At 39.7% G+C, this 512,025-nt stretch overlaps 2 protein-coding genes and 3 pseudogenes across 33 annotated transcripts; 3 read left to right on the top strand and 2 right to left on the bottom strand.

The window, feature by feature from the left end:
- Nucleotides 1–26,350: 26,350 nt before the first annotated feature.
- On the top strand, nucleotides 26,351–379,070 carry LIMCH1 (LIM and calponin homology domains 1). 29 transcript variants are annotated; one of them, XM_081061231.1, is made up of 35 exons: nucleotides 26,351–26,553; nucleotides 174,149–174,219; nucleotides 202,339–202,408; nucleotides 271,999–272,105; nucleotides 276,939–276,969; nucleotides 278,971–279,081; nucleotides 285,815–286,010; nucleotides 290,808–291,060; nucleotides 291,874–292,143; nucleotides 299,669–299,971; nucleotides 302,698–302,940; nucleotides 303,479–303,805; nucleotides 305,137–305,255; nucleotides 305,365–305,476; nucleotides 305,923–306,183; nucleotides 310,836–310,871; nucleotides 315,660–315,786; nucleotides 317,291–317,448; nucleotides 317,667–318,075; nucleotides 321,136–321,354; nucleotides 342,123–342,213; nucleotides 343,517–343,680; nucleotides 347,854–347,959; nucleotides 352,084–352,158; nucleotides 352,864–352,904; nucleotides 356,820–356,903; nucleotides 359,683–359,775; nucleotides 360,941–361,045; nucleotides 362,024–362,148; nucleotides 363,666–363,787; nucleotides 364,057–364,180; nucleotides 366,195–366,281; nucleotides 368,304–368,412; nucleotides 370,915–371,017; nucleotides 376,158–379,070. In XM_081061231.1, the coding sequence occupies exons 1-35, from the start codon at nucleotides 26,458–26,460 to the stop codon at nucleotides 376,181–376,183; spliced, it is 4,974 nt and encodes a 1,657-aa protein (XP_080917357.1). In that variant the 5' UTR covers nucleotides 26,351–26,457; the 3' UTR covers nucleotides 376,184–379,070. The 29 variants fall into 29 exon arrangements, with proteins under 29 accessions (XP_080917357.1, XP_080917368.1, XP_080917382.1 ...); XM_081061242.1 differs by lacking the exons at nucleotides 299,669–299,971; nucleotides 302,698–302,940; nucleotides 303,479–303,805; ... (2 more) ...; nucleotides 305,923–306,183; nucleotides 352,084–352,158; XM_081061256.1 differs by lacking the exons at nucleotides 291,874–292,143; nucleotides 299,669–299,971; nucleotides 302,698–302,940; ... (3 more) ...; nucleotides 305,923–306,183; nucleotides 352,084–352,158 and having other exon boundaries at nucleotides 363,666–363,760.
- A 21,028-nt stretch (nucleotides 379,071–400,098) lies between these two features.
- LOC308499137 (olfactory receptor 5M5-like) lies at nucleotides 400,099–400,653 on the bottom strand (annotated as a pseudogene). The gene has a single exon. The product of its transcript is annotated as an olfactory receptor 5M5-like (transcript).
- Nucleotides 400,654–423,034: 22,381 nt separating this feature from the next.
- On the bottom strand, nucleotides 423,035–425,865 carry PHOX2B (paired like homeobox 2B; the record flags this gene model as incomplete). The annotated part of the gene is made up of 3 exons (XM_081047116.1): nucleotides 423,035–423,544; nucleotides 424,515–424,702; nucleotides 425,625–425,865. 3 exons carry the CDS (start codon nucleotides 425,863–425,865, stop codon nucleotides 423,035–423,037), a joined length of 939 nt encoding a protein of 312 aa, XP_080903242.1.
- A 43,917-nt stretch (nucleotides 425,866–469,782) lies between these two features.
- On the top strand, nucleotides 469,783–470,325 carry LOC308498807 (large ribosomal subunit protein uL22-like; annotated as a pseudogene). Its single transcript has one exon. The product of its transcript is annotated as a large ribosomal subunit protein uL22-like (transcript).
- Nucleotides 470,326–487,818: 17,493 nt separating this feature from the next.
- LOC308491175 (septin-10-like) lies at nucleotides 487,819–489,144 on the top strand (annotated as a pseudogene). The gene has a single exon. The product of its transcript is annotated as a septin-10-like (transcript).
- Nucleotides 489,145–512,025: the final 22,881 nt, after the last annotated feature.

The following is a 512,025-nucleotide window of genomic DNA, read 5'->3' as shown; positions in this document are numbered from 1 at the left end:
CACAGCTGCTGGCATCTGATCACAGTTGATGGCCATTTACTACCCGAGCCAACACCTTTCTATGTGAGGCCGAGAGCCTGGAAACTGCTTTTTGGGGTTTTGTCCCCACACTCCACCCCTACAGGGTCTCGCCTCACAATCTACGCGACAAGCGTCTTCTGCGAGGGGCCCTGTGCAAGGAGCCTGGAGGTAAATGCACTATCCTGAACACAGCCAGGCTCTCTGGGCACAGCCAGGGTTTCTCAGGGCACCACCAGTACTTCTGGGCACAGCCAGACATCCTGGGCTTCTTAGGGTACCACCAGTCTCCCCGGGCACAGCCAGGGTTTCTCAGGGCACCACCACAGTACTTCTGGGCACAGCCAGACTTCCTGGGATTCTTAGGGTACCACCTGTCTCCCCGGGCACAGCCAGGTTTTCTCAGGGCACCACCACAGTACTTCTGGGCACAGCCAGACTTCCTGGGATTCTTAGGGTACCACCTGTCTCCCCGGGCACAGCCAGAGTTTCTCAGGGCACTGCCACTCTCTCTGGACACAGCCAGACTTCCTGGACACAGCCAGGGCTCACAGGGCACTGCCACTGTCTCTGGGCACAGCCAGACTTCCTGGACACAGCCAGGGCCTCAGGGCACTGCCACTCTCTCTGGACACAGCCAGACTTCCTGGACACAGCCAGGGCTCTCAGGGCACTGCCACTCTCTCTGGGCACAGCCAGACTTCCTGGACACAGCCAGGGCCTCAGGGCACTGCCACTCTCTCTCTGGGCCTCTCGGGGTACTGTGCTGGAACAACAGCGGCTCACATCAAGGTGCTTACATATTATCAATGGCGGCCAGTCAAGACACAAAAGCAAACATCAAACCAGTCCCACTACATGGTGGTATGTTCCCAAACAGTCAAGCGTCCATTAAATCAGGGATAGAAAGCAATTCCTCATAGTCCATAGTCATTCGCCAGGGCTGTCCTGGGGGTGAGGGATGACCTTGACCTCACCCTCATCTCCCACGGAGGACTCAGCAAGCGTTTCCTCCTGGGACTAAAAGTCCTGCATCCGGGCTGCCTCAGCAAGCAGTTCCCAGCCCACAGGGCGGCAACAACCTTCGCTTTCTCCGCTTTCTTCGGCCTCTGCTGGTTGGGAAACCATCCACATCTTTCCACCCCTCCACGGGGATCGAGCTCTCCGGCAGCTGTTCCTCCTGGTCTTCCTCAGACTGAGCTTTCACACGCACAAACTGCTCCACTGCCTTTCGGAAAGCTTTGGCCAGCACCGTATCCTGCCGACTACGCCAAGTGTCACGCAGGGGACCCTGCTTGCTGCGCCATTTGTCGTGCAGGGTCTCAGCTCCCACTCCCCGCCCAAGAACGCAGGACACGGTAAGGCCAAACAGGAACACCCATGGAGCCATAAGTAGGGGAATCAAACCAATATATTCTCGCTGTTGGCTGGGCTGGAGACACAAGAAGCAGGATCTACATAATCTGCCTAACAGCAGTCCACGCTTGCCAGCCACCATCTTCTTGCTAGCCCCCATTCCTTTTCCTGCTAGCGTAGCCACAGCCGTTATATTAGTGGCCAATGGCCTACGGGTTACAGCTGACGGCCAACTAGCCACAGCTGCTGGCATCTGATCACAGTTGATGGCCATTTACTACCCGAGCCAGCACCTTTCTATGTGAGGCCGAGAGCCTGGAAACTGTTTTTTGGGGTTTTGTCCCCACATGGGTGTTCCTTTTTGACCTTACCATGTCCTGCGTTCTTGGGCGGGGAGTGGGAGCTGAGATCCTGCACGACAAATGGCGCAGCGAGCAGGGTCCCCTGCGTGACAGGTCTGCAACTGTTCAACTTTACTAGTACTTCTAAATGGCTCTCCTAAGTCACATTGAGAATCACATAGCCAGAAGCACATTGCACTCCAAAAAGTAGGTCCCAGAAGAAAGCAATGACTCAAGGCCATTATTAGAAGAGAAAGTACACTTCAAGGGGTTTGGAGCTGCCCCAGCAAAGGCAAGGCTCAAAAGTTCCCATTGATCACTTTACCAGTAGATCAGAATTCCTTTTGTTCCACATCCTTGCTGCACATGGTATTGTCAGCAGTCGGTTTTCTTTTCGTATATTTATTGGACATTGTAATTCTTTAGTGTTTTTAAAAATCTTATGTGGTGGGTACTACTGCCAAAACACAACATAATTTGAATTTTGAACTTGTATTTTGCTATCCTGCTAGAAAATTAAGCTTGAGCAGTTTGGGTTTCTTTCACTTCTTCCCCCGGGACTAAATCTCAGTTCCAGGTTTATGTAGTTTCAAGGTGTTAGGGGGTAGGCCCTGGGTCCTTCATCTCTATGTTGACACAGATATCTCTCATTCCTGCCAAGCTGGCCCTCTGTGTCAGCTTTGAGTGCTATGGAACCATCTGCTCTTCTGGCCACACTGGGTGAGGAAATGTCCGCAGGACTCTCTAAAGACCTCTTCAGGAAAAGCATGATGTCCATCCAACAACCACCTTCTGGGACTCAGTAACCACAGTCTTCTCTCTGGTCTCCTGTTTTCTTTCTAGCCTGGAAGGAAACATTCCTTTGTATGATTGAGGATGGAGTGGAGTGGAGTGAAGGAAGTCGTCCCTGTAATCCCATTTGTCTATCTTTGGAGTCTTTACTGGTCCCCTAAGGGTGTAGGCTTTTGGAAATAAAAGTCAGGAACATTCTATCCTTTCTTTCCACCAGTCAGTCTCATCCTTCCCCCGAAGCAATGGGAAAGGAAAGGTTTAGCTGCTTTACCAAAGAGAATGGGATAGAGAGGGACAGTCTTGTTGTGGCAATGTGAAATGGTGCAGTCAATTTGGAAAACAGTTTCTCAAAAGGTTAAATATAGAGTTACCATAGGACTCAGTAATTTTATTCCTGTGTATATACCCAAGATAAATGAAAATACATGTTCACACAAAAACAAATATTCATAGCTGCATTATTCATAATAGCCAAAAGTGAAAATAACTCAAATGCCCATCAACTGATGAATAGATAAATCAAATACTTTATATACATGTAATGGAATGTTACTTGGCTATAAAAATGGGTGGTGTGCTGGTACATGCTACAACGTGGATGAAACTTGAAAGCATTATATGAAGTGAAGGAAGCTTGACACATCAGACCACATACTGTATGATTCCATTTATATGAATGTCCAGAATAGGCAAAACTATAGAGACATAAAGTAAATTAGTGGTTGCCTAGATCTGGGTGAAAAAGAATTAGGGAGGAATGGGGAGTGACTGCTAACAGTTATGGGATTTCCTTTAAGGGTGATGAATGTTCTAAAACTGATTGCGGTGTTGATTGTATAACTCTATGAATACACTAAAAACCACTGAATTGTATACTTTTAAAGGGTGGATTGTATGGTATGTGATTTATATCCCAATAAAGTTGCTAAAAAGAAGTGAGCCAATTGAAAAAATACTGCTTACTCCCCACCAAACTATTTTCTAACTGCATGCACATCATATATAATACAGATATTTTAACAATTGGAAGCAGATCCTATATACAAGTTATCCTACTTTCCCTCCTAAATATGTATTAGGCACCTATTTTGATCAAAGTACCATGGTGGATAGTGTGGAAATACAAAGATGGATAAGGCATGTCCCTTCCTTTGAGAATCTTGAATATGATTGTTTCCATCCGCTTGACTTCTAGCTATTGTGGTCTGCAGGTGGTATCAATTATTCTTTTCACCTGTCCAAATTAACATCACAAACTTCAGTGAGTTGAGAGCAGCAGTTAAAATAATCAAAAGGATAGGATTCTGTAAAAAGTCATGCTAAAAAGATTTAAACTTTTCAGTCAGTGAAGACAGATGTGGAGAAGGGCTAAGTTGGCTTGAACTGAACTGTATCCTTGAAATCTAGGAATTCTCAACTTTCAAATCTTTGAAAAATAACTGTTGTTCCTCTATTGATTAAGTCAGACTCTGGGGGTGAGATGCGAGCATAGGTAGGTCTTTAAAATGTCCCACTTGATTTCAGTGTGCAGGTTGGAAAGACACTGGCTTAGACACTAGAACTGAAACAGGGCCTGGTTGGGACTCCCGTAACAGAGGCCTTGCAACGTCCCCGGACTCACCTTTCCATGTCCTATCTATAGCTTAACAATAGATCAACCCTCTGCAGCTTGAGCCTGGAATGTCCTCTGTCCCACTCAGTTTCCTATTTTAAAAAATTATCCTTATTATTACTACCCTTAGTCTTATTGATCACAATCTCTATGATCTAGCGTTCTTTCCAGGCTACTCCCATCACTGTTCCTGGGTTGCTGACTCTACCAGAGAATCACATTGCCAGAGGAAAGTCTCCATGCAGACACCCCAAACCATTAGGTAGCCTCTGGAGGTGATGTAAAATGATGTTGGATCTGCTGGCAGCTTCTGGGTGTGGGCCGGGATCTTGTCTCTGTCTCATGAGACCGAAGAATGGAAATGCGGACCCAGGAGAGGCAAAAACTTTTAAAAAGAGGATAGTTTATTGAAAGCAAAGGGTCAGAGCTCCCCAGTGAGAGGGGGTCCCAAATGGTGGTGCCCAGTGACTGAGGCAAAAGTTCTTACTTTTATACCTTCCCTTGCCTGTTTGGGGATGGGGGCTGAAGCCTTCTAATGGAATTCATCTATCAGGTTTGTCCTGTTTGCCCATCCTGAAGGGATTAACGAAATAACCCATTCCTATCTATCAGATCTGCTTTGTCTGGCCAAAAGGGATTTGAGATAATTTATTAACCTCAAGGCACATTCTCATATCTTTGTCCTAGAGTGAAGGAGACATTCCAGAACCCGGAGTTTCAGGATATGGCTGCTTTTTGTTTATTTCACCAGGGACCCCCATCTACTAAGCAACGTACTAACTAACCTGTCTCAGAGGGACACCCAGATTTTCCCCTAAATACCCCATGCTGATCTGAGAATGTTAAGGCAGTTTTTGGAGACGTTAACATGCTACCTTCTCAGATCACTGGTGCTCTGATAATAAACGCTTATTCTATAGCCCAACTCTTGTGTCGGTCTATTGGTTGAGTGGCACAGGCAGCATGAGCCCTGGATTCGGTTGGCCTCCGGTTTCAGAACCAAATAGTTTGTTGTGAATAAGGGAAAATGTTACATTATAAAAAAGAGGGGCATTTAACCTAGGGAATGCGTTATCCATTAAAGAGTATGTCTGGAAGGTTAGGCCAAAACTCAGTGTGACTTGCGTGGGTGAAATGATGATGACAATGTAGAAGGTGGCTTCTAACATCCTGTTTGTGATAAAGAACTGCCATAGGGACATAGGAGTTTACAAACCAAAAAATGGAGCCTTGGGTTAGAATCCAGAAGAGACAGTCATCAATGCATTAAAATGAAAGGCTAAGCCAAAAAAATGTTGTGAATCAGGATGTCCAGGGGGAATTGAAAAGGAGGAAGTAAGATAAACAAAAGGTGTAGGAATTAACTCCTTGAATATTGTGGATGAAAAAGGGGCTTCTACAGAAAGTAACCTCACAGGGTGAAGTGACCATAAATTCCTAACTTGGCAGGTCATGGTGTGTAGTCACACCCCAGGCATATACCTTCTTTCCTAAAAGATTTATCTTTGCCTTAAGCAAGCTCTGTCCATTGTTTCTGTGCATCTAGGATAACACATTTTTGAAATGCCTCTTTTCAGACCCCTCAAGCAAAACCACCCTCAAGAGAGCACATAATCATGTTTACTGTCCTGTAATTCAATCCATGCCTTCCTCTTCATTACATCACCTCCTTACTTCCAAATGCATAAAACAACTGTGTTTCCCCCAAAATAAGACCTAGCCGGACAATCATATTATATTATATAATAACCCGGTATTATGTTATATTATATTAATTATATTATTATAAGACCCAGTCTTATAGTAAAATAAGACCTGTTCTTATATTAATTTTTGCTCCGAAAGTTGCAGTAGAGCTAATTGTCTGGCTAGGTCTTATTTTCAGAGAAACACAGAAGTTGCAAACTCATTTCTCTGGAGCATTTGAGATCTTGCTTCCTGGCAGCTGTCATCAGTTTTGACTAAAATAAACGCTTATAAAAATTCTCTACAGGTTTGGATGTTTCTTGTAGCCATAATAATGAGTGATAACTTTTTATGCATGACTGAATCTATTTGACTGGGTTCAAAGTGGAAGTGTCATATGACTCAGTTAGGCTTATGAGAACTTATAGGCTATAATGAAGGGGAATTAGAGATATTTGGGGTCCATCAATAGCTTTTGGGTTTTATGTGATGAAGGGCAACTACACTCTTAAAACATGCATTTGTCTCCACCTTCAAAAATGTAATATTGGGTTGAATGGGTTGCTCTTGAGTCTGGCTCAGTGGTTGCAATAGTCTAACATCTTACATTTATTTTTCCATTTTTAAAAGGATTGATTTGTCCAGAATCAGAAGAGAATTATAACTGGAAGTCTTTGTCCACCATATGACACAAGCAGGGACAAAGGTTTCTGTGTTTGCTCAAGGCTCTATGCCTAACAGGATGCACTTTAGACATCATGGTTTTTTGCAAAGCATTATTTCTTTAGTAGGAGTGGAATTAAACACAGAATGTCAAACTCCATATGATTGTGGTCTTGGCATTGCAGTTGTATTCTTGGCACTAGGAACTATTTCCTGATACAGGAACCTAGAGGAACTGCTTTCCTGTTATGTTTCAACTGTCCAATTCGACTATCTTTCTTCCAGAGGATCCATAGAAGCAGTCTAACTCAGTTGTGGGGAAACCCACTTAGGCTTTTTGGACTGATAGGCAGAATTTCCCATGACAGCCACAGGAAGGCTGTCTGCATAGCAGGAGCAGAGCATGCATTGGAAGTGTCCAAGAGAGGGTCAAAGCATAGTGCTATTGAGGACTCTGGCATTCAACCTGGCATTCACCCTGGCATTCAGTTGAGCAGCCCCAAGCGCATTTGGTTAAGGATCAAATTTACTCAGCATCTCTGAAATAACCCTGAATACCTGTCTTACAGGGGAGCCATCTGATAGTTCATTTCCTTCTTTAATTATAAATATGTATATATATATATATATATATTTTTAATTTTATTGGGTATCAGTGTGTCTTTTCCAGGACCCATCAGCTCCAAGTCAAGGTGTCCTTCAGTCTAGTGGTGGAGGGCGCAGCTCAGCTCCAAGTCCAGTCACCATTTTCAATCTAGTTGCGAGGGGCGCAGCCCACCATCCCATGCAGGAATTAAACCAGCAATCTTGTTAAGAGCACAAGCTCTGACCAACTGAGCCACCCGCCTGCCCACCAGCAGTTCAGCAGCAGCTCAGCTCAAGTTGTTGTCTTCAATCTAGTTGTGGAGGGCACAGCTCACTGGCCCATATGGGAAGTGAACTGGCAACCTTGTTGTTAAGAGCTCATGCTCTAACCAACTGAGCTAACTGGGCGCCCCTCTTTAATTATGCTTTATAGTACATTTTTACCCAAGTTGCTTATGGAATTTACCCCTGGTACTTTGAAAAAGTTGGGGTATTTGAGATTTTAAAATCCATGAGCTTTAAAAGATAAGGAGTTCTAGAATTTTACTTCTGCTAATAATGTCACAAGAATAGATTGTAATTTTTGCAAAAGAAAATGAGTTTTTGGTGGGTTTTATTTTGATTTTGATACAATGAATTGATTATTGATATTAAAATTGGAGAAATGGGTGAGATTTTGATATAAGGGATCCTGGACTTGTGTTATTTGTTCTAATATATTTTTTTTATTTGGCTACTGGTCAAATCGTTGAGTTAGAAAAACAAAGTTGTTAAGTGTTGGAATTGTCTCAATTTTGTTTTCACTTTTATATGTTCACACTGTTTGATTAAAGCAGTTGCACATTCAGTTTATTTTCTTAAAGCTTGTTGTAGAAGCAACCAAAGTTCTACATATTTGTAAATATATTATATCTAACTGTACATAACCTGGGTTACATTCTTGGGTGAATCATATCAACATTAGAAGAACGTTTAAATAAACATTCTAGAGAAGGTTAAACAGAGGTTAAACAGTTTATTCTCCCCTTCATACCAAGTTCATTTGGCATTTAAATTCACTCTTAAAATATCTATTTTTCTCAACAAAAATTTCAGGAACAAAAAATGTCACGATCAATCTTAGTAACAACTGTTAATATTCCTTGATAGGAAAGCATGTTAATCTTTCACTAATCACTCACTTAATCTAAACAGATCCTTAAAAAAAAAAAAAATCACTGCTCCGCAATGTCACAATATAGAAAATGTTTGCTAAAGACATTTTTCTCACTATAACACCAACAGAAGTTTCAACTTTTAACACGGTTTATGGGTGGAATGGGCATTAGATTAAGAAAGATATAAATAAATGAGTTAGAACATTGGAATTCCTTTGTGTTGCTAGTGAGGCCCAGCACCCCTAACTTCTTTGTTAGATTTTATTCCTTTGAACACAGGGGTTGACACATGAACCCAAGTTGGACTCTGTCTTCTTCGTCCCAGTCATTGGTCCAGGATAGACATGTGATCCAGGCTGGACCAATTTTAGTGTTTCTTTGGAATTTTTCAACCTGGAGTTGAAAATGAATAATTCTTTTTCCTCTCTGATCAGGGAGCTATTAGGAGGTGAGTCCATCAGCATAAGCGACCATATTCCTCTTTGCATGGGGAATGGACTTTGGGAGTATGAGAGAATGAGATCAACAGGCAAATAAAAAAGCAAAGAGAAACAAGTATGGATACAGTCATAGGAGACTTGTGAAAAATGGAAGACACTGGAGTTATTGGAGTCCAAATTGTTTTTTGGTAGTAGTGTTAGGAACGGCAGGACATTGTTGTGTTTATTATTTGGGTGCTATTGAAGAAGTTCACTTGTGAAATCACTCAGTGTAGTCTTTGTAAGGGAATACATTCCCTACTCTTCCTGTTTCCTTGTGGAGAGAGATCCCTACTCTCACACTCTTGGCCTCTCTTGCTGCTTCTTACTCCTCTGGTAGTGTAGAAGAAGCAACTGAGCATGCTCAGCTACCCTCTTCTCTCTTTCCTTTCTGTAGGGATCTGCCTGCCACCAAAGAGCCTGTGCTCTGGTCTGGTTTAATCATATGAAGGCTGAAGTACTCGAGGGGAGAAAAAACAAGATGGATTCATGCATAGATAGGATAGACAGATGAATAATTATAGAATAAAATAAGAATAGTAAAATGCTAATGCAGAATTTAGGTAGTGAGTACATGGGTCTTAATTGTAAACTTCTTTCAATTATAATGTATGTTTGAAATATTTTATAATGAAATGTTGGAAGAAAACAGTATGCATTATGATGGTCTAACTTGACACAGGCATTTGATCTAAGTTAGGAGCAGACAGAGATTATAGTCCTTAAAAAGGGCCTGATATCAGATATTGAGTTTAGCAGATCACATTGGAATTACAACCAAGTGTAAGTCTAGCTGTACAGATTCAAAAAGCAACCAAACAGGTTGTACTAGTGATTGTCTAGGAGCAACAATTCTTCCTCACTTGTGAAAGCTGTTGCTCTATTCACTGGCAGGAATTTTGAAATGCTACTCTCCTTACCAGAAGGCAAAGTAACGGAAACTGGATATTTCAGTAGTAGATAGGAAGTGGAAGGATAGGGTAGAGAAAAGACATTTTTGTAACTTACTTGAGATAACATTTGTAAAATGCTTAACCTGATGCCTGAATAAGTTCTCAATAAATGTTAGCTATGATTATAATTAACTCCTTATCTAAAAAGAAAATCAGATATAGGTGTAATGTTTTAATGGGTTGAATTGTGTCCCTCCAAAAGATACATCCAAATCTTAACCCGCAGTACCTGTGAATGTGACCATATTTGGAAATATGGTTCTTTGCGGATGTAATTAAGTTAAAGATCTCGTGGTGAGAACATGCTGGCTTTAGGATGGATCCTAAACCCTAGACAGGTGTCCATAGAAAAGAGACATAGAGGTGCCAGGGTAAGAAAGTCATGTGAAGATGGAGGCAGAGATTGGAATTATGCTGTCAAAAGCGGAGGGCTGCCAGGAGCTAGAAAAGAAGAGGCAAGGAAAGATTCCCGTAGATCATCAGAAAAAGTGTGGCCCTCCTGAAACCTTGATTTGGAGTTCTGGCTTTCAGAACTGTAAAAGAATAAATATCTGTTGTTTTAAGGCCCCACATTTGCGGTAATTTGCTATAGCAGCCCTAGGAAACCAACACAAATGTTAAGCCAAGAAAAAGGATGTGACAAAGTATTATATGGTTGTTACCACTGTATAGTATAAATTGGACTGGGAGTGTGTAGGGGAGACGTATTAGAATCATCTGGAGAAGGTGTCAAATCTCAAGTGCATCTGTCACCAAGCAGCAGCTTAACCATTTGTTTCCTTGTATCTGCCCCCAAAGAAAGGAGACTCTATAAGACGGATCCTTTCAGGGACTTTGCTAAACCTCTGTGTTTGCACCTTATACCTCCCTGTTTGGTCCCAGAAAGATGACTGGACAGTCAATGGCGAGTAAGATTCCTCACTGAAGGAACAACTCAAGCCAGGCGCAGTCACGTGGGGACCAACAGGAGAATCCACCGGTTCACAGTGGTGGGCACAGCCCCCCACCTTCCTCAGGCTAAGGAAAGCCTCAGCTTTTGTGGCTGCTTTTCTTCCCAGAACCTGCAAGGCAAGTGATTCAATGAGGTGCTCTCCATCTATTCATATGCATATAGGTTTTTGTCCCTTGGGGAAGTTGAGACCTACGGTCCAGCTGCCTGCAGGCAAGGGTGATTGATTTGAATCGGTTACCTATTATGATATATAGGATTCACAGATCTTGAGATTGACAAGCTTTATCTCCTTTACTTCCCCACCGAACTAATAAAAGCTGATGTGAGGCCCGATTCGGGGCTTCCAGTCCTTGAGATTGGGGGTCCCATGGTCTGCTTAAACTCTATTCATGACTATTGTCTTTTCTTAACCCTGCACCGCCATCCTCGCTCCAGACAACCCTCATCGAGCAGGACGCAACAGGAGGAGGCTATTAGATGGGGAGCAGATTCTGCTTTACAAATCACTACCTTTCTGTTGGGAGTACATGGGATCTTCAACGGGCTGGCTCTGAATAAAAGGAGAACCAGTAGTAGTATAGATAATAATTGTGGTGTAGTGGATGAAGAGCAGATAATTATCATCTTAAAGACATGCCACTCTATATTTTGTTGCCGAGGCAACATAGGCAAAGAAAAAAATGATCTGTACTTAAGCCATTTACATGAGATTAAAAATGTTAAGATATTGGCTCTACTTAATTCTCAAGGTCTCTCGGTGACTGCTGAGAGAAATGATTCAGTCATTTTTACAGTTATGTTGTTTATTAGAATGTTGAAAAAATGCCTTTGTGGTGTATAAAGCATAACAAATATCAATTTTTGAGCTTATGATCAGAACACTAAGTGCCTCTCCATTTCCCAACCCTTATCATTCATCCAGAGTTGTGGTATGTTTCAGCCATCCTCAACTCCTTTTTTGTTTGTTTTCAAATTTTTTTTAAATTACACTTTATTGGGGTGACAATTGTTAGTAAAGTTACATAGATTTCAGGTGTACAATTCTGTATTACATCATCTATAAATCCCACTGTGCGTTCACCACCCAGAGTCAGTTCTCCTTCTATCACCATATATTTGCTCCCCTTTATCCTCATCTCCCTCCCCCCACCTCCTTTATCCTCTGGTAACCACTAAACTATTGTCTGTGTCTATGAGTTTTTGTTTCTCATTTGTTTGTCTTGTTCTTTTGTTGTTTTTGGTTTACATACCACATATCAGTGAAATCATAGGGTTCTCTGCTTTTTCTGTCTGACTTATTTCACTTAGCATTATAATCTCAAGATCCATCCATGTTGTCACAAATGTTCCTATATCATCTTTTCTTACCACCGAATAGTATTCCATTGTGTATATATACCACAACTTCTTTATCCATTCATCTATCGAAGGACATTTTGGTTGTTTCCATGTCTTGGCCACCGTAAATAAAGCTGCAATGAACATTGGAGCACACATGTCTTTATGGATAAATTAAACTTTTTTTTTAAAAAAAACAATATTAAGAGAATAGTAACACAAGTAATGCATGGCCATTGTAATAATTAGAAAACGCAGAGCATCAAATGTAAACAAAATTTAAATTATTCATAATCACGTCAATCAAAGATTGTCACTGTTAATACATTGGTAAGTATCCTCAAAGAGTTTTTCATGTAAGTATAAGTACGTAATTACAAGAATTTAACCATAATATGCACACTATTTGGAAACTTGCTTTTCTCCTCTTTAACTATATAGTACAAGCATTGAATATGTTAGTAAGCATTGAACTACCTCCATGATTTATAATGGCTATGTATTGTTCCAATTTAATAATTTATTATGATTTATTTAGCAAGCCCCTTATTGTTGGATATGTTGCTGTAATCATTCACTATTGTTAGCAACACCGAAATGAATATGGTTTATATACTGATTACACATCCAGCAATTTCCTTAGAATTGGTACATAGTGCCAAAATACTCTCAGTGTTTATATTGGTTTACTCTCCCACCAACGGTATTTGTAAATGCCGACTCCTCCAGAATCTCAAAACCCAGTAATTATCAACCTTCGTAATGTTAGTCAATCTGGTAGGCAAAATAAATGGAGTTTGGTTATAATTTGTGATTATTAGTAATTTCTAAATGATACAACACTCATTCCACAATTCGTGTGTGCAAAAGGCACTATTTCTTTATATTTCTGTACTCGGCTTATTTCCTCAGTCTTTGAATCCTCATATCACTGGGGAGATGGAAACTTAATCTCAGTTCCACAGACTTTTCCCTGGGTTCACAGCCAAATTCCAAGGGACTAAGGCATTGAATGTGAGTATTGGTATGTGTTTTGGGGGGATCCACTTGACTGGCAACGTCACTTTTCCCACTGTTAGTATCTACTGGAATGAGATGGACACTTATCCATTTGGTCCTTGATGATCTGTCCCTGTAGAATAAGGGAAAAAAAAGATGTCAAGATGTCTCTTATACCTGTCCAGGAAGTGCTTTCAGTTCTGACAGCTGACTTTGCCATTTCTGAGGTCCCCTTTGGGGCACAGTTATCATTCTGCTGTCCTGTGACAGGCTGGCACTTGAGAGGAATTGTAAGGCTGTCAAAGGCTCTATCTGCCTGGTCACACCATCACTCCCCAGAAGGCAGTCAGTATGGACCACTGAGCTGTGAAGTGCAATCCTTGAAGGGCAAAGGGAGAAAGTAAATGTCCAGTTCAAGTTATCTGCTAATGTTTCAAAGTATTACCCTACCACATTGTTGGCCAGTTGTACCAATCCTTTTGTGAAATGCCTGTTCTTCTTTGCTCATGCCAACAACTTTCAATTTTCCCAAAGCACCATATTTTCTTGTACTTCTCTTGCTACTCTATGTGTTTGCATACCTTTTCTTCTGGCTAACTCCTGGTTTAATTCTATGTATTCTCATGGTTCTTTCTATTTCCTTCTTCAATGACATCTATCATGCTATATGTCATTGCATGTGTGTTTATTTGTGGGCACTGTAGGCAATGAAGCTGCTAAAACAATTATCCTTCTCATAGACCTTCTATATTCCTTGAAGGTCAGGGCTGTGTCATAGACGTTTTTCCCCATCCTAAACATATTGTAAAATTAACTTAGAAATAGTTTAAACTCTTGGTGAGTACACTTCACTAAAACGAGGATAAATAAGCAGCAGTGGTTTAATGTGCAGGCTCTAGAATGAGAAACAATGGAGTGCAGCTGAAGTTTGTTATTTACTAGCTATATGACTTTGGGTGAGTGATTGATCCTCCTAAGCCTCAGTTTTTTCACCTGTAAAATGGGGAGCATGATAGTGACTGGACATGGCCTTCCTGTAAAGCACAGTGCCTGCCACTTAGTAAGCAACCAACAAATTCTGGTGGTTATTATTCATGAACAATCTTCGGTGGAGAACAGAAAGTCCTTCAACTTTGCTGATATTTGATGGACAGTATTGCAAATTATTTAAAACAATTTATGCTAGAGAATGAATGCTAGAGAAGCCAATAAAAGTGATTATTTATTTTGCTATTTTATGTGTTAGGCTAGTAAAAGTACTGTGTACTGTGAGCTAGTATATGACTGAGTTTTCGAATTTATGTATCACTCTTTAGGAAGTGGGCAGACCATGAATTGAAGGCAGGAATTGTGAATGAATGCAAGTGTTCTAGAGGCCAAGAAGCTATTGCTAATGAATGAAGCAGGCAAATGGGACCCGGTGAGGAGTGACAGAGATTGTGGCAAATGGGAGAGCCACGCCCCTCCCAGGGGGCCGCTGCTACTGAGTTTTGGCTTTGACAATGCAGGATTGCAGAGCCAGCCACATCTTCCAAGTTTTCAAGACAAGCTGGAAATCTAGACGGCTTTTTTTTTTCGTCCTCTCATGATGTTTCCTAATTTCTAGAAGTTGGCAATGAATTCAAGCATTGTTTTAAAACACTGGGCAGGCCAAAACACCATGTCTGCAGGCCAGAGCTGATTCATGCAGGGATAGCCAGCTTGTGACCTTTGATTCGAGATATCATTAACATTTTCAAGAAGCAGATAGAAATGTGGTCAGTTTTAGAGTTTAAAGGGATGCTAAAACATCACACAAACTTTGTCCAATGCAGTGTGAACTGTTTCTCCCATCCAAGTACTAACCAGGCCCGATCCTGTTTAGCTTCCGAGATCAGACGAGATCGGGCGCGTTCAGGGTGGTTTGGCCGTAGATGTGAACTCTTTCTAATATCCCACCTAGTCAATTTGCATTAAACATTGGTTCATTTTTTCTTTTTAAAGTTCATACACTGTATTTTAACTCCTTTCGTCCTTCAGCAAATTCAGCATTAAGGATCAACTGGATCTGTTTTCAGTCTTGACCTCCTGTAGAAACAGTCCAGGGAGCTCCTAAGTAAACTTCATTTGTCTAGCAGGCCTCTGCTGTGATATTAGCTGGAGAAAGTCCTGTAGCTCAGCAGGCAGATGGCAGTAAGAAATTAACTTGAACTTCAGCAAGGCTGAGGTTTCCATGGGAACAGAGGAAGCAGCCATACTGTCTGGCATTTGAACTGAAAGGAAACAGTCTCCCTAACAGCATAGTTTTAGAAACCGTTCTACCACTCTCCCCATATACATTTAGTTGTCCCTCCTAAAGTGCTTTAACTTTAGTTAATAACAAGATAATAAATGATACTCAGGTACATACTTAAACAGGTAAAAGTCTCCATGAGTATCAATTACTAGAAAGTGTAGGCATCTAATTGTTGAAATTTAAAAATCGGTAAGCTTTAGCAGTCTCCAACACAAAAACTGTATCTTTACTCAGTGAGCCCATGACATGCAGAATTCATTGTTATAATCTTCTTTTGCTATAAACAATAAGCATTCAAATAAATTTGATTTTTCTGTCAATGTGTTTCTTTTTAAGGAATAAAATATATTATTAATGGGAGGCCGGGTGGCTCAGTTGGTTAGAGTGAGAGCTCTCAAAAACAAGGTTGCCAGTTCAATTTCCACATGCGATGGTGGGCTGTGCCCCCTGCGAAATCAAAAACGGCAATTGGACTTGGAGCTGAGCTGCGCCCTCCACAACTGGACTGAAAGAGAACAACTTGACTTGGAGCTGATGAGCCCCGGAAAAACACACTGTTCCCCAATATAAAATTAAAATAAAAAAAAATGTTATTAATATGGATTTTGTCTGAATTTCCAGGCATTCAATATGTGAGGGATAAGCAACTCTGCAGAGTACTATGCTTTTCTAAATTAATGATTGAAGAGAATTCATCTTGCTTGAATCTGTCTCTCATCCAGAGGCAGACTAATGAGAAAGCTAAGTTTCACATCCCCTCACTTGCAATGGCCTCTTCCAAGGCCCTGGGGTGAGCTTTCAGAATGTTTCCATGGCCATATATTTTTGTTACATTTTTATAATGTTTGTTAAAGATATTTTAACTGCACTGGTTAAGACTGCTGTCTCTTTCCACTCAGACATACCTCCATCACAATTCCCCCCTGTTGAGGGAATTCCCTCCTGATGAGATGGCTGCAGGTATCTTTGGGATGTGGTTAAGGGGAAGTTGAGCCGGGGATACATTAAATATGGATTTAATGGGATATATATATATATAAATATATATATATATATATATATTTATATTTATGTGGGTCACAGTTTTGTGAATGGATATGTTGGTGCCAGTTGTCCTGTCATAGGAATAACTTCTAGTAATATTCCTACACCCCACTATGTCTCTTCACACAGCACCGTGACATAAAGGTGCTGGTTCAGAGACTGGATTGAGATAATCTTTCCATCATCAGACATGTAAAATTATAAATGGAGGATCTGGTTCTCAATGAATTCTAGTCAAATTGGAAATTCTAGCCTATCAGAAATGGTCTTGATAATACAGTGTATATAATTACAAACATACTGTGCAATTTTTATGGGAATTGTGTGATACAGAATTTATCAAAATTCCTATGACTAATTTTCCAGCTGAATTAATGTGAAATACTGATGACAAACATAACATAAAACTCAGTACATAACTATCACAGGAACGTTGATGACAAGATGATTACTGAGAACTGTTAATTGAAAGAGTACTTCAGATGGGTCATTAGTACAGTAGCTGAATTACAGGAAACTTGATAGGCCTGAAATCTTATAACTCAGAGAAAAAACTCGATAGAAGTTTTATTAAATTTGATAACAATCAAAAATGTACATCACATTATCAAAAATGAACTGTGTAATTGAAACAAACTTTTCAAACTATCAATAACAAAAATCAAGATTTTAATATTGTGTGCTAGTAACTCTTAACATTGCTGGTGATAAATACTCCTCTCCCACAATATCTGCTACTGGTATATGTTCAAAACAATTATTACTGTTAGTGTTGAGTTTTTATAACACAATATATGCGTAAGGCTTAAATTAATCAATTTTTATTACTCATCATTTAATAAGCATTCTATTCCACATGGGATTTAGGTTTAATAAACTCCCAGTTATATAGTTAACTTCACACACACCATTGATGCAGTTACATGTGTTTTTTGAGAGCAAGTTCATAATGGTTCACAATAATTTTAGTTTCTTTCTACCACAGGTATGTCTCTAACCCCTGTGATAAGATATACCCTCCATTTAAATAGTAGCTTCTAAATAAACAATTATAGCACAATGACTGTGTAGCACAATTATAGCAAAATGAAGAAATAAAACTTGAATTATTTCAATGCTTTTATTCTTAGTGCAAATCAACCTCTGAACTTTGCAGAGTTTACTTTTGGAACCATGTTTTCATGTGCTTCCCTCCTCCCCCCACCCCGATTTTAAAGAATACAGTAATGTAACAAAAACTATTAATTTATTACTTTTGTCTTTTTGTACTATAATGTACATTGTGCTTTTTATTCTTTTATTCTTTTTGTCATGAGTATATAAAGTCTAATAAAGGAAAATTTTAGTGAAAAGAAATGTGAATTCACCTTGCTAGAGACAATACTGAATAATCTCTCTCTCACTTCTCTCAATAGAAAATGATGATGCAAAATGTTGTCATATGAACAGGTACTAAAGAGGATGTAATCCCCCAAAAAAGGTAGGAAAAAGCATTATAGAGATGTGTCAGGCAGTTAATTAACAGAAATAACTTTATCTTTCTGAATTTTGTAATAATTATGGTATTTGACAGCTTCTTAAAATTTGTCATTTATTTCTTTTATCATTCTAAATAAATATTCATTTTCAAGTCCAATTTTCTTTTTTTTTTTTTAATTAATTTTATTGGGGTGACAATTGTTAGTAAATTTACATAGATTTCAGGTGTACAATTCTGTATTACATCGTCTATAAATCCCATTGTGTGTTCACCACCCAGAGTCAGTTCTCCTTCCATCACCATATATTTGATCCCCTTTACCCTCATCACCCACCCCCCACCCCCTTACCCTCTGGTAACCACTAAATTATTGTCTGTGTCTATGAGTTTTTGTTTCTCATTTGTTTGTCTTGTTCTTTTTGGTTTATATACCACATATCAGTGAAATCATAGGGTTCTCTGCTTTTTCTGTCTGACTTATTTCACTTAGCATTATTCTCTCGAGATCCATCCATGTTGTCACAAATGCTCCTATATCATCTTGCCTTAACGCCGAATAGTATTCCATTGTGTATATGTACCACAACTTCTTTATCCATTCATCAATCGAAGGACATTTTGGTTGTTTCCATGTCTTGGCCACCGTAAACAAAGCTGCAATGAACATTGGCGTACACGTGTCTCTATAGAGAAATGCTTTTATATTTTTTGGGTAGATACCCAGGAGAGCGATTGCTGGGTCATATGGTAATTCTATTCGTAATTTCTTGAGGAACCTCCACACTGCCTGCCATAGCGGCTGCACCAGTCTGCATTCCCACCAACAGTGTATGAGAGTTCCTTTTTCTCCACAGCCTCTCCAACACTTGTTACTATTTGTTTTGTTGATGAAAGCCATTCTGTCAAGTCCAATTTTCTAATAGTAATTTGTAAAAGTTTCAGACCCAGTAGAACCCAGATGTCCCCTTGTCCTCATTCCTCCTATAATGACAAAGTCAGTTTTTTTTTTAAAAAAGATAGAATTTACAGAGAGTAAAATGCAGAAATCTCAAATGTATATCTCATTAAATATTTATAGAACTGTACAACCACCAACCATGAGGAGGCAAAACATTTCCATCACCCCAGAAGAAAAAAAAATTTTAAATGTTTAATATGCTCAGTTTTAAGAAGTTAACATATCCACAAAACAAGAATATTTTGCTAAGAAAAAGCAATACTCAAAGGACACAAGCAAACTCTTAATGATAAAAGTATAGTTGCTAAAATTAAAAATTCAATGAAAAGACTAGAAAATAAGATTAAGGACGTCTCTCAGAACATTGAACAGAAAGACAAAAAGATGGAAATTATAAAAGAAAAGATGAGACAAAAAGACTGCCAAGATGCACCACTCCAACAAATAGGAGTCCTAGAAGAAAGAAAATGGAAGGGAGGAAACTTGGAAAGAAACGAGAATTCTTAGACTTGAAGAATGACATGACTCCAGATTTTGGGGAGTTAGTCACTGCACAGAAAATCAATAGTTCAGAAATGTTATCTCAGTATAATTTTTACTTGCATTTCTCTTAGGAAATAACCTTAACATTTTGTGAAATAGAATACAATTGAAAAATGAAAAAGATTAAAAATAAATATTTGAGCTGCCCTATAGATTGATTCAAACTATTTGTTCTAGATTACATTATCATTCATTCATCCATCCACTCTGCCCTTACTTGATGAGAAGCCATGGCAGTGCCAGTCTCAAAGAAAAGAACTGATTCCTACTATTCATCTATCCACAATACAGTATTATAGAGCTATGAAGAAATGGCTATCTCAGTGTTTCTCATTGTCGTCGACCCTGCAGGTCGGGACAGTCGTTGAATAATGTCCATTTAAAATAAATATAATACTTTATCCTGGACTCATTATGCTTTGTGAATCTAATAATTCATTATTTCATTAATTCTAAACAATTCTAGCCATTATCTTTTGAAATATTGCCTCTCCTTATTTTCTTCATTCTCTCCTTCTACAATTCCTAGGAATTATTTTGTGGGACAGTCATAGTCTTTTAACCCCTCTTTAATATTTCCCCCTATTTTCCTATTGCTTTATTCCATTTCATTTCCAAAGATCTATTTTCCAGTTCACAAATTCTTTCTTCACTTGTGTTTAACCTGTTCTTGAAATCATCCTTTGAGTTTTAAATTTATGACTACAATTTTCTAGTTTTTTTCATACTCTTTCATATTTGTGTGTCTTTTTTTATTATATCTTGCTATTTTCTTCTGTTTTGATTCATTATCCTATGTCTTTAATCTTTTAAACATTTATTTTGTAACCCTTATCTGATAGCTCTGTTAAAATAATTTTTGGGGAGCCTAATACTCGTATGGTTCTTAGTTGTGTCTCTTGAATTTTGTGTAAGTTATATGATTTTTGCATGCATTTTGTACCTTTAGATTGTAAGCTCATCTTTAGCAGAGTTTGCCTGTGGGAGTCTGGTGAGGCTTGGATAGAGAGCATGGCTTCCAAAGGGATTTTATATTTGCCTCTTCTGGGAGCCAACGAGGTCCTAGACCAAATTCTAAGTTAATTTCTTAGCTTGGGGGTCCCTGGATCATACGTATGTTGTCTATAAAGAGGATCAGGCTTTTGTTTACATATTCTCAAGAGAGATTCACCCATACCCCCCCAACCAGAGTTGAGGCCAAGATAATAAAGCTTCCTTATTTTCTCCTTCTGTAGTGGTGGTCCAATATTTTTTAGTTCATCCTTTCTCTATGGGAGTAGCGTGTGTGTGTGTGTGTGTGTGTGTGTGTGTGTGTGTGTCTGTGTCTGTGTCTGTGTGCTGCTTCTTGTTTCCAATTCTCCACATGGCACAGGCTCAGGGCCTCGACTTCTAGTACTAAAACCCTAACCCTAAGTTTCTGAGTCTAGCAGCCACTGCTCATTACATCCCTCCATAGGGCAGTCAAGGGTCAGTTCACAAGCTTACTGCTCTAGTTTTATATTTCCTCTCCATTTTGCCTTTTGGAGAATTTCTGCTAATTTCTTTTGAACTCAGCCATGCATGTGAAGAATATTTTTTATATGTTGTGTGGCATTTACAGGAGTTTTGTAGCAGGCAAATTATTCAGTCTGTCATAGTCTAGGAAATTGAAATTGTTGTTCAGATTATTTTTCAATGGCTTTCAAAAAGCAATGTTGAAGTCAAAGAATTTTTCAAAACCCTCCCTAAAAATTCTTATACCTACTTTATTATGTTGAGAATCACTATGTTTTGGGAACACAGAAGAAGAGGTGACTAATTTCAACTTGGTTGCTGAGGAAATCACCAGAAAGGTGACATTTCAGTCATACCTTGGAAGTTGAGTTTAGTATACTTATCTACCACCAACCAAAAGTCTTCAAAGTGTTATACACAATGAAATTTAGGGTTAGTTTTTGCCCAATTGATTTACCTCATTTTAGATGTTAATAGATATAAATATTTTAATACATAATGTCATCAAGGTTATTATTAGCCACTGATTTCTAAGTGCCAGGCAGGTGCTTTCTCAGTAAAACTAAGATGCAGAGAGGTTAAATAACATTTTCATTCATGTAACATAATGAGTGACAGGGTTGGATTCAAACTTAAGTTTGGCAACCATGAAATGAGCCCCACAGGGAGCTTAACTGACCAAGGGCCCCAGCTGTTGTGACCTAAACTCCACTGCCATGTTTTCATTGAGCTACACTTCCTGGCTGCTCCCAGCCAGTTACTAAATACCGCAGGGACACTAAAGCAGGATCCTTTCTGGGATACCCAGGACTCCTCTATGGCTCACCAACCTCCTGACGGCCTTGCGGAAACTTCCTTGGTCTGAAGGGCAACATACAATGCTTCTACCTGACCTTCCTTCTTCTCTTCACACCAGGTCAGACTTGCATTGTGTTCTGTCTGCTTTTCCAGCATTTTCTGTCTCCCTCTGCATTTTCTCTCAGTCGTTTCCCTAATGAAATCTTTGTGTCTTTAATTTCACACTTCTCAGAAGACCCAGACTATCACACTAAGTTTGACCTCAAAATCCATACTTTTACAAAAAAATAACTAAATGTGGACTAATGATCTGAATGTAGGAGTGACCAACTATAAAACTGTTAAAAGTAAATGCAGGCTTAAATCTTTGTGACCTTGGATTAGGTAATGCTTTCTTAGATATGACACCAAAAGCATAAGCTACAACAAAAAATAGATACATTAGACTTCATCAAAATTAAAAACTTTTGTGCTTCAAAGGACAGCACCAAGAAAGTGTGAAGTCAACACACAGAATGGGAGAACATACTTGCAAATCATGTATTTGATAAGGGACTCCTATCTAGAATATATAAAGAACTTTTGTAACTCAATGATAAAAAGAGAAATGACTCAATTCAAAAATGGACAAAGGATCTGAACAGACATTTCTCCCAAGAATATGTACAAATGGCCAATATGTACATGAAAAATGCTCAATCAACATCATTAGTGATCAAATAAATGCAAATTAAAACCACAATGAGACGTCACTAGGATAACTATAAAAAATGTTGGACAAAAACAAGTGTTAGCAGCGATGTGAAGAAATTGAAAACCTTATACATGGCAGGTGGGATTGTAAAATGGAGCAGCCACTTTGGAAAACATTCTGGCAGTTTATCAAAAGGTTAAACACAGAGTTATCATATGACATATGGGTCATATGATAACTCTATGTTTAACCTTTTGGCATATTCCCGAGAGAAATGAAAACATATATCCACAAAAACATGTATGCAAATGTTTACAGCAGCATTATTTATAGTAACTAAAAAGTGGAAACAGCCTGAATGTCTACCAACTGATGAATGAATATACAAAATGTGGTATAACCCAACAATGGCATATTGGTCTATAGAAAGGAACGAAGTACCGATACATGCTTGCTACATGGATGAACTTTGAAAATATTGTGCTAGGTGAAAGAAGCCACACACAAAGGACCACATATTGCATGATTCTGTCTATATGAAATGCCCAGAATAGACAAATGTGTAGAGACAGAAAGTTGATTAGTGGTTGCCAGAGCTCGGAAGTGTGGGAGTTTGGGGGTGACTACTAAAATGTATGGGATTTCTTTTTGGAGAGATGAAAATCTTCCAAATTAATTGTGGCAATGGTTGCACAACTCTGCGAATACATGAAAAAACATTGAATGGTACATTTTAAATGAGTGTTTTATATGGTATGTGCATAATATCTCAATAAATCTATTACCAAAAAAACAACAAAAAAACCCATGCTCTTTGAATACACTGTATCTCCCATTTGACATTTATCATAGTATACCTTGCCTTGTGGTTATTTTTTTTAATCAAAAAGTTATTTCATACTCCTCAAATAGTGATGACCTTTGGATTATGGGGTTTCTCTATTATATTTTTCAAATTTTCCCCAACAGACATATATTACATTTATATTTTAAAATATACAGAAATGAAAATGTCATTTCATAAACAAAATTATTAGATCCTAAAGGGAAAAGTCTGTGTCCCTTTGTGGATTCTTCTGATGCTAGTACAATCTCTTACACATAGTAGGTGTCTAAACAATGATATGTAAAAAAATATTGGTAATGGCATTATGGTTGAATTCTACTATGGTTGTAAGTCTTTGGGTCTTTGGTAACATACATGACTTTGTTATTGGTAATAGATTCAGAAAAAGCAGATGTTACTTTGTGATTATAAACTTAAAAGACATAAATATTTCCACTGACAGACAAAAGTGTTTTAGGTTGAATGCCAATTTTGATAGCAGATATTGTAGAGATATTATAATTTTAATCTTAATACTCATTTTCAAATGGATTCAGATATGTCGTTTAGGTCACCTGGCTTCCCCTCCTTGTTACTCGGTGCAGTGGAACCTGTGTTAGTGTGGCGTCTTGTGCTACGGTGTTTCCCCGAAAATAAGACCTAGCTGGACAATCAGCTCTAATGCGTCTTTTAGAGCAAAAATTAATATAAGACCCAGTCTTACATTATATAAGACCAGGTGTTATGTTATGTTATGTTATGTTATGTTATTTTATTTTAATTAACACCCGGTATTATATTATATTAAAGACCCGGTCTTTTAGTAAAATAAGACCGGGTCTTATATTAATTTTTGCTCCAAAAGACGCATTAGAGCTGATGGTCCGGCTAGGTCTTATTTTCAGCGAAACATGGTAGTATGCTGCCGTTATTTTGTAAATTATTTACTCTGCCATGTTTCTTCATGAAGACAAGATCATCTTCTGACTATATTTTATTAGCCCTTTCCCTCCTCTTATTTTCTTTACTCTTCTTTGTAACTTCTCTGTCCTTTCCTTTTTGGGAGGCAGGATAGAAGGGATGTTCAGTTGTCCTGTACTGGGCACTATTTGCCAAGCCCAGCTTTTGTCCTTTCGCATTCCGAAATCCTGTTTGCTCATCACAATGATTCTGTTGAAATATTGCCATTTCGACTTCATTTGAGATGAGGAAACTGAGGCACAAATTGTAAGTAGCAGAGTCTGGACTGGGATTGGCAAAGCAGCTTGGTGTGTGGTTAGGAGCAGATGTGGCGCCAGGCTGTCTGGGCTTGAATCTGGGCTTCACTGCTCACCAGCTGCGTGACACCCCTCTCTGTCTCCTGGTTTCCTCATAGGGATGATAACAGTCTATCTTACAGGGTTGGAATACGGAATGAGTTAGTCAATTATTTGTAATGCACTTAAATAGTGCCTGGCACTAAGCAAGTGCCATATAAGTGTTTTAAAAGTAAATAAACTGAGGGCTGTCTGACTCCAAAGCCGGTAATGGTGGAATTTCAGGCCTGCTTTTTGTTCCATCCCCCATTAAAGCAGCAGAATTGGACAAAGGCTAAACTTGGACTCTGAACAGGGAATAGAGACTTAGCTGCTAAGGCACCCACAGACTTCCTGCCCTGTTCTACCCCTTTTGCCAGCAGCCGGTGGAAAACGTGAATCAATTTGCTTTAAGTTAGCTACGAGTATTGAGCTATTACGCACCCAGGGCCCGGCTCACCAGTGGATGCCCATGCAACAAATCCTCACTGTGGTCTGGCATTCACCCTCTCCCCTTTTCCTGGAAACCTGGCATGCCTCTCCCATGTTATCATTCCCACCTGGTTCTTTCCTCACACACTCCAGTCATACTGACCTTTTGTGGGTTCCTTGACCCCCACCAAGCTCATTCCTACCTGAAGGCCTTTGCACCCATCTGGAAATATTTCCCCAGGTTGTTGCATGGCTAACATCTCTCCCATTCATGTCACCTCATCACCTCATCTTGTCAGAAAAACCTTCCTTGATCATCGGTTGGGCTGTCATGCAAAACAGAATGTATGCTCAAATAGGGGTGGCTGAAAAAAGTTTATTAAGAGACCATTAAGAGGAAATGGGCGGGGTGGGGAAACCAGAATGGGATGAGGAAGCCTTTACCACCACCAGGCCTGGGGAAGTGGGGTGTGACAAGAGGAAACAGGGAACCTTCAGGGAACGCCAAAGAGGCCCTAGACAGAGCTGCATGAAGCCTTTAGCAGAGTGGTGCAGCCAATCCCCTGAATTTTGCAGTAAGGGGCAGCATAAATACCCCACTACCCTCTCTTCCACTTGCCTGACCTCCTGCCTCTCTCCCATTAATGGAACCTGGACACACAGGTTAGTTCCCCAGGTGGAGGGTGGGAAGGTATTGGAAGTTATCCAACATTCCCTTTCCAGATCATAGTTTATCTTCTCTTCTACTCGCGTCTTCTTAATATATATCACTCTCCACAATTACCTTTTTTGGTTTAACGTGCTTATTGCCTGCCCCTCCCCCTCCTCCCCGCCAATGTAGTTATTTTGAAGGCTAGGACTTAACAGTTGTTTTCTTTTTTTCGTTTCTTTTTTCATCTCTGGTTCCTCAGCAAACTACCTCCGTGTCTGACACATCCCTAGCAGGTACACAATAAATATGGGTTGAATTAATTAATAGACTGGGACACAGGTAGCTTTGCCTGGAGAGAAAAAGGCTTTTAAGGATGTTTCTTTTTTTCTTACAAAAAGGGATCAGGTGACTGAACACTCCCTGGTGCCAGGTCAGAGGGCTGCCCCTATTGCCACTTCTGCAGCTGGAGGGACAGCAGGTGCGGCCCGGCCACTAACCGCGCGACCTCCGGCCTCGCTGCGGCAGCGCGGGCTCCCCGGGGACTCGTGCGCCCTATTCGGCGCGCGTCTCCCAGGTGCTGCCCGACCTACGCGCCCCTGCGCAAGCCGCCCCGCGCCGAGACGTGCGGGGCAATGGACCAGGCCCTCTCTGGTCCGGTTGTGGGCAGGGAGGGAGACACCCAGCGCTCACTCTTAGTTATTTTTAGTCGGTAGCTGACACTCCCCCCCCCCCCGCCCCGGTGGAGGCGGAGCGGCCCGAGAAGGTGGGGAGGAGAGGGAGCTCCCGGAGCCTCCGCGCTCGCTCCCGCGCGGGATTCGCAGCGAGGCCGAGCCCGGGCGGTGCTGGGAACAGCTGCCGCGGCGTCCTCCAGCAGCAAGCCGGGCTCTCCGCCGGGACCTGCGCCGGCGGGGGAGGGGAAAGCAGGGGAGGGCGGGCGGGCGGGCGGGAAGGGGCGGGGAGCGCGCTCCGGCGGCCACGGCGGCGGCCGTCCTCATCCCGGCGGCCCAGCACACGCGTGGACGTGGGGATTCGCAAATGGCTTGTCCCACTCTCGGTCTGGAAGCTCTTCAGCCCCTGCAGCCCGAGCCGCCCCCGGAGCCCGCCTTCTCCGAGGCGCAGAAGTGGATCGAGGTAGGTGCCCACGGATGGCGGGCGGTCTGGCAGGGGCTCCGGGAGCCACTAAGTCCCCCCCACCTCCCGACCTCCTCACCGCCACACACGGACGACAGTCCAGCCTCGCCACCCCTCCCCCCCTTTTTGGTGGGTTTTTATTTATTTATTTTTTTTTTGCCAGCTGCTCCGGGTCACCCGCCAGGGCCTCGGGCAAGCTGCGACCTCCTGGCGCTTTGGCACTGGAGTCTCGAGTGAGGGAGGGTGCGAATGGTGAACACTGCAGTGTAGCTGTGCGTGTGGGGGGCAGGAAGCATTCTCCTGCGCCTCCATCCCTCCTAACTGCCAGCCGCGCAAATCTCGGCTCCCGCCGCTTCCAGGCGCTGCCAAGGGAAGCGCAGTGCGAGCATAAGCGCTGCAAAGGCTCAGGAAGCGCGAGCCCCCAGAGTCCTTGTGGACACCGCATTTTGGGGGTCCTGCTTCCCTCTCCTGCCTTCCGCCTCTTGGCCCCCTCTCTGCCCTTCCGGAGCGGAGTTGGCAGTGTCTCCACGGAAGCGCATACCCACCAGAGCCTCTGGCTGTGTTCCTGGCACCGTGTCAGGTGTGAGGTTGGCACAGCGCACAGGGCCGGGGAGTCTGCAAGACCCACCTGCGAGTGTGCCATCTGCAGAGACATTGCCCAGCCACTGGGAGCCCCCACTCCACTCCAAAGGCGGCGGGGCAGGCTCCCAGGTGCCGGGTACCCGGCCCCGTTGGCATATTTCACTTCTTAAATGACTCGGTGGCAGGCCAGGGAAATCACTGGAGCTCTCGGCTCAGTCCAGGAAGCGCTCTCAGAGGTGATCCTGATTCTCGATGTCTATCTGTAGCTGCAGCTTGGTGGCCCTGTGCTCCCGAAATGACTTGTCTAGGGGGGTCGGGACGCTTGAAGGGCGCGAGGGGGGAAAGGTGCCCCGCCATGATCCGTGTAACGAGGCTGTGTCTCTGGGCGGCCTTTCGTGAGGCTTAGTGGAAGGCGAATTTGACCCTCTTTTTCTCAGTGCCAGGCAGCCCTCCTTGGCTGATAGTTCAAAAGAAGAAATGGACCGCTAAGTCATGACCCAGCAATGGTGAAGCCCGTTAGTAATCGGACTGTCACTTAGTGACATCCCCCTGTGGCACCGCAGATGTGGCTGGGATAACAGCTACAACGGAACAGATTTAAACCTGCTGAGCTGCTTGCGGAAACCACGCTCACTTAATGTTGCTTTAATGCTCCAGCAGAGGCCTGCACCTTACAGGGTTAACCTGCTTCACCTAAGCAGGAGTGTTAGGCAGAGTTTAGAAACCGTCTATTTAAAAATAGGGTTAAAGAAACAGAAGAATAAACCCCAGGTTCTCTTGCCAAAAACCTGTTATGTCGCTCACAATTTGCTAGCTCATGATCAGATGAGAAAAAGACCTTGGCTTTTTATTTTTGATATGTGCCTTGGGGTGTGACAGGTAGTCTTTCTTTCCTGCATACTTGGGCTCACAGGACACCCAGGAGACATTTAAAAGTCGCTGGCTTAGTTGAGAGTTGCAGAGCTGTATTTTTCATGTTCTTGAACTTTAAAATTCTCAGGAGAGATTTTGGATGTGGATGGTGGTCAGGGGAGATATGACAGCAGAGCACTCTTCACAATTCTTGAAGGCTAGTGGTTTATTTTCAGTTTCCTTCATTGTGAGTAGCACTGACACACTCTGCTTTAAAAAATATATTGTGGTTTAAGTTGCATACAGGAAGGTGCACAGATCTGAAGTGCACACCTCCATGATTTTGACATATGTATATACTACTTTAGCCTCCACTGAGGTCAAGATCTAAAACACCTCCTTCAGCCCAGAAGATCACCCTCTGTATGGAAGTGGTAGTATATTTCAAGCTAATTATTATACAGTCCAGAATAACAGCTTTTGTCCTGGTTCCACAGGTTTAAAAGAAAGAGGGGCTTCCTTAAGAAAAGGGACTCCCCGCGTTAGGCCCTGCAGACAGTTTGGTGTTATTCTTGATACTTTACCGTGTACACCAACTTGAGAATATGAAAACCTGAATGGGGCATGCATGGCTTTATGACTAAGCGGCCGTGGCCGTGGGCTCTGCTCTGCGTGTGCATTATTGAAGCGGCCTATCGCCTTTCAATTGAGGAGTTCGGTTTCACGGAAAGGAGAGCTTCCCCTCCCCAGCTGTATAAAAGGGTATTTGCTCCAGGGAGAGATAGAGACCCCCCCTCTCCTTCCTTCCCCGAGGTTCCTCTTGAAATGTAAATGCCCTGTCTGCAAACCGGGGGAACCCAGAAGCAGTAACAGATGGTTTTGCGCGCAGTTGCTGGGTGAACAAAGATTCCTGGGCCAATACAGCAATAATGTAGTACTTAGTGCGAGCTGCATTCCCGGGGGTATTGTTATCTCGAGACAGTTGCACCTCCTTTTGGGGGCCCCATTGTCTTCAGCAACATCCTCATTGGCAGGGCTTTGTTTTTCAGTTTTGTTCAGTTGGTGATTAAATTTCCCACAGGCTCCCCCCGCCCCTTTTTAGTGGTCAAGAATTTCACCCTTTCAGAAAAATGTTCCCTTGGGCTTAGCAGGTTAATGAGCAAACTTTGCCGTTTGTCCTCATCAGTCCTTAGTCTTCCTTGAGTCTCTGCTTGGTGAGAAAACTTAAGGAACAAGCTCCTGGAGATAACTTGTTAGTGAGGAATTTCTCGGCCTGCAGCCTTGGCTATTTGAGGGCTGTGTCACTGGGCAGGAAATGGTGGCCCGGGAACCTTGCTTACACCTCCCCCTCTCCCTCCCTCCCCCCCAGCTTCTGCCTTAGCTGGCAAAGGTGAAAGCCCTAATGGAGGTCAGAAACCATGTGGGAACAGTTCTGTAACACTCTCAGTGACTTTTTTATAGCTGTAGGAACAGGCTGCATGTCTTAATGTGGGTTTTGGGGAGCGTCCCAAAGGAAACAGCAAACTTCAAGTATTAACTCTGGCTACCAGCAGGCAGAGGCCTGACTGACTTCCTTCCACATTCCTTATCTAGAAGGCCTTCCTAAGCAAAGGGGCAGTAAATACAGTACAGTGGTTAGGTCAGACTTTGGGGTTGGGCAACCTGGCTTTGAATCCTGGTTCTACTGCCTTCTAGCTGTGTGACCTTGGACAGGCTGCCCAAGGCTGCGTTTCCTCTCCTTTCAGTTCTAAATATTTTCTTTGAAAGCTAGCTCTAGCTGTTTACAACAACAAAAATAACAAAGAGATATTGTTGAAAGCATCTGTTAAAACAGGAGTACTAATAATAGTTTACCCACCTCACAGGAGTGTTGTGAGGATTAAATAAGTTAACGCTCTATTTAAAATGCTTATAATAGTACCTAGAACTTAGGAAGTAGTCTAATGGTTAGTATTATTACCATTAATATTACTGTGGCTATATTTATTATTACATTACTAGTGCTATTACCATCACCATTACTCTCATTGTTAATACTACTATTACTGCTGCTGTTGTTGTTAATAATAACCAGGGCGGATTTTGAAAAAAAAATTTCAGAAGCCTAAGTTTCTAGCATAAATAATATAATTCAATTACCTCCTGATCTCATTCTGTTATCTTTACCTTATTAACTCCAGATACCTGGACCAGAAGTTAAATAGATACTATATGTTACTCTAACTTGCATTACAAGATTTAGGGATCAGAGGAAAACCTGTAATATCTACTCATAAAACGACCTGGTAGTCCATTAAGGCTTAGAAAATGATGCCTCAATATTTAATTTTAATGCATAGTCTTTGTTACCAAACTCCAAGTAGAATGTTCACTGCCTCTTCTCTTGCAGATAATCCAGTATTAAATGATTATATATACATAGTGGTTATCTGAATACTTCTCTCTGATGTAGCAGTGTTTTATTCACTGAAGTGTCAACTCCTGCTAGGAAAAAGAATAATTCTCTCATTTATTTCCCTTCCTCCTTCCTCTCTTCCTTTCTTTGTTCCCTTTTGTCTTTTCCGTTTTTCCCCTGGTGGTATTCATTGAATTACAAGAGTTTGTGAGCAGGTAAACGATTCTAATTTTCTTGATTCCTTGCTCCTGCCCACAACAATATTTATCTATTCTAATCTGTAGCTCTTCTCTGCAATGCCAAACACTTTCTGGAGAAACAGATGTCCCTTCAACTTGGTTTCTTTTCAGTTGTGATTTGAAACAGGTTGCCAAGTTTTTAGGGAGGGGTTGGAAATTTCAACCCAACTCAGCCTTAGTTCTTCAACTTGAGAAGTTTCTGGACTCCTTTAACTTTAATCATAGCATGCCCATGGGGCTTGGTGATGAATATAATCTTATTTGTGACCTAATCCATATTTCACATGAGTGGGAACTAGTGCTGGAAGGGATCAGTTCATCATTTTGGGTCACTTCCCCTGCCCATATACAATTGTTTTCTTATTCAACTGGGACCTGATTTTGAAGATTAAAAGAACCGAGGATACCTTAGCTCTCCAAGATGAAAACTGTATTGTTTGGCAGTTGGGAGAATTTATGAGTAGCCTTTGAGAGAATCTAGCATTTAGTGGCCTGCAACACATGACATCTGCGATGTAATGATGAGGGAACGCCTGCCATAAGTTATATCGTCTTTCTAATTCTCCATCTCTATAGGGACTTCATGACTCACATCTTTCACTACAACAGAAATTTAACTTTGCATATGGTTCTCCAGCTCTGCATGGAGAGCCACAAAGAGGAAGAAAACCTTTTTCTGGCTCAATCAAGAAAGGAGTAATGGTCTGAATAGATATGTAAATTAGATTAGGCAGCATCTTTCTTACAATGACATTTAAATAGTCTGGCTTGTTTGTATACAAGGGCTGCTATGACACAGTGCTGTCACATGGTGGGAGAACAGTGAGGTCCCACAGATTTGGGGAAAGGAGAAGGGGAATGGGAGGTGGAGCTGGCACTTCTTGCCCCTGCATCTCCCTGGAAACCACCTTTGCATCAAGTGAGCTCTAAATGGACAGACTGAGCTCTGGTCACAGGAAGGGGTAGTGTGGGGCATGTGTTCCCAGCAACTGCATCTCTCAGCCCCCTGCTCTTTGCTGATGGAGGACAATGGAGCCATGAGGCACACATCTGGCTGTGATTCTGTGGGTGGTAAGTCGGTGCTAGGTGGGACCAGGCAGCTCCTGGAAATTGGCCTGGCCTCTTTTTGCTTTGGACCATTCTGGAACTTAAAAATATCATAGTTATGGGTAACAAGATAATAGTGATGGTAATGAAGTTAATGCTCATGAGGATAAAAGCTGATAAATTTATTGAGTGCTTACTATGTGCTGGGCACTGGGCTAAAACGTCTATGTATGCATTAAGTATTATTATTATCCCCATCTACAGGTGAAAAACTGAGGCTCTAAGTATCTTGCCCAAAGTTATAAGTAAATGGCAGAACTGGGACTTTAATTCAAAGCATCCTTTCTTTCTGGTTTTTTTAATTTTAATTTTTAAATTGGGGAATATTGGGGAACAGTGTGTTTTTCCAGGGGCCCTCAGCTCCAAGTCAAGTTGTTGTCCTTCAATCTAGTTGTGGAGGGCGCAGCCCAGCTCCAAGTCCAGTTGCCATTTTCAATCTAGTTTCGGGAGGCACGGTCCACAATTCCATGTAGGAATTGAACCGGCAACCTTGTTGTTAAGAGCTCGCGCTCTAATCAACTGAGCCATTAGGTAGCTCAGCAGTAGTTCGTTGTCTTCAATCTACTTGTGGAGGGTGCAGCCCACTGGCCCATGTGGGAATCCAACTGGTAACCCTGTTGTTAAGAGCTCGCGCTCTAACCAACTGAGCCATCTGGCCGCCCCAAAGCATCCTTTCTTAACTTCTTTGAATATATGTATCCAGACATCCAAAATTTATAGTTGAGGAAATTGGGGTTTCTAGGAGTTAGGAGACTGTCCAGGGTTGTCTAGACAGTAAGTACTTAGAATCAGGATTTGAACCAGGCCCTCTGACTTTGCGTCCCTTGCGATCTGATCCTTTATATTGCTTTCCATATTTAGCACCATGTATACAAAGTCCTGTAAGGACTGACCTTTCTGATCCTGTGACTGTACAGAGTTGCCCTCCACCTACCACACCATATATGGAGGCAGGATGTGGATTTCAGGAGCTGTGGTTTCCTAGACTATTTCCCATAGTTTGTCTTTTTTAGCTGCAGGACTGAGAGGCTCTCCTTACTTAGACAGACCAGCTCGGTGTTATAGGTAGTACTGCCCAGGCCCTCAGGCAAGAAGAATGAGGCTCCTCACCTTTGCTGGCTATTGTCAGACCCCATGCAGCTCAGGCAGAACTGGGCACTGGGGTTGTCCCCGGCTCAGGCCTGCTAGAGTGGTTTCGGTCTCCTGTTACTGTCACAGCCCCCAATCACTCCACTGAAGGTTTATTAGGGCAAACGGCCAGTAGGTAAGTCATTAGTTTTTAATCTTTTTTAAGCTTGTTGATTCATTATCATATAATTTCTTAAGAGGACAGATATTCTAGAATGTTTATGGTTATGATATGAGGGACCATGGTTCTCTTGTTATAAGCCTGTTCCATATGGGGATGAACAGGCGCATAGTCCCTGTGTGCTTTTTACATTTTCTAATGGAGAAGGCGCATTATTCTATATTTTACGTTCCCCAGAGCGTTGGAGTAAAGATCTAATACCTGTGTGGTCTGTTTTGTTCTCCAAATATGGGTGTGAAGGTATATCTCTTCTCAGTGCTGATGTGCTCAACCTCCGTTGGCACATCTGTCAGAGGCCTTTACCACAGCCCCTTCACCTTTATTTGAGAGTTCTCTCATCTGGATGAGATCTCACCTGGGAACAGTTTGGTTGCTGAGTTCAGCCAAAAGGCAGGTCCTTCCAAGAGAGAAGATTGGCAGCCTCTCCTGCAGGTCCCCAGGTCCCATCCTGAAGAACTGAAGTGTCTGAACAAAGCAACTCTGTGACTTCTGGGAATCTTGGCTTGTAATCAGCGTCCCTATTACCAACATTCCAGTCTAGCCCTAATCGTTTTGGCCTTTGTTTTCATGGTTGAGGACTGAATCACTTAACGCTGGTTGATTTCTGACTAAACTACTCTCATTGGAACTAAGTTTTCTTTGTAAGCCCAGTTCGCTGTTCTGTGAGTTAGACAAATGTACATTACAATTTTATCATATTTCCCCTCATCTGTTCCTAAGAATGTGTGTATGTGTTTACATGTAAAGCAAAAGAAATGTATCAGATATGATCTTTTTTGGGTGGGAGATTAAGGTGGGGAAACTACAGTGCAACTACACGAGGAGAGGAAAAGATAATAGAACTTTGTTTTTAAATGATTGAGAAATATAAAAATAGCCTAAACTAGAGGGTTCCTAAAGGATACAGGAAAAAAGTAGCCCTTTAAAAAAAAGAGGGAGAGAACCACAGAGTGTCAGAAAGACTTCTGCCTGTATGTGAAGAGATGTTATATCTCTCTCTGCAAGGAAGAATGATGTCATGGAATTCAGTTCCCCTGTGGTAAAATTCCATGTTTCCAGGATTGAAAACAACACTCCCAAAGAGATGTCCTCATGCAGCCAACCCTGATGGGATGGCCATCATATCTCAGGGAATTATCTTTGGCATGAGGGGAAAAAATGAGGTGATATAGTCTCATAACATGTACCTAAGGAATATTTTGGCTGACACCTTTGCCCATTAAATTTATACTGTCAGGAAAACTGTATCCTTATATCTGTGCTGGGACCTTAAAATATTGGTTAGACTGAGAAAGGTCCATGTTTCCACTGTTCTGCATTCTACCTCTGATAGCTACTCTGGTGCAGCTATTGTATTGGCCTTCTGGTCAACCTTAGAAGTTAGGGCTGTACCCACCCATCTATCCCTGAACAGCTCATTAGGAGGCCATGGAAAAATGAACCTTTTCTTTCTTTCTTTTTTTTTCTTTTTAAATAAAGATCAAGGGCAGAAGGGCTTGGGACTTTTTTTATTTAGATGACCTAATGCTGTTATAAAAAAATCCTCAGCCTTATATTTTACCACGTGGGTACACTAAGTAAGGAATTAAAATTACATTTATTGTCATGAGTACACAGCTCTTTTTCCTCCCCTAAGAAACATTTTTTAAAAAATGATATTCACATAGTTATTTTATTCTAATGAGTAACTGAATGAGAGCTAGGATAGGCTTAGTCAAATGGTTTAAAGTATGAAAACAATTTTGTAGGATGCTTGGCTATCTATCACTCGTTTGTAAGCTCACTTCAGTGTAAACACTAAAATAGAAGCATTATGGTGGAAATAAGCATTTAATGTGTGGAAGTATTTTTAAGCTAATTTTAAAATTCATTTCTTAAATAGTGTTTGCTAAGCTCCAACAATGTGCCAGGCATGGTGCTAAGAACCAGGGTTAGAAACATAATTTCTGCCCACATGAAACTCACAATGTAGTTGGGTGGACAGAGAGAGAGCTTAAATGCATCCTTCCCCAACATATTTACAAGTTGCGGTAAGTGCTGTGAAGACAAAGAATGGGGGGGAAGGGGGACTTAAGAGAAAAGTATTAATACTTTAGACCGGCAAGGACTCAGAGTGAAAGTAATATTTAAGCTAGGACCATTGAAGGGTGCTGAGTCGGGGAGTTAGATTGATGTTAATATACTGAGACAAGGGCTTGCGTGTGTGCACAATGCACACTTACTGTGATTATGCTTTGAAAAAACCGGAAATGCTTTTGAAGTTCTCCAGGTGTGTGTGTGTGAGGGGGTGGGGGGCCGTGCGGGGAAGGGAGCTGAGTCAGAAGTTCTTGAATGTGCTTCCTGGCCACTCAGAGTAGGGTTTGCATGATACAGCTTTGCATCTCTTAGGACCAAGTCACCAATAAGTGAAAAATTCTTCTAGGAGAAATGGCAGAGAGGACTCGGGGTTTATGTTTGAGCCTGGACTCTGGGGTTGAAATTCTTATACAAAATAGGGGCTGTAGAGGCTGTACTCCATTCTGAGCTGAGAAGGGGTTACAGGACACCTGCCTCCTTTTCAGTGAGTGAGTAGAGAAATTTTGTGTGAGACTTTGGGTGGTGATCCACAGAGGTCCTCTGATTTGGGAACTTTCTCCCAAATTCTTCTAAAAGAAGGAGATTTATAAACTAATAAAGTCACATGCTGTTTGGGACCCTATAATTTGTTATCTCTGGAGGTCTGCGACTTAGGTTTCTTTCAACACTTGAACTCACCATCTCTAGACCCCCTTTCTCATGGTCCGACATGGCTGATAGGGATTCATCATGACACCTTTTCAGGAAGCAGGATGGAGGAATGGAAAATGAAGAGTGAGTGCATCCTTCCCTTATAAAATGCCTTCTAGAAAATTCTTCCTGATACTTCTGGTTCCATTTTAGTTCCCAGAACTTTAGTAACATGGCCACTCCTGATTTCAGGGGTGGCTGGGTGTCCCCAGGTAACAGTCTGGGTTCTATTCCTCAAGCGAAAGGGGAGAATGGCCGTCAAGCCAGGGATACCCTGGAATGCCCCCTCTCCATTTCTCTTGGGACAGATCCTTTCAAGACAGAACTTAAATATGACTGCCTGTGAGGCAGACGCCCTGATTCCTCCCTAATCCTTCTCTGTGCACACCTTAACATCTGCCTCTGTTAGAAATGTCGTCATTTACTGTAACTAATGTGTGATTGTGTAGGATCTGCCTCCTTTGATAAAGCCCAGAGCTCTTGTGGCCAAAGACTGGGTCTTAGTCATTGTCCCACTCCTGCTGGGTTTATTCCCACTGCTCCCTGTTCCGGCCCCATCGCCATATTACACCCTGCCTGAGAGATTTCTCAGTGAGCCTGTGCCCAGCTATAATTGCCTGATTGGCACTTGGCTGCAGTGGCAGCGAAAATAAACTCTGTTGCTGCCCTGACAGGAAGCAAAGAGGTGTTTTTTTTTTTTTTTTTAAAGACTGATTTAAAAAAGCCGTTTACCCAATAGTTGCCTGGAGACAGTCAGTGATTGGACACTTGGAAAGTCATTCCACTGTTGGCTCTTAGACAGGTGATATCAGTGGAAGGAATGATTTCGGAGGCCAACCTTTCCTTCAAGTGGGACTGATGTAAGGCTCCCTGCCCTTGGAGTTCCTGTCTGTAGGATTGGAGAGCAAATACCTCCGTTTTTTAAATAAACATGCCCCCTGCATTCTGCCCTGGGACTCTCTCTTTCTCTCTTGACCTCAAAGCAATAAGTCAGCCTCCTCTCTCTTACGTGTTGTAGGAGTCTAGATAATTCCTGTTTCTTACTATGAGTGAAAGATCAGAGTACTTTCAATTATAGGCTATCTAGAAAGAAAAAGCACTGAAGAATTTTATTATAGTGGTTACTCATGTGAGTTCTTATTAGATAGATATTTTTAAAAGGAAAATACCCCACAGAAAATAATGACCAGTAGCTGGTATTAGTAAGCGATCATGGCTATGACTATTAATTGTCATGACCCAATGGAAACGCTGAGAAACAGCATCCTTTCTGCCTTTCTCATAGAAAATTTTTTAAAAAAAGAGCTTGTGGAGCTGAATGTTGTCAGCAACCAACAGATGTGGTTGCCGCCTGTTTCCTCAGGAACATTGCAAGATGTCATAAATAGGAGGGAGGGGTGGGTGACAAGTGGAAGCCTGATTCATCATGTTACAAGAGTTGACAGAATGTGATAATATAAAACGATAAAGTGGCTAGTTCAGTGCCAAATAAAAATAATTATAGTTAACACACTTCTAGAGCACTTTTCACATGTTAGTGCTAGTCTAGGTGCTTGTTTGAGTTATTGATATGCTACTGATATATATATATATATATATGTATATATATATATATATATATATTGTGAGGTGATAGCTCTATCTATCTATCTATCTATCTGTCTATTTATCTATCTCCTATTACAGGGCCTGGCACATAAGGTACTTCTCAGGTAAGCACCAGTTTATGCCCATTTTACAGATGGGAAAATTGGAGTACAGAAATATGAACTTATTTGCCTGAAGTCACATAGCTAATAAGTGGAAGAGTTGGGATATGAACCCAGGCAATTCTTGTTCTAGAGCTTGAGCTTGGGCTGGTGACTGCTCTGCTGTAGAAGTAAAAGCAAAACTTCTAAAAAGATCAGGATCCTAACTAACTGTCTAATCAAGCAGAAGACCTGCTCCTCCCTCTCTCCCTCCTCCTTCCCTTAACAGCTATTTACTGAACATCTTTTTTGTGTGCATGGTACTGTTAGTTGCTAGGAAACAGTTTCACCTCTATGGCTCCTAAACACATCTCTGAAACTAAAGCCCTTGAAATGTTTTTAAAAAGATAAATTTTGGCAGGAGAGTATTTAGGGCTATGATGAAAAAACCATTACAGGAGCAGAATGAACCATAGCCAATGTGTGGAACTATTTTTATTGCCTTTCCCTTCACCAACCTCTTTCCCCTTGATTGTGACCTGGTTCCCCTTCTGTAGTCAAACAGTCCTGGAGTCTGAGATCAAGAACTGAAATTATTATTAACAGGGGGAAGAAAAGCATATGTATTTAGAATGTCTCCCTGCTTGGCATTGTGACAGATGCTCTGCATTTGTCATCCTGTTTAGTCCTTGTGTAACACAGGTAACCACTGCCCACTGTTCTAGTTCAAGGTTCTCTTCTGTGCTTGTTCCATTAAGTGACAATCATATTAAGACTGACGTGCAGGCTGGTTGGGAATCTGATCTGATGTGGCTCCCAGGACCTCAAGCAGTGACCCTTACAGTGGACGTTCTCTTGGCATACCCATCGGGTATCCCCTGGCCATAGCTCCATTCTCACTTGGTATGGGCCCCTGTTATCCTGGGCAAATACAGTTGGCTCTGCTTCAGTTTATGTTTCTGTGATGTGAATTATTGCATATGGAATTGGGAAATAGGGAATGATGCTTTATAAGGCACAAGTTGCCATGGTTAATGTGAGATTTTTCTTAGCACCTTAATATTTTGTATCACCTTACTTTGTAAGGTATATAATGTCTAATTACTATACTGTACACCTTAAATTAATATAATATTGTATGTAAACTGTAATTGAAAAGTAAAATATTTTGCATCACCAAATAGCCGTAGTTGAAAGCAAAGTAGGCTGGAAGAAGTAAACCAGGGAGGCAGTCGCTCCTTATTCTTGCTCTTTGCTCCATTTGGCTATATGCTCATTAAAAATCTGATTTTCCCAGATCTTTCTGCATTTTTCTCTTTTCTCCGTAATGCAGCAGCCTCAGTTCTTCCTTGTATGCTTTCCATCCTGCACCCTTGCTGTCACCCCACCTTTGGGTAAAAGTCCCATATTTATTCTGTAATAGGAAATAGAAAACATCTTTTTATCTGTGGTAGTAATTTCCAGTGTTCTTATTGTTTTCATTAGTGTTCTGGTTACAACTTGAATGGGATTTGAGCCTTCTGCCCCAACTCTATGTTTTCCATAAGCACTATTATTGTTTAGTATGTGGTTTTGCAAAATACAAGGTTTTTGGTTACGTTTGGGACGTTATTCATTCACTTTCAAGTAATGTGCATGTTATTTTATAGTAGATATACTTGGATATTCTGTTTTGTGCAGACTTACTATCTCTCATTCACATGCTCATACACACAGGCGTATAAAACAACAGCTTGAAGATCCCTGATGCTGGAGTCTGGGATCTTGGGTCAAAAGGAAATTTTTTCAGGGACTTCACATTTCCAGTCTACTATCAGAAGACCATGGACAGCATTTCTAGGAGAAGCCCCTCCTGCCTTTGGAGAAGTAATGGAATATTGCAGTGTTTTTCCTGAGGCATTTTTCTTTGGGATTTTATGTCTTGTAGTACTTAAAGCAGCACTCTTCCCAAGGGAAACCACTAGAGTTATTTGTTGTGGCTGAGAAGCTCTCGGGAAGTGAGTTGGACACAAAGAAACTGAGACTTGAGGGTAAATCATTTGTCTAAGGGTTGTTTTGATTTCTAGGCTGTTGATATTCATTGTAGCCTTCCTGTACCAATATATGCGTATGGGCAATTTGTCTGTTTGGGACATCATTCATTCATAATGTTATATTATATATATATATATGTATATATATATATGTATATATATATATATATATATATATACATATATATATATATATAAAATGGTATATTTATTGAGCATGTCCTAGGAACTCAGCAGTGTACAAGACAAATGTGGCCCCTGCCCTGGTACAGTTACATTCCACTAGGAAGCACAGATCCTGGAATCACAATTCTATGTGTGATACCTGTTCAGAAGGGCAGAACGGGAGGAGCAGGTTGTATGGAATATGGAGGAGGCCAGGATCTCCTTTGGTCTAGGCGGCCTCGGCAGGCCTCTCTGAGAAAGTGCTGTTTAAGCTGACAGCCAAATGACGAGCAGGAACTGGCCAGACAGAAAAGAGCAGGAAATCATGTTCTAGGTGGAGGCTGCTGGCTGTGTGAAAACTCTAAAGAAAGAGGCAGAGGAGCCCAGTAAAGCGGGAGAGTTGGCAATCAGGGCGAGAGGCTGGCAGAATGAATCTGGAGTGTGTAGTGGGAGGGCTGCTCAGGACTGAGGCAGAAGGTAGGCATCCGCCGTGCCGCCTGGCCCTAGCCTGGTGCCATGGCTGGCTCTCTCTTGGAGGACAGAGATCAGATTTTCTCTAAACTCTCTCCAATTACTGAGATCATGACAGGAGATTTACAAGGGCTTGTAGCTTGGCCATCCCTATTCTAAGCATTTAATTTCTTAACCATTCTGTGAGCTAGGTACAAATTCTTATTATTCCCATGTTGCAGAGAAATAAGTAAATGGCCAAAGTCACATAGTCATTAGATGGTGGAGCTGATCTTCAAACCCAGGGAGTTTGGCTGCTTTCTCTGTGCTAGTAAACACCATGCTATGGGGCATGATACAGGCCCTTCACCAAGCATATCTATGAGGGGCTTTGGTGAAGGGGAGCAGTAATGAAAAGAATATACTAACTGAAATGAAGAATACACTAGAAGGAATCAACAGCAGAATAGATAAAGCAGAGGATCAAATCACTGATTTAGAATACAAAGTAGCAGAAAGCACCCAATCAAAATAACAACAACGACAAAAAAGCATTAAAAAAAAATGAAGATAGTTTTAGGGTCCTTTGGGACAACATCAAGTGTAATAACATTCACATCATAGGGTACCAGAAGGAAAAGAGAGAGAGCAAGGGATCAAGAACCCATTTGAAGAAATAATGAGTGAAAGTTCCCCTAACTTGGTGAAGGAAATAGACATACAAGGCTAGGAAGTTCAGAAAGTCCCAACCAAGATGAACCCAAACAGGCCCACACAAAGATATGTTATAATTAAAATGGCAAAGGTTAAAGACAGAGAGAGTCCTAAAAGTAGCAAGAGAAAGATAACTAGTTACTTACAAGGGAACTCCCATAAGATTGTCAGCTCAACAGAAACTGCAGGCCAGAAGGGAGTGACAGAAAGTAGTCAAAGTGATGAAAAGCAAGGACCTACAACCAAGACTGCTCTACCCAGCATGGCTGTCATTTAAAATTGAAGGAGAGCTAGAACTTTCCAGACATGAAAAAACTAAAGGAATTCAAAACCAAACATTCAAAGAAGAATTAACATCTATTCTTCTCAAACGCTTCCAAAAAAATTCAAGAGGAGGGAACACTCCCAAGCTCATTTTACAAGGCCACCATCATCCTGATTCCAAAACCAGAAAGACATTACCAAAAACAGTAAATTGTAGGTTGATAATCCCTAGTAAACATAGATGTAAAAATCCTCAATAAAATATTAGCAAACCAAATTCAGCAATACATTAAAAAGATCATATACCAGGGTCAAGTGGGATTCATTCCTCGTATGCAAGGTTGGTTCAATATCGGCAAATCAATTAATGTGATACACCACAAAAACGAAATGAGAAATAAAAATCATATGGTCATATCAATACTCATAGATGCAGAAAAAGCATTTGACAAAATCTGGCATCCGTTTATGATAAAAACTCAGCAAAGTGGAAATATAGGGAACACACCTCAGCATAATAAAGTCCATGTATGACAAAGCCACAGATAATATCACACTCAATGGGGGAAAAGCTAAAGCATTCTCCTTAAGATCAGGAACAAGGCAAGGATGTCCACTTTCCCCGCTTTTATTCAACATAGTACTGGAAGTCCTAGCCACAGCAGTCAGACGAGAACGAGAAGTAAAAGGCATCCAAATGGGAAAGGAGGAAGTAAAATTGTCATTATTTGCAGATGACATGATACTATGTATAGAGAACTACCAAAAAACTATTAGAACTGATAAATGAATTTAGTAAAGTAGAAGGGTACAAAATTAATATTCAGAAATTGGTTGCATTTTTATACACCAATAACAAACTATCAGAAAGAAAAATTAAAAAAAACAATCTGATATATAATTGCATCAAAAAATACCTAGGAATAAATTCATCCAAGAAAGTAAAAGATCTGTACTCAGAAAGTTATAAGACATTTGAAGAGATTAATTAAAGAAGATACAAATGAATGGGAGCATATACCATGCTCATGGATAGGAAGAATTAATATAGTTAAAATGTCCATACTGTGCAAAGCAATCTGTAGATTTAGTGCAATCCCTATGAAGATACCAATGGCATTTTTCACAGACCTACAACAAATAATCCTAAAATTTATATGGAACCATAAAAGAACCCGAATAGCCTTGGCAATCTTGAGATAGAAGAACAAAGCCGGAGGTATCATGCTACCTGACATCAATTTATAGTGCAAGGCTATAGTAATCAGAACAGCATGGTATTGGCATAAAAACAGACACATGGATCAATGGAACAGAATGGAGAACCCATAAATAAATTCATGCCTATTTGGTCATTTAATTTATGATAGAGTGAGCAAGACTATACAATGGTGTAAAGACAGTCCATTCAATAAATGGTTCTGGGAAAACTGGACAAATACATGCAAAAGAAGAGAAACTGAACCACGTTTTTTACGCCATATACAAGAATAACCTCAAGATGGATTAAAGACTTAAATGTAAGACCCGAAACCATAAAACTCCTAGAAGAAAATATAGGAAGTAAACTCAGACATTACCCTTAGTAATATTTTCACTGATATATCTCCTCGGGCAAGGGAAACAAAAGAAAAAATATGCAAATGGGACTACATCAAACTAAAATTTTTTGCACAGCAAAGGAAACCATCAACAAAACGAAAAGATATCCTACTGAATAGGAGAAGAATTTCACCAATGATATATCTGATAAAAGGTTCATAACCAAAATATATAAAAAACTCATACAACTGAACACCAAAAACCAAACAATCCAATTAAAAAATGGGCAAAGGAGGGCCGGCCCGGTGGCTCAGGTGGTTAGAGCTCCATGCTCCTAACTCCAAAGGCTGCCGGTTCTATTCCCACATGGGCCAGTGGGCTCTCAACCACAAAGTTGCCAGTTCAATTCCTCAAGTCCTGCAAGGGATGGTGGGCTCCGCCCCCTGCAACTAAGATTGAGCACGGCACCTTGAGCTGAGCTGCATCCTGGATGGCTCAGTTGGTTGGAGCACGGCCTCTCAACCACAAGGTTGCCAGTTCAATTCCTCGAGTCCTGCAAGGGATGGTGGGCAGCACCCCCTGCAACTAAGATTGAACATGGCACCTTGAGCTGCTGCTGAGCTCCTGCATGGCTCAGTTGGTTGTAGCATGTCCTCTCAACCACAAGGTTGCCGGTTCGACTCCCGCAAGGGATGGTGGGCTGCACCCCCTGCAACTAGCACCAGCAACTGGACCTGGAGCTGAGCTGCGTCCTCCACAACTAAGACTGAAAGGACAACTTGAAGCTGAACAGCACCCTCCACAACTAAGATTGAAAAGACAACAACTTGACTTGGAAAAAAGGCCTGGAAGTACACACTGTTCCCCAATAAAGTCCTGTTCCCCTTGCCCAATAAAAAATATTTAAAAAAAATGGGCAAAGGACCTGAATAGATATTTCTCCAAAGAGGACATACAGATGGTCAATAAATATATGAACAGATGCTCAACATCATTAATCATCAGAGAAATGCAAATAAAAACCACAATGAGATATTACCTTCACACCTGTCAGAATGGCTATCATCAATAAATCAAAGAACAAGTGTTGGTGAGGACATGGAGAAAAGAGAACCCTTGTGCACTGTTGGTGGGATTGCAAATTGGTGCAGCCGCTATGGAAAACAGTGTGGAAGTTCCTCAAAAAATTAAAAAGAGAACTACCTTATGTCCCAGCAATTCCACTCCTGGGTATTTATCCAAAGAAATCCAAAACACTAATTTGAAAAGATATATGCACCCCTGTGTTTACTGCAGCACTATGCACAATAGGTAAAATATGGAAACAGCCAAAATGCCCATCAATAGACAGTTGGATAAAGAAATTATGGTGTATATATACAATGGAGTGTTACTCTGCCATAAAAGAGAATGAAATCTTGCCATTTGCAACAACATGGATAGACCTAGAGGGTATTATGCTAAGTGAAATAAGTCAGATTGAAAAAGACAAATAGTGTACGATCTCACTTATGTGTGGAATTAAAGAACAGAATTAACGAACAAACAAAACAGAAATAGACTCGTAGATACAGAGAACAAACTGACGGTTGCTAGAAGGGAGGGGGTTAGGGGATGGGTGAGAAAAAGGTGAAGGTATTAGGAAATACAAATTGGTAGTTAGAGAATAGTCAAGAGGATGTGAAATGCAGTATAGGAAATATAGTCAATAACATTGTAAAACCTATGTATAATATTAGATGAGTACTAGCCTTATGAGGGGATCACTTTATAAATTATATAAATGACTAAACACTAGGCTGTACATCTGAAACTAATATAAAATAATATTGAATGTCAGCTATAATTTAAAAACATAGTCATGGAATGTACAGCATAGGGAATGTGGTCAATGGTATTGTAATAGTTGTGTATGGTGTCAGATAGGTAGTAGTAGAGTAGTTGTTTTGTACACCTGAAACTAATAATAAAAAAATTAATTAAAAATTAACTGGACAGAGGAACTAAATAGACATTTTTCCAAAGAAGACATACAAATGGCAAACAGGCATATGAAAAGGCACCTAACATCTCTAATCATCAGAGAAATGCAAATCAAAACCACAATGAGCTATTTTCTCATACCTGTTTGAATACCTGTCATCAAAAAGACAAGTGATAACAAGTGTTGGCAAGGGTGTGAAGAAAAGGGAACCCTTGTGCACTGTAGGTGGGAATGTAAATTGGTGCAGCCACCATGGAAAACAGTATGGAAAGTCCTCAAAAAATTAAAAATAGAACTACCTCATGACCCAGAAATTCCACTTCTGAGTATACATCCAAAGAAAGGAAAATAGGATATAGAAGAAATATCTGCACTCCCATGTTCATTGAAGCTTTATTCACAATAGTCAAAACATGGAAACAACCCAAGTGTCTGTCAATGGATGAATGGATAAAGAAGATATATGTGTACACACACACACACATTATTCAGGCATGAGAATGAAGTAAATTCTGCCATTTGCAATAGCGTGAAGTGATTTTGAGGGCATTATGCTAAGTGAAATAAGCCAGATAAAGGAAGACAAATACTACGTGATATCACTTATATGAGGACTCTGAAAAAGAAGAGTCAGACTCATAGAAATAGAGAGTAAAAAAGTGTTTGCCTGGGGCTAGGATTGTGGAAATGGAAGAAGGTTGGTGAAAGGGTACAAACTTTCAGTTATAAGATGAATAAAGTCTGAGGATCTAATGTATAACATGGTAACCATAATTGATAAAACTGCTCTGTATAACCAAAATCTTCAGAGTAGAACTTACATGTCCTCCCCTACACACACACACACACACACACACAAAATATTGACATGATGCATGTGTTAATTAACTAGACAAGAGGAATACTTTTACAATGTACACATATATCAAATCCCCACGATGTACACTTTAAATATCTTACAATTTTACTTGTCAATTATATGTCAATAAAGCTGGAAAAAACATAAAAAGGTATTTCAATTCTCCTTTCTTCCCAACATATATGGACCTTTGAACTCAATTATAAAATAGCAGCTCTTAGAAAATGTTAGAAATGAAAATGTCCAGTACCAGAACCTTAGAAATGAAAATGTCCAGTACCAGAACCCGATTTGTTTTCCCCATTGATTTTCATGTTCCTCAGGTAAGGATGTATTTTTTGGAGCCTGCAGCCTAGAAATAGCAAAACCATGCAGTTGTTTGCTGGATACTCTGCGCTGGAGAATGTTCAGCTCTATGTCTGCACACTCCCCAGGCATGTGGGACCCTTCTAAAAGTGGATACTGCGGCTGTCGCTCACTGATCCTCTGGTTGAGTGACTCAGATTGGCACAGCGCAGCTGGGTCCTCTGCAGAGCCTCTACGGGAAAGAGGAAGGTAAAAATAAAAAGTGGTTGAACAGTTTGGCAGTCTGGATACTTGAAAGCTCACTGGTTACTACTTTATTAGTCCTTGGTCAGATTTTCACTTTTTTTTTTTTTTAAGGAGTTAGTTAGTGGTTAGAATGATGGTTTTCTAGGTTTCTTAGATTTGGTAAAATAGTTTCAAAGAGAACAGCAAAACAAAGTTCTGGGTGCTTCTTCTATATGCAGAAAATATAGTGTTTGAGTTTAGGACATTTTGCCCTAGTCATGAGTTTCTTATTTATCACATTATTCAACATTTAAGTCCTCAATAAACTGTTTTCCAAAGGAAACTTGATGGATTTACTTTCTGAAATAAGTCTCTCTCATTCTCTCTCTCCACCTCTTTAATAGAATGAAATTAGCTTGTCATTATAGTTCTTTTGTAAAATATGGTTTTCTTTGTTATCTAAAAAAAAAAAATGAGTATAACAGTGCTTAAGTATGTTACAGTGCTTAAGTATGATGTCAAGTATCCAACAAGAATAGTTTTTCAATCCTGCCATTTTTGGGGATTTTGATATTTGTATTTTTAAAGTTTAAATTTGCTAATTTTTGAAGCTCTGGTGCATAATAGAAACTTTGAGATTTTATTTTTGGCATTTGACCAACAGATTATTATTTTTTGAAATGCAAATGCAATTCTATGTCATGTTTTCCTTGTTACTGGTAGTTTTGAACTATGTGAGAAAAAGTTTTTTCTTCCTGAATGGTTTGTGGTTTTTAATGAAGCATCTCTCTGTGATCTGAAGACCAAAAATTAAATCTCCAAATGGCCTTTGTCTTGCAAAAGCAATTTAAAAGAATAGTAAATATTTATATTTAAAATATATGGGAAATGTGAATATAACTTATTTTAAAAATAAAATGATCTTAACATACCCTAGTGGAGATACATTTCTGAGAAAACATTATTTTTCTGCAATGTTTATATCATCACTCCAGTTCTGATAAAAGAATTCTTCTAAGAATTCTTTCATTTCCATTAATTAAGTTACTCATTTACAAAAATCTACTAAGAGACTGCTGATGGCTATAGGTTTCTTTTGGGGGTGATGGAAATAATTCTAGAATTAGATCACGGTGATGGTTGGCCACTTATTTATAGTACTTAGTGAAAATACTAAAAAAAAAAAAAGAATTATACACTTTAAAAGGGTGAGTTTTAGTAGTATGTGAATTATATTTCAACAAAAAAATCTGTTAGCAGCTGTTAATGTTCTCAGCACCGTTCTCAGCCCTGAAGACATCTAAACAAACACATGAAATTAAAACTTCTAGGTATATGTTAATCAGCTCTTGGTACAGTAGTGCAGTATAACAAACCACTCCAAAGATGCAGTGGCAGATAGCAATAGCTTTTTTCTCTTGCTTATGGATTCAGGCGTCGGCTGAAGTGGTCTGCCTCAAGTTGTGGGCTGGCTGCACTTGGCTCAAGACTGTGGGTGAGGTTCGGGTCTGCTCGTGTGTGTTTGCTCTCAGACCAGAGGCCACCTGGGGATATTGTCTTCATGGCAAATGAATGACAGGTGCACCAGAGCCCAGCCAAATCACGCAGTGGATTTAAAGTCTCCTCTATCACATTCCACTGCCAAAGCAAATAATGTGGCCAAGTCCAGAGTCAGTGGGACAGGGAAAGACGTTCTGCTTACAGTAGGAGGGAAGGGGAGTGAATCTTTTTTGCCTAATACTCCAGTCTCTCACTAAATATTAGGAAATCAGTCTGTGCAGAGTTCCTGGGAGCCATAAAGGAAGAAATGAACATTTCTCCTTGGGTAAGGATCAGGATCTGTGAAGAGATGGGCATTGGACTGAGTCTTGAAAAATGAGCAAGTATTATCAGTTGGATTGGAGGGTAAGGGTGAGGAGAGGTGAGAGTAAGGGCCTTCTAGATCACGGGAGTGGTGTTCTTGAGCAGAAGCATGGAAGTTTGTAGGAGCAGGGTACTTTTAGGAAGCAGCAGGGCTGGAACAGAGTATTTGGGGAGGGTTGCTGGGATAAAAGCCTTGTGCTTCAGGTTCTGGTACACGCCTTGGCACTGGTACTAAAAGGGTTGGGCTCCGGAGTCAGACAGTTTCATTTAAAACTGGACTCTGCCACTGGTGCTGTGACTGTGGGCAACTTACTTAGCCTCTCTCTGCCTTCGTTCATTATCTGTACAATGTATTTTCAATATCTACCTCATGAATTATGTTTAGGATTGAGAAGTTAATACAGGTAAGGGTCCAAAACAGTACTTGACATGCAGTCAAGGGTTCAGTGGGTATGAACTGCTATGCGTATTTTTTAAATGGAGTTTGGATTGTATCTGTAAGCAAAGGGGACTAACTGTAAAGTAAGGAAAGGATATAATTATTTCATGTTTTGGGAAGATGACCTTAGTGGTAGTGTAGGGAAATGATTATGGGGGCCAATACGGAAGCAGGGCGGTCACAGTGTTGTGGCAGGAATCTAGACAAAAAGTGATGATGGCAAGAAAAGTGGGAGCAAATGTGAGAGATGTTAAGGATGTACAATTAATGAGATTTAGTGACTGAACATATGTGGGAGGTGAGAGAAATGGAGAAGTGGAGGGTGCCTCCCAATTTTATGGCTCGGTCAACTGAGTGGTGTGATTTCCCAAGATAGGGAACATAGGAAGAGAAGTGATATGAGGAGACAGAGGATGATTTCCAGTTTGAATGTGAGATAATCAAGAGGGTTTAAGGAGCAGGGTCCTTTGGCTGTAAGAGTTAGGAAGACAGTGTGAACTTTTTGGAGTTATTGCAGTGATCACAGTGGGAGGTACAAAAGCCAAGAGAGGGAATATAGATTACTATTTCATGGTGTGTAATAGTGAAGAAGAGAGACAGCAGTAAAAAGCAGGGAGAGAGGGACATAAGGTTGCAGAAATATTGTGTCCTCTATACAAGGGTGGGAGAGACTTGAACATATTAGAAAACTTTGAGGAAGGAAGAGAAGGCGAGACATTGATTATATAATAGTGAGAAGCAATAATTGATAAAACAAGGTTCCTTAGATAGATAGGGAGGGAATTGAGTGGAGATATAAGAGAACGGACAATTCTAGATATTTGTCAAGAAAACTGTTAAAAGTTTTATGATGGTGTATTAGTTATCTATTACCGTGTAACAAATTAACCCAAAACATAGCAACTTAAATTAACACATAGTTATCATTTCACAGTTTCTGGGAGTCAGAAATTTCAGAAAGATTAGATCGATGGCAAACAAGGTGTTGACTGGGGCTGCAATCATCTGAAGGCTGGACTGGGGCTGAAAGTTCAGTTTTTTTTTTTTTTTTTAAGATTTTATTGGGGAAGGGGAACAGGACTTTATTGGAGAACAGTGTGTACTTCCAGGACTTTTTTGTTTTCAAAGTCAAGTTGTTGTCCTTTCAATCTTAGTTGTGGAGGGCGCAGTTCAGCTCCAGGTCCAGTTGCCATTGCTAGTTGCAGGGGGCGCAGCCCACCATCCCTTGCAGGACTCGAGGAGTTGAACTGGCAACCTTGTGGTTGAGACCCCACTGGCCCATGTGGGAATCGAACTGGCAGCCTTCGGAGTTAGGAGCACGGAGCTCCAACCACCTGAGCCACTGGGCCAGCCCCAGAAAGTTCAGTTCTTTGATGGCTGTTGGTAGGAGGTCTTAGTTCCTCGCCATCTAGACCTCTCCATAGAGCTGCTTGTGTGCATTTATAACATCACAGCTGACCCCTGGCCTCCTGCAGCCCAGGCCACCCCGCTGAGTGAGTGATTCAAGAGAGAGAGGAGAAAACCACAATGCCTATTATGACCTGGTCTTAGACTTCACATGCTTCTGTGTCTGCCACATTCTATTCCTTAGAACCCGATCACTAAGTATAGCCCACACTCAAAAAGAGGGGAGTTAGGCTTCATGTATTAAAGGGGGAATCATCAAAACATTTGAGGATATATTTTAAAACCACCATAAGTTGCTACAGAATCAACATGTACTTTTAACTGCTCATGTTACATGTATAATACGTGTATCATGTATTAAATAGTGTAAGTGATTCAATAGTAGGTATTCTGGTATATAATTGTTTGTACTAAGCCAGTCTCTTTGCATAAACAATGAGTTTGAGATGTTCTGTCTAGATATATTTTCCAAAAGGGATCTACTTTTTTAACTTATAAGACCATAAACAACAACAAGAAGCAGCAATATAGGAATACAAAGCCATTAAACCTGGAATCTCACTAATACAGGTAATCACTGATGATATGCACCACTTATACCTAAATCCATGTTGCTCAAAATTTTGCTCAATTCTGGAGACTTTTGTTCCAAGAACATCTTAGAGATTTGGGATTTTCTCAATTTTTTTTTTTTAAATAAGCATTCAATAATAATTACTGCCTCCCGGCTCGTGGAGAGCTCTAACTCAGTAGTTCTCAACTGCGGCTGCACATTAGAATCAGGAGCTTTAGATTTGAAATGATCTGGATCAGGGCCTGGCATTGTTACTTCATAAAAGTTCCTCCCGCCCCCCAAGTGATTCCATTGTGCAACGAGGGTGGAGCACCAGCAGATGATAAAACAAGTGAGTAAGTTACACAGGACAATGTTGGAAGATGTAAGAATTAAAACGTACTTAAACGATTATTTTCTGTGGGTGTGTGTGATGGGAAGTGCATCCAGGGAATATAGTTATGTTTTCTGCCAACAACATCATTCTTAGTTCATAGGATGGAGTAAATGATCAGTGTTTCAAGGTGGACTCTGCAGATCAGTATGGAATTCTAGATCTCTAACAAATGTGACAACTGTTTCTTTGGGAAAGCCGGCCTACCTTTTGCATCAAATTACAGCTGTCCCAGGGTGGAAGCTGACGGCATAGTCACTGTCCTTTGCATGCTTCATTTATTTAATCAACAGTGCTTGAACACCTACAATGTGCCAGGCAGGGACTGTGCCAAGCACTGAATGTCCAAGCAAGAATAAGGCATAGATTCTTGCTTCAAGGGAGCAACTCTCCTTTGAATGTGGGAGACCAGCAGGCATATGAATAAGAAGAGGCAGAGGTAGCAACGTTTTAAGAATTGTTATTAAAACAACACAGAACCAACCAGTCAGAATAGCCCCGTTGCAGCTGTGCCAGCCACAGAGAGCTGCGTTGGTTCAATGCACACTGGCTGTCTATCAGCCCTGAGGGCAGGGAACACCACATACATTGTCAACAAGAGGGAACAGGGAGAAGGGAATACGTCTAGAACTCCAAATTAGTGTTTCTTTGCAGAGGGAACAGAATCAATATGGTTGATTGCACCAGTTCTTTGTCCCGTCTTGCATCTGTACCCTTTGCCACATAACCAGTTCTTACTAAAGAGGTGGAATCAGCTTCCCCACTGCTTGGATGTGGGGAGGCCTTGCTTGTGACTGTCGTCGGCCAATAGAATGTGGCAGAAGTGGTGACGTGCCAGTTCCAAGCTCAGCCTGTGAAACGCCTTGTGCAATGCTGCTTGCTCTTGCTCCTTTGCCATCACGATGACAAAATGGCCACGACAGCCTGCTGGAGGATAGGAGACCGTGGACGTAGCCAAGTTGCCCCAGTGGTCCCAGAGGAGGCCCTTCTAGATCAGCTAACAGCCAGCCAACACCTGTAGTGGGGTTTTTCGACAGCGGCACTATTTTCATTTGGAGCGAGATAGTTCTTTGTCGTGGGAGGCTGTCCATTTTAGAGTGTTGAGCGTCTTCCCTGGCCTCTACCAGGGATGGCCAGTAGCACCCAGCCCCGTCCAGTTCTGACATGTCTCCAGACATTGCCAAATATCCCCTGGGGGGACAAAACTGTCCTGACTGAGAACTACTGCCCTAGACTTAGGAGTATGTCCATCCCAGACCAGCAGGGTTACCCGAGCTGCTAACCCCAGATGCATGAGCAATAAACACTTATTGTTTGCCACTGAAGTTCATGGTTGTTTGTTATGTAGCATTAGTATTGTGGAGTAGGCAGCTAATTCAGTGAGTAAAAACATGCAAACATAAAAATGGGAGGTGGAACCGGACAATTCCAGTGTGACAGAAGCACGAAGATTAGATTTGTAGGTAGAATGGATGTTAGTGGGAGGTGCAGACAAGGCTGAAAAACTAGGTTGGGGGCGGGGTCTGTGGAGACTTTCGGTGACTTGGTATGAAATCGTGGACATGATTCTTCATGGGCAGAGGTGAGCCGACAGAGGTTTTAGCATATTTATTATTTATCTATGGCACAGGGATCGGAGTTCTCAGTCTGTACTTTAGGAAGCAGTGTGGGGCAGGGGATTGGAAGCAGGAGGAAGGGTTTTACAGTAGTTCAGCTGATCGGTGTAGAAGGCCTGCAGTAGAATGAGTATAGGTTTGAAAAGGAGGGGATGGCTGCCAGGAGAAACTGGGTATAAAATTGGTAACCTGTACATTGCTGCCTTTGCACGTTTGGTTTCCTCTCTGTGAAATGTCGCCTCTCCTCCAGTGATCCTTTGCTCAATTTTGAATACACAGCTCAGCATTCAGGAGAGTCTTTGGTGAAATCTTCCATGTCTCATAAACGTAAAGCTGCTATGGCTTTTACCACTGTTCTCCCCACAGCCCTCCATAGGACTGTGTTCATCTTTTCACCATTGAATTTTCCATCTTATATTTTAAGTCGTCAGTTATAAGTCTCTTTTCCATATTATCAACGACTCGTTCATTTATTAAGCACCTACTCCACGTTTGTCTTGGTGGTGGGTGCTAATACAACTGTGGATAAGAGAGGTATATGGTTTTCGAGCTTACGGTCTAGTGGAGTAGCACAGAAATAAACAGGCAATCACAGGACGTGCTGTGATGAAAAAGGTAAAAAAAAGAGTACACAAACATAGGAGGGACACTTAATCTGGAATGGAGGGTGCCCGTGGAGGCGTCTTGGAGGAAGCAAGTGGCAAAGAGGTAGGATATAGTAATGAAGGAGCTAAAGCCAGACACCTGCGGGGTTTATGGCCCTGGGTTGAGAGGAAACACAGCACATTTGAGAAACAGATGGAAATTCAGCAAAGCTTGACTGTGAAGGGCCTTATAAATTATGATCAGAGCTGGGTTGGGAAAAATCACTCTGATGGGTTTTTAATCATGGCCGTGCATCAGGACCACCTTATGGAGCTTTTCCTAATCTCCATGGGATACCTGAATCCCACTCGAAACCTACAGAATCAACATGACCAGAGTGTTTGCAGGCCGTGTGTGTGTGTGTGTGTGTGTGTGTGTGTGTGTGTGTGTGTGTGGTGTCCAAGGTAGAGACCTGTAGGCCTACCATGAAGAGGAAGGACTGGAAGAAAAGGGCAAGGTTGGAGTCAAGGAAACCAGGGAGGCATAAAGTAATGGAGGTGGCTGAGAATGGTGGCTCAAACTAGAGTAGTTCAAGTGGAATTGGAGAAAATGTGTAGACTAAGAGATATTTACACGTTAGAATGAATAGAACTTAAAGTTGGTTGTGGGGGGATGGAGGAATGTAATTCAAGAATGTCTTTCAGGTTGCTGGCGTGACCATTGAGTGGTAGGTACTGGCACTCTTTACTGATCGAGGAAATGTCAGAGGAGAAGCTTTTGTGAGGTGAGAAAGGTAAGGCTTTTAGTTTTAGTTTGAAATGCTCAATGGAACTTTCATATAGAATTGTCTGCTAGGTAACTGGTTATAAGAGTCTGGAGTTCAGGAGAAATACCTCGCCCGGAGATAAAGACTTATAGATCATCACTGTGTACCTGACGCTTGAGGCTATGATCATGGATGAAGTTGATGGAGTATGAGAGAAGGAAAAAGAGAACTATGAAGAACTACAACATTAAAGGGATGAGCAGAAGAGGGACCTACTGAGAAATGAGGTAGACAAGTCAGAAATTTTGGTGGACAGCTAAGAGTGTGAAGTCTTGGAAACTAATGGAAGGCAAGTTTTCAAGAAGGAAGGCGTGAACACAATATTCAGATGTCACCAAGAAGGCAAATAATGACTGCCTAACTTGGCTACTGAAAGCTGTTTGAGAGCCTGGCTGGAACTGGTTTAGTGTAGTGGTGGGGTCGAAGGCAGACTGCGGGGTGTGAGCAGTCAGTGGGAAGTGAGAAAGTGGAGGCAGTGAGGGTCCTTCACATTAGGTTCTGCTCTCTTGGTCATCATGGAATCCTTAGCACTCAGATTTTAAATGAGTGAAAGTGTGGGTAACAGGAGAGGAATGGATTAAGGTTAACATAAAATATTTAGCCTGTTTGTTTGGGCACATAGTAATAGCATTTGCTAAGATTTCCAGCAAAGCAGGAAGAACAACCTGAGTTTGATTTTATGTTTTAGATGTGGGAGGGAGAAAATACAAGTGGGGTTTGGCTATGTTGAGTCTGATGCTCTTTTTCTGATCATTCCAAAGGTTTTCCAAATCCATTATAAATACTATGAAGGATTACTTGCAGTTGACTAGGGTTTCCCCTCAACTTTATAAGCTTGGGAATGTGACAGATCTTAAATAAAAAAGAATAAGGAAAAAGGAATGAAAAAAATACTTTCTGGGTATAAGTGAACTAGGATTGATGGGAGGGGAAACACATCCTCTTTAGATGACCAAGGTGGACTACCTTTGTTATGGTATTTTCAAATTGCATATTTGATTTTTCAATGTTATCTAACTTCTCTTTCCTTTTGAAATCGGGAAAATTCAGTTGTACCCTGAACCAATGGGTAATTGTGATCTGGCTCTGGTCCACTTGGGCAAGCTTTGCTTCCTTAATGAGTGCACTTCCTTCATCTGTTAGTGATAAGCAGGCAAGTGAGGAATTCTTATCTGCATATATGGGTTCAACATCTGTTTCTGTTCCACTGTGTTTCAGTTTAGACTTCTTTGCTAGGAAATTAATGCATGTAAGTAAGCCCCCTTTACATAAAGCCAGTTTGGTCTGAGAGTATTTGTTATTGGAGCACCCTATGTGGATGAAATTGATAATTCAGAATTTTTTCCTGCTATTTTGAGTGATTCAGAAATCATTGTCATGTGTTTCCCTAATGTCTCTTGCAACAAATTTTTTTAAAAAATGTAAATTTGTGGATGATGCCTACCAAGGTTATCCTATGGGTGTTCCAATGTGTTTGATTGCTATAACACATTTAATCTACATATTAAAAATATTCCAGAAAGGAGAGCAAAAAAAAAAAAATCACCGTGGAAACTCGGTAGAACGCCCTTATTTGTTTTTCTGAAAGGAAATTCTAAAACTGGGTAATAATGCATGAAAGAGCAATGCAGACTGTGTAGCTGGCTTCCAGGAAGTGAGTTCAAAAAAGAATAGATTTGGTGCCCTGTGTGGATCAGTGTAATTTCAGATCTCATTTCCCTTTTCTCATGAAGAAGGGCTATGAAAACGTCCAGCCAATAGTCTGATGAATTTTTCTTTGTAATGCAACCTTTTTGGAGTCATCTGCAAGTATCAGGGTCAAGGATGAATGGAGAGCTGCAAAGGTTGGTGGGGAAAGGTCCTTAAAATGCCTTGAAACATTTTTTGGCATCTTGAACACTGAAACAGTGCTGTCAGGCTGAGTTTGACTAGAGTGATTTTGAGAAGGGGAGATAAATGTCAAAAAAGAAATAATTACTAGTCAATGAATTGATGCATTGGTCAGTCAGAATTAAAAAAATAGAATGAAGCCCAGCACCAGTTTTGTATAAAGACTGGTAGGTAAGCCAGTTGTCAATATGACGTCCAGTAGCAACAGCAGAGTGGTCATCTAGAACTCAGTGTGTGACCTCCAGGAGGCTGCTACACTAGAACTGCTGGGCCCTCTCTTGGAGAAGCACCATCTGGCCTGCAGGGGCATGGGTACATGTATTCACATGTTCAGTAGACAGGGATGAAGCGCTCAGGCAGGGAGCCCGACAGGCCAGGGGGGAGTTCCAGCCACACCATTAGCAGCTGGGAGTACTTGGGGAAGCTACTTAGCCTCTCTAAACTTCAGTGTCCTTAGCTATTAAATGGTTATGATACTGTGTTTCCCTCAAAGTAAGACCTAGTGCACAATCAACTCTAAAGCGTCTTTTGGAGCAAAAATTAATATAAGACCCGGTCTTATTTTACTATAATATAAGGCCAGGTATAATGTAACATAATATAATATGAGACGCTTTAGAGTTGATTGTCTGCTAGGTGTTATTTTTGGAGAAACAGGGTAATGGCGCTTATAGGGTTGTTTTGAGGAATAAATGAGTTAATATATAAAAAGCATTAAAAGAAATGTCTGAAACATTGTAAACACCCATTATTAGCTCTGATTATTTAAGAATGTATAGTAATGCTCTTTTGGCTGTGACTTTTTCTGAATTGGATATGTTTACAAAATGGCCAGTCAAGCAATTACTTTTTGTTGTTGTTGTTCTTTAGTAATTACTTTTTTTTTTTTTAAAGATTTTATTGGGGAAGGGGAACAGGACTTTATTGGAGAACAGTGTGTACTTCCAGGACTTTTCCAAGTCAAGTTGTTGTCCTTTCAGTCTTAGTTGTAGAGGACACAGCTCAGCTCCAGGTCCAGTTGCCGTTTTCTAGTTGCAGGGGGCACAGCCCACCATCCCTTCTGGGAGTCGAGGAATCGAACTGGCAACCTTGTGGTTGAGAGGACGCGCTCCAAACAACTGAGCGATCCGGGCGGCAGCTCAGCTCAAGGTGCCTGTTCAATCTTAGTTGCACGGGGTGTTGCCCACCATCCCTTGCGGGACCCTAGTTGAACCGGCAACCTTGTGGTTGAGAGCCCACTGGCCCATGTGGGAATCGAACTGGCAGCCTTTGAGTTAGGAGCATGGAGCTCTAACCACCTGAGCCACCGGGCTGGCCCAGCAATTACTTTTTGATTACTTAAAATGGGATGAATATAAATGGGAGTGGGGGAGATATTGAAATCTTATTTTTAATCATGTGGAATGCTAACCAGGAGATAATTGACACAAAACATCCTAGCCTTAAGCATTTAGGAAAAGTGTGACTGTTTAGCAAAGGTGTGTCAGAGAGATAGCCTGGATAACTATCTTTGTCTGCTGATGAGCAGACAGGTTAGGAACTTCTGCTGCAGATGTTTTATCAGTTTCCTTTTTTGAAGTATTGAAGGGTGGGGTTTCTGATGTGCATCAAATTTGGGGTGGATTGTGGGAGGGGCGGTTTCTGTTGTGCACTGTATGAAAATGAATTGCATACTCTTTTTATTTATTTATTTATTTATTTATTTTTTTTGCATACTCTTTTAAAAACTAAAATGACTCTTATAGTTGTGTGCTTTTGTGGGCAATGCAGCTTTTGGTCCAGAGGAGACTTTTGGATTATCCGGGCTCTCCTTTTCCCCAAATTCTGGAGAGTGATAAAGAATTGGCTATTGGAAGGTGCAAAAAGAATAAACCAGTATTTTACATCTGAGGCACAAATTATTACCCATAATAATAAATAAATGCTCATGCATGCTGTATTTTTTTTAAAAAAAGTTAAACAATTTATTTTCATTTGTCTTATTACAAATAGATGGAAATACAGAAAATCAGAAACTACAGATAAGTACAAAGAAGAAAAATTGTTCATCATTCTTTTCACATGGAAATCTACTTACGTAAACATTTTCTAGGTACATATGCATATTTTTATTTAAAAGGGGCTTATATGATTTCTTTTTAAAAATATATTGTAAACACATTTCCTTTACAATTAATATATATCATAATATCATTGAGCAATTTATAAAAATATAAAAAGATAGATCAATAAAAATTATGTAATGATTACTCTGTTATCAAGATGTGGGTTGTTTCCAAATATTTTTACAGATATGTTGTTAAATAACCAGGACTGGCCCCTTGGCATCCATGAATAACGATGAAGCTCCTTCAGCTTTTAGGTTATTTATTTTAACAGAGCAAAAGAAGCAGCTGCCCTCTGCATACATACTTTAGCCGGGACCATTTCTTGATGAGGACCTGGTTCACTCAGCATTTGAGGAAAAATCCATTATCAGTTTGTGAAGGAGACACATTAATATTTAGTGAGGACCTAAGTGAGGGACAAAGTAAGAGAAGATATTAATTACCTTGGAAGTCAACTCTAGGCAACTGTTTCATAACTTTTGCCAATTAAAACTTGATGCTTAGTTTCTTAAAAACGTAACTTAGTATAGACCCAGCAATTCTACTCCTAGGTATCTATAAAAGACACTGAAAACATGTATTCACACAAAAACTTCTGCATGAGTGTTCATAGCACATTATTCATAATGCCCAAAAAGTGGAAACAGCCCCAGTGGCTATGAACTGCAGAGTAGATAAACAAAGGTGGCATATCCATGGAATGGAATACTATACTATTTAGAAATAAAAAGAAATGAACTTCTGATAAATGCTACAACATGGATGAACCTCAAAAACATTACACTAAGTGAGAAAAACCAGATGCAAAAGACTATACATTGTATTTTACCATTTATATGAAATGTCCAGCAAAGGCAGATGTATAGAGACAAAAAGTAGATCAGTGGTTGTCTGGGGCTGGAGTTGGGAGTGGGGATTAACTGTAAGTGGGTGTGTGGAAGCTTTATTGTGTGATGGAAATGTTCTAAAACTGGTTTGTAGTGATGGTTGCACAAGTCTATGAATTTACTAAAAATTACTGAATCAGATACTTACAAGGGGTGAATTGTATGGTATGTATGCGAAAATCACACATCCATAAACCTGTTTGAAAAAACAGTTCAGTACTTGATTATCAATACTTCAAAAAAGGAAACTGATAAAACATCTGCAGCAGAAGTTCCTAACCTGTCTGCTCATCAGAGTCTTTGGGGGAAATTAAAAAAAAAAAGTCCCGGAACTGTCCCTAGTTGTGGGTCCCTGTTTCAGTAATCTTCCTATGTTATCATGGCCAGCTGGATTGGAAACCACTGCTCTGTGGCTTTAGATCCTGAACTATTATAAAAAAATACGAAGACATGCATAGTGAATAGTTGCTGATTTCACCTTCCTTTCTCGTCTATGTTAAGTAGATGTCCAGTTCCACACTTAGGTCCCTGTGGTTTGCCTTGCAGCCTTTCTTCTCTTACCCAAAGCTAGATTTGGTGTATCTGTGCATTCACCATAAGGAGTTGACTCACTTCAGAAGCATTAGCACCATGGAGTTTTGTTGTTGTTGTTGTTGTTGTTTTTACCGGAAAGACAAAAGAAACAGCCACAGAACAAACAACATCCTGTTCCCCCTGAATCCTGGGTGTCCTCTTTTTTTGACCCTTCCATCAACTTGATGCCATGTGCTTCTCACTCCACTGCTTTCCACAGCTTGGGTGACCCTGTGTACTCCTGCTCCATCTGCTTCTCTCAGAGAGGGAAGGCTCTGTAGGCTATGCAGCCTCTCTGCCTCCCTGGAATTGCGAGGAATACAGTTTTTCTTCATTTTGTTGACTATTTATTGCTTGTTTCTTATGTCTGAGCATGCGTCCTACTTAGTTTCACTCAGGTCATCAAATACTTCCAGAGGACAAATGATGTGCAGGAGGGTCTGCCATGTCATGGAGTGTGACAGTACCACGCCACGGGCTATCAGACGGTATCAAGGTACCCACACTTTGGAGTCTGACCAGAGTTGCCAGTTTTAGTAAACAAGAATAAAAGGTACGCAGTTAGACTGGAGTTCTAAATAAGTAACACAATCTTTAGTATCCACATGTCCCTTTACTTGAAATTCAAATCTAACTTTGTATCCTATATTTTATTGGGCAACCCTAAAATTGCCATCAGACCTGCCTTTACTCAGCTTCTCCACTTGATTAGTTAGGAATTCAGCTGGTTACTTGACATCTCTGAACGTTGGTTTCTTTATCTGAAAATTACGGTAAATGTTGCCTATAAGTGTGGGCTTCCCTCCTTCTCAGTGGAGACTAAACTCATGGCGGGGGCAGTGGTTAGCCTTAGGTGCTGAGTTTAGAACTTCTGCTTATATTTTATGGTCTGGAACTTAATCAGATGGCCACAGCTAGTTCCAAGGGTGGTTTGGATATGGTTTTTATTCTAGGTAACCATGTGTCTAAGCTACAAATTGAGGATTCTATCACATGGGAAGAACTTGCGGATGATCAATAGTCTTGGCCATACATTTTGTTTTCTCTCAGTAATACTGTTAAATAAGTGCTACTGATTAAACACAATTAATAGAAAAAAGGTATCACGCAGGTGCAACAATGAAGAAATTGTTTGGATCATTGCTAAGGATACAAAATGGGGGATTATTCTAGGATTCAACTCATTTACTGTTTTATCCCACCACATTGGGAAACGATTTTAATCCTTCAATGCTCTACTTTTTCCATTGGTGTGGCCGTATTCTGCCAAAAATAAAAAAAAAATAAAAGAAGGGCTTTGTTGATTTGTTGGTTGGGTCCACAGAAATAATTCTATTATATGGCTTAGTATTGATCCTGTTTTTGGCACCTACATTTTATAGACTTCATTTTCTCTTGATGGCTGAGTACAAGTGGAGGTGCATTTTGGCAGACTTTAAGTTCTAAAGTTAGCACATAAAGGAAACATCATGTGTAGTTAAAAGTACTCCTGAGTGTGGGCTGATGTAGTGATTCACTTTCAAATAGAATATGGAAAGGGAAAAACAGTAGCTTTATAGTGGAGGAACCCGGCAGCACCACCTTTACCAAGCCTGCAAGGTTAATGTCAGCAATAATAATAGGAATAGTAATTAATAATTGATTGCAATAATTGACCACATTTGCCCTCTGATACTGTACAATGAGAAGGGCACTTCATCTGTTATTCTTCTCAAAAATTTATACCTCAGATTAGTCATGGGAAAGCATCAAATAAACTCAAATTGAGGGACATTCTACAACATATCTGACGAAGGACTTTTCAAAAGTATCCAGATCATGAAAAATAGGGGAAGACTAAGAAGCTGTCTCTGATTGGAGGAGATTAAGGGGTCATGATGAATAAACACAATAAGGATATTAGTGGGAAAAATGATGGACTTTTAATAAACTCTGTAGTTTAGTTAATAGTATTGTACCAATGTTAATTTCTTAGTTTTGATAAATGCAGCGTAGTTAGATAAGATATTAGCATTGGGAAAAGCTAGATGAAGGCCACATGGGAACTCTTTTTGCAACTCTTCTTAAATCTAAAGTTATTTTAAAAAAATATATTTTAAAAGTACTTCTGAAATTCTCTTGAGAATGTCCCATGTTGTGAATGAGAACCATGTGCTACCTTGAAAAAAGATTTGCGTGTCTGTTTTTCTTTCCATATTAGAGCAGATTACTATTTTATCTATAGATATTTAACTTTTTTTTTTTCCGGTACTGAAGAGAAAGCAGTAAACAAAACAGTGAAAAGAAAAATCTCTCCCCTCATAGAGCTTACATTCTACTAGTGGGAGATAACAAACAAGAGAAATAAGCAAAAATGTATAGTACTTTATCTTAAATAGTTTTAAGTGCTATAGGGAAAAATAAAGCAGAGAAGGAAGAAATAAAGTGTTGGAGGGTTGATAAAAGTTTACATTGAAAGCTCAAAGAAGACCTCACTGAGAAGCTGACTTTAATGTAAAGACATGACGAAAGTGAATAAATGAGCCAGGTAGACCATATAAATATTTTGAGAAAAAGGTTCCCAGACAGAGCAAAGTAGCATGTGCAAAGGTCCTGAGGTATCACATGCTTGGTATATTTGAAGAATAGAAAGGAATGTTGTTTGCTTATTTGAGCATCAGAGTAGCTAGTTTTCATTTGGGGTCATGATGCAGAAAAAATATGTATATTTAACTTCTGGAATCACACTCAGCTTCGTGAGACGCTTAGACTATGAAAGGCATGTGGGAACTCAGCCTGATTGAAAGGGCAGTCTTCTTCTAATCTTATCCAGTGCCATATGCTTATCCAATAAAATGTCCTTACTATTCAAAATGTTACTTTTCTCTCTTTCATTTTTCATCAAGCACATATGTTTTATATTGAATTTGTTCAAGGCACGTTAGATGTGACGACATAGTACATTCATAATCAAGATGTGGAGTGTGGCCAGAAAAGGATGACTTTCTCTTTGATGGCTGCCAATATTCTCTGGCTTTTCTCATTTTGTGCCCATTCTCCTACCTGCATGTGAGAGGAGTGGCCAGGAGTGTGCTCTGTCTTTCTTCCCTTTGGTAGAGGACAAGAATGTGACAGCTGCGGCGGGCAGTAAATTATGATGATTCTGCTCTGCTCTCCACGAATGCCACTCTCACTGGCAATAAAGTGCATTAATAGAGTCTGTGGGATTGTTGCACCTGGTTTGGGCAGACACTTTGATAAAGGATTCCTTTATTAGAGAGTCCTAAAAGGCAGTCTCTTTAAATATGCCTGGTGAGAAAGACTGGGCCAGTTACACAGATGTGTGTTCCAGTTACTCACTCATATGTAGCTAGTTAGTCCTATGAGGGAGGCTGATTGGCTGAAAACTCTGCTGGAAATAAAAGAAAACAAGAGTTTCTCCCATAGAAGAGAGAAACATTATATCATTTGGAGCCTTAATACCTTATAATAAATACCATGGCTCGAAAACCGTATAACAAAGACTTTTATCTTGACCTCTCCAACCTATAAAAATGGGTCCCTTTCTTAGCCATCTAGACTTGTAAGTATGAATATAAACCGTAAAATTGGAAAGATCTGAAGATGCTTGTACAAAAAAAGAAATAGCTTTCTGGCTCAGACTTTTTCATTTTTAGGAAATGTATAAAATGGAACCCTTTCAATTGGATTATCTGAGCAACTATTTTTATTATGTCATTAGGAAAAATAACAACTATTTTGGCATAACAGAAAATGTCCTCGAGTCTGACTTATATGAGCTTAAGTAGAAACTTTATATCTGAGGGCAGCTCTTTATCCTTGCTTTTGGGACTGCATTCTTTGTCTATGTAAACTTAGTTCATGTCATTTTTAACGTTAACTGCATAAAGAATTCCCCCCCATTTCCGAAGTGCGCTATGCCAAAATAGGTTCTGTTTTATGTGTTATGGACAGTTTGCGATGGAGCCCTATCAGCCCTGCCAGGAGAGGATTGTTCAGTCCCTTGTTGTGGTACGTTAAGGAATGAACACTTTCAATAGGACCCTGATTGTGGCATTCTGATAGAATCAGAAGTGGGATTCTTGGGTTACACTTAAATCCTCCCAATGAAAAGGACTTTTTATTATAGTATGAAACAAGAATGAAATATTCATTGGCTTGGAACCTGTTAAATTCTTAAATTTCATATAGGAGGTACAGAATAAAGAACTATTGTGGACTAAACCTAATCTGAAAATCTCTGTCATGCTCCCTGCAAACTGGAAAAGCTGTGCAGCTGTACTATTGGTCTTGGTATTTTATACCTTTGGATTTCCTGAGACTGGTAGTGGAAGGGAGTGTAAAGGTGAAAATGCCAAGGAAATTGCTGCTCTTCTCGATCTGGGACTGTATGGGCCTCTGTGACCTTTCAAGCTTCTCTGAGTCCCCTTCATGGTGCCCTGGGAATCACCTGTGTCGGAGAGCACCTACATAGCTTTCTCTTGGTTCTGTAATTAGCAAGTATTTAGGGCAAGGCAGATGATTCAGAGAGCATCTTTTGTGGCTGCAGGAATCAGTGCTGGGAGACCTGGCAGGAGGTCGTGGCATTGATGTGTAGTGCTTCGAACAAGGATCCACGTCAGAAAAGAAGCTGAGGACCTAGCATGCGTTATCCTTAAAACTCTGTGTAGATTGAATCATTAAACCTGAGTTAACAACCTCTCTTCCTTCTCTGGACAAAAGGACATGACACACTGCTAGATGCCTGAGAAGCCAAATTGCAAATGCCTTTAAAGATAGTATTAGAGCACTGTCTGCATAAGACAAGCAGTAGCAGGAATGTATGCTTTAGCACCTTTGCCATTCTGAATCAGTTTCTGATAAAAAAAAAAAAAGAGAGAGAGAGAAAAAGGTTGCCTGTTTCGTATGATTGGTGGGCATCAAATAATTTAGCAATGGAATTTGATTTGACTCCTTGCAGCTTACCTTGGAGGACAATTCGGGATTATACTATTTTGTAATTTTAAGACAGATTTTCTTTCTCAGCTGGATTAGTAGAAGTGAGTATACTCAGTGGTGGTGTAATTATTTTTACTTTTGACTTCAAGGAAGAAAGGAAAATATTCTATTAAAATACTTCTTGGTGACTAGGTCTCAATTTCCTTGCTCTTAAGCCTGGGTATACTTTTGTAAAAGTCTTATGTGTATTTTTTTCTGGTGATGGTTCCATCTTATCGTCATTCATTCATTCATTCATTCAGCAAATATTTACTGAGCACCTACTACGTGTCAGGAACTTTTCTAGCTCCTGGGGATCCCTGTCTTCAGAGAGCTTACATTCTAGAGGGTAAAGGCCAAATAAATAAATAAATAAATAAATAAACAAATAAATAAACAAATAAATAAATATCAGTTAGTGAGAAGTGCTATGGGGAAAAATAAAGCAGGGCAGTTAAACAGTGAATATTTGGAATGGATATATGTTGTGTATTTAAGGTGGTCTCACTGGGAAGGTGACCTCTAATCCCTGAAAGGAAGCAGGGAGAAAGCTATAGCAACAGCTGGGAAAAGCACCCCTCTGGTAATGTGAACAAGAAGGAAGCTGGAGTGGTGCAGTGAAGGGAGGGGAGGAAGCAGTAAGAGTAGACGCCCTCAGAGAAGCCATGGGCCCAGATCTGTAGGCTCTCAAAGGCCGTGGGAAGATTTTGGATGTTTTCCTCTGTGAGTTTTGTCCTGATGTGATTGCTGGCACTTCTTCTGACCCACCTCTTTCCTCTTACTCCTATGCCATCCCCAGGTTTTTTTTTTTTTTTTTACCCATCACACTTATCATATTTGGGTTTTAAAAAAAACCCCAAAACCAAAACAGAACAAAACAAAACAAAACAAAAAACCCCTGACGAACAATGTGTTCAATGCAAATGATTGAAATCTATGTAGTATCTATTTCTATTAAAACACCCTTCCTTCTATGTGACATTGGCTGGGGAAAACAATATTTGTTACTGACCTATTTGAATATGCTGAGCTCAGTGCCCTTTCCAGTTTAACACAATGTACTTAGCCCTCTGTGGGGGTAGAAGGTTGGTATCTTGTTTGCGTCAGGATTGAGTTGCGTGGGGTTTTGGTTGTGTGTCTGGCTTTGATATTCACCTGCATCAGGGCATATTTGGAAAGTAAGCGCTGGGAATACAGATATGTTTTTGGTATAATGTTTGTTGTGGTTGATGCTCTGACATCCAGTTCTGTCCTCCATGGTGACCGGTTGACTCCCTTATGTCCAGTTCTTCGTACTAAGTCAGTCGTGGTTAACCTGTGCTCCTTGCCAGGGCTTGGTTAAGGCATGGGCTCAGTCATGGTCATGGCCAACATTGGGGGCACTTCTGTGAAGGGTTTCCTTGCTCTCAGGAAGACATGAAGAGAAGGTTGTCTTTTCCCCTCTGATCGTTGCTGTGTCTCCATGTGGTGCCTGGAACCACTGCGGCCATCTTTCTACCAGCCTGAAAATGTAGTCGGTACTTTCTGAGCCATGAAATCATCCAGCTTTGGAGCCCATCCACACTGGACTTTTATGGTGTGAGATAATATATGTCCTTATTGTTTGAGGCAGGTTTGTTTATTTGTTTGTTTCATTTATAGCTGAAAGCATCCTAAGGGGTAAAGATTTGTTAATTCCCTTTCTGCAGCCCTTCTCAGAATATATTATGTGGATTTACACTTAGTGTTTTCCAGGAGTACCGTGTTTCCCCGAAAATAAGCCCTAGCATGATTTTTCAGGATTACATCCCCTGAACATAAGCCCTAATGCGTCTTTTAGAGCAAAAATTAATGTAACATCCGGTCTTATTTTCGGGGAAACACGGTATTCTGCTTCCTGGACTTTCAAGTCACTGAAATAATTTAGAAGATGAAAATGGAAACATGGCTACTCTAAATGGCCTTTGTATAATACTTTGAATTTTGTAGACATGCAAGGACTATGATAACTTTGTGTGTTGCCAGATCTGAAAGGACTCTTTAGACAACATTAATTTGATTCCATTTTAAATTAACAGCATCAGAACTGACAATACTAAAAAAGAAAAGGTAAATTTTAAGAGATAAACCCATGGCCAGTGCCACGTTCACTGGGGCCTATTCTTGCATAAACCCAGATACTTAAAAAACTTAAAAGAAATCATCCAACAACTTTGGATTTATCCCTTTGTCCCATTCATTTACTAAAAGTAGTTGTAAGCACAGGTGATACTGCAAATTGAGACACCAATATATAAGGGTTTTAAGGTGGCCAGAGGTGAAGTCTCCTCAATGTCTGTACTTTTCCATCATGCAACTGAGTTTAGTGGCTTGGGAACATTACCACTTTATTTATTTTGAAACAATATTTTTGGTGTTTTGTCCTAACTCACATATCTCTTTTAGTAGTTATAAAGGCTTGGAGTAGAACCTTGCTTCTCAAAAGGAGAGTGAGCAGGTGAAATGAAAAGTTTGGCTGAGACCCTGGGAAAATGCTAACAGTGAGTGTCTTTTCTACATCAGAACTGAAATCTGAGAGGTTCAGAGGTTCTGCACAAGGTAGCTTTGTGCACACTTCTCGGCTTGCTGAGTCTGGAGTGAGCTGACAGGCCACTGATAATCAATTCCAAAGGACACACTGTTTTCTTTCAAAATCTTCTCCGGAAAGGTGGACAAAAAAGTGTGAAATAAGTATTTTCTTCCCAAGAGACGCCATCCCAAGCATAGCATTGCTGCGGGTTACTGACAAAGACTTAAAATTACACATCTGTCTTGCTTCTTCTCACCTGGATACAACATGCAAACAACACCAAATGCCTAGCAGGAAGATAGTTCCTTTTTTATTTTGGCAAAATCTAGGAACTCCTTGTGTTATGCTATCCGGAAACATAATAGGAAAATTCTGTGAAAAGATTTCAGGTAATGAACATTTATGGGGTGCCCACTGCTATGCTACACTGTGATGTTATTTAAGCTTTGCAGAGATAAATTAAAATTTGCCTTTTGTCTCCTTGCCTGCTTAAAGGGGAAAGCAGAAATGTGAGGTGTTATTATAACTTAACGAGGTTGATTTTCATGAGAGGCTTAGTACAGACCAGTCTCATTACTTTGTCTCATTGTTTATTGGAAAATCATGATTTTACACAATACAGACTTCTTTATTTGCTTGTTTCTTATATTAAGATTGCTCAGTGGGACAAATAAGAGAAAAAAAAACCCATAAAAATAGGGAGGATGAAGAGGATGGAGAGAAGGGAGGGCATTTAGAAGGAGAAGAAATAACATGATTTGCTGAAGGACACTGAGATCGGAGGAGGTGGAAGAAGTGGAGAGATATATAATTAAAATCGATGAGGGCATTTCTTGGTTGAGAGAAGAAAGACTCTAATATAATATCTTCATATAGTTGGTCAAATATGGTAGATTCTAGACATACCTTTCAAGAAAAGACGTAATTAGCATAAGACTATTGGCTAAGGGTTAATGAGTGTTTATCATATATATATGCCTGTACTGATGGGAAGCAAGACTTAATGTATGTTATTCAGCTATTTTACTCTTAATTATCCAATGAGGTGGGTACGAGTTTCATTTCCATTTTTTGGAGGAGAGAACTGAAGATTAGAGAGATTAATTTTCCTGAAGTCTCAGTTGATAAGTAATACAACCTCTTAGACCAAGGCTGTGCCCCTAACGGCTACTTATGCTGCACTTGAATACTTGAGAAAATAAAGCCAAATATACAACTGAAATCACTTTGTATGTTTTTGTTTTTAAATAGTAGCAATAGAAACTTTAATAGAATTTTGAAGTTTAAAAGGTCTTCAGAGGTCAATTTACAGGAGAGAAGGCTAAAGTCCAAGGAGAGGGTCTGAAAATTCTTAAACTGGTCATGTTTTTCCACCCTTGTGTTTCAATTTTCCAAAAAGGACAAAATGCATATTCTCCACTGTCAGTTTTTGTTGCAGCTGGTTGTTCATTATGAATATCAGGGCAGATATCAGTTTTAAATTGGACCCTGTCATGCGTAATGCTTGAAGAATTACATGTACTTGGCAGTTCATACTGAATGCAAAGATGGGACGTAGGAAATATTTCTCTTTCCTACTATCTTTTTCATTATGCGTAGGGTGAGCACTTAATGCAGTTATATTTAGGGAGTGTAGTATACCAACGCTAAAATTATTATGCTATAATGCCAAAGGCTCTAAAATATACATTCCTTGGTGTTTTGTAGATAAATTGTAAAATAGATATCAATATAATACAAAATGGAGTACAGAAAATTGATGCTAGAATATCAATTTCAGGACATATTTTGGCAAGAATGTGAGAAATTAGCCACAAACGACACTTTGCACCTTGAAATTTGCAACAGAAATTTCAAAGTGATATATGTTTAAGTATTCTTTGAGCCCACTTTTTTGTTTTATTTTAAAAAAGACCTATCCATATGTTGAAAATGAAATGAATAGGAATTAGATATGGATGAAATATTTCATGTTGATGATTTTACATAGTTATCGTGACCTAAATATTTTCCAAGTCCAAAAAATAAATAAGCTCAGTGAATCAAATCTAGGAAAATATACTGAATGCTGTAAAAATGCCTCAACTGCCTATTAGACATTTTATTACTAAATTTTCTCCTGGGGTGAGGCTAGGAGATGGAATTTCCTCCTTGATTTATAACATGAAATTTAAGATGTAAAGAATTCTGTTGCTCTTTCTATTTTAAAGGACCCACCAGACTTTTTGTTTGGTTCTTCTCCAGTAGTAACCCTGTAATTTCCACCTAGCTCCTGCATTGATCCTATACAATTTTCGATCCAGTACATTTCATTTGACCTACTTGTCTTGAATTCCCATGGCAAGCTTTATTAATCTCATTAATAAATGCCCTTGTCAACTGCTGAGAAGAAAAGTTGGACTTGTGATGAATTTTGTTAGATGAAAAGATAGAATGACAGGAACCTCTTTTTCTTTCTTTTCTTTCCTCCTCTCCTCTCCTCTCTTTACTCTCCTCTCTTCCCCTCCCCTTCCCTCCTTCTCCTCTCCTACCTTCCCTGTTCTCCTCCCTCCCCACCCAGACTCCTCACCCCTCCTCCCTCCCCTCCCCTCCCCACCCGTTCCTCTTCTCTTCTCTTCTCTTCTCTTCTCTTCTCTTCTCTTCTCTTCTCTTCTCTTCTCTTCTCTTCTCTTCTCTTCTCTTCTCTTCTCTTCTCTTCTCCTCTCCTCTCCTCTCCTCTCCTCTCCTCTCCTCTCCTCTCCTCTCCTCTCCTCTCCTCTCCTCTCCTCTCCTCTCCTCTCCTCTCCTCTTTCTAAATACTGTACTGTCAAGAAATATTATAAAAACAAATTGATTTCAAACATTTGAGATTTAATGGGTTGGGGCAACTGAGGAGTGTTTGATATGGGGTATAGGGACAGGGGACATGGGAATGGTTTTTAGGTGTTTAATAGTGTGTGCCTGAGCCAGGATTGGCTAGATTACACTTCAGTAACAAATAACCCCAACATCTCAGTGGTTGGCACAGTGGAAGTTTTTTCTCACTCATGCTATATATATCCAGTATGGGTCGGTACCCAGTTTTTTCTCACTGATGGTATTTATCCAGTATGGGTCGGTACCCAGTTTTTTCTCACTCATGCTATATATCCAGTATGGGTTAGCTTCCTCCAGGATATCCTCTACCGTAATCCCCCTTACAATGGGAAGGGAAAGTAACTTTTGGCCGGTAACTGATTCAATGGGCAAAGCAAGTCTGATAGCGTGCTTCACTGCAGAAGGGCCAGGTAAGAGCTGTATGCCATGTGTATGAACAGGTATGCCAGGAACCAGAGACAGGTAGTGCTGTTCCTTACCTTACCCCGAGAAAGAGCCATATCAATAAAAGTTAAGGTAGATGCAGTGCCAACACTTGAGTTTGGGGCTGCCCCTCTGAGAGAATCTTCTTTTTAAAAAGCTATGAACAGAATTTGATAAACCAATATTACATATGGAGGCAATGGTCAAACAAGTGACTCCCTGGGTGTGTTTGTCTATTCATTCTTCCCTTCAATAAATATTTATTGAGGTATCATATATCAATTATATATTATAAGCCTTGATTTATTTATTTTCTTCATTTTCATTTTACTTGTATAATCTTTGGTGTTTGTTCCCTTAACATATTTTTTACTGCCTTGTCAATCTCTTAAGTGTGTGCTTATTTTGAATCTATTATTTTTTAATTTTCTTAGGGTGTGGATCTGATCTGTTTTCTTTACCAGGCTATCCATATGTGTTTTTACTAAATATTTGACAGCCAAGGAGTAAGCATAGTGTATTGGTTGTATTTTTTCCTAATATTTCTATGAAGTAGTTAAAAAAGAACAACTATCCTAGTGTATTAACATTTTAATTAGCATTTAAAAATTTTAACTATAAGACATTAGGATAATTTTTCCCTTGCTGTTTTACTTGTGAAGTCAAATGACTCTATTACATGTCACTCAGGTGAATGAAAAAAACCTCTGAATAATGAGTAAAGTTATTCCAGGGGAGGAATCTCATTTAGACAATGAAACAAAGCATGGTCCTTGAGTTTGACTAAACATTTTTTTTCATTGGACCCTTGGTTCAGATTTGTCTTCTCCATTTTTGTTGTGTGTACTGACTTGTAATGCGGTCTTCTAATTTTGTCTTCCTCAGAATTGGGTGAGCATAGAAGTATCTTACTTATCTTTGTAGTCTACCACCCCTCAAGCCCCACATAATACCTGTACACAGCAGCTGTTCAATAAAAGCTTACTAAATGGATTTGATTTTTATTGTCTATAGTGATTGAACTTTTGAGGCGATGCAACACCAGAAACAAAACCATAATCATTTAATAAAGAAAGTTGTTGCAGAACTGTCTGAGGAGAGATGGGACAAGAGAGACTGCGTTGAAGGTTTTCTGTCTGGAATGTTCTAGCCTGTTTAAATTGTCTTGATGTGTCTCAAGGGAACAATTTGTTTCACTTTGCCTGTATAAAATTAATGTTTCTGAAGTTAAAAAAAAAAGAAGTAGCTTTCTGATATAATGAAGCCTCCATCAATCACTTGTACTTTCTTCTTAGTAACTTCAGTATCTTCTTTTCAGGAGGGTGGTTGAAGTAAATTCTTCTGGGACCAAATCCAGTGTTTCTGTCTTGAAGAAACATAATTAACTGACATTTTAAAAGCTACTTTATAGTCCTGTTCTGAGTCTGGGGAAAGAATATTACTTGATTTATAGTTTATGTAAAGTCTACTTTCAGAATTTGGGTGTGTTTTATGGTAGTTTTTTTAGTTGATTACTTTCACTTTTATTTAGTAAATTATCTACAACAGCTGTGCAATGCTATCAGAAGTTTGACTTTTACTTCACTGTACTTGGAAGGCTGAAGCACTGGAAAATGTTTCACAGTGAGTGAGAAGGGTGAGCATATGTGTACAAGGAGAAGGTAACAGGATGATGGCTATCATCAACTGATTTCCTTCTTATTTAAGGGTTTAGATATTCTTGAGAAGAAAATGATTGAAATGTCAAGGATTTTGTTTTGTGACTTGGATTCTCTGAAGCCTTGCTCTAAAAGGGTCCAACAATGGATAATAGTGTCATATGCTAAAGACACTAACAAGATTTTTGTCATTAAAAAATAAAATTGCAGCAAAATATTGGATAATCATACCTTCCTTTTGTGTGTATGGTAACAATTATTCAAGTGAACCTGGGCAGGATATATATTCATTATAATAGATCTCAACCAGGATACGATTTTATGTTTCAATGAAAAGATTCTCCCAGAGTTACCGTGCTTCAGGAAATATGATTAAGAGTTGGTGACATTTGTTCACAAGCCACAGGCATTCTTGGCCGTTTGAGAGGGCAGGCATGTGTGGTCTCTATGCTTCCAAGCATATGTGACTATCATTGCTAAGTGTTCTAAGGTCTCACGTTATCAGTTCAAGTTGATGTGCCTTGAGCCCGAGCCCCATTTACATGATAACAGATCCCTCTTGCTTTCTAATAAAGAGGCTTTGTGTTGGCCCTTGTGTTGGTTCTTGGGATTTAGGGAGACGAAAGAAACTCCCTTGTGAGTCCAGATTCCACACGGGGCGGGCGCTTCCTGTGGTCTTCATCCTCTGTGTGAGGAGTGCTGCAGGGAGTGGCCAGTGTCTATAGGTGAGTGGTGTCAGCGTTGTCACAGAGGCCTTTCTGTGACCTCTGGGGAAGGTGCCAAGCTAAGAAAAACAAAACAAAACAAGACAAAAATAACAGCCCAGGTCTAGACTTGAATATTTGAGTATTTGAAGCCATTAGCCAACTGCTGCTACTTTCCCAAGATTCTTGTGATTCAAATTCCAGGCTACTGGTGTTCGGAATATTTCAGTTTGTCACTGAATATACTAAATGCCTATTGCGGGGCTTAGTTTTGTGAGTGTCCTTAAGAAAAGTTCCTGGAAATAATATAGACAGGAAGTATTTATAAAGCTATTGGCCTGGTCTCACTTCATACTTCCCCTCATGCAGTGTTTTGTCCATTATTGGTGCTCAAAATACCAGGTTGAATGGATGAAGAATAAGTACCAAGCAGATTTACTAACAGAGGCCATGAAGTGAATAAGGGGCAAGTGGGCAGGGTGAGGGGAGCCTGCGAGTGCTTGAAGGAGTCAAGGAACATATAAGGCTCTCTGGGCGGGGAGATCAGAGAAGGTTGAACAATGATGGCTGGGTTGGAGAAGGAAACAGATCTGATTTTCTTGAAGCTGTAAGTCTGTGAAATGTTCTTCAGAATGCAGAAATGTTGTAGAAAGGATAGGGTTTTGCAGTTAAATAGAATTGGGTTCCTATCCATGCTCTGTCACTTACTGGCTGCGACTTTGAGCTGGCCACATGGTGTCTTTAGGCCTTTGGTACAAGTTTAATAATTGGGACAATGTGTCTTGCTCAGTATTCTTTTGAGAATTAATAATGCATATAAAAGTGGCTGACAACAATGTGTGTATGTATATGTATATGTGTATAGATGTGTGTGTATAAAATTTCATTTTATAGTTTATCAAGTGGTGCTCAGGGTTAGGTTGTGTTCTCAGCACTTTCTAAGTTTTAACTAATTTCAACCTCACAGCAACATATTAGGTTGGTATTATTTTTCTTGTTTTTCAATGAGGAAATTCAGGCATTGGCCAGAAACATAACATGCCCATAGTCATGCAGTTGAGTGTGCAGTGGAGCTGGGCTGTGAACCCAGGTGGTGTAAGATGAGGCCGTATTCTAGATGCTTACAGCACAAGACCTTTCATTTGAATTCCTCCCATGGATAGCAATGTTGGTTCGACGCTATAGTGAAAGTATCATACATCGTCACTGAGTCACTTTTATTTTAGTCAAAGCTGCCATTTATTCCCCCAATCCCATTAAAAAACACCGAGAGCAATTTGGGGGGTTAAATTGTTTGTATTTACTGGTGATGTTACTCTACAAGTCACTTAGCCTGTTAGCCTCAATGTCTTCAACAATAAAATAAAAGCATTGTGTGTCTCAGCAGATTGCTGGAACAGGTAAAATAAGGGAATGTACATGAAAACAGTAAACTATAAGACATCATAGATGTGAAGGGCACTCCCACAATATGTGACGTATTAGCTGTGATCAAGTACATCTTTTATGTCCCTGGTGACAGGATGAAAAGTATAATTACTTATACTGGCTAATATTTGTTAAGCATCTATGATGTTCTTATGTACCTATGATATTTTAAACTTACTTTCGAGTCTCATCTTACACAGAGATTGGGTTTTGAACTTAAAATCAGTATAGAAGGTGAAAAATGTATATAGTAAAAATTATCCTTAAAATACCTTGATGTGCACCCTTCCTTAGTTGAGCTTTAGGATATTAACTTCAAGGAATTTGTTCTTTTGTTCACTGCTGTATCCCAAGAGTGACCAGTACATATTTGTTGAATGAATTACTAGTTGATTTGCATTGAAGGGCTAATTTTCTGAAAAGGTGACACCATTTAATGCTAGCATCCCATCTGAAGCAGTAAAAACCTCATCCTAAGAAATCCTTATGGGAACTCCCTTTGTGGACTCTGTGTAGTTGAATGTCCCTAACTTAATGCAAGTATAAAATGTTTCTACTGTGTATGCTTTTATGCTCACAACAAGCTGCATAACACCTGTTATTACCCCATTTGAGAAATGAGAAATCTGAAACTCAGAAGAGTCAAAAATATGTCCAGATTCTTGCAGCCAGAGATTCCCTGCTGGCCCTCAAAATATGTACACTCTCATGCTCAAAATGTTGGGTTTTCTAGTCTCCTTCCTGCAGCCAACTGAATAGTGTCTGTTTGCTCTGAGCAAAAGTAGGGAGTGAATGAGAAATAAGAACTGAGTAGTCTTGTTTCTTGTGTGATTCTATGAAATCAGAAAGAGTAGTCGAATCAACATGTGTTGCTTCCACCTGAAATATTAATAACATCGTCATTGTGTTTAGCCTTTTTTGAAACATCCACGATGGTTTCAGTTTTGGGGACATCACTTGGACTGTACTCAGCGTAAGCTTCCAAGATGGGGAAATTATTGGCCCCAACAACTATTGCCTTGGAATCTTCTAGGACTTAAATTGGTCCTGATGTTTCTGATAAATTCCAAGGATGATTAGCAATTTGGTCTTCGAATTCAGGCATTTTAGCTGCGGGAACCAATGACCCAGAATAAATTGTTGGCATCTGTATTCTGATTAAAAGTATTTTATGACATTTACCAGCCCTGACTTGGTCAGCACATGAGTTGTGTGCAGGTCAGTGTGGGAGAGTGTGCTTGCTTCATTTTCAGTACTTTTTATTACATAAGCTTGGAAACTTGCCTTGACATTCTGTGATATGACTTATTCCTGAAGTGATGCCAGGACTTGGCTTATTTTTCATGCCAAATTTAAAAAATATTGTTAGTAAGCAAATTACATTTGACTCATTATTACTCATAAGCACCTCATGTCAGTGGCTTGATTTTGAGTTAGTTCATTAGGAAACATTCGGCAAACAACACTCCTTGGGGCTCCTCTGGGCGTAGAATATCAAGAGGATTAATGCAGCCAGTAGAATGTTTATTCCATTATGACATTTCTAATGTGAAAGGTATGCCATTTAGGGGAGTCAGAAAATGTATCCAGTGATAACCAGTGATAACAGAGATTGGGTAATTATTTCCTAATTTGATTAATCTTTTAAAAATCTGGGCATCCTTGCTATCATTAAGAAGCTGTCATTTATACCTAACTAAGGAAGGGTGATGATGTGATCTGTAAGCCAGTTCGATCTTTATTCAGAAATTGTGTTGAAATTAGTTTATGGGGAGTTCCTGTAAATGATGTCACAATACAAAAACACTAATAATTTTTTAGAATTCCATCATGGCTCTTTGGCTCCATAATGTTGTCAGATTTTACAGCTGCAGTGTAATTTGGAACAATGTGAAACTGCCATTTTTTACCAACCAGAAGGGCTTATGCTACATTAGTTTTCAGGTTAAAGTTGATTGAGTTGAGTAATAGTCAACTTTATTCACTCTTCGCTGGACCTTTTAATTAAAGTCTTTCCCTCAATGTCATCATTTTTATTTAAAGTCTTTAAAAAACGAAAGAGAAAAATATGCTAATAGTTATCCTTCATCCTTTATCTGCCTCAGAATAGCTAAGAAAGAGTATTTTGATAGGAATTCCAGAAAATGGGCCCATAAAAGGGCTTTATTTCTTATGCTACCAAAATACTTTTATGTAAACCTGAAAAGACGAAAAACGAAAAAGCCCATCAGATTTTGAATGAAGTCACAGGGGGAAAAAATGACAGGGCTGATTTCAGCGGAGTAGCTGGGAAGATGAATGCATTTTCATTTTATTGCCTTCCAGAAACAAGGGAGATGGTGATTCAAGGCCCAGTTGATACTTGTTTTCTTTCCCAGGAGGCTGTATGTGTGATTCCTACGGCCTCTAGACTGCCTTTTCCACAATATTTGATTCTGCTTTCTTGTCGTGGTTAATTCAGTCTTCACATTCTTCAGTATAGCTTCTTTTGGTTCAATTAAGATTTGCACTCATCTCAGTTTACTTCTACTCTTTCGTTGGGGCCTGTGTTATTGGTGCTGTAGGAAAGAATGATTTCTTCCTCTCCCCATTACTGTTGTTTTTATCAATGGTCCTTCTCTGCCTTCCCCTGAAGAATTTGCCCTCAAAGCACTTTACATCTCGACCTGGATGTGATAGCTCTGCTTTGGTGCACTTAAATAAAAAGTGGTCAAAAAAAGAACTTCTTGTATTCCATGCAAAACAGCAGCCTTCCCCTATGTTGTCAACCATTGCAGCAGTCCCTTCCCTCATCCTTGGGAGTCTGTGGGAAGTATTTGAGCCGCAGACATTTGGGGTTTAAGTCATGTGCTTTCATCTTTGCTACATAATTGGTTCATTAGCCTGTCTTCTGGCATTAGTTAGCTCATCCCAGGATTAGTGAAACAGGTCCTCTGATTTTTCTCCATACTTACCGCAAAACTCAAAAGAATTACTATCACCTTTTTGTTGGGTTACAGATCCCCCATTTTTTAAACAACTATTGATTTCTTTCTGCTCTGTAGAAACCTTATAGTTGAAGTCCCTAAACCTGCTTTATACCCCACCTCCCCTTGACTGTCTGGTGTAGTCAATGGATCCTCTCTCAGAATAATGTTTTAAAGGTATCAAATAAGATACGTAGTTTTACAAGGGAAGTCAGTTAAGTTGGAATAAGTTATGAAAATATTAAATTTATGATGTAGTAACACATATTTCTTTTAAAAAATGAATTAAATGAGAAGATTTATTGGTGGGTCTAAGGACTATCATCATTTTAAAGTATTGATGACAGTAAAAGATGTTTTTGATATCTACAGTTGTAATAGGACAAAAAGAAATCTCAGATTTCTTTTGGTGACAAAGTCACAGATTCTGCTAATGCTACTGTGGTTTATTAATGGAAGGAAATGTTGATTTTCAGTTAGATTTAGTGAAATAACATGCAATTTTTCTTTATTCAAGTTCACAGACACCCTCAATGTGATCCACAGACTGCTACCTGTCTATGTATGATGCCCACTTGACCTTTTGCTTTAATTGACTTCACAATACCACAACCCCTATCCGCTTGGGACACTTGTACCACCTGTCTTTCCATCTCATTTTCCTGGTCCTTGCTCCTCCCTGGCCTGACAATCAAAGCACTTTACATGGTGTTAGATAAATTAACCCCCTGCCGTCTTTCCTATGTGTTTGTAGATGTTTATATAGCTCAAGAAATTCTTGCCATCTTTAGGTTATTTTTTTTCCCTTCTGTTACACTCAAGACTCTCAGTCTTCTCAAACTCCTCAACCATTGAATAATAGCCTACATTTGTAAAACATTTTTTACAGTGTATTTTTGCCTCGATGTCTCACTTGGTCTTAAAAGGGAAGAAAGGTATACATTATTATTCCATCCCTCCATCCATCCCTCCCTCCATCCATCCATCCATCCATCCATCCATCCATCCATCCATCCAGTATTTATTGATAGCCAACAATGTACTAGCTACAGACCTAGCCACTTGGACATGGCAGAGAAATGCCTTGTGACTGTATAGCAAGGAGATCTAGTCTAACTTTAGGGATCAGGGGGACTAGAGGCTTAGAGACTTACAATCAGATCTGGTGAAAGAGGATTGGGGGTGAGGAAATGGAGGGAATATTCCTGGTAGAATCAACAGCAGGTGCTTTTCTACACATGAGAAAGGAGAGTGTTCCTCGAAGTTCAATGATTTGTCAGAGCCACACAACCAGGAACCTGGGAATCTTGAACTCTTCACTCTGTGTCATTCCAGGGTTAGAAATGACGTTATCCTCTGTAGTGTTCTGCTTCTATTGGCTGTCAGTTCATAGCTATGTGGAATTAACCAATCTGATGTATCTGTTTATCTTTCCCTTTCAAGTTGGATATTTATTGAAGAAATGTGAAATGTATGTGTGTGTGTGGGGGGGTATGTTTTAAACTCAAGTATTAAAATTCTGTGAACTCAGTTGGCACGTTTAACAGTATATAATAATGATGATGATAGGAAAGGGTAATAGTTAACATTTATTGAGCCTTCTCTGTGTATCAGGCACTCTTCTATGTACTTTACGCATATTCATTCACTTAAACCTCAGAACACCTCTTTGAGAGAGAGCATATTCCTGAAGTACACAGGAAGGAGTGGACTGTGCTTACAAATGTATCTAGCACATCGTCAGGCTGGCATTTGAACCCGGATCGCTGGCTCCAGAGTGGCTTTTTTTTTTTTTTTTTTTTTTGATTACTAACTTTTGTACTTGGGACAGGAGAGAGTTAATAACTTGCACAAACCTTTGCTTGCATGACATTCCAACTCATTATGGCTAAAATTATCATAAAAAAATCACTCTGTTGTTATCAACCAAAATTTTTGTTATCAGCCAAAAATTACTCTGTTGCTATTTTGCATTTGCTGAGTGAGTTGCCTTGAAAGTTTAAGAGACCTTCAAACCTCACTTTCTCCTCTCTCCCTGGTTTGGCCACAGTGCCCTTCATTGACTGGTTAACCCTTTCACCACCTTCTCCTGTGGTCTGCTACCTGCCAAGGAGCTCAGCTCCTAGAGAAAGGAAAAGTAACCCTGGCACAAGTTGAAATCCTGTTTAAAATCGATTGCAGGGAATATGCATTTTAAAAAACCAACTTCATTAGCAGAGGTTATTAGCTATGTATCCAATTAAAATTAAGTTCTTTTAAAAAAATGTTTTCTTCTTCTACTTTGAGCCTGTGATCCACACCTCTCTTTCTCAGTTACACACTGAAGTTGGTGCAGTCGAGCAGCGATTTATTAGGTACAAATTGAAGATTTCATAAGGAGCTTAGTTTTCCTCATGCCTCGTGTAGCCAAATATTTTTAATTGTGTTTAAGAAAGCATCAAGTTGAAAATTAGAGGATATTAATAAATGAAACATAATTATGTACTGAAGATACCCAACAGCTGTTGTTCTAGGTGCTAAATTGCCTATCTCAACCCATATTTTTCCTTTACTTCTTGGGTTCTATAGAGGTTACTTAAGGATACTGAGTGACTTGAGGCTTTATAATCATAGGGTGAAATAGAGATAAAACGGGAAACTCTAAAATATTACTATTTAGGGTAGTATGTTAAGGAGTATGGTAATTAGGTCAGTTTCTACATGTATGCATGTGTACAAGAAAGACATGCATTGGAAAAGGGAAACTTTTTTTGCATTATATTCTCCTACTGTGTTTGATTATATTGTATATATTCTATAAAACAAATATTAGAATAGTGCTTTGTAGATGGACAAATGAGCCTTAGAAAGGTTAAATGACCAAGAGGCTATGGGAGAGTGAGGACAGAGCCAAGACTGAAACACATCCTCTGGCTTCGTGTACACTTGGCCTTTGCCTTCTGGTCAAACAGATGGCAAGAAGGATCCACTATGTCAAGAGAAAAAAATTGAAAGAGAAGGTATTCATTTTGGGGGCCAATGTGGTACAGTTGACTCTGGATTTTAAAAAAACGTATAGCATAACTCTGGGCATACCAGCTTTGTTGTGTAAGTTACTAGATCTGGGGCCTCAAGTTTAGAAATCCTCATACCTAACCTGAAAGGTTTTCTGAGAAGGAGCTTACCTGCCACCTCTGAGAGGAACTAAAACCATCCACGAAAGTATCTGGTATTTGATAAATGTGAAATTCCCTTCTCTTTCCTATATATACTGATCTATAAAGTTGTCTAAAATTTTTCTGATGACATTTGTTTTTTTGATAAGTCCTTTATGTCTTATAAAACCTTGTAAAGAATAATTTTATTATATGTAGCATGTAGACTTAAGTAAACAAACACACAAACAAACAAACAAAAGAGAGCTTTTGGGTAAGGTGACTGACTTCTAACGGGATCATCTGGCTAAATGGTTCGAAGTCTTGTGGAGCCACAGAGATGCTCTCTGCAATTTACATTTTAAGAAAACAGCAAAGGCATAGCTTAAACACCAAGAGATACAAGACATTACCATCTTATACTCTTTATACTTGTGGCTGTGAATATTTATTTCGCATCATTGTGATTTTTTTGTTGCGGAGTGGTTAATGTCCAGATCAGTTCCATATAATGGAAAGCTGACCTCACATAGGAGGAGGATAAATGGGTTAAAAAAAAAAAAAAAAGACTGGCAGAGGTTTTTGTGGTTTATAAAAAGGAAGTGGTTGGGAGAGGAGATTGATGACTGAGGATTAATAGACCAAGGATAGTTGGGGCAAGTTTTTGCAGACCTTGGGGGCAAGGGGTGGTAGGGCCATGCCTCCCTCCTTCCTGATAGAATGGGAAATATCATTAGAGGGTAATAAATATATTTAGTTTAAACTTCAGGCCTTTATGTTTATATGAGAGAAGATTAGATTACAGATTTATTATAACTCATTCCCCCAAATATCTGGGAGTGACTGAAAAAACGAGCTAATCCTCTATAATTCATATTAACAGGATGGGGGAGGCAGGAAGAGGGAGTGTGGACAGTATAGAACAATGAGTAATATAAAAACCACTGATGGCTGACAGACTCCCACAGAATCTTCTCTGTCTTCAGCCTGACCTTGGCTGACAACACTGGACACAGCTGAGTCCTTCACGCAAGGAAAGGAGATGGGGAGGAAGAGACAACTCGTATCCTATTGACAATGGATGATTTTACATTTCAGGAAAACAGTATTCCAACTTCCCCCCCTTAAAACTCTTTTCCTCTCCACTTCCCACACTCAGAAGAATATACTTACAAGCCTCTAATGCCTGACTTGATCCTCACTGTGATGATTAGAGTCAGATGTTGAGATACACTAGGCTAATGTGCTTTGACTTGGCCACAGCCGCCACTATAAATCCATATGACAGATACTGGTTGATGGCCATTTTTGTTATGAACATAAATTATGTGGGACCTGGAGCCTGATGTAAAATTATTCATTATGTTGCTGTGTCAACTAATTGTCATGGAAGGCTTTGTTTAATGTTGGGTTTGATTGTCTAATTTCAGGAGTATGAAAAGCAATAAAGGGGGCCAATTTCAAATTCAGATGCCAACCAGCCATGATAATAAGGTTTTATAAATGTGTGCTTTAACAAAACTTACATCTTACAGGTGGTTCTCAATATATAAACAATAACGTTGCTCAATGCTTTTAAAGAGTGTTATGTATGAACTGCTTTCACAGTATTAAAAAAAAGAAAATGTCAGTGATAAAATGGAAAAGCAAACATAATGTAGTGATTAGGAACATGAGATTTGAAATCAAACCTGAGTTTGAGTCTCAATCCTGCCACTTACCAGTTGTTTAATCTCTCTCAACCCCCTCACCTCCCTATATACATAAGTGGGGATAGCGTAATACCTGTCTCAGAGATGTGTGGCCACTAATTGAGATGATGCACATAAAGGGTTTAGCCTAGTATATTGTGAGTGCTCAAGGAGCACTGCAATTAGTAATGTTAGATGTAAATAATAAAGCGACTACTCTTAACATCTTGAATTCACAGTACCTTCCTGGAAATGCAGAGGGATTCATGTCTGCTATTGATGTTACAGAACATATTTATTGTTGTCTTTTAGTGCTCTTTAAAGTGATGTGGAGAATGCCAATCGTGTGCCCTGAAGGTGTCTTGTTTTCAAAAGTCAGAAGTCTGAAACCCAGCCTTGCCCATGCATCTGTCTTCAGCTTTGGAGGACAGATTTTGGAAACATTACCAGCTCTTTGATGCTTCTGTGGTTCCAGTTAGTCCTTGCTTCCTTTGTCTCCATGTCTGCTGTTCCAATTTGTGTACATGCTTGTTATTATGCTTGGAACACCATATGATTATTTTTATAAAAATAGTAGTTGCCTACCCACAAGATGGTGAGTTCTTTGAGGGTATTTTATGAATCTTTATATTCCCGGTGCCCAGCATAGAGCCTGGCACTGAATACCGACTTAGTAAAGATTTGTCTAATGATCTCATGGCCAGGTCAAGGTATAACTTGAGGCTTACTTGCTGGGTGGTCTTGAGCAATGTACTCACTTTTTTAAACCCACAATTTCCTTGTCTTGCAAATGAATATTACACCTGATTTTTCTCCTACAAATCATTGATGTGAGCTCCAATGAACGAATGGGAATGTTTTCTGTGAATTTCAAAATATCGGACAAGAGAAGATAATAAAAAAAGTCTAGTAATAATATTGAAAGCTAAGCTGTAATTTTCATTGTGGTATGGTTCATAATAGTGAGAATTGGAAACAACGGAAACTTCTATCACTAGGGCATTTGCTAAATAACTGATGCTAGATACACAATATAATACTGGGCAGCTGATAATGCTATTCATTGACTTTTTTATTATGTGCCAGGTCCTGTTCTAAGATTTAACAAATACCATTTTGTTTAATCCTTACAGCATCCTTACCAAATCTGGATGCCATTATTCTCAATTTACAGAGGAAGTACAATGATATGATTAGCATAGAAAGAAGGACAGGACATTTTGGACGCGGATAAAAAGCAAGTTGAAGAGCAGTATGGGGAGTATCGTATACATTTATTAAGCGGAGAAGAAACTGCCCTGGTAGGCCATCCACCACAGAATTAACTATGATTGTCCCTGGGGACTAAATTTATGGGGAAGCTTTTGCTCCCTCTAGGGGGTTTTTCTATTTGGTTTGAAAAAACAATTTTACAAGCATGTATTATTTTATAGTTAATAAAATAACGCAATAAATAGTTCTAAACAAAAGAAACTTTTGTTTTCTTAGTCAGAAGAAAAGATACCCAAGATTTCTTCTCTTTTTCTTGCCCTCTCCACCATTTTCCTTGGTTCCTGGATCTCAGCAATTCACTTGCATTTGACTTTCATTTGCCATATTTGTGAGGGTGAGTGAAGTTATAGCTAGTAAATAATATAGTATGAAATCTCAGTGACTGTAAAAAAAGACTACAAGTTTCTAGCCAGAAAATGACTCTTTCCATTAGGGAACAAACTCTCGAACTTTCAAAAATTTAATATACCCAATGACTCTGTCCTAGATTATATGAATTAAATCTGCCATCTCCATGCATCAGGTATGAGAAGGTCCTCAATCTGGATGAGCCTCAGCTTAAGCAGCTGGTATAGGAATCCTCTGGTCACCCATGTACATATGTAGACTGTCCAGGTTTGCTTTAGGAGTTCATCATTACTTGTTTATGTGCCAGTGATGTTGCCAGGCTTCCAAGAACCACGTGGAGACAATGTGGCTACAGCTCCTGCCATCTCATTGGCAAGTCTTCTGGGCATGGCACCTGTCCTTTGTTGCCCATGGTATTCCAACTCTTATTGATCCCTCAGAAACTTTTGTTACCACAGAACTTTCTCATACTCACTGGTCCATATGTTTGCTGAATTCCAGGGCTAGTGTGTGTGGTCAGGCAGCCAAATTCCAATTTTAGAATGCTGCTTGTGACCGTGAAACTCTATTAAGTTAGGCTTTTAAAGGGCTGACAGGAGGAGTGTGGTATGTGTGTTGTGTGTTGGGGAAGGGACAGTTACGAAGAGCGATCAACAAGCAATTTCCAACCAGAGAACAAGCACTTTTGTTTTCCAGAGGTTTCAAATGTCAGCGGTGACAAAAGAAAGATATTTGAAAGGTTGAATGGCCCTGGAATTTTAAATCATCCATATTTCATAAAGGATTGCACAACATTTTTTTCAGAAAGATCCAGTGCTTCACAACTTTTTCAATAATATCACAGAATTTCACATTTCTAAGTCACAAAGTTCTTTTTAATGTAAGGCTCTTTTTAAAATGAGCCTTTCTCCTTCTGAAACAAATGGAGGCATCTGCATTTCCTCCCTCCATCCCTCCCTCATTCCCTTCCATACTTAAGAGCCTATTCTTTGACAGGTATTGTTATTGGCATTGAAACTACAACTTCAAACCAGAGGGACAAGTTCCCTTGCTCTTGGAAATTGACATTCTGCTGGGTACAGACAATAAATTACATAAGAATTTAAGATAATATTAAGTATTATGAATAAAACTAAACAAGATATTGTGAAAGGAGGTCTGAGAAATGGAGTGGGGAGAGGACTTGCTGTTTTAGAGTGGGTGTATGGGAAAGCTTCTCTGTGGAGCTGACCTTTCAAGTAAGACCTGAATGATAAAAAAAATTATGGGAGAGACTGTTTGCTAGACTTGGAGGCTTCAGCTTTCCAGTGTGTAAATGGTGGCCTGTGGGGCAGGATGATGATACCTACCTCATAGGTTGGTTAGGGTTAACGGAGATAACATGCAAGAATGCCCAATATAGATTTATGGTCAACATGGCAGAGTAGGTAAATGCTGTGCTTCCTTCCTCTTATGACTACCTCACAATTACAACTAAACTGCAGAACAACCATCACTGAGAATTACCTGAAGTCTAACTGAAGCAAAGTCCTACAAATAAGGACCTATAGAAGAAACAACCTCAAGACTGGTGATAGGAGGTGCAGAGATGTGGAATGGGCTGGTTCCATACCCACATGTGACCATTAAAAATCAGGAGGCATATCCCAGCTGTAGAGGTTCCCTCTAGAGGAATGAGGGGTCCCAGCCCTGCACCAGGCTGCCCAGCCCAGGGTTCCAGTGCTGGGGAGAGAAGTCCTCATAACTTCTGGCTGTGAAAACCAATGAAGATTGTGGCTAAGTGAGATGGAGGGAGGCTAGAGTCAGGTGCTCTTCTTAAAGGGCCCCCCATACAGACTTATTCATTGATGGCCTCACTTGCTGGAGTAGCAGCTCGAAAGGCACTAGGGACATATGGGGAGGAACTGAATTGTCTGGCTCAGGGTGAGAGCTGGCGGGACAGCTTTCTCGCAGACAGAAGTGCTGGCATTGAGCCTTCCCTACTCCCAACATCCAATGCAGGCAACCACTATATCTGAGTATCCATCAACCTGGCTAACAGTATTTGCCCCACCCTTCTGATTCTCTGAGATCCTGCCCCATCCAACTTTTGGACACACACAAGCCACTTCCTTGGCTTTTCCAGGTAGACGGCCTGTCTTGGCTCATGCTATGAACTTCCTAAAATCTCTCAAAGGTTCACAAAACCCAAATAAGCAATGTCTGGTTTTGGCGTGTTCTGTAGCTCTTGCTGGGCAGCCCCAAGCCCGGCACTGTTGGCAGCCAGTGTCTGTTCACTGCTTGGCTTCTTGAGGCACCTCCAAGTCAAGTGAGGGTGGCAGCCACATGGGGATTGCTTTGTAGCTCACACCAGGTGGCCTCAGGCAGGGTACAGACAGAGGCTAACCTTGGCCTGAAGTGGGGTCCCTCCCAGGAGTCCCCAGGCCTAGCATGCTCCATTGCCAGCTTTGGACTGAGCTGGAGCGTCACTTGGCTGCCTCCAAGGATGACACACTCAAAGGACAGAGTGGGCAGGCACCAGAGTTCTGCCAAAGTGAATACTGCTCCATCGGGTCAGCCCCTGTTGTCATGGCCAGTCCTCACAACCGATCATCTCTAGGGTCAATCCCTCCATTGATGTGCAAACAGCAATTAAGTCTCCACTACAACAGGAGGGCACACACAACCAACACAAGGGACACACCTGAGTACCTGGCTCAGGTAACCAAAGAAAAAATCTGTGCTAGTAGGCCCCACAAGATACTTACAACAGAAGGCCACTCTACTAAGACTAGAGACACAGCAGCCCTACCTAATACATAGAAAAAATACAGGGAGGGAGCCAATATGAGGAGACAAACGTCTCCCAAATGAAATATCAGAACAAAGTTTCAGAAAAAGAACTAAATAAAATGGAGACAAGCAATCTGGCAGATGCAGCATTCCAAACACTGGTTATTAGGATGCTCAATGATCTCATGGAGAACTTCAACAAAGAGATAGGAAATATAAAAATGGAGATAAAAATCACAAAAAAAAACCCAATCAGGAATGAAGACTACAATAACTAAAATAAAGAATACATTACAGAGAATCAACAGTAGATTAGATGAAGCAGAGGATTGAATCAATGATTTAGAAATAAGGGTAGCAGAAAACATCCAATCAGAATAGCAAAAAGAATTTTAAAAATGAGGATAGTTTAAGGGGCTTCTGGGACAACATCAAGTGTGCCAACATTCTCATCATAGGGGTACCAGAAGGAGAAGAGAGAAAGCAAGGAATTGAAAACCTATTTGAAGAAATAATGATGCAAAATTTCCCTAATCTGGTGAAGGAAATACAAGCCCAAGAAGCGCAGAGAGTCACAAACAAGATGAACCCAAAGAGGCCCACATCAAGACACATCATAATCAAAATGCCAAAGGTTAAAGACAAAGAATCTTAAAAGCAGCAAGAGGAAAGTAGTTAGTTATCTACAAGGTTGCTCACAAAAGGCAGTCTGCTGATGTTTCAACAGAAACTTTGCAGGCCAGAAGGGATTGATATGAAATTTTCAAAGTAATGAAAAGCAAGGACCAACAACCAAGATTACTCTACCTAGCAAAGCAATCACCTGCCAGCTCCCTTAAGGTTCAGCCACTGATACAGTCTTGTGCAGTACAAAAGTTGGGTGAGGCAGAGTCTCAGGGAGACACTGGAGTGGGAAGAGCTGTGGTCACCGGCTAATGTAAATTCTGGTTTAGAGCCAGTACTGAGCTGAAGTGACTCAGCAAAAGTCTTAGAGCACACTGAGGCCAGTCGCCAACCACCTGGGGTTTGTCGGACTCTGATAGCTTTCTAAGAAAGAGTGCAATTCGGACCAAACTAGCTGCTCTTGGAGAAAGTGCATTGGAGGAGTTGGGTGGGGTGGGGTCCCAGTGAGTCAGCAGAGTGGAGCTGCTGAGCTCACCAGACCAATCAGATTCAGATTTGGCCATTTGGGGGCAGGCTCAACAAAGGAAAGATGGCCCCTGCTTGCCACCTGCACAGGAGAAGTACTTCCTCACAGGGAAATGCCCACTGTCCTCCAGCCCTCAACCTGAAGTAACACAACTCAGTCTGGTGCCCGTATGTCTCCAACCCCCCCCCTCCCCCAAGTTACTGTCCCTTTGCTGAAGCCCAAGGTGAGTGCTTAGGAGTGAGAGAGTCTGTGTGCGGGACCTTTAACAGGATGCCTGGGTTTCCTGCCACCTTCCATCCCACCCAGATGGTCGGAATCCCCACTGTTTTTCACAGCCAGATGTTGGGGCTCCTCTTCCCACTACCAGTCATCTGGGCTGGGGAGGCCAGTGTGGGGTTGGGGTTTCTCCCTCCTCCTGGGGGGAACCTCCATGTCTGAGATATCCCTTCTGGTTCTCAACCACCAGATGGAGGATATGTGGGGTTAGCGAGTTCTCTATCTCTGCCCTTCCTATCATTCTGGATATGGTTATAAACTTAGAAACTTCTGTTCAGTCAGACTTCAGATTGTTCTCCAGGTTGATTGTTCTATAATTTAGTTGTAATTTTAGTTTGTTCATGGAAGAAAGCAGGCACAATGTTTATCTACTCTGCCATCTTGGATTTCCTCCCAGGGGGATCACTTCGTAACTTACATACATGCCTAGCCTCTATGCTGTACACCTGAGCGTAATATAAAATAATATTTAATGTTAACTGTAATTGGAAAATTTAAAAAGGTGGGGGAAAATGTGAAGGGGAATAAGAGGTTAAAATGTCCAGGTATAAAACAAATAAGGCATGGGAATGTAATGCACAGCACAGGGAATATAGTCAATCATATTGTGATAGCGTGGTACAGTGACAGATGGTTGCTGGACTTATGGTGATCACTTCTTTATGAATGTTGAATGACTTTGGTGTACACCTGAACCCAATATAATGTTGTATGTTGGCCATATTTTAATAAAAATCTGAATTAAAAAGATGCCCAGCATAGTGCTTTGGCACGCAATAACCTTGAATTATAATAATTGGGATTTAAAAATGCACCCCTCTTGCCATTTTGCATGTCTATTAGTTGAAGTTATCATCTATGTAAAAACCTGTTGGCAGTAGAGGTCAGAATGAAAGGTCTGCTTGAGCCATGCTTTGGCTTTAGAATGTAGAACCAAACAAGATGATGCCGAAATCTAACCTGGCCTCTTGAGATTAACGGAGGGGTTAATTTTGTTCCGTTATTTGCCAACTTTATTTCAAGAGTTGGCTAGAAGTTACTCGTTTGATAGATGAGTTGTATAGAGGTCTTCACAGTCTGAACCACACCGTATGTTACTTAACTCGGTTTCTCTTCCCCAAGGAGGAGAGTTGCAGGCAGCCCTAAGGCAGGGCCAGCAGGCCAGCCTCATGAGGCTCTGAGATATGCTCAACTCTTGGCACATCCTCCACTGAAATTCCCCAATTCTGCAGTGCAGAGCGTGGAAGAGATGGCTTTGGCTTGGGACGATTTGATGGCAGGTGTTACCTTGTGGTTGCCAAGTGCTAGATGATAGAAATTCCTCATTGCAAGAGTGCTGGAGAAAGCAGATTTTACTGCGTATGGGCCAATTTGAATTTATTCTTACTAGTTCATAATTGTTGTAGACCTTATCTCAAAAGCTGCATTCACGTTTATTGAAAGGACACAATAATGATGTTTTTATAGCATATACACTTGACCTGGATCTTTGAGCCTGCTGGTTATCAGAGTTAGCTCAGGTGGTGTGGCGATATCAATAAGGGCTATGGATGCGGTGAGCTAGGCTTTCAGGAGCTGAATCTGGGTTCTACCACTAGTTGTGAGACCCTGGTTGACTTATTTAACTACTCTGTGACTGGGTTCCTTGTTATAAAGTGAGGATCATAGTATTCACTCAGGAGTACTGTGAAGATAAGTTAAGATACATACGCTCCTTAGAGTAGGGCCTGGGTGTGAACCCAGGCTTTAAATGGCTGGAGATGGAGACCCCAGAGGTCATTAGCTAGATTGACGGAGCAGATTTGCAGACCTGGGCCCAACATGACTCTCTTGATTCTAAGTCTACTAGTCTTTCTGTTATTTCCGGTAATGAGCAGTTACTATGATTTTAAAATATAAACTCAGATAGTAGTATATTAAGATATTTAAGGTTGTAGTAGTGCTGTTAACTCTGCTTTACATCTGGGGAAACTGAGGTACAAAGTAGTTATTTTGAAATGACTCGATGTTATTTTTGTTGATATTTTTAGTATGCCACTGGTCTTTTCACATCTTGTTCCTGATTTTATAATGAGTGTGAAAAACATAAGACTGAAAATGGTATTTCCAGTATTACAGTTAAATGAACTTTCTTATGAGGCAAATATGAGAGAATACAATTAAAAAGGTGAACTAGAAATGTATCCATCACAGTGAGCATTTTCCCTCCTGAAATGAGGTTATAGACTTCTCAGTGATGCAGTCATCCCTCAATTATACCTGAAACTTCTCTTTGGAAAGTGCCTGAATAATCAGCATTACCTTGTTTTAAATAAAATTTTAAGGTTAATATTAATTTTTTCAAACAAAAATTGATTTGAGGACACTTAGTAAAAACAACCAAAAAAGAAGAAAGTCACTTACTAGTTTTTTTCAGAAGCAGAAAGTGGCTTCAAAAGCACAAGAAAGTGGTAGGTGAGCATCAATGTGGGGTTAAAAAGCTAAAGGTGTGGCAAGATCGTGATTTTCCTATGTGGCTGCAGTGGACAGGAGGGCGATTTCAAATGGTGTGCTCTCTGTCACCCATGACAGCCTCTACGCAAGAAGTAAATTCCCTCCTAAGTGGACTACTCTGAAGGCTAGCATTCATGGTGGTGCTCGATAAACATCGTCAGAAACTGTCCATGTGAGCTGACGAAGTAATGAGGAATCAGCAAATTTATGAACTGGCCTGAAGTCATGATGTTTCTTTCCAAGGGTCATCCATCGCTTAAGGGCAAAAAGCCTTTTGGTTTCGACTACAGCCATCAACAAATGGAAAGATTTAACTTTGATGAAGTTTGGTAGAGAGAAGTTGGGGTGAGACGTGCACCAATATGCACTGGTACGATCAAGAGGTTGTTAAAATGAATTTTGCAAAGGAGCAAAAGATGATTGGCATTATATGTAAGTCTGTTGTCTGGGGGTAAGAAGGAATCTTGCAGAGCTCTGATCACTAGCCAATTGATTTGGGAGTGGAGGTAGGAGGTGAGATGGTCTGTTGAGAGACACAGAGGAATGGGTAAGTTGTGGGCTGCTAGAGAATTTCCTGAAGAAGGCAGGAAATAGAGTTTACCAAAGGGGGAAAGTCCTGAGAGTGCCCCTAGACCAACTTCATGTAATTACCCAGTTGGCTTCAGGCACGCCATGGACGCACATAGAGATAGGAGGTGTCTGCTAGGAGTTATGGATTGGGAATATTAAGGTCAGGCACTGCTCTGTTTCAGTAAAATCCGCACAAAGCCACCCATTTTCATGGCCATTCAGGACTGAAAGCTATCACTTAATTCACCTGAGCCAGGACACTGTGCATGTACCACATGTCTTGGCATGTGACACTTGTACTTTCTCCTGAAACTTTTATATTAGACAGGTAAAAGTCAGATAGTGTGTTTTATAGCTCATTTAATCTAGGATTTCCAATTGTAGCTGTGCCACTGTTTGCTAACTTTCACGACAGCTTATTTTCCTTCTATTTTAAAAATTGAGTCCAAGGCAGTAATTTTTGCAAACATCAAGTATGTGAAAGCGTGATTGTGTTCAGGAAATTTAAGCATCAGGAGATGATTTTAATTTGGTTTGAGATGAGAATAAGTTGCTGTTTCAAGGTTTACATCATCATGAAGAATACAAGCCAGAAAAATGTTACACAAACATCTAAATTGAAAAGACCCTTCCAGGTACCTCTTCGGCATGGAGAAGAGAGTTGTCCCATCCAGGAAAAGAAACATGAGTGTCATTCTTTCTCATTTAGACTGCTGCCTTAGCTGCAAAATGGACAGGAATAAAACTGCTTGATGACCTTGAATAAATACTCAATCTCTCTAATCTTTAATTTCATATCTAAGATGAGGTTAATAATAGTATCTATTTAATTGGATTTTTGTGAGAATTAAATAAAACACGCATAGAACCCAGCATATGTGTACAGTGAATACAAAAAAAAAAGTTATAGGAAGTACTTTTCTCGCAGTGTGGTGAGGTAAGTGGCAGTCACCCTCTTATCCTCTGGGGAGGGGACGAATCATAGAGTTCAAGTCCTGTACTCATGGCCACATATTTACGTAATGGTGGGGCTGGGATTTAAACTGAATGCCTTCTGACTGAAGAAGTTCGTATTCTTCCCACTGCGCTTACTTTTTCTGATTGTTAACTTATGTGTTGTATGACTCTGGGAACAGTAATTTCATTAATTCATTAATTCCACTAGCTTTTATTGAATATCTTGCTCTGGGTCCACTCTGTCTTAGCTGAGTAAGCTTATACAAGTTATTTCACCTTTGCCTGCCTCAGTTACCCCATCTGTGAAATGGGTGTAAGACTGGTATTTGTATACGGGATTGTGTGAGCATTAAATAGTTGGAACACGTAAAATGCTTACCACCATGGCTGGCACATAGTATAAGCTCAAGAAATGCTGGTTATTATCAATTTTATTCTTACCACTCTTGTTATTATTGGTTTAGTGTTGGCTCATGACTCGATTTTTAGTTTCAGCTTTCAGTACTCTTTGATTCCTGCTTTGGTAGAGATGGTGGAGCTAGCACTACCCCTCCAGGCACCACTCTTTTTCTGTTATCATCCACTAGAATTGCAGTGTTTGTTAAGAGCAGGCCAGCATATTCACTTATGTAATACAGAATATGTGCATTGTATTCACTTTTTAAAGTCTAGAAAATTCTGAAATATGAAACATACCTGGCCTCAAGGGTTTCAAATAAGGCTCTGTGGACTGGTATCTGGAAAGATTACTTGAAGTAGCCAATAAAAATCTTTGAAGCAGGACTCAGGATATTTTTCTGGACACAATTGTAGAAAATAAAAACAGTGTTTAGTTGAGCAATGAGTGATCAAGTTTACTAAGACATTGTATCTCACTTTTGCTTAAATTCTTTTTTTTTTTGCTTAAATTCTTTAATTCATTCAACCAACATTTTTTAAAGGCCCCACTGTGTGTCAGATAGTGTTAGACAAAGAAGTCCAAAGTTCCAGCCTTCTCAAAGTTTACAGCCTGGGAAAGAGAGAGTGAGAGAGGGAAGGTAAAGGGGAGGGGGAGAAGAAGGATTATAAACAGATACATTTCAGTATATCCTGGTTGTTGCTGGTGATCATACCAAGCTGGGAGAAATCTTGATTGAAGGCTGAGAATAGAGAATTTAAGTTTTAAGATGAAGTTGGGCATAGGGTTTGGGGGAGAGAAGGTGGAGGGGGGTTGGGGAAAACTGAAGTCGCTTAGTGGTGTTTCAGGTTGGCAGGACCAGTCTGTGGATTCCTTTCCCCATGAGTGATGTTCTGAGCCTTAGAATAATTAAGGGAAGATTCTGCCAATAATTTTCACTCCTTCCTTCTCTCCCTCCTCCCTTCTTTCCCCTTTCCTTTATTTCTTTCCCTCCCTCTGAACATGCAACTCTGTTAATAATTTAAGCAACTATAGGGATTTTTATTCCTGATCTTGTTTTACACATAAGGCAAAAATAAAACTGGGGGCTTTGGAAATAAACATACCAATACCTACCCAGTTTCAAGCACATAGTGCTTGAAAAATGTTGGTTGAATGAGAGAACGTAGGTAAAAGTTAAAACCTTTTTCATAGATTCTTATTGGCAGTTTAAAGCAATCATGCCATGTAAAGATCCACGGACACTTGTCTGAAATTCTTGGAGCCAAATATGTTTCATATTTCAGAATTCTCCTGATTTTAAGAAGTTAATAGTGCATATAACATATATGTAACATTTTCAGTAGCACCACCCTATATTCAAACACATTAACGTTTTTTCTAATGAAACTTGTGAATGTTTCCATTGAATAAATAAAAAATACATGGCTTCAAGAAAGTTCAGGTCCGGTGTTGTCACTAATTGAGTTTTTACCAAATTTACATACTTTTGGGATTTTGGGATTATGGATCACAGTAGCTCTTTGCACCTACTTCCCGCTTATGCCGGGCTGGCTTTTACCCAGTCTGCTTTTAAAATTTTGGATTCCTCTGGTCACACCGAGTGGCTATCGATATCATTTGTCTTCTGTTTCCTGCAGGAAATCTGTGTTTCTTTTATGCTCTACTCAAAGAGAAAATCAGAGGAAAATTTGTCTTGGGTCATCTCTCTGGGGGTCTGTGTTAGATCCTGATTAGCTCTGTCTCTCAATGATAAAAATATTCTTCTTGGCTACCAAGTGCCACAGCCACTCTCCTGGTCCCTCTCCTCCTTTATCAGTGCTCAAAGAATATGACATTGTTCACTGCTTTTAACGATATGGGTTTGGCCTGGTACAAATGGTTTCTTACATTGAGAAGAGCATATCTGTTTTTCTTCCGAACATTTAAAAAGATTTTGAACAAGAAACAGATTGTAAAGAGTAATTTACTTGTTTTAACACAGAGAGATAAGGCCTTCTAATGGCTTCATGTCTGTAAAGGGTTGTGATCTCACAAATGGTCTCAGCCTCATCTGTTACTGCCTTATTCCTCTTTCCCTGGGCACCGTTTCCATCCTCACTTTTCAATATTCTCAGGGGATCTCTTTCCTACCACCCCATCTCTATTTCTATTACCTGCTACCTCTGTTACCTACTACTTTTAACCAGTTACAGTAACTTTTAGTTACCTTTCCCTACAGAATTGGTGTCGGTGGGTTAATAAGCACATTGCCTCTTACTCGCTCATCATGTCTGAGGCTATTCTCAGATTTTGCTCACATATGCTGACACTTAACCTTCTAGTTTCATGGCTGTTTCAGAGAACTAGGGGTTCTGGGCAGCTGAGAGCTGAATGTCTGAGGTGATGAGGTTTTTAGGAACATTTCTACGCACGTGAACAGTTTTGATCTGAAACCAAGTCTAACTATAAAATCTGAGAAAGTGAAAAGATTCTCATAAAATTCTAGGTGAGTCTTAGTTCTTTTCATAGTATAAATAAAAGAAGTGTTTTTCTACATTCTTCTTTATAATAGTGAAAGATTTATTCTGTATAGATATTTCATAGGAGACTTCAGTGAAATTTATGAATCATAACTGTATCCTGACGATTTTACTTTAGAAATATTATATGCTTAGAGTGATTCAGACAACTTAGTCTTTTGAAGATTCTCTACATATACTTTTCACAGTTGAGGAGAGATTTGGAAAGGATTGTTTTTTGGGTATAAAGAGCCCCATATGCACCATAGTTGTTTCCACACAGCACTGGCATTTCCTACCAGGGTCTCTCCCCTTTGGACTTAGGGTTGGCACAGAAACATTGCTTAAAAGAGCCACCCTATTCCTGAGTGTAGTTTGACAGTTCTTTGTAAACAAGACTTCTTCAGTCTTGTTGAAATTAGTGGAAAGATCTAGGCTCTCACATTTATAGTTCACAGTTATTGAGCAATTCTTGTTAGTTTCCCTTTCATCTAAAAGTATTACAGGTCAGATGCTAGGGAAGAATACATTCATTTATACTCTTGGTACATAAATGTATACCTGCTTAATTTTGGGGGTGAATTTCAGTTAACTCACACCTCCCTGAAGCAGCAGATGTAGATGTGGTGTGTTATGTGCAATTCCTGGGCACGAGAGAGGCATCCAGTTCACAATGGGTGAATGAATGAATGAATGAACGAACGAATGAGTGAATGATCATTGGTACCTCCCCATTCCATCTGATAATCAATGAAAGTGGCCTGAGCTAAGTTATTTACATATGAGCATTTCTTGGAAAATTTGGAGAAGGACGTATTTTGTAACTGATGGTTTTGAGACAGTTTGAATTTTTGGAGAATTTCCATTGCTCTTCCTGCTCCTTTCCTCTTTCTTCCATGAACTGTCTAGGGTCTTCCTGGATGCACTGTTCATTCCTTCTGACTCGAAGGAAGGCCATATCATATGTGTTTTAAGTACCACATGAAGTTAGTCTTCAAAGTAAAGCTTCCTTTGCCAAGCTCACAAATGATGGATTTTGTTTTTTCTTCTGCCTCAGGGTCAAGAGAGTGGGCAGTTTTGTATTTATCAGTCCGCATGGTCATTTCCTCCCTCCTACCCTACTGCCTTCTCCTTGTCTGATGCAAGAAATCAGTTGGACCTGTCCAGTGACCTCCACTGGGTCCAGCACAATTCTGGAAGCCTTTGTGTGCTCATTTCCTTAAATAAGTGGAAGGTAAAATGTTTGAAAGCAGGGCAGCTGTGGGCTGTTCCAAAACATCAGTATTGGTTGTTTGTTTTTCTGGATTTTAACAAAGGAACTTTTGCCAGAAGACCTTTGCACTCCTGCTCATACAACCTCCCAAATTACAAAAATACACAACAAAAATAAAACAGAAGCCAGACTTAAGGTTATCTTACCAAAATAGGACTCCTTCCTTCTTTAGATTGCACACACCAAATGAGTTCCCCAGTTAAGTTTCAATCAATCATTCCTGATGACTTCAATGCAAATTTTCCTTTATCTTTAACTCATACCACATTGTTTAGTCCTTGGGGCTTAGGTTTATTTTCTCACCTTGTTTACCCACCAAATGATGAGTCCATGTGGAAAAAAAGAATAGTTCACTGGGTTTTTTCCTCCATGTGTTCAGCAATTAGAGGGAATAAAGAATTCTCTAAAATGTTTGCTGGAGATTACATAAGCAGTTTTTCTTGGGTGGTCTTAACAGCTCAATGGCTAGATTGCTCTGGAATTAATTCTCAAAGGTGACCTCTTGACTGGGCAGAGGGAGTGTTGACTTTCTAATCTTTGGGAGAGAATGGGATGCAGCAATGGAGAGAGATGGCATGGGGCAATGGTAAAGAACAGATCTATGAGGCCAGTCTATTTGGCTTTGAATCCTAAATCTGCATTTTACCAGCAGTGGACTTGGGGCAAGTCACTTAATCTCTCTGTGTCTCATTCGTGTAATAGAGGTAGTAGTGCTTATCCCATATTATGGTAATTAAATTAGTTAATATTTCTAAGGCGCTTAGAACAGTACCCGACACATAGTAACTACTTTGGAAGTGTTTGTTAAATAAATTTAAAAGATCTGGAGATGGGAAAGTGCTATGAGAGATTAGTGTCAAGAACTCCAAGGGAGGGGTTTGATTTTCAATGAGAAGAGATCATCAGCAAGGATAAAAGTGGCAGAGAAAGCAAGTAGTTGAGGATTAAAAGGTAGACAATAAGGTGGCCATTTGTAGATCGTAAGTGGCTTCTGACTTTTCAGATATGCAACCTTAAGCAACTTAACCTCACCATCTGTAAAAAGTGACAATCGGCTGTCTAGATAGTCTTCTAGATTTCTTCCCGCTATCCATGGAGCTGGCTTCTGTTTTTAGTGTAATGGTAGGAGCAGAAGCTAGACTGTGGTTTCATGTAGAATTAAGGAACGATAATAGAGTTCATACCTGGTATCTAAAGTCATTTCCTGATCATGAATGAGGAAAGAGCATCATTTAAGGGCAAGGCTGACCCTGGGATTCATTAAGTTGAGTTGCTTCATGAAGATAGTTGCTCATTACTACCTTAAGACTTTCATGGGTTTCTTTTTTAAAAAATTAAATTAATTAATTAAATAATTTATTTATTTTAAGGAGGGCGCAACTCACAGTGGCCCATGCGGGGATCAAACCAGCAACCTTGGTGTTATTAGCACCATGCTCCAACCAACTAAGCTAACCTGCCACCTGCATTTGTGGATTTCTTGCATGTGTTCTTCCTTTCCCCTCTCAAGCATTTGGTTCCATTATCTTTTTTTTTTGTAATCTATTCTCAAGAAGCTGTGTTCATAGCCCATGCTTCTTGTCTGCTTTCTGAGTTGCATGGGAAAGACCCTTGTTGTTTGAAATCTCTGTACTTGGGAAAGAAGAAAGTGATGTGCTGAAGACACCAGCAGCAACATAAATAGCAGGTGCAAATCCTCCAGATGAGTGCCAGCGAAGGGAGCATGCTTCAGTGGCTGTGCTGAATTCGTTCTGCCTAACGGGATAACATATTTTTGATATTCTAGTCCATCTGTGTTTTAAATATTTCTATTCTACAAATCATTTTTTGTTTCTTCTAGTGCTCTGACCCCTGGGTTATTTGAATATAAATTTACTGTTTTTAGCCTTTGAGTGAAGGATACTCATGTCTGAGGAAGGAACCTGTTGTTCTGGCCTAAGATACACAAACAAGCTGTTGTTTACAGATGTCAGTATCTTTAAGAGTGATGCTGACAAGAGTGACATTTGGCAGCATGATGCTCTATTCAAGCAAATATTCAACTTGGTTGTGTGAATGTTTGTATCAGGCTGTGGGAAGCACAGTATTCTCAGATTTGAACCTGTAAATAATTATGAAAAAAGGACAATGAGTTCAGTGGTAATGATCGTTTCACCTATAATCTTCAAGTTTTCATTTCTTGATTTTTTTCTTCATTCAAGTTTTATTCAGACTTTTTTTTGTTAGTTAGGCTGTGCTAGGTTATGCTGCGGTAACAAACAACACTCAAATTTCAATTGCTTAGAACAAGTGTTCTTTATTGTTCATTTTACATATCCATGTCAACCTCACTGGTAGATGAAGGTTGATGGACTCTTTACCATTTGGAATATTGCCTTTGACTGTGGTGAAGGGAAGGAAACACAGTGAATTATGCAGCACATTTTTTGGGATTTGGCCTAGACATAATATTACTTCCACTCACATGTCATTGACCAGTAAACAAAGGCAAGTCAAGGCAAGTCAAATGGCCATGCCTACCTTCAAGGGGGCAGGAAAGCATAATCTTACCATGTTCTTGGAGGGAGGAGAATCAGAAACATTTGGTGAATGGCAATAACTGCCTAGTATAGATTTTACAGAAGCCAGATAATGTAATGAATGCTAGGGACACAAAAATGTATATTGTGTCCTGCTACTAGATAAATTATTTTTTGGGGAAACAGCTTTATATAGGAATATCCAAAACATAATCATGAAGCGTAAATAGTTTAAAAATGATCTCTGTATTAAAACAGATTGGAAATGTCTTCTTTATCATCCCATTTCTCTAGTTTTTATATTTTCCAAAAGCCACAAACAGCTATGAAATCATCTTCAGCACTTCAATCTGGTTGAAGATATTTGGTTTTACTTAATTTTACATAATTTTGTGGTCCTCCTTTGAATCTTTATGAAACACACAGCTTTTGTGTTTTTGCCACGCTTTAACAGTCTAAAAATTAAATGCGCCTAAGGAGAATAACTTCTTTATTACATGCTGGCTGAAAATGCAGACAAAATTCCATTGAAAGCCAGTTGGTCTTTAAATTTTTTCTATGTGTCCTTCAGTGCTGAAATTGGAAATAAACCAGCACCATGGCTTCATAACTCCAAGTGTAGCAATTTTGCTCAATACACAGCAAATTTGTCATTTAAAATATCAGACATCTGTCTGAAGTTGTTGCTGACCTTCTAAACTGCAACTGAATGTCCAGATTGTTATTTCTGCATCCTCCTCAGAGGCATTTTCAGTGCTGGGTTCACAACCCCATGCTTCTTGTCTGCTTCCTAGTGTGTTATGGGTTGTTTCCTAGAGTCTAGACATGAAATGAAAAATGATTGTGTAATCCATTTCCTGTTCGTCTCTGCAAAATTCAGAGGAAGGTCTCAAAGCTTGGAGACATACCACCTCCTCCTACTTGGTAGAAAGAGCAAATGTATGGGTTCTATAGACACAAGCTGAAATTTTGGCCAGCCTCTCGCTACCTGTAGGACCTTCCGGGAGTTGTTTAATCTCTTCAAATCTCAGTTTCCTTCTCAGTAAGATGAAGACATTAGAACTGTTTCAAAGGGTTGTTGTGAGAGTTAAGAATATGGTTTATTTAAAATGCCAACAATGTCTGACATGTAATAAGCACCCGATAAATATTCTCTATTGGCACAAGGCTTACTGGTTTTCAAAGGATTTCATCACATTTTATCTCATGGGAATAAATCAATGAGCTGAAAAGCGTACAGCTGAATTGGTTTTCCATTCACTTGCCAAAGGGAAAAAAGAAAAGAAAAAAACCTTTGAATTCTTTGAGTCACGGTTACAGATGACTTGGTAAAGATCTTATTTAATTATGACGTGTGTCTGTTTTCTCCTCTTCCCATTTCTCCTCACTCATCATCTTGTTAGAGTCCATACAGACTGAGTCCCTTTAACTGCCTTTCTTAACTTGTGAATCTTTCCCTCATGCTCTTTGGAGTTTTGATGGAGTTTTAGTGAGCAGTGATTAGGGGCTGAGGGAATTGGTGCCAATACTATAGGAAAAGAAAACAAAAATGTTAATAATAATAGCTGACCCTAATTGAACCTGTGCCCAGCTTGTAATTCAAGTTTTCTTTTTTCATATGTAATCATCGTTAATGCTCTCTCAGCCCTGTAAGATAACTATGAGTACTCTTTGTATAATACAGGTGAAGAAATTCAGTCTAGAACAGGGGTGTCTGAACTGTGGCCCATGGGCCAACTGCGGCCTACAATCCATTGTTAAGTGGCCCACAGCAAATTCCAAAAATATATTTAGTTTACTTAAATAAACCAGGTGAGGCAATACGTACTTCACCTTGAGTGAGTGGCCCGGCTGTTTGTGTATTTTACTGCATATGGCCCTTGGTAAAAAACGTTGAAAAAAGTTTGGACACCCCTGGTCTAGAAAGTTAAGTAATTCACCCAAGGCAACATACTTAGGAAATGCTAACAACCACTATTTCTGGAATTTGAATCCAGGACTGTCTAACTTCAAATTAGCTTGTTTTTCCTCCCTGAGCTCTATTGTACAGAAAAGATGGAGTTCAAAATAGAGAGGTTATAGGGGCTGGCCCGGTGGCTCAGGCGGTTAGAGCTCCATGCTCCTAACTCCAAAGGCTGCCAGTTCTATTCCCACATGGGCCTGTGGGCTCTCAACTACAAGGTTGCCAGTTCAATTCCTCGAGTCCCACAAGGGATGGTGGGCAGAGCCCCCTGCAACTAAGATTGAATACGGCACTACGGCACCTTGAACTGAGTTGCCACTGAGCTCCCGGATGGCTCAGTTGGTTGGAGTATGGGCTCTCAACCACAAGGTTACCGGTTCGACTCCCACAAGGGATGGTGGGCTGCGCCCCCTGCAACTGGTTCTGGATCTGAAGCTGAGCTGCGCCCTCCACAACTAAGACTGAAAGGACAACAACTTGAAGCTGAACAGCACCCTCCACAGCTAAGATTGAAAGGACAACAACTTGACTTGAAAAAAAGTCCTGGAAGTACACACTGTTCCCCAATAAAGTCCTGCTCCCCTTCCCCAATAAAAATCTTTTAAAAAAAAATAGAGAGGTTATGTATTCCTGGCTGATGAATGCTGTGTGAACACTGCTTTGAGGCGATGAATTATGGCAACTAAAACTAACAGCGTATTGTTGCTTTTTTGTACAGTGGAAACTTGCTTGTCTGGAGGACTTTAAAATATGTGTGGTGTTGCTCTTGATTCCTGACAGAGAGTTTTGAGACCTGGAAGCCTGTCTTTTGTAACTTCAGATTCTGTGTAATTGTGGGCTCCTCCTCTACACCCATAATGGAAGGGTTGGTAATGAGAAGACAGGGTAAAAATGGAAACTAGAAAAACAAATAGGCTGTACCTTCCTGTCTAAATTACTCTCTCATTTTTCTCACCCTTGACAACTTTCTAAATAAATTGGCCTCGTAAGTAAATCCAGGGGTCCTCTGTCCTTGTTTGGAACAGGGTCCTTTGGGAATGACTTTGCTGTCAGTTTTCCATCTAAAAACATTTCCTAAGATAAATGTTAAGGACTAGGTGACAGCTGTCAGTCGGGATTTTTACTTGGATGAGGCTGACTTGGCTGGACCTCATTCTTAAATGTTAGTGATCTTCCATGACTGAAAACGTGGTGGCTAAAATACAGGACATTTGGGAGCTCTTAAAAGGATCAAGGTCTTATGATAATTTTTATATTTTTTTAAGTAGGCAGTGGGGGGTTGCTGCATAATTTTCTAATCTGGTTTCATGGTCCTTTTGATCAACCCCAAATAAAAGTGAACCAGACAGCATCGCTCAAAGGGTTAATTCCCTGGAATTTCACACTTAACAATTGGCATTATGTCCTCTGCATTCTTGAGGAATTTTCTCACTGACGACAAAAGACTTTGGTTTGTTATGCAAGTCAGTGGTGCAGTGACTTTGCATATCGCATTCTCTTAATCAGGAGGGAAATCCCTGCATGCTAATTAGGGAAGAAAAAAGTGAGGTAAGTGGTCCTTTGGCTGCAGATGAATTAAATGAGTGCATTTAGTTAAAAACTAAAGCATAACAGAACTCTTGCAAATGAGTAGGCATCCTGTTGAAAAGGAAGCTTACCATATTTTGTCGTTTTGTGTATGTCTTACTACTGGGTCACTGTGATCACATTTTTAAGGAAATACTTTAATAGATTTATATAGTTTGTTTTTCTGGGTTTTTTTTTTTCTGACTGCTTTAGTTACCTGTTACTGTCTAAGAAACTACTCCAAACTTCATGGCTTAAAATGACAACAATTGATTATTTCTCAAGATTCTTTGAGCTGATTCTCAGCTAGGCAGTTCTGTTCCATGTGGTGTCGGCAGGTCATTGTATGCGTTTTCAATTGGTGTCAAGGCTGGGCTGGAAGGTCCAAGAAATCTTCTCCCACAGGTTTGGTACCTCAGTACTTCTCCCTATGGTCTCTCTACCTGGCTAGTTTAAGTCTCCCTTATAGCATGGTGGTCTACGGGTAATTGAATTTCCTCAAGTGGCTGGCTTCCGAGAGAGAGAAAGCAGAAGCTGCCAGTCCTCTTAAGTATAATCACACAAATCCCAGAATGTTATTCCCACCATATCCTGTTGGTCAAAGGAAATTACAGAGTGAAGTCCAGCTTCAAGGGAAAGGGAAATAGACCCTACCTCTTGATGGATAGAGAGACCAGTGCCTGAAGGGAAGGAAGAAATTGATGGCCAAAATTAGACAGGTAGAGGGGAGTAAGGAGGGCAGAGGGTTTTGTTCTGGTGGATGGAGATGCCAAAGGCAGAGGCAAGTTTTGTCCCACTTCCTGTGTAGGTTTCTGGGTGGAGAATGCTACATGGAGTAACTGCATGCCTATTTGGAAGCGGCGCACAGCAATGTAAGAGTGTAAAATGGTAAGGTCAAGTGGACAGAGGCCTCAGGTGCAGTTGCCATCCTCTGTCAACTCCTGTATGGTGGCCAAAGGAGCCAGAGGTTCTTGAACTCTTTCAAGGGAGGACTCAGAAGGTAGCTGAGTTCAGAGGCAGTGGGCTTAGGCCAGGAACTGGATGGGGCATGAGACCCAGAGCTGGCTGTCGCACCTCTGGAGGCTGGCCAGTGGCAACCTGACGCCCTGACCACCAGCTGTGGATGTCAGTAGCAGGTGCCCGCAAAAATACCCAGGGTTGGAGATCTAACCAATCTCATCGCTGTCGTGCCCAGGCCTTGTAGCAGCCCAGACTAGTCACTTTGCTGTAGGGAGAGCCACGATCCAGAGGACACCATTTGATTTGTGTTCTCCGTCTCCCATGTCACCATAATAATGGAGACATACCCCTTCGCCCAGTTGGACCTAGTTACTATCTTGGAGATAAGCAGGAGGAGGGTAAGAAATCTGAGCAACTGATCAGTGATGCCTAAGTTCCTGTAGGCCTAAAGGAACTATTAATATTTAATTTATTGTGTTGGACTAAATCTTTGCCGGATTTGTCTACAATTAGGTCTCCCTCCTGCTGGTAGTCTGAATAATGGCCCCCCAAATATGTTCAGGTCCTAATCCTTGGATCCTCTGAATATGCTATTTTACATGGGAAAAGACTCTTTGCAAATGAGATTAAGTTAAGGATTTTGAGCTGGGGAGATTATCCTAGATTATCTGAGTGGACCCAATGTAATCACAAGGTCCTTGTAAGAGGGGGACAAGATGCCAGAAGAGAAAAAGGAGACAGGATGGTGGAACTAGACATTGGAGTGATACACTTTGAAGATGGATGAAGGGGCATGAGCTAAGGAATGCAGGTGGCTTTTAAAAGCTGGATAAGGAAAGGAAAGCTCCTGCGGAGCCTGGAGAAGGAATGTCACTTTGCCAACCCCTTGGTATTAGATTTCTGACCTCCTGAACTGTAAGAGAATAAAATTGTGTTGTTTGAAGCCACTAAACTTAATGTAGTAATTTGTTCTAGCCGCAATAGTAAACTAACTCACCCCTCTCACGGCCAGACAAAGTCACTTGGAAACATTGAAACTACAATGTTTTGTTCATGTGAGTGCAGAATAAAACTAGAATTGGCTTTATTCTTTGATCGCATTTATTCTCCTAGTAAGATATTACTTCTGTCTATCTGATAAGAACATTGACGGGTAGGGAATAAAGTTCAGTAAATTTGTCCAGTTTGAATGGTTAATGATGAACCATCATTAGAACTCAGTGCTTTCAGAGCCACAGAGAAGATCTCTGAGAACATCATGCAAGAGCATGGGCTTATATCAAAATATATCAAGTAGCATGTATCAAGTAGAACTCTATATACAGAGAAGCTTTCAAACTCTCCAAAAACCCTATCTTAAAAGTTCTAGGCGGTAGCAACTTACTGATGTGATGCTTCCTAGAAATAAAAGGAAAACAATTGCTGCTACCTGAGGAAATGATCCACTCCCCCTTATTTTTGAAGACTTTAATTGACTTCTTAGCAAATAACCAGCTTAATAGTACAGGCATCTTTAATTCATTTACAGGTTTTTTGTTTTGTTTTGTTTTTTTGTTGTTTTTGTTTTTTACAAATTCAGTTGTTGTAATTTTCCTTGGTGGGAAAGGTCATAGAGCCACAAGAAAATTTCTTCAAACCTTGTTTTTCTATTAAAAAAAAAAAATTCTGATTTCCAAATTGGGATGCCAGGAATGCTGTTCCATCTTTGGAGGTGACATTGGTGATTGTGGTTTGAGCCTCTTGTTTCTTCACTGAGACTGGATGCCTGGACACCAGGCCTGCTTACTCTTTGTACTTTTGCATCTGTGTGGCACCAGTGAACAGTTGCCTGAATGCAGGCGCAACTCCAGGTTACTTTCTGAGTTAGGAAAGGTGGGCAGTTCTGGCAGATTGGGATTGTAGGCTTACTCACGGCCTGCTCATGAGTCTGTCATTCAGAAATACTATCCATATGTTGGGGATAGCTTGTGTTAAGACTAATCTTTGTGAGCCAGTTAATACGGCAACAGATTTTTTCCTAACATTGTCATTGTGCTATTTACAGCACAAGTTCCAGCAAAACAGCTTTTCCATTTTATCATCAGGATTGTAGAGGCAGCATGTAAAGTAATTAAAATAATGGCGCCAGGGCAATCTGTGTGAGAGATGCTTTTATAACTGGAAATGGAATTCAGACATTTCTAAATTTCTGGCCATAAGCTTTGGTCATGCTCAAGGAGCTTTAATATGTGTTTCACTGCTTTGTTTGTGGAGAATGGCAAACTCAGATTTGGTCAGTATCCAGGTATATATTGGAAGTGTGGAGCTGGTAGGAAAAAATCCATTACGGAGATATAAAGTGGAAAATTAGGGTAAAAATACATGGTTTCTGTCTGGTCTTCTACATTTCCTATCTGAAAAACAAATTCTTTAATCTAAAAATGAAATCCTTGTCCAGAGTCCCCTAGGTAACATGTCAAAATTTCTCAGAGCTCAGATCTCTTTATTTATGCTCTTTGTTATTTTTGAACATGAGTCTAACACAAAAGTCTTCCCTTAAGTAGGATTTCCAGAAGGGCCACTGTAGCTGTGTGCATGCTTTAGAATAAGTGTAAATCCATTTCTTACTTAAAAAAGAAGAAGAAAAAAAAACCAGCGAAAACCCCTAATTTGTGTCCATGAAAAACATCTTTGCATGTCTAGACAGTAGTGCCGATCAGTTGCTTTTTGTAAGGCAGCGATACAGAAAACTATTATTCTCCTCAGAAACCTTGTAAGGTCCTATGTGACCCAAGTGACCTCTCACTCAAGTCACGTAACAGGAGCCAGAAGTGTGCAAGGAGACTGAGCTTGATGACAGATGTTGTCAGTCTAGTCCTGGCGTTAGGGCACTTCCCTTTTTTTTTAACCTCGCAAGGACTTTTACTGAGAGTCCTACAGATCAAGGGTGAAAAATCTCAGAACTGGTGTGAGCAGTGTCACTGACGTGCTGGTAGGTTTCCATCCAGATGACGTTCGTAACAAATAGAAAGGAAACCCTAATGCCATTAACCGGGAAGGAAAACTTAAAGTTTAATTTTACAGGCAAAAATTGCATAGAAATGGGGGCAGGGGGTTCACGGTGTGAGGGATGTAAAAATAAAGTAAAATAAAAAAAAAACTATAATTAAAAAAAAAGTTAAAAAAAATTGCATAGAAGGATTAAAAGGGAACATTTATTTGCTATCTGCTTTTGCCAGCTATTGTGCTTGGGGTCTTGCAGATGGGCTTCACAATAATGAGCAAAGGTTTTAGTTTTTCATTTACGCAGTGATCAGAATGGCCTTCTGCATGCTAGTTAGAAGTTGTCTGTGTGTGTTTCCCTTTATTTTCCACATAAGTTACATTTTTTTTTTCTCTTGTTCTCCTGGACATCTTCTATGTTTATGACTGTAAGTCATGAAAGCCATCCCGGAAAGCTGTTTTTAGGTCTTCAGCTGTTGTTGGATGAGATCGCGAAGTTTTTGCTTTCACAATGGCCCAGAGTGAATTGTCACATGTGGTTAAGTCTGAACTCCGCAGTGACCACAGGATTATCATACCCACATCCAGTTCATTGTGCACGGTCTTGGTTGCCAAAATATTTTCTACCTGGGGTATGAGAAAGTGCTGGGACACTCACTGTGTTATTGTAGGATAGTTGATACCCAAAACAGCTATCAGTTTGTTCACACAGCTGTGGACCAAACCACATCTGAAGCATATTCAAGTATGTGATTGACCCTTGTGTTGCACACATATCGTAATTGTCGCCCATTTCACGACATGGGGAGGAAGTGGCTCATTTCAGAGAGACACCGCCTCCTGCATCCAAATCTGCTCAAATAAGAGGACCGAAGTTCAGAGTGGTTAAGTAACTGGCTCAGGGCACAGAATCAAGTGAGTGAAAGGACTCATTCCTGGGTCTGACTCCACTGCCTCTGCTCTTTATTGCAGACCTTCGCAAACTTGTGGTGAAGGATGAATTTTTTTTTTTAATTTCCAGTTCATTGTAATACTGTACATGTCGCTTTATCCATTGTAATACTGAGTGTACGTGATTAGCACACAATCTGCATCACAAGTAACATGCCCAGACCAGTTGGTCAACACCTAAACAGATGAGTCAAGTCCTCTGATCACGTGCTTGAATGTAGTGGCAATGTCAAATGGCTGTGAAAGTTTCTAAATGTTTATTCGCAATTCCTGTAATTTATGATATCATGGATTGGAAATGATTGATTCACAGATCACACTTTGAGTAATGCTGCTTTGGTGTAAGGGTGAGGGGAACATGGCAGGGAAAAGCCAGACTCTTGACTAAAGAGAAACATTGAGAGTAAAGCTGAAAATGTGGAAGAGTGACCCTTTAGTGACCCAGGTGACTGCTCTCAAGTCAGATAGGAACACATCGTAACCTCCTCTGCAGGAGAAAAACAGTGATTTCTAATACCTACGACAAAATTTTTATGTTGGGGCAAGACAGGGCAATTCAAAAATGGGAGGGCATTAAAATACTCATTCTTGCAGTAGTTTCTACCAAAGTCCTTATTAATTCACTTGGCGATTTGTTTAACTCATATATTGGGCATTTCCTGTATACCAGGTACCTTGGTAGATGCTTCATGATTAGGGTAGTATTTCCATACATTGTGGTTTACTGCTGTTGGAGGAAAAGAAGAAGGAAGAAGAATACACTTTAAAAAATATCATTAAAAAAATCTTGTTATTCGTTGGTCCTCTATAAAGAACAGCTTTAAGAAAATGTTTAATTATATCTTTTATAGGTGATTAAGTATGGTATTTATGGTAGTAATTTTATTTTTTTAATGGTATTAATCAGGAAACTAAACATCTAATTAGAACAGTGTTTTGCAAAAGAATGAAACTAGACTGGCTATCTGTCACCGTGTACCAAAATTAACTCAAAATGGATCAAAGGCCTAAACACAAGACCTGAAACAATAAACTGCATAGAAGAAAATATAGGTACTAAACTTATGGACCTTGGGTTCAAATAGAATTTTATGAATTTGACTTCAAAGGGGAGTAAAAGCTAAAATAAATGAATAGGACTATATCAAACTATAAAGCTTCTGCACAGCAAAAGGAACGATCGACAAAATAGAGAGGCAACCAACTGAATGGGAGAAGATTTTTGCAAATAACGCATCCAATAATGGGGTTATTGTCCAAAATATATAAGGAACTCATACAACTCAACAACAAAAAGATAAACAATCCAATTGAAAACAGGGGAAGAGGACCTGAATAGACATTTCTCCAAAGAGGACATACAAATGGCCAATAGACATATGAAAAAATGCTCAACATCACTAATCATTAGAGAGATGCAAATAAAAACCACAATGAGATATCACCTCACCCCAGTTAGAATGGCTGTCATCAACAAGACAAATAATAGCTAGTGTTGGAGAGACTGTGGAGAAAAAGGAACCCTCATACACTGTTGGTGGGAATGCAGACTGGTGCAGCCGTTATGGAAGGCAGTGTGGAGGTTCCTCAAAAAATAAGAATAGAATTACCATATAACCCAGCAATCCTTCTCCTGGTATCTACCCCAAAATTCTGAAGACATTTATCTGTAAAGATATATGTGCTCCGATGTTCATTGAAGCTTTATTTACAGTGGCCAAGACATGGAAACAACCAAAGTATCCTTCAGTAGATGATTGGATAAAGAAGATGTGGTATATATACACAATGGAATACTACCTCAGCCATAAGAAAAGATGAAATAGTGCCATTTGCGACAACATGATGGATTTTGAGATTATTATGCTAAGTGAAACAAATCAGACAGAAAAAGTAGAGAACCACCTGATTTCACTGATATATGGTATATAAAACTGGAACCAACAATGGAACAAGACAAACAAAGAAACAAAAACTCTAGACACAGACAGTAGTTTAGTGGTTACCAGAGGGTCAGGGTAGATGAGAGTAAAAGGGATCAAATATATGATGATGGAAGGAGAACTGCCTCTGGGTGGAGAACACACAATATGATATATAGATGATGTAATACAGAATTGTACATCTGAAACCTAAGTAACTTTACTAACAATTGTCACCCCAATAAACTTTAATTAAAAAAAAGAACAATGTTTCTATGGGAAAATCACATCCTGCTGAAATACTTTTAGACTTCAACACTTTCCTCAAGAACAAAACCTGTTTAACAGAAGTGTGAAAACTGCCTGTACTTAGAATAATTTATGTGAGCCAGTACTGGTTAAATGGTGCAATATGGTACCATTTGGGTTTCTTTGGCCCAAGACGCCACAAATAATCTAAAATTTTAGCTTCTACAAGATACAAAAAAACCAAAAAAACCCACTGTTTATCTTGGGTAATACGGGCAAATCTAATGCTATGAGTGACTGAGTATAAAAAATTAATGAAGTTCATAAAAGCCTTTACAATGATGCTGAATATGAAATGGCAGAATAGTAACTTTGGTCTTCGACCCTCATTGTTCACAGATTCTTTTTCTGCATACGAGATTTCACTTCTTTCTCCTGGTGTGGAGATCTGTTTCACTTGGTGCTGCATGTGTAGCTGTTAATGACTTCAATCCTTCTTCCTAACATCTCTTTGTCTTTGAAAGCCAAGGATGAGATGGATTTGCTGGGGATTGTTGATTTAGCTGATCTCTTGAATCGAAATTAATTTACTAGGAGAAAGTATGGAAATACATATCTGAATTATTATAGAAATCAATGAAAAATGAAATTTGCTTCTGTTTTAATAAAAAATGAAAATTGAACTGCTTCCTCATGAATAAAATCTATTAGTAACATCGTAAGTAGAGATCTAATTAATATATATTTTTTAAATGCTGGTATTTGTTTTGATTCCTGGGCTCAATTCTTTTTTTTTTTTTTTTTTTTTAATTAATTTTATTGGGGTGACAATTGTTAGTAAATTTACATAGATTTCAGGTGTACAATTCTGTATTACATCGTCTATAAATCCCATTGTGTGTTCACCACCCAGAGTCAGTTCTCCTTCCATCACCATATATTTGATCCCCTTTACCCTCATCACCCACCCCCCGCCCCCTTACCCTCTGGTAACCACTAAATTATTGTCTGTGTCTATGAGTTTTTGTTTCTCATTTGTTTGTCTTGTTCTTTTTGGTTTATATACCACATATCAGTGAAATCATAGGGTTCTCTGCTTTTTCTGTCTGACTTGTTTCACTTAGCATTATTCTCTCGAGATCCATCCATGTTGTCACAAATGTTCCTATATCATCTTTCCTTAACGCCGAATAGTATTCCATTGTGTATATGTACCACAACTTCTTTATCCATTCATCTATCGAAGGACATTTTGGTTGTTTCCATGTCTTGGCCACCGTAAACAAAGCTGCAATGAACATTGGCGTACACGTGTCTCTATAGAGAAATGCTTTTATATTTTTGGGGTAGATACTGGGCTCAATTCTTTCTCTTGCTTTCACTGTTTTGGGGTTTCCAAAGAGAAAGACTTAAAAACTTAGGATGTACAGGCTCTCACATCTGTGGTTTCTTTTTTTTAACTTTGATAAAGGCATCATTGTGCCTTGGTTTTAATATGAGGGAAAATGGAGGTGGGGGTGGAATTGTAGTAAATATTTGGCAGTTTTCTTCCTCCCCACCCCCAACATCTGAAATATGCATGGGATTTCGAAAACAAATTAGAAATGGGATCTTTCACAGATATTTAAAAAATGCATTTGGTCAAAAGTTCTGATTTCTGAATAGTGTTATTTCATTTAGGAGCTTTGGTTGCTAAGTTACATGTAATGATCTCTAGTTTTCTTTTCCTTGGGTTTTGTTTTGACTTCCTAAAGAATGAATGAGCTTTTATAAAAAATTAATATTAAATATCCACCTTGCTGATATAACTTTATTTGCTAATATAAACAAATAATACTATAAGCTAAAAATATCAATTTCACATTTTGTTTTTTTGAGGGACTTCTGCTAAGGAAATAGAAAGTAATTAGAATCAGAAGTAGTTTCCCTTCTTTGTGGCTCTCTTTCCCTAAACTCTTGGATTAGTGGGCCCTTGGAGACCATACGTGAAGCTAAGGTGTGATTCCTTCTCTTAGACATCAATTTCTTTTTCTTTTTTTTTAATTCAAAGCTTTTCATTTACAAGTAGGATATATTCACCTATTTCATCTGGTAAATAACAGGCAATTTAAAGATAATGGTTAGTTGAAAACTATGAGGAGAAGAAATCACTTAGTTGAACTTAATTTCTTTTCTACTATAAATTGAACTTGCTATTAATTGGGTAAAATCAAGGGTGTCTTTTATAAGCTGGGAAATCAGTCCTAAGACTCTTTTTTTTTTCTTTTTTGAAAAGAAGGGGAAGAAATAACAGTGATGGAATACTGACTCTCTGCCAATATTTTATGTATATTATTATTTCATTTAATTTTCACAAGAATCTTATGGGATAGACAGTATTTTCAGTTTCATGTTATCTAAAGAGAAGTTAGTGTTATCAACTGTCAAGTCAAACCCATATCTGAATCAAGTCTGTGCCTTTTCCACCATTACTGTTTCTGAGCAGACACTCTTTAAAACAGTTTTTCAATTTTGCAAACTATTTAACTCCCTTTAATCCTTTAGGATGAATACCTAACTACTATTTTAGATCTATAGTAGTGATAGTGGTATTAGTACAGTACACTGGACCTTAATCATGAACCAGCACCATGCTAATGGTGCTATACATACTCTTCTTTTTTCTTTTTTAAGACTTTTATTAAAATACAGCTAACATAAAACATTATAGTAGTTTCAGGTGTACACCATAGTTATTCAACATTTATATACCAAAAGAAGTGATCACCATGATAAGGCCAGTGACCATCTGTCACGGTACCACGCTATCTCAATATTGTCGACTGTATTCCTTATGCTGTATATTACATCCCCATACTTATTTGTTTTATATCTATAGATTTGAACCTCTTATTCCTCTTCGCCTTTCCCCCCTTTTTAATTTTTCAATTACAATTGATGTTCAATATTATTTTATATTAATTTCAGGTGTACAGCATAGTGTTTAGATATTTGTATAATTTAAGGAATTATTCCCTTGACTAGTCTAGTACTTACCTGGCACTATTCTATTACCGTATTATTGACGATATTCTCTATGCTTTTACTTTACATCCCCATGAGTATTTTGTAACTATCAGTTTGTACTTCTTACTCCCTTCATCTTTTACACTCTACCCCTAACCCCCTCCCATCTACCACCCCAACAAATCTAGTACCCATCTGACACCATACATAGTTATTATAATATTATTGACCATATACCTTATGCTATCCCCTACATCCCCATGACTATTGTGTAACAACCAATTTGTACTTTTAATCCCAGCTCCTTCTCATCTGGCAAACATCAAAATGTTCTCTGTGTTTCTGTTTTGTTTGTTTATTTTGTTCTTTAGGTTCCAAATATAAGTGAAATCTCATTGCATCTGTTTTTCACACAATTCCCATTCAGCACAATTCCCTCCAGGATCCTACCATCCATGTTGCCACAGATGGCAAGAATCTATTCCCTTCCCTGGCCAAGCAATATTCCATTGTATACATGTACCACGTACTCTTTATCCATTCTTCTATCTACAGGCACTCAGGCTGTCTCCACCTCTTAGCCATTGTAAACAGTGCTGCAATGAACATATGGATACACACATCTCCTCAAAGTAGCATTTGGATTTCTTCAGATAAATGGGATTACTGGGTCCTTCTTTGTGTCTTATTATAGCTTTTGTTTTCTTTTTTTTTTCCATTTTATTTATTTATTTTTTTAGCTTTTGTTTTCAAGTCTGTTTTGTCTGGTGTAAGTTTTGCTACCTCAGCTTTTTTTTTTTCATTTCTATTTTTATGGAATATTTTTTTCATCCCTTTACACTCTCTGTGTGTCTTTCAATTTGAAGTGAGTTGCTTGTAGGCAGCATATGTAAGGGTCTTGTTTTCTTATCCATTCAGCCATTCTGTGTCTTTAGAGTGGAGCATTTAATCCATTTACATTGAAATTGTAATTGTTGATAGATATGTAGGTATTGCCATTTTATTATTCCTATTTTTGATCTTTTTTCCCCCCATCTTAACGAAGTTCTTCTAACAATCCTTGTAATACTGATTTGGTGTTAATGAACTCCTTTATCTTTTTCTTGTCTGGGAAGCTCTTTATCTGTCTTTTGATTCTAAATGATAGCTTTGCTGGGTAGAGTAATCTTGGTTGTAGGTCCTTGCTTTTCATCGCGTTGAATATTTTGTACCAATCCCTTCTGGCCTGCAAAGTTTCTGATGAGAAATGGAACTAACATGGCCAAGATATCCCTCCTGAGTCTCCACCTCCACACACAGATTTGGGGTTAGCCAGTTCCATATCCCACCCCTCCTACCATTCTGTATGTGGCTTCTTTATATCCTTAGTTATAAAACTTCTGTTCAGCCAGACTTCAGATGGTTCTCCAGGTTGATTGTTCTATAATTTAGTTGTAATTTTAATTTGTTCATTGAAAGAAGCAGGTACAGTGTTTATCTACTCTTCCTCTTAGACATTAATTTCAAAATAAAGGAAGACAGGTGGGAAAGAACAGAACACCAAGAAAGCATTTTACATAAGACACAAGTTTGGCCTTTTAGAATCTGTCTATTTTTGCTCACTAACGTGTACATGCTTAGCATATTCCCCGGCACATACAAGGCCTCTCAATATATATTTGTGGAGTGAATGACTGAAGGAAGAAATTGGGTATAAAATTGATCAATTAACTGACTACTTGATTTCAGTGATAGTTGAGAACTTCATTTTTGTGAGTCACCATTGTGCATTGAAATCACCTGTATTTTCCAAACAAATTTTCTCTGTACCCATTTTGATTAACTGTGTTGAAAGAAGAGACTCTTTAACACCCAGAAGTTCAAATATATATTTTTCGAAAGCACTCATGTTACAGTGATGCAATATGGAAATAATAACAGATTGAATTTTAATCATATACTCATATGTGGCACATGTCTTTTTTCCCTCCTTCCTATTATATCACATGTAATTACATTATTAGTCATCAGTGGTTTAACCAGGATAAACAATAATTGCTGGACACTATGTTTTTTAATTTGAAGAAAGGAACTGTTAAGTAAATGAAAGGGGAAAATATGGATGTGCTGTGTTTGGTGATTGTTTTTGTGTAACTGTTTGTTTAGCAATTCAGGAAGTGACTTAAATTTTGCCTGCCAATGTTTGATGCTAGATTTTTATCAAAGGAAGGGTCATATCATTTTTCATGTGTGTTTAGTTAGAGATTTGTTTAAATGGAAACATAAGCTAGGAAGCAACAGTCTGACTTTTGGGGGACGAGTTCTCTCATGAAAGCTTTGTGTCTTGTGCTCCAGTGTAAAGAGAGAAAAAAAAAATATTGGATGTCTTTTTCTTTCTACTCTGGATAGTGCATCAAATGTGACCAACATAATGAGTTCAGACCACCTGTGAGACTCTAAATTGCTTTTCCTGAATCTATGTTGAATTAAATAACAACATTTGATTATAGTATTTAAAGCAAATCAAGGAATAGTCAGATGAATCAGTGGATAAACACATTTAATAGTAGTATGGACCTTGCTTTTATTGCATATGGATTATTATCCAATGAAACCACACTGCTTTTATGTTGTAAAGCTTTCCAGATTTCAGGAAGCCAAGGGCAGCTGTATTTTTCAAAACCTCATATGTGATCCAAAAGCACCATTTCCTAGGAGAAACGAAGATTTGGTAATGTACAGTATTTGTAAGCAATGCTCTTTTCTGAAAACAGAAATACACCTGGTGGAAGAAAGCTCTCCTGCCAGATAAAATCAAATGTTTTTCATTAAGTAAGGGAGCAGTTTGGATGAGAAAGATTCACGGAGCAGGTGCTGCTGGGCCTCTAATTCCAGTGTGCAAAGGATGTGAGGAGATTTGTCTGGCCCCAAGGGTTGAGAACTATTAATATAAGCAACTCAGTAATTTCCTTTTACATGCTTGCTTTGTCTTGAAGGATGTGCCTACAGAAAACTCATTGACTCAAGGAAATGCAAGCTGATGAGATCTAACTAAAACTGTGATTAATAGAAATGGCTGCATCTGCCCGAGAAAACTCTGTAATCAGAAACAGTGCAGCTATTTCTATCTGGATAGCTATTGTCAGTAGGACTGAAGGGAGTTGCAATGTGTGTAGGAGATGGCTCAGAGACTGAAGAGAACTTCCAGTTTATATGAGTCCGAATTGTTCCAAAAACTTAGACAGTCATTTAGTTGGAGTAAGTTCTGGCAGACTATCTTTGTGCAAAATTCTATTTGATACTCCTAAGCAGTCCCTTGGTGACTTTTCTGAGCAATATGTACATATATACATATGTGTGTGTGTGTGTGTGTGTGTGTGTGTATTTTTCCCCCCTCTTTTGTTCAGGGTGTAACATTAGTTTATTTTTGGAGTTTCATTGAGAAGTGGTGTGGGGACAGAATCCTAGAGAGCAGTCTCCAGGCTGTCGGCCTCACGTGGAAAGGTCTGGCTCGGTTATTAGGTGGCCATCAGCTGTAATCAGATGGCCATCCGCTGTGGCTGGGTGGCCATCAACTGTTGCCGGTGAGCCATTAGCCACTAATACAACTACCATGGCTATGTTGGGGGGTTGGTTGGTTGGCAGAGAAGCGGATGGCAGATTGCGGCTAGGAAGTGGGGTTAGCAAGTGTTGATGGCAGGTGATGTGGATCGTGTCCATACTACTTCCTGTGTCTCGCCTGGCCGCCAGCAAGACTGGTACAGGAAGACCCCTTGTTGGGGTTGTGGCGGACGTTTGCTTCTTGTGTCTTGACCAGCTGCCATCAAGAATATAGTGGTCTGACTCCCCTACCCATGGCTCCATGGGTGCTCCTATTTGGCCTCACCATATCCTGTGTCCACCCGCCGGGAGCGGGACCAGAGACCCTGCATTACAAGTGGTAAGGATGACATACAATTATAGAGTTTTGGTAAGAATCAGTATGAACTTGACCTTAAAGGTAAGTCACTGGTCCTAGAAATATTTGGTTGGCATCTGGCCAGTTCATGACTTGTGCGTGTGCCTCTTTATTGCCCAACACAATGGTGTCTTTGCCTGGCAAGCGCTGCCTCTCATTATGGCAGTCATATCACAGCAGCCCTTCTCGCCCCCAAATAACCCTGGGAACAGAGGAGCTCACACAACCATAAACCCTTGCCAAGTACAACAGCATGAGGTTCCATCTACCCTCAAGAAGGACATCCCTAGAAACCTCAGTGTCGCCAAGCCGGCCCTCAGAGCAATGGGATTTTCAGTGTTGCTCAACATTGGGGATTTGAGTATCTTTTAGGATAATCTTTCCTTCCCTGGTGGTTAAGGGTATCATCTTCATAAAAGAAATCTTCTTGTGGACTATATTTTGCCTAAGTATGCCTGTCCAGTGTCTGATGTGATGACCAGACCACCAGACTGAGGTTAAAGTGCTGGGGGATTTATGGGTGATGTTGTCAACTTCTGACTCAGAGAATCTTGCTCAACAACCACTATGTGCTCCTGTAGGTACACATGAAGAGAATCGTCACCATTTTCCCATTCTTCATTAACTTGTAGAAATCATGTTGGGATCTCAGGCTTCTGATTGACGAGCAGTGAATTGCCCATAAAAGGTAGAGTCATCCCATCCTGTGTTCCCCAACACAATGTAGGTCGGAAATGATGGCAGACTTCTGAAAGGAGAGCCCCTTTAAGGCAACCGTAAAGCAGGAAGGACTAGAGGCACCTGTGGAATTTTTGTCGTTAAGATTTTTGGCAATAAACATTACAGTTGGAGCACTCTTAATATTTTCAAGAAGAACAGAGTGGATTGTTACAATTAGTTCCTCCAATTAGGTTTTCAAGGAGAACCTACAAATATGTGAAGGTGTCCTTACCTGTTTGTTTACTGACCTTAGCTTTCCAGTACTTTTCAAATGGAATTTACCTTAAAAATGGAAATCAATTTTGCACCAGTCGCCTGAGATTAGAGTTTCTGTGCATTCTGGAGACGGGTGGCTCCTGGCCTTTATATCTTGCTTTATCATCTGTTGGTCTTGGCAGTACCTTTCTCTTCCACGACACATTCCCAGAATGGTTTGGTGAAACAAATTCAGTCTTTGGAGGACTTCGGCTCTTCGTGGCTGAGATAAATATATATCAGTTTAGAGTGGGTTTTATTTCCCTCTATGAGTGAAAGCTTAGAGAATTTCAATTGTGGAAAGAATTAGAAGTTCAAATATAATATAATGAATTTCCCCTAAGGTATTATGGTTTGAAGCCTCAGTACATTGAGTAATTGTTCTAAAATAGGTTTTTCTTGTCAAAGGGTTTGAGAGTTGCTGCCAGTCTATTTTCCAAACTGGGAATGAGGGGAACTATTCTAAACTGCAGGTCGATTGGAACATAGTAGGTAAAAAGTCTCCATTCTGTCCATCTTTACTTGTTTGAAGCATGGATGGGACAGGTTAGATTTGGATGGCATGGGGTGGGTGGTGTAGCAGGAGTGTAGAGGATTTAGACAAGCATTCCTATTTCTGTTGTAGTTTTGAAACCCCCTCCGAGTATATTAATGCCCATACAAATGTATGTTAAAATAGATGAAACACTATTAGACCCGTAATCAAGGAGGAAGGGAAGTTTATCTTAAGAGATTCACAAATACAGATAATGGAACCATAAGTTTTAGAAGTCAGTATTCAGAGAATAGCATGGGAATGGCTGGGATGAAGTGAGTTTTGAATGCTGATTGGTTTATTTTCATACTAGCTAATGAATTAATGTGCCGCACATCCTCTAACCTTTCTGGAATGGTGAACAAATGGAGAGATGTGCTGAGTAAGTATTGGAAGACAGCATGAACCCTGAGGCAATTAGCTGAAATTTAAAGGAATAAACCATGCGTTTATGATTAAACTAATAAAAGCCTGTATATAAATCCAATTGGTAACACTTTATATCAAGACAAGTGATAAAATCCCTCATGTTTTTCTTGATCTTGATCTTTCGAAGTTTCTTTAAAAATGGAAAGTGGCTTCAGAAATTGAATTGGCATGAGAGGAAAAGGAAGAATGACATTAGGGTGTGTGTGTGTTTCTGAGTTAAAGATTCTGATGTGGATTAGTGTAATGGAAACATCAGGGACAAATTTGAAGGTTAAATTAATTCATTGCATTTCAAGAGGAGCAAGTGTTGTGAGAGAGGGTTACAGGGTTTTTGGGTAAGTTGGGCTAGATACAGATTTTTGCTTCCTTAACAGGATAACCATTCATGTCTATGTCTGGAAATAAGTAAGATGATTCCCTGGCAGCAAAATACTGTTTTTATTATTACTGCAGTGATGTCAATCCAAACTAGATGACTATGATTCATGGAATCTTCAAGAAAAACCAAATATTCTTTTTTAATAAAGTAATAGAGCTGGGATTTGCACATCTGCTCTTAAAAATCTGTTTTTTATAATATGGAACATATGTTAATCGCTGTATCTTTTATTAAACTGAGGGAAAAATTCTTGGCGAGTGGATTAATTCTAGATCCTGGGAAGGTGGAAAAATGGAGATGAGCATATTGAGACAAATGCGTTTGTCTCACCTCTTACCCATAGAGCAATGATTTTCAAACTGCTGGTTGTAATCTTTACATGGATAATAAAATCAAGCTAGTGGGTTGTAACTGGCATTTTAAAAAAGAAGAAATGGAATAGAAAATATCAGAGTACATGGAATATAGTGAAAGGTAATACCGTTCTATGAACTTTGTATCAGTGCTGCGCGTGTGTATGTGTGTGAGTGTGTGTGTGTGTGTGTGTGTGTGTGTGAGTGTACACAGCTGTATGTAGTCATGATGTAAAATATATTTTTTCCTATATTGTACCGCTTCAGTTTTGGAGGCTTGTGGGGACAGAACCCCAGAAAGCAGTTTCCAGGCTCTCGGCCTCACATAGAAAGGTGCTGGCTCAGGTAGTAAATGGCCATCAACTGTGATTGGATGGCCATCAGCTGTGGCTGGTTGGCCGTCAGCTGTAACCAGTGAGCCATTGGCCACTAATGTAACTGCTGTGGCTACACTAGCAGAGAATTGGGGGCTAGCAAGAGGATGGTGGCTGAGCTGGCAGGCGCGGACTGCTGTTAGGACGGTGGGTTGTAGATTATGTAGATCCTGCTTCCTGTGTCTCCAGCCCAGCTGCCAGCAAGAATATATTGGTTTGACTCCCCAACTATGGCTCCGTGGGTGTTCCTTTTTGGTCTCACCATGTCCTGCGTTCTTATGTGGGGAGCGGGAGCAGAGACCCCGCAAGACGACCCTCCTGCCGCCCCGTGCGACAAGGCTCCTTTACTTAGGTTTGGCTGGACCAGAAAATCCCATTACTGATTAGAGAGATTAGGCTGATTGGTCCAGGCGAGGGGGATGTCTGAGTCAGAGGGCTTGAAGATTAAACCACAGCTTTCGAGTCTCTTAGTCTGAAGGTACATTATACCTGCAAGTTCAGCAGCCTGCGCTGGTCTGTCCCCTCAAAAGATGAAGAAATTCTTCCATTTATCATAGTTCTCCCTGCTGTTCCCTGCCCTCTCCTTGGTCTGCACTGACCTAGGAAGTAGATGCAATGAGTGAAATGTGTAAAGAAGCAAAATTCATTAATTTTTTAAAGATATTTTTTGGTAATGACTTTACTGAGAAATAATTCATATACCCCACCATACAAGTCACCCAGTTAAAATATGCAAATCATGTTTTTAGTGTATTCTCAAAGTTGAGCAAGCATCACCACAATCAATTTTATAACATTTTCATTACTCCAGAAGGAAATCTCATACCCTTCAGACATTGTCCCCAATCCTTCTTTTCTTGGCTTGATGGTGCTTTCTCAGCAGAAACCTTGAGGGAAAAGATTAGTTTCCACATCTAGGCTGACACAGCGGTCTCCAAAGCTTTTTTTTTTTAAAAAAATCACCTCTTTTGTGAAAAGGTTTTTGAGTATGTACTCCCAATTTATGTATATGGAAATAAATGTTTAAATTATATGTGTCATTATTCTAATGTTATTATATTATCGAATACTAATGAGTTAAGCATGAAATAGAGAAGCTGATATTTTCCCCACACACCCCTGTGAGTCATCTGGTATGCCCCCACCCCATTTCAATGCCCTCAGTTGAGTGTATCCTGCCCAGGTTGGTGAGGCTCAGCTGACCCCTTGGCCTCTTTTTCGGCCCTCCAGCACCCTCCAACCTACTTAACACTAACTCCAGGCAGATTTCCTAGAGCCGAGTTCTTTTTCACTATGCCAGAAGAGTATCTTAAACTGTTCGCTGTGCCTAGAATATTTTTCCTCCCTTCCCCCTTCTGGAGAACTCTTTCTAATTTGTAAGGAATATGCCCACTTTGCCTCCCCTACTAGTCTTCCTTAAACTCCTAAGCCGTTAGGTGTTCCTACCGGTCCCTTTGCTTAACAGCTGGTACCTGTTTACTACTTAATAATTTATCTGTCTGTATCCCATGGTAGACTACAGGGATGAAATTTGTAGGTTGCTTAGCTTTTCTTTTTCCTTCTATTTTAAACAGTATGATAAAGACTATCTTCCCTTGTACACGAATCTTTGCCCTTTCCCGCTTTTCTTACCATAGATTCCTAGAATGCTGGTGCCATTTTTTTGGGTCATAGTTTAAAAAAACAAAACAAAAACCCAAAAACTAATCTCAGAAAAATAGGTTGGGATTAGATTGTGCAGTGACTTGAATATCAGATTGGAGCGATTCCAAGCCTTAAAGCTTGCTTATTGGGATACTGATAGTATCCGTTTGCTAGGGCTGCTGTAACAAAGTACTACAAACTGAGTGGCTTAAACAACTCCCAGTGCTGGAGGCTAGAAGTCCAAAATCAGGGTGTTACCCTGGTTGGTTACATTTGAGGGATGGATCTGTTCTAGGCCTCTCTGGTTGTCTTCTGTGTCCCTTTTATAAGGACACCTATCACATTGGGTTAGGAGCCCACCCGACTCCAGTATGACCTCATCTTAACTAATCACATCTGTAATGTCCTTATTTCTGAAAAAGGTCATGTTCTGAGGCTCTCAGGATTAGAACTTCAGCATAGAATTTTGGGGACCACAGTTCAGCCCATTCCATTGATTGATGCCCAATTGTATTTATATTTTATTTATGGAGATTCGATATATTTGTAATATTGAATTTTCCTAATCAGGAGCAAGATACATTTTTATTTAAGATGTATTTGTACCTATTTTATCAAATTTTATAGATTTATTAGATTTGGAGAACTTAGAAAATTACAATATTTGGAAAATAACATTAGAATAGACATATTGGGCAAACTGTTAAAGAAATTAGGAAGAGATGAGAATGGAGTGGGGTACTTGGCATATAGTTGACATTCCTGAAATGTCTGTGAATTTGCTTAATAAGTAGAGGGGGTAAAGTAGTAAGACAAAATTTAATTTTGCAGTGTAAAGTTGTGGGAGATGTTGCTATATAATTTGGGAGTACTTAATATTTGAGTTAGTCTCAAGTTGTTCTTTATCAGGATAGACTGAGTTTTAAACTTGACAATTTACTTTGTGTGTATAACTCATCATAGAGGAAGTACAGAAACTGAAATACTACTATGAGAAAAGACTGCATAAAATAAACGCATTACTACTAAGGTCTCCTTTTCCTTCTGATCATAATCCTCAAAAACATAGATGAATAAAAATTATTTACACTACATGCAAAAATTAAGAAACACCCTCAAAGGGATAATTATTTTAAAGCATTTATTTTTATGGTCAAAAGAAAACTCAAGTGTCCACCTCCTGCTATACCTTATTGCATTTCAAACTCCTGGGAGATTTTCCTTCTTCTGAGTCCTCTCCTCCCCAGTTGTGTGCTGCTGGTTCAGGAATATTTGAGGATTGGCCTATTGTGTCAACACTCAACATTTCATATTTCATCTCAAAGCCCATAGATGAAAGCAGAAATATGTTAAATTTTGAAAGCATGGGAAGCCTTTGCAATTCACAGATCTGTGGTTTCTGGTTTCTAATAGTTGCCTTAACATTCCCTACCTTATTATAGTGCTCAGTTAAAACTTCTACCTTCAGGGTAGCACTACCTATTCAATTATTGCATTGTTTCCTGTTCTTTGTATTCTGTATGAAAATTCATCTCTTTAGCTAAGCTCCCATCTGCCCCATCCTCTTACCTTTTGGGAAGCTTCTGCTGGATTAAGGCTTGTTTCTCAAGGGAGCCTTCACTTGCCACTTTGCTTCTTTATAAGCCCTAGGACAAGCTTTCTGGATGAATTCTCTTTCTTCTCAGGATCCAACAACCTTCCCCCTCCCCCCATGCGCTTGGTACTTCCTCTGGGCTCAATCTCTAGTCCACAGATCTCACCCTCCACTCCCAACCCCCACACACCAAAAGAACTGAAGAAAAGGCAAAAAGCATGCTTTTGCTACTATGGAAACCACTGCCTGCCACTTCTTAGCTCCCTTTTGAAGTTATTCCTAGTTGCGATAGTGAATTTGTATGAAGTTGTCAAATAGCTGGGCTAAATGCTTTTAACTGTTACAATCCTCATTTGAAGACTATGCCTCGCTTCCTTTCAGAACCCTTTATCCTATCTGTTTGGCATATGGGTTTCTCCACTGCAGATGCGGAGACTATTTCCCATGTCGATGGCCTCTAGAGCATTTCATTGTCTCTAGACCTACAAGGCCATCTGTGTGAGGTGGTACATCAGCTTGTTATGCACTCTCAGTTTGAAAATATCTTTTGGCAGACTTGTGAATGATGAATTGCCTGTAAATCTTAAATGGGGCGGTATCTTCAAAAGTGCAGACTTAACGACATATGATAACTCACTTTGGGCCATTGTGAAAGTGAAAATTCTTTACTTCTAACAATGGTTGACCTACAAATGGCTCTCAGGGACTGCTTTCATTTCTACCATTTATATGGATGAAGATGTTCAGAAGATTGCAGGGAAACACCGAATTGTGTGCAGGCAATGAAAAGAAGCACACAAATGGCTTCTAATGACATGATTGGGAATTTGAGGTCATTTCTTTAGGATGATTATTGAAGCAAGAATCCTAAAATCTTTGAAGTCACAGGATTCCTGAATTCCTTTTGTAACTTGCACCAAGCAGACTTCTCACTCCACTATAAATAACTTTGTTTTCAGGGGTTCCCATTGCATCTTTGGCCATCTCCTATTTAGACAGCTCTTACTCATTGAGGCGCCCTTTCTACAGTCTGTCATGTGTCCGCTTATTACTGGGTTTTCTAACCATTTAAATTCCCTGGGCAGTTTGCAAACATTTGCATTTGTTGTTGTGCAGCTGGAAGAGACATTTGGAAGGCATGATGGAGGCAAGCATCTAAGTAATGCTCAGATGAAATGTTGATTTGCCGACTCACTCAACAGACTTCTGAGGACTTGATAACTTGTGAGTCCTAGTTCTAGATACTGAGGACTTAGAGGTAATCAGGATTGTCCTGGCTTCAAGATCTCCTAGGCTATCCAGGGAAGGAAGAATAGATAATATATGTTTGAAGCCCACTCTATACCCCTCCCTAAGTCCATTCTCTTTCTTTCCATATTTAGAAGCAGCCACTAATGTGATTTTGGTTTTTATCCTTCCCATGCATGCTTTTCTATGTTTGCTACATATGTATGTGTCCATAAGCCGTGGACAATATGGTTTTGCATGTTTTTTGAACTTTAGAAGTAGTAACACATGGATCATATCATTCTGTAACTTACTTTCTTTGCCTTTGAGATTTATCTGTGTAATTCTAATTCATAATTTTTGCTACTGAGTTTCATTGTATGAAAATATCATTATTTACGCATGGCATCTGTTAATAAATACATGGGTGTTTCAGTTTTTCACTGTGGCAAACCTTGATGGATTGAACAATTTTGCATGTGCCCCTCTGCAAGAGTTACTCTAGATCTATTTATAGAATTGTTGAGTTGTATGATCTGTTATCTACAGCCTTTCTAGATTTTGATCAGTTCGTTGCTCCTCAAAGTGATTATGCCAACTTCCTCTTCCACCAGTACTGTATTTGAGTTTTTTCACTGACAGTGGGTGTTGTCTTTTTGGATACTTGCCTTTATATATTCTCATAGTTCTCTGAACTTCTGTCTTCTCACCACATTGTTTAATGTCTTCTTACCACAATTGTTTAATGTCTTCTTACCACAATTGTTTAATGTCCTTGCCAAGTTGTAGACTCAAGGAGGCAGGGACAGTGCTGGCTCATTCATCCCAGGAGTTACCTAAATCCAACTCTTTCTTCTTTCTCCTGTACCACAAGACCAATTTACGATGTCATGTCTTCCACAAAGCCTTCCCTGATTCTTCAAAATGAGATGGCTCTTCCTTCTTCAGAGACGAGGCTGAAGCACTGTATTTGTACCTATGACACTTTTGTTGGTACCTGTTTCATGTTTACCATAGTCTGCCATGTCACATACCTAAATGTATGTTTCTGTTGCCTCCAATAGACTAACTAGTACTTGAGAATAGAGAAGGTCTTACTCATTTTTGCAGCACTCATGATACCTGTGTCATGTATGTTTTTGGTGCTTGGTAACTATTTGTTTGAATACTTCAGTACCTGGTATGTTCTGGAAAATCATTCTCACCTTTCCTACATTGTGATATTCAATGGGGTTGCCGATAAAAGATATGCACTTATTGTAGGCTGTTCGTCGGTGGCCAGAAGGTGCTCTAGAAGGACTTCAGAAACAAGAGGACTTCTTACCCCACACCTGCCCCAGTGCTAGGATTATCAATCTCTTCATCTTAGTCACTTAGAACAGGGAGAAACTGGTATCTCTTTAATTTACTTCTGTTCACATCCTCTGTTCTTTCCTTTTGTAAGATTTCTGTTCACTTCCTTTGTCCTTTTCTCTTTTGGGGGTGTTTGTCTTAGTGTTTATATGACCCCGTTGTACATTGATTTTAGTACTCTTTCATGTTGCCAATTTATTTAAGTGCAGCTTTTTTCTTAGAATGAATTTCCTGCCTGAGCACCTCCACTCATACCATTTTTCTTGCAAGGAAACTTCTTCCCTTTTCCACCCTACTCTCCCTCTTCCACCCTTCTTTCCTTGCCCCACCCCCTCTAATACTCTTAACCTGGTCAACTCCTTCATAGCTCACTACTTTGTAGAGGCCTATCCAATCTTGCCTTCCCACCTCATAGAAATCACCCTCCTCATTATTCTGTCCAGGGAAGTTACTTCATGCTCCCTTCATGGCCCTCACCACCATTTGCAATTACATGCATGTTTCATGTTTTCATCTACCACTGTTATGTAAACCTTGCCTTCAGGGGCTGGTAAATAAGGGAGTGAGTAAATTAAACAGCCAAGTGCTTCTTTTTGATCACTATTTTATTAAAAGTTTAATTTCTGTTTCATCAGTTGGTAAAGAGGTTCTTTTTGAAAAGACTTCCATTTTGAAAAAATTTACATGTTTTCTAAATGGAATTAATAAAAATGGAACTTTTCCAAATGGGTGGATGATCGAGAGAAGGAGAGTGGGCATCTGGGAGCAAAACAGTTGCATATTTGGGAGTAGGTGTGGCCGGCTGTTCCCCCTGTGCCAAGGAGGTCGCACCCCTCCTGATTGGTTTGCCCACGTGGGCTCTGGGAGAAATCTGTAGCATCCAAACAGCCCTCTGAGCGTGTGTCTCAAGGTGGTGTCTCTAGTGGCAGTGTACGTTTTACAGCTATTTCTAAAAGATAAAGTAGAGACGTTAGCTATGCCAGGCACGTCAACATTCACAGCAGGCTATTTTCTAGAGAGCACTTGTGAATCTGATCTGATTATTAGGCTATTTTCACACATGGTAGGTGTGTTTTAAAGGCAATTCCATGCTCAATGGTATGAAAATGAGAGAGGGAAATTTTGACACTTTCTGATTCTGCATCAAATGTTTCAATAGCACAGAAATATTAATTCTTCCAGTTTTACAGCTGTGTGTGTGCATGAGTATGTATGAGTATACATGTGTGTGCATGCATGTGTGTGGTCATATTTAATGCAAACCTCCTTCTTTGACGGGTTAGTTGGGGTTATTGACATGAATGCTATAGACATAGCCCTAAAACATACTGCATTTCTCTGCGGGTTTGATCGTTGTAAATATTTATGTGTAGTTTATTTTTTAGAATATAATTTTCTCAGATTAGAAGGAAAACAATAGCTGACTCTTCTGAAAGAGGAAGAAAGGGGGGTTGCTGTCAATGATAATATTTAAAAGTATGGTTTTAAATAAAAGGATGAGTTATTATTTAACATGTATCATACAATATTGTGAACAAATTCTGGTTGACCACATCTGGGTGTGTTCCCCTTGACCCTAAGAAAAGAGGGGTGAGCCAGGAGTGATGTGGTGGGCACCAGTCCACGGAGCAGAGAGGGTGGGGCTGGATTGCGTGGAGTGGAGAGAGACACCGCTTGGATAGGTCCTTGCAACTGCGCATGGGTGTCGGGGCGGCGCTGCTTTAGTGCAGCTGTGTGCAAGGTCAGCAGCACGGGATCGTCAGATGTTTCTTCAAATCAGCATACACTGCTCCAATTTTTAAAAAAGCCATACTGTAAACACACCGGTGAAGATATCTGCATTTGGTTGCTCTGCATCAGATCAGTGTAATGCCCTGAGTTTGGTGAATTACACAAGTTCTAAATTATTACTACTGTGATTTGTTTATAATGTCAAGAATTTTGTTAATCATTTTGGCTACGTTTACCTGTTGCTGACTCTTTGGCTTCAGACAAGAGATCCAATGGTGGTACCTTTTGACTTGACCCTAAACATATGGAAATTCCCTGTTCCTTTAGAATTACTAGTATAATTACTTCCTAGTTAGTGAGTTCATCGTTTAATGTTTCTTTAGTTCTAATTTTGTTTAGCTACTGGATCAAAGACACCTGCTTTTTTTCCCTCTTTTTGCCTGCATGGAGTCTTATAATATCAGTGGAACAGCTATATAAGTATCTTTTATTATGATAGTGATTTTGTCGGTGAAAATATTTGGTCTGTGGGAGTTAATAATACTTATGACTCAATAGCAACATGGCTTTTATCAGCCATTATTTTGAAACATGGCTAGGTTTATATTTTTCACGCAGATTATTACTGATCTTAGGGTCCACATCATATTTTATTAACAGAGAAAATGAATGATCCAACTGGATTTTCTGTTCTTGTAGTTTTCAGAAATCTGTAGCACTTTTTGATGCATTTTTTTATCTTATGTTTATTTGATTTTTTTTTTTTTTTGGTGAGGGTGTTTTTTTTTGCCCAAAAGAGCATCTGCAAACTTCCCAGGTGCAGCACATAACATGCCTTGTTTTAAGTATGTAATTAGGTGAAGAGTCTTAACCAATTTTAGCTAAAATTAGGTTTATTATCAGATTGACATAGATTTAAAACTATATCCTATGTCCTGGACCATCTTCTTTGACCATAGTTGCAGTTTTGAGGGAGCTACACAAAGGCAGAAGCAAATAGAAGATACTGCCTTTATCAATTCGCTGCTGCCGTGTAACAAACCATCTGCTCTAGTTATTATGGATGTGTAACAAATTCCCCTAAACTCAGGGGCTGAAAACAGTGACAAAATTTATTTCACTCACAAATCTGCAATTTGGTCAGACATTTGCAGAGATGGCTTGTGTCTGCTCCACTCAGTGTCAGCTGCATGAGCCCAAAGGCGGGGGGGTGGGGGGGGCTGGGATTGTCTGAAGCTCACTTGCTCATGCTGGAGGTCAGCTAAGACCTTAGCTGGCACTGTCACCATAGTAACTACATGTGGCCTCTCTATGTGGCCTGGGCTTCCTTACAACATGGGGGCTGGGTTTCAAGGACAAAGACAGTATTCTGTTACTATGTAAGAAGGGGAGACCAACCAGCACTCTGTCACTGATCCTAAGACCATCGGAGCTGGAGTGCACAGAGGGAAAGTACCACTTGGAAACGGCATAGCTAACCTAAAAACCCAGAATTCATGTGTTGGTTAGGTACAGAGGAAATGCACATGAGTCTTCTACAGGAAGCATCATGGAACAAATCTATTGGATTTATTGGACACATACTCTCAATTTAGACAAGTTTTCTGAAATATTTAAACTTCTCAATTGTCAATTAATTTTATCTTACTTTCATAGTCTTATTGACATTATTCTGCTGATAATCAATTTGATTATCTCGTTTTATAGGTATAGACTATTTGTTTTCTGGAGGCCAGAATGAGACCTAGAGGAGGATTATGGATCTGAGATTTTTTATTTACATGACTTAGGGGAAATTATGTGCATTTTTAACCAGGTCCATCATACCACTGGTTTGAGAAGTGATGCTATATTAATAAGAACTAACGTTTATTGAGCACTTAGTATGTTGCAGGCACTGTTGTAAGCACTTTATGTAAATAGCTCATTTAATTCTCCCAATAGTGCCATGAGGCAAGTTTTGTTATTTTCATTTTTATAGGTAAGAAAGCATCTATAAGAGTAGGTGTTAAGTAGCTCACTCCAAATCATACAGATACTGAGTGCTGGAGCTTGGTTAAAACATAGGCAGTTAGACAGTTTGGCTCTAAAATCCATATCCCTAACATGGTAAATGTAGAGAATTTGGACAAAGCATAGGCCTTTGACTTCCATTTCTTCCCAGAAACCACAGGATGCTGCATCTGTGATGAGTTTATAAAAGAATTCAACAAATATTTGCAAATCACCTAAGAGTGGTTTCTAAAAGTCACTCTTAGATGCTGATGGGAGATTTAAAAAAAATATATGTCTTTGAAACAGCATCTTTTCCTTCAAGGACTTTATAATTTAGTTAAGATGTTAAAATAAGAACACAACTAGAATATAAGCCAAATAATGGATAAATGAACGCGAAATTATGCAATAGAGAACTTCAGAGAAAGGCAAGAGGATTGTGTTTTGGAAACAGTAGGTAATTAATAAATATTAATTACTAATTAATATAGAATATAAACCAAATAATGGATAAATGAATGAGAAGTTATGCAATAGAGAACTTCAGAGAAAGTCAAGAGGATTGTGTTTTGGAAACAGGCAATTAATAAATATTTACTATGCTTAGATTAAATCAAATTTTGAGTAGGTCTTGAGATGCATCTGAGTAATTGAGTAGGGGTGGGAAAACACTAATCACATATGTGAGAGAAACAACATATAGTCAGTCTGGATATGACTACAGAGAAAGTGGGGCCAAGACTGGAAAGGTGAGTTAAAGCCAGATTGCTGAGAGTCTTTTTGAAGATCAGGCAGAGGAAGTTGAACTTTTTCCCTGAGACAATGGGCAGTAATCAACAGTGTCTAAAATATGTGCTAGTGTGGAGGGAGGTTGCATGACCTTGCATGAACTTTTGAGGCATGCTGAGTCACTTAGTTGCTGTTTAACTTGCATAAGGCGCTCTCTAAGAATCATTATTCTGGTTATAAAATGGGGATAAAAATCATGGCCTCATAAGGTTTTATAAGGAACAATGAGCTATCATATGTAAAACTCCCAATGTAATGTTTCACATGTGCAGTCACTGTATAAATGATGCTTTCTGATGTACTTTTTTTAAAATCAAAGTTTATTGGGGTGGCAATTGTTAGTAAAGTTACATAGATTTCAGGTGTACAATTCTGTATTACATCATCTATAAATCCCATTGTGTGTTCACCACTCTGATGTGCTTTTGTATCATATACTATTTTGATGGTGATTATGGCTGCATTCATGGCAGCAATTGTCAGGATGAATTAGAGTAAAGGGGAAACTTCAGTTGGTATCAAGTATCAGTTTTCAGTAAGGAAAACAAAAGCCATATTAGGTATTTCAATGGAGGGAATTTAATAAAGGGAATTGGTTACCTGGATGCTTTAAGGGCTAAGAAGCCAAATGGGACACTGAGACAACCTAGAGATTAGCAATGGCAGAAAGCTATCACTACTCTTAGAGCTAAAAGGACATGGGGAAAAGATAGTGTTCCCTGAGCCCAGACACTAAGGCTGCTCAGTGGGGGCTGTCATCATGGAGGGAGGGGCTGACTTGTGAGAGCTGGAGCTGTGGAGGGGGGATGGTCTTTGCTGAAGATGCCACCGGACTCAAAGCTAGGAAGGAAGAAGCTCCCTGGCTTTTCCACTCCTCCTGCGCTAGTCTTCCCAAAGCCTCTCACTTACTCAACTTACCTGGAACCTAGTTGTCAAGAGAGCCTGGGAATTAGAAGTCTCGTGTGATATAGAGCAGACAGGGGATATAGGCAGTTGGGAATGGATCGGAGAGCAAACAAATGACTGGCACAAATGGAATTATAATTGGCTATATCTATGCTGTGCAGTGTGGTAGCTACTAGCCACGTGTGACTATTTAAATTAAAATTGAGTCTCTCAGTTGCACTGGCTGTATTTCAAGTGCTCAGTGGTCACGTGCATACTTCCATCATGGCACGAAGTCTATTGGACAGTGCTGGTCTGTGTGCTGCCATGAAGGACGTATTAGGGTTGTGCAAATGGAGAGGCAGTGAAAAAGTAAGATGAATAGATCTCATAAAATTATGGAAAGGGGGGAATACACAGAAGGCAGGTACTGAAATTTGTCTCTGTGGAAAACGCACCGGTCGTATTAGAAGCAATAGGGAAACCAGGAGAAGAATCTGCTTTGGGAGCGGGGATATTAAGTTTGTTTTGAGCCATGGTGGGTTGGAGGATCCAGCAAAGATGTATGTGTGAAGTGGTCTATGCAGTTGCACCTTTGGAGTTGACTAGAGATTGTGCTAGAAATACAAATGTGAAAGTTGTTCCCATTGAAGTGATAGCCAAAGTATTGGGAAGAGAGTCACCTACTAAGGATTTGTGACTTTGTTTACGGGCACAGACGCAGACAGTGTAAACCATGTGGTCCATGCCTTGGCAGATCAATAGATGGTCATTCCATCTGAAATCGTCAATCATGCAGCCCAGATGCATAGGAAAGTCATAGAGGCCAAGAGAGAAGTGACATGTTAGGAAAATAGGGCGATTGGAGATCTTAATGGAAATAAAAAATCGATCCAGGTGGTGTGAGGTAGGGTTGACAGTAAAAGGATACCGAGGAAGCAGATGCTGTCATTAGGAAACCTTTGAGTTCAAGATCATTCAAGAGATGCCTCAGGGAGGGGTGCCGATGAGGCTTGAGGTGAAGCAGATGTGGAATGGAAGAGCCTCTCACTCGCAAAAAAGAGATTTGAAAAACCAGGATGTTTTAGAAGTTGAAATTGCGGTGGCTTCGCCCATTAAATAAATAGTTTTGAAGCTTTACTGTGTGTCCAACGCTGTGACAGGCAGTGAGCGTAGCATATTAAAGGTACAGTCCCGCCACTTCAAGGGTTGCATAGTCTAAACCAGAGCCAGAATCTCCTGTGGGGAGAATCTTGTTAAAAATGTGGGTGCTGATCCCACCCCCAGAGAGTGAGAGATTGAGTGGTTGGAGGGCAGAGCAGAGGAGATGGAGGGTCTGTTAGACTGAGACAGTAGAACAGAAAGAGCAGAGGTGATTCTGGCCCTAGGGGGGTGGAGGGGTTGTCACACACCTGTGCCTAGGCCACAAAGGCAGGTAAGAAGAAGGTAGGAAAGGGACAAGAGACAGGTTCTTGCCTTGTGTGAAGGCAGGACTGCCAAAGAGGCAGGTTTTTGTTTCTGAAGGAGTTTGCAGAGCTAGCCAACCCTAAAATCCTATGCATAATTTTTCTACCCATACCTTTGAGCTAACGTTTAATAAGGTGAAATATTTCAATCTGCAGGGTGGGCTTAAGGTGACTTGATCATGGCATTTAAAAAATCAGGTGGTTATCACTTTGGATTGATGGTGAAGTTACAGCTGTTACCAGCAGGCTCTTGGGCTCCCCTTACCACACGCTGCCAGTTTTGATGCCTTGTGACCCAGCTTTGTTGGGTCCCCTTCACCATATACTCCTGTTCAACTCAGTCTTTGAAATGAGCAACCTGCTTTGGCCACAAGTTCCTCTGCCTGTCAGCCTTCTCTTGGTTCATTTGTGTGCTATTATGAGTGGTCAAGAAGGTGTGTCCTCTTTGCTTTTCCTTTTGTAGATAAGCCTTTTATTTTAGTTTGTGTAGTTGACTGATGTTTGGAGCTAAAGTGACATGCACGGTGGCAAGGAAACGCCTCCTCAGATGAACTTCCTACTGTCCTCAGTTTCCCTAGGGCCTGTGTGGCAGGCGCTGTACATTGGCCATCAGGAGATTGCTGAGGTTTTTGTTGTTGTTTTTCTTTTTTTCAAAAAAAAAACCAAACCATTTCTGAGTGGCTCTTTTGTTCCTGATTTCTTTCAATTTGTTTAATGACCAAGATGTAATAATCTGGTTTGTTTATAGTTTTATGGAGATAGTAATAGTGACCATTTATAAAGTGGATACCACATGCTAGGCTCTCTACTAAACTCTAGTACTTCCTAAGCACTACAATTTCAGTGACTCTTCACAAAAAGACATTATGAGGTAGACGCTATTGTCATCTCCAATTTATAAATGAGGAAACTGAGGCAAAGAGTGTTGAAGTATAACTTGCCAACAGCTAGCAAGTACATGGACAGGGTTTCAAATCCTGGCAGAGCCCACACTGTGCCCATGTCTCACTCTCGAGTCCTAGTAATGCTAGATGCATTTTGTTTGGACTTACTTCTTTGACAGCTTGAAATGACCAAAGAGATTTTTGCCTCATTTGATGTATAGTGTTGTTGTGAGTTGCACAATTTTCATTGTCTTTTGCTTAAGAAAAGAAAAAGGTAAAAAGGGTAAGCGGAAATTACAGATGTGTTTTTGAGAAGCTGAGGGTCTGTGGTCCCATTTCATTGTATTAGTACCTAATCTCTGCCTCAAACCACAAGAGCAAGAGAGTACAATCTCAGTTTACTGACATATTCCCTTAGGATGTCTATGACAAACTTAGCACCAAAAATACCAGAAAGAGGAGGCCGACTTGACTGGGGTTGCGTTTAGGGTCGGTGCCTGATTTCTGTTCGGTTCTTGAAAGCTTGGCAATGTCCTAAGGGCTTGGGAGGCCTTCAAGATGATCTAGATTTTTTATGTTTTTTCCCCTCTGGGATTTAGAATTGTGTGAGAGCCATCAGCAAAACATTAGCCCGAGTGGCATTTCTCCCTCACATGCTGTCCCTTTGCTTTGCATGGAAATAATTACCTTAGTTTAAAAACATAAAGGAGACAAGTCTTCAGGCCTAAGGAAGATCCTAATGAAATGAACATGTGCAGCCCATGGCCCTTCATCGGGGCCTAGACCATGATTGATTGTTCTGCAAGACTGTCTAAATCAGTAGCATGTTTTTGGACAGCTTGCAGAAGACCAACCTATTGAGCATCTTGGCCATCGTTGCCAAGGGGGGCTGCTGCTTCAGGTCTGCGCCATTCTCTTTGTACGATAAATAATTATAAAGGGAACTGTCGGCCTGAGCATCTGGCTGATGGAAAGACTGACTGGAAAGCGTGCTGCACTGTGGGTGTACGCACCCCAACGTCTGGTGTGGGGACTCGATGGAACTGGGAAGGGGGCAGTATGTTTGGCATCTGTGTAGTTAGGTCCTACGATGTTCTTTTCAAGTTGTTTGTGCTGGCCCCGATTGGCTTGTATCCTTTAGGGAATAAAAAGACAACTGCAAAAAGGATTAATGAGATTCCATTGCTTGTGAAAAGTACCCAAAATGATCGGTAAGTTACAGTTTGAGATGAGAGTTTTCCTTGACAATGTAACTTCTCCTGGGCTTGACTTCCTCCTTGAGTAAATTGTAACCCAGGAGAGGGTTCAAGCAGGAAAAGAAAAGTTCTATGATCATAAAGGTAAAAAGATAGAAGAAGAGAGAAAAAGAATCCCGCAGGAATCGTGAGAGCATTTGGCAGAGAAAAGCAGAAGTAATTCAAACATAAACTGAAAAAATGCTTTGAATCACATAGGAAAACATAAGTAAGTCATCAGTTTGTGCTGGATGCATCTTGAAATTTTGAACTTTTGTACATAACATAAACTAAAAAGAGTACAAGTTTTATACCAGTGACCCAAAACCACAAAGTAATTTACTTTTATTAACATTAGAGTAAATACCAGTGTTTGCTGGCTTGTGGCTTGGATATGAAACATAAAAGAGGAAAAGTGTGTTTGGCATTTTTCCCCCCAAAAAACTAATACAGCTGGCAAAAGGCAACATTTTACCTCACTTGTAATTGCCTGGAAATTTAAAATAGACCTTCTACTTTTTCAGAGTTTATATTGAAATTCCATCTTTACATGAAGTCAGTGAACATAGGTTTAATAGCACACGTTGGTCTCTCATGTGTTGTTTGTATTATGTGAAAGACCAGAGCAATTGTGAACACCAACTTGGCGTAACTCAATTCTCTTGGGATGAGGCTGCTTGGACCACTGGAATATTGAACCAAATATTGAACCAACTGAATATTGTCTTCTGGGCTGCTACAATCATTTATCCCTTGAAAGGTCTCAAGGGGACTTACACATACAGAGACCCCAGTAGAGGAAAATTCATACTTTTTTTTCCTTTTTTTTTTCTTTTAAACTATAGAGTTCTTTTCCAAAATCCCCAAAGGCCCCCTTGAGGAGCTTGGGTAGGTTGACCCAAATGTCAACTATTTCAGATCTAGACACAATTGACTTCCCAGAGGTCACTTTTTCTTTTTATGTTATCAGCCATAGGCTAGAGCCGAGACTGTATTACAGGTATCCCTGATGTTTGAAACTTCTTATTATACAACTTCACTTTTAGTAAAGACCTACATTAAAACCTGTTTTCACTAACTGAAGAAAATCTGAAAAGGATGTTCGCTTTTACGAAAAAAGGCAAAAAGCAAAACTAATGTTCAGAGTTTGTTTTGCAGCAGACCTCAGAGAGGCCGTGAGTACCCAGTAGAGTGAGATGGCACCGCCAAGCTCCTTCCCTGGGAACGACACTCCGCATCTCAGCATCACGCTCCATCGCTTTGAACTGGCTCTGCAGCCTGGGCCATAATTTCTGTTCTTCTGGCGTTCCGTGTGCCTTTTCCTCATTCAGTTCTCTCTCCCTTTTAAAGAAGGACACAAAATTACAACCCACTTCTTAGGTTGCTTTGTTCCCATCTACATGTCACATGTGGAACTGGATCAGCACGTTTTCGTCCCTTTTTATTTTCTTTCCCACAGTTTTTGTTTTTAACAACAAAACTAATGCTTTATATTGACACTACTCCTATATGCCTTTGAGATTCTACTTCTAAAGCCAAAGTAATAGTTTTCTATCCACTTTGAACTTCTGAAGACTTCTTTTCCTATAGAACAGAAGTTAGCAAATTAGGTCCCACTGTCTTGTTTTATAAATAAAGTTTTATTGACACACAACCACACCCATTCATTTATGTTTGTCTTTGGCAGTTTTCACACTGCAAAGGCAGAGATAGTATGGCTCACAAAGTCTGAAAAGATTTACTGTCTAGCCCCTTACAGAAAACATTTGCTGATCAATGGTTCTCTACTTTGTCTGCACATCAGAGTTACCTGGGGAGCTTAAAAAAAAAAGAAAAAAGAAAGAAAAAGAAGTAAATAGCCAGGCCATGTCCCAGAACCCTTAAATTTGTCTCGGGCTGGGGCAGTATTTCCAGTGATTGTAATGTGCAATCAGATTGAGAAGCACTGTAAATAGTTCCCCTTTCTTCTTTCTTGATTACTCGATGAACTCTGCATCGAGGGCCTCCCAAATTTATGATCCTTACCGAGGCTTAGAAACAGTCCAGTGGTTTAGCCTTCGCTCAGCGATAGAATGAGTTGGGTGAACCCCATGATGCGTGTCATCTTGCAAGCCACCAACGTATGCACCTAAGGTCACCGCGAATCCCCAGGAGATCATTTATTCAGAGGCAAACAGTTCCGTCTTCTTTTCCTTTTAATCTTCTGCATTGCTCTTTGGTTTGTCACTACACTATATTTTTTGCCTTGTAATTGTGGACTCTTTTGGCTGCTTCTTGTTGAGTTCCTATGTCATCTTGCAGGTTGTTCAGTATATTTTTTTCAGACTTTGCTTTCTTTTGCTAGTAAATTCATCATCATCATGACTTGCTAAAATTACAGTAAAATACACATGTTGATAACACAAAAGTTACCACTTCGAACATTTTAGTCAAACAGTTTTGTGGCATCAAATACATTCATATTGTTGTACAAACATCTCAGCCATCCATTTCCAGAACTCTCATCTTGCAAGACTGAGACTAAGTACCCATTAAACAATAACTGCCTGCTGCCCTCTCCTCCAGCCCCGAATAACCACCACACTACTTTCTGTCTCAATGAATTTGACGGCTCTCAGTACCTCATATAAGTGAAATCATACAGTATTTGTCCTATTGTGACTGGCTTATTTCACTCAGCATGATGTCCTCAATGTTCATCCCTGTTGTAACATGTAACAGGATTTCCTTCCTTTTTAAGGCTGAATAATATTCCATTGTATGCATATACCACGTTTTGTTCATTTATTCATCTGTTGATGGACAGCTGGGTTGCTTCTATCTCTTGGCTACTGTGAATAATGCTGTTATGAACATGAATGTGAGTACACAAGTCTCTCTTCAAGTTCGTTATATTCTTTTTAACTTTATTTATCTGATCCTGTCTAAGGGGAGTTCGGATCTGGTACATGGACTTTGTTATTCTCACATAGGAGATGATGTTCTTGGAAGGTCAATTGTCAGTAAGCATCTTACATCTTACAGCTCTACCAAATACCAGAATATTAACATCATTTTATAGGTGCCACTGAACTCAGAGGCCAAGTAATATTTAGCAATATCCATCACAGGACAATCAGAAACATTGACACGTGCTGGGCACCATTCATACAATGTCACAAATCGTACTCTAAAGATGATGCTTGCCTGATGATATCCAACATTTTGATAATCTCCATTTTTTTCATTTACTTTTCATGTGGTAAAAGTGACAGGTTTTTAGGAGCCCGGTAATCCAATATAGCAAACTTACAGACCAAAGCTTCCAGGTCTGCTTTTATTTTCACAGGTCTACAATTATGTGGGCATAATAACAAAACCTAAAAAGCTTTGGGAAGTGGAAGTTATTTTTTTAATTTTAGGTTTTTAAAATTTTAGGTTTTTCCTTCCTTCTTTCCTTCCTTCCTTCCTTCCTTCCTTTTGTAATTCATTTAGTAGCAAGACTCTGACTTGATCTGAAATTACTTCTGGTTATTCATTATTTTTATGTATTCCCTTAAATGTGACCATTCAAACATTTTACCACAAAATATTGTGTTTGATTATAGATTACTTCCCTAGACCCCTGGGAGGTGTTACATAATAGAACGTACATACTTGTACATTTTATTATCATTCTAAAATTTAAGAAATTCTAAATTCAACAGTTTTGTATAAGGTTTGCAGCCCTGCATTATATCTGTTTTTCTCTCATTCAGATAAGATCAAAGTTGGCAACAACACTCCAGCTAACTTTCGGAGTTCTGTTTACTTTTATACACTCCTTTTGTCTGTTATTTGGCCGATGTAGTAGGTATGTAGGTAGCAGCTCAGATTTCTAACTCTGGGCTTTTGTCTATTGGGAATGTGCATGAAGCTCACTTGTGGAGAGACTCATTTTTAAGACTCTATAAAGCTGTCACATTACCCTAGGAAACCCAGGCAAGATGCTTATCTTAATGATTTTCAAGCCCTTCTTCCCAAAAGACTCAGCAGAGGATTTGTCATCATGGCTGCACTTAAATACAGTCAAACGGGCAGCTTTCACCATGACATTTGTAAGGATGTCACCGGGTCCGCCTATGAATCCATTGGGCTGAAGATCAGGTTACCTCTTAGGAGGTGGAAAGTTAGTAAGCTGTACCTCTTGGTAGCTGGACATTGATAATTTTAAATACCCCCTTCCCCAACAATTGAAATCAAGCCAGCCGTATCTGACTGACTGACACTCATGCACCTCTGTTGATCTTACTCCTTAGTCAGGGGAAATAGGATCCTTTATGTTACTCCAGAATGTGTAAGTATGGTCACAACTCAAAAATCATACCACGCTGGTCTATTTTATGCCTCCTTCCTTAGGGCAGTGTAGATTTCCCAAGTCTTTGAAGTGTTGTTTCTCTGGTATGTCACTCATCAGTGATTCCCATGTATTTGTCAAAATGAGAGGTGAAGGTTACTTGAAATGTGGGCTGTGGGCCATACTTGTCATCCCAGGCATTTTTCATAGTGTCCAAGGAATGGCTGTCTACCCATATTCGAGAAAAACTTTCCTTTTTGTTGTAACATCCTTTTTCAGAAAAATATCATTGCCAGTTTTGAAAAACTTGCAAAAAATATTTGGTTTTGAGGTTCTTTTTGCTTTTAGGTTTTGAATTTCTCTAAGAAATCAGGCTCATCTTTAAGCACAAGTCCCAGGATTTTGTGCTCATGGATAACAACTACAGAGCTGTAGAGGTTCTTGAAGGAGAGCCAAAGAAGGGGATGAGGGAGGAATGGACCTTCAAATGGGAGCCCATGCTTAGTCACCACCCATATGTCGGACTATTAAGTCCACAAACTTTCCACCATGTAAGCCTTAGTTCACGTACCTCAACCCCCTTCATGTTTTGTTTTTTTCTAAATCTTTAACACTAGCCCTCACCTGATGGCTTCAAAAAGAAATCTGAAGAGAACTGCTAATCTTTCCACCATCAAAATTATCTACCAGCATCGGTAATCATTTACCATGCCTTCCATCCATTACAATGAATGACCTCTCCCTGCACATCTAAGGTCAGACCGTACCCTTGTGATCTACATCCCCTCACATATTCAAGGATTTACTCTTCACTTTCTCAATTGTCATCCCTCTCTTTCCTACATCATTGACTTCTTTTTTTCTATTGGATCATCTCTTTAGCAGGTGCCCTTTCTAAACTACACAGACATTTCCACCTACTTCTCCATATCTATTCATTTAAAGAGTTACTATGCTTTTTTTCTTTTATCCACTCCAGTGTACTTATAGCCTCACCATTCTATAGAAATTATTCATGTCAAGGTTACCTGTTTCCTTCATTGCCCAAATCTAACAGAAGATTCACAGTTCTCATCTTACGTAACCTTTCAACGTCATTGGACCATTAACCACTCCTTCCCTCTTCAAACATTTTTTTTCTCTCGTGACTTCCATAACATCCTCATCTTGTCATCTTATAATTGGCCTCCTAACACATTAGCCATTCCTTCTTGTTTTCTTTTGCTGAATTTACCTCTTTTTATTGACTTTTTGGCTGGCTCAGGGTTCAGTCCTTGGTTGGACCCTTTAGCTTGTGTACTCCATAGGTGATTTTTAGCTGGTCCACATCCAAATATACCATATCTCTAGGTCTGTCTTTTCCTTTGAACTCTAGTATATTGAACAATTTCCCCAATGTCTCCACTTGGATACCACATGGTCATCTCAACCCTAATAGGAACAAAATACAGCTCTTGCTTTTTTCGTCTAATTTCTCCAAGTCTTCCTTATTTTAACAGCTTGTACAATCATGTACCCTGTTGCTCAAGGTCAAAACGTACAGACAATCTCAACTTTTTTCCTTTGCTGATATCTCAAATTTGGTAAAATCATCGGTAAACCTTTTAGCTTCATCAGTAAACCTTCTACCTTCAAAATAAGCCTGGGATCTGACCACTTCTAATCATCCCCTCATCTCCCAACTAGTCCAAGTTCCCATCTTTCTCACCTGGCCTATGCAGTTGTGTCCTCAGTGGTCTTCCTGTCCCCAGTCTTGCCCACCTGCTCCGCCATGTCAATTCTTCATATGATAGCAAGAATAATATTTTAAAATGTTAATCCAATCACATCACTTCCCTTCTCAAGACTTTTCAGTGGCTTTCAATAGCAGTGAGAATAAGTTCTAAGGTCCTTATTATTGCCCATAAAGCTATTAGGTGACTCTTTGCCCTCATCTTGTGGTCCTGCCACCCTTACTGGCTCCATCTCAGCAATACTTGCCTTTTTCTTTACCAAATGCTCCATGTTCACACCCATGTGTGGGCCTCGAACTTGCCTTTCTCTGCCTGGAATGCATTTCCAACAGAAATGAGCATTGCTCACTACCTTCTTCATTCAGATTTGATTATGTATCACCTCCTTGGACAAGACTTTTGAATCTAAAATATCTCAAGTAGCAATCCATTCTTTGATGCTTTGTGTCCCCTTGTTTTGCTATGTTTTTCTTCATAGCTCTCATCACTACCATATATATGTTATGTTGTTTATTATCTGTCTTGTTTACTAAGTTGTACCACAGATTCAGGGACCACATCCCTAGTGTCTAGAACATTATCAGGCACAGAATGCCATGTTCCCCCAAAATAAGACTGGGTCTTATATTAATTTTTACTCCAAAAGACACCTTGAGGCATATTTTCAGAGGATGTCTTATTTTTTCATGTACAAAAATTTACATTTATTCAAATACAGTCATGTCATCTACTTCTAGAACGTCGTCATAACATACTAAATGCATCCATCTGGCTGAGGGTCTTAAGTGGGGCTTATTTTTGGGATAGATCTTATTTTCGGGGAAACACGGTATGTGCTCTGTAAATAATTGTTGAATGAATGAATCTACTCGGGGACACAGAGACAAAACATATAAATGTTAATGACAATTCAAGGTAAATTACATTAACATTTTTCATGTGCTCTCATATACATAATCTCATTTTATCCTTACCTAAGTTCAGTGCTATCATTTCCCCTATTTTATAGGTGAGGAAAGAGCTACAGTGCAGATGTATCTTCCTTAAATCACGTAGCTAGTTAGTGGTGGAGACAAAATTTAACTCCAGATCTTCTAATTACAAATTCTGTCTGTTTCTTGTACCAAAGACAATAAGTGCTTTGGGAGTTGAAGAGAAATTTGCTTACTAAGGGATATAGGGGCTAGTGGGTGCTTTGGGGAAATCTTAAAGTATTTGTATTTTGGGATTTGAACATAAATAAATAAAGAGTGAAGGCACTCCAGATATGGTGAGTAGCATGAGGAAATGCAAAGAAGCATGGATATATGTGGGAATTCACACAAGGGGTAGACTCATATAGCAGATTCCTTGATCAGCAGTCTAAGGACTTAGGGCTTAAGCTCGAGATGGTAAGAAACACTTAAAAATATTTGAAATGTTTCCTACCTCTTTGAACTCACAACAGAGTATACAGATACTGAACTATCATGTTGTACACCTGGAATTTGTATAATGTTATTAACCAGTGTTACCTAAATAAATTTAATTTTTAAAATACTTGAATCATGACTGCCATATGCAAAGAGGTATTCTGAAGAACCCCCAGCTTGATCCCAGCAGTTCAAAGAGGAGAGAGGGGATGAGATCAGACGAAGAGATGACAACTCAACCCATGGGCCTGGGTTGGAAGAACTTGCTCAGAAAGAAAGAGAGGCAGTTCTTGCTTAGAGGTAGGAAAAAAACTGTGTTAAGGTTAGGGATGGTTCTGGCAGCTCCCAGCATTTTAGAGTGATCTTTCTTTGTGTCTTAGGGATGCCAGGCTTTTCAAAGTAAGGTATTCTTTTGAGAATATGGATAGAACACTAATCAAGTCTGGGTGGTGGGGTTTTGTGTTGTTAGAAATCTTGGAAGAGTCATGTGAAAAATAACAGAAATTACAGAATAGCAACAGTTCTGTCTTAATTCAGACTGAGGAACATATTTTGAGCTTCCATCATATGTGAGCTCTAAGTTCGTAATAAAAAATATTTTTGTATTTTTAAAAATTATTTGTGTGTGTTTTTTTGTTTTGTTTTTAGAATGCACTGATCACATTGTGGTGAAGTTAACTGCTATACATTGTGACTTCAGGCAAGGTGAAGCTTTATTTTAGAAGCTGACTCACTTTGAACTTTAGTACATGTTCTAGGATGGTGGAAAGATCTGGGTGGAACAATGCTTAATATTTCAAAGTGAGCACTTGAAAAGCTATTTCTGCTTCTTAGTAATAGGATCTCGGAGGTTCCAGAATTATTTTCGAACTGGTTCACTGGTTCTTGGAGACCCTGCTCTCTCAGGTCTGTGGAACTGGCAAGTATTTTGATGCAGTGGCTTTTGCTCCTGGCATTTGATGGAAATTGTTTTGGGAATTACTTAGTCATATATCTAAGAAATATCTAGTGTTTATCCTCTGAGAGATTGGATTTCATGGCCAAATGGCTTGATCTGACCCTCTCGATGGCTCAGAGCTATTTAATTGTTAAAATTCTGGACTGCTGTGTTCCTCAGTTTGCAAATTTAAATCAGACATGTGTGTTTTGTAGCCATATTTTGGAGCAGTCTGTGATCTATTTTTATGACTGATTGATTCCAGCCCGGTGCTTGTGTTGTCAGGGCTTTCTTTAGCTTTGCACACATCTCTTCTTCCTCCGAATCAATCAGACAGAGCTCATCCCTTTTCAGAAGACCTCTTTAATATCCCACTCTCACTTGCCTTATTTCCCTTCTCTGAACATCTATACACAAGTACACTTGTAATTTTTGTGTCCTGAATATCACTACTAGATGCCTTTTTGGTTTTTTGTTTTGTTTTGCTTTGTTTTAATTCCTTTACAGTTTACAATATTCTGCATAGAGAAGGCAAGTCTGTGGGCACCATTGGTTCTTTTTTTTTTTTTTCTCAAGAGAAGCCATAAAAAAAAAAAAAAAAACCTTTGTTGTTGTTGTTTAAATATTAGCTCTTTTGATTTTTAAATTTTGGCAACTTACTAATTTTTTGTAAAATACCAGGTGGCCCAGTACTGTAAAGGCTGAACAACATGAATGAGGGCTGGTGTAGTTCCTCCAGGTGATGAGTTAGCCATCTCTGCATATTCTACTGAACACTGGTCTTACCCACCAGAGAGTTTTGTTAAAAAGAGGCCTTGGTTAGACACAGTGGGAAACTCTATTTTATCCCCCACTGGAGGACCTCAGTGCACATTAGCTCTGGAGTATTGACTCAGGGGAGCTCCAGGTTGAAAAAAAACCCAAAACCCTCATTTTTAAGAAAACACAGCCTTCCTCAAATTTACTTTACCATGGAAGCTTTTTTCCACATCACATCTCTTAACATCCTGAGGAACTAGGATTCTGTGAGACACTTTGGGAAATGCTTCTGTATTTCCTCTCTTGGGTAGGCCAAAGAGGAAACGTGGAGGCTAATCCCCATGAAATAGTAATTTAGTCCCCCTAAAGTCATGATGTGAAGAACAAATATTGTCTTTGCATTTTCACTCCTCCCAATGCCATAAAATGACAACTCAATACATTTTGGTGTGAATGGACCTTTGAAAGACCTGCTAATTCCGGAGTGGGATGAGGAAGGGTTATTTACTGCACGGTCTTTGAAATGTTGGGTCTGCTCCTTTGTCTTTCCTCAGGTTGTCATTGTATGCAATGGCGTATCTCAGTCCCATCACCACCAACATATTGCATAATGGATGAGATGGAAGAGACTGAGGCAGCAGGTGTTCTAGCAAATGAAAAAAAAAAGAAGAAGAAGAACAGAGCTGTCAATTGTTGTAAACAGCATTAGTCCTCTCTCCCTTTTGCAAACAACAGCTCTCTGTGTCAATGAGCAGTAAAGAAGCAACTGGTCTGCTTTGCTAGTTATATGCACTTATTACCTCTGGAGCAGTATGTTGAAAACACTCATTTGTGTAGTTTGTGTCCTTATGTTGGAAGCGGACTGAGTTTTTCCCTTGTCCTCTAAAAGGTTATTATAGCCTAGCTAATTAATTGCCTACAAACTTATTTAGTTAAAAATTATATCACTGTACACTAGAATGGATTGGAAACAATTATTAGATTTGATATATACAGAGCTCGCCAAAAAAAAGTATACCCATTTTAAGAAAGGAAAACAAAACTATTAAAATTGTAATACTCAATGTATACCGATAACAAAAGATGAATACAAGTCACGTTTGACTTCTGCAATTACAAGAGGTGCTCAAAGTGGTTACCACCAGCGTCTAGACGCTTCTGATTACAGTGAACTACTGCTTGAGCAACGCTCACCAAAGTATCCACTTGCATACATTTTTTTGGCACCCCTGGTGTGTGTGTGTGTGTGTGTGTGTGTGTGTGTGTGTGTGTGTGTGTGTGTGTATGATTCTTGGCTCTCTTATAAGGAGAGGAGAAATATGTTTTCAAATTCAGGACCAGAGAGGGCACAAGCTTTTGAAAACCTGAGCATATTCCACATCTAGGAAATATTTATCTTGGGAAGACAAAAGTAAAATTTTTATATTTGATTTGAAATGCTTGAGAAAGGCCTATCTTTTAAAAAATTTTTTATTGGGGAACAGTATGTTTCTCCACGGCCCATCAGCTCCAAGTCGTTGTCCTTCAATCTAATTGTGGAGGGTGCAACTCAGCTCCAGTCGCCATTTTCAATCTTTAATTGCAGGGGGTGCAGCCCACCATCCCATGTGGGAATTGAACCAGCAACCTTGTTGTTGAGAGCTCACACTCTAACAAACTGAGCCATCAGCCACCCCTCTGGAAGCTCAGTGGCAGCTCATTGTCTTCAGCCTAGTTGTGGAGGGCACAGCTCACTGGCCCATGTGGGAATCGAACCAGCAACCCTGCTGCTAAGAGCCCGTGCTCTAACCAACTGAGCCATTGGCTGCCCCGAGAAAGGCCTAGTCTTTGGATTATTGTTACTGCTCCAATTTTCAGGAGTTTAGTCGAGACCATCTGCTTTGCTTTCTATTGTCTATCTGTAGCCAGGAAATTAGAAACTGCTATCTGAAAGGATAGTAGGTTTATATCATCATAGTTGCTGTGTCTTTCTGTAACATCTTGACTGCTTGTGAACAAGAATATATGAAAGTGTAGAAACATTTAAATGTTTATATAGTCATTATACTTTGTTTTCAACTATTATTAGATAGCTTCTCAATGTCATGGATGTTTAGAAACTGTAAATCATTTGAAACACTGCATTTAAGCTGTGACCTCATAATATACAGTAAGTACTCCCTTCACATTGTCGATAGGTTCTCTGACATTTAATAAAATCAGTTTTCCATAGGTTAATTGATACAAACAAGAGTTAATTAAATGTCTACGGCATGTCATCAAGGTTATAATGAGACAACATTGAATGAAACAATATTATTCAAGGACCTGCTGCATATGTAATACAGATTGTGAGTTCCCATTGGTAGTTTGGAACCAGCTCATAGGGCTCAGGAGAGAAGACTGTGCTCATCTCCTCCTTGTTCTGTGTTCAGTGACATCAGGTTGAGCTCGATTTTGGCTGTGGTGGGAGTTTTTACACCATGGAAATTGGCAAATGCTACACCTCAGGACTCCCCTCCCCCATTCGTGAGAGCCAATTGTTAAGCATTTAGCAGAACACCTTTGGTTCTAGATAATGTCTTAAGGTGACTTGATTATAAGGGGTTTTTAAAATATAACCAAGGACCTCTTAGAACATAGCATGTGTTCTAACAATAACACAGTTACCTTTTAAATCTTATTTCCTTTCTTCTTCTCCCCTATCTTTTGGTTAATAAAGGTTTTCAAGATGCTGTGTGGGCAGAAGTTCCTCTTGTTGGTTTTGTTTTGGTTTTAGTTTAACATCTCTCACCTATTAGGTTTATAAAGACTAGCCTTTCTTGTTTTCTCTTTGATTTCTCTGTAGTCCAGTATTATACTGCTTTCTTATAATTCTTTGTAACATCCTGAAGACAGGACTCCTTCCTTGTTGATATGCACATTGTCTGTGCAGGAAGCGGTAAGGGGCAATGAGTACAAGCCTGGACAATGTTCACTCCAGTCCAAGCCAAGATGGCGGTTGCTGAGGCCCAACGATGAATGGCATTGCAGTGTGCCCGGATTACCACCTGCTGTCTTCATCACAAACCAGCCTAAAGAACAGATTTCCTGCCATAACACATTCTTTACAACTTTAAAGAACCAAAGGAAGATAGGTAGGGAAATATTTTGTTGTAGAAATGCCTAATGGCCTTAATGAGGCATCTTGTCTTCCTTCCTTCTCATCCCCTCCACTCCGTTTTGATGGATATTTATTTTTCATTGCAGAGTGGGTCCAGTTGTATGTAGGATTATTTTCATTTAGATTCTTTGGATATTTGTGATGAGTTTTTTTTTAAATATAGAGATAAGAATCCAGTGACATCACAAAGATTGTTATTATTTCACCTCCATGGTTTGAGTGAATTGATAATAAATGTATGGAAATTTTTACATATTTCTGAATTTAGCGATTTATTTTCTATTCCACAGTTTAAGGAAAAGGCACATTGAAAAGAGAAGAAGGTGGCACAAGCAGTGGGAAGTGAGATCTTTATTTACAATTCAACTGATAATAGAGGAAAACCAGCAGGGACACAGACGTACGCTCATATTTACGCAGCATGGCCTACTGGTTAGGAACCTAGGTCAGGAGTCGGACTGCCCAGCTTAGAGTCCTGGCTCTGCCACCTGCTAGCTATTTGAAACTGTGCAAATTACTTAATGGTCTGTTCTTCAGTCTCTTTATCTGGATAACAGGATAATAATAGTACTTATAGCAGGGCCTCTGCTAGCCCACCGAGCACCTTTGTGTCAACTTGCAAAGACATCTCAGGGTGGACTGTGTGGACACGAGTACAAAACAGTGGCTTTGTGTGAATTAGGAAAACAGGACTTTTTTCGTCTAATTTCTCCAAGTCTTCCTTATTTTAACAGCTTGTACAATCATGTACCCTGTTGCTCAAGGTCAAAACGTACAGACAATCTCAACTTTTTTCCTTTGCTGATATCTCAAATTTGGTAAAATCATCGGTAAACCTTTTAGCTTCATCAGTAAACCTTCTACCTTCAAAATAAGCCTGGGATCTGACCACTTCTAATCATCCCCTCATCTCCCAACTAGTCCAAGTTCCCATCTTTCTCACCTGGCCTATGCAGTTGTGTCCTCAGTGGTCTTCCTGTCCCCAGTCTTGCCCACCTGCTCCGCCATGTCAATTCTTCATATGATAGCAAGAATAATATTTTAAAATGTTAATCCAATCACATCACTTCCCTTCTCAAGACTTTTCAGTGGCTTTCAATAGCAGTGAGAATAAGTTCTAAGGTCCTTATTATTGCCCATAAAGCTATTAGGTGACTCTTTGCCCTCATCTTGTGGTCCTGCCACCCTTACTGGCTCCATCTCAGCAATACTTGCCTTTTTCTTTACCAAATGCTCCATGTTCACACCCATGTGTGGGCCTCGAACTTGCCTTTCTCTGCCTGGAATGCATTTCCAACAGAAATGAGCATTGCTCACTACCTTCTTCATTCAGATTTGATTATGTATCACCTCCTTGGACAAGACTTTTGAATCTAAAATATCTCAAGTAGCAATCCATTCTTTGATGCTTTGTGTCCCCTTGTTTTGCTATGTTTTTCTTCATAGCTCTCATCACTACCATATATATGTTATGTTGTTTATTATCTGTCTTGTTTACTAAGTTGTACCACAGATTCAGGGACCACATCCCTAGTGTCTAGAACATTATCAGGCACAGAATGCCATGTTCCCCCAAAATAAGACTGGGTCTTATATTAATTTTTACTCCAAAAGACACCTTGAGGCATATTTTCAGAGGATGTCTTATTTTTTCATGTACAAAAATTTACATTTATTCAAATACAGTCATGTCATCTACTTCTAGAACGTCGTCATAACATACTAAATGCATCCATCTGGCTGAGGGTCTTAAGTGGGGCTTATTTTTGGGATAGATCTTATTTTCGGGGAAACACGGTATGTGCTCTGTAAATAATTGTTGAATGAATGAATCTACTCGGGGACACAGAGACAAAACATATAAATGTTAATGACAATTCAAGGTAAATTACATTAACATTTTTCATGTGCTCTCATATACATAATCTCATTTTATCCTTACCTAAGTTCAGTGCTATCATTTCCCCTATTTTATAGGTGAGGAAAGAGCTACAGTGCAGATGTATCTTCCTTAAATCACGTAGCTAGTTAGTGGTGGAGACAAAATTTAACTCCAGATCTTCTAATTACAAATTCTGTCTGTTTCTTGTACCAAAGACAATAAGTGCTTTGGGAGTTGAAGAGAAATTTGCTTACTAAGGGATATAGGGGCTAGTGGGTGCTTTGGGGAAATCTTAAAGTATTTGTATTTTGGGATTTGAACATAAATAAATAAAGAGTGAAGGCACTCCAGATATGGTGAGTAGCATGAGGAAATGCAAAGAAGCATGGATATATGTGGGAATTCACACAAGGGGTAGACTCATATAGCAGATTCCTTGATCAGCAGTCTAAGGACTTAGGGCTTAAGCTCGAGATGGTAAGAAACACTTAAAAATATTTGAAATGTTTCCTACCTCTTTGAACTCACAACAGAGTATACAGATACTGAACTATCATGTTGTACACCTGGAATTTGTATAATGTTATTAACCAGTGTTACCTAAATAAATTTAATTTTTAAAATACTTGAATCATGACTGCCATATGCAAAGAGGTATTCTGAAGAACCCCCAGCTTGATCCCAGCAGTTCAAAGAGGAGAGAGGGGATGAGATCAGACGAAGAGATGACAACTCAACCCATGGGCCTGGGTTGGAAGAACTTGCTCAGAAAGAAAGAGAGGCAGTTCTTGCTTAGAGGTAGGAAAAAAACTGTGTTAAGGTTAGGGATGGTTCTGGCAGCTCCCAGCATTTTAGAGTGATCTTTCTTTGTGTCTTAGGGATGCCAGGCTTTTCAAAGTAAGGTATTCTTTTGAGAATATGGATAGAACACTAATCAAGTCTGGGTGGTGGGGTTTTGTGTTGTTAGAAATCTTGGAAGAGTCATGTGAAAAATAACAGAAATTACAGAATAGCAACAGTTCTGTCTTAATTCAGACTGAGGAACATATTTTGAGCTTCCATCATATGTGAGCTCTAAGTTCGTAATAAAAAATATTTTTGTATTTTTAAAAATTATTTGTGTGTGTTTTTTTGTTTTGTTTTTAGAATGCACTGATCACATTGTGGTGAAGTTAACTGCTATACATTGTGACTTCAGGCAAGGTGAAGCTTTATTTTAGAAGCTGACTCACTTTGAACTTTAGTACATGTTCTAGGATGGTGGAAAGATCTGGGTGGAACAATGCTTAATATTTCAAAGTGAGCACTTGAAAAGCTATTTCTGCTTCTTAGTAATAGGATCTCGGAGGTTCCAGAATTATTTTCGAACTGGTTCACTGGTTCTTGGAGACCCTGCTCTCTCAGGTCTGTGGAACTGGCAAGTATTTTGATGCAGTGGCTTTTGCTCCTGGCATTTGATGGAAATTGTTTTGGGAATTACTTAGTCATATATCTAAGAAATATCTAGTGTTTATCCTCTGAGAGATTGGATTTCATGGCCAAATGGCTTGATCTGACCCTCTCGATGGCTCAGAGCTATTTAATTGTTAAAATTCTGGACTGCTGTGTTCCTCAGTTTGCAAATTTAAATCAGACATGTGTGTTTTGTAGCCATATTTTGGAGCAGTCTGTGATCTATTTTTATGACTGATTGATTCCAGCCCGGTGCTTGTGTTGTCAGGGCTTTCTTTAGCTTTGCACACATCTCTTCTTCCTCCGAATCAATCAGACAGAGCTCATCCCTTTTCAGAAGACCTCTTTAATATCCCACTCTCACTTGCCTTATTTCCCTTCTCTGAACATCTATACACAAGTACACTTGTAATTTTTGTGTCCTGAATATCACTACTAGATGCCTTTTTGGTTTTTTGTTTTGTTTTGCTTTGTTTTAATTCCTTTACAGTTTACAATATTCTGCATAGAGAAGGCAAGTCTGTGGGCACCATTGGTTCTTTTTTTTTTTTTTCTCAAGAGAAGCCATAAAAAAAAAAAAAAAAACCTTTGTTGTTGTTGTTTAAATATTAGCTCTTTTGATTTTTAAATTTTGGCAACTTACTAATTTTTTGTAAAATACCAGGTGGCCCAGTACTGTAAAGGCTGAACAACATGAATGAGGGCTGGTGTAGTTCCTCCAGGTGATGAGTTAGCCATCTCTGCATATTCTACTGAACACTGGTCTTACCCACCAGAGAGTTTTGTTAAAAAGAGGCCTTGGTTAGACACAGTGGGAAACTCTATTTTATCCCCCACTGGAGGACCTCAGTGCACATTAGCTCTGGAGTATTGACTCAGGGGAGCTCCAGGTTGAAAAAAAACCCAAAACCCTCATTTTTAAGAAAACACAGCCTTCCTCAAATTTACTTTACCATGGAAGCTTTTTTCCACATCACATCTCTTAACATCCTGAGGAACTAGGATTCTGTGAGACACTTTGGGAAATGCTTCTGTATTTCCTCTCTTGGGTAGGCCAAAGAGGAAACGTGGAGGCTAATCCCCATGAAATAGTAATTTAGTCCCCCTAAAGTCATGATGTGAAGAACAAATATTGTCTTTGCATTTTCACTCCTCCCAATGCCATAAAATGACAACTCAATACATTTTGGTGTGAATGGACCTTTGAAAGACCTGCTAATTCCGGAGTGGGATGAGGAAGGGTTATTTACTGCACGGTCTTTGAAATGTTGGGTCTGCTCCTTTGTCTTTCCTCAGGTTGTCATTGTATGCAATGGCGTATCTCAGTCCCATCACCACCAACATATTGCATAATGGATGAGATGGAAGAGACTGAGGCAGCAGGTGTTCTAGCAAATGAAAAAAAAAAGAAGAAGAAGAACAGAGCTGTCAATTGTTGTAAACAGCATTAGTCCTCTCTCCCTTTTGCAAACAACAGCTCTCTGTGTCAATGAGCAGTAAAGAAGCAACTGGTCTGCTTTGCTAGTTATATGCACTTATTACCTCTGGAGCAGTATGTTGAAAACACTCATTTGTGTAGTTTGTGTCCTTATGTTGGAAGCGGACTGAGTTTTTCCCTTGTCCTCTAAAAGGTTATTATAGCCTAGCTAATTAATTGCCTACAAACTTATTTAGTTAAAAATTATATCACTGTACACTAGAATGGATTGGAAACAATTATTAGATTTGATATATACAGAGCTCGCCAAAAAAAAGTATACCCATTTTAAGAAAGGAAAACAAAACTATTAAAATTGTAATACTCAATGTATACCGATAACAAAAGATGAATACAAGTCACGTTTGACTTCTGCAATTACAAGAGGTGCTCAAAGTGGTTACCACCAGCGTCTAGACGCTTCTGATTACAGTGAACTACTGCTTGAGCAACGCTCACCAAAGTATCCACTTGCATACATTTTTTTGGCACCCCTGGTGTGTGTGTGTGTGTGTGTGTGTGTGTGTGTGTGTGTGTGTGTGTGTGTATGATTCTTGGCTCTCTTATAAGGAGAGGAGAAATATGTTTTCAAATTCAGGACCAGAGAGGGCACAAGCTTTTGAAAACCTGAGCATATTCCACATCTAGGAAATATTTATCTTGGGAAGACAAAAGTAAAATTTTTATATTTGATTTGAAATGCTTGAGAAAGGCCTATCTTTTAAAAAATTTTTTATTGGGGAACAGTATGTTTCTCCACGGCCCATCAGCTCCAAGTCGTTGTCCTTCAATCTAATTGTGGAGGGTGCAACTCAGCTCCAGTCGCCATTTTCAATCTTTAATTGCAGGGGGTGCAGCCCACCATCCCATGTGGGAATTGAACCAGCAACCTTGTTGTTGAGAGCTCACACTCTAACAAACTGAGCCATCAGCCACCCCTCTGGAAGCTCAGTGGCAGCTCATTGTCTTCAGCCTAGTTGTGGAGGGCACAGCTCACTGGCCCATGTGGGAATCGAACCAGCAACCCTGCTGCTAAGAGCCCGTGCTCTAACCAACTGAGCCATTGGCTGCCCCGAGAAAGGCCTAGTCTTTGGATTATTGTTACTGCTCCAATTTTCAGGAGTTTAGTCGAGACCATCTGCTTTGCTTTCTATTGTCTATCTGTAGCCAGGAAATTAGAAACTGCTATCTGAAAGGATAGTAGGTTTATATCATCATAGTTGCTGTGTCTTTCTGTAACATCTTGACTGCTTGTGAACAAGAATATATGAAAGTGTAGAAACATTTAAATGTTTATATAGTCATTATACTTTGTTTTCAACTATTATTAGATAGCTTCTCAATGTCATGGATGTTTAGAAACTGTAAATCATTTGAAACACTGCATTTAAGCTGTGACCTCATAATATACAGTAAGTACTCCCTTCACATTGTCGATAGGTTCTCTGACATTTAATAAAATCAGTTTTCCATAGGTTAATTGATACAAACAAGAGTTAATTAAATGTCTACGGCATGTCATCAAGGTTATAATGAGACAACATTGAATGAAACAATATTATTCAAGGACCTGCTGCATATGTAATACAGATTGTGAGTTCCCATTGGTAGTTTGGAACCAGCTCATAGGGCTCAGGAGAGAAGACTGTGCTCATCTCCTCCTTGTTCTGTGTTCAGTGACATCAGGTTGAGCTCGATTTTGGCTGTGGTGGGAGTTTTTACACCATGGAAATTGGCAAATGCTACACCTCAGGACTCCCCTCCCCCATTCGTGAGAGCCAATTGTTAAGCATTTAGCAGAACACCTTTGGTTCTAGATAATGTCTTAAGGTGACTTGATTATAAGGGGTTTTTAAAATATAACCAAGGACCTCTTAGAACATAGCATGTGTTCTAACAATAACACAGTTACCTTTTAAATCTTATTTCCTTTCTTCTTCTCCCCTATCTTTTGGTTAATAAAGGTTTTCAAGATGCTGTGTGGGCAGAAGTTCCTCTTGTTGGTTTTGTTTTGGTTTTAGTTTAACATCTCTCACCTATTAGGTTTATAAAGACTAGCCTTTCTTGTTTTCTCTTTGATTTCTCTGTAGTCCAGTATTATACTGCTTTCTTATAATTCTTTGTAACATCCTGAAGACAGGACTCCTTCCTTGTTGATATGCACATTGTCTGTGCAGGAAGCGGTAAGGGGCAATGAGTACAAGCCTGGACAATGTTCACTCCAGTCCAAGCCAAGATGGCGGTTGCTGAGGCCCAACGATGAATGGCATTGCAGTGTGCCCGGATTACCACCTGCTGTCTTCATCACAAACCAGCCTAAAGAACAGATTTCCTGCCATAACACATTCTTTACAACTTTAAAGAACCAAAGGAAGATAGGTAGGGAAATATTTTGTTGTAGAAATGCCTAATGGCCTTAATGAGGCATCTTGTCTTCCTTCCTTCTCATCCCCTCCACTCCGTTTTGATGGATATTTATTTTTCATTGCAGAGTGGGTCCAGTTGTATGTAGGATTATTTTCATTTAGATTCTTTGGATATTTGTGATGAGTTTTTTTTTAAATATAGAGATAAGAATCCAGTGACATCACAAAGATTGTTATTATTTCACCTCCATGGTTTGAGTGAATTGATAATAAATGTATGGAAATTTTTACATATTTCTGAATTTAGCGATTTATTTTCTATTCCACAGTTTAAGGAAAAGGCACATTGAAAAGAGAAGAAGGTGGCACAAGCAGTGGGAAGTGAGATCTTTATTTACAATTCAACTGATAATAGAGGAAAACCAGCAGGGACACAGACGTACGCTCATATTTACGCAGCATGGCCTACTGGTTAGGAACCTAGGTCAGGAGTCGGACTGCCCAGCTTAGAGTCCTGGCTCTGCCACCTGCTAGCTATTTGAAACTGTGCAAATTACTTAATGGTCTGTTCTTCAGTCTCTTTATCTGGATAACAGGATAATAATAGTACTTATAGCAGGGCCTCTGCTAGCCCACCGAGCACCTTTGTGTCAACTTGCAAAGACATCTCAGGGTGGACTGTGTGGACACGAGTACAAAACAGTGGCTTTGTGTGAATTAGGAAAACAGGACTCGTCCTTTAGAAGAGTTTGTGTGGTTTGACAAAGAGAGCTCAGGATGGCTTTTAGCCCTACTTGTCTCCTCAGCTGGGTGCCCTTGTCCAGGGCACAACGTGTGTAACCAGCTGTGGTAGCTTGACTACCACATTAAGGAGCTAAGGAGTACATGAGTCAATTAAGTTTCAATAAAAGATGCTGTCCTATTATCATCAAAATTTCAAGGTGAGAGACTAGGGTGGACAGGGCTTCAGAGAGTCTGCAGATTTCTGTGGAGCTATCATAGACTTAGAGAATTGAAGTAATTTGCCGGAAGCCCTCGGTTATTAGCAGAGCTGTGTCTAGAACCCAGTTGTCTTGACTTTTGGCCTCTTACCCATTCTGACGAGGCATTGCTAGACGACTATGTATGTGATTCAAACAAAAGAACTATTGATAGAAGATGGGGTGAGGGGCACTATGGCCATTCCCAATTCCACTTGCCTACCTAGAGCCATTTAAATGGCAAGCTCTCTGAAGACGGATGTGTCTTGTATGATCCAAAGCCAAGTAGTACATTGGGTCCTTTGTCCAATATTCACATGTTTGTTTTAAAATATTCTATGCAGCGGGCATGTGTGGATCCTAGCCACAATTTTGATAGTGGACTGTAGGAATATTATTACGTGGAAATGTACTTCTATTACATTTGAATGAAAAACCTTTGACAGTGGTATTTTCTCACTACAAAGTCTCTTCTGAGTAACACCAAATGAAAATGGCTTTACTTACTCATGAGAGAAAAAAGTGAGGTGGAGCCACTACGGAGGGTGACCTATATATTCCCAGTCTGCCCTATAAAATCTTTTTAATTGTAAAATATAACACAAAGAAAACCAGATCAAACAAATACAGTTTAGTTTATTATTTAAGGTGGGCAGTCTTGGAATCACTGTGTCAAGAAGTAGATTCAAAATCAGGGAGTAGAATTTTCCACCCTGGAAGCCCATCCTGGGCCCAATAATAATTCCTTCCCTCCTTCTAAAAGTCACTCTCCTCATTTTACGTTGGTCACTTCTTTGCTTTCCTTCAAAGTTGTGTTGCCCAAGTTATACTAACTTTTAAAGGATAGGCTGTTTAAAGTGTGATCATCCTATCTGTATAATGAGCATTTCACCATGTTTTATTTTCATTTGGTAATCTAGTAACTTGTTTGGGTGAATTCTAATAGTTTTCTAATTTGACTTTCATGCCTTTTAAAATGCCAAGTACTGGTGAAGTACAACAGTTTTGTCATTACTTTGAATTCTTAGCTAAAAATTATTTAGTTTTTAGAATATCAAATGGTGAAATTGATCAGTTCTTCAGAGTTCCACAACTGTCACTGGACTGTGTGTACTTGGCAGAGCCTCTATTTTCAGTTCTTTGCCCCAAATCAGGAAGCCAGGGGGCTTGACCCCTCCTTCCTTCCCGTCCTCAGTGCTAACATTATGTTGAGTTGATTGATGGCTGGCAAGTGCTATTTCTGTGTAGTAAGCAGGTGAGAGAGTAGGTTGAATATAAATGAAATGACCGATAGTGAACTGGTAAGTGACTGTCATCAGTGTAAACAAATATGAAGAAATGCTCCTAGAAATAAATGAAGAGGAATTGGACAGGTTGACCTGAGTACTTCCCCTAGACTGCTGAATGGCTTTCAGCCCTACCCTGAGACATTTTGTTGTGGATATTGAAACATTTGAAATAAGAGGGAGAGCGAGAGCTAGAGGGGGAGAGTGAGATGAGAGAGAGAGAGAGAGAGAGAGAGAGAGAGAGAGAGAGAGAGAGAGAAAAGAAACAGAGAAAGAAACAGAGAAAGAAAGAGAGAGAAAGAAAGAGAGAAAGAGAGAGAGAAAGAAAGAAAGAATAGGTTCAAGGAAACTCATATAACTACCACCTAGTTTCAATAATTGTTAACATTTTCTGTATTTACTTCTTACACACATATATACACACATTCACACATAACCCTGGTATTTTATCAACGATTTTAAAATAAATTACAGACATCAGACCCCTTTCCCTCTAAATACTTTAGCGTGCATCTCTGAAGTATAAGAACATTTTCCTACATAACCCAATGCCATTGTCACCCTTAATAAAATGAAGCCCTAATATTATCAAATGACCAGTGTATATTCAGATTTCCCCAGTGTGCCCAACATGTCACCTATAAAGATTCTTTTAAACTAATATTTTATTAAGAAGCATACAATGCAATTGGTTGTTATGTCTCTTGAGTCTCTTATTTTAGAACAGCAACCCTCCCCTTTTCTTCATGACGTTGGCAGTTTGAAGGCCAATTTTCTTATAAAATCTGTCATATTCTAGATATGCATAGTTTTTTCCCATGGTCTCATTTAACCTGGACAATGTGTCTAGAAGGTTATCACAGCAGCTTCCCTGTGTGATTTTGTACCCAGAACTCACAGACCCAGGTCCATCGGTGCAGCGGCAAATCTGCCTCAACTACTCCTTTTCTCCTCAGCAGTATTTCTGAACAAAAATTGTAACCACCTGATTTAGACACTCCAGTTGTGGACTTTTTCTCCTGAGGTATGAAGCTTCCAGTCGGTACTAAATATCCTCCTAGGTGTTTCCACTCATGATTTCTAACAACCTTGTAAAACAGGCTCCTACAACTATCTTTTAAAGACGAGGTATCAGGCTCAGAGAAGTGAAGCCATTTGTTCAGTGTTAAACAGCTCCTAAGTGTCAGACCTGAAATTTGGATCTAGATTTGCGTAATTCAAAGGTTTTATATCTCACTATGTTGAGGACTAGATGGCAGTTACACTGATTTGTCAAAATTAGCCCAGAACTGAAGTGTTTATGGAGCCACATGATACCCAGGTAAAAATAACACCATAGCTGAAGCATGTCTCTGCTCCTTGGAGTGGAGAAAACACACATAGCCCCAGAACCACTCCACTAGAGCATTTTCTTTCTGGACTCTTCTTTCTCTTTGCTTTCAAATCAGTTGCTAACACTTGGTGTTGTGTTAAAGTTCACATTGAGTGTTGTCTCCTTTGCAGCTTCTATTCTGTCTCTTTGTAAAACAAGAACAGCTTGAAGACGTGCCAATACAGCTATTGCTAAACCCACTCACATGTTCCTGGACTGACCCATTTTCTGTGTCTAGAGCGTACAATGGCTGGATCAAAGAATTTAATGCTCCCAGGGTGCTTTTGAACATTGCTTGTATTCTTAATTAGATTTTTTTTTAAAGTGGAGTCTGTTAATCTGCGACTATAAACAGCACTTTCTGGTTTTCAGATGATGCGATGAAAACATAAATGGATTTTGCAGATTGCATTTTATTATCCTCACTGTTAAGCGGTCAGAGCTAGTGCTGGAGAGGATTGTGGTCTGACAATGTTTATTAAATAACCTCAGGCCTGGACCTCTATGCTGTTTCTTTGCGAACCTAGAGGGAAGAGATATAAGTAGCTACTGTTATTAAAGAGGATGGAGCCATGTAAGTGCCACAAGAAGAAATGCCTTCCGAAGGCAGTGAGGGGGCAGTGAAGCCCTGGCATGGCTGAAAGGAGCCCTGATTCTGCTCATCCTGGCTGATAGCTACCTGCGTGGTGTTGAACAAGTCACTGAATTTGCAGGGTATTATTTTTCTCATCTGTAAAATGAAGGGGTTATGTATATAAGTTGAACTTTTTCTGGTGTAAGGAGAAGGGACATAGGATGGAGCTATAGAAAGATTCCTGGATGCTGTGTGAGAGAGAGCTTGTAGAGGGGCCAGAGCAGAAGCAGAGCGACCACAAAGGTGGCTGCTGAAGTCATCTTGCTGAGCAGTGATGGAGGCTTGGACTAACTAGTGTGTTCATGTAGAGAGAGCAAAAAGGACAGCTCTCAAACACATTTTGGAAGGAGGTACATAGCTCTTCTAGATGATTTAAATACATCTTTGTATTATTGGGGATGGAGATGATGGTGCCACTCATTGATATGGAGAAGACCAGAGGGAGAACAACAGGTTGGGTCAGGGGACAGATGTCACAAATTTTGTTTTGCTCTTTAGTGTGAAATAGTTACTAAGTACCCAAGTGGAGATGTTGAGTAAGAAATTGGATATTTGATTCTGAACTTGAGGGGAGAAGGGTCAGATTCACATACAAAAGTGTGTGTTATCATATTCAAGATATTGAAAGGTATTTAAAGGCAAGATATTTAAATTAGTAAAAATGTGTGAGTTATCATATATGAGCTTTAAAGCCATGTGACTACCCAGGGAAGGCAAGGGTGAGAGAGAGAACAAACGAAAAGAGAAGAAAGGAGAAAAGGAACTATGTTTTACATTAGGAAATGAATGAGGTAGAAGTACCTAAGGCAGCAGAGAGAAAAGTATTTATTGATTGAGGTAGAAAGAGAGCCTATAAGAGATGAGTGATTGAAAAAGAGGGAGTGGTTGACTATCTTGCTGCTGAAATCTTGATTCAGATCAGAGAAGAAAATGTATTTGGGGACAGACAGTACGGTGATATTAGAATTTAAGAGGGCAGCAAGTTTGCATGGCATCATTTAAGATCAAGGAAGAAAGACCTGCAAAGAGTATTGGAAAGAGATAAATCAACAATAAGATTTATGGCAATTCTGGTACTGTTGTTAATATTGACAATGAAATTTTTTGAGCTCTTAATATGGGTCAGGCACTGGGGGAAAGAGTTTGACATACTAATTTAGTCTTTTAAATTTTTTTGTTGTTTTTCAATTACAGTTGACATAACAATATTATATTAATTTCAAGTGTACAATATAGTGATTAGACATAAGAGGTCTGACAATGAAGTTCGGGAACGTGTTGCAACAATGTTGCTAACCTTTTTTAATATCAGAGAGATTATTCTTTATGAATTTGTACCAACTGGACAAACAGTTAACCAGGTTTACTATTTGGAAGTGCTGAAAAGGCTGTGTGAAAAAGTTAGATGACCTGAACTTTTCGCCAACAATTCATGGCTCTTGCATCACGACAATGCACCAGCTCACACAGCACTGTCTGTGAGGGAGTTTTTAGCCAGTAAACAAATAACTGTATTGGAACACCCTCCCTACTCACCTGATCTGGCCCCCAATGACTTCTTTCTTTACCCGAAGATAAAGGAAATATTGAAAGGAAGACATTCTCCTGAATAGGTTAATAGGACCGACAGCTCTGCTGGCCGTTCCAGAATAAGAGTTCCAAAATTGCTTTGAAGGGTGGACTCGGGACTGGCATCGGTGCATAGCTTCCCAAGGGGAGTACTTCAAAGGCCACTGTAGTGATATTCAGCAATAGGGTATGTAATACTTTTTCTAGGATGAGTTTGTGAGCTTAATTGTCTGACCTTTGTACCTTACAAAGTGATTACCCCAATAAACCTAGTACTCATCTGATGCCATACATAATTATTACAATATTATTGACTATATTCCCTATGGTATACTTTATATTCCCATGAGTATTTTGTAACTACGAATTTGTACTTCTTAATCCCTTTCCCCCCTTTATCAACATCCCCCACCTCGCTCCCATCTGGCAACCATCAAAATGTTCTCTGTATCTCTGGGTTTGTTTCTTCATTTTTTTGTTTTTTAGATTTCACATATAAATGAAATCATAGGGTATTTGTCTTTCTCTGTTTGACTTATTTCACTCAGCATAATACCCTCTAGCTCCATCCATGTTGTTGCAGATGACAAGATTTCGTTGTTTTTTTTTTTATGGCTGAGTAATGTTCCATAGTATATATGTACCACTTCTTTTTTATCCATTCATCTATTGATGAACACTTAGGCTGCTTCCACATCTTGGCTGTTGTAAATAATGTTGCAGTGAACATATGGATGCGCATGCCTTTTCGAATTAGTGTTTTGAGTTTCTTTGGATAAATACCCACAAGTAGAATTAGTGGGTCCTTCTTTGTCTCTTGTTATAGCATTTGTTTTAAAGTCTATTTTGTGTGGTATAGTATTGCTACTCCGGCTTTATTTTTTCTTTTCCATTTTCATGCAATATCTTTTTTCCTCCCTTTACTTTAAGTCTGTGTATGTCTTTTGATTTGAAGTGAGTCTCTGGTAGGCAGCATGTGTAAGGGTCCTGTTTTCTTATCCACACAGCCACCCTATGTCTTTTGATTGGAACATTTAATCCACGTACATTTAAAGTAATTGCTGAGAAATATGTAGTTATTGCCATTATATTATATTTTTGATCTTTTGTTTTTCTCCATCTTAAAGAAGTACCTTTAACATTCTTTGTAATACTGTTTTGGTGGTGGTGAACTTCTTTAGCTTTTTTTTTGTTGTTGTTGTTTTTTTTTTTTTTTTTTTGTCTGGGAAGTTTGTTTTCTGTTCTTTGATTCTAAATGACAGCCTTGCTGGGTAGAGTAGTGTTGGCTGTAGGTCCTTGCTTTCCATTACATTGACTAATTCATGCCAATTCCTTCTGGCCTGCAAAGTTTCTGTTGAGAAAACAGCCGACAGTCTTATAGGAGCTCCCCTGTAGGTAACTAACTGCTTTTCTCTTTCTGTCTTTAAGATTCTCTCTTTGTCTTTAACCTTTGGCATTTTAATTATGATGTGTCTTGGTGTGGACCTCTTTGGGTTCATCTTTTTGGGGACTCTGCGCTTTCTGGGCTTTTATGTCTATTTTCTTTGCCAGGTTACAGAAGTTTCTGGTGATTATTTCTTCAGATAGGTCTTCAATCCCTTGCTGTTTCTTTTCTCCTTTTGGTACCCCTGTGATGCAAATGTTGATGTGTATGGTGTTGTCGCAGAGGCCCCTTAAACTGTCCTCATTTTTTTGGATTCTTTTTCTTTTCGCTGTTCTGATTGGGTGTTTCCTGCTACCTTATCTTCTAAATTGCTGACTCAATCACCTGCTTCATCTAATCTGCTGTAGATTCCTAATGTATTCTTCATTTCTGACTGGCTCTTTTTTCTGTTTCCTATCTCTTTGTTGAACTTTGCCCTGAGATTATTGAGCATCTTTATAACCAGTATTTTGAAGTCTGTGTCTCATAGATTGTTTGTGTCCATTTTATTTTGTTCTTTTTCTGGAGTGTTGTTTTGACTGTTTACTTGGGACATGTTTCTTTGTCTCCCCATTTTAGCTGCCTTCCTATGTTTGTCTCTATGTATTAAGTAGAGATGCTATGTCTCCCAGTCTTGGTAGACTGGCCTCAAGTAGTAGGTGTCCTGTGGAGCCAAGTGGCACAATCTCCCTTATCTCCTGAGCCAGGTGCTCCAGGTGTGTCCCTTGTGTGGGTTGTGTGTGCCCTCCTGTTGTAGTTGAAACTTGGTTGTTGTTGGCACGTCAGTGGGAAGGATTGGCCCTCAGGCTGAATGGTTGTGAGGACTGGCTATGACACAGTGGAGGACATGTTTTTTAGGGGTTGACCTTATGGAGTAAGATTTAGTGGGACTCTGGTGCCTGCTGATTCTGCCCTTCGGGTGTGACATTTTTGGAAGTGGTTGGGTGGTGCTCTGATGTAATCTGAAGCTGGCCACCAGGTGTGTTTATTCTGGAGCCCCTGGGAGGGGCTCTGGTTCAGGCCAAGTTTAGCTGCTGCATATGTCCTGCCTGGGTCCACTTAGTATTAGTTACAAAGTGATCTCCAGATGGTTGCCACTTATGCTGGGCTTGGAGATTCCTGGAGAGGCTAAGCTGCAAACTGAGGCTGGCTGTCATTAGGGCTGGCCTTGGGGTGACTTAGCAAGAGGTACGGGACACACCGAGGCCAGATGCTGCTTATTTGGGGTTTGTGAACCTTTGAGAGTTTTAGTAAAGTTTTCAGCATGAGCCAAGACAGGCCATTTGTATGGAAAAGCCACTGGAAGCATCTTGGGAGGCATGCAAGTTGTGTGCGACAGGGTCTCAGGGAATCACCAGTGTGGAGTGAACAGTGTTAGCCAGATTAATGGAGACTCAGAAACTCAGACACAGTACCCACCTGCTGCTGCTTGCTGAGTGGTGGGAGGGCTCAACAAAGGAACAATGGCTTCTGCCAGCACTTCTGTCTGGGAGAAAGCTGCCCCTCCAGCCCCAACTCTGAAGCCAGATAATTCACTTCTTCCCTGTATGTCCTTGGTGTCTTTTGAGCTGCGGCCCCAATGCTGGAGCTCAGATCAAGTGAGTCCATCAGACAGTGAGTCCATGTGCTTGCCCTTTACGGGGAATGCTTGGGACTCCAGCCCCCTTTTATGTCACTCAACCACATTCTTGGCTGGTTTTCACAGCCAGAAGTTGTGGGGTCTCCTCTTCCTGGCACTGAAACCCTGGGCCCGGGGATTCCGGTTTGGGGCTGGGTCCTCTTGCTCCTCTTGGGGCCTCCCACTTGAGTGTGGGACCAGCCCATTCTGCATCTGCACCTCTCCTACCAGTCTTAAGGTGGCTTTTTCTTTATATCCTTAGTTGTAGGACTTTGTTCAGCTAGACTTCATGTGGTTCACCATGATGGTTGTTCTGTAGTTTAGTTGTTATTTTGAGGTGGTTGTAGGAGGAGGCAAGCACACCATTTACCTACTCTGCCATCTTGAGTGGAAGCGCTAATTTATATATTCTTCATGCAAACTTTTGGATTCAGTAAAATGATCATTTCATAAGTAGGGAAGCTGAGGGTTAATAGAAGTTCATTAATCTGTTTATGATTTAACTTATGCTTCTGGAACTCAGAATTAAACTTGCAGGTCTCAATTCTTAAACCTTTAAGGATTTTCAGTGAATAAAAAGAGGACAGTTGTAGGTTGCTGAGCCGTGAGGATAAGGGCATTATATAAAGGATATTCATAGGGAGTTTGGATTGTGAAAGGAAGAGTAAAACCAGGATGGTTGAAGAGGCTGGATTGAATTAGGAGTTTTAGGAAGAAAAGGAACTCATGATACCAGCACAGTGATGAAGGATGCTATCAATTGAGGAGTAAGGTTGAGATAAAGGCAGCACTTGGGAATGGGAAGGGATAGGATCCAGAGCCTCAATAGAGAAAAGAGAAATTATATTTCTTCCTTTTGAGCTGGCAGGAAAAGATGAAAAGATAGGTATAGATATGGATATTGTGTATAGAGTGATATGTACACAGCTGGGGGATGTCGTCCTAAAGGAAAGTCTGGCCAGATGGTCTCAATCTCAATGTAATCCCAAGGTGAAGTCATTGTCTATAATATGGGGGTGGGTGGAAGTACTTGAGAGCACCAAGCAAATGTCGTTCTGGGACTATCTGTTTAGGAATGAGGAATTAGTGGGAAATGGGGAGAATGATTTCCCTTGCCCCCATATTCTGCGATGCCTCTTTTGTTTCAGGATCCAATATAACCATAGGTCTAACACAGGTCCTTTATCATCTGGGCTGTGACTATTCTGACGCCTCACCTCCTACCACCTTCCTCCTCTCCACTTGCCTCCTCTCTGTGCTCAATCCTTAGAACGTTTCCTCTTTGCTCAAAGAAACCTTTGTACAAGTCTTTGTGTCTGCCTGGCAATGCCCTACTTCATCTCCTTTCTTTGGGGAATCCCTTCGTATCCTCCAGGACCCACTCAAATGTCAGCCCGTCAAAAGCTTTCCTTGATTATCTTGGGGAGAGAAAGTCAATTCCTTTCCTCAGATGCTGCACAGAATCATGCTTAGAAAGATGAACTCTGCTGTCATGCAACCTGGGGTTAAGTTCAGGCTTTGCTATTTACTAGCCTTGTGTCCTTGGGCAAGTGATTGAACCTCTCTGTGTCTAGGTTTCCTTGACTTTAAAATGGAAATAATAATAATTGGACTCACCTCATTGAATTGTTATGAGGATTAAATAAATGAATATGTGGCAAACATTTAGAACAGAGAGGGCAGATGGTAGTTGGTATGAATGTGAACTATTATCATTTACCTATTTCTTTAGTCATGCAGTTTGTGTTAATTGCTTTTTCTATGCTCTTGTATGTCTCTGTCTATATTTCTCTATGAACAGCTACTGTACTGTAATGTTTTATCTTTCCCCTGAATTGTGAATTTTTACTGGGTAGGCTTCTGATCTTATTTTGGTTTTACACTGCCTGGCATGAAATAGGTATTCAGATGACTGATGGGCTGATTGCGAATTGTGGTTCAGATGAGTATGATTTACAATTGTTTACAAAATTTCTGTAGAATCTTGATTTGATTTTTCTAGCAACCCCACAAAGGAGACAGAAATAGCAGTGAATTTATTTTCCAATAAATTTGCAAAATGTATCAATTCTGTTCTGTTTTATTTTACAATTTTACATTACAAAATATGCAGAAATGTTCTTGTTAACTAAGTCAAACATGATTAGAAAAGAAGTGAGCATAATGAGCCTGTAGGAAGAAATCACAACCTTTTGAAGTGTACCTGTTTTTGTACAACAATTGAGAGAAAATATCCATGTCTTTCAAAAGTTAAGTAAAAAATATATTAACTTTTGTATTTTTTTCAATTGCTTGAATGCAAGGACTATTATTTTGTCAACCAATAGTATGTCCTCTTAAGATCATAATAGGGTTTCCAACATTTATTTAAAATCTTCTTCAGACCTTAAGCTTATTAGTGGACTGTAGTTTATTCACCAGATTGCTTTGAAAAAAAAAAACAACAACTGAAGATTAATGAAAATATTTCCAAAATACAATTTGTGTAAATGGTGATGATCAGGCTGAGCAGACTCGTTCTTGGCAGTCTTTGACTGCTCATGGAAATTACATAATAATGGTAACAAAGTAATTAGTGAAGTGTAGCATTGTGACATACAATATGCTACATTATAAACACATCATAAAAATGTTACCATAAAGTTGTGTGGTTTTCTTTATTAGTTTTTTTTTGGTTAGTTCTTCATATTTCAGTTATTTAAATGGTGTAGAGTAGTGCAATTGACATCAACAAACTCAGAAACATAGTTTCTTTTAGTCCTATGGGAAGAAAATCGAAATACAAATGAGCTTACTTAATAATTACTTGCATAAAGTAGTGTGATAATGCATCATGATATTCTCTTGCTTCTGCTTTTGGTTTAATTGCTAAGGGACATGAAATCTTTTCTTTTCCTTTTAAACCATCAAGGTTTGGTAAATTATCCATTCACTGAGTATTTTAATCTAACACAGCATGTCCCTCCAACAAATATTTTAGTTAGTAATGAAAGTGGATTAATCCCGAACCATAGAATAGGAAAAAAAAAATCTGATATTGGGCTCCTGAAAGGCACACAGGGCATAGCTGGTGACATAATTGCCACCATAAGTACTTCTGAGGATCTCCTTGAATGGGGAGATGGGTGCAAGTTCATTATGCCCCCCCTTTAAATCATGGTGGTTTCTAATAGTTTTGTCCATGCACTCCAATTAATTTTTTGGTATTTTGTTGTTGATTGTTTGCTTTTATGTTGACTACCTTAAGTAACTACCTGTAGGAACTTTGGTTTTCCCTATGAGTGAGATGGGAAGGTATTGGGGGGTTTTCAGTAAAGTCATTGCAAGATCTAACTTTATAGGATTGCTCTGGCCTCTGTGTTGAGAATAGATGGAAGGGAGGCAAGGTGGAAGCAGTGAGGCCCAGTTAATAGACACTCATCTGTGTGTAAGATGGTGGTGGCTTGGAGTAAGGTGATAGAGTGGAAGCAGTGAGAAGTAGTTGGGTTCTGGCTAAATTCTGAAGGAGGAATCAACAGGGTTTGTTGGTGCATGTACTTGGGTGTGAAAGATGGGGGTCAAGCATTACTAAGCTGAACAACTGCAAGGATGGAATTGCCAGGATTAATTTATCAGATAGGTGAGGAGAGCAAGGTGTGGAGAGCAGAATTTGAGGCAATGACAAACAAAGTGCTTTTGATATTTCATGCTGCTCTTCCCCTGCTAGCCCCTGAATGCTCCTGAACCTGGGCTCTCTCCCCATCCACCTCATGTCCCAGGTATGTATCTCAGACTTTCTTTTAGAGCTCTGCTAATCTTCGCATCCTACTCTGTGTCCTTGGAAAGTGATCCAAAGGTGATGGCTTGGCCAGTGTCTTGTCTGGAAGGTTCCTGAGAGTCTTCAGTCAGTTGAGATCCAGGTGGGAAGGTTAGTGAAGAGTTTGGGTGGTCACTTTTCACTTCCCCTGCTCATAAACTTGGGTAATGGTGGTTGATTCTTGGAAGCTATTTTGTTTTTTATAGCAATGGGTTATGCTGTCATGAAGGAAACAATAATTAGCAGTCTGCATAGTTAAATATACAGTATGAGATATTGTAAATACATCACAAAGTTGTTGCTGAGAGGGGTTGTTGAGGCATGTCATTCAAAATCCTGGTTCCAATGGGAGGTCCTCCCTTTTGATTCATAAGCGCTGTCTTAGTTTAATAGGCTGGGTCAGAGCTTTGTAACATTTACTCTGCATATGAATCACATGGGGATGGGACCTTTTTAAAAGGCTGGTTCTGATTAAGTTGGTCTTGTAGAGGATGGAGGACTGACAGTCTGCATTTCAAACATTAATCTTAGGTGAACATGCTGCTGCTGGTGGTCTAAGGACCAGGCTTTTCAGTCGCGTGGTCCTTGTTGAATTTCTGGAGTCTATTCAAATAGGTGTTGATGTTCCTACCAAAGATCCACGTGCCTCTCTACTCAGTGACCTGGGCGTGGGAGAATGGATGGGATTTGATGAGTGGAGAGCAGTGTGAAGGCTATGGTGGAGCCTAGTGGACCTAGGAGAAGGGGAAGGAGGCAAAAGAGAGGAACAGAGGTAGAAATGAGCACATGCCTCTAACTGTCTGGTACCTATTCCCATCTCCAGCGTTGGGAGTCTAGCGAATTGAATTTGATCAGACTCCATCTTGGAGGATTTTGATTAATAGGCTGACTTGGGACTGTTAAATCAACGATACTTGAAATTTTTTAGTGGCTGTGCAGCACATGCAACATCATTTTAAATACTACATGGGCGTGTTTGGTTGTCCATGGGCCACCAGTAGTTTCTTATAATCCGAATAGTTATGTTACCTTCTATTTATGGTAGGAGTTTAGGCGTCTGCTTTTCTCACCAGTCTCAGATCTTTCAGCGCGCAGTGGTCATGTCTCCTTTGACTCTCGGCCCTGCTCTTCACCATCGCGCAATAAATAGAGGGGCCTGGATTAGCTGAGCCAGAGATTCTGTAATAAATGTGGCTACACTACCTTGGGTTCTCAATGTTAGCACCATCTGCACTAAATTATAATACTTATAACAAAAATATAAAAACCTGGAAAAAACCTTTCCAAAGCCTTCGAATTCCTTCTTCATGCCTGGGGGTTAGTTTTTATGGAGAATATTAATGACGTTTTGAGAATGTAAATAGGACTAATAGATTCAGGAAAGAAAATGCTAAGGTATTTGATATCTGTGTTCCCTCACTTCCTCCCTCCCTTCCTTCCTTTCTTTTTTCCAGGCAGCACATTATATTGGCTTGTGAATTGCCTTTCTAGTGGGAGTGGTAATGAGGATATTTTGTAATAGAATTTGAACTTTAGCTTATACGGAAGAGTTGGGAACACTTTGTTTCCATAGACTGCTCTTTAAAAACAAACAAACAAACAAAAAATTTTGTTTCATTTTCCTGATGATTAAACTAATATGTATTAATTGTAGAAAGTTTTAGGAACAGGGGAAATTTTAAAGAAAAAAATAAGAATCACACCTGATTCCCACCATGAAGAGATAACATGTTGCTTGCTATATTGTGCGTGCTCGTGTGTGTGTATGTGTGTGTGTGTGTGTGTGTTAATGTCTTTGTCTTGTTTTGGAAGCAGGATAATGAATTGGGAAGTATTCTTTCCTCTTCAATTATCTGGAAGAGTTTGTGGAGAATTGCATTATTCCTTCCTAACTATTTGGTATAATTTACCAGGTAAACCTTCTGGGTGTGGCATTTTCTTTTGGGAAGGTTATTTCTTTGTTGAGTGAACATTGATTGTGTCTATCAAGGAATTTATCCAGTTGATCTAAATTGGTGAACCTTTTGCCACAAATTTATACTATTCCCTTGTTATCCTTTTAATGTCTATAGACTATGTAATGGTATCATCTCTGTCATTCCTGATGTTGATAATCTGGGTCTTTCTTTTTTGTCTAAAAACCAAAAGTTATCAGTTTTATTAGCTAAATATTTATCAACTTGGCTGGAGGTTTATCATTTTATTGATCTCTAAAAAACAGCTCATGAGTTCATTGATTTTTCTCTATTGCTTTTTGGTTTTCTACTTGATTGATTTCAACTCTGGTATATAATATTTCTCCCCTTTTTTTTACTTAATTTGCTTAATATGGTAGCAGAATTGATTTGAGACCTTTTTTTCTGATACATGTTCTGTGTTATACATTTTCTCCAAATAGTGCTTTAGTGACTTTTAGTGACTTTTCCATACATTTATACAGAGGGTGCCAAAAAAAATGTATGCACATTTTAAGAAAGGAAAAAACTCTATTAAAATTGTAATACTCAATATATACCGATAACAAAAGATGAATACAAGTCATGTGTCTACATTTTTTTTGGCACCCCCGGTATATTGCCATATTATTTTGTTGCCGGAGGCTCTCGGGTATGTCCTGAGGCAGACTTAACCTGGAGCAGAAACCAGATTCTTGTCTTTCCCCATGAAAGAATTCAAGAAAGACAGAAGAAGGAAAGCACAGGAGTTTATTGAAGCACACGTCAGAAGGAAATGAGGGCAAACTCCAAGGTTGCATTGCCCTGAGGAATTCCTGACCAGTGATTTTTACCTCCCTTAGGGCCTGGCTCCTCCCCGTAGGCGGGACCCTCCGTTTCCCACTCTTTTGTCCTTATTTGGTTCCTCCAGAACTGTCGTGGTGTCAGATGCATGATGAGAGTCACAGTCACTGCAATGGAAGTGACATTATAATGACATAAAGATCAGGTCCTGGTCGTGGATACTGGCTCTGTAGGACAAAACTTGTTCTTATTTTTCTCTAGTTGCAGGTGTTGGATACAATTTCTTGAGAAACTGTAGCTAGGGAGGTGCCTCATGTTGTATCCTGAAGGGGGTCATTTTCCTAAGCTACTATCTATCCTGCCTCACTTTCACTACAAAATACATTCTAATTTCTTTTGAGTTCTTCTTCAATTGATGGGTTGTTTAGAATTGTGTTACTTAGTTTTAAATTATTTGGGAATTTTTTTCCAGAGATATTTCTGTTGTTAGTTTCTGATTCTGTCGTGGTCAGATACAATACATTTTATGAATTGAATTTTTTTAAGTGTGTGGAGTCTATTTTTAAAATTTTTTTTATTTTTCAATTACAGTTGATATACAATATTACATTAGTTTCAGGTGTACAACATAGTGATTAGACATTTATATGCCTTATGAAGTGATCATCCCAATAATCTAGTAAACATCTGGCACCATACATGGTTATTACAATATTGACTATATTCTCTATGCTGCACTGCAGACCCCATGAATACCTTGTAACTACCAATTTGCACATCTTAATCCCTTTCTCTTTTTTACCCTCCACCCCCAAACCCCTCCCCACCTGGCAACCCTCAAAATGTTCTCTGTGTCTGTGAGTTTTGTTTACTTTGTCCATTTAATTTGTTCTTTAGATTTAATATATAAGTGAAATTATATGGCATTTGTCTTTCTCTGCCTGACTTCATCCACTCAGTGTAATACCCTCTAGGTCCATCCGTGTTGTTGCAGATGGCAAGATTTTTTTTAATGGCTGAGTAATATTCCATTTTCTTCTTTATCCAGTGATCCATTGATGGTTACCTAGGTTGTCTCCATATTTTGGCTGTTGTAAATAATGCTGCAATGAACATATGTGTGCATATGTCCCTTTGAAATAGTATTTTGTGGGGGGTTTTTTGGATAAATACTTAGAAGTGAGATAACTGGGTCTTTTTTTCTCTCTTGAGATATCCTTTGTTTTAAAGTCTATTTTGTGTGGTATAAGTATTGCTACCCCAGATTTTTTGTTTGTTTGTTTCCAGTTTCATGAAATATCTTTTACCATCCCTTTACTTTCAGTCTATGTGTGTCTTTTGATCTGAAGTGAGTCTCGTGAAGGCAGCATGTGAAAGGGTCTTGTTTTCTTATCCATTCAGCCACTCTATGACTTTTGAGCCGAGCCTTTAATCCATTTACATTTAGAGTAATTGTTGATAGATATGTAGTCATTGCCGTTTTATTGTATTTTTTATCTTTTATCATCATCGTCTTCTTTAAAAAGTTCCTTTAACATTTCTTGTAATACTGGTTTGGTGATGATGAACTCCTTTAGCTTTCTTGTGTGGGAAATTTGTTATCTGTTCTTCAATTCTAAATGATAGCTTTGCTGGGTATTTGTTGTAGGTCCTTGCTTTTCATTACTTTGAATATTTTATGCCAGTCGCTTCTGGCCTGCAAAGTTTCTGTTCAGAAATTAGCTGACAGTGTTATGGGGGCTCGCTTGTAAGTGACTAACTACCTTTCTCTTGCTGTCTTTGAGATTCTTTCTTTGTCTTTAACAGTTGGCATTTTAATTATAATGTGTCTTGGTGTGGGCCTCATTGGATTCATCTTGTTTGGGACTCTTGGTGCTTACTGGGCTTGTATGTCTATTTTCTTTGTCATGTCAGGGAAGTTTTCTGTCATTATATCTTCAGATAGGTTTTCAGTCCCTTGCTGTTTCTCTTCATCTTCTGGTACTCCTGTGATGCAAATGGTGGTACGCATGGTGTTGTCCCAGAGGTCCCTTAAACTATGCTTTTTTTTTTTTTTTGGATTCCTTTTTCTTTTTGTTATTCTGAATGAATGTTTTCCATTGCCTTATCTTCCAAGGTGCTGATTTGATTTTCTGCTTCATCTAATCTACTGTTGATTCCCTCTAATGTAGTTTTCATTTCAGTGATTGTATTCTTCATTTCAGACTGGTTCTTTTTTGTGTTTTCTATCTCCATTTTCATGTTTCCTATTTCTTTATCAAAGTTCTCCCTGAGGTCATTGAGCATCCTTCTAACCAGTGTTTTGAACTCTGCATCTGATAGCCTGCTCATCTCCATTTGGTTAAGTAGTTTTTCTCAATCTTTGTTTGGATCTTTCATTTGGGATCTGTTTCTTTTTCTCTCCACTTTGGCTGTCTTCTTATGTTTGATTCTGTTTATTAAGTATAGATGCTATGTCACTCGGGTTTGGTAAACTGGCCTTAAGTAATAGGTGTTCTGTGGGGCCCAGTGGCATAGTCTCCTTTGTCACCTGAGCCAGATGCTCCAGGTGAGTCCTGTGTGGGGCTTGTGTGTGCCTTGGTATTATAGTTGAAACTTGGTTGTTGTTGGAACATCAACAGGAGGGATTGACCCTCAGGCTGATTGGTTGTGAGGACTGGCTGTGACTACAGTGGAGGAGCTGTTTTGCAGGGGCTGACCCTATGGAGCAGGATTCACTTTAGCAGGGCTCTGTGTATGATGTTTGTTGATGTGGTTGGGTGGTGCTCTGGCATAGACTGAAGCTGGACCCTGGATGTGTTGGTTCTGGGGCCTCTTGGGAGGGGCTCTGGTGCAGGCCCAAGTCCGCTGCTGCCTATTGTGCCACTTGGTATGAGCTACCAAGTGATCTGCAGATGGTTGCCATTTGTGCTGGGCTTGGAGGTTCCTGGAGAGGCTAAGCTGCGAACTGAGGCTGGCTGTCGCTAGTACTGGCCTTGGAGTTACTTAGTAAGAGGCATGGAGCACACCGAGGCCAGATGCTGCTTGTTTGGGGTTTGTGAACCTTTGAGAGTTTTAGTAAAGTTTGCAGCATGAGCCAAGACAGGCCATTTGTATGGAAAAGCCACTGGAAGCATCTTGGGTAGGCATGCAAGTTGGGTGGGGCAGAGTCTTGGAATCACCAGTGTGGGGTGAACAGTGTTAGCCAGGTTGATGGAGACTCAGATAGTCAGACACGGCACCCACCTAATTCTGCATGCTGGGTGGTGGGAGGGCTCAACAAAGGAACAATGGTTTTTTTGCCAGCTCTTCTGTCTGGGAGAAAAGTGCCCTTCCAGCCCTCACCCTGCAGCCAAACAGTTCAGTTCCTACTTATATGTCCCTGGTGCCTTTCGAGTTGCAGCCGCAGAACTGGAGCTCAGATCAAGTGAGTCCATCTGCAGATGGCTCTGTGCACTGGTGCTTTAAGAGGAATGCCTGGGACTCTAGCTGCATTTTGCCTCACTCATCAACATTCTTGGCTTTCACAGCCAGGAGTTGTGGGGACTTCTCTTCCTGGCACTGGAACCCTGAGCTGGGGAGCCTGATGTGGGTCTGGGACCTCTCATTCCTCATATGGACACTGTGCTGCCAAGAGATGCCTCCCAGTTTTTAACCATTACATGTGGATGTGGGACCAGCCCATTCAGCTTGTCTGTCCCTCTTACAAGTCTTGAGGTGGCTTCCTTATATGTTATTAGTTGTGGGACTTCTGTTCAGCTGGACTTTAGGCAATTTTCAGTGATGGTTGTTCTGTAGTTCAGTTGAGTTTTGTGGTGGTTGTGGGTGGTGGCAAGCATAGTCACCTACTCTGCCATCTTGACTTGAAGCTCTGAGATGGAATTTTCTGACCAGGAATTGGTCTATCTCAATAAATGTTCACTGTGGACTTAAGAAAGAAAATCTGTATTCTGCTATTCTAGGGTGGAGGATCTAGAAATGTCAATTAAGTCAATTTAGTTGATAGTGTTGTTCAAGTTTTCTTTATCCTTATTGATTTTCTGTCTGCTTGTTCTATCAGTTTTGAAAGAGAGATATTAAATTTCTGACTCTATTTGTGAGTTTGTCTATTTCTTCTTGCAGCTCTATCTGTTTTGGCTGATATATTCTGAAGCTTTTTTTTAAAATTAGGTGTAAAAATGTTTAAGATCGTTATGTCTTCCTGATGAGCTAAACCGTTTGTATATATGAAATAACTCTTTCTGTTCTTGGTACCGTTATTTCCCCCAAAATAAGACCTAGCCAGACCATCAGCTCTAATGCGTCTTTTGGAGCAAAATTTAATATAAGACCTGGCCTTATTTTTAATATAATATAAGACCAGGTATAATATAATATAATATGATATAATATAACATAATACCGGATAATATATAAGACCGGGTCTTATATAATTTTTTCTCCAAAAGATGCATTAGAGATGATTGTCTGGCTAAGTCTTATTTTCGGGGAAACATGGTATTATTCTTTGTTCTAAAAGTCTTTGTGTGTGTGTGTGTGTGTGTGTGTGTGTGTGTGTGTGTGTCTGATATTATAATAACCACTCCAGCTTTCTTTTGATTAGTTTTAGCACAGTATGTATTATTCTGTTCTTCTATTTTAACCTATTTTATCTTCATATAATGTGCATTTCTTGTAGGCTTCACATCTTTGGGTTTTGCCTTTTTCTCCAATCTGACAATGTCTATCTTTTAATTGGAGATGTATCGGCCATTTATACTTAGTGCACTTATTGATTTGGTTATAAATCTGTAATATTGCTATTTGCTTTTTATTTATTCCACCTCTTCCTTATTTCCTTTTCCTCTTTTTTCTTTTGCCCTTTACATTGTTAGAATATTTTTTATGGTTCCATTTTATCTCCTTTCTTTGCTATTATATATAGTTTTTTTTATTTTACTATTTTAGAGTTGCTTTAGGGTTTGCAGTATGCATATTTACCTGGCATATTGCAGATGTTCAACAAATATTTATTGAATGAACACATGAATGCCCTGGTGCCTAGGCCAAAGGGCTGCTGAGATCCGGATGCATCAAGAATGGCCATCATCGGTGTGAGGTCGGAGGGATAGTGGATGGGGGGAGGGGGGTTCACAGTGTGAGGGATATAAATGATGAACGTCTAAGTATTACCTTGTCTTGTACACCTGAAACTAATACATTAAAATAAAATTAAAAAAAAACTCAACAGAAAAAAAGAAAAAAGAATGGCCATCAATCCTGTGCTGTCACCGTTTATTCTTTTCCAGCTTTTCCCCCCTCTTTTACACTATGTTATTATGGGTATTGGCTTTAGTTTTTCTGTCTTAATGTTAGTGTCTTGCAGAGAGGGTTCTGCGTCCTCCCCTTCTCTGCCCTCTTAAGGTTTTAACAAATGGATACTTGATCCTTAGGTTATGCTTTAGGTAGGCTTTGTTTTGAAAGTGTGTGGATTGGATCCTTAGGATGAAAGAGTTGTGGCCTTGACTTATCATGGCTAAACCCAAAACAGAACATCCTCATCGGGAAGAAAATGGTTTTAAATGTATTAAATAGGAAAAAAATCCTTCAACAAAATGGTCTAATTTTAAGATTAGCTGATCTACGCAAAGCTACACATGGAAAGAAAATTCAGACATAACAGATTTTTCCCATTTTTGGAATGCCACCAGTTATTTCAAGGCTCTTGAATTAAAAAATAAAAAGTCACAGTGCTTCCTGGTTAAAAAGAAAAAACATTTATGCTCTCTTTTTCTTTTCTGTTTTTTGTGTTTTTTTTTTTTTCCTAGCAAGTAACGGGCAGAAGCTTTGGTGATAAAGATTTTCGGACAGGGTTAGAAAATGGAATCCTTCTCTGCGAGTAAGTATATCCTGTATTCAGTTGCTTTTTAGTCAAGAAAAATTATTAATGCTATTCGGTTTGTCTGTAAAACTTCCAGTGGTTTGTTTTGAATTTATTCACAGTTTGAATCTGAAATTCAAAAAAAAAAAATCACTGAGCTAAGCAGTAAACATAAGTGAGTGATCAGTTGGGAGTGGTGAGCACTGTGGCAATTTCAAAGTAGATAAAGGACTATCTGGTAGCTGCTGCTCAGCTCCAGCCAACTTTTGCAATGTAAGATTCGGGCCCAGGTAATTGGAAGGATGTGGACCAAATTGTGGCAAAAGTAGCACTTTTTTCCCTTCTAACCACCCCCTCCCCCCAAACAAAAGCAGCCTGTGCCAAATGCAAACAGTGCTTCTATTTGCCAGGTAATATTCCTCAATGGACCTGCTTTCCTGAAGTAGTTTGAATATATTTAATTTGTGCTGTCGGCAAAAGCACATGTGAACAATAATTGCAGTGTTTAATTTTTATGTTTTGAACCTGGCATTTTTCAGAGTGCTGCTGTGATGATGGATTCAAGAGCTTTCTGTGAAATAGTCTGAACACAGTTAAGCTAGAACCTTAATACTTACAGGTGATAGACCTAAACTTCAAATCAAGATTTCCAACTTTTAATTTATTTAATAGATTCTGTAATTTAGTACTGATTTTTGTCTCATTGAGGTAAAATGTATACACATGAAATGCACAGCTCCTAAGTATGCAATATGATGGGTTTTGAAATTTTCATATGTGCATGTAACCTACACCCTGATGAAGGTATACAACAGAAAGTTCCCTCGTCCTTTCCTAATCAATCTCCACCACCTGTATTAAAGCACTGTTTCGATTACTCTCAGCATAACATCTATTTTATGTCATCTGGACTTTATGTGAATAGAGACAAACTGTATGTACTCAAATTTTGGCAACTTTCAGAATATTGCTTAGGACCCACCAATGTTGTTGAAAGGGTGTTACCACCCCAAAGTCTGTATGCTCGGCACTTTGTTTCAAAAGGCCAAAACTCAAAACATCCCAATTTGGAGTAAGGAAAGGTTTATTGATTGAGAAGTCGCCGACCAAAAAGATAGGAGACCCATTCCTCAAATCCATATTAAGAAAGCAGACTTCAGGCTTCTTGTCTGTCTAGGGAAGGTGAAACGGGAGGGTCCATTTTTGTAAAAACTCAGGTCCCAAACAAAATTCCTTCCATGATTACATGTCTAAAGCAGGGGCTTTTAGCCTGAAGGCCATGGAAACAAGGCTGCGTTGAACAGGATTGAGTCAGAGTGACCGAGCATTTCACTCTGTGACAAGAGCTTAAGTTTTGGAGCCTGAGAACTAGATACTTGGGTCCTTACTTCATCCCTTAAGTATGTTAACCTCCTCTAGTCTTTTTTTTTTCCTCTTTAAAATGGTTATGACTCTTGCCTGTTTCATAAACTTGTTGTGAATTTCCACAGGATCATGTGGATAAGGTGCCTTAAAAATTACATTTGCTGTACAAATGTATTATAGATGATTATGCAGCACCTTTCAACACATTTCACATCAGCGTCTTCATATTTTGTTTTCAATGCCTGTCTTTCTTCAAAGAGAAATTTACATGCCCTGATTGCTGTTTCCATACCTTCCTTCCTACGGTCTCTCCCCTGTTATATTTACTTCCCTCACCACCTTTTTTCCTTTATTAAATCTCAATCAGAGCTTATCTCATAGGTGAACCATAATTAGTTTAGTATCTCACCAGAGACAATCCCAGACAGGCTCCTAACACTTCCCTCTTATTCGAGCCCCTGCTTCTCCAATGATTCTACGTTTACCAGACTAGCCAGAATATGATCTAATTTATGTCCGCAATGTTCTCTGGACTCTATTAAAGTGGATCTTTGGTACCAGTTTTTGTCTGCCTAACAATGGCATCCACCTTTCCACTGTGTCCCACGAATAAATCTGTCAGGGAGTAGTATCGCCTGCTTTTGTTTGGATTGAGCAGGCTTGTCTGAAGGCAAGGCTCTGGATCTAGAGACATTTGCACATACAGATCTTGTTTCTTACCCCGATGAAGATTTTGCATTAGAGAAGGAATACTTTCACATGTGCAGTGGCCCTCACTATCCATGGGCTTTTTACAAACACGTTAATGAATGTTAGGTCTAGGGGAGGAAAAGTGGGGTTGAGGTCCAGGCTAAGGTTAGGAAATAATGTGGTTAGACAATCCAGAGCCATAGATTATAGCAGGGGCCCTTTAACTAAGCAAAGGGCTTGGACTGTCTACGGTCTGAGGGTGAAACGGAGGAAACTGGCCAACATGTGGACAAATGTTACTGTCTGGTAGGTAGGGCAAAACTCAAGACAGGTGTTATGGTCTAAGTCCTCTAACCACGGAGGATTCGATACACTGGTGTATTTGAAGGACTCTGAGGACCCGGGTCCATCCTGGCTTCCCGGTGAGACTGCAGTTGGCAGCCTGGCAAAGAGTTTCCTAAGGGGGAATGAACTGCATCAGTAGCCTGAGGCAAGGAAAGCCAGTAGCATGAGTACCAGCCAGGGCCTTGGTGAGAAAGCTGCGTCAGCAGCCAGAGAAACCAGAGGCAAACAAATGTCTAAGGACTAGATCCACAGAGCAATGAGAAACGTAAACATGACGGAGGAGTTACATGCACTGAAGGTTGGGAACAGTGGAGGAAGAAGATTTCCCTCTCCTTTTTAGCCAGGGGTGAGGGCATGGCTAGGTTTGATCTGACCATATTGGGCTGCTGCACACGGAGGTTAGCAGGTATGTATTCTGGGACTTTTATCCGGAAACAACCTGGCCAGCAGGTGGACTTGCACTGTTCCAGGCATGGGGTTGGTTGGTGGCAGGGGTCTGAAAGGCAGGAAACTCACTTTCGGGGTTCTCAGGAAAGTGAGAGATCTCAGGCAATGGACCCATACAGGTCTTAAATACCTGTCTTTGGAGAGCAGCTGAGAACGCCTAAGGCTGTGCCGCTCTCTAGAACCAGAGAGAGTTTCTTGGGTGCTGGTGATGAAGGAGTTCTAAGTCATAACCACTTCTCATATAACAACATTTAAAAGTATAAGACGTCTATCATTTCAAATTCAGAAAACTAGCAATTCAGCTCTTCTGAGGCTGGGCTTTCATAACATACAGTTCTATTTTTAACAATTATTGGGGCTTTTCAACTTTGTTTTATTCAAAGTAGAAGCCAGTTTGTCGTGTAACACTTACAAGCCCAGCTGAATATTACGTGAACAGCATCAGTGAACTCTTCCTGTTGTTTAAAAAAACCCTCATCGTTTTGTCTGAATTGAATTGGCTCTAAATGTTCATTGCAACTATGGAGGGACACCATGCTCTGTGTTCGCTAAAAATTTCCTGAGTTGTTCACGAGTCTGAAGAAAATTCCTAGTTCTCCTCAAACTAAAGGGCATCTTCTGGGAGTGGGTTCTGATTTTCTTCTTATCAGCTCGGTTCCACACTTCCCTGTGGCCTATAAGGACTATTATCATACCCATTTTACAAAGAAAGTAACTGAGGCACAGAGAATTACACAACTTGGCTAAGGTTATACTGATAAGAAAGATTTAAATTCAGAAGTCTGATTTCTTAGCTTTTGCTGTTACCCACTCTCCTGTGTCCAGATTTGGGATTTTAATGGGTGAGAAAAGAGGTGGTGGGGTAGTAGTGAAATGGAATTGGTGCCAGAAAACCTAGAGTTGGGGGGAGAAGGGCAGTACAGAGGATAGACACTGAGCTGGTGGTCTGGGAAAAATGTAAGCATCAAGGGCCTGGTGGGCTCTCGAACAACAAGAAGGCAAGTCCAGTAAGAGTGAGGGCATGAGAGGATAGGACACTGGTCAGCGCAGCACGTAGGTTTCAGTGTTCTTAGGTGGGGCCGTCAAAACTAGATGGAGACAAATAAAAGTAGTGGACATGTGCTAAAAACTACAGCTACGGGAGAGAGAAAAGACTGGCACCCACAGGCAGCATATAAGATGGAAACTGAGTAGCCTCCAAAGCACCCTGGGGGCTCTTTTACTTTGACAGTAAAGTGCAGTACTTATGGCTTCGCACATGCACCCCTGAGTGTACAGAAATACTTCTGCATAAATATATAGCTACAGGAATAGCAAATGTGAACTAGACTGCACGTACCAAACAGAATTGTACTAGATGTGTTTTTGCTATCATCAGCTCTCTCTGCCTCTGTTGCTTTTGCCAGGTGTGCGTAGTTGTTTTGGAGGTTAAATGTGCAAATGACGTAAGCCCTCCACTGAGCGTTAAGTGAAAGGTCGGGGGTCAAAGTGTGACAAAGCTGCCAACATGCGACAAGTGCCGTGCTGTTAGAAATGTTACTTGCATACCATGTCATGTCCTTGCAGACTTCAGGGGTTAAGAGGAAGGCTGCAAAGAGCCATTCCCTCAGGAAGCTGCTCCTACTACAGAACCGCTGATGTCACTCGTCTACTGCCCTGCACCCAAGTCCGACTGTTTGGAAATAATTCCAGAAAGGAAAGTTTCTGACCTGTTTTTCTGATTGTGACTTTAGTATTTAGATATAATTCTATGGAATTCCACCTATATCAGGGGGTGGAAAATTGACCTATTTTTGTGCTAGCCTTCCTTCTTGCTACGAATGGCTTTTACATTTTGAGAAGGTTGTAAATCAAAGAAGAGTTTGTATGTGGATCATAGAGCCTAAAATGTTTGCTATCTGGTCCTTAACAGATAAAGTTTGCCAGCCCATAGGACTATGGAATTCATCTTAGATGCAACTTGTTTACCCTCATAAAGTTAAGTCTTTGAGTTTGGGCAGTGCAAAAATGCTATTTGGGTGCATCACAAAACTTTTTAAAAGGTTTTTCTCCGGAGTTTCTTTACAAGTCCCCCCACACACCCCCACCCCATCTTTCATTTTGAAAAATTATAGAAAGGTTACTTATAGAAAAGTTACAAAACTGCTGCAAGGATTGCCCATGTACCCTGCAACTAGACGCAGTTATTATCATTTTGCTATATGTGCTTTACATATGTTATATAGTATATAACAAAAGCCAGTTCCCTTCTATGAGAGAGCAGAATGGAAAGTGAATGGATATGGATTTGGGAACCCTTAGGTGGAATGCTATGAAATTGTTGTATTAGAAGACCAAATCAGTCAGAAAATGCAATTTCTATCTAGTGGATAGTCCAGATCTTAGATTTGCCTTCTGGGTATCCTTACGAGTTACCTAATCTCCCCGAGCACCAGTTTTTCTCATCTATAAAAACAGATATAATTGTACCTAATTCACAGGAGTGTTCTGAGTGTTAAATGAATTGGTAATATGGATAAAACTCTTTGTTTAGTGCTTGAAACATAGCAGGCACTCAAATGTTAACTTTTCTCCCTTTGTCTATGAAATGGGGAATCTCTATCTCGTAAGATCCCTCAGAGATGCCACTGAGAGAGTACTATAAAGGGTTCGGCAGTGTCTGGCACTTGTTGGCACTCGGGATCACTAGCTGTTCTCATTATTATTGTTGGAAAGAGACCCAAAGTCAATTATGAATATGACACAGCCAATGTAATCTGTGTCACTGTGCTCCCATCAGCTCTCTCCCTAGGGCTGCCAACAAGCCACAGGATGAGCGAATCGGGATTTTACTTTCTAGCTTCTCTTGCCTCGCCTGTGATCAAAAACTGGGCAATAAAGTCTGGGTCCCTTACAAACTTGGTCATCTGTGAATAATGAGCTTTGGCTGGCAGAACTTGAGGTTTAGAATGATTGTTTTGAAAACAGTAACCTTGACCTCAGTGGTGATGTCATTTCCTCCTGCTCCCTGCAGTCTATTGTGGTTTCTTCCTCTGGGAAGCTGTTCCAGCACCCTCCAGGCAGAGTTGCTAGATTCTTCTCTTGCTTCTAAGTACCTTTGCTACCTCTGTGCTAGCTTCACCTCTCTGTCCCATGTCTGCTTCCTGTGCCAGATCGAAAGCTTCCTGAAGACCCTTCTATTTATCTTTGAATTTCCCTCACGAGACACTGGTCTATCACATAATATATTTATTACAAACCCTTGTTGAATAAATTGAGGCTAGTAGTAAGATTTCTATCTAGACTACCTTACCTTACCTAATCATCACTGACCTTACCTTTCTCCCAGTTTTAGCTGTCATCATCATTATTATTATCCTCTGCCTCTATCCCCTCTCCTTCTCTCCTCTCCTCTCCTCTCCTCTCCTCTCCTCTCCTCTCCTCTCCTCTCCTCTCCTCTCCTCTCCTCTCCTCTCCTCTCCTCTCCTCTCCTCACCTCTCCTCTCCTCTCCTCTCCTCCTCTTCCTCTCCCTCTCTCTCGTCTCTCTCTCTCTCTCTCTCTCTCTCTCTCTCTCTCTCTCTCTGTCTCTCTTTCTCTCTCTCTCTCTCTCTGTCTCTCTCTCTCACACACACACACAATTTTACATAAAGAATGGACCCATTCCTAAAGATTCGGAGGTCAAGGGATGGAAGTATCTGTTTTCTTTATGTGTAAGATGCTCCATTACAGCTTCATCTTTTTAGGAGTTATAGAGGTGAATTTATGCGATTGTTCTGCAGACACATTTTCATGGAATATGAATTCCGAGTATGTTAGTCTGCAAATAAGTGATGAATAAAGAATGTCTTAGTGGATTTTTGTCTCAGTTCTTACGTTGCTGAAATGATTTTCTGAAGATAAGAAATCCGTTGGCAAACACTTGTTTATATCATCGCTGATGAATGAGCTGCGTATTCTAAGAAGGAGGGTTTGTCTTGGATTCTTGTCCTGATTTCAGCATGAGCTGTGGTGTGCCACCGATATGTACTAGTCTCTAGGACAGATTGGGAGTTCATGGCGTAGCTTTGCATGGAGACATTTTGTCATACTGAGGACTTGTTGGATATTGACCATGTTCTGTGCAGCCCCAAATTAGGCACCGAGGGGCATAAAAAGGAAATTCAAGGCTTGATCCCCGATATTCAAGAGTTTTATAATGTGCTTGGGGATTGAACACACACAAAGCAGTTGTTACAGTGTAAACCAGTGTATGAAAAAAGTGACCAAGATTTAATTGCCAGTATTCAATAAGTTAAACAAGGGAAGATTTTTTTATAGCTTGGGAGAGAGTTACTGGGGAGATGTTACGTCACGTGAATTTAACTTAAGCAGACAATAGGGTGAGGGAAAGAGAAGGGCATCCTACACAGGGACAAGAGCAGAAGGAAAGGTTTGGGGTGCATATGCTGTGTTTGGGGTGCATATGCTGTGTTTAGCATACATACAGGAGATCTGCCTAACAGTGGGGAGAGCTTCTCTTCTTCAACCAACTATCCTTTTCAATAACCCACTTACAAGTGTGGTAAGTTACTAGAATGTCTAGTACACTATGCAATAAAATCATGTAACAGGAGTGCCCTGAACAGATCTGGAATCTAAATCCTAGCTCTGTATGGGATATAAACCTCAGGTTCCCTTGAGGAAATGACATGTAGGTGGAGACCCGAATGAAGAGTAGAAATTAGCCAAGAAAGGGGAAAGGGAGATGAAAGTAGAGAGGAAGTATGTTGTAGACTGAAAGAATAGTGTATTTGAAATTCATAAGACAGAAAGAAGTTTGTACATATTGGAGAAATTGAAGAAACTTGTTTGGTCAAAATGTAGAAAGCGGGACAATGGTGAGAGATGAAGGTAGGTGGAGAGAAGAATTAGGCAGGGGCAAGATTGTTCAGGTCCTTCCAAAACAATGGAAATGAGAAGAATTTTGAAGAAATCAACGTGACTTGGTCAGGCACAGAGTATAGATGAATGAAAGAAAAGAGTAAAATAAAATTTCAGTGTTTCAGTTGTTAAAAAGAAACAGGAAGGGGCCCTTGCTGCTGACTGAAAAGTGTCCTTTATTTCTTAGGAGAGGTCATGATTTCAGTTTGAGCAGGGTGAGTTTGGAATATACACAGCCCATGAGGGCCTGGAACTTATGGATAAGATGATGGATGTAACTTATTTATGTTGGGTTTGCCAGCCATCAAGGCTGGACATCAAGGTCAAGCTGTGAGATATGAAAGATCACATCAAGAAAGAACAACAGAACAAGGTCTCAGTTTGAGGAAGTCTCCACCCTGGGTCACAAAGGGGCTGTCAGAGAGATGAGAGAAAACCAGGAAGTGTGGTGTCATGGAAACCAAGGGAGCTAAGACTTTTGAGAAGCTGGAGGTCACCTGTATCGCATAGCTCTGGCAGCGGTCAGCTTGGGCAAGGCCTCAGAAAAGGCCTGCCACACTGGTAGAGGGAGGCACTGGAGACTTAATAGCCATCTCTGAGAAGTGCCAGTCAACTGATCATGATACAGCCTAATTGTTTTAGGTCTGGCTCAGGTTTTTGCATCATTTCAATGGGCTATTCTAAAGAGACCTTATCTAACATAAATTGCACATGCAATATTTTCCTCAACTATTGAAAAAGAAATGAGATTAGTCTGACCCAATGTCTTATATAATTTGTCTTTCAAATGAGACACTTTAGAGAGTGAAAGGGGGGTATTAACCAGCTGAGATGCTGGAAATCTGTGATTGTCCTTGGCTAACCGGGATGTCTGGTCACTACAGTGGTTGGAGACTTCAGACTAGTGCCTTCTGATCACCATTGCTTTGTTCAGTGTTCACAAACCCATCCCTATTTAATCTTCTCAGCAATGCTGGGGGGTGTGCAATCTAGAGCAGATCTTCCCACCCCCCTTTGTAGATGATTAGATGGAGACCCAAGGTGGTAGAACCCATTGTGTCTTTGAACTCTTTGTCTAGAGCTCTTTCTCTAACCCAGATGCTCACTCATATCTCAGCAAACTTGGGTCCTTTTGCCCTTACTGATTTTGGCTTTCACAGGCTTGGCAGGAATTTGATAGGCCTTCTATGTAGGGTTCTCCCTTGTCTTTCTGCCAAATCACAATTGGCCTCTCTGACTTGGCCTCGGTCCAGCTCTTTGGCACCAAGACTCATTAAGCTTTTAAGTTCAACTGAGGACATTTCAACCCACTCTTTTAGAAAAAGATCTCCAGTGAAAAGCTGCTTTTTGTTTGAAGATTGGCCTGGCTTAGGTGGGGACTTAAGCAAGAACTACATATCCCCAACAGCCTTCTGTTAGGAAAGATGAAAACAGATGAAGAACATTGAAGGCGAATTGGTAGGACTCATGATGACCAGAATGGACTCCCAGTGTTGCCTTTTCTTTTTCTTTTTCTTTTTTTTTTTTGAGTCCTCGCCAAATAAACAGCCCTTGGTTCCTATTCAAAAGGAGGATTTTTAGCACAGTGTGTATATGTGTATGTGTGTGGGGATGTTAGTTCTCATTCAAATTGCACTTTAGCATCAATTACAAGAGTCTACACAAGACTCTTGTGTGAATTTGAAACAGTCTCAGACTCATTCATCTTTGCAAATATTATAGAATCCTTGTTACAATTTCTTTTTTCAGCACGTAGTAGTACATGACCTAGACCAAGTAGGGCAATTATAGAGTATATTTTGATGCTTCCAAAAAATGTGTTTGAAACTTAATTTTAGCATAAGTATTATTCAGAAACCACTTACCTCAAAATGTGCAACAAAACCACTTCCCTCAAAATGGGTGATTTCCTTCACCCTATCAATCTGTGTCTTCATTATATTAAACTACTGCTCATTTAAATCATAGGCTTAATCTCTTTCCTCCTGAACAAATTTAGTACACATTTATTAGAATGATCAATTGACTTTAAAAAAAAAAAAAAAGAATAGCATGTTTAAATATGGGCTGTTTGTGTGGTAGAGGAGAAACTGGCCTACCCCATTGCCTGCCTGTGGAGTTACATACTGGATTAGGATTTGCTTGCATTTGAGAGGATTTAGTAGCTGCCTAATTGTATCTCTTTAATAATTCAGTTTTTGATTGTCTCTACTGGGCTGCCATCTGGGTGGGCTGGCTTCCCACAATGAAGTGTGCAAAATTCCTGCCTCAAGTGTTCCATTCTAAATGTTTCCCTTGGTTTCCCACAGGAGAGGACCTTTTCCTAAATAGCCCATCAGGGACCCAGTTTATAAATGATTTGTTTTTCAAGTTAACTATGCAGAAATACTTTCCTCTTTATATTAAGGGGAAGAAGAAAGAGTGAATGAAAAGACAAATAGAAAGTTGAAACTCTATGGCTGAGTGATTAACTCCAGTGCCTGCCTTTCCTTATGTCACTATAAACTGTGTTTCGAGTCAAATATTCCCAAATATGGCTTAATGGTGCTTGGTGTCCCTTGTCACAAGACAGGACATGATTCAAGTTCCTTTGCCTATAACCTGGTGTCCCTCATAGTCTGGGAGCAGTGTTTCTATTTGGTTTATCTGAACCATCCCTTTGCACTGGCCACAGAAAGTGATTATTGTTCCTTTAATTCTCTTTGTGTTGCTCTACCTTTGTGCCTTTGCTGTATTTCTTTCCAGCATTTGGGGTGCTCACTTCACTGTTCATTTCCATCTCCCTAAATCCTAAACTCACATAGTGGGCACCTTTTCCTGCACTAAGGTAGCCTCTACCTGCATCCTGAATTCAGTGCTTTCTTCCTTCTTTTAGTGCCCATGGCACTAATAACCATACGTCCTGAGGTGGAGGCCACAGCCTTGATTTCAAGTGCTGTCTCTTGTTTCTGGTTTGAAAGTATTTTGGCTTTGTCTAGAGCAAGTAATTTGTCTCGCACATGGGACTACTCTTGAGGTTGTATGTTTTAACTTTTTATTAGATTATAAATTCCTGGACATAGTGACAGTGACTCACCCATTTTTTCCATGCCTAACAGTGTTTGCATGTGGCTGGAATATAGTAAATTTTGGAAGAATGGGAACAAGAGAGATTATTACAAATTGAAAAATTTTGAAATCATTAATGTGCTGTAACTAATCAATAAATGTGTATAAATAATGCTATATTAATTCAAAGTGGATTATAGACCTAAATGTAATAGCTACAACTATACAATTCTTAAAATAAAATGCAGAGTATATTTTTGTGGCCTTGGATGAAACAATTGTTTCCTGCATATAACATCAAAAGTATAAATGACAAAAGAAAAAATAGGTAAATAGGACTGTATCAAAATTGAAAGCTTTTGTCCTCCAAATGATACTATCTCCCAACCCACAGAATGGGAGAAATATGATGATATTTGCATATATCTGAGAAAAAACTTGTATCTGGAACACATAAAGAACCCTCATAACTCAATAATAAAAACATAAACAATCCAATTGAAATGGCCAAAGATATCTGAATAGATATTTCTCTAAAGAAAATATAAAAATTGCCAATAAGCATATGAAAAAATGCTATACATCATTAGTCTAAAGAAATGCAAACCAAAAACCTCAATGAGATTTTTACTCACTAGAATGGCTATAATTAAAAAGGGAGACAGTAAGTGTGGCAAGGATGTGGAGAAATTGGAACTTTCATATATTGCTGGTTAGAATTTAAAATGGTACAACCACTTTGGTAAACACTTTGGCTGTTCCTCAAAAGGTTAAACGTTAAGTTACTGTATGACCCAGCAATTATAGTTCTCGGTACATATACAACAGAAATGAAAATATATGCCCCAGAAAACTTGTATACAAATGTTCATTATAGCAATATTCATAATAGCTCAATGATAGAAACAACCCAAATGACTATCGCTGATGAATGGAATGATAAAATGTGGTATATTCATACAATGCAATAGTATTTGGCCATAAAAAGGAATTATACTAAGTGAAAGAGCCCAGTCACAAAAGACTGCATATTATATAATCCTATTTATGTGAAATATCCAGAATAGGCAACTCTATAGAGACAGAACATAGATTAGGGGTTATTTAGGGTTAGGGGTTGTGGATGGGTGAGATTTGGAGTTAAAGCTAATGGGTATGGGATTTCCTTCAGAGTGAAAGAAAACTAAAATTAATTTGCAGTGCTTGTTGCATAATCCTGTGAATTTGCAAAAAAAAAAAAAATCAGATTCTACACTTTCAGTGGGATGAACTACATGTAAATTATATCTCAAGCTGTTAAAACATACACACACACACACACACACACACACATTATGGTATTAAAAATTTTGTTTCAAGGTGTTTAAAATACCCTCTAGAAGACTCACTCCAAATGTCATTCAGTGCGTTTCTAGATGTACTAGTATCATATTGTAATGTGCTGCCAGTATTTTAGAACTTCACTGAAGAGAACATGCTATACATTAATTATATTTTGTCTAGTTCCAAAAAAGATATAAAGAGAATTATAAAATTAAAACTGAAAATCAAAGTCACGTTTATTAAAGTCAGAAAGCATAACATTAGACAAAGAAAGGCCATGAAATGGGGTAATGAGGAGTCTACATTGCTTAAATACCACAGTTTTCCTTAATGTAAAGCTCCTTTTTTACCACAGATAAAAAGACTTTGCTTTTAGTTTCATTCTTTCCTTGTCAGAGCTTTTGTTTCGAGAACACATTTTCCATTCCTCTGAATAAGTCTGCATTTTGTATTTCCTCTGCATACCCAGTAAAGTAGAATAATATGTGCTGCCCACAGGGAAGTAGCTATGCTGTCCCCCCCAGCCGCCTTCTTGTGTGTGTCATGTGGTACATCAGAAGAAGAACCCAGAGACTTTACTGCCTTCTTCAGGGCCAAGCAGCTCCCACCTGTCCTTTAGAGAGGAGCAGGTGACCCTATCCATTCCTAACTTCATCCTACAGACCAACAGAAATTTAATGAAATAACAGTAATTGATGGGAAAGAGCTAGAAGCCTGTCAGATGATCCTTATATGGTGTGGTTTCTTGAAGCCACCTTTGGTCTTGGTGCTGAGAAACTGGTTCAGATGTGATTCACAACAACAACCATTGCAAAATTGTTTATGCACCTAAAGTTCATTGCAATTCATAACTCATGTTTTAGGGGAGAGGTCCAAGATGGCAGAGTAGATAAACACTGCCTGCTTCCTTTAGTGAACAAATTAAAATTACAACGAAATTATAGAACCATCTTAATTCTAGCTGAACAGAAGTTTTGTAACTAAGGATATAAAGAAGGCATGTTGAGACTGGTAGGAGGGGTGGAGATGCGAAAGGGGCTAGCCCTGAACCTCCACGTGGTGGTTGAAAATTGGGAAGGATAACTCAGCCATAGAGGTTCCCTATGGAGCAGCCTCACACCAAGCTCTCCAGCCCGGAGTACTGGTGCTCGGAGAAGGAACCTACACAACATCTGGCTGTGAAAAACAGTGGGGATTCTGACCATCTGGGTGGGATGGAAGGCTGCGGGGAACCCAGATGTCCTCGTGAAGTGTATGTGTAGTCAGAAGTGAAGAATATAATAACTGAAATGCAGAATGCACTTGAAAGAATCACCAGCAGATGAGATGAAGAAGAGGATCAAATCAACGATTTGGAAGACAGGGTATCAGAAAACACTCAATTAGAACAGCAAAAAGAATCCAAACAAATGAGGATAGTTTAAGAGACTCTGGGACAACATCAAACAAAACAACATTTGCATCGTAGGGGCACCAGAAGGAGAAGAGAGAAAGCAAGGGACAGAGAAGCTATTTTAATAAATAATGACTGAAAACTGTCCTAACCTGGTGAAGGAAATAGACATAAAAGTCCAAAAAGCACAGAGATTGCCAACAAGATGAACACAAAGAGGCCCAGACCGAGACACATTGTAATTAAAATGGCAAAAGTTAAAGACAGGGCTGGCCCAGTGGCTCAGGCAGTTGGAGCTCCATGCTCCTAACTCCGAAGGCTGCCGGTTCTATTCCCACATGGGCCAGTGGGCTCTCAACCACAAGGTTGCTGGTTCAGTTCCTCGAGTCCCACAAGGGATGGTGGGCTCCGCCCCCTGCAACTAAGACTGAACATGGCACCTTGAGCTGAGCTGCCTCCCGTATGGCTCAATTGATTGGAACATGGGCTCTCAACCACAAGGTTGCCAGTTTGATTCCTCGACTTCCACAAGGGATGGTGGGCAGCGCTCCCTGCAACTAGCAACGGCAACTGGACCTGGATCTGAGTTGCGCCCTCCACAACTAAGACTGAAAAGACAACAATTTGACTTGGAAAAAAGTCCTGGAAGTACACACTGTTCTCCAATAAAGTCCTGTTCCCCTTCCCCAATAAAAAAAGAAAAAACAAGTTAAAGACAAAGAGAGAATCCTAAAAGCAGCAAGAGAAAGGCAACTAGTAACTTGTAAGGGAGCTCCCATTAGACTGTCATCTGATTTCTCAGCATAAACTTTGTAGGCCAGAGGGAATTGGCACAAAATATTCAACATGATGAAAAGTAAGGACCTGCAACCAAGGGTACTGTTCCCAGCAAAGCTACCATTTAAAATTGAAGGACAGATAAAGAATTTCCCAGACAAGGAAAAGCTAAAGGAATTCATCACCATCAAACCAGTATTACATGGAATGTTAGAGGGACTTCTTTAAGATGGAAAAAAAAATAGATCAAAATTAGGAATAATAAAATGGCAATAGCTACATATCTATGAACCATTACTTTCAATGTAAATGGATTAAAGGCTCCAATCAAAAGACATAGGAGGCATGAATGGATAAGAAAACAAAACCCTTATATACGAGGTGTGATCAAACAATGCGGTGAATGTTTAAAAAAAATTATTACAGTAAAAGACATATTGCCATTAATCCCCCTCAGAACACTCCCCCTTGCTTCCAACACACATATCCATCATTCTGGCCACTTTCTGAAGCAGTTCTGGAAGTTCTCTTTCATGAGCTTCTTTAGTTGCCCTGCCGCGGTTGCCTTGATGTCCTGAATCATTTTGACTTTGGGGAAGAGCCTGACATCGCATGGTGCCAGATCCGATGAATAAGGTGAATGAGGATGCACTGTAAAGTTTTTATTTGACAGAAATTTATGAGAAGCAATGTGTGACATGGAGCTTTGTCATGATGGAGGATGATTTACAGGACACTTTAAAACACACCTTCACTCAACCATAGCTCACACCTGACTGACTGCACCAAACAAGTTGAAACTTGTCACACACTGTTGCTAAGGTTCATTGTGCTGCTTCCCATGTTGAAGATCCCTGCTCTTCTATTGGGTGGCACTCAGCAGCAGCATTCACCATATTTTGTGATCACAACAGAATGGCTCCATGTCACACATCATTTCTGGTACGGCAATTTGTGCCAAATGAATGGTGTGTACTTATCCACCTTATTCACTGTGGCACTGTGTGACTCATTCACGTATGGCACTGTGTGACTTCTGGCTCTTCCCCAAAGTCAAAACGGTCATGACAGGTAAACGTTTTGAATTGATTCAGGATTTCGAGGCAGCCATGACAGCGCAACTAATAGACAGTCACGAAAGAGGACTTCCAGAACTGCTTCAGAAAGTGGCAAGAATGATGGGATAAGTGTGTTCAAAGCAAGGGGGAGCATTTTGAGGGGAATTAATGGCAATGTGTCTTTTACTGTAATAATTTTTTTGGTATTTAAATAGTCACCGTATGTTTTGATCACATCTCGTATGCTGCCTACAAGAGACTCACTGCAGATTGACAGACACACAGACAGAAAATAAAGGCATGGAAAACGATAAGAACTGGGGTACAATACTTATACCAGCGAAATAGACTTTAAAACAAAGTCTATATAACGAGAGGCAAAGAAGGACCCAGTAATCCCACTTCTGGGTATTTAAACCCAAAATGCTACTTCGAGGTGTCATGTGCTACTTCGAGGTGACGTATGTTTATTATCACATTGTTTACAATGACCGAGATGTGGAGGCAGACTGAATGTCCATTGATGGAAGAATGGATAAAGAGGAGGTGGTACATGTATACAATGGAATATTGCTCTGTCACGGAAAGGAATGGGTTCTTGCCATCTGCAGTGACATGGATGGACCTGGAGGGTGTTGTGTTGAGTGGAGTATGTCAGACGGAGAAAGACAGGTGCAATGTGATTTCACTTATATGTGGTATCTAAAGAACAAAACAAAACAGAAACATAGTCATAGATACAGAAAATGTTTTGATGGTTGCCAGATGGGAAGGGGATTGGGATGTGTGGGTGAAAAAAGGGGAAGGGATTAAATACAAATTGATTGTTATAAAGTAGTCATGGGGATGTAGGGTAGAGCATATGGAATATTGTCAATAATATTGTAATAACTGTGTATGGTGTCACATGGGTACTAGATTTGTTGGGGTAGTAGATAGGAGGGGGTGGGGGACGGTGGAAAAGGTGAACAGATTAAGAAGTACAAATTGGTAGTTACAAAAAATAGTCTTGGGGATGTAAAGTGTAGAAAATATAGTCAGTAATATGGTAATAACTATGTATGATGCCACGTGGGTACAAGACTAGTCAGGGGGATCATTACTTCAATATACACATGTCTAACCTCTATGCTGTACACCTGAAATTAATATAAAATAACATTGAATATCAACTGTAATTGAAAAAATTAAAAATTGGGGGAAGTGATGGGGAATAAGAGGTATAAATTTCCAAGTAATAATCAAATAAGTCATGGGGGTGTAATACACAGCACAGGGAATGAAGTCAATAATATTGAGATAGCGTGGTACGGTGTCGGATGGTGGCTGGACTTAATACGGTGCTCACTTCTTCAGGTCTATAAATGTTGAATAACTATGGTGTACACCTGAAACTAATATAATATTGTATGTTAGCTATATTTTTAATAAAAAATATTTTTAAATATCTGATGTTTTGGGCTTCCAAATACTTTGCAATTGTTGCTTGTTTCATTATCAATTTACTCAGCAAACACAAAATTAGGCCCTATCAAGCACTGGCCTTTACAGGAGAGTGGGGTTACAGAGAGGATTAACCCTTTGCTTGGTGGGGAATTTGGACAGTGTCTGTGATGCGTGATGAATAGGGAAGCCAATGAGTGTTGGGACCTAAAAGTGAGTAGGAGTTTGCTGGGCCCCAGAGGGGTGGGGCGGGGCTTGTGGGAAAGGCAGATGAAACCTAGGGAGCGGCAAGCCTGTGGAGGTGCTCAGCAATGTAGAAGGGCTTTGCACGCTCTAGGGAGGAATCATGGCCAGAGTCTAGGATGAAACGGGGCAGACTGGAGAAGAAAGGTAGGCATCAGGTCAGTTTGAGAAAGACCTTGAATAGCATGGTAAGGAATTTCAACAGCAAGAAGCAAGCGACAGGCAGCCAGCATGGTCTCTATGAGGAAGAGCAATGGGATTAGGTGTGCTTTTTAGGAAATTGAATCTGTTGGTCGTGGAGACTTTTGATTACTTTCTGCTTGCACCAAAGAAAAATATTTGAGTAAATACCATGACAAGAAGCAGCAGAAATGATTCCTACACTTGTCTTGCTATGTCCACTCTTAGTTTACAACCTCACTATGTACGTCCTATGTTTCCAAAGTTGTTTTCCAAGTCACTCATTTAGAACTTGGAAGTTATGTCCCCGTAGAACTAGTGTTCTTCACAAACTGTTAGGTAACCCAAACCACATCTGAGATAGTGTCAGTCCTGCTGTGGAACTCAGTCCCCTGAGGGGGTCTGCGCTTGGCTTAGTGCCTAGTGTGGGATGTTTGATAACAATATGTGGAATGAATAGGAAATCGATTCAGAATTTTAAGTAGCCACATTAAGAGCTCACCTTCGCTTTCTAGGGTAGGAAAGAGCCTCTTAGCTCTTGGCCTTTCCCCATCACCCCCAGGATGGCAAGTGAAGCAGAGAGACAGGTGCTTTGGCAAGAGTTAAAGGATAGGTGGACTTTGTCGGGGAAACAGAGCTAGAGGCAGCTGTGGGCACAGCTGCATTGTGGCCGAGATTGTCCTTTGAGCTTCTTACTGCTGTTGCTTTGTTGGCATCCTTCCTATTTCCTCCCTGTCCACGGCTTTAGAGACGCTGCCCGTATGGGTCTGCCCTCCAACGGGACTAACGGTATGTCATTCCCTCACTTCTGTCTTTTCATCTCTCCCAACTCCCAACCGAGCTTGCTTAGGAGTAGAAGTGAGCCAATAGTTGACACATCAGATATCCACCTGTGGCAGGGGTTGGGGTTGAAAGCGTGTAGGGGAAGAGATCATAATAACGGCCGCCACTTGTGAAGTATGTATTATACACCCGGCCTGTGCCAAGCGTATACTCTCACTCTCATGCCATGACTAGTCGGTATTATTGTCCCCACTTTTCAGAGACGGAAACTGAGGCTCATAGATGTTGACTACTTAAATCACTTGCCTAGTGAGTCGCATGGTTGGGATTTAGACCCAGCTCTTCCTGTCTCAGGAGGCTCTTATTTGCTCATGTCATTTTATGGGTCCCAGTCCTGAAACTCTTGGCCCTGAGCACTTCTTGCTGGAGGATTGTGAAGAGCAAGGAGCTAGCAGCTTACCCCACTCAGATCTGGACAGAGGAGCTTTCAGAGCCACATCAGAGAAATTTCACTTTCAAGTTATTTTTGCACCCTCCTGACAGTAAACCCAGCAATACCGTGTTTTAGCTGTGCAAAAGCCATACTAATTACAATCATTTATCCATAATTAGTACATAGCACAATGATGATTACACGTATCATTGCCTGTGTCAGAGTAACTTCAATCTCCATTTTATTAGGTTATACTAAATTCTGTTCATATATCGCCAGCTTTCATGGTTCATTGATCACGTGTCATCCTAAACTTGTAGCTTATCAAAGCAGGGAGGACCTGAAGTGGGAGGCATGCTGGGAAAGGCAGTTTGGGGGTGATGGGGCTTGATTACCAGGTGAGTCCTGTGATCACTCAGAAGCTTGGATGTCATTGGAGGGAGGAAGCACCATGGCCAAAGCCAGGGTTCAGATGGGGTCAGTTTGTGTGTGGTGGGCAGGGCAGAGACTGGAGGCTAGAGATTAGCTCTGAAAATACAAAAAGTAAAGCATCATGGGAAAGCCCTCTTCTCACATGTAGAAACCTCAGATATGTGCCTGCTGACAGTTTCCTTATCTAGATTATTTTATGGATTTTCAGGCCTCTTCTAATCCAAAAATTCTATAATTTCCAGACAGCAAGAATGGTCATAGAAAAATTGGCCTGGGAGAGAGATTGAAAATGAATCAAAAGGGTTCCAAGATATCAGATTATTGCTGTGGTTTCCCTTCCATGCTTATAGATTATTTCATTAGTGTTAGTTTTTCGTTTGTTTGTTTGTTTGTTTTAGTGTAAAGAACAGAAGTGATATGTAAGAAGGGGTTTTTTTCCTCCCCCTTGCAAATTTAGGAAAATAAAAATGGGTCCACAGTGTCCCAAATTTTAGTTCTTCTTCTCCTGCTGCCTTCCCCAAAAGACCCAGGGGAATGGCAGTGCCCAGGAGTTTAATTTTACATTTGGGGACAGGGTTTTCTTGGGGGCAGTTTGGTAAAGCAGGACCCCTTTTTACTGGAAAAAGGCTTCCTGGAGAGCTATAATAATTAAGGCTGGGTACTGTAACTCTCCTAAATCTCAGTGATTTAACACAGAAGTGTATTTCTCACTCTCATGTACCCTAACTCTGGCAGCAGGGAAGGGTGGAGATGACTGCTCCAGGCAGTTGTTCAGCGACTCCATCCTCAACACATGACAGAAGGTCTTCCTTGCTGCTAACATCTAACTAATAAATGGGGGAGGAGAGAGAGAATGGAGAATTGTCTGGGAGAGGTTTTAGGGGCAGGCTGGGATGTGATGTACGAGGTTGGACAATTATGTTCACAAACTCATCCTAGAAAAAGTGCCACATGCCTCATTGCTGAATATCACTAGGTCACCTTCGAAGTACTTCCATTAGGAAGCTATGCACTGACGCCAGTGCCTAGTCCACCCTTCAAAGCAATTTTGGAACTGTTTTTCTTGAATGGCCGTCAGAGCTGTCATCATATTACCCTTGATGTCATGAATGTTATCGAAATGTCTTCCTTTCAATATTTCCTTTATCTTTGGGTAAAGAAAGAAGTCACTGGGGGCCAGATGAAGTGGGTAGGGAGGGTGTTCCAATACAGTTATTTGTTTACTGGCTAAAAACTCCCTCACACACAGTGCCACGTGAGCTGGTGCATTGTCGTGATGCAAGAGCCATAAATTGTTGACAAAAAGTTCATGTCGTTTACCTTTTTCACGCAGTCTTTTCAGCACTTCCAAAGAGTAAACTTGGTTAACTGCTTCTCCAGTTGGTATAAATTCATAATGAATAGTCCCTCTGATATCTAAAAAGGGTAGCAACATCATTGCAACACATTCGCAAACTTAATTGTCAGACCTTGTATAGTATTACTCTGCCCACACTCCATTGGCCAGAACTCAGTTATATTGCTACAGAAAATTGTAAAGGAGGCTGGAAAATGTAGCCTAGCTGTGTGCCCAAGAGAGAAAGGAGACAAATTTGGTAAGCAGTCTCTGCCATAGGAGCTGTGTTAGAATGATAACAGTACTGCTGAGCCCTAGGATTCATGAAGTTAGGCCCAATTTCTTAGAATTTCAAGTCTACAAAGAACTTCTAAAGCTTTTATGATCTTTTCTTTAGGTATTTCAAGGCAAGAGGCTTAAATAGACCTACCCTTCACACATTCTGGACAATGAATGCATAGCACCCCTCAAACATTTGGTAGATATTAATGATGGCAATTTACATTCCATCACTATTTTCTTCATATGAAACTCCCCTTTGGTTCAGGTTTCACTTTTCTCCGTATTTGAATCCATTTTTCTTGACCTCAGAAGGTTTATTAACTTTCTTGCTTTTGCCAAGGCAACTCTTAAAAAGAAAACTTTAAAAATGACATCTGTAACAGGTTTATGGTCAAGGTTAAATTGATCTCATGCTTAGGTTAAAAAATAGTTGCCATGTTAGATTAAATGAAAGTGCATATACCTTCGTCCAGGGTACATAGTGAAACGCAGAATGTGATCAAGGAAACGACATAGAAAAACACTATTGAGCCAAACTAAAAGGAACACAAAGTAGGTGATTTTGTGATCATGGTTGCCTATTGCAGCTGTATAAACCACGCTAAATGAGATGATGATGTAATCTTTTGTTGCAAAGAATAAAGTGATTTCCCATGAGGCTAAGCATGAATTCCCCAATCCTGTATGGAAAGTACAGATAACTTCTCTGCTCTCCCCCAAACTCCAGCATAATTATTAGACTTGAATTTCTGAGTTGAGTGACTTTTAGAGTAAGCTGAATTTTGCAATTCTTTTGAAAGTTTACCTTTAATGTTTACATTACAGTCCAACAACAAATAAACTGCTTATTGGTATAATTCCTAATGTCTAGATGGTCTCTTAATATATCCTTTGCAGCAGTATTCTCGGTGCTGTGCCCCTTGAAGAACTATTGTGGTAGCTACTGGAAGAGTCAGTCTTAAACAGAACTTCTCTGTCCCAGAGAACGGATTGGAGATTTTTTTTTAAATTGCAGATAGAAACAAATTTCTTCATTTTGTATTTTATAACCATTAAACAATGACTGAGAGGCTACCACAAGCTGGATATCAGGTGCTACAAAGAGTTATAAAATGCAGCCTGTGGTCAAATCAGAACATTAGCATCATTCCTGGGTGTCTCAACAATTGTTTCTTTAAGGAATCTAATGTTTAATCTTTTAAGAACTTATTCCATAGAATGTGTGCAATGTGTTCACTTTGTCAAAAAACTCAAGGTGGCGCCTCATTAGGTGGTGTGACAGTGAGCCCCGTGTGTGCACAGTTCTGGTCTTCCTTTGGTTTTAAAATCTGTTAGTGAGCATGTCCCATCAGGGAGAGATCTGGGGTCTGCCCAGTCGTCCTTTGTATCCTCCATACTCAGCTTCGGGCCAGAACATTATGCAAGCTCGATAAGTATTTGTTGAGTACATGAAGGAACATATGGGATAGCCTTTCTTTAAATAGATCACAGTATGTTTTAGATTTAAAATTTGAGTTGGTAGACACCATTTAATTTGTATCACATAAGAAACACATGTATTTTTGCTTACCTTCAATGTCATTAACTTTTTTCATAATTGAAGATTATCCAAGATCATAACTTTTCTTCCTGTTTCTAGCCACTTCTCACCAGACGTACATTAGCCAAGTTACCCAGTTTGTTGACTTGATTCATTTATGGGAGATTTTTATCCAAAGTTGTCCAGAAAAAGAAAATAAGTAAAACTTGTTTTAGTTTTTGGCAGCTGGCCAATGAAAAGTTGAAACTAAAATAACTTGCACTTACCTAGCAAAAAGGGGCATGCACAGTGTATTAAACGAGTGTGAATATGCAAGTTTCCATTTACCAAATGCCAGCAACACATTGTCCCGCTCACTTCTCACCACAGTCCTGGATGGAAGGTGTGTTTTTTTCAAATTCCCATAATATTAAATGGAAAACTGTGACTCTGATCAAGTGACATCCCAGTAGCTCATAGTAATGCATGTTGCATTTACCTGTTAAAACCTAGACTACTTCAAATTCACTGCACCTTCCTCATCATTCAGCTGAGCATTGTAAGTTATTTGTGCTGTTTTATTTGTCTATGCTTTCTGATACCCATGATTTTTAATAAGTAAAAATTTTCTATGTGCAAATAGTTGTGAGTTTATTTTTCACATATTTGCATATGGTGGTGATTTAAAATTATAAATCAGATTTTCTCAATCTCTGTTTTTAAAGTCTTCTGATGTACTTCTGAGTATATTGTATTTAGAAAATAATCTGGACACCTTACCTGGGCCTGAATGTTCTTATACCTTGGCTCTTCTGTCTCCTCCTTCCACTCACTGTGCTTGGACACACTGGCCCTTGAATAGCCACACCCACTCTTGTTCAGGCCTTTCTACTAACTGTTCAGTCTACCTGGAACGCTTGTTCTCAATCTCTCCTTGGCTAATACTCTCATATCATTCATTTTTCTTTCCTTTGATACCTTCCAGAGCCTTCGGACCACCCAATTAGAGTCCCACCTGCATGGTCTGTTACTATGCTCCTGTTCCCAATGCTTATGCTATGTGAAATTTTCTTCTCATTTATTTACTTGTTTATTTTCTGTTCCTCCCACTGCTCCACCCATTTACCTGTATACAGTAGTAAGTTACAAAGAGCAGTTGCTTTGCTTATCTTGTTCACTGCTGCCTTCCCTGAGCCTAGAATTGTGTGCAACACACAGTAGGTGCTTGAAAAATAACTGCTGGATAAATAAAACATCTGAAAATAGTTCATCCTAATTAGCTCTCATGTCTTCAATATTTTTTATTATCTTTACTTTTGTTTGTAGTTGTGGGTATATTTAATACAGAAGATATTTATTAGTACAAATGTTTGATTTTTTGTTGTTGTGTAGAATTATGCCAATCTCCCAGATATGTCTTTAGATGTGTATAAAGATAGTCTATTAACAGAAAGAGAAAGCAAACTACCTCTTAAGACCTTTAGGTTATACTATAGGTTTTGGGGAGCGCAGACCACAGGCAGGAAATTGCTGTGGGATTCTGCTGAATGGGTGAGTATTCTCTGAAATGCCTCATGATGATGTTGTTTATCATCCATAGACAAAACTTAGATCTGGTGTGTCTTAGACTTCACCATCTCCCAACAGACAGTGTCCTCCATTTTCTTTTTATTCCCACCTAGTGTTGACGTTATCCCATAATATTTAGATAGTGTTTGGGGTTTTTTCTTTTGTTTTTTTTCTTGTGTGTGTGTGTGTGTTGTACGTATGTGTGTGTGTGAGTGTGAGTGTGTTTGATTTGTGCTTTAATGACACACACTGGACTTTCTAAAGCACCAAGTTGCGGTATAAAATGACAGGCCTAAGACCTGAAGATAGTCCCAGCGCTCTGCGCACCAGCTGTGCACGTCTCCGGGGAGGTCTTCACCTCCGTTTGGGGCTTAGTCTCTTCTTCTATGCAAATGGTGGAATGATTACGTGAGCTATCTCTACAAGACAGGACAGCTGGGGGACAGTGCATCTCAGAAGGTTCATAAATATACAATATCACCATTATCGTTGCTTTAAACCATGATATCAATAAGTATTGAAAATATTTATATTTTAATTTGCCTAGGAAAGCAATAGTGGTTTTTAATAAAATTGCAAGTGAATATCCTTGACTGTTACTCATAGCTATATTTAAACTTGTCATTTGACTCCTAATATATACAAAAATATCTTCATTTTAATGCAAAATACAAGATAAGCAGGTGTTGGGCATTTCTGCAATGTAAATTCTGTGTTATCTTTTATTGTTGTGTACTATAACCTGTGTACGAAGCTGGGGCAATGTTTACGTGACAAAAAATACACCTGCCTTGATCTTGAACATATTCCAAATATTTAAGAGCACTTTGGCTTTTTAGTTTTTAATTTGTGGTTAACATTTTTGACAGATATCATAGATTTTTGTTGCTCTTTCAATTAAGGTCTAGCACTGCAGTATTTTTTCTTTTTACAACTTCATGTAACAGGAAAGATTTCTGCCATATAAGAATAATTCTACAAGCTGTGGTACATTTATACAATGGAGTATTACGCAGCCATAAAGAAGAAAGAAATCTTATCATTTGCAGCAACATGGATGGATCTAGAGAACATTATGTTAAGTGAAATAAGTCAGAAAGAGAAAGACAAGTACCATATGATCTCACTTATATATGGAATCTAAAGAAAAGACTATGTGAATGAACTAATCAGAGTAATTTTTGGGGACGCATAGAAAAAACCGAGAGTGGTTAGATGGGTGTGTGGGAGGGGGTTGGGGATAAGGGGAAAGGTGAAGGGATTTGGAAGCAGCTGGTAACCACAAGATGGCTTCAGGGTTTTTCTTTTGAAAATTAATTTGGGGAAGGTATTCTATAATGTTGTAAAGATTTTGTTGGGTATCCGATGGACATGCGTCCTATTTGGGAGACCACCTCAGGGATACTGTGGATACCTGATCATGGCATTGTACATCAGAAGCTAAACATTAATGAATGCCAACTATAATTTTATATATATAATGTGATGGTTCAGTGTGAGGTCGGAGGGATAGTGGATGGGGGGAGGGGGGTTCACAGTATGAGGGATATAAATGATGAACGTCTAAGTATTACCTTGTTTTGTACACCTGAAACTAATAAATAAATTAATTAATAAAAAAAAAAAGAATAATTCTACAAAGAAAGAATATGATGAATGAAGTATTTAAGACAGCTTAAAAAATCTAAACATGTATAAAAGGATTTGGTGGAACCATCATTACTAAAATTTTTAATATAATTCTTAGATATAGATGACAAAAAGTGTGCCTCTTTAAAAGACAATTTTTAATTTATAAATTTTTTTGGTAGGGTGTTTGTTAGTTTTTCTACTTTGGCTACAAAAAGCTTGGAGGTCTGATGGCAATGGTATTTTATTTCATTAGAAAAATCGAAAATATTAGAGAAAGTGGTTCATCTAAAATGGCTGTGAATTGAATTAGTATAAATACACACAAATATAGAGAAACATGTATGGAGAACTTCGTATGCACCAGGCTGTATGCTAGCTTCTTACATATTTTGTCACATTTAAGCCTCACTGACTCTCATGCAGTTGGTACCATTATACGCTTTTTTCTATATTCCAGTTGAGGTAACTGAAGTTAATGGACTTGCCCGAAGTGACACCCTTTATGAGTGGCAGGGCTTTGGATTCATTTATGAGTGGCAGGGCTTTGGATTCAGTCAGTTGGACTCCAGAGCCTCTCCACCCTCCTGCCAGCTGCCTATCGGTCTATAGTCCACAGCTCTTAAAAAGACATAGGTTCACCTGTGTAGATAAGGCACGCTCTCCAAGGAAATTGTTCAATCTCCAAGACATATCCTTAAGTGGAAAGACAAGGTATAGGACAGTGTATATTATATGCTACATCTGACTTTAAAAAAAAATTAGATTTATCTTTATACATTTTCTTGGGAAATTCTTTACGGTTACCTTCAGGGAATGGTCTTGGACCCTGTGGGACTAGGTTGATAGCAAGACTCATGTTTTACTATATATCCTTTTAAATTATTAATACTGTGTACAAATACCATTTTACAATCTAGTTTAAACTGACATCATTAAGAACTAGGGAGAAATGTCTTGTATCTTAACAATTCTGTACATTTTAAAATGGCTTCAGAGACATCATATCTATCTATTTATTTTAAACCACAAGATGTGGGACCTTAACCCTGTGTAAGAGAACCTATGATCCAGGGAACTTGGGTGCCTGGCCTGCTCTGCTCTGAGCAGCTCTGGGAAGTTACTCATTTACTGTCATCAGGCCTTAGTTTTCTAAACTGTAAAATGACAACGGAGAACAAGTTGCCTTCCAACTTATAAGTAAGTTATCATAATTCCAATATAAGTTATAAAGAAGTGCTTTTTAATAAGATTAAATTCATGGTTAAAACTAAGTAAGTTCATGAAAAGAGCACCATCTTGGGTCTCGGTGGACAAAAAGGCCCATGTCCACTCCGCATGTTACCTGTTGGTGGTGGCATGTTGGAACTGCAATGAAAGGTACCAAGAACAGGCAAAATCCTTGATGCAAGAACAGAATACCCTGTCTATCATAACTGTTGTAGGGATAGTTCTTAACATATTAATACATAGTGGTGTCGACAAATATAGGATGCAGTCAAGACTAATCATTAAACTATTTCAAGCATCTTTTGTTAACTGATTTGCAGAAATCTATAAAGCATAGGTTCTTCATAATTTACTATAATATTGTGTTGCATGAATTATAGGCATACCTCGCTTTATTGCGCTTCACAGATGGTGCCCCCCCCCTTTTTTTTTTTTTTTTTTTTTTAGCAAATTGAAGGCAAGACCCTCTAGCAGCAAAGAGATTATGACTCGCTTTATTGCACTACTCACTTTATTGCAGTGGTCTGGAACTGAACCCGCAATATCTCTGAGATATACCTGTATAAAAGAGCTTGGCAAACTTTTTCTGTAAAGGGCCAAATAGTAAAAATTGTATGCTTTGCAAACCATATGTTCTTTGTCGTAACTACTCAGCTCTGCAAAAAAGCATCAGTGGACAATACATAGATGAATAGTCATGGCTGTGTTCCAGGAAAACTTCTTTACAAAAACAGGCCCTGGGCCAAATTTGGCCCATAGCTTTACTGACCCCTGAATTATAATAAATTCCTTCCCTAAGTTTCTCTTTGCAGTGTATCCTGAGGTAAGCTACCTGATTGCCTCTCCTCTGATTCCTGAATGTGAGAATAAATGCTTCCATTCTACAACCCCTTACCTTCAGTCATTCCTTTATGAATAAACTAGCTTGCAAAGGCTACATTCTACCACGTCACCCTGATGCCAACCCTGTTTCAGTTTTATAAGGTGCCTGCCTTCTTTCTTTTCACTCTGAACTGATATTTCCTGAAGACAAGTAGTTATCATTGTTTCTCTTGCATTCCCCTTCTTGTATTACCATTTTTACATGATTTCAACCTTTACCCCCAAAATGTTTTGCTCACATATCTTTTGTACCTAGGGAATTGTGGTCAGTCTTGCTTAAAATCTTCCGGACATGATTGGTTAACCACTTGCTTAACACAGTCTTCCCTTTCTTAAGGGAAGCTCAACCACATTTAACAAGCCGCTCTCCTCAAAGAGCAAGAGGGTCTGGAGGTAGAATTAGTCTTGGCAAATTACTTGTGAAGATAGATGTTGGTCGCTGAACTTAGCACATCCCTGGAGAGATCCCAGCCTTAGCCAGGAGAATTGGGAACACGCCTTGCCTCTGTAGTAATACCTGGCTCGACTCTCTCCAACCGCCATCCAGCACTCATGTTTGTCCTTTCCCTTGAAGCATCTCCCAGACTCCATCTTTTCTTCTCTTCCAATACTTCCAAATTCCAGAACTTCACCTGCCATGGACAAACTGGATGCTGACAAAACTCTTCACTTGTATGCACGAAGGCTCATAGATTATTGAGATGTACCACATGCTTTAAATTCGCTGCTTTTCCTATTCAGCGATTTAGCTGTAGCCCTGGATAAAGGTGATTTGTGTGATCTATCTTGCTTTACATCTCATTGACATTCTTCTGCCTTTTTCATGACAGGTTGCTGAATGCTATAAAGCCAGGACTTGTTAAAAAGATCAATAGATTGCCTACCCCCATTGCAGGATTGGTGAGTATCCAGAATTGAGATTTATTTTCCAATATCCCTATGCTCTAACCTAAGAGTCGTGACAGTGCCATTTATTACAGTGTTCTCCTGCAATATATATTCCACTTGAATGAGAACGCATTTTATCCATTAAACTGAGAGGTCACTTAAAAATGAAAGATTGCCGTTATGCCTAACTGGCATCTTAGTCTTTGTTTGTATATTTCCCATGAGTGATAAGGACCTTCAGAGGTAAATTTGTTTTGGGGTGAGAGGTGGATAATTAGGTTGACCTCAGGGCAGGAATGTGATTGCAATTATGGTTTTCTCATTTCAGTTTTTCACTGCATTCCCCTGAAATGGAGGGGAAAGGAGGTAGAGAGAAAGAGAATTTCATGATTAACAAGCAGCACGTTCATGATAAATTGCTGTTTTCAACCTTAAAAATTTGCTTGTGTTTAATTACCATATTTGTAGACCAATTCTAAAGGCATTATGGACACTAAGGTTATCCTGATGTCATCTGAAGAATTGTTTAAGCAAAGCCCTTGCCCTTCTGAAACTACCCATCTAAAACAAATAAAACTCATGTTCACATATGGTCAGAAGCAGGGTTGTTTTTTTTTTTTTCATGCATTGATACGTTTCATAATTCCAGGCACCCAATTTTAATTATTTAATTGCTGTTGCTTTTTGTATCACAGAGGGAAAAAGGTGGGAGATCAAGAATGCAAACATATCTTGGTTCTGGAAAGAACTCGGCCCCTGCACCTGAGCACATACACGCACACACATATGTGCATGCACACATGTGCACAGAAAGCTGGGAATGTGTGTGGCCGGGTAACAACGCACTGACTGTTTCCATTGTGACCGCCCTCTAGGCCTGTGGCTTTGCAGAAAACAATTAGAAAAATGTCAAGAATTTGGGCAGGCTCCTACGTAGACCTTACTGATTGTTGTTAAAAAGTTTCATAGCTATATCATGATGGCTACTTGAAATTAAATGTAACAACAACAACAACAAAAAACCCAATTGTGTATGAGAACCATGAGGGTCATGGTAATAAGTACATGGTTTTAGCAAGTTGAATGAAATGGATTTTTTTTAATTGTAAGAATTGCTGTTTCTGTGAATGCATTTTATTTCCCATACTGTTTAATAATAAGTTGGTGATTATCATTAAAAATCCTTCCAGTTTCCTTCGTCAGAATCATGTGCCCAACTCAGTTGGTGATAGATACATAGATAGATAGACAGATAGAGAGATAGACAGATAGAGAGATAGATAGATATAGATAGATTTGGAAGGAATGGATTTGAAAATTTTATAAGTAATCAACCTACATATGTATGTTATACATTACTTATAGTACTGTATGAGGTCTGACAATTAAGTTGGCAAATGTGTTGCATCGATGTTACTAACCATTTTTGATATCAGAGAGATTATTCATTATGAATTTGTACCAATTGGACAAACAGTTAACCAAGTTTACTATTTGGAAGTGCTGAAAAGGCTGTGTGAAAAAGTTAGACAACTTGAAATTTGGCCAACAATTCATGGCTCTTGCATCACGACAATGCACCAGCTCACACAGCACCGTCTATGAGGGAGTTTTTAGCCAGTAAACAAATAACTGTATTGGAACACCCTCCTTACTCACCTGATCTGGCTCCCCAATGACTTCTTTCTTTACCTGAAGATAAAGGAAATATGGAAAGGAAGACATTTTGATGACATTCAGGGCATCAAAGATAATACTGTGTTTCCCCGAAAATAAGACCTAGCTGGACAATCAGCTCTAATGCATCTTTCGGAGCAAAAATTAATGTAAGACCCGGTCTTATTTTACTATAACTCCGGATATGATAATATAATATAATATAATATAATATAATATAATATAATATAATATAATATAATAATATAATACTGGGTCTTATATTATTTTTTGCTCCAAAAGACCCATTAGAGCTGATGGTCTGGCTAGGTCTTATTTTCTGGGAAACACGGTAGGATGACAGCTCTGATGGCCATTCCAGAAAAAGAGTTCCAAAATTGCTTTGAAGGGTGGACTAGGTGCTGGTGTCGGTGCATAACTTCCCAAAGAGAGTACTTCAAAGGTGACTGTAGTGATATTCAGCAACAAAGCATGTAGCACTGTTTCTAAGATGAGTTTGCAAATTTAATTGTCTGACCTCGTATACATAATGATTTTAAATTTTTTTATTAAATCTATCTCTTCCAAATGTTATGCCCATACTCTTAATGATACTGACAAATGTCTGTTTTGCTCCAAGCCTGTATGACAGAGAGAAAAAGGTGGGAGATCAAGAATGCAAACATATCTTGGTTCCTGAAAGAACTCGGCCCCTGCACCTGAGCGCATGCACGTACACACGTATGTGCATGCACACATGTGCGCCTTGGAGCTCTGGGATTTAATGTTATAGGAGCAAAACTTACAGCATGAAGTTAAGGAAGGTCCCCAGTAAATCCACGTGAACAGAAGCAGCTCTGACACCAGAAGCTAAGAAGAAAAGCATTTGGAACCTTTAATTTAAAATGTGACTCATAAATAATTTTAGTAAAACAAAAGGTTTGGGACATGTACATTGACCTTTATAACATTTCTTATCATAGATCAAATATTATTCTCTGCTTTGGAGCAGGCAGGCAATTCGATTCAAGATAACAAGGGGGACTTGCTTGCTTTCCTCCGTTTATATCCTTGACTTTTATTCCTCCTTTTTCTTTTTTCATTTGAATTTCCTTTCCACTTTGTCCTTTCCATCATTTTTCCATTTCTTGCCCTTTTCCAACTAACATTTTGCCACTTATCTTTATCCTTTATTACTTGTATTTTCCTTACCAATTTGTTATTGTGATATCATGACTTATAATAAGAAAATATATGTTTGGTCTTTGTCCATTACTGGCACAGAGCTCTTAAAACCCTTGGATATTCTAAGCAATAAGAGTATCTTCATAACAATATTTGGTCTTTTGCATTGGTTCCTGAAATTGCTCCAGTTCCAGAAAGGTTGAAAGTGTATCTTGTTATAGCAAGCCCCTTTCAACCACAACTGAATTTAGGTTCATAAGGTGACTTTTGGAAAACTGCCCCGCCCCAAGGCTGGGGGCGGGTTGCCAGGGAAACCAAGTGATTAGAGGGTTGGAACTTTCAGCTCCCCTCACCCAACCTCCAGGGAGAGGAGAGGGGCTGGAGCTTGAAATCAGTCACCACTGGCCAATGGTTTAATCAATCATGCTTATATAATAAAGTCTACATAAAAACCCAAAAGCACTGAGTTGGAAAGCTTCCTGGTTGTTGAGCCTGTGTAGATTTGGGCATGGAAGCTTCATGTCCTTTCCCACATACGTTGCCCTACATACTTTTTTATCTGGCTGCTCATCTGTATCCTTTATAATATCCTTTATGATAAACTGGTCAACATAAGTAAATGTTTCACTGAGTTCTGTGAGCCACTCTAGCAAATTAATGAAACCCAAGGAGATGGTCACAAGAACCTCTGATTTATAGTCAGCTGGTCAGAAACACAGGTGACAACCTAGACTTGTGATTGGCATTTGAAGTGAGGGTGTCTTTTGGAACTGAGCTCTTAAATGTAGCATCTGACATTATCTCCAGATACAATAAGAATTGGGTAAATTGCTTGGTATTGTTAAGAAAACACACAATGGAGTTATCTTTAGTCCAAAAAATCCTTACCTAAGTATGTTAAGTTAATTACTGCCAATTTACTAATGATTCTTGAATCTCCAAATCTGGTTAAACTCTTTTCCTCTCTTCCAATTACCTTCAGGTCAACCTTTCAAAAAACCAGTGCACTAGTTGGTGTCCTACCAAAAAACCTTCTCCCCACACCCATTTTGTTAATGTTCTTCCAGGGTTCCCTCTCCAAACCTATTTTCTGTTCCCTTTCTATACTCATGTTCTTGTCTGTTTTCATGACTTCAACTCTTCATAGCATTGACCCAACTCATCGTGTCTCACCAAGTTTTTCTCCTCACTTCAGATCTCTTGTTCCGTTTATTGGACAGCTCCATCTGAATGTCCTACCAGCATCTCAAACTTAACGTATTCAAATCAAATGACCACGCCTTCCCACCTATTTCCCTATATCAGTAAAGGTGTCATAGACATAGAGTTGCCCTAGTCCAGCTTCAGAATTTGGCACCTTTCTCCAATCTTCTACTTGTCTGCATTTTCCTGGCCACTAGGTAAGGCCTAGAGCAGGGCTTTCTCATCTCTTGCCTGGTTTATTATAATCAACTCGCAGTTCCTCAAACATTATTCACTCTCATGTATGAGGCCTCTTTTCATGATACTTCTTATGAATATAATACCTCCCTCTGTTCTTCTTGACAAAATCCTATTTATTTATCAAGACCCAATGCAAAACCAACTCCTTCATGAAGCCTTTAGGGTTTAAAGTCGATATGATCTTGTCTTATGGAATGGAGTTAGCATTTCCCGGTTTAGGAGAAAATGAGTTAATATATTAGAGGGATAAAAGATAGCTGTGTTCAAATACACTCGGAGGAGGGAGATTTTGAATAGCTGTTTAACAGCTTGATATAATGGTGTATAAATGGTTTAGTATTCATGTTAAGCCATTGTAGCTTTAAGCAGTAAATTTTCCATGATCCAATTTATCAATATCTTTAATGGGTACAAGTGCTGAAAAATGTCCTAGTGATGCACTGAGACGTCCCAGCATCACCTTGATTGAATGTCTGCCAAAATATTTAGCCGAAATCCAATTCTGAGGAAACAGACAAGTCCCAATTGAGGGACATACCATAAAATAGCTGGTCTGCTCTCTTTAACACTGTCAGTGTCGTTAAAGATACCACCCCATCCCCCAGAGGCTGGAAAACTATTTCAGATGAAAGGTGACTAAGGAAATAAGGAGATGTGAAAGCCAAATGCCAGGTGTGGTGCTTGACTGAGAAAGAGCAACTATAATAGACATTATTGGAACAACTGGGGAAATTTGAGTGTGGGTTGAATGTTCGATAATACTATTTCTCAGTGTTGAATGATAGTTGCATATACAGGGGAATACTCTTGATGTTAGGAGGTACGGTAAGCCGGAGTATTTAGACTATTATGATGTGTCCAGCTACTTTTTAAACTGTTCAGCAAAGAGATGTCTGTGCATATAATGTATAATTTTATATGTGCATATATATGGGGAGAGAGAGGTTGGATCTAGGTGAAGTAGATAAAGGGTATGCAATTGTCACGGCATTGATCTTGCAATTTTGGGGTCAATATTGAAAACAATTTACAATATCAAAAGTTGGGGATTAAAAGACATTAGTTCTCTTGTCTTTTTTGAGGGAGGAGGGAGAACTCCCAAATAAACAGTAGATCTGAAGATAGAGACCAGCTTGGGTTAGTAGAGATGCAGTTAGTAGAGATACGTGAGGGTGTTCTTCACATGACATTTTCTTCCTCCTATATTTGTGACTGTCAGGAAAGAGCAGAGTTCCTCAAGAGCATCTACAGAGTTCAAGGTTAGTTTCTATTTTGTCAGGGGGTTGACAGGCTACTGACCATCTATTGATCAAGAAGTCCTCAGTAGCAGGGGCCATGGAGATCCGAGAAGCATGGCCAGAAGGTTTTCCATGCATGGAACCCACACCTGTGTGTCTTAATGGCCTGGTGTTGAGAAGAATCCATTAAGATGGCCCAGCTGCTTGACTTGAAGACAAATAGAAAAGTCTGTTTTCACATAGAAATCCTAAATTATAAACACGTGTAGATTTTACAAATGCATGAATAGGTGTATTTTAGCCCCTGAGTTGAGCTGTGGTTACAAAGAATTCAGGGGTGAAGGTGTTAAAACAAAGTAGTTGAAAATCATTTCCTGGCAAGAATGCAGAGACCCTGGATCCGGGTCTGTGTTTCTTCTCTAACGATTGCTGACATATGAAGCCGTGTGGTGACTGCCTGCAGATGCTCACATTCTTTTTTAGGTGTTAGTGATACTGTTAGCTACATGCCAGAGAGAAAGACCTCAAATTTAGGTCTTGGCACACCAAAAACTTTAAAAACCGCTGCCCTTCAGTCTCCCCATTCGTTAGTATTGCACAACCAAGCTACATCCTGAAACTCAAGTAAATGGTCATCAGAGATCATGCTAAATTCCATTTCAACCCAGAAACATTGGACTTTGTGCAAGAGGCACCAATGTATGAAATCCTTACTTACAATAGGGATTTGGGGATTAAGCTTTGTTTTGCCCAGATTTTAATTGTAACAGCCTTTGTGTGTGTATATGTGCGTGCGTGCGTGCGCGCGCACCGTGGAAAATATAATTGGAAATAGATGATATTTGGGGATTCTGCCCTCAGGGGCTGAACCTTCCTCTAGCTGTCATGAACTATTTGCTTGATCTTGCATATGAATCCTGGAGGATGAAAGCGATCTGAGAAAAAGAGACTTTTGCAGCTGGCAGGGTACTTTAGATATATTCATTTTAAAAACGAGGACACAGGGGTTCATAGACAGGGAATTATTTGCCCAAGATTACACAAATAGGAAAAGCTGAGTGGATCCAAAGCCCCCACCACCCTTCTTCTTGGTTGTGTTACTCACAAGTGTTCCCAGTTGACAATGGAAAACGTGTAAATGATAGATTCTTTTACCTCTTGGGAGAAAGAGAGGGAAACAAAGACTCACTTTTTCAGTTCATCTCTCTCTCTCTTTTTTCTTCCTTTTAGTCAATCCCTTTAAAATATCTTTCTGAGCTCTGTGAAAGACCTCCCTTCACAGAATGTCTCTTCACCTGATGAATGCTGGAAATTTGACTCTAACTGAAGTTCAGCAGGGTATAGCAGGAATGTATCTGGTAGAGTTATCCTACCATTTAGTTACTCTAACACTCAAAAACTTCTTTAGAAAGAGAACGTATTTTTCTTTAATCAAAAGATAAGTTTTCAACTATGCTTAGAGCTGAGCTTCCTGAAATGGATAAAAAATGTAAGTTGCTCTAAACTCTGCAGACTTTAGGAAGCTTTCAAAAGGTATCTGCTTTAGTTTGTGAAACTGATACCTGAACATTTGATGTTTCCTTGTTTGAGGGAAGTCAGGAGGGGAAAAGATGAAAAGGCAGTAGAGATTTCCACATTATGGGAAGATAAAAAATATTGTTTGGATAAAAAGGTAAACATCTGAAGCTGGTGAAAGCTGAGTAGCAGGAGTGAAAAGCCTTTACACAAACTTCATAGTTTTAGGAAAGTTTTAACACAATAAATTTGAGTCCCGGGTGTTTTGGGTGCCTACGTGACATGAAGTGGTTTCATGCAAATCCTCACCGGAGAGTAGCTCTCGTGTGTCTGAGCTCATCCTTATCAATGTCTTATATTTTAGGTTTATAGCCTACAGCTTCCTTCAAAATTTCTTTTTTTTAAAATTTATTGGGGTGACATTTGTTAGTAAAATTACATAGATTTCAGGTGTACAATTCTGTATTACATCATCTATAAATCCCATTGTGTGTTCACCACCCAGAATCAGTTCTCCTTCCATCACCATATATTTGAAAGATTTTTACTGGGGAAGGGAAACAGGACTTTATTGGGGAACAGTGCGTACTTTCAGGACTTTTTTCCAGGTTATTGTCCTTTCAGTCTTAGTTGTGGAGGGCACAGCTCAGCTCCAGGTCCAGTTGCCATTGCTAGTTGCAGGGGGCGCAGCCCACCATCCCTTGTGGGAGTCGAACCGGCAACCTTGTGGTTGAGAGCTCGTACTCCAACCAACTGAGCCACCTGGGAGCTGTTCAAAATTACTAGAGCGTTTACCTGTCCTTCAAAAGTTTATCTTACAGGTTCTTTCAGAAGAAGCTAGTCCAAAGTTCTGTTCTCTGCCTCTGTGTCACTTCTTGTTATTGTTTTTGGTCAGGAAGGAGGCGGAGAAGGCAAAGAGCGGACCAGAGGTGTAAGTTACCATAATGATGACCATCACATATTCAGTACTTACCATGTCTTAGGTGCAGGGCTAGATTAGCTTTCTTAATCTTCACAATTGCCCTGCAGTGTAGTTGTTGCTATGCCTTTACTATATCTCGGGAAAGAAGTAAGCTACTAGCTTTCCCAAAAAAAAATAATAAGAGGCAGAGTTGAGATTTGGACCGTGGTTGTGGTTTGGACCCCAAAATTCCAGAGTCTGTGCCTTTCCTCTGTGTTACACTGTCTCCACTCGGCCTTATAATACGCTGTTGAACCTTAACACTCCTGCACATCTGTTTGGAGGTACCAACTTCTAAGGAGAGCTCATACGTATTTCAGAAGACAACCTCACACCCCTCTCATTTAAGGTCTACTAATTTCACCAAATTGAGGCAGTGGCCTATTTTAAAAGGTCACTGGTAATATTTCTATCACCCCTATAAAATTCATCTCCGTGTGGCCACATCTCAGCACCACATTCAATGAAGCAATAGTAATAGGAGAACATTAGAAATCTTTGCCGACGTCTTTCAAAATAATTCCAGAGTGGTCCCATTCTGAACAGGCAGCAGAACCGCTCCAAACACCCTCCTCTTTCTCTCCTCTCTCTCTTTTTTCTCTTTACACACACACACACACACACACACACACACACACACACACACTACAGTCTCACACCTGCCAGTTTGCCTCTTGCCTCAAATATCTCCCCACCTCCAACTCCCTAAAATCTTTCCAGACTCACACCGTCCTTGCTCTTGTCTTTCTTGCTTCTTACCCCTTTCTTTGCCAGGACTAACCCTCTGCCTTTTCTGGTGCAAATCAATCCAGTTTGGCTTAACTTCTTTCAATCCCCCTTTTACCTGTGATTCTGATTCCAGACAACAGAGACTCAGGAAGACGCAGACATGGAATTCTTCTCTATAGGCAAAGGAGGAGGAGAGACTTGGATACTCTCACCTAGTATATTTTTCCTGCCTTACTCTGCTCTTTGTGGTGTTGCATGGTCTCTGGAGGTGGTCTTGCTCTTCTTGGGGGGACAAGTAAAAATTAGTAGTTGTGTGATGTTCTGTGTGAAGGAGGTACATTTCACTGAAGGAAATGAATAGTCCTTGTGAAGAATCTCAGCCAAAATAGAATTTAATGACACATTTTTCCTTTATTCTCAGCCCTGGCACACTGAGAGAAACCTCGGGAATACATAGAAGAAATGCTCAATTCGCTGCTCTCGAGTTTGGTGCTAAAACCGAGCCAAAGTAGCAACGGTGGTTAGCATTTTAGTAGGTTGAAACGTAAAAGAGCACCGACTGTAGGGAAAAGCAACAGGAAAACTCGAGGTTTTTGGTACACTCAATCCTGCATTCAGTTGAATGGTGGAATATGCACCTAGGGGGTACTTATGACTTGAGAGATGCCTCTCAAGTCAGTATGGTTTGTGTGCTGCGAATTGTAACAGTTTCCATGAGTAGTTTCTAAAAGAACAGATTATCTCATGTCCATTATCTTCTCAACTAACTTTATATGGCTGCCTGATGTATGTGGAAAACAATCCAAACACCTCAAAAAGGCATTGAAGGCTTTCCCTGAGTTAAGGTAACATTCTAGGTTTATCTCCCACTGCATATATCACTCTTAGGAACCAGGATTGCAGTTAATTTATGACACCAACCAAAAGACTTGGCCATATAGTGAATACAAAGATAAAAGTGTGTCAGTTGGTGAGAGCCATTCTCCGCACTGAGTTGAACAGCGTGAAGAGGAATCCTAATGCCTGGTGTAGCAGGCTGCCTGTGGGTTATTCGCTGATGTGCTTGCGTCAGACCAGTAAGTTATTCCCCTTTTACATCATACTAAGTACTTGGGAAGACTCAGTAAGAATTTTTGGTCCTTCTCACTCATCCTGTGTTTATTATCAGCCTCCTGATTTTCTTATTTGGTGAGTGTATAAGTTATTGATTGGTGTGTAACGAGTTACCCCAAAACTAGTGGCTTAAAACAACATTTATTATCTTATAGCTCCTGTGAATCTGGGTATAGCTTCGCTGGGTCCGTGGTTCAGGGTCTCTCACAAGGCTGCAATCAAGGTATTGGCCAGTGTCATTTTAAGACTTCACTAGGGAAGGATCTGCTTCTAAGCTCACGCATGTGGTTACTGGCAGGATTCAGTTCCTTGCAGGATATTGGCCTAAGCCATCATTTTCTTGTCCTGTGAGCCTGTTCACATAGAATAGATCACAGTGTGTCAGCTTGCTTCATCAGAGTTAGCAAGCAAGAAGAACCAGAAAGAGAGAACAAACAAGATGAAAGTCGCAGTCCTCTCTAATCTCAGAAGAGACATTTCATCACTTCTGCCATATTCTATTAATTAAAAGCAAGTCACTGGGTCCAGCTCACACTTAAGGGGTAGAGATTACACAAGGACCTCAACAGGAGGAAGGGATCACTGAGAGCTATTCAGAAGCTGCCTACCACATTGAATAAAATAGTTATGTTAATCTATTGAGAAATCAGGGAGGGCATAGATTTCTTATTTTCCTGAAAATGTGTGCCTCGTAGTTATGGGACTTTAAAGATAACACAGTTTTCCTTGGACCACCTCTCTTGGATAGCATCTGAGGTCTGTTTCCCAGTTTCCTTCAGCTCATATGCACTAAAAAGAGGGCATGTTGTCTCGCTTTCCAAGTGCAAATCTACTTATGACTCAAGACATACTAATTCCTGCCTTCTAGGGGCTCAAATATACAAACAAGGTCTAGTAACAGTAGACTGTGAAATGTCAATAAAATATAACATGCAAGGTAGAACAAGGAAGGAATTTCCATTTGAGATTAAGAACTTTGGAGGATGTAGGATCTGAATGGAGCATCTACAAATAGTGAAGACCACTGAAGTTGGGGGAAGGACATTCTAGCCTCAGGGATGGAATGAGAAAAGCTCCAAACCACAGGAACCAGGTCTTGTCTGGGAGAGTCCATTATTTGCATATGGATGTAGCTGGAGCCCCAGGGTCCCTGAGAGAGATCAGTGCTATGGAAGGTGGACCAGGAATAGGAAGTTGAGACCAGAAATGCCATCTGGGTGTGTTTGGACTCATTTTATATGCAGTAAGAGCCACTGAAAACAAAGGAATCTTGTGTTCCAGATAACTCTGGTCACCAGATGGAAAACAGATTGTGGGAAGAGACCAGCAAAAGTTAATTAGGAGACAGTAATCCAAATAAGAGATGATGAACCCCTAAGTTTGGTAGAAGCAATGGGAATGGAGATGAGGAGACAGGATTTATGTTTCTCTTTTTCACCGAATATAATATGCCATTAATTATAAGACACCATTTTTTAAAAGTACAACTAGTGAGAAAGAAAGCTGCCAGTTAAATGATGACACAATGCTAAAACACCAACAGTGGAAAGATGCATTTTTATTTCAGAGGTTAAGAAAATTGTACATCGTAGAATTCACTAAATATGATAAATAATTTCAGGAAGATGACATCGATGTTTTGGACTTGAGTATCCTGGAGGATAGTGATGCAATTAATAGGAATCATGGGAGCAGAGGATGAAACATGGGTTCCAAGAGAAAAGATGAATTCTCTTTTGGACATATCGAGTTAGCTATATTTACGAGATATTCATGTGCAGATGTCTGGCAGACAATTGGAAATGTTGGTTTGGAACTCAGGGAAAAAGTTATAAAAAATTGGAGTAAGTTAATGAGTGGATTATTCTGAAGTTAAATCCTTATTCTTAAATATATATTAAGACGGATTATTTTTTGGGTAACCATAAGCTTTGAATCTTACCCCCCACCTCCAAAAAATTGTAGTCTATTTTTGGATTGTTTGGTCTACATTGGCAGAGACAGAGGGGATGAAAGGCGTTAGAGCCCACGGGAGTCATTAGTAATTGCACTTGGATAGGAAAATCATGACAGATAATGACTTAGAAAGATCTTCATGTAATTGACAATTCATTGAGATATAATATTCAACCAATCTCATACCCTCTAGCCTCTCTTATACTCCTTGATACTTCACTGTTACAACTAGGGAAGTGTATTAGTTTGCTAGGGCCGCCATGCCAAAGTATCACAGACTGGGTGGTTTAAGCAACAGAAATTGATTTCCTCTCAGTTCTGGGGGCTAGATGTCTAAGTGTGGGCAAGTTTGGTTTCCTCCGAGGCCTCTTTCCTTGGCTTGTAGACGGCCATGTCTTCCCTGTGTCTTTACATGGCCTTCCCTCTCTGTGGGTGTCTGTATCCAGTCTCCTGTTCTATAAGGATGCCCCTTATATTAGATTAAGACCCACTCCAATTACCCCATTGAACATAATCACCTATTTAAAGACCCGGTTTCCAAAGACACTCACATGTCTGAGTTACGGGGGCTTCTGATTTCAACATGTAAGTTGTGTGTGTGTGTGGGGGAGTGCAATTCAGTGGGTAAGCTAGCCAAGCACTTAAATTCTTATTCACATGTGTTATGAATGCCTAGACTTGCTAGCTGAAGTCTAATATCCTCTCCATGTACCACAAATTATTTTTCCAAGCTTCTTTCCATAATTATTTTGTATCTCTGCAGAGGTGGAAGGTTATATATAGCAATGCTGTGAAACATTTTTTTCTAGCTTTTTTCCCCTTCCTATCCCTGGGGGAGGGGAGATGGGAATTCTTTGAAGAAAGCAAGAAACCACTTGTTCTCCCTTATCTTTCACTGAATAGCATTTAGCAGAGTTTGTGACATTACATCAGTTCCTCACTTTTTTCCCCTTAGAAACAGGGTTTTAATTAGTAACTGTGAGGAAAAAAATTATATAATAGCAGGAAATGCATAGTTCAGTCTAAGTCTTGCTTGTTTTTTTTCCCCATAGTCAAAACTTGCCTAAAGAAAAAAATTTCTGTAGAACTAATTTTTAGCATGTACTCCAAACCTAGGGTTGTAGGGATTCTGTTTGACAACAGGAAAATTTTCACCAAGTAGCTGAAAGCATCATATGAAAGAGTAAGACCATGCTAGGTGAACGAGTACTTCTCTTAAAATATACCATAATCAGATTGTTTTTGTAGGATATTTGTCTTGGCAAGTATTTCAAAAACACTTGCTAGACAGCTCTCTTGTAATTAGCTGGCTTCCCGCTAGAACCTTGGGCCTCCCCTCATGTGAATGGGTGCAAAAATTAGTTTCTCTTTCTGTCATGCTCTCCACAACAGAAAATACTGTATTTCTAGGTAAATTGTTTGGTATTTAATTGATCTTTTATAAAATTTAACTTGATTCAGCTTAAAGTTTTGATTGACTTAAATATTTTCCCTATCTTAAAAAATAAAGGGTAATTGATATGTATTATGAAAATGGTACTTTACTTCAGTGATCTTCCTCCCCCAAACCCATAACTCTAGTGTCATCATGAGAAAAATATCAGACAAACCCAAACTGAGGTACAAAATACCTGACCAGTACTCCTCAAAACTGTCAAGGTCATAAAAAACAAGGGAAGTCCATATAATATCGTATCCTGGATGGGAATTTTGCAACAGAAAAAGTGCATTAGGGAAAAACTAATGAAATCCAAATAAAACACGGAGCTCAGTTAATAGTAGTATACCAGTGTTTATTCATTAGTTGTGATAAATGTACCATAGTAATGTAAAATGTAAAATTACGATGCAGGGTGCAAGTTATACTATCTTGCAGCTCCCTGTACTATCTTTGCAATTTTCTGTAAACCTAAAAACTACTCTGAAATAAAAAATTTACTTAAAAACAAAATGATTAAAGATAAAATAGAGCATAATGCAAGGAAACTATAAAATTGGCAAAGAAACAGAAGTTATTAATAAATATTAAACGTCAACCTACCACTTGATGTATTGTTATAAATAAATGGCAAGATACCAGTGAGTCAGTTGGCGTATCAATCCAATACACGTTTATAAATGATGAATTGGTTGTAAACACCGTGTTTTATAGCATTTGGAAATTCCAAATGGTAAACCTATGCATGAGGTTTCTGCTCACATATTTCAGGATCCCCGTTTTTAGAATCTGCACAAAGAAATATTTCATTTCCTTTAGGGAGGTTTAATAAAAACCAACAGGTGGGAAATGGGTTTTGCAGTAGCATGAACGGTCATAACCATAAATACTAGTACCTCAGAATTATACCGGCAGAGGATTGTAAACACATTAATCACCCAACAGTGCAGAGATTCCATTCTCAGATGTCATCTCAATTTCAGGCACAAAGATTAAATGCCTCCACTTAAATCTGAAACACTGAATGGATATGATGGTCCTTTATTTTCATGAGGAATCATAAAGTGTTTCACCAGTTTCCTGGTCTATAAAATAGGGTAGATAAATCTTATCTCCGTATTGTGGATTAAATGAGATGATGTATGTAAAATGCCTAATATGGTGGTTGGTACACAATATGTTTTCAACCAATTGTGGCTATGTTTATTATTTATTATGTTCATGATTATTTTGATGGCTTTAGAATTTCTGAACTACAAGCTATTTAGAGATTTATCTTTGAAACACCATTATTTTACAAATGAGGAAACTGAAATTTAGAAGGCAGTAATTTGCCTGGGGTCATGCAGCTATTTTGTTCCAGATTGGGGACTTGAACTCTTGTTCCTCAGGTACTACTGGGTACCTATTCCAGACCCAGACTTACTGATAGTATTGGGTGCCTACTATGCACCCACAGCTGTCACAAAGCTCTCCTCCAGAATTACATTCTGGTATCTCTACCTTTTGGAGATTCTGTTCCCCTTCCTCAGAGGGAGCAGAATTCTCCTCCTCCTTCCGTAGTTAAGTGTGGCAATCACACTCTCCTCCAGTTAGTTTCCTTTCACTGCATCAGCGTTTCAGGCTGCTGCAGCCTGCTCCTGGATAGAGCAGGCTTAGCTATCCTGAGGACTGCTTTGGGAAAGGGCATGTTCTAGCTGCTGTGTTGAGACTGCCAGTTGGAGCACACACGGAGAGATGCCCCACCCATCTGCTCTTGTGGGTATGCTGGAGTTTAACGCAGAATATGAGGATGTGTGGGGGTAAGTAAAATCCATTATGAAAAAATACATGTTTATGGATGTCCATGAGGGAAGGAAGGAAGCTATTTAGATTTAATACTTGGTTAAAAAAAAAAGTTGCTTTTTACACACTTACGGTATGGCTACAATAATCTAAGAATTATTTTCCTGTGGAGTTCACCTTATCCCCTGATATTTCTACCACCTGTTGCCTTTTATTAAGCCTTTTTTATTCTCTAAGGAAAGCATTGTTTTTTTCATTTGGGGGTGTGTCATAGAAGACACATAGACACGTTAGTTTAGTCAAAAGAAAGAGGATTTTTAAGAGTTTTGTGAATTATGCCAACAGTCCTCTGTTCCTCAACAGTACACGGTGCCATGGGGAAAATGTGACTACATACATCTGAGGTACTGTTTCACTTGAGCCCCCCTCAAACCTGCTTTTGTTTGCACCATCTCCTTTGCCTTCCAAAAAATATCCACTTCTTAAAATGAGGGGGTAAAGAATTGAGGATAAAATGGGGGAGGGAATGAGGAGGCAATGAATCTGGGTTCAAGGTCTTGCTTAACCTTTTCCTTCAAAGTCAGTATTTACTGCCGGCTGGGGAAGGAATGGAGGTTATTTCTGGACAGTTCTCTAATAAAATCCTGTTAGACCTGTCCGAATGCTCAAGGCTTCATGGCACTGGTTATCTAGTGGAAGGAAATTTTCCTTAGTTAAATTTATGAGGCTAGGTTGAAAACCAAGCTGAAACAGAGCCTGGCAAATCCCCATGGCAAAATGATTCATCTTCGTAGAGTCGGAAAATCTATTTTTATCACCTTTATTCAGCCAACTCCTCATTTTTATTCCCTCACTGAACTACTATTTCCTTCAGGGTGCTGAATAAACCAAATGTGTCGGGAGTCTGAAACTTCCCTTTGGGTTGTTCCCAGTGTGGCTGATACCCAGAGAGGGGTATTGTTCTGCCCTGCATAGGTGCATACTTCACAAAGTCAAGGTCAAGTAAAACAGAGGCTGCACCCTTTAGCTGCCTGCCTGGGAGTATGTGCCACTGTGCTCTCCCGACTTTTGTGTAAGGTATGTAGAGAATGACTAGGTGACCGGAACTCTTCTGTCCTAGAAGGGTGGGCAGGACGTGCCACTCGCTGTATGGCTTGCCTTTTTGACTGTGAAGCAAGGCATGGAAACATTGCCAGTGCACCTCCTTCAGCTAATAATGGAGCAGAGAGAGACCTTCAGACACCGTTTTATCCATTTTCCTATTTCCATTCAGGTCTCTGTGCCATTCCAGGCTGCTGCATATTCCCACTGGATCTTGCTAGAGTCCCATATATAATGCTGAGGAGTGGTGATTGTTTTCTACAAGGAAGTTTAAAAGATTAGGACAAGAATCCGTTTTTACTGAATTTCCTTGTCTAACACATTCAGAATGCTTCCTGTATGGGAGCTGCGTACGGCAAATGGCAATTAGAAAAGCAATAGGAATGTTAACTACATAGAAACAGTGTTCATGGCTGTTGGGAGTATTTTTAGCATCTGGTATACAATAGGCACTCAATAAATATTTTATGAAATGAATGGCCAGGATACCATTCCTCATGCCCCCAGTTAGTCTTCTTAACAGATAGCCTTCAGGAGGTTTGGTTAGGAGTTGGCATTGTGGAGTCAGGTGGCTTCAGTTCAAATGCTGGATTTGCAATTTCTTAACTGTGTGCTCTTTAGAAAGTTATTCAAACATCTGAGGCCTCCATTGCCTCATCTGTACAATAAGAATAATACAGTAACTACCTTATATGGATTTCATGAAGAGTAAATTAGTTAATATAAGTTAAAAGCCTAGAATTTTTCCTGTAATGCAGTTTAAGATATGAAGAGGAGGGAAAGCAGGAAGAGACGAGGAGGAGCAGGACTGGTTATTGGGATGAATTTAGGAACTTTTGAGATTTTGACCCTGTCTTTCAGGTCCAGTGATTCTCTTCAACCATGATTCCAAGGATTTACAAACCTTCCTTTGTTTGGTAGAGAGAATAATTTGAGAATAAAAGAATAAAATGGAATTCGGGGGGGAGGTTTATATCCAATCTCTCAACACATAGTTATTGAGCTTCCTGTTCAATACCAAGTACTAAACTAAACCTTGGCTATTTAGTGTGGAAACGGTCCTAGTCAAGCCTTAACGGATGAGGCAGTCTAGACTCTATTGAATTCATGGGCTCAGTGAATGAATTCACATGGGCTCACCTATGAATTCATGGGCTCAGTGAACATTGCTGGTATTAAAAAGGTTATGTTCTTTCTTCTCTGCTAAAAAGGTACGTTGAGTAGACCTAAAACAATGATGCTTTCAAATTTAGCTCCCAGCAGTGAATGAGGGATGAGGAAGTAGGGAGAAAGTTGCATTTGTTGTGAAGTGTTGTACAAAGGCCAACTCTATAGCAGAATAAAGGCAGTGAAGGATATACATACATGGGCATTGCATTGACCCGTGAAACTGGAGGGACGGACATTTACAGCAGAAATGTGTGTGATCAACTTCTGAAACATAAAGGTCCGCGGGTAAGTATTAAAAAAAAAGAAAGGAGTTAGAATATGATGTAATAGCCAGTAGACCCTAAGAGTCCTCAAGCCAATCTCTGAGAGTGTAGATGGAAGAAGGCTGGGTTTCTTCGAGGCCTTCCTCTCTTTTCAGCTCCTGGTACTGCCATGGCAGGTGGACTTCTGTTTGATCCTTTTCAGAACCCAGAGCCTCCCATCTCTTGGAAATACAAAGATGTGTGTGAGCTACTGATCTCCATGTGGCTCTGTAGAATATTTCGATATTTTAGTTTGGTGAATCCTTTTTTGATTGTGGAGAACTTCAACAGAGATCTGTGTCTACCCTGTACACCATTCGCTCACCTTTGCCTGATCTGTTTTTGAGGGGCAGTGTTGTCCTTAGATGTCTTCTAGCTCTGACCCTGTAAGTCATCAGTGTGAATTGCAGAATGGAATAATTAATAATTTTTTCATTGTACTTTCATCCTAGTGGTTGGATTCATTCCTGGGGACTCTGTTTCTTGTAAGTAGTCATTTCTCCCACAGCAGTCATCTGTGGAGAAATGGAGCTTACGAAATGACTGGGGCATGTTTCACAGGGCTGTGTTCAGTTCCGTCTGTTTGATTCCCATGTAAGCTTTGGCAGTGATCTCCATAAGTGTTTCTGTGGGCGGTGCTGCAAAATGACTTTGGTAAATAGCCCCCTGGCTGTTGTTGGCTGGGTCCCTGAAAATATCATAAAGGATACAACTTGAACAGTCACTGAGGTTTCCTTGTCCTTCCTAGAGCTGACCCAGGACTGACATCAGAAAGCCTGACCGCCGCCATATTGTGGTATGAGCAGCAGCTGGGAATTTTTCTGTGCTTGCTGGCTTCTGCTTGACTGCTCCGTACCGGAATGGACTTCTGACTGCATCACGTTTCCTCTCCTCTTATTACCCATCCTGGGATTTTTGCCTTAGCCTTGAATCTGCTGGAATCTTTTTTGATAGGTTCTCATTTCATCTTCCTCATTTCTGTTTCAATTTTTCACTCCCAGAATAATAACAAGCCTTTGAAGTTCCCAATTTATTGATTTTATCTAGGCTTCTGCTGCTACATTTTGCCTTTAGGACTATGGATGAGCTTGGGAAGTTCTTAGATATACATATGTATGAAGTAGACCTGTTTTCCCTATTTCTCTCTTCTCCCATTTCTGTGAAACAATTATTTGCGTGGCATGTTGAATGCCACGAGGATATTTCAGCTGTCTCTAGAGATCCATCCCATCACAGTAGCTTGCATTCTATCACACTGTGAGCAAACCTCATCCAAGACTTTCTTAAATCAGAGGACAGTGTTCCATCAGTGTAGGTATTAACAGTAAGAAAGAAAAACTTACTACAGTGTGCTTATGCAAATTAACTCCAACACATTGAAAATAAGGACTAAAAGGTTATAAAATATTCCTCACATTATTGCTAAAAATTAATCTTTTCAAAAATGCTTTTTGAATTAATGCTGTTTGATGCTGGCAAAACTGACTACCAAATAGAATGATCAAGGGATCGGTTGACTTTCAAGAAATAATTAACTAACCTGTCTTTGATACCATCAACATGATTTTTGATAATCTGTTAGTTCGATGGAAGATAAAAATATAAAATTTGTGATTTATGAAGGAGAAATTTGTGAGGGAGAGAGTAACACAAGGACCTGTGTCTAAGAGATGTGGGTGCTAATTCTACTGGTGGATCCAGCACTTTCTTCCCCCATAAGGAGTATTCCCCAAGGCCAAGCCTTTCTTTCCCAAGACAACTAGTTTCCTTCATGGCACAGAATGTCTGTTTAACTTGGTTAACAGTATTTAATTTTTACTATAAATATACATACTATATATTTTTATGGGTTTTAATAGAAATATGTTAACCTATGCTTATAGGTGTAAATATAAAAACAAAATATACGGAATAGGTTTGAATGCGATATTAGGACATCTCTTGAGTGACGGGATAGATAGTGTTTTGTTCCTAAAAGAACTTATATTTAAGGAAGTTGGATTTTTCATGAAATTTACTCAAGCAAGACAACCTGCTAGGTTTAATATATATGAAAATTAAACTTTTGGTCCGTTCTGTTTCAAATTGAAGCTTTCTTTTTCTTGGAGCCTGGGCGTCAAGGCTGGCATACTAACAATTAGACTGACCTGTATCCTTGTGGTCATTCTCTCTGCACTATAAGCACAGTTAATTGGATGGCATATGAAGGAACATTGTCACCATCTTAATTTTTTTGTCAGGTCTGAGTTCCTTGGCAGGCCTCTGTGCCCCAGAACTGTGTGCTCCACCACGGGTCCTGACGTCTTGGCCAGGTTTCTGATTAAACAAGGCGTTTCTGTGTCATATGTTTATAAAGAGCACGTGGTATATATTTATTTTGTGATAGGTTTTTATCACTTAGTAGAAAGATGTTAGTGTGTCTTACATGAATGATCACTCACCCTATCATTTCATAGTTCCTAGTTGTGTGTGTGTGTGTATGTGTGTGTGTGTGTTTCTGCATGGGTGACTGCTTTATGGGACAGGTCGACAAGACTGCCATGGAAATATTCTCTCCCCAGGTGTTTACTTCTATATTTTTATCTGAAATTCAACCTTTTCACCTATGGACACATGTTCCTGCAGTAAATACGTAACCTGGTGAAGTCTTGGTCTTGTATTTTTGACTCCCCACCTTTTCCCCTCCAGCCTGCTTAGCTCAAACCCATGGTTATGCTGGATGCTTTCTGTGTTATGCTTTGGCTTGTAATGGGCCAGCTGAAAGATAAATTGCTGTTAAATAAATCTATGACCCTTTTGAGAACAAATAGAGCTGTTGAAAGAATTTAAGAATATAGTGACTCCTTAAAAGACTGTCAACATTCATGAACCCTTTGACTAAAAGTGAATTTTCTTCTCTGTGTGTGTGTGTATACTGAAACTTTGAAAAAAGAACCTCAGTAGCAAGATATTTGAAGCCTTTTGTGTTCCTAACCTTGCAAAGTTTTTCTTGGCGAGACTTGAAGAAAACTTAACTGTCATCTATTTTCTGTTCCTATTGAGGGGAGCAGTTGGGACTGGAGACTCTGGGGGAGCCCACAGAGGAGAGAGGGGCCCAGGAGCTGCTGGGTGCCAAGTGCTTACCTAGTTATTCTGTTGCGTTCACCCTGTTCCCCAAGGCCAAGCCTTTCTTTTCTTTTTATCTTTTCTCATGTGTCTCCACTGCTGTGGGCCTGGGACATTGGAGCCTACCCTGGACCACACACATCTCCTTTTGCCACTGGGTTCATCTCTGGACACTGGATCAGCCCTACTGCCATTAGGGTGGTTATACTTCCTAGGGAACTTCATTTATCTGTGCTGGGGAAGCTGATTGGGACTATGCAAGCTTTGCTGTTGTGGGTTTAACCTTGTGGGACTGCCCAATTTGCCTAAGTTACCTCTTGGGTCCTTGATCTAAACTCCAGTTGCCAGGCAACGAATATGCGATAATTTGAATTGGTCTCTTTTCCCTCTTCTGTCTTTCTTGTTTGCATCCTGAAAACAACTGCTCTGACCTGGCAAATGCCTGTGGGGACTTCAGTGTCATTGGACAGATTACTTTACCCCTTTGTATAACCTCAGAGTTACTGCCAATACAAGGTGAAACATATTTTGTTCATCATCCTGAATTGCAGCGTGATGTCAGTTGGAATACTAAGATCAACTTAGAGATATTTTTAGCAAAATAAAATATTTTGATGCATATCTCTCACCTGAAAAATTTCCCAGATTTGCTATTTCTAGCTTCTTAGCAACTTCACAAAGGGGTATTGTATTTGAGTTGGAAAAGAAAAATATTTTTGTTTCCTGCCCTTGACGTTTAGTGGAATTGATAAAAAGCATCGAGGCTCTTTGAGTTCTGGATCTCACGCTCGAGCGCGTGCGCGCGCACACACACACCCCAAACACATTATGTAAGAAAGAACTTAAGTGGTTTTATTCCTGTTTGTCTGTATGAGGGGAGAGTTACTGTGGAGAGTGAGGGGCAATCATCAGCAGGAATAGAAAACAAAGAGCTTTGCTAAGAAAGTCATAGTAATAGTGATTAGGCAGCTACCATGTCATCTGGCTTTAAACTTAACATTGACCTTGACTGATGATTTTGACTTTCCCTATCCAGGCTAATTCAAAGGCTCCTTTATCATGTATATTCCTGAAAAGAATCTCTTGCAAGTTGATTTGTAGGGTGTTAGAGCTAAACTGTTTTATTAAATAGTGATGGTCTCTTACAGTTGATCAATAAATGAGTGATAGTCTTTTATGGTTGATCAGAAAATATTCATTAAAAAAGTCACGAGTTTGACTTTTTCAAAAAGTTTAAATAAATACAGAACTTATATACTTAAGCAGTTGGAAGACAAAATAATGCATTCAGTTAAGAATATCCATTTCACTTCATACTTATTTGGCATTTTAATTTTTTTGGCCACAGTTTAGATGGCCCGACTGTTATATTGCTTAAATTTGCCAACATGAAGTATTAACAATAAACTGAATACTTTACAAAAAATAAATTATTCCTGCTTGGCTTACCTATTTATTCATTCACCAAGGTTTCCCAGACTTTATCAATAGGTTTCTAAGCAGACATGTGCTGATATATTGCTATTAAGGCACAAGAGACTGCCTTCTGTGTAAAGTAGAAAGAAGCCCTCACCCATCTCTATATTTTTATTAAAAAAAAAAAATCCCTGGGAGACATCATTTATGTTCTATTACTCTTTACGCTTGCCTGTCCGTAAAATGAAATCAATGTGTTGTTTTTATTTCCCAACTATCTTCATTCATATTTCTCTTTAACCCTCCTCATTCAGTTTTGTTGTTTTTGTTTTCTTTGTGTTTTTTTTTTTTTTTACTCTGAAGTCTTTCAGGCATTTTCACCACACTCTTTTCTTGCCTAATTTACTATTTCATTTAACATGGCATTCCAGGCAATGAAGGTATTGCATTCCCTATGACAGGTAACGGCACTAAAATAGTAGTGACCTTTAGTATAATGGGAGCAAAAATTGCTCTCCTGGGTCAGCCCAACTTTTCCGTTAGCTCAACTCCGTGCTCTGTTAGCCACAGAAATGCCAAGGGCTTCCCCTCCATCCATTTTTATGAATTCCTTGGGGTCTTTACTATATTTATAGCTCCCTGTCAGGTTAGGTCTTTAGTACTGGAAGAGGGAAAGATTTGCAAATGGAACTTTTCTTTGCACTTTGTCTTTCCTATTATCCTTACAGATGTTAACTACAGAGGTCAGGTACACTCCAGCTAAGTGACTGTGGGCCAGTTATTTAACCTTATGCTTTAGCCTTCTCATCTGTAAAATGAGGGTGAACTATAGTACCAACCTCATAAGTGTTGTAAGGATTAGATGAGCTAAGGCAGGTAAAGCAAATAGTGTATATACCTGGTACATGGTACATGCTCAGAAAAAGGTGACAATGTTATCACTACGATGGTGCTGATGCAAGTGGTAATGTCACTCACAACCTTCCTGAGACCTCTATTTCCTCCTCTGTACAATGGCATAATAATAGTACCAAACTCACTGATGTGTGAAGAATAGCGATGTATGGATCAACTTAGTGTGTTGTCTGACATCTGATAAGCTCTCAGCCAATGGTGGTGGAGATTTGGGCAATGATGTCGATTCATTATGCATCTCCTGTTTATCCCCACTCTTTGTTTAAGGCTTGAACATTAAGCCATAAACCTATCCATGAGGCTCTAAACTAATCAAGTCACTTTGAGCAAGCCACTTGCTCTTTCTATATTTATTCCTCCTTATAAGTTGACAGTGTTGCACTAAATGCTCTGAATAGTCTTTTCCTTTACAGTATTTATAGCAATGATCACCCCATCACTCAACTCAATTTTGAAAATACGTATTAATGAGAACTCATTCAAAAGAACGCCTTTGCCTTTCACTACCAAAAGCCTTACTAAATTAGTCTCTTAGCTAATTTTCTCTTATTTAAAAAATCAAGCTGTTTTGTTTATATGATTAGTGACTCCATTAACTGGCCCTATCCATAAGTGTAACTGATCAGTCTATAATTCCCCAAAGCCATTCTTATTTTTCGTGCTTATATTTTTAATTTATCAACCCTTGGCTGGTTTCACCAAAAATTAAATCCTGATGCCTTCCAGATATACCCCAGATTGAGGAAGAGTATTCAATCTTGTCTCTGTGCCAATGGCTGCTCTACTTTGTTCTATATCCTAAATCCTTAACCAGCCTTTTCTCTTTGGGAACCAGATTGAAAAACTGGTTTCCATTACAATCTCATCACCCTGAGGAAGACTCAGTATGCAGTGTGGTTTCAGGCCAAGAGGAGTGGAATAGAACCCCAAAGAACTAAGTTGCAGTCCAGGATCTGTCCCCAGAGCTGAGGGACTTTAGACAGGACATTGCTTTAATCCTTAGTTTTCCCATCTGTCAAATGAAAGATAGGACAGGATGATTCCTAAGGCCTTTCTCTGTGTGAAAACGTGTCCCTATTTCTTCCCATATGTCTCATACTGTTAGTATTAGCTACCACTTATTTGATACCTACAATATGTCATTGTTCTAATAAGTTAACATTGAGTGCTCATTGTATGCTAAGCACTTTACACCTATTATTTATTCCCATTCCCCACAGTAACCCAACAGACAGATGAGACTAGTATCCTCCTTTTACGGATGAGGAAACTGAGACACAGGGATGTTAGGTGTATGCTCAAGGTCAATGACGGATTGAGCTGGAATTTGAATCCAGGAGTCTAATGCCATAATAAAATATGCAACATTCCTAAGCACTAGTTTTTTTCTCTTTTTCTTCCTACAACAACAGTGGGAATGAGATAATAGTATTCTCATTTTAGAAATGAAGGAACTAAGCATAAGGAGGTTAAACAGGTCACCAAAGTAACTCAGCTATTGGGTGACGGAGCTGGGCTTCAAACTCAAGCCTGGCTCTTAACCACCACATTTCACGGCCTGAGTGCATTTCTCACTACTCTAACAGGTTCCTTTGTTATCAGTGAAAAGCTAAGTTGTGGTATATTTTAAAAAGGAGAATACTTTTATATATGTATAAGCACATAAGATAGAAGCCTTTAAGCATATATATATATATATACATATATATATGTATATATATATGTATATATATGTGTGTGTGTGTATATATATATATACATATATATACATATATATATATATATATGCTATCCAAATAATGCTATCTAAATTAGTGAAACTTGACCATGTCCCCAAATTGCAAGAGATGGCAGGCTTCACTCCTAGTTTCCTCAGTGCAGCTTTAATTACTTATGTCCTATATTCTTCACTCTGCTGTTTAAAAATCTATTTCCTATTTATAGGAAGGTAAGACCCCAAATTTGATAGACTATAAACATGAATATTTGGTAGAATCTAATTGGTTAATGTTTATTGTATGTCTGACACGTACTAGGTGCTTAATTAATGCCTATTGATTGAATCAATAAGGAAAAATAATTTGATACCCGTATGCCATTTTACTCTCTTAGGCAGTGAAAAAAAAAAAAGTCTTCCACTTTCAAAATGACTTGAAGTAAATGACTCAAGGCCATCGCATCTCACCATCTCTGGGTGCATCGAGTTGGAATCAATCACACACCACTCAGCCTGAAATTCTAAGAGTTGACAGGAAGTGGGCAGGAATAGTTACTGTGCTTTTTATTGTTTGTATAAATATTAAGTGCCATGGCAACAAAAAACTAATAGCCAGATGAAGAACAAAAACATATGGGGAAGTGGAAGACAATCTTGAAAAAGAGGATATTTGAAAGAAATGCTTTAGTTGTCTTATCTTGATATGAATATATTGCTAACATGGTTTATTCTGTCCCTGAGGAAAAATAAACATATAATTGGGGAGGAGGAATAAAAGTTTTGGCCATAGAAAATATCAATATAACCAAAGGATAAATATCTTATTTAATTTTTATAATTGGAGCACAAACTCGACTTTGTTTTCTGGCAGCTACAGCAAAAAGAAAAATATTAATTGTAAAGGTTTTTGCTTTCATGGGGCATAGTTATATTAATTTCTTTTGAGGAACAAGGCTATTTTAACACCTACATATTTTTTTAAAAATCCTTTTATTGGTCTTCTTATAGGAGACTAACACTGTGATTCCAAAAACAAAGAGTGTTCTTCTATCATTTTACCTCCATGACAGGAAGATGAGAAGTGAAAATTCTGAAGTCATTATCAAGTCTCTTGTATAATTAAAAAAGGAATACAGATGTCCTGTGTTGGGGGTAATATATGTCTTATATCTCAAAGTGCTGTCTGCAGAGTTCATGAATCTAGTTGAACTTTCATAATCATGGATATTTATAACAACTTTGCCTTACATTACCAAGCTCCTTAGAGACCATGCAAAATAGTGCTCGAAATCATTGAAATTTCCTAAAGGAATTGTTTGGGACAAAGTATCCCCAAATAAAGTCCCTCTGCTTTTCTTGATGCAACTGTATTATGAAATTGACAGTTGCTCTTATCAAATCACAGTGGTCACTACTGAGAATCTTCTGGGGCAGTCTGTTTTGCTAGCATTGAGCAGTAGAAGGATACAAATATGTGATGAAACTAGAGTGCTCATTCATATAGAGCACGGGTCGTCAAACTGCATCCTGTAGGCCAAAACCAACCCATTGCCTTTCTATCATGTCCTGCAAGCTAAGAATTGTCTTTACGTCTTTAAATGGAAGAAAAAAATTAAAAGAAGACTGTTTCATAACACATGAAATTAAGTGAAATTCTAATTTCAATGTCTATAAATAAAGTTATGCTTTTTCATTTATGTAATATGCCTATCATTTATGTAATATGTATGGCTACATATGGCGCCAAAACCTTAAAATGGGTACCTTTAAGGAAAAGTTTCTGCCTCCTGTTATAGTGGAAAGAGGACTTCTGTGTGCTCATGAGCTAGGTGAAGAGTCTGTAGAAAAAAGATCTGTCCTCTCTCTGGGGCAGGGACTTCTTTCCATGTGGCCCATCCTTTATATTCTCATGAACTGATATTTGAAACATGGCACCTGCTAATTCTGTATCAGGAGCCACCTTAGAGGAAGAATGTTCCAGAAGGCTGGAATCATGAACCCAAGGCTCAATATGTTTAATAATACCATCACCTTGCTCTTAAAGCCTTTCTTTACCAGCTCTTGTTCTCTTGGAATCAGTGCCTTTTCCTTGTTTCTTGCTTCTCGTTCTCCTAGGCTGCTTCTCACTAATCTGTGAAAATTATAGACATGAATATTTTAGCATTTTGTACCACAAAATATTCAATTTACTTCTACCTCCCCTACGCACTCAGGCTGTTCCTTATTACTCCTGTTCCTTTTCTCAGGAGCTTGGGAAATAGCTTTTCCAAACAATTTTCTAGATATTTGGTTAGATTTATGTGTCTTTTAGACCCAGTTTCCATAATATAACGTCATGGATTCAGAGGCTAGGGGCCGGCCCTGCCATCGTCCAGTCATTTTAATCAAATATTTATTGACTGCCTACTATGTGCTAGATCCCTTGCTATTATCTGAATATGTAAACATGAAAAAAAACAAAAGAGGTAAGAAGGTCCCTGACCTAAGTGAGTTCCCAAGCTCTCTAATATAAGCCAGGGCAGGTGGAATCCAGCAGCCGGGGCCTGGTAAAACTGATGGGGTGGTCAGGCTTTGCTGGTTTCCAAGCTCAAATTCAGTAAAGCCTAGTCATTTGATGAATGGCTCTAATCCTTCAAAAGCTCCAATTTCCTAAGAGACAAAGTTTTCTTCTTGAGAGCCACTAAGGATTTAAATCAACTCTTCCATTCTCAACTTCGAAGGAAATAGAATTATTTTGCTTCATCTTATATATGATGGACCTTCCACTATTTCTCTTTGTATTAGTTATCTATTGTTGCAATTACGCTACATAACAAATCATCACAAAACCTCAGGGGTGTGAAACAAGTGCTTTTTGCTCACACATCTGTGAGGGTCAGCTTGGTGAATCTGCTGAGGTTGGTGGGGCCCTCTCGTTTACCGGGGTGATCTGGCTATCAATCAAGGTGATGAGGGCTTATGCAGTGCTGCTGTAGTTGGCTACCCTAGGTATGTTCTCAAGCCACCCAATTCCTTCCACTATTACCTCTGAGACTTAGTTCCTGGACTACTCACCATTAGTAAAAATCGTTCTTAAAATGTGTATCCAGACCTGGACAACTCTCTTCCGGGTATGCTTTGACCAGGTAAGAATGCAAGGGAACCATTATTTCTTATTCTCTGGACATATTACTTCTGTTAATTGTTCATTTGGGCTCAGATGGCATTAGCTTATTTAGGAAATGAATTGCATAGTTGGCCCTTATCTCATGTCAGCCTTGAGAAAAACAAAACCTCTCGGATCTTTTTCCATATATACTGCTGCCAAGTCTCATCCATCCTGTTGAACGGAATCTTTGTCTTCAATCTCTAGTCCTTGAACTGTGTCAACTGGGTTTTGTTAAAGGTCTTATTGTATTCCCATTAGGTGCCAGGCACTGTGCAGTGAACAAGATATTGACATAGTCCTTGCTCTTGTGGAATTTATGATGTAATTGCAACAGGGTAGGGTGGATGCTAAAGACTTAGGCAGTCAGGATTAAAAAGCATCATCAACTTTGTAGCATCTTTTTTGGCTATGGAAGCCCCTCGATTCTATTTGAGAACTCCTGTAGTTGATTAAAATTCCAGTCACTGTTCTTTGATTGATATTTTGGTGAGATGTTGACACATCTGCTTGAACAAGGCATGAATAGTTAGTAGATGTGGAAACTGTTCACAAATTTCAAAAAGCAGATTTCTGTTGAGCTTTCTGAACTTGATTGACATCACGCTGATGATGATGTTGATTTAGCAAGAGTTTCCTACTGTTTTCATGTAAAGCTCAGACATCTTTCCCTTGTGCAGCTTGATGGGCATACTGTGTGAAGGAGTCTAGGCAAGGGAGCGTTTTGTGAATACTTAAGCTTATCTCAGAAAAGCCTTCTGTCACTCCTGCTGCCCAGTGTGCCTGTGCTAGAGCCAGTTAAGTGCCTTCCATTGGCTCTGGGCATCCAGTGAGCAGTACCCTCAGTCTTGCTCTGACTCTAACTTGATATGTGAGTAATGTGAGGAACCATTACTCCTCTCTGACTGACCCAACATTTAAATGCAAAACAAACCAAAGTTCATTCATTCATTCAATAAATATCAAGAACCCACTAAGTGCTAGAAACAGATTAAACTCCTTCCCTCGTGGGGCTTATATTCTAATGGGAAAGCATAATATTGATGATGAGAATAATAATAATAAAATTATAAAGTAGGTTAGGTGACCATAACATTTTGGGTGGAACTCTATAGGTTGCCTGTTTAATAGAGTAAATGAGTAAATGAGTGGTCAGTGTAAGTCTCTTTGAGAAGATAATATTTAAGCAAAGATATGAAAAAAGTCAGAAGTCATGTAGCTATCTGAAAAATATCATAATGTGCAGACGTAACAGCCAATATCAAAATCCCGGGTTCCACTTTTTTTTGTAGTTAACTCTGCTATCAGTAGCTGATAATATTAGCAACCACTTCATCCCCATGACCTGCCCAGGCATTGGGCACTTTACATATATTGTTTGGAATCTGCCTAGGAGGTAGGTTATACTGTGTTTCCCCGAAAATAAGACTGGGTCTTATTTAATTTTTGCTACACAAGACGCATTAGGGCTAATGTTTAGGGGATGTCATCCTGAAAAATCATGCTAGGGCTTATTTTCCGGTTAGGTCTTATTTTCAGGGAAACATAGTATTATTATCAATCCCCACTTAGAGTTGAGGAAACTGAGTCAGATAAATGAAGTAATTTTCATATCTTAAATACCAGCTGAGATGGGATTAGAATCCATATGACTTTGAACTCTTACTTCCTAAGCACTAGCGTCTTCCCCTTTCCATGCAGTTTCCCTCACGTATATAACCTTGGTGGGAACAGACTGGGGAATTAATTACCTTTGAGTCAAGCAATTTCAGGAGTGTCCTTGGAACTAAGAGATCAGTTTTCCAAGAGACAAAAACTATGTCCCTCACACATTCTGCAAAATCTGCCTTAGGAGCCACTTTTCCCAGGAAACCTGCCCTGAATAAGGCAAAGTATTTGGTTTGATCATCCAGCTTGTATATCTTTTAAAAATAGACCTGGGTTTTCTAAATCATCCATCCCAGATTCTTGTAAATTCTAAATGTATGAGAGAGTGGAACTGTATTTTTCATGTGCTAAAAGTAAACTAACTAGTACATGGGATTCACATGTATAACCCTTTTTATATGGCCTAGAACATAATTTTACATTTATCTTTGCTTTCATGACATTGGTAGTCGTGATGATGCATGGATGCCTAGTCTTTATAAGTGTAGGCAACTCCTCCGTCCTCATACTGTTGCTACAGAAAACACGAGAACCACTTTACAATAGCCCACATAATGAGTCACTGTGACATTAGAGCACAGAGAAGTTCTGCGTTTATTATGTGTCAAGACTGTCAAGCAATCGCTAATCAGGGATATACGCTAACAGTAGTCATGAGAGTTAAATAGAATTCCATGCAGGATGGCTTAGGTTATACAAAGAGCCCTAATCTTTGCCATGCGGAACTCAACCTCCCCTAAAAATTGATGTTGCCCAGATAGGTTTTAAGGGTTGCAGAATCTTCGCCTGATCATGGTGCCCACACGGGCCAGCATGGTGGTTTGAGTTCCTCAAGGACTCCTCACAAGCTCATTTAAAACTTTTATGGGTGGACCAAATAAAAGCCACCCATGGGCAGTATGTGCTTTTAGGGTGCTCTTTGGTGACAACTCTCAAACCATTTCACTCTTCCCTAAAGAGTCGTAAAAATGAATAGCAACATTAAAAAAATAAAAGAACTTCAAAACTCCTCTCACAGTTGTAAAGGCAGGAATGAGACAGCATTTTCCTTCCTTAAATCTTGTGGGAATTCCTTAAAGAAGTGGGGGCGGGGGAGTTAGGAGGGTATCAGTTGAAACAAATTAGATAGTAATTTCTGTTTATATTCCTTCCCAGTTCAAATGCTTTTACTTTATCCATTCCCCATCAGGATACAGTCCATATTATTTTTCACAGTCCTTTCCTGGCCCCATTTCCTGCTCCTTCGTTCCAACTTCTCCCACCATCTAATGCCGTTACCCATCATGCTCCTTCCTTCTTTAGGAAAGAGGCAAACCTAAGTCATTCTTGGGGACCCGCTCACATCCCTTTTCTTAACCTCCTGTTAGGCATTTCCGAGTGGATTCCTATACCCCTTTTACAGTCTCTATGATAACTTCAACTATATTTTATTTAGGAAAGATGTGTTTATGTGTTTTCTCCTTGAGACAGTATATTCTAAGGAATTAAGGGACCATTTTCTCTCAATCCCTTCGGTGAGTGTTATAATTCTAGCTTTGAATTAATTGAATTAATTAATGAATGAATTAATGTTATAAATGCTGTAAAGAGGAGGCTTCCTGCATATTATCTCAGTGCAACCAGTGCTTCTTTATTAAAATTACTAAATTTTTAAATTTTAACACTCATTTCAACAAATGTCTTTAGCATCTAAAATTATGATAGAAGTTTGATTTACTAATTTAGAAATTTAAAATTGTCAAACAGATGAAGATTTTTTGGTTGTTTTTTATTTTTTATTTTTAGTATTACTCAAAAAAGCAACATCTTTCTAGATAAAGAAAAGTAAATCTTTTGTCTAGTTTGGCAGGCTAATTTTGCAGGACAGGGGGAGGGTATGTGCTGGAAGGCATAGTTTTTTTCATTAATCTTTTGAAAACAGTCCTCTAAGAATAGTATATTTTTAAATAAAACACTTGTTATCATTGCCACTAAAACATAAAAATAAATCCTAGTTCAGTTTTAAGTAATCTTACAGAAGCATCTTCAATTTCCTTCCTCTCCCAAATGTTCTTTGGAGCCTGTACCCTGTTCTTCTTCCCCCAATCCTATCTTGATCTACTTTCTTCCCGAATCCTCCTGACCCAGCCCCACTATTATAGCCCATCTGTCTCACATTTCCCATCCCTCACTTCACCACTAGCTTCTTCGCTTCAGTCTACAAACCTACTTGTTTACTCCTAACTCCCCCTTTCCTAAACTTGGCTGCATCCTCCAGCTTTCATCTTCTCCATCCTCTTCTTCAAGAAGAAACTTGTTGCAAAAATATTCTACATTTACACCATTGATTTCCAAGGCATTGCCTAATATCTTAACCCTTTACTGACTTCCACCTCACCACTGGATTAAACCTACTCTGCGAGTCACTAGAGGTCACCAGCTACCTTCCACATGATGGATACCATCGATCAATCCCTACATGAAATTCTCTTTCCTCTTGATGTTGCAACACAACAGCTTCTAGTTCTCCCTCATTTCCTTTATATGTCCCCTACCCCGACTCCATACAGGCATGTCCTCAGGTCTGTTTTTGGTCTTTTTTACACTTCTTTCTACCTCCTTTCCCTTAACAGCCCTGTTTACTCCCTTCATTTCAGCCACTATGTACATGCTCCCCAGGTCCATACGCCAAGGACCCCCAAGTATATATTGGCTGTCGCAGCTTCTCCAGGGCTTTGTCTCCTTATTTCCTGTGTTCCTAACAATTCCTTAATTTTATTCTGTTGAAAACATAATTGACCCCACAATCCATTCCTATATCAGCATACTTTATTTCCCTTAATGACTTATTTCCCTTAATGGCAACGCCATTTTTTCAGCCATCTTTCCAGTACCTAAAGGTATTCCCAACACCCACCTCTACATTTAGTCATTCCAAATTCCTGTAAATTCTATCTAAGTCCCCGCTCTCTCACATTCCTGTCTTTTCCTTTTTGTTCCTACTGGCCTTTGTCAAAGGTCCTGACTGTCACACAGTGGGGATTATGTTATTCTCCCACCCCTTCTGTAAAACATTGAAAGCCTTCAAATTCTTTTACAAGACTTTCAAGACCACACAGGTCTTGAAATCATAAGGGCACAATGGAAAGCAACACCCTCTTAATGGTAAAAGTCTAGGCTTGTCACAGAGGCATATAGATTGGAACAAAAACCCTGGCCCTCCCCTCCAACTCATCTAAGTGCTCCTCCCTAAGCTTCATCCTGATGTACTCCCCTCTCTACCATCTTTCCTTGGTTTGGGTACAAGACTGTCCTGACTCTTTCCCACCCCAGGATATTTCAGATTCCTGAGAAACCCAAGTTGTGAATTGTATCTGTAGCCGTTGCCAGGCTCTTCCTGGCCCTGTGTTGCTTAATCCAGCCAACCTAAATGTGAAAGGAAAAGAAACGATACTGTCCTAACACATATTTAAATCCTTTGTAAATTGTTCTCCCTTCCGGTCTTTCTCTCTCTGCTGGTTTAGAAATGCCACAGTTAAATGTAGTCTTGCTTTCTTGGCTGTATTTTTTTCCCCCCAGAACTGAGTGGACTTTTTTCTGTGTTGAAAAAAATCTAGATTCCAATTAATTTTGCCACTGATTGCTTTGTAAATCTTGGTGAGTCAGGGCTTGTTCATGAATGATGATGAAAATTTAAAGTTCTTTGAGCATGGCAAAGGCGTGAGCAGAATACAGATAAATTAATTAGAATGTATGGTCCCTGTACTTGTATGTGTGGTTTTGAGAAGAAGGCTGTAAATAAATGTGGGGCTTTCAAGTCTTGTTTATGGATTTCAAAGGGAAGTTTGTGTGCTTTATCCTGTATGACAAACTAGACTGTAATATTCTCGAAATCTCTCTTAATCTTAAATTCATATTCTTGGGCATTAAAATATGGAACACGCATCATGAAAAAGAAAAAAAAGAATAGATATTCTTTAAAAATTTCACTGACATTGACTAAACTACCAACATGAATTTGATCAACAAGAGACGAAAGGCACAGCGGGATGGGAAAAGTATCCAACAATTCTGTTTATGCCTCCTAATAATACAGTGAAGAAATACAAGGATGTCACAAGAGTATGCGCGTCAACACATATTTTCTTGAAATGGTATTTAAGAATCCTCAGAAATCTCCCTGAAGGCCTCTGAAAGGCCTTCTGTCTGGAGAGAATTCTGATTATAAAACATTTTCTGCATGTCTTACCCTCTTTTATAGGCAGTGTCATTATTGCCTGTGGGTTTGGGGTTTTACTTTGCTTTTGCTTCTCTTGGGAGCATTCTAAAGTAGCCAGAATGGCCCTTTCCAGGTGCTACTAGCATCAGGGCTGGGCCTGGGGCATGGAAGAGTCAGAGTCCCATCTCAGTTCTTTGGAAAAAGGGACTCTAAAACCTTCCCTCTACTTAGCATGATAGTTAATTAAATACTTCCTCACTTTTTAGTCAGAACTGTCCAAAAAGTCTTTGCTTCCCTTTAAAAATTTCCTTATCTTACCACAGACTGAGTGATTGTGATGTATTGGGAAGTTTTCTCCTTTTTAGTGTGGTAAGGGTGAGTCAGGCTTTCTGAGTTATTTTAGCTTTCTTTTTTCCCCAATAGTGTTCAAAGAAGTCAGAGAGAATGTCAGATAGCAAGTTTCTATCCAAAAGTGAAAGGAAAAAGGGAAATGTCAATAAGAGTTTGGTGAAATGCTGAAATAAAAAGGAAGTATTTTTTGACCTATCATGGAAATTAGCATGGGTCCAATCATCCTGTCCTAAAAGAAATTAATTTAGACTTTAAATAAATTTTGTGATCACATAGAAAAATTTAAGATTATAATTCTGAGTACCTAGACTACTTCATATTCCATGGTAGCCATGATTATTGATGTGAAAACATTTAAAATGGGAAAGTTCAGGCTAGAATCTGGAAATAAGTGTTGATCTCTTCTGTAGGTCCCAGGGTTTGACAAGAATTACCTTCTTATTAGATAGATATTTGAATATCTGTACGAGAGTGAAAATATTGCTCTCTGTGGGTCATTGGGAGGTTTTGTTGCTTTCCCTTTTACCAGAAAAGATAGACATTTGATAGAAAAGATTTTCAAAATGACATGAGCAGTGACATTACACTAGCAGAGTATTATAAAAGAGTTTAATTCCCCAATTACAGCATTCTTAACTAGATTAAACTGAGCAGCACCAATTCTCATGAGGATGGATCTTCTCTCCCTGCCAAATGGAACACTGGCAAGGATTGTCTTGTAAACCTCAAACAGCATATTTAAGTTGGGAAGATGCATCTTCTACCTTTAGTTTGAAGGTTTATAACATGAAATATAGGGACCATATAAACCTTGGATCAAATCTCAGTGTTATCACCTGTGATAGTGTGCATGTCACATAAGTCACCAACACTCAGTGTCATTGATCTATGAAATGCAGTGATAATGAATTCAAAGGATTATTGTAAGGGTAAAAGATGATATATATAAAGAGGCCAGTGCTATGTGGACACACAGTGAGCGCTCAATATCCTTATGTCTATACTCCATGAATGTTATTCCCTTCCAGAGATATGTCTGGGGCATATATAATCATAGCCCCACAAATAGCTTGTAAAGTGAAGGGAGTCTCCCAAATTCAAGTAACAAGCCCAGATATTTGCAGATGGATTTGACTATATTTCCTATACCAAAGGACAGAATTAAATGACTCATAGTGATAGATAACAAAAAGAGCAAATTTCTTTTCTCCATTGTCCTGAGTCAAATAAATAAATAAATAAATAAATAAATAAATAAATAAATAAATATCAGAAAGGAAAGAGAAGTGAAAACCGACACCACACAAAAATAAAATTAAGAAAACAGTACAAGCAATTATAATCTGGAAGAAATGCATAAATTCCTAGAAGCATACAATTGTCAAACAAAAGGTTGAATCAAGAAGAAACATAAAATCTAAGCCGTCCTATTACTCCTAATGAAATCGAACCAACAAGCTCTCAACAAACAAAAGTCCTGGACCAGATGGCTTCACAGGTGAATTTTACCAAACATTCAAAAAAAAAAAAATTAATACCTATTTTCTTCTTCTCAGACTATTCCAAAAGAATTCAAGGAGAGGGGAGGCTCCCAAGCTGATTCTATGAGGCTATCATTACTCTGATTCCAAAACCAGACAAAGACATTACAAGAAAGAAGAAAACTATAGGTCATTATCCCTGATGAACATAAATGCAGAAATCCTCAACAAAATGTTAGCAAACCAAATTCAGCAATACAGTAGTTACAAAAGAGTCATGTGGATGTAAAGTACAGTATGGGGAATATAATTAATAGTATTGTAAAAAATATGTATTGAGAAGTATCAGATGGGTATTGTACTTATCAGGGAGTTCACTTTATAAGTTATATAAATTTTTAACCACTACACCTGAAACTTGACATGAAATAATATTGAATGTCAACTATAATTTTTTAAAAATGGTCACAAAGATACATACTACAGCATAGAGAATATAGACAATAATATTAGAATAATTAAGTTCAATGTCAGATGGGTAATAGCCTTATTGGGGTTCTCAAATTGTGACATATATAAATGTCTAATCACTATGTTGTTTTGTGCACCTGAAACTAATAAATAAAATTTTTTTTTAAATGACCACGAAGGGCATGCCATATGGTTGGATGTAAGCAATAGTGAGGCTTTGAGAGTGGGAAAGAGAAGACTGAGGGGAGACATTATGAAATGTCAAAATATTAAAGGACAGTTGGATAGAAGACAGTCTGAGCATGAGGTAGAGAGTTTCACGGAAGTAGAATAGAACCAATGAGGAGAAATCATTGGAACACCATGTTGGCCCAATATAAGAAAAGAGTTTTCTGTGACATTCAGAGTTATCCAAAAATGGGCTGAAGTGCATCAGAAATCACTTCCTCAAGACTGAAGCCTTTCGAGCTCAGCCTGGATACCTCCCTGGTGAGGACTCAACCATTGTTATCATACAAATCTTTGATTTCAAACAGTCATGCTCTTATTTGTACCCATCAGAATACTTGCACAACTTTCTATCTACTCATGTGTCTGTTCTTAAACCTGTTCTTTCTTTCACCAAGTTCAAGGAACTACCAAAGGCTCTGACAAATGGTCTGTCACGGCACAGTACAAGCCTGATGGGTATGCACTGGGAGGCAGAAGAGAGAACGCTGAGGTTGAGAGTGGGGCCTTCCTAGCCTGGGACCGGGCTCAAGCCACTTTCTGTGTGTGCATGCTGAAGTTGCTGAACTTCTCTGTGCTTTGGTTCCCTGACATATTATGCTGTACGTAGGATAATATTAAAGTGGAGGTGTTTTTCAGGTTAATGAGTTAATGCATTTAAAACCCTCCGAACAGTGCCTGGCATGTTTTCGGCGCTCAGTGTTAGTGTTAGCTTTATAAATATGATGTGATGTTGACTTCCTCTTAGCCGAATAAGAGAAGCATTTATTCAGTAATAATCATGACAGTAATTATGTTATCGTTATAAGCCAGAATTAAATTCCAGAGCCCATGCTTTTAACTATCTGCTTGGTGCTGGGTACTAAGTTAAGTGCTGTGCCTCAATTATCTCATTTATTCCTCAGGAAAACTTGGTAGGTACATTTATTGCATTTTACAGTGGAGGAACTTGGGACTTAGAGAGGTTATGTAGCTTGCCAACATTACCAGTAAATGGGAAAGACATGATTAGAACATATTTCTATCCTTGTGTAGGAGTAACACATAGCCCTTTTTAAAAACTTCATAATTAATCAGAAAGGATTAAAGTTTATTTCACTTCATAGGTAGTATCCTTTAGATTTGCAAATCGGACATTTACTTAACACAGGCAATAAAATGGCATTTAAGGATATGATCATATGTTCAGGTCTTGATCCATTTTGAGTTAATTTTGGTACATGGTGACAGCAGTCTAGTTTCATTCTTTTGCATGTGGCTTTCCAATTTTCCTGGTACCATTTATTGAACAGGCTTTCTTTTCTCCATTGTATGTTTTTGGCTTCTTTGTTGAAAATTATCTGCCCATATGTGTGTGAGTTTATTTCTGGGTTTTCAATTCTATTCCAGTGGTCTCTGTCTGTTTTTTGGCCAATACCATACTATTTTGATTATTGTCATTTTGTAGTACAAGGTGAAGTCAGGCAGTGTGATACCTCCAGTATTCTTTTTTCTTTGGAGTGCTTTGGCTATTCAGGGTCTTTTGTGATTCCATACAAATCTGATAATTTTTTGTTCTATTTCTTTTTAAAAAATGCCATTAGGATTTTGGTGGGGATTGTATTAAATTTGTATATTGTTTTGGGTAACATTCCATTTTAACTATGTTAATTCTTCCAATCCATGAGCACGGAATGTCTTTCCATTTCTTTGTGTTTTCTTCAATTTCTTTTAAGAATATCTTACAGTTTTCAGTGCATAGGTCCTTCATATCCTTTGTTAAGTATATTTCTAGGTATTTTATTCTTTTTGTTGCAATTGCAAAAGGAATTGGGTTATTTTTCCATTTTTTCCCCCCTGAAATTTTATTGTTAGTATATAAGAAGGCAATGGATTTTTGTACATTGATTTTGTAGCTTGAAACAATAAACTGCATAGAAGAAAGCATAGATACTAAACTTATGGACCTTGGGATCAAAGACGATTTTATGAATTTGACCTCAAAGGCAAGGGATGTAAAAGCAAAAATAAATGAATGGAACTATAGCAAATGAGAAAGCTTCTGCACAGCAAAAGAAACCATCAACAAACAAAGAGGCAACCAACCAAATGAGAGAAGATATTTGCAAACAGTGTTTCTGATAAGGGGCTAATATCCAAAACATATAAAGAACTCGTACAACTCAATACCAAAAAAACCCCCAAACAATCCAATTAAAAAATGGGCAGAGGATCTGAGCAGACACTTCTTTCAAGACATACAAATGGCCAACAGATATATGAAAAAATGCTCAATTTCACTAGCTAATAGGGAAATGAAAATAAAAACCACAATGCGATATCATCTCACCCTAGTTAGAATGGCTGTCATCAACAAGACAAATAATAACAAGTGTTGGAGAGGCTGTGGACAAAAAGGAACCCTCACACACTGCTGGTGGGAATGTAAAATGGTACAGCCTCTATGGAAAACAACATGGAGGTTCCTCAAAAAATTACGAATAGAATTACCATATGACCCAGCAATCCCTCCTTTGGATACCGACCCCAAAAAATCTGAAAACATTTATCCATAAAGATATATGTCCCCCGATGTTCATTGCAGCATTGTTTATGGTGGCCAAGACATGGAAATAACCAAACTGTCCTTCGATAGATGAATGGATAAATAAGATGTGGTGTATATACAAAATGGAATACGACTCAGCCATAAGAAAAGATGAAATACTACCATTTGTGACAACATGAATGGATCTTGAGATTATTATGCTAAGCAAAATATGTCAGACAGAGAAAGTCAAGAACCATATGATTTCACTCAGATGTGGTATATAAAACTGAAAGCAGCAAAGGAACAAGACAAACAAAGAAACAAAAACTCAGACACAGACAATAGTTTAGTGGTTACCAGGGGGTGTGGGGGGAAAAAGGGTGGTAGAAGAGCGTAAAGGGGGTCAAATATATGGTGATGGAAGGAGAACTGACTCTGAGTGGTGAACACACAGTGAAATATATAGATGATCATAGAAATGTACACTTGAAACCAATATAATTTTTACTAACCAATGTCACCCCAATAATTTTTTGTTTAAATTATGGTCAATAATTTTGACCATAATTATCAACTAAAAGTGATGGTAAAATTACAGACTCACCACAAAGCAAGCTTTCCTATCACTTTACAATAAATCGTATGATCTGAAAATAATTTTTTTAAAAGGGTTATCAAGACCCAGCCTTGGGCCTGCTAAGGTTGTACACTATTTGAAGCACCGGAATTATAGGACAAAAATAATTTCACAGTCCCTTGGAATGGAGTGCCATGGAATTTGACCCATACAAACACTGAATTTGTATATTCAAAACTGGTGACATAATGTTCTACTTTATTTTTGGATCTAAATTTCATCAGGCACCGATGTTAGAAAAATACTCTAAAATGGATTATTTCTTCTGGCTTTCCTTCAGAAAGACTGAGTAAGGAAAATATGCTGCTAAAATGGGCCAAACGCTGATGAAATGTCTCTGGATGTTGTAGGATATATAACCAAATGCAAATTGTCTTCTTTGTCATAAAATAGAGCCAGGCTGCAAGTCTAGGTGTTGGCATTTCCTATGAATAGTAAGGAACTGTTGAAAGAGGAGGCTTGACTTTGAAATTGATTGCAAGGATAAACATTTAAAAACATTTCCCCAAATTCTAGGTCTTTGAGACATGTTATTCCCTTCTCAGGTTACCCTGCCTGTCCTTTCTCATTGGCAGTCTCACTAAATTTTTCTTCCCTTTTGTCTATTTGTGTTTGTATTTCCAGTTTTTCATCCTGTTGACCTTCCAGACATGGGTGTAATGAAAATACACACTGAATGTGATAGAGAAATGTTCTAAGTAATTTTTTAAAAAACCGCTTGTGCTACTTAATGTACTAAAAAATGAATTACCCACCAGGGGAAATAGAGGAGAATACACTATATAAATCTCTGAACCCCACCCAACATAGATATTGTTTAATAACTGGTGTTGTTTCTCATGATTAATAATGCCATGTCACCTATTACCCCACTTGAGAGATGCAGGACTTAGATAAACATCAAAATGCCCACTTTCTTACTGATAAGAGCTAGGTTGAATGAAGACTGTAGCTTTGGTCTGCCGAGTGTGCTTGCTGCTGTTTTCAGCCCTGACTAAGCGAGACCTACCCAGCTAGCCACAGGGACATCTCTCAATGCCGGCCTCCCCTATAGGATCTGTGCCTATAAAACGTACAGTATGGAGTAGGAGAGAAAGCACACTTCTTGCCAGCAGCTGCAGGAAGAGGCTTGGCTGAAAATACTAAGTTTCTTCTGTACTTAGAACTCAGATAACTTATGAGCAGGGATGCAGAAAAAATGTCCAGGAACACAACTCTAAGGAAACTCCCTCTGCCTCGAAATATGAAGCAAAGGAATAAGAGTTTCTGCCCTCAATTATAAATTGTAAAATAAGAGGCTCCTGAAATCTGACTTGTTTTAAAACCTTGGTTGAACGCACTGACTACAGTGCATGTGCGTTGAGTACTATAATTAATATAACACACATACCCAGACTACTAGAGATGAGTTGTCAAGGTAGAAAAGACAGAGCCATGTTCAGTACTACAAGGGACAATTTCAGAGATATTGTTGTATAATAAGAACTGCAAAAATGCCACTAAAAGCAGATTTCTAATTGTCGCTGTGCCTCTCACCATTGAAAAACAACCTGTTGATTAGGGCAAATCTTGTCCCTCCTCATCATAGAAAAGGGTTTATGCATAAACGTCTCTACACTATTTAGTCTGTTTAGCATTTCTTTTACTATTGTGATTGAATTTCTCTTTAATGAGGAAAGAAAAGTAAAAGCACTCATCATATTAGGTTGGTGCAAAAGTAATTGCAGATTTTGCAATTATTTTTAACCTTTTAAACTGCAATTACTTTTGCAGCCTAATAGCATCATGGCTGAGAACAATCGAGAGTTGCACAGCATTAGTGATATGTTTGCAGAATGGTGAAGTGGCATTAGGTCCCAGAGTAGGCTATTAAATATGGGTGTCATGGATTGTCTCAGTGACACACAGCAGTAGCCTTGACAACATACTTTGTGACCCTACAAAACAGTAGACATGCTGCACCACCTTGAACTCTGGAAGATGGGAAGCCTGCCTGGCACCCACAACTCTGTAGCTATTCTATGTGTGAACCAGTGATCCTGAAGTGAAACCCCAGTTATAACTCTAACCAAACTTTGTCTCCCAAGAAGTTTACGAGGTAAGGAAATGACTTCAAAACATGTGGCCTCACCTCTGCTAAATTGCTGTAGAGATTCTATGGTTTCAACAGGAACCATTGAATCTGAAGTTTGAGGCTTGCTTTTGTTCCATCAACCCTCTTTCTTGGGTGATATTGTTTGCATTAGTGTTGCAGTGGAACAGACATAAACCCATATTTACTTCAGTTTGTGTGCTTACACTCAGTCAGAGGCATTAATTTTGGAGACAGAATGAATCATGATTTTGGACCTAAGCTTAAGGCAAAGAGGAAATTGTCATTCAGCCCCATCTATCACAGTGACCATTCTATGGTCATTTTGTGGCATAAAGATGTCCCATGGGTAGATCTGGAGAGTCTAGAAGGGTTGAAGAGCCATATATGTGTAGGCAAAGGTTAAGACCACAGAATGAATGACATTTCCCATTAGAAGAATAGACTGAGAGTAATCAGCTGTGAGGTGTGACTTAGGGAAACTGTCATTCAAAGACTAGGGGAGAAAGAGGAGCTCAGGAAGAAGAATAAGAAAAGGAGGCAAAGAAATATTGCAAAGGGGAACACTATAACATCAACAGGAAGGAGGATGTCTCAGGGAAGAAAAAGTAGTGAATTGTATCAAATGGAGGTAGAGAGTTAGTGTATTGTAAGAACCGAAAAGTCTCCCTTGGATTGGCAAGTAGGGGAAGATTGTTCATAAGAACATTTGTACCAGATGGTGAGAATTGAACTGATGTTGTGAAGAGGATCAAACAGGAAGAGAAAAATAAAGACTGATTAGGGACAACTCTTAGGGTCATGAGAGCTGAGACTGAAGGGGAGTGAATAGATGTTAATGTGAGGGAGACACACAGTCCTTGGAGGACTTTTCTGTAGGTGGAAACATTTTTTATCTTGTTTGTAGGACAAGGAAAAGAAGACTGGTAAGAGAAGATGAAGAGATAGGTGAGAGCTTAAAATAGGTAGAATAAAGTCTTGGAAGATAGGAATGGATGACCTTGACAAGAAAGGAGAGACATCGTATGTCTTCAGACCAAGTGAAGGAGGTGAACATGGGTGTATAAATGAGGAAAGGAGTGCTTAGTGTCATTCTTGAAGGCCTCAACTTTCTCAGTGTGGCAGCAGGCAAAGATACCTGAAAATAAGTGGGAGAGGAGTTGCAGAGAAAGCAGAGAATTGGGAGATTGGATTAGTTGCTGAGGGGAATGGAAAAGGACTATGGTCTCAGTGAGGACTCAGCTGTTTGGAAACCATAAATTGATATGGAGGCAAAATGTTTCATTGAGTGATCAAGTCATTAGAAGTTTGCTATGAGGTAAGTAGTGTATTTTGAGGGTGAAAGGGAGCTGGATGGATGATGCGTTTGCCCATGGAATGTGGTACTAGATTTTCCAAGATACCACCACAGGTAAAATAACAAGGTTCACAGTGGGTCTCTAAAGTGAAGCTTGGCCTTGCACGAAGGTGAATTAGATGGCTCTTGTGTAATTTGTCATCAAGGATGTTGAAAAGCTGTCTCACCTCAAAAATTTACCCCTACCACACGTGGGTATTTACAGGAGCCTGAATTTCTATAGGTGTGCTTTATACCTGCCTTTATAGTAAACTAGAAGTAGAATTGGGACTGGTAATATTTTAATCTATAATGAATTCTACCTAAGCATGAATGAAAGATGAAAGGGATAGTTCTCATAAATATTCATTGGTTGTTTTGTTGATGGGGTCGGAGCCAGTTGTGAGAGTGACTGTAAACTCTGACTAGGAGAGAAAGAGAGAAACTTTAGCTACTGAACTGAATTCAACTTTGTTGAACTTTTCCAATCACAGCTCCATCTGCAAATGTAATATAATTAAAAACATCTTCACAGGGACAAGAAAATGATTTTGCAAATGCTCTATTCAAATTATTATAAGTTGTATAGAGACACATACAGTTTTGGGGTTTAGAATCACAAAGAAACAAATATTTGACAATTAGCAATACATTGGATATAAGTAGATTACCGTTGGAATGGCTTTATAGTACATCTCAGTGCCAAAGATTGCATATTCCGTAACTTTTTATAACCCTAATTTTTTTTACTTAAGGAAAGAAAATATTACATGTTTTCATACTTGAAGGAAAATTAAAAGTGGAGATGGGTAATAATGGAATTCTAGCAAAATAAAGCAAGGTTCTAAGTAGCAAATTTTAAATGATCATGGTTAAGAAAAATAACGTAAAATAGATTCTTTTAAAGCAAGGAAGAGAAAACACAGGAATAATACAAGGTCAGACTGAAATAAACTGAAATTAGAGTTTGTGAAGGTATAACCAGAATATGGCCACACGGATTTCATGTTTTGACTTCAGTATCTTGACAGTTAGACAGGACTTTGGCTTAGACGTGGGGAAGGATCTAGTTAGTGAATCTGTGGTTGGTTAAGGATTTTCCAGTTAGGAGGCATCAGGAGTGAGAAAATTGAAGGGAGAGGCAGACAAGAATGTTCACACAGTAGGAGGCAGGCATTTCACAGGGGTTTTTGCCGTTCATGACATCATGGAAATTTTAGTGTAGAAGTTCTTATTCCTTCAGACAAAGATATGGTTGTCTACTGTAATGGAATGATTTCTACATCAGGGGTTATACAGATAAAGGAAATTTCTAAGTAGCTTTAGCCAGTGTAGGACTTTCAGATCTTCTCCAAACAAATGTATGACAATCAATGTCTCCTACCAAAAGGATGGCTTTGAGTTTCATGATTGCATTCCTTCTTTTTATACTGGTGGTGACACCAATAATCAGTGACTTGGTCAGACTGCAGAAGGCAGGAGAGAAATAGTTCACGTCTAACTGGAAATAGTTCATGTCTAACTGGCTTGGCTGAAGCTGGAGAAGGCCCATGGCTCAGAAAGTCAACAGTATCAGCATCTTTAATCATTTTTTTAAAAATATACTATTTGTTGTCTTTTTCTAGATTTAACTATACTATACCACCACTACATAAAAATAAATAACAAAAAAACCCGAAAAAACATATGAAGGGGAAAATAAGATCATGCATAACAGTTTACTCACAGACTGCATTCTGGGTTACAATCTTCTAGTTTTTCCTCTGTACATGTTTACATGTAGAAATCACACGGTTGAGGTTATACTCCATATCGGTTTTCCATCTTTCATTTTTATTTCTCCTTGATCATGAGGATTTCCCTATGCTATTAAATATTCTTTGATAATACCTTTTTGATGGCTATATAATGTTTTCCCCACCTGGACATACAATAAATTATTTAAGTGTACTCCTTTTGTTAGGCATTTAGGGTTTTTCTTTTTCCATTTTTAAGCTATTAAAAAAATCTTGTGATGAACAATAGTGTACCTAAGTCTTTTTTTCCTGACCATTTTTTAAGAACAAATTCCCATAGTGAAATTGCTTGATCAAAGAAAAGCCAAATTTTTAGTTTTTGAGACATATTGTCAAGCACCCCACAAAAAAGGTTATAATATACATTTCGTATGTGTAAAATATTATGAGCACCTGAGGCACAATACTTGATTATAAAGGCTAATGACTATTAGATTATTAGCTCTAAGAACTATTTTAAAAATTTTGAGTCCTGGACCTTTGCTATAAGCTCCATCTATAATATAATTAAGAAGAAACATATCTCTTCTATGCCATTTGTGAGGGAATTTGTGCCAAATTATCCAGTCTTCTTTTTATAAAGCAAATCCGTAGGTAGGAATTTCCAGGGATTTCAATGAACTAGCTTTATTCTTTAAGTATAGATCTTTAAGTACAGAAGCAGGTGGGATGTGGCAGGGGTCACTGAGTTAAAATTTTAAAACAGCAAACTGTGTTTAGGGTATGTGTGAGGATCATCCTGGATTTCACTAGTGTCCATGAGGGTCTCTCTTCATATGGCAGGATCCAGTCCTATCACTGGAAGACTAGTACAAGCCACAAACCTATCTCCTTAACCATCACTACTGTCACTATTTTAATTTATTGAATGTAAACTATCAAGACTTCAAGTGTGGCCTGAGGTTTCTATTATGCTATTTGTTTTGAGCTTTATGGGAAGACATCTATGAGACTGTGTAAAGGAATGGAATGGGCAGGACATTAGGGATTAGGTTTGAATCCCCACTCTACCACTTGCTGGCTGCCTGACAGTGGGCAAATTATTTCATCATTCTGAGACATAGATTTAATTTCCTTGTCTGAACCCACTTTGTAGAGCTGTTGTGAGAACAAAAAGAATAATGTCGTAGAAATACTTAGCACAATTTCACTTCAGTTTTTTTATCCTACAGATGCACTCCCACTTTTGTAAAATCACACGCACACAAGCGCACACACACACAATTTATTGCAGCATTTTTTGAAGTAGCGAAAGATTGGAAATAGCCTAAATGTCCTTCAATAAAAGACTAATGTAGTTATGTCAGGACTAGTAGCTGTTGTTACTGCTTTAGATGTGAAGACCCCGACAATGTTAGCATTTTTTAAACATCTCTGATTTTTAAAGGCATTGCAATTAAAAAGTGCAGTTTTGCCTGTTAGCTCTGTATTATGTCATCAGGTGTGGTTTTAATGAGTAGGTGTCTATCTCACCCCAAATTCAATCATTCAGGAAGTATTTATTATGTGCTACTATTATGCTATAGTTTCACATACTCATTACAAGCTCGAAACTTAAAAATTGTATTCATTTTGGCATGCAGTCTTTTGGAAATAATTTTCAGATGCTGTTTCATCATATGGATATGAAATTCTTACAAAAGAACTCATAGAAATCCTCCCTTGTACATTTGAGAATACTCTGTACTTGGTTTTGTAACTTCTTGGCATACAAATTTATATGATAAATATAAAGCTCATATTATGAATGTCTTGTGAGTAGTAGGAAGATGTTTAAGGTTAAGGCCAGAATATATGAGATTATTAAAACATATTTTGGCAAGTGTGGATTTCATTTTATAAGTGAAAGAATCTGTGGCTTTTTTCCTGCAGTTTATATACATGAAGAAAGAATGAGTCTATCTTGGAGGGAGTGAATATTTGCCTTATGCAGTGTTGAGATGGCCCAATTTTAGCAGACACTCCCAGCTTTTTGGCCCTCACAAGAGATTTCCCTACTACTTTGGCCTTCAGGTCCAGCAGCTACAATGGATACTGTTGGTGCTACAATAGCTGCCCTTAAGTAATAAAACCAATAGATAATTGGATAAAGATATGCTACGTATATATAATGGAATATTACTCAGCCATGAGAAAAGATGAAATATTGCAATTCACGACAACATGAGATAATCATGCTGAGTAAGTCAGACAGAAAAAGTCGAGAACCATATGATTTCACTCATATGTGGGATATAAAACTGAAAACAAATGAACAAGATAAACAAACAAAAATTCATAGATACAGACAACAGTTTCGTGGTTACCAGACAGAAAGGGGTGAGGGGAGGTGGTAGAAGAGGGTAAAGGGGGTCAAATATATGGTGATGGAAGGAGAACCAACTCTGGGTGGTGAGCACACAATGTGATATATAGATGATGTATTATAGAATTTTACACCTGAAACCTGTATAATTTATTAACCAGTGTCACTCCAATAACTATAATTTAAAAAGACACAAAATTATATGAAGTGAAAAAAAGAAGTAGTAAAACCACCTTTTTGGAATTGTTTCTTCTATGAAAAGAAAAAAAGACAGGCGTCTGTCAGCCATTTGTTTTCACATACTGACTTCACAATGAAAAATAGCTTGTCTGATTTCCCGTCAAGATGGCAAAGTAGGTAAATACTGTGCTTGCATCCTAACCACATCAAAATTACAACTAAATGACAACAACCATTAATGAGAATCACCTGAAGCCTAGCTGAACTGAAGTTCTATAACTAAGAACTTACAGAAGAAGCAACCTTGAGACCAGTAGGAGGGGCAAGACACATAATGGGCTGGTCCCACACCTTCATGCAACCTTTAAAAATCGGGAGGGATATCTCAGTTGCAGAGTTATCCCCTGGAGGAGGAAGGGTCCCAGCCCCACACCAGGCTCCCCAGCCCAGGATCTCAGTGCAGGGGAGAGAAGTCCCCATAACTTCTGGTTGCAGAGACTGTGGTTGAGTGAGATGGAGGGTGGCTGCAGTTCTAGGAAATCCTCTTAAAGGGCTCACACACAGACTTACTAAGGGACTCGCTTGCTCTCAGCTCCAGCACTGGGGCAACAGCTCAAAAGTTGCCAGGGCCATATGGAAGGAGTGTCTGGCTGCAGAGTGAGGGCTGGAGAGGCAGCTTTCTCCTAGACAGAGGAGCTGATGGAAGCCATTGTTTCTTTGTTGAGCCCTCCCCACTCCCAGCATGCAGACACAGGTGGTCCCCATATCTGAGTCTCCATCAACCTGGCTAACAGTACATGCCCTACCTTGGTGATTCTGAGACCCTGCCTCACCCACCATGTGGGCACATCCAAACTGCTTCCAGTGGCTTTTCCGTACAAATGGGCACCCTTGGCTCATGCTGCAGATTTTTCTAAAATCTCTCACAGGTTCACAAAACCCAAACAAGCAGCATCTGGCTTTGGTGTGTCTCATACCTCTGGCTGAGCAGCCGTAAGCCCACACTAGCAACAGCCAGCCTTGGTTCTCAGCTTGGCCTCTCGAGGCACCTCCAAGCACAGTGTAGATGGTGGCCATCAGCAGATTGCTTTTTGGCTGATTTGAGGTGGCCAAGGGCAGGGTACAGGCAGTGGCTGAACTTAGCCTGTGGTGGGTCCCCTCCCAGTAGGCCCCAGGGCTGGAATGCCTGGTGGCGAGCTTTGGACCAGCTGGAGCATCACCCTGCCACCTCCAAGGATGATACACCCAAAGGGCAGACTGGGCAGGCAACAGAGCCCTACTAAAGTGAATCCTGCTCTGTAGGGTCAGCCCCTGCACAACAGCTCCTCCACTGTAGTCACAGCCAGCTAATAGCTAATAGCTAATCAGCCTGAGGGTCAAACCCTCACACAGATGTGCAAACCACAACCAAGGCTCAACTACAACAGAAGGGCACACACAACCCACACAGGGGACACACATGGAGCTCCAGGCTCTGGTGACCAGAGAGACTGGGCCTCTGAGCCCCACACGACACCTACTACATATGGCCACTCTACTAAGACTGGGAGACATAGCTGCTCTACCTAATATATAGAAACAAGCACAGGGAGGCAGCTAAAATGGGGAGACAAGGAAACATATCCCAAATGAAAGAATAGAACAAAGTTCCAGAAAAAGACCTAAACAAAATGGAGATAAGCAGTCTACCAGATGCAGAGTTCAAAACACTGGTTATAAGGATGCTCAATGATCTTAGGGAGAACTTCAACAGACATAGGAAACATAAAATTGGAGATAGAAAATATAAAAGGGAATCAGTCATACATAAAGAACACAATAGCTGAAATGAAGACTGCATTAGAGGGAATCAGCAGTAGATTTGATGAAGCAGAGGATCGAATCAGTGATTTAGAAGATAAGGTAGCAGAAAACACCCAAACAGAACAGCAAAAAGAAAAAAGAATCCAAAAAAATGAGGACAGTTTAAGGGGTCTCGAGAATAATATCAAGCATACCAACATTTGCATCATAGGGGTAGCAGAAGGACAGAGAGCGTGCAAGGGATTGGAAACCTATTTGAAGAAATAATGAATAGAAAAATTCACTAACCTGGTGAAGGAAATGGATATTCAAGCCCAGGAAGTGCTGAAAGTTCCAAACAAGATGAACCCAAAGAGGCCAACACCAAGACACATCATAATTAAAATGCCAAAAGTTACAAGACAAAGAGAATATCTTAAAAGCAGCAAGAGAGAAGTGGCCGGTTAACTCAGCTAGTTAGAACTTGGTTCTAATAACACTAAAATTGCCAGTTCCATCCCCACATGGGCCACTATGAGCTGCACCCTCCTTAAAAAAAGAAAATAAAAAAAGCAGCAAGAGAAAAGCAGTTTGTTATTTACAAAGGAGCTCCTATACAACTGTCAGCTGATTTCTCAACAGAAATTTGTAGGCCAGAAGAGATTGACATGAAATATTGAAAGCGATGAAAAGCAAGACTTACAACCAAGATTACCCAGCAAGGCTATTATTTAGAATTGAAAGGACAAATAAAGAGTTCCCAGACAAGAAAAAGCTAAAGGAGTGTATTACCACCAAACCAGTATTTCAAGGAATGTTAAAGAACTTCTTAATATTAGAAAAAAAAGACCAAATATATGAATAATAAAATGGCAATAACTACATATCTATGAACAATTATTTTAAATGTAAATGAATTAAATGCTCCAATCAAAAGAAATAGTGTGGCTGGATGGACATATAACAAGACCCTTACACATGCTGCCTACAAGATACTCTTAGATCGAAAGACACACACAGACTGAAAATAAAGAGATGGAAAAAGATATTTTGTGAAAACGGAAACAGAAAAAAAAACACAGCTAGTGTAGCAATACTTAAACCAGACAAAATAGACTTTGAAACAAAGGCTGTAACAAGAGACAGAGAAGGATCTAGTAATCCCACTTCGAGGTATTTATCAGAAGAATCCCAAAATGCTACTTCATGAGGACGTGTGCTTCCATATGTTCATTGCAGCATTGTTTACAATGGCCGAAATATGGAGGCAGTTTGGGTGTCCCTGAATGGAAGAATGGATAAAAAAGGGATGATGCATATAGAGTATGCAATGGAACATTACTTACCCATAAAGAAGGAATAACATCTGCAACAACATGGATGGACCTAGATGGTATTGTGCTGAGTGTAGTGAGTCAGAAAGGGGTAGACAAATGTCATATGATTTCACTTACGAGTGGATTGTAAAGACCCAAAAGCAAACAAATGAAACAGAAACAAACTCATAGATACAGAGAACATTTTGATGGCTGCCAGATGGGAGGGGAGTTGGGGTGGGTAAAAAGGGGAAGGGATTAACAAGTACAAATTGGTTGTTATACAGTAGTAAAGGGATGTAGGGTATAGCATAAGGAATATAATCAATAATACTGGGGCAGCCGATGGCTCAGTTTAGAGTGCATGCTCTTAACAACAAGGTTGCCAATTCGATTCCCACATGGGCTAGTGAGCTGCGCCATCCACAACTAGATTGAAGGACAATGACTTGACTTGGAGCTGATGGGCCCTGGAAAAACACACTGTGCCCCAATATTCCCCAATAAAAATTAAAAATAATAATAATATCACAATAACTACATGTGATGTCGAATGAATACTAGATTGATTTATCAGGGTGATAGATGGGAGTAGGTTGGGGGCCAGGGTGAAAAAAAGTGAAGGCATTAAGAAGTACAAATTGGTAGTTACAAAGTAGTCATGGGGATGTAAAGTAAAGCATAGGGAATATAGTCAATAATATAGTAATAACTGTGTATAGTGCCAGGTGGGTACTAGACTAACTAGTCAAAGGGATCACTTCTTAAATTATACAAATATCTAACCACTATGCTGTACACCTGAAATTAATACAATATTGAGCATCAACTGTAATTGAAAAATTAAAAAGAGGGGGAAAAGGTTAGAGGGAATAAGAGGTCCAAATTTCCAGGTATACAAGTCATTGGGGTGGAATACCCAGCATGGGGAATATAGTCAATGATATTGTGATAGCATGGTACGGTTTCTGGACTTATGGTGATCACTTCTTTAGGTATATAAATGTTGAACAACTATGATGTACCCCTAATATAATATTGTGTGTTAGCTATATTTTAATAAAAATCTTAAATAAATAACTTGCCTAGTTGGACAAAAAGAATAATGTGTAAGATACAATATCAAAGGAGGGTAAGAGATGCACAGTGACATTAATAAGCATTATATTTACAGAGAGCATTCTAGTTCACCCTCTGACTGCATAATCTATTCATTTGCAACATTTCTTGTGAGGGTTATGTTTGTTTTTGAAACTTCAATATAGTCTAAATATGCTCAACTTTCATTATTTTCAGTTTTGTGTTTCTATGTTTCTATGTGTTTATAATTAAGAATGCTTGCTAAATCTACATTTTTCACATTTTAATTTTAATTTTAAAAGTACCTCATTCATCTTATTATAAAAGCAATACTTGCTTTTTTCAGAAAAAAAATGAAAATAACTGCAATGTTGGAATGACAATCTTGAAATATGTATCAAATAAAAACAATGTAGATATCCTTTGACTAAGCAATTTCACTTCTAAGTATTATATCCTAGAGATGCACTCTCACTTTTGTGAAATGACACATATATAGAGATTTTTATTGTAGCACTCTTTGCTCTAGCAAATAATTAGAAATAATCTAAGTTCCATCAAAGGGGGACTGGTTAATAAGTTGTAGTCTTTTATGATTAGGATGACAGTTCACCATGTTTTGTCTGAGACAGTCCTGGTTTATGCCTATTGTTCCACTATAATTAGAGATAGCATCCTCTTCGCTTTCAAAAATGTCTCAATTTGAGCAATAGATTATATGTTTACACTAATTTTGTCTCACTCATTCCATGGAATACCATATAGTCATAAAAAAGGAATGATGACACTTTATTGGTTAATAATAATTTTTAAAGTAAGGTATTCATACTTTCAGTTAAAAAAAAAGGTGGGAGAGGATGTAGAATATATGTATGTAGATTTGTATGCACACAAAATACTCCTGGAAAAATATACAAGAAACTGGAGCTATTAGTTGCCTTGGGAGTGGGAATCTAGGTAACTGAAGGACAGAAGCAGGAGGGAAACTTCATGGAATAACATTTTGTGTATTTTTTAACCATGTGAATAAATCAGTTATCTAAAATGCTCAAAAGGATTTTAGAAAGAGAGAAAAATTATATAACTACACAGAAAAGAAATCACTTAAAAATTATACACCCTAATGCTAACAATGCTTATTCTGAGTAATTCAATTGCAAGTAATTTTTTATAGTCATCTTTTAAATATCTGCATAATTTCAACTTCAGGACTAAACTGGATAGATTCTTGAAATCACTTTCATGCCTAAGTATATACCTACAGGAGTACATATCACCATAGTTTTCAGCATAAGTATATACCACGGTTCTATTTAACCAATCTCCTGTTATGTTGTTTCCGGTCTTTCATGTTAAACAATTTTGCAGTGGACATTCTTTTACAAACATCTTTGTGAAAGATCCATGTTTGAAGTCTTTAGAATATATTCATAAAAGGTGAATTGCTGAATCTAAGAAATGTAAAATCCTCAGACTTTTGTCTCTTATTTCTAACTCTCCCCTGAAAGGTAATATAGAACCAATTCACACCCTCGCTAGCTGAATATGAGACTGCCAACTTCTTCATGCCTTCCCCAACACTAGATCTTATTATTTGTATTTATCTTGGCCAGTCTGATGATAAAACTGTTTGTATGTTGTTGTTTTAATTTGAATGAAACCCCCCCCCCATACACATATTTATTGGCTGTTTGTATTTCTTGTGAATAAAAGCTAACAAAAGAAAAATAAACAATTTTTTAGTGGGACAAAAGCCTTAAAAGAATGTTCTGGGAGGATGGGCTTGTGCTTTTTTTTTTCTTCTCTCTTTTTGCTTGTCGAGATATTCAGATTAAAACCTGAGTTTAGAAATATTAAATCTAAAATAATTATATAAGCCTACACGCCAGCTGCCATGTTACATCTCTCCCTGTCAGGGCTGTTTGCCACATCCTATTTCCTGTCCTAAAGGAGTCTTGCCCTGTTACAGACATTGACCGGACATAATTATATCACCACTTCTGATTCTTACTCAGCAGTGTTGACACAGGCAGGAGAAGTCTTACAAGCTAATTGCAATTTGCTCAGTTATTTTAACAATAGAACGTTTTACCTTTAAACTCGGGGTAGGGGAATCATTTGTGCTAGGATGGGTTTACCTTAATCTGCTTTTCAAGTGGCGCTGAGTCAGATGTCTCGATGTAGCCGCACATTCCATCTGGTGTGCAGACGGTCATCATTAATCCAACAGTTATCTGCATCATGTACATAGGCCCAAACATCAAACAAATCAAACTCTTTTGATGTCCTTCTCAATCAGTCGTTAGTTTCAAAAAATATTCTCTACAGTGCTGAGCATAACAGCAAAATTGCTTTATGTCCTCCGTCTCCTCCCCCACCAGACACTCACACGAGTGTTTTCAGAGAATTAAGACACTTGACTGCTTCAAAGGACACTTGGTCTGGGATGACTGCCTTTCTCTAGGATTCTCTCGGGTGTGTGTAACATACAAGTGCGTGTGTAACGTACCCGCAACAGTGTGTCCATTTCTCGCCACTGTGTGGTCCAAGGTACCCAACAAGACCGCATTTTGAAGGCATGTGAAGACATTGTTGTTGCTTATCAGGGCTTCAGAGAACTGCTTCTTCAGGGCAGTACTTCAGTAGCTAACTGGAACTTTCTGGAAGGCACCGCATGGAAAGGGAAAGTACTCCAGGCTCAAAAATTTTCTCACTCATAACATTGTAAGGCAAGTAAGTGTGATTTGCATTTTTAAAGATCAGGTAGGTGAGACCCAGGCCTATGAAGGGAGGAGACTGGATTTTAAAATTCCAAATCTCATGCTTATTCTTACCGTATCAAACTAGGTGTCCTGTAGAACGATTGTTAAGTGAACAAATTTCATGTCAATTTTCAACAATCATAGTCAATGGAGAAAAATGTTCATGGAACATTTAATGCCATCCATCCTTCTTCCCCCAAATCATATAGTTGACCACTAAGACAGCCTTCAAAAGCTCAGAAAGGGGAAATTTAAGAGGACATACTAACTATGATGCAATGAGTATAGAAAGAAAAATCAAGAAGACAATTTTAAAAACCTTATCCACTTGCAAATTATGAAGCATACTCATTTATAACCTGGGATCAAGAAAGATACCAAAGACAAAGTTAAAATTATTGGGAATGGAAAAAAGAACATTGTGTTATCAATATTTATAAATACAGTAAAAGTTGTACTCAGAAGAAATGTTTTATTCTTTTTTAAAGAATAAAGAAGCTTAGGGCAACTTATTACTCAGCTTAGGAAATAAAGAGAGACAAAATAAACCTAAAAAATTAGTAAAAGGGAATTAACAAGATCAAAGATGAAATTAAAGACATAGAAGAATGGATAAATAAATTCAAATGCTCATTCTTTGAAAAGACCAATAAAATAAATAATCATTTTGCAAGCCCAATTCAGGAAAAAAAACAAGAGCAAAAGAATATAAAACAAAGAGAAAGGAAATAAATAGCAAAACAATAGCTACAAAATAAATTAAAACCATTTTGAGACTTGCCTAAACAAACCTATAGTTAAGAGGTTTGAAAACTAATGGAAGCGGGTGATTTCTTAGCAAAATAGAAATTATCAAAATTGATCCCAAGAGCAGTAGAAACCCTGAAGATACCACTTACCATAGAATAGACTGGAAGATAACTAAAGAGTCACCATTGAAGAGGACTCTGGGACCAGATGGTTACAGAGCAAACCTTTAAAGAATGGATAATAATATTATTTAAACTATTGCAAGTGAATTAAGAAAAACTTACTGAAGACACGCGGTGTACTAGCTGTTCCTAAAATAGTGAGTACACATGCAAGAGCACAAATTCCTGCCTTAGAACTCATGGTGTAATGGGGAAGTACGTCGTAGCCTCCAACCATAATACAGAGCAGAGAATGGATGTTACAGCGGCCGCATTTCAGGCAGTACTGAGGGAGCATGCCCCTCAGGTGCATGCTCTGAGGGGCACGGAGTCCGTTATGGAAGGTGGTATTGAAGCTGCCATTTAGAATATCCTTCTCAGAGCCTGGGTGTGAACTAACATTTATTAACTCACCAAAACATTATTTATAACCTATTGACATTTCGTTTGTGCATTATCTTGAAACTGATGAGGTTTATGTCTTTACATGCTGTGTACACAAATTTATCTACTAAGAGACAATGCCGTGAAGTGGGAAAAAGCAGGGGCTCTGGGATCAAACTGCTCGTATTTCATTCCTGGTTCTACCATGTATTCACTGTGTGCCCCTGAGGAAGCTACGTTACGTCTCTGTACTTCACTTTCTCATCTGGAAAATAGGGATAATAAAAGTACCTACCTCAGAGGGTTGTTGTGAGGATTAAGTAGATAAATACACATAAACAGCTTAGACTAGACTCTGTCACAAAGTAAACACTCAAGAAGCTGATGATGATGATATTTTAAATTATTACCATCATCTTTATCATGATTTTTGAGAGACATGGGAATGACTACGGCTTTGAGTCAGACTGGCATACTTCTGAGCTTTGTCATCAACACACTGTGTAACCTTAGGAAGTTATTGACCTTATTTCTTTTTTTTACTTGTGGTAACATATGTATAACATAAAACTTGCCATTTTAACCATTTTTAAGTGTACAATTTAGTAGCACTAAGTTAAATTTTCTTTAGACATTGTGCAACCATCACCACCATCCATCTCCAAATTTTGTCATCATCCCAAACTAAAGCTCTGTACCCATTTAACAGGAAGTACACTGAACTTAATTTAAACATCATCTTTCTCCACGTTTGTTAAGTAAGCATATGTAGAACCAGGTTGCTAGAAGTGAATGTGACAGAAATTGCAAAGCCCCAAACACTTTATAGGGTCTCAGTACTTTTCATCCATTGGTTTCACCCACATGGATACACCCTCAAAATCCCAAGTGCACAGAGGCGGGTCCTTTGCAGCCACAGTGGTGGCCCTGTACATTCCTAGGCTCAACCCCCACCCTTTTCTGGTGATTTTTTTCCCTCACATATCTTGTTTTGTGAGTATGAACAGCATATGCAACGTGTTAACTCTTTTCAGATGCCAAGAATATGTTAGGTGTTATTTGTGAGAGATAACTTGCCAATTAGATTTATTGTAGAAATTAAGCCAAACATTAACTTGGAAAGAGGAAGCCAACATCCATGGAAATTGTATTATTTTGAATATCCTTTTTTAAAAAAATGTTTCTTGAAGATGAAATGTGGTTTCCACTTATGCATGATTACAAAGTAGAGATTTCTAGAGTTATTCGAGGATAATCTTTTCTCCACACCTTTTTTGAGTTACATAGAAAAAATCTGGAATAGTAAAGGCAGCCCAAACTTGGATTAAGAAGCTGATCAACTTGAAAGAATGAGAGAAGTAGCAATGATGTTTTTACCAGATTTCTCTTTTTCGCTTCGAATTCCTCATCTGCATGCCACTTCTTCCTTTTCACATACGTTTTCATATCAGCAGAACTTTTTCATTGAACTTTTCTCCAGCCCCAAATTTTAAGTACTAAAATTACTTCAGGCCATGGTGGATGTTGATGAGGGCAAAAGTTGCTTTTGTTTTTTCACTTTGAGGTATTTCCTTTCTTGCTTGCCTTTTCACCTTCTCAGTAGAGAGGTTGTGACCTCTCAATATGATAGGAGTAATGGTATTTAGATATGTCAATATGGCTCCTGCTTTGCACACTCATTTGTCCTCAAAAAGCCTGTTTCTTTTTCTAATGTCATCCACATGTCTGACCTAGACTATGTTGTACTTTGTTCCTGCGGTCACCCTTAACTAGTAAATCATTTTCTTAACTTGCAGCCTTATAAAGACAAGTGTGAAATGTATTCTTGTTGTGAAGCTTGAAGGATGCCGAGATGAACCAGACTCTGGCTCTGTGACTCCTGTTAGCCCCACATGTCTTGGGGATTGGCATTGCCAGCGGACAAACTGATTGGAGGGTCTCAACAGAAGGTGACAGCGTTAGATTACGGGCCACAACCAAAGGGTGACATCACTTTTATTTGTGTATGATGGGGAAGTATAAACCAGGTTTTGGTAGTTCATCTGGCTCAACCTCTCTTAAACTGTTTTGTGAGATACTAGAAAATGCATGATGGAAAAAGAGTTCTGAAATCCAATAAGTTTAGGCAATACTGAGTTAAAAGAGTTTCTTAGTAAGGAATTGTTCAAAAGTGTTAAGTCTAAGCATTATGAACTCCAAGTGGGTGATATTTTATGCAGCATTTTGCAAATTTTACTTGATTCAGAACCCTCTAGGATAAGGATTTATAAATTATTGTAACGAAGTATTATAAAATGTAATTTGCCATTTTAACCATTTTCAGACGTACAATTCAATGTCGTTACGTACATTAGCAATGTTGTTGCAATCATCACGATATCCAACTTCAGAACTTTTCCATCATCCCAAACCGAGACTCTGTACCCATTAAACAATAATTCTCCCTTCCCACATACCCCCAGTCTCAGGCAACCTCTATTCTATGTTCTGTCTCTATGAATTTTCCCATTCTAGGTACCTCAAGTAAGTGGAATCATACAGTATCATTTTGTGTCTAGCTTATTTCATTTGGCATCATGTCTTCAAGGTTCATCCATGTTGCAACATGTGTTAGAATTTTCCTTCCTTTTTAAGGCTGAATAATATTCCATTGTATGTATATACCACATTTTGTTTATTCATTCATCTGTTCATGGACAGCTGTTTTGGTTTGTTTCCACCTTTTGGCTATTGTGAATAACAATATTAGTCTCTGCTTTCAATTCTTTGGGGTATATACCTAGAAGCAGAATTGCTGGACCATATTGTAATTCCATGTTTAACTTTTTGAGGAACTGCCAAACTATTTTCCACAGAAGCTATACCATGTTACATTCCCACCAGCAATGTACAAAGGTTCCCGTTTCTCTACATGCGTGCCAACACTTGTTTTGTAGTGTGGCTTTTTTTTTTTAATTTTAAATAGCCATTCTACTGGTTGTAAAATAGTATCTCATTATGGTTTTGATTTACCTTTTGCTATTGTTGTTTGCTTAATTTCTAATCCAATTTGGACTGATATGTGATCCAACTGCCATTAACTACACAGTTCATACAATATGCGGTTTGGACCATATCCAACATGGTGGACACCCTGTTCAATGAGATGTGTCCACTGATCACACACTTGGATGTGATTAGAATGCCACATTGTTATAAAAATTTCTCAATACTGGTTTTCAGTTCTGCATTTGTCTCCTCATGGACCAGTACCAAACCCACAGCGGTTCACAGACCACAGTTTGACTACCACTGACTGCTGTGAGAAATGCTGTAGTCGTATTCTACATGTCAAATATGTGAGTAGTGTTCAATAAGGTATGATAGATCGTTTAGGCGGTTTTATTCTAACATAACTGACAGCTGTTTTTCATTTAATTCCCAAAATGCAATTAGTGAATTATCCTGGGAAGCAATTTGTTAATATAACATAATAATGCTTATGCTGAGTTTTGGGGTTAGTTTGAGTAATTTGGGGTATAGTTGAGTAATTTTTCAGAAGGATAGAGGCCTTGAAATCTAAACAGTTTTTCTGATAGGCTCGAATCCCATTTCTTCTGAACTAGCACTGTGGTGTTAACCCTCGAGGGGGCTTGAATGTCAAGTCTTTGAGAGGAGAAGCAGCTGCTCCAGGGATGGTCATCAGTCAGGACTCCAGAAAGAGATAAAATTAAGGTGCTGGAGCCTTTAGGGTTGGACATTCTATTTCCCTAACTGTCCTGTGGGTAGAAGAGCTTCAACTGCTATATTGGTGAGGAATTGTGCTTGAAAAATCTCTTCCAACAGAGTTTGTTAAATAACTTACGCCTATTTCATTCTGTCCTTGGTCTTCTTAGCGTCAGGAAATTGAGGCAGCATTACACTGAGTGCATAGACTCTTTCAGAATAACATCTTTAAAGGAAAACTAAATTTGATCAGTTGTATTTTGAATGCAAAATAAAAATGGTGGTGATAATTCTGTATTCTACTCTGAGAGAAAAATCCTCATCTGGTCCACTTTTGTGAAGGTGGCCGATGTTGCTAGTTTTGTCTGCCCTGGGCCCCTTTCCTAGGGACTCACATTCTTATTCTTTTGGAAACTCTTCCGCCCTACCCATTCCTTCCTCACCATTGATTAAAATGATTCATGATCTCTTTTACCCCATTCCCACCATGTGGGAAGGAAACTGACCCTAGGCAGGCCAGTGCATTGAAAGCAAATAAGTCCAATGCAGAGCGAGCAGACAAGAGATAAAGCAATTACAGGTTCTAAATACACGAGTCCCTGGTTCCCAGTTGTTTCAGGGGGTCAACTTTATCCCCACCACATGCTCCACCCCCATGGCTGGGATGTACTAAGCTGTGTAACCCAATATAGGCCTATTTCCATCTGGGGTTCTCTCACTTGCAAATAAGAGTCTCAGCTCTTACCATGACCCCTTCCTGCCTAAAGCACTTATCCCATTGCCTTTCATACAATAAGTATGCAATAAATATCTTTGGAAAAAAAACAATTATTAAACCAAAGTTAATATCGCATACTGTTGGCTGTTTGATCTTCATTCTAACATGGTCACATTTTGCTCCCATTGCTGAAAAAAATGTTAACAGATTGTTTTCCAATGCCATAAAATATGCAACTTCATATTATTTTTCAAAAAAGTTATTGGGATGGGTGAAGTGAAGTGATTTAACTCTTGGAGGCTAATGACACCTGCCTGTTGATGGAGAAGAGGTGAAGGCATGGCAGAGAGATTGAAGAAAGCAGAGCAGGCTTGTAGAGACCTCTGCAAAGACTGGAAGAGGGGCTGACCAGGGACGCCTGGAAGGATTACCAAGTGAATCCAAGGGCCCCACTGAAGTGGCAGCTCATACATTTGTAGCAGCTCCAGACCCCATAACAGCACCGTTATTTCCAGTAGCACCAGGAGCACAGCATTCGGGATTTAGGATGATCAGTGAATAATACTCCTTTCTCCCCGCTGCCCCACCAGCTGAGACATAAACACAGAAGTAAGTTAGAGATCAAAACATCAGCTTCACTTCTCATGAAACAAATAGGACAGCACAGGTTTTAGAGCTGCAGCCAAGTGGGTTTACTAATCCTCATTCCTGAATGAAACAAATGTATCCATCCATTGCTGGCAAAGCTGTACAACCGCAGGCCTCCCCTACAGAGAGAGGCCCCTTACCACATGGCAGAGACAGGACACATGTGTTCTACAGACAGGCTGTCTTCCATGGAGAGGAAATCCAAAATTGGCTGAGCTGAGCTTGCCCGTTGCTTCTCCCAAACCAACCTCGGGGAGGAAGAGTGTGGGGCCAGGAGCATTTTCCCTTCATGGAGAAGCATGAGAAGTGGGCATACCTGATCCCTCCGCTGGTAGAGACAAGAGATGGTTGGCTTAGCCACCAGGCTCATTTCCAACGCTGACTGTGCCACCAGTGCTCTTTCCTTTACCTAGTCCTTGTTCCCTACTAGAAAGACAGAGAAGAGGGATGTTGAAGGTACAGGCAGTGGAGTATTTGAATAGACATTCTGAACTGGACTGGATCATGAAGGAAATCAGGCAAGGAGGGGCAAAGGAAATAGCCTGAGGGAAAAGGACGAAGTCTGGAATGAAAGAACAGATGTTACGAGAGAGAAGGAAAGAGAAACCTTGAGGGAGAGGGGCTATGTCCAAAGAGTAGGATGTTGGAGTTCAAATTTCCACGGGGCAAGTCTGGTGATGATTATGACCCTGAAATGGAGTGTGTAAGTAAAGCCCATTGGAACGGAGGAAGCCAAAGAACTGTAAAGCCAGGTTGTGAACAGGTTGTCCACATAGAACTTAAAATCACCTAGAATATTGACTGCATTTAGGGGTGAGCCTGGTCCCAGAGTCCTCCATGATTGTGAGAGAAATAATGAGTAAGATTCAAGGTTATTATGGTGAAAAACTGATGGCTCAAACCTCAGATGAAGTGAGGATTGCTTATAAGGATGATAACAGCAGTGGTAAAGCCGGGGAGCTCTAGGACAAACAGGGTGCCGTGTTTTTTCCTACCTACAGCTTTCCTGAAAGAAACATTCAGCCAACCTTCCTTTGACCTGTCTCATAATTTCTGATCTGATAATTTCTCCTCTGCTAAACTTCCCAGAAGTTTCTCGATGTGTTTTCTCCGTCGTTTTTATTCCAGCTGACTTCTTAACTTCCTGCCATCTGGTTTTTACCCTATTATGTCACTGAAATTCTCCCAAAGTCAGAATGTCTTTCTAATCAGAAAATCCATTCATTGATGACTTAACAGTATTCATCCTAATAGAAACAAGTATCATTGTGGAAAACATGTATTATGCCAAACATTGTTTACTCTGAGCATTTGACATATATTTTCATACTCCACAAAATAGCCCTATTATATTGTGAACATCCTCAATTTTATGGTCATTCATTCCATGCATATGTATTGAATGTTTACTTATTATATCAGAGATTGTTCTAGGTAATATCTAGGTAAGAAAAGGAGCAGTGCAGACACCCAACAAAGAGTTGTACCTGGCTGCAAAGAGAGGGCGTGGTGGAAATGGAGTCAGAGAGGTAGTGGGCAGCAGATCACGTAGGGTCTTGTAGGTGATTGTAAGAACTTGTACTTTTAGAAGAGAGAACTGAGGCAGGGACCAGGTGAGCACCTTGCCCAAGGTTATTGAGCCAGTAAGTGGAAGAGCTGGGGTCCTAGACGTAATGCTGTAGCATTTGCACTGGACGCACATGGTCCTCCCCACTCAGTGCCCTTGTTTGGCTTCCCGGCAGTCTCGTCTGGTTCTCTTCCTGCTCTCATTTACTTCTCCTGAGGCACAAGGAGCCCCCCATCCTCTAACCACCTTACGGGTCAGTATTCTGAATGGTCCTGTTTCAGACTTTCTTGTTCTGTCTGAACTCTCCTGGGCAATATAATGCTCTCTCCTACTTCTGCTATGTGTACGTGCTGTTGACTTCTGTTGGGGACTTATTTCTGAGCTCCAAACCCAAATAAAAGCTCCCAATGGGCTATGGCTCTTTGAATATAAGATGTTCTAAACTTATTTCAGTTTCTCACAAATCTCCCCTTCCTACATTCCTTCAGATGGGTCTCAAAGGATAAAAACCGCAGCATAACCCGAAACCCCCTCCTTCTCCTCATCCTCTACTCCCAAATTCACTCAACTGCCAAGCCAAGAAGGGGTGCTCACTTCCTCTCTGTCTTTTCCGCTCTTACTCCTTCTGGGTACATTCAGACTTTCCACATCTCTCCCTGAGTTCTTGTAATAATCTCTTGAACAGACCCTCTCCTCCACCTAGTGAATCTCTCCTGCTGCCACCCGACATATTCTCCTAAAATAACAGTCAGATCCCAGGACTCCTTTCACTCTCCTGAGGACTCAACTGGCCTCGATTCCCCTCTGCCTCGAGAGCAGTCCAAATCCTTGGCAGGCCTCTCACAACTCTGCTCAAGCTGACCTCTTATAATTTTCTTCTCTTCCCCAACCTTTCCTTCTCTCTGCAACAGCTATGCTTCTGCTCATTTCCCATCCATAAAAACTTTCCCTCTCCTTCAAGCAGCCACCCAGCTGCCACCTTCTGGGTCAAACCTCCCCAGAATTCCTCCAGGCAGAGACAGGGGAAGGCCTAGTATCCTCATTAAGTGTTCCCGGCAAATATGAATGCATTGAAAGTCTACGAGTGCTAACTGTTGCTGGGCGTCAGCCAATTACCAGAGCTTGGCTGGAGCCCACACAGCTGAGAGAACAACTGTGAGAACAAGGCAGGTACAGGAAATCCCCGAATTCTATTAATTGTGGAGTAAGTTCCTGGAGATATTTTGGTAATGTAGTTCTTCAGTTTTGAATTTTATAATTCCATTTCTGTTAAAGAGAGTTTGTTTGCTTCAAATGTAGAAAACCTAACCAAATATATATATATGTACATATATATTTTTTAAAGCCCTATAGTTAGAACAGAAAAGTAACATTAGGGTTAGTTACTGATTTTTCTAAAAAGATCTGGGTCTTCTGTGATATACTAATAAATCTTCCTGAGATATCCTAATTCTTATTAAAATTTTTAAAGCAAATAGATATTATAGAAAATGTATTAAAATAATAAATTCATCCTGTGTAATTAATGCCAGTGCACATTTTGATGTTTCCACCTAGTCTTTTCATTGATAGAAACCGAAAATTATATGGATGTTTTATCTATATTGCATTTTAAATACCTGACAGTATAGGCATCTGGATTCATCTGAAACTCAAATGAGCATTACCTTCATTTTCTGTTAACTCCAAATCCACCATCATGGTGATCTTTCCCGACTGGCTATAAAGGAAATAAAGCCAAAGAGATCAGGCAGAGAAGGGACCTTCTCACTACCGCTCTGCTTTCCCTAGAGAAACACTAAATGCTTGTGCTTTCCTCAGAACCAGAAAGCTGCCTGCTGCTCAGAAGTGGATCAAGGGGAGAGAAACCCCTTTCCAGTTGAAAAGGACAGCTGGAGAAAGGGAAAGGTAGCGAGCAGGTCCTTGCTTGCCTTCTGAAGGATGCCTTCTGAGGGATGAAGCGATGATGTGTCTCAGGGGGCTGCACTGGAGTGAATTGCTGGCCCTCCCTTCTCCCGTCTCACTCTTGCCCCTCCCTCCCATGGTACTTACTGTCTTGGACTCTGAGGAAGCCTTTTCTCTCACCTCTGGAACCCTCCATCCCAGCATGGCAGAAGGAGAAGAGGGATGTGTGGTTGGTGTTTGTGAATGGCATTTCCCAGTGAAATGTTCTGCACAGCCGTTAGGTTTCGTAATAATTCGTACTCCCCTTCAGGTACATTTCGGTGAAGTAGGCTTTTCTGAACTGAACTGGAAACCACAATGCAAAGATGATTTCTCTGGGATGATTACAAATGATGACTTAGAAGCAGCTACCTCACAAATGGACCTCTGGTACATCGTCTGTGCCTATGTTTGAGGTGCCAAGTTGGCAGTTAATAACAGTAACTAAACAATAACAGCCACTACTTTTTTCCCCATCTCCATGTAACTGGCAAGGGCTATAAATACACGCTGTGTCTGTTGCTCATGGATGGATAAACTTTTCTTCGTCTCACCTTCCATGGTCCTTTCTTGACTTGAGTTGACAAGAATGTGATAACAATAATTTCCATACAATGAATGTCCAGAAAGTACCAGACAGTGGGCTGTGTTCTTACCATGTATTTTCTGTAATTCTGATGTTCCTATATGATTGATGGCATTCCCCACCTTCCAGATTAGAAATTTGAGGATCAGAAAGGTTAGGAACTATGCCCAAGCTCACAGAGCTAATAAATGGATGAGGCTGGGATTCTAACTGGAGTCCTTCTGACTCCAAAGCTGTTCTGCTGTGTTCCTTGATATCTTTATTATTCTCTCATTTCCATTGTCTGATTTGAAGTCAGACCTCTGTTTATGTGTATCTTGAACAATTCCAGCTATTTGATGGATCACTAAAATTAATCTTGCAGATAAAATGCTTTCATTGTAAGTCATTAATGTTTTATCTACTAGAATGTCAACTCCATAAGGATAGGAAATTGGTTGTTTTTTTCATTCTTGTAAGTACCTAGGACATAGTACTTACTTTATTTTAAATATTTTGTGAGTGCCTACTAGAGGCTGGGGACACTGCTGCACTCTGGAGGTAGAATCCATCCTGAGCCTCCCTTCATCTTGTCTTTGGAGTGAGAAGGGAGGGGAACAAAGGACTAGGACTTATTCAGAGAAGTGGTCCCAGGGAGGGTGGAAAGCTCAGACCTCAATCCTGGGACCCTGGGCAATATTTTCATACACACAGCAGGCCCCCAAATTAATGACATGGGAAACCACTGGGCCAAGAACGAGGAGGAATTAGTGCATGGTAGTTACATAAACAGAAGTATAAATCCATATATTAATATTAACCTAGCACAAAATTGACTCTTTTTTTTTAATTGGGGAATATTGGGGAACAGTGTGTTTCTCCAGGGCCCATCAGCTCCAAGTCATTGTCCTTTAATCTGGTTGTGGAGAGCGCAGCTCGGCTCCAAGTCCAGTCGCCATTTTCAGTCTTCAGTTGCAGGGGGCGCAGCCCACCATCCGTCAAATGAACTGGCAACATTGAGAGCTCACACTCTAACCAACTGAGCCATTTGGCTGCCCCAAAGTGGGCTCTTTTAAGAACTTTATGTTGTGCATCTGTGTTGGGTTTTAAAATTCATGTCACAGTACTTTCTGGTTAGCCAGAAACGGTAACTTTCCAGCAGTAGCACTCCAGCATTTATGTCAGCGACTTTGTGATAATTGTCTCTGAGGTGACCAATTTGTTTCCTTGGATTTTATGGTTTAGTAGCAGTCATAACCCAATGAGGTTGACTACTTTTCTACAAATTTAAAAACCTTTTTTCCAAAATGTTTTTGAAAATTTTCAAATGTACTGAAAAGTTGAAAAACAAGGGCATGGTGAATGTCTGCATAACCATTTACCTACAACAGAGCTGGTGGACTACAACCTGTGGGCCCAGTCTAGCCCAGTGCCCACTTTTGTAGATAAAGCTTATGGGAATACAGACAACTCCCATTCATTTATGTATTGTCTGGTTACAAAACAGAGTTGAGGCATTTTCACAGAGACCACCATAGGCCCACAGAGCCATATTTACTTTCTGGCCCTTTACAGAAAAACTTTACGAATTCCTGATCTAATTTACCAATTGTTGATATTTTGCCCTATTTGTTGTATCTCTTCATGACAGCCATTCTCTCTCTCTCTCTCTCTCTCTCTCTCTCTCTCTCTCTCTCTCTCCCTCTCTCTCTCTCTTTCTCTCTCTCTCTCATGCATACACACACACTCACATACTCACACACATATTTTCCCCCTGAACCATTTGAGACTATGTTATACACTATAATAACTCATCCCTAAATAATTTACGTTTGCTTAAATATAAGGCATTCTCTCATATAACCACAATCTCATCATCATCATGTCTAAGAAAATTAATACTCATTCAATAATATCATCCAACATATAGTCCATATTTAAATAAAACTTTCATAGCCTTATTTACTTTTCCTTTTTGGATCTAGGAACCAATCAAAGGTAATAAATCATGTTTGGTCATTGTGTCTCCTTAATATTCAATTTTTACTTTTCATATCATTGCCTTTTTTCAAGAGTCATTAAAAATTTCTTTTGAAGCCTTACAAAAGTATAATAGGTTTGTAATACTACATTAGTATGAGCTAAATATAATGGTCGGTTTCATAAATCAGTGTCTTCCACTTCTCCCTTGGAAATGAGACACTGTTGTACTACTTGGCTTCTGAAGCAAAAACATTAATATGTGTATGTGAATTTTGCTTGGAATTATAAACGTGGAAAAATCTCAATGTGAAGAGCAAGGCAGATGGGAGTTTGCAAGTTGCATTTTATGTAATTGAAGGAATAGTCCTTTCCACCCGCTCAGGTCATTGCTGCCTCTGTTAGCTCTTGGCTGGAGGGCTCTTCTTTCTGGCTTTTCTCCCGACTGGAATCTGGCTCTCCTCCAACATCATTACGTTGCAGCAAAGAGCTGGAAGGAGACCTGTAGTCATTTAAATCTCCCAGCCCAAACTGTTCAGGCTGGCTGGCAACACAGTGCGTTTATATTTGCAGTCTGTGTGTGGAATGTAGCATGGCACTCAAGCGCGCATCTGGGAATGCATATGGGAGGAGTGCCTCTTTGTCTTTCTTGAGAACCTGAGGTGTCCCAGTGACGCACCTCTGTGGGACTACATGGTGGTCACAGGTCTGGTCCTTTTACTGTGCTCCCAAATGATTCCACGAGAGTGCCAGGATCCATCCTTTGCTTTCCTCTGGGCAAGAAGCCCTCAGAGCTCACAGGTCAACCAGAAATATACTTGCATGCCCTAGAAAAGACTCACCTGAACATCTAAATCTCTGGACATGGGAAGGGAAAATAGAAAAACTCCAAGGAGAAATTTGATCATTTTAAAATGTGCAAAGTAATTGCAGGAGAGACTGGCATTGTATGGATGACTTCACACCCCATTGTCCTTCTAGAGAACTTCTTGTGACTGACACAGGTCTTGTAAATGATGGTACATCTTATCTGCTGAAAACAATCCAGGGACACAGAAAAGACACAGGGAAGAACACATTCTTGGATGGGCCACCCTCCCTGGGGGGAAAGTGAGATTGCAGTATCTCCTCTTTGGTCTCCCTGTCTCCTGTCTTGTTAATCTTAAATTCTCCTTCACCCTGTCTACCTTCCCCTACGCCTACCCCCAACCATCTAGTGCTGCGGCAGGTCTGGGCACTCATTTCTCAGGTTACAGCCCCTCTGGGATCAGCGCCGGATTGCATAGCATCATCTTCCTTTGGTGCTGGCCTCAGATTTGAAGCTCGAATTCCTCATATATGCCATGTTGTTTTGCATTTCCATCCTTTGCCAGCTGTATGAGCCTGGGTAAGCGGCTTCATTGTTCTGTGCCTCAGACTGCTCCTCTGTAAAGTGAAGATGATAGTAGTACCTACCTCATAAGGCCGTGCGGGGGTTACCTGAGTTCATAGATGCAGAGCTCTTGGAAGAAGGCTTTGCATATATGAAGGGCTATATAAAGGTTATATTGCTCTTGTTGTTTTAAGCTTGGGTGTATTGAATTTTTATTGCTGCATGAAAAATTACTATAAGCTCAGCAACTTAAATCAATACCCATTTATTATCTTAGTTTCTGTAGATCAGAAGTGCGGACATGACTGGACATGACATGACTGGATTCTTTGCTAAGGATCCCACAGGGCTGAAATCAAGGTGTTGGCAGGTGCTGAGGTCCTATCTGAGCTTTGTCCAAGCCTCCTCCAAGCTCGTGTGGTTGTTGGCAGAATGCATCTCCTTATAGTTATAGAACTCATGGCCACCAGGAACTCTGACTTCACCTTCTTTTAAAAGCTCCTCTGGTTAGGTCAGACCCAATCGGATAATCTTCATTTTGACTAACTCAAAGTCAGCTGGTACCACAGTGATATCCCTTCATATCCATGGTTCCACTGGCATGAAAAGGGAGAGGATCATACAGCGTCTATACACCAGAGGGTAGAATTCTTTGGGGTAGAATCCTGCCTACACCCTGGATAATTGGCAACAACTCTGCTTTTTGCTCACTTTGTTGACTAGCGCTTGGGTGAATACATGATTCAGTAACCACCACCACCATTTCAGATTTTTGTAGCACCTTTCTTATAGTATTCAAATGGATTCACATTGATCTGACTTCTGTGACCGACTTTTACCATTCCTCTCGGTAGTTTTCACTAACTGATGAGGCCACTTCGCCTGTCCGAAGCTTTTTAGGAAGAGGGCAGTTAATGACTTGTAACTGATGACCCTGCCAATACCCTGGAGTTCCAAAAGGATGACCCACAAGTATAATCCCTTCCAGAACCGCTGGTTATTTTTAATGACTCCCAACGAATGAAGACCAGAACCCTCCTTAATTGCCAACTGTGCCTGCTGCTCTATCTGTTCAAAGTAAATTTGTGCCTGCTAGAGAAAATTTTCATTTTGAGGAGGGTCTTTTGCGTTACTTTCCAAAGCTGTCCTTGCCCCACTTTTTTCCCTTCCCAATGAAGTCTAGAATGTTATCCCATTTAATTCAATTTATCATCCACAAAGAGGTATTATCATTGACAAAGGAAGTATTTTGGAAGATCAATTAAAAACATCTTGTAGAAGATGACACTCGGATATTAGTAAAACCTATTTTTTAAATATCAATTTTGAACCAGATTTGAGATAATAAAACATGGACAAAACTTTGAAACAACAGGGAATATCTGTTTTTTGAGTACTGTTCCCCCAAAAGATGCTAAGTTCTGCTTTTCAATGATATTTTACTTAGTTTTATAAAAATGTGTTAAGGTAAAGGGAAAAACTGAATATGCCGTGGCTGTGGGTTTAGAAGTTTGAAGTGTCTGTTTACTCGGACATGTCCTAACAAAGTATGATTTTTTCAATCCAGCACGCCAAGATTTAGAACTGAATCTCGCTGCCTTAATGACTGACATCCCTCCAGTAATTTGGACTATTAAAGAGGAGGGACTGGTTTATAAAGATAATATAAAATAATATAGACTTGGATTTCTTTTCTTCCTTCTAGGACAATATCATCTTATTCTTGAGAGGTTGTAAAGAGCTGGGCCTTAAAGAATCTCAACTTTTTGACCCTAGTGACCTACAGGATACATCCAACAGAGTAACAGTCAAGTAAGTAATGCACTATTTATGGTTAAGGGAAACCCATTTATGGTTTGATTTGCAGTTTGTGGATGATGGGGTAAGGTCTAAGAGGCAGAGAATTGGGCATGCCTAATAAAATAAAAATGTGGAGGCAAACATCAAGCTTTGAAAACAAGACACACTGGCCTTTCCTCTGTGTATAGCTTTCATTCTGATCAAACATAATTTTTTGAAATACAAAAATCACGCGTATAATGTTAGAATGTTAAACAGAAAGAGAAAAATGTTGCTAGGTGAAACTTAACAGAGGAAGAGGCAAGAAAGAAATATGCAAAGAATCTGTGTGTGTGAGTCAAAAAGCTTTTATTAGTTCCATTTGGACATTTGAATAGGTTCTGGAAGACTGCAAACTTGGTAAACAGATCTGAACTCTGTTTATTATGCAAAGAGAACAGTAAATTATGAGAAATCTCTTCTTCATTAATATTTGTAACTGTTTTCACATATGTGTCAATGATCAAGTTCTTTGAAGATGGATCATTGGCCATTTGGCTACTGTTGACTGTTTCTACTCAGTGAGCCATGTTTGGGGCCAAAGAATTCTTGGGAAAGAATGTTGTAGAAAAAGAAAAGGCGGTGTGCTTTTCTGTAAAGAAATAGCTCAGGACCAGAGCGATGAGATCAAAAGACCTATGAGATGGTAGGAATAACTTACCTGTAGTTTAGAAATCCTTTAAAGTCTACAAATTTTATATAAAACATTTTCCACTTTAGTCAAACAATATTTGGCATGAATATACCTTAATAATAAGCTTAAGCACATGGACAGGGTCTGTGGATTGGCTACATTTCTCCTTTTATTACTTTAGGGTTGTTTTATCATAGAAGAATAGAAAAGGGAGAGATGCCAAAATTCAGAGCTGTTAATTTTATGCCATTTGACGATATTGATTTTTTTTAATGATGGGGGAAAATAATTGGGAATAAATGGAAACTACTGAATGAAATCAAGTTAGGAGTTTATATTGGATTTTATGATTTGTGACTGTGAATAGGGGAGAGTCAGCCATGATTGATTACATAAAAGTGCTTCTCTGTTGTTAATGTGCCATTCTTTAATGTTTATCATGGAAAAATGTTAGTTAATGGCAAAAAGAACAGAATACAATTATGATATTTGAATATGAAAACGACCATAAACCTTATTTTAGTCATCACATGTTCCATTTATTATTGTACCCAGCCTCTACAAATCATTGTTCATTTTAGGAAACTGTTTCAGGTTCTATCTCATCTCACAGTCATAGTTTCACCTGATGGCAAGCGACCAGAAACAATAGTAACTCTGCAACATCATAATAATTAGTCGCATACACATTGCGTGGAAAGTGAGGGAAAATTCACTTTGACATACATATTGGCCGCTGTGTTAGAGCTACTTTAAGTCAATATGTTACTAAACCAGGAGAATTCTGAGATTGGTTTTAGAAATTCAGAACTCTTAGCACCTTTGTTTCTTATCTACAAAAAAAAACGGGGTTATCAGAAAGTCAGGGGTCTAGCCCTCCATCTGCTACTCCCGAGTTCTGTAATCCTAGGCAAGTTCCCTTGTTTCATCTATAAAACGGAATTGGACAGAATGTTATCTTGGGTCTGATTCTAGCTCAAATGTGCTCAGTGCAGATCGGAGATGATGGTTCAACCAACTTTTAAGAAAGAGACTTTAATTCAAAAGCACGGAAAGCAACCTAAAGGAAAAAAGTCACTTAGAGCAGTGGCACAAAGACACGGTCACTTCTCCATCACATCTTCCCCTTCTCCTATCCTTATCTCTGTCATTTCTTTTATCTTTCTCTCTGCTCTTTTCCCATCCCCTCCTCTTCCCTGTGCTCCGTTCCCTTCTTTCTCTTGTCTTTCCATTTATCTCGCCTTTTGCATCTCTTGTCCTCATTTCTTTCCCTTTTTAGTTTTTCCTTCACTCGAACATTAGTATTTTCCTTAAGCAATACTTTTCCATCACCTTCCCTATGACTCTATCAGTTTTCAGTCATTCATTCAACAAATATTTATTGAGTAGCTACTGTGTATCGGATACTTTCTAGTCATCAGAGAACCAGAATGAACAAGCTAGCCAGTGCCTTCTCTCCACATGGAATTTACATTCAGTGTCAAGAAATGACAAATGAAAAAGTAAATAAAAAAGACAATTGCAGGAAGCGGTAAGTGCTGAGAAGAAAAAATAGATGAGGTAAACTAGTGACCATCGCAATGCATGCATACCATGTTCCCCTGAAAATAAGACCTGGTCTTATGTATTAATGTTTGCTCCAAAAGATGCATTAGGGCGTATTTTTAGGGAATGTCTTATTTTTTCATGTACAACAATCTACATTTATTCAAATACAATCATGTCATCTTCTTCTGGAACATCTTCATAATGTACTAAATGCATCCAATCTGACGATCTTAACTAGGGCTTATTTTTGGGCGAGGTCTTATTTTGGGGAAAACACGGTGTATTACATCATTATGTTGTACACCTTGAACTTCTACAATGTTATATGTCAATTATATCTCAATAAAACTGGGAAAAAAAAGAGTGATCAGTCCAGAGGTGGTCAAGAAAGTAGCCTCTCTGAAGAGGTGGTATTTCAGCTAAGGGACGAGGCATGAAGGGAAGCTAAAGGAAGCAAGAACCAGCCATGCAAAGATCTGTAAGGCATTGATGGGGGAGGAAGCTCATGGAGAAAGGCTAGGGAAGGGAAGCAAACTTGATGTTTAAAAAGAAAAGTAGTCAGTGTGGTAGAAGGGTAGTGAGCAAGGATTGGTGTGGTGGGCGAGACTGTCCCCAAGCATTGTAGGATATTGAACCTGGAAAAATTTTTATTTCATGGTATGAAGATTTAGAAGAACATAATTTTATATCAAAATGATGGCATAAATTCATTTATAGTACATAGAAAATCATTTCTAGTTTTAGGGAGGAGTGGGGCACAGATGAGCTTTCTGTTTCAAACTTTTCTGTAAATGATGTTGGTTTAATTTGGTGCTGTACCAGAGACGTTTGTAACATACATAGATTTTATAGCTTTGGTAGATTAAAGTAGAACTGCTGTATTTCTCTGTTTTCTTCCATGGAAAGTTGAACAGAACATCAGCAAAGGTGGAGAATACCCCCATGACATCAATTAATAGCATAAGCAATACGGTATAAGGGTAGATCCCACAGAGGAAATTTCGATGCTTTTCTGAAATTGCTTTTTAAAAAATACTCTTTAGTTTAGCTTTCATTGTAGGTAATTTTTCTTACATTTTTCTGAGAGGTAACTTGAGTAAACTAAAAAAAAAAAAAAAAAAAAAAAAAGGAAACCTGCAAATGATTACTTCATGTGTAATTTAGTGAACTCTACCTGTAATGGATACCAGACAACCTGGATGGGAAATGAAAGCATAGTCCAGAAGGGCATGAAGCAAGTATCTTTCCAGGGATTCAAAACAATTGGATGAAAAGAGGAAAGGCTTTGCACTGCTCCCAATACGTCTCTGAAAAATTTGGAAGCATTTTCACCTAATTGATTGTTAAGTGGAAATCATTCAGCAAATACTTTCTGAGCTCCTAGTATGTGCCAAGCACAATTGTTTTAGAGTCACAATTTTAATCAATGAACTTTTATTCTCAGTGCAGAAAAGTTTTATGTTCCCTATTCTTAACTTGATTTTCATAAAAATTTCAAATGTTTTGTAGATTTATTGTTTTCACCTGGGTTTTGTTTTTGTTAAATTTTTGTTGTTCAATTTTTAAAAATTCTAGCAAATATCTAAGCAGATAATGACATTTCATTTTTTTCTGTCAAAGGGGGAAGTAGAACAGCATTCTCTTAATCAAATCCAAGTTGGACCAGTGCTTCTTTCAGTCCAAGTCCCTGTTGATGATGGCTTTATCTCCTTAGTGTATACTACAGTGTTTTCTATTCCCTCAAATCTCAATTGACTTAAAATTGGGCACCTATTCATTCATATGTACTTTGGGTCAGAATATTCAGCGATGAAATAGTTGAAGTCCAAATACTTGAAGGAGTCGTTGCCTTCTGTATATAATAGCATTGCGTTCTCCTTTTCTACCCTCCTCCCAACTGAAGTTACTGTGGAAAAAAGAAACAACGGTGTTTGTTTTTCCTAGTATTGATTTGTTGACATGTTAAAGAAACTTTGGACTAATTTGGGGGAAATTTTCATATTTCACTGTATGCATATTTAGAAAGTACCACCAGTTTATTTGTTTATAGTTTGAGGATAAATATTTATGTATATTTAAGAATGCACATGTGTATATTTGAACATAACGTGCATATTTTCTTGCTTATGGCTAATTCCCAACACTAATTTATATCCATAACAGAAAAGAACAAATATTTGGATTGTACTGCGTCTTGTACATATGTTTTCAGGTCTATTTAATTAAGGTTTTAGACCTTTGTTAAAAGTACTTCTATAAAAAAATTTTAGAAGTGTAGTCACATTTCAGTTTGACAGTGGTCTATAATCAAGGCAGAATTTTAGTTTAACAGTTAAACTTTGAGAATACAGATATAAACAATCCCAGATTTAAATGAAATTCTTTATTTTCCAGATGTTAGCGTTCATCTTTTCAAGGTGCACTATGTAACATTAAGCCCACCTTGTGTTTTCTAAATAATTTTATTTGGTACCTGTAATCACTAATCATAGGCCTTTCAAAAGAATATATTTCGACTTAATTATATTAGTACACTTCAGGTACATCTTAGAGGTGTTCAAGAGAAGATCACAGTGAAGAAACTGCTGTTCTGATCGTATTTTCTTTTCCTTTTCCTTAACTAGGAGCCTTGATTATAGTAGGAAGCTGAAAAATGTAAGTATTTTACCTTCGCTTTCCAGACTTACTCCTTCTGACTTTGATGGTTCAAGTGTAAAATTTAATTCATACGTTCAGTGCTTCGCATATGCCTTGCTAGCAAGAGTCCTTCTTAGAAGACAAGTGCATGTGTCTCTGATAGAATAATTAATGACTATAATAGAAATAAAAATGGCAGATTTGGGGGAGTTCTCTTTAATTGGATAAGTGCTCAATCTAGAAATAAACAAATGAAAGCCTGTGCTCTGTTTGTGATTCAGTCTCTTAAACACAAAACAGTCTGTCTCAGGACTTACATTAGTTCCTTTCCGTTGATGGGCACAGATGGGATTATTATATTAAGCAGTTGGGCAAGTTTTAGGGAAAGGTCAGCATAATATGAATAATATTGGCTGTCATGGGCCTGTATTTTTTGGATTTTTTTTTCTACTAATCTTTTGAGTTTTTATTACTACTTCCCAAAGTCAGCTTTTTGGAATTAGATCTTATTTTATTTTCAAAAGGAAAGTGTATTATTGCTCTTTTATTTTGTGGTTAAATTGAGGAATGTAAGAAATAACCTTCTGCATGTAAGAAAGGAAAATTAGCTGTGACACTCCCCCTTTATTTTTTTAATTTCTAGGGTACTGTTATATTTGATTGACATACTCATTCTTACCTTCTTTTTCTTCCACTTTAAAACTAGGACAGAATACCATTTTCCATCATACAATTTTAAATAAATCAGAAAACCTATAATCTAAAACACAACATATTTTTTTCCCATTCTCCTATTACACCTTTCAAGATAGTCCCATATGCTTAGCATACATAAGTTATTTTATGATTTTAATTAATGTCCCCACATTTGGAATTGCCTGTTCTCTGAAATTTATTTGTAAGCAATCAGTTAAAAAAAGAAAAAAAGCTTTCTGGAAGTTTTGAATGACTCCTGAAGTATAATTTTCCCACAGAGGTTTTTAGAAAACGAAATCACATCATAGCATTGATGGCACATAACCGTATTTTGGACCTGTTACCATCTGAACCCATGTAAACATATCACATCGTCTAAGGCATTTTCAAGCCTTGCAGGTGGAGGGAGGTACAATAAGTACTTTCCACCCTGGCTGAAGCAGTAAGACCTAACATAGAAATGAAATAATAGTCTTAGCTTTTCCATAGGCTTCAGATCCCAGTAATTCAATATTAAGGACTCATCTTCAGCCAACCTCTGCCAGGTTTTATGAGAATATCAGTGTAAAGAATGTTTGCTTTTGTGGACAGTTTCTTTGGAAAGACAGAACAAAATAACTGTAGGACTGTAACTTCAGACCACTGAATGTTCATAGACCGTCTTAAACATCCAAGGTAGTTTGATAGGCAATAACCTTGCCCAAGCTAAATATTTCCCATCTCAGATGAATGGGAATCTATCTGAACTCCACAGATCATATTCTTCACTGCATTGTTTTCTTCTGACTTTCATTAGATATATTATGTTGATTTTGTGTTGGGAACCACTAATTAACCTTTATCACTCCTGTTTTTTGCCCTGGGTCTTAGCAGAACCTCTGTGCCCACGAGTAGAAACTGTAGCCCTTTCAAAGAACCTCTCTCAAAAAGAATTGAAAACCTGTTCATTGCTTATCTGGGTAAAGACTCCACAGTTTCTGAAAAATTGTGCTTCCTAATTTTGAATATTTGAGTATTTCATTATACAAAAATAATTTTAGACGATTTAGTTTCCCTTCTTGATGTGTTATAGATAAACTCTTCATAAAACTGGAGTCTTATTTTGACTACAGAATCATGTTTGTGGTGACTGATACAGCATTGAGTTCTTATTAAAATGATTTTACATTTAATGAATACCTCATGGATGGTGGTTTTCATAAATCAACATTGCACATTCTCACCTTCCTGCTTTTCTGTTAGTGGAGCATTACCGATTCCATAGTTTAAAAGTAATTCTTGAGGGAAAATTCTCCTGCTCTTGTGTGTGGTTTTGTTTCCCAGGTATTAGTTACCATTTACTGGCTGGGAAAAGCAGCAAATAGCTGTGCAGCCTACAGTGGAACGACACTGAACTTGAAGGAGTTCGAAGGCTTGCTGGCTCAAATGAGAAAGGTAACTTGGCTTTTCTTCTTTATCCCATGAGGTTTAGACAAGGTGGGAAAGCATCACATTTGCTTGTTTTTACAATCATTACAGTTCTGCATGGTGGAATTGCACAGGCTAAATAAAGATGTCATGCCCTCAAGGAAACGACCACTTGTCTTACCAGTGATGTCCTTACCATTGACATACTTGCCTTGTGCATCCCACGTTTACCTGAACTTTTACACCCTTTGGAAAATGGGAGATCTGAGCTCATCCAACTTTAATTGCCAAAGAGCAAATTCAATCTGTCAGTCTGTGGCTTTGTATGCCAAAGAGCTTGGTGCTTGTTTCTTGGGGGAATGATGCCTGAATTGAACAATGCAGCATTATACAAAAATGAAGACTTGCTCTGCACTTTCATCCTAAAGGTCATTTTGCTTACCCGTCAGGGCCTTGGAGTGGGTGAGGTAACATCAGCCAAGTTCTTGCCTGGGCATCCACCCTGGATGGGCTCTGATAATTAGATGTATTCTCTTCTAAGATGTGCATGTCATGGCCATTGTATTGGAATGAGTTGGAAATTTGGAAAACAGTTTTTACAATATGTAAAGCTTTATTTGTTTATTTGGTTATGGGAAAGACTGAGCTAAGGTAGGAATTTGTCAAGGAAACAATGGGATGTTTTATGTGTGTATGCCTGTGTGGTCCTTTTTATGGTTCAACAGTATAGATTAACTCATTCAAAGTACTAGGATATATATTACCTGGGAGGAGCCCCACCCATCCAGCCGTAGAGAATCGGTGAGTTTGGTTTGTAATCAGTAGCCTCCATGGGTTTTGGAGAAGGCCCGTATTGTGGCACAAATCAATCAAGTTCTTGTTCTTCCCTTTTTTTCTAACATGCAAACTAAATGGCACTAATGAGACCTCACTGAGAGACATTCCGCGCTTTGCAATTTTTCTTTTAATACTGAAAGCAAGAATCTGGTCTAACTTTCTAATAGTTTATTCTTCTTTCCTTAACTCACAGCTAATAGCCCTGATAGTTTTTATTTGCCCTCATGCCAGTCTGGATCACATATTTATAAATGGACAAATCTTTCAAATTGGTCGTAATACATATAAAGAAATTTTTAAAGCTGAAGTCTTTTGAAAATAAACACACCTACTCCATGAAACACAACACGTTGTTGCTTAGTCTTAATTCTTAAATAAGAATTAAGTCCTTTAGTTTTTCATCTAACTCTATTGTTGGAGAAAGTACAATACAAATCCAGTACAGATCCAGTCTGGATTTGTGAAATCTAAACTTTTTTCATATTAAGTTTGGACTTGAATAATGATGGATGGGTCATCTTTTTTAAACTACATATTTAAAAGCTCTGCCTCACAGTTCCCCTGTTGGAGTCTCTTGGAATCTGATTTATTCTTGTTATTGACATTACTTACCACTAGTCCAGCTCCTCTGTAATCTGAGCAGCTATTGGTTTCTTCACCTCTCTTAGCTTCCCTTTCTATTGAGACAGTTGGTTACTTCAACTGCCTTGAAATGGCCTGTTGTTGTGAACAGCTGTTGCCTTTTTAATGAATATGAATAACATTACAGGACATGGGAGAATAGTATCACTGGACAAAACATAACTAAAATGGCCAGCTGTGGCAGTCCCATATTCCTATATAAGGTAGAGAACAATCGACGTGAACTTCACAGATCTATCTAATACATGGAAATATAGTTTATTTAGAATATGTATTATTTCATTTTATCAGTTAGGATTGGGTTCACCTGGGAAGTGCAGAAAACTCTAGCAGTGGCTTCAATAAGATAGAATTTTGTTTTGAAGTCACATAAGTGAGGTGTGGACATGAGCAGTTCAGGGCTGGTATGGGCTGGTGATGATCAGGGACTCAGTCTCCTTCCATCTTTTGGCTACACCATACTCCACCCGTGGCTTCTCACCTGCTGGTCCAAGATGGCTGTGCAGGCGTGAGCCATCATGTCCACATTTGAGTCCAAAGAAAAGAGGCATGAGGGCAAGAAGGGCCTCCGCGCTCCCTTTAAGCACGCTTCTGGGAAGTCATGCACCACATCTCTCCTCACATCTTATTGACCTAATAAACCTGGTCACACATCCGTACGTAGCTGCAAGGAAAAACTTGCGAAAAGTAGATTTTATTTCAGCTAAAAATTGTGGGTATTTTCACTGGAAAAGAAATGGAGAACAGATATTGAGGGACCAGAGTCATCTCTTCTGTACAGGCTGAAATAAATTTGAAATTAAAATGTTCTCTTTCACAAAGAGACTAGCCAGACATTTTTTAATATTCATTTTTCTAGTAGGAGAACTGTGCATAAAAATTAGTAACCGTGGTGCAACTTGTTACATTCTGTAACACAAGTAGCACCTGGAGAGCCCTTAGCATAAGCGTCTGGCACATAGTAGGTATTCATAGTAGGTTGCTATTGCTATATCCAAAAAAAGATCTCTGAAAGCATAGTGACAATGGCCTTTCACTGAGTCTGGGTATGTCAGAGGAGGTCTTCCAAAGGAGGGAACACTTAAACTGAACAAAGGGGAATTACTATGAGCATATTGAGATTGAAGGGAGAAGAACCATAAGGACGAGGGTGGCCCTAGAGATTTCAGACTGGAATTAGAAAGTCAGTAGTCAGCTGCCTGTCTATGTCTTTCCCTCATCTCTTCCTATCTCTCCCAGAACTCCTTCTCTCCTCCAATAGACAAACATTCCCTCACATCAGGGATAGCCAACAGCATCCCCAGAGGATTGCAAAGGCAAGGGAATTTGTCCCCCTGGCCCCAGTTGTAAAATTCCCAAGGGTGGACTCCGGCCCAGTGTGGGTCCTATTCCTGCACAAGCCACTGTGACCAGCGGGAAGGGGTACCATGACTGGCCTAAGCCACTACTATTTCAAGAGGTAAGGGATGTTTACTGGAACAAGGGGGTAAATGGGGGGGAGCGTGATGGACAAGCACAAATCTCTGCTCAAAGGAGCAAGCGCTATCAACTTCTCTTTCTTTAACCTGCTTTATTTTTCAGTGATACTTAACCACCCAACTTTGTATTCATTCTTTTTTCTACTTAATTTTTGTCTTCCCTTCTAGAATATAAGGTTCATGAGGACAGGGTATTTATTGTTTTTGCAGAATGTTGTGTCCCAGCACTAGGACAGTGCTTGGCACATGGAAGATGCTCAGTGAATGGCTTCCCCACCCAGAGTGTGGTAGGTGGACATGGGTCATCAGGTTGGAAAAGTAGAACCCAAAAACCCTCCAGAATAGGATTTAGCCACTTTATAAATAAATCACAAAGGAAGCAGAAAATGTTGATTGGTAAAACAGAGGCATCTGGAATTTCTCAGATACCATAAGTCATCCACCAACCCTAGCTGGTTTTCATTATCTCTGACAAAAGAGAATGTGTAGAGGACAGATGAATGAAATAATTCAAAAATGTGGAAGCTGGTGGTTCTCACCCCACTCGTTAACACACTTTTACTAGAACAACTAGCAATTAGCACAATGGATAGATTTGACTCTTATCTCCCTTTCTTGGAGTGCTCTCTGTAGAAGACAGAATGCTATTGGGCTCCTAGGTGAAAAACATAGACGACATAAGTAGACCCCCAAGAAAAGAGAATTTAGACTGTGTTATCCTTTGTGTTGGTTTATATTTTCTAATCTCCCCCCAAAAGCTTAACTTTAGGTGACTTGATGGAATCCAGTACAATTGTCCATCCATCTTTATTTCTGGCTAAACAACTAGCTTCTTGCTCCGCCCCAAGGTTCCAAGGGACCATCTTGGCCAAAGATGGCACAGGTGGCCTGGTTTTTCACTTTTGCAGCTGACTGTGCCATTCAGCTTCTAGCTCTCATTTGATCCAGGGTTTTATTCTTGGCTTTCTGCATAGTCATGAACAGAAAGGCCTTTTTGTTTTTCTTTCCCATAACTAGCTGTGAGAAAGCAGCTGAAGTTCCAAGAAGCATGTTGACTTTCTCTTTCTTCTTTTCTCTTCTCCTATGGTTTGTAGGGTAGGGGTGGGGGAAACATTTGGACCTTTGGGAGAGGCTTTCTGTATTAAATCCAGCTTCATAATGCTGCCCCAAGCAGCTTATAAAATTGTGTCATTTCTGGATGTGACCAGTGGCTGAACTCCCTGAGTGTCTGTTCTCCCAATGCGGAAATTGGGCCCAAGGCATCTAGATATGGGATATAAATGGAAAAGGAGATAAAAGTGTATCAGTGTGGATATAGGTTGTGTCCTTAACTACACTGATACATTTTGTATGACTTATATATTGATATTTACATACCCAAATGAATACATAGTAGTAATTATAACCATAGCAAATACTTTTTGAGCACTTACTATAGGTCAGGCATTTTTCTTCTGAATGCTTTCCGTATAGTAACACAACTCTTCCAGCAACCCTGTGAAATCGATGTTGTTATTAGCTCCATTTTTCAATGAACAAACTGAGATTGGGCAAGGTAAAATAATTGAGCTAACATCATACAGTGGACAAGAGGTAAAGCTAGCATTTACACCCAGTCAGCCGAGCTTCCAAGACGTGCTCTTAACCTACTCTAAACTGCCCTACAGTACCTTTTTGCAATATTTATAGTTTGGTTTTGTAGGCATAAACAGCATTTAGTGAAGGGCCATCATCCAGGTGAGCATCATCCACAGAGAAAGGAGGCAGTGTCTAGTGATTGGAAGAGGTGATGATGCTGATGGCGGCAGACATAACTACACCGAAGTTGATCAAAGGGTGTTAGGTGTTTACCTTAGGATTTGGAGACAGAGGCCTGTGTTGGGATCACAGCTTTGCTGCTTACTGTGTGACCTCAGTTAGGTTACTTATCCTCTCTGATTCTTACTTTTCTCTTCTGTAAAATGGGGACAGTGCTAACCACATTCCTGGGGTGGGGTGTGTGAGGATTAGATAATATAATGTATTCATGCATAAAAAGCATCAAGCATAGCCCCAGACATATAATAAGTGTTCAATAAAAGTGAACTTCATTTGTAAGCATTTGGCCTGTTCTCAGTGGATAAATAATCCAAGATAATTACTTGCCTTTTCAAAGAAATTAAATATGAAACCATATCCAATTTAGATCTATACTTTTCCATTAGTCATGAGTTCTTCCTTTTCCAGCTAGTCAGTCCTGGCTTTTGTTCAAGTCCTGGTTAACTTCTGACCTACAAATAAATTACCTTAATTTCCATAACTGGAATTTCTGCCTTCCTCTGGAGAGTCATGTCAGCTGTCCTCACCCAGGCCGCTTGACAACTATTCTTCAGGGGCGCTAATCAGGTGTTCAGTGTGCAGACTGCAGGGTGCTCCTCCCAGCCCTGCCCTTCTGCTCTCTCCCACCCTCTTCTCTTGATGCAAAACCTGTGTGTGCCGTGTGAATTACAGCCACTCCATCCCCTCAAAGGGCCTCCCACTGGGGATTGTGTCAGAGGCTCTGGATATAATTGATAGAAGCAGCCGGCAAAGGTGCTTCCACCAAAGGCATTGGCTCCAGCAGGCGTATTAGCCAGTACAGTTTCCAAAAATCTCGAACATGGAGAATATTTATTGTTTTCTTTCCTTCGGGAATGTGGAGGGGACTTTCCTGAGCATCCCAGGAAATCCAATGTGACATTCCAGTCATTGCAGATGAGAACGTGCCCCTCTGCCAAGGTCATGCACAGCCCTGATTTTAAGTGACAGTCTGGGGGAGATTAAACTGAGGTTTATCTTTGAGTGACTGGAGTTATTTTTGTTTTCGTCAGCCTGGACTATTGTAATTAATGCTAAGACACTGGCGGGAACAAGGCTTTTATTATAACACGAGGGTGAGGATGGCTTTGACTGACCTTTCTCCTGCTGGAGTTTCAGTGTTTTAGTATGTGCTGCTTGCGCTGGAAAGAATTTATAATCACAGGCTGTCAAAGACAGCCATTGTTCTCCGTGCTCTGAACATGTGGGTCAGCCTCAAGTGCTTTCAGCTCCCCCAGCGCCAAGAGCTGGCCGAGCGAGAGCATGCTTGGATTCTTCTGAGGCATCAGGAAAAGCATTTTGCATATTTTTCATTGCTTTTTCCCCCCCAACTTTTTGCCTCAGAAAGACAGCTCCCTTTCAGAGGAGGAATTTCCCTTTAAGGTAGCAGGAGATGGAAGCATGCTGCTCCAGGATTTTACGGATCTGATTCTTTTGCAAAAACAAATGCTGTGTGCATTTGCCAGATCGCATGAACAGGAGCAGTTGCACCGCTAAACTAGGGGCTCTGTCCCGGAACAGATATGCAGTTATGGATTCCGACAGACGGGTCAAGGTTAAGGCTTTAGTTTTCACTTTTGTTTTCATCTGTCACAGGATTCCTGTGAATCCAAGCTTGATGATCTTTTATTCTCAATTCCTTTGATGGTTTTCTCTTTTTTTTTTTTTTTAAACAACGTGGAGTAAGCGCTACTAGGTTTTTTTGTTTGTTTTTGTTTTTCTTAGTGTGTGTGATTTTCTGATTGGGAAAATTACAGCAGGGAACGGTTGAAGCATGAAATGTTGGCTTGTGGATGATAATCGATTCAATAACCGTTTGCTATCACCTGTCACTACTGACAACTAGAGGCAGGGATTTGGGGGGACCACTGGAGACTGATTTTTCTGGGGGGACCACGGGAGACTGATTGGAAGCTCAACATCTGCTGCTGTAATGTCTGTAATCCTTTCGTTTTATTTTGGGACAGGAGACCGATGACATTGAGAGTCCTAAACGTAGTATCCGAGACAGTGGCTACATTGACTGCTGGGATTCCGAGCGCAGCGACTCTCTCTCTCCCCCTCGACACGGCAGAGATGATTCCTTCGACAGCCTGGATTCCTTTGGCTCCCGTTCCCGGCAGACACCTTCTCCAGATGTAGTCCTCAGGGGAAGCAGCGATGGTAGGTTGGAACCTTCATAAACTGCACATCTTAGAATTAAACGTTAACAAGGGCTGCCTTGTCACCGGTGGAGGCATTGGCACTGAGAAGGCAGAACCTGATAACTCTAAACTGGCAGAAGAAAAGTCTTTTAATGTTGTTTTCCACGGTCCTTAGCATTTTGGTTGGCTTTGCCAGCAGTTTGAATATTGCCTCAGTGAGCATATCTTCTGTTGGAAAATGTGTGACATCATTCCTCCCTTGGTCTCAGTGAATCAAGATGCTGTGCAGACCATTAGCTCATAAAGTGTGCCACAGGTTTATGTACTCCAGGTATGAGGAAGGGAAATGTTGGAGTGAGTACCACACTCTGTAAGCGAAAAGGGATCAACTTCCAGCAAACTGGAAACACACTACACACACTTAGCAAAGTTCTGAAGTCTGGGGTTGCTAAACTTTAATTGGCACTGTTTGGGCCATCTGTTTGATACATATGATACCTCACCGTTGGCTAGAGCAATGCAGGTGGCCATTAATGTATAGTACACACCCAGACTGGCTGTTCTGAGGCTGGGTTTGATTTAAATCCCGTGGATTTTATATCACCTGTAAGGAACGATCATTTTTCTTTACAAAAATGTATGATCATGCAAACTGATATAAATTTAATACATATTTTCCAGAAGCTGTTTACCTTAGTATTTTACACTTTGGTACTTTCCAGAAAGGGAGATGGCTTGGTTCTGCATGTATAAACTTTCAGAAAGACACTAATGCTGGTGGGAAATTTTTTGTTTGTGTTTTTTTAAATGTGTCTCTTGATGCTAATATTTCTAGAGATTTAAGCCCACTTTCCAAGATGCAAATAATCGCTTATAGCTAAAAGATTCCTTTCAGCTATGAAATTCTGTTACTAAAATATGTGGATATTTAATGTGTCCAGATCCTGAGTTAATTACTTGACTCCTAGTATCTCATTTAGTCCTCAGCAGAGATTATGAGATACTCACATAGGATCTCACTTAGTCCTCCCACAGGGCAGACTAAAGTGAGACACTCCTTATCTGTATTTTATAGATGAACCTTAGAGAGGTTAAGTTTTCCTCCTAACCTTGGTGAGTGACAAAAATCACTGTCTGTAAGTAGCATAGCAATCTTGGCCTGAAGAATTGAGTCCAAAACATATACTCTTAAGTTTCATTTACCCACACTTCTTTGTTTGCCTAATAGATTTTTTGAATTCTAAAATGTCTGAACTAATGCTTTTGTTTAGTACTTAAACTTTCCAACAAATAGATTAGCCTCGGGGCCACATAGTATGTGACTCCTAAAGAATTCCATGGTACATTGTGAGTGGCTTGAAAAACATTTCTAAAATTTTATATGACCTCTCAAGTACCACCCACAGGTTTGGAAGTTACAGTACCTAGTGCATGGTCTAACTGAAGCTTTCACATAACTCAAAGGTAGATTTACTTTTACAAAACCTATCTTAACCAAATGATTTATCCATATCATTTTGATTGTTTTTTAAAAAAGTATTGTTTTCCTCATCTTGGTTTTTATAACTGGTAATGTAGATCCTTTATTTATTCTGTCACCAGCTTCCAGGGGTTCAGAGTTTATAACGAAACACATCTTGAAGGGATTTGAGGTGGTGGTTACTAATATTGTTCGTTGGGCAGAGGCACAATTTAGTTTGCAGCAATTAAGATTGATAGCTAGAGTCTTTTTATAAATGTTTTTCCCATCGAAAGAATAACATGGAATTGAGCTTCACAAAACACCGTCCATGAAAGACCATCTTACACACACATTTCACCAATCAGCTTGATACCTTCAGGCTTATGTTCTTGTAAACTAATCAAGACCGAATGAGGTTTTTAAAGAAAAGCAGCACATTTTTTATCGGCCTAAAAAAGTTTAGTATAACTGTATCCACATAGATGTTGGATTTCCTTAGAGTTTATGGTAGTTCTTTTTAAATGACGCTAATCAAGAAGATTTCTAGTCCTAATAAACACTTTCAAATTTAGAAGAATTCTGTGGGGTTTTTCTTTAAGTCTTGAAAATTTATTTCCTAGGACTCATAATCAATTAGGGAAAGTCTTGCCATCAAATTCTCCAACTCCATATTCGGTCAATATGGAGAGCTTTTGTTTTATCACTATTGAAGCCCACTGACCCAATCCATAGGGACGATCAAGAGCCACACGCTTTAGAGGTGCCATGATTCTAGGGGTTAGATTTAAGAGCTACTTGATAAGGATGCTATGGGCCCCCAGGCTCAATTCAGCCCATCTGTCTTTCTTAAAGAGGTGCCAGTTTCTCCCTCACCTTCATTATCATTCCTTCTGAGGCCATTTAGTGAGCTTCATGGAAGGGGAAATGCAAAAACTTCTACTCAGGTACTTTTAAAATTAAGAACATATTTTATAAATTGGTTCATTTTGTTAAATGAATACTCTTATCTTTTTTATAAAAGATGAGTTAAGGGAGAGAAATAAAGAATGAGAGAAATTAAAATGCTGGAGAAAGATTAAAAAGTAGAGTGTAGGAGTGTGTATGGCAAAGATAGGTTGGAAAAAAATCTTCTATTTGCTGTAAGGGAGAAAAATGTAGCCCCTTGGAAAGAAAGGCTCAGACTTTGATAAAAATTTTTAAATAAATAAAAAGGTGGTCTGTTTATGTGTTAAACAACCTATTTTGAGACTTTTGCTTAGTATTTTATAGATAATATATATATTTTAGATATTGTACACAAATAAGGTTCATGGATTATAAGATTTTAGAATTGAGACAATTCTATTCCATTACTAATCCTTTGTAGTTGATTGAAGAATCATTTTCTTTCATTCATTTATTCAACAAAGTGCAATGCTTCCCCTAGTCTGGATGCTTTAAGCAGAGGACATTTTCCCAAGAGAAGTCTGTTCCAGAGGAAGGAACTTTGGGCTGGGAGTCCAAAGAACAAAAATTGGAATCCCTAACTATTACTAACCAGCCATGGAGAAGGGGCTCTCAGAGCCCCTATCTTAACCTTTGTAAAATGGGGATAATATTAAATAGGGAAACAAATCTAAGAGCTTGGCAAGGAAAAGTAGTATTACCGTTCAATTCATACGGCTCCAAATATTTTATCATGACACTGACACAGATACACAGTACTTGATAAAAGACTTGGGGTGGGAAGGAAGCTAAGTTACAAATTAAAAACTAACAAGCAATGAAATGGTCAAAGCTTCGGAAGGGAGACCGAAAGCAAGTGGCATGAATAATTCATAAACTGAATATTTTATCTGCAACAATGAACAAGTTGTTTATGGTCAATGCTTTTAACTTTTACAGTCTTTTAAAAGACAGTAAATCATTTCATCTGCAGGGCAAATCATTTCATTCCTGGTTATAGAAAAGGACAGTCAAGTGTATTAGCGACAAGCCTCAGAGCCCACAGTTCATGATTGACAGATCCAGAACTACTATGACATAAATCACAGTCAGCAGTTATTAAGCAATTACTGTGGGGCTAAGTACTGTACTAGTAGTTTTACATGTGTCGGATCCTCCCAACAGCCCCATGAAGTAGATGGTATTATTATTCTCACTTTACAGATTGGGAAACTGAGGCTTAAAGTGGTGAAATAACGAATGCAGAGACTCATAGCTACTGAGTGGCTGAGTTCAACATGAATTAAATCTGACTTCATACCCTGGACACTACCTTCTCTGCTAAGCTGCCATATCTCTTGACTCTTAGTTTAGGCTCTTTTCACAAATGTAAATAGGTAATTTTCTATTTGGAGTTGAATAGCCTCATAACGCTCTCATCGATTGAGGGTTTTCAACGAGCATTAAAATGGTGGTTACCTATAAATAGCAGTGTTTGTTTTGATAACAGCTTCACTCTTTAGATCTTAGAAATCTAGTGATACGAGACTCAGGAAACGAGGATACAGTATAGTTAATGATTGGTGCTATTTCCCAGAGAAAGACTGATGTTGGCAAACCGATGTTTTTGCTTTGCCTGAAACACTCTTTAAGCCAAATCATTTATTCTTCAGACAGTTTGAAGATGCCACTGTGTGCAAAGACACTGTAATAAGTAGTGTGAATGATATAAAGCCCTTCTTCTCAAAATCTAAGATAGAAAGTAAAAAGTGCCAAAAGGAGAAAATGGATCATTGGGTCATAAGGTTCACAGGAAAAAAAGATTGCCTCCAGCAATGGGTACCAGGCAGTACTCTGATGAGGAGGAATATACCTTTATTGTAACTCAAACCATTTCCTGGAAGGCAAACCCTTTGTTATAATCCAAATTGGTCACTTTTCTGAATTCCTATAGTTCCTACGTGTCTGTGCTCCTTGAGTATAACTAATATACTCCAGGTATTTCAAGCGTTGGTTAAAGGTAACTCAAAGATAAGATCTTTCATAATTTTTGTCAGAATGTCTAACACGGTATAAGACACAGAACAATAGGTGCTCAGTAAAGACTCCAGCGGTTAAATTTTTTTTTGAAGAGTTACAGAATCTGAGCAGGCATATAATGCTATTGCAAATGTGTTGTTAATTGTAATTCTCTGATACAGTTAGGCTTACATGCTTTTTAGATTTGACTTTTTTTTTTTCCTGATTAGAGTTGAGAGCTTTTCCCAGAGTAGACTAATTTAGAGTGCTGCTTTAGATTTGTTAAGTGAATAATTGAAGGAGGGAATCGCCCGAACCCACAGATTTAACCGCATCCCTAATACTGCCTGCATGGCACCAGGAGCTCTGCCAGCCCAGCACAATTCTCAGGACCCATCCTCTCTTCCTCAGGGAGAGGAAGTGACTCTGAATCTGACTTGCCACATCGGAAGCTGCCAGATGTGAGGAAGGACGACATGTCTGCCAGGCGGATTTCCCATGGTGAGCCGAAATCAGCAGTGCCTTTTAACCAGTACCTCCCGAACAAAAGCAATCAGACAGCCTATGTCCCCGCTCCTCTGAGAAAGAAGAAAGCCGAGCGAGAAGAATATCGGAAGAGCTGGAGCACCGCCACCTCCCCCCTGGGTGGGGAGAGACCCTTCAGGTAAGGCCTGAGCTCTGCGCCTCCCGTCCTGGCTTGAACATGAGTGGTGTAGGACTCATAGCTCCTGGACACAGATGAGCTCAAATAACCATTTCAGGACTTCCATGCAAGATTACAAAGGGAGGTGGCACAACAGATCTTTGGACAGAGATTGTCATGATAGAACAGAAGCTTCAGGAAGGCCCCTAGAACAGTGCCTGGCACACAGTAGGTATTCAACAAATACTTGTCTAATGAGCAGATTTTTGAAACCAGTACAATTGCCAGAACATTGAGAATAGATCTGTCATCCACCTCCTTCGGTGGAGATTGCCTGACTCCCACTCCTGTTATAGTAGGTGCAGAAAGACTTATCTTTAGGCAAAAAGACTTTTTTATTGAGATGCATGCTGCCTTCAAGTACCGTATAGTCCAATAAAAAAAACTTACAGTCCACTCTAATATATCCAGCAAAACCACCCTGATCATTGCACAGTTATTTCTAATAGTCTACCTTTATTATCTATGATTGAACAAGCATTTTAGGAAAAGTTTTAATTATTGAACAAAACATGAATTTTACCTTCCCAGCAGAAAAGATTTTTGCCTTTCAATATCAATTTTGAAATAGCTCTTAATCAATGTTGATATTATGATGCATTGTATTAATGAAAAAATTGTTACACTTAATTTTCTTCACATTACTAGGATCATATTGCATGCTATGACTTTTTTTTAAGTGGAAAGTAGTATCAGAATGATCAGGAGATGCCATGTGGTCTGCTCCCCAGCACAGTCTGTTAGTTTGGTAAACCATATTGTTCAACTCACTAGCTATCCTGAAACAATAGAGGAAGAGGGAAGTGAAGTGGGGTTTCCTTGTGAAGAGGACCCAGCCGGCCAAACGGATCCTTCCGATGGTGGGAAGCCTTCCGATGGTGGGTTAGAATTACCCGCCTGCAGGGGTAAGGAGCAGCCTCCTCCAGAGGACACTGCAGTGGCACCAGCTCCCAAGTCTGAAGTAAAAGATGCTGAAATCCAAAAGCGCAGAAGGCTAGAGCAAGCTGGAATCAAGGTCATGCCAGCCGCACAGCGCTTTGCCAGGTTAGCTCAGCAGGCCAAAGGCTGGCCTGGCTGGCTTTGTGCATGCCTGAGGGTTTGGAATCTGTCTGGCTTATTGAAGTTTCCATTTTGTTTTCCCATTTCCTGCTTTTCCCGTTGCATCACTATTCCCTACTTGGAGCAAAAAGAAAATAGCTAATAGTCTCTGCCCTCGGGCATGTCTCTGCTTAAGTCGTTGGTTATTTTTTAATGAAGGTGAATGAAGAGTGAGCTTCTTGCTGCTTGATTAGACCTTGTCCTAGTCCAGTATTGCGGTCTGCAGGATTTACCTAGCAATAACATTTTAGTTTTCAAAGGTTTGTGGCCTGTTAATTTTCACACTCCTCCTAAATGGCTCTTATCTTCCTTTAAACATCACTAGAAAATAGTTACTTTGAAATGGGGAGCACTCTCTTTAGAAAGAGTGGCTGGCTTACAAAAATCCACTTACTTCCTCTGTCCCAAGGGAGTAGTAAGAAAGACTGGGTTTATTTGATTCCTTTTCTAAAGCATGTTCATTCAAAAACAAAGAATGGAGTAATTACTTCTCTTAATTGTAACAAAGGCGCTAGTATACAGTCCTGATGGCTTCATATTACATGTGATATGGAGACCTTCAGCAGTCAGTCACAGAAAACTATAGATCTACAGTTTTATTTAGTGTTTTGAGAAGCTGGTTAATTTTTCTCACCTAATAACCCCAAAGATCCTCACAAATAATAGTGAGACCAAAATTTATTTGACAAATCAAAATTCATAACACTTTGACAATTAAAATTCCTTTGCCATTTGCTGTGCCATTTAATCCTAAGAAATAGGTGACATACCCATTTTCAAGAAGAGTAAACTGAGGATCAGTGCTAGTAAATGACTCGCCAGGCTCAGAGCTGGTTACTGCTGACCTGGTGGCCAGTTCAGATGTTCTGACCACACTAACACGTCTGCCTCCCACACTCTTGGTCTCAACTGAATGTTCCAGCATTAACTTCTATGGACTGAATCCTAGAGTCGCTTTATATTAATGGAAAACCAAGGATGTCCTTCTTCCCTGTCTGTGGTATCCCACAGATAAGTGTGTCTATCCTAAATATGTATGTGCTTCTAGAAAACTCTTTAACAGAAAGTCATGCTTGTGTTAAAAGCAGCTCTCTGGGTTTCTGAAATAATGACGAGTAATGTTGTAGAATCTTAAAAACAAAAACAAATCCAGATATTCTTTAAATTTGTGCTCAGTGACCTTGTCAAACACATATTTTTTTAAACATAACCTACTTTATCAGAGAGCAGGCTAGATGCTGAGAACACAAAAATGAATAATATCGCCTTTCCATGTACCATTTTTTGGCTTTCCGTGTTTCTGTTTATAAATTTAGGACCCAGTGACAATAGGTAATAAGTGATACAGGTAATCGTATGAATGTACAAAAAAATTTCATTTTAATAAACCTTCAGTTTTATTACATCTGTGAATTCTTTAAGCTAAAATTTACCAAGCTCTATCATCTTTTTCCCCATTTTATCATTTTTCCCCATTTATCATTTTAATAAAACCTTCAGTTTTATTACATCTGTGAATTCTTTAAGCTAAAATTTACCAAGCACTATCATCTTTTTCCCCATTTTATCATTTTCAAAAATTACCACTCTATTTGGTTACAAAAAAGTCTCATTTTTAAAATAAATTTTTTTCATGATTACTAATATGGTTGACTGTCTTCCATAAATTATCTCAAATTATCTTTTGCCATTTTTTTCTTTTTAAAAATATCTTATTTTATTGTGGTAAGAACACATAATGTGAGATCTCCCCTCCGAACAAATTTTTAACTGTACAATACAGTAGTGTTGACTATAGATATAATGTTGTATAGCAGATCTCTAGAATTTATTCGGCCTGCTCAAATGGAACAAACGTTATGCCCATTGATTAGCAACTCCCATTTCCCTCTCGCCCAGCCCCCGGTGACCACCTTTCTACTCTTTGATTCTACCTATTTGACTCTTACATACTTCCTATAAGTGGACTCATGCAATATTTTTTCTTCTAGGACTGGCTTATTTCACTTAGTATAATGTCCTCAAGTTTCATCCATGTTGTCACATATTGCAGAATTTCCTTCTTTTTAAAGGCTGAATAATATTCCATTATATGTATATGGCACATTTTCTTTATTCATTCATCCATCAATGGACCTTTAGGTTGTTTCCACATCTTGGCTAGTGTGAATAGTGTCACAGTGAACATGGGAGTGCTAATATCTCTTCAGGATCTTGATTGCGCTTCTGTTTGATAAATACTCAGAAGTAGGATTGTGGGATCATATGGTAGTTCTATTTTTAATTTTTTGATGAACCTCTATATTCTCTTTAGAATGTTCAAAAGAGCAAGGGGAGCTGAGTGGAGAGCTTCATTAAGCCAACTCAGCACACTCAGGAATCATGGTGATGTAGGAAAAAGAAGAATTTGGGCAAAGGCTGCAAATTCCATGGGTGTACTCTGCCAACTTCAGTAACTGGGAGATTTCTTTTCTGATAAAACATTGAAATTTTTTATGATTACTCTCATTCTGTGTACAAACCTAAAGTCATGGTTTGTTTACAAATATAATTCTGATTGATGAACATTATATTTATGTAGTAATCTTTTGCTCCTGTCCACGTTTCCTGTTATCTGGCTTTATTTTTATATATTTTGTCCCACTTAGCTCTATTAAGTGAAAATTTGCAGGTCAGAGAATATCATCACACCCTAGATCTTCTGACTTAACATTTAAAATTGGGTTTGTGAAAATTGTGTGTATTCCCAGAGAATATCCCCAATATTAGTATGACACAGCTACTCCAAACACCCAGAATTCATTTGTTAGACCGATTTTTCAGCTGCTAGCTCTCTCATAAAGGTTTTATACATACCATGCCACTATTCACGCATGTCTGTGACTTTGTCACTTTTTGCAGCCCACAAGAGAGTTGAGAGTCATGCTAAGTGTATTCACATTTGGGGTCCTGCTTTTGAAGTAGCTTGACTAGAATGAAATGCATATCATGAAGAAGAAAAGGATTCTTGGTATCCAGAAAATAAGAATACAAATATTGAAATAGGCTGATCTCTCTTAAAACATTTGAACCTCATTCACCTGTCCTTGTCAGCCAGATGAATTCTGACCACCACATCTTTGAACCCAATAAGAGGCCCAAGATATCTCCCTCTCCTATTTCTTAGCTGGGAAAGTGTGTGACTGTAAAGACAGGGGAGAGTATAGAGGCATGGCCAAGGAACAGAGGCAAGCAGACGAGAACACTGCTTTCTAGACTGTTTTGTTGTTCTTTCCCAAGTATTCTCAAACACCTCCTTGTATTCTTTTTAATGCAATATATAAAAAGGAGCAAAGGTGCATGTTACTCCATTTTCACATGAGTTTAGAAGCCTAGAAGTCCCAGGCTTCCTGTCAAACCATATATTAGGAGGTATCTTAGCACCCAGGGACAAAAAGTAGGACTTCTTAATAAATGCGTAGCGTTTAATATGTATTAGACCTGCCACTGAAGTAAAAAGTATAGAACCTACTTTTACTTTCATTTTAGTTTATGATTAAGTTAGTTTAATTACCCCCAAATATAAGACTCTGTCAAAGAAGCCAAGATTTCTGTTTTTAAGAGGATAAAATAAGAACCAAGATTCACTTCCCCGGAATTAAAATGCTATGGAGATTTGAGTTCTGACTTGGTGTTTCCCATTGGAATAGTAAACTCTTTTTTGAACTGAATTATAGGTTTCACATGATTATACTTATTTTCTAATTGTTTTCATATGTTTCAGCACTCAGTATTTTCTGCTAGTCTGTGGATCTTCTTAACCACATAGTAATTAATTACAGAGGGGGAAAAAAAACCTCTGAGGAACAATAGACATTTTAGAAATTTTTAGAGGAAGAGCAGATGCAGCTAAGTGCCAGACACGTATTCCTCTATATCCCTCGTTTCCAGATGCCTGTGTCACTGGCTATTGCGAACCCATCCTTGGGGACGAGGGACCGGGCAGATACATAACTTGCACGAACTTTTGTGACTCTGGATATAGCTGCCCTGTTTGGACACTGAATGAAATAGGCATGTTTCTGGTGTTGCCCGTGACATTCCCAGGAGGCCTAACAGGCTTTTCTGGAGAGCCCAGTTTCTTTCAATAGAACACACTGACTGCCAATGGAGCTGGTTGATTGTGTGTTGCGAAGTAAAAGAGGGTGAAAGAAAATGCCAACTCTTCCTTAGTCTAAATGATTATCTCATTCACTTTGAAATGTAGAAGCCTTAGAAATGCCGAGAAGAGAGTTTTTTCGTCCCCCTCCCCTGCTTTTCAAGCCCTTAACCTCTGCCACAAAGCTAGCCTCCCTTGTGTCAGATGAGGCTGCACAGGGTTGCCAGGTTGGAGGCAGGGCTTGGCATTTCTCCTTTCACATTGGACTCAATTCCTTCTAAGTGAAGCATTGAGCTGTGCCCATAGAGCCACCCCTTCTTCCCAAAGCAACTCATCTATGAATGACTTGAGAAAAATAAAAGTGCCAAAGCCCCACATGAAGATCAAGCCAGACAGTGTAGGTCCGCCCCTTAAACGTAATTTTCCTAAGTTCAGCTGACTAGAACCAGAAACCTCGACGTTCCCCTCTGTAAAGTGAGCATCAAAATTCCTATCTTGCAGGGTTGTCGTGAAAGTTAATATATCTGAAAGGTACTAGCTGCTCAGAGAGTTGTGATTATTGAAAAATAAAGTAGATTGTATTGAAGCTTCACAATAGACTGCCCTTAAGGTCCTTCAAGGGAAAAAAAACGCACCTTATAAAAAAGTGCATTTAACTATTTTGGTAACTAGACACCTGTGAACACAGTCCTATGTATCTGCCTTATACATGTAATTTGTTACTTCATGGTCAACAGTGCTGGCCCAGAATTCGTTTGTTTGTTTGTTTGTTTGTTTGTTTTTCTTCCTCTGAAGCTCTGAACTTACCGGTTTCAAGCAATTAGCAGAAAATCAGTCATTGTGACCAGTTTTTCGTGTGAGCAGAGAGTGGCTTGAATGGCCAATGATACGGAAAGTTTTCTTCACCCCCAATTTTTTTTAAGTCTACGTATCTGAATTGAGATCACTTGATGCATAAGGCACCAGATTCTCTCTGCTCAAACTGGCATCACAAATTGGCATGGCCATTTGCATAAATGCATATGTTTATCCCAAAGAATTCTGCCTGAGTTGGGGGAGATTGAAACCTAGGACCCTGGTCATAAAATAGAAAAAATGCTACTCTTGGAATTAAGAGGTTCAAATTAGGGGTCTGCTCCCATACTGGAATTAGAGTTGGATCCGCTGAGATGAGATAATGAGTGTGAAAGGGCTTTGTACACTGTGAAGTGCTAGGCAAGCATTGTAAAGTATGGTTAGTTAGCATTCTCCTGTCATTAATCCTGATGGAACATTGCTCTCTGTAACCCACAGTGCAAGTGTCAACTCCATTCTAAGCGCCACACACAGGATCCTTCTATTTAATAACCAAAACACTGGTTATTCTACTTTCTTCTACTTCCCTAGTAATGATAATGCCTTATTTTTTTGTATGCTTCTCTTCTTTCAAAACTGTTCCTGCCCAGGTCCTTTGTTTAATGAATAGCATATTGGTTAAGAGCAGGACCTCTGGAGCCACACTGCCTGGGTTTGAATTTGAACTTAAGCACTGGCGCTTTGACCTTGGGCAAATTGGTTAACCTAATTTGCGTTTCCACTCTATAAAATGGGGATACTACAAACACTAACATTGCAGGGTTAGTATTAGAGTTTAATGGATTAACACAGGAAAAATTCTAGTACCTAGTATGACTCGGTAACCATTAGCCACCTTCTTTGTCTGAATCAGTGTGCTTTTAAAATAAAGCCCTTTTGAAGAGATTAATTCAATGGCCTATCATTGCCTGCTGACCATTCTTAATGGCCACAGACAAGCAGCACCAGTGGGTACTTGCCAGACACGTTGGCTGAAGATGCAGGAAGGAGCATGAGCCCGGTCCAGGAGTGGCCAGGCAGGACCCTGCAGGTCGGGCGTCCAACACAAAGGGCAGGGCTTCATATTTTAAGCAATAAACATATTCAGGGAGCAAAGCTCCACCAACCACCTCCAAATAATGTGTTTTTAAATTGTATTGAGAATAGTGGTCAGCAGTGAGAAGGAGCTTTCTGGGCATGACTGATGATGATTTTATTTTCCAAAAGTCAGATGGAGTGAGCGCCTGCTGTGCTCTTAAGATGATGGCCTCGTCTGCAGCAGCGTGGGCAGAGCGACAGATAGTGGGCCACCTGGTTGACCAGAGAACACCGAGTTTCATTCCTCATTTTACCCTTAGCCAAGCTAATTCCTCCTGTCTTCGTTTCTGAGATGAGTTGTCCTTTGAGACTAAAGAATTTACTCTTAATCCTCTCTCAGAAATTGGATACCCAGTAGGGGAACTTTCTTTAGAAGTCAAGGTATTTTTTTTTTCTGCTTAACAGCTTTATGAACTGAGAAGATAAATGATTTTTGAAAGTTGTAACATTTTATTATTACTTAGGAGCAAGGCTGATCTTATGAGTGGGGGGAGAGGGGTTTAGATGAATACCAGATAGGCACAATCAACTGTATTCCCACCCAATCCACTGCCAACGAAAACAAAAACCAAAAGAAAGTGAAACAGTTCTGTTATCTACCATTAAACTGCATTCCTCTAGGAATTTAAAGTTGGGAGCCTTCAAGATTTCTTTGAAAATGGAAATAGCCCAAAGTAATGATTTTTTAAGCCATTGTGGCAAAATGTCTTACCACAATTTGCTTGACATCTAGCATATGACAAGGAGGAAGAGCTAGAAGGTAGAGAGACATGGGAGTAGAAGACAGAAAAAAAGGTTGCTGATGGGAGGATGGGTGCAGGGCAGGATAACCTTTTATGCCTTGGGTCCATCCTGTGAATGGTCACAGACACTTCCAGATGTTTCAGGTTAGTTCAGCTCTGCAGAAAGACCTTCCTTACACTTTGCAATCCAGTACACATTCTAGGTGTGCTATCACATAGCTGCATTCATTAGCTTTCCCCCAGATCAGTGTCTTGGCTCAAACTTTTGCCCTGTCAGTCGAAAACAAATTGGGTACCTATTGGATATGTTACTATGTGCTAAAGAACAACAAAAAGCTTCCTACTCTTCCAAATTTAATGAAAAGAATTTGGATTGTCACTTTCAGAGCCATTTAGGAGCCTGCCTTTCTCGTGCTGATGGGGCCCTGTACAAAAGAAATGAATTTTTAGTATTGCTAGTAGCTGGCTAAAATCAAGGTTTTAAAACCCACCCTAACTATGCTGCAACTAGGGACTAAAACAGTAAACAGATGTCATCTGAACTAATGATATTGAGAAGACCCTTTCACTAACAACACAGTTGCTGTCTGGAGATGGGGATTTAAAATTTTTTTTGGTCTGATCACATGTGGAGTTCCATTTAATTTTGCTCTATCAGTCAAAAGCAATTAAGTGATGAGAAAGAGGCTGTGCGCGATATTATTCTTCGCAAAGAAAACCCTTTCCTAACCCACCAACATGGCAAAGATTCGGAGTCCGAAGATGAAGTTGCCCATCGACTGCCTGATCTTGAGAAAGATGATTTTGCTGCAAGGAGAGCAAGGATGAACCAGACCAAGCCAACGGTGCCGCTGAATCAACTCCTATATGGGCCTTACCGGAAAAAGGAGGCAGAGAAATCAGATAACAGCAAACAACTCTCGAAGGGAATCTCAGAAAAGAAAAGTCTAGAATGTAAAAGGTGTGCACTGTGTGTGTGTGTGTGTGTGAGAGAGAGAGAGAGAGAGAGAGAGAGAGAGAGAGAGAGAGAGAAAGAACATAACTAAGTGAAAGTGATTTGTAGCATAGTCCCCCTTATTCCTCTCTTTCCTGCCCCAATTACGTATAAGTAGCAATGGTGATTTATTTTGAAGTGGAACTCCAGATAGTCAGTCTCCCTAAATGCAATGGCAGAGAGTGGAAAGGCCATGTCAAAACTAGGGCTGAATTCACCAAATAAATTTTGATGTGCTGCATCTGGGCACATCACCACATAAGGGTGCTGCTGGTGGTATAGGTTGGCATTAATGGCACAAATAGACATGTGCCATTGCCTATGAGGGAACAGCCACCTCTCAACGCTGCTCCAGTCCATTCAGAGGAAGCAGAAAACATAGATACTCCTTAGCTAAAGCTCTTCTCTCGTACCCTGTCTCCCCAAAAATAAGACCTAGCTGGACAATCAGCTCTAATGCATCTTTTGGAGCAAACATTAATATAAGACCTGGTCTTATTTAACTATAATACAAGACCGGGTCTTTAATATAATATAATATAATATAATATAATATAATATAATATAATACCAAGTCTTATATTAATTTTTGCTCCAAAAGACACATTAGAGCTGATTGTCTGGCTAGGTCTTATTTTCAGAGAAACACGGTATTAGCTTCTTGTAAATATTGGAAGGGGGAAAAAATGAGGCTTGCTGTTTCTTCCCTCACACCATTAAGATAACCTTGACATTTGATGATGGATATTTCTCATTAAAAAAAAACTTCCAAACATATACTTTAATACACTTCTATTTGTGCTATCATGGAAATTGTTTTTAGATGAATTTCCTGCTTTCCACTTTTGTCCCATCCTCTTAATTTGGGAAAGAAAAATTGTAGTGAAATGTGATTTGGCCAGTGACTTTTATCCTGAGAGGGATGTGATTTTATTTAAGGGATCAGCTTGCTAAATTTCATCGTGCAGAGCTGATCATTCTTGTATGTTTTTCCCTTGTGTGAAAATCAGACTTTGCCTCCTCATGATTTAATTGCCATCTTTTGCCTATCTTTTGTGTATAAGCCTATTGAACTAAGAATATAAATATCTTAACCGTGTTTTACGCAATGAAAATGGTTCTTTGGTCAGAGTTGTTGAGCTCAGTGGAGTAGTTAGTATTTTATTTTTGTCGTTTTGTTTCAGGAGGTACCAGACATAAAACACACGAAAGATTCCTGGATGTAGAACAGGGAGTAGAGCACAGAAGAACTGGTACCATTTTTTAACAGGACACCTTATAGCTTTAGGAGGCTCTTGGTCCCTGCGCTGCTTGTTGGCATACCTTGTACAAACCATTCTAGGAGGGTCTTGTGGGAACATCAGGTGTTGCAAGTGAAACAAAGACTTCTGGGTAACTGACTAGCCTCAAGGCATAGCGATGGGGACCAGCCACTTGAGTTAGGAAAAGGAATAGTTTTTGTATCTCCCTTTTTTCCTTTCTCCTGTATGCAATTTTAATTCCTGATATTTTCAGCTGCATTTGTCTCTTGTCACCTCACTCTGTTTAGGGACACAGTTCTGGGTCTGGGACAGCCCATGACCTCTCTAGAGAACATCAAAGAACGGATGAAAAAAAACAGAAGTCTCCCTGGTGATTGTCTGCTATGCCCTTCCTTATTCCCTTCCCCAAACTACAAGTAAATAGAAAATTCTGTAGCCTTCCTATTTGCACACAGGCCCTGCAATTACACAAAATCATCCAGGTAACAAAAGAATGCCTCTTGGTTTTCTGGCTTGGACGATATATTTTGAAAAAACAAATAGCCCTAAATATATGTATAATTTTTTTAACATTTTTGTATCTCAAGAAGCCTATTTCGTTGGAAATTGATGGTGAATGTGATAGAATATTTATGCATATAGATGCCATAGCTTTGGTTTAAATTACAGCATTGTCAACATTAGCTGCCTAACATTCACTTCTTAGGAGAACAATTGAAAATATCAGTTTTAGCATCAATAAAGGTAAACCGTTATTAACACAAGAAACAAACATTGACTGTAGATCCAGGAAAAGGGGATACACTCTGTTCTTCAAGTTTACATTAGCTAAATCTAACTAATGCTACCAGGAAGCAGAGACTGAGTTTGAACATCAGAACTTTCTGTTCGGAATTGACTTAAATGTACTTTCTGGCAGTTGTGGGTTTATGGTTGAGACGTTTTACTATGTGAACAACATTCCAGCTATTTTCAAACTAATCCTAGAATTTGGATCATGCAGAGCTCGTTACTAACATTTTACTGGTGCAGTAAAACACATTCCAATAGGGCTCAGGGATTCAATCAGAAAACTTGAATTCATTATAGCAACTTGAATAGTGTGGGAACCGGGCATCATTACTGTCCAACCAAAATCTTATTACCATTCTTAATAGTCTTTCAGTGAGCCCTGGCTTCTCTTCCTAAGCTAACCTAGAGTCTGTCATCTGGTACAAAAAAAAACTCCTTTTCATTACAGTGTCACAAAGTGACAAAGACAAAAGTAATCAAGGCTCCAATTGACTCCATGTTTTTTGAGAAAGGGAGAGGTGCTTCCATCATTTCGTTGTCCTCAACCTCTGCATTTCCATGCTTGACATTCTGTTTGTCTGCTCCCCTTCCTTGAACCTGATTTTTCCAATGATGTGGGGGCCTGAATCAAACTGACAGGAACCAGGGCCCAACAGAAGAGGTGAAGTCAATGGTGACCTGTATTATGCGGGCTCAGGAGAGTGAACCTGAGGAAAAGGGACTCCGGAAGGTGCCGGATATTTACAAGGATGACCTGGCACAGCGGAGAATACAGGGCAGCCTGGCCCCTCACCGGGAGTCCCCAAGCTTTGTCAAGGTCTGCAACATAACAGCAGCTGACTTGGAGACGTGGGAGAGACTGAAGGTGTCAGGAAAGACGAGGTGTGTCATGTTTTCCATTGGTTTTTCCCCTACCAATGGTGTCATTTAACTTTGAAAGAACCAAGTGCTTATCCTTCTAGCATCCTTTATTTTCATGGCTAGAAAAAAAAAAATGCCTCTCAAAGCACAGAGTATATCCTGCATGAGTTGAAACTTATTAATACTAAAAGTTACAAGCCACATGAATGGAAAACCTCCTCTTTAATTCAACCTCTTTATTGTGTATGGTTATTTTGACAGGCTTGTTCACTGTAAGGAATTTAAACTGGGTTTTAAAGAATTTTAATAAATTTATTATACCTAAGTATTTCTTATGCCATCATTTCTGATGTTGGAAGTGATATTTCGAAAGCTATAGAAGTTTAAGGCACTATTTACCAAGGCAAGACAGCGATTATTTCTTCATTTGGTTGATTAATGGAAAAGCAACTCTGCGCTAGCCATAGATGTATTTTTCATGTACTAGTATTTGAAAAAAAAAAAAAGTCTTATTGATAAGCCTTGGAAATCTTTGGAACTTATTTCTGGTTCTGACTAGGGATGGAGATGTTGAGCACATCTGTGCCCCTGAGCCTTCACCAGAAATTAAAGCAGAAACTGCCATCCGTGATGACCTTGCCAGCCGCAAAGCGAGGGCCTATAAGAAAGCTCCTGGCCCCAGGCAAAAGTTTGTGCACTTTGGACCAGTGACAGAAATAGATCAGCAGAAATGGAAGCGACTCAGCATTGGCAAGGCTGGGCCTAGGGAGCATGTGGAAGTCACCAGTCCTAGCAGCAAGGTTCAAACCTACCCTGTGTCCTCTGCCTCCTCGGCCACATCCAGCTCAGAGGAGGACCGAATGCTTAATCCACAAAATGACTGCAGGTATTTTTCGCCAAACATGGGCAAGGACATCTGCATGGGAGTCACTGCTGCTTTTAAAGAGTTTGCTGGAGCACATTAAAGAAACCTCCAAAGATGACATAGTTTCTCTTTTGCTGGTTAGCAGAAGAGTAATGTTAGCGTGTCACCCTGGGGGAAAGCACATGTGTGAAGTTGAGTGGCAGGCATCCATTTTGATTCTGTTGTCACTGGAATGACTGCCTGGGAATGCCAATAATCTTGGCAAGTGACCCTTTTCCTTCAGCTGCATTAAGTATTATTTTATTAGTTGGAAATACTGAATGCACTAAGTGGAATGTTTTAGTGACATCCCTAGTGTTTCTTCTAAAGATATATTGATAAAAATAAGATTTACCTATAACCTCCCTCTTTCTTATCCCACAGAGGGAGGAAAAAATGGTTATTAATATTGTAAGTTCAGAGTTTGAACATCTAAGTAGACACACAAAAAGTAAAGGTCTCCTCCCTCCCCTACTTTAAAAAATTATGTAATAAATCTTAATTACATAATTAAGTGAATAAAAGGTACTCCTCTTTTGGGTTCCTATGAGTCAAGACTTTCCTTGGATGAATCACCAAAGAATCACCTTTGGATGAATCATCCAAATTCGTGAGAGATCACCTGGGAAAAGTCTTTATGAGCCTCTCACCAGTTCTCATCTTCACTGGAGGCCTTGTAGAGCCCTCTTTTTGGGGTTCAGTCCTGTGGGCTGGTCTCTCTTCCATTAAGCAGGTGATAGACATTTATAAGACTGGACTCTCCTTGGAACCTCCATTCCATCTGCATGATGGGAGCAAAGTGAAGTTCTCCATGGTAGGAGGACATGCTCACGGCATTCTCCTCCAGGCTTTGTCCTTGAAATCCAAAGGAAAGAGTAGATGGTCCATGACATACAGAGGGCTTTCTTTGGTCCAGACTGTGGGTGACATCATAGAGGAGAGCAGACTATAGGTACAAATAACCCAAGCACACCAGAAATACACAGTTGGGGTTTCAGAGGCTGATGGCGATCTGGATGGAAGAGGTGGGAGTGAGTCATTACTGACAAATGCATCCTTGAGTCCCTGACTACGGAGGGGGCCATCACTCAACCCCATGGGGACGGTCGTGCCAGCCTTCTTTGACATTTCTCAGGCCCTTGCCAGTGTCCGCATTCCATTATCTCAATCTGAATATGTCATGCTTATTAACTGGCTTCTGGAAGAAGAGCAACTGAGCTCTTAATCTTTCAGTCTCAACGACTTTCACTGTCTCCTTTCATAACTCTTTTTCCTCTTCTCTGTTGACACCATTGCTACTTGATTATCAACAGAACCGTGAATTCTGGCATAGATGACTGTTGCAAAAGGGTCTTGTGGCTGGCTCCCGTGCTGGAGTCCCAGGAGGAACCTGTCTGCAGTTTGGGTGTGAGCCCTAAGAGGACAGAGGAAGGTGAGGAGCCACGGTTCCTCCCTCCCTAGCAGGTGAAGGATGACAGGTGGGGTCCAGGCCTCCCGTGTGAATTCTTTCCTAGTAGTAAAGCTGTCCTCTCTGGCTTTAGTTACATCCAAACAGCTGCCACAGGATGGCAAAGAAGAGGGAGAACGAGCTGCTCAAAGAGATTCTGAGATGCCGCCAAAGGCTGAAAGATCCGAGGAGAGCGGCCAGCCACTGTGAGCTCCTTGCCTGCATTCCAGGGTGTGCTGCCTCTGCCGTGTGTGGCTGTTGTGTTCCCCAAAAGCAGCTTAGAGCCACAATATGCACTTTGGTGACTGACGTGCTGTGGAGTTAAGTCGCTTAAAGGAATGCGCCCATCCCAGTGTCAGAGTTCCACTTTCAGTGGCCCCTCGGGGTAGAGATTTTAGGCTTTGCATGTGGTTGGTTGCTGGCCAAATTTCATTCTCAGAAATCATGAAAACCAGAAAGGGAAATCTCTTCCCATGTGAGTACCAGTTGCATGATGGAGGCCCACGGTAATTAATACCCAGTTGCTGTATGTGCTGCTGTCTCTATGGACATTGGCTCCTTCTGTCTTGAGTTAATGGCAAGCGCGTGATGCTACTGAAAATACCTTTAGCAATAAGTGGACTTTGACTGGCTGGACTGAATGTTGCCCTAGTTCGTGCCCTCTGGCCTCTGAATGGGAGGCTTTAGGGAGACAAGAGAGCTCGGAGAAGATGACAGCTCCTGCCGGGAGTGACAGTGGACTGAAAAACCAAAGAAAGTTGTATGATTCACAAAAAGATGACATGATGCCCAGGAGAACTGGGAAATCTCTTAGACGTATTGGATCCAACCCAAACCAGTTCCTTCCAGTTCCATTTGCAAAGCAACAGGATGTGGAAGAATCTTCCAAGGGTCCACGGAAGAAAGATAAGAGGTCAGAAGACTATCCTGTGCCATTGTGACTTTGTTTCTCCAGCCTGAGTCTTGATCCATGCTTTGAATATGTTTTTAATGCATTATGGTTCATCAATGCCACTTACCTGGTATTGCTTAAAGAAATGAGATGATAAAAATTGGCCCAGTCTGCCAAGAATGTGTTTTCCTTTTTTGCATGTAAGCAGGTGTGGAGAAAACAGTTGAGTTGTGAATTTTCTTGTTAAACGTTCTCTCTGACTCTCGTCTTGTGTGCATCCAAAATGGGAAACTCTTATTTCTTCCTAGCTCACATAGAAGCCTTTGTATAAAGCAGTTGAACTTCTTTCTGACCTACTTGATTTCACTTTGGCACTCGGAGGGACTTCCAGTCTAAAGAAGATGTCTACCACTTATAAAATTTGTAATTTAATTTCAACATTAGTAAACAGTATTCTCTAGAGGTAGAATTTCTATCCCATACCATGACTTGATTTAAAATGAAGAATAGGGAAATACTAATCCTGGGGTTCATGGTCTGGTTTAAGGTCCTATACGTCGAAGCGTCTGTTGTTATTTAATGAGTGATATATTTTTGTTAAAAGTGTGGTCTGTGTGATCCATGTAGGGTAAGGGAGTGTTTTTGCATAATTATAAGCTCCACTAAAAAACAAGTGATGGAGTTCTGCTTCAGGGAGGACCTTGGTGGTAGTGGGACAGAGGGTAGAGTGCGGAGCAGGGAGAACCTTAAGTAATCCCAAAATGTTAACATTAATATTCGAGCCATCTTTATCATCTGGATTTAATGTGCTTTACAGTCTTCTGAATCATGATAAGAATACCACAGTAGAGCCTTTCTATAACACTGGTTTCAGGGAGCAGGGGTAATATCCGTGCTCTGCTTTATAGCTGTTGAGTGCTTTGTGGCCCTTTCAAAGTGTGTTTGCTCCCTCTAGCTCACCTTCTCCTGTGAATTCACAGGAAGGTTGAATTGATGTGAGCTCCGTTTCACAGATGGAAAGCCTGATGAAGGGAGAAGTTAAGTGAATGGATCACACCAGGATATCAGATGGTTAGGGCTGGTTAAGGCTGATCAGTGACAGAAGGACTGCCTCGTCCACCAGAGTCACTCACTCCAGATGCCCTGACGTAGCTTGGGCCTGGAGCAATGGGCTGCTGTAAAGCAAGTCAGAATGAAAGGAACCAGGACGTGAGGCCTACAGCTGCCTACTGCATACATGCTAGGTGCTTTCCCACTTACTGACTCCTCCTACAACCTTTGAGAGTAAGAATTTTCATCTACATTTTGCAATTAGGAAAATGCAGCGTGAGGCCCACATTCACATGGCTGGTGATTACAATCCAAGATTCAAACCCAGCTCTGAGTGGAAAGCCACGGCCCCACTGCAGAGCGTTGCCTACACAAGTCGCTAGAGGAAACAGGGGAAGTCTGAAGAAATCCCTGTCATTCCTGTCATTCCCTTTGTCTGTGATTCAGAAAGATTCCTCTTAATATTCAGATGGGAATGAATGGCTAGTTTGAGCATAAGGAGATATAGTGAGATCCATTGTGTGACACAATTGTGTAATAGAGCAAGCACATACCTTGGGAATTTATTTTCCTTTCAGCAAATATTTATTGAGTAATTACTATGTGTAAAATACTGTGCTGGGTGCTAGGGGAGAATCTTAAATGAGCAATAAACCAATTTTTCCCTCTCACTTCAAATGAAGCTTCTGCTAAGTGCACTGTCATGTGGGGTGTCAGGAGGGGTCTCTGCTTCCGCTCCCCACATAAGAGCGCAGAACATGGTGAGGCCAAAAAGGAACACCCACGGAGCCATAGATAGGGGAGTCAGACCACTATAGTCTCGCTGGCGGCTGGGTTGGAGACACAGGAAGCAGGAGCCGCGTGATCCACAACCTGCCGTCCTCTTCTCTGCCAACCAACCTCACTTGCTAACTACAATCCGCCGCTTGCCAGCCACCATTATCTGCTAGCGTGGTCACAGCAGTTATATCAGTGGCCAATGGCTCACTGGTTACAGCTGACGGTCAACTAGCCACAGCTGATGGCCATCCAATCACAGTTGATGGCCATTTACTACCCGAGCCAGCACCTTTCTATGTGAGGCCGAGAGCCTGGAAACCGTACTCCTGGCTCTGTCCCCACATGCACAATATGGAAATATATGACCAGTGAATTATTGATTCTGAAGTGCTTTATTAGTGCTGGGAATTACATAAATGCAATCAATAGGTGCACAGAATATTCCCTTTATCTTTCTAAATACCCGTAGCCTCACAATTAAATTTTATTAATTGATTTTTTTTTTTTAGGATGCTTATACCAACTGTGATTTGCCTGGCCAATTTTGTACCTCATAACTTATTGACTCACTATTTTGCATTTTAAAAACATCTCTTTATTAGCTACTTTTTAACCTACTACTTTTCAGTTGTCCCCTAGGACAATTGGGAAAGCTATTTGAAGCCCAAGCTCTAATTATGTTCTCCTTAACAGCAAAGACAGTTCTGCTTAAATTGATGCCCTCCTAACGCTAATAAATTAGTCTGAGAGGTAATTCCTTAAATCCATAAGTGTATAGTAAAGGGATAAATGAATCTTCAGAAACTGCTCTATTCTTTCCATTTCAATTTTCAGACCATCCAAAAAAGTACTCAATAAATACTTATTGAGGGCCTAGTCTGGTCACTATTCAGGGAACCCCAAAAGAGAAATCCCTGCCTTGATGGATCTTAAATTTTAGGGTAAATCTACATTTGTTGGCAGAGATGTCCACAAAATGCTGTGTTTTGTGTAGAAGCGATCTAAATTCAAATATATCCCACATGCAACAACATAGCTGAACCTCGTAACAAAATGCGCTAAAGAAGCCAAACTCAAAAGAGTACACACTGTATGGGTTAGTTTATACAGCACACAACAGTCAACGCTAATCTACGGTTATGTTTGGTGTGTGAAAATTCATTTAGGTGTATGTGCTACATGCACGTTCCGTTTGTATACTTCAATCAAACATGAACAAAAATATTCAAATAGAGACACAAAAACACCAACTATTAAATTAATTGGTTATTTCTAGATTAACCATCCGTTAGGAATAACTTCTCAGCTCTCCTCTATAGATCATTTAGAAAATACTATATTTGAATAAGTCTATTCCAATAGGCCTGTTAATTAACTGGGAAACATTTATCTAGCCTTCAGAATTGACATCGCTTATGCTGCTCTGGATGTGCTGGAATCAACTGGTCATCGGCTTCAGTGTAGTGGTGTTTTTGGACAATTGGGTGTATTAGATTAAACTTTAGCACCTTCTGAAACTATCCTCTGGAGAAACAGAAAAAGTCTTTACTGCCAGAACAGAAACATCCACAAACCCTTTCCTCATTGTGTTTTTTGGCCATTTCCAGAGACTTCTACGTTTTTGCCCTGGTGTGGTTACCTTCACTGTGAATGAAAATAATTATCAAATAATGCAGACTGTTCTAGAATGATAAAAGCATAAGAGTGAAGGGTGTGTGTGTGTGTGTGTGTGTGTGTAAACCCACGCATTCTGGGGTGTTTTCCCTAAGATTATAGGAAGAGACCTTTAGAAATTAATCTTTTTCCTATAGTAAACTGTTAATGAAACTAACCGTGGGATCAGGTAATTTCTGCTGAAAACTTCAAAATTTAATTTATTGGAAACTGAAAGCAGAACTTTTTTTTTTTCCTTACTTTTAAGTAATTCTTTGTCTGCCTTCAGAGTGCAGAAATGAACAGCCAGCCTTTCAGGGCATAACAAAGAAATTTCCCTTAAAATTCCCCTTTGCTAAGGCGACAGTCATTTGTGGAAGCTGCTTTTTAAAATGTACTTAAAATAATTACTTTATAATGTTCTAATATTGTTTTCTGACTTGACCTTTTTCTTTGCTTTATCAGACACATTATAACTTAAAGTAGAGGGTACAACTTTGTAGATCAAAATAATCAGAAGAATATAAAAGATTGTAAAAAACTTTGAATTTTCAAGTGATGGAATATCATCCCCAAGTCTGGTTTGGATTAAGGCTGCCAGTTTTCTAGGAATTGTGGTTTTTGTCAAATGCATGTGGAAGGCACTGATTGGGGTTCTGGTTGGAGTTCTGGTTTGCTTTCGGAAAACTGCAGAAACACTCTTTGATGTCATTTGTGCAAATGCATTAACACGTCAGGGAAAGGGTCAGTAAGAGCATGCTTCTATGTTGAGTGTCCATTACAGCCCATTACGGCTGAACATAAAAGCATGAACAGTTTAACTGTTTGTGAATAACCCTAATGCAGGCTTGGATTTTTTAAGATGCTTTCTCTAAACATTGTGGATTGCACCTAAGCCTATCTGTGTTTATATTAAACAGATTCTTTTCTGTGTGGGTAGCGTGGTAATTATTTTCATTTCTCCTCTGTGTTTTAATGCAAATTTTGCATTCTTTGGAACTGTGAAGACTTTTCTTTCATTTTCAGCAGTTCATGAATATTGCTAATTGTACAATGACACTTCTCTTCCAGTATGATCAGCAAAAAAGGTTTGACACACATACATGTCACCAGCAGTTTTTCTTTTCAGCTTGGTTGTAGTGTTAACCTTCTGTCTTGCCAATCCTCTAATTTTGTATTTGGTCTTATAGATACGGTCCGAGAACTGCTGTGTCTGATGACGCAGAGTAAGTTGTCTTGTATTCGTAGGAATACGTTAATTACTAGCCTAAACTGCATGCCTTCAATACTTACCACTAATGGAAATGCAATTGATGCAACAGCAAACTGAATAGCTAATTGACTTGTGCAGTCTCAGAAAAGCACTTGAAGATGGAATGCAGAACATATGTTCTGTGCAGGAGAGATGAATGAAAAAGCAACTGAAGCATGATTCTAATATGCAGCTGCTGCTTAAAACTTAACATTTGCTTTTCATAGATGGAGCATGTTAAAGTTGTTCTTGTTACCATTTGGATGTTGGTACTCCTTCTGAACCACAGAATTACTAAAAGGGTATTCTGTGTTTTGCATTTAATTCTTGATATGTTTAGGGCTTGGAGTTAACAAAGAAGCAGTCATTTTCATAGCCACATTTTTTTAAGCTAAGAAAATAAATCCTAAACCACTAATTGTAGATTCAGAAGCCCAAGTTCCTCCCGGATTGGAGTAATATAAACTGTGGGATGCTTGAGACCAAATCGTTGGGGTTTCAGTCAAGTTCCATGGCAGAGCAAGGGGTCAAGATGTAAAACAGGACTTGGGCTTCCTCTCCCTGCTATTTGGTTTCTATTTCTCTTAGAGACTCATTCCCCATCCGCTGTCTCACCTCCAAATTTGAGAAGAATCCATACTCTCTCATCTGTGACCACTTTAACTCCATTTTAGAAATGGATTTTCCATACACAGAGGATTCTGAAATGAATATCCAAGGCAAAAGTTTTTGTAGCCAAATATTAGCTTCCTCAGATTTGAGTATCTTGTGTTTTAAGAAACATGACTAATGTCTAATTCCAACATTAGTCGCCTGCTGAACCTGATGTCTCTCCTCCGAGAGGCAGCTCCTGGCCCCGTGGGAGTCTGGGCCGACAGAAGTGGTCATTGACACTCTTTGTCCCTGTCTTGCTGTTCTGAGCCATAGTTTCAAGTCACATAGTGAGGAGTCCAAATAGCAGTGTCAGACACACAAATTGTTTCCAACAGTGACGATGAACGCTAGCCCAAAATTTACTGTTTTCAAACTGTGCTTTTTCCATGTTCATGTTTAGGGTGTCCGCTTCGTTCATACTCTCAGCTCTAAGCAGTCTGACTCTTGCACCAACGATATCAGTTTCCGATGTACGCTCTGTGATTGCTTTGTTAGCCTGACATGCAGAAGCACACTCATGTCTCAAAACCCAAACCAACTTCAGCCTGAGCTTGACTGACTGCATGCAGTTAAAGAGGCTATAAAATTGAGCCCTGCTTATTATTACTTTTAAAATCTGTAGTGGCAATATTTAAGATTCACTGAAAGGAGGACTACATAAAATTGATAGGCAAAACACTACTTTGATTTGGTTAGCAAAAATATTTTGATAGATGGATTTATTCTTCATCAGTGCAAAGCCGCTGTTCAAGTTGCCTAAGAAAGATGTCTGGGAAACCCTAAAAAGCAAAAGAAAAGAGCTATAATAAAAAGCTTTCAGATTTTGCCTGTACCTGAATATGAAAGCTCACCCACAGAAGTTAATGATTTTTTTCTAAAGCAGTTAGATTGGGGACACCCTTCTCTCCTAAATTTACAAAAAGCAGCCGTATGGAATAAAAAGGGTAGAAGGAACTTCTTTCCCAGACATTTTATCTGGGAATATCAAAAGCCCGAATTTCCTTCTTGGAGTAGACATAATTTACATGAAACCATGTGGGAACAAAATAAAAAGTTCATATCAGAAGTTTATTTTTTAAATAGAAATTCATAATGTATTTAGTTTATTCCCTCACTATCTCCCTTTTTCAAAATCTTAAAGGGCAATGATTGGCACAGACTCTATTCATAATTGACACATTCTTAAAATACAGCCCAATCAAAAAAAGATGTGCCCTTTAAGGAAAATGCAGGTCAGGGGCAGACCTACCACACAGGCAAATAGAAATTTCCGCCTCCTGGCAAGCCAAGAATGTTTCCATAGATTTAATTTCACCTTCTTGCCCTTTTCTTTACTTCCACACACTTCCTCTTCCAACACTCTCCCCACCAACAGAGCCTGTACACTGTGAGAGCCAGAGGCCATTTTATTCTTAATTCCCTTACCTTCGACTTGGCCCAGAAACAATTTCCAGGCTCCCCTTGAGGTAATTTAATCCTGGACCTCAAAAATTCCAACCCACCACCAAGGGACACTCCTGGGCTCAGCAGCCAAGGTCCCCTGTCCCAACAGCCCAAGGACAGGGCTTGTTGTGCTGGAAAGCACAGGTTTTGTGCAAGTCATGTTCATATTTTGGAAGCTGGGCTTCTCCAGGATCCCCCTACCCCATCCCAAGACACACACGTCTTCATTGTGGAGGCTGAGTCCAACCTCTGAATTAGAGAACATTTTCTGAGTAGTGATCCAGCCCATTTTCTGTCTAGAATGATCAATTCTCAACTTGCTTAGTTCCTTTTTTTGAAATGGCATGAAAGTATTGCTCATAAGTTTTATTTCTCTTTTGGTCAGTTTGCTTGTATTTCTTTAAAAAAAAAAACAATGCTGGGGAAAAATAGTATTTCCTGGTATAGAAGAGGGCAAACAAGAGTTTCTTTTGTTGTTTCTCTAACCAGCTTTTAGCCACATGTGGGCTGAGGCAGTTAGACCTTCATGAAGGTGGGAATGGAGATAGGAAGCCAGGACAGAGGCAATTCTGAAGGCTTGCTTCTGTCCTTTCCATGCCCATCAACTGAGATAACCAATTCCCAATCCTGGAGAAGGCTGCTGTTTTCTTTCTGGAGTCGCAGAAGCCACCCATTGTGGCCTAAACCAAAATTCTGCCCTGTGGAAATTATAGATGGCAAAGTTGAAGGAAAGAACCTTCTTTCCCATAATCTGCCAACTACTGAGTAGACTATGAGCAAGTCTCAGCTCAGAGAGGTTTCTATCTTCTAAGATCTTTGCAAAGACTGTGAATTGCCTTAAAAGATGAACTGAGTGAATTCAATATAGAGGTAAAAGGCTTTTTTTAAAACTCTGAGAGGAGGAATGGGATGAATTTTCATCTCCTTCTGGAAAGCCTACCTAAGGGAATTTTGATCCTTGAAGTTTAAAAAACATGGGTTAGACTTTTCTACCTAACTCTGCAAATTCTTAAATCTCTCCTAAACAACATGAATAAATAGTATAAAATAAGTTTAAAATCACAGTCCCTCCTGCCTCTTGAGGACTGCCATTTATCTTTCAGGAAGGCACAGCTGCCACAATCAACACTCCCCACTGAGTACGTGGAGGCAGCTCCGCACGGTGGTTCGTCGTATCTGAGCTAAGAGGACCTCAGATAAAAGTCCTTCTATGCAGTCAGATTATTAGAATACTCTTGGGGAAGACAGATTACAAGTCCAGTCTTCAGTTTTAGCTCTCTTAGGTCAGCCTTAAATTGTCTAACATCTAGAGAGAGGGGAGAGGCACCTACATACCCTTGCAGATTTATTTTGAGTGGACTGAAATGAAGGTGAGCAGCCTCCTTCCGGTGAGCTGCCTGCTAAGGAACCCACTAGCATCCAGTGATGCTGCCATTGTTCATTGTCTGGCCATGGCGATAACTGTTTTGGACATTACTGATGATGTCTGGAATTAGTTGGTGTCTAAGTGCATGACTTTTCTTTTTCTTTGTGTGAAGCTGGCTTCAAAAGCAGACTATCACAGTTCTTCTGTCCTTAAAAGTTAACAGTGAACTTTAAAGGGGCCTCCATGTTTTGATTTTGGCACTATGTAACGCATTTGGTCCCAGAGCTCGTTTCTTTTAAGAGGGAAAAAAGGATTTTGCTTTGGTTTTTATTTCTGTTTTCATCTTGCTGCTTCAGCTTTTGCTGTAACAACGGTCTATGTGAGCATCATAGAAATCACCCTATGGTTTTGCCCACCCTTAAATAAGCTCCTATAGAATATATCAATTATATGTATAGATAATAAGGGTTTTAAGAAATTGTTTTCCCTTTTTTCTTTTAAAGGAGTAAATTCAGAAGTAACCTGATAAAAAAGTAAAATGTTTGTGAGAATATTAGGATCCAAAGTATATACTGATTTATATATTTTATTCCTTAATCTTACTATGAAATATCCAATTTTCTTGATTCCAAGATGTCAACAATTGCACTATTGATTTACAGACAGTTTTACAGGAAATAGAGACAACCACATCAAACGTATGCATCACTAATGCGTAGATGTTGGCTGCTTCCAAAATTCGGAAACTAATACAACACGGCCTTAGGACCATATGATATTTTTGGGGAAATGGAGAAGTTACCTTAGTTAATGTATAATAAAAAGCATTTAAGCCAGATTTTTACACAAGAAGCATTTTCTGTAAAAAAAAAAAAAAAAAAAAAAAAAGTTTCGCTTCATGGAACACTACCCTCCACCTTTTAATTCTCTTTTTATTTTCTAATGCATTTCCAAATGAGAGGAGCCCAGAGTGTCATATGCCTTTTCCTAGATCTTCTTTAAGCATATTTTGGCACCTACATATAAAATTATATTGACCTGATGCAGCCACCGCTGAAGACAAAAAATGGTCACATTTGGGCTTTTGCTGCAAAAGAAGAGGTGGGGGTGCTGGCATGCCCGCCCCTGGCCGAGGGAGGGAACAAACAGCGATCAGGGAGCTGCCTGAAGCTGCTGGGGAGAGGACCGGTTTTCCAAGTGAAATAGCGCCCCCACGCAGCAGAACGTCCCAGAACATGCAGAGACGTGACGGGGGCTCTGATGCCGGTCCATTTTTGTTTCTGCTCTCTCCACACCTAGGAGCACGAGTATGTTTGACGTGCGGTGTGAGGAGGAGGCCGCAGTGCAGCCGCACAGCAGGGCCCGCCAGGAGCAGCTGCAGCTAATAAATAACCAGCTGCGGGAAGAGGACGACAAATGGCAAGATGTGAGTGTCGGCCAAGGTCGCGCGCGGGCTGCAGGGAGGCTGCCCAGCACGATGGGTTAGAGGCCCTTTGGAGCAGAAAATCAGGTGGGGTGGGGAGACGTGGACTTGAAAGCCTTGCAGGGGAAGGGAGCCCCTGGAGGATTTCAAACAGCAACACAGTTAATGTGGGAACTAAAGGAAGGTTAATAGCAACATGAAGGGTGAGGAGTGAATGACACAGGCAAGTACCCTTGCTAGAAGTTGGGCCACAAAGGAGGGGGGAACTGGAGGGAGGCCACTGGCATGGACTGTAGAACTGAGGATACCTCTGTCTTTTGAGATGACACATTTGAAACTGATGATGATGACGAAAATCCTGCCTTCATTGAAAGTGTACCAGTGACAGGCACTGCTCTAAGTGTCTTGCATGTAGTAATTCTTTAATCCTCTTAAGTAACTCAGTGAGCTAGCAACTATTATCACCTCAATTCCACAGATGGGTCCCAGAACAGCTAAGTAACTTGCCCAAAATCACACTGCTAGTGAGTGAGAGACCCAGGATTCGAACCAGGAAAGGAAGGCTCCAGGGCCTGATGAAGGCCTGGAGATTGTCTGTATGCTGAGAGCAAAGAGCCAGGGCGGGGGAAGAGCTTGACAATAGGGGTGAGAGGAGGGAGAGTGGATTATTTCATTTCATCTTCACAGAGTACTCTGAGATAGCCATTGCCATTAGTCAAAAATGTTAACTTCTCCAAAGTCAATGAAATGTAGTAATATTTATGTCTACTATATATTGAGCACTTACAATGTGCCTGGCACCTTATATATACTGTCTCATTTCACCCTCACAACAGGCTTGTCAGAGTAGGGGTTATTATCGTTCTTACTTTAGAGATGAGGAAACTGAGGTACAGAGAGGCTGAAAAACCAAAGCCTGAGATGCCAAAGCATGGAAGAGAAAGAGCTAGGGTTATTTCCCACAGCTGAAATCCTACCCATCTGACTGTAGAATCCCAACTCTTCGTCATTATGCTATAACTGCCTAGGATTCATGGTGAGATTGTTGTAAGGATCAGAAGAATTAATCCATGTAGAATCATCAGTTCTGTAAGACCTCAGAGCCAATTTTTTTCTGCCTTTTCTTCCTTCCCTGAGGACATTGTGTAGGCCTGTGGTTAATTCCTACCATTGTACAGTCAGCAAGTTCGTTCACAATGCAGACGTCATAAATAGCAAGAAATGAAATCCCTTGGTGAAGCAACACTTTAAAATTTGGCGACTGATATGAAATGTGATTGCAAATTTCACATTGTCGTGTGCTACCCTGCTATGGATAATGTAGATATGTCTGAAGGTTTCCTGCTTTTGAAGCATTCCTGTTCCAACCAGACATTGGCTTGTGTGGGAATGCCTTAGCATAGTGCCTGGCCCATAGTCAGTGCTCACTAAACTCTGAGGAGTAAAAATGGAATTATGTGCAAGCCTGAAAAAGTATGTTCTGTTTATACCAAATTCATCCCCACAGGACCTAGCTCGTTGGAAGAGCCGTAGAAGAAGTGCTTCTCAGGACTTAATCAAGAAAGAGGAAGAAAGGAAAAAAATGGAGAAGTTACTGGCTGGAGAGGATGGGACAAGTGAACGAAGGAAAAGCATCAAAACCTACAGAGAAATTGTTCAAGAAAAGTGGGTTCTTTCTGATGTTGTTGTTGTTTAATGTCAATATTATCTAGCTGTGCTTTTTCTAAAAATTGTTGGTTATCACAAAGGCTCTGACACCAATATTTTACACTTCTTATGCTGTTCCTTCAGCTCTGCCTTGGTTCCTACCAACGTCGTCTTTGCAATTTTTGTGACTGTTGTTGACTTTGTTATTGCTTCTCTCTCCCATGCCTATCTTTTAGGGAGCGGAGAGAGAGGGAATTGCATGAGGCGTATAAGAACGCACGGTCCCAGGAGGAGGCAGAGGGGATCCTTCAACAGTACATAGAGAGGTTCACCATCAGCGAGGCTGTTCTTGAACGCTTGGAGATGCCAAAAATCCTGGAAAGAAGCCATTCAACAGAGCCAAACTTATCCCCCTTCCTGACTGACCCCAGCCCCATGAAATACCTGCGGCAACAGTCACTGCCTCCACCCAAATTCACTGCCACTGTGGAAACCACCATTGCTCGTACCAGCGTCCTGGATACCAGCATGTCAGCAGGCAGTGGGTCTCCAAGCAAAACTGTCACTCCCAAAGCAGTGCCTATGCTGACACCCAAGCCTTACTCCCAGCCCAAAAATTCTCAAGAAGTTCTGAAGACCTTTAAGGTAGGATGAGTTCCTTAAGAATAGAACCAAAACTGAACTCCAGTTAGTCAAGAGGAAGAAGCATCTTATCTCAATGAAACGCAATTATTTTATTTTGGTTGCAAAAATGCAAACATAAGCAAAATATATTAAAAAGAAGAAAAGAAAAGCAAACTGTTAACATTTACATTTGCAAAGTTGATGTGGCTCCAAGATTTGTTTTGCAAATGCTTAAGGGTTAGGTGGCTCCCCTCAATTCCTGCTGTTACTACTGATGGGCTCCAGTGAGACTGAGTGTTTAGTCATTTCCATGAGCAAAGTCTATCTTCTAATTTGACATAATGGCATGGTCTCTTTATAGTGGTGGCCACAAACCCTAATGTAGTAACACCCTAGGTAACCCCAAACTATCTGGAGATATTGCAAATTCTTCAAAACAAAGTTTGAATTATTTTGGTTTAAATAGAAGTATATACATCTACCTCTCTTTTAGGAAGTAACTGACATTGTATCCAAAATGATGCTACAGTCGAAAAAAATAATACAGGTAACATATGAAAATATGGGGTATTCTTGGTCCTCAAGTGAAATAGATATTTACAATATTTTTAAGTGGAAAGAAACTAGTTTGTTGTTTACCAATGACTGTGTAAAATAACGTTCCAGAACCAAAGAACCTATGATAACCAAACATCCTTGCACTTTCTCAAATTCCAGTATTTTCCCTCACATTTTGAGGAGGCACTCATCGTTTGTCTTAAGCTCTGTTGACTACAAAGAAAAATCAGTTGTCCCTACACACCACATGGGTTTGTAATGGAAGACACAGGTGGAATTCATCACTAGCAGACATGGAGGTGTGACTGTAAAGGAAGTTTGCTTAACCAAACTAACTGAGCGATGTGATGCTGAGTGTGATGCTTTCAGAGTCAATAGCAAACCATACTTCCTGACTTTTGTTTAAATAACTCTGAATGTATCTGTAAGATCTGTGCCTTGGGCTTTGATAGAACAAAAGAAAAATGCTGCAGCTGACTCCTCTGGCTGTGGCTGAATTGAGATGTTTGTCCCTTAAAGGGCAGAGGCTGTGTATTTGTTGTTCACTGCTTCATCCTGAGAGCCTGGCATAGGTACCCAGGACACAGTTGGCACTCAGCAAGTGTTTATTGAATAAATACATTAATTTTTCCTGAGAAGATGAGCTATTCATCATGGAGACTCACGCATATGCTCACACGTGCTTGGCAGCTCACCCAAGTACCTCACAAGTCTCCTTTACCTAGGGCCCACGATGATGAACTGATGTTTCATGAAGGAAGGTTTGATGTTGATGTGGCTAAGAACAGGGGTAGGGAATACATGTATTTAACTTGGTATCCAAGGCATCTAACCTGATAATCTAGGTGTCTACTTCCCTTCCTTTATATAAACAGTGTGATATGATCATGTAAACAGAAGAATTAGGACAGAATGACTTAATGGCAACATTATATGGCCTTGAGAAAACCCAGTTCCTTACCATTGTGACAAGACAATGTAGAGGACTCAGGAAGATCATTCGTGGAGGGGTGGATTGAGGAACTTGAATAGAGGTCCTTCTGTTCTAGAGCTGGGGCTCACTCTTGAGCACCAATGAGCCTTCAGCCATCGTGGCTCTCAACCTTATTCCCAGCCCCACCACTGAGTGGGTGGACCCATTTGTGGTCAAGGGTAACATGTAAATGAACAATTGTTACCAGGTAATGCCAGGACATAAGCCAAGGTCTGTGTGTGTGAGTGAGTGTCTGTATGTTCTCGTGGGGAGGTGGGTGGAGCGTGGGAGGCAGGGAACACAGGCTCAGTTTCCCAGGACAACACAATGAAGAATATAGGAAGATCAAGTGAAATAGTTGAAGGGAATAGTTTTCAAATTGAGAGTTGCCACTTGTTGCTGTTATAAAATCAACTTAGTGGTTTGGAGTCATCATTTTAAGCACAATGAAGTAGACTAGAATACAATTTTTAAAAATCTAGTACATCACATATAATAAAGGTAAATATTGTTTTGTGAAACTCTTGTTTCAGTTATATTTATGTGTATGTGCTCAGCCGTGATTGAAATTTATTTCTCATGGATTACAGACAAAGATTTTAGGAGAGCTAGTCATAGTAACTAATATTTGCATACTTAAAATGAACCAGGTACTGTTCTAAGCTCTGTATATATATTAATCCGTACACTTGCCATAACAGCACTGTCAGGGAGGTACTATTATACATGTTGCCGATGAGGAAACAGGTTGACAATTACATGGCTATTGAGTGACAGAGCCAGAACTCAATCTTAGGCATCTAACTGCGGAGCCTCCTCCCATAACCATTCTATAGATACAGTGCCTTAAACTTCAAGACAGAGATGTCTAGCTGCTGTTCATAAGCCAGACTAACCACACTCTCAGCGCCTCCCTTCTTGCTGTCACTGTCTTCCCTAGACAGGTGAAAAACAAAAATATTTTAATGTGTATGGCCTTTTTTCTTGAAAAAAAAAAGGGGGATTGTAAAGTTAACTAGAAATTGAGAGCTACTGAAACATAGCATAGCATCAGGTTCTGTGCCCTCCATGATAGCATCAAAAAAAGTACCTATGGCCCCCTACCCACACAGGAAAACTTGTAAAATTTTCCTCATCTGAGGTGGCGCCACCTAATTTATATACTAACCAGATAAAACCTCAAAATTGTAGAATAGCAGTCAGAACTTAAATGAAAACTTATGGGAGCCCCAGTGGGTGGCATGTATTTATATGTAAGATTCCTTGATTTTCGATACTTTGAAATGGAAGCACACCCTATGTAAGGTGACCGTGAAGCGTAATCTAACGTAATGTGGCCTGAGAAGGCCAACGACTTTTGAAGGAGACCCTCCACAATGGCTCTTCTAGGAGCCCTAATTTCTAAAACCCATCAAAGTATATGAAAACGTATTGTTTGTTGGACTATGCTTATTAAATGATAATATTTTTAAGGTGATTCTGAATATGTTATTTGGTTACAGCCTTTCTTTGGGGAATAGCACGTTTTCTGTTCATTCTGGTTTTTACAGGTAGATGGGAAAGTCAGCATGAATGGAGAAACAGTTCACGATGATGAGGAGGAGAAGGAAAGAGAGTGTCCCACGGTGACACTTGCCCCGTCGTTAACCAAATCTCAGATGTTTGAAGACGTGGCCAGAGTGCACGGGTCCCCAGTGGAGTTGAAACAAGACAACAATAGCATTGAGATCAACATAAAGAAGCCAAATTTTGTTCCCCAAGAACCGACAGTAAGAACCAAACATTATTTTCTGACTTTCTTATTTGGGATAATTCCATCGTGAAAGAATCTACTTTTAAAGATAAGCCAGTCTTGATAATGATCATTTGTTTCTATGTGGGTGTAGTAGTTTGCTAGAGCTGCCATAACAAAGTACCACAAACTGAATGGCTTAAACGACAGAAAGTGTCTCACAGAAGTCCAAAATCAAGATGTTGGCAGTGTTGGTTCCTTCGTTGGCTGTAAGGGAGAATCTATTCCATGCCTCCCACTACCTTCTGATGGTTGCTAGCAATCTTTGGTATTCCTTCACTTGATGCGTCCATCTTACCCTGATCTTCCTTCATCTTCACACGGCTCTCTCCTTACGTGCTTGTCTGTGTTTTGATTTTCCCTTTTTATAAGGACATCAGTTCATACTGGATTAGGGACCCACTCCTCTCCAGTATGATCAGCTTAACTAATTACATCTGTAACAATCCCATTTTCAAATAAGGTCACATTCTGAGGGACTAGAGGTTATGCCATCAACATACGAATTTGGGGCGGGGGACACAATTCAATGCTAACAGTAGGTATAATATAACATGTAATATAAATTGGGAATAAGAAAAAAGTTTCTTGTCTTCACATTATTGATGTCTAATCTTATAGAAAAGTAAATAAGTTTCCAAAATATCTTTTTTTCGGTTTGTTCAGGACCCCATCAGACTTGTTAATACAGTTTGAAAATAACTGGTGCCGTCAAAACCAGGATGGCTTTCTACTCTTGACAACATGTATAAAAGGGTATCATTTTTATTAGTTAAAAACACTCATTATAAACCAAACTAATTTTTTATTAGCTTAACCCCCTAAATTCAGAGCAATTAGAAGCATTATTGAATGGCCAAGCTGAAAAATGTAGGATAATTCAAGAAGAGCAGAAACGAAAACTCAAAAGAACATTATATTTGCCGCTGTGGAGGATAAAATATTATAGGAAAGATTACACATTCTTAAATCTCACACCAGAAAGGCTCATGCTGGTTTTGCTAATCAAACTCAAACTTTTACTACCACAGATGCAGCCGAGCTTTCGGGGTACAAGATAGACTCTTTTCAATCACATTTGTTCTCTCACCAGACGCTGGTGTCTGCAGTTTTAATTTATAGCATTTTTTTTCTAGCTTGAATAATTTATAGCATTTTGAGTTGGAATTATATAGGATAAGGAAAACTGTCAGCATTTTCCTTCAGCACCTAGAAAGTTTTGGTCCAGAGGAAAACTTGTCTCCCAGCTCCAGGGCTGAGATAAATGGCCTAGCTAGCTAACCCCACCCAACAGACTGGATATTCTTTCTCTTATCTCTGAGATTTGTTTTTTGAAAAAATAAAATATTTCTCAGAGGAGTTGAAAGGATGTAATTTTTTCCCACCGTGCTCAAGCTCTGTGAAAGAAATTCAGATCGGAATAGACCAAAAATAATTTCCTCAGCATGGTAACATGTCTGCTGGTCTCCAGGAGCAACGTTTTGTGATCCAGGCAAATGCTGAGTCTCGCAACCTGGAATTTCATTTCATTTTTCCCTTGCATAAATGTCACCATCTCTGAAGAGTTTTTACAAATTATCACAAGATGGAATATTGAATTCTGCTAGTAGCGTGGAAACTTTCCCAGTGGAGTCAACATTGATTTACGCTCTTAAATTTAATTAGAAGTTCCCCAAATTCATTCGACATTTCAGTGGTGGAAGTGCTTTTCTAGGACAGTTAGTAATTCTGTTCTTATTTCTCTTGCCACAGTTAATGAAGAGCATTTTCTAAGTTCCCTTCATAAACACCTTTCCCCTCCTCCGTCCGGTTCCTATGTCAGGTCAGAGCTCTTCGTATGCACTATTGAGCACAACTCTTTCTCACTTACTTTGGAAGAGCAGCAATGTAGGTGCCACACTTGGCCCATGGTACTTGCCACATAACAGAAGTATGCAGGGCTTACTCAGGCCCAGATGATTACGTACGAGAACAAATCTGAAGGTCTCAGCTATCAGGCAGATACTTCCTACCTCTGCAGGTCTGCCCTCTGACCATTTGGTTGTGATGGTTTAGAACTTCCTTTGGCTGAATAGAGTTTATTCCTGACAGAAGTGAAAGGAGTAAGTGAAGAGACCATATTGTATAAGGCATAACGTTCATATACCAACTATTTAATCTGTCTTGATCTAAGTTTTTAACCCTTTGGCGGAGTGAAAAAGCTTTCCCCGTCTTATATGGAGACTTATGGTAATAAGCACAGGACTCCAAAAACAGAGAAAAAAAAGGCATTTTGTTTGTTTTTAGAGCCATAAGAGTGCCCTTTAAAATATGCTCATTCTCAATGACTAATTTCCTTATTTTTACAATGAGCAAAATAAACAGAAAATATTCTCTTTTAATGCCCAACCTTTTCTACTTTAATTGTTGTACTGCCAAGCTCCCTAAAGGCAAACAGAAGACGTGGAAGATTTCCCATTGATTACATATCCCCAAAAGTATCGGACCTTAAGAGAAACAAAATTAGGTGATCTGAAAAAAAGAGGATTATTTGGTACCGTGTAACAGGGAAAACCCAAACAAAAAGGTGCCTTGTGAACTTCCTTCCCGGAAACCAAGCCTAGCCTGATCCTGGGCAGACTCAAGGTGCAGGTCCAAATTCATGGAAAAGCCTGAGAGTCTCTTCCTCCAAGTATCTCTTTCTTAGAAAAGCTGCCTAGTTTAGAGTAATTTCTAGTTTAATAATCCCTAGTGGTTCTGAATAGGTCATTCAGTTACCCTGTCTCTAGCACTTTGGGCTCTTGAATTCACTATGACTCTCACCTTGTTTTCTGGGTAGATGACTACCTGTAAACTATGTCTGTTAGACCGTAAGCCAAGTTTTTAGCTGTACTACAAGAAATGTTGGCTCATTACAGAAACGCTCTTCATACTCGCTTACAACTTACGACACCAAGAGTTTTCCATTCAGAATGTGTTACCCCAAGAGTCATTCTAAAAGAATCTCTTCTCCAACAAACCTGCTCCTCATTATACTTCCTCCTCCATATTCCAAGAAAAGCATTTCTTGACAGTGTTACAGCCCGCATATTCCTGCTGAAACTGTGGAACTAATTGGTGATGGCAAAGTACGGGGACCGGCATAAAATGTGGGGCCGCACGGCAGAGACTCCCGGGGCTTGATTGCTGTTTGGATCTGATTTGCTGTTTCTAATTCAGTTGCCCTATTCTATGGGGATGTCAAAGGAATAGTGTTTTTCTTTTTAAATAGTGTCTTTCTTCCAAAAACTGCATTCCCAACAGATACACTTTTTTACAGAGGAGTAGCCTCACCCACGACTAAAATGTCACAGTTCCTTCAGAGCGAGCTGGTACTGTTCACAGGGCACAGCAGCAGTAGGCAGGGGAACGAATCCAAACCGTGAGGCAGAGCAGCAGAGAAGGGTGGCCGCAAGACTCCAGTTGGGGACAGGAGGAGGTCAGAGTGTCAGCCTTTTGTGCCGACACAACCACGTTTTTGCGACATTATGTCATCCCCTCAGTTTCCTTCTTCCTCATTTGTCTCATTGCAAACTCTTGGGACCATGTTTCTGTCATTTTAGAAATAGATCCTAAATTAAGTTAGGCTTGCTGTTATTTTTTTAAAAAAATACTCTGGCTGGATCTACTGATACCAGCAACCCCAGATTATCCTCCAATGAATCATCTCTAAGTGACACCATTGTGATGCCCGTTACCTTGCCAATGCTTGCCTGCTAATTGATAAGTATGAATTAAGGACCTGCTCTGTGCCTCAGTTTTGAAATAGAAAAAGAAAACCAAAACTTACTGGGAAAGCAATTCGCATAAAGCAAATAGAACTATTTAATTAAGTGCTAGATAATAGGGTCAGAAAACTAGAGGGATGTAAGATTGGAAAGAACAGGTAAGATCATTATAGGTTAAGGTTAGTCGGGCAGGTCTTGTGTGGGATGTGGATTATGAAATTTGACCGTAAGTGCAGGACTTGCATTTGAAATGCAGGAAGGAATTTGGTATTCCACATGTTGGTAATATTCTCATATTCCTATATTCCACAGGTTGGGCATAGCAGAAAGAAAGGCATGGGTGGTGAGGAGCCCACAAGAGCACCCAAAGAGGTGATGAGGGTGACTAGATGATGTACACTCCAGCCAGAGGGACAGGTTTCCCCTGCCCCCTTCCAGTTATCTCTGCGATATTTCCCAGTTGAAACCTAACACATTTTTTTTTTCATTTTAAAACATTGGCTTCTGTAAGAAAATCTTGTCATAGAACGGATTCCTAGAATCCAGGATTGGTAGAGACTTTGGAAGGTCTTCTAATCTGAGGACTCATTTATCCTGTTTAGCAACCTACAGAAAGATGTTTTATGTCTCTCTCGAAGCTATGCCAGTGTGTTCTTGATCCACTGTAAGTTATATTTGAATTTAAATCTCTTCTTTCCTCGATGGTACCAAAAATGACCCTTTCCTAAAATACCTAAAGTACTCCATGCACTAGGTCAAAGATCAAACCCCACCCGAGCAGGTTAAACTATCTGAGCCTCAGTTTGTATTTAAAATCAGAAGAGTCAGAGTATACGCATTCAGTGGTTATTGTGAGAATTCATGTACATAGAGCACTTAGCATGATACAAAGGCGACTCATAGACAGTGGTGCCCTTAAGTTATTTTTAATATTGTCATACAACAAATGAGAGAAAGAGAGTTACCGTATATTTTTCAGAAGCCTGGAAAGGTGATACGTGTAAAGTTTTTTTGGGTTAAGGGAAAGATCGACAAAATTACCATCTTGAACAGATGTGAATTACATACAAATGAGATGAATTCCTTGTCATCTTCCAACTCAGCTTGTCAGTTGTTCCCGTTGTAATTCTCTAAGAAACAGGCAAGTGTGAACAGCTTTTTCCAGAAGACAATTGCCCGTGCACATGCCCACACGATTCTTCCTGCAGCTCTTTTTGCTTCTCTTATTGTTCACTTTTCCCCAATTTGGCTTCTCTCTGCAGCCTAGATCCCCAGGACACCCACTTATTGACCTCTGTATCACTCCATCCCATGACCACTGATCAGCTTTCCCTTGCCAACTCATCCCACATGGTGTCGCACGTGCCCTCCCTGCTGTCCAGCACCAGGTTTTTGCCAATTCTCCCTCATTGACCAGGGTAGAAACTTAGCTAGTAGATACCTAAATTATTCCATCTGCTTTTCTCAAACTAAGAGGGTAGGTCTCTTTTTCCCACCTTGATAAAGCTCTAGGCCTTTTCCTGAAAATGCAGTACTTTCCTAACGTTTTCTGATCCAGGAAAACAGACAAGCAGATCTTTTTTGAAACATTTTGCAATGACAGCAGTGTGAAGGCACTGGAGTAGGTGCTGTTTTCCTTATAACTGAGACCCACTGCAAATTCCTTCTAGACATCAAATGCCAACCGACATTTCTTTAGAACCATTTAGTCTCCATCTAGAAGTAATTGAAGAATATTAGATTTAATGCTCTTTAAAAGTCATTAAAGATGTTTAGGTACAGAAGCATTTATAGACGTCAAGAAAGTATACATCAAGGACCATGAAAAAAATCAAATCTAGCCCGTCTTACTTGGATCAGAGCCTCACATTGTTGGTTTGAAAAGTTTAAGGCGAAAAGAAAAAGTTTAAGGAATGAAGAGGCTGACTCTTCATGTAGATCCTCTTTCATCCAGTGAAAATAGATATGTATTTGAAGGTGTAAAAGTGAAAGGGGAAACACATGCATGGCATATGTGATACCTGGGCCAAGACATAAGTAGACTGATTTTTCCAGGCTCGTGTCCAGATAAGTTATTCAAGACTGGAGCCAGGAAATCATTCGGAGTCAGAGAATGGTAGCTCAGGAGAGGACCTTGGACATCATATCTTCCAGTCCTTAGAGGTTAAATGATCAGTCCGAGTTCTAGAAACGGGACCACCCACACCCTAGGTCTCCGACGTTCTTGATCTCCTGCTTCATATTTCCGATTCATTCTCTCTGGGCCAGTCCACCAATAAGAGTCTTGTTAAAAATGAGCAGCCAGATGCCAGGTAGATTTTGTGGCTAGACCAGGTCCCTTTGAAGCCAGGAAACTGCCAACTCCCACCCGTGGCCTCAGGGCTAAGTCTGGCCTCAGAGCCAGTTTGGATCCTGTTCTCAGTCAGGGGACGCCAACTCCTGGCTTAGGCCCCTATAACTTTTCTGTGCTGTCATTCATTTGTGTCCAGGGATCTGTTTTTATTTGTTTTCATTCTTGAGACTGTTACCGATTGGAGAATGGAAGGCCCCTCCTCTATTTAGCTGTAACCAAAGGAAAGTATGGGTCAGAAAGTGAATTTTCCAGCAAGGCAGGTTTGTTTCAGGCAAACCTCTGAGTCTATTAGGACTGGTTAAAACTGCCAATTGTGCACACATCGCCTTTGAAATAATGATGTGAGTTCAAAAGTCACAAGCTTTCAGGATGGAGTGTCCACATACAAGTTCATTAAACTGGTTTTGGAGATTGCCCTTGATTACATGTAGTCTGTAGATATGGCAGAATACAGATAAATTATAAAGAAACTATAAACTACCTATTACTCCAGACACTCAGAAATTAATACTAAGACTTTTTTCCCCCTACAAACCCCCTTCCTCCGGAAACCCACCCCAGGCAGCGCGGTGCCGCCCTGTCGCTTGCGGTTAAAAGGGCCTGCAGGCAGAGAGCAGACAGCCCCAGTTAGGCGCAAGCCCGTGCTGTGGCGCGGCAGCCTGACAACACCCCCACCCGGTCCCCCACCCCTGGCAACGTCACCGGCAAACGCAGCGGAGGCTCAAAGGCAATGGGAATACTAAGATTTTTTTTTTTTTTAATGCATATCCTTCTCTTTTTCATAAAGTATTTTTTTTAATGGGCTCATGTTATTCAAATTGTATTGTAGCTTACTTTTTCTCTTCATTTTTCCTGAATATCTTGCTAGTAATCACCTGATTTTGATGAGTAGTATGTATGCATTTAAACTAAGCTTGAGAGCATAAATTTCACAAATAATGCATAGAACATGCCAGATACTGTACTAGGCCCTTGCCCCAACCACAACCTGGACCGGATGGAAAGTCCAGAGATGAGTTGATGGCTGGGGGCAGTCTGGCCACCCTGGAAAGTGAAGACTTAGCTAAATTGCCTCCTGCCCTGAGAGCTTCTAGAGTTTTCATCAGAGTACAGAATAAATGAGTGAGAGATAGAATAGAAAGGGTGAGGTAGAATGGATAAGAATGTATGGAATGAAAAAGGCAGTTTGAATCATTTCAGCAATAAAACTAGGACTTTCAGATTCTAGATTGCTTCTTACTGATCAAAACCTTTAAATCCCTGGGGACAGCTTTGTGGATGCGACTCCCAGCCCAGATGATTGGAGCACTGAGGTACCAACACAGGGCAGGGTTGCCGCCTCCCCTACTGGCGAGCAGTATGACCCTGGGTAAGTCACGTAGGCTCCTAGGTCTCAGTTTCCTCACGTGTATAAAGGGAATCATATTAGTACATATTTTATAAGCTTGCTCTGAGGATTAAGTGAGATAATCCATGTCAGGTACCCCAACAGTACTGACACGTGGTAAATGCAGTAAATATTGATCATGGCTTCAGTAACCACAGTATGTAGCCTGTAAAGCAGGGGTCTCCAAACTGCGCCCATGGGCCAACTGCGGCCACGATCCATTTTTTATTGGCCCGCAGCAAATTCCAAATATATATTTAGTTTACTTAAATAAACCAGGAGAGGCAATACGTACTTCACCTCGAGTGAGTGGTCCAGCTGTTTGTGTATTTTACCGCATATGGCCCTTGGTAAAAAACGTTGAAAAAAGTTTGGACACCCCTGCTTTAAAGCATCATTTTAAGGGAAGATAAATTGGGCCATCTGGGAGCTCAGTATCTGAGTGATAAGTCACATAGAAATGCATTAAGAAATGTGAAAAATCTTGAAAGTGGAAGTTCTCCATTAGTCACGCATAAGTAAAGTATTACTGGAGTGTGGTGTGCTGGTAAAATAATTCTTAGTGAAGTAGTGCTTGAGGATTTTGTCTCCTTTGCATTATAAATTATGTCTAAAGGACTTCATGAATTGTCTTATTTCATTGATTCTAAGTGACATACTTTCCACATTTGAAGATCTCTATATCAGGATAGATCTTATATTCAATAGCGTGTGATATTTAACAGTGTGTTTACTTTCTTAGTAGTACCTCAAATAATACAACTTAAAATTGATTGCATCTGAGATTTAATAAAATATGTCCAATTCTTTGTTTATTTGGGGCTGGGGAGGCTTTCGCTTGGTTTTTGTAGTTATTTATTTTATTTCTAGTAATTGAAAACACCAGTGTTCTTAAGAGCATTGTTCATCAATATTTAACTGCAAATTTCTTTCCTACTTTCCTATAATCTCATCTATTTGGGGGGAAACCTAAAAATCAATATTGGTGACAGTATTTTATACATTAATATCAAAGCAAAAAATATTGTCACATATTAATATTTCTCCATTTGTATATGGAGCACTTTAGATTATAAAACCCAGTTTATTCTTTTGTAATGCTAGACTGGTTACTTGATCTTCAAATGCTACTATCGTAGCAGTCATTAATATAACAATGTAAACACACACACAACATAGATATGTAACAAATATAATAACAGAGACTTCAGTTTATTTAACAATTTCCACTTATTAAATCTCTTAAAAGGGTTCAATTCAGGCTTGTTGATATATTAAAAATTTATAAAATCCATTAAATAATATAAATGTGATGCTTATTTCCTGCTTAGAGTTTTAAAAGTGCATTTTAAGTTAATATTATGTTTATCCATCATTAGAAAATGCTTATCTAATTATAAGGATTTCAAAACTACCCCATCCTCCAAAAGAAAAAGTATCTTTTTGCCACTGGAAGCTATTGTAAAATCTTTTAGAAGCTTGAAAAGCATGTTGCTTAAAGTCTTTTTGTGTATTTATTTTTTCAACTATAGTTGACATGTAGTATTATTTTATATTAGTTTCAGGTCTACAGCATACTGGTTAGACATATATATAATTTATGAAGTGATCCCTCCAATAAGTCTAGTACCCACCTGGCACTTTCCATAGTTATTACAATGTTATTGACTATATTTCCTATGCTTTACTTTACATCCGCGTGACTATTTTCTAACTACCAGTTTGTACTTCTTAATCTCTTCACCTCTTTCACCCAACCCCCATCTCTCCTCCCATCTGGCAACCATCAGTTTGTTCTCTGTATCTATGAGTCCATTTCTGTTTATTTTGTTCTTTAGAGTCCACATGTAAGTGAGATCATATGGTATTTGTCTCTCTGTCCAACTTATTTCACTTAACATAATATCTTCTAGGTCCATCCATGTTGTTGCAAATAGCTAGATTTCATTTTTTATGGCTGAGTGATATTTCATTGTGTGTGTATGTGTATATACATATCAGAAATTCTTTATCCAATCATCTATTGATTTCCATTGCTTCCATATCTTGGCTATTGAAAATAGCACTGCAGTGAAAATAGGGTTGCATATATCTTTTCGAATTAGTGTTTCGGATTTCTTTGGATAAATACCCAGGAGTGGAATTGCTGGGTCATAAGGTAGTTTTGCTTTTTAACTTTTTGGGGAACCACGATACTGTTTTCCATAGTGGCTGCACCAATTTGCTATCCCACAAGGATTCCCTTTCCTCCATATTCTCCACCAACACTTGTTTGTTGATTTATTGATGATGGCCATTCTGACAGGTGTGAGGTAATATCTCATTGTGGTTTTAATTTGCATTTCTCTGATGATTAGTGACGCTGAACACCTTTTCATATGTATGTTGGCCATCTGTATGTCCTCTTAGGAGAAATGTCTGTTGTGGTCCTCTGCCCATTTTTCAATTGGATTGTTTGTTTCTTTGGTGTTGAGTTGTATGAGTTTTTTAATAAATTTTGGATATTAACCCCTTATCAGAGACATCATTGGCAAATATCTTCTCCCATCCAGTAGGATATCTTTTCATTTTGTTGATGGTTTCCTTTGCTGTGAAAAACTTTTTAGTTTGATGTAGTCCCATTTCTTAATTTTTTTCTTTTGTTTTCCTTGCCTGAGGAGATATAGCAGCTAAAATATCACTAACGGCAGTGTCAGAGTTTACTTCCTATGTTTTCATCTAGTTTTATGGTTTGGGGTCTTATTTAAGTCTTTAATCCATCTTGAGTTTTCTGTATATGGAGTAAGAAGGTGGTCCAGTTTATTTCTTTCTTTTTTTTTTTTTTTTTGCCTGTGTATGTCCAGTTTTCCCATCACCTTTTATTGAATAGACTGTCTTTACCCCAATATAAGTTCTTGCCTCCTTTGTTATAGGTTAAATGACCACATAGTGGATTTATTTCTCGGCTCTCTATTCTGTCCCATTGATCTATGTGTCTGTTTGTATGCCAATACCCTGCTGTTTTGATTCCTATGATTTTGTAGTATCGTTTGATATCAGGTAGCATGATACCTCCAGCTTTGTTCTGCTTTCACAAGATTGCCATGGCTATATGAGGTCTTTCATGGTTCTATATAAATTTTAGGATTATTTGTTCTGGTTCTGTGAAAAATGCCATTGGTATTTTGATAGGGAGTGCATTGAATCTATATATTGCTTTGGGTAGTGCAGAAATTTTAACTATATTAATTCTTCCTATTCATGAGGGTGGTATATGCTTCCATTTATTTGTATCTTCTTCAGTTTCTTTCTTTAGTGCTTTATAATTTTCCAAGTGCAGGTCTTTTACCTCCTTGGTGAAATTTATTCCTAGTATTTTAATTTTTTGATGCAATTGTAAATGGGATTGTTTTCTTAATTTCTCTTTCTGATAGTTTTCTGTTGGTGTATAAAAATGCAACTGATTTCTGAATATTTTGTATCCTGCTACTGAATTCAGTCATCAGTTCTAACAGTTTGTGTGTGTGTGTGTGTGTGTGTGTGTGTGTGTGTGTGTGTATTCTTTGGAGTTCTATATATATAGCATCATGTCATCTGCAAATAATGACAATTTTACTTCTTCCTTTCCAATTTGGATGTCTTTTGTTTCTTTTTCTTGTCTGCTGCTATGGTTAGGACTTCCAATACTATGTTGAATAAAAGTGGTGAAAGTGGACATCCTTGTCTTGTTCCTGATCATAAGGAGACTGATTCTAGCTTTTCCCCATTGAGTGTGATGTTGGCTGTGTGTTTGTCATATAGGGGCTTTATTTTTTGGGGATATGTTCCCTCTATTCCCACTTTGTTGGGGGTTTTATTATAAATCAGTGCTGGATTTTGTCATATGCTTTTTCTGCATCTATTGATATGATCATATGATTTTTATCTTTCATTTTGTTTATGTGATGTATCATGTTCATTGATTTGCAGATATTAAACCAACGTTGCATGACAGGAATAAGTCCCACTGGATCATGGTCGGTGCTCATTTTCCTGTTGAATTCAGCTTGCTAATATTTTGTTGAGGATTTTTGCATCTGTGTTCATCAGAGATATCGTCCTATAGTTTTCTTTTTTTGTAATGCCTTGCTGGTTTTGGAATTAGGGTAATGGTGGCCTCATATAATGAGCTTGGGAGCCTTTTATCCTCTTGAATTTTTTGAAATAGTTTGAGAAGAATAGGTGTTAATTCTTCGTTGAATGCTTGGTAAAATTCACCTGTGAAAACATCTGGTCCAGGACTTCTGTTTTTTTCAGAGATCTTTGATTATTCATTCTGTTTTATTAGTAGTAATCGATCGGTTCAGGTTTTCTGTTTCTTCTTGATTCAGCCTTGGAAGACTATATGCTTCTAAGAATTAATCCATTTCTTCCATATTGTCCAATTTGTTGATGTATAATTGCTGGTAGTATTTTCTTATGCTTTTTTTTTTTTTTTTTTTGTATTTTTGTGGTGCCCATTGTCATTTCTTCTCTTTCATTTGTGATTTTATTTGGGTCCTCTCTCTCTTTTTCTTGATGAGTCTGGTTAAAGGCTTATCAATTTTATTTTTTCAAAGAACCAGCTCTTGGTTTCATTGATCTTTTGTGTTGTTTTTTTAGGCTCTATTTCATTTATATCCACTCTGACCTTTATTATTTCCTTCTTTCTCACTTTGGGCTTTGTTTGCTGTTTTTATTCCAAGCCCCTTTAAGTGTAAAGTTAGATTGTTTATTTGAGATTTTTCTTCTTTCTTGAGGTAGGCCTACATTGCTATGAATTTCCCTCTCAGGACTGCTTTCACTGTGTCCCATGGATTTGGAGGCCATTATGTCTTCATTTTCATTTGTCTCAAGGTATCTTTTGACTTCTTCATTGATCTCGTTGTTAACCCACTCATTGTTTAGTAGCATGTTATTTAGCCTCCATATGTTTGTGTGTTTTTAGGATTTTTTTTTGGTTTGTTTGGCTTTTTGTAATTGATTTCTAGTTTCATACCATTATGGTCAGAGAGGACGCTCCACCTGATTTCAATGTTCTTGAATTTATTGAGACTTGTTTTGTGGTAACATGTGGTCCATCTTGGAAAATGTTTCATGTGCACTTGAAAAGAATGTGTATTCTGCTGCTTTGGGGTGAAATGCTCTAAAAATTTCAATTAAATCCATTTGGTCTAGTATGTCATTTAAGGCCACTGTTTGTTTATTCTCTGTCTAGAAGATCTGTCTGTTGGGGTCAATGGGTTGTTAAAGTGCCCTCGTATGATTTTATTACTGTCAATCTCTCCTTTTGTTGGTTAATATTTGTTTTATATATTTAGGTGCACCTATGTTGGGTGCATAGATGTTTACTAGGGTTATATCCTCTTGTTGGATTGACCCATTTATCTTTATGTTTTTCTTCGTCCCTTATTATAGTCTTTGTTTTAAAATCTATTTTGTCCAATATAACTATTGCTACCCAAGCTTTTTTCATTTCAGTTTGCATGAAATATGATTTTCCTTCCTTTTATTTTCAGTCTATGTGTGTCTTTCTATCTGAAATGGCTCTCTTGTAGACAGTATATATATATGGGTCTTGTTTTCTTATTCATTCAGCTACCGTATGTCTTTTGATTAGAGTATTTGATCCACTTACATTTAAAGTGATTATTGATAGGTACATAGTTATTGCCATTTTATTATTCATATTTTTTATTTTCGTATGTTTTTCCCCCTTTTTCTTAAAGATGTCCCTTTAACATTTCTTGTAATACTGGGTTGGTGATAATGAATTCCTTTCATTTCTCTTTTTTTTTTTTTTTTTTGGTCTGAGTAGCTCTTTATCTCTCCTTCAGTTTTAAATGATATCCTTTCTGGGTAGAGTGGTCTTGGTTTTAGGGCCTTGCTTTTCATGACTTTGAATATTTCATGCCACTCCCCACTGGCCTACAAAGTTTCTTTGTGTTTGTTTTTACCTCCCTTGAAGGTAACTAGTTGTCTTTCTCTTGTTACTTTTTAGATTTCTCTCTTTGCTTTTTAATTATGATGTGCCTTTGCCATTTTAATTATGATGTGCCTTGGTGTGGGCCTCTTTGGGTTCACCTTGTTTGGCACTTTCTGCATTTCCTAGCCTTGTATGTCTATGTCCTTTGTCAGGTTAGGGAAGTTTACAGTTATTATTTCTTCAAACAGGTTCTTGATCCTTTGTTCCCTCTCTTCTTCTTCTGGAACTCTTCTTCTGGAACTTCTGGAACTCTTCTTCTGGAACTTCTGGAACTCTTCTTCTGGAACTCTTCTGGAACTCTTCTTCTGGAACTTCTGGAACTCTTCTTCTGGAACTTCTTTTTCTTCTGGAACTCCTATGATACAAATGTTGTTACACTTAATGTTCCAGAGATGGCTGAAACTATCTTTGGGTTTTTTTTTTTAGTATTATTATTATTATTATTATTATTATTATTATTATTTTCTTTTTGTTGTTCCGATTGGGTGTTTTCTCCTGCCTTGTCTTCCAAATCACTGATTTGATCCTTTGCTTCATCTAGCCTGCTGTTGATTCCTTCTAGTGTCTTCTTCATTTCAGTTGTTATATTCTTCATTTCTGGCTGATTCTTGTTTATGGTTTCTGTGTCCTTTTTAATGCTTACTATGTCTTTGTTGAAGTTCTCACTAAGTTCCTTAAGCATTCTTATAACCAGTCTTTTGAAATCTGTCTCTGATAGGTTGGTTGCCTCCATTTCATTTAGTGTTTTTTCTGGAGTTTTCTCCTGTTCTTCTGTTTGGGACCTGTTTCTTTGTTTCCTCATTTTATCTGCCTGTCTGCGTTTGTTTCTATGTATTATGTAGATCTCCTATTTCTCTCAGTCTTCATAGGGTGGCTTGACATAGTAGGTGTCCTGTGTGGTCCAGTGGCACAGTCTCCCTGATCCCAGCACTGTGTGCTCCAGGAGTGTCCCTTGTGTGGGTTGTGTGCCCTCCTGTTATAGTTGAGCCTTGATTGCTTCTGTCATGTCAGTGGGTAGGATTGACTCTCAGGCTGACTGGCTATGAGAATTGGCTATGCCCATAGTGTATGAGCTGCTGTGTGGGGGATGACCCCTCATACAGGCATTCACCCCACAGGCTCTTGTGCCTGTTTAGAACACCCTTTGGGTGTGCTGCTTGTGGGAATGATCGGGTGGTGCTCTGTTTTGGTCAGAAGCCAGCCTCTGGGTGTGTTGTTTCTGTTGCCTCTTGGGACGGTCTCTTGTGTAAGCCTAGTTCAGCCATTGCCTGTAACCAGCCCAGGGCTACTTGGTAGCAGCTACACAGCTATATGTGATTGGTTGCTGCCTTTGCTGGACCTGGAGGCATGTGGGGTGACTTCATTGTGAACTGAGGCTGGCTGCCACCAGTTTCGGGTGTGGGGAAGCTTAGCAAAAGGCCCAGGGTCCCTCTACATCTCTTGCCACCTGCCAATAAGGCTCAGCCACTGAAAGAGCCTCCTTAGATGCTTGGGTCTGGGCTGGTTGCCCTGGTGCTGGCTGTGCCTCTGGTGCTGTTGCAAGAGTTGGGTGGGGCAGAGTCCCAGGGAGTCACTGGTGTGAGGCGAGTGGTGTTCACAAGATTAATGCAGATTCAGGTATTGCGCCAGTGCCAAGCTTGTGGCTATTCTGGGAACCGCCCAGAAAATTCCATGGCCAGCTGCTGCTCACTTCAGCCTTCAGATTCCTGAAGATCTATCCAAGAAAGGCTGCAGCATGATCTGGGGTGACTTCCCATCACCAAAAGTGTCCCAGGCAGACACACAAGCCACAATGGGCCGCCTGCTGCTGAAAAAGCCTCCAGCAATGTGCGGGGTAGGGTTGGTTACCCAGGAGCTGAGAGTGCCCCCAGCAATGCCATGGTAGGTTGGCAGGGCAGGGTCCCAGTGAGTCCCCAGGGTAGGGTGCGTGGAGTTCACTAGGCTGGTGTGGTCTCAGATTTGGCCACGTTGGGGAGGGCTCAACACAGGAAAGATGGCACCCACCCATAGGTTACACTTGAGGTGGGCTCCACACAGGGATAGTGGTGGCTGTCCCTCTAGCTCTCACTCTGAAGCTACACAACTCAGTCTTTCCCTGTATGTCTCTCGCGCCTCTTCAGTTACTGCCCCTCCACTGGAGCCCAGGGTGAGTGCCTACAAGCGAGTGAGTTTGTGCACAGCCCCTTTAAGAGGACATCTGGGTTTCCAGCCACCTTCCATCTCACTGGGATGGGTGGAATCCTCATGATTTTCACAGTCTGACATTGTGGGGACTCCTCTTACAAGCACTAGACTGCTGGGCTGGGGAACCCACTCTGAGGCTGGGATCCCTCACACTTCAGGGGGAACCTCCACTGCCAAAGGATCCCTCCTGATGCCAACCACTACCCGTGGGTGTGGGGTCAGTCTGTTTTGCATCTCCACCCCTCCTACCATCTTGATGTGGCCTCTTCTCTACATCCTTAGTTATGGGGGTTCTGTTCAGCGGCTCTTCAGATGGTTCTCGAGGTTGATTGTTCTATAATTTAGTTGTAATTTTAACGTGGTCATGGAGGTAGCAGGCACAACCTTTACCTATTCTGCCATCTTTTTCCACCTGCTTTTTGTATATTTTTTTAAACACAGAAAACTTGCAAGTAATTTTTATTTTTTTTACATTAGTTTTTCCCCAAATTTTTTTATATACACATAACATAAAATTTGTTATCTTAACCATTTTTAAGTGTACAGTTAAGTGATGTTAAATATACTCATATTGTGTAACGATCACCACTATCCATCTCCAGAACTCTTCATCTTGCAAAACTGAAACTGCATACCCATTAAAAAACTCCCCAGAGCCCCCTTTCCCCAAACCCTGGCAATGACTGTTCTACTTTTTCTTTCTCCCATGCCCAAGCCTCTGGTTACCACCATTCTAATCTCTGTTGCCCTGAGTTTGGCGGTTTTTAATTTTAATTTTTTAGATTCTCCATATAACTGAGATCGTGAAATATTTGTTTTTCTGTGCTTGGCTTATTTCACTTAGAATAATGCATGTCAGCCTCATCCATGTTGTCAAAAATGGCAGATTTCTTTCTTTTGTAAGGCTCCATAATATTCCACTGTGTGTGTGTGTGTGTGTGTGCACTATATAATATATTAACATTTGTATGTATGCAAATTGTATCTATTGTATATATTATATTTAATATTAATATATAGTAATCTAAATATATGTGGGTATAAACTATATAAATAATGTATATGCATAAGATAAATAATACATATGTATATATATCTCACATTTTCTCTATGTATTTATCCATCAACATTTAGGTAGTTTCCATGTCTTGGCTATTGTGGATAATGCTGCAGTGAACATGGAAGTGCAGATATCTCTTTGAGATACGGATTTCATTTTCTTAGATATATATACCAAAGTGGGATTGTTGGATCAAATGATAGTTCTATTTTTAATTTTTTGAGGAAACTTCATAATATTTTCCATAATGGCTGTACCAGTTTACATTTCCATCATGGGTTTACAAGGGCTCCCTTTTTTCTACATCCTCAACAACACTTATCTTTTGACTTTGATAATAGCCATTCTTGACAGGTGTGAGGTGATATCTCATTGTGGTTTTGATCTCCCTAATTATTAGTGATGTTAGGTATCTTTTCATATACCTTTAGCCATCTGTATTTCTTCTTTGCAAAAATGTCTATTCAGTTACTTTGCCCATTTTTTTAAATTGGGTGATTTCCTTTTATTTGTTATTGAGTTGTAAGATTCCTTATGTATTTTGGATATTAACCCTTTATCAGATACAGGATTTACAAACATTTTCTCCTGTTCTGTAGATTGCCTTCTTGTGTTAATTACTTTCTTTGCTGTGCAAAAACTGTTTAGTTTGATGTAATCTCATTAGTTTATTTTTGCTTTTGTTGCCCATGCTTTTGGTGTCAAATACAAAAATAATTGCTAAGACCAATGCCAAGGAGCTTTCCCCTCTTTTCTTCCGGGAGTTTTATTGTTTTGGGTCTTCTATTTAAGTCTTTACTCCATTTAGACATTGGTTTTTGTGCATTGTATGAATCCAATTTTATTCTTTTGCATGTGGATATTCAGTTTTACCAACACTATTTATTGAAGAGACTATCCTTTACCATTTTGTATTCTTGGTGCCTTTGTCACAAATAGCTAACCATAAAAGTGTGGATTGATTTCTGAGCTCTCTGTTCTTTTCCATTCATCTGTATGTTTTTTTAAATGCCAGTACCATACTCTTTTGATTACTATAACTTGGTAATGTAGTTTGAAATCTGGAAGTGTGATGCCTCCAGTTTTGTTCTTGCTTTCAAGCTTGCTTTAGCTATTTGGGGTCTTTTGTAGTTCCATATGAATTTGGGGGTTCTTTTATTTCTGTGAAAAATACCATTGGATTTTTTAATGGGATTGCATTGAATCTATAGATTGCTTTGGGTAGTTTGGACATTTTAACAATATTAACTCTTCCAACCCATGGACACAAAATATCTTAGTGTTTATTTGTGTCTTCAATTTCTTTCATCAGCGTTTTGTAGCTTTCAGTGTATGGATCTTTTACCTCCGTGTTTAAATTTATTTCTAAGTTTTTTATTTTTTTTGATGCTATTATGAGATTGTTTTCTTAATATCTTTTTCAGATAATCATATATTGATTTTATATCCTGCAATTTACTGAATTCATTTATTTTAACAGTTGTTTGGTGGAACCTTAGGGTTTTCTGTATATAAGATCATGTCATCTGCAAACAGAAACAGTTTCACTTCTTCCTTTCCAATTTAGATGCCTTTTATTTCTGTTTCCTGCCTAAGTGATCTGGCTAGGACTTCCAGTATAATGTTGAATAGAAGTGGTGAGAGAGGGCACCCTTGTCTTGCTCCTGATCTTAGAAGAGAAGCTACCAGATTTTCCCTATTAAGTATGACATTAGTTGTGAGCTTGTCAAATATGGCCTTTATTATTTTAAAGTACCTTCTTCTATCCCTAATTTGTTGAGAGTTTTTGCATGAAATGGTGTTGAATTTTGTCAAATTCCTTTTCTCCATCTATTTAGATGATCATATGATTTTATCCTTCTATTAATATGGTATATCACATTTATTGATTTGCATATGTTGAGCCATTCTTCCCTCCATTTATAAAATTTTATTTTTTTTAAAGAATGCAGTGACCATTTCCACCGATGCCTTAACTTGAAAGGGCTTTCATTTTGATTGCTTGGAAGCAAATTTTGATTTATAGGTAAAATGTATATACTTATGAGAGATCGATAAATCCATAGCTTTTTGAGAACCCATGGGGATATTTTATAAAGTATTTAATAATGCCTTTCCTGAAACCAAATTTAGTCTTTATCTTAAAACCTTTAGAGTTTATAAAATATTTCATTCACACTTTAAAAAATTCAACTTTATCCCTTTACAATAAGACATTACTGCTAACAAACACGATAGTCATTAACTCATTCTCTTTGGTTGTTGCGGTATAGTCTAGTATTTGATTCAACCTTTCATTTACTTTTATCAAGCAAATACTATAACATCAGTGAGAGAATTTTGGAATGCACTTTGGAATCAATTAGCTCCCAACTAAAGATCATGTAAAATGACACTGATTTTGTTTCTTGATTACAGAAGCAAGACGTAGCCATTGTGGAACATTTTGGAATACAGAAAATATATTTAAATAGAAGAAAAAGGCACCAAAAATTTAAGCACATTAACCATAATCACTATTAACATTTGAATGTGTTTCCTTAATTTTTTCTTATATACACTTTATATATGTATTAATAGGAATATTTGTGCATTCATATAGCATATATAAAATCTTATATATATGTATTATATTGTATATACAGTTTACATTTTTTAACTTAAGATTAGATCATAAATACTTCCACATATCATTAACTATTGTTCAATACCTTTTTTATTACTGCATAATATTTCCTTTTATGGACACTGTCATTCGTTCAACCATTCCTTAATTGTTGGACATTTAGGTTGATCCAAATTCTTTTAATATTATAAATTCCATCAAGCATAAAACTGATACAATTGAGGTACTACTGAGGGAGGAAAACACAAACATAAAGTAATAAACGGAAGCACTACTGAGAGAGATGACCATCATGGTGATGTGCCAAGTGGAAGAGACAGTAAGATCCAAACCAGAGAAACTCCTTAGTGGCAGAATACGGGAGTAATGGTGAAACTGGGCCCTAGCTGTAGAAACAGAAAGGGAGAGACGGATATGGAAACTGTTGTGTTAGAACCTGGGCAGGACTTGGCAAATGATGGACGCTTGGGAGGTATGAGTCAAGAAACACTTCAAAGTTTAATTTGTGTGATGGGGAAAACTAATGCCACACACAGAAAGCATAAGATTTGGAGGAGGGGCTTGTTTGAGGGTAACTTTTAGCATGTTGCATGTGAGCCATTGCCTTGACATTGATGGTCGGCTCAGCAGAAGTGAAGTGCTGATGAACCCTCAGGGCTAGAGATGAAAGTATACGTCATAAATGAATAGACAACTTAATGGCAAACCCATGTGAATACTTGATACATTTAAGGGCGGTTCAGCACACATGGAGGAAAATAGTTGAAGTTTTTAGCAATGACCCATATTCTTATGAAAAGAAAAGCAATAAGAACCCGTAAGAGAAGGGGGGTGAGGGGAGAGAGAGAGAGAGAGAGAGAGAATACATGAATGAATGAGAACTTGGGTAATAGAGTTATTAAGATCCCAGGAAGGAAGAGAACGTCAGTAATAAATTGCACAATGCTAAGAACCTGTCTATGCTGAAGACAAGCTACTGAAAGGTTAATTGTAACTTTAAAGAAAATTTTCTTCCCCCACTGGTGATATGATCGTAAGCCAATTTTAAACGTGCTTGGGAGTAAGTGGGTTTTAACTATGATTTTGAAAATTCGGTGGTGAAAGGAAGGAAAAAGTGGACTATGCATCTGAGGCAGTCAGAGGAGGGGTGGGGGTCGTGGGGGTATGTGTGCCCTCATGTGCTGCCGCTTCGGCATCTGTTCTCCTTCACAGAATGTCTCCTTCCACCACGTCCAGCCCTTCACCCTAAAGCTGCCTAAGAAATAGAAAAGAATGACTTCATATAAGGCAACTTGCCTTGTTAGCCTGTTTGAAAAAAAGAAAGAAAGCCTTTACCTTTTAGACTCTAAAAAATTTAGAGCTTTCAAAGGGATTATATATTCAAGGGGGGGAAATCTTTTTTTCAGGCAACCACTGAGGAAACTGAACCAAACAGTCAAGAAGATGAGAATGATGGTGAAAAAACAGAAAAAGGGAATACAGAACTTGCCTCATCAGGTTTGTTTCATAACAGACTAGTTTTATGGTAAATCATAACATAATGGAAATAGAGGCAAGAGTTTCTCCTACTGAGCCATAGACAGGTAGTTTAGTCAGGCTCCATAACAGGTGTGGTTGGGCTGCCATCTAGAGGCTTCCTGTGGAAATTCTGACCATATGATTTATCTTGCTGTAAAAACAGGAGCCCATGATTTTTTGCTACCTATTTTGTTTTGCTGTGCTTTTTTTCTTTCAGAAGCTGTGTCTCTATTATCATAGAGAAGATTATATTTCCCCAAATAAATGATGCTAAAAACTGAGGGCCATATTTTAACACAGTAACAGCAATAGATAAAAATGTATCATAAAAATAGACACGGAAATAATGAGCTGGTGAATAGTTTAAAAGAATAAAGTAATGCCACAAATATGTGAGCAGGAATAGAGACCCCCGTTCCCTAAAGTAATTTTCTCAATACTTGTAACATATTTCTTCTTTTGATAAGCATAAAAACCTCTTAACCCTCTTCTTATGCCAAATTATTTTTAAATGGCATTTTAAAACAAATTAAATGTCATAACTAAAAATTTTAGCATATGCCTTTCAAACTAGATTACACCTCTTCATTTTGATACGCCCCTTCAAGTGGTGACTTTTCCACCACTCTGGAATGTACCTAATTCTTCTTTGTATATCAGAAAACACTTTATTTTCATCACATTATACCAGGGGTCCCAAAAAAAAACATATACACACGGCTTGTGTTCATCTTTTGTTATCGATATATATTGAGTATTACAATTTTAATATACATTTTTCCTTTCTTAAAATGTGTATACATTTTTTGGCACCCTCTGTATATACCTCACAATCCTTAACACATTCCGATTATGAAAATGTAATGTTAAAAAGGAGCATTGAAGTACAAAAGGAAGAGTCAGGCTTCCGCTCAAGTCATTTGGATGGAAGTTATCTGTAGATGTTCTCCCATCTAAACCATCTACATAATATTTCTGGTCAGCATTTTGTTTCCTGTAGTGTTATTCACATGTAAACTCAGACTCTTATTAAGAACTTAAGTTTTGATAGTGGGGTGCTTTGATTTGTTTTATGTTGCTTGATTTCTTTAATAATATCACGAAAGAGCCTAGAGAATTCTGGCATCTTAGTCTCATTTATACTTCTCATCACACAGTCATCCAACTTCTTATTGCCCGGGGCAGGAAATAGACGCAGGGTACTTACGGCCTCGGAGGTTAAGTGGGCTGTTATATGGTTGTCTTCTTCTTATTTATGTTTCTGAATATAACTCCATTTCAGAGCCACAACATTTTACAACAACTGTGACTCGATCCAGCCCGACCGCAGCCTTTGTGGAGTTCTCCTCCAGCCCCAAGCTGAAGAATGATGTGCCAGAAGAAAGAGACCATAAGAAACCAGATAATGACATGAGTGGAAAGGTGGAGTTGGTGCTGTCACAAAAGGTGAAGTACATAGTGGATTAAATCCAAAATTAGTGTTGCTTCCTCTTGTAGCTGGCCGCTGCTGTGGCCCTTGTTCATCATGACTTATTTCCTCTCCCTACTCTTTTTTCCTAGCTTTAATCTGTACATGTTTATAAGTAAAACTATACTACATATAATTTACATATAGAAAAATATACACATTAGTCCATTTGGGCAGTTATAACAGAATACTATTGATAGGGTAGGCAGAAAAAATAGCGCTGCGGGGAGAGAGAGGGAGGAAGGGAAGAAGAAATTGAAGGAAAACAGAGGACGGAGGAGATGAGATCATCCTTAAGAAACAGTACAGCAGCCAGACCAAGCAGAACTAGATTTCAGTGGCAGAGAGCAGATCCAGGACGCCATCTTGCCCCTCAAGGTGAATTTTAGCTAATTATCAGGGATTATAATATTATTAGCATTGAGGTTAGTGTGAAAATCCCCACCCCCTGTGCAGCCATGACAGTTCCAACAAGAGCCAAATAAGGACAAAAATCCCTCCTTCTGAGGGGAAAGAGTGGTCAGCAAGGACCCGCCTAGGACCCACCTGTATCACCACCCCTAAATCTCGAATATTTCGTGTCCTCACTTTAGAAATAACAAATTCCTAAGCCTCTTTGTTCTTTCAGGAAATTGCTCTTCTCCAGGCAGGCCTGCTTGCTCTCTCTTCTTGAGAGTGTACTATCCTCCTTTTAATAAATCTGCTGCTTGCTTTGCTTATTCAGTGCATCCTTGAATTCTTCCCTGCGATGAACACCAAGAACCCGGTTTCTGGCAACACCTTTGACTGGGTGACTTATAAACAATAGATTTTTGTTTCTCAGTTCTGGAGGATGGGAAGTCCAAGATCAAGGCACTAGCAGATTTGGTGTCTGGTGAGAACCCCCTTCCTGATTCACAGGCGGCTGTCTACTTACATGGTGGAAGGGACGTGGTAGAAGGGAAGAGGTAGCTCTCTAGGGCCTCTTTTATAAGGGCACTAATTCCATTCATGAGGGCTCCACCCTCATGACTTAATCATCTACCAAAGGGCCCCACCTCTTAATACAGTCACCTTCTGGGTTAGGATTTCAACATGGGAATTTGGGGAGAACACAAACATTCAGTCTATAGTTACATGTTTTTTAAATTTATAGTAATACATATAAATATCTATCAAGTAATACATGTAAATATATAAAAATAATATATAAATAAAAAACATAGAAATAGAAAAAGTCACTGAAACCTACTTATTAGTAACAATTGGTATATATTAATATGTTACATATATACATGGTTTATTTTATTTTAAATAATTTTAATTATAAAGAATTATATACATTTAAAAGAAAAGTGTAATATAAAAATAAGTTATAAAGCTTTGCGATTACATTTTAGTTTGCTATGCATAAGCTTGCTTATTTGCAGCTTACTACAGACTCTTTCCAATATTTAGCTATTTTATAGCAGCAATACTTCTGATGCCTCTGGATTTGAATAACAAGAAAATTAGAAAATTATTATTCTGATACAATGGGTTTTAAATTCTTGTCTTTATTAAATTTATGTCTTATTTGGAGTCTTCTTCATATTAATTTGGTTTGTTTTCAGGCACAGAGTTTAAGAGTCTTCATCTTTTATACCAGTTGTTCTCAACCTTGGCTACTCTTTAGAATTAAAAATAATACCAAGCACACTTCAGCTCAAATAAATGAGAATTTCTGGGATGGGGCCCAGGCATCTGTATTTTTAAAAGCTCCCCAGGTGATTCTAATTGGCCAACAAGATAGAGAACCACTGACTTGTGTACTGGCATACTATATGTAATAATATTTCAACTTTAAAAATTGACCCTAAATTTGCATTTGACTTGAGAGTGAAAAATTACCACTTATACTTCTGGTTCATTCATCATTTAGTCAACCAATGTTGACTGTGAACCTAGTACTATGTGTCAGGCACTGTACTAGATACTGGCTATTCAACAGTGAACAGACACGGCCCCTGGCCTCAAGGAGCTGAGAGTGCTGTGTCCTTGGTAGAGCCTCAAAAATGCTTATTGCCTTGCTGCCTTTTGGAAATTTCAGACTGTATAGCTATTCCCCATTTTTATACATAGAGAATTAAAGAATTGTAGGGAGATCTGAAAGGAGGAACTAAACTGTAGGAAAAATGTTGGGGGCAGGTAGAGTTTCCTGTCTTTACAGGTTTTGCCTTATCTACCTCACACTTATAACCATTACTATTCTTCCAAATTGACTTTTTGTTTCACTTAAATCTCAACTGAAAGGAAAACGCTATTTCATTGCTAGATTTTTTTAATCAAACAACATGAATACTATAACTAAAAAGTATTCATCTGCATACCTCATCTGTGTAACGTCATCTGTGACCTATCTTTGGACCACCAGTGTCATATCCACCCTACTATAGAAAAATTGTCTTCAGGAATTCTTAACTCTGTGTGTGTGTGTGTGTGTGTGTGTACGCGCAGGGTCCTGCCTTGAATCCTTTGACCATCTAATAAACATCATCTCAGAGTAATATTTTTTTAAAGCATAAAATACATAGTATTACCAAGTTTTCCTTGGTATCAAGTGATACAAAGTATATCCACCATTTGAATTCTGTTCTGTGGACTCCAGGTTAAGAATTCTACTAGTTGATTAGCAAATGGAATAATGGTCTTGAACCCCACGCTTTTCTCACACCATGTGAATTTTTCCTCCTTCTCCTTTCCCTGTTTTACAATTAGCTCTTAGAGAAAGGGAAAAAGGGGATTACAGTGGTTGCAACAGCTTTTGTTTTCTAACTTCACTTGAGAGTGGTACCTTTGTAAAACAAAGTGCCCATATACACAGACTGGACTTTTTACATAGTGGTCATTTTGAGCATTTCTGCTATTAACTGTTTCATTTACAACTAGGCACTATCCAAAATATATTTTTATCAGACTCGACTATGGAAGAAATGAAGTTAAGATATGAGGGTTGTCAACTTGGATAAGTCTAGGCCTTAAGCTTTTGCTGCACGTTTAATACTGAAGTTCACTTGGATGCAGAATAAAGTGATTAACAGTATTTTCTTCAGGATTCCATTATGGTTGAATATGTTATTCATACGAAAAAATAAAATCCTACTGAGAAGAAATTCTAGACATTAAATTAGCCTGAGGACCAAATCATAGATGAGGTTATGATGAAACAAATTGCTCTACTTCACTTCAAGCGTCACTTGCCTTATTGGCTGTTGGGAACACAACGTCCAGGCAGAGTGAATCAGAGGAAGTCCTGTAAGCAGCTGATACAGCCATGCTCCTCATTCAGATATTTGGTCAAAGTCTACTGACTTCTATTTTAGACACTAGTTTAGTCATCTGGTCTTTCAGCCATCAGGTGATTAGAAGCAAAAAATCAGAAAGAGGATGCTTCTAGCAAAGGCCTTTCAGATTGAGGAGAAAAAATAAAATTAAATAGCAATAACAAGAAAAATCTATTTTTACAAAGCAAACATAAGAATTTTTGAAGCCTGTAATTTTAGAACTATTTACCAGGAGGACAAGTAATCCAACGTGCCTCAAAAATCATCTAAGGGAATCATTGCTATGGTACTGTTTAATAATGGCTATTTGTCATAATGCTTCTTTGCCAACAGGCAAAGTATATTGTCTTTAATGTGCTTTGCATAAATTTGTTGGGAGGGGGGTTGTATAGTGTCTCAAGAATAATGTCCATTAAAAGGAAATATTACTTTAGTATTTAGCACTTATATAGTAAGATTTTTTTTTTAATCTCATGTAGAACGTCTCACGTTCTGACATTATAAATTAAGTATTATGTAGTACTAGGAAGAGAATATGTGATTGAGCAATAAGAAAATGAGACAGAGTGATGTGTAATCCCAAAGATGAATTATTATTTTTTGGGTTTGGAGTAAAGTGATCATCAAATTTTTACGCTCCCTTTTGGTTTCTCAGAAAAATTGACCTCTATATTAATGTAGAAAAGCATGAAGGAGGCTAGGAGAAGGGGCCAAAATTTCCATTTAAAAGTTAAAAGTTTGGGTTTATTGACTTACGAAATAGCCATGGAGACTCTTTAAGTTTGTTTTGTGTGTGCATTTATTAATGGACAATACTTATCATGCTTATGTCTGTTGCTCATGATCCAGGTGGTAAAGCCAAAATCTCCAGAACCAGAAGCAACCCTGACGTTTCCATTTCTGGACAAAATGCCTGAAACCAACCAGTCACATTTGCCAAATCTCAATTCTCAAGGTAAAGAAAAGAAAATGTTGTATTTCAGTTCTACAGGTTCTGCTGGGCACATCTATCACAAAATAGTCTTTATTTTAAAAGAAAATTACTTCCTTTTACGTTGATGTCCCTTTAGCCATGGTGTTTGCCACAGTCCATGAGGGCTGAATTAATAATTTCAGAATGGAAATCAGGGGCTGCATTCTCTATTTGGCATAGCCAGGAACTGCAGCTGCCAAGACCATTTTGTCAGCCAGACACTGTAGGCACAATAAAGCCTGTATAAGTATTTGATACCTTAAAATAATTTTATTGGTTCCAAAATGTTTTAAAAAATCAACAACTTTAATGAAAAGTTTATAACCCTAATATTATGTCAACTTCATTAATTGTTAATTATCTAGTCTTTATAAAATGTCCATTTAATTTGACAATGATTTTGGAAGAAAGACTTTAATACTCTAATAATTCCTGTGTGTGCACAATGATTACTGAGAAATCATTCATGATCGTAAATTAAATGTGTTACTCATGACCAAAAACGTTAATCTTTTTAAAAATTCTTTATAGACTGTGTGTGTGTGTGTGTGTGTGCTTGTATGTGTATATATGATATATTTTAATATGTTTGGTAAATTTTAAATATTTGATATAATGTGGGGAGGGGTGGCCTCTAAAAATATGGGAGTTTAGGGCCTATGAAGGTCTTTAAAATGGCACTGACCACTGAAAACTCCCCAAGACCTTATAGGCCATGTATAGGTTGTGAATTTACCCCTTTACTTTTTCAGAACCCCAATTGAATCCCTTTATCCTGGTGAGAAGCCAGGTGCCCTCAACCACCTCAACCACCAGCAAGAAGCCTCAGGGATGTGAACAGTGTGGGGATAGGTCTTGAGAATTCGGGATCCATAGGGACCCCACTGTTTCTTCAAAACCTGTACACCAACAAACAAGTGTTGGCAAGAATGTGGAGAAAATGCTCATGCACTGTTGGTGCGATTGCAGATTGGTGCGGCCCCTATGGAAAACAGTATGGAGGTTCCTCAAAAACTTAAAAAATAGAACTACCTCATGACCCAGCAATTCCACTACTGGGTATTTATCCAAAGAAATCCAAAACACTAACTCGTATGTTCACTGCAGAATTATTTATAGTAGCCAAGATATGGAAGCAACCTAAATGTCCATCAGTAGACAATTGGAAAAAAAGATGTTGTACACATATACAATGGAATATTCCTTGGCCATAAAAAAAGAATGAGATCTTACCATTTGCAACAACATGATATAAAGCTACATAAAATAAGTCAGATAGAGAAAGACTAATATCATATGATTTCATGTATAGGTAGATGTTAAAAAAATAAAATAAACCAATAAACAAAACCGAAACAGACTCACAAATGCAGAGAAGAAACTAATATCGGGTTGCCAAATGGGAGCGGGGAAGGGCGACTAGGGGAAGGGGGATTGAGTGAGAAAGGAGAAGGGATTAAGAAGTATAAATTGGTAGTTACAAAATAATCATGAGATGTAAAACACAGCATAGGGAATATAGTCAATATTGTAATAAATATGTATGGTGCCAGGTGGGCACTAGATTTATTGGGGAGATCATTTCGTATGTTGTATAAATGTCTAACCACTGAGCCGTACACCTGAAACTAATATAATATTGAATGTCCTCTGTGACTGAAAAAAATAAAAATAAAAAACCACATAGACCAGTGGGCTTTACTAGTGCAGTTCTCTTTCTAGACATGAAAACCGCTAAAGTTCAGTAGAGAAGAACCGTAAGATCTCTTGTTTTTCATTTTGAATATACTTTGCACAGTACATTTTATAGGTTTATCAATGCAGACAAAGAGAGGATAGGACAGGATCATTGTGGCTAGGGATTTATTTTTACTTTTCTTTTCAAGCATGGGCAGCTTTTTGAGGTAGAACCTGAGGTAGCTTCTGGCTGGGAGATATGTGGGGGTCTCTGAATATAACAGGAATTACTTGGGAAGGAATTAATTGGTACATGCACTGATGACCACAAGTTTCTTAATGTGGAGACAAGTTCAATATTGTCTTCAAAACATTTCTCTTAAATTTGTCAGCCCTACTGTTCTGAAGGGAATTGACAAAAATAAAGTCTCATAACTGGTCCAGCAATTGGCCATATTTAGACAAATTATAATTCTGACCTATTTCTAGAACTTTATAATTGTACAGATAAATAACATAGACAGGAAATAGATATTTTAAGCCATATTAATTAGTTTTGTTGTCTTACATATTTTTACATTACATTACCTGTTGTAAGGCATTTTGATTGTAAAATGTGCTGTTCAATAGGGACTTTACTTAATGTTTTATCTAAGATGAATGCTTGAAAAATAAAATTTAGTAGCACTAGAGCTTTTCAAAAATTATTCTTCAGGATAGAATTATATTTGGCGTACACCTGTTCTATACTCTTGTCTGGTTCACGGAAGCTGTAATTACAGCTGCAGGCTGTGGAGACAGAACACCTGGATTCAAATTCGTACTCATCTAGTTCTTACCTGTGCTACCGTACCTACCAAACTCTCCCTAATCTCTAATCATCACCTGTAAACTGGAAATAATAACAGTACCAGCTTCATAGGGGTATTGAAAGAATTAAGTGAAGTAAACCACAAAGTGTTTAGCTCAATACCTGGCTCCAAATAAGTATTAATAATCTAATCTAACAGTTGCAGAATAGTGGCAGTGGGAGTACAAGTACAGCGCAAGATGCCGGGCATAAATAAACTATTCTTAAATGCTTTCCTTAACATCAGGGTGTTTATATTGTGGAGATAGGGTTTAAGCAGTAATTTTCAAACATGAGTATGTGCCAAGGTCTCCTGAAGGATGGGTTAAAACACAGATCACTGGAGCCCACCCCTCCAGTGTCTCACTGAGTAGGTCTGGGCTGGAACCCCAGTATTTGCATTACTAACAAGTCCCCAAAGGTATGCTAATGCTGCAGATTTAGGGACCACACTCTGAGAACCACTGACTTCAACTATTGTGTTTACATTGTGCACCAAAGACATCACCGATAGATAGAAAAATAGTAGTAAAACTTGTTTGGTGTGTATAAATTCCTATCTTTCAAGAAGCAAATGGCCTTTAATAAATGTAACCTGAAAAGACATGATTTGTATTTAATTGAGGGGGCACAGGGAAAGTACAGGGCTTTGCCCAGATGTAAAGTCGGTGCACATTTAAGGGATGAGTGTGAGGTCGTACATCAAGTCCAAAGAAGCTATAGGGTTAGGATTGGGAATCCTGGAGCTGGACTTAATACTTCCTCCCCTAGACGGTGCGCTTTGCCCCATTTCCATAAAGTCATCTGTTCATAGACAGTGGCCTAACAGGCCACTGAAGACGTGCTGGTGAGCCCTAACTGGACACACATGCATAGTCTTTAAATACTCTGAAAACATTCATGAAATACATGTAAAGATGACAAATTTCCTTTTCTCAACTGTCTCCCAGCAGTAGATAGATATCTCAGATTGGCGTTTCAGGAAAATAGGTGCACATTTTAAAAACCGATGTCTTTATTTGCATTGAGAATGATGACAGATGAGCAGAGCACTAGTTTAAGGACGCAAATGAACTGTTTCTGCTTAATGCCATCACATTACAGACAGACATATGCGCAGCCTCTTGTCATCCATACATATAACTTCTGCCACAGACTTCCATGCATAATCTTTACAAAGTGTATAAGGTAATCATTGAACTCATCTCTTCTGTCTGTTATACTTTTCTAGTATTCTCCAAAAGCAATGTAAACTGTGCATTTTGCTCTTTCATAGCATATCATCCTATTATTTTGAAGTTCAACATGTTAGCAATTTCACCGTTAAGTATGAGCCTATAAAATTTCACCTAGCACCAAAGAAGACAGACAATAGCATAAACTGTCTCATTTCTATTCACTTTTGTCCGCGTCTTCAGGTTTTGTATGTGTTTTATTGAAATAGGTTATACTTTAGATTCTCTCACTCTCAATTCTTATACAGTCAAACCCGGACTTGAACTTGGGAGCATTGGTTCTATTCAATTCTCACCCCCGTTTTCATGATTTTCTGTTTGTTCTATTCTGCCATCTCATCTAGAGTCGCCTGGCACTGCCAGCGTTCCGCTGAGAGTTCAGAACTCTTGGCGACGTTCCCAGTTTTTCTCCCAGTCAGGTAAAAATGCATACTGGGTAGCATTATTTCTTTTGTGCAAAAATCCATGTTGTGGGCAACCAATAATATCTGGTATTTTTCTTCATTTCTGATTTCAGAAAAAAAAATGCTTGTTTCTGGCACACAGTTAGCAAAGAGCTAGTTCTTTGATATCAGTACCAGTTATACTAAAATTGGAAGAAAATTCACCGAATTTTACTTTGATTTTGAAAATTCAAGGAAATAATAATATTCACCTTTCTTTATTGTCCTCTTTTTTCTCTTCAAAATAAAAATTAGAAGCACTTACCAGGAACTGGTAATGGTTCTCTTGTTAACTGTGTCACTCTCTTTACTTCCTGGATATCTGGCCTCTCTCTGTATGATACTTCTCCGAGTCAGACAGGGAGGGAACTGTCAATCAAGCCAGAATACAAGGTGCATTAAAAACCAGCACTAATAGGAATAAATTTTGCTTCCTCTAGTCTAGTACCTGTTGCTAATTGATGTGATCAATCATATTATACTGGTCATAACCTCTTTTGGTGATGGGTACAAACTGCTTCAGGGGTCTGCTTTATTATGATTTTCTAATGCTCTGGCTTACAAAAAAAAAGAAAGTGGTTTGAAGCTGACATAGGAACCCACTCCACTGAGAGGATCAAAGAGAACTACAGTAAGAAGCTACTCACATTGTCATCTTTTTCTTTCTTTCTTTCTGTACAGTGGATTCTCCAAGCAGTGAAAAGTCACCTGTAACCACACCTGTAAGTAACTCCTTTTAAGGAAAAGGATCATGCATTTAGTGTGATTTTAATTTATAAGATATTTGATTTGCTTAAAGGTATTTTTAAGGTATTTTGATTCAACCAAAAATGGCTCCAAATGATTATAAAAGAATAATTGAAAGTCATGTATAATGCTGTCAGGTGAATTATAAAGAAAGACATGGGTTATCATTATGTGGAGTTGTGATCATGCCTGGAAACAAAATGGTGAGTCAGGAAAGTAAAACCTAAAAGAAGCAATTAAACTGAATGTGACAATAGGAATTAGTATTAAAATATGCATCTTCTGTAGGCATTCAAAACCACTTTTTAAAATGAGGACAATACTTCAACATAGTGTACTTTTGGCCATAGGGCCCAGCTTGGCCTCTCTTTCTGGGAGACCTAAGCTGTCTTTGTTATACCCTTTGTCACAATCAGTATCTTAAATAATAGTATCTGTACATTTCATTTTCAATTTTTTATTTCAATGAAATAAAGCATTTGCTAGTTAAAATGTCAAGACGTGACACTGTGGAAATTCCTTGCTGCTGAATTTTATCTGAACAGTCTCTGCAGACCTGACCCCTATATACGTGAACTGGATATTTCCAGTGCTGGGCCTGCCACCCTTCTTCACCCTCTGAAATTCCCACTGGATTTGTAGACTGCCTGTGTAGCACAATCAACTGTAACATTTCCCCTGAGCACCCTGTGTGCAGCCACATAATCATTGGTACACCTTTGATTCCAGATTTATTAACCATATGATCCCAAAGGTATTGTATGACATCTCTGAACCTTGTCTTCCTTGACTATACAATAAGAATATAGTGCCTTCCTTTCAGGATGTTGTGAGCCTTAATTGAAATAATTATTCAGAAGCCTCTAGCACAGTGCCCAATACATGAAAGAATCCTCGCCGGTGGCTAATCTAAGAGACACACCATAGCCAATCCTAATTCTTCTCTCTAAGTAAATTGTCTTCTTTGGGAAATCCTGAGTGCCAGTGCAGAATGGAGTAGGGACCCATCATATCACATAGCCCTCACTGTCTTCCAGAATTAGCAACCATCTGTGGAGGCTGCTTCGGCCAATACTGGGAATCTTGAGTTTCCTGGGAAGCTGAGTATGCCCGTGGTGGATGGGAACCGCCAGGAGGACCACAAAGCAGGCATTCACGGCACAGATCTGAAGAGTAGAGCCTAACCCATTGATTTCCATTTTAAATTACATGGGAACAACAATGGCATGTAACCCTGGGAAGGAGAGGGTTAGGAGAGGAGAGGAAGGACATCTTAAAAAGATACATTCTTATTTCTGGTTTATGGAAAATGGAGCAAGAGACAAATTAATGACCTATGTAAGTGAATTCTCTGAAAATGCCCACCCAAATGTGACACTCTTTCAGTGATAAATAGCCCTTCATAAAAGAGAAAAGTAAAAGAAATGTAAAAATAAGAGAAGATTGAAGAGAAAGTAAGCATTCGATTATGCTGACCTCAATAGACTCAGGCCATTTTTGGCCAGACTTGGACTGGCCTTAAGCCATAGGGTCAGGGTGTATGAAGGGGAGAAAAGGAGCTGCCTTACCCAGTAATGAAGTCCATTCATTTATTCAGCAAACATTTACTGAAGGCCTAAAAATGCAAGGTCTTGGGGTATGTAGAGGGATGAAGGGCCCTCCGTGCTCTTGAGGAACCCCTAAGCTAAAGGAAGATACAGATTTGTAAATGGATAAATTATAGAACAAAGTGGGATAAATGCTCTCCATTCCAACTTCCTCCAGCACCTTTTATATCTCTTTTATGACAGTTATCCCACTGTCTTCTGGTGATCATTTATATATTGTTCATCCCCCATACCTCCTCACCCCCATACCCCCATCCTGCCACACACACGCTTAGTTAGTTATAAACTCCACAAGGCTGGGACTCTCAGCCTTCTGGTATCTCCACCTGGTCCCTATAAAGTGCTCAGCAAATAATAGCCAAGGAGCACAATCACTCTCCTTTCCCTCTTGTTTATCACGCCAGTATCTTCTTTATCTTCCTCTGAAAGATGCTCACTTGTTTTTCTCTCTTGCTTTTTAACAAATATTCTGTTTTCTTCTGAGCTGAGTCCTCCTATCCTACACCTCCTCCTCCTATCTGCTTACTCCTCACTTCACTTATTCTTACTATTACTACCTAGTGAAATCTGAAAACTAAAGAATTCCTAGTTGTTGCTCTTGTTTTCCTACTAGTGGACTTTACCCCATTGGGCTTCCTATGGCCATATTCACATAACCACACCCTTTTCCCTCAAAAGACAAAGAAGGGCCATGCTCCTGAGAGAGATTCTGCATATTTCAACTGCTTGCAAGTCTTCAGAAAATGCTGGGTGGAGCTAACATCCAACATTATTCATCCAACAGAATTTCCCACCTCCGATTCACACTTAGATGACATTTTCTGGTCATCCAAGAAAATTTGGGAAACTTTAGATTAGATGCAATTAAATAGTTTTCCCCTTGCATAATTTGTCCCAAGAATGGCATATAGGAAATACATTTTCCCACCTTATTAGCCCCCCTTTCTTTCACTTTGTGGGCATCATGGCCATCCCAACCATTTGCAATAACCACAGCAAGACTACCAACTGAGGCCCACATTTCATATATCCAAATATTTTAAAGTTATAAATATTTATAAAGTGTTAAATCAAGCAACACCCATGACCTGGCCTGCATTCTCAGCCTGGAGATGTTTCCCTGGGCCAGCCCCAGGGGTCATGCACTCTGGTGGTAGCCCAGGTCTGTGGGGGCAGGGCAGAAGGTGGACAGAGGTGGGTATCTTGGGGAGTAACTGGGCCCATCTGAACCTGGAACTGAACTGGCCCTGTCCTTTTCCCAGGCAGCCAGAGAGGATAGATTCTGCCTACTCCCAACCCCGCCATCTGCCTACTCCCAACCCCGCCACAGGCTCTCTCCCTTCTCCCTAACTCTCTCACCCTTGACTCACTTTTTCTCTCAAGATCCCCAGGCAGTTCTAAGTGTCTCCCAAGACTACCCCAACAGAGGGAAGGTAGGAAGCACAATTATTGGGGAACCTGGTTTGCCTTGACACCTTCTCTAGGTGATGGGGTAGGCAAATTTAAACATAGCAAGCCCCCCCTTCGATGGTTTCCCAGGGACCGGCTATAATTTTTCTTCCCTTCCCCCACCCCCTGACTCTCTCAGTCTCATAATCTGTGGCTCGGATGCCCACTTTGGCTCATGCATCCTTCTCCCATTATTCCTGTTGTCTCACTTGGTTCCAAAGCTCACAAAAAAAGCACCTTTCTTAAAAGAAAAAAAAAAAGCTTTTGGGTTTGGATGTTTGTTATGTGAGTCCCAGGGCAGGGATTCCTCTTTGTCTGGATCTCACGTGACTCTGGTGGGCATTGCTGAGTTAAATAAGCCACCATAGAGAAAGCTGGTGTGGAAAAGCAATAGCAATACAAAAGATTACCTAGTTCTGTGGTGCGGCAAACATCACTGCTTACAAAATGCGGTTCTGCTGAAATAAGCGTCCCCATTTGCTTGGATCCAGGATCAATATGCAGAATGAGTATCTAACGCTCCAGAGCATGAATACATTAAAGAAATCACTTCTAAAAGAAATGAAGCAAAAGCCTTCCCATGCCAGAGGCTGATTAGTTCGTGTTTTCATTAGTTCCAAAAACGTTCACAGAATCATATCAGCCTCTTGGAAGTAAACCAAAGAAGGACTAAGATAAAAAAGTGGTTTCTGCCAACAAAGAGAACCTTTAGCTATGTGAAGGCGTCTGCTTCCACGCGTCCATTCGGGTTCCAGGTCGTAGGCTAATGTGACCCTTGCCCTGGCCTGGCCTTGAGGACATGGCTCAATTCTGATCTTGCTTTTATTTTCTAAGCATTTTAAGTTCTGGGCATGGGACCCGGAAGAGGAGCGCCGGCGACAGGAAAAATGGCAACAGGAGCAGGAACGTTTGCTCCAGGTAGGACTTGGTTTGCTGCCTTTTTTTTTCTTTTAGATGATGCCCTCCCAACTTCTGTTGTATTAAATAGATTTTTAGCACAGGAAACTCATGGAATCAGATTCTTCCCAGAAGTCAGTGAGTCTAAGTTAGTTCATTTTTTGTGCTTATGTGACACAATGCGTTGTGTCTAATTCCTCTTACCTGAAGTTACACAGATGAACACAAGAAAAAGGCATTTCACTTTAAAAAAAAAAAAATGCTTCCCAAGTAGCGATCAACTAGTAAGGGCCCACCCAACCATTTATTACCTCCTTAGTTGCCCATCACATTTCAGTGCAAGCAGCACTGGGAATGAATTATCAAAAGTTTTTTGATAGTATATGTGTGAAATAAAATGTGGCCTGGGTCTTGTTCCTTAAGTAGAAATGTTTGCTCTATCTTTGAGTAAAAGCTGCTAATTTTAAATTGTCGAACAATTCTGGGAGTAAATTTATCATGTTCCTACTTGTTTCATGCCAGTTTTGTGGAGTAACAGGGCTTCAGAAAATAACCTAATAACCTTAGATACTAATATGTGCTGAATACTTGGGAAGTGCCAGTTTAATTCTCATAAAATTCTTCAAAAGTATGTCTTATACTTTGAAGTATAAGACATACATACACATACACATACACATACATACTTCAAAAGTATGTCTTATAAGCCCCAGTTTGTAATTGAAGAAACTAAGGCTCAAAAAAGTTAAATTAATTCCTCAAGACGACACGGCTAACAACGGTTGAACCTGCTTTCAAATGCAAGCCTGGATGACTTTAAAACCCATGTTTTTTTCCACTATACGCCAAATACTACTAATTTTACTTAAAAAAAAATCATAAATGAAACAAATTTTAAATCTCATTAATTTATGGCATTCTGCTGCTATGTAGACAGCAATGCTTAATGCAAATTTATTTTACTTTTGAAAAAATCTTTTTGTTCTAATCCTTTTGCCTGAATTCCCACGGGTGGGGAATAGGGGTCAGTTTAGATAGCCAATCACTTGTAATGTGGCTTTAGATCTGACAGTTAAGTTTGACACTTTTCAGAATTGCATAGAGGTAAACCTTCAATATCAAAATGTTAATAAGAACCAGATTCAGCAAAGTCACATAGCTGCTGGGACTTTTAGGTCCATTGGGAGATCGCAGACTAGCCCTGGCCATCTGCTATTCTCTTGGAAATCAGATGCCCTTTTCCCAGCTAACTGGTGAACAGCCAAGAGTTAGAAATTCCACCAAGTACAGACCACAGGCACGAGTGCTTCCCATGGTGCCACTGTCTTTTACACCCTGAAATGTGGGATGGTTACAGGTGCAGACACATATATTGTTTGTTCCTGTCCCACCAAATTGTTACCCAGTGTGGTAGCACTGTGGGCTGAGGGCTTTGGGGCAAGGCATTGGTGGGGAAGAGGTGGGGGGGGGGGCGTAGCAGACTTTTTACTCCCTGCAAAGTATGTGTCGGGAAGAAAAGGCCGTGAGTTGGGGTAGCACAGACGTACATCGTTCACTCCCTGCATTACCATTACTAATTCATCCTCTCAGAGAGAGGAGCACGTGATGTGAGCCCCTGGAACCAACAAAACTACAAAGCTTGGCTTGTTTTTCAGCTTTTATGAAGTGTTGAGGTCTGTTTTCCCTATTCTGAAAAGCCCCCTGAAGTCCCTCTCTAAAATTTTATAATATTAGATTTTGATAACAAAATTCTTACCTGGAATTAAAAGCCTGCCATGAGTTGACCAACCATGGTTTTGCCGGAGCATTCATAAGAACACCAGGCTCCAGAATATCCCAATAAAGCCCTTTTGCTCCTAAGATAATGACATAACAGATAATACCTGGAGGAAATCTCAGTGCCTTCCCCAGAAAGACAGAAGCACAGACTTGTGTCAGCCTCAGAGAGAAGACTGACAATAATCAGCCTGTTACCTGACTGTGTGAGGTACACTTCAGTGACTCCTTTGTCTCTGTCATGTCAGAGATGCCACAAGTGATCTGGGTGTCGGTTCCCATTTCAGGCCTTACTTTTCATCTCCATTTATTCATTTCTGCTAGTCAGCTGTCAGGGACTCTAGTCATATATTTAAAGCCATTCTTACTCAAAGTATTTTATTTTTCCCCCCTAAGTGGTGATTAGTATTGTATTGTTTTTGAAAACAATAATGGCAGTTCTGATATTGAAACCTTCTAATGGGCTGTTTAAAAGCTACTCTTAATTCAGAAGTTACTAAAAGCTAGGAAGATTCCATTTTGGGAGCATGGCTACAAGCAAACAGTAATTCAGCTACTCATCTAATTATCATCTTGTCCACTTTGGACCTTTCTGCAAGGTTTTTTACCTGGTATTAAACTCTCCCAACAGCAACGTAGTTCTGTTAGTGGAATGACAAAACTCATCTCTGAAGGACCCAGTGAAAGCTAACTATGCTTTAGCCAAGTTAAGGAAGATTTTAGAATCTTTCAGTATTTTCATCTCTTCTTTTTCTATAGACAAATGTCTACTCGTATATTTGAAGAGCAATTCTATAAAACACCAACAGCAGAAAATACTGTTTTCTGTTGGATTTTTAGGTTCCTAACATGTTTGAGTACCACAGAATAGTGTTCCCATTGTGTTGCATGAATGGATCAGATTCAGAATGTTACAAGAAGATAACCTGACCACATATTGTACATGGTGGTTTGGAGGTGGGGAAGAGTCCCAATGATGCATGCAGGGGTTCGTTCGTAACAATTTATGGAAATTCCACAACAGGAGAGATACCAGAAGGAGCAGGATAAGCTGAAAGAAGAATGGGAAAAGGCCCAAAAGGAGGTGGAAGAGGAAGAACGCAGATACTATGAGGAGGTAGGAAATTCCCAAGAAGGATCTTGACCTTGTAGTCCTAATTCCTCAAAGTCTACTATGTTTCCCCGAAAATAAGACCTAGCTGGACCATGCGTCTAATGTATCTTTTACAGCAAAAATTAATATAAGACCTGGTCTTATTTTACTATAATATAAGACTGGGTATGATGTGATGTGATGTGATGTGATATGATATGATATGACATGATATGACATGATATGACATGATATGACATGATACAATATGATATGATGTAATAATGGGTCTTATATAAATTTTTACTCCGAAAGACACATTAGAGCTGATTGTCCGGCTAGGTCTTATTTTTGGGGAAACAGGGTATCAGCACTTTTTGAGTCTGTGGTATGTATATGCATTGGCTGTGTTCTCTTACAACAGCCCATAAACCTCTTTAAAAGAGTCATATTCAATAGGCTCTAAAAGACCATAATTCCCCCAAATTTAGTTTGTGGTAAGTGTGTGTTGAGTCATGATCGAGGGAGACAATATAATTGTATCTGTTCTGTAGTCAGAGTCAGATTCTTGATTTATTTTAGAGAGATGACATGCAAGTATCTATTTGTGTGTCTATCTAAAGCAAGCATGTTTGGTAGTACTGAATTTGTTTTATGAGGATAATTTTGATAGCAAAGCCAAATGAATCCTGACCACTGCATTCACTATATGGTACCAAAGAGATTTGGGGGGAAGGAGAATTTGGTTTTGTTTGTTTCTTTTTTTTTTTTTTAGATGAACAAACCAGACCACATTAGAGAATTTGAAGGAAGTCATTATGTGTATATTATATAAAATCTGTTTATGATTAATATTGTTGTGAATTTTATCTTCAACTATAATTTTTGTGCATAATCTGATCCCTAATAGCATTTCTAATTAGACTTCTTGAATCACATTAACTAATTAATTTGCAAAGACTTTTGTTTTTCTATTAAATTAAATGCTAATGTGTAAATCATTGCTCATTGAGAGTATTATCTGATTTATGTGTACTTTTAGAAAATAAGACCTTTTTTTAATGCCTTGCTTGTTTGCGTATAATCCTGATGGGTTTTTTTCCCAAAGTTCCTTAATAAAATTTTTCTCTTGGCAAATAATGGATTTTTAATTTTTTTTACTTTCATCAATTCCTGTCTTTCCTTTTAGGAGCGCAAAATAATTGAAGACACTGTGGTTCCATTTACTATTTCTTCAAGTTCTGCAGACCAGCTGTCTACATCCTCCTCTGTGACTGAAGGCAGTGGAACCGTGGTGAGACCATAAATTAAAAGCAATTTGTGAAATAAATAAACCTAAATAGAAGTACAAGACCACAAGGCCAAGTTTTGCACCAGTTTAAATCCAGGACTGGCTACTTCCCTAGAATCATGTCAGCTACGACAGGCCATGGTCACTGCCATAGAGTCATTTCCCAAGAAGCAGTCAAGTCACTACTGAGGCCATATCTGTCCCCACAGGCTGGCAACCAAAATTTCCCTGCCCTGGATGGCAAGGTCCTGATTAGTGAGCCATGTGCTAGAATGTCCTTCTTAGTGCCCTTCATTCATTCATTCCACAGATATGTATTCCTCTGTGCCATGACGTGCATCTCTTTGCACTGGATGGTAACAGCTGGATGCCAACAATAGGCTTTCCACCAGCCTCCGTAAGAGTTGCTTTTAAACCATTCTTAAAATTCCACATGATGGGGTGGCCAGTTAGCTCACTTGGTTAGAACGCGGTGCTGATGTTGCCGGTTCAATCCCCGCATGGGCCACTGTGAGCTGTGCCCTCCTTAAAAAAAAAAAAAAAAAAATCCACATAAAATTTACATGTGTCTTCAAGGTGTGGAGAGAGCCCAGAAAGCCTGCTCTACCTCCATAGCTCCCAAATAAGGTCATGGGGGTCGTGGACGGAAGTCATACCAGGACCGGGATAGTCTATACCTGCATTTAAACATAAATCACTGGTGGGCACTAGAAAGCCATATGTCCTGAAATGAGCAGTCCTATGACTGTATAATTTCGAAAGGTGGGTTTTCTAACCAATTCCCTTTTATGATAAATTTTGAGAGAGATCTAGCTTGCACGTTTATTTCAAATCTTGGGAACTCAGTTACTATTCAGTTAATTTGGACAACTGTTCTTTAAAATTCTTGAAAAAAAGCTTCACATATCCCATAGCCAGAGATGAGTGTTCTCCGGTGTGTTTAAAATTACATTCAAGATTTTCCTTGTTTTCCCCCATTAGAATAAGATGGACCTGGAAAACTGTCGAGAAGAACAAGAAACAAGACAAAAGAAACCATTCCAGGGGGACAACAATGACTTAGTGGTTAAAACCAGGGAAAGTGATGCACGGCAGGAAAAGGGCAGGTATGAGCATAACAGGCTGTCTGTCGCAAAACCAGGCTCTGCCTACTCACTCCCAGGAAGGCTACTCATTGCGAATGCAAATGATATTCGGCTTTGAAATGATCATTCCAGTAATACATTACATATTGCTCAAACACATTCTAATAACTCTGAAGTCAGCATCCTTACGCTATTGAATATAAATAGCCTTATTTTTAAATAGGCAAAACCTTTTTTAAAATAAGGGGAGACGGTATAGATCATCAAAGGAGCATGTTGTCAATTCAAAGCCCCAAACTTAAGTATCACTCATCCGAAATGGTTAATGCTGTCTGCAGGGACAGAGGTTGAAATGATGCCCCGGGGTCCCACCAACTGTGGTTTTACTGTGGACCTGTACTTTACTATTGGTATCCTCCGAGCTGTGAGAAGCCACATTTACTCTGGGTGCTAATATCAAGGACAACCAACAAATCAATTGGTTGTGCATAATCATCCCACCCATGGGTTCCAGCATGTTCCATTGGGAGACAACACGGCACCCAGAAATCAGCATCCAGAGCTAGCTCAGACGGGAGATGAATGTGGTTGTAGCTATGGGCTGTAGTGGGTTTAACTGATGCTACCTAACCGAGAAGGGACCCGCAGAAACCCAGGAGGCTGGCAGTGCTCTGCCAGCAGCAAGTTCTTTATAAGACAGATGTTTGCCTCTGGGGCTCTGAGATACGAGACCGATATTGATAAGTGCATGCTGGACCAGCCTACATGTGCAACCTGGAGATACGAAAGGCTATCTAAGTGTCATTTTCAAAGACTGGTCAATTTGAAAGGTTGACTGAGAGCTGAGCTCTTCTGGTGGGATTAGCTCTGAGAATCCTCCTTTGCTCTTCAGCTGGAAGACTGGGTGAACTGTAGGATACAGGCTCGGCAGAGCTCTTAGACTGGCACATCTGTTTCCAGTTGACGCTGTCTAAAAGGACTTTCCAGTTTTATGAAATGAAAACCACTCGTCAGGAATATTTGAATACCACTGATAAGCATTTTATGTGAATTTTTGCTAACTCTCCAGACAGTCCATATTGTCACCAGAAACGTTTAAAAATCTTTTCCATCTCTCCTTCCTTTGCACACAGAAGCTACTGAAAAGCCAGTGGATTACCATGGGCTGCCAAAGTCCCATGTGGCCCAAATGATTTCTACAATTAAGTCCTCTCTTATGAAAATCTGGGAAAGTCCAGTTAGCTCTGGAATCCCTTGAAATTATTAGACTGAATTGCTTTGTGGATAGAGAGGTGGGGAAGACATCAGAACTGATGGTTTCTTGAGCTTGTTAAATTGATAGATAATAAAAATGAGTAGCATTTTAGAGTAGTTTAAATCTAGTTTAAAATAAAATGAATAAATAAACGTTTTGTTTGCCCCATTTACTTTTCCATATTGAAATTAGTACTTCCATACCCTAAGGGATAAAATGAATAACTTTAGTTCGGTTGCTTTTATCTCTGTCCTGAAATATATATTTTTACTTATTTGAACAGCCTAACTCATGAGGCCTTGACTGATTCTGAGAACCCCGTATCAAAAAGAACCCATCAGGATGATCAGCTGGATAATGAAGCCGGGGCCCCACATGGTGAGATGAACCCACAGCTAGTTCAGGGTAAGGATGGAGAAGACCATTCCCAATGTTTAAACTGTGAGACACCTCCTCAGTCTCGTAGTAGCTGTGACCTCTGCTGGCTGCAGGCTTCTCTTCTGGCTTATGCTACCTAGCACAGTGACTAAACTCCTATGTACTACCAGGTGCCCGGGTCTCCATGGAATCACCTTGAGACCTCAAAAGGCATTAACACATTAAAAAAAGGTGACTTACTAAGCATTAAGTTGACATTACTGAGCACTAAGTTTATGTTCTTTATTTGGCCTCAGATCCACCCCAGAATCAGCAGGTATCAAACCCAACAATGAACATTTTAGAAGATGTGAAGCCAAAAACCCTCCCATTGGATAAAAGCATTAACCATCAGATTGAATCTCCGAGTGAAAGGCGGAAGTGAGTAACCAGTGACGATGAATATAGAATCCCTTTTTTTTAATTTATTGACTTAAGAAGGGGGGAAATGAAAAAGTGTGAGATGACATAATGTGAGCAGCATTTTTGTGCTTCCTCTCCATTGAATCTCATTGATTGACAAGGTAACAAATCAGGGACACTCTTCCTGGCAAGTAAATATTCACTCTGAATTTATCAATTTAAAAGAGGCAAAGTAATGTTTTTAATGCACAACTCTAAACATTGGAAAGAATTTGCAGGCATGTTGTATTAATAGTTTATTTAAGTGAGTCAAATTGTGTCAGCCTACTGACAAATATTCTTTCAAGGGAAAAAATGTTTTTCTCTTATTATCATTCTCTCCCATTAAGTAGCTACCCGAGGCTATATTCTAATTTGGTAAGATTTATATTGTTTACAACAATTCCTTTACAACAATTTCCTAACATTTCTAAAGCATTTCAATATAATACGCACTGTGTTGAAGGGTTTACATATCTCTTCTCTTCTTTTCAGACATTAACTCACTGAACTCTTCCAGTAACTTTAATTGGGTTGTTGTTCCCATTTTACAGATGAAGAAATTGAGGCTCAGGGAAATTAAATAACTTATCCAAAGTACTTGACTGGTTAAGTGGCAGAGGAATTCAAAATGAACCCACAGTCCCATGATAAGGTCACATTTGAACCAGAGGTTCCTTGTAATCAGTTTTTTAAACATAATATTCATTATACTTTAACCAATCATTCTACCTGAAGCCAGACCACCTGGATTTAAATTTTGACTCTGCCACTTGCCTGCATAGGGCTTTGAGCAACTTGATTAATCTTTCCCTGCCTCAGTTTCCTCGTGTATAAAAATGAGAATAATAATAATACCTACCTTCTAGGGTTTTGTGCCTGGCAAATAATAAGTTCTATATCATCCAGCAGTGGTGGTCATGATGCTGATGGGGTCCTGATGATGATAAATTGTTGTATAAGTTCATCTTCTTACCTTATTTTTCTCTTGCATTTTTTTAAATACAGTGTTTGAATTATTTCTTCCTTTTCTCTTATGTCTATACAATTTCATTTCTATATGTCTAGATGACACTCAGAATCAATAGAAGCTAAAATCACATAGAAGTAATCATTATTATATTGCAGTGGCTTTCGACCTTTTTTTTGTTTGTTTTTTTGAGGCAATGGTGCTTATACGTTAGAACATTATATGAACATATGATGTTTTGGAGAAGACATTCTCTGCCTGTGTAGGGAAGTTTAGATTGGCGGGGAGCTCAGGGAGTTATTCTGAAAGCAGTTAGACAGATGGACTTATGCTGTATTCACTTCTGTGTTGGCATTTCTCTGATCTTTTTTTCTTGTTCTATCCCTTTCATTATAAATGAAATTAACTTTTATAAGCAAGAGCCCAGAACTGACAGCTTAATCACAGGCAGAGCTTGTGCAACCAACAGCACCTGTAAAATCATTCTGGTAGCTTCTTACTGGGGACCACCTGCTTTGTAGATGCCTCTGACACAGTGGTTATTAAATGTTGGGTATATCACCCCTAATCACATGTTTCCAAAATGAATTTATTGATAGGGGTAGAAGCCACTTCACTGAAAAATGCATCCTTTCAGCTCTGCCCTTTATTTCTGGGCTCTTTTTAAAAGCTTTTCCCTCTATCCCTACTCACCTCTCCCCTCCTACCCAGTCCATAATTTTTATATCTAACTCAGCTTGCAATTTTAACTCAGCCAAGAACCTGGCAATAATAGAGATTAGAAAAACATCCTGTCTCTTATGTTGAAACATGCCAGTCTGGATGTGATATTATGCAGAAAATTCATGTATAATCTTTGCTAGACTATTTTTGTCCTTTATAAAAAATTACCACTAGGACACTCTGTGGTCTTTTATTGTGTTATCAAAGAAATTTTTAATTTTCTTATCTAAAATGTCTTTTCTTGTAGGATTGGGCTTCCCTTTACTTGTCATAATTTTTGGCTCCTTTACCATGTTACAGGAAAAGCCCTCGAGAGAACTTCCAGGCGGGGCACTTGTCCTCCTGCCCTCCCACCCCTCCTGGCCAGTCACCAAACAGGTACAAGAGGTCAGCAAGCCTTTCCGAGGTGGCTTTGATTTGACTGGAGCCTGCCAAGCATAATTTTACCCAAATTAGTGCTTGCCAAATGAATTTGAGGATGTTGTCCATCCAAGTCTCTTTACACACACACACACACACACACACACACACACACACACACACAGGCAGGAGGAAAAGACACATTCCCCATCCAGCAGCAACCAGCCAGAGTGTGACGTTGGTGCAGCTGTGGCCATAAGCCTTTAATTATATTGTGCGGACTCTGCAATCTAATAATCAAATCCACCAGACAATTGCTGGGCTCCTAAGTCGGCGCCTTTCCTTCCAAGATGGCTTGGTCCTTCTAGGCAGGATCCGCTGATGGCTCTTACAGAGAACCAGGCAGCAGCTGAGAAATGAAACGTCATCCTTCTTTTTACCTTACTCAAGCTCTCTGATGATTGCTTCTGGACATTAATTGGGCCTCATGATATTCTTAAAAGCTGCCTGAGTTCCCATTCACTGGAGAGACTAGTTACTAAGTACTCAGATTTTCTTTGAGTTAGATGTTTCATTTAACTACTGAATACGAGAGAAATCTTAATAAACAGTGTTTGTTTAGGGCAACTCTTCCTCTTTTCTCTTGTCCTTTCTGTTTCTTCTGTCCCTCTGTACCCCATTGGCTTCTGAATGATAGTGTGTATTTTAAAATTTCTTGTGTAATTCTAAAGCTTTCCAGACAATCCGCATCATTGCAATCTGATCTGATCTTCTAAGCAGTTGTGGGAAATCTGCTTAGAAGCTAGCCATCTAATACCCTCACCTGGTGTCGGGCTGCTGGGCTTGATTCTAGTCCATTGGTGGTGGGCACTGTGCTAGGGGCTACAGGGGTACAGAGTTGGGGTACATGCAGCCCTTGCCCTCAAGGGGCTTACGCCTCAGAGAGGTGCCCAGGTTATAGAGTCACAGTGTTTACACTGGAAGAGGTAGTAGAGATAATCTAATCCAATTCTCTCACTTAAAAGGTCAAGGGGAAACCCAAAGTGAATTCTTTACACCAGATCACAGAACCTGGTGGCAGAGCAGGGATTAGATTCCCTATCTGCCTGGGACCTGTTGGGCTGTATCACAATTGCCTCTCTATTTTTAAACCAAAAAAAATTTTTTTTTCTTAATAAGTAAAAATAAATGCCCTAGTGGGCCAATGAATCAATTCTAGAAAATTTTCAAGCAACATTGAAACCTTAGTAAAGTTAAACATGATTATCTTTTAGGGCTTATAAAAACATATGCTGAATATATTGAATTATTTCAAGGCGGTTGATCACTACGGTTGAATAGACTACAACACAAACTTCTTATAACAAATAACTAAAACATACACACATACACATGCACACCAAATTCCATTTGACAATGGAGGCCTATTATTGTATTTAGTCTAGCAGTCGTTTGCAAATGACACCTAATGCTTAATTCCTGCTCATTATCAGTTCAGTAATTGTCATTTCACTCATGATACCGTGTTTCCCCGAAAATAAGACCTAGCTGGACAATCAGCTCTAATGCGTCTTTTGGAGCAAAAATTAATATAAGACCTGGTCTTATATTATATTACATAAGACCGGGTCTTATATTGTAGTAAAATAAGACCAGCTCTTATGTTATGTTATGTTATGTTATGTTATGTTATGTTATGTTATGTTATGTTATGTTATGTTATGTTATATATCCAGTCTTATATTAAAATAAGATCGGGTATTATATTATGTTATATTATATTATATTATATCATATTATATTATATTATATCATATCATATCATATTATATTATAACAGTCTTATAGTAAAATAAGACCAGGTCTTATATTAATTTTTGCTCCAAAAGATGCATTAGAGCTGATTGTCTGGTTAGGTTTTATTTTCAGGGAAATAGGGTATAAACATTTTTAAAATCCATGTTTTCATTTTTTTGCATTAGGCTACATGTTTGTGTGTTTAACCTTCTAGATGGAACATTTCATTATTATATATATTTTTAAACTTAGGTCTATAAGTGGGAAGAAGTTGTGCTCTTCCTGTGGGCTTCCTTTGGGGAAAGGAGCTGCCATGATCATCGAGACCCTCAATCTCTATTTTCACATCCAGTGCTTTAAGGTATGTATTGATCACGCTTCTAAGCACAATTTTGTGACATCTTTTGGCATTGTTCTGTGCTGAGAAATACCTCCTGAACATCTAATGACCTTTGTTCAGGAGGCCACCACTTCTGTGTTGTACAGAAATGTATGTGTGGAATCCATCCTTCAGGATGAAACTCTCTGCTATCATGCATCCCTCTGGGATATTGTGTTAGAAGAAGCAAAACAGGTTTGTTCTATGAGTCTGTAAGCACAGCTTTTGTTGCTAAAGACTGTCTACCAGGAAGCTGAGAATGACACCCTTGGAGAACTATTCAGTGATAATTCTGAATCTTTTAGGGCATGTGGGTTCATTTGGAATGTAGTATCTTTGCTGCTTCTCAAACTCTTGTGACTTAATGTTGAAGGTTTTTAGTCTTTTACCTCATGGAAGAGTTTCTGTCAATAAGTGGGTATAGCTAGTTGCAAAATTGTAAGTCTCTGAATGAATATGTCTTGAATCCCAAATTGAATATCACTTCCTCTAAGAAGCTGCCCTGCTCACCCAGACTGTCACTCACCTTTGTTACAGGTCCTTATAAAACCTTTCGGGGACCTTGTCTCTCACTGTTGAATTGTTTGATTATCACCTCCTCTGATAAACTATCACCTCCATAATGGTAGGAACCATGTCTGTCTGGCTCACCACTATTTCTTCTGCACCTAGAAAAGATGGTGTCAGTAAATATTTTTAGATGAATAAATTAATAAATAAAATGAAAATGTGGAGACCTAGATTCTAGTCCCAAACCTCTTGCTAATAAGTCGATGAGCTAACCAGTTATACCCCATTTATTATAAAATGTATAAGTTGCCCTACATCAGTTTTTCCTGTCTTTTTTTTTCATTTATGGATGTTTCAAATTAATATGTAAGTTTTGAAAACAAAACTTACATATTAATAAGTTTGATATGAATAAGTCACTTCTTTCTAGATATGAATAAGTCATTTCTTTCTCACCATAATCCTGTCATGCTTTCTTTTTCCTTCTTGAATTTTGTTCTATCTCTTGTTGGTAGTTTCCTCAACTATAAAGTAAATGTGCATGGGTTTAAAACCATTCCCACTTTACCTATAAGCTAAGAAAAAGTGAGTGAAGTTGTCCCAAAATGATTCATTTAATAATATCAATCACCACTGGACAGCAAAACACAATATGGGTACTTAATGAGACTAAATTTACCAATATTCTTATTGTAAAATTAACCTAGATAATGTATGTCCTAAACTGTCTAGGAGTGCTTTGAAGCTCAAGGAATGTGCTTTTTAAAATTCCATGGTAATGCCAAGATAATATGTTCCCACACCATAGTTTGTTCTCAGAAACATTACCAGAACTCGAAATACTCGAGGTAGCAAAGAGTCTTTGCAGATCTTCAAGGGATAAAAGACCTGCTTTCGATACTGTCAAGGCCTTTATTCTCTCTAATTGCTCACTTCCTGGAACTGACCTGATGCTTTAAGGTACATCGCCTCTTAGGTTTATCCCCTACCTTTGGATGTACATGCAACTTGTGACATGATTGGGATGAAGCCTCTTTCTGTCCCAGGTAACTTTAACGCATGAGTCTGGGGCTGGCCTTCTCCTCCTGGGCTGAGTCCTGATCTCCTGGCAACAGGCTGGCATCAGGCTGGCAACGCCTAATGCCCCCTTCTCTGGTACAACCAGCACCGTGTATCCCCCAGCCTCCTTCTGCACTCAGTCTGACTTGGCTGAAAGGAGATCCATTCTCAGTGGATTTGTTCCTCTGAGTATCACTGCCTTTAACATGGAACTATAAAGTGAATAGCTATTTCCTAGCAATTTTGATCTGGCAGAACTCACCAACAATGCTCACCAACAATGGAAAGCATTTAAAGATTATTCCCAGAGAAGTTTCAACTGATAATTCTGTTGGCCACGTGTTTATTTAAAACCACTAGGATTTAATCTGTTTAAAATGGTTCTTCCATCTTGATTGAGAAACAGTGTATGATAGAGGTCAACAGCATCAGCTTACTAGATTTACAACCTTGGACAAGGCCTCTAACTTCTCTGACAGAGTGCTCTTGTCTATAAAATGCAAGGACTTAGGATGAAATGCTAAAAGTATATTGTTGATATAAGTCAACTCTAAGTGCAGCATCTAACATATACCATGTTTCCCCGAAAATAAGACCTAGCCGGACCATCAGCTCTAATGCATCTTTTGGAGCAAAAAATTAATATAAGACCCGGTATTATATTATATTTATTATATTATATTCCCGGTCTTATAGTAAAATAAGACCGGGTCTTATATTAATTTTTGCTTCAAAAGACACATTAGAGCTGATGGTCCGGCTAAGTCTTACTTTCAGGGAAACACGGTAGTAGATGCTCAATAAATGTGGGGGTTGTAGAAGTGATTATTGTGCTATTCATGTAAACAGCAGCTAAGCATTATAGAGAAACAATTCCTTATGCACTTTGTAACTTCTGTTCTTTGTACCTTATAGTGTGGGATTTGTAAAGGACAGCTTGGAGATGCAGTGAGTGGGACAGATGTTAGGATTCGAAATGGTCTTCTAAACTGTAATGAATGCTACATGCGATCCCGAAGTAAGTACTGCGGTGAAATACCTTGAGATGAGTGACTGCAATCATATGCTTTTCATAAGACCCAATTGAGGAATTCAATTATTTCTCCCCAACAGTTGACATTCCTACCCTGAGGGAACGAGGTATTGTATGAGCATCTAGGTAAAATAAGCAATAATGAAATAACCCCTTATTTACTACTTGTTTCTTACCGGAAGTTACTTCTTTTCATCCAGAAGCCAAATTCTTGTCATCCAGAAGCGCATTAATACACCATCAGGTAAAAACTGTATGCTAATTTTGAGACATTGCCTGAGCTCACCGTAGAGATTTTGGTGAGATAGAAGAAGATACAAGGTCTGTGAAACACTATTCACTTGTTGAGGCATGTATTTAGAAGACCAGCACCATTTGGTGGCTGGGTTAAGTGTGAAGACAGCTCTCCATTGTTCATTACATCAAGCACCAACTCCTCGGTACCTACATGCCCTATATTCTGGAGTTTCCTGACAATATATCTTGCTGTTCCCAACTAAATTGAAAGTTCCTTGAGAGACCAAATGCTGGTTCTACTTCTTTGTGAATCCCTGCCCCCCTCCAAAATACCTTAGCACATTATTAGAGCTTAACAAGTACGTGCTGCCTCCAAGCTGCCTTCAAGCTCTCTTGAGCAGCCTGATCTCTGATCTTGTATCCGGGTTTCCTACCATAGGAGGGTCATGTCAGTTTTGGGGGCACCAGGGGGTGCTGTTGCCCAGCTGCTGTCTAGAAACTCTGAAACTAGCCAGTGACTAGCCTCTGAATCCTTCCTGGCTCTTCACCGTAATAGTCCTTCTGGTGGATAACCGAGACAGCAAGAGACTCTTCTGTGTAATACATCACTCAGAAACTCGCTTTGGAAAAAAAAGGGGGGGGAATAAAGAGATGGAGTTTGAAATTCTAGAATGTTTTATTATTTCTCAAAGTAAATGAAGTAACATTTTTACAGCATTTTTAACATAAGTCTCTACATTTGTAAGACTGAAGAGTTTAAGAGTAAAAATTGAAATTAAGTTCTTTTATAGTTATGGATTTAATATAGGCAGAGAAATATATGCATTCTTAATAAAACTATGAGAAATAAAAATTTAATCAAACTCAGGTGATTTTGATCTATGATAAACGTTTAACTTGAGGTCAAAACAGTTCTGAGAGCTGGTACCATCAAACTGTACTATTTACATTATGTATTATATTTTCATATTATATATATTTATATATTATATTATGTATTATATACTTACACCAGGTATTATATATTATACATATGTAATATATTATACATATAATACCTAGTATATACTATATATATTGTGGATATTGTATATTATATTTATACCATGTATGTTATATGTACATATGATATAAATATATATATAATATTAATATTTATTTTTATACTGTGTATTGAATATATAAAATGTGGTATAAATAGTATGCCATATATATGTATGTGTGTGTATATATATACCATAAGTATATATACATGCATACACAAATACATATATACATGTATAATGTATAATTATATATTATTTTAAACTAGATTTTTGTTTTGTTTTTATATATTACATAGGAAAAAACTAAACCCTTTTCCCAATCATCTTCTATAAATTATACTTTTTCTCAGCCTGTGGCCCAGCTGAGTGTGAATCATGGAACCAGAAGAGGGCACTGTTAGGTTAAGGACTGGAGCCAGATTTGAAAAGTGCTGTAAATATGAATTTCTTTCATAATTTAAAGTACTTGAATGATGCCAGCAGAGTACAAACGTGAACCCACCTCTGGGTGACAGTGCCCTGTTTTCATCCAGATTTTTATTTTAATTGAGAAGTTGGGTGATTCATTGTCATTTCTTTTGGAAATTAGCTTTTCAGATCTAGGCCAGGAATTTTTCTCCTATGTATACAGACATAAAGGGCATTCGTTGCTTTTAATTCCAAATCTAAAGACAAGAACTGTGGAGTTCCTGTAACAGTCTCGTAAGATGAAAAGTAGAAAGTGATTTGGAGGAAGACTAAAGATAGGATTTTTCTTTATTTTTTTAACGCAATATTTTACTAGAGGTTTTTTTAGAATACTAACATTCTAAGAAGACAACAAAGTCTCATTATCTCTCTATAGACATTCAAAAACATAAGTAAGTAAAAGGTATAGATGGTACACTGTTAGAAAAATTGGATTGTTCAGATTCAGAAAGATACCAAATTAAAAGTAAAGAATCTCTAAAGTTAACCACATAATCACTTTCTAATAATTGTTTGGGGAGGGGACAGAATGTATGTGTGTATATGTGCACACATAACACCCCCCCACATACATACAGACACACACACAGGTACATATGTGCATGATACATCTACCTGGATATGTGTTGGGTTTTATTTCACAAAGGTAATACATAGTCACAGTGTCGTGTACTTAGTTTTTGTTGCTGTCGTTTTTAACTTAATAATATATCTTGACAATTTTTGGCTAACATATCCTTTCCATATAACATGTTCTTTCTCCTCATTCTTTATAATGGTTTTTAATAGCTGCAGACAAACCCATTGTATGGACTTACCATAATTTAAAACTAATTCTCCATGAATGGGTATTTCAGTTGTTTCCAGTTTTCTAATAGTTTTTGAATGCTCCAATGAACATCCTTGTTCGTATGTCCTCATGGACATTTGTAAGCATTTCCATAGGATAGATTGTAATAGAACTGCTGAGTTAAAAGGCATGTGCTTTTTAAATTTTCAGACAACTTGCCTAATTACCTTCCAGGAAAATAAACTCTCCCTGCAAAGTATTTAAGAGAGCCTCTTTTTCTCCATGACTATTCAGTTCTGAATATCATCAAACTTTTAAAATTTCCACTCTGCTAGGTGGGGGAGGAAAAAACCTCATTGCTTTGATCTGTATGTTTTTAATTATAAGTGAGTTTGAACATCTTTTCATATGTTTAGTGAGCGTTATGTTTCTTTTTCTATTAAAAAAAGTTTGTATTTCTTTATTTTTTTGCCCATTGTTCTTGGTTTGTATGAGTTCTTTGTAAATTAATTTTCCCTGTATTTTATATTTGCTGCTTGTTGCAGTTATCATTCATCTTTCTACTTTTTGACTTTTTTTCATAGAAAAAATTTTTACTTTAGGTAATTAAACATAGTTTTGTGTTGTTGTTTTTTCCCCTTTTTGGATTCTGGGTTTTGCTTCCTACTTAGAAAAACTCTCACTGTACTCCAAGGTCATACATTTAGCTGAGTTTTTTTCCTAAAACTGTTTTTTGTTTTCTTTTTCACATGTAAATATATGACATCAGAAATGTATTTGGGGGTAAAAAAAATGAGATAGATATCCAGCTTTTCTTTCAATTAGTCAATTGTGACTAAAACTTAATGAATAATCCATTTTTTTCCTCACTAATTTGAAATGCCAGCTTTCTCATAATTAAGTTCACATATATATTTGGGTCTATTTCTGGATATTTTATGTTTTAGTAACCTATTTACTCTCTAGTATCAAGGAGTTTTAATTATTATAGTTTCACAATATGTTTTAATATTGAGTAATAAAGACCACTTCATTCCAATTGTTTTTTTTCCAGATTTTCCTAACTCTTCCCTCATGTTGATTTTCCCAAATAAATGTTGATATCATTTTAAGCTAAACTTTAATTAGGTCAACATGTGACAGGGAGAATGACCAGCACATATGAGAATACTGCTCATTTCTTTCTTGGTTTCATAAGAAAATATATACCTTAGGTGGGAATAGGTTAATAATGAGCTAAAGAAGTATAAACGCACGTGAATTGGTTGAATATACCTCAGATACAATAAAAGAGTCAGCATGGAAAGAAATGGCTAAAAATCATCTTTCTTTCTTTTTTTATTTGATTTTGATCTGAGTTGAGAAGAGGGGAGACGGATAGATGTGAAAGGTGGTTTACATCATAGGAATTCTAAGTGAAACAAATAATTTCATTGTATGGAATAATAAAACCTGAATATATAATCCTATTTTCCTCAAGTAACTAGTCACATTTAAATGAAATTTTTCTCTTGGAGGGGAAAAATAGCATAACAGCATATTAAAATACAATTCCTAAAAGCAATGTAAACAGTTTTTAAGTTTGTATGTAAATGGGAATGGAAGTGCAAAACAAATTACCTGTCACAAATCAAGCCATCACATGTTTAACTTGTGCCATTTGTGCCTGGGTGTTGGATGACTGTGTCTCTGTGTCTGTTCCATCATTCACTCACGTGAAATGCATTTAATACAAAATCCGTGGAGTCTTTTCCTATGTTGAAATTGCCTCATCACAGCTCTAATGCCTAAAAGGAAGGAGAAATTTGTGAAAGTTTCAATAGGAAATATGGAACCCAAACCATCCTTCCTAGATAGCGTTGCCAGATAAATACAAAATGCCCAGTTAAATGGTTTGTTTTTGTTTTTTGCCTAAGTTTGAATTTCAGATAAATAATGAATTTTTCTTATATTTGTATGTCTCAAATATTGCATGCTCAAGATTTAGCATAAGAATATCCCAAATATCACATGGGATATACTTAGGCTAAAAATTTTATTTGTAAAAAAAAAAAAAAAAAAAAAAAAAAAAATGTTATTTGTTGTTTATCTGAAATTCAAATTTTACCTGGTGTTCTGTATTTTTAATTGCTAAATCTAGCAATCCTATTGCTAGATCATATGTTAAATTCCTCCTGTTGCGATATATTTATTTTTAGAGAAACCAAAACCTAAAGGAACTCAGAGATGAGAGATTATTTTCTTGCTTATTTGCCCCAGAAGACAAAGTAGAAAACTTGATGAAGATTATTTGGTTTAGGGTGAAATCCAGAGGATTCCCACCAAAGTTTACAGGGAATATGAATCACTTGGGCTCCCTGTGAAGTTCTGGGATGGTGCTCAAAAGTCCGCAGTTGTGGGTGAACCAATACTTCTCCTCCTTGGACCACAGTTTGAGTAGCAGGGTGGCACAAGTTTCCCTTCTTGTGCCACAAGAGGGAAGAGACTTTGGCAGAGGTCATAGTTGATTTCAGAAATTTTTAAACATCTGAAGCAAGAAGCATTGACTACTTCAACAAAATGTGTTCTGATTTCTTTACCACAGGTGCTGGCCAACCCACAACATTGTGACGTGGTTTCCAAGCTTCCAGGTCACTCACCATTTATTAATAGTGTCCCCTGGCAATTGTTTAACAGAATCCGAGGTTCAGGGGCTCTTCAGCATTCATCTAACTTCTGAAAGGCTGTTCTAAAAGATGGTATCTGTTCTTTTGTAGCACGGTGTTTGTGTTTTTCCTGTTTTTTTATTTGTTTGTTCTTTCGGGAGTTTTTTTGTTTTGTTTTGTTTTTGCATTTGCACAGTATATACAAAAGCATATTGAATTGTAATGATTCTAAATAGTTCAAAAAAAGGTCTCAGCATGGTCAAACAGGCTTATGGTTTAAAATATGCTATTCTCTTCTTTGAGAGTTAATGAGATACATGATTCAATAAACCTGTTTTGTTTTAGTATTTCTAGGAATTAAACACTTTATGTTTACAAAATTGAGCTGCAGAAAGTGCAAGACATGCCAATTTGAGATATGTGGTCTTCTAAGACAGGAGCATACAATTAATGCATTTCAGAAACTAAAAATCACATCATATAGCTCTGAGCTATACCTTGTTTTTAATGCAAAGACATTAGTCTGAGAAATATATACTGTAATCTTGAAATATTTGTGTTACTTACCTTTTGAAGTAGAAGTCATACCAATAAATTATTGCACCGTTAGTATTAGGTTTTGTGGACTTCCAAAGTTATGTCATTAACAGAGGCTCTTCCATCAAATAAAGAGAACCCTTGCCATTATCAGCTAGACTTACACTCTGTGACATTGCCCAAGGGTAGGAAGAAACCAGAGGAGAATATTTAAGTCATCATTTCCAAAGTTATTACCGAAATCTGTGAGGAAGTCTAATCCTCAGAAGAGTGGTGGGTCACTGCTGGCAGTAAGGGCTTTGTTGCTTGCTTCTCTTAAGGCTCTAGATTCAATAAGAGACTCAATATAAGGCAGATGGAAGCTGTCATCAAGATAAGTCCATCACGAGGTGAGACCGCTGCTCACCCTTGCCTGCAAGTTCCTTTTGAGGGCCTGAAGCACAGTTATCTAAAGAAAAGCACTCAGTTCATCCTAATAGAATCTAAATGACATATGACGTGATAAGCCACCGGTATGTGATCAGCAAGAACCCACAGGTCACATATGCCCTGCCCACTCTAACCGAAGATCTGCTTTCCTTCATTCTCTGGCATCGCCCACCAACTCTCTTCCTACCAAGAATCCCGGACCTTGCTCATGGAGACGTTTAGAAAGGAACTCCTATGGAGAGCTGGTTAATTTGTGTCCTGTACGATAAGTTTCAGCTGGCCAAGAAAGGAATCAAGTTACTAAAAAACAACTTTTAAATCTCCAGGTTGTTTTCTTTAAGACTGGGGAGAGAGAAACTATTTATTCTGCCTTAAAATGACGGCAAATAAGTGAAGATGACATTTTGTGAATGTAGACTATGGATATCCTCCTAATAGGTTAATGTAGTCAGAAAAGGAGATCAAGTAGATGTTTTTTTCTGTTATGTAAGCAATAATTCTTTTTCTGTGTCTTACTGAGTACGGCTAGCAGTTATTTATTTACATGCTAGATGGTTCTCTGCATGTGGGTTCCATGTGAGTGCAGAAGTTTCCTCAGCCACTGGAGGTATTTTGACCTTTTGTCATTTGGATGAGCTGTTGTTAGATTGAAATTTATACATCATTTCATTAAAAATTGTGCCTTAGAAGATGCGAAGCTGTTGCACACAGTCCGTGATGAATTATGGATGCAGTACATTGAAGAAGGATGAAGTCACTTCCAAGTTCCCAAGACTTCTCATGGAGCTGTTTTCTGTTTTACAGGGGGGAAAAAACTGAAAAAGGAAAAGAAAAACAAAAAAAAAAATCAACAGAAAAACATTTTGAAAATGTACAGATTAAGTTCAATATTTTGATTAACCACCTGCATGTTTTATTAAATATTTTGATAATGTGGATGTTTACACTTTGCATGATATTAGCAGAGTACTTTACCAGAAATAATGCACAAAACATGTACAATATGATTATTCATAACCGATTTTTATAGAATACTTTTTACATGTGGAACTCCATCTGTTATGTGAGGATTGTATGCATATTGCACATTCTCTTCTGGTTTCACAAACCCATTTATACATATTTCTTAGTGAGACTCATTGTACATGGATTGAAGCTAGAATCGAGTCAAGAAAAATAAAGCCCATTCTCCAACTGCGAAATGTGCTTTCCCATAATGAACAATAGTCACCAGCCCAATGATCTCCAACATTTTCTAAATTCTAATTGCCAACTGTTTCTATTTATATTTGATTTATATTTCATTTAGAGTCTGTTACATGGCAGTTCGGGCAGACTGGATCTTGTTTTTTCCAATGCAGCATAATGAGTATGATCTATTTCTTTTCAAATCATCTTTGAGATCCCAGGGAAAAAAAAATGCTCTACTCTGTTGAGCTACAATGTCAATGTGTTTGCTTAAAAAACAGATGAGGCAAGTGAGTGATTTATTGTTCCTGAGGAAGTATATCTGGGTTTTTTTTCTCATATTCCAAAAGCTAGTCCCTTCTCTTTCTTAAGAAAAAAATGGGTAACTCTGTTTCTCACTAGCAAACTTTCATGACATTTCCTCATTCTTTCTACGTAGCGTTATTAATGCAATACATATTATAGTTATCTATACACAGTGTAGGAGACTTAACAAACTGAAATGATCCACCTCATGTGAGTCCGTCCAAAAGGTATTACAGTGCTGGGTGGGCCACTGTTCTATATCAGTTACACTAACCTTCATTTAAAATATTTATTCTAAAATGCCTCTGAGAAATAGTAAAAAAAAATAAATTGTCTAAAATGCAACAGCTTTTATAGTAAATGTACATTTATAAATAAAATACTCAAATCAACTGTGCATTCCAATGACTTTTTCTGGAGGGGGGCAGGTCAATTTTCTTAGTTGGGGAAGAGAAAAATCAAGCTCTCTCCTAGCTTTTGGTCCAGGGTGACAGAGATGACGGCAATGATGCATATTTGCATATGCATATTATGTATTTTGGGGTCAACTATTTAAGGCAACTCAAAGTTATGAGCTGGTTGTAGGAGTCACTAAGGACTTGCCTTCCATGGAAGGATTCAAACACCTTGAGACGAGACACACAATAACCAGGAGAGACCATGCAATGCCAGTGGAAATTAACTGAAACAACCAAACGATGGTGAACTTCCAGCTCTGACTAGAGAAAACCATGCCTTTTCAAGTCGCTGTGTTCTGCCACTTTCCCCAGGGCTATGCCCAGGTTCCCTGTCATTCAGTCTGTTTCGCCGAAGGCCTTTTTCTCTGTTGTTGAACCAGGGAATAAACATGCTGTGAAATGGTGGCATTCTGTGATACCGTTAGCTTTCCAAAATGCCCATGTACCTTTCTTGGCACTCTGTCCCAAATTTGTAGGGGGTGGTAAAAGCCAGCAAATTTCTTGAACGTTTCCATTGCGTTCAGAAGCAATATTCTTTTTTTCCCTTTAGTATTATTATGGAAGGTTAACAATCATGAAATGATTGCATAGAATTATATAACGATCACCCTTGTACCCAGCACTCAGCTTGATAAAGAGTTTACCATATTCCAGTAATTACTTCACTCTAGTTGTTGTCATAAGGAAAGAGTTATGTAGAAGAAAAAGATGATTTTTGTCACATTAGGCAACAGGGTAAGTTTGTCTTTACCTCTTTTCTATCCACGGTTATAATGGGAAGCAAAGATTCCATTCTGAGCATGATTCATAGCCGGGTGCATGTTAACACATGGAGCTAGACAGGTGGTGCCTGAAGGGTTCACAGAAGAGGTGAAGGGTGATGGTTTTTCCCAAACAGCCTTAAAGGTGAGCAAGGTGCCAGAGGCAGGACAGATGGCCTTGCATTAGGACCACTATCCATGGTGACATGTTGAGAGTAAACCCAAAGGTATACCTGGCCCCAATGCTCACGGGAGCCTAAAGCTGCTAACTGAATAGTGGTGAGCAGAATTCACCAAACCAGCCCACTTGGGATTTCTGGTACTTACCTTTACTTCCATCTCCTGGTTTTGGCCTGAGACCAAGTAGGGTGTTGAATTCCATATAGGCAGGTAATCAAGGCCAAAGCACAAAGATGACAGGAGTGTTTGCAGCATTCAGGAATCTTCATTGTCCTTTTTAGGGTTTCAAACAGTGTTGAGAAAGGGTGCTAAGCAAATCACAGGGCCCTCAGCTTTCAGGCTCAGACTAGGGACAACAGACTCATAGAATAAGCAAGGTTTCTGAGGGATCTCAACCGTTCAGGGGGGGCAGCCACAGCAGAGCCCAACCGACTTTGGTAGATGTGTCCACATACTGCTTAAATGTTGGACTCTTATTTATCTTAGATATTCTTGTCCCATGGCTTAGCTGCATTTCTTTCACACTCAGTTAAAAAATTCTCAATTATGTCCAGAACCCTCATAAGGATTTTTTAAAAGATTTTTTAAAAATATAACTAACATACAATATTATGTTAATTCAGGTATACACCATAGTTATTCAATATTCATATACTTAAAGAAGTGGTCACCATGATAAGTCTAGCAACCATCTGACACCGTACCATGCTATCACAATATTATTGACTTATTCACTATGCCGTACATTACATCCCCATGACTTATTTATTTTATATCTGGAAATTTGGACCTCTTGTTCCCCTTTACCTTCCCCCACTTTTTAAATTTTTCAATTACAGCTGACATTCAATATTATTTTATATTAATTTGGGGTGTACAGCATAGTGGTTAGACATTCCCCTGACGAGTCTAATACCCACCTGGCACTATGCACAGTTATTACCATATTATTGACTATATTTCCTATTCTTTACACCCACATGACTTTTGTAACTACCAATTTGTACTTCTTAATCCCTTCACCTTTTTCACCGTGTTCCCCAACCCCCCTCTCATCTATCACCCGAATAAATCTAGTACCTCTCTGACAGCATACATCGTTATAATAATATTACTGAGTATATTTCTTATGCTATACCCTACATGCCCATGACTACTGTGTAACAACCAATTTGCTCTGAATCCCTCCCCCTTTTTCACCCATTTCTTTCATCCCCCTCCCATCTAGCACCCATCAAAATGTTCTCTGTATCTGAGTTTGTTTGTGTTTTGTTTGTTTATTTTGTTGTTTAGATTCCACATATAAGCGAGATCACATTACCTTTTTTTGTTGTAAATATATGGGAGGAAACTAATGGAGTAAGGTTTTCAGATTTTGCTAGTCCCTTCTATGGACTGATAAGAGTTTTTCTCCAGTAAAAGGAGACGTTATATCCAAAGGGGGAGCTTTTGTCTGGGTTTGCTGCTGGGTTTTTTGTTTGTTTTTTTGTTTGTTTCTTTTTCAGTTTCAGGTGTACAAAACAACATAATGATTAGACATTTATACAACTCACTAAGTGATAACCCCAGAAGTCTACTACCCCTCTGACACCGTACGCATCTATTACAATACCATTGACTATATTCCCATGCTGTACATCCCGTGACTATATATATATATTTTAACTATAGTTGACATTCAATATTATTTTATATTAGTTTCAGGTGTATAGTGCAGTGGTTAGGTATTTATATAATTTATGAAGTGATTCCCCCAATAAGTCTAGTACCCATCTGTCACCATATATAGCTTTTACTACATTATTGACTATACTCCCCATACTGTATTTCACATCCCATGACTGTTTTGTGATTACCAAATTATACTTCCTAATCCCTTCACCTATCTCACCCATCCACTTCTAGCAATCATCAGTTTGTTCTCTGAATCTGTGAATCTATTTCTGTTTTGTTTATTGTTCTTTAGATTCCACATATAAATGAGATCATATGGGATTTGTCTTTCTCAGTCTGACTTATTTCACTTAGTATAATATCCTCTAGGTCCATTCATGGTGTTGCAAATGGTAAGATTTCATTCTTTTTTATGGCAAAGTAATACTCCATTATATAAACATACCACCAATTTTATCCAATCACCATTGGATTCTTGATCCAATCACCATTTTATTCATATTTTTTATTTTTTTGTCTTAAAGAAATCCCTCTAACATTCCTTGTAATACTGGTTTGGTGGTGATGAACTCCTTTAGGTTTTTCTTGTCTGGGAAACTCTTTATCTGTCCTTCAGTTCTAAATGATGGCTTTGCTGGATAGAATAATCTTGGTTGTAGGTCCTTGCTTTTCATCACTTTTCATTATTTTTTCCAATTCCTTCTGGCCTGCAAAGTTCTGTTGAGAAATCAGCTGACAGTCTTATGGGAACTCCCTTGTAAGTAACTAACTGCTTTTCTCTTACTGCTTTTAAGATTCTCTTTTTGTCTTTTACCTTTGGCATTTTAATTATTATGTGTCTTGGTGTAGGCCTCTTTGGGTTCATCTTCTTTGACAGTCTGTGTTTCCTGTGTTTATATATCTATTTCTTTTGTCAGGTTAGGGAAGTTTTTTGTCATTATTTCTTCAAATAGATTTTCAATTCCTTGCCTTCTCTCTTTTCCTTCTGGTGCCCCTATGATGCAAATGTTGGTACATGGCTATTTTATGTAACATTTTATTGTGGGTTCTTTTAATAATTTAAATTAAGTGTGAGACCAGCCCATTCTGCATCTCTGCCCTCCTACCAGGGAGGAGGTGGCTTCTTCTGTGTGTCCTTAGTTGTAGGGCTTCGGTTCAACTAGACTTCAGGTGATTCTCAGTGATGATTGTTCTATAGTTTAGTTGTAATTTTGATGTGGTCATAAGAGGAGGTAAGTACAGCGTTTACTTACTCTGCCATGTTGACTGGAAAAATCAAGATGCAATATTCTAATTGCCATCACAAGTTGTGTCCTGATTCTTTTTGCAAACTTGGTAGGCTGTTAGTAGTTGCTGCTGTTTCCATAGAAAAGTGAATTCTTTGCCTTTCATAACAGAGTTTTAGTAATCAGAGTAGTTTAATATATTTTTACTTAAATGAAATTTAAGTAAATTTCATTTTAATTGTTACTTAAATGAAAGTCCATTTAACTACAAAGCATTTCACAACAGAAAAATATTGTTATTCTAACATATGATCTATAAAGAATGTCTTTATTAAAAGAAAAACATTTTACCTCAGATATTTTGAACTAGCTTTCTTTCAATTAACTTTCTTCAAGACCTAAGGACTCCTTTTCAGGGCCCTAACCTAGACCACTAAAGGATCTCTCCCCATCTTTTGGCATTATCTAAGTCAGGGGTTACCCACTCAGCTGACTAGAGGACCAGTTAGGCATTTTAAATGAGAACCAAACTGGATAATAAAGAGTGGTGTGGACTATAGCAAACCGAAAAAAGAAAGTTCTTTCTAAAAAAGGAGGCAGTTACCTGGCTCCAACCAACTGTTTTTATTTGAAATCTCTAGCTTTTTTAAATGTTGGCAGCAATTCAAAACATTTTCCAACATGATGCCAATCAAAATTGTGAGGCTCCACAAAATATATCTGCAAGTCTAATTTCATTCTCAGGCTACCAGTTTCCAACCTATAGCTAAATATTCTCTTTGCTTTTCTGTCAGCTACTACTAACTTGCTGTGCTGTGAGTCCTCTCACTTCACAAATATATCAAGAAATGGCCATGGAAAATATTTGATTTTCGATTGTCTTGCATCATTAAGAGAAAGAACTAAAAGAGCCATTAATCAGTAGGTATTGCTACAATTCATAACACTTTTAGGTAGCGTTGTTTGTATATTGTCATCAAAGATGGCAAGTTTACAAGCACCTGTGTTCAGTATTTTGCTGAACCATGCCTTTCCCTTTAATAATTTCCTTATTTCTTCTGAGTGATTCAAAAGGACAGACATTATCTTGGCCATTTTTTTTTTTTGACATTTACTCTTCCACGTAAATTTTAGGATAAGCTGTAAAGTTTCTCTAATATGCCTCTTGGAATTATAATCAAAATTGAATTTATAAGACTGTAATTTTCTAATTGGTATTATTAGTATACAAGAATACTACTGATTTTTTTATGTTGTTCTTAGACTGAGAAACTGCTGGACTCTTATTAGTTCTGTTACATTATTCATCATTTCTCTTGGATTTTCTATGCATCAACCATCATCTACCCAAAAAAATTATTTCATTTCTTTCCAGTTATGTCTTTATTTTTTCATGTCTTATTGTATTTTTCGGATGTCTAGATAATGAGCCTCCCTGTTCCACACTGTTATTTAATAGCCTAAAAGAAATGGGAAACATCCTAGATATCTAACAATAGGGAAATAGTTGTGAAAATCATGATACATCATCATGATGACATTCTGGCATTGAAAAATTCCATTTTCAAAAACACTTAAACTATTTTAAAAGCCACAATAAAATGCTACATAAAGAAAGCCATGATATCAAATACTATATATTATAATTCAAGTTTTATAAGTAAAATAACATGTTTTCTATTATATATGTAACTCAACTGTCCCCAGTTTTCAAAACTCGTAGAATTGAGCTTCCCACAACATCCAAATGGAAATCCATGCCGCATCTTACAGGAGTATAGGAAGTCAGGCCCTGTCTGTGGTTCTTTCTGATGAGCTTCAGCATGTTCTGGTTTTTGTTTTCTACCCTCTATGCTTGACTGCTGCCCCAGTCTTCTTTTTCAGTCAACTTTGCCTATTTAATTATTCCTTCTATACTTAAACCCCGAACACGGGTACAATCCATCATCACTCCTTTATTCTTCAGAGACCAGCTAACAAGCAACTCTGTGGTTTGATAAACTTAAATATGGCTTAAAGATAGCTTAGCCAAATTACAAGGCAAGAAAAAAAAACATCAAATTGGAAGTCATGTATCATAACTCTTGAAATCCATTGGCCATGCCTAATTCATAGGAAACCGTGTCCTTCCTTCCTCCTTACCTCCTGGCCTCTGGCCTGTTGCACATTAAAGGACACACTCCTATCAACTAATTTACTCTCTCTCTCTCTCTCTCTCTCTCTCTCTCTCTCTCTCTCTCTCTCTCTCCCTCCCTCCCCCAACCCCCACTTCCTCATTCCCCACCCCAGCCCTTTTAAGTACATCCTTGTATCTGAACATACTAGAGGAATCAAAATCAAGCCAACTAATATTCAATGATTGCTTAGAGCTACATTCAGCCCACAGTGAAGGCAGCCTTTACCTAACTAAATGACTCAGTTAACATCTCAGCCTAACAAAGGAGCACAGACTCTAGAGTTGGAATGTCCAGCTTCACCACTTACTACTTGTAACCTTGGGCAAGCTTTTTATCCTCTCTTTGCCTTGTTTTCCTCACCTGCATAATGAGGATAATAATAGAACATACCACATAGTGGTTATTAATAACATATTGATATAATGCATTTAAAATAGGACATATTCTAGTATAAAGAAAATGTTAGCAGTTTCCATTAGCATTGAGATCACCATGTATTCATCGTAATATAGTACAAGTTATAGTAGTAGAATTATTACTTTACCAATATTCAGAGCTACAATATGAAAAAAACTCTTGCTGAACTTATATCTCTATGGCTAGACAGACTCACAGCATAGCTCTTCTGAGAAGAGAGAGTTGGCCCCCTAAATAAATTCTAAACTCTTTGTGGCCTTGGGTCCACAGAGTTCAGAAACATTCTCAAAGTGTCCTGTAAAATAAATACGAATAAATACGAATTTCAATAAATACAATTGGAAAAGAAAATATTCAATAAAATATTGAAGTGGATCAACCAAAATATCAATAGCAGTTATTTCTAATTAGTGGGGTTATGGATGATTTTTATTATATCTGCATGCTTTTGTGTGTTTTGCCCACACTTACCATTTGTTTATGTAATGTGAAAAATAATGTTATAAAATATTAAAAGGCTTCTAAATTCACACGAAATAAGGCAGTTAATGACTATTTATTAGATTACCAAAATTCTATAGTGAATATAGTCTGTAGTTAATATGTGATCTTTTCAGCCGCAACCCTTTAATGTTGAGAATTAGAGTTCTGTTCCCATGGGGCAGGCTCAGATTTCTTTTTTAATTGGAGAATATTGGGGCACAGTGTGTTTTTCCAGGACCCATTAGCTCCAAGACAAGTCATTGTTTTCAATCTAGTTGTGGAGGGCGCAGCTCACTGGCCCATGTGGGAATCAAATTTAAGCACTGCGCTCTAACCAGCTGAACCAACCAGCCTGCCCAAGAGGCTCAGAACTTAACATGAACCTGTAGCTGACACCAGGTCCTCATCTGCATTTGCAGATTATGTGTGCAGCATTCATTCTCACCTTAAAAGTGGTTGCAAAAAATGCTTCCATAAAACTACGTCAGTCATCTAAAACCTGAGTGTTACCACTCTCCAAGTTTTTGTGACCTCGTATTTGCATAGCAGGATGTACTTTAAGATAGGAAAAGGGATCCAGTTAAAGGTTATGGCAAATGTGTTCTGCCCTCAGAAATACAATTAAGATGAATCAGAGGCTTCTGATTTTGAGTCAGATCTGCTCTGCTGGAGAGAATAGGTTTTGGACCTTTTTCCATTCTACTACTCCTTGAAAGAAATGACAACGCTTTCCTTACTGGATTTTGTCATGGAGTAGATTCCTAAAAACATTCAATAGCAAAGGTCAACAAAGGGCAAGCAGATAATAGACTCCCAGAAAAATAGTAATTTGACATGGATGAGCATTTCCCGAAGTGCATTCCTCAGGTATGTTATATGAAATGCTCTTCAAGAAAAAGATCCCGTGGTCAAATATACGAGTATGTGGGAAAGCACTGCATATCTTTTTTTCTTGGAGATACAGAACGCACATTAAAGTCCTGAGCTATTCTGTAGTAGTCCATTTCAATTTGTTAAACCCACATTTTCCTATATGTATTTCGTCAAGAAACTCTATTGCAGACTCTTCTCAACATCCTCTGTCACTTGGGTCCCACAGAATACACTTTAGGAAAAACTGATTGGACAATTAATACATCAGGAAAATCACACAAGTACCTTGATAATATGCGGACGTGTTGTTTTTTTTTTAATTCTTAGACCATTTTTTTCATTCTTGCTGCCAAACCACAAGAATGTCAACAATAAAACCACCTGGGATTCTTATATCTAAAACTATGAAAGTAGAAAGTGGAGGTACATGCCATGGCAGCTGTGGGAATGGTGGGAATTAGCACTCTTTATTCAAGGCCTAATTCTCCTAAGAAATTAACAGTACAAAGTAATGCTTTCATTAGGAACCCCATCAAAAACATGGTTGAAGTACTCATTTCTCAGTGCAGAAATAATACCTCCAAATAAAATTTTTGTGGCATGTCAAGAGAAGAGCAATTTTCATATCTAACATGTCTTTCTCTCTCCTACCTTCCCCCAGCACTCAGGACAGAAAGCTCTAAAATTAATATCCAAAGAGCTCAAGCATTGTACCATAGGTCAAGATTTCCAGAGGGCCGGTGGGCCTCAGCCCATCTTAGAGAATGGGATATAACCATGTTAAGCTGAATTTAGGAGAACAAGCAACTTCATGAGTTAGTATTGGGTGTTATCAGACAACCTGTTCTGACAGACAAAGTAAAGAATGTACAGAAAGCTGGGCAAAGGACACTTACTTGTAAATTCTGATATTGGTTGTCTATTTGACCAGCTAAATTAGATTCTATTCTGGACCCAAGGATTATCTTGTTTGATATTTCAAGAGTAGTCGACACATGCCATTGTTTCTTTTGTTTGGTGAATCTTTTGAATGGGATAAACTTGCCCTTGTCTAACTTCTTAGTTAATCTTTGTAAAAGGGGGCGGGGGAATGTAAGGTAAGAAAACATCATTTGCTTTAATCAGTCACTTAATACAACATTTTGGTAGTTTTGGTAAAAAAAACACTTGTGGTAATTCCCAGCTTCAGTGTCATTGATTTCATCCTCTGGTATAGAATTTAAGAATTATTTTTCACTCTTTGGATTGAACCAGTATGTGAATCAGTATACTTTTATGTGATTTATAGAACAGTATGAATAACATAAATGAGGAGACTCTGCTGAATAACCTCACAATCTCATTTTCTCTAATATCTTTCAAAACGGGCCTCAGCAAAAACACTGAGATTTCTTACAGCTTTAAAGTTACTATTGTATCCTTCTCTGCATCATAAAAGACAACCCAAGGATGGGGAATCTTAAATTCATTGTCTTCAAGAGAATCTATCGTGGAAAGTCTGTTGCCCTCCCAACATCGATTCTATAGCAGTCATGTGGTTTAGATGGGATTAATCCCTCTATCAGTTCCAGGGCTGGGGTCTGATTGCTATAAGCCATCAGGATAACTCGTACCCCTTGACATAGATGTTGTTTCAAGTGACCTAGATTTAAGCCAATTCATGGTCCAGTCAGCAGGAATCTCAGAACTTTGGTTAGATAGTTGAGGAAAGCACTAACTTTCTCTGGATAAGAAAGAGGAAGTAATTGGACCTAATTTTGCTGACACATATAACCTCAAGGGGACCAGCCTTAGGGTGAAGCCTACTTTGTAGATGGCAGGTATAGATGAAAAGATGGGAGAAACAGAACCCACAATGGCTAAACAGTTCTGGAGCTCATATCATTGTAGTTTCATGAAACCTATAAAATTCCATTAATCCAATGTGAGTTGGTTTTTCTGTTACTTGGAATGAAAAGCTCCCTGATTGAAATATTAGGCTATGGCACAGTCATAAAACCACATTAAAAGGAGCATAAGTGCTTACAATTCTATCCCTGGTGGTTCTTGGGTTTTGTTTTGTTAATATTATTATGCTTAGTTTAAGGTCACACTTTAATAGGTTTTATAGTTTTTTCCTTAGCAACACCTCCCCTGCCTTTAATATTGTAGGCCCTTTCTGAGAGATATTAGAGGAGGTGAGATCATGAGGTTATTCAACAGAGTCTCCTCATTTATGTTCCTCATACTATTTTTCTATGAATCACATAAAAGTATACTGATTCACATACTGCTTCAATTCAAAGAGTAAAAAGTAATTCTTAAATTCTATACCAGAAGATGAAAATTAATGCCACTAAAGCTGGGAACTACCACAAATGTTTTACCAAAACTACCAAAATGTTGTATTAAGTGACTTATTAAAGCAAAAAAATGTTTCCTTACATTTTTTCCATTTTTATGAAGATTAGCTTTCTTCTTATTTATTCTTCCTCAGTACCAACCTCCTGACTTTCCCATTCAGGGGGAAACAAAAACAAAAAGAAGTTTGATATCTCTTTTTAACTCAGCAGTTACTTCTACCTCATAGAAATTCTAGAAAGTTTGTTTTATTCACAGAGCCCAGCAGTTCTCCTGTTTACTACTAATGAAGTCCAGTTACTCATCAGTCTAACCAAATAACAGGAAACACGTGTCCCAGCACAATTTTGATAAAAAGCAAACAAACAGGGGCTGGCCCGGTGGCTCATGCGGTTGGAGCTCTGTGCTCCTAACTCCGAAGGCTGCTGGTTTGATTCCCACACGGGCCAGTGGGCTCTCAACCACAAGGTTGCCGGTTCAATTCCTCCAGGGGATGGTGGGCTCTGGCCCCTGCAATTAAGATTGAATACGGCACCTTGAGCTGAGCTGCCTCTGAGCTCCCGGATGGCTCAGTTGGTTGGAGCACATCCTCTCAACCACAAGGTTGCCGGTTCGACTCCCTCCAAGGGATGGTGGCTGCGCCCCCTGCAACTAGCAACTGGCAACTAGACCTGGAGCTGAGCTGCGCCCTCCACAACTAAGACTGAAAGGACAACAACTTGAAGCTGAACAGCACCCTCCACAACTAAGATTAACAGTCAACAACTTGACTTGGAAAAAAGTCCTGGAAGTACATACTGTTCCCCAATAAAGTCCTGTTCCCCTGCCCCTTGCTCCCCTCCCCCAATAAAATCTTAAAAAACAAAAAAAGCAAACAAACAAAAATATGGCCAGGTGAGGTCAAATCCAAATCCATGGTTTCCCCCTACAAATCTAACATTGTGTTTCTTTGGTTTTCTAAAAACCCTATCACTTCCTCAGTTGAACTTTCCTAACTGATATGAAAAAAGATTATAATATTTGTGCAGACAGAGTCCCAGAGAACAGTTTCCAGGCTCTCGGCCTCACGTGGAAAGGTGATGGCTCGGGTAGTAGATGGCCATCAGCTGTAACTAGTTGGCCATCAGCTATAGCCAGTTAGCCATTAACTGCCGTGGCTAGCTGTGTGGGTTGGTGGTTGGCAGAGAAGCAGATGGCGGATTGCGGATCGTGTGGCTCCTGCTTCCTGTGTCTCCAACCCAGCCGCTGGCAAGACTATAGTGATATGACTCCCCTATCTATGGCTCCGTGGGTGTTCCTTTTTGGCCTCATCATATTCTGCGTTCCTGTGTGGGGAGCGGGACCAGAGACCCTGCATGACACATGGAGCAGCGAGCAGGGTCTGGTGCCGGCCAGAATCCCCAAAGGGGTAATGGAGCAGTTTATACATGTGAAAGCTCTGTTTCGGGAGACCCGTGAGGAGCTAGCTGCTCCAGGAGCAGGAAACGTGATCTGCCTGGGAGAAATGTGACCCCTCGGTGAACTGGTGGTCCTCTCCAGCTTCCGGATGGCACATCACCCTGTTGGCCATAGCAGGCGTCGCCTGCTTTTTGGTGGTCCGCTGCTGCCGTAAACCCCAAGGGTTGTGGACATCTTACACCGAGGCCTCCACCCAATTGGACACCTGGCGCCACGAGCAGGATTTGGGCCAGGTAGGAATGGAGTCTGACTCTGGAGGGTGGGGAGGGGAAGGCAGGAAGGGGAAGTGTGTGGCCTCCGTGTGGTGTGTGGTGGCCGGTGGGCCACTAAAATCAGGAGTTGGACCCCCGTGGAGGACTGGGAGGACGTGGACAGTTTTCCAACCAGCATAGGCCAGAGAAAGCGAAGGTCGTTGCAGCCATGTGGGCTGGGCAGTGCTTGCTGGGGCAGCCCAGGTGCGGGACTTGTGGTCCCCGGAGGAAACGCTTGCTGAGTCCTCGTAAAGGATGTGGGTGAGGTCAAGGTTGTCCCTCACCCCCAGGTTGGGGAGGACTTGGAGCCCTCGCCCTGTGGGGAGGGCACACATTGTGAGGCCAATGCACAGCCCTGGCGAATGACTGTGGACTATGGGGAATTGCCTTCCATCCCTGATTTGACGGACCACTTGACTATTTGCTTGGGAACGTGCCACCATGTGGTGGAACTGGCGGATGTTTATTTCCTGTGTCTCGCAGCTGCCAGTGAGAGTGGGGTGTAGGAAGACCCCTTATTGGGGTACAGGTGGATGTTTGCTTCCTGTGTCTCCACTGGCCGCCATGGAGAATATGTAAGCACTTTGGCTCCATGAGCCACTATTGTTCCAGCACGGTACCCTGAGAAACCCTGGCTGTGCCCAGGAAGTCTGGCTGTGCCCAGGAAGTCTGGCTGTGCCCAGAAAGTAGGTGCACATTGAGGGCCACCCCCTGGGACATTACTTGAACTAGACTGAAACTTTTTCTTGTGAGCTGAGTTCCTGGCCCGGGGCCCCTCACAGAAGACGCTTGTAGATTGTGAGATGAGACCCTAGAAGGGTGGAGTGTGGGGACAGAGTCCCAGAGAGCAGTTTCCAGGCTCTCGGCCTCCCGTGGAAAGATGCTGGCTCGGGTAGTAGATGGCCGTCAGCTGTAATCAGATGGCCATCTGCTGTAATCAGAGGTCCATGCGCTGTGGCTGGGTGGCCATCAGCTGTTACCGGTTAGCAATTAGCCACTGATATAACTGCCGTGGCTACGCTGTGGGGGCGGTTGATTGGTTGGCAGAGAAGTGGACGGCAGGTTGCGGATCGTGTGGCTCCTGCTTCCTGTGTCTCCAACCCAGCCACCAGCGAGAAATAGTGGTATGAACCCCCATCCATGGCTCCTTTGGTGTTCCTTTTTGGTCTCACCATATCCTGCGTTCTTGTATGGGGAGTAGGACCAGAGACGCTGCATGACAGTATTCAATATTGAAGCCCGAGGTAGAGAGACCTCTATAGACAGGTTTCTCATGGGTCCTTTGGAAAGGACACTATAGTTTTCTTTCTTCAAGGCACAAGGTAAAACTCCAACTGACAATATGTGGGCCCAGGAACCAGAAAAATGAATTGCATGTATAAGAAGACACATAAGTACTAAATTCAGAGAGAGTCATACTATTTATTTCAGAGCCAAGGTGATCCCCTCTAGCAACCTGTGCAGGAGTCGGTAAGCTAAAGGGCAGAGTTAGCAAGAGGTTAAAAGAGTTATTTCTACTTGGTGACTAACCCCATTTGATTGTCTTAAGTGTGTCTGGCTTCTAGAGTGTGCTTTTATTTCGGATGATTATGAATGTTCCAAGTGGACTCATTGCAGCCACCTGGCTTAAGGACTGTAAGGCACTTCGGAAATCAAATTTCAGGAGAGAAGATTCGTTTGAGAAACAGTGAACAGGAGACATCTTCTCTTTGCAGAGCTGCTGTGTGTCAAAGTTTATCCTCATTATATTATGGTAGGAAGAAAAGAACAAATTAAGACATTTAACTGCTTAAAATTTGAGACCCAATTGCATTTAACACAGCAAATCTTGTTACCAAACCTGTGGGCTTACCTTTGCCTGTGTAAAGTCTGGAATGTATTAGCCAACAACATTCTTTTTAAATCAGGGAATGGATCTGGGCTGAGTGGGTAATTGTTGCTACACATTCTCTGCTATAAGAGAAGATTCTGTAGGAGTCAAAGAGTTTTAGAATAAGATCAAAAGTCCTTAAAAAGAAGATCTTAAAAATAGCCTTACCTGCCCACCATTGCTCATGCCGGCATGCTTTAAATTAAGAGCAATCTGCAACTGCACAAGTTCTAATTTTTATTATAAGGGGTCACTCAAACATTCAAACTACCCTTTCAAATTGGCTCCCATAATTAAAGAACCATAGAACCATTAAGGGCTTAGTGATGTTTCAATAACTCTTCCAAAAAGACAGAGGGGAGAGAAAGAAAGGGAGGGAGGGGGAGAGAGAGAGAGAGAGGGAGAGAGATATTAAAAATTGGCTCCTTTTCTTTGGCCAGTAACCCATGTTTTAATCAAATTTTGATGAGATGATGGATGTTGTACTGTATTCCAAGTCTATGTGCTAAATTAACAAGGCTGTCTGCTAAGTTGCCTATTTTGGAGGCAAACAGAGAGGAGTTGCTGCTAATTCCCTTACATAACGCCTGATATGGATGTCTCAAATTCTTGTTTGGTGCCCGGAATCAGCATTTTCTGTAAGCTGGTGCTATGCTGGAGCACAAACCATCTGGTTTGAGGAAGAACTCCTAGCTGCATAATGTTCAGTCAGCCAGGAAGAATATATCTCAGTGTTTCAAAGGTATCCACTAAAGCATTTAAAACTTCTTAACAATATTTTTAAAGACTTATTTGTGCATGTATTTAAAAAGAACATGTCTCCAATGCTGAGTGCAGGTAGTTCTTGTTTGTCTACAAAATAAGAGTGATGTGAGATAGGACATGTAGTTTAGAAAATTTACATCCTCCTTCAGGGTACAAGGAGATGCTTCCCTGGTTACACCAGTAACAAATTGTATGTATCCAGTACCTGAAGCTGGAGAAACACAAGAACCAGTTTCTTCCAACTAGGCTGATCCCAGGCAGGGATCTGACTTTAGCTAATTATAGTGTCATTATGATCTCATCTACATTGTGGTTACAATGGGACGTTACCAAAACCTGTCCCCAGGAGATATAAATACCCATGGCCAGGGGTTCCTCATGGTGACTCTTCTCAGAGTTTGCCCACACTTTCCTCTCAAGTGTGTACCTTCATTTTCAATAAATCGCTTTCACTTTCCTTCATCTGTCTCACTCTTGAATTCTTTCTTGTGCGGAGGCAAGAACCCTGTCACTGCTCCTCCAGGGTGAGTCCTCTCTTGACATCCCCATGAGCCTCCGTTGATGAAAAATAGGTAATGTCAGCAAATTCTGAAGCACAATTATTTGTTTCCTTCCCAAGCTTTGTGCTTTTAGAAAACTTAGGAGTTAAGCTCTGTAACTCATTTTTCTCTTTATTCTAAATAGTTTCAAAGCCATGGTCTTGGAGGTTGACCCATTCTCTAGATATATGAAGGCTTAGGATGGGGGGAAATTATTGAATTTTACTATTTGGAGTTTTGAGTCTTTTTTACCTTTTGCCATAATGGTCATTTTACTTGTAAACATTTTAGATGCAACAGACCTGCCCAATTAGTAAAAATAAAAGTTCATTCACGATTCTGATGCCAAAATATAGCATATCTAATGGCAACTATCTATCTACCTCTTACAGGTTGGAGGGGTCAGATACGTGGTTCTCCTCTAGAGAAGGCCTAATGCTGTAGTCTGCACCTGAGGCACAGCAGTCCCAAACCCCCCAGGTGGCCATGAACAGACATCGGCCCAGGGTTTGGGTATGCTCTAGGAGAAACTGATCCCGGGTAGCATGAGAACCAGGTCAAACTTCAGGCAAACTTCTCATATCCATCTTGGTCCAAACCCCATCCCTCAAAATAGACCAACCACTAAAGTTGTGCCATCCATTTAGCCCATATTAACTCTTTTGGGTTGAATTGTATCTTCCCAAAAGTTTTATGAGTTCCTAATGCCCAGCACCTAAGAACATGACTTTGTTTGAAAATCGGGTGATAGCAGACGTAGTTAGTTAAGATGGGATCATATTATATTAGACTAGACCACTAATCCAATATGACTGGCATTCTCATAAAAAGCAGAAACTGAAATTTGCACACAGACATAAGGACACAGGGAAAACACCTTATGAAGATGAAGGCAGAGGTTGGGGTAATACATCTACAAGCCACGAATGGCAAAGACGGCTAGCAAACTACCAGAAGCATGAAACAGATTCTCTCTCACAGCCAATAAAAGTAACCAATCCTGCCAACATCATGATCTCAGACGTCTAGCCCCCCAAACTGTGAGACAATAAATTTCTGGTTTTTGAGCCACCCACTTTGTGGAACTTGGCCATGGCAGCCCTAGTAAACTAATACAGTAACCCAAGCTCTTTTATTCAAATGCCCAATAGAACCACAAATATTCCAAGTTCAAATACAGATGTCAGGCACATTTATCTTCAAAAATAAACCAATTTGTCATGTTTGAGGTGGAGAAAAAGCATAAAATGGTATGACCAGAAAACCAAAGTTCTTCCCTGTTCCTGAGGATATAAGCTATCACTGACATTTAACCGAAAATATTGAACAAAACCTCACTGTGACTAATGCTTGCATTTCTCATCAGAGATCTTCTTTGGGTCTTATCTTCCTCAGGTGTATGAAGACAGGCTTAGATAAAATAATTATTAAGGTCCTTTTTACCTCTGTATTCTATTAATTGTTATTATTTCTTGTTGTAAAATAATATTCTCAATGCAAAACATTTTTCAGAAACTGCAAAAAAAATGAAATTCACACATATTCCCAGCACCAGAGAAGCCACTCTTTGGAATATAGCCTGCATCTTAATTTAACAAAAACTGTTATGTGAAATGTTTATTTGCATCCAACATACTTTCAAAAAGGACTTGAGGTGGCTTCCCATAAATGCCTACTATTCAAAAGGACTACTGAAATTAGGCTAAAAGTAGAAGGGCTTTGTAATGAATACAAGGACCTCTCTAACCAGAAATGATGCCAACAAGAATGGCTGCAGATGACCACTAATATGTATTTCATGATGGCTGGGGCTTTTCTTGTTTGTCTGCCCCTATATCCTTTGGGGGCTGCTCCAGGTTTTTTGCAGACATTTCTTTGAAATGGGGCCAAGAATCATTTATCTGAAGACCTTTAAAAGGGGTAAGCTGTTTAAGGAAACTTGCCTACCTATCATTTTCCAGGCTACCGAATGGCAGTCAACCAGGGGCAGAGTGATTGCTCAGGTTCACTACAATTACTAGGTCTGAGCACCCTGGAAACCACTCATCTTTGAGGCATAGTTGGTCCTCCAGAATAGATGAAGACATTTCCAGCACCATGTCTCTTTGTAACTAATATCTTCAAGCTGTTTTCTGAATACTCAGACACAACCAGGGCTCTCTGTGAAATAAATTGTGTAGTGACTTTTGTGAGTTAGCTTTCCTGTCTAGCCTGGTGTTTGTAATGATCCAGAATGAAAGCTGCTGGCTCAATGCTGAACGGTCTCCACCACAGCCCTTTAATTTGTGGGTAACTATGATTTCAGGAAAACAAATTGGACTTGAGTTTTTATCTTAATTTGTCACTGAAAATTGTAGTTTGTCTCCAATAAACCATGAACTTTCTTCTCTTGGCAAATATTTCCTAAATTATTAAGTGACATCTTTCACAGAACTGAGTACCTATTGAATAATAATTTTCTTCCACTGGTTATACTATCTATCAGACTAAGTTTCATCCATTCATTACATAAGTGTTGGGCATTTTTTATGTGCTCAACACCAGTGGTACAAAGTGGAATGAGATAAACATTGTCCTTTTCCTTGAAGAGTCTACAGGCTAGTGGCAGAGCTAGACAAACAGAAGAGGATGACGAGTGTTATTATAGGAGAAGTGATATAGGGTATGACTCATAGTATAAGCTCAATATAAATTTGATGAATGAAAGAATTGATTAATGATATAGGTGGACTAGGCAGGGATAACTAATCAAGGCTTGGAAGTTTAGAGAAGGCTCCCAGGAGGAATTGATATTTATACTGAGACCTGAAGGATGAACAGGAATTTGACAAAAGAGGAAGAAAAGCAATGACCAGGGGAGGAAGTGTTTTAGGTAGAAAGAACAAGTAAAAAAGCAAAGAATCAAAAGACAACAGGACACCCAAGAGAAATTAAAATGTAGAGACATGTAAGATAAGGCTAGAAGGTTGGCAAGGACCAGTGCCTACACAGATTCGGAAGTCCTATTAAAAACATTGAATTTTATCCTAAAAACGATAGGAATCAGTGGTAGGGTTTTAGGTGGCCAGCAAAGCCCATAACGATTTTTGCATTTTAGATGACCCCTCTTGCTGGATCCAGTGGATGGACCCAGTGCTAGAGAAGAGGGTAATGAGAATCTGGAGTAGGCAAGCATAGAGGGGAAAAAAGATACTATTCAAGAAAGACTTAGGAGATATAATCAAAGAGACTGGGAATTAGATTTGGAGGATGTGGGAGAGAAATGAAAAATGATCGCCAGGTATCTGGGGATATGGTGTTTCAAAGATCTATATTGCTGTATAATAAACCACTCAGTGTTTAGTGGCTAAACAAACAATTGTTTTATTTCTCATTCTATCAGTTGATGGTGCTCAGCTTGGGTGGTTCTTCTGCTAATCTTGTATATGCTCTCTGTTTGCAGTCAGATGGCAGCTTGGGCTAGAACATCCAAGATGGTTTCAATCACATGTCTGGCGCCTTGATATAGACAGCTAGGAAACTGACTCAGTGGGATATTGGGAGAGTTGGGCTTTTCCCTTCTTTCCATGAAGACTTGGGGCCTCACTGCCTCCATGAATGGTAGCTGACAGTTCAAGGCTCCAACAAGTGAAAAGATAGAAACTGCCAGTGCCATGTCTCACTTCCTCCACATTCTATTAATTAAAGTGGGTCACAGGGCCAGACAGATTCAATGAGGGAGGGTCTAAACAAGAGTATGAATATGGGGATGTAGGGTTCATTGGGGCCATTTTTGGAGAATAGCTACAACAAATGGTGATACCATTCATTGAGGACAGAAAAATTGGAGGAGGAACATGTTTGAGGGAAGGAGAGGTTTTAAGTTAAATTTTGAATAGATTGAGCTTGAGATGCACACAAGACATCCAGTAGGTAGGTAGATATGTATAGGGATATATAATTTAGGGCAGAAGAGTGGGCTAGAGATATAGATTTGAGAGTCCTCAAATATATATTATCATACAGTAATCGATATAGGAAGATTGAATAGAATGAGAGGAGAAGGTTAATGAGAAGGCCCAGGTTAGAAAAAAAAAAAAAGAAAAAGAAAAACTAAGAAACTCCGATATTTAAAGACAGGGACAGAGAGACTAAGAAGAACCTTAAAGGCATACTAAGAAGATGAAGTCAAAGAAGTAGCAGGTAAATCAGGAGAGCTTTGAGCCACATAATCCAAAGAAGGATGGCAGAGTCAGATGCCTCCAAGGAGACTGTAAATCAGAATAAGCTAGGTGATGCTGCAGTAACAAAATAACCCCCAACATCACAGTGGCTTTGTTCTACAAGTTTATTTCCCCCGCACACTCAGTCTGCTCCGGGACTAAGGAACCTCACTCTGAACAGTGATCCAAGGGTCCAGGCTGGTCCCATCCCATGTCTCTGATATCGACAATGAGGCCTTTACAATCACAAGGTAAGAGAGAGCATGGAGGGCTCACACAAGCTCTTCTATGCTTCAGCACAGAAGTGACATACAAGATTGTCCTTTAGAGGTTTTGGCCAGAAGTAGGTTTCAATCTCACCACAGAGGAGACTGAAAAAATGCAGTCCTCATGTATACCCAGGAAGAGGAAAATAAAATGAAACTTAGTAATTTCATAATATTGTCTTTGCCACAAAGATCAAGTAGGGTGAGGACTGAAAATTGTCTTTTGGATGGAGCAACAAAATTACCTTTGTATCCTAAGAATCTTACCATGATGGGCCCTCAAAACAGATATTTGTGGAGATGCTTAAGCACCTACTGTATGTTTAAGTGGACTAAATCGTATTCTGAAATAATCCCTAATAATTCTTCTAGACCTAAGGGACTTGGCTATCAATAACCAGCTCTCCGGGTCTGTGTAACACCCACCAAAAATGAAACATCTGTAAGGTATCTTCCATCATGATAAAAACCAATTTGGATGAGCTTATGGTCAATCTGGCTGACTTTGCCTTTTCAGACAGTCAAAAATATGAATCAGCGGAGACAGTGGCTGTGTGTGGAGGCTCAAGTCTAAGCCAGAAACTTTAATTGCATTGTCTTCTCTTATGACAAGTAATTAGAAATGACTGTTTCCTACCAGTCTGAATTACAAGATGATTATTTCCCTTTAACATTCACTAGCTGCTTGGCACTGCATGACTGTGGTATTATTAAAAATACAGTAATTATTGGAGAAAGTGGCCAATGAGCACTTTTTCAGCTTTCAGGGTCAACTTTAATCATAAGGAATAGCTAAGTGGGAGGGACTAAAGGTTCCATGAAAAATCCACTTATGGGTTTTTCAGAGAGTAGTCCTGGGAATATTGGAATATCACTGTCCAAACAAAGCTCCTTTTCAAACCAGTTCTCCTCCTTATGATTTAATTAACCAAGAATATAAAACTGTTATAACAAAAGGTGAGATAGTGATGAACAAGAAAAACTATTCTGCTTCCAACAAGAAGAAATGATCAATCAGTACCAATTAGAAGCTGAGACCACTCCCTTTACCGGGGAGGAAGAATTTCAATCTTCGGTAAATGAAAAGGAAAGAGGCCTGGAGAAAATCAGCTCAAGGAAGTATTTTAGGGTGGTGGGTAAACATCATGTTGTCTTGGAGGCACCATTTCCCCTAATGACAAGCAAGAATCAATTATTTTTAAAACATTAATGGAGAGAGTAAAAGATGCAGTCAAATTACAGTTCTGCTCTTCCTCTGGCAAAAGTCAATCTAAGTTAGAGAAATAATAATGCCCAAGTAATAGGAGCACAAAGTGCAAGGAAACAGGACAAACTCTTTATAGTTGCAACTAAAAATTATCACCACTAATAATATAATGCCTTCTGTTTCCTTTGTTACACATCTCCAAGGAAGAAAGTTGAGTTAAAAGTCTAGAATTTCAACACATTTGTTTAATCCCCTGTAACCTATATTCAGGTTTCAAAAGAGAGTGTGGCTCAAAAGAACACAGCTGTCTTTGACATAGGTATCTGAGCAGGCAAGGACTAAGAGGTGGGTTTGCAAAGTTGTTGATCTCACTGGGCCCACAGGACAGACAAAGCATCAGGATAGTCTGTGCAGACCATTTGCAAAGCCATATATACAAGGAGTAGCAACCAGAAAGAGGCAGACACATCTGGACAGTTTGTTACCGTATAACAAGGGCGTGCAGGTGGCCGTATAGTGGTCATAAGCCATCACTGTAAGCATGTCATAATTGGCGATTACTGGGGGCAATGAAAAAGTGGAATTGTAAAAAGCATCCAAAGAAAAAAATGGTTTTTCTCTTGGATAAGAAATGAAGCAGTGCCTTAGGAGTGACATTGGTAGCATAACAGAGATCTACAAAGGTGAGGTGATGGAGGAAGAAGTACATTGGAATCTTGAGTCACTTCTGATTAACAAAATCATGGTCACATTGCTGATTAGTGCGGTAAAATAGATTACTAGGAATACGACAAAATGGACAGGCTGCAACTCAGCTCCATCTGTCAGTCAAGAAGAATAGCCAAGTGGCACTAAATAGCTCTGTCATGGTTCTGTAGTTTTTCTTTAACATTGTATTTAATGCTTGGCTTCCAATGAGGTCTAAAGGGGGAAAAATTCATTTATCCTTTTATGCACAAAAAATGATGGTATGGCTACTTTTAGTTGTGTCTAGTCTCAGTTGTTTCTAGACCCCATGAATGAGATAACATTTAATGTAAAGAGGTGTTAAAATAAAATTTAGGGAGCTTACTTGATATGAATATTTTATTGAGCGAGAAACAAATTGTGAATAGGGAGAGTTCAAAATAAAAGTAGTCAGAAGCTGACTCCCAGCTGTTATTCCTCGGTTTATAAAGTATGAATGAGGAAGTACAGTGTGTCATATTGTGATTGGTTACTAGAAACTTACATTCCTTTGGGGTAGTAGCATTGCATAAGCTGATATGTTTGCAGCTAGATCACACTGACATGAAGAAAACTTAAATTTTGTTTCAGGTCACAGTCAGCATTTTGGGGAAATTGGGACAGTTTAAGTTTTGGTTATGTGGCTATGGGTGATTGGCTTAGGGATAGACTCTAAACTGTGATCTCCACTTAGGTTTTTCTTTAACAGAGGTAAAAGTGTGTAGGTTTGCAAAATGTGAAGACATATCCAGAGGATTCAGAAAGATGAGCCATGGTACACATGAAAATATGCATTTACTGCTTATTTTATAACTGTAGTCAACTATGTTCTTTAATAATAAAAGTAATTTTATAAAAAAGATATTATTCCGTTAAAGCGTGGTGAAGCCTACCTTCCAGGTCTACAGTTCTTTGAACCATAGTTCTCTGAACCACAATGAAAAGTAATTACTTCTGTTTCTTTCTCATGCTCCAGATAAGTGAATTCTTACCTGATAGATAATTTACTCCCTCTCCAAAAAAGAGAAATATGCTTGTAATTGGATAGAAAAGAATTCTTAAAGGGAATACTTCAAACTCTTAACTACTTCTGAGAGATGGAGAAGGGTGTAAGGAATGGAATTTTCATTTTATATTTTTTTCATTTTAATGGTGTTTCTTTTTCCCTGTGAATAATTACTACTTTGGTAATTGCTTAGGCTTTTGTTTTGTTTTGTTTTAATAAACTTTTGTAACCAATGGTAGTTGGGGGCAGGGTAATTGTGAGGAAGTATTTCTAAAAGACAAACTAAATTTGCAACTAGTAGATAAACAAATCCTGGAGAGCTAATGCACAGCAGAGTAACTATGGACAACACTACTGTATTGTAAAATTCAAAGTGGCTAAGATTAGATTTTAATTGTTCCCACCACAAAAAAACAAATGATAATTATGTGTGATAAAGCTATTAGCTAATACTCTAATGGTAATCACAGTGCAATATGCAAGCGTATCAAATCCACATGTTGTACATGTTAAACCTACACAATGTTATATATGTCAATTGTGTCTCAAAATAGATAGATAAATAAATAAGACACACTGATTTTTTTTAACACAAGAAGTCTTACTTGCAGAATGTTGTGACTCAAGAGTTAGTTCTTTGAAACTTACAGCACCCATAGAAATAATGTTAATCTATTTAATGTAGCTGAACTACCATATACTTGAGATTAATTGAGAAGAAATTCTTCATTTTAAAATTAATGATTCAACAGAAAACAATTGCATGTGAAATAAGTACAACTTTAAATGGTGTAATTAGAAGCAGATAAGTGCAGGGGGTTTTTTGCAGAGATTCTGAAGGAAACTTCTGAGTACACTGAAGTGCTTAGCAATACTGATTACTATTTATATTATCTACAGTTCCCGTGTTTGGCTTTTATTTTCTTTATTACTACCAGCACTATTCTTACATGTGTTAGAGAGGATGAAGTTTTTGGTTTCAGTTCTGGTTTTTGCCCCATGGTGAGAAAAAGAGGAGATAAAGGAGTTGTGTGGAAGAGGGAGAAATCACTCAGGGAAGAAAAAAAAGATTCCTGACATGATTGACAATCGTTTAAAAGAAGAATGTGCTGGAAAAAAATATCTGTGTGTAGATATACGGGAGGAAATTAGCTCAATACAAATAATTGAGCTATGGCTTTTGGAAAGCAAGGTGAGGGAGCAGGGTAGACCCAGGATGTTCGTTCTTCAAAAGAAGATAGTTGGGTGATACATGGGTTCCAACAATTCCATAGTTTTGCCTGAAGGTGGGGCAACTGTCTTGGTGTGGCCTGGTTGTTGTCCCTAGTGACCTTTGAGTAAGTAGGGAAGTAAAAAAGATAAAAAAAATTTAAAAAGAGTACAGCAATTCATTTGCATTATATGGTTCTGTAAGTAAGGACTTTGTAACTTAAGGAGTCCTTGTAACTGATTCTTTAATAACGTCGATACTTTTGGATATGACTATGGAAAATCTCTATTAGTCATCTCAAGTTGAAAGATGACAGAGGACAAGTTGACTTATCCTAAAATCAGGAAAAAAAAAAAGACTCTCAACCTACCCAAAAGTTTTAACAGGGAAAAACATTTTGACCAATAATTAAAATCACTTTGGACAATGCTTGTTGCATCAGGAATCTTCAAATACTGAGGTTGATTATTCATCAGGTCTCATATATCCAGTAGATATAACCTTTAGTGTAACTTTAAAAGTTTGCAAAACATAGTCTTTAAAATTCATTCTTATTGATTGATGCTCAACAATATTGATTCTACTGTATTAGACTGAGTGGTTTATTTTAAACGACAGTGCAGAGAGCAGTAGTTTGCTTGAAAACAATAAAATAATAATGATAATCATTTTTCCTCTCCCCCTCTTTTAAGCTTTGACCAGGATAGAATAACTACAAGAAACTACTAATTTACAAAATATGCTGATGACCTAGTTTATTCATAACCATAGGAGTTTTAATTTATTAAACAGCAATTTAATATAAGCAGTGCCTAGTAATTCTAGTTTGCAGTGTGTTTTATACGAGAATAATGTATTACTTAATGGGGAAGATAAATCTATTATTGGAAATTTTTAATAATGAACAAAATTATGTTGGGGTATTTTCATGGGAAGTAATTAGTTGCAAACTGTCCTTCCCTGGAGTGTGGCAGTATTGGTAGCAATTGTTATTTAGTGGTGAATTCTCTACTTAACTACCTACCCATGTCCTGCTGCAGTGGAGTGGAAAGAGGACCAGGAGAGAGAAGTCCACGGTCTGAAAAAGAGCCATTAAAATAAACTCCTGACCTTCATTAGTTCCAACTCCCATTCCCCACTACCACAGAGGGGATCCAGAGACAGAATAGAGGTTGCAGATAAAGAACGCTGTTTCACGACCCCAAATGACTTGAGAGGCTGCAGAAAGTGAAAGTGCCCAGCAAATCTCTCTCCCTTTGGCTTGCTAAACAGCCTAAAACCTGTTCCCTCCACTGGAAAGACTTCTTTGCATCAAGGCATTAGTTTTAGATGGCCCTTGGTAAAATGCAAATGGTAAGCCAGGTGAAGAACATAGTAATTCGTGTGAATCTGTGAGCATTTGGGCATTAATTAATAGTTATGTTATAGATAAGCTTTGGAAACTATGTGTTATTTGAACACTGCAAGGGACAAAAGCCCAGATTAAATCAGCTGAAGCAAATAAGGATCTCATTGGGTCACAGAGCTATGAAGAAACCTGAGGGAGCCCATAGGATTAAGGGGACAGCTTCACAATAAGGCCACATGGTCTGGAACCAACACCTGAGACATCACCAGAATTCTCTCAATCCAACTCCCAGTTTTATTTCTCAGGGTTTTGCTATACTATTCTATTACTGAAGAAGAGTTTTCTCCAGACAGCCAAGGAAGATCAATATGGACAGATCTGTACGTATGTTATCCTGGCTTAGCAGCACCAACAAAAGAGAGATTTCTTCTTTTATCTAGCATCTGTATCAATCCCAGGGAAGAACACAAGTGGCCCAAAGGGTCACATATCCACCCCTTGGACCAATCACTATTGTCAGAAGGAAGAGACACTGTGGTTGGTTCAGTCTGGGACATGTGCCCATCCTGTGGCCAGAGAAGGAGGACGCCATGACTAAAAGCCCCAGTAGAGTCCCATGAAGTATTAGGTTGGTGCAAATGTAATTGCGGTTTTTGCAATTATTTTTAACATTTTAAACCTCAATTACATTTGCACCAACATAATTGAATAAGAATTCTCTCAAAGAAAAGGGGAACTATTACCAGACATAGCAGAGATCTAAAATTATTCCTCACTGTGGAAAAAAATTAGTTTGGAATCAATGGCAATCCAAAGCTCTAGCAGTAAGTTATGAGTGAACACTCTCTCCAAGGCTCATTATTGCAAAAAATTTAGCAGAATCCCACCACACTTGACTTCCAGTGGTACAGACTATCTAAAATGTCACTCCCCCCCTTTTTTTTCCTTGAATAACATTGTGAATCGTAAGCTCTGATTGTCTTTTGAGCAAGTCCAAGGACTCTCTGAAGTGGGTGGGCAAGACCAGCACCCTCATCTGATAGTTGTGGCTTCTGAAGTGAACAGTGGCATCTGGTTTACAATTGGTCTTGGAAATGGCTTTGAAGTGATAAACACAAGTCATCGACATATTCTTTTTTCTAGGAAAAGTGTTTCAAAATGTAAGGTGCATGTGGGATTGACTCAAAGGAGTCCACAGTGAAAAGTATGAGAAACCACTGGGAAAAGGCATGTCTGGAGAAGAGCAGTAGATAAGATCCACAGCTGAGACCTCGAGGGAGAAGTGAGTGAAGGAGAGAGAATATAAGATGAACAAAAAGGGGGTCTCTACAGCAACAGTGGGCGACCACTGCAGGCCAGCTTCATCCACTTTCTATTCTTTGCAAAGATGCCCTCTTCTGAACACCACAAACCACCACACAAACAAAAACTCTGCCTATCATCCTAGACTCCTCTCCCTCACCAACCCCCCTCCTCATTTACCTCCAGTCTCAAGGATCCCGCCTCCTAATGTCTCTCCTTTTGTCTACTTTTCTCTAGGTTAGGCCACCATTACATCACTACAGCATTGTACCTGGTGTTCCAGTATTTAATTTCGCCCACCCCCTGCAATTTGTTCTCCACACTCCAGGGACATTTTTCTAATATAGAAATTGAACCATGTTACTCTCTTACTCAAAATTCTTCAATAAGTCTTCCTGGACTCAGAATAAAGTCACTGAACATGGCCTTGAGGGCTTGCAGGCTGATCTCTGCAACCGCTTGTTTTGACAATTCCCCGATACAATCCATCCTTTGTCCACATAGAATCTCTTTCAGTGCTCTGAAGGCACTCTGTGTTTTGTTTTTTACCTCACAGCCTTTGTATATGCTATGCCTTCTGTACAGACTCAATATGTCCCTCCTGTGTTTGCAAAATAGTAAGTTATGGAAACCCAACCAACTAATGACACCAGCAATGAGCAGTATTTGTTAGGGTAGCGTCTAAGCTGCTGTTAACCAAGATCCTCCAATATTGTGTGGTTTGAACAAGAAGGGCTAAACATTTCTCTCCTTTGTAATGATCCAGAGCCAGGGAGTCCAGGATAGCAGAGGGGACCTGCCATCTTCAGCGTGCTGCAACCTCTGGTCCAAGGTGGCTACTTTATCTTTTGCATGTATCCCAGCCATCAGAAAGAATGAAAGGGGCAAGGGGAACCCACTCATTTCTTTTAAAGGTACAGTTTAGAAGTGGTATAATCCCATTGGCTAGAACAGACAAATGACCACTTTGAAGTTCAAAGAAGGGTAGGAAAATACAGGGTCTAGCTGGGCAGCCATGTGTGCAGCTAAACTCCAGAGTTGGGTTATTATAGGAAGGGAAGAATGGATGTTGGTAAATAGCAGCAGTCCCTGCCATAGAGCATTATTCCCCAAAGCTTGCAGATGAGCTAGGAAGCCAAAGAAAGACTGAACACCTCCTCAAGATCACATGTAATCCTTTTCCCCCTCTCTTCAGAAGCAACACCAGCCAGTAGAGGGAAGTCACCTGCTGGTTGCAGTAGGATCCAGAGCTCTAACGTAGGGAAGAAAGTCTGAAGCAAGGCCCATATTCAATCAGTATGGTTGCACTGTTTTTTTAAATATTAAACTATGGCTATACAATGCAGTAAAGAATCACTTCTCTCAGTTCTTCTGAACGCCTACTTGAGATCCTGGCCATCCCAATTCCTATCCTGGGACCCTCAGATTTCTTCCATGATCCAACTGCTAAAGGATTAGTGTCTGGCACCGAGTGGGACCCTAGACATCAGATCCTCTCTGGTGGGTACTCCATTTGATTGGTCAGTGCTGACTGGTGGTAGTGTGAATATCACCCCTGGCCAGAAGTCCAACATCCAGGGGCCTTCCTCAGCTCCTGAACCTACTCCAAAATAAAGACAGACATGCAGTAGACTGAGGTTACAGAACCTCATCCTTATATTACACTTGAAATCCTGATTTAGATACAGAAAACATGAAATTGAGTCAGATTTCCATGACTCATATCATCAGCAAGTATGACCTCTGTGAGAAATCTGTATTTTGCTAGAGAAAAAAAAATGCTCAGCTCATAAGTAAAAGATGCAGGTTATATGTCCAAACAATGCAGACAAGACTTTGAGAATTCAAAATGTGGGGGAGAGAGAATAATTTGATAGCCATCCAAGGACATCCTCAGAGCACTGAGTCCTTCTTTCAGTTGGATCAGAGAGGTATGATTGAACAGAGAGAACCTTGGATTGGGGGCCACAAGCCTGGGTACTAGCTTGGAATAGTGGAAAGAATAGGTTTGTAGCCTGGTTCCCTGATTACAGTCTATACAACTAGTATCTACATCTGTAAAATGGGAAATATTTACCACAAAGTGTTCTGAGGCTTGAATGGACTAGAGTATGCTGGGTGCCTGGCATGCAGTCAGCACTCAATAAAAGTAAGTGAATGTTTTTTTGCTTTTACTCTCCTCCCTTTTCCTCTTATCTTCACCCTCCCCTACTCTTACCCATCTCACACACACACACATGCACAAGAATTTGCAGTGAGACCACAATCAAGTCACTTACTATACATGTCTCTTTTGCAACATAAAAAGCAGGGATTATGTGAGGTCATTAATGGGAATCAAAGTACAGATGTGGAGGACAGATAGATGTGTCGAGAGGAAGTGACAGATTTACATAATTTCCCAAGCATCTCTCCACAGTTTCTATAGCATAACTTGTAAAACCACCTACCCTAAACATGTCAATTTGCCTCTGGATTAAAACAAAGATCTGTAACATTGGATATGCCAGTCATTGTGTCAAACAATCCCATTTTTCAGAATATGCCTGGCCCAGAATACTCAATAAGTATCTCTTGGGTAGGAGAACGGAGTTGTGATGAATCTACTGACTTTGTAAGGCAAAGGCAGCATAAAGTAGATTGTACTTAAGGTATTCGTGGGCTTATTACATATCAAACACAGACTAGTGTTTGAAGAAAGAAAAATAAACCAGCTCATGAATTATGCTAAGTTCACACTTCTCCAACTGGTAATTGCTTTAAGAAGAGCCTTCTGCCTCAGTCATTGTCAGCAGCTAATAGATGAAAATGTATGCTTTTCTCAACGTATATTTGAATTTCTAAAGTCTTGCATTTCATACCAAGAACCAAATTTCCGTCAACATTCCCACTCACTAAAAGGAAGTAATCGATGAATGAACTTTGTTTTTAAAGAATTGTCTTTGGGAAGTAGAAATCTATGCATAATTCATGAATTGGCTTATGATTTTTTCTGATTCTTTAGCATTTCTCACATAAAACACCTGGCCCAGAGGTGCGAAATGTCCCTCTTCTCTACAGATCCATCAACAAGTATTGAATGTCTTCTCTCAACAGACTCTGTTAGAGAAGTTCAAGGTGATGGCAAGAAACCATTAGAGAAATGGGAGGGATGTTATCAAGAGTTGACTTCCAGTGTTATAAATAAGACACAGCCCTTTAAGTTAGATGCTTTTGGGGGTAAAATTTGGAAGGTTAGAAAAAGAGGAGGTATGTGGCTATTGCCTCATGAAGGTTCTTGTGGGCCATATTTAGGAATTTAGACTTTATCCTATAGCAACAGGGAGTCATTAAATACGTTCAGTGACATTTGTATGGTGATGGAGATCTGTGCTTTGGAAAGATAAAGCTAGCAACCTGTAGGGGACGAATTTGGAAAGAATTAGCCTGGAAGGAAGAAGCTGAATCAGGAGGCCATGATGATAACCCAGGTAATCAATGCAAGGAGCTGAGCTCCGACCATTTCAGTGAAGATGCTGATTACAGGGGGTGTCCAGGGAATGTGAGGCGAGGGAATCAATAAATACCTGAGCAGGCAGAGGAAAGCACTTAGGAATCCAGACTGACAATATGGCCTAACTTGAATATCATTGGAAATTTGGGTCAATCAAGCTATGCTCAGGTGTGTTCATTATTATTAATATTTTTGTGTGTCTGGAAGGTAACTGACCTCTTTTAATTCAATTCATGTAAAACTAAAAAATAAACAGTTCAGGGCAGCAGGGAATTTCCTTTTAATAGAAATTTGTTTAGGTAAGGAAAACTAGATTAATGAGAAGAAAAATAATAAATTACATAAGAGGACTTCGGATGTATCAAAAATTATGCAGGTGGTAAGAAACTGAATGACGTTCGGGGGACCCTAGGGGAGTAGACAGAACATTGGTTCCAAGTCGAAAATTCTAGTTCCGTCTTAGAAAAATAATCATGGTCTCCAGCACACTGGGCAGTTCTGTTTTGCTGAACCTCATCTGTGAAATGGGGACAGTAACATCCACCTGGTAGGGTCATAATCAAAAGAGACAGAGTATGTGATGGCCCCTCTAAGCCTGCCAAATGCATGGAGAACGAACGTTACTGTTTCTTGTGACAGGTGCCGCAAGCGTGAGGTTCAGCCGCTGATTTGCGATTGCGTTTCCAGACACAGAACTGAAGTACAAGGCGCTCACCTCCCCTGCATTGCGTACTGGGCCCTAAAATGCATCTGTTGCTTCCTGATGATATTATCAATCTTGAGGGGAAGGAACTTATTGATTTGCTTCTCTTCAAAGCGCTTCTGCCAATTGATGTGGCCGGTTTGCAGTTGCAGGCTTGCTGAAGTCTCTGCCATCCTGGCTGTGGTTAGAAATGATCCTGCTGAGGGGAAAAGGCTGACAGTTCTGACACTCTCTGTCTGGCCTGGCTCCTCCAGGTCTGAACGGCCTCAGAGCTGATGTTTAACTCCAGCAGGGTTCTTGTTATTCAATAACAACCAGTGATCTCAGACGGTGGTCCTGCTCCAGCAGGAGTTGAAGCTGGAGGCGAGGGGTAATTTCATGTGTATTTTCCTTGTTTAAAATCGCCCAAGGGGTGGGGGCGAAGAATACCATACGTTTCCCAAGCGGTTATTTCTATAATTATTCTGTTCCAAACATAAGTTCAATGGAGGCCACAGAACCACTGAATTAAGTGCAGGGGGTTGTGAATCTAAGCTTCCACCACTTACTCCCCAAGCAATCTCATTCAAGTTATTCATCCCCCTCCAAGAGTGAGTTTATACATCTGGGAAATGGGAATAACAGCACCTACCCATAAGGTTGCTGTGAGGATTCAATGAAATCACTCATATTCTGACCCACTGGGCAGCACAGCAGGTTCTGAACCTATAAAGTTTCTTGGGACATTGTTAAACTTTGGGTGAGTACAACACATTTATCACCTGCAACAGATGTCCCCAGGCTAAAATTGGAAAGCGTTGGCCTTTCTGAATCAGCCCACTGCAATACTTAACCAAAATGGGATGACACCTTGGGCATGGGCTGCAGAAGAGGCAGTGACCCTCTGGTTCTAGGAAAGTCTTGGTCCACAAAGAGGGAGGGTCTAACGATGTAATCCATGTCATTTGGAGCCAGCCTCCTAAACCCAACCCCATATAGTTGCTTCTGGGATCCTCTTGTGAATTGGGTTCTGAGGACGGCTGCCTGCAAAAAAGTGATGGGCAAGGGGAGGACATGCAAAGTCACCCCCATGGGGAGCTCACCCTCTCCCAGAGCAGCATGGAATCCTTTCTGCTCCATCTGCTGGGGCCCGATAGGCACCTAGCTCAGGTAAACACTCAGTAGGCATTAGCTGGTGGGAGGATGTGGCTTAGAATGTGTAGCCTCATGCATGCAACAACAAAAGGCTCTGGAATATTTAATCACACACTAGACTGTGCATAAATGCTGCCTTGTATACAATCAAAATGCTTCTAGGGTCATGAGGATTCTTTTATGCTCTAATGCATAAGTGCACACCGGGTATAGTACATAACCAGGTCCAGTAGCACAGAGTGGTCTGAAGTCAGGCAGATCTGAGTTCAAGTCGAATCCCTGCTCTGCTGCTTACCAGCGGTGAACTTGAGCAAGCTATTTAATCTCTGTAAGTCCTGGTTTCCTTATCTCTAAAGTGGGGATACTCATAGTACCCATCTCATAAAGTTGCTGCCAAGATTAGATGACATAATGTATGTAAAGTGCTTAGCATAGGTTCTAGCACATGATAAACCCTGAAGAGAAGTTAAGTATTATTATTATCGGTTGTTAGTATTAGGTTTCCTTTTTCATATAGGGTAAAGCATGTTAGTAGAGCTGCTGCAAAAAGGTTATTTACTGGGCACCTAATCCCCCTAAGCCAGTGCTTGGGAAGGTTGCTTCATGTTTCGTTGTAAGGTATTTTGAAAAGCATACATAATACTGGCATATGAGTTTTTACAAGAAGACCCAAGTTGCATTTTGAATAATTTATTTTTTGGCCTCAAGACAATTATGTCTTTTTGTTAACCCAGGACTCTCCTGCTCAGAAATTTTCTGTGTGGAAGGAGAGAACCACATCTAGAGGATAGTCCTGTTGTCACCTTCTCTCTGATGGGACTGTGCTTCAGCCCTATTAGCCCTGGGAGAGGTTAGGACAGGCTTTCATGTCATTCTCATGGGAAAACCTGTTCTGGGACTTCCCAGTGAATCACAAATGAATTAGGAATTTCATGTGAGCAATACCCAAGTTCATCAATATTTTCCAAGGGAATAAAGACCTTAAATAAACATCATACTGATGGTGTTGTGAAATGATTATGAACTTTGATGACAGCACACCTGAATTATCGAATCCACCTGCCACTTACTGGTTCTTTTAAAAATCATTCAAGTTTCTCCAACCTTGTACATGCAGCAGCCTGGAATGTCATTCTCACACCCCAGTCCATCTGGTGATTCCTACTCGACATTTAGCACAAATGTCAACTCTTCAAGGACACCTCTTATATTTGCTAAGATGGTGGTTCAGTTGTTTACCACAGACCAAACAATTGCCAGTGGAATAAAGGTATGTATTTCTCTGTAAAAATTGGTAGAAGATAATAGGGTGGTTCTACTCTAAAGAATGGTCCATGGCCCCAGGCACCTTCTATTTTACGAACATGTCTTCATTCTATTTCACAGCAAAAGGAGAAGTTCAGGGCAAGTAGCTTTCTTTAAAGGGCATAACCTAGAAGTGGCACAGATTACTTCTGCTCACATCCCATTGGCTAGAATGTAGGCATACAACCATGTCTAGGTTCAAGGGCAGCTGGGAAATACACAGTCTCTGTCTGCATGGCATGTCCCAGCCAGTCAAAAAATCAAGGGGTTCTTTCACTAACTGGAAGAAGAGAAGAATGTTTATTACGGAAGAGTTAGCAGTCTCTTGTCACATTCTTCCTCTCCATTTGAGGCACCATTAAGAGTGTAGAGACCATGTTGCATTCCTTTTTTGAAACAAAAAACTATGCAGCCATTAAAAACAAGGCAGAGTTAGAGGTTTTGAGTGGGGGGTATATGTTTTGGATATATGTTAAGTAAAAAAAAAATACAATGCACAGAAATTGAATATAATGTAATGGCTTTTGTGCTCTTATATATGTTGATTATCTTCAGAAAGATACAAAAGAATCTACTAACACTAGTTACTTTGGGGAGACGGGTAAAAGGGAGATATACTTTTCACTGCATAATCTTTTAAATCATTTGAATTTTACCTTGTGAGTGTATTACCTATGCAATTTTTTTTAGAACTTAAAATCACTGATTTTTCTGACATGTTTCTATCACATATTACAAAGTACTTTTCCTACAAGTAGGGGTTAATGACATGAAAAATAGTCCTAACCAATCCTAGCACTAACAGTGCTGGAGGATGTCCCTCCAAAGAGAAAGTAACTACTAGGCTATCATCTAGATATGGTTCTCTCCTTCTAAGTACAGCAGTCCCCCCTTATCCATGGGGTATTACATTCTAAGACCCCCAGTGGATGCCTGAAACTACAGATAGTACTGAATCCTGTATATACTATGTTTTTCCTATACATACGTAGCTTTTCACATAAAGAAAGCAATTTGTGACTTCCCTTTGGCATATCGAATTGCCAGCATCACTACTCTTGCGCTTTGGGGCCATTATTAAGTAAAATAAGGGTTGATGGAACACAAGCACTGTGACACCCTGCGACAGTCAATCTGATAAGCAAGGGAGCTACTAAGGGAGGAATGAGCAGGGAGCATATAAAGCATGGCAATGCTAGACAAAGGATAAAACACCTCCTCGAATGGACAGAGCTGTGTGGCATGAGATTTCATCACCCTACACAGAATGGCACAATTTAAAACTTATGAACTCTGTATTTCAGGAATTTTCCATTTAATGTTTTCAGACTGTGGTTGACTGTGCGTAACTGAAACCTCAGAGAGCAAAACATCAGATAAGGGAGGACGACTGTAGAAACTTTCTGAGCAGGAGAATTCTGAGTTAACAAAACGAAAATTATCCTAAGGCCCTAAAATCAATTCCTCAAAATGCAACTTGCATCTTCTTGCAAACTTATATGCCAGCATCATCTATACTTCCCAAAATACCTTACAACAAAACATAAAACTTTTAAGTGGGCTACCCTGATTTATGCTAATAAATATGAACCGAAACTTAGTCATTTGAGTATTTTTAAAGAAATGATTTGTTTATGTTTGGTTGTAATTAAAGAAAATCTCAGCATAAGTGTATGAATGCCCTCAGACATTTTCAAATACTCTTTAAATCTGACTTCCTTCAACAAAAGGCAAGATTGGCCCTCAAGAAGAGTTTCTATGCATGATTTTTCGATATCGGGTCAGATATAGGGACAGTTAAAATGTCTGATTATTTTTACAGGTTAGTGGTTACAAAATAGTAATGAGGATATAAAGTACAGCATAGGGAATATAGTCAATAATATTGTAATAACTATATATATTGCCAACCAGGTACTAGACTTATCGGGGGGATAACTTCATAAGGTATGTAAATAACCACTATGCTGTATACCTGAAACTAATATGATACTGAATGTCAACTGTAATTGAAAAAAATCAAAATTAAAAAACATCTCAGACTACTTTAACAGCTCTCCAGACTTTCAATGATTAGGTTGAAAAAAATTATTAAGTGTGAAGCAAAGGTTTCATCTTAAGAATTTTTTGCCCACTTTGTTTTAAAATCCATATTGGAAAACATACATTCACTAGCCTAAAAATATGAATAATTGGTTAAGAAAACAGTAGTATTTTCCACTCTCTTCCCTCTCTGTTAATTTATGTTGCTCTGACTTAGGACTAAGATGAAGGGTGTAGATGAATTATAACTGCAAGAAATCAAGGACATCATAGAAGAAGACGAAAGGGTGCTGGACTTCCCATGTTTGTCTCTGCTTTTAAAACAAAATCGAGATATGATTCACATACCATAAAATTCACCCTTTTAAAGTGTACAATTCAGTGGGTTTTAGTATATTCACAAAGTTGTATAGCAATTACCACTACATAATCCCAGAACATTTTCATTACCCTCTCTACATTTTTTAAATTGGTTTCAGGTGTACAAAACAATATACTAGTTAGACATTTATCATTTATATCCCTCACACAGTAATAACACTCCTCCCCCATCTATTACCCCTCTGACATCGCACACAGCCATTACATTTCCACTGTCTCTATTCCTAATGCTGCACTCTGCTTCTTGTAACTACATATATATATGTATATGTATATATTTTATATATATTATACATATATGTATATATTTTATGTATTATATATACATATATGTATATATTTTATATATTATATATACATATATGTATATATTTTATATATTATAATTTTATATATGTATATATATAAAATTATAATAGACATTGTTCAGCTTCAGCCTCAGATGTACAGTGCAGTGATTATATATACATATATTACATGTTTATATTTTATATATATTATAATTATATATATATACATATATATAAAATTATAGTTGACATTCATTATTGTTCAGCTTTAGCTTCAGGTGTACAGTGCAGTGATCAGGCATCTACATCATCCCTGAGGTGGTCTCCCTAATGAGACAAGTGTCCATCGGATACCCTACAAAATCTTTACAACGTTATTGATTACATTCCCCAAATTGACTTTCATATCCCCGTTGCAATCTTGTGGTTACTGATTGTACTTTCTGATCTCCTCACCTTCCCCCCTCATCCCCACCTGCCCCATCTAGCAACCCTCAGTTTTTCCTCTATATCTCTGAGACGGTTTCTGATTAGTTCCTTCATTTATTGTTTTCTTTAGATTCCACAGATAAGTGAGATCATATGGTATTTGTCTTTCTCTGTCTGACTTATTTCACTTAACCTAATGTTCTCTAGGTCCATCCATATTGTTGCAAAAGGTAAGATTTCATTATTCTTTATGGCTGCGTAATACTCCATTGTATAAATGTACCACAGTTTCTTAATCCAGTCATCTACTGATGGGCATTTCGGTTGTTTCCATGTCTTGGCTATTGTGTATAATGCTGCAATAAACATAGGAGTGCATAAATTTTTTCAAATTAAAGTTTTGGATTTCTCTGACACTGGCTTAGGGCATGAGCAGTCAGGCTGCGGCAGTGCTGTGCTCTAGTCTGTTATCTCGGGGACTCCTCCAGGCTCTGGGACCTCCCTGAGAGTAGAGCTTTGGGATCAAAGGATCGTGGATTCGGAGCTCAGCTCTGGCACTTACCAGCTCTGGGATCTTAAGCAAGTTGCTCAGCCTTTCTGTTACTTAGAATTTTTTCACCTGTAAAATGAGAATAATATCTACCTCAGGAGGCTTGAAAGACTATATACAAACACTTGTATAATACATTACACATGCAAAACAGCTGGCAGGGTATCTCCACGTAGTAAGTACTCCAAAAGCACAGTATCCTATGCCTCAGACAAACCAGGTTTACACTCCAGTTTTGCCTGAGGTGGTCATGACACTGGGGCCTGAAAGAAATCATTTCTTTCAGAAATAAATAATAATTTACACCCAGGCTTTTCCTGTTCTGAACATCACCACTTAAATCTTTGGACAGCAAGTAGCAAACCATCATCCACTGGGTTCCGTAATAAAATTACATCCAGGTAAGAAGGCTTTATTTCCCCCTTGATGTCTGATTTTCCCCAGAGGAAGTTCTTTGACATCAAACACATGGCTCTAGTACCATCACCGCTCAATCATTTGGCCTTAACAAAGCAAATAGCTTCAGCTTCAGACAAAACATAAAGTGAATTGACAGCTAGGCAAATGAAGAGCTCTTTCTTTTTTTTTTAAACCTTTTCAGAATATTGGTTAAGAAGCTAGGCTATGGGTTGAATCCTGACTTTGCCATTATTAGTGGTGTGACTTGGACAAGTGACCCAATAGCTTCAGGTGTCAATAACGGGAAAGAAGGAAAGCTCCACCTTCATCATACAGGGCTGCTCTGTGGTGCACTCAGCACAGGGCCTGGCTCACATAAATCATCAATAAATAATAGGAAGATATTCAAGTCCCATTGAAACCCTTGCATGCCCCCCTATTCTCCCAGGCTGTTTCACTGTCACCTCCACCCAGCCAGTGGTCTTTAAAATCCTGCAACTTTTTTTTGTTCAGCTTTAGGGGCTTGTTTTAGTCTATTCTGTCCTTTAAAAAAATATGTGACAGCTCTAAAACTTCTTTAAGATTTCATCGACCTGTAAAATAAAATGATTACCTGCTCTGGTCCTAATGAGAAATTCTTAAAGTCAGAGCTACACAGAGAGACGTAAAACCCTGTTCTCATCAATTAGCCAGGGGCTCTTTGGCAGACCCCTTGGCAGCTGGTGGCGCCCATGAACCTTCTCAAGATAACATTTTTAAATGCAAAAGCTAAAGTGCATAGTATTACAAAAGATGTCAGCTAAAATAAAGGTAACAAATATGTTTTAAAACAAATTTGTACTATGGTCATGTGTATGCTTCTGTTACTAATGTATTAAATAACAAGATTTAGTGGCTAGTCTAATAATTACCATAATTTCAAGTTAATGGTGAATGTAAATGATAAATTGAAATAGCTTCAAAAACTCTAAAGTGAAATAGAAATATCTGTGCTCTGTACACCTGAAACTAATGTAATATTGAATGTCAACTGTAATTGAAAAAAAGGTCTCTGATTTCCATTGGTGACGAAATCACCTATACTAATAATACCAGGGCTTTGTTGCCTACATTTATCATGGAAGAAAATGCTAAATTTCAGGTCGAGATTAGTAAAAATATATATGTATTTTTTCCTATCTTCCTTGAATTATATCCATGAACTCAAGGTTAAGAACTCCTGAGTTAGGCCAAGACTAACACAATCCAAAATGTCTACTGTGGTGCTGACGACGTGGGCCATAGACTGTTTTAGGATAATCCTGCCTCTTGGCCTAAGGAGGGCCCAGGTCTTTGCAATTATACTTTGCTTTTCAACATGGAAATACTATTGGATGAACGCATTCAGTCACTATCCATGTAGATTTGTGGTGCACCCCCTCTGGAGTCGAGGCTGGAAAATTAAGGATTCAGGTAGGCTTTCGCCATCTGTACCACCGGTGTGTCGTGGTGATAGATGAGCCTAGAGGCTGACATCTATTCCTGACATCCATTCCTGTCCACCAACTGATGTTCCACACTTCATAAATGTAATTCTTCTTTTCTCTTTCATGTTCCATGCCCCTGGCTATTTCTTGTCTTGTTCAATTACCAGAAAGAGACTGTGAGCTGTAAATATGTTGCCTGGCAGAAAACATTCTCCCTTCTCCTGGGGATCCCAAAGCCTCTTCTTTTCAGCTCGTGGACTTCACGCTGAATCTAACTGGGATTCTCATCCCAGCATTGCTCCTCCTGTTGCCCTCTGTAACCTTCGCCTACCTTTCTGGATCTTTTTGCGAGATGAGATCTCCTCCCAGGTCTGGTAGTGTATGACCTCATGGGCTAAAAGGAATTCTTCTCCTTGCAGAGACTCTAAAGGACAATGTTTAAAGAGTGAGCTCTGGAGACAAACTGGAGTTGGATTCCTGCGGCAATACTACTAGCTATGTGACCCTGGGCATGTTACCTATGTCTCAGTTTCCTCCTAAAAAAAAAATGGAAATAATACTTTTCTCATAGGGTAGTTATAAGGACTAAATGCTTAAGCTTGTAAGCTTACAGTACCTGGCATATAATAAGCACTCAATAAATAGTAGTTATTACTTGTCAGCCCTTGGCTTATTCTAATCTGTTACTGTCACCCTCAGCAAAGTTCTCCAGTTCCAAACTTTGCATATTCTTTCACATTCTGTGTTCCTGGGCCATTGACTTATGTGACAACTGAGGGCTCTTTTTAATCTTCTGAGACTTCAGCAAGAGAGATAAAGAATCTAGAAGTATATAATAATAATAATAATAATAATAGCTGACATTTGCTGAAAACTTCCCATTGTGCCAGATATGTTTTGTATATATTATTTAATACCCCCACAACCTCACAAGTCTGTATTATTATTCACATTTATGGTGGATGAATCAAACTTAGAGGGATTGTTTGCCATCCAAGCTCACACAGCTCCTTTCACTGAATTCAGGGCCATTTATATCTAGCCACAGGCTGTCCTCCTAAGGACATAAGATAGCCACAGAGAAGCGTCCAGGGTGAGTTCTAGACAGCTTCTATTTGCTGGGTTATGAGCTCTCCTCTGAAACCACTCTGGCTGTCTGTACTCAGCCATCTTGAAGGAGACTTGGCTTAGAGGTGGCCATCTGGCATCAGCTCATGCAGCTTTTGTGAAGTCACATGTGGTCCCGGAGTTGCCAGGAAAAAGGATGCCTTGATGAGCCAAAATGCAAATTCCTTAGGAGAGGAAAAGTGAAAGTGAGCTTGTTCACACTGTGCAAGGCTCCAAGGAAATGACACAACTCAGGAGACACAGTGTCCTGCCACTGGGCTCCATCATATTACAGGGGCATTTTTTTTCCATTCAATCATAAACTTACTTCCCAACAGTTTTGCTTCTTTGACCACTAACAGAGGCAAAATTGACCCAAATTAAAAAGTTGTTATTTGTAGTAGACTTAGTATGATGATCCTATTGTAAGGTACATAAATGTCGAATCACTATGTTGTACACCTGAAACTAATTAATATTGTATGCCAACTATACTTTAATTAAAATAAAATTTTAGAGTTAAAAAAAAGTTGTTATTTGAAAAACTAAAGCAGGGTACCTATAGACATTTAAAATGCAGTTCTCTGAGAAGCTGGGGCAGTGGGGGTTGGGAGCATGTTTTCCTCACAAATCCCCAGAATTTGCCTTTTCTGGAGATAAGTTGCTCAAAGCAGGTCAAGGCCAAAAGAAGGGAATTTGGGGATCCCCATCTAGTTTGTTCACATCTGAAAGGCTTTCTAGGACCTTCTCTGGGTTTCCAAAAACTCTTTTTTGTTTTTCCTCTTCTTTCTCTGTCTCTCTTCTTCTTTCTCTGTCTACTTCTTGTATTTTTCTCCTGGTCTTGCCTTCTCCAGAATGCCTGTCGCACTGGCCTGCCCATCAGCTCTCAAAGGCTTACCTGGTAGTCCTCAATGCCTAAGACAAGAGTCATTTTCCTCTAGCAAAGTCCGTGACTGATTTACCTGGGCCTTGAAGCAAGCATGCTCTTTTCATCAGTAAATTCTTGCCTTTTTTTTTCCTCTCCCAGACCTTTCTAAGTTATATTTACAATCAAAGACTGGGGTCTAGGATCTGCAATTGCTGGCATTTTAGACCAGCACAATTAATGCCATTGTTTATAGAATGTTGTCTTGAAGGGTTTAGTGAAGGGCATTTAGAGACAGATTTTTTAGAGACTATTTAAAAGCCCTTTAGAAAAACTGTGACAAGTTAGATCCAAAGGTTTGAAATTTCTGAATGAAAACTGCATGATCTGACGCAAACCATATTTGAATGTTTAAGGTGAGAAGCCCTGATAAAGTCAAGCCACATCAGCTGCTAATCCTCAGACAGGAGAAAGCAGACTGCAGCTTCCCCTCAGATGTCAGATGAGGGGAACTAACTTACCTATTTATGAGGCCCAATCAAAGAGGTACCAAAGTAAGTACCAGAAGTACACACAGGCTTCTGCTTGAAGAAGGTAGCCCAGTCAAACAGTTCAAGGTAGAGGCAGAATTCCATCCGGGAGCTGTGGTGAGTACCCCTTCCTTTCAAAAGGGGACCATTGAAGCTGCCAGAGGTCTTCCCATCCCCCTACCCTCCACACACACACACACACACACACACACACACACACACACACACACACACCTATTCCCATTTGGGTTTCTTCTAGTGTAGTTCAGTGGTTCTCATATCTCCATAGGCCTTGTTAAAACACAGATTGCTGGGCCCTACTCCCAGAGTTTCTGATTCAGTAGGTCTAGGATAGTCAAAGAATTCCTGAGTCTAACAAGTTCCAGGTAATACTTATGCTGCTGGTGCCAGGACCACATTTTGGGAACCATTGGTGCAGTTAATGTACAGGCTCTGGAGTCAGAGTTCCTGGGTTCAAAGGCTACTACCCCCATCACTTATGCCCAAGCTCTTGGGCAAGTTAACCTCTCAGCTTCCACATCTGTTAAAAGAACATGAAGATACAAATTGTACCTACTTCATGCTGTTGTTTTGAAGGGCAGTGGGATAACGCATGGAAAGCACAATCTGGTCCACGCAACTGCTTACTAATTCCAGTTGTCGCAGGTGTTATTTCTCCAAACACACCAACGTTGCAGCGCTGCTCTCTGCCCAGTGCCTTCTTGATCCACCTGGCCACGCAGGGACCCTCCGGTGTCCCCGGGTGCCCGAGGTCTGTCGGCTTAAGGAGGCTGAACCGCGGAAACCTATGGATCCTGAAGGGACCTGCGCTCAGAATCCGCAGCTGAGTCCTTCTCAAAGTCGGGTATTCAAATCCCGCCTTTGCTGCCAGCAGCTTGTAGGGCCTCTGCCTACGCACCGATCTGAACATTTTTATCAACGCCCTGGTGTTCTTTTGTGCTTGGTGACTGGGCAACAAACAGGCACGGACCGGAAGAATCCTGCCTGCTGTCTCAAGCACTAAATTTTATACTGGCTGAATTTGGCTGCATGAATTTCGATTTCCCAGCCAGCCTATGTTTCCGGAGCCACTGTGGCTTCTAGAGACTTTGCTCAATTTCCTCTTTCCTCCGTTACCGTTTTGTTTCGTTTGATTAAATTAAAAACAAAAACGAATCGAGGAAAAGTCAGAAGAGTTCAATTGCTAGACTTGGTTTTTGTTTTTATTATCAACAATCAAGTTAATGGTACACTCTTGGAAAACTATATGCACATGTAGAAATATTTCCCTTTTAAATAGAAGCATTCATTATAACACATATAAATAAATTTGAAAATCTGAAACATAATTTATGATGCTTATGTTCACAAACAAAGTCCAATAAGGAGAAAAAAAGAAATCAGACAGACATGCACCTGATAACAAAAATATATACCATTGTCTGAACTGTGATCTCTCTAAACACAAAGAAATTGGACCCGTGAGAACCTTAGTACTCCATAAAGACACGCCAAAAAGACTACAAGAAGAGAAAAAACATTATACGGTCACGTAGAGGAGACAGTCTGTACTGATATTAACACGATACAATTGAGTCACAGAACACAGCTGTAGAAAGACACCGAAAAAAGTTAAAGCCTCAACATTCAACTAATATCTATAGTTTGTGCCTTTTAAAATAAAACAAAAACAAAAACAAAAAACAAATCCCAACAGAGATTTCTAAACTGCGCGAAGAATGGAATCATCAATATACAGTCCATCCACCATCCAGGATGTGAGTCATTTCGGATCAAACAGAAGTGCAAACCGAAACACTTCAGCAAACGTGTGTGCGCGCCTTTCCCTTGCTCCGTAGATTTCTCTGTAGCCAGTTGCGTGGACTGCAATTGACTCCAATCCAAAGCAGTGCCAAAATGTTCAGTAAAAGCTGGTGGAAGAAGAAAATGCCGGTGGGGGTGGCGGGAGAGAAAAAAAGGGAAGAGTTGCGAAATATGAGACACAGTTTGCAGAGTTTTTGCAGATGAAAGGCATCTCATGTACAGGGCATCTTTCAGGGCCGAGTGGCTGCAAAGAGTCGGGGTTGGGAGTTGCAACTGTGTGGGGTTCGGATGGGCTAATGGCGGTATGGTATTCGGCGAGGTGGCACAGGCAAACGGGCGCGAGGAAGTCACCTTGGCCGCGGGGACAGTCGGAGCTAGTCGCCGCAGCGGCCCCAACCGGAGGACAGGAGGGAGAGCGGGGCTGGAAGGCGTCCCAACTCTCCCCTGTGGAGGAGCCCCCAGGGCGTCTGTGCTGTCAGCAGGGTGAAAATGTAGGGGTTCCCAAGAAGGAGCCCTCAGACAGTGCCAGCTGCAGCCACCCCTTCCCTCCCCTTACATTTTTTCTTTTAGGTTTTAAAACTGTTTTTTTAATGATTTCTGCCTTCCTAAAAAAAATTTTTTTTTGGGGGGGGAGATTTTTTAAATTTCTCTTTTTCTAAGCAAGTCACTGAATTGGTTGTGCCCCACCACCACCACCCATCTCTCTGTCACCTGCTCGGGCCACAGACACACATTCCCAGAGACAGACATACACGACACGCAGACACAGCCCCCTGAGAGTGCCCCCGGAGTCCGGGCTGCCCGCCCCCGCCTCCCGGGCAGCAGGCGGAGTCCCGGCCCGTCTGCGCGGCCCCGAGGCAGGTGCGAAGCCAGGACGTTTTTTTTGTTTTGTTTTGGGGGTTCAGGATGGGAGTAGGAGTGGGGTTGAAATGGGGGCGACGCCGTTTTCTCTTTATTCTTATCGCGATTACTTTAGGCTCTCAATAAAAAAGCCACGGCAGCAGCGACGACAGTAGCCGGGGGGCCTCCCCGCTCGCCCGCTCGCCCCGCCCGGGCCCTGGCTCGCCCACGGCCGCCGCCGCCACGCGGGATCCCAGATCAGAACATACTGCTCTTCACTAAGGCGGCTTTGGCACCGTTGGGTCTTTGGAGCGAAGAGAGGACGCTGGCGAAGGGCCCCCCGAGGGAATCCGGAATGGAGGTGATGGGGCCGGGGCCCGGAGCCCAGCCTTGTCCGGGGCCCCCGGCCGCAGCCAGGCCTCCGGCCGCCGCCGCCGCCGCCGCTGCCGCCGCCGCCGCCGCCGCCGCCGCCGCCGCCGCCGCGCCGCCCTTGCCGGGCTCGCCTCCCGGGCCCCCCGGCCCCGCGGCCCCCGGCGCTCCTGCCGGGCTGGGCCCGCCGCCGCCGCCGCCGCTCGCGCCGCAGCTGGGAGTGGGGTTGGGGTTGGGGCCGGGCCCCCCCGTGCTGTCCGGGTCAGTGCTCTTGGCCTCCTTGCTCTCGTCCTCCCTGGACGAATCCGACTTCTTCCCCGAAGAGCCGTTCTTGGCCGCCGCCGCCGCCGCCGCGCGCTCCTGCTTGCGGAACTTGGCGCGGCGGTTCTGGAACCACACCTGACCGGAGAAGAGAGGCGGTGAAGCGGCGAGAGGAAGACACAGGGCAGGCACACGCGGGTTAGCGCGGCACGCCGTCCGTCTCGGTTTGCTGCAAGCTCCACGCGCCGCGGGTACCCCCACGCACCCCCAGCCCACCAATTCGGCCCTCGCCCCCTTAGTGCGTGTGCATCTTCGGGGGAACTTTCTTACGGTGAGCTGAGCAAGCCAGGGAACGAGAGGTTTGCAGGAGAGACGGCAAAGGCCACAAGTCCCATTAAGGCCCTAACACGGAAGCCCTTGTTTTGGCGGACCTTTGCTCAGTCTATTTCTTGAGCTACCTCAAAGTCCCCATCTCCCCTAGGCCTCGAGTCTAAAGCAAACTCTAATTGGTAGCAGGAGGAGCAGGCCTCTGGGTTTGGTTCTTGCAGCGCATCCTGGCCTTTGGGCCTAGAGAGACGTGCAGTGGTGCTCACTGTCCCTCCACTGGGGGGTTCACCTGGAGAGGCGCCTTGGCCAGCTCGTGAGTGCACCTCTGTCCCTAAAAGTTGAGAATAAGCCGTGGTTCTGACCTTCACAGAGTAGCAGCCCCATTGCGAATCTGATGCAAGTCATAGTTTCTGGGAAAATGCTTTTAAACGCAGGGCTCGAAGTCCAAAGCTCTTGAATTCGGAAGCATTTGGCAAAAACCACTTCTAATACGGGGGCAAAGTCTGCACGCTTCCCACAGGTCTCTTCCCAAATGCCCTGCCGCGCTGACTGGTGTGGGAAACACTTCCTAACCGTGAATATATAACCGAGAGAGAGCGCCCTAACCTTTCCTGGCGTGCACGGCCTCTCCAGCGTGGTCTCCCTATTCCGCCCTGGGCTTCCCGCCCTTCTCGAGAGGCCCCGGGATTTCTAACCTTCAGTAGTGCTCTCGCTCCCCAGTGCACTGCACCCCTACCGGGCCAGGTGCGGCAAAGCCAGGTAGTTTTCCGGACGCGCATACCTGCACTCGCGCCTCAGTGAGGTCGATCTTCAGGGCCAGCTCCTCCCGGGTGTAGATGTCAGGGTAGTGCGTCTCCGCAAAGACCCTCTCGAGCTCTTTGAGCTGCGCGCTCGTGAAAGTAGTGCGGATGCGCCGCTGCTTGCGCTTCTCGTTGAGGCCGCCGTGATCAGTGAAGAGTTTGTAAGGAACTGAGGACAACAGAGGGGACACAGTGTGAGCAAAACGGTCTGGAGCGCGCGGGCCGCGGAGCCAGAATGTGGGGACTTCAAGGTCAGGTGTCACTGGAGCCGCCACCGACTCCGGAGCGGGAGAGTGGCCGAGAGGAGCTGCGGAGAAAAACCGAGTAAATTAGTTATGTACAGAAACAGGAGCACAAACTTCGGGCTTTGGCGAGGTCCCCCCTGGCACAAGCGCCTTTGGGTGGGTGGAAATAGAGCATTAGAGACTGCTGAGGTCCGGGACAAGTGGTAGTGTTTTGATGAGGGAAAAAGAAAACGAGAGAGAGAGAGAGAGAGAGAGAGAGAGAGAGAGAGAGAGAGAGAGAGAGAGAGAGAGAGAGAGAGAGAGAGAGAGAGAAGGAAAAAAGTCCGAAAACATCAGTCAGAATATCAGGGAGCCAGGGAAGAAGTTCCCCAACACTCTCACTGTTTGAACTTTTCAATTCTCATAAACTGACCCGGCCCAAAAGTTGGGGGAAAGTGCTGCAAAAAAATTATAATCATAAAGAATAATCATAAAAATGACCAACCACAGAGGTGTGAGCCTCTCTCGGTTCTTTAAAAAAGAGACACTGCCAGTAATGAGCTTTACTCTTTGTTATTTAATTATTTTCTAAGCTTTACGTCTCATCGCAAAGTAAATAAATTATGCCTATCATTTTGGCAGCTTAAGATAATTTTGTTGGCGGTTCGGGTGTGACTAGGATAGTGTAACCCTGTAAGTGAATTACCCCTCCCTGCAATCGCTTCTAACGTGATAAATTCTTTCATTTGTGTAAGCAAATTTCGTTTGGTAAATACTAAACACATTTCCATTTTCAAATGCAATCAAGGCTTCCTATATACGAGCGGAAAGGCAGCTTCCTCCACTGAGAAAGCTGGCGGTCCTTACCTGCGGCGTACGGACTGCTCTGGTGGTCCCTGAGGGTGCCGAGGCTGCAGGATCCCGGCGTGAGGGACGGGCAGCCGGACGTGGCCCCAAAAGTGGTCCTTATCGGGTTATACTGGAAGCCACTGGCCTGGCTGCAGGAACTGAAGTCAGCATAGGCTGAAGCCAGGCTCGAGGTGTCCATCCCAGCCATACAGGACTCGTAGGCAGAGGAATTGAGGTAAGAATATTCCATTTTATACATTGAAAAGGCTCTGAATGGCTCAGCCAAGTGGAAAAATGAAATAAAAGATGGGTATGGAGAAGGTGGCTGGAGTGGGGAGATGTGCACAGCTCAACGCCTCCCTCCAAACTGGCCTCCTTACTACCAGCAGAGCCTAGTTTTATGAAAAAGCCTCCTATGAGATGCCTTGTCTGAGGTCTCTAGAGCATATAGTCCTCATAATAAACTTGGCTCTTTCCACTTGGACAATAGCAAAGCGGTTGGTCTTATTGCTGGCGTTTTTACATGACAATAACTCATCCGTCTATTGGGCTGGCACTGGGGAACTGAGCTGTCCAAGCTCCCTATCATTGATTCCTGCATCTCTAATTAGAATTTAATACCACACCATTACGCACTGAGCCCCTGATCCTCCCTTCTAACCAGCTCCCTGCCCTTTAATTCAATCACACTACTTGGAAATAATGAAAGTTGGGTGACGATTCTCCCTGATCCAATTTCCCTGAGCTTTTAAGCCTTTTTAACTGATCATATACCTTAGGCATAAATTGAGATAGTGTGTGTGTTTTCCCCCTTCTTCGTCCTCTCTTTTTTTTCCCCCCTCGGTTAGGGAGAAGAAACCTTGATGTCATAGAAAACCTGTTTTGTAAGAGCGTTACACGCTCAATTTAACAACAAGCCTACCCCCCGAAGTGCATGAAATGTTATAAAGAACTGGGACATTGGCAAGACTCAGGCGCCCTGTAACATAGAGTAAGTGGGCCAAGGGGGTTTATGTGAACGATAAGCGGATTTCTTTAAAATACACCTGGTAGAGGGGGGTAAAAAAAGAGCATCTTATAAATTGCGTTTCTTGTTGGGACTTGATGTGCTTTTCTAGAGACTCAGCTTACACAGCCTCTTAAAAAATAAAAGAACATCGCTCTTGAATGTAAAACATCTGGATTCTCAACCGATGGCTTCTTTGCGCTCAGTGCTGTCTTTCCGCCTTAGCGCGAGGTTTGCATTCTGTTGGTTGGGAGGTTCTGTGCGGTTGTTCGTTTTAATTACGCCATAACTAGCAAGCGGGCTTGAAATGTCCCCAAATGTGTCTCTTCCACTCCTCTCTGGAGCTCTCCCTCTCCTTTTTTCGCCTCCACTTCTTCAAGTGCCCACCACCCCCCAGGCCCGGTGCTTTGAATAGAGGATTGCTGTCTGTTTGCCCGTTAGGTTCTCTGACTGCAGTGAGCAAAATCCTCACTCTAAATGCCAGGCTCTAGGTCGGGTACTTTTCTCGTCCAGCTCCTCGGGCTCTTGGGTGCTGGCAGCGAGGTACAGACAAAGAAGCGAGACGTGATTTGTGGACCTCGGTGGCCCTATGATTTAAGCGGAGGATAATTTTCATTTGGTTCGTTAGGCTCTAGCAGAATAAGGGAAACTATTTCATTAAATCCTTCCTCTCGGTGGACAAGAGGGGGAATGCTTAGTTGAATCGCCGTGCGGTGTAAACAAACCCTGGATATTTTATATGAATTAAATGTGTAGATAATTAGTTTTATTGCATTCATTACCCCCTTTATGTGCTCTGTAACAAGTCAGTAATTAAAGTAACAAACTCATAAAGTCTTTATAGGGGCATTTAGGCGTTCAGTGTTTGCCAAACTAAGTGGTTTAATTCCATGCTAGTGCCGGGGAGTGGATGGGCGCCCGCTCTCCGCTGCCGCCGTGTTTTATTGCGCACTAAACTGCAGCGGACGTGGTAATGGATTAAACGGGGACAACGTCCCCCCAGCCCTGTGCTTCTCCACTTGGGTGAGTTTCAGGCTAGTTTCAGGTGATGGCGCGTCCTCTGGGCGGTAGGAAGCTCTACTGGCGGGAGTGCAGTCAGAGGGACACGCAGAGGATCCTGGTGATAGTTTTATGGGGAGGGCTGATAGTTTTATTGCAGTTGTATGTTGTACAATGCGTATTTGATAAAGAAGGGCCCTTAGTGGCCAGTGTGCACTTTTTTGTGCACGGGGGTAAAATGAAAATAAATGTGTACAAGGTTTTACTGCGGCGGGAAACAAATTGCAACTCTCTAAATGGTTTCTCTTTATGGTCACCAGACAAGAGGAGAAAAGAGATGCAAACATCTGTCTTCAGTCTCCTAAACCTAAAGGCCAGCAAAGACGGATGCGAATCCAAGTGTTATTACAGTGGGGATTTGTCTTTATTTATCCCGCTCTCATGAATATGAATCTGCATTTGGACCGGGAGGTGGCTGTGCTCCTTTGGACGCTGCACTTGCAATTATCCCACCCTCGCTTATCCCTTCACCCCCTTTAAGGTTGTCAAGCGCAGCCTGGGATTCTCCAAGTTTCTGGAATCCCTCGGTCTTTGAAAGCGGAGGGTGCTTCTCGGTTTTCCGACCGCGATCCCGCCGCCCCAGGCCCGCGCACCGCGGAGGTGGATTGGGGGGCCGGGCCTGAGTGGCACCCCCTAGCCCACCCTCCCCACCCCCGCTTAGGTGGGGTTTAAGAGCTTTTCTCTGCAGAATGGAGTGACGTGGGGTGACCGGGGGAGGGGGGATGCGTTTTGGCTTCGAGGCCCCGCGCTTGGCAATAACCGGGCTCACACCCCTCTTGGCGCCACGCCTCGGTGCACCCGGAATTGTGTCTCCGCCGGGAGTAGAGTGCGCGTGCTCCACTCAGGACGCTGCATCCCCGCGCGGCGCCACCCGGGCCCTACGCCCGAGCTGAGAGCAGGGCAATTCCACCTTGGTTCTTAATTGGCACAGTCCCCAGGCCCTAAAGCCACTGGGGCGGAATCGGGCCCTGGAGTGTGCCGGGAGCTGGGAGGAGCACGGTTTATTTCGGTAGCTTTTGAGGACGCTCTTGGGTGACGATGTAGAACTTTGGGAACTTGTTGGTGCGCGGAGGCAGTTCCTGTGACCAGGGGACTTTGGGGGTGGGAGAGTACAGTGTGTGCATCTGAGGGGAACTAATTTTGACTAGGCGTTTGAAGATGACACCGGGAGAAGCCAAAGGAGCTGGAGGAGGACTCCTCCAAGGGGTCGGGGCAAAGGAAACGCAAGGCCGCAGGTGGTGACCGCAAGGGCTGGCGAGGGCCAGGCCCAGCGGGACCAGTCTGGGCACTGCCTCGCGCTCCCCTCTGCTCCTCGCGTTCGGGTCTCCCACCAGCCTCCGTCCTGTCCCCGCCTCCTGCTGTCCACCGTGCCAACCCCCTACCAGGTGCGGGGCCCGGCCCCAGCCCCCCTGCAGGCGCCCCCTGGTGCCCGGCCTCTCCGGTCCGGTGCCGTGCGCCTTCTCTTTGTACCAGCAGACCTTTCAGCGCTGGGACAGCATGGTCGAATGAGCAAATGCGCTTGACTTCATTTTCCCCTTTGTAGGTCTTGTAGGTTTATTTTGTTCAGTGTCACCGTCCCTCTGCCCACCCCACTCCACCCTCACCATCCCCTTTGCCCGTCTTTTGTGGCCCAGGATCCTGCTTCTGCTCCAAAGATAAAAGGCGTGTGGGGCCAGGCCTGGAGCCCCAGCCCCAGCGCCCTGTTTTGTTGGAGTTGTGCTTTCTACACGCGAGCTCTCCCCTAAAAGTTGTACCAAATGGTTAATTTAATTATTCCAACTATAGACCAACTGCTTCAGCAGCCTCCACCACGCGTCTGGGAGGAAAAAAGAAACCATCTATAAGAAATAATCTAATAAAAGTGAAGTGTAGAAAAACCCCTCCTGATTTTCAACCGGCACAAATAGAATTAGAGCTTTAGCATCGTTTTCCCAAACAGACCTTTTGTCCAGATCACAACTTCAGCCAACCAGCAATGTGTACGGTGCCTGCTATTTATTTTAATAGAAGCGGGTGGATAGCGAGATGGATTGATAGGTAAATGGCCGCATGGATAAATGGATGGTTGATCCATCTTCCTCTGACTTTCTTTTCTTAATATGTGTACACGGTTGATTTTTTTTTCCCTGCTGATTTTTTTGAATCAATAATGGAAAGGCATTGCTATGTAGTAAAAGAAAAAAAAAGGCTATTTAAAGCACAAAAAAGGAAAGAGACTACCAACATATACATCATAAGAAAAAAAATGTTTACATGCTACCCAATACCAAATGAAAAAGGTTGGAAGTTTAAAAGAAACTTTTCTTTGCCATTCATAGGATGGTTTCCTTTTCTTCTTCTTTTTTTCCTTGAAAGTCAGAAAGAATGTTAGAAGACAAGGAAACAAAACAGCAAACAAAATGCCATTGTATTGTAGTAGCAATTCATGGGAAAACGCTTGTCAGCCTCCTAATGCCTCACTCCTCGGAGGCTGTTTTACCGCAGGCAAAGCACAATAACATGGGAATGAATAAAATATTAAATACCAGTGAGAGTTTCAGAGGAATTTTCTTTATGATTGCTTCATTTGAGGCTGCATCCAAATTATTCTAGCACAGCGAGGCCACTGACTGGAAAAGACTCAACTTAGAATAAGCAGTTCTCTCAACCAGAGAATTGAAAGGCAAGATTTGTCCTTGGGTTTCTCCAGCAAAGTTTTGGAAGGCAGCAGACTTTCCCACTCACCTGCACTAAAACAATACCTAGACTGGATTTATTGAGACACCATTTCCATAGAACGTAAGCAAACCACCCACTGCATCCCCAAGCACAATGATCCACCCATATAGACATTTTCCAGCATTTTAGAATTTTCACAGTTTCCATTTGCCTAGCAATCATCATACCCATGTCTCATAATAGAGACTCTTTGTATTTCTGGTAACTAACCTTTTAGCAGCGAGAGACTAACAATTATTAACTGATTGACAATAGTGTTTTCAAAGCAGTTAACACGGTGCTTGGCACCTGGAAAGAATCCAATGAATGTTAACCACTAGCATATGATCACGGTGATTATGATATTGGTAGAGTCTCTTTGAATTGTATATTAAACACTTGACTTCGGAGTTTAGACAGTGCACAGACACTGCCTTTCCTATTGCATGTTTATAATACCTGTGGCAGAGGATACACAAATTAAAGAGCAGGTGCTAGGATATCAAATGGGAAAAAACAAAGCAATAGGCAGAAAACTTCCATCTTTTAGGAACTTCCTAGAAGGGCATGTGTGTATATAAATTAATTATTTGTTTTGTCTTACATGATATACGGTATTTATGCATGTGGAACTAAAGTGATATTTTACTCCTGTATGTAAATATTGCATGCTCAGGGTCATGTCACTTTAAAAGGCATTTGCCCTGGCCTAGCTGTGTGGATTTGGTTTGGAGCTTTATAGCTAACTCATAGATGGTGTTTCTGTATTTGAATTAACTTTAGAGGCACCCTGTAAGTTCTGTATGGATGATGGGGTACAGATCCCCAGTATCCATCCTTTTAAGGACATCATGGGAGAGCCCCACTCTGCTCTCATTCTCTCCCCCCACCCCCACCACCACCAGTGCTATGATTAGCAGAAGGGGCTGCCTGTTACCTTTTTTGCAGGAGTTTGGCTAATAGTAGTAACATCTGCTGGGTTGGTGGTGGGGGAGACATGGGGCATTTGATCAGAGGCACAGATGTAAAAGTGACATCTGCTTGTAACAAAGAAAGGAGAAGCAAAATTAAATTAGGCAGGGAGGCCTCTGCCTGAACCAAAAAAAAAAAAAAAAACTTTGAAAAAGGAGGGGAAAAACCAATCATGAGCCCTGACCAAGCTTGCAGGGTACAGAAGAGCACTTGCGGGGAGTGCCATGATTTTCTGCACCAGCAGCTTCCAGAATAACTGGAGTAGCAACATCCTAAGGTAGCAATGTAATGTCCTGAGACCTTGAGAACATCTTTTTATGCTCCAAAAAAAGGGTCAGGTGAGATTATCCTTCTCAGCTGAGCAATGTCCCAACCTTTGTGAGTGTAGTATGGGTTAAGAAATCATTTTCAGATTGAAGACAGGAAGAAGGTAAGGACAAAGCCTCCAAGGTTAATAATATCCCAGTATATTTTGGGATGAATTTGGGCAGAAACAAATTTTTATTTCATAGCTATATTAAAACTCCTACTGCCAACAGCTAAGAATGAGCCATTTTTACTGGGCTTTTATGTATGCTTAGAAAACTATATTTGGCACTTAAAATCTACATGGTGCCTGAAAGAGAGCTCAATGGGAGGAGGGGGCATAGAGAGGCAATATGCTCAGTGTCTTCCCAACCACTGTGCTAGGAAATCACACATGTTACAAAGGGGTATTCCTTTTTTTCTCCCTATAATCTAAATTTCTCCAAGTGGAACAGATTATGATTATGATAACTTTATATAAATTAATTTCACAATGATAACAGAAACCACTGGACCAGATTCCCTTAGCTTCTTATTTCCAAATCTATAAACCAGTTGACACCTGCACCCACTGCACTTGCTCCTCTGTTTCCCTCTGCATGCAGGAGGGGAGCCTATTCTAACCTAAAGCCAGGCCCTCTACCATGTTTTGGAGTCCAGTCTTTTCCACTGGCTCAGCGACCTTACCCAATCTTTCACCTCATGGATCTTCAAACTCTCATGCTCATCTGGACGTATCCTGTTGTCATCTAAACACGTCCAAGTTACACTCATACTGAAAACCAACCATGAACACTGTTTTCTTTCTTGGCTAAACTCCCCAGCACCACCACTTATCTCCCTTCTCTCCTTTATAGTCAAACATCTAGAAGTTGTCTCTTCTCACTGTCTTTATTTCTTAACTTCTCAATTACTCCATAGCTTCCTCCAATGTGGCTTTCACCATCTGCACACAAATTTAACATCTCTCATTAAGATCACCAAATCCACTGAGGACTTTCCAGGCCTCAACTTACTTGAATGTATAAGACACTAGGGCTGTTTAACAAATATTTCCAATTCTTCCCATTTCTAGACACATAAGATTTTACTTCCCTATGCCCAAGAAGTTACATGTGGCCATGTGACTTGCTTTGGCCAATGAAAATTGAATGACAGTGTAAAGTGTGACTTTCAGGTGGAAGCCTTAAGAGTTAGTGTCCAAATCTTTACCCATTCTCTTTTGCCCTGTTCAATGGCAGCTGACAGAGCTCAGGTGGTGGCTGCTTGGTCAGTCTGAGTTTCAGAGTAAGGATGACATAAAAAGAGGTCCTAGCAGACCTATTCATGGACATGTGGTTTCTTAGAGTATCAGAGTGGAATTCTGAAAGAGGTGACATATTCTATGCTGGGTACTCAAGGATTATTAGAATTGAGCAAATAAAATGTTGGTGTCATGGAAAAGGAGGAAGTTAGAGGCATGGGAATCAGTGATAGACTCCCAAGCCAGAGAGGACATGGCATGTTTGGGAATCTATGAATACGTCAGTTTAGTTTTTTGTTAGAGCAAGAGAGGTGGTGCGGGCATACAAGGAAGGGTTTGACAAGATAGAAGTTAGGAGAGCGAGGCTGGAATCGGGTCCTATAGGACCATGGACATTGTGTAGCATGATTTGGGGGGAGGAAATGCGGGAACAGGGAAGCCAAGTGAGAGGAAGCTGTGGCCCTATTCTAGGCAAGAAATGATGGGTACCTAAGCAAAAAGAATAGCAATGTAGGATAAAGAGAAGTAAAGAGATTCAAGAGATTTAGAGAAGTAGAGGCTTGGCAGGCAGAGTACACAATTCTTCTGCCCAGTGGTGGGATTTCAGGGGGTCCAAGAGGATACCTCAAAACAAAAACTCTCTCCCATATCTGCTGGCAAGATCTTCATTTCTGTAACTTGAGTCTAGAGATCCTCATTAACACTCTTACTTCTCTGGATTTGGTAGCCTTGATGGTTTATTATTCACTCATTCAATCCATAATTGTTAAATACCTACTATGACCTAGAAATCTGCACTTTAGAGTACAGTGCTTTAGATAGTGTCTTCAAAGCTCACTTTTGAGGTGGAACAAACCCCAAGACTGCAGATTTCTGAGTGGCAGGGGAGCCACTGGACTGAAGGGAGTACAACATGGGAAATTTGGACACTGAACTCTCAAGGTCTAGAACTGCACACTGGACTGGCCATTGACTTGTCACTGTCACCTGCTCAATCTGGGCAAAGACCTTAGTTGCCTCAGATGTTGACTAAGAGTCTGTGTAGTAGTCCTTTTAAGTCCTCATATGCTGTTAATTGATTTTTTTTGCATATATTTCTATATGAAATATAGAAATTTTTTACATATATTTCTATATGAAAGAAAGAATATGTTTTAGTGGGAAATCGGAGGAGGAATTTAGAGATTAGAGAAGAGTGCAACATGGGGAATAGAAAAGAGGAGAGTAATTGTCCTCTGTTCCTCCTTCCTTTATAGTAAGGTTTTACTGTTCTGTGTGTTATTCTTCCTGGGAGTATTTTCAAATGAAGATACCACGAGCCAGGTATCACAGAGAAAAGCGGTGGGAGTAGGGGTGTGACTTTTTTAAGTGGTGCTTCCCTATGTCATTCCTGTCCCACCTAGCAGGTATCCATTTCCTCTACCCACGTAGGGAAAGTGTGCCCAGATCTTGAGTCAAGGGCTCTATGTTGCTCTGTCATACACAGAATTAATTCCAATAACACAGACTTGCATTTGAGTCAGCCCTGGGAGCCAAATGAGAGACGTGTTGGGAACACTGGAATCATTCGCTAGCTTAAACTGCTCAGCCTTGAAATACAATTTAAAATGCATGAGAATTCTAAAACTTCTAATAATATTTTCCTTTCTGGTTTTCCAAAAGATCCTGTTGTTGTTTGTTTGTTTGCATCGTTTTGTTTTACTGAGGAAGTTTGTGGGGTTTGCCAGTAATTTGTTGCAGCATCATGCATTTTAATGTGAATTTCAGCTGATTCGGAATTTAGAAGCAAATATAATCCAGTACTCAGGGACAGGCACCATGTGTCCTAGACCTCAGGAGCCAGAAGACAATAAAATGGTTACAGTGATGCATGCTTGTAGTATTTCCCCAGTTGGCTATAATGGAGAATATTAATTTTCTTTTTAAACACACATATCTCTCTCTCTCTCTCTCACTCCTCCTTCTTTTTCCTCTCTCTCTCTCTCTCTCTCTCTCTCTCCTCCCTTCCTCCTTTTCTCATTTGTTTATTCTCATTTACACAATAGGCTAGAGAATTATGATGCTGAGGGTTACTATCTAAAGACTCTAATCACAAACTCACTCTTAACTTTCTTGCTTATTAATAAACCTTTACTGTTTGAGATTGGGCTTGAGGAAGATGAGGAGGAAGAGAGATTTTTAAGAAGAAGCAGGGAGGCTACTAGGAGGGAACTGGAATATAATAATGGACAAAAGAGCACAGTAAGTTTCACAAGAGATGACAGAGCAGAGGCCAACAGCTTTAACCCAAACCCCAGGGAAACCTCTTGAATGAACAGTGCTAACTGCTGAGAGGTGAGCCACAAAGCACCAGACAACCCCAGGGTGGGGCCAGAAGGTGCTTGAGTTGAAGCCAGACTGGGTTTCTTGAGCTTGCCTTGGCCAGGCCTGCATTCTTGGGCCAAATTCCTTATTTAGCAGCAATCGGGCAGCAATCATCTTACCATCTGCTGAAACTCCCTTATATAGGAGGGAGTCACTGATTCTACCCGTCCTGGTCTCTGTGCATGGAGAGGGGCAGCAAAAACTCTCCAAGGGAGATTAATGACACTCTTGGGGGATGGTCAGACCAGAGCAGACTGCACCCAGCAGGGGGAGAACTGTGAAGGGGCCAGAGCTGGTCCTGGGTGCCCTCTTCCTAGTTTCATTGTTAATTACTTTTTTCTTCTTTCAAAGTAGTAAATATCAATAATACAAAATGTTATGACACATATTCCTTAAAACTTTTTAAGGAATTAGAAAATATTCCTTTAACTTTCTTATATAACTTTTCAGTCTTTTTTTTTCCATGTGTAAAATTATATATATTCTTTAATGGGAAACATTCTCTATGGACTGCTTTGTAAACTTTTCCCCTCAGTGATGTATCATAAACATCATCTCATATCATGAAGTATTCTTCTAACATATTTTATGGCTGTATGCTATTACACTGCATGCATAGTAAGCCACAGTTTAATTAGTCAGCTCTGTTCTGTTGGACATTTAGTTTGTTTTTGATTATTAAAGTATATTAGGAAACACTGCTCTGGACCCCTGTTAGCTAAATATCTGTGCATATCTACATGGCTTGCTTAGAATGAATTCCTAAAAGTGGAATTCCTTGATCAAAGAGTACACATTTTTAAAATAATCTTTGGACACACGTTGCAAAGTTGCCTACCTACTGGAAGATGGTGCCAGCTTACATTTGCAGAGCAGAATAGGATAGCATCTGTTTTCCAATAGGCACTAACATTGGGTAGTTATCAGTAAAAAAAAGTTTTGCCCACTCTCTTCCTACTGTGCTATTATAAATGAGCAAGACTTCTTAAGAAAGAGGAGAAAGAAACTAGTATGTCTATGCAAAAGAAGGAAATCAAGCATGAGTAACTTTTAAGGATAACAGAGACCTATAAGAATCGAGTCAAAATGTCAAAATCTAGCTTTATTTAAAAAAATAAAAATCCAATGCTGACAAGGAGGCCTTTTTCTTATGTTTAGAACTAGATGGGAAAAGGGACAAACTGACTACTTGGGACTGATTTTTTAAATGTTGAGGAATAATAAAGAAAGCTGAATAAAACTCCAATTTTAATTCCATTTTTTTCTGTCAAAGAGAGTGAGCTTCAGAATGGAAAGGATTCATGTAAACATTAGTGACAGGAAACAGAACCCCATGTAGTCAGAACCCCACGTAGGGTCCTGACCACTTTAATGAGTCTGCAAGGCCTCTATCCTGGGGACCCCAGAGAACCTGCCAGTGAAATCACCACGTGGTTGTTGTGGTATTGGTGGAATCCTGGAGGATGGAAGGGGAATGAAAAGACTGCTCTTCTGACAAACACTTCAGTTTTCAAAAAGCGAAGAAAGTGGGTTCAGAAAGGGAAGAAAGGTAAAATTCTAGACGCGATTAAAAAAATTATTATAAAAAATTTCCCACAAATACAGAAAAAAGAGAACAATGTAAAGAAAGCATCATGAACATCCCATCCAGATACAAGACTGACCATCTACACGGTCAATCTTGTTTCACCATCCCCACCCCACCCCCAATGCCGCCATTCTAACCGCTATTGCTTTCCCAACTGGGTTGTTCTGATGTAAATCTAGGACATCATATCACCCAACTAGGTTGTTTTGACGTAAATCTAAAACATCATATCATTTCCTCCTTAAATATTTCAGTATTATCCCTAAAAGACAAGATCTCTTTTCTAAAAATGCATAACCATAGTGCCATTATCATACCAAAAATGCTAAAAATAATATCTTTACATCTTCCAACTACCTGGTGTTCGATTTTCCCTGATAGTCTCACAAAAAAATTCATTTAGTTGGTTTGTTTGAATCAGAATCCAAACAAGTTTCACACATTGCATTTGGTTTGTATGTCTCTTAAGTTTGTTTTGATGTATAGGCCCCTTCTCCATTTTTCTTTTCTCTCTGCAATTTATTTTAGAAGAAAATGGGTCATGTGTGCTGTAGAATTGCCCACATTCTGGATTTGGCTAATAGCATCCCTATAGTGGCATTTAATTCTAACCCTTATTATTTCCTGCAAACTGGGGGTTGAATTTAGAGGTGTCATCAGATGCAGGTTCGATTTTTTAACAAGGATACTTCATAAGGGTGGTGCTGTGTACTTCTTTTTGCACCATATCAGGAGGCTGGCTGTGTCTCTTTTTATCATGTCATATTTGATCTGTGGGGTTGGGGTGTTATCTGCTGGACTTATCCATTATAAAGTTCTCCATCAGCATTTTACATAATGGTTTTAGGAACCATTGATTATTGCCTAGGTTACATTATTTCATTCCTTTAGTGGGTGCAAAATTGTAATGTTCTAATTATATCATTATCTTTGTTAATTTGTTAGCTAGGATATTTCTATAAAGAAAAACACTTCCTTTATCAATATTGGGAACCTATGGTTGGTACACTAAGATATGAAAAGTTAGGATAAATGCTGAATTATTTTTCTTTATCGATGAGTTTTCAGAATGAGATTGTTTACTGGTCCCCTTCAAAGTGAGATTTTTTTTTGTTTTGTTTTTTTGGGTTGTTTTTTTCAGCATTATGAACTCATGGGTCTAAATATATTTTATGTATTTTCTTTCATTGCAGTAATTATTCTTATTTGCACTCAAATTATCCAAACTGCGAACAGTGGAAACCTCTTCAATTGGCTTCTCAGTTCTTTTGACAGCACCCTAATGGTCTTTGATGGTTTCTTTGCTAGCTGGTAGGCAAAATTTCCCAGGCTCATTTTACACTTTTTGCCTAGACCTGGTATCAGCCACTTCTCCAAGGAGCCCTGGTTCTTTTTAGTGGGAATTGGTATTAGAGACCACATTGTGGGTCTTAGATTGGATTTTGGAATGAGTGATTTATGAGTATTTGGAAAGGAAGTGATGGTCACTAGGCCCCAGGGTCTACTTGAATTAAAGTCATCATACATTTATTAAATAAGACATGGATCATTCTAGATGAGGGAGAGGAAAGTAGGCCTGAACAACTGGACCTGATATTATGTATCAAGAGCTTTGGGGAAATAAACCAGGCATGAAATAATTATGCCTAGAGTCAAGGAATAAAGCTTCAGCAAGGGGGTGACATCTGAGGAATAAAAATAGTCAGGTGAGGCGGAATTGAAGATTCTGGGCTGAGAAAAGAACATGAGCAAAGCCCCAGAATCATCAAAGTGCATGGTGTGTTTGAAGAAGAGTCAGATTTGCTTCATGTCCTCTGACAGGGAGAGTGGATTTAGAGAGCAGCCAACTGCAGTAGACATAATGTATCCAGACTTCTGCAGAGCATTTGTCCAGGCCTATCACGATATCATTGTGGACAAGATGGAGAAATATGGACTAAACGATCGGACTATTAGATGAATTAACAACAGTTAGGTGAATAAATGAACCCAAAGGATACTGATTAGTAAATTGACGTCAGCATAGAGGACGGTCTCTAGTGGAGTGACACAGGGCTCTGTTTAGCATTTTAATCAATGATTTAGATAAAAGTATAGAACAAATACTTAACAAATCTTCAGAGTATATGGAGCTAAGTGAGATGATGAGTAGTTGTAGTGACAGAGTCTGGATTCAAAAAGATATTGGCAAGTTGAACCAATTGAGATAAAGATGTAAGTGTAAATTTCCACACCTGACTGAAAACTAAGCAGACACAAGTGCGCTCACACACATGGGAGAAGCATGGTCAATGGGGTGTCGATGAAAAAGATTTAAGAGTTTGGATCTGCACAGTGCATTATTAGTGTGCATGGATAACAGCAGAGTGCACCTGGGAGCGTGCTTGCCAACAGTGGGTTGCTTAAATACCTCTTGGAGAACTCTTTGAAAGAGCATTCGGGAAACAGATTTCCATTCTGTGGAAGAACACCGTAATAATCAGAGCTTCCCAGAGATGATGTAGGCTACCCTGCAAATCAAACCTGCCATCATAAAAACAGAGGCAGCTGGTGGGGAGGTTGTTGAGGAAAGCTGAGCATCGTAAGAAAGACTTAAGTTCTCTTCTGTATCGGAGTCCATGACGCCTGTCCTCCTAGCAGCCTCCCTTTCAGGCTCCCAAATGCTCATGTAACTCACATGGGTGCTTACGGTTCACCCTGAAATGTCCTTCATTCACCTTCGCAGTGCCCCACACTTTGACTTTTTCTTTTCATCCTCCTACACCTCACTATCAAAACTGTCATCCTGCACTAAGAATCAGGAGACATGGATTCTGATTTCAGTTCTTCTAATGCTAGTTCTACAATCTCGCGCGTGATGAACTAAAGATAGCTGCAAATTTTTTGATGTCCCTCCCATTGAGAGATGGAGTCTGAATTTCGTCCCCTTGCTTTTGGTCTGGTCTCAGTGATTGGCTTAAGCAATAAAATGTGGTGGAAGCTGTGAGCCTTCCTAAGTTAGGTCATAGGAAGCCTTGCTGTTTTCATGCCAGCTTCTTGGAATGCTTACTCTGTGAGGAAACCCCAGTAGCCACTAGGGAAGATGAGAGAGAAATGCCCAGCGAGTTCCAGCTGTTCCAGGCCTCAGAGGTTTGAGTCGCCCCAGCTGAAGCCCCATATATCATGTGGGGCAGAGATGCCATCCCCTCCAAGCTCAGTCCAAATTTCATATTCGAGAGCAAAATGAATGATTGTTGTATTTTCAGCCACTAAGTTTTGGAGTAGGTAACCAGAACACCAAGTAGGTTGTCCTAATTTTTAGGGATCACTTTTCAACCTGTAAATGGGGTGAAAGGGCTTAAAACTTTCTAACACCCCTCCCATTCTCTACAGCAAACATTTGTGGTCCCTGGATTCCTTTGCACTCTTTTACTTTTAAATGTTTTATTTTTTCAATTACAGTTGATATACAATATTATATTCATTTCAGGTGTATAACATAGTGATTAGGCATTCATATAACTTATGAAGTGATCACCCTGATAAATCTAGTACCCATCTGATACCATACATAGTTATTAAAATATTATTGACAATGTTCCTTATGCTATACTTTACATCCCCATGACTATTTTATAACTATCAATTTGTACTTTTTAATCCTTTCCCCTTTTTCACCCCCAGCCCCCAACCCTTCTCCCATCTGTCAACCCTCAGAATATTCTCTATATCTCTGAGTTTGTTTCTGTTTTGTTTGTTTGTTTATGTTCTTTAGATTCCACACATAAGTGAAATCATATGGCATTGTCTTTCTCTGTCTGACTTACTCCACTCAGCACAATATCCTCTGGGTCCATCCATGTTCTTGCAGATGGCAAAATATTGTTCTTTTTTATGGCTGAGGCATATTCCATTGTATATATGTACCACCTACTCTTTATCCGTTCATCCAGTGATGGACATCCAGGCTGCCTCCATATCTGGGCTATTGCAAGTAATGCTGCAGTGAGCATATGGGTGCGCATGTCCCTTCAGAGTAGTGTTTTGGGTTTCATCAGATAAATGCCCAGAAGTGGGATTACTAGATTCTTCTTTGTCTCTTGTTATCGCCTTTGTTTTAAAGTCTATTTTGTCTGGTATAAGTATTGCTACCCCAGATTTTTTTGTTTGTTTCCATTTTCATGAAATATCTTTTTTCCATCACTTTACTTTCAGTCTGAGTGTGTCTTTTGATCTGAAGTGAGGCAACATACATAAGGTTCTTGTTTTCTTACACATTCAGCCTCCTTATCTTTTGATTGGAGCATTTAATCCATTTACATTGAAAGTAATTGTTGATAGACATGTATTTATTGCCATTTTGTTACTCATGTTTTTCTCCTTCTTCTCCTCCTCCTCCTTCTTCTCTTCCTCTTCCACCTTCTTCTTCAAGAGGTCCCTCTAACATTTCTTGTAATACTGGTTTAATGTTGATTAACACTTTTAGCTTTTTTTGTCTGGGAAGTTTTTAATCTGTCCTTCAATTTTAAATGACAGCTTTGCTGGGTAAAGTACTCTTGATCATAGGTCCTTGCTTTTCATCACTTTCAATATTTCTGGCCAAATCCTTCTGGCCTGCAGAATTTCTGTTGAGAAATCAGCTGACAGTTTTATGGGAGCTCCCTTGTAGGTAACTAACTGCTTTTCTCTTGCTACTTTTAAGATTCTTTTTTTGTATTTAACCTTTGGTATTTTAATTATGATGTGTCTTGGTGTGGGCGTCTTTGGGTTCATCTTGTTTGGGATTTTCTGTGCTGCCTGGGCTTGTATGTCTATTTCCTTCACCAAGTTAGGAAAGATTTCCATCATGATTTCCTCAAATAGGTTTTCAGTTCCTTGCTCTGTATCTTCTCCTTCTGGTACACCGATGAAGCAAATGTTGGCACACTTGATGTTGTCCCAGAGGCCCCTTGAACTGCCCTCAATTTTTTTATATTGTGTTGCTGTTGTGATTGGGTGTTTTTTTGCTACCTTAACTTCTAAATTGCTGGTTCAGTCTTCTGCTTCATCTAATCTACTGTTGATTCCCTCTAATGCATTCTTTAATGCATTTCAGTTAGTGTGTTCTTCATTTTTGACTGGTTCTTTTCAATGTTTCCCATCTCCATTTTTATGTTTTCTATCTCTTTATTAAAGTTCTCACTGAGTTCATCTCTTCTTTCCCTAAGTTCGTTGAACATCTTTATAACCAGTGTTTTGAACTCTGCGTCTGGTAGATTGCTTGTCTCCATTTTGTTTCGTTCTTTTTCTGGAACTTTGTTCTGTTCTTTCATTTGGGACATGTTTCTTTGTCTCCCCATTTGGCTGCTCCCTGTGTTTGTTTCTTGCATCAGGTATGGCATCTGTGTCTTCTGGTCTTAGTAGATGTTTTGTGGGGCCCACTGGCACAGTCTCCCTCATCACCTGAGCCGGGTGCTCCAAATGTGTCCCTTGTGTGGGTTGTGTGTGCCCTCTTATTGTGGTTGAGCCCTGGTTGCTGTTTGCACGTCAGTGGGAGGGATTGACCCTCAGGCTGACTGGTTGTGAGGATTGGCTGTGACTACAGTGGAGGAGCTGTGGTGCAGGGGCTGACCCTACAGAGCGGGATTCACTTTACCAGGGCTCTGGTGCCTGTCCAGTCAGTCTTTTGGGTGTGATGCCCATGGAGGCAGCTGAGAGGTGCTCTGATTCAATCTGAAGCCTGCCACCAATCATGCCACAGGCCAAGTTCAGCTACAGCCTGTGCTCTGCTCAGGGCCACCTGGCATGAGCCACAAAGCAATCTGCTGATGGCAGAAACCTGTGCTGGGCTTGTAGGTGCCTGGAAGAGGCCCAACTTCAAACTGAGGCTTGCTGCGGCTAGTGCTGGGCTTGGGGCTGCTCAGCACAAGGTATGAGGTGCCCCAAGGCCAGATACTGCTTGTTTGGGTTTTTTAAACCCTTGAGAGACTTTTAGGAAAGTTCACAGCATGAGCCAAGACAGGCTGTTTGTATGGAGAAGCAGCTCGGGTGGGCCCACTAGTTGGGTGGAGAGAGGTTTCAGTGAATCACTAGAGCGGGTGAACAGTGTTATTCAGGTTGATGGAGACTCAGATATGGTAGCCATCTGCATCTGCACACCAGGAGAGGGGAGGGCTCAACAAAGAAATAATGGATTCTACCAGCACTTCTGTCTGGGAGAAAGCTGTGCCTTCATCCCTCGTCCTGCAGCCATATAATTCAGTTCTTCCCGTACGGCCCTGGCACTTTTCAAGCTGCTGCCCTAGCACTGGAGCTCAGAGCAAGTGACTCCATCAGCAAGTAAGTCCATGTGCGAGCATTTTAAGAGGAGCACTTGGGACTACAGCTGCCCTCCATCTTGCTCTGCCACAATCTGCTGGTTTTCACAGCCAGAAATTATAGGGACTTCTTTTTCTGATATTGGAACCATGGGCTGGGGAGTCTAGTGTGGGGCTGGACCCCCTCACTCCTCTGGGGGGTACCTCTGAAGCCAAGATATCTCCTGATTTTTAACCACCACACATGGGTGTGGGACCAACCATTTTTGACATCTTCACCCCTTTTACAAGTCTCGAGGTGGCTTCTTCTGTCTGTCTTTCATTGTAGGACTTCTGTTCAGCTAGACTTCAGGCAGTTCTCAATGATAGAGGTGCTGTAGATCAGTTGTAATTTTAATTTTGCTATGGCTATGAAAGGAGGCAAGCACAGCATTTACTTACTCCATCATCTTGACCAGAAATCCCTCCTTTACACACTTAAAAATGATTCAGGACCCCAAAGAACTTATGTTGATGTGGGTTATATCTATTGGTATTTGCCATATTAGAAATTAAAACTGAGAAAAAAAGTAAAATATTTACCTATTTCTTTATTTAAATAATAAAATCCATGAGCTGTTAACACAAATAAAATATTTTGATAGAAATAATATTTTGGAAAATATTATTTTCCAAAACAAAAAAAAATTATTAAAAGAGTGGCATTGTTTTACATTTTTTTGCAAATTAATATCTGGCTTAATAGAACACACCCAGATTCTCATATTGGCTTCTTCATTCAAATTGTTGCAATATCCCATGTCATATAACCTCCAGAAAACTCCACTGTACACTGGAGAAAGAATGAGAGTGAACGTTGTGAACAATGTGCTAGTATTATTATGAAAATACTTTTGACCTCACAATACCCGTGAGTAAATGTTGGGGATTTCTGGGGTCCCCAGACTATACTTTGAGAACCACTGCTCTAAAGATGTGATGTGGAAAATTTATCTATACTCATTCATTTGTGGCTGACAACACTTAATGGGCAAATTTTTAGAGTAATTTGCATTTTAACAAGGAATAAAGGCTATCTCAAAGGATCTCTAAAGGAAGAATTTTAAAAACACAGACAGTCGTTTGTCTGGTTAAGGGTCCCCTCTTCTAATGCACTTCACAGGCCACTGCCCTCTCAGTTTCCTCTGAGTCTGGCCCTAGCCAGAGGGAGGGAGCGGTCATAACACTATACCCATCGGGGACTAGAAGAGACCAAACAGGCAATCATGTTCCGGTTATCCATGGCTCCTTCACTTTAAGAGAATATATTATTCTCGTTTTATGGACAGAGAAGGGTTCTATGAGTATTAGCAAAGAACTTGAGATTGTAAACTCTCATTGTGCCAACATTAAGGAATCAGATAGTTCTTCATCATGTTGGAAGCTATGAGGAAAGACTATTGTAACATGGAGGTAATATGCTTGTTTATTTTAATTAAGTTATTGAAAATCAGAAATGATATCATATCTAGCCTTTCTTAGCAATGTAAACATTTCCCAGAACTTTTAGCTGCAGATTTTTAGTAATTGCATTGTGCTAATCAACTAAAATGGCCCAGTATAAATGTTAATAAACAAACACAATCATAATCCTAGACATATCCAGTTGCCAAGGATTTCAAGAAGTCATTGAATCCATCCCTCTGCCTCCGGGCATGCTTTATCTTCCCACCAATTCTCAGCAGAAATAATGTCAAAAAAAGAATGTTCTATTTTGGGTTACTTCTTCCCAACTACTTTATATTTTTTTCAGATATCATAAACCGGGAAAAAAAAAGAATTGATTCAAATTACTTTAGAAAATATTTGAAAACATTGAGACACTGAGAAATTCGTTAGAAAGAAGATTTAAATCATTAAGTGAACCTTGTTTTTTTCTGGAGCTGAGGCAATGAGTATACTTTACCAAATACATGCAAACCTACCAATTATACACATGTTGAATATGATCAAAGTTCTCTGAGGGCTGGAGTAGAGGATTTTATTTTTTATTTTGGTAACAACCAAATTTAATAAATGATTAATTGGGCATTTTTCACCTAGTTCCACTACGAGTTTGATTCATTTAAAAGTTTTTGGATTTGAAAAGATACAGAGGCTGCATAAGCGAACTAATCCTTACCTGTGGAATTATTAGAATTCTCTAAGATTTATGTAAGTATCTATCTTGTAATCTTTTGGATTAAATGATTTATGAGAGAAAGTCAAATGGCAACATGTCAGATGATGTCCTTTCATTTTAGCCTAATGTGATTTTCTAAAAAGGTAGTTCCTGAGTTATTAAGGACTCTGATAAAATAATCTTTTGGTGAGCTCTCCATATATCCTGAGACCTAGAGAATGATTTCTTCTTTGCTGGTCTATAAATTAAGCTCTGCCTCAGCAGCCACAAACATAAGCAAAATGCTTGTGTTCCCAGAGCTCTCCTACTATCAAAGAGGGAAACACATACTTTCCGCTCCTTTAACTTGCCGAAGCCCTTTCGTAGGCCCTGGACACTCAGGAACTATCTCCTTCCTGGCCCGCATTCCTCTTCACTATGGTCAATTTTGGATGTTGCCGCTAAAATCTTCCACCTCAGATATGCTAAATTAAAAACAGTCAGACTGAGACAGACAAATACCATATGATCTCACTTATATATGGAATCTAAAGCAAAGAATAAATGAGCAAATAAAACAGAAACAGACTCAGAGATACAGAGAAAAAACTGATGGTTGCTAGATGGGAGGGCACTTGGGGAATTGATGAGAAGATGAAGGAATTAGAAAGTACAAGTTGGTAATCACAAAATAGTCACAGGGATATGCAATACAGTATGGGGAATATAATCAACAATGTTGTAAAGATTATGTAGGGTGTCAGATGGGTACTGGACTTATCAGAGCACCGCTTCACAGATTATATAAATGCCTAACCACTGCACTGTACACCTGAAACTAATATAAAATAATATTGAATGCCAACTATAAATATATATATAGTCACGGGATGTAAAGTACAGCACAGGGAATATAGTCAATTGTATTGTAATAGCCAAGTACGATGTCAGACTGGTAGTAGACTTGGTGGGGTTATCACTTTGTAAATGTCTAATCATTACGTTGTTTTGTATACTTGAAACTAATTTTTTAAAAAGATACTTTATTTCTCAAAAAATGTTTAAAGTGGTAAACTTCATGTTATGTGTATTTTGACACAATTAAAAAAAATCATTAAAAATAAGAAAAAACATCTTCCACCTCAGCTAAATGGCAGTTAGTCCTTAAACCCTGCATAAGCTCTGTCAGGTTTAATACCAACAGTACATTTTTGATACCTTACTCTTCAGTCTTGAGTGCTGAGAGAGAATTCTATCAGAGCGCCCCAATGGAATAACGTAGTGAAAAGCACCAGCTTCGAAGTCTGATTTGCCTGCTTTGCCATTAACTAGTTGTGTAACCTTGAACAAATGATTTACCTTCTATAGTTTAAGAATTTTCATGTGTAAACTGGGGTTGTGTTAGTCTTTTGCACAACATGAAAAAACAAAACTGGCTTATTAAACACACACACACACACACACACACACACACACACAGATTTGCTAGCATAGAAACAGAAAGCTTGAAGAGCTCATTTCAGATGTGGCCAGTTTAAGGTTCTCAGACTCTGGCATGAAAACTGTTTCTCCACATTGGAGCTCTGCTTTCTCCATGTTAGCCACATTCTCAGCCAGGATCTCCCCAGCATTTCCCAGGAAGGGGCAAGATGATCACAACAGCTAACTCACAGTTTCTATCAAAACAGCTTTAACAAACCCAATGGTTTGCCAAAAGTCCCAGAGTGGCTCCAACTGGCTTGATCTGATCCAGCTTGACTCCCAGCCCAACTGCTATGGCCAGCACGATGCCTGTTTTCATGAGGCTTAGATCATGTGCCTGCTGCTGGAGCTGGGGGTGGTCAATCTCACATGACTACATAGACTGAAATAATTCTCGGAAGAAAACTGAGCTGCTGCGTGTAGATGAAAGGACGGGGAGCACTGGGCAAGACCAAAAACACAACAAAACTATAACTGTCCACTATAGTGGATACTAACAACTACCTTTACCTGCTAGGGTTTTTATGAGCATTAAATAATAACACAAGAAGAGCACTTGGCACAGTGCCTGGCACGCATCCATAGCATTAGCTGTTCTCTTCCTCAATAAATCGTTGTGGAGTGAAGGGTGAATGTTAGTAAAGCCTCAATAGTATCCATGCTAAGTGGATGGCATTTCACATATTTAGAGAAAAACCTTAGAATTGTGGTGGCAACTCATAAGCCAAGTCTGATAATGACTACTTGGAGTGCTGTGTTGAGAAGGATTCTGAAGCTAAGTCTCAACACATCAAGAATTAGTGCCATGCTCAGTTAGGAATGCCTATAGGCTCTCAAGTTCTCTCTTCTATAATAATAGCGATATTGTAGGTAATTATAATATGACAGGTGACTAATAACAACATATAACTACATGTTATATTATATTTACATACTACATGTAATATAATAATAGGTAATTAGCAATAATAGTATGTAAGGATATTTAAAGAGCCCTTTTACTTAACTTAGGGTTTGGGAATCATTAAAATATAGAATTACATACAGATTTTCAATCCATATTAGAAAGATTACTAAGGACCATTTTATGTAGTTAGAGAAAAGAGAGGGCAGTCATATATGTCTTGTTCATTCATGTAGATTCAGTGACTAGCACATGGTGGAAGCTCAGTCAATGTTTTTTTTGCATTGAACTGAAAATAATTATGTTATTCTTGCCATGGAACCCAGGGGATATTGGTAAAATTAAGCCACGTGGAACTGGAATAGTGTTAATATTTTGTTCATAGGTTTCACGTATTTTTGCATATATTTCATGGCATTTATATTAAATTCATAAATAAAATATTTCTCTGTGTGAACTCAATAAAGCATTTTAAAATAACACTAAAATGTCCTCCTGCCCTCTTCTATATTTATCAGTAATTTCACTGATTTCTCAGCTCTTTAAACTTAATGAAAGAACCCTGCAGGGTGGCAAGTCAGTGACAGCAAATGTGGTCTGGCTAGTCAGACACAGAGAAGGCTTTAGGTGAGGTGTGTGTGCAAGGATCACAATGGCTTCAAACAAAAGTGTTCTCCTGACCTGCATCATCAACCACATCACATCTGAAATGGTGCCCATTCACATTGTCATGAGTACATGTTGTGTTTTCACTACACACTTTGGGGAACGTGTATTAGAAATGACTGTATTACTAAGCATTTGAATGACTCCGGTATGACTAACAGATGGAGTCAAGAACACTGGATATAGGGGCTATAGGCAAGTAACACCCTGAATAGTGTCAAGATCATGGGTTTTGAAGCCAGACTTGAGTTCCACCAGGATTTTTGGCAAGGTACTTCATTGTCTCTAAGCCTCAGTTTATTCATCTGTAAAATGGAGCTAAACTGTATTAAAAACAAAGAAACCTCAGTCTCATAGATTATGAGCGTAAACACGATCATCATAAAGGTCTTAGCATATGGTAAGTGCTTAACAAATGGTAGCTATTGTTATTGTTTTGATTTTATGCCACAACTCATACCATGTTTCCCCGAAAATAAGACCTAGATGGACCATCAGCTCGAATGCGTCTTTTGGAGCAAAAATTAAGACCCGTTATTATATTATATTATATTATATTATATTATATTACCCCATCTTGTATTATATTAAAATGAGACTGGGCCTTATATTAATTTTTGCTCCAAAACACGCATTAGAGCTGATAGTCCAGCTAGGACTTATTTTCAGGAAAACCTGGTACGATGTTAGTTGATAAAATCATACATTGAATCAAATCTTGTAGATTAAATTAAATGTATGCATAAGCTTGTGTGCACACATGTCTAGTCGCATAATACTGTGGATTACCCCATGCTACATTTCATTGCTGTAATATTCTCCAAAAGCTCATACCAAGAATTTCTGAAGTTTTACCCCCATTAATACATGATATAAAAATAGTCTACTTCATTCTCTTTGGAATGCTTTTTAAAGATTTATTCCTTGTTGGATGTCCTGAGGAATCCCCTTACATGCACAGAGCCAGGACTGAGCAAAAATTCAACCACTTTATACCATGTTTCCCCAAAAATAAGACCTACCCGGACAATCAGCTCTAATGCGTCTTTTGAAGCAAAAATTAATATAAGACCTGGTATTATGTTATATTACATTATACCCAGTCTTATAATAAAATAAAACTGGGTCTTATATTAATTTTTGCTCCAGAAGACACATTAGAGCTGATTGTCTGGCTAGGTCTCATTTTCGGTGAAACACGGTAGTATTTTATAAGAGGAAATAAAAATATCTAATCACACTACACAAACAATGTTACTAAACCTAAGAGATGTCAGTATAATTAAACCACCTAAATTCTGCTTTGTTCCCAGTTTTCCTCTTTTGTATATTACTTATATCATGATAATGTAGGGAGAGTTCGTGCTCCCATCACCTGATTGCTGAGGCCACAAGCGCATCTGGCCTATTGTCAGGAACTGACGAAGAAAGGTGACATGTAAGAACAAAAGGAAAAAAGAAAGTATGAGAAGCAGCTTATGGGACAGTAGAAAATTCTCCATCCTGAGAGTGAGGAAAAGCAAGGTACTGCTCTCCCCCCACAACAAGTTGCAGGCCCCTAGACAAGTTATGTCGAATTCCTCTCCTTTGTAAGACATAAATTGGTTCAGGTCCCCTTACAACGGGGAATTTATAACATATACATACAAATCAATCCCCAAAACTTTGTATTGCAATATTTAGCAATCTGACTTTGAATTGGCCAATTACTTCATCATCAGGAATACGCAAAAGTCCGTTTAGGAGCCCAGCAGTCAACCAAGCCTACTTTGCTAGACTTGAGACCATACTCAGGCCCCCTAAGGATTTGAGATTACAAGAGTTCAAAAAAAGAGGAAGCTGCACATTACTCCTGAAAGCTCAGCAGCCATCAGGCAAATTAAAACAGGATCTGAGATTTAAACTCTGGAAGGAATTTGGTCAAATCCAAGATAAAAAATGAGGTAATATAGATACAAACTAAAACTATTCCTCAGGCAACTGACATTTATGTCTTTTAATACATCTTCATAATGACACTGGGAAAAAAGTGAGAAAGATTGGGCCAGATTTTTGCTGGTACATTTATTTTTGAAATCGATAAGAACTACCATTTGGAGAGCACTTCCTTTGTGCAAGGTTTCTCATGAATTACTGTATTTAATCGTTATGACAACCCTATGACTATGGTTGTCCCCAGTTGACAAAAAAGGAACTGAGGCCCAAGAAGACTACATAATATGTCTAAGGTCATACAGGAAGTGGTGGGGGTGGCGGCTTTTTGTACCCTCAAGATTCACTACTACATTTTACTAGACAAAGCAGATTAAAATATTTTCTATTTTAATTAACTTCTTAATCACCTATGTGATGAATGAAAAAGAAAAACTAAATATATTTGGAACTATATGTTTACTATTGTACCACTAGTATGTATTTTATCAGATGCCTAATCCCTTTTTTTTAATTCAAGATTCACTAATAATTATTATAATAATAGGCAATCTATTAAATACCCATTATGCATTGTGGTAGGCTAAAATAATAGCCCCCAAAGATACCAGATTTTAATGCCCGCAACCTGTAAATGTTAATTTATATGGAAAAGTATCTTTGCAGATATGATGAATGTAAGGATTTTGAGATGGTGAGATTACGCTGTGTTATCCAGATGGGCCTAATATGCAATTACATAGATCTTTATAAGACAGGGCAAGGGGAGGTTAGCTAGAGGAGGAAAAGGCAACGTGACCATGGAGACAGCGATTAGAGTGATGCTGCCACAGGCCAGCGAGAATGCTGGCAGCCACAAGAAGCCAGAAGAGGCAAGGAACTGATTCTCCTCTAGAGCCTGTAAATGGAGTACCATGCTGCCAAGACCTTGCTTTTGACCCAGTGAATAATGGTTTCAAATTTCTGGTCTCCGAAACTGACAGAATACATTTCTGGGTTTTTTTTTAAGCCACCAAGTTTGTGGTAATTTGTTATAGCAGCCCTAAGAAAATAACATGTATCAAGCCCTTGGCAAAGGTGTGTGTGTGTGTGTGTGTGTGTGTGTTTGTGTGTGTGTGTGTGTGTGTGTGTTGGTTGGCAGAGAAGCGGATGGCGGATTGCAGCGAGCAAGTGCAGTTAGCAAGCATGGATGGTGGATTGCAGATTGTGTGGATCCTACTTCCTGTGTCTCGCCCGGCCGCTAGAGAGACAGGGGTGCAGGAAGACCCCTGTTGGGGTACTGGTGGATGTTTGCTTTTGTGTCTCGACCAGCCAGCAGCGAGAATATAGTGGTATGAACCCCCTCTCTATGGTTCTGTTGTTGTTCCTTTTCAGCCTCACCATATCCTGTGTTCTTGTGTGAGGAGCGGGAAAAGAGACCCCGCATGACAGTGTGTGTGTGTGTGTGTGTTTTCTCAGGTCCTCACACTAAGGCTATGAAATAAGTATTTATGCGTACAGATGAAGTGAGGCAGAGTGCGGTTACATGAGTAGAGTCAAATCACACAGCAGTTATATAGCAGAGCTGGGATATGACTTCTCGTCCGTACGCTTTCCACTCCACCGTGCCACTTCTCTCAATTAGTCATTAGTACATTTTGAGTTTGCATAAGCAACTGGGAATAAATAGGGGAGGATTGTTGGAGTCTTATTTATAAAAGGAATTTCAAAACACTTGGAAGTAGATTCTTTAAGATCCCAAATTATCTGAAAAGTTGACCGAGACTACTGAAACTACAGTGTATCGTACACACCTGTGCTCCTATATCAACGGTCATGGTAAGAAATGCTCTATAATGGTTAGATTTCCTGGCCAAGAAAAATCCATCTCTGCTGGTGGGAAGTTTCTGCAACCTCCTAAAGGAAGTGAATACAGAAGCTCAGGCTAGATCCAGCAGCAGTGCTATTAAACATAGAATTTTTTCTTGAAATCGTCATTTAATATAGCCTACGTTATAAAACAGTCCCAACCGAGGACTAAAAGGATAATGTTAACATTGAGTAATGTGGGTTTCAGGTCCATATGAAAAGTTTGTATGCTAGTGGCCCTTGTTAAATGCTATTTCAGCTTGAGCCCTCCTTGCAGGTCATTTCTTTCAGTTGGTGAGAAATGAAAGCACAGAAAAGAAGATACCAAATACAGAATCTAAGGCTCTATTATAATCATCTCATCACTGGAGTTTATCAAAAAAGTATCAATCTTCTGTTTCATCTATGGCTAGATTCAATGCACATATTTTGTTCATTGAGCCTGTTATTTGCAAAGCAGTATGTGAGTTTCTGCCTTGATACAAAGAACAGCAATCCCACAGGAATTTACACACTGGTTATGATAATCACAATAACTAACAATTGCATAGCACTCACTGTTGTTCTAGATGCTTGACATGTATTCATTGTTTAATCCTCACAACAACCCCATAAGATCTGTCCTGTTGCTATCACTCCCATTTTACAAATCAAGAAAACAATGTTTAGAGTGGTTTAAACTTGTCCGTGGTCTTCTAGGTAATAAGTAACTGAGCCAGGATTTAAACCAAACAGTCTGGTTAAGAAACCCATGCTCTTAACTTCCACTGATACTGGAACCAGACAAGAGTACAGTTGACCAGAATGTAATGTGGAGAGAGATAATAGTCATAAGAAATATACACGAGTACGAAAGTTACCTAATTCAAAGAAAACTGCATCTTGCCATTCTCCATTCAGCCTTCTGGAAGTTCTTCAAATACAAAAACCAAGCTTGTGTGCCTCAGGACCTTTGAATTACTGTGTTCAATGCTTGGGATTATGTTTAAGTATATTAGAATTAATTTAATTATACTTAAATTGACTAAAATATCATATTGATTTTGTTATAATTAATTGAAATTATTGTATGTGTTTTAATAGTTTATGTGTTCCTTTTTGCCATTAGACTCCCCCCCCCCCTTGAGAGTGGGGTTACCTCTGTCATGTTTACTATGGAATCACAAATGACTGCTACATAGTAGGCCCTCAGTTTGTGTTTGTTACTGTTAGATGGTTGTGGGGAACTTAGGAAAGGCTTCAAACAAGTGGTGATTTTGAGCTGGCTTTGAAAGGTGGCCAAGATTTTAGCTTGCGGGGTTGAGGAGAAAGGGGGTTCAGACTAGAGGAAGCTGCAGCATACGACATGGTTATTATTGGGTTGAAATGAGAACATGTATATGCACCAATTTATGAAGAGTTGTGCATTTTTGCAGCAGTGGACTGGTGAGACTAGACAAATAGGAGAATGTCTTCTGTAAATGGTGCTTAAGCCTCATTTACAGATGAGGAAACTGAGAAGCCAAAAGGTGAAATCACTTGCCCAAACTTGCCACAGCCGGTGAGCAGCAGAGCCAGGATTTGTACTTAGGACTGGCTAATTCAAAGCCCATGAATCACTAAACCCTACTACCTCCCATGTTAAGAAATCCTGAAATGCCAGGAATTTGTACTTGATTTGATGAACCATTGGGTAGGGCAGGCACTACGATGAAGCCAGAGGAGTACTCGCCTTAGGTGCAAAATTTAAGGGGCGCCAAAAAAGTCAGGAATCAACATAAATATTATAATGCAATAGCTAAAAAAATAAAATCAGCCAAACCACAGCCCCCAGTTCTTATTTCGCTATTTTTGGAAATAAAGTTTGATTGAAACCAGGAATAGGATTAGGATAAAGTGAATGAGGCAGGGTTGTGCAAACTTAGGGTTGAATCCTGTTCTTTATTCTATTTTTAAATATTTTGTTCATCATGGATTTCATTGGCATTAATTTCTATTTTAAAAAATATTGCATTCGAAGAATATTTATCTTGATTCCTGAGTGTTTTGGCACCCCCTTAAAATTTGCACCCGTGGTGAACACTCTGCTTGTGTCACCCTCTTCCCAGCCCAGTCTGGGAGTTTGCTCTCAAAAAGAGCAATCTGGCAGTAATGTGTGATGGTTCAGAGTGGGGACCTGAGAAGAATGGGCTCATGCAAAACTACAAACGAGAATGGATCAAAAGCTGTCAAATTACTGTGTTTTAAAGTTTTTTAACAGAGTTCCCTTCTGTGGGGGGTATGTCATCAAGCAGATTCATACTTAGATCCATTTGGTTAATTTTGCTTTTGAATTTTAGCTTTGTTATTAAGTTTAATTTGTTTTTTTAAATTATGTAAGCTATTCACATGTTTCCAAAGACAAATCTATAAAACAAGTCTAGCTTCTAATTCTGTATCTTCCACCTTGGTCTTTACCTACTGCTTAAGTAGCCACAATGAAAAACTTTTCTTTATCCCTCAAAAAAAAAAAAAAATCAAGATCCAAATGAGGGAGTGAAGATAGAACACATGGGAGAGACTTTTCAGAATTAGCTTCTATATAATTTGGCAATTGCGTGGTGAGTAGGAGAGCAAGGACAAGGACCCCAACAAACCTCTATGATTTGAGGAGTTAGAGATAATTCTAAGTTTCAGAACTGTGCCTCTTTAGTCAGAACTGGGAAGGCAGGAGAAAATCCTGGTTTGAGAGGGGTGCTGTCAGTCTCAGGCTAGGGGTATGTGACATCCAGTGTGCACTTGAGTTTTTTGTCCTATTGTTGGCTATTGACATTGTCAAATAGCAGCTTTAGAATATAAAACATTTGAACTGATGGCACCAATGATTAGAACCTGAAAATAGTTTTGTTTTAGATTTTTCATGATATATTTTGCTAATAAGATGTTGGCTTTTTGAAGATAAAACGGCCATAATGTCAGTTTCTCTTCTCTTCCACTGAGGAGAAAAAAGACAGGATTTATTTATTTGCTTAATATCTAGATTTTCCTCTTTTGGTCTCACATCAGGCATCTTAAATGCTAAATATCTTTTATCTCTCTGGGGGGTTTTCTGCCTACATAAACACTCACCCAGCTAGTATATTAGCTAATTTTTCTTTCTTGAAATCCCCTCTTACCAGAATTATTTAAACTAATATTTTCTGAATTCCCTGGATTTTGCTATTTCATAAAGCAAAGCATTTTAGAACGTATCTATTTACTAGAAATGTCTTCGAAAGACCTTTCAGCCCATTGTGGGATACAATACCCTATTGTGTACATGTAACCCAAATAGTTTCAGGCTATTTTTACCACACACACACTCACCCTGGTTTGAGCATTTTCATTAAATCAGACGAACGACCAATCACTAACTTAGCCAGTAACCAGTCATTCACTGAAAACAGTCCGACAGATTGTGTCTGTAGATATTGCCTCAATCTTTTTGTTAACACAGCCATTTTGGTTTTCTCCACTTAATCTCATCAAGGGTTCCCCCCTCCCTCCACCTGACTTATGACTTTCTGGGTTTCCCTGGCCCAGTGAATGTTTAGGTTTCCGATTACATATCCCCAGATGCATTTGTTCTGCTTTAATTCTTTTTGTTCTTTCCCTTAAAGGCATTTAATATATTTTGGACCATTGTATTTTTCATTTGTCATAACTGGTTTTTAAGACCAGTTTCCAGGTCAGGGTTTTACCATTTTAGTATTAGGTATGTAATACCATCTGTGTGTGTTCGGGCATTATAATATCCTTATCTTGGCTTCCTTTCATCTTTCCCTGATCCTGGGGATGGACGAAGGCCTTGTGTCTAATAAGTCATTTGCATCAGCATGTCCCAAATGACCAAGAGATGAGGATAGGAGAGATTAGCATGGTAATCTCATTCTGATGGATAAAATTAGCAAAGATATTCCCCACAAATGGAGAGCTTCCATTGACGAACTGCTGTGCTTAGAATCAATTACTAAATTACTTTGAGCTCTAAGTTGACATTAACAGAAAAAAATTGCCATCGACCGAAGGGAAATAAGATAAAAAATATGCGATCATTAAATCTCTCGCTACTATTCACGAATGTGACTCACAAGAATGGTACACAAAATAGGGCAGAATTTAATTTCTAACAGTGCCCCCTGTCAACATTTCATCCGAAGCTCCTCCATGGCCTGTGAGCCGGCAGGGGCCTTTCCCATTCAGGCTTTGCAGAGGAATGAGAAGCCGGGAGAGGAGGACGAAACAGGTGAGAAGAGGTCTGGCTCAGTTCCTTCACTTTCCTCCATGGCTCTGCAGGTCGCCGAGGAGACCCATAGGCGATTTCTGATTCCTCAGCTACACAATCATGTCAAGCAGGATTGGCAGGATACTTCTTTGTGTCCAAAGGAGAATCATCACATCAGAGAAGGCCTGTTGACATTCTGAATGCCTTCTGATCCACATCAAAATAACAATGTGAGCCTAGCTTTCTCCCCAGTGTCTACTAGCCCAGCCTGCCAGGGAAATAGAAACCAGAAACATTTCCTCTCACCATTCCCAGTACTCTCAGCTTTCCCGGAAGTTGTTTAACTCACGCAGCATTTTTGATTAGTACAGAACACCTACATTAAGAAAAGCCTTTCCCCATTCAGAAACTCATCCTTGGCTTAATGGGGAGATATTGCCGATGACAGATATAACCAAGGAAATCTGTTCGTATAAGGGAAGAAGCTTTAAAACCATTTTTATTTTTTTTTAAATCCAGAGCCTGGGGAATCCCAGTGGCATAGTAATTGTTAATATTATTAGCTCAGTATACATATCAGCTGTCGAGATATTATGAGGACTTGAATTCAATCTCTGTTGGGGGAGTCAGGGTCAACATCATTAACTATAGATCTTGTCTCGGTTTCCATATAGATGCCTCAGGGCAAGTGTCTGCCAGATACATCTCTGTAGCCGAGCATAACCATAGGACATACAAGGGGCCCATCACACACATCAGTAATAGACAACAAGCTTTTGTTTATCTGAAGGTTTACTGGAATTAACTGATTAGTGTCAACTTGACACAATAACTTTTGTCTACAATGCAGTAGATCATTTTGATGGTTTTATTGATGGAGTGTGTTCTCTAATGTAAATTGTAAGGGAAGTCGAATGTAGATAAAGCCTGGCACATTTTTCTTAAGAGGAAACTGAGAAAGCTGTTTGTAAATGCACCCTTGACAGGACACCTTCTTCAGTCTCAGGGATATTACAATAGTATTGTGATATTAATAACAATAATTACGAGGAAGAGTTGTAATTGAAATGTATGCAATTCAGTGGGTGGTAAATGCATCTTTAAAAGACACATTTTGTGCTCTTACAGATATTACAACAAAAGTGTGATATTAATAACAATGATTAGAAGGGAGATTTGTAAGTGAAATGTAAGCAATCCATTCTTGAATTAAACTTGGAACACAAAACCATTAAATGGAAATTAGAAAATAAGGCTAGGTTGTTAAGGGTGACACAATTTTCATGTGAAAATTGACTATGAAAATAGCAGAGAAATTAAATGAGAGCAAGTTGGAGTTTATAGATTTACATGGAATTTTAAATAGTAACTGTAAACAAATTTTATTCAAAAGCTAAACTCTAATTTGGGGAAAAGTTCAAAATGAATTCTGAGCTTTGAAGGATTGTTCGTGGTAAACATCATGAGCATATCAATCCAAGCAAATTATATGCACAGTTAATTTAAATCCCCTAAGTCAAATTGTTCCTAGAAACAATTCAGCACTTTAACTTTTTTTCAGTTTTTTCCTAAGATTCTATACTAAAATAAACAATTGCAGCTTTCTGAACCCACATTCCAGAAAGAGAAACGTTAACTTCCTTTAGTCACAGGAGAAATAATAAAGTAGAAATGGGGCAAGTGTCTAGGAATTGAGGAACTTCTTAAAGAAATAAAAAGATAAAATGGACAGTTAGCATGAGCACTATTTTACCCTAAAATCACTTCCTATGATTGGGAAATAACTTTTCTTCTTTTGTAATAACATGCATTATTGAAATCAGATCAATAAAGACACATTGTGACACACAAAATGGAGTAATTATATTTTGAGTGTCTCATCAATGGTGTTTCCCAAAGGCTACAATTAGCCAAATCAATCTGATTTTAGAAGAATTATTTTCTACTCTTCATGAGAGAATATACTACCATCTTGCCCCTGAGTTATGCTTCTTTTCTTTCTTCCTTCCCTTCCTTCCTTTTTTTTCTTCCTTCCTTCCATCCTTTTCCCTCTCTCTCACTCTCTTTCTTTATTCTTTATTCTTTCTTTCTTTCTCCCTGCCCTCATCCATTGTTCTAAACCCTGTGCAAACCTGCTATTGTTGTTGTACTGCAAATAACCACACAGATCACAGAGTAGGATTAATTCCCATCAGGAATTATTGGTCACATTTTCCTCCCAGGGTTCTCAAGACTAATAAAAACTGAGGTGGCCAACAGAATTTCTTGACCTGAGAGGAGTGTTTAGCTCTCTAACCTGCAAATGCTGGGATAGCCTCCATACACATCCTACAAAGAATAACTCATAAATTTAAAAAAAATCACAGACTGTTCCTATGACCTTCTGCACACTTCTCCCAGCTAGACTCTCTGGCTGGAATAGAAGGTCTCCTGAGGGCTGCCTCAGACCCCAATATCCTTCAACCTAAAAGGACCCACATTTCCCTTCTCCAGGCCATGAACCTAAAAGAACAAAAACTTTTGGGGGAGGGGAAAGAGAAGGGAGAGTTAGTAAATTAATACATCCAAGCATAAACAAACCAACTTCACTAAGTAGAAGAAGAGAAAATCAAAATAGGAGTGCTTTCGAAGTAAAAGAGAGAAAGAAGTTCCTCTGGATATTAAGACAATATCAATAGCAGTGAACATGTATTGATTGGCAAGCATAATCATTCAATTTTATTTAATCCTTCCAGCAATTCTGTAAATGAGGGATCATCACCATTTTCCAGATAGAAAAATTGAGGTTCTGCCAGGTGAAGTAACAAAAATCAGTTATATACATAAATGGCAGGGCTGGAATTTTCACTCAGAGTTCAGAAACACTCTGATTGGAACCACACCCTTCTGCCTCCCTCTTTATGCCTCCCTGCTCTGGGGTTCCCTTGATTGCCCACTCCCACCCCAATGGGGGTGGTCCGAGACAGCTGGGAGGAGAAGCTGAAGGGTCTTCATTGTTTGTGAGGTAGGGTTGGGCTGGGGGTCCAGCAATCTGCCCCTGGGCAGTGTCTGAAGCAGCAGCCCGCACAGCTTCTGCAATAATCACTGACAGGGCCAAGGTTTCTGAGGGCAGAAAGACCCAGCGCAGGAAGGGGAAAATAAGGGACAAGAAGGGGGGCCTCTTGTACCCCTTGGTAGTGGTGGTCATCCTCCAATTCCTCAGATGAGAAAGAGTGATCACCGCAGCAGATCAGAATTTGACAATATTTCCTGCCTGTGCCCCAAAAGCTTCTGATGGTCAAGCCCTTGTAATGTGCCAGGTAATTTAGATGTTAATAATAAGAAAGTTTCATCCCAACGAAGTGTCCAGATAAGCAACACGCAAGTATAGGAAAATGTAAAACTCTAGAACCTTCTCGTTCCCCCTTCTGTAGCCCCTTTGTTCTGTGTTCCTGGTATTTCCAAGCTGCAAGTCTCCTAGAATCCAGCTTCCACCTTTACACTAAAAGGGACCTTTTATTTTGCTCTCCATCTCATTACTGGGGTTCCACAATAGGACACTTGCTCAAGGTCACGAAGAACTTGGATTCTGACCTAGACTGTCCAGAGCCCATGCTCTTAAGCGATACAGCTGTACTGCTCTCCTACTCTATGGCAGAAGGGTAGACGAGAAAAGGATTTTAGCCCTGTACAAGAAAAACCTTCCAGAATCTTGAGGCTGTCCAACAACTTGGAGAATCACCTTAAAATAATGAGCACTCTGCTCCTGGAAATGTAGTCAAGGCCAAGTTTCCACACCCTGGGATGCTGGCCGAGAATCCCTGCATGTGTGAGAGGTTGGAACACACAGCCTCCAAAGAGAACTGCGTGAGATTGGGAGAGTTCAGATTTTGTGCTGCCTCACACTAGGATTCAGCCTCCACTTTCAGAATACCTCTGTGAATTGCAAAAGGACCAACGTCTATTACAAGGCATCAATCTCATCCTTACCCACCCCCATCAAAATTTGAGACCCCATAAGCTTGAAGACAAAGCCTAATATCTCTGTTCCCACTTCTCCTCCACTAGATGTCCTGCCTGTAAGAGCTCTTTCAACTCTGAGGTTCCAACATACCTTCTGTAGGATACTAGTTGGTGAACTAGAACTGGTAGGCAAGAGAGGGACTCTCATCACTTCACAACAAGCCAGCAGATCCGAGGAATCATATAAAAGTCTCCTCTCAAAAACATATCCAGAATGAATAGTCCCTACCACTTCCATTGTAACCACCTTGGGCCAAGCCACCATCTTCTTTCACCTGGAGAAAGTAACCTCACCATTGTCTTCGTGCACGCTTGTCCCTTACATCAAATATCTAAGTTTCAGTCAGAGATGCTTAAAATATGCAAATCAAATCATGTAACTCCTCAGTTCAGAACTCCCCACTTACTCATCTATTTTTTTGCTAAATGTCTTCCACCCACCACTAGAATGAAAGAAGCCAAGGACTTGGTTTTGTTTAATGTTGTACCCCAGCACCTGCAACAGTGCCTGCCACAGAGAAGGCTCTCAAAAAGTATTTGTTCCATGACTGAATGACTGAGGGACCCAATGTCCTCAGGAAGGAGAGAGTGCAGAGTCAGATGTAACTAGGTAATCATGAGAAATGTGCAGATCAGTAGTGGAGAACAGGAAAAAGTCGGGGTGGGGGGAGTTATAAGGTTAAATACAGAAGTGATACATAAGTGGAATGATTGTATAGATCTATGCAAGTGACCAAGCAAATTAAACAAGAAACAAGGAGGGACACTTTAAACAACCTTGTTGCCTGTGAGCTATGCTCACTGATGGTGACAGAGTCTAATCTGTAGAGACTTGATAAGATGTGATCATGTTCTAGAGGAGTGTGCATGGTTCTGAGCACATGAACATGAAGATGGCAGAGGCAGAAGAATACAACTGACCCGTCTTCATTGTCCCTCTTCTGTCTTTCCCTCTATCAACCCACACACATCCATATCAAGGAAAAGGAGAGGAAATCAAGCCTAAGATGTGACAGAAATTTGCATCCATTTGGAGACAAAGAAGCAGCACCAGGGTTCTCCAGCAAAACTGGAGTAGGAGACACCACCTGTGTTGGTGATACGCGGTTAGCTCCAGTCACTAAGATTTCACAATCTAAAAGGGCAGCTGAGGACACAGTATCCAAAGGAACATTTATGAGCAGCTGGCTGTTCAAGACAAAAATAAGGGAAACAATTGAACTCAGGCAAGCTCCTAGGTCAGGGAAAAATATTGAAATCTATTTATTTCGATTACCTCCCTTGTGGAAATGCAAAGAAACATGGAGCATAATTTGTGCCACTTCTGCTTTGATGACCTGTAAGAAAAAAAGCTTTTTCTATTTTAGCCTGAAGCTCATGGGAGAGTAGTAAGTAAAAGTCACATTAGATAGAACCCTGGCCACACATTTTCCACAGAACGTAAACATACCTTAGAGGATCTTTTTGGTGCTTAGTGACAATTTAATCATTCACATTTGATGCTCCTCTTCAGAGAAAAGAATGTAAACTCTCCCAAGGTCACAACTGATGCAATTTGGAGAACAACAACATCTCATCCATTTCCGAGGCACATACATTTTGTTCTGAAATAATTAAGACATGGAATCCTAAAATTCTTTTCCTGCTCCTAAATGTGTCATCTCATTAACCAGAGTTGAGTGAGCAATAAAAACTCATTGAATTGCATTAACAATTTTTATTGTAAAACAACATCAGAACTGTTTGTGATTTAGTAGAATCCATTTTCTGTCAGGCATTTGACTTAATGACTTTTCTCTTCTACTTATGCATTTCATTATCTGGTTTTGCGTCTTCAGAAACACAATAAACTATAACCAACATGAAAAGATTGGTACATTCTTCAGAGCATGTTTTATTTTTCATCTTTAATGGATCTTTTTGCAGCATTCTTACAACCAATTGAAAGAGGATGAAACGTTTCCTTGCTTTGTACCAAAAGGACTGCTTACTCTTTGGGCAACCTTTGGAAGTCAAGTGCCTGGCTACTCATGTCCTGGAAAGAGACTGGTGGAAGGAAAGACAAGTGCTAGTACTTTAAAGAGTGGCCTCCCTTCCGCCAGAGACACTGTAATTGCCACACCCCTCCTTCCTCCCTCCCACTTCCTCCCATCTGCCTTTCTTTCCTAGGTATGCTGCTGTTTCAGTTCAATTCTAATTGCATTTGTGCGGCACACTAAAGCACACAGTATTCTCTGTTCCAACAGGCATTGTTTTTGAGGTTCTAAAGCACAATTTCCCCCCTCCACTTCTTTTAAAATGTTTTTTACTCTCTTTTTAGAAACGTCCTAAGGGTAATGAACACTTAGGTAGAGTCAGCTGGGACTTTGCTGCTCAAAGTGTGGCCTTTGGATCCTTAGCATCACCTGGGAACTTGTTGGAAACGTAGCACCTCAGTCCTTATTCCAGACCGACTGAATTTGAATCTGCGTTTTAACAAGATCCCCAAGGTGATTCCTTGGCACATTTAAGGTTTTAAAAGCACCGACTTAGGTCAAATTGGATGGGATAAATAGAGCCATGTGTAAAAGTGTAAATATGGAGAGATAGCAACACACAAAATGACTTTGATCTCCTAAGAATGCAATAAAAGAGAAGAAAGGCTTGCACAGTTGAAATTTTTGTTCCTATCTTATCTCACTTTCGTACATTTCTCAAGTGCCTAAAAGAACATAAATGGAAATATAAAATGTCCCAAAAAAACATGTATAAACACCTGTCTCGCATTTTTTTCCTTATCAGAAATTGAGGAATCAGAACGATGAAGACCCTAGGTATTAAATGCCCATGTGAGGTGGCTCAGTGTGATATACTTGGATACTGAAATTCCCCCACCTGCCACATGTCACAAAGGTATCCTTTACTCTTGGAGAATTCCAACGTAAACAGACCTTTCTCACCACTTTCAGAAGACCCCTTTTCAGTGTGTGCCCCACTAAGATTTTAAATGCAGAAACTCAGACTTTCTTACATTGCTACACTTTCAACCTCCGTGGGACAATTTGACTTGTTGGAAGGCCAAGGACTTGGTATAGCCGGGATGGTTTGTCATGGAATGAGAAGTTCTTCCATATGCAGGATTTTCAGTTTTATAACTAGGACAATCTTAGGATAACTGGAATGGTTGATCATTCTCTTCTAACGTTGTTCATGAAATCCAGCCGGCCTAATCAAATTGTCACACAAAAACTAGCGTGTTAGAAGCAAACAACTTTCATAGAAATAATTTACTGCAACTGCAAACTAATCCTCTGAGCCTTCACACTTGAAAGGCACAGAATCGAACAGATCATCCGAGCAGATTTCTTTAAATTGGCTGGAAGTGCACAGCTCTTGTTTCAGCATCAATAAATGTGTTCAGTTTCAACTAAGCAGTTCACTAACTGCATTGATTTTTCAGGCTAGGCTGAAGCTATTGAGAAAATATCCAGCAGACAGAGAAACGGGGGTTGTTTGGAGGCCTATGGGCAGAGAAATTTTGCTCATGTAGCTCATTCGTGGGAGCACCTCTAGTTGGGTGCAGGTATCCCAGGGCCCTTAGTAGTTTTAACCTTTTGTCACTTGATGATTGAATGTTTCTTGTCCATCCCCGTGCCTAGGGGCTCTCAAAAGACTCCACGGGTACAAGTTCTTGCTCAAGGTCCAACAGCTGTCAGAGCAGATGGCTGGGGATTTGTTTACCGTGGTCCTAAGTATCACCCTTTAGCTCTAAGGCACTGGGAACAATTTGACAAATTTGATTAACTGAGAACAATATGATGCTTGCCTGGGAAGCTCATTCTACACTTTCACAGAGTTCCTTATGTTCTTTTCATGCTCTAAGGATACAGGATGATATTAGCTACCACCTCAGTCCAGTGAGACTATCAGAGAAAACAAAGAGAGTCACCCTTGGCTACCCCTTTTGTTGAAAGCTGAAGGTTTAGGCCAGTGAGATCTGCAGTTCACACATGCAACCAGCTGTGCTGTCAGAGAGATGCTGTGAGCACCCTTAGTCCTGCCTCCAAGAAATGGAAATGTGGCTTCATGTTCCAAGCCACTCTGTGGCTTATTCATCATTGACAAAGCATATCTGCTTGGTGAAACTAAAAATAAGCAATCACTCTGCTGGAAACTCTACCCTACCAAAGTGCCTCTGCTTTTGCTCCTCTCAACTAATCAGTAGTTTCCTTGGTCAGCTCCCAATGGATGGTTTGCAAAGCATTTTGTGCTTTGAGATGGCGAGTGTGTCCTTGGGTCTATGAAAGACCACTGCTGCTGGGTGGGGAGACAATAGTTGGCTCTGGCAAGTCAGTCTGTGGGAATTCCTGAGGGAGCTGCAAGTTGCTATGAATAGCCCGGCATTTGGAGGAGAAGATTTGCAGAGGAGTCTCCCGCTGTGCCCTCTAGCTCTCACTTGATGAAGGGGACAAGCCCAGGGGCCCCGAGAGGTTGGGAAGGGCTTGGGGAGGAGGCCCATTAGGGGACAGGCTTTCTTGTGTCCAGATTCCACTTGGGTGACCCTGGGGAGAGAGACTGCTGGCTTTTTTCCGGGGCCACAATGCTCCATTTACAAGCTGCAATTAGTCGCAAACAAAATTTGTGCATCCACCACTAACTGTCAGCTCAAGAGGTTGAAAGTTCAGTCCTGGGGAGGTCAGGATGCCTTCTAAGGGGCTGATGACTTTGCTCACAACCTCCCCTCCCCCACTGGTGCCTGGGGACCCTTCTCTGGGGAGTGTGGGGGAGGGGGGGAGAGGGAGAGAACCACATTCCAGATTAGAATGCCTGCAAAGCTGAATGACCAATGTCAGAGGGCCTTTGGTTCTGGAACTGTTGGGAGAGCAGGCCAATGTACCAGTTAGACAGTGACCTTTCTGCAACAGAATATGGACTTGCTTTATAATAAATGTAGCTGTTTGAGAAGAGCAAGGCAAGAGACGCTGTAGTGATTATTAGGATTTAGCTGATGTTTGAAAGTTCAGCCAGTTTTGCTTGCATATTCCATGTGGAATAAAAAAGCCAGAAGGGCCCAGAAAATTGAGCTGTTCTTTGCCAAATCAAAATGTGTAAATTGTTCTTCTGAGAACATAACAAAGAGCCTATTTTGCCTTTAAACACCAGAGCCAGAAACAGGAAAAGGCTACAATTAACTAACTGAAGCACAATGTGAAGTTAATCCATAATGGAATGATTATTACCAAGCTGTCATGCATTAGCTATACCTATTGCATGAGTGCTTCTTTCAGTGTATGAATATTCTTTCAAATTCCAGATACATTTTTTTCTTTGTGATAATATGTTTCCTTTTCCACTATCTTCTTAATTCTCATTTGCTGTCCTCTGAATGTCAGTTTAAATGCCCCTCCACCCCTAATCCTGTGATGTCGGAATCTCAGAATTGCACTGCACTTCAGAGAGATGGAAGACACTTCCAATTAGAGACTGGGCTGGCAAGGATTGCATTCTTTATTTCCTTAATGAGCATACTGCAGCCACGCATTACATGATGGTGACTCCCTCAGATGAAAATAAAATGAGTGATGATGTCTACATTGAGTAAATCACTTCAGGTCTTCCCAAGTTGCCACTGTGGATGCCCAAACACCAACATCAGGTCTAACCCAGAGAAAGGCTGGTGGTTTTGTAATCATTTGGGCAGTAACCAAAGCAAAATCTACCTAACAAGCCTACCCAACTAGCCCATCAGCAGAAGATAGAACACGGATGGGAGGGAAGCTGGCTGGCCAACTCATCCCTGGCCACCCAGGAACCACACAGCAGGGAGGCAGGCAGCACAGTTTTAGACTTCTCCTCCAGGCTTCCATTTGGACCAAACCCAGATTTCCAAATGTAAGACCTTGGTGACCATGGACACACTGTGACAAAACCAGACACTCAGAGGGCCTGCACTAACCTCCAACAGAACCTCTGCTTCTTTCTCTCCTCTCTTGCCTTGCAATCACCAAAGACACGTGCTAATGTGCACCGCTCCCACTCAGAGGGAGTTCCACTGGGTCTCTCTTCCAAAGACAGTGCTCTGGGAAAGTCTCCTTTTACTCTTTATATCACCTCCCTCTGCTACCATAACGGCTGCAATACATCACCCAGAGTCAGCCATTGAGAGCACAAAAATAATTTGTTCTCAGTGGGCAGAAATGTTGAAGCCAGACTATGAAGCCTGATGATAAATTAATGAGAAACCTCCTGTCACCTGGTAGGTAATTTTTTTCTAATTAAGTTAATCAGATTTTTTTTATTATAACAGGAATTCATGCTCATTATTAAACATTTGTAAAATACAGAAAAGTAGAAAGTTGGAGGAAAAAAATAAAGCCTACAGGTGGGTAATTATAGTCCCGGAATTATTAGTCATTTTGACTGGGCACCGGTTAATCCATAAATTGGGTTTTTAGAGTCGACTACAATTCCGCATTCTAATTTAACTACTTGTGACTCCCCTAAGTCAACACCACAGTTATTTATCACAATTCCCTTGGAGAAGGCAAAATTCTTTCTGTCTGGACTTCAAGCCCACCCAAAATTTCAAGGCAAAATTGCCCTCCTCAGAGTTAACTGAGACTCCCCTTTTAGAACCCTCCCATTCAGGCCCCCGGGTCCTGCCTGGAGTCTGTGTTCCCCAGGCCAGCTCCCTGGACTTTGCTTTCATGGACCACTAGAACTCTTTTATCCCCATGATAAAACTTTTTAAATTTCTCTGAAATCTTCTGTTTTATCAACAGTCCCGTATCTAACAGTTTCTAGCAATCAGTGTCTTTATTTCCCTTTCTGCAAAGCATGAACAATTCTATAAAAGGATGAAAGCAAAATAATGGCACATACATCAGGCAAGATTTTGGCTCTAGTGCAAAAATCAAATCTCCATCCACCTTAGCTCCCTACGACTCAGCAAGGTAGCAACAAATGGTAGGGGAAGTCCCTAAGCAGCCAGAACAGCATCACAAAACCAAGGCTCCCATAGCCATGAGCCTTCTTCCTTCGTCACACGCATGAGACCCCCATTCTCAGTCTTAGCGACAGGAGCAAATTGCAAGGCGATGATGGATTCTGGTGAGAGAGTAACAACAACCCAACAGGATGAAGGAAATAGAAAGACGATCAAAGGTAGACATAAGAATTCAAAATGCATAGCAATCCGAGGCCATTTTGTATCGGGCAAATAGTTCTCTGCACTTCATTGGCCCTTGATGTATTACTACATTACCACATAATGCAATAATAATAATAATGAGGTTAGATTGTGTTCTGTACAATGAGTCCAGAAGAAGAGGGAAATTTGTGACCCATTTTAGAAGTAACATTTTTAAACTTTCCATGGGATATCTCAATTATATGGTCAACCGAATTATGAAAAGAAGTATATTGTCCGTGGGGGTGGGGGAGTTCTAGATACACCGATAGCTACTGTGGCTGACTAGCCCCCTCGAAGCAGTGTGAAAGCAGGGCTTGATCTATGTTGTTTATTGCCTCTCAACAATGTATGTAACACTGGTGACACACAATTGATGCTTAAAGTGGTGTTTGTCAAGTAAATGACCAAATGCTGATGAGAAGTCTAGGGGAGGAGATGAGAATGGATAGAAAGAGGACGATCCAGACACACTCTGAGGACAGCTTAGGGCCTGAGACTTGGCTTCAGGAGATACATAGGATACTATGGATATCATCTTAGTCTTGAAGATGTCCCAACAGAGAGAAAAGCATTTAGGGATTTTTTTGTAGCTCATAGAGTAGCATTAAATTTTTTTCAAGTATCTTGAAAAACATAGTAAAACCTACATACTACAGACTAATTGTTGTGAAGAATAGACCTATACAATGTACAATGATTGAAATAAAATAAAGTTTGAAATGGTACTAGGTGGGTGAACAGGTCAGCCCTTCCCCATAAGTTGCCCAGGGACGCACGCTCTGCCATCTTCAAGAAGGGGCTTCCAAGGTCACTGTGGGGGGATTTTCTCCATTCCAACTACTGAAAGGGGGAAAGGATATACAGTGCTTCTACTCTCACTTCATTGGTCTCACAGTCTCATAGTCACACCCAACGGCAACGAGTCTGGGAAACAGCTCGTGCTACGTGTCCAGGAAGATGAGAAAATGGGCTTTGGAGAATACCCAGCAGTTTCTGCCATAACTTACCTTCGATCAACCTTCTAATAAATGTTACATATTATGCTACGAGAAATAATATAATGACAAGCAAACACAAGTTCATACAAGAAATTTATGCATAGAGGGCATGTCTTGAATTTATTACAGCTATAGTCTAATCTCCTGTGCTTTCTATATGAAACTATAGAATCATAGTGTCTTAGAGCTGGAAATAAAAATAGAAATCATGTATCTCCATCCCTTCATTTTGTGGATGAGAAAAATGAATGCCAGAATCCTCTGTGATTTTCCCAAGATAATAAAACTAGTTAGTTTGAGACAGAGCTGGGGCTAGAACCCAAACTTGATAATAATGGAAATGAAGAGCAGTGACCCTGAGTTTCTGAAAGACCTTTAATCATTGAGAAGACTATGTCCATTATAATCTACTTACAGGACTAATATATTTTTAGAAACATTTTCATCAACAAAGGTTGAAATCCAAATGATTACTTTTCTGAAATGATTAAATATGATGGGTTAAAAATGACCACAAATCTGTTCCCAATCCTCCAATGAAAGGTGGAGCCTGTGTTCCCTCCTCTTGATTTTGGTGTGGCTCTGTGACAGATTTTGTCAACAAAATGCAGCAGAAATGGCAATATATAACTTCCACGGCTGAGTCTTAAACAATCTGCAGCTTCTGAGTTCACAGACTTGGAGACCCCCCCTTAGAACCCAGCCACCATGCTGCAAACACCTAAGCCACACAAAGAAGCCAGTGGAGGTAAACCAAGGCACTCATGGAGCTTCCAGCTTATAGCTACACCCACTGCTGGCCATTTTGATGAGCCTTCATATATGTTCCAGGAGGAAATAGACTATAGTTTTAAGCCACTATGTTTTTGAGGTGACTAATTTTGGAGCAGTAAATGATTGAAACAACTTAAGCATTAAGTTAAGAGAGGCTTCATAGTAATTAATAATTTCATCAACATAGATTTAAAAAAACATTTAGTGGAAAAAAAATACATTGCAATATTTTGGGCATAGAAGAAAATGGAGCTGAAATATTTCCCCAAATCTCTGGAAATAAACGATGGGGGTATCCATTTGATTAAAAACGGTCATGGTAGACCTCACTAATAAGGTGACATTTGAGCAGACACCTGAGGGAAAGAGGGAATCATGTGTATGAAGTCAGAAAATGCAAAGATCATCAGACAGGAAAAGACTTGCTAAAAGTGAGAGGGTTTCGCCTTTCCCTGTGCCACGTTTAGTTTAGATGGAGATGGAAAGGTAGAGTTCTTCCCATATTCAGCCTGAGGTGACCTCTGAAAATGGTTCATTATTCACTTGACCCAGAGAACCCCACAAAATCATGTAAATCAAGAGGTTCAAATCTGTGTGTGTTCACTTTAAGAACACTCGTGAAACTGCCCAGGCCATAAAGGATATGCATATCCGAAAAGCCGCCAAGTACCTAAAGGATGTCACGTTACAGAGCAATGTGTGCCATTCCGTCGCTACAGTGGTGGAGCTGGTAGGTAAGCCCAGGCCAAACAGTGGGGCTGGATGCAGGGTCAGTGCCCCAAAACGAGAGCAGAATTTTTGCTGCACATGCTTAAAAATGCAGAGAGGAATGCTGCACTTAAGGGTTTAGATGTAGACTCTCTGGTCACTGAGCACACAGGTGACCAAAGCTCCCAGGATGCAGTGCAGAACTTACGGAGATCCCGGACGATTAACCCATACGTGAGCTCTCCCTGCCACACTGACATGGTCCTGAAAAAGAGCAGATTGTTCCTAAACCAGAAAAGAAGGTTGTGCAGAAGAAAAAGATCTCTCAGAAGAGACTGAAGAAACAAAATCTTATGGCCTGAAAGTAAATTCAGCATCAAATAAATGCTAATAAAAGTAAAAGAAGGAGAAGGAGAAAGAGAAGAAGAAGAGGAGGAGGAGGAAGAGGAGAAGGAGGAGGAAAGTAGATTGGATTTTTTCTTTTCTATCAGACTATTTATTTATTCACACATGCACTCAACAGTTATTTGTCAAATACTTGCAATGTGCCAGGTATTGTGATAGTGGGTGCGAACATACATGGTAATGAACAAGGGAGATACGAGTTAGGATTAAGGTCAGAGTCAAAGTGTCTAGAGAAGACTAAAAATGAATAAGTAAATCAATATATGGACGAGACAGGTAAGTAGAGGTAGAACTTGCAGTGCTATGAAGAAAACCAAAAAGGATGAAATGACAAGTGACTGGAAGGGGGCTACTTAGATGGAGAACACAGAAAAGGCTCTCTGAGAAATGACATTTGTATGAGAACAAAACGACAAAAGGTTGTAGCCATGAACATATCTGAAAAAGACTATTCCAGGCAGAGGCAACAACAAATGCAAATGTCTTAATCCAGGAATGAATTTAGCATCATCAAGAAACAAAGAGAAGATCGGAGTGACTGGAAAAAAAACACAAAGGAGGAGAGTGGTAGCAGATGAAGTCAGAGATAGACAGGGGCCAACTTCATGTAGGAACTCGTTAGCTCTGACAAGTCTGGATTTGATTTTGAGTGCAATGGAAAGCCATTGAAGGGTTTTAAGAACAAGAGCTCCTCAGTCTGGTGTGTGTTTCTGGAATATCAGAATGGCTGCTGTAGGAGAACGGGAGGACGAGTCTTTAGTGAAAGATGATGGTAGCTTCAAACAGGGTGGCATCTGCAACAATAATAGGACATAGAAATGCATTTTAGACATAGAATCATTCAGATTTGCCAATGGGCTAATGGTAAGGGATGAAGGAAGGAGAGAAATCAAGTGTGACCCCTACAGTTTTGGCTTGACAGCTGAGAGGATGGTGGTTCCACTTATTGAGACGGAGACCATTGCGACAAGAGTAGAACAGGGGGCAGGAAATCAAGAGTTCTGTTTTGGTCATGTAAAGTTGAGAGTTCCTTAGATATAGACATTGCGATGTCAAGTAAGCAATGGGATTTTTGAGCCTGGGGCTCAACGGAAGGGACAGAGCTGGAGGAATAGGAATCAATGGTCATATGTGTGGTATTTCAAATCTTCACAGAGGTTGACGATTCCCCATGAGAGACTATAAACTGAAAAGAGACTAAAGCCAAAAATCAAGCTCTGAGTTACTCCATTATTAAGAACGTGAGCTAAGGACACTCCAGCAAAGGAGAATGGAAAGCGATACAGAGGGAAAATCAGGTTCAAAGTGTGGAGTCACGGAAATATTCTTCTCAGGGAATCATTGAATGTGTTGAATAATTTTTGAGAGCTCAAGTAAGAATTGATTCTACTACAAATCTGACTGTTTTCACCCCTTCCAAGTCACCGCCTCATGTGGATTACTGAAACAGCCTCTCAACTCCTCTCTTGGCCTCTGCTCTTGCTCCCTGTGTTAGTGACCTATTGCTGCATAGCAAATTATCCCCAAACCTTAGCAGCCTAAAATAAGTGCCTACTCATCTTATCTCCCGGTCTCTGTGGGAGTGGCTCAGCTGGGTAATTCTGGTTCAAGGACTCTCACGAGGCTGGTATCAAGGTGTCATCTGAAGGCTTGACTGGAGGAGCCAATTCCAAGATGACTCGTGAACTTGGCTGTTCACACAAGACCTCAGTTCCTCTCTGGCTACAGACAAGAGGTCTCAATGCCTCACCACAGGGGCTCTCCACGTGCTGCTTGAGTGTCCTAAGGACATGACAGCTGCTTCCCCCAAGCAAGTGAACAGAGAGCGAGCGAGCAAGGAGGAGGCTACTTTGTTCCTTGTGGTTAATCTCCAAAGCTGTGCACCATTACCTCCACCACTTCATTTGTGAGAAGGGAGCTACCAAATGCAGTTCACACTCAACGGGAGGAAACTAGGCTCCACTCTTCGAAAAGAGGAATATTAAAGCATTTGTGAGCACATGTAACAAAGTGTTTTTTTAATGCTTTTTCCCTTTCTGTTTTATTGAGATATAACTGATTACAGCACTATATAAGTTTAAGATGTACAGCATAATGAGTTTATATGTGTATGTATTGTGAGATGATCACAATCAGTTTAGTGAACATCCATCACCTCACAAAGTTACCAAAAAAAAAAAAAAAAGAAAAACAATAATTTGTTTTTCTCTTGATGAGAACTTTTAGGATCTACTCTCTTAGCACCTTTCAAATATACCATTACAGCTGTGTTAATTACAGTCCGCATGTTGTACATTACATCCCTAGTCCTTATTTATCTTATAACTGGAAGTTTGTACCTTTTGACCACTTTCATCCAGTTCCCCCAAGCCCCACTCCCCACCTCAGGTAACTACAAGGCTGTTCTCTTTTTCTATGAGTTTAGGGGGTTTTTTGTTTGGGTTTGGTTTTTTTTTAGATTCCACATTAAAAGTGAGATCATACAGTACTTGTCTTTCTCTGTCTCGCTTATGTCACTGAGCATAATGGTCGGCCCATATTTTAAAACCACCCCACTCCCCTATAATATTTTCTCAATACAGAAGCTAGAGTGATCATTTTATCAATCTCTGCCCAATGGCTTCTCATCTCACTCAAGTAAAAGCCAAATTCTTAGGGGGCTTCAGAGTCCTCCGTGCTCTGGTGCCCCTGCAACCCCTCTGACCTCATCTCCTACCCGTCTTCACCTTTTTTTCTCCACTCCAGCCTCTCCAACCTCCTTGCTATTGCTACTACCTCCTCGGGGCCTTTGCACTTGCTGTTCCTCTGGCTAAAAGGCGGATCCTCCCAGACATCCACATGGCTCATTATCTCACTTTCGCTAGATCTTTACTCAAATATCACGGTCTCAGTGAAATCATTCCTGACCAATCTATTTCAGATTGCCTCTCTTCTACCTCATTCTACCACATTCCCGAACTCCCTTCCCTACTTTATTTTTCTCCATAGCACAAATCCCATCTGTCATATATATGTATATTGTATATATATATGTATATATGTATATATGTATATTGTATATGTGTATATATATATAGTTACAAACCCAATGTCTAGAACAGTGTCTGGCACTAAGGAGTCACCAAAGCCTACAAAAGCCAGACTGAAAGTGTCCAGAGTGAACGCAACAAGACTGGCAAAGGACTACATGGTACTAAGGACATCTGTCTTGCAGAGTAAGGTACAGTCCACATCAGTTTTATTTTGCCTCTTGGTCAAGTTCAATCTCTCTCACATTCTTGCCATCTTGAGTGCAGGAATTGCCTGCAGAGACTTTCCAGTGACTTCCAGACAGGCTCATCTCTTGCTCTAAACACCTTTTCAGCAAGCAAAAGTAAAACTCCTCACAATAGGAGGATCACGCAAGCACCTCCTACCAACATCTCCTACAGAAAGACTGACCGTGCCGAGTAGATTGTGTAAGCCTGCAGAGGTGACTAAGGCAGAGAGAAAGCCATTACCAAAAGGCATCAGCAGTGTCTCCCTTCTCTGGAGAGGCTTCAGAATGTAGTAGAATGAGCAGGAACTCTCCAATGACCTGATGGTGGGGAGTTGAGGAAGGGAGGAGAGGTGTGGTTGGCGGTGAGACAACACAAAGGCATTACATGGAAGAATGCCAGCCATGGAGATTAAGGCTGTGACTGTTCGCTGACGCCTCTACCTCCACTTGGGTCAGTTGGTTTAGAGCAGTGCTGTCCAGGAGAACTTTCTATGATGATGGAAATGTGCTATATCTGCACCATCCAATACAGTAGTACAGGCACATGTCACTGTTGAGCAGTTGAAATGTAGCTAGTGCAACTGAATTTTTTAAACTTTATTTCATTTTAATTAACTTTAAATTTAAATAGCTACATATGCTTAGTATCCACCACATTGGATGGGGCAGGTCTAGAGCAAAAAAGCGTCTTTGGAGTCAAACAAACCTGGATTTCAATCCTGGCTTCACTGTTCACTAGCTGTGTGACTTTGGACGAGTCACTCAATCTCCAGAAGCCCCAGTTTCCCCATATCTAAAATAGCACTAATGTTACCTCCTTCATCAGATAGTTGTAAGGATTAAATAAGCTAATATATGAAAACCACTTAGCACTTGGCTGTTTGATAGATGCAGCTCACCTCCCAATGAAATTTGAATGAAATGTTAATTAAACTTTTTTTTTTCTCATGATGATGTCTTTGAAGTAAAGACATTCCAAACACTTGTTCCACCAGTGTGTAGACCAGTGGCTCCGAATTGGGGATGATTTGTCCCAACAGAGGACATTTGGCAATGTCAGGAGACATTCTGGGTTGTTACAAATAGGAGAAAACTACTGGTACCAAGTGAGCAGAGATGAAGAATTTTTCTAAACATCCCACAAAGCACCAGTTTTCCCCAACCTACTCCCAACAATGAATTATCCGCCCAAACTATCGACTGTCAAGATTAAGAAACTCTGATGTAGTCATGTCCTCAGATGAAGCCTTTGAGGTATACAGCCATTTCAACAGCTCAACTTATCTTTCCCTTAAGCCTTCCTTCCACTCTCCAAGACTTTCCCCCAACCTTTCACCAACCATTTTCCAAACTTCTACCTTTATTGAAAACCCCAGGAATGTAACAAATTCTCTAAGGAGTATATACACAGCCACCTTCACAGAAGCAAATTTTACTTCAACAAATATGGTTATGGCCAAGAGCTACCCCACCTTTACATTTACAGCTCTCTGCCTGGACCCTCCTCTCCCAGATATTTTCATGGATTGTTTCATCACTTCCTTAATGCTCAGGGACTTCATCTGTTCAAATATAATTTTACCAAAAGGCTTTCCATGATCATATTTTCAAAAGTGACTCCCATTCTGTCTTTCTCTAGTCCCTGCTTTATTTATTTCTCAGAGCACCTGACATCATACTCCATGCTTCTTTGCTTAGAATGGAAGGTCTTCAGAGGTGGAATTTTGTCTTCTTCACCACTGTATATCCCCAGGACCCCAAACTGTGCTTGAAACAGAGTCACTGCTCAGGAAATATTAGTCAAATACATGAAAAAAATGTTTCAAAACCAGCTTCAATGACACCCATAGTTCGAGCTAATATTCAATGAAATTTTTTCCTCAAGTGTACAAAGTGTATTTGTCTCTTGGAGTTCTCAATCATGCAGTATGAACTTTGTCAAAGTGTCACATGGGGAGACAGAGACAGAAAGAAAATGGATCCAGGTCTGAGAAGTACCAGTTCTGTCACTGTGTTCACTATATGAGTATGTGTGTACACATGTATGCAAGAGATGGAAGGAGATTTTAGAAAAATCCAGATATTAGGCTTGTTTACATAATAACAACAATAATAACTACCATTAACTGAGCATTACTAGATTCCTGACACGGTGCTTTGACTTTTAGCATACTGAATTATTTTATTCAATCCCCTTTACAGCTTCCTTAAGGTAGGTACCTTCACCCCATTTTACAAAAGAGGTAGAGGCTTAATGATATAAAGCACATTTCTCCAAGACACACAAATAGCAAGTTGTGGGGTGGGAGTCAGAATCAAGGCCTGTAACTCTAAAATTAATCTAGTTTAATCACTATGCAAACACCAGCTCCAGCATGCACCTGAACTGGGGTGAGGGGTGAAGACTTGCAGATTACAAAAATCCATTCTTGCTGCAACAAAATGGGTTTTTTCCTTTCAGTCCTGTTTTTTTGCTTTGCAGTACAAAATGTTCTCTTATAATTAATTCTTCTAACCATCCCAATTTTACAGAACTGTACAAAGCAGTTTGGACAATTTTATCAAAATTGTTTTTTAAATAGTATGATGTACTTTTTAAACTAATCATTTTACAGGCTGCTTCCAATGTGAGAGAAACTCTGCCAAATAAGTGGGATCTTCTCCCAGCTGAGAATTGCTCCCAGGAAGAAGAGACCTTATTGTCTTTGGGCTCACACAGTCTCCCAGGGCCCGGCACAAAGCAGGAGCTCAGCCAGCAACTGGTTCACCCCCTCCTGCTCCTTCCCCTTCATCTGTAAAATGAGAGGCTTAGTCTTGGAAGGGCTCCTTCCAGGGCACATGGCCCTGAGGTAAGCATTTGCTAAACACACCATAAAGCTTGGTGCCGGCCCCCACTTTCTCCACCCTTCAATCCATGCAGAGAATGGGGCTGCTGATCACCTGTCATTTAGCTCCTGGGCCATCCCAAGGGCTTGGTTCAAATTGAGCTGCCCTTCAAAACATAGCTGCCTCTGCCCTGTGGCTGCTGCTTCTGGCATTTCCGGCCACTTATGTGTGATTTAAGCTTCCCTTCAGACCTTGTTTGACGATTTCTTCTGTCCAACAGCACTGGCAGAGGCAACGTTGACTAAAATCCAACCTCTCTTTTTACTACGAAGGTGAAGATTAGTCGATAGGCAAAACACTCTTAGCAGAGCTCCTTTGGCTATGGACAATTCAGGGATTCCCAACCTGGACTAATTTGCCAGAAACTATAATTTGTATAGACCTCGTAGTTCTTTTTACCCTCCAGTATAACCTCATTACCAAAGCCAGATCACTTAATTGGTCATAATTATTGGACTGCATGGCTTTCTACCCACATGAGGATTCCTAATATTTCTAATTCTCATCTGGAAATCAGAGCATGTTTTCTTTCTACCTGGAAATTGTGTTATTCTTTGTATTGTTCAGGTGCTGCATACTTTGCAAAACTGTTTCTTAAACTGATCTGAATAATAAGGCAGAAAAAGAGTGAGCTTCCCAAGAGCAAGAGCAAGGACCATCTCTGCCTCATTCATCACAGTGTAGGTCCTTCGCATATGTTTGCTGAGTGAATGGCTCATCCTGGATTAGAAGTCAGGAGTCCTGGTTTCACGAGCTGGCTTCTTTATGGTCTAACCAAGCACTGTCCAGTAGAAAGAGAATGCAAGCCGCATATGAGGTCTGACAATTAAGTTCACGAACTCATCCTAGAGAAAGTGCCACATACTTCATTGCTGAATATCACTACGGTTACCTTCCAAGTACTCCCCTTGGGAAGCTATGCACTGACGCCAGTGCCTAGTCTACCCTTCAAAGCAATTTGGAACTCTTTTTCTGGAATGGCCATCAGAGCTGTCATCATATTACTCTTGATGTCCTGAATGTCATCAAAACGTCTTCCTTTCAATATTTCCTTTATCTTTGGATAAAGAAAGAAATCATTGGGGACCAAATCAGATGAGTAAGGAGGGTGTTCCAATACAGTTATTTGTTTACTGGCTAAAAACTCCCTCATAGACAGTGCCATGAGAGCTGCTGCATTATCGTGATACAAAAGCCATGAATTGGCAAAAAATTCAGGTCGTCTAACTATTTCATACAGCCTTTCAGCACTTCCAAATAATAAACTTGGTTAACTTTGACCAGTTGGTACAAATTCATAATGAATAATCCCTCTGGTATCAAAAAACGGTTAGAAACATCTTTGCAACAAAGTTCTTGAACTTAATTATCAGGCTGTGTATTACTTAAATTTTCTAGCAGCCACATTTTTAAAGTGAATAAATATATTTTAATAATAAACTTTACTTCATATATCTCAAATATTGTCCTCCTACCATATAATCAACATAAAAGTTATTAGTAAGATATTTATATTCTTTATACAATGAAATGTGGGGTCTATTTTATAGTTACAGCACATCTCAATTTGGATTAGCCAAATTTTTAAAACACAGACTTTAATTTTTAGTGCAGTTTTAGGTTCACAGCAAAATCAAGCAGAAAGTACAGAGATTTCCCATCTATCCCCTCCTGCACAGCGTCCTCTACTATCAGCATCCCTCACGGAGTGGTGCATTTGTTACAACCCATGACGCTACAATGACTCATCATTCTCACCCACAATGACTCATCATTCTCACCCAAAGTCTATAGTTTACATTAGGGTTTACACTTGGTGTTGTACCTTCTATGGATTTTGACTAATGTATAATGACATACATGCACTATTAGAGTACCACACAGAGTAGTTTGACTGCCCTAAAAATCCTCTGTGCTCTGCCTCTTCATCCTTCTCTCCCCACTAACCTATGGGAATCACTGATCCTTTACTATCTCCGTAGATTTGCCTTTTCCAGAATCTCATACAATTGGAATCATAGAGTATGTAGCCTTTTCAAATTGGCTTCTTTCTCTTAGTAGCATGCATTTAAGCTTCCTCCACGTCTTTTCACAGCTTGACAGCTCATTTCTTTAGAGTGCTGAATTATATTCCATTGTTTGAATGTAGCACAATTTATTAATCCATTCACCTACTGAAGGACATCTTGGTTGCTTCCAAGTTTTGTCAATTATGGATAAAGCTGCTGTAAACATCTGTGTACAGCTTTTTGTATGGACATAAGTTTTCAGCTCATGTGGGTAAATACCAAGAAGCACAATTGCTTGATCATGGTTTTGTTTTATAAGAAACTACCAAACTGTCTTTCCAAGTGGATGTATCATATTTCATCCCCACCAGCAATGAATGAGAGCCCCTAATTCTCTACATCCTCACCAGAATTTTGTGTTCTCAAAGTATTGAATTTTAGCCATTTTAATAGGTGTGTAGTGATAACTCATTGTTGTTTTAACTTCCAATTCCCTGATGACATATGATGTTAAGCAAATTTTCATGCGCCTATTTGTCATCTGTGTTATGTCCTTTGGTAAGGTGTCTATTCATGTCTTATACTCATTTTTTAATTGGGTTGTTCATCTTATTGTTGGATTTTAAGAGATTTTTGTATGTCTTAGATAACAGTACTTTATCTACATATGGTTTTTGCAAACATTTTCTCCTGGTCTGTGACTTGTATTGTCATTTCTTGACAGACTACCCAGATTTCAAGTACTCAATAGTATTCAGTAGTAATAGTACTCGATAGTACTAGTAGCTACTGTATTAGACCGCACAGCTTTAAATAGATTACCCTGGTGATAGGATGCAGTCACTCAACCTCTGAGATGAGACATCCAAGAGGAAATACCTAATTAGTGGTTGGATCCAGGAAGTTAGAGCTCAGAAGTAAGATTCAGGTAGAACTTAAATACTTGTGTGTTATCAGCAATTAGGTGGTAGCCGATGTGTGTGAGCAATGGTACTACTCAAGGAAAGAGAATTGACTGGAATGAAAAGAGGGTCTAGAATGGATTTCTGAATAACCAGCCTACCAAACATCTCCACTTGGGATGATCGAGAATATTCTTAGATTCAGAATATCCTCAATTCAGTTCATTCTTTCTCTCCTCCCCCAAATCTTCTTACTCATTTACCAACTTGTATAAGCTGGAAGTCTGGAAGTCATCCTCAAGTACTCCCTCAGCCCTCAGCTTCCAATGAGTATCTGTGGCCAACTCCTCCTCTAATTCTATATCCTAAATTGCTCTTGTATCTGTCCCCTATTGTCATCCCCATTTCATCATCTCTCACCTGGATCACTGCCATAGTTCCCTAACTGGGCTCTCTGTCTCCAGTCAGGCCTCACTCAAATATATTCTACACACTGATGCCATCGTGATCATTTAAAAAGGTAAATCTGATCATGTCACTGCTGACTTAAACTCCTTCAATGACTCCCCATTACATTCATAATAAAGTCTAACTTCAACATGGCATTTAGGGCTTCAATGCTTGCCTCTCCAGCTGCACGCACAGGTACCCTGAGCTCCAACAACCCCAAGTGCATCCCAAATCCTTGGTATTCTCTCTTGTCCTCGCTCTTATGCTCTCATACTCTCATTGCCTTTGTGCTTGTGCTAGTCACTAAATGTTTGTGTCCCCCTCCAATTCATATGTTGAAGTCCTAATCCCATTGTTGGTATTTGGAGGTGGGGCCTTTGGGAGTGAATTAGAGTAGACGAGACCACGAGGGTAGAGCTCCCAGGATGTGATTAGTGCCCTTAGAAGAAGAGGAAGAGACCAGAGACTTCTCTCTCTCCTCCACAAGACAGTATAGCAAGAAGGTGGCCATGTGCAAAGCAGGAAGAGGGTTCTCACCAGACAACGAATCTGCTGGTGACTTCATCTTGGATTTCCAAGCCACTAGACTATGAGGAATAAATGTTTGTTGTTTAAGCCACCCAACCTATGGTGCTTTGTTGTAGCAGCCCGAACTGACTAGAACGTGCTTCCCTGTGTCTGTCCTCCACACCCCCTCTCTCTGTCTTCCTTTTCCACCTGGGTCACCCCTTTATGATTCAGCACAGTGTCTCCTGTTCCAAGTGTCTTTCTCTAAGCTTTCCCGTACCAAGCTGGGCATGCCTCCTCTCTCCTCCCATACCACCGTGCGCGTGCCTTTAGTATTATTTTGTAAGTGTTATATATTCATGTCTTGCCACCTGCATTGTGAACACCCTGAGGTCAATGATTGTGAACTTTTCCCATGTTTGGCAGGAGGTATTTGAAAAGTTTTATCAAATAAAAGAGCAGCAGAAGTGCCAGCCTAGTACCCTAAGAAAAATCACATATGGTTACCTGGTAACATTACCCAAGGAATTTTTTCAGGGTTAAACTGGGTGTAAGAGGAGGAGGTAACCCCAGAAGTATTGGAAGAGCAAAACATTTAATGGTAAGTGGTAATGGTTAGGGATTTTTTTTTATGCTTATATTATCACTTAATGACCAAATTAGAAAGGTTGTAGTTAAGGAGTTAATATCCACCATCAAATGAACCCAGCGAAACTCCTTGCTTGTTCCTGCGTACATTCCTACTTCCTATTGTCCCTTTATTTGCATTCTAGAATGGAGTCCCACATACTTCTAGTAGGTCCCCTGCTGCATTTGGTGGACTCTGCATTTTTATATAGGGCATGCCTTCAGGAACCCTTGAGTCTACAATACATTTCCTCGCTGAGGTTTCAGAGACAGAATGTCTTACTTTAGTGGGAACCTTGAGAATGTTCCAGAATTGAGGGAGGCCTTCCTGCAGAGAATTCATCTCAGTTCACTCTGGGCAACAAGGTAGGAGAATCAAAAGAAATATTTTGGACTGACCTTACAGGGTTCTGGCTTTCAGCCAGCTTCAGAGGTTAAAGAAGGATTAATGGGTTAAAATTGATTGACAGGAATCTGATTGGTGTGTCCCTCAGTGCAGTGGTACATCTCACGCAATGGTCTCCTGGTTGCCACTAAGTAATAACCTCTCCCCAGGGAAGCCTTCCTCTCCCTGGCAACTTCCAGATACCTACCTCCTTCTGTTTGAGCCCTTACCAACATCAGCTATGATTCCTCGTTTAGTTGTCTGGCTACTCTCCAGAGCAGGAATTGTGCCCTCTCTACTTGGAGTGGAAAAGCTATTGAGAACTTGGGCCTTAGAGTCAGAACTGAGTTTGATTCCTGGCTTTTCTACTTACTAACTATAGGACCTTAAGCAAATTATTTGAGCTCTGTGTTCCTCCGTTTCTTTGTTTTCTGTGTTTTGTTGCAACAAATTACCACAAACTTGGTGGCAGCTTAAAACAACAAACGTTAATTCTCTCACCATCCGGAAGCCAGAAACTGGAAATCAGTGTCAGTAGACAGAAATTTAGGTATCAGCAGGGCCACACTCCCTCTGGAGGCTCTAAGGGAGAATTCTCTTCTCACCTCTTCCAACCTCTGATGGCTGCAGATATTTCTTGACTTGTGATCACATCACTCCAATCACCGCGACTATAGTCACGTTGCCTTCTACTGTTCTGTGGATATCAGGTCTCCCTCTGCCTCATCCCATTAATCATATCTGTGGATAAATATGATGGCAGTTGGGGCCCATCTGGATAACCCAGCATAACCTCCCATCTAAACATCCTTAACACTCTGCAAAGAACCTCTTACCAAATAAGGAAACATCTATATCCCAGGGATTCCGATTTAACATTTTTGAGGCCACTACTACACTCCTCAAGTGTTACAGTGTAAACACTAATTGTTTTTGCTTCCTGGAAAGCAGGCCCCACACCAAGGACTCATGCAAGCAGTATTTTGGGAGAAGTGAGGGGAACTAGGAAGAGCGAAACAGGGAAGAAGAGAAAGTCGCTGTAAGCACACATTATTGAGCTGGTCACTGTGGCCAGCTATGGCTCCATCTTGATGGGACCCTCTGAGGAACTGTGCAGAATGACCTCAGCATTGTCCTTTTGCGGGATAAAGGAGGGAGAACTTACCCACCATCACCCATCTCCCATTGGCCCTGTGGGCAATGCTCTCATACTTTTAAGTCTGAGCTCTCATCGGAGTGGCTGAGGAGTCCCACACGTGGAGTTCTTGGCAGAGGCGGTGAAGCCGCAGGGCAGAGGGTGAGAGATAAGTGTTGTAGCTGAAACAAAGAACTGCCAGGTTATACCTATAGGAAACTGGTTGTCATGGCAACAGCTGGAATAAAATGAATCGACAAGATATAAGGTGGGGTTCCACAATGGTTTCTGTACATAAGGGTTGTTGAAAGGATTAAAGTATCTATCATATGAAAAACACTCAAAAAAACATTAGCCATTATTTTGGTTGCTGCTATTACTAATATGTGTTCTTATATCACATAGCTAGAATACTGCCTTTATATGGGTAACTCTCAATATATCTCTGCTGCCCAGCTGAATGGATGGAAGAAAGGAAGAAAGAAAGGGAAAGAGGGAGGGAGGGACGGAGGGAGGGAGAGAAGGAGGCAAGGAGGGCACATGGACAGATTAAGGGACCAATCCATGTTTTGAAAAAACACTTTAGTATTTCTCAGAAAAGAAACCATAAGTTTCTCTCTAATTAATCAGGTAGTCAGATGTGGGGGGTCTTGAGGTACCAGGTTGATGCAACAAAATAGGGCTAGCACCCAAGATAAACGTTCTTTTAACTTAACTGGTTCAATTTTTTCCCTTCTACCTCAATCAAAGTTTAAAGAGACTTCTTTAATTAACTCAAAGTTTTCATTGCCCTGGACAATTTTGAGATTCAGATCTCAGCTATTTTACTCTGGGCTGTGTGTAAATTAGAGCCCTCATTGTGTGTTGTACTGGAAGGAACTTAACTTTAAATCCTGGAGTGAAAACATTTCTTAAGACACATGTGCACTCCATTCTTGCCCTGATTCTGGGGTAGAGGATTATAGGTGAGCATGGTGCCAACAGTCTTTGGAAGAGAATATATACTTCCTATGTCATCGTCATCATCATCCTAAACAAACACTGCACACTTCACCGTATGCTTACTAGGCAACAAGCATCCCTGTGTTGGGTGCTAAGAATAAAAGCTCCATATTCCTGCCCTCAATGAATTTATGTTCTACTTGGGAAGATGAGATACTTACATAATAATAAATACTATAGCACTTATCAGATCTCAAGGAAGAACTGCTGCTACCCAGAGCTGAGCCAGGCTACCTATTTGTGATCTGGTGGCCAGTGTGCCAAGAACAACTTAATTTGGGGTTGAGGCTAGTGAGATCACACTTGGCTAATTTTCCTCTAGTCACATCATGGCTGGCTGATGCTCTCTGGCAAGAGTGTTATGACATAAAGTCCTTCTTTTCTTAGTGTTTCAACCATATGCTTTTCATCTTTCAGTCAATGCCTGGATCTGCAATAGAAGGGAAAGACTATCCTCTTGGGTTTAATGACTTATTCATCTGTTCATTCAACAAATATTTATTCAGTACTAAACGGTCAGCTCTATGCTAGGCACTAGGAGTCAATGGTGAATAAAAACAACCACAGGCCCTGCTCTTATGGAGCTAATAGTCTAGCGATAAAGACAATTACTAATCCCAACAAATGCAAAATCACAACTGTGATGAATGCAGAGAGTCTCAAGACGTGTAATATGGGGTTTACCTTGTGAGACAGGTCAGGAGAGACCTGAAGATGTGACAATCAAGCTGAGATCTGAAGGACAGCAGGATGAGGTAAAGATAACCAGATGAAAACGTGGAGCAAGATCATTCTAGAGAAAAGAGATAGCTCATACCATGACCTTATGGTGGAAACGTATGGCTCCTGGGAGCAACCCAGAGAAGGCCAGTGAGACTAGGGCAGAGAGACCAAGCGGAGCAGAGGGCAGAGTGAGATTGGAAAGGCAGATGGCCATGTCACAGATTTTGGCCTTTACCTTAAGAATGATGGGAGCCTTCAGCAACCCAAGTGAGTTGTCCCTGTGGAGCAACACCTTGGCTGCCAGGCGGTGGAGTTAGAACAAGTTTTTCTAGGTTATCAAGTTCAAGTATCAAGCTTTATGACAGTAAAACATGTCTTTTTTCAGATTAGTTAGGCACTAAGTAGAATGCTGTTAACAGTCCACAAATAATAGTGACTTCAGTTTATGTCTTTCTCTAGGGCCAGCAGGGTGGCTCCACATCAGGGGTCACGTCCCGTCTATCCTGTTACTCTCATCCGCATGGTCCATGATGGCCCACCATCACCAGGTCAGCATTCCACCCAGCAGGGAAGCAGAAAAGAGGAAATAGAAGGATATGACTATTTTTCAAAAGGGCATAACCTAAAAGTTGCACACAATATTTTTCCTCACATCCCATTGACCAGAATTACTTTCTTTGGCTCTCCTAGCTACAAGGGAAACCAAGAAATGTGGTCTTTCTCCTAGGCAGTCCTGTACCGGCAGCCAACAATTTTACCACTTCTCCCACAAAGAGGAAAAGGAATATTAATGGACAGTTGGCTGCCTCTGCCACAGGGCCCTTAAATGATCACCTAGGCCAGCTGATGCAGATATACATTCATTCACTGAGCACTTACTGTTTGCCATGGATGTGCCAAGGGTAGCGGTTATAAAGATGAAGGAGACATAATAACTACCCTTGAGTAGCTCACAGTCTAGTACAGTGGAGCTCAAACTTGCCTCCATGTTAGAGTCCCCAGAGGAAGTATTAAATCTCTCAGTGACAAGGTCTCACCTCTTCTCAATTAAATCAGAATCTCTGAGGGTGAGACCCAATTATTGCTGTGTCTTCAAATTCCCTGGGTGCTACCAATGTGCTGCCAACGTTGAGAAATACTGGCTCAGTGGGAGAGAGAGATGGGTTAACAAAAAGCTCCAACACAAGGCAATACCTGCTCTGATAGAGAGAGGTACAAACCTCTGTGGGAACACAGGGGAGCATGTGACTCCTTAAACAGACAAGGGTCATCAGAGACTGCACAAAAGAGGTGACACTTGAACAGAGTCTTAGATGAGTGGCAATTTGTCAGGTGAGCACAGTTGGCATGGGCATTCCAGGTAGAGTAAGGAGTATGTACAAAAGCATGGACCTGTGAACCATTTTTGAAATTCTAAGATAAGTAGAATTCTTTTCCCCAAATTATACGAGGTGCTAACATGTGATCAGTCATAGATGAGTCAGAGACCTGCTCCTAGTATCTGAAAGCAACGTCTGATCTGCAAATGACTAAATAGTTAACATTTTGTACTGATTTGCCTGCTGCTGCCTATAAACACTTGGCCTTGTAGGTTCCTAGGGGTACCTTGAGCGCATCTGAGTTATGGGGTGATGAGGCAGAATGTCTTTCTGATGGCATGGCAAGGGCAGCAGCCAAAGAGAAGGGAAGCCATGTAGATCCCTTCCTGTGTCCAACTTTAACCCTTTACTTAGTGAAACATGGAGAGGTGGGCAGGGGAGAGGTACCTAAGGGTTGGGCTGACAAGGCCAGGCTAGCAGAGATGCACTCTGGAGGCTCAGACATTTTAGCAAATGATATGACCATTCAGTTGCATACTAGCTTCATGTTAGCCCTGGGCGAGGTGCCTCATGGAGCATCAGAAAACCAGGCATTACCCCAGTCACGTGCAGGATGTGTGATGCTGAGATGAGTGAGGCCACCAACGAAGTAGACATAAGGTGAAAGACATGGGTGGCAAGATGGAAGACTAAGGTGCTAGCGGAGTATGAGAAATCAGACGAAGAAACACGGGACAAGAGTACAGAAGAAAAGAAGGCATCGCAGAAATCAGGAACAAAACAGAGGCCCATGAAATCCTGTAGCTAGGAGCCCCCTGGCATCAAATCATTTGAAGTAGTTCCTCTGCAGCCCCTTCCGTCCTTCCCAGTGTTTAACTCAGGCTGAGGTTTTGCAAAATGACAAGAACCAGACTTCTGGTATGGCTGGAGTTGCCTAGCTCAGTCCCTGATCACTCGGGAGGAGAGAGAAGTGAAGCAAGGAATGTGCCAAATATGGCTGTCACCCATGAATGCTCACAGATGGCCCAGGAGAGGAAGGTCCAGGAAAGAGCTACTTATGTCAGGCTTGGCTTTGGCCCCTCATCCAAAATGAGAAGTGGACAATAGCCGGCCATTGTGTATCCAATCAACTCTCAATTATCCAAGGGCAGAGTCTCCACTCTGTGAGTCCCCCCTACTCCCTTTGAGTTCCCTCCAGCTGTCTGCCCTTTGACCGGTTTCCTGCCCATCAGAGCCAGTCAGAGGGTGGGCAGGTGGAGGAAGGGCGAGGATGTAAAGTTCAGATCAGTCATTTTAGAGGCTGTTCCTTAGACACTTGCAAAAGGGGACGACTCATTGGTTAAACCAACATTCGGTTTATTTGGGGTTTTAATTTATCAGGGCTGGGCCTCATCCTTCATTAGCACGGATAATTGGTAATTGGTTAAGTGATATTTGTTCAATCTGTGGCGCCTCTGCTATTGTATCTGCCTCGTTTCATTTTTAAAAATCGTCTGCATTAGTAAAAGCCATGTTGAAATGATGTTCTCAGTGCACTTAGAGCTCTACTATTTTAGCATAAAATCTACATCCGCATTCCCTATTTGAAGGAAGGAGAAATTTGAAAGTGGATGGTGTAACCACAGATAGGGGAATTTGTATCCATTGAAATATTTAAGTAAATGCTTTACAGTTATATTTATCTCACTTTCACATATAAGAAATTTAAATCTGAAACAGATTTGTTGGGTGTTTTTAAAAATCTCCCCTGAGATTTTGTATGGTCAAGGTGAAGGCAGAGTAGATCTCTGACTCCTCTCCTATTACTGCCCCCTTCCTTCCGACATCTTAGTTTACTCACCTGCACAAATAAAAGTAATTCTTTTAGTTACTGGAATTTTAAAAAGTTGAACTAACTTATGTACAGAAAGAAATTCATTCAGTTTGGAGGCACATTCAGATTTACAGTGCCATTTGAAATGAAATTTGACGTTCCCCAGTGTCCTCCATTCACCCTCCCCTTGCATTGACTTGTTTTGTAAAACGTGGAGGGGCACTCCTGTATCCGTGGGTCACTGAGGCCACCAGGCTCGGTCCCTCCCTTACCCAGACCTCCAGCAGAGGCCGCCCTGCTCATTAAGCCTCCTTGGGCCCCTTCACTCCCTCCTCCATTGGAACACACCGCTCCGGCGACCAGGGCTGAGACTGTCGCTTCTCTGGACCCCAGCCTGCTTGGCTCAGCTCCTGCTCCGGACCCTGACCTCTTTCAGTCTCACATGGCAACAAAAACTTGTACATCCTCCCAAGTATCTGATGATGACCAGAGACCAAAAAAATATTTGTTCCTTAACTATGTCTGGCCATGTTGGTTTTGAGAGTTTGCGAATCTCCTGGTCAATTGATCCATTCAGCAAGACTTCTGTTTTAATATTCTCTGTGTTGGGAAGACTGGAATTGGAAAATCAACACTGATTAATACATTATTTAATACTAATTTTGAAGACAATGACTCTCCACCTTTTTACCCACATGTTAGACTTAAAGCTTGGACATATGAACTCCAAGAAAGTAAAGTTCAATTGAAATTGACCATTGTGAACACAGTGGGATTCGGTGACCAAAAAACAATCACAAGAACTAACAACCAATAGTTGACTATATAGACGCTCAGTTTGAGGCCTGTCTCCAAGAAGAACCTAAGATTAAGCATTCTCTCTTTAACTTCCACGATTCTCGTATCCATGCTTTCCTCGACTTCATCTCACCAACAGGCCATTCTCTGAAGACACTTGATCTCTTGACCATGAAGAGTCTTCACAGCAAGGTGAACATTATTCTGGTGATTGCCAAAGCAGATGGAATTTCTAAAGCTGAATTACAGAAGTTTAAGATCAAGCTCATGAGTGAATTGGTCAGCAATGGCCTCCATATATACCAGTTCAACAGGTTTTGAATCTACCGCTAAAATCAATGCATCAATAAATGGACACTTGCCATTTGCTGTTGTAGGAAGTATGGATGAGGTAAAAATTGGAAATTAGATGGTTACATCTCACCAGTAACCTTGGAGCGTTGTACAAGAGGAAAATGAAAACAACTGTGACTTTGTAAAACTCCAGGAATTGCTCATTTGTACAAACATGGAGGATCTGCCAGAAGGGACACACACTAGGCACTACACGATGAACTTTACAGGGGTTGCAAACCAACTGGAGGAAACGGGCTTTACTGATGTGGGCGCGGAGCATAAGCCGTTCGGTCTTCAAGAGCCTATGAAGGAAAAGCCACAAATTTTATGGTGAATGTCAGAGAAACGAAGAAAAAATGAAACAGATGTTTTTGTAGCAAGAAACAGAAAGAAGCCATTTTGAAAGAAGCCGAGAGAGAGCTACAGACCATAAATGAGCACCCAAAAATTTCACCAAGAAGACACAAAGAAGCTTGAAGAAAAGAGAAGACTTTAGAAGAAGAAATAATCTCTTTCTCTATAAAGAAATCTACCTCTGAGATATACCAGAACCAGACTTTTATGGCAACGGGCGCCAACCTGAATGAAGAAGGACAAGGACCATAAGAACTCCAATTTTATGTAAAACAAAGGTTCCAGATCACAGACGGTCATCACAAGCAAAATGTATTAAAATGTTAGAAGTATGCCGTGATTTTCTGGCTGTTTTTATTTGCTGTATCACTTATTCTGCATCTGGCAAATGGCCACAGTGACTGCCATTTATGAAAAAATACTTTTAAGTATAAGGTCAATACATTAGCCAGAGTGGACGATAGCACTTATATAGTCACTGTTGTTAGAAGTTTTTAAGTTGCTGGTTTGTGATGACTCAGATGGTTCCTCCTGCTGCCCACTGATTGTCACTTTGCAGAGCACTGTGCCACAGAGCAGTGTCAGTGCCATGGAAAGTACAGAACTCTTCATATATGGCTAACTGATTGCACTTATATTCCAAGATGAACCTTTTTTGGGTACATACTAAAAACAAAATTTGGGGAATGTGTTTTAAAATGTATTATGTACCTGATACTGACCTCTCAACAGTTTTATAGAACTTTTTAATTTTTGATGTAAGCAATTGGTGACATGATCCTAAGCTTTTGTATCAAATTTTATACAAAATGATGGCTTCCAATTTTATATAAAGTGTGCCTTATTGTGGTTGGTGTGTTATTATGAGGAAACAAAATACGTTTAAAAGTAAAAACATCCAGGTATTTAAACCCTTTTCTGGTGACACATACCTTTGAACCTGCGTGTTATCACAGTATTTTCCTTAAGGTGTTACACAATTGTTGCTTAAACTCTGTCTTTCAGGGGAAAAAATAAGAAGGTTGAATTGTCTTATTAAAAATATTTCTTAAGAAAATAACTGAAAATCTAAATATTAAACATATGAACATTTAGATAATTCATATCTCAAGAGATCTTTCAATTGAGTGCCTTTGTAGTATTCTCAGAACAATTAATTTTTTCTTAATAGTCATAGGAATATAATTTTTCACTTTTTTGTACTTGAATATTCTAAATAAAACTGACATTTACTCTGCACTAATAAAATATATCTACATATTTACCAAAAAATTAAAAATAAATAAAATGAAATCTTACTAGGTAAACTAGGGCAGGGTTTTATTACCATTTCCATGGTACAGTATGAAAGGAGCAGAATTTACATTCTAGAATTAGAAATAAAATTTCCGTTGTGGTTTTTTTCTTTTTCTTTTTCTTTTTTTTCTTTTTTTGTACTTTTTATTATGGCTATTCCATAGTACTTTGAATTGCTTGCAGATATATATATTTTTTTTATTTTTGATTTTTTTTTAAGAGTAGGACCAGCCACAAAAAGAGTGGGACTAACCACCAAAGAGTTAGGCTGAGATGTGGACTGGTGAAGTGCTCAGGCTTGAATTTGTGATAGCGTAGCTTGAGTGTGAACAGAGTTGAGGAACTGCCTCTGAGCATAAATCTGCCCTCTGAGGGGCAGGTGATTTTTTAAAGGGGCTGATCTGCTCCAAGAAGTTGTGGGTTTGATCCTGAACTTGGCCAGTTACTTGCCAGGTGTTAGTAACCATCTCTAAGCTTTGGTTTCATCAGCTTAAAAAGTGGAAGTGATAATGGCTCCTACCTCCTAGAGTTTGGGGAGAGATGAAATGCGTGAAAGTGCTTGGCATGATGCCTGGACAGAACAAGTGCTCAATAGATGTCTATACTGTGCTTAAGACCTGCATTGATAGCAGTCTCGGTGCCGGGAAAATCCTCAGTAGTTATATAAAGAAAGTACATGAGAAGTCGAGAAGAAAGTTGTGAAAAGAAAGAATTTCAATCGCATACAACGATCTTTTCCAAGACAACGTACTTATTCATCCATTCATTATTTAATAAATATAGTTATAGAATGAGATTGCCAGGTGAAGTGGATAGCTTCATTTTTACCTTCAAGCAGAGACGTGTCCTGGGTTAAGTTGGCTTAGAAAGTATATGTACTTTATAGACAGATTTTGACGAGGGTCCTGAAATAATCTGTTGAAACCAGAGCATATTCTCATTTTTCAGCAAACCGGGTAAGCGGTCTGAGTAGGGATATGCCTGGTCTTTCACAAGGTATGGAACTGCTGTCTCCTGTTTGGGCATTTCAGAAAACATTTGGATTGCTTTCGATGTCTTACCATGCTAATTAAATAAAATATGACTAATTAAATGTCAGAAAGCATGATGTAAACTTGTTAATGTCAGGGGAGATCTTTAAAAACAACTATAAAGACGGGCAAATTTGTCACATGTCAACATTTTTAGTTAATTTTGGGTGGTAAATAAGCAAATTTTATTTAAGAAATGAGAAAACTGTCTGGCGATGTGATTAGGGCATCCTATATTTTGTGCCTGATTAGACTGTGGCTTACATGGGGGGCTGGAGAGTCTCTCCTGAATAGTTAACTACCCATTTTTTCAATTAAACATAATGTTATGTTAACATCCTTGAAAAGGTAAATGATGGCACAGTAAATCCAATTAGAATACATACTTACAACTGGATTCGCTTGCAATTTTCAAAAAGCTGATGGCATTTTACATCTTCCTGCTATTGTCAGAGCGGCTTTAGCACAAGTTGCTGCACCCCCGCCTGGTGTCTGTGTCTTTTCGTGGTGACCTTTGCTGGGAGAGCTGCTGCAGACATCACAAACTCTCACATCAATTTGCCACAATTGGATGTGGCATCTTGCAGCTAATTTGATTTGGGAAGAAATGCACCTGGCTCTGTTTTTTCCCTATAGAATGTGGAGGGAGTTCTGAGTCCTCGCAGATGCCATGTACCCGAGGAGTCTATGTGTTTTTCAAGGTCTAAGCAGTTTGTCTTCATCTCCCCAAATACAGACTATTACAAAGGGAAAGGAGCTGAATTATTTAATGCAAAAATAAGCTAGATTGGAGTCAGAGACGGGGAAAGAGAAACAAAGTGAACTGAGAACTACAATTGTTGATATAACTTCCAGGCTTCTTAGGTAAAAGAAAAGCAAATCCTTATTTGGTTATTCAACTCTGTTCCCTCCCTTTGTTTTCATCACACCAATTAACACAATTTCCCTCATATCTGAATTCTAAAGAAAGGCCAATCTGTCAAATTCATACTATTTGAAAGACATACAAACACACAAGTATACTTTTATGGGTTTTTGTTTTGTTTTGTTTTTTTAAGTTTCGAACTGATTTGAGGTTGTGGGAAGTAGATAAAATGCTAATGTGCTTAATCTATTATTGATGAATTTAAGTAGATCAAAGACTGCTTGTTGAAGGAAAAATACAAGTGTCAGGCCTTATATTCAGTGACCCACATTTTATCTCAATTATACTTCAGATATTGAACAGCAAATAATCAACAAAACAATAACAACACAAGCTGCCTTGTAAATATGAGTTACATTGAATAGGTAAGGGTGCTCTGAAGGTATGGGGGAGAACGGACTACTGAGTACTGTTGACCCTTGAACAACATGGGTTTGAACTGCCTATGTCCACTTATATGCAGATTTCTTTCGAAAAATACATACAGTACTGTAAAAATATTTTCTCTTATGATTTTTAAATTAAATTAATTGGGGTGACATTGGTTAATAATATTATATGTGTTTCAAATGTACAATTCTACAATACATTATCTGTATATTGCATTGTATGCTCACCACTTGTGGGGACAGAGTCCCAGAGAGCAGTTTCCAGGCTCTCGGCCTCACGTGGAAAGGTGCTGGCTCGGGTAGTAGATGGACATCAGCTGTGACTAGTTGGCCATCAGCTGTAACCAGTTAGCCATTAGCCACTGATATACCTGCCGTGGCTGCGTTGGGGGCTTGGTTGGTTGGCAGAGAAGCAGACGGCAGGTTGCGGATCGTGTGGCTCCTGCTTCCTGTGTCTCCAACCCAGCCGCCATCGAGAATATAGTGGTATGACTCCCCTTTCTGTGGCTCCGTTGGTGTTTCTTTTTGGCTTCACCATATCCTGGGTTCTTGTGTGGGGAGTGGGACCAGAGACCCTGCAGGGCACCACCCAAAGTCTAGTCTCCTTCCATCACCATATATTTGACCCCGTTAACCTCTTCATCCTCTCTACCCCCGTTCCTCTCTGGTAACCACCATACTGTTTTTTGTGTCTATGAATTTGTTTTGTTTGTTCATTTGTTGCTTTCTATTTTATATCACATATGAGTGAACTCATATGGTTATTGTCCTTTTCCATCTATTTTCGCTTAGTATGATACTCTCAAGATCCATCCATGTTGTCGCAAATGGCAATATTTCATCCCTTCTTATGACTGAGTAATGTTCATTGTGTATATATACCACATCTTCTTTATTACGCCATCCATCGAAGGATGCTTGGGTTGTTTCCATGTCTTGGCCACTGTAAATATTGCTGCAGTGAACATAGAGGTACATATATCTTTATAAATAAATGTGTTTTTTTGTTGTTTTTTTCTGCTAGATACTCAGCCGAGGGATTGCGGGGCCATATGGTAGTTCTATTGTCAATTATTTAAAATCGTTTAAGGAAACTTTATAGTATTTCCCATAGTAGCTATACCAATGTATATTCCTACCAGCAGTGTACAAGGGCTTCTTTTTTCTCCACATCTTCTCAAAAACTTGTTGTTTCTAGTCTTATTGGTAATATCCATTCTAACAGGTACGAGGTGGTATCCCATTGAGGTTTTGATTTGCTTTTCCCTTATAGCTATCCTTGTGATTTTCTTAATTACATTTTCTTTTCTCTAGCTTACTTTATTGTAAGAATACAATATATAATTCAAAGTATGTGTTCATTGACTGTTCATGTTATCAGTAAGGCTTCTAGTTAACAGTAAGCTATTCGCAGTTAAGTTTTTGGGGAGTCAAAAATTATCCTCGGATTTTTGACTTTGTAGGAGGTTGGCATTCTTAATCTCACATTGTTCAAGGGTCCACTATATTTGCCCCAGTGCCATTGCACAGTAGGTTTAATTTACATGGAGAAGGTGGCTTCCTGGAAAGGTAAATAAATGTTACCTTTCAGGGTGGCTCCCATTTTATCTATGTCATATTGTCATAAGAATACCTCAAATATAACTTAGGTTAGGTAAAGTGAGGGGCCTTCTTTGGAAAAATAAATCTGTTATTTTTAAGAATAAGTCTACACTAGGTTAAAGATGGAACTGAGGCAGCTTTACACATAACTCCAGTTTTCAGAGTCTAATTCCACACAATATGCACACGTTTGAAGTAAAGGTGGAGGAGGAATGTGAGTTATTTTTGTCAAGGAAAGGAAGGGAGCTGTGGCTAATGGTAAGCAACATGAGGAAAAGAACCATTCTGATTTTGCTGTCATCCCATCCCAGGTGCCAAGTCTGTAGTTGATGCTCAATAAATATTTATTGAATAAGTGCTGGAAACTTTATAACTTCAACACTCAGTTTCCTTTTGCGTAGATAGACCTAACCTAAATATGTCTATTAATAGCAGCCTGACTTCTAGAGATAACTGAAGGGTTTATGTGCCTATTGGATTGTCTGACAATTTTTACTTGAAGGATGGAGAGTATAATTACTGTCATTACAGTTCCCTTGTCTACTTTTGCCTCTGTTTCCCCTGCATCTTACAGATAGAAGGCTTTACAGGAACATTCATAGTTGTGGAGATAAAGGTCAACTCATTTTGAGCTAGTGAGAGGTGATGTCATTTCCAACAAAAGGTGGAAGGCAGGGAAGAATTCAGAGCCAAAAGCAGGAAAGAAAATTAAGTTTCTAAAACTCTCCTCATCACACAATTAAAAACCCCAATGGGCCTTCCAATGCAGCTTCCTTCTTTTCTCTGAACCTGTGTGAATTTGCAGATCACTAGGCAGCTCCATTTTCAAAAGCAAGAAGATACAATAATACAAACATAATCATTTGTATAAATTTCCATTTGGGTTTATTGGAGCCACAACTCATCCGCATGAGACCCAGTGAACCAGAGAAGGAAATATTCCAAGAGGTTGATTTTACTCTCCACGGCCTACCACAGAGTAAAGACTCAATAAACATTCGAATGAATAAAGAATCAATTAATTAATTAATGAGGACAGAAGCTAGTAGTTATGAAGGAGAGATTGGCTGCATAGAGCAGATACCAAACAAGTGAAATTACAGTGGTCTCACCAAGAAAAGATTTCATTCTCATGTAAAACAATTCTGGAATCAAGCCATATGAGGCCGACAGAGATAGAAGTTCTATGCTGTCTTCAGACACATAGGCTCCTGTCCCTCTGCAGCTACTTTCAGAGTGTGGCTTGGACCTTCATGGTTTAGGATGACCGCTGGAGTTGCCATCATCACATCCAAGGTGAAAGGTGAAGATAGGAAAGCAGAAGGATAAGAAGGGGGCCCCTGTAAGCTGAGGCAGCTACTGTTCAGCATCTTAGAAACCCCCACAATTCCAATTATCCTACCATCTAAAATATAGTTATAAAGTCATACCTAATTGCAAGAGGGATTTGGAAATATAGTCTTGTGTCCAAGCCTGGAATTCAAGTTCTAGTACAAAGGAAGAGAGGATGAATGGATATGGGTTAGGCAGTCCACTACATTTACATATACCCTGCAATAGAGGTCTGTAAAGGAAAATGAATTGATTCTTCCACATACCTATCCAGGTAGAGAAGGAAGAGGCAAATTGTTTCCTTGAACATAAATGTCAAAGGCACTGAATAATAATAATGTAGTGTTACTATGTGCCAGGCACTGTTCTAAATATTTAGAGAGTTCCTTGCAACAACTCTGCAAGGAAGGTGCTTTTATTATCATGTTACAGATAAGACTTTATAACACAGAGAGGTTAAGTGACTTGCCCAGTGTCACACAGCAAATGTGGGCAGAGGCAGGATCAAACTCAAGCAAATCAAACTCAAGCAAATCAAACCCAGGCAGTCTGACTCTTATAATCAACTGATCAAAAGTTGGCAAATAAATGTTGAACAGTTTACCATAAAGTCCAAATTCTTAGATTTTCACAAAAAGCAACATATTCATCAAAATATGCAATAAAGGTAGACTCCCATTTTCTCCTCTTACCCTTCATTTTGTGGTTAACTTTTTCTTAATTTAAAGCTCCTAAAATGCTATTTTGTTACATCATATTAGAAAATTTAAAGGAACAGACATTAGGAAAACTTAAAGAAAATATATACTTTTTCAATGAAATGACTGAAAATATAATTTTATTCTCCTCCTGGTTTTAGCCATACACTTATGAATCTCAAAGCTAAATTTTAGAAACTTTAAAACATTACGCTTTGTGAAAGAAGCCAGAAACAAAGGAACATATTGTATGATTCCTTCTATATGAATTGTCCAGAAGAGGTCAATTTATGAAGACAGAAAGTAGGGCTGAGAGTGGGAGGAAGGAATGAGGATTGACTGTGAAGGGGAATGGGGTATCTTTTTGGGAGAGGAGTATATTCTAAAATTAGATTGTAGACGGTTAGACAACTCAGTGAATATACTAAAAACCATTGAACTGTATTCAGTGTCAAAGTAATTGACATTATTTAAATTAGCGAATTGTATATATGTGAACTGTATCTCAATAAAACAATTGTTTGGTTTCTTTTAAGAAAAAAAAGGCTAAATATTTAATGGTCAATTCAAAGTCCCAAAAATCCACTGCACTATTGGCTCTGCTGCTGCATGGGCTGCAATTCCTGGTAGTTACATTCTAGTTTCTCCCTCTTTTTCTGTTCACACCCTCTCTGCAAGAAAACTGGTGGACCCACTGTCCCCGAACACAATTACAGGGTGTGGTTTTAGTTCAATCTGTTGTTTTTTTGTCTTTAAGTGCGTCCTGGAATGCCTTCCCCAGTGCTCTCTGCCTGTCCTTCAAGATCGGCTCAAATCCCACAGCAGAACTCTTCACCTACAGACTTGCTCCTCCTTCAGTGTTATGTCAGTAGATGCCACCATCATCCAGTTAGTTACTTCCTTGTTCTCTGCTCTCCCCTTATCCTCTGCACAAAGCTCTGCCTGAGTCCGTTCCACTGTCTTCACCTCTACTGCCATCACCTACCCTAGGCTCCGCAATAACCTTTCTAAACTAGGCTCCCCACGTGCATTTTCTTCTTTGGGCTCTTTATCATTCTGTTGTTTCTCACTTTCCAAACTCTAGTTTGGGTTCCTGCAAACTGCATTTCTGCTTTGTGATGACTACAAACTATGGCGGCTCCTGTTGGGTCCTACCAGTAGGGGGCACTAAAGGAAGACTCAGATGGGAGAAGAAAATCAAAGGCTCGGAGAAAAGGACATACCACTTAAGCTAGAATAACCTACCAACCGATTATGTTTCAGAGGGGAGACCCAAAGGAAACCCTTTTACGAAAGGAATAACCAGGGAAGCAATAAACAGAGAACCAACATTAGTGATGTGGCTGTTTTTTATAGCAGAAGTCACAAACTTTTTTTTAAAAAGGGCCTGAGAATAAATATTTTAAGCTTTGCAAGCCATATGGTCTTTGCCACAACGGCTGGATTCTGCAGTTGTAGCACAAAAGCAGCCATAGACAATAATGTAAACAACTGAGCGTGGCTGTGTGTTCCAATAAAACTTTATTTACAAAACAGGCAATAGGCTGGAATTGGCACAATGGGCAATAGTTTGCCAATCTCTGATTTATAGTTTAGGGCTGATGGTAGATGATGTTGTTATAGAACTAAGCTTAGTGACACTTAAAAATCAGAAGCAAAGTGAATGTAATTCTCATAATGATCAGCAAGATTAGACTGACAGCCAAGATAACCTGACCTGAAAGAAGTCTAGAGATGGTTAATAAAATAGAGCATACCTAATGGCAAGGTAGATAAGTAGCCCACAAGGGTTTTGCTCAATTTATACAATCAAAATATCAAAGATAGATAATCAGGAAGCTAAGAGCAGCTGCCATAATATATATTCATGATCCTCTGCCCAATTTTGAACCTGAGCCAGTTCTCAGATCTAGAACCCATTGTCCAAAGATGTCGGTCCCGTGAGAAAGTGTCCTGCAACAGAATGGAAAGTGTACACAGTAATGATTCCCTCAGTTCTTCCTCGAAAGGACCTATGGCCAGTAACTCATGTAACCGTAGACTATGGAAATAGCATAGGTTTTTGAGGACTATTAGACTAAGAGTCCATATTTTTGGACTATATCTGGGAAGCTGAAACTTTGTCATGCTTCCCTGTTGGAGTGTGGGTACATAGGAGCCAAGCAAGTTACACCCATGTCTGATTACAGTGAGTCCACTGACTCCACAGACTCATCTGGTTGTCATTTGCCTAGTCCCCAGATGCATATGTGCAAGGGACATACCTGGAAGTTGGCATTGTTCTACACAAGTGACTTGGCCAATGGTCTAAAAGCTACCATAGTGGGGAAGGATACATGGAACCTGCAAAACTGGAGTGAGTACCCAGCCAAGGTAAAACAAATAGCAAAAGCAATTTCACACCCCAGGAAGAATGGCAGAGATTATGCCACCCTAGGACCCACCAATCTGGTTCCTACCAAAACCAAATGAATCCCAGTGGGTTAGAGTAGACAACTGCAAACTCAACCAGGTCATGGCCCCAATTACAACTATTGTGCCAGGTGTGTTATCAGTGCTAAAGAAGCTTTATGAATATATTCTTGTCCACACATCCAAGTAAAAAGGATCAAAGCCAGTTTACATTCACATGGAATGGAAAGTAGTATATTTTTATAGATTTACTCCAGGGCAGTGTTAACTCTCCTGCACTGTGTTATAATATATTCCAAAGGGATCTGGACCATCTTCACATTCCAAAAAGCATCAGATTGGTTCACTATATCAATGACATCATGTTTATCAGACTGGATTATCAGGACAGAACAAGTATGTTGGAGAGTTTCACAAGATCCATGTACTCCAGAGAGTAGAAGATAAACCCTATAAAGATTCAGAAATGTAACACATTAATACATTTTAAAGGGTCCAGTAATCTAGGACATATAGAGAAATCCTCTCCAAAGTATGGCTCTTGTACTTCCACCTCTAGGAAAAAAGCCCCATACCTTTTTGAGTTCTGACAGAAGCATATTTGACGCATTTGAGTATTATCCCAATTAATTTACCCAGTGACAGGAAAGGCTGCAAGCTTTGGTAGACCTCAGTGCAGGACACGGCTCTGAAGGAGGCCAAGGCTCTGGTACAAGAAGCTCTGTCATTTGGACTGTATAACCTGGCACAACATATGCTAGAGGTGTTTTGTGTTGAGAGACAATTTTCCATGGGTCTTTTGTGTTTTTGCCGGTCTTATGAGTGCGGCACAGTCTACCTTTTGTTCTGCACTATCTTTTCACAGATATTTGTATAGCAAACAGTCTTAGACGTTATAGGTGGTGTCTTCCTCCAGCACATAGGGCAGGTTTTCTTACATCTATGGGAGAGAGAGATAGTACCTCCTTCTGGAACAAAGGACAGTCACACTTACTGCCCATTATAAAAGATGTGCGTTCCCCAAGCTCAGGGTCCCTCCACTGTAATGTAACCCCCTGTGGATGCAGGTGTGATGCGACCCTCTTTGCATCACCTTTGGTATTTGGGGCTCAGGAAACCAGCACAAAAAACCAGCTGATATTCTGGCTATGGCTATATCTATGAGTAATAAATGGTTCTTCATCTTTGACCCAGGAGCCTCATGTCTTCTATCAGCATTTGTGAAACTGTGGCAAGCTAACTTGTTACCTTGTGAGTAAGATAAAACCTCAGACCCTTCACAGTTCCTGACACTGTGATGGGAACAGGCACTGTGTGCAGTTTATGGCAAACCCCAAAAGAAGAGTCATAACGTAGATCCCTGGGGTCCTGGACTCAGAGCAAGAGATTTATTTTATGTAAGTGACACATGATTGTAGGAGCTGTCAAGTGTGAAATCTGTAGGGCAGGCTGGAACTTCAGCTGAGAGTGGATACTGCAATCTTGAGGTTGAATTTCCAGCAGGCTGGAAACTCAGGCAGGCTTTTTATGCTGTAGTTTAAAGGAGAATTACTTTTTCTTAAATAAACTTCTGTCTCTGCTCTTACGGTCTTTAACTGACTCTATGAAGGCCTATTCATATTATGGAAGATAATCTGTTTTACTGAAAGTCTACTGATGGAGCCTGGCATTTGACCAAACAAGTGGGAACCACAATCTGGACAAGGTGACATATAAAATTAATTGTCACACACCATCCAAGCTCTAATGCTCCCCATCGGAATGGCTGAGGCCTTTGTTGTCACTGCCTCTTAGTCCAACTTCCCTCTCTGCCCAATCCTGCTTCCTTCTACGGTATCTCTCACTCTTGTTGTTCCTGAGAGCTACCCCCTGTCAACCTCCTGTATATACAGCTGTTTCTGGGAGTCTGTTTTTTTCAGAATCCTGCCATATGACAAAGACAGCATAATGAAGAAATCATACTACTCAGAATTATTACAATCTGTAAGTTAACAACTAACTCTCAAAGATATTGTTGTTACTTTTTTAAGTATTTGAAATCACATGGTCCGTTGTCTTTAAGAGAAATGAGCCTGTCTTATTATTACATGTTAGAAAAGGCATTTGACTTCTAGAACAAAGTAACTGATCAATTCAACAAAAAGCAAATAATGGCTTAAAAAAAGAACTCTGCAAAAACAAAAAAAAATACCCTTTCTGACTTGTTTTTTCTTTGTCTGCTTTTATGTGTAAGCAGGAACTGCTTAGAGTTTTAGAGCTCCAAGCTGTTGGTCTGTTACTCTTATCCATGCACATGTTTTGGGAATGTGTGCCCACAGACATTTAGCAGATGGTCTCAGGCTGGACATCTGGAAGTCTCATCAGATTATGGAGCACAAATTTGTGATAATAGATTTAATTCAGCTTTTGCTTAACATTTTTTTGGCTGGTTTAAAGACCCTGGGGTCAGTATGTAACTTGGCAAGAGTTTTACAAAAATTGTTCTGAATTTAACATCAGTGGCCCAATCTTATACAATATTTTGTTTGTGCAACTCAGACCAGCTGGGTAAAAGCTAATGAAAGGAATGCAATTATAGAAGGGGTGGGTGGTACATGTAAGCCTTATTAATGCATTAGTCATTCTCTGTGTACCCCTGACCATCACACATGGGCTGCTGCATAATGAATGCAAGATAACCTTGGGGGAGGGTGGCCATCTTCCTTTATTTTCTGATTTGAGACTCTAGAATGTGTGCTTCATTTGGACAGCTAAGGGGCAATACGCCAATAATTGTAACCATATAATTTTGTATTTTTACTATGCACTGTACATTTTACTATATAAGCTGATAGAAACTTTAAGAACATAAAGGTTCGTCCTATACAACACTTATGTAAGCTTGAAAAAGCTTTCTCTTCTTGCCATCCAAAATATATAGTATAAATTGAGTATTTGTATGTCAGCGACTACTTTTTTCATAGCACCTACCCCCCAATTTTCACTCAAAAAAGTATGTATGGACAGATGGATTTCTTTTTTTTTTCTTTTTTTAAAGATAAGATGAAAATAAACCAAGAAAATTAAAAGATTAACCCGCTAAGAAAGTGATCAAAAGACATAAAAGGTCATTAACATGAAAGGAAACCCGAATGGCCAAAAAGCATATGGAAAGATGGTCAGCCTCAGTGTTACTTAGGGAATCAAAGTAAACAACAACAAGAAACCATTTTTGTACCCTTCACATTGGCAAAGTTTAAAGAATGAAATTCCAAAGATTGGCAAGAACCCTCATACCTTTAGGGTGGGACTGCAAACTGGTCCAACCACCGGGAAGAGCCGTCGATTATACCTGCTTAGGCAGAAGATGCTCTTAGCTTGTAACCCAGTAATGCCACTTCTAGGTATACCCCCAAGACAAGGGTACAAGTTCACAAATCTTCATTAAGCATTGTTGAAAATAGCAAAAACAGAAACAAAATTGCAAACGCTCTGAGTGTCCATCAACAGAAGAAGAGATAAATACGTTGTGCCATGTTTACACAATGGAGTACTATGCGACAGTCAAAATGAATAAATTCAGCAACATTTATCAACGCGGATAAATCTCAGAAACAACAATACAACAATGAAAATTGTTGTATTGAAAAAAATAATTGAAAATTACAAAAAAAAAAGGAATCTAGAAAAAACTATAAAAAAAAGATTAGCTAACGTTTAGGAAAACTTGCCGACATGAAATATGTAGAGAAATTACTAAAACATGCATGGAAATGATGGACACTGAAATAATTAATGAGGTTACCTCTAAGTAGGAAGGTGGGGAAATGGGATTCACAGATGTCTTCAGTTGTATCTGTAATATTTATATTGGTAGGGAGGGAAAATCGGAAGAAAATAAGGCAATTGAAAAAACTGGTGTTTGTTCTATAATTTTCTATTTTTTCAAGTATGTTTAAAGTAGATAATGATTTTTTAAAATAAAAGAATCAACTTTTATTTAGAACTCCGAAATTAGAGATCAGTTTGCTTGACCTCCATAAATTCAACCTAAGTAAGGGGAGACATGAGCTAACTCTAATACCAGCCCTAACTCAGACTTACCTCTGTGTAGTTTGCCAGTAAGCAGTTCTCCCAGCTGCCTCTTTGCCATAGTTCCAATGAAAAATCTCCGTATATGGCAAAATTAACCTAAGAGAGCTGAGCTCATCTTCTCCCTTCAAGTGTACTAAGTTTACATTATTTTTTATTGCACAAATTTTAAAATTGAAACTGTCTCTTCAATAGGCCTAGTTAGAAAATTCTACATCCGTTAGAAATACCACCAGCTATCCAATCTTATGTCTTTAATTCTGCCACATAATGTGAATGTTTTTTTACTTGAAAGAATCATTTTCTCCCCCTGGAGTTGAGATGACCTGATCTAGACTTTTTTTGTTTCTTGAAAAACAAAACAAACAAGTCATAAATCCTCCCCCAACACCTCTGATTATGATAATAATAATGCTCTTTGTAGAAAATTCAAAAAAAAAATGCTAAAAAGCACTCCCCAAATTAAAAATCACTTGTAATCTCAAGACCCAGAAATAACCACCTTTAACTTATCAACATTATCTTTTTCCAAGCTTTTTTTAATGCATGTAGCTATTTACACACACACGCACATGCACACGCACACACAATTGGAATCATGCTGTGTCTACTGTTTTGTATTTTTCTCACTAAACAGGATGTTCCATTTTATTATTTATCTAGAACATCATTTTTATGGTTCACATAGTATTCCCTTGTATGGCTGCTTCATAATTTATTTTAAAGACTCTCCCATTTTAGGGCATTTACATATTGCCAGATTGCCATTCCTGAAAGCCTGAACCAATTTAGGTCCCTATCAGCACTATCAGTCGTGCATGCGAATGTCCATTTCCCCGTCCCCTTAACAACGTTGCTGACCAAGTGTTTTTTCTTCCTCCACAGCAAGATAATAGGAGACACTCACTATGACCCACGAATTTGGAGAGAGGGATTTATTGAGTTAACAATATTTTTAAAATGTGTACCTAAATGACTGTTTAATTATTAGAGAATTTTTATGCAGTTTTTTTGTATTCAGTGCAAGATAGTTGGGAGCAGTGATTGACATTGTGAAATTTCAGTGTCACGTTTATTTTAGGTAAAACTCTGTTGCCACTCTGTGAGCCACTTGAGACCAGAGACTATGCCTTATTTATTGTTGCATCTCCAGCATCTCACATATAAAAGGCTTTCTTTCAATAAATGTCTGTTGAAGTAATGAATAAGAGAAGGTTAAATCCTTGTCAAGCAAACCAATGGTCATGCTGTGGAAATCACTTTATGGGTTAAAAGCTGAGTTTCCAAAAGAACGGGAAAGTTGGTCTAACTTTTCTGGTTTAAAAACTTCAGTTGTCAGTGTTAATCTTCCCGACTGTTGTATTTGTTTTAGGACACAAGATCCTGAGTACATCTATTCTGGGGAGTAGAGAACCATAAGCATACGATAGGAAACTATCTCTGTAAGCAATGGAGATGTGCCTTATCTAGCAGTGTAACTAGCTGTAGGACTAACAACATTTTCCAATGACTTAAGCTGTTGCCTTAGGTTTTTGGTCTACACTGAGAACACTCATCTCCGTGGAAATAAGAGAAGACTATTCCATCAGCCAGGATAGACTCCAATTGAGAAAGACCCAGAGCATTAGCTTCATGCTCTCAGCCTATGGACAGGCAGTGAGAAGCTCCAACTTCAGACTTTGACCACATGCCAGACCAAGAATCATGCTGTGTCCTCCCAGCAACTCACAGACGAGCACAATTCCAAGAATTTCTTTGGGGATAGATTTGTACTAAACTTCAGAATGACTATAGAAACAGTCACAATTGGAGTTCTATAGCAAGACATATTTTTAGATTCAACTTTCAACTCCGGTCACAGAGCCTGGGCTCTGGACACTGTCTTCCTCATCCTCTTTCCCAGGATTTCTCAAATTGCTTGGGTGGGGGAGGGCAGGTCATGACCTCTATAGGGTCACAGCGAGGAAACTAGCAAAGCATCAAGTAGAGTTTTCTTGAAGCTGCTGTGAAGAGAAATTCTCTTCTGTCAGTGATTCCCACTGATGCTTTCACTGCCCTCAAAACTGCTTCTGCAGTCCCCGCTCCATTTATCAGTAATGACAGCGGCTTCTGGTTTGAAACTTACAGAGGGCCAAGCACCATCTTGGTGCTTTACTTTTTAGGGCTTCCCAATATTTTTCATATGTGGCACACAGAAAATGATACTATTTGTACAGCCAGCACACAGGCAAGGCTATTTGTGGCAGGAGGCCACTGACTAAAGATCTGGAAGCCCCAAGTCTCACCCAACTGGTCTGCAGGAAAAAAACATAATATCATGACACATACGTAATCCATTTGTGGCATACCATTGGGGAACTCTGCCTTATAGGGATTATCTCATTTAATAAATGCAATTTTATGGACTGTGTATATTATCCCTTTATAAATAGGCTCAGGAAGGCTAAGTGTCTTGCCCTTGATCACACAGCTAGTAGTTAAGAATTCACTCAGGTGTTGTAGGCCGTATTATTTGTTCACAATTATTTCTTTCCTGCTTTTGCAATGCTTAGATGTAAGATGGAAAATACTTCTGTATGCCATTGCTTTGGGCTGGGCCATTTGATTGGTCAGTGGAATGTGAGTGGATATGCCACACAGACTCCAATCTCGTAGAGATAGTTGCATTCCTATGTTCATTACAGTATTACTCACTATAGGCAAGATATGGAAACAATGTAAGTGTCCGTCAATGGATGAATGGATAAAGATGTGGTATATCTCTACAACGGGATATTATTCAGCCACAAGAAAGAAGAAAATCCTGCCATTTGCAAACACTTGGATGAATCTTGAGGACATTATGCTAAGTGAAGTAAGTCAGACAGAGAAAGACAAATACTATATGGTATCACATATATATGGAATCTAAAAAAGTCAAACTGAAAAAAACAGTCACAGGGATGTAAAATACAACATAAGAAATATAATCAACAATATTGTAATAAATATTTATGGTGTCAGATGAATACTAGATTTATTGGGGTGATCACTTCGTAAGTTATGTAAATGTCTAATCACTATGTTGTATACCTGAAACTAATATAATATTGTACGTCAACTGTAATTGAAAAAAAATTAGATTATTTAAAAATAAGAGTCAAACTCAGAGAAACAGAGAGTAGAATTGTGGTTACCAGGGGCTGGAGGGTGGTAGAAATGGAGACATATTGATCGAAGGGTACAAACTTCCAGGTACAAGATTAACAAGTTTGGGGATCTAATGTACAGCATGGTGACTGTAGCTCATAATACTGTATCATATATGTGAATGTTGTTAAGAGAGTAGATCTTAAATGTTCTCACCGCAATAAATAATTATTAGCTATGTGATAGGTTGGAGGTGGTGGTAATTATTTTGCAGCATATAAACGTACCAAATCAACACATTGTACACCTCAAACTTACACAATGTTAGGTGTCATTTATATCTCAGTCAAGCTGAAAAAAAATAGAGACTTCAAATACACTTGCATGAGGTAGCTTGACCTCAGGAGCTACTGCCATCTGCCATAAGAACATGCCCCAGATAGAGGTACCAGAATGAAAAGACCTATCGAGCAACGGTGAGTAGAGACTGGCTGGGAGCAAGAAATACTGTTGTAACACATTGACTTGGGAAGTTATTATAGCATAAGTTGAGTAATACGCTATGTCTGTCTGGATCCACAGTATTTTTATTTTATTTTTATTTTTCATATTCTCAGTAAAAATCAAACTTTTCCCTTTGTCTTTTTTTTTATTGTGATACAAGGCCCTTAGAAGATCCCAACATGAAAGTAAGAAGAATGAATGAATATATATATATTTCAAAGCACATCCATTTATGTTACTATTGTTTCCATACTTTACCTGATAAGATAGGCAGAACACTTCTTGCCACAAGATCCATGCTCAATGCCTGTTTACAAAATGGAACAATCAGTATTCACTTTGCTTAACAAAAAAACAAAAGACTCAGAGATTAATAATAATAATAATAATCATCATCATCATCATCATCATCATCATCTCAGGTTTGTTGGGCCCAGTTCTGTGCTAAATGATGTCATCTACTCCCTACAACTAAGGTGAGAGGCAGGTGTGCCAGAGATGGCTAGTCGCACCCCATACCATTTTCCCCGTCTTCCTTTAGTAATAGAAACCTGGAGCCAGCACATGGCTACCAGCAAATACTACATTCTCTATGCTCCTTTGCAGTTAGTTGTGGCCATGTGACTAAAGTCTGGCCAATGAAATTTAAACAACTTCCAAGTCATGCCTTTCAAACAAAAAGTAATGTACCTTCCCTTTTGCTTTTCCTCCTTCCTTTAGACAGAATGGCAGTTAAACTGAGACAGCCAGTGGATTACGAGATGGGAGGCCAGTGTACATAAATTTTTATATGAAAAATAAATAAAATTGTATCTTTTTAAACCACTGTATTTTGAGCCCTCTCTGTCTCTTTCTCTCTCTCTTCCCGCCCCCTGCTTTCCTTTTTTGTAAACAGCAATCTAACAAATATCCTAACTAATGTATTAGGTATTATCATTTTTCAGATGGCAAACTTGAGGTTCAGATTGATTAACTTACCTCAAGTTCACGCTATTCATAAGCAGGAGAGCCAGGACTTGGACCAAAGTCCGACTGATGCCTGAGGCCAGGCTCTCTGCCACCACACTCACCAGCCCCCCCAGGGTCAGGCTTTAAATCTGTTACTGCGTTCTCTTATTCCATTGCAAAGGTCTCAATTACAAATATTATTATTACAGAATGTAAAACTCTATTTCCCATTAGGAAAGAAACCTCCTTCATGTCTGCCAGAGATGGATGAATAATATTCCCTGGCACAGAAGAAAAATGTTCAACTACTCCCCAGCCAGGATGTTGTAAGAGAATGAAACAGGGCCATCTACACCATGGGCCAAAAAAAGTGAGGTGGAGTCCCTATGTGATCCTTTGGGTGTGCAGGAAGAAAATATTAGAACTTCTGCTTGTATTTATATTTTTAGCTATAAAAGTCAGAAACTTAAGTTACATGTAAGAAATGGATTAACATTGATGCCTGCATTCAGTCTCTCTGTCAGAGATTCATATATCCAATAAGTCTCTCCCCAGGGAAGGGCAGGCATGTCCATCAGGTTCTTCACATAATTGTTTGCTGGTGGCATATTGAAGCATAAGGCAATTTAGAGTGTGCCCAGTTTAATAAGAATTATATTTTCTAGTATTAACTAAGCTAGAAATGTAGAAATGTAGCTTAAAAGGAGAAACCACAAACTTAAGATCATACTAATGAAGCAAGCACAATTTGAAAGTGGCAAAATTTATGCTCTACTCCTGGCAAGACTCATCATCAGCTACAATATGAGGTTTTTTTCAAGCTGATCAAATCATCCTTCACATAAGTCAGTTAAACAATTTTGAGATTATCAAGAAATCATTCTATTTGAAATGTGGTTGACATACACTCTCATTAACAATGAACCTCACCCCAGGTAACTATTGAGCTGTGAGGTACTGGCTAATGATAGTATAAGCCATCACAATCAGGAATATATTTTTTTAATTTTTTTTTCAGTTGCAGTTGACATTCAATATTATTTTATATTAATTTCAGGTGTACAGCATAGTGGTTAGACATATCATTTATGCAGTGATGCCCCTGATTACTCTAGTACTCACCTGGCACTATACAAAGTTATTGCAACATTATTGACTACATTCTCTATGCTGTACTTTGCATACCAGGAATACATTTTAAGCTATAGGTAATTTATCTCATCATGGTAAAATTTTTACCTTTGTGTATGTATTATAATTTAATACTGTATAAGTAGTATAAAAAGTAGTATATAGTATATAGATATGTATACCTATACATATGGATACTAAGTGTATATCATTTACAAGTAAATATATAGGTACTTATTTTAGGGATACATGCTTTAAAATGTTTTACTAATAAAGGATACAATCAGAAAGGATAGTTTATCCTATCTAAAAGATGATGCTATCAGTTTTCCCAGCTAAGGGGCAAGCATGTCTGGCCTTAATTAAAAGAGTTTGGTGTGGGGTGGCTGGTTAGCTCAGTTGGTTAGAGTGTGGTGCTGATAACACCAAGGTTGCCGGTTCAATCCCCACATGGGCCACTGTGAGCTACACCCTTCTTAAAAAATCATTAAATAAATAAATAAAGAGTTTGGCACACAGGGCTAGGTACATAGCTAAATATGAATAAGAAAACACTACACATGTGCTCTCAAATCTTGGTCTTGCAGAAGACAGATTCTTTTCTACATGCTAGATTTTTTTTCTCAATGTAATAGCCTATGAAATCATAGGATCAAATTATTTCATGTTGGACTAGCACCCATTGTATAAACTGAAATGAGTTACAATAAAATTTCTGAATAATAGGGTATTGTGCACGTATGTCAAATTAAGGTTCTGTCACTTTTGGGGAGAAGGTCCAAGATTAGGTAAACACTATGCCTACCTATTGCCTCCCAGGATCACACCAAAATTACAACTAAATTATAGAACAGTGAACTTCGTGAACGATCTGAAGACTAGCTGAACAGAAACCTTATAACTAAGGATATAAAGAAGAGGCCACATCACGACTGGTAGGAGAGATGGAGATGCAAAGGGGATTGACCCCAAACCCACAAATAGTGGTTGAACACTGGGAGGGACACCTTGGGGGTGGAAGAGTGAGGGGTCCCAGCCCCACACTCAGCTTCCCAGCCCAGGGGTCCTGTGCCGGGAAAAGGTGTCCCCACAACATCTGGCAGTGAAAATCAGTGTGGATTCTGTCTGTCCATCCTGGTGAGACAAAGGCAACTGGAAACCCAGATGTCATCTTAAAGGGCCTGCACACAGACTCACTTGCGTGCACTCACCTGGTCTTCAGTGGAGAGGCAGCAACTCAAGAAGCACCAGACACATACAGGGTAAGACTGAGTTGTGTAGATTCAGAGCAAGGGCTGGAGAGACAGCAGCCATTGTCCCTGTGTGGAGCTTGCTTCACATGTAGCCTACAGGAGGGAGCCATCTTTTCTAGGTTGAACCCTTCCCCCAGGGCCAAATCTGAGACCTAATTGGTCTGGTAAAATCCGCACATGTGCACCAGCTTGGTGACATTCTGGGTTCCCACCCCACACATCTAATACTGCATAGCCAGGGGCACCCCACAAGCTGCAGAGGCCTTTTATAGCAGCAGACAACCCACAGTGGCGTGGGGAAGTTTTGGTTGTGGACAGTGAGCCACAACCTGCGCAGCAGCCTATCTGGGGTGGCTCTCAAGAACTTGCAGGCCTGAAGCAAGCAGTGCCTGGCTGTGGGGTTCTCAGGGTATTTTTGCCAAGTGATCATGGGCGGGCACCAGTGCAAAAATTGAAACTGCATTACTCCGTTGTATAAATGTACCACAGTTTATCCAATCATCTATTGATGGGTATTTCAGTTGTTTCCATTTCTTGGTTATTGTGAATAGCTCTGTAATGACTATAGGGGTGCATGTATCTTTTCAAATTAGTGTTATGGATTTCTTTGGGTAAATACTCAGGAGTGGAATTGCTGGGTCATAAGGTAGTTCTACTTTTAACTTTTTGAGGAAACTCCATAGTGTCTTCCATAGTGGCTACACCAATCTGCAATCAAACCAACAGTGTACAAGTGTTCCATTTCCTCCATATCCTTTTCAACACTTGTTTGTTGATTTATTGATGATGGCCATTCTGACAGGTGTGGAGAGAGAACTCATTGTGGTTTTAATTTGCATTTCTCTGATGAGTGGTGAGTAGTTTTTCCTGTCTATTGGCCATCTGTATGTCCTCTTTGGAGAAATGTCTATTGAGATCCTCTGACCATATTTTAATTGGATTATTTGTTTTTTGGTGTTGAGTTGTTTGAGTTTTTTATGATTTTTTGACATTAACCACTTATCAAATATATCATTGGTGAATGTCTTCTCTCATTCGGTAGGATGTCTTTTGCTTTCGTTGATGGTTTCTTTACTGTGAAAAATATATTTTAGTTTGATGTAGTCCCTTGTTTATTTTTTCTTTTGTTTCCCTTGCCGGAGGAGATATATCAGTAACAATATTACTAAGAATAATGTCTGAGAGTTTACTGCCTACGACTTCCAGTACTATGTTGAATAAAAATATTGAAAGTGGGCATCCTTGCCTTGTTCCTCATCTTGAAAATGCTTTTAGTTTTCCCCATTGAGTATGGTATTAGCTGTGGGTTTGTCATATATGGCTTTCATTATGTTAAAATACGTTCCCTCTATTCCCATTTTGCTGAGAGTTTTTATCATAATTGGATGTTGAATTTTGTCAAATGCTTTTTCTGCATCTATTGATATGATTATATTAGTTTTATCTTTCATTTTGTTTATGTGGTGTATCACGTTAATTGATTTGCAGATATTGAACCAACCTTGCATACCAGGAATGAATCCCACTTGATTGTGGTCTATGAATTTTTAATGTATTGCTGAATTCAGTTTGCTAATATTTTGTTGAAGATTTTTTGCATCTATGTTAATTAGGGATATTGGCCTATAGTTTTCTTTTTTTGTAATGTCTTTGGTTTTGGAATCAGGGTAATGGTTGCCTTGTAGAATGAGCATCCCCTCTTCTTGAATATTTTGGAATAGTTTGAGAATAGGTGTTAATTCTTCTTTGAATATTTGGTGAAATTCACTAGTGAAGCCATTGGTTCAGGACTTTTGTTTCTTGGGAATTTGTAGATTAATGATTCAATTTTGTTAGTAGTAATCGGTCAATTCAAATTTTCTGTTTCTTCTTGATTCAGCCTTGGAAGATTGTATTCTTCTAGGAACTTATCCATTTCTTCCAGAATATCCAGTTTGTTGGCATACAATTGCTCATAGTATTTTATTAAAATTTTTTGTATTCCTGTGGTTTTCATTGTCACTTCTTTTTCATTTCTGATTTTATTTATTTGGATACTCTCTCTTTTTTTTCTTGATGAGTCTGGTGAAGGTTTACCAATGTTGTTTGTCTTTTCAAAAAAAACAGCTCTTGGTTTCATTGATCTTTTGAGCTTTTTTGTTTGTTTGTTTTTGCCTCTATTGCATTTATTTCTGCTCTCATCTTTGTTATTTCTGTCCTTCTACTCACGTTGGACTTTGTTTGCTGTTCTTTTTTCAGTTCCCTTAGTTATAAAGTTAGATTGTTTATTTGAGATTTTTCTTATTTCTTGAGGTAGGCCTGCATTGCTATGAATTTCCTTCTTAGGACTGCTTTCACTGTGTCCCATAGATTTGTGGTCATTGTGTTTTCAGTTTTGTTTGTCTCAAGGTATGGTTTGATTCTTTTCCTTGTTCTCATTGTTGACACATTC

This window comes from Rhinolophus hipposideros (genome assembly GCF_964194185.1).
Source record: "Rhinolophus hipposideros genome assembly, chromosome: 1".
NCBI lineage: Eukaryota > Metazoa > Chordata > Mammalia > Chiroptera > Rhinolophidae > Rhinolophus > Rhinolophus hipposideros.
The sequence above is the reverse complement of the archived record's forward strand: the minus strand, read 5'-3'. Positions and strand labels throughout refer to the sequence as shown.

Coding starts and splice junctions, on each gene's coding strand:
- LIMCH1 (XM_081061231.1), top strand. CDS start 26,458: ATGGCTTGTCCCACTCTCGGTCTGGAAGCTCTTCAGCCCCTGCAGCCC. Junction 174,220..202,338: donor AATGGAATCCTTCTCTGCGA/GTAAGTATATCC, acceptor TTTTCATGACAG/GTTGCTGAATGCTATAAAGC. Junction 279,082..285,814: donor TGCTGGCTCAAATGAGAAAG/GTAACTTGGCTT, acceptor ATTTTGGGACAG/GAGACCGATGACATTGAGAG.